The sequence below is a fragment of the Macaca thibetana genome, chromosome 6 (assembly GCF_024542745.1).
Source record: "Macaca thibetana thibetana isolate TM-01 chromosome 6, ASM2454274v1, whole genome shotgun sequence".
Taxonomy (NCBI): Eukaryota; Metazoa; Chordata; class Mammalia; order Primates; family Cercopithecidae; genus Macaca; species Macaca thibetana.
In genome coordinates, this window is record NC_065583.1 from 34,064,719 (window position 1) to 34,556,577 (window position 491,859).

Here is a 491,859-nt window from a genome sequence, read left to right on the forward strand (position 1 = left end):
CTAAGAAGATGATACTGTAAATCACATGCTCCCTGACTTAGTTCTGTTTAGAACGCCAACATCTATAGGGAACATGGGCCAGAGAGCATCTCTGAATCTTTCGTTTCCAAAATACTGGTTTTCAAATGGCTGCTTAAAATTGCCTGCAAATGAATATGCTATATATGATCTGGGCAAAAACACAACAGAATCAATGAGTACATTTCTACCAAGAGTCGGGTTTGCCACAGAGATGTGAATATTAAACTAAACTATTATTTTTTAAAGAATCCTTCTATTCCTAGAGCATTCTGACCTCTTCTTGTTTAGAGTGATAACATTTTTTCCCAGACAGATGACAGCAACAAGATAGCTCTACTTTTTTATATAGAAATAACATTATGTTATTGACAAGGTCATTTTCTACCAGAGACAATTAGAAGACTGGTACTTTTCCTAAGTTGTGTATTACTGAGTCTTGGATTCATCTCTGAGAGCAAATGTATGTTCCTGAAAAACTAATTTTACACCTCATTTACTGTAGATAACAGAACAACCTCAATTTTTCAAATTTTCCAAGTTTTATTTATGGGGCTAGAATTCCCATGCATAGAGAATATGTGTAGGGAGCCAGAAACTCTTTCTATGAAACGCTATACAAATCTTTCCATATGTGGGTTCAGTATCATCCTTCAGTTTTAGCACTGGCATTTGCAAAGCCAGAACAATAACTGAAGAATGTACAATAAAAATTAGAATGCTGGGGTCCCACTTTGTGTTCTTACATTTACTGCTGACCCAGGTATCTTTGGCCCAGTCACTTAACCTCTCTGTGCCTCAGTTTCCTCATCTGCAAAATGGGGTTAAAATGCTTTTTCATAAAGTTTTATTTGCAATTTTAGAACAAGAGGTGCTTAAAGTAGCACAATGTGCTTTGTAATTATTACAAGTGCTGTATTATTTGACTTTCTTGTGTTGTTGACAAAAAGATTCCCTCATGTAATAAAATAGTGCTTCGGTTTGGTTAAATTTAAGCACTATAGCACTGAAGCTTGCTTATCAAGCTACTTGGGACATTATTAGCAATAAAAATTGAGAGATTCAAAACCAGGATCTTTAATAATCTATAGCAAACAGATCATCTCATGCTATTGAACAAGATAGAAGAGTGTGTCATTTATATGATAAGTATCTCCCAGCTCTCTTGATTGCATATGCATGCCATCATACAGAACTCTACTTTTATCACAGGAGAGCCAATCATCAAAGACTTGGAGCAAACTGACAGTATCACATAATTAGCTTGATAATCTTTTATTCTGGAGGAAAGTCAGATGACATGTCCTACTGGGAAGATACAAAACAGACCATCCTACTGGATTCTTTGTTGTTGTTGTTGTTGTTGTTTTGTTTTTTGAGATGGAGTCTTGCTCTGTTGCCCAGGCTGGAGTGCATTGGCACGATCTCGGCTCACTGCAAGCTCCGCCTCCCAGGTTCAAGTATTCTCCTGCCTCAACCTCCCTAGTAGCTGGAATTACAGGTGCACACCACCACGCCTGGCTAATTTTTGTATTTTCAGTAAAGACGGGGTTTCACTATGCTGGTCAGGCTGGTCTCGAACTCCTGACCTCAAGTGATCTGCCTGCCTCAGCCTCCCAAAGTGCTAGGATTACAGATGTGAGCCACCATGCCCGGCCTCCTGCTGGATTCTTTATTCAACTAGGTAGGTTCAAGATTAAATATGAGCCATAGGCTCATTAGGCAAAAAATGTGAAAGAGGATGCCTCTACAATGTTGGTGACCCAACCCTAGCAAACTTGAGTCAGAAAATATGGAAGAGGATAAATTACTCTCACATATCTAAGACTTTTCCATTTTTCTTCATTTTCTGTTCCAGGGCCCATATGAGTAAATCTATATTCCATCTGCTCCAACACACACCTTCCTTCTCTTAATTTTGTTTTCCCACCCACCAAGAAATTTGTAAGTCAAAATTTATTTCCATGAACAAGCTATTTCTAAATGATTGGAAATATTTGCAAATGTGGTATGGTTTATATGCCTAATCGGCTTATCTGCTGTAAATCATATGAGAACAACAGCTAGGATGATTGTCCAAGCAGCTTTAGATGTGTTTAGGGTCACGCAAAAGAAGGTTTGTTTTTTCTTTGCTTAAGATCCAGGAGATTAGCAAATTTCTCTAGACTATAGGCTGAACTGTAAGTTTTACCAAGTCTTGCTCATGAGCCTCAAAATTAATATATCCTTGAATAAGGTCTAAATATTTCAATAGATACATCTCTCTATTATCCATTTTCACAATTATAAAAGCATCAGCAAAATCGTGGATGTATGTTCCAATCACTCATGGGTCCATGGAAATGGACCATGTTTAAATGAATACTTCCCTTGGATAGGATGTTCAGCAATAGCAAAAATAAATAATAATAAATAAAAATAAATAAAGTTATCAATTACAGTGAGATTTCCTGTGGCTCCACTTCTGCATATGTACTACCTAGATGCATTTGGCTAATGAGTTTGCAGCAATCAGAACAGCGTTCTTCAGGGTTCATTAACTTAATTTTTCTTAATAAAATATTCATACCCTGGAAAATAAACATAACTGACTACGAAAGATAATTTGAGATAAACAAAAGCCCCAATTTAAATAGTTATTCAGGATAGAAAAATTTCATGAAAGGGGAAAAACATGGAGAGACTATCTTCAACTATCATACTTAAAAAGCATCTATCACTAAATTGAATGTCAAACTTTTTGTTAATGCCTCCCTACTTTTAGGAAATAGAATTTGCTGAAAAAAAGTGACATCCCTTCTGACTTATGCCATATAAATTAAATTATTGCCAACAGTTAGGTTTTAGGGGTGGAATCTTGCTTTAATTTTTTTTTTTTTTTTTGGCCCACAAATAACTGCTCATAAAGGTCATGTGTGTCTTCCCAAGTCAATAAGGTAGAGCTGATATAGAACGCCTGGGTTATCACTTAGGTAGAGAGGAAACGTGTTCTCCACTAGTAATAGGAGAAATAAAGTTTGCCAAATATTTTTTGCTACAGTATTTTATTTCAACTTTGCTTTAAATTTTAAACAAATCTCTGGCAAACTTGTTCCTTTTTGTCCATTGATTGTCCAATTTTCCTGTAAACCCATTGTGTAATTCTTATGTTTGCTTTAACGTAAAACTATTCACAAGTTCATAGTTTTAAAATTAAGCATGTCTTTTTAACCTGCCTAGGTTTTTGTAGAAACTGTAAAAAGAATATTCATTGGTTTTGTGTTGATGTTTAAATAATTGGATCATCTGTGTTATATTACATCAAGATAGATGGACAGCATAGACATTTTATTTTTAAAATATTTAATTGCATTATTTCAGTCTGTCAAAGGGTGGCACAGAATACACAAACACACACATACACACACACATACACACATACAGCATAGAAATTTGCTCTGTAGTTTGGGAGTTGCATTGCTTGTTGCCTTTTGTGAAATTTTCATAACAGTGTTTTGGTAATTTAATGACAGCTTTTGGCAGTTTAATTCTATCACTTTACTAATTTAGATTTGTCTATTATGTTGAAAAAGTTCAATAGGACTTTTGAATGATAAGTAATCAAAGCAAATCTTAGATGACTGTTTATGTCATAAGTTTATGCTTCCAATATGGACCCAAGCCCCTATTTAAGCAGACTTCTAGATCTTAAGTGAGGAAAGCTGTCATTATGTTCTACTGCCTTGTCATTTCTATATAATGTACTATATTGAGAGTTAATTTCAGGCATATTGGCAAGACGATTCAGACATAATGGAAGGTTGGAGCTAATCCCTGTAAGGCCTCTTTAAGTGCCAAATTCTATGATTCCATTTCAGAATGGGGCAGGGCAGATTCACAATCCTTTGCTGTCTTTAGTTTGGTGGTTTAGTTCTTCCTAAATAAATCTGTTGCTGAGAGTCCAAGTCCAATGTGTAATCAAAATTCCTAAAGATAGCTCCTCAGAAGGCTAAGGTGGGAGGATAGCTTGGGCACAGGAGTTTGATAACAGCCTGGGCAACAACGTAAGACCTCATCTCAAAAAAAAAAAAAAAAAAAAAAGAGCAAGAGGAAGAAAATTACTGAAGATATACTTATAGGGCAATGTAGCAAAAATAGGATTATAATTTGCTATATTCAAACTAATGTGTCAGAGGTACACATGGTTGATTTGGTGAGGGTTCCTGTTTTTGTTTTGGTTTTTTCTGCATTAAGGTCTTTGTACCCCTGCTTATATTTTCATCCTTGTTATATGCAAAGTTCTGTAGGGTGAGAACAGTAAGGTTAAACAACTTTGAGCCCAATTTTGCTTACAATCAAGACCCCATGAACTTACTAAAGAATGGATGATGCAATTTTCCAACCAAAAGCAGATCCCCAGCATCTGTTAGTAGCAACACTTCTATTTGACTGACATCTCACAGACTGTGCCTATACCCCCCATTAACCATAGCAACTTCCCACAATGAGGCAGATCAAAATCCAAACATTTTTATAAATACGTGATGTAAATATACGCACAAATATATTCTGTACATAGTACGATGGTGTGAGCGCTTACTAAACGTGTACTTCTGTTCTAGGATGCAAGACTTCAAGAAAGGTTTTTTCTGCTGCTGCTGCTGCTGCTGCTGGAAACTCATGTTTTTGTTGAGCATTTAGTGTCTGAACTCTTCCCGTCCTTGACTACCTCTTCTCTCCTTTACCCCACCTTCTCTTCACTACTATTGTTTCTGACTGTTGACTGAGGCAGAGACTACTTGGTTTTTCAATTATCCAGGCCCATAAACCAGCAAATAGGTTTTTTTATTTGTTTGTTTAGTTGGTTGATTTTTTTTTTTTTTTTGAAAGAGCAACAGAAAGCTCACCACAATCGACAGTATTAATATTAACCAAAAGTCCTATATCTTTATTGGCTAAAAATTCCATCTCAACAGGGTTCATGCATGTTTTAACCTTCAAGATCCAATACTTTGGGGACTCAAGTATAGAGTTAATGTGTTTGAATACATAATTCCCCAGGTGTTTACTGTGTTAATGTAGCCAAGGGTCCAATTTCACAGAGCTTTCATTCAATCAACTGCCTCAATTGGGGTTCTTTCTGTCCATCTCATTAACATGACTCCATACATCACTTCAGTGCTTGTTTATTAATGAAAGAAAAATTAAAATTGACTGAGTTTCACCAGAATGATCCTCTGAAGTACACCGGATATGTACATGTACTGTATGTATTACCGTAGAGATTGGAATCAACTTATGTATGTAAAGTTTTATGAATGGTTATTTTATAATTTATGTATTTAATATAGGAATCAATGAACTCTGGTGTTTTAGTTTATATAAAAATAAAACAAGCTGCATTTTTTTAAAACTTTATCTTTCATTGTTTATAGCTGTTTGTTTAACTGAACCCTAGTCCACTTTTTTTTTCTGAGACAGCCTTGCTCTGTTGCACAGGCTGGAGTACAGTGCTGCGATCTCGGCTCACTGGCTCACTGCAACCTCCACCTCCCACGTTCAAGCGATTCTTCTGCCTCAGCCTCCCCAGTAGCTGGGACTACAGGCGTGCACCACCACACCCGACTAATTTTTTTGTATTTTTTAGTAGAGATGGGGTTTCGTCATGTTGGTCAGGCTGGTCTCGAATTCCTGGGCTCAAGCAATCCACACTCCTCAGCTTCCCAAAGTGCTGGGGATTACAGGCATGAGCTACCGCGCCTGGCCTCTAATCTACTTTTGAAAAACAGAGTGAGGCAAATCAGGGCTATCAGTGTAATGTAAGGACAGTAAACAGATTTCTTCTCATCTTCCCACTCTGCACTTTTTACTGTATGTGCCATGGGCACTATGATAAGGAAGCCAACGCAGAATTTACACCACTGGGGGAAAAAATATCATCATTAGCATCCCTGTTCTGAACATACTTTGGGAGAGAATCTTGCCTGCTATTTTCCATCCTTATTCTTAATGTTACTTCTCCTACTCTATCCATCTACCTTTTTTTTCTACGTTGTAGACCCACTAGATGTAACAAGTTAACAGGTGTGTGTTACGCAAGCATTGATCATGTGCACATTCCTATGGCCTATGTTCGTGTGGATCTACCCTCAAAGAGCTTACAGTCTCATGTGGGAAACAAACCCTGTATCCATGAATCAAATAAGAAACCAATATGACACAATAGAGGTACAATTTTGTAAGTCACCATGAAGAACTGTGAAAAATAGGCCAGGTGCAGTAGCTAACACCTGTAATCTCAGCACTTTGGGCAGCTAAGGCAGGAGTATCCTTGAGGCCAGGAGTTCAAGATCAGCCTGAGCAACATGACAAGAATCCATTTCTACAAAAATTTTTTACAAAAATTTTTTATATGCCATTACCTGGCATGGTGGCACCTGCTTATAGTCAGAGCTACTGGGAGACTGAGGAAGGAGGATCACTTGAGGCCAAGAGTTTAAGGCTACAGTGATCTCATCACTGCACTTTAGCCTGGAAAAGAGAGCAAGACCCCCAACTCTTCAAACAAAAAAGAAGATAAAGAACTGTCAAAAGTAATATTAAGCAGGATACTGTAGCTAACACTTGTAGTACAGTGCTTTGGAAGGCTGAGGTGGGAGAATCACTTGAGGCCAGGAGTTTGAGACCAGCCTGGGCAACACAGCAAGACCCTCATCTCTACTAAAAAAAATAAAAATTAGCTGGGCATGGTGGTGAGCGTGGATATTCCCAGGTACTTGAGAGGCTCAGGTGGGAGGATCACTTGAACCCAGTAGTGTAAGGTTACAGTGAACTATGATCATGCCACTGCACTCCAGCCTGGGCAACAGAGAAGGCTCTGGCTCAAAGAAACAAAGAAAAATTAGTATATTGGAATGGGCTCAATAAGATCCATGTTAAGAAGGTTTCCTCCTTTAATTGTAACCTCTTCATCTTTGTTAGAAAAAAAAAAAAGTCACTCATCAGTTTGTTACAATGTTCTGTCACTCATTCATAGGAAGCACCTATATGCCAGGAGCTATATCAAATTCTAAACACAGAGAAGAACAAGACATAGGCCCACCTCTCAAGACATTGCAATTTACATTTTTTGATGATGGTTTACAGCAATTGAGTCTCTATGACAAAGGTAATTTACATATCAGCATGCCATAAAATAGGCAGTTATTATGGGATCCTGTATAACTTTATAAAAGAAAAGGTCTATTTTGATTAACTCCAGTTTTAGTATATAATTCAAATGTATTATGTCAGCAACTCAACTGACCTCTTCCAGATCCAGAGAAAATTACCCCAGCGTTTTCTGGAGAAGCTAAAATGGGCGGCGGGCACTTCCTTCCACAGTGCTAGTAAGATGAGGAAACATTTACTAGGCCCACACAAAACCCACAAAAAGGAATTCCTCCCACCAGCTCATGATGTAGCCCTGCTTCTGACCTACAGGTGCAGTCGCAGAAGTGCAGAGATATAGTCAAATTCCTACCTACCCCATGGGTTAAGATTTGTGCCAAATGGCTGATAAAGAATGCTCATTTTATTTAAGCAACTTTGTAGCTACATATGAAATATAAAAGTAAATAGTGAAGCCTTTGTTGCCTCATTGAAAATCCTCTAGAGAAAAAAAAAACTGTTTTTAACCCAAAACATGTTTGTGCATACACGTATTTATAAACATCAAGTAAATTTTTGGTAAAAAAGTTCTGTAACAAATAGTCATTGGTAATTTGTGCCTGTAATTACCATAAAAATATTGAAAAAAAAGGGCTACGACATCTGTGTCATTTATATGAAGCCCGACATGACACATTCTTTTAGAATTTAGAAGAAGAAAAACAAAAACAGTAACAACCACCTCAGGAACCAGATTTTTCTTCCCTTGTAATAAGAGAAAATTTACTGTGTTCCCATTTTGCCCTGACTGCCTACAAATGCAAAAACATATCTATATTTAATCGTGGCATCTAATCAATTTTTCTATTTTCTTTGTTATTTTATTGTTATTTATGTATTTATTTTTTTTGAGATGGAGTTTCGCTCTTGTTGCCCAGGCTGGAGTGCAACGGCACAATCTTGGCTCACCGCAATCTCCACCTCCCAGGTTCAAGTGATTCTCCTGCCTCAGCTCATTTCAGGCATGCGCCACCATGCCTGGCTAATTTTGTATTTTTAGTAGAGATGGGGTTTCTCCATGTTGGTCAGGCTGGTGTCGAACCCCCAACTTCATGTGATCTGCCTACCTCGGCCTCTCAAAGTGCTGGTAGCTGTCGCCCAGGCTGGAGTGCAGTGATGCAATCATAGCTCACTGCAGCCTTGAGCTCCTGGGCTCAAGCAATCCTCCCACCTCAGACTCCTGAAGTGCAAGGATTACAGGTGTAAGCCACTGCACCCAGCCTTTTTTATTTTATCGATCCTATTGTCAATATTTGCCTTTCTTTTGCTTTGATTTTGCCTTTAATTTACATTACCTCAAATATTTTTTGTACAGTCATAAGGTATGAATTCAATATAAAAATGCACATTAAATATTCTTAGAGCCACCACAGAAATGTGTGTAGAAAAAAAATATTCAAAACTTAGACATAAGGCAAATAAGAATTATATGTCTCCATAGTTTCTCTATAGTTTATAATATTCCAATTGGGGAAATACGATGATTCAAGAGAGCTCAGAAGTTTTACAATTCTATAAAGGTAGAGGCTAATTCATAGAAAAAATGGTAAAGTATGATGCATTTTTCAAGTTGACAGAAAAATAAAACCAAGCAAATAAAGATTGAGTTTTTGTCCTATAAGCACATTAACTACTTTTGTTTCTAACACACTGCTTTCCTTTCATTTCAGCAGGTCTTTCCCCATTCTTCCACTCCTTCTCAAACCAGCTCAGTCATTCTACTGGTTCCTTTAATTAACAAGCTATATAACATTTGGATACATGTTTGTTCACGAACGATATTTTTAATAACTTAGTGAGTTATTTTTCAAAATGTATTTTAAGGAATATTGAGATAGAGAAGACTTAGTCCTTGCTCTCAGTGACATTACAGTAAAGTAAGACAGACAACGCTGTAACAATGAAGTAGAACTCAACACAGGATGGTGAAAGCCATAAGGATATCACAAGCTACTAAGTATCCTGAATGAATCTTTCATTTCAGACTGGCACCTTCTGCTACCTTCCCCAATTCACTGAGAGATGTTACATGGAAATATGGTGGATTCATGAACTTAATTCTCATCTCCTTTTTTTCCCTCACCCTCTACAACTATTCCTTCCAAAGTCCTATTGATTTTAATTCTGCAGTCTATCCTCTATTCTTCATCACTTCATCGCAAAACCAGCAAGTTTTTATTTGGGATTTTAGAAGGGTAGGGGGTTTACAAACAGGGAGTGAGTCACAAAGATGACATGTTTCAAAGGGCAATATGATCACGAGGCAAGGCAAAATGAGAATTACTGATGAGGTTCTATGTCCCACTGTGCATGCATTGTCTTGATAAACATCTTAACAGGAAACAGGGTTCAAGAGCAGACAACCGGTCTGACTAGAATTTACCAGTCTGGAATTTACCAATCCTAGTAAGCCTGAGGGCACTGCAGGAGACCAGGGCATATTTCAGTCCTTATCTCAACCTAGTAAGACAGACACTCCCAGAGCGACTGTCTGTAGACCTACCCCCAGGAATGCATTCCTTTCCCAGGGCTATTCCTTGCTGGGAAAAGAATTCAGTGATATTTTTCCTACATGCACATCTGTCTATAGGCTTTCTGCAAGAAGAAAAATATGGCTCTATTCTGCCTGATTCTGCAGGCAGTCAGACCTTATGGTTATCTTTCCTTGTTCCCTGAAAATCACTGTTATTCTGTCCTTTTTCAGGGTGCACTGATTTCATACTGTTCAAACACACATGTTTTACAAACAATTTGTATAGTTAATGCAATCATCACAAGGTCCTGAGGTGGCATACATCCTCAGCTTATGAAGATGATGGGATTAAGAGATTAAAGTAAAGACAGGCATAGGAAATTATAAGAGTATTGACTGGGGAAGTGATAAATGTCCATGAAATCTTCACAATTTATGTTCAGAGATTGCAGTAAAGACAGGTGTAAGAAATTATAAAAGTATTAATTTTGGGAACCAATAAATGTCCATGAAATCTTCACAATTTATGTTCTTCTGCCACGGCTTCAGCCGGTCCCTCCATTCGGGGTCCCTCACTTCCCACAACACACAGGTTACACTGTCCCATCTTCTCCAACACAAACAGACACACACATACACTTAGACCCTTGGCGGGTCAAAAGAGCTGGTATTTATGCAGGCTTTGAGGCAAATTCATGCTGTGGATTTTTTGCTATATGCTGCTGTTTATGTCTAGAAATGTTTTTCCTATTTTTTTATCTAGATAAATCTTTTTTTTTTTTTTTTTTTTTTTTTTTTTTTTGAGATGGAGTCTCATTCTGTCGCCCAGGCCGGAGTACAGTGGCACAATCTCAGCTCACCACAACCTCCACCTCCTGGGTTCAAGTGATTCTCCTGCCTCAGCCTCCTGAGTAGCTGGGATTACAGGCATGTGCCACCACCATGCTTAGCTAATTCTTGTATTTTTAGTAGAGACAGGGGTTTCACCATGTTGGTCAGGCTGGTCTCAAACTCCCGACCTCGTGATCTGCCTTCCTCAGCCTCCCAAAGTGTTAGGATTACAGGCGTGAGCCACCATGCCCAGCTACCTGGTTAAATCTTATTCCTACTTGAAGACTTAGCCATCATCTTCTTTAAGAGCTGGACAGAATATCCTTTGTTTACGCACTCTATGTGTACCTATCAAGCTATTTACCATGTATATTAAAGTTACAGGCCAAGCACAGTGGCTCACACCTGTAATCTCAACACTTTAGGAGGCCGAGACAGGTGGATCACCTGAGTTGGGAGTTCGAGACTGGCCTGACCAACATGGAGAAAACCAATCTCTACCAAAATCACAAAATTAGCCGGGCATGGTGGTGCATGCCTGTAATCCCAGCTACTCGGGAGGCTGAGGCAGGAGAATCGCTTGAACCCGGGAGGCAGAGGTTGCGGTGAGCCGAGATGGTGCCATTGCACTCCAGCCTGGGTAACAAGAGGGAAACTTTGTCTCAAAAGTGAATAAATAAATAAAGTTACTTGTTCTGTCCCTTACCACTTAATGCCCAATGAAACCTAAGTTATTTGAGGGAAGAGATACTCCTTTTTCAGCTTTTCATTCCCAGCACCTAGCACAGGTCCTAGCACCTAGCAATGTCTTGATATATTATTCGAATTCTAGTGTTTACGTATTGAATTGCGGAGGGAGGAATCACCTCTTGTTTGAATACTCAGAGACGGCCCCATGAAAGTGGAAATAGGTTAACTGGGCCATTTTATTGGAAAGTAATTTTGTTGTTACTCTTAGTTTTTTATTTGCTTTGTTATTCTTTCCTTTCTTTCTGCTGTTCCTTTTCTTTTTCTTTCTTTTCTGAATGAGTTTTTTTGATAAGCCATAAGCTCTTCAGAAAACATTTACAAATGGATCACCACATTCCCTGTTCAATTTCATCTTATTTTCCCGGTCAAAGTTCTCTGTTGTTCTGTACTCTACTGTCTGACCACAGGAGGGTAGCATTTTTCCAAAAGTCCAGGGAAAAAAGTGTGAGCTCAAGGAAACTAAAGCTGATTTTATGTGATATTTTGATGCCCCTTAGTTTTGCGTTTCGATTTCCCACATCCATATGAAAGTATAACCTAAACATAAGCATTGCTTGGCCCATTCCTCTGGCGTGAGTGTTCACTATCTCGGGTTTTGTAGCCTCTCCTTATTTCAGGAAGGCTGGATTGCTGTCTTCGCCGCAGGCAGCAAATTCATTTCCAAACACAAAGACCCAGGGAAACTTAGCGACCTCCAAATAGTTTCAGACTTGCTCAGACACCAGACAAAAGAAGTCAAGGCAGTTCATCAGACCCACTCCCTAATTCCCCACCTCTGAAATAAGTTTCCCCCAGAGAACAGACAAGCGAAGGTATGTTATTGTGTCTAGAGTTTTTCCCATTGTGTGGATGACCTTGATTTTTTTTTTAATAATACTGTTAATGTTTTAAATATTTTTGCCAGAACATTTTATGTTTCTTAAAGGGATTTTTAGAGGGAAAAAAAGACAATTTAAAAAAAAGTTACCTCCCAAGAATCCCAAGAATGAAAAAAAGAGCAATAATTTCTTGTTGTTCTTACAAAACATTAGCTAGATAAGCTTTTATTTCATTAGTCTGCCATTCCTAACCATAAATGGCATTTTATAAGTCACTCGGTAATTGACTAAGTATCCCTCCTTCTTAGTGCTGTACCTCTTCAGTTTTTAGGGGCTGCTATGGGAAAGCACCATTCAAAATAAGCCAGGTGCTTTAATTTTATTTTAATTACAAATGGAAATAAAGCAGAGATCCAGTGATGCTGGCTTTTACTCCTTCTGATCTATTTTTCTTTCTACTCTGTTACAAGAGGCAATATGTATATAGGAGACATGCGAACTGGGTCCTAATTCTATCTCTGCCACTAGGTATGTGTCATTGAAGAAGCAACTTGAGCATTTTAAATCTCCCCCCAAATGGGATAATAATACCATTTACCTTGTCAGGCTGTTGAGAAAATTAAATAAAATATGTAACAGGATTCACACAAAAAGTTGCAGTGTGTGCTATATAGTAAAGGCTCAGTAAATCACATTTTTATTAATTACGTTGTTCAGTTCACCTGTTAGTATAAAGGGATAAAGGGCAGAAGGATAATATGAGCGTATAAAGCCTGAAAGAACAAGAGCATGAAAGGATACCTCTTTCCCCAGTCACCCTGCCTTCATCATTCTCCCCTGACTCCTGGTGCTCTCCAAAACAGCTAACAAAACATCTTCACCAAGAGCACTGCGACGTGAAGTAAATAAGCAGTGATTTATTTAAATAACCAAAGGAAAAAGGCTTTCTGTTCAGGATTGGGTTAACAGGTCGTAGAGGAAGAACAAACAAATCTCCGGCAAAAATGCCAAGAACCAGGCACTGCAATAGTTAGCCCTCGCAGTACTCACCGACACCACAGGGGGTCGCTGTAGAAAAACCAGCTGCGGTTTGGGGCGCCTCTCAGACATCACTGACAATTAACTTTTCATTTGATCATCAATTGTTTAATTTTTAATTTTTCTTGTGTGTATATCACAAGAGTCATTTTTTAAGACCTGAAACGGACCTTAAGAATGTTCATTTTTTATTCGTTTTGTGTGTGTGTGTGTGTTTTCCAAATATTTATTGAACAACTACAATGTGGCAGGCATGCCTGAGTATGAATGAGAAAACTGTGTAAGTGGGCCAGGCGCCATGGCTCAGCCTGTAAACCCAGCGCTTTGGGAGGCTGAGGCAGGAGGATCCCTTGAGCTCAGGAGTTCGAGACTAGCCCAGACCAGCCTGGACCAGCCTGGCCAACAAGGCAAAATCCCGTCTCTAGGCATGGTGGCAGGCTCCTATAATCCCAGCTACTCTGGAGGCTGAGGCAGGAAGATTACTTGAGTCCGGGAGAGGGAGGTTGCAGTGAGCTGACATCACACCACTGCACTCCAGCCTGAGCAACAAAACAAAAACAAAAACAAACAAAAAAACGGGTACGGTGGCTCATGCCTGTAATCCCAGCACTTTGGGAGACTGAGGCTGGTGGGTCACCCAAGGTCATGAGTTTGAGACCAGCCTGGCCAATGTCGTAAAACCCTGTCTGTACTAAAAATACAATATAGTACAATATAGTGGTGCAGCCTTATAATCCCAGCTACTCAGGAAGCTGAGGCCAGAGAATTGCTTGAACCCGGGAGGTGGAGGTTGAAGTGAGCCGAGATCGCTCCATTGCACTCCAGCCTGGGTGAAAGAGTGAAAACTCCATCTCAAAAAAAAAGAGAGAGAATACTGTGTAAGTGACTTGCCTGTTGGCGGAGCTACTAAATGATTGAGCCAAGACCTGGATCAGATCATCTGACTTCCAGTTTAGTGAACTTTCCCTAAAAATAGCAATATAATTATTTCATTTAATTAATTTATGTTATACAATCCAGCCGGGCAAGGTAGCTCACACCTGTAATCCCAGCACTTTGGGAGGCCGAGGTGGGCGGATCATTTGAGGTCAGGAGTTCGAGACCAGCCTGGCCAACATGGTGAAACACCTGTCTATACGAAAAATACAAAAATAAACTGGGCATGATGGCGGGCACCTGTAGTCCCAGCTATTTGGGGGACTGAGGCACGAGGATCAGTTGAACCCAGGAGACAGAGGTTACAGTGAGCCAAGATTGCACCACTGCACTTGAGCCTGAGTGACAGAGCGAGACTCAGTCTCAAAAAATAACAATACTAATAATAATTAATGCTTATTATATAATCCTATACAATATAGCTTAATTATCAGTATAACTAACATATAATTCATTATATATTAAATAAATAACAATATAACAATGACTGAGCCCCTACAATGTATAAAATTTTTTTCATGCATTTTAAAATTTGCTATATGGCCTCTAGAGTGGTCTGAAGTTATAGGCTTTAGAATACTATGTTTGAATCCCAGCTCTGTTCCCCATTAGCTATGTGACCTTGATCAACTTAATGAACATCTCTGAGGCTCAATTTTCTCATCCATAAAATAAAAATAATACAATCTGGGCTTATGGTAAGGATTGAATTAAATTAAATTAAAACATTATTTAAAATATACATAAAATGCCTGGTACAGGGTAGAAACCCAATCATTATCATTCATGCTCCTAACAAATTTGCATTTACTAAGGAGGAAAGTAACACATAAAAGTTTAGTAACTTGCCCAGGTTTATTCAGCCAATAAGTGGCCAAGTCAGAATCTGAACTCAGATCTGATTCCACAGCTTATGTTCATTTCATTATTATGTTGCCAGTGTGATTTTGTCTCCAAACATAAATGCCTTTAACATAAATGTCTTTAATAAATGTCTTTAGTATTCCTCCACGCACCTGGAATAGGCTGCACCTGGAACAGGCTACACATGCAAGAGCTAATCTACACATGTCTATTAAATGTTAGCAACACTTTTAGACAAGGGGAGGATAGAGAATAGGAACGTTTTGTATTGTTTTTGTTTTCCTCTTTTTCTGTTACAATTAATGTACTAAGGATTAAGAGGGAACATAGCTCAGTTCCCTCTTTTTCACTGTTTCGTATTTTTCATTAAAGACAAAAGGATATGGCGCTTCACTATGTAGAAGCTTGTGAATCCACGCTGCTATCCGCAAAGAATCCCTGTGGTTTTTTTACTTCCTTTTCAAGTTTAAACCAATGTTCTTTTCCCAGTTCCCATGATCTGCCTCAACAGAAGGGACTCAGTGAGTCGCTGCATTTCTAGAAGGAAAGTGACAGGACCACGAGGAGTGAAGGCCCCTGAGTGTGCATGAGATCAACAGCTGCCTGCTTGGTGGGAACTGAGAGGGCTGAAAGGATTCTCCCCAGTTGCTACTCCCACAAACACACACACATCCTCAGATGTCCTCTTGGAGTTAAATATGTATCTATATTCCAGGAAGTCCCTGGGCAAAATGGAGGTAATTTACCCAGAAGGATCGTATAATAAGATATCAGAATCCATTAACAGAAAACCTTGCCTTTTTATTAAATTATTTAGCTGCTCTATTTGGCAACCCTGAGGGGAAAAAAAGCATCATGTATGATAAGGGAATGTCCTACTAGGAAATTATGTTTTACTGAGAGACCCAGATGAGAGGCACATGGGGAACGGGGATTAACCACAACAACCTGTGAATGTTGTACCAAGCGTGTTGTGTTGGTAAACAGGATCTAGGATGCGAGGGCGGGGACTTGATTTATACTCTACAGATTTCTTCGAGGTAATTATTTCACCATAGCTGATTTCAAACTACCAATGACAAAATTGCTAAATACTTAACAAATGGCCAGCTTAGGCACATCACTACCAATAATTTTGGAAGGATGAGGTTACTTCCGGCCAGTGACAGACAGTGTGGCTTTTCAAAGCTGGTGTGTGTTTATCCCTGTCAAGTTCAATATGCTCCTTACCCAACCCCACCCCTCAAGCAGGGCTACAAAGGAATACGTAGAGTTAAGGTGGAGTAACAGCACAAATGAGTGCATGGAAAAACTGGTGAAATCTGAATACAGGCTGCAGTTTGCACTGTACCAATGGCGGTTTCCAGTTTTGCCATTTTACCCTAGTTGCTTAAGTTGTTACCATAGGGAGACGCTAAGTGAAAGGCACATGGTGCACTATGTGCTAATTTTCCAACTTACTGTAGTTTATCACTATTTTAAAATAAAAAAGCTATATTAAAAAACCCTCAAGCAATATAGGAAAATATATAGATGACAGCAAAGTTTACCCCAAAATCATACCACACAGAAATAATCATGATTATCATCAGGTGGACATCATTCTAGACATCTTTTGGTGTACATATACAGTTAGAAAAGGGAAGAGTTGACACTACTTTTAGAGAAATAGAGTTCCAAAATGGATCCTATTTTTAAGTACATGTAAATAATTTAATTGAACTTGAACTTAACAAAAGAACCTGATATTAAACTGTAAGAATCAGTAAACTTCAAATCACACACACTCACACACACACACATATATTTATACCCATAGAATGGAGTATCAAATTTCTTAGATGATGAGACCAGAGTCTGTGGGACCATTTTTTGGCTCTAAAATTAAGGCCTTTAAAATTATAAGTTGAGTTATTGTATTTCCTGTTCTCAGAGACCATAGCGCTAAGAAAGGAGGCATTGAGAGATTCAGCCCACTAAGGTTTCAGAAAAAAAATGCAAAAACACTGAACATTAACTTCAAAATGCCTTAGAACTTTGATAGACAACTAGGCTTTTTATATTTGACTTCCTGCTCTGTTTCATTAGCTGAAGCTTTTGACCACACTGTCCTCTTTTTATCTATATCTTGAGGCCACCAATATGATGATACAGTGTTAATAGAAAATTAAAATGTTAATTTTGATATTTTGTCATAGGGTTTACTTTGCTAAGTATTTCAGTAATGTGCTAAACCACATTACAGATCTAGCCAGCTTTATAATTTTAAACGTTCAGCACAGTTTTTATGTTCTTTGAGTGTCATAGCAATCTGAACAACAGTCCAGGCTGATATTTTACCCATTTTGGGAGTGGTGAAAGTGAAGCTCACAGAACGTGGGTGGCATGCCTACAGCCATGGGGAGGAAGTGGAAGGGCCATGGGATCTCACAGATTGCTGGATTTTTGGTATTTCTATTATCATATGTTAATAGAAGTCTGACATGGCTTTAGAACCTCCATATGTCAGATGTAATTCAATGCAGTTTGTAACACACTCAGGAAATTAAAGCTTAAAAGGAATTGAAATCTTCCCTACTCCCACGAAAGAAAAATATTTCAAACCTACTAAGAGATTAGTAAGGATTTTTTAAAAATCAGATTAGCAGTTTATTTCATTTCATGCAACAAGAACTAAAGGAATGGACCACACAACATATAATTTTTGGTCCTGGATAGGAAAAATAATAATAGCTAATATTTTTAATATATCATGGCACTATGCCAAGTGATTTATTTTTATTATTTAAAATTCATAATAATCCTTTGAGGTATATATTATGATTATCCTGATTTTTCAAAAGAAGAAACTGAAGATTGAAAAATCAGGTTAGAAGATCTAGAATTTCAGCCTGTGTTTGTCTAATGTGAGGCTATAGTAGACTCTCTGGAGAACAGGGGAAGGCCAAACCAACAAACAAAGCCCAAGAGTAATTAAAAATATAACTGAAAAGAAGGAAAATTAACCTTTAGGATTGTCATATATTCTCTACCTTTTCCTCCTAGTCCCCTTCTCCCCTCCAACTATAAAAGCCAGTGGATTCTATGTATTTCCAAATCCAAAGTTGCTCTCTAAAAAGTGTCTGGATCTCACTTATGGTAAAGAACAAGTAACTCTTCACAGTGTTGAAAGCCATTGCCCCTGGAGCTTTAGATCAAGCTTTAGCTAATCATTTGGAAGGTTCATTTATTCGGTTCTCTGGAATCAGAAATGTGAGATAGGAAAAAGCAACTATAAAAAATATAGCATACAGTCAACTGACTGTTGACAAAAGTGCCACGACAATCAAACGGGGAGAAAAGAGTCTTTTCAACAAATGCTGCTGGGACAACAGATACCTACATATAAAAGAATGAATGTGGACATCTACTTTACATTCTATACAAAAATCAACTCACCATGTATCACAGACCTAAATGTAAAAGTTAAAACTATAAAACTCTTAGAAAGAGGGCCTAAATCTTCATGATTGTGGATAAGGCAACAGTTTCTTACATATGCCACCAAAAGCAAAAGCCACAAAAGAAAAAAATAGATAAACTAGACAGCATTAAAATTAAGATCTTTTGTGCTTCAAAGAACACTACCAAGAAAGTGAAAAGGCGGCCGGGCGCGGTGGCTCAAGCCTGTAATCCCAGCACTTTGGGAGGCCGAGACGGGCGGATCACGAGGTCAGGAGATCGAGACCATCCTGGCTAACACCGTGAAACCCCGTCTCTACTAAAAATACAAAAAACTAGCCGGGCGAGGTGGCAGCGCCTGTAGTCCCAGCTACTCCGGAGGCTGAGGCAGGAGAATGGCGTAAACCCGGGAGGCGAGCTTGCAGTGAGCTGAGATCCGGCCACTGCACTCCAGCCCGGGCTACAGAGCAAGACTCCGTCTCAAAAAAAAAAAAAAAAAAAAAAAAAAAAAAAAAAAAAAAAAAGAAAGTGAAAAGGCAACCCACACATTAGGAGAAAATTTGGAAACCCATATATCTGATAAGAAACGTGTATCTAAAATACATAAAGAACTCTTGGGCCAGGTGTGATGGCTCATGCCTGTAATACCAGCACTTTAGGAGGCCAAGGTGGGAGGAACACGAGGTCAGGAGTTTGAGACCAGCCTGGCCAACGTGGTGAAACTCCCACCTCTACACAAAATACAAAAAAAAAAAAGACTGGGCATGGGTGGCAGGTGCCTGTAATATCAGGTACTGGGGAGGCTAAGGCAGGAGAATCGCTTGAACCTGGGAGGCAGAGCCGGCAGTGAACCAAAGTCACGCCATTGCATTCCAGCCTGGGCAACAAGAGCAAAACTCCATTTCAAACAAAAACAAACAAACAAAACAAAAACAAAAACAAAAAACTATAATTAAGACATCACTACATAAAAAATACTGACAATACCAAATGCTAATGAGGATTTGGAGAAACTGGGTCTTTTATACATTGCTGGTAGCAATGCAAAATGATATGCCTCCTGGAAAACAGTATGATACTCTCTTAGAAGGAAATTTTTATTTATTTATTTTTGAGACATGGTCTGGCCCTGTTGCCCAGGCTGGAGCACAGTGGTGTGCACATAGCTCACTGCAGCCTTGACCTGTGTAGCTCAAGTAATCCTCCCATCGCAGCCTCCTGAGTAGCGGGGACTACTGGTTCCTGCCACCGCACTCAGCTAATGCTTTTTCTTTATTTTTTGTAGAAACGGGGTCTCACTATATTTCCCTGGCTGGTCTTAAACTCCTGGGCTCAAGTGATCCTCCCACCTTGGCCTCCTAAAGTGCTGGGACTACAGGCAGGAACATACCATGCCTGACCAAAAGGAAAGGTTTTATATAAAGGAAATCATGAAATATGTGGTCTTACATTCTTAAAAGAAAATACACTTACCATACAACCAAGCACCCACACTCCTGGGCATTTATCCTAGAGAATAAAAACTTACATCCAAACAAATTTTGTACATAATTGGTCATAAGAGCTTTATTTGTAATTTCCAAAAATGGAAACAACAAAAATGTCTGTTCAAGAGATGAATGCTTAAACTAACTGGTCTGTACCATAGAACATTATTTGGCAATAAAAAACAGTGAACTGGCTGGGCGGTGGCTCATGCCTGTAATCCTAGCACTTTGGGAGGCAAAGGCAGGTGAATCACATGAGGTCAAGAGTTCAAGACCAACCTGGCCAACACGGTGAAACCCTGTTTCTACTAAAAATACAAAAAAAAAAATTAGCCCTGTGTGGTGGTGTGCACCTGTAATCCCGGCTACTTGGGAGGCTGAGGCAGGAGAATCACTTGAACCCAGGAGCTGGAACTTGCAGTGAACCGAGATGGTGCTATTGCACTCCAGCCTGAGCAACAAATATGAAACCCAGTCTCAAAAAACAAACAAAAAACAGTTAACTGCTGATACATACAGCTTGGTTGGATCTCAAAGGCATTACGCTGAGTGAAAAGGTCCAATCTCAAAAAATCACCAGCAGTATGATTTCACTGACAATAACGTTCTCAAAATGACAAAAATTATGGAGATGGGAAACAAATTGGTGGTTGCCAGGGGTTATGGAGACTGGAGGGAAGGGATGAGTGTAACTATAAAGGGTAGTGGGGATATGTATATGTATAGATGAACAAGAACGACAAAAAAATTCACTCACATTAAGCCCATTGCTGCTCAGACTTCTCAGACATAAGCACCCAAGATAAAAACCAAGAGGAATTGTGCCACTGCACTCCAGTCTGGGTGACAGAGCGAGACTCCATCTCAAAACAAACAAACAAACAAACAAACAAAAACAAGAGAAATAAATCATCTTCTGGAGAAGTTGTAATTCCTTAGACATCTTGTCTACATTGAAAATGTATGTAAATAAATGATAAATAAACATGACACACTCTCTAAATTTTGCCAGCTTCTAAATATTCATCATAATGCTGGATTTTAGTCTCTGGAGCTATCTAAATCATGGCTAAGATCCCCCAGTCTGGCAGATAGGCTATGTCATCACTTCATTTCTTTCCACAACCTGAATTGCTTCACATAGAGAAGGTTCTTACACATAGAGAACCCCCTCATCTTTCACTCCACAGGGCAGCTGGTTTCCAGCCATGAAGTAAATGGAAACTTCATGGTTCAGAACATGCCAGCAGCTGCCAGAGGATCCCAATTTTTCAGTTCCTGGACTGTTATGAAGAAGAGTTTTAGGCCAACGTCATCAAAGACCGACTCCACTACTCAACAAGAGCCAGACAGGCAGGGTCAGGGTAGAGGGCTTCCCCTTGAGAGCCAAGCCCAGCTTCTCATTGGTACAACTCATTCGTCGGGGTCTCGGCTGCATGAACCTCATTCTTCACTTGGTCATATCCCTACCCGGCAGGTGTAAAAGTATAAATCTCTATGTACTTGGCAGCCAGACACATGCTAGGACCCTGCATCACTAAGGTTGCCCAGGCCCACCAGGCCAGACGGACTCAATAAGGAAGCCTTTCCCACACTGGAGCCCAGATACCTTCATGCCTCTCATTACAGCCCGTCAAGCCTTCCACCCAACTCTGAACGCTCCTCCTCAACATCCTGCTTTACTTCACATTGTGATTCATTTTCTCCTCTTCTGCAAAGAGTCTCATACAGCCCACAGCACAGTCCAATTACTATCGTTAACATTGTTACTGACAGACACCCTTTCACAAGAAAAAAACTTAGTATGTTTCTGGGACTTTGTATACATTATATAATTGAATCGTGACAACAACCATAAAATTAGGCACAATGATTATCCTGATTTTCCAAACAAACTAAAAACATCAGCAATAATAACTGAGGTCTTTATAGTTCCAAGGTCCCTGTTCTTAACGTTTCCACCATAAGGCTTCCTGGCTCTGCTAAAGGACTTGTATTTCCATAATCAATACTGTGACCTTTGGAAAATGAGACACCTGGATGTGAACCTAGCTAGGTGACTCGCTTGAAAAATGGCACTTGCAAATCAGATCGCCATTCAAGTCTTAGACCCTCGTTTGTGAAAATTAGGGATGAAAATAATGCCTGCTTCGCTAAACTGTTGTGTCAGTTAAATGAGATAATAAAGTATTTAAAGTACTCAGCATGATGCCTAACAAACAATGAACCCCAGTGAATGCCTGTCAAATGAATTAAGAAATGAATCTGTAACAGTTAACATGAATAGGGGAAAGAAGAGACAGAAAATGCCAGTGACTCACAGGAGAGCAGTAGTACTTGGCTTTGTGACGTGGTCAGAGACATCTGGATAAGAAAATTCCGTGGCTGTCTACCGGTTCTACTGGCTGTTGCCATCTGCAGGAGCTCAGTGCTAATGAGGCCCCAGCCAGGCGGTCCTCACCCTTGGGCAATTCACCTTGCTTGGTTCCACAGGCACCAATGGCATTTATAAGGCAGCCATTCAAAAACACTGTTTTTAAGAGGAACTGGCACCAAAAATAGTTACAACTGAAGAGGGCTCTCTATCTTTGTTGCTAGACAAACAATTGCAAACCAACATGCCACTGACATCAAAAGAAGGATAACTTCAAAAAGATAGCAAAATTCACAAGAACACTGACTCACATCTGTGGGGGGCCCGGTATTTCTGTACCATCGGCTCACTGGTTCTGGGACTTTGTGGTTTCACTTACTAGTAAAATAGCGGGAAAAAAATAGGGAAAAAACTCAAAGAGGTATTTATAAAGTACACATTTTTTAACAAAAAGAATAGAAAAAAAATCCACTCCCCTCCCTTTTTTTTTTTTTTTTTTTTTTGAGACAGAGTCTCTCACTGTCACCTGGGCTGGAATGCAGTGGCGCAATCTTGGCTCACTGCAACCTCCACCTCCCAGGTTCAAGCGATTCTCCTACCTCAGCCTCCCAAGTAGCTGGGACTACAAGCGTGCGCCACTCTGCCCAGCTAATTTTTGGATTTTTAGTAGAGACACAGTTTCACCATGTTGGTTGAACAGGATGGTCTCGATCTCTTGACCTCGTGATCCACCCACCTCGGCCTCCAAAAGTGCTGTGATCCATTTTTTTAACTGTGTAAAACTTAACACTCATCACACTGATCTTATTTTTCTTATTTTACTACAGGCTCATAAAAACTTTGTTATGGGCATAGTCCAGTATACAGATACACACACATACACACACACTTACATACACACACACGCACACATATATATATGATAAGTATTGGAGAATGACTTCATTATACTATTTACTTCATAAAAACCCAGAAACAGGGCCAGGCAAGGTGGCTTATGCCTGTTATTCTAGAACTCTGGGAGGCTGAGGTGGGCGGATAACCTGAGGTAAGTAGTTCGAGACCAGCTTGACCAACATGGAGAAACCCTGTCTCTATTAACAATACAAAATTAACCGGGCCTGGTGGCGCATGCCTGCAATCCCAGCTACTCAGGAGGTTGAGGCAGGAGAATTGCTTGAACCTGGGAGGTGGAGGTTGTGGTGAGCTGAGATTGTGCCGTTGCACCCCAGCCTGGGCAACAAGAATGAAACTCCATCTTAAAAAAAAAAAAAAGAAAGAAAAGAAAAAGGAAAAAACAGAAACGGAGATATTATTCTCAGTTTACAGAGACAAATACTAAGGGTAAAGAGATTTTCCAAAGACACAGTGCATTAGACAGAGGGGGTGGGCTCAAGCCAAAAAGTTAGGCATTCGGCAGATCTTATCACACAGTGCCATAAACTATGAGAGATGAGGGAATTCACAGAAGCTTAGGCATACCCAAATTTAGGCAAAATTTACACATATATAGCTGCAAATACATAAAAGAAAATTGGAAATGTTATCGGTTATGTATAGTGTTTTTCCAACCTCCAAAAAACAGACTATTGGCTGGGCGCAGTGGCTCATGCCTGTAATCCCAGCACTTTGGGAGGCCAAGGCAGGTGGATCACCTGAGGTCAGTAGTTTGAGACCAACCTGACCAACATGGTGAAACCCTGTCTGTACTAAAAATACAAAAATCAGCTGGGCATGGTGGTGGGCACCTGTAATGCCAGCTACTCGGGAGGCTGAGGCAGGAGAATTACTTGAACCCAGGAGGCAGAGGTTACAGTGAGCCGAGATCATGCCATTGCATTCCACCCCGGGCAACAAGAGTGAAACTCCGTCTCAGAAAAAAAAAAAAAAAGACAAACACAGACTATATGTATAGATACAGGTAAGGGTAATGTTTTAATCTATATATTGCATATTATGTAGATTCAAATTGAGAGACCACAGCATCACCATTCTCTTTCCCTCTCTTTCTCCCTTCCCTCACATTCTTTTCCAATGTCTATCTCATACACCTCTACCCCCTTGGTCCTACCAATGCTCTGCCTTTCATATACTCTGTGCACTTTGAGAGGAAAGAAAGATGGAACGAAGTTTTTAATAAGTTTTCAGAAGCAAGTTGATAACAAAGGCATCCTGGAAACGCAGCTAATTGAAGGCCAATCAAAACTTTGCTGCAAGTTCCCGATATCATGATAAAGTGCTTCCCCCGAGATAAGTCAACCTTAGTTCTGCCAGATAAAACTACTAAGCTCCTGGTCTACAGTATTACTTCTCTTTAGACTTGCTATTTTAGAACAATGCCTGATGTCACCATAATTGACGCGAAGAACATTCTTTGATGACTAGACACCCAGCATGCAAACACTACTAGAGCTGACAGCAGACAGCTGGGTGAGTCAGCTTAGAGTCAACTCTATCCATGGACTTATGTTCTTCAGGATATTGACATGTGTACCTTTCTGTGCTCCAAACAGCGGCAGCAGCAGAAACAATGACAGGAAATGCATTATGTTCACATTTATTTGATTAACACTGGATTATGTTATTTTCATAGAGGCCTGTTCAGTACCTTTATCCAAATGGTCATTATGAGTCTCCAAATATGCTGAGTCTTTCAAATGTATTTGACCAAAAAAGTCTTTTTACAGGGTTTAGAGAGGCAACTTAAAATAAAAAATTCCTAGACTATTGCCTGTGGATCTCTGTGGTTTGGGAAATTATGTTCAAGCCTCAATATGCTAACCAGGATAGCTTACTTGAGACATTTCAGATTGGCAATTTTATTTATTTATTTATTTATTTTTTTACTAACTTTGTACCCTAAAGTGAAAAAAAGATAAATTGTAGATTTTTTTTTTTTTTAATTCTCCAAAGCCATGACTCCCTGGAGTTGGGTCTAACACATTCTGTCATTTTTCTCCTTTTCAAGACCCAAAGTCACCTCCCTCTATAAATCCACTCTCAACTATAATTATAAAAGTGAAAATTTAATAAAAGTTCTAAAGTGTGCCAATAAGCACAATGCATGCAATCTTTCATTTAATCCACAAGTAAAAGCTATAAAATAACTATGATTATTATCCCCCCTTGCAGATAAAAGATCTAAGTCTTGCTAGATTAAGGTGTTTTTCGAGATCACTCGAATAGTCACTGGAACCGAGGCACACTGTCTGCAGAGCCAGCATCTTTCCACAACTATTCCTTCTCAGCTGTGTATGTCCTAAAGCCTACACAGCTGTGTCTGTCCCTTCTTGATGCTTTATCATACTTGGGCATGTATAAATCCTGCACATCACTCTACTCCTCCTGCCACAGTGCCTTAACACTGTGTTGGGTATTTTATTAGCACTTTTTGATTTGAATAGAGACAAAAAAAAAAAAATACCCAAAAGGATCAAGACATCTCCAGGGGGAAAGGGGGCTGACTGAATGTCCCTTTCCAGACAAAGGCTGTGTCCATCTCTTTCCTTTGTGAGCTGTTCCACACTTGAAGGATCCTCACGAAGCACAAAAGACCTGTGAAAGGGGAAGACTAGTTCAGCTGACTGATAGAAAGCCTTCTCTGTGTCCGGTTCCTCTGACTTGGACCCCACTGAATACCATTTGTTTAAATAATGATCAGAACATAATAGATACGATGAGGTTGCCAAGAGGCTGATCATTCAGCTTCTGCTTGGCTAAGGGGGAAAAAAAAGAAAGAAGAAAAAAACCTGCCCTGATATGGCCATGGCATGGTTCATTGGGCTCACATTTCCCCACTCTGAAGTTTGAACTGAAATCCCAAGATCTATCAATTTTAGAGAACAAAAAAGTTGGCAGACAAACAGAATCTTCCCTTCATCTCCAGTAAATAAATACATTTTGAAAAGCAGGATGGAGAGGACTGCTAACCATGTAGGAGTAATGATCAGAACTGCAGATCTTAGCAACATTCCCATCCTGTTACTCTCCCTAGTTGGGAGTGGGGGTGAGTGATGTATTTTGGAAAGGCACAAGTGTGCAGCAGTAAGGAATGGGACTTCTGCTGTTATTAGATTGAGGTTTGAGGCTTAGCTCTTCTTTGCTCACATTATATGCCCTTGATCAAGTTGTTATTACTTCTCTGAGACTTGTTTTTCTCAGCTGAAAAAGTGAAGAAACTACAGCCCCAAGTTTTATGAAGATTAAATGACTTACTGTGCCTAAGGGCTGTGGAAGTGGAAAAACTTTGTTCATCTTTGGAAGCCAGAATCTTCACTATCAAGCCATGGATGATGCATTACTCTCTTCCCATCTCCGCTTTTACCCAAGAGCCTTAAACTCTCCTTCTCCCTGCTTTAGCCATATGCCACATTAAAAAAAATAAAATTAAATTAAAAAACCAGGAGCATGTATTGCTTAAGATCCAGTATAGTAGTTGCTACTGATCCTGTATCAAACATGACAACTATCCCTGTTGCACGTGGATGCCTGACACTCTAACTTATAGAGGCATAAACATACTTTCCTGGCCTCCAGCAGAAAGAACTTGGCAGAGAAATCTCAGGACTAGGCCAGGCACAGTGGCTCATGCCCGTAATCTCAGCACTTTGGGAGGCCCGAGTGGGAGGATCACTTTAGCCAAGGAGTTTGAGTCCAGGCTGGGCAACAGCGGGAGACCCAATCTCTACAAAAAATAAAATAAAATAAATTAGGCAGACATGAGGACATCCACCTGTGATCCCATCTACTTGGGAGGCTGAGGTGAGAGGATCACTTGAGCCTAGGAGCTTGAGGCTGCAGTGAGCCATGATCATACCATTGCACTTCAGCCTGGGTGACACGGCAAGATCCTGTCTCAAAACAAAAGTAACATCCAGGCACAGTGGCTCACGCCTGTAATCCCAGCAGTTTGGGAAGCCGAGGTGGGCAGATCATTTGAGGTGAGGAGTTCGAGACCAGCCTGACCAACATGGTGAAACCCTGTCTCTACTAAAAATACAAAAAAAAAAAAAAAAATAGCCAGGTATATTGGCACATGCCTGTAATCTCAGCTACTGGGGAGGCTGAAGCAAGAGAATCTCTTGAACCCGGGAGGTGGAGGTTGTAGTGAGCCAAGATTGTGCCACTGCACTCCAGCGTGGGTGACAAAGTGAGACACCATCTTAAAAAATAAAAATAAATAAAGTATACTCAAATTATTCTAAAAAGTATTTGGGTAATCTCATATTAATTTAAATTAACACTAAACCATACGTCTCCAACACACACACACACACACACGCGCGTACACAATTATTACATAAAATCAGGAATCTGAGAAAAAGGTGACTAGATCACAACAAAGGAACCCTCCCTCCTCTCCCGTACTCTATTGCTGTGGGTATGCAGAGAAGGATTTGCTGCCCTTACCCTAACAAGCCGTACACTATTGGAGGCTCCATGGGAATCAACAAGGAAATTGCAACAAAGTGAATTACACACAACTACCAAAAAATACCAGTAAAGGAATACCAGCAAATGCTCATTAAATATCTGGACATGTAAATCTCAGAAATTTTACATTGGCCTGATTTGAGCAATAAAGTAAACTATATTCTTTTTCTTTTTACTTTTTCTTTTCTTCTTCTTCTTCTTTTTTTTTTTTTTTTTTTTTTTTTTGCGTAGTCACAACTCTCTACCCTCAAGCTAAGCCCACCCAGGGTGGTTTTTCAAGAGAACATAATTGGGGAATTTTGGTCTCAGTGTGAGGCCTTCAGAACTTAATCACAGGAGTCCAGAATCAAACAGCCCTTAAAAATCAGTTCTTTCAGTTTTTATACAAAGAACTTCCTGGAACACAGGGAAGCATCATACTGGCTCAACCCAGCATCTACACCCTCTGACAGAACTAGACTAACTATCCTTGCCTCAGGTGGCTCCTCAGGCAGTGGGCGAGTCCTTTCTATCAGTCCTTTCTCTCATGGTTCCCTCTGTTCCTACCTTTGAAAGAGAAATCAAGCTGAGTGATTAAGAGTCTGTCTTTGTGAGAAAAGAAGTTGGGAATTACAAGATGATGTAGCTGGCAACTTCCCTAGCTGAAAAGAGAAACACGCAAGTCTAATTCTTATGCTCTTCTGCATTTGAACCGCAGTTTTTAAAAAAATCAAATAATAATAATAAGTCAGGGAAAAAGCAAAGTCCCACTGGACTCCTGGAAAGGAGCCTTTTTGTTGAGCAGGGAAATGCATATAAAGACATGAATTAGAGGAGCCAAGAACTGAGAAAGGGAAGGAATGTGGAGGGATCCAGAGGGGAATACTGTTATCTAGGAGGGAAAAGAAGTTGAAGCCAGCAAGATGGGGAGGCCATGGAAAGGAGGATTGGGAGAGAGACAGACAGTGTGTGTCTGGCACCTAGACAGCAAAAAAAAAAAAAAATTGAAAAATAACAGAAATAAGAAAAGTAGATTTCTTAAAGTTTAGACATATACTTGAGATGTTCATGTATTTGTAAAAGAAACGAATCAGCCTTCAAGCTGCTGCAGAGCGGACAGAGACAGCTAGGGGATCCTGTCCATTAGGATTATAGTTCTTTTTTTATTTAATGCTTTTTTAAAGGCAAAATAGATCAATTTCCCTGTCTAAATTCAGTACCTTGGATTTCTTTAGCAAATAAGCTATTTAGTGAGCTTTCTTTCCTGTTCTGATGGCAGATTTTATTCTTTTGCTGGAATGACGGGAGAATAGGGGTTATGAGATAGAATTCTTCTTTCCTCAACTAGTTTTTCTCTCATGACTGAATTTCAGTTCAACTATACCTTAATAAACCTATATTTTGAGCTTAGCATTTTCAGAAGTTCATGATTCCTTTTTCTATATATAAGACAACTAAGGTTAAGAGGTTTAGAAACTTACCCCAAGTTCCAAGGCCAAAATGTAAAGACATGTTTTAATTCCTGGATTGGAGTTCTTTCCACCACATCTGTCACATGTGTATTTCTCAAAGTGTGGACCGCAGACCAACAGCATCCACATCCTCAGAGAGCACAGCAGGAATACAGCATCTTAAGTCCTACCCTAGACCTCTTGAATCAGAATCTGCATTTTAAGCAAGCCCCCAGGTAGTTCATAAGCACGTTTTGGTTTGAGAAGCTGGCATTCCACCATACTGCCTTCTCCAGCTAGAGGGCATTCCTCTCTAGCCACAGCTTTACTCTGGCTATGAAATAGCTGAGAGAAGCTCTGTGTGAACTTGGAAAAAATCTATGCCATTAAGACACTACAGAGGATAAAAAGCAAACCAGAGAACAGTGGGTACAGAATAATTCTATTTTAAGATATATATTTTTTGAGACGGGATCTCACTCTGTCGCCCAGGCTAGAGTGCAGTGGCACAATCATGGCTCACTGCAGCCACAACCTCAAAGTCCCAATCAATCCTCCTACCTCAGCCCCCCGGGTAGCTGGGACCACAGATGCGCACCACCACGCCCGGCTAATTTTTGTATTTTTTTAGAGACCAGGTTTTGCCATGTTGCCCCGGTTAATCTCAAACTCCTAGACTCAAGTGATGCACCAGCCTCGGCTTCCCAAATTGTTCCAATAAATTATATATATAAAATAGGTCTATATATCCATGCAGAAAATAAAGACTAGAAAGATTTAGGAGAAAATATTCTCTCTGGTGATGCGATGATAGGCAATCTTGTCTCCTTTTTTTTTTTTTTTTTTTTTGGTTCTAGTTTTCTTTTAGAAACACCTGTTAATTTTGAAAAGTTACATTTTCTACAATAGTCTTTACTAAATCTGGCTTGTGAAGGGGCGAGAAAAGTAGTGCATAAGAAATCTGGGAATTGGCATGAGTGATCCCAATAGAATGCCACTACTGAGATTTTCTTGGATATTAATGGGCACATAGGGCTCACAGTGTTTATCAGCCTCCTGCACCCAATCTACTCACTTCCAGGAAGGGGCTCATTCTTCTGGCCCCCAGGGGGCAGTCCTCCATAAGTTTACAAAAGCCTACTCTTTTCTCCCACAGTGTGAATAATCAGGAGTCATATTGGCCACAACTCAGCTACACCAAGGTCTGAAAGATTCTGGGCACTTTAACAACAACAACAAAATACTATAGACACCAAGAGATAATATTTTATAAACAGAGGCAAAATCCCCAAATAAACAGAAAAGAAACAGAACACAAACCACCCACACTGCTCAGCCATAGCACCAAAAGATTTCTATCTACAAGAACATTCTTGTGTTTGGGGAGGGAGGGCAAAAGTCAGAAGGATACACACAACAAAGACACTAGACAAGGTTCAGATTGCTTAAGAAAAGGTCCGCTTCTATTAATACCTCCTACTACCTGTTAAACCTTGGGCAAGTCACTTAACTGTTCTTCTCCTCTATTTCGTCCGTTGTCAGTTTCTCAATCTGCAGCCTTGAAGATTTTCTGAGTGCTTTAAAAACCGTCAAGTGTGCAAAGGTAAGTTTCCTTGTTGTGCTGGTTGTTCAACATTTTCCCTCTAGATCCCTTCTAAACCCTTCTCTGAGTTAGTCTGTGCCTTGAGATGCTGATGTTTTTGGATTGTGTCATACAGGCTCTCTGTCCCATTGGCATCTGTTGGGAAGTAACAATAAGAGATTAGACAACAGGAGAAGACAGAAGTAGAAACTTCCTTGCCAGATACCTATGTTATATTAAAGAAGCCCCAGGAGCTTAGCACTACCAACTTATTATACAATGCTGACGGCTAAAAGACATTCTTGAGATTTTAGAGGTATTTGTGCTAATTATTAAATATCAGGTTTTCTTATTCACCTTGTTGCCAAATACTGAATAAATCTCAGAATGTTAGAATAGGGTGCAATTTGGGGTATTAGCTTAGTAGTTTCCAAACTATGAGTGACAGTCATCTGGTATCCAAAGAACTGTGGAACAGAACACCAAGTGTGTGTGTGCTTGTCTGTGGCATTGTCTGCAGATGGAATAAATCATGTGTCACATACAGAAACTTCCTGTTATTTTCCAAGGATACGTAAATGGATTTAAGACAAAATGCAAGATCTTATAAAGGCATGACAGAATTCATGGGGGGGGGGGGGTTGTAACTCATTGCATATTTTTTCAATAAGCAGTAATTAAAAGGGCCATTTTTTGACCGGGCACGGTGGCTTACGCCTGTAATCCCAGCACTTTGGGAGGCCGAGGTGGGTGGATCACGAGGTCAGGAGATCGAGACCGTCCTGGCTAACACGGTGAAACCCTGTCTCTACTAAAAATACAAAAAAACCAAAAAAAATTAGCCAGGCATGGTGGTGGGTGCCCGTAATCTCAGCTACTCAGGAGGCTGAGGAAGGAGAATGACGTGAACTTGGGAGGCGGAGCTTGCAGTGAACGGAGATCGAACCACTGCACTCCAGCCTGGGCCACAGCACGAGACTCCGTCTCAAAAAAAAGGCCATTTTTTCAATATAAAATTTTTGGAAACAACTAGGTTCACTTCTAATGAAATTAAACTTTTTATTGTTTTTGTTCATCATTTCAGGTAAATTATTTTCCCTTACTGTGATTCATTCAACAAAAACTAAGTGAGATCCTCATATATGTTTAGCATTGAGCTAAAAACATTTGTATTTCTTCCAAAGTGAAAAAAAATCAACTTATTGACCTTACGTTCTAGTGACAAAGGAGTTCATCAGACAAATTATTACACAAATATTTGCTTAAATTAAATTTGTGACAAATGCTATGAGTCAAAGTTAGAGGCTGAGAATGTAGACATACCAGGGGATATAGCCCATTCTAAAGTGTTAGTGAAATACTCCCTAAGAAAGAGATACAATATTTAAGTTGAGACTTACTAATACCCCTGAAGGAAGCCACTTTGCCATAACTTGCTCTTCACTAAGCCAGTGGACACCACCCAGGACTTCAACAAGTGTGTCCTGCAGCTGGTGTTATGCAAACTGCTCAGAAACTTCCCAACGTCTTGCTCTTGAACTTACCCAAGAAAGAACTCTAAAATGAGCATCTTAAAAATATCAATATATTCCTTTCTTTCTTTCTTTCTTTTCTTTTTTTTTTTTTTTTTTTTTTTTTTTTTTTGAGATAGAGTCTCGCTCTGTTGCCCAGGCTGGAGTGCAGTGGCCGGATCTCAGCTCACTGCAAGCTCCGCCTCCCGGATTTACGCCATTCTCCTGCCTCAGCCTCCCGAGTAGCTGGGACTACAGGCGCCCGCCACTACGCCCGGCTAATTTTTTGTATTTTTTAGTAGAGACAGGGTTTCACCGTGTTAGCCAGGATGGTCTCGATCTCCTGACCTCGTGATCCGCCCGCCTCGGTCTCCCAAAATGCTGGGATTACAGGCGTCAGCCACCGCGCCCGGCCCCTATTCCTTTCAACTCTTGTTAATACTGGGCATTTCGCTTCTTACCATGCATGTATTTTTCAAGATGCTCATCTTAAGGCCCTTCATGGGCTGGGCGTAGTGGCTCACACCTGTAATCCCAGCACTGTGGGAAGCTGAGGTGAGCAGATTACCTGAGGTCAGGAATTTGAGACCAGTCTGACCAACATGGAGAAACTCGTCTCTACTAAAAATACAAAATTAGCCAGGTGTGGTGGCAGGTGCCTGTAATCTCAGCTACTCGGGAGGCTGAAACAGGAGAATCGCTTGAACCTGGGAGGCAGAGATTGCGGTGAGTCGAAATTGTGCCATTGCGCTCCAGCCTGGGCAACAAGAGTGAAACTCCGTCTCAAAAAATAAAACAAACAAACAAACAAATAAAATAAATAAATAAAAGCCCTTCATGCTAGATTGTAACAAAAGATGGTGAAGTAGAAGTTTTATTATGATGAGTAGTATTTTTCCTTACTATTGGAAAATTAATCCAGAGTGGATGAAGTTGAATGTATTTGCTTAGTTTACCTTTAAAAATATTTTGGACTATAGTTGAATAAATTAATTAGTCTTTGCTTCTTAGAATTTTTTCTTCAGATTTTAAGTGTGTGTGTGTATATATATATACACACACATATATAGTGTTGTATACATACAAGTGTATATATGTGTGTGTGTATATATATACACATACATAGTATTGATTCAGAATCCAATTTTAGCATGTGCTGTGGATAAGGTGATTTTATGAGGTCAGATTGGGGGAAGGGAGCTCTTATTCTCTAAAATTATGGTTGTCAAGGCTGCGAAGTTCAATTAAACATACTTGGCAAAATCCTTGAAAACTTCTAATGCTTGGGGAAAAGAAAACTTTGTGCATATCAAATAAAGTAAAGTAAATCAATATCAGCAAGGACCTTGGCAATACCCTAATGAGCCCTAAGGGAATGCAATCATGGAAACAGTAGAGAAGTGGTAAAATAAGACAGCCACTGCAAAATTTCCTGGCAATTGTTGAGAGAGGGCTGTACGTAAAACAAAGGTCACACTGGAAAACTGAGGGTGGGCTGCTTAATTCCTAAAGAGAATGCTTCTCTGCTACCTGCTATGCTGGGAATAATTTTAGAGAGATATTTGGCCTAAGATGTTAAGGACTAATGGTGGTTTAATTCTTTGTTGTTGTTGTTGTTTTCTTTTTGTTTTTTGTTTTGAGATGGAGTGTTGCTCTGTCACCCAGGCTGGAGTGCAGTGGCACAATCTTGGCTCACTACAACCTCTGCCTCCCGGGTTTAAGCAATTCTCCTGCTTCAGCCTCCCGAGTAGCTGGGATTACAGGTGTGCACCGCCACACTTAGCTAATTTTTGTATTATTAGTAGAGATGGGGTTTCACCATGTTGGCCAAGCTGGTCTCAAACTCCTGACCTCAGGTGATCTGCCTACCTCGGCCTCCCAAAGTGTTGGGATTACAGGCGTGAGCCACCGTGCCCGGTGGTTTAATTCTTATTTCATCGTTAACCCCAAAGAGCACACTATTCAGGCTCTGCTATTTCAATATGTCAGTGGCTTTTCTTCTTGTTCCTCAAATCACACCACACCTAATACCATAACAACCTGTCAATCTCCATGCCAGACAGTGAAACCTCAACTTCCTCATTTATAAGATTAGGATAATACTAACTTTCACCAATTGCCAGAGGTTTTAAGTGAGGCAATGCATGTAACAGATTTAACCACAATTACATTTATGTAGCAAAGATTTTTAAATACCAGCCATCATTACTAGCACTCTTTTGTGGTAGTTAGGGAAGGGGTCATTTACTCATCACTATATTCTTAGCACAATTACAGTGTCCAGTGCATAGAAGAGGTTCAAAATTTATGGAAAGAATGAGTAAGAATATTATTAAAAATCGAGGATGCCCAGGGTTTAGAATTCAGAATAATGAAAGATGTCTTTTTGTTTTTCACTCATCACATCAAAAAATCAAGTTAGACTTCACAAGCTTACTCTGACACTGAGAAAAGTGAAAAATTCAATGGTTTTATCCTAAACAACAAGCACAAATAATGTGTTTCCCATTAGGGAGAAAAATACCTTGACCACCAGTTTCCAAACACTGACTTCCTGATAGAAATTAGAAAAATCCAAATCTAAATAAAAATCTGCAGCTTCTCCAAGACCCACGCTCCGGGCCATATCAACTAATATTCCGGGAGGGAGTAGTTTCCGTCCACCAATGGAACTAGCTTCCCTTTGCAAAGCCCCTTTTATAGGCAGAATTCCTTTTCCATTTCCTTGGGGTTTTATTTCACTTTGCGGGCTGTTTGCAATATTCTGTCTTGAGGGAGTAAAAGGGAAAGAGGAGGCATAATGCAGGGTGAGTTCCTCCAAATGTCAGGCTGGGTAGTGCCAGGACAGCTGGGCCTGAAACCCTGTACCTAAGGAGGGGACTGGTGTGGCCGAGAAGAATGTGAGCTCAGCCTCATCTGGTTTCTTTTAATGCTCGAAGCAAAGAGCCTGAGTTATTGCATTCTTTCTCAATGTCTTACATAAAATCAGATTATTAAGTGCAGAGACAGTCGACTGTTCTCTGTCCTCCTGGCTAGCTTTTAGCATCCCCATAGCAACGTCAATAAACAGAGAAATAAATGAACTTCTGAAGAATAAGTCTGTTGGCTTTGCTGTCTAAATTATTCTCACTCTCCCTGCTTAAAGACACACACACACATTGTTATTGTTCTCCTTCCTAAATCTATGTGCTTTTTTAGCCCAGTGATGACAAGTTTGAGCTTTTACATTTAGATTTTGATCCATTTTGAATTTGGTTTCCGTCACCCCTTTGTTTAAAAAAATCTTCAACTACTCACTATCATCTACAGAATTAAGTCTGTTTCCTTTGCACAGTATTCAAAGTTCACTTGATCGTTTTTCTTTTCTTCCTTTGTTTTCTTTTTGAGACAGAGTCTCGCTCTGTCGCCCAGACTGGAGTGCAGTGGCGCAGTCTTGGCTCACTGTACCCTCCGCCTCCTGGGTTCAAACAATTCTCCTGCTTCAACCTCCTGAGCATCTGGGACTGCAGGCACCTGCCACCATGCCCGGCTAACTTTTGTATTTTTAGTGGAGATGAGGTTTTGCCATATTGGCCAGGCTGGTCTTAAACTCCTGACCTCAAGTGATCTGCCTACTTCGGCCTCCCAAAGTGCTGGGATTACAGGCATGAGCCACCATGCCTGGCCTCACTTGATCTCTTTCAAAGCCAGTTGTCCACCATTGTCAATGACACCTTAAGCTTCATTCGAGGGAAAAAAAGCTTAATTTCCTTATAAGACACTTTCTCATCTGACATTAACACCCCTGTCCATGCTCCCAGCTATGATACTAAAAAAGGGTATTAGACCATGCACAGTGGTTCATGCCTGTAATCCCAGCACTTTGGGAGGCCGAGGCAGGTGGACCATTTGAGGTCAGGAGTTTGGGACCATCCTGGCCGACATGGTGAAACCTCGTCTCTACTAAAAATACAAAAATTGGCCGGGTGTGGTGTTGGGCGCCTGTAATCCTAGCTACTCAGGAGGCTGAGGCATGAGAATCGCTTCAGCTCAGGAAACGGAGTTTGCAGTGAGCTGATATTGTGCCACTGCACTCCAGCCTGGGTGACAGAGTGAGACTCTGTCACACACACACAAAAGAGGAAGGAAGGAAGGAAGGAAGGAAGGAAGGAAGGAAGGAAGGAAGGAAGGAAGGAAGGAAGGAAGGAAGGAAGGGAAAGAAAGAAAAAGAAAGAAAGAAAAGAAAGAGAAAGAAAGAAAGAAAGAAAGAAAGAAGAAAGAAAAAGGATGTTAATGTCAGACAAGAAAGAGTCTTATAAGGAAAGCAATAACCTAAGCAAACTTCAAGTCCATCTGCAACATGGAATCCCAATCTGGCTTCTACTGCCGCCAGCCTGGATCAAGCAATCCCCAGGGCCAATCTGGATGATATCTGCAAGAGCCTCCGAACTGGGCTTGGTGCTTACGCTCTTGTCCTGCATGGTCTGTTTTTTGACACAGCAGTCAGAATGATCTTTTAAAAACATAAATCGTATTAGGTCACTCTCCTGTTTAAAACTCTTCAGCGACTTTCCTGGCACATAGATGAATTCCAAAGATCTTCTAATGCCTATTGGGCCCTAAGTGTCCTGGCCTGTGTTCATTTATCTTATCTGATTTTGTATCTCTTCTCTCATCTCTGGCTCTTACTCTCCAGAATCACTGGCCTTATTTCCATTCCTTAAACGTGTACAGCCCTTCCCTGCTTCTGGCCTTTGCATTTTCTCTTATCCTTCCTAGCATAGTTTCCTCTGATTTTATAGGGTTGATACCTTCTCATTGCCATTCAGGCCTCAGCTCAAATGTTTTCTCTAAATGTTTCAGAGAATTTATTGACCCTCCTTCTGTAGTTTCCTTACCCCATCACACCTCGGTATGCTATGAAATTGTTCTATTATGTTTCCTTGTTATCTTGCTTATTTATTTGATAACTTCATTGTCTGAGTGTCTCAATCACAGTATAAGGAGGGAAGTAATCATTTGTGATTGGCTTACCACACAAAGACTTGCTTGGCACACAAAAGGAAATCAATAAAAATATTTTTTGAACGAATCAATAAATAGATCCCATTTTTTAAGACCCAGTTTGTATTTGACCTCTCTGGTGAAGCCTTTGTCGCCCATTACTAGAAAGTGCCCCTCCCATGCATATCTCCTGCACAGGGTTGATCATTTCTTTTAGAGGACTGATGTGCGCAGTTGCCATACCTTCTCTATTAAACTATAGCTTCTTAAGCAATGTCTGATCCATTTTATTACCTACCACCTATATCTTTATATATCAGAGATGCTCAACTAATGAATATCACTGTTTGGCTTCTTACCCGTGCAATAGCTCACATGCACAGGCCTGGCCCTACAGCTGTCCCTCTACTTAATGTTTAAGCAAAGGAAGTTTATTTCTTGGTTACTAATTATAGCATACCTTTTCAGTGGCTCACATCACAGTTCTTGGCCAGCATCTCATGTGTAAGCTATTGAGAACAGTTCTTTGTGAGATGAAGCATTGTTGCCAGGTATATTAGTCTGTTCTTGCATTGCTATAAAGAACTACCTGAGACTGGGTAATTTATGAAGAAAAGAGGTTTAATTGCCTCACGGTTGTGCAGGCTGTACAGCAAGCATGGCTGGGGAGGCCTCAGGAAACTTACAATTATGGTGGTACATGAAGGGGAAGCGGGTTTGTCTTATATGACCAGGCAGGAGGAATAGGGTGAAGGGAGAGGTGCTACACACTTTTAAACAACCAGATCTCATGATAACTCAGTCACTATCTTGAGAACAGCAAGGGGAGATCTGTCCCCATGATCCAATCACCTCCCACCAGGCCCCTCCTCCAATATGGAGGACTGCAATTCGATATGAGATTTGCACAGCGACACAAATTCAAACCATATCAGCAGGGTCTCTAGGTGGGTATAAGAGCCTCTTTGGAGTAAGAGCAGACCACTCCACCACCTACATCCCTCCCGCCACACACACATACCCTTCAGGAGGTGCCAGAGAGCTAACACTCTACAAGGGTAATGGTCAACCAGTGGAGACAGAAACTGGGTGTAAGTGCCTCATTTTTCTGGTCTTTAGCTGGACCAATTTGAGACACACTCTAGAGCGTTTTCAAATATTCTGGTAGAACTAAGCCCCTGTCACCTGTGGCAGTGACCTTCACAGTGGACCTTCCTGAAATTTTATCCTTTTGCATGCTGTTCTCTCTCTCATTCTTTTCTCATCCTATTTTTGAGATCACCTCCCAAATAAACTATCTGTAAATAAGTTGTCTCAGGCTCTGCTTCAGTGGAACTCAAATAAGACATCAAATTTTTCTTTAAGAATATCCTTTGCTTTCAAACAAATAATGTTGGAAAAACTGGATATCCACATTCAAAAGGTTGAAATTGGACCATTACCTTATACCACATACAATAATTAACTCAAAATGGACCACAACCTAAAAGTATGAGCTCAAACTATAAAATTCCTAGAAGAAAACACAAGGGTAAAACTTCATAACATTGGATTTGGCAATGCGTTCCTGGATATGACACCAAAAGCACAGCAACAAAAGGAAAAACAGACAAATTATACTAGTCAAAATATAAAATATCAGGGACCAGGTATGGTGGGTCATACCTGTAATCACAGCACTTTGGGAGGCAGAGGTGGGAGGATCACCTGAGGTCAGGAGTTTCAGACCAGCCTGGCCAACATGGAGAAACCCCATCTTTACTAAAAATACAAAAATTAGCCAGGCATGATGACGTGCACTTGTAATCCCAGCTACTCAGGAGGCTGAGGCAGGAGGATCTCTTGAACCCAGGAGGTGGAGATTGCAGTTAGCCAAGATTGTGCATTTGCACTCCAGCCTGGGTGACAGAGCAGGACACTGTCTCGAAAACAGAAAAATTTATAATGTCAAAGGTTGATATCAAAAGAATAAAAAGGCAACCTGTGCAATGAGAGAAAATATTCAAAAATCATATATTTAATAAGGGATTAACAGTCAGAATATATAGAGAACTCTTACAACTCAACATTAAAAAAAAACAATCAAATTAAAAATGGGCAAAAAACTTGAATGGGCATTTCTCTAAAGATGCTGCAAAAATGGCCAATAAGCAGATGAAAGATTGAAAGATGCAAAATTACTACTCATTAGGGAAATGTGAATCAATACCACAATGTGATATCACTTCACATCCATTAGGATGACTATTAAAAAACAACAACAGAAAATAACAAGTGTCAGCAAGGATGTAGAGAAATTGGAACCATGGAAAATAGTACAATGGGTCCTCAAAATATTAAAGATAGAATTACCATATAGTCCAGCAATTCCACTTCTGGGTATATACTGCAAATAACTGAAAGCAATATTTCAAATAATATTTGTTCATAGCAGCATTATTTTCTTTAGCCAAAAACAAGTGTCTATTGACAGATGAATAGATTTGTAAAATGTGGTATATACATACAATCGAATATTATTCAGCCTTTAAAAGAAAGAAAATTCTGATATATGCTACATGGATGAACCTTAAAAATATTTCGCTAAGGATAATAAGCCAGTCACAAAACGACGAATACTATATGATTTTAGTTACATGAGATATTTGAGTTGTCAAACTCACAGAGACAGAACATTTACAGCAATGTGTATGCAACTATTGACAATGAGGTAGTCAGTTAAAATTAGTTAATGCAGAGACAGAGAGAAGAAAAGGAAAAAAGGAAGGGAAGGGAAAGGAAGGAAAAAGGGAAAGGAAGGGAAGGGAAGGAAAAAAGGAAGGGAAGGGAAGGAATAAAAGAAGGGAAGGGAAGGAAAAAAGGAAGGGAAGGGAAGAAAAGGGAGATGAAGGCAGGTAAAGGGAAGAAAAGGGCCTCAGCTGGGAATGATAACTCACGCCCATAATCCCAGCACTTTGGGAGGCCAAGGCAGGCAGAGCATTTGAGGTCAGGAGTTCCAGACCAGCCTGACCAACATGGCAAAACCCCATCTCTACTAAAAAATACAAAAATTAGCTGGGCACGATGGCACACGCCTGTAATCCCAGCTACTAAGGAAGCTGAGACAGGAGAATCACTTGAACCCAGGAGGCAGAGGTTGCAGTGAGCTGAAATCATGACACTGCATTCCAGCCTGGACAATAGAGCAAGACTCCATCCCAAAAAAACAACAAACGGAAAAAGAACTTCTTTGGCTTCAAATCTGTAGAAACAAAGTAGATTAGTAGCTTCAGTATGCAGGGGCGGAGGAACATAGCAAGTGATTTCTAATGATTATAGTGTTTCTTTGAGGGTAATGAAAACGTTTTGAAATTGATTGTGGTGATGGGGTTCTGGGCATACTGCCACTCAAATATGACACCTTGGCATTTGAGAAACTAGCAGAAGCAGGAAGGTCACTCTCTCACCTTCTCCTGCCCTTCTTCCCTGAAGCAAGTCACAAGACCCTCATTCCAGAGGTGTCCTTTCTATATGTAGAGAAAAGGAACATCCTTATCACAGAAAGACACGAACACAGAAGAATTTGAACAAACTGCCCTGCTAAGTTCCCTCCAGTTTATTACCATTAGATCATACCCTCTTTGTCTAATTATATTTCTCCACTATCAGCAGAACCCACTCCCGATGTTTAATGTGGGTTCTTTTCTATTTCCTAAGTTTCTTGGCTGGGTTGAGAAATAAAGGAAAAGAGCACGAGAGAGAAATTTAAAGCCGGGTGTCCGGGGGAGACATCACATGTGGGCAGGATCCGTGATGTTCCCCGAGCCGAAAAACCAGCAAGTTTTTATTAGCGATTTTCAAAAGGGGAGGGAGTGCACGAATAGGGTGTGGGTCACAGAGATCACATACTTCACAAGGTAATAAAATATCACAAAGCAAATGGAGGCAGGGCGAGATCACAGGACCACCGGATGAGGCGAAATTAAAATTGCTAATGAAGTTTTGGGCATGCATTGTCGTTGATAACATCTTATCAAGAAACTGGGTTTGAGAGCAGACAACCTGTCTGACCACAATTTATTAGATGGGAACTTCCCTCCTCCTAATAAGCCTGGGAGCACTACAGGAGACCGGGGCTTATTTCATCCCTTCGGCTTTGACCATAAAAGACGGCACACCCTTCTAAAGAGGCTGTTTATAGGCCTACCTTCAGGGCGCATTCTCTTTCTCAGGGATGTTCCTTGCTGAGAAAAAGAATTCAGCGATATTTCTCCTATTTGCTTATGAAAGAGGAGAAATATAGCTCTGTTCCGTCCGGCTCACCGGCGGCCAGTTCAAAGTTACCTCTCTTGTTCCCTGAACCTCACTGTTATCCTGTTCTTTTTTTTTTTTGAGACAGAGTCTGGCTTAGTCGCCCAGGCTGGAGTGCAATGGCGCGATCTCGGCTCACTGCAAGCTCCGCCTCCCGGGTTCACGCCATTCTCCTGCCTCAGCCTCCCGAGTAGCTGGGACTACAGGCGCCCGCCGCCTCACCCAGCTAATTTTTTGCATTTTTAGTAGAGACGGGGTTTCCCCGTGTTAGCCAGGATGGTCTCGATCTCCTGACCTCGTGATCCGCCCGCCTCGGCCTCCCAAAGTGCTGGGATTACAGGCGTGAGCCACCGCGCCCAGCCTATCCTGTTCTTTTTTTAAGATGCCCAGATGTCATATTGTTCAAACACACATGCTCTACAAACAATTTGTGCAGTTGACACAATCACAGGGTCCTGAGGTGACATTCATCCTCCTCAGCTTGCAAAGAAGATGCCGGGATTAAGAGATTAAAGTAAAGACAGGCATAGGAAAACACAAGGGTATTGATTGGGGAAGTGATAAGCGTCCATGAAACCTTCACAATTTATGTTCAGAGATTACAGTACAGACAGGTGTAAGAAATTATAAAAGTATTAATTTTGGGAAATAATAAATATCCATGAAATCTTCACAATTTATGTTCTTCTGCCACGGCTTCAGCCAGTCCCTCCGTTTGGGGTCCCTGACTTCCCGCAACACTCCACAACTGTCTACTCTTCATCAAACCTAAGCATAAACATACACATTCCCTTTTTCTTTGGATTATCATTTCCAAAGCTTCTCATATCACATAAAGCTCACATTACATAAATTTGCATGCCTTTTTCTTGTTGATCTGCCTTTTTCTTACAGGTACCTCAGCCATGAACCTAGCAGTGGGTGAGGAAAATTAATTTTTCCTCCTGTACAGTGGTGATGTTGCATTTTTCCTTGCGTGTAATGGTGACGTTGCATAACTCTGAATACACTAAAAACCAATGAATTGTATACTTTAAATGGATGACATATGGTATTTGAATTGTATCTCAAAAAATTGTTATATTAGAAGAAAAAAGGAACCTCCTTTCCTTTGCCTTTTGACAATCCCTCTACTTAGGCATGTAATCAATAATCTTGGCTATCCATAACATTCTTTCTCATTCTGTCCAAAAATTCACATTGCTTTCTTCTTCCCCAACTATCCCCTATCCTATTTCTTTCTCATTCTGCTGTCTTGAAACTAATACAGTATGCATCTATATTTTTTAAAGGCCTAATGACTATCTCTATGAATAAACATATTAGGAAAAAAAATCTCTGCTACTTGAATAAGCAAGGTAATGTGTGAAGTTCAGAAAATCTGGCAGACTAGTAAGGAGGATATATTTAGATAACTGTCACAGCAGACACACCAAATATTGTCCATCGACTCTTCTCTTTAGCTGCCGAGAATAGAAACCATCAGTCACAGGACTATGTTTACTTTCCAGAAAGGAAAAGTGGAGAAAATGGAGCAGTTTTCCAGCAGCCTGAGTCGTTGGACTCAGCCAACTTGATAGCAGTAGTGTTCCAGACTGATTTTGGTGTCCCACAAGATAACATCCTGGGACTCATTGTGAGAGCTCAAGATTAGAAAGGGAAGCCTTAATCTAGCTCTTTTTAACTGTGCAATCCTGGGTGAGTCACATATCATCTCTGACCCTTCAGTTTTTAGGATTGAAATCTAATTCTTCCAAACCCAGTACCTCTTCCAAAATCCTACCCCTACCATAAATACTTTATTTATCTATTTATGTATTTATTTAGAGACAGAGTTTTGTTCCTGTTGCCCAGGCTGGAGTGCAATGGCACCATCTCGGCTCACCGCAACCTCCGCCTCCTGGGTTCAAGCGATTCTCCTGCCTCAGCCTCCTGAGTAGCTGGGATTACAGGCATGTACCACCACACCTGGCTAATTTTGTATTTTTAGTAGAGACGGGGTTTCTACATGTTGGTCAGGCTGGTCTCGACTCCCGACCTCAGGTGATCTGCTCTCCTTGGCCTCCCAAAGTGCTGGGAGTACGGACATGAGCCACCACTCCTGGTCCATAAACACTTATCGTACTAAAAGCTAAGGGACTTGCGTTTGATTATCGTCTCAGTACTTGTCAGCTTAGACAAGTTAGGTAATCTCAGAGACTGTTTCCATACCCTTAAAATGACAACAAATGACCTTGACAAAGACTAGAGTTTGTGGGCTCTTGCTTCATTGCATTTTCTTGAATATTTCAAAAGTTTATAAAATCCTAATAGGATTTTTATTATTCTGTGAGGTAAAGTGAAAAATTTTAAAGAATTCAAATATCTTTTCATAAAAGTTAAGTTAATGGCATGTTCACACAACAGAATCCTAAGAAAAACATTAAAAATAGATTTTTATAATAGATTTAGAATAAAGGCCAGGAAACATTAAATGAGAAGAAAAATCAACTTGCAGAACAGGATTATTAATTAGATCTCATTTAAATTTTTACTAAATAAAAAAAGCATAACTAGTATATGAATATGTGCATGCACGTATGTATATATACAAAGATAAAAGCTTGGTAGGATACAAACTACATTCATATGCCTTGATTGTAAGATAGTGTGTGTTATATGCGTGTGTGTGTGTGTGTGTGTGTATGTGTGTGTGAGGGAGTAAGGAATGAATTAAATTTAACATTAGAATTTATCAATCAGGATATCCCTTTTCCCATTATAGAATGGGCAACTTTGGGCCACACTGCTGTACTAAGTATTTTATATTCAGTAACTCACTTAATCATCCAAATACCTGAAGGGTTATTGCTATTATTATTATTCCCATTTTATGAATAAGAAAAGTGGGGCACAAAGAAGTTAAGTAACTTACTCAGAATCTCATTTTTTTCTTTAACCAATATTTAGCTTCTTAGCTAACTGCCTTTGAAATAAAAAAAAAAATTATCAGCAGAGTAATCTCTAATCCTAACATGATTGTTCTCTCTTCATCACAAAGATACCAGTCATAGATTTCTACATTTTCTATTCAATATGGGGAAATATTTCTCAGATAAAAATGCATATAGGTGAAGGAACACCTGTCCATATTGTATTAATATTCAGCAGTATATTTGTTCTTTCCAACTTGCAGTTCAAACTATCCCTTGTTTTCTCTACCTTTATAAATAGTCAATAAATTGAGTGAGGGGAAAATGTCACTAGCTAAGTGACAAAAACATTTTACTCCTTACTTGCATCTACTTATTGCTCCTTTCTCTAATAACATGAAAAAAGAGTAAATGTCTGTAGATAAATTGTAGCATACTCATAAACTGAGAAACTCAAAGCCTAAAAGTGAAAATGGGAATGAACTGGCTGACAAAATTTTCAACTGCTTGAAGACAGAAAACATAGTTTAACTGGAGCAGAATTTGCCAGTTATCCAGCATGCTCCAAATAAAAATAGTTTTTAAGTACTATAGGAAATTGTCAACTCCATCTCATGAACCTCTCTTTGACACACCCAAGCAGTTTTCTCAGCAAAGAGCATGAAGGTGGGGCTAAGCAACAAAAGAGAAAGAGGGCAGTGGGGGATTAAGCATAACACCCCCAAAACATACATACACACACACACGCAGGCACGTATGCGTGCATGCACTCACACAGCCATGGTGCTTAGTGATTATAGTGATTACTGAAAATAAACAAGGAAGTTCAGATTCTCGTCCAACGTTCCTTTATATCATGACTTCCACCTCTTTGAAATTCCCATTTCTCCCATTAGGTGAAATGGCATCCTTCCTACTTCATCTCTCACAGGACACAATTGCAAAGTATTGATTCTTTGTTGAGTGACTTGAACATGAAGGATTTATAAATAGAAGACATTATTAAGGCAAAATAATACCTTGGGGTCAATGATGCAGTAGGCTGCTTTTTTCTTCTTCCCTTTTTCCTCCTTCTGGTCCATATGAGCCTTCACCCCTTGCTTCTCCTCATCTTCTGGTTTCATTGCATCTGAAACCAGCCAATACCTATTTTATATGCACATTTCCTCTTCTATGATTAAGTGGAGAGTTTACTGATGTATCCAAGTGACAAAAAATACTTTTGTTTCTGTCATTTTGGCCTAAGAGGGGAAGCGAGAGGTGCCCTAATTCACAACAAGAGAGAAGAGAGTTTCATACTGCTCAGGAGCAGAGACAGTGCTCGGCAGATGCATTTCTTCTTCTTCCTGAGCCTACAGTCAGAATATGTTTCTCAGCCCGGCTAGTGCTTAGGTGTCATTAGGTCATAAAAAAATCTCCCAAATGTCATTCTTTATGCTCTTTCTCCTTCCCCTGACTCGATGCTAAAAAGGCACAGCAACCTTAGAAGCCATCTGATGAAGGCAGCAGAGTCATGGAATGGAAGGAACCCAGGCATCTACATCGCCCTGGGAGAAGAATGGCCCATCAATCAAAAACAACTATTATTATTTTATATGGGCAAGAAATAAACTTCTCTTGTATTTGAGCCACTGTGTGTTTTGTAGGGTGTTTGTTACTGTAGCTATTTTCACTGAATTTATACAAGTATTCTTCCACTAGGAAAGACACTAATATGAAGTAGGAAGTAGGTCATGGCTAAGAATTTCATCAGGTTAATACCAGACTATAATGTCAAGACAACACTGTTTTTCATCCATTTTGGTTGAGAAAACAGAAGTGTTAGGAGATAAACTGAATGGCCAAGAAATCAGAACAAAAGAACTAAATCGTTGTGCATTATAAAACAAGAAGAGTGTTTAAAGTTTTCTGGAGTAATTCAAGAGTGTTGAAGAGGTTCTTAAATATACATATTGGGGTTCAGTATATAGACTGGAGATATAAGATAAAAGTACTGGAGATGAAGTGGAAGAAAACAGCAACATGAGAGGCTGTACAGATAAATCATCCAGTGACAAATGTTCAATGGTTGGCTGGCAGTAGAATTTAAAATCATAAAAACATTGTATTAGTTTTCATGTCATTGGCTTTATTATGATATGACATATCTCCCTTCAGTGAATGTGATACATGTTCCTTTCATTGAGATACCCTAAGGAAATCAAGGAAAATATGCTGTGGGCTCATCTGGGTCACACCCAGCCTACAGGAGAAGAATAAAGACAGATAGAAGGATGAGAATAACTGTTAAAAATTTATCAGGAAATGAGGAAGTCAGCAAATGAGGAAGAAATAAATAGAAAAAAATGTAAGCCTATAAGCATCTCTGGAGATCATAGGAGAGTGCTAAATTTTCTACTCCCTGTGGATATGTAGTAAAGTATTCTTATACTCTGGCTCTAAAGTTGGGCTGCCTATTACTTAACCCACATATCACCAGTTACTGTGTGACTTTGGGCAAGTTAATTTATTTCCCTGGGCCTCAGTTCTAGACCCTCTAAAAAGAAGAATACTAGAACCTATCCCCTAGTGATGTTATGAGGAATAAATGATTTAAAAGGTGTTAACAGCAATGGATGGTATCTGGCATACAGTAAGCCTTCAGCAGACTTTTATTGATAATTATCATTATTAATACTATTATATGTGGAATTACATGTATTTGGTTATTAAAAACTCTTTTTTTTTTTTTTTTTTTTTTGAGACGGAGTCTCACTCTGTCACCCAGGCTGGAGTGCAGTAGCCGGATCTCAGCTCAGTGCAAGCTCCGCCTCCCGGGTTTACACCATTCTGCCTCAGACTCCTGAGTAGCTGGGACTACAGGCGCCCGCCACCTTGCCCGGCTAGTTTTTTGTATTTTTTTTTTTTTTTTTTTTTAGTAGAGATGGGGTCTCACCGTGTTCGCCAGGATAGTCTCGATCTCCTGACCTCGTGATCCGCCCGTCTCGGCCTCCCAAAGTGCCGGGATTACAGGCTTGAGCCACCGCGCCAGGCCTAAAAACTCTTTACAAGGATATTTATCACAGCTCTCATCTTAATATCCTCAAGACAGAAACAACCTAAGTATCTATCAAGTGTAGAATGTATAAATAAATTGTGCAATATTTGTACAATAGAACACTACATAGCAAAAAATTATTTTATTATACTATTTATTTATTTACTGAGACAGAGTTATACTCTTGTTGCCCAGGCTGGAGTGCAATGGCACAATCTTGGCTCACTGCAACCTCTACCTCTCCGGTTCAAGTGATTCTTCTGCCTCAGTCTCCCAAGTAGCTGGGACTACAGATGCATGCCACCATGCTTGTCTAATTCTTGTATTTTTAGTAGAAACGAGATTTCTCCATGTTGATCAGGCTGGTCTCAAACTTCTGATCTCAGGTAATCCACCCTCCTCGGCCTCCCAAAGTGCTGGGATTACAAGCATGAGCCACTGTGCCCAGTCAGCAATAATAATTGTCAAATGAGCTCCTGCTATGCATAACATGGGCAAACCTCACAAAAATAATGTTGAGAGAAAGAAGCCAGACATGGAGGACTAACTACTGTATGATTCATTTACATGCAATGAATGTATAGTGTTATAAACATATAGTGTTGAACACTCAATAGTGAGATGCATATACAGTGTTCCACTTCAGGGCCGTAATGACCTTTGACAGGCAGGAGTAGTGATCCAAGCAGGATTTTTGGTAACATTCTTGTTTTTTCCCTGGTAAGTTGTTGCACTGATGTGTTTACTTTGTCATAATTCTGTGAATACAAAACACTTTTGATTTGTGCTCTCATACTTCAGTATGAAGATTTTTTAAAAAGAGGATTTTTGATAAGTTTGGATTTAGAGTAACCTCTACTAGATCCAAAGTAGTCCTTGCTCTTTGCTCCCAGGATCACAAATTTGAAATCTCCATCAGTGGTCAGAGATTAAACTATGGAAGAGACTCTGGCCTTACCACAAAATGACCTAAAAACATAGACATTTCTTGAAACAAGTAAGCAACAAAATCTCATATTACAGCAGGTACCCCACAGGCTAAGCTGAGCTGCTCCCGGGCTTAAAAAAACTAAAAAAGACCTTCCATTTTAACATGCCTATTTGTCTTACCATTTTCATTGCTTTGCACATCAGGAATTTTTAATCTTTTTTTTTTTTTTTAATTAGCTACTTGAGATTCAATGTTGAAATGTATTTGAATAAGATTATTTCAAGAAAATAGTAAGCACCAGGTACAGTGGCTCATGCCTATATCCCAGTACTTTGGGAGGCTGAGGCAGGAGGATCACTTGAGGCTAGGAGTTTAAGACAAGCCTAGGAATATAGTGAGAACCCTGTCTCTATAAAAAATTTAGCTGGGCGTGGTGGCATGCCTGCAATTGAGGTTGAGGTGGGAGGATCTCATGATCTCAGGAGTTTGAAGCTGCAGTGGGTCATGTTCACACCACCGCACTCCAGCCTGAATGAAAGAGCAAGGCCCTGTCTCAAAAAACAAACAAACAAAACAGTAAGCAATGTGTAAGCTTTTATGTAAAAAGGATTCAAGTTTAGTCACCAGTCATTTCTGTATTTGGTGATGCCATTTGCCCTGAAAATATTTATTAGTTTAATAACCAGAACTCACAACAAAAAGACCTCATCTTCATTGCTGCTTACAACTTGTAGTCATATATATATTGTGCATTGGCTCCTTTAATACCCTTCTCACTCATGAGACTTAAGCTTAATTAGGCCAGGGACTACATCTTTTGTTTATTCATTTTCTATACATCCAGCACCCACAAAATGTATGAATAAATAAATCACTAAATATTTCTGTAATTTTCCAATGCTAATATGTTTTCAAATATTTGAAGGAAGGGAGCAGCAACAAATAAAATCTTATGAAGATCCCTGATGCATCAAATATATAAAAATGGAGCTATAGTGCATGATTGTCTTCAGGTATTTCTATGCAATCCTTAGGGTCCTCAGAGTAGAATATGACAGCAATCTGACTACTTATATAAGTAACTATATAGTTCTTTGTATTGTGTAGAACTATTCACATATTCAGCTAGCAGGAAAGTTTCTGGATGTCTCTAGCAGACCTACAAATAAACAACAATAAGGCGAAGTAGAAGCTGTAATGCTGTGAAACCATCAGCAGCAACCTCATTAGTGAACCCAATTCTCATATTTTCTGTCGACTCTCTCTTTACGTCTCTCAGCAATTTGTTCAAAGCTCTGGAGCTGTCAAGTACTATAATAAAAGCAGATCCTATTTACTGAGCATTTACTCTGTGCTTGTGCTGTACTAAGCGCCTTATGTACATTATCTTGTGTAATCCTGCTTATTGCTATTTTGCAGCTGAAATAAATTGAGGCTAAAAGAGATTTAAAAAACTAGACAAAGTTGGCTGGGCACAGTGGTTCACTCCTGTAATCCCAACAGTTTGGGAGGCAGAAGTGGGCAGATCACTTGAGGCCAGGAGTTTGAGACCAGCCAGGTGAAACCCTACCTCTACCAAAAAAGAGAAAAATTAGCCAGGCATGGTACTGCCTGTAGTCCCAGTACCAGGGAGGCAGAGGTGTGGAATCGCTTGAACCTGGGAGGCAGAGGTTGCAGTGAGCCAATATCATGCCACTGTACTCCAGCCTAAGGGACAGACTGAGACCCTATCTCAAAGAAACAAAAATAAAAACCAAACCAAACCAAAACAAAACAAAAAAACACTTGACAAAGTCAAACATTTACTAAATTGGGATTTGAATAAAGATCATCGGTTCACACACTGATTCAACAAATGTATTTGGAGTGCCCTACCTTGTTAGATATATCTCTTGTCTGTACCTAAACAATTCTCCTATCCCACCAATAAATAAGTGATTTGTGTCTACCTAGCGTCTTAGGAAATGAGAAGGCTGGGCTTTATATCCCCATATCATCAGTCATTGGATGTAAGCTACCTTGAGAAGGGTGGGAAACCTTGGATGAGGTGGCCTACATAAGCCGAGGCAGTTCCTGAAAGAGACTGACAGCTGAGGGCCAACTGCCAGCCATACTCCCAGCAACTGAGGCTATATATATATATACACATATATATATATATATTTTTTTTTTTTGAGTCAGGATTTTGCTTTGTCACCCAGGCTGGCATGCAGTGGCAAGGTCATAGCTCACTGCAACCTTGAACTCCTGGGTTCAAGGGAATCCTCCCCCAACAGCTTCCAGAGCTGCTGGGACTACAGACACATGCCATTGCACCCAGCTATTTAAAAACAAAAATTTGTATAGATGGGATCTGGCTTTGTTGTCCAGGCTGGTCTCAAACTCCTTGGCTCAATTGATCTCCTGCTCCAGCTTCCCAAAATGCTGGGATTACAGGCATCTGCCACCATGCCTGATCTGTTCTTCATTTTTAAAGTGGGATCTGATTGATAAATCACAGTGTTTACCACAAACTTCATGACAGATCCCAAGAGAGAACTACTCAACTAAGCCTAGTCAACCCACGGAAATATGAGAAGTAGCAATAAATTGTTATATTTAAGGCTGAGATGGAGGGCAGTGGTACTAAACATCTATCTGTGGATAACCAGAACAGAAGATAGAACAACTGAGCTTTGGGACACCTTGATGTTGACAAGTTAGGGAGAAGAGTAGGAAGCAGTGGGAAGACTGAGAAGGAACAACCAGTAAAGTAGGGGATAAAGAAGTTAGGCCGGGAGTGGTGGCTCATGCCTATAATCCCAGCACTTTGGGAGGCTGAGGCAGGTGGGTTATTTGAGGTTAGGAGTTTGAGACCAGCCTGGCCAACATGGTGAAACCCCATCTCTACTAAAAATACAAAAATTAGCTGGGCAGTAGTGGCGTGTGCCTGTAATCCCAATTACTCGGGAGGCTGAGACAGGAGAATCGCTTGAGCCTGGGAGGCAGAGGTTGTGGTGAACCGAGATCATGCCACTGAACTCCAATCCGGGCAAGAGAGTAAGACCCTGTCTCAAAAAACAAACAAAACAAACAAACAAACAAAAGAAGTTCGATGTGTCAGACTTGGACCTGTCCACCCTCAACCTATTCCTCATCCTTTCCTCACTGTGGTCTGTTCTGCTTTTCCAAGACTCTCTTGTTAGCTGGTTTCCAGCTAGAACTCGTTTACTGAGGGCAGTGACTAGAAATAGGAGAGAAAAAGAAAAGGATAAACCAGGGGCTCTATCTCTCCCTCTCTGGGGTAGTATCTCCAATAGTAGTTGTATCTCTTCCCCGGCTCCATCTTCTGCCAGCCAAACCCTGCATAGTTCCAGCTTCTGATGAGTCACCCCAGCCCATGGACTCTGCTACCAGCTCCTCTCCTCTTTGTTCTCCAGCCTAAGTTGGTATTGTGTTTCTGCTGTTACCAATGTCTGCCTCACTATGTCCCATTTGGCTTTTTAGCTCTTTTGTCGTCTGTGTCCTCAAGACTCTGCATTAAATTCCCCCTGGTCAAATACTAAGAATAGTTTATGGGGTGGTTGTTGTTGTTGTTGTTGTTTTTGAGATGAGCTCTCACTTTGTCACCCAGGCTGGAGTGCAGTGGTGCAATGACATGATCTCAGCTCCCTGCAACCTCTGCCTCCCAGGTTCAAGCGATCCTCATGCCTCAGCCTCCCGAATAGCTAGGACTACAGGTGCCCACCACCATGCCTGGTTAATTTTTGTATTTTTAATAGAGAGAGGGTTTCAACATGTTACCCAGGCTGGTCTGGAAATCCTAGAGAGAGGGTTTCAACATGTTACCCAGGCTGGTGTGGAAATCCTGACCTCAGGTGATTCACCTGCCTCGGCCTCCCAAAGTGCTGGGATTACAGGCATGAGCCACTGTGGGCAGCACCTTCCATTTTCTTGATGAGGTCCCAAAAACCAAGTGAAGGAAATATATCCAAGAAGAACATGTAATTAACTTGGCAAATACTATTAAGAGGTTAAGATGAGAGCTCAGAACTGATTATTGGATTTAACAAAATGGAGGTCATTGATGACATGATTGGAGCAGTTTCAATGGAGTGGTGAGCAAGGGAAGGACAGATTAGATTCATCAGGAATTACCTCTAGAGCTGCTGTAGGGCCGGTTGCCCAAAGGACTGACACAGGGAAAACAGAATGAATGTGGGAAGAATGTGGGAAAATAACAACATCCACTCCCACCAGGAGAGAGGCAGAGACTAGGGTCGCAAGAGGGAATTCAGTTAGGTGGAAAGAGCTGGAGATCAAAGTCAGATCCTTGTAGTGAATAAACTCAAGGACTTAGGTACATGACAGAAACACATGCCAAAGCAGAGAGTTAAACCCATTTCAGAGAAATTCAGAAACTCTGGTTAAAGCACCAGAAAACTGAATGCTTGTAGGGAACAGTGACTTTCTGCTTTCCAAACTTCATTTTGGGCATTGGACAAACCAATTAATAGTGTATTGTGGGCAAGTTTATTGCAAGAAGTCAGTATAAGCCGATAAAATATGTTTACTTGCAATAAACTTTAGAATACAATATTTTTGAGCAGGAATTCCACTTAAGAAAAGCTAATCCAAAGAAAAAATTCTAAAAAGGAAATGTTTGGGCATAAAGATGAATACAGAATTATTATTCATTAGGATAGAGCAGTTGGAAACTCCTTAACTGTTTAGAAATACAGGACCAAATAGATAAAAGAGGAACATCCACTCAAAAGACTATTAGGAAAACCATGAAGAGTTATATTTCTACACACAAATAAAATTCAGACAATTTAATGTTCAGCTTTTGAAATGAAGGATGTAGGCCGGGCATGGTGGCTCATGCATATAATCCCAGCACTTTGTGAGGCCAAGGAGGTTGGATCACTTGAGGTCAGAAGTTGGAGACCAGCCTGGCCAACATGGTGAAACGCCTGTCTCTACTAAAAATACAAAAATTAGTCAGGTGTGGTAGTTCATGCCTGTAATCCCAGCTACTCAGGAGGCTGAGGCAGGAGAATCGCTTGAACTCGGGATGTGAAAGATGCAGTGAGCCAAGATCGTGTCACTGCACTCCAGCCTGGGCAACAGAGTGAGACTCTGTTTCAAAAAAAAATTTTTAATAAAAAATAAATTAAATGAAGTATGCAGTATTGATATGCAGAACATTATTATAAGTAAGTGGAAGTGTGCTAAAATTTAAGTAGTGTAAGAATGGTGAGACCCTGGGTAATTTTTCTACTTTTTTATGTTTTATTCATTGATCACATATAATTTTTTCCTAGTAGAATTAACAAACTCTTGAAAAGGGAAGAAATTTAAGGTGATAAAAGACAGATCATTCCCTATTGCAGAAATTCTTTATTTAAATAACAGGCACCATATAGATGGCTTATTTTACTCTCAGGGCAAACCATGTCCTAGCTAATCAAAGTCTTTATCTGAGTTTTACTTTCTATTGTTGCTTGTAATTAGCAGAGTTTTTATACTTGTGTCAAAGCTGCTACCCTGGTGATCTTTCTTGTTCCATTACTGAAGCTATTAATCCACATCATAACACATGCTTAAACCAACAAAACTGCATGTATTCAGATGTCATAGCTAATTGATACAACTTTACAGGATCCTAATGATATGAACAAAAGCTTTCATTGCATGCAAACAAATTGGAATATCTTCACTGAGACAAGAACAGAAAAAAAAAGTATGCTATATTAAAAATATTTTTAACATAATCCCTTGGATTTAAGGGATAAAAAGTATGGGGAATTGAGTTTGAGGTAGATTTAATGCCTTTCAAACATATTATGATTTCTCAGACCCAGATTTAGGAGAATCTATCCAAATTTCTCCAGCCAGAATCAACATACTTTTCAAACTACTTTGTTGTTTTAAAACCTAAATGGATAGCGTGCTATGCTTTCTTTATATTATTGGAGAATATGTGCTAACAAAAGATAAAGGAGCTCTCAGACATTAAATTAAGCTCAGAAGAATGTCAGTGAAGAACCAGAATCATAATTCCAACAAACCCACAAACAAAGAAATATCTTGGATTTCATTGTAAATGAGGAGAATCTAAGAATTTCTTTTTGCTTCTTTTTAAGGTTAACCAAGAAGCAGCAACAAATATTATCCATTTGGCTTTGATCATAACAACAAAACATTCCAGATATCTTGTGCAGACAAGCAGTAAAGGTCTAAACTTTAGTTCTTCTCGTACTCCTCACATTATTTTAAAAGATAGATAAACAGTAGAGATGTTGTTTTGGTAACGCAAGAGATTTCTAATCAGGTATATAAGTGTTCTCTTCAAAATTTATCATTCTTCCTTCCCCTTGGATCAGGTACTATACTTTTTTCTACTCATACTAGTTCAAATTCCTCTTTGCCCACTCCTAAATTAGTAATGAGTCTAGTATTTTCAAGTCTTAATGGTATGTTGGGTCAAAAACAAGAAACTGTATAAAGCAATGGACTCAGCAAAATTTTAAAAGCATGGACATCAAAGTTCCTAGTTTCAAATCCTGCCTTTCTCGTGTACTAGGTGAGTGACCTTCGGCAAGTTGTTTCACTTCTCTGAGACTCAGTGACTTCACTCATGAAAAAAGGATAGTAATACCTCCCTTTAAAGATTATTGTGTGTCTAAATGAATTAATACACTTGAAGCACTTAGAATGGCACTTGGTATACTGGGTGTATTTAACAAAGTGTTAGCTGTAACTATAATCAGTAACCTTTGTGTCCAGCTCCAGGAAATTCTTTGGAGATGACTATACCCACCCTTCAAGATAAGAGAGTTAATCTTTCTAGCTCACTTAACTGAACATCTGGTCAAGTTTTCATTCTAAACAATATTAGTAGGAATGAGTCAGCCAGAACATGACTAAATAAGGCAAACATTCTGTAATTCTACTGTATTGCAAACCAAAAATGTTCTCCCGCTCTGCTGAGGGCCAGAAGCAAAGTTAAGGTGATGTGGTAATTCATTTTGTTTAACAGACAAGGAGTATTAAAGCTAAATGCATGAACTCCAAATGCAAATATCTGGATGAAATTTTTTTAAGGGCAGAAACTTTTGCCATTCATGTACTTTAGGAATTTATCTGTTAAATTCTAGTTATTTTTTGTGATAACTCCTCTCCCATGGAGAGGAAAGAGGGAGCCAACGTGACTGATCTAGAAATGACGATCTTCACCAAAGTTACACACAGCTCTGTAAAATATAACTCCTTGTCCACAAAACCTTTATGCCTCAAGGATTCTTTTTTGAGACGGAATCTTGCTCTGTTGCCCAGCCTGGAGTGCAGTGGCCCAATCTCGGCTCACTGCAACCTCTGCCTCCCAGGTTCAAGCAATTCTCTGCCTCAGCCTCCCGAGTAGCTGAGATTACAGGCGCCCATCACTGCGCCTGGCTTATTTTTTGGTATTTTTAGTAGAGATGGGGTTTCACCATGTTGGCCAGGCTGGTCTTGAACTCCTGACCTCATGATCCACCCACCTCGGCCTCCCAAAGTGCTGGGATTACAGGCGTGAGCCACCACGCATGACCACCTCAAGGTTTCTTAAAATGGCACAGACCCTTTTGCTACATAAGAATTATAAAGATAAGAAAAGCTTTGAGGTTTTCTATTGTTCAACCACTATATTCAGAGAGGGGATAATTTAAAGAAAAAGAAAACTGACGTATTTAAGGTCATAGAACAAGTTTGAGACAAAACTGGGATCAGAATGGAATCACCTAACTCCTAAGGCAGTGCCTTTCTTAAGATCTTCATTATTCCCCAGACTCTACTGCCTGCAATTACAGAAAATGTCTTGGCACACTGACTTCTGGAGACATATCAGCCTGGATTTCCAAATATAAGTCCATTTGCAAATTGAAAAGTGAAACGAAAGTTTTTTTCCATCTTGGCCATCTGGACACCATATGGAACATATTTGGCACTTTTTAAGATAAAACAAGTTGTGGGTGTGGCCCAAAAAAACCCAGTAATTGATCAAAAATGCATTGTCCCTAGGATGATTTTTAACTGTCTATTGAAGACATAAGATGGGGCAGGTCTTGGGCTAAATTCTTTTTAGGAATTATTTCATTTACTGCTCGCAAGAACTCTATGATGTAGTTAATATTATTACCACTCTTTGACAGATAAAAAAAACTGACGCTTAGAGAAGTTAAATCAATTGTCTAAAGTCACAAAGTATGAAGTGTCAGAGTCTAATTATAAACTCAGGTATTCTTACCCCGAAGCCTGTGGTTAACCTTTATTCTGATTTGGGGCTACTAAGGCCATTGGCAGATTTACAACTGTCTCTCCTTGTTCTGCTTCTTGCTTAAAGTTCACAAACCTGAATGCACTCTAGGTTTGCTGGCTGGATGTTGTTGTTTTTTTTTCCAGTATTCTGTTTATCAACAAACACTTATACAACAGTGGTGCATCAAGCATTGTTCTAACAACATATGTTTATTCCATATATATTTATTTACTCTTTACCACAACCCAATGAAGGAGGTAAAATTAATATCCTCATTTTATAGATAAGCAAACTTAGATATTTGCCCAATGTCACGTAGTTCGTAAATGGCATACTCTACATAAAGGTTGCATTATTTAATGTTATCCTTTTCTTTTTTTCTCCTCCTACTTGTTTTTTAAGCCCTATTTTCAAAAGGAAAATGAAAGGAGAAGTGCTTTAATTACAGGATGATTGGGTAGTCCTGGATTCCTCTCCTCATCACCCTTACCACGGTAACCTTTGGGGCACATCAAGCATCAAAATTAGAAAATTACCACTTTAGCACATGTTTAAATGAATTTTTTCTCAATTATTCCACATAATTGTTGCCTATTCTCAAACCCAAAGGAATTGTATTGCCACAAGCAATAACTTGTAGATGATTATGCAACCATTGAAATAACAATTATAAGGACTATGTAATAGCATGGCAAAGAAGCAGTAATATTAAGGGGGAAAAAGGAACACAAAACTGCATGCATTGTATGATTATACCTGTGTAAAAATCTTTATGCATATACCTCTTGGAGTGGCATTCTTAGAGCAGTGGAGTTATAGGTGATTTTTTCTGTTTTAAAAATTCCACCTGAGGCTGTTCTATCATCTAAATTAAAAGCAACCCCAATAAAATACCAAAACAAGGAAATAGTCTCAAGGAAGTATTCATTCTTTAACCTAAAGGAAAGACTTTTGTTGTAGGTTAACTATGAGGACAGTGATTCTTTATTAGATTATATTTTGGGGGCATCTATCTCATAATGTTCTACCAGCATTTGGTAGATTATTTTAAGGGCATTGTTCTTGAAAATTAGTCAAGAACCTTGTCGAATGAACTACATGCATCCTCTTTAAATATCATTTTGTCATTAAAATAGCTATTTGTGACGGGTTTGTCATGACACAGTGATGTTTATATTACAATGGTGAATTTTTTTAAAAGGTGAAATGTAATGTCGTATACATAGTATAATCACAGCTATATTTATATATTTTTAAAAAGCAATACGTAGGAATAATGTAGAAAAGAAATACACCAAAATATTAAGACTGGTTGTATTGGAAGGTAGTTGGTTGGATAAGCTTTTTCTTTCTTTTTAAAAATATTTTTCAAATGTTTTGAAAAGTAGGAATTATTTTATAATAGAAAGTTATAAGCTTCAACTTTTTTTTTTTTTTTTTTTTTAAGTCAGGAACCTAAAGTAAAAAGCAAGAGAAGGCAGCATTTTATTTGAGGCTTCTGAGGGAAGGAAGTTGTTTAGAGTTCTGTTTCCCATCTCTCTCTCTCCCTGGGAGATGGGAAATGCGATGAAGTGGGAGAAAGATCATCCAGGTTAAATGTAGACCCCAAATTTCCCAAAGCTCCATAGGTAGCTAATGTTTTAGTCTTTGGTGTCTTGGACAAATGCCCAGTTTCAAAAGAGTGTGTACCTTGTAAAATGTTAAGACTATAGCAGGCTCTCTTCTTAAAGAAGCCATTATTTTTGTTTTTAAATATAATTTAACTTTGGAGATGTTACAATTTTTTGAAAAATTGTATATCAGTTGCATTTTCCATTTGAGATGAATCCAACAATTCTATTTAGGAACTCCTTGCACCACCTTAGAAACTCCCAGATCTGGCTGGCTATCAGAACAATCTGAGAAGCTTTTGAAAGTAATAAAATGCTGCCTGGGCTTGCGGGAGATTATGACTTAGTACACAAGGGATGGAAGTCTCCTCTGGTTTGCTTAAGCAAAGATCTGTAACCAGGCCAAAGAAACACCATTTTAGGATGATCAGCCTTTCTGATTTCCCTTGGCCTGTCCTCATGTTAGCACTGAAAGTCCTGCATCCCAGGAAATCCTTCACTTCTGGGCAAACAAGGACAGTTTGTAATCCTAAATCATCTCTAGGTTCCTGACAAGGACATACACTTAAATCACCATTAATCATGGTACAAACACAGAGAAGTAAAAACTGAAAAGAGTAGAGTGAATACAAATCATTTCTTTGTGGAGTATTGAAATCATCAAAATGGTCATATTTTAAAACAGAAAAACCACTTAGATTTTTAATCTTCTAATTTCCTGAATGTTTCTCTTTCCCAACAAGCATTTAACTTAAGAGAATATAATAGGGTTTCTTAGCTGTTATGACTTTATTTCAAAATGCTCTTACGAAAAGGCCAAAAGAATAACAATATTATTCAAAATGTAGGTTCAATTCCCAGCCATCTTGGGTAAACATTGCCTTTATTTTTGTTTCTTTCTTTTTGACTTTCCAATGGTAAGAGAGTAAGCCCAAACATTAATGAGAGGGCTTTCTTTCAAGTTTGGACTAGAATTAGAGCGTTTGGGTCAGTTGCTTCATCTGTTGAAGTTGGAATTGGGTAGGGTATAATTCTCAGATTGTATTACTGTCTTCATCCTGTGTTCAATAGCAATACAGTTGGAGGTATGAAATATGGAACTTTTGAGCATTAACAATGGGATGAAATGGGATGAGTAATATTTGTTATTATTAGAGATTTAGCCTATTATGATGAGCACATATTGAACTGCAAGAAGTTTTATAGCTTTAGACAAATCTCTTTAAATATAGTGATGAATGACTTCTTGCTTTTTCTGCACCAAATCATTTTTTGGAGCAAAAATTGAACGAAAGGTCCTTTTTCAATTCTTGTCCCAAATAAGGCTATACTATTTTCCTAGTGAAAACAAAACTCTGTTGTTTTTACCTTTCTTGACTCTAGGTTAAGGAGAAGAAAATTATATGGAAGTTTACAAAGATATCATTTCATAATAACTCCTTTTGATATTCATCCCCAGTACAGAATCTTGGGTAAAGCTTGCTTATAAAATTTTAATAGTTTTGGTTATGCTTTCAATGTCTGTTTATTTTAACAATAGGCTTCCTGTCTAGGATCAGAGAACAAGTACTCTATTGCTAAATCAACGTGTCATCCTAGCTGGGGCAAAGGAAAATCAAAGGATGGCCACACTTTGGAGGAGCTAAGATGACTCACATGTAGTAGGCTGGCAGTATTGTGTAGTGACTTACACACTGTCTCTGGAGACAAACTGATTGTGTTCAAATCCAGGCTTTATGTTTTACTAGCTCTGCAACCACAAGCAACATTTTTATTTTATTTTATTTTATTTAAGAGATGGGGTCTCACTATATCACCCAGGCTGGCCGTGAACTGGGCTCGAGGCATTCTCCTGCCTAGGCCTCCTGAGTAGCTGAGATGACTAGCATTCACCACTGTGCTCAGCTTAAGACATTTTAAGTTTAAGCTTTAGTTCCCGTCTATAAAATGGAATAATGATACTGACCCCATAGAGCCTTTGTGTGGCTTGAACGAAATAAGCAAAGCACGTAGCATGGTGTGAGCAGTGAGGTACGTGCTTAGTAAGCCCTTGGTATTGATTTAATTCTCTTCTTCATTCTCTGCGCTGCAATCCCAGAGGATTTATTAGTTTTTAGAATGGACCACATGTTTGATTTCAACCTTAGGCCTTCACAGGTGCCATTTGTCTTAAAGAAAGTGCTCCTATAGCCCTTCATCTTACTAAATTCCAGCATCCTTCCAGTCTCTGCTCTTCAGAGAGGTCTTCATTTATCACCTAAACCACAGGCTGATCATAAAGCCTCCCAGAACTTTCCCTTTATTTGTGGGGACTAGCATATAATAGGCATTTAACAAAGGATCATTGTTATTACTAACATTATTATTTTAAAACCTAATGTCATAAATCAAATAAATGAGGAACAGAGAGAGAGCTTTACAAAGTAATGGTGTTTGTAGCCAATGAATTTTGCCACCTCTCACTGCAATTAACCAGGATGTATCATGTAGCATTTGCCAAATTTCAGCAATCATATTAACTTCATGGTTTTTGTCCTATCTACACAATATTCCTACAACTATTTTCCCAGAGTTTTCCTTATATTGGTTCACTTCTTTGTTTAATTTTATTTGAGAAAATGTTAAATCACAACCATTAATGGGAAACCAATCTCTGAGAACCACTGATCTAGTTTTACCCTTTCCTTTTCCAGTTCAGGAAACTAAGGACCACAGAAGAAAAAGAATTGATCCTCAGTTTTATACCAAGTATATATCAATATATCAATAGTGTATCAATGGCAGCGGTTCAGGTTTTTTTTGTTTTTTTGTTTTTTGAAACAGAGTTTTGCCCTTGTTTATTGCCCAGGTTGGAGTGCAGTGACATGATCTGGGCTTACTGCAACCTCTGCCTCCCGGGTTCAAATGATTCTCCTGCCTCAGCCTCCCAAGTAGCTGGGATTACAGACAGACACCACCACGCCAGGCTAATTTTGTATTTTTGGTAGAGATGGGATTTCACCATGTTGGTCAAGCTGGTCTGACCTCAAGTGATCCACCCACCTCGGGCTCCTAAAGTTCTGGGATTACAGGCGTAAGCTACTGTGCCCGGCCTTTTTTTCACTTCTTAGCAGACATTTTTTTTAAGTACTGCACACAGCCTCATGTATGCTTTATTCCAGACAGGGCGTGTTTTAGTTAGGTCAACACATTTAAAAGGGCCTGACAGAATAATTCACTCTTATTTTTGATGACTTGTAATGCTAACTAAGGAACCACGCTGGTGGTAACTGATTCTTTTTTTCTTTTTCTTTTTTTTTTTTTTTTTTCTTTCTGAGATGGAGTTCCAGGATGGAGTGCAGTGGTGTGATCTCGGCTCACTGCAACCTCCACCTCCCGAGTTCAAGTGATTCTCCTGCCTCAGCCTCCTGAGTAGCTGGGATTACATGTGCACTCCACCATGCCCAGCTAATTTTTGTATTTGTAGCCCAGCTAATTTTTGTATTTGTAGTAGAGACGTGGTTTCACCATGTTGGCCAGGCTGGTCTCGAACTCCTGACCTCAGGTGATCCGCCCGCCTCAGCCTCCCAAAGTGCTGGGATTACAGGCATGAGCCACTGCGCCTGGCCAGCTGTTTCTAACAGAAAGTTGATGCCCTAATTTAAAGGAGTAATTAATGTTTCAGAAACCGCAACAAACTAGTGACCTTATTTCTCATCTCTGAAGATCACACCACAGCAGCTTGTACCTACTTTCCCAACAAGTAAAAACAATACATTTAATCAGAACCAAATTTTTCATTCCAATAATTGTCATAATAAAGCTGCTTATTTATGAACAGCTTTACTGAGATTAATTCATACTTCACACAATTAAAGTATACAATTTAATGTTTTTTCATGTACTCGCAGGCTTGCGATGGCTGGTGCAACTATAACAATACAATTTTAAAACAGCTTTGTTTTCCCTAAAAGAAACTGATATCCATTACCAGCCAATCTTCACCTCACCCTCCTTTGTCCCTACTCCTACTTCCTGCAGTGCTGAGCAATCACTAACCTACTTTCTGTCTCTACAGATTTGCCCATCCTGGACATTTCATATAAATAATCAGACAATATGTGGCATTTCGTGTCTGACTTCTTTTATTTAACATAATGTTTTCAAAGTTCCTCAATATGTTGCTCCTTTTTATAGCTGAATTGTTTATCCATTCATTGGTTGGTGGACATTTCAGTTGTGTTTACTTTATAGCTATTATGAATAATGCTACTCTGAACACTTGTGTATAAGATTTTGTGTGAATGTGTGTTTTCACTTCTCCTGGGTATATATGTACATAGGAGTTGAATCGCTGGGTCATATGGGCGGTAATTCTATGTAAAGACTACTATTTTACCTGCTCCAAATCCTTCACTCTCTAGTAACAGTCCTCCCCCATCCCCATTTAGTTGCATAATTTCTCCCTCTTCGGCTAACCTTGTAGAACTATTAATCAACTCATCAGGATCTTCTCTGCCTAGGGGGTGAGCATGTGATCCAAGGCCTCCATCAGATGCACTCTTCCTGGAATTAGAGTCTTTGGAAAAGGGACATCTACACTGAAAGGAGTCAGAGCTCATTCATCCCACCCATTTATTTTCTACTATCTACATACCAGAATGGCACTTACACTTCAACTTTTTCTTTAAGGATTGAGTTAAACGATATCCCTCCAATAAGTTACCTAGTTTTGTTTTTTCCTTAAGTAGGCCAAAGGTAGCTTTGTTGTTTACAACCACTTCTAGTCACATCTTGGACACTTTCACTGAATAAATATAAACACATGCCTATTTATCACTACAGCCTGGCCTTTCTGTTGATGCCATAATTTAATCAGCTCAAATCTTTTTTCCCTAGCCCATGATCCAAGAGAGAAAGGAAAAACAGCCTCCATTATATGCCTTATTCCCCAAAAAGAGAAGCTTCAAACAAATCCCTGAACTTGCCCGGTTTCAAAGACAAAGATGCACACATGCCAGAGCCACCAACAATAGTTCTTTCTTGGCCAAGTTATAATCAGAAGCATTTGCATCAGTATGGTCCCTGCTCTTTCATGTGTATAAAAAGGACGCAGTTAAAACAAATTAAGGGTTTGCTTGTCTTTATGTTGTATTAATCCACAGAAGGGTTCTTCAAGCCCAGAGATTGGGTCTTGAACTCCCTTCTTTCCAACTGTGAAAGACAAAATGCATGGATGATTAAAAAGATGATTTTATTCAGTATATTATAATAAGAAAAATGTTTATTAATGAAGAATATTTCAAAGAAAAGGAAGGGGCCCATGGTGTTACAGAGAAAATTAGACAAGGGAATCATGAGGCTGAGTGGAGCTGGACCTCCACTGATCACAAGTGAAGGATGGTTCTTTGTAGTGAGCACTTTCCTGAAACAGTAAAGCTTGGGAAATTTTGGTGGGGAGGGAAACAGAGGGCCTAGATAAAGCTAGATTTGGTTCCATACTTCATTTCTTTCTTCCTTCCTTCTCTTTTCCATACTTTGTTCATATAGGAAATACATATTCAGTATCTATTTTTATGGGACCAGGGCTCTGGCTTTAAGAGACAAGAAGGTCCTGCTTTTAAAGTCCTTGTCAAAGGAAACAGAAAGTAGTAGGTACCTTGACCTGTGTAGGCTCAGGGAGCACTTGGTTTTGAGGCAGACTCTTCTCTTACTCCCTCATTCTCATCACTCCCATTCTAAAGTTGCCTCCCTTCTCTTAGTCTCTTTATCTTGGATCAAGATGCCCCTCTGTCTTGAAAGCACTTTTACATTTTCCTGCTACCTTCCAAGTCAGCCTAAATGTCATTTCCTCTAAACAGCTTTTCTAGATTTCGAGGGCAGTACACAAGACAGCTTTGGGAGAGTTTTATGGTCTCTGCCAAACCCAATCCCATTCTTTTAAAAAGAGAGTCTACACTCTGTTAATTTTATGTCAAGTGGTGTCTGAAAGCAACTTCAGGATAGCTTTCAGCCCCCTCTTTCAACTCAACTGCCTCTCCTAAATGCCCCTTATACAGAAATTCCAGTAGGTCGCCGGAGCTGAATGAATTGCTCCTTTCTTTATTTTATTCTTAAACATTCCGCCTTATTGAAAGTATTTATATATTTCTGTTCTGGTAGTTTTTAAGATATTTTTTGTTCATGGCTATCTCCCCAAATACCTTTTATACTTAACAGGTATAGAAGTCTTCCTGAGTTTAAGGAGCAAGGGAGAATTACAAGTATTGTAGGGAAAAATTTGCACTTCAGTGAACAACTGTGCATTGTCTATAGCACATCTTTCTCGTGTTCTCCTTTTCCAATTCTATGGTAACTACAATTCTGTAAGCTGTAGAAAAATAATAGCAATGTCAAATAATTCTTGTCTACAGACAGGCAAATTCTATTCAGTAGAGCTTCAAATGATTTCCATCTTTCATTGTGGGAGAGTCCACTTTTGCCTATATTTGCACATTCATTTCAATATTCCTGATCTATAAATGTGTCTGTTTTATGATTTTACTGATCTTAACACATCTCTATTTTTCTCATTACTTTGTTAAATACAATTCTTATGACATATCTTTTTTTTAATCTATGTGAGAATCATGATTTTACCTGTTTTTGAAAATTATATTTTAACAAGGCTGAATTACTTTGAGTTCCTCAGTTCATCAAAGTACACAGAGGAAAATCCCCATAGATATGAGTTCAGGAAGTAGTGTAGTAGTTAAGAATAGAAGTCTGGAGTCAGACACCCAGGTTCAAGATCTAACACTTTTTTCCTCCCTAAGCTCTATGACCTGAAGCATACTATGTATCCCTTTTGTACTGCAGAGGAGATAATGCTACTTATTTTACAGGGATGTTGTAAGGATTACATGAGTACATCAAATTATATGCAACATACAGTTTTACAGCAGACACACCTGACAGCAATAATTTAAGCATACACTGAGAATAACCCTGTGATCTAAGAAGAATGTGCGTTTGAAGTGCTGAGCTAAGGGATCCAGGAGTGACCAACTGGGAGATTCACTGCAAATCTATGAAGGACATCCAAACCCCTGGCCCATATTTTTGGAACGCAGGCCATGGAGAGAAATGGGTCTCCTTGTTTTGGGTTGAATGGTGATTGCTAGGTGGAAGTTGCTGAATGAAAATGCTTTATAAATTGCATCTTTTTTACAAACGGTAGTGGTTTTCCTGTCTGGGTCCTCTGTTCCTGGACCTCCCTGTATGTAAAGTCCTCAATTGATCCTATGTCTTCTTCGCTGGCTCTGGGTTTCTTTGGCCCCTGGGATATGGTGCCATCCCTATTGGAGTCAATAAGGGTCTGGCACAACATTAGTAAGAGCGCAGTAAATATTATCGATGTATATTATTAATCAGTAAGGAGACATGTAAGTAAATTCTGGAACCCATTAAATTCTAGCGGTTAAATACAGCAAAACTTTACGAATCATATGTATCAAATTCATAACCATGGTTTAATTTATAGGAGAAAAGGTTGAGCTGATAAAAAGGAGTAGAATCTAGCTTACTTGAGATATTGTTCTGCAATTTTTGCCCCACTTTGCAAATAAGGCGTTTAAATGTTCACCCTGGGATTTTCAAACCAAGGATCTTAATTGACAGACAAGTCCATCTCGTCTCTTTATCTCATTTTTAGACATAACTCCTCCACTTACACCCCACTGCACTCTCCCAGGATTTCTTACAAATGTCTTCTTTGACACCCAATATAGAGTGGGACTGAGGCACAAATATCAGGGACATTTTTGTCTTGGGAGATCCATTTTCAAGGTATCAATTTGAAATCCTTTCTAGCCAATTCCTGCTAGTGTATTTTCTGAGTCATTTTGGAGTCCTTTGTAACCTCACATTTTACCAGCTATGTGTTTGGCCAGATGATAGTAATTTTCTTTATGGATATCTCTGATTGGTTGTCTGGAAGATAAAGATAAACAAGAGAATAAAGAACCCAGGAAATAGAGGCAGAACAAGGAAGCATCAAATTCACATGGGAAGCTAGAATAGGAGGAACAAGGTTTACCTGCATTCACACTGCTATTTGCGGGTTATGGGCAGTGGAAAGAAGTTATATCTCAGGGAAGCGATCACAGTGCTTGCATTCTTTATTCATAGGGGTGATAGGTTGTTTTGCTCTGTTTCTGTTTTTTGGATTTTTTAGACTGCTTTTGTCTTGTCTAAATCAGAACAAATGAAAAAAGATTTTAATGCATAATTTCACTTTTGAATGATCTCTTTTATCTGCTCATATCCATAGGTAAAAGATGAAAATCATATTTTTTTCACATAGTTTCAATTTTCTTTTTTCTTTTCTTTTCTTTTCTTTTCTTTCTTTTTTTTTTTTTTTTTGAGACATGGTCTTGCTCTGTTGCCTAGGTTGAAGTGCAGTGGCACAAACATGGCTCACTTCAGCCTCAACCTTCCTGGGCTCAAGTGATCCTCCTGCCCCAGCCTCCTGAGTAGGTAGGACTACAGGTGTGTGCCACCACACTCAGCTAATTTAATTTTTTGTATAGACAAGGCCTTGTCCTGTTGCTCAGGCTAATCTCAAACTGTTGGGCTCAATCCTCCCACCTTGGTCTCCTAAAGTGTTGGGATTACAGGCGTCAGCCACTGTGCCAAGCCCTCAATTTTCTTAATTATGACTTCATGAGCCCAGAGAGGTCAAGATAGCTAAATGTTTAAAGTATATATATATACACACACACACACACACACTTTATATATATATATATATTTTATATAAAGTATATATACAGTATATATATAAACTTTATATATATACTTTATATATATATATATTTATCTCTTAATAAGTTCTTCTAGTTACTTTACTTTTGATAACTACATAAAAAGATTTAGGATTATCCCAATTTTAAGACTCACTGTTTTAGAAGATTTAAAAAATGGAATAATTATCTCATCCCTTCCAGTCATTGAGCTATGGAGGCACTTGAATAAAGAACCAATTTTGAGTCATCCTTTGTTCTATCTCTGCTCCAAGGCTAGCACTTGACGTAAGTAAGTACAATTGAGGGAAAGAGAGAGAGGGTGATTCGAAGGAGCTACAGGAGTGTATGATCATTGCAATTTTACAGGACAACAAGAGACCACTTTTCAAAATTCTTGTCTATTCAGTGATGTAAAAAATCAAGATAAATTGGTTCATCTTTCATTTGGAGAAGTAAGCCTCCAAGGTCAACTGGTTAAGTGATGTGAACCAAGTACATTCAAGTGTGAGATAATGTTCTGATTATTAAGAATGTTTGGAGGGATTTGTTCTCTGATGAGGCTAAAAAGTCACCACAGTAAGGCTATCAATGACTCATTATAAAGGTCAGGGGGGAGAAAAACTATTCCCCCCTCCCCCAATATGGCATAAATAGTTGGATTCATTTTCCCTGCTTTTAACCTGTTTCTCAAATGCCCTGAACTGACTAAAGCAAAGGAGAGAAAAAAGATCCATTTATTGTTCAATTCAGTTTCCCAGTTCAGCATATTCATATTGAAAATGTGTTCATATTGAAAATGTTTAACTCATATACATAACAAGCCTTTAAAAGAGAGGTTGCTTTTGACCAAGGAATGTCATATTTGGGAGTCGTTTACCTCTGAAAACCTCAATCAGAACATTTAGAAGCAGCCCCTGGGTTTCAATAGTTGTAAAAAGTTCTAGCGATTCTAACGTGAGAACCATTGGTTAGAGTCAGAAAGATCTGAATTTTTACACCATTTCATGTTCTTAAGAATAATGTGGTTCCTTTGTAATTCACTTCAAACTCGAAGCCTGTTTTCTTGTCTATAAAGTGGAGATATACACCAAATATTATATTAGGCTTTAATAAATATGGAAAAGAAAAAAAAAGGCACAGTCTAAAAATTATATGTTAATCCTTTTCTGTCCTACAACAGACACCCTCCCCCACAAAGAGTTATAAAAGTGACAAATGTCTCATTACCATATTCAAATGTAATGAAGTTAAAATAACGGTTTTTTAGATGATTAATTCTGACCAAGCATCTTTTCCTCTTTGCTGAGTGAATAATAATAATTAATTTACAGTAAGCAGGTGATTCACATTCTACTCACACACAGATTTCCTGGCTAGACCCAATGAGGAGGATCAAGCCATCTTGGCTGGCTGCCTATTCATCCATGGGATTATTCTTCTTTACAAACAGACCCGCCACAGCAAGATGAATTCACATCCAGCTGAGACAATTGTCCTTATCACCATGCGTCTTCTGGGAATGTTCCCCAATCTCCACCACATGTCCTCTATCTACTTTTGTAATCACACGAGCAACCATTTTGCGTGCTTTCTCTGCACTAGCCAATTTGTGCTAATTATTTCACATATATTATTACATTTAACCCTCACAACAGCTCTGCAAATGAGACATTATTATCTTCATTTTACAGATGAGAAAATGAGCTTAGAGAGGTTTTAAAAACTTGCCCATGGGCGCAGAACTAATATTTAACACCTGGATTTGAATCCAAGTCAGTCTGGCTCTTAACCATTACATCAAATTCCTTCTTGACCCACAAGACAAATTAAGTCCCACCCAGATTTTGCTCTTTGTTCTAGATCAAATCAGAGAGCAAATAAAGTATCCTATCTCAGAAAATCTAAATTTCGCACTTGCATTACTAAAATAGCTGACATTTATTGAGGAATTACCAGGCACTGAGTACTTTTATGCCTATTGTTTCCTTTGTGAACCACCTCTTCTAGACTTTTCACATTTTAAAAAAATTTTTAAACTCACACAATATTCTTGCATGTTCAAAATTATGTGTACATACTCACCTACATATATCATGTCTATTCCCTGTACTCTTCACACTCTGCTTCTTCCACTCTGCTCATAGGAAACTATTTGCAATTCTAAGAACTAGTCAAGCTATTTCTTGCCACTGGTGTTCTCTATAGAATCTTGTTTTCTTCTTTTCTGTAGTGTGCACCTTCAATACCACTTTTCTTCTCCCTACTCATTCTTCAGAAGTCACTTTCCCTTATCCTCTAGAGATGGCTTTATGTGTCTTATGTCTGGGCTGACCCTTTTGGTACTGTTTAGCAGGCTCTATTTTCATTTTCATTTCAATTATTTGTTTGTCTCTTCCACGATGTTGAGAGCTCCTACAATGACTGACGCATTAGATGTGCATAACAACATGCCTACATAGGGTGAATCCATATAAAAATCTCTTTTAAAATACTGTACATCTGATTTCTATAATCCTGACTGGACCACCTTGATTACACCTCATGTGAATTCAAACCTCTGAATTGTCAGCTTCCATGAAATGGAACAAAAGTTGTTTGGTACAAGATGGCAAAAACATATAGACTGTTTTACTTAACAAGTAACTTTCTCTTTTCTTTGTCATTTATTAGCCTTTCCTAGGCATTCTCAAACTTTCCCTTTGGACAAAAAAGAAATATTAGCTAAAACATCAGTTTGCTTCAGATTTGGAAACAGGGAGCAACTGGATAAATTAAATTGCTAACCTCAGCCTAGATTGTATGTATGTCCTTTTTTTTTTTTTTTCTTTTTTTGAGCCAGGGTCTCCCTCTCTCTCTGTCACCCAGGCTGGACTACAGTGGCATAATTGCTGCAGCCTCAGCCTCCTGGGCTTAAGCGATCCTCCCACCTCAGCCTCCCGAGTAGCTGGGACTACAGTATTGCACCACCATGACCAGCTAATTTAAATTTTTTTTTTTTTTTTTTGTAGAGATGGGGGTCTAACTATGTTGCGCAGGCTGGAGTATGTCCTTCTAAACACAAGGAACACAGTTTAAACTCTCTGGAATTAACATTGAATTTTAAAGCAAAGTTTTCCAACTTAAAAAACAATAAAACTAAGACAAGATACTATACAATAAGAACTATGTGTAGAATATGTTTCCTCACTGTGAACCTGTAAGTTTTTGCTTCTCAAAGAAGGGTCAAAACACACTCTTCAAGGAAAATTTAAAAATATAAAACCAGTCTGAATATTCTGATGAAATTAAGACAAATCCAAAGTTGTAAGATTTGCAATCAATATGAGGCTATTTACCATTTAAAATAGAGAATTCTGAGTTCTAACGATTTGCTCTTTGAAGAGGGACCCATAATTCCAGACTGCATTCAGGTGTGTGAACTGCTTTCAAAAGGAGCTGAAGGTCATGGTGCTGAAAGAACAGTTCCTTACTGAAGATACTTCACCTACACCAGCACTAGCAGGAAAGCGTGACCTAGGAATCTTCTCTAAGTTAGGAAGCACCAATAACACGTATTGTAAAATGATTTTCAACAGAAAGAGTCTCAAAGTAGAGACACTAGAGAACATTATTTTTCAGTATGTGGTTTCAGAACCACCTGCAGCAGAATCACCTGAAGGATGCAAATTAACATGCAGATTTTTTGAATATGTTAAGGCCTTTGATATCTATTGTCAAACTGCCCTCTAAAAGTGCTGCAGCCATGGCCGGGCGCAGTGGCTCCTGCCTGTAATCTCAGCACTTTGGGAGGCCAAAGCTGGCAGATCACCTGAGGTCAGGAGTTCGAGACCAGCCTGGCCAACATGGTAAAACCCTGTCTCTACTAAAATATACAAAAATCAGCTGGGCATGGTAGCATGCACCTGTAATCTCAGCTACCCAGGAGGCTGAGGCAGGAGAATCGCTGGAACCCGGGAGGCAGAGGCTGCAGTGAGCCGAGATCATGCCACTGCACTTCAGCCTGGGCAACAGAGCAAGATTTCATCTCAAAAAGAAAAAGAAAAAAAAAAAAAAAAAAAAAGGACTGCAGCCATAAACATGCCCAGAGGTGATAGATGTGAGAATCTATTTTACTACACAGACACCAAACTGTATACACTGCAGATCAAGGGTTGGAAAACTTTTGCTGTGCTGGATCAGACAGCAAATATTTTCAGTTTTGTGAACCATATATTCTCTGCTGATATTATTCAACAACTCTGCTGCTGTTGCAGGTTGAAAGCAGCTATGGGCAATACGTAAACAAATAGATATGACTGTGCTCCAATAAAACTGTTGGGACATTGAAATTTGGAAACTTTTGGCCCTTCATTCAGGGTGCCCCACATTCGAGCTCTTATCTAATCTTCCTGGCCCTATCCATTGCTACCCTACAGCTACAGCATTGTGCTCTCCAGCCAAGCAGGCCTGCTCACTGTTCTCCCAGCATTTCCCACTATGCCAGGAATGATGACATCCATCTTCCCCTGTTAAAATCCCACTCATTCTTCATTGCATGTGGTTTGCTTTGATCTGTAGCTCCCTTTTCCTCTTGTGACAACACGTATTACAGTCTGAGCAGCATTGTATTGGAATACTTATCTATTGTGTCGTAGACTTCCACAACACCTTGTATATTCCCTGGCACAAAATAAGTGCTCAATAAATATGTAGCGAATTGACTAAATGGCCTGTTTCCCTTTTGTTATTCTGGCAGGGTCCTCCTCTCTTAGCTGGGAGAGCTTGAACTTGGCTCAGCATTTGGGGAGTGTGAACTTGGCTCGTTAGCATTTACATTATTTTACGACAAAAAAAACACAAATTAGTCAAACACCAAACTACAATATATATTTTTGTAGGCACAATTTTTAGAGCCAAAAAAATTCCTTCTTCACAACGAGTTATTTTGTAGTATATTATTTGAGTGCAAGGTAATATTGAAGTTTTTATAAGAAATAAGTGATTTAACAAGTTAACATTGTACTTTAAGTATTAAAACAATTTCTAGTAACCAACCAACATTAAGAATTACTAAGTAAATTGTTAGATATCACATAGTCAAAGCTGAGTATTTTTTTAAGAGAGGCTGAATAAGGTTAATTCAAAAGTTCTTTACAAGAACACAGTTCTTTACAAGAACAAATTTCTAAGTGGTTCTTGGATTTTATTCAATGTCTTCAAAGGAAAAAAACAAATAAGCAAACTTGATTGCTATATCATCAGGTATACTAAAATTTGGGGAGAGTTTTATTTTTATAGTAGATTTTAGCCAAAAGGGAAAGAAGCAATGGGAAAGTTACATTTTTAATAAAATTAGATCTATTTTCCTCATGGGAAATTTTCATGTATGCTTTTTCCTGAATTAAAGACTTCTCAGAATCCAGATGTAAAAATTACTGGTTGTAAAAATCCAGATGGTGAAATTAATCATCATTATATGATTTATGATTATGTTTCAATTACAGATTATTGAATTTTAATAAGTAATTATAAACTTGCCAGCCAAGGTCAACAATTATATCCCTAACAATGAATAATCCATGTAACAATATTATATTCTTATTTTATTTTGTACAAGGGTAATTGGCAAGGCCTATATCCACCAGACTTACTGCAAGACCATAGATAACTTATAAATCCTATTCCCATCTCTTAAGTCACTCAATTTTTTAGTTTGAGAATTAGTATTTAGTTATAATTTTAAAATAAATTAAAGATAAATTATTATATTAAAGATAAAACACTGCACTAGACAAATATTCCAATATAATATTTGCATAGTATTTAACCCTAGGTTTTCTATTAAAAAGTTCCTAACATATATTCAATACATGTTTGATTTTATGAATTTTAGATTAGTCAGATCTTAAAATGCTCTAGTTACTCCAACAACTGATTAATCAACCTATTGCAAAAGACTGCAATGTATATTTTCACAGGTGTAACATTTATAGCCAAAAATTCCCTTCTGGTATAACTAATCATTTTGTAGTACATTGTTTGAGTCTACGGTCATATTGAATGTTTTTGATAAAAAATAAACACTTCAGCAAGTTAACACTGTACTTTAAATGTTAAATGTTAAAACAATTCCTAGTGGCCAGCCAACATTAAGAATTATTCAATAAATTATTAGACACTGCATAATCAAAGCTGAGTAAATTCTAATATGAGTTCTGCTAAAAAATAATCTTTTAAAAAATACATTTGTATCTTATTTTTAGTATATTTTATGTAAGTTTTATACATGCATTTGGCTACATCTTTTGTCTAAGGGTTTCTTCAGGGGACAAATGTCTAAGAGTTTTACGATTAGAAGAGAAGGTAATCTGATTTGGTTTCCCAAAATACATTTTTAACTTTGGTCACACTTAAGACTGATTAGTAATCATTCCCTACATACTACATAGAGTTCTACCACTGAAAAACAAAAATTCCCGATAACACTAATTCAACATGTGTTTATTGCTTAACTGTTTATTGCTCACAGAAATTGGGGCCAGGTACTGAAGCAAATAAAACAGTATTTATAAAGAACAGTTACAATCTGGCATAAAACATCTCACTTTTTTTTCAGCACCACAGCTTTTTATTTTCATTTTGTTGATAAGGGAAGAGAAATAAAGAGTTTGTGTAGTTCTCCCAAATTAACTCAATTCATGGTGGCCCCAAAATTGTGGTCCAGATTTTCTGACTTCAGATCCCAGGCTTTTCTCATTCATTCCACGTAAATACTGTGCTATCTCTTAATAAGACATGGACAATGGAGCTATACGATTGGACTAATTGTCTGTACATATTTTCTTCATTTTTCCAATATAAATTATTCTAAAAGCTTGGAAACATTGAAGGGATCCTGTTTCCTATCCTTTCATCTTCATTAGGAAAGATCTGGAGGAATAAGGCATTCCAGGGAACTGCCTGGACAGGGAACTATTTATTAACCAAAAAATAAAATCAGACAAAAGCATTGGGTTAAAAAGGCATTATCAATGCACTTACGTTTTCTGAATATATGCATAACCAAAAAATTCTCAATGAAAGAATTATTCACCATGTTTCAATTTTTTCTTCTCGTATCTTTCAGTATTTGTCATTTGTACCCTGGCCTGTTTGTCACTTACATTGGAGCCAGGATGTGCCCTCATCTCTGGAGTCAGCAAGTTTCTGTCTGGAATGAAAGGAGCTTCTTTTTTCAGACTGTCATCTTACTTGACTACCTTTCTTTGTGCATTACTTAGTTTAGTCTCAAGGGAATACTAAAATCAAAGGTACCCTTTTAAATGTTAAGTCTAAGTTTCTTGAGCCACTTAAGCTTCACAGTAACAACAATATTCCCAATAAGAGAAAAATAGTTGATTTTCTAGCCTGTCTCAAACACAGTATTGATTGATTAAGAAGCACAGAGTTTTAGAATTTGGATTGAATTTCTGCCCTGATATGAATTATGATTACTTTTATTTTAGGAGGGGAAAACCTAATGTTATTGTTGTAGCCTCAGCTTTCCAAGAGTGAAGGACTTTTGTACATCATTATTGGCTAAGGGTTATTCTCAAATGCAAATAATTAAACTAAGACAATATTTTATTTGGTAAGAAAACAAGCTTAAAAATCCCAATTAAAGGATCAGTTTCCAATAGAAAGCAAACTTTAGAAGAATATGAATGATTAATATAGGTTAGTGGTTGTTATTCAGAGAGAGCAAGAAAAAGAGAAAAGGAAAGGGATACCAAGGATATCTGAACTCTGTAATATTTTATTAGTTAAAAACGTATGAATAAAATATGATGAAAAGTTGACTAGACTGTGAGTACATGGGCATTTGCTAAATTACTCTCTGCTTTTCTGGACTTTCAAATTTTCATTGAAAAGGAAGGAAGGAAGGGAGGGAGGGAGGAAGGAAGGGAGTGATAAACAAGGAATATGTTATTGTTATTTTTATCTTTGAATAGTAAAAGGTAAGAGAGAATCATTTCATTTTAAATAATCAGGATGAGATTGTTATAAAAATAATGTAAAACCAATAAGAGTATTTTGTAAATGGGCAAAAACATAAAGAGTAACTGGAAAAATAATGGTACATTTAAAAAATCTTGGAAACATTGTGAGCAAGTTTGACTGGCAAAGAGGTGGGGACAAGTCATAGGCTTGGCTTTTTTTTTTTTTTTTTTTTTTCCCCTGTTACATCCTGTAACTCACTTTATCGTCTGGCCCTTACTTAGAGATTTTCATTTAGGAGATTAAATTGCACCTGTGAGCCTGCATCAAGGAAACTAGAGGATTAGAGCATTTGAAATGAATATCTCTGTTATCATATTGGTCAGCAATTACTTTAAAATTTATCTTCTTCCCACTTAGGGCCAAAGAAAATTCTGTTTTTGGAAGTGGCTTTTGAACATTTGAGAATATTAAAATCAAAGAGAGATGCTCAGTGTATGAAATTGGGAAGGAAACCCCAACAACTCCCCACCAGGAAGGTGATTATGTCATGTTCTATTAACTAATCCTTTGGTGGAAAGGATTTACCTCGAGGACATTTGTAAGCCCTCATTTCACCCTCCCACCATAATGATCATTTTCCCACTCAGCTGTCCAACTGCTGAAATACTTTGCATGAGGTGACAATTTGACTTTGATGAGAGGCCTGATTTTATTTAATTTTGTTTTTCACTTTAGATAATATATCTGCCTAATAGAGTAGGGAGATAAAAGCTTGCGTCAATAATTTTCCATTGGCAATTTTCAACATGCTCAGTAAATATATTTCTATCTAAAACAACATTCTGGACACATATTTAAAAATAACATTCTTTATGATTATAAATATAACTCACACTTACTATAAAGATTTTGAAAAATATAGAAATGCCTGAAGGAAGAAACTAAAAGTTACCTGTAATCCTATGAGTTACACACTGCTAATATTTTGATATATATTATTGCAGGTTTTTCCCCTACATGGGTATATTATTATAAAAGCAGATGTTTTTCTGCATGTACAATTAAGATTGTTGAAAATATTTTATAACCTTGTTTTAACATTGTGTATATATTTGAAAACAACTTGTTTTTAGGTTTTAGGTTTGTAACTATTGGCTTAAATGTGGCTTTGTCGGAATTAACACTTCGTTCACCAAATATTGAGCTGAAATTAAACAGTGGCCTGCCCGGAAAATTCATAGGGTATGATGGAGGTATATGGAAAATTTTTATTTTTTATTTGTATGTCATTTTTAACATACATATCCAGCATTATTACAGTATCAACTTGTTCCATAAAATCCTGCAATGTTAAAGTTACAGGACACCATCAAGCTCATTGCAAAGTCTCTGTGATATTCATAATATATCTATACGCCTAGGAAATGAGAGACTAATATTTATTGGGCACCTACTGTGTGTCAGGCAGAATGCTGAACATTTTGCAAATACTGCTTTATTTATATATGATTTATATATGGCATCTCTCTGTGAAAAATTGGATTTCTAACCTCTATGTCCATCAAGATCAGGACAAGATAATGTAGGTTCAAATTCCTGCAACTCAAAGAAAGAAAAGAAGGAGGGTAGGTTTTGATTAGAGTTATTTAAATTAACTGATGAGTCAATATACGTATTATTAATTGTATAACTCCTCTATTTTCTTCTTATTTTGAGAATAGAGGCATAACTTTAGTGAGAACTAAAATTTTATCTTCTGTTTGGTAGACTTTGCCTTATAAGAATGCAATGTGGCTGGGCGCAGTGGCTCATTCCTGTAATCCCAGCACTTTTGGAGGCCGAGCAGGCGGATCACCTGAGGTCAGGAGTTCGAGACCAGTCTGGCTAACATGGCAAAACCCCACCTCTACCAAAAATTAAAAAATTAGCTGGGCATGGTGGTAGGCGCCTATAGGTCCAGCCACTTGGGAGGCTGAGGCAGGAGAATCGCTTGAACTTGGGAGGTGGAGGTTGCAGTGAGCCGAGATCAGACCATTGCACTCTAGCCTGGGTGACAGAGCAAGACTCCGTCTCGGGAAAAAAAAAAAAAAAAATGCAATTTATTTTTGCATAAAATGTATTCTGTGTGCTGCCATATCAGGATTGCTTAGTGCATATCATTGCTTTCTGGGGAGGAGTTTCTGCCTTCTGCTGATCTAGAGGTAATAGAAGATGCCTGTGGAATACATTTTCCTAGAGTTATAATCAGACTATGTGCTCACATCACAAGTCATCTCAATACAAAGTGGCATATGATTTACTTCAGTTACAGGAAATGAAAATTTGATTTGGCGTGTGACAAGTTCAAAGCTCTATTTTCTTGCTCACATTACAGAAATAGTTTGCTGTTTGTACATTGGTTTTGGGTAACCCCTTCCCTGGGTGGTCTGACTTACAGTATCCATAGACATACTGTTGCTCTTATGTTTGTGATTGTCACAAGTAATGTATCCTCTATCTTACTAGAAAGGGACATGACAAAATTGCCATGTGTTCATGGGGCTAATGCTTTTGCTTAGAGTCAAGTGGTCTGATACTGTTTTTATGTGAGTGTTTGCCTTAACCAAAGTTAACTTCTGTCCAAGAACAACTGGGGCACTTAGAGATATTTCATTCCATAACACCTTAATTTTGGCCTTCCCATTTATTATTTCTCTGGATCCTCATGACAGAGCTCTATTATTATTTTTGTTAAGAGCACAGGTTCTGTCTGAACCGGCTAGTGGAAGGTTTGAATTCCAGTTTGAAGTACTAACTGATACTTCAGGGAAAGAACTGACCTTCACGAAGGCTTATTTTCTCCATGGATAAAATGGAAATAATCATCACTTCAGATTTATGGGGTACTTAGGAAGGTTAAGGCAATGTTTATGAAATTCTTAGCACAATGGCTTGCTCAAGGAATGAAGTCCATCATAATCCTCTTCAGTGGGAGGCCAACATGAAGGAGAAAAACACAAGTAGGTTGGGCCAGACATTTGCCTAAAGCCACATAGTTGCAGAACTGGAGTCAGATCAGCCATTCCCATTTTAGTCTTTTTAAAATTTTAATAGGCTGCTGTACTTTCTTAATTAAACACATATGTGTACATGTAACTGTTACTTTTAAATGTGAGATTTTGTCAACAAATGTAATTATCGTGACTATACACTGCATCAGACATAGTGGTGAGGCAATGCAGCTCTAACAATGGGGCTCACGTACAACTACAAAGTTCTGTTTGCATGCCCATGCTCCCACGCAAATATGCACATAAAAGTGTGCGTCTACATGCAGAATGTGCCCTCTCTCAAAGTAAACAGACTCTGCACATATCCTGCTTCAAGTTATGACTCTTTTATAACTTGGACATTTATTCAGAGCCTCTGCTTCCTCATTAGTAGAGAATAGGTAATAGGCCAGGTGCAGTGGCTCACTTCTCTAATCCCAGTACTTTGGGAGGCCAAAGTGGGCAGATGGCTTGAATTCAGGAGTTCAAGACCAGCCTGGGCAACATGGTAAAACTCTGTTTCTGCAAAAAATACAAGTTTAGCTGGCCATGGTGGCACACCTCTGTGGTCTCAGCTACTCAGGAGGCTGAAGTAGGAGGATTGCTTGAGCCCCTGGGGTCAAGGCTGCCCTGGACTGTGATCTGGCTACTGCACTCCCGCCTTTCCCATCTGGGTGAGAGAATGAGATGCTGTCTCAAACAAAAAGAAATGCTAGTACCTGACAGGTAAGGTTATTAAGACTAATTAAGATACTGCCTGGATGTCCTTAGCGCAGAGCCCGAAACTAATAAAACCTGGCTAAGCCTTGACTGTAATTGTTCTGAAGCAGCACTTACAGGAAATTCTGAGTCCATCACCAACCAGCATTTAAGAAGGAGCACCTGCCCAGAGGAAGTCAGCTTAAGAAGTTGTAAATAATTCTGATGGAGCACAGGCAGTTTAGCAAGTGGCTATCTCTTCAATGGGGATAGGGTTTTGTTGTTGTTGTTGTTGTTGCTGTTTTGAGATGGAATTTTGCTCTGTCACCTAGGCTTGAGCACAGTGCCGCAATCTCTGCTCACTGCAACCTCTACCTCCTGGGTTCAAGCAATTCTCCTGCCTCAGTCTCCTCCCAAGTAGGTGGGACTACAGGTGGGTGCCACCACGCCCGGCTATTTTTTACATTTTTAGTAGAGATTGGGTTTCACCATGTTGGCCAGGCTGATCTTGAACTCCTGACCTGAGGTGATCCACCTGTCTCGGCCTCCCAAAGTGTTGGGATTACAAGTGTGAGCCACCGCACCTGCCCAGGGGATAGGTTTAACTTGCGTCAAGATATCTGTCTTTGATCTAAGTTCAGGCCAATTTCCATTCCCCAAATTTTTGTGGCCGTCACAGACCTAAGACTGACATTCCAGTTTCCAGAGCCTTTGTTCTACTCCAAAATCAGAGTTCAGAGGTTCAATTCATCAAATTCTATGCAGATGCCTTCAAAGACTATGCCTATGTGCACAAAGAAGCCTGCCATATGCTTATGAGCATTAAATGCGTTAATATATGTGAAACAATCATAATAATGACTGGCACATAGCAATAAGTCCATAAATGTTCCTTGGTGTTGCTGTTGTTATTGTTATCCTCCATTTATTCAAAAAGAATGTATCAAGTGCCTGTAGATGTTCTGGGCACAAGATATACAAAGGTGAGCTGAACAGACCAGATCTCTGCCTTCATGGAGCTTAGCGTGTGTGTGTCTGTGCTTGGGAGGGGGAGTGTTTGGTTCACAAAATAAACAAAGTTCAGTATGTTGAGCAGAACAGTGAACGACTGTGCTACCTAGATGGGTGGTAAGAGACTACATTCTTGGTGAGGACAGGCCCATCTCCCTTGTTCGACACTGTCGCTCCAGTATCTTGTGAAAGCCATAATGGGTATCTGATTTATGTTGGTTGACTAAATAAACAAATAGGTGACTTTCTGAGAGGGAGCCCAGTTAAATCTGGCACCACAGGTTTTGGGTTTAGGTAGTGTGTGCAGACATGATGTAAGGCATGTAGTTTGTGGATTCTGTTTATGTGGCAAAATCTGCATCAGAGTATACCTGGGTGGATGTGGGGAAGAGAATGAGGTTATGAAAGCATAGACGTACGTAAGTAAAGTCTGCATATATGTGAGGTAACATGAAAAGTGAAGTCTTTGGTTGTGTGATTTTGAAGTAAATCTGGGCTTGGGTGTGAATCTAAGTGTCGGTTCTGCCTGAGGTAAACCTGGACTTGTGTTAGTATGTGAGATTAAAATCTGGGGTTTGTTGTATGAGGGACAGGGCATTAATGAAGAGTGCTTTGCAAGGCAAAATCTAAGAGTGTGAGAGTGTGTGTGTGTGTGTGTGTGTGCGCGCGCGCGATCTGAAATGTAATTGTGTGTGAGGCAAATTAGGGGTGGTAAAAAGCAAATTCTAGAATATTATATAGAAACCAGGAAAGGGCTTACGTGAGTCAAAGGGCTTTTGTGACTCTCAATGAAGTAAGACGACTTCTCTTTCAGTGTGTGTGTGTTGTGTTGTGTGTGTAAGCCAATTCAGGACTTTATGTGAGAGTGTGGGTTTGCAAGGCAGATTCTAGAACTGGGTGTAATTGTGAGGGTCATCCTAAAGATCAGGATGAGGCAAGTCCGGGGTTCTGGGTAGGATTGTGAGTTTGTAGTAAATTTGAGTTTGTATGTGTTATTGTAAATCAGGACTTGGCTTTGAGATGAATCCACCTGGGTCAGCTGGGTTTTTGTGCATGAGGGACGTCAGAAAGCTTTGTATTTGTGAGGCAAACTAGGGAGTTAGTGTGGGTGAAGCAGTCAAGTGCTTGAGTGTGAACATTTCTAAGACGTCTGAATTGCATGAAAGTGTGTGAAGCAAGGCTGTTGCGCGAGCGGGCAGTGTGCGCCTGTGTGTGCGTGTGCGCGCGCGCCAAGTTTGGTTTGTGATTGTGATGGGCACCGACGCTGCGTCAGCCCGGGAGGCCACGTTAGGGTTGGGGGTGCGTGAGGAGGTGCGGCCGGGCGAGAGGTCCAGCGAGCGAGCCAAGCGCGCCGCTACTCCGGGCCCCTGCGCCGCGCGCTAGCTGGCTGTGTGGCTCTCTGGCTCGCTAGGGACAGGCAGGAATCGGAGCAGCACTGCCGCCTCTGGCGCGAAGGCTCAGGCGCCTCCTCCCGCCCCAGTCACTGTGGCTCGGCGCACGCTGCCGGCGGCTGCCCTTTCCGCCTCTGGGGAAGAAAAACCCGCGGGCCGTTTTCGCGCTTGAACCATGGCCTCGGGCCGGAGAGGCTGGGACAGCTCCCATGAAGACGATCTGCCCGTGTACCTGGCCAGGCCGGGCACCACGGACCAGGTCCCGCGGCAGAAATACGGCGGCATGTTCTGCAACGTGGAGGGCGCCTTCGAGAGCAAGACGCTGGATTTCGATGCCCTCAGCGTGGGGCAGCGGGGCGCGAAGACTCCTCGGAGCGGCCAGGGCAGCGACCGAGGCTCAGGGAGCCGGCCCGGGACCGAGGGGGACACCCCGCGCAGGGGCCAAGGCCGGGAAGAGAGCAGGGAGCCCGCGCCCGCGTCCCCCGCGCCCTCCGGGGTGGAGATTCGGAGCGCCACCGGCAAAGAGGTGTTGCAGAACCTCGGCCCCAAGGACAAGGTAAGGGGGCCCCCGTCACTTCCCTGCTTGCCTTCGTTCCTTTCTCCAGCCCTGGCCGCCATGGCCCGGGCACAACTTTCTCCAGCTCACTTTGCACGGGGTTGGGGGACCAGGAGGAGGAAAGGGGCATCCTCCACTGAGCTCTGCGCGACTTCCTAGCCCAGACCCTGGATTCGCGCGTGTCGCCACTTGCAGCATCTTCGTGCAAGCGCGGAAAGAATGCCCAGGTTCCCCTGCCTGGAGCCGCGTCCTTTACCCCTGCCTCCTCGCCGCACTCCTGGGCCATCCGTTCTGGGTGGGTGTGTCAGCCCGGGAAGGCTTAGTGATTTCCAGCTCTTCTCTCTGTATGAGTAGCCAACAGCACAATTGTCTTGCCCCTCTCTGGCCCTAGATTAAATCTCAACCCAGGTCACCAGGGCAGAGGGCAAAGTGATGCTGGGAATATGGGGGTCATCTCCATAGTGCCCGGATGAAAGCACAGGAGGGGCGGTCTCCCCTCTGAGTCTTCAAACATCAGCTGTCCCTGAAACTTTTGGGTGTGGAGCCTCTAGACTAAACACGCGAATCACTCTCTATGCCTCGCTTCTGTCTTAGCACGCATTTCACATCTGTGTTTGTCAAGAGTGTATTTGTGTACACAGCTTGGCACAAGACCGGGTATCAAGGGGTCCAGCTGCCTCTGCAAGAATAGCATTATATTTTAGAAAATAGACGAGAGTATTAAGAGTGCACATTAAACTAGCATGAGATGCAAATTCCCTGCTGCTCTTAAATGTGCCAAAGCCAATTTCTTCTGTATGTGTATTTTTGAGAAACTTATGTCACACTGAACTGACTGAAGGGATGGCATTGAAATCTAGCTTGCCCTGATTTATGTGTCTATTTCATAGAGAATCAGAGATGTAGTTCAGAAATTGCAGGGCCTGGCAGGGCTGGAGCCTTCAGAGTTCAAACTGAAGCTTTCAGCTGGGGAATAATAGTAATCAGATGCCCTCACCCTTGTCTAGGTAATGGCCGCAAAATCCATCCGCATGTAGTATTCTGCACTAATATGGTTAGGAATAATAACCTGAAATGGAAATGTCTGCCTCAGAGCAATTACAGTTAATGCTTATCTAGGTTTTAGTTGTTTTTCCATTAAAATGCAATAAGCTAGTGAAAGAACAGCATCTCTCTCCACTGTTTGATTTTTGAAAGTTTAGACAAACCAACCAACCAGCCTTTAACTACTAAGACCACCAGGGAAAATAAGTGCTGAAGTTAGTGCTGTTCGAGGATACCACTTGGAAAACAATGTCGGTTTCCTCTGGAATCATTCATTTAGTTTGTGATTTTCACATCATCCTTTTAGTGTGTGTTTCCCCTAAGCCTTTGCTTAGGGGAACAACGCTTTAGGGAAAACTGATATTTTGCAAATGTTTTGGTTGGTACCTAAACTGAAGAAGAGCCCTATAGAAAGGTTATTCCTTTCTTCATGTCTGAGTTGATCCGTATTGAAATGTTCCCTTCCTGACTGGAAGGGGCGGGAGTAGTGATGGAAAAGGTCGGTAACAATTGGTGTGAGTCAGTGCTATTCCCTTTGCTGAAACACCCCTGATGTAAGCCAGATAATATGCTGGGTTTGCAAGATTTAAGAATGGTAACTAGAGAAAGGGAAAATATTCCTCCTTTAAACCTAGCAATTCTCCCATTTTCCTCCCTTTTGCAAACCCTATACTTTTGGCTACTAATTGAGAAATAATAATACAACCTAGGCATCGGCAGCATTTCTAGTGCTACATAGTTATTTGTAAGTTTGGGTTTGCCATCTGCTTCATCCAGGCCATGTTATTATCTCTAATTTGGTTGAATCACACTGTTAGAAGAGACCACAGAGGTTATCAAGTTCTGAACTTGTTGTTTATTCCCTTGAGGGTAGAGATTGTGTATTTGAATTTATCTGTGTGGCTACAATGCTTGGCACATTGGAGGTGCTCAATAAATGTTTGATACACTAAACTTCCTTAATTAAACCATCTGTTTTGCCACATAGCTGGCAAAATGATCATCTGGCCTCTGCTTAAATACAACCATTGTCAGGGAGCTCACTACCTCATGAAGCAACTTTTTGGACAACTTCACTTAAAAAAAAATTAAGCCCAAATCTGCCTACCTGTAGTTTCTACAAATTATTCTTAGTTCTGACCTCTGGAAATGTAAAGGTAAATATGTTTCCTTATTCTGAGACATTTTAATGATTTTTAGGTATGTGCACTCTTGTATCTGTCAGAAAAGGCTGGGTGATGCCACAGTAACAACCCCCAACTCTCAGCAGCTTAATAAAAAACATAACAGCATATTTCTTGCTCCTATTTGTCCAGTGTGAGTCAACAGGAAAGCTCCTTTCATTATTGTGCCTAACTTGATGGAGGCTCCATCTCTACATGTCTGTGAATAGTATGTGGCAAATTGTATACACACTTAATTCCTTGCTGAAGTAATGAACATGATGTATGCTCACATTTCATTGGCCCAAAACCATGTCTTATACTCAGCTTGAAAGGAATTGGTGGAATACAATCTTGCCATGATCCTGTAAGACCAGAAAGTTTTGGCAAATAGCTCTAATATCTCTCCCAGATCTGGAGATGAACTAATGGAGTGAAACCTGTCCCATCCTTTACTAGTTATATGACTGTAAGCATGTAACTTAGCCTCTGGGTACTTCAGTTTTCTCCTGTACAAAATAAGGATAATGGTGACTACTTTGCACATAAGTATTCAGTACATATTAGTTATTACTATTACTCTTCAATTTTTACTGCCCGTTACATGTATGAGGGCAATTATCTCCTTCTCCCTAAATTTCTTTCTTACCCTTATTATTCCTAGCTTCTTCAGTTTTCTCTTTTATGAGCATTTTGCCATTCTGATTTCCTTTTCAAGTTATATTATATTACATATTTTGTAAATATTTTTCTCAAAATACAGTGCCCAGAACTGAATACGTTGCTTCAGATGGGATATGGTCATGGCGAAGTGCATTATGCTACTTAATTTTTTGGACTTTTATGGAACATATGCATCTGTGACTTACTATTGTCTCCATGACAAACACCCTGTCATTCAAGCTTTCAGAAACTTTTTTCCATGTAAGCTGCTGTTAGGCCAGGATGTTCCCCTTCTATGCTGGTACAATTTAATTTAAAACAAACCACCCCCCAAAAAAATCTTAACTGTAGAATTTAATTTTTCTTCCTTCTATAATATTTATCACTATCTTAGCTTATTTTTCTATTATATCATAATAATCTTAAACCTTAATTCTATAATACAGCACTTCTACTGCCAGCTTTGTACCATTTGTTGATTTGCCAGTAAGTACCACCTTTTGAACACTTTATGTGTGCCTATCCTAAATAGTGCTCAAAAGGTCGTTTCCTCACACAAAATGATGATACAGATAAGGAAATTGAAACACAGAGACTAATTGTTTAGTCCCAAATCACATAAATAATAAGTGGGGGGAGCCAGAATTCACAATCTGATTTTTCTGATTCCGGAGTCTGTGTATTCACAATCTGATTTTTCTGATTCCGGAGTCTGTGTATTCACAATCTGATTTTTCTGATTCCGGAGTCTGTGTATTCACAATCTGATTTTTCTGATTCCGGAGTCTGTGTATTCACAATCTGATTTTTCTGATTCCGGAGTCTGTGTATTCACAATCTGATTTTTCTGATTCCGGAGTCTGTGTATTCACAATCTGATTTTTCTGATTCCGGAGTCTCTGTATTCACAATCTGATTTTTCTGATTCCGGAGTCTGCGTATTCACAATCTGATTTTTCTGATTCCGGAGTCTGTGTATTCACAATCTGATTTTTCTGATTCCGGAGTCTGTGTTCTTTCCAGGTGGGGAGGCTACTTCTTTATGTTAGTATGACCAGCCTGACCATTGTGTCAGCTCTTGACATGTCAATATTATTCAGAGCAAGGACAGATGTTCCTGCCACACTTCTAGAACCCTTCTTCAATTTTCCCACCAGCCCATTACACAGGATACTTTTTGAGACCAGTGGTTCAACGTTGGAGACCAGTTGCTGCAAAATCCTTATTCTTTCAAGTTGATTGCAGAGCTATCAAAAGATATTTTTAATGTCTTGGTAAAATCAAAATATGCTTTGTATCTAGCATACCTAATTGTTAACTTCTATCTTAATAAAATGAGTTTATTTAACAAATTATAATGAGGTTAAATAACAAAAGTGTTTAGCAGAATAAATATATAAAAATGTAGGCCAGGAGCAGTGGCTCATGCCTGTAATCTCAGCACTTTGAGAAACCGAGATGGGCAGATCAGTTGAGGTCAGGAGTTTGAGACCAGCCTAGCCAACATGGTGAAACCCCCGTCTCTACTAAAAATACAGGAATTAGCTGGGTGTGGTAGTGGGCACCTGTAATCCCAGCTACTCAGGAGGCTGAGGCAGGAGAATCGCTTGAACCAGGAGGCGGAGGTTGCAGTCACCCAACATCATGCGACTGCACTCTAGCCTGGGCGACACAGTGAGAGTCTGTCTCAAAAAAAAAAAAAAAAAGAGAAAAAAGAAAAAAAAAAGTCTCTGAGCGCAAAATTCCAGGTTTGAGATACCATAGATGCTAATATAGTGGTTCTAAACTTATCTATAAACACCTTCTTAAATTGTGTATTTAGAGTTTTCTCATAATAGGCATTTGTGTTACTAAAATCCTCAGCATTCATGTTACTAAAATCCTCTGTGGTTGGCTTACACAACTTTTCATTTATAATTTTTGATACTAAGTGCATAGAAAAGCAATTCTAAGTGAAAAGTATGTATTTTTCATCATTTCTCAAGATGCTTTTCCATGCACACAGAATTTTCCTAGCAGTAAAAAAGTTACTAAGAGGAAGACAATTATGATATGGTCTGCCAAAAGCAAATTATATCATAAGGACTTTGTCATCCAGCAAAAACAGAGTAATGACATTATGATTACAGGGGTTTTTATTGATAACTTTCTATCAGGAGTCTTGGGTCATTTCTAGTTTCCTGCTTCCCATGTGGGCCTCTTTTGTGCAAGATGTTTCCTTCATGAAGTTGGCAGGGGCTCTGGGTGCAGAGGGAACAATCTAGAAACAAATGAGATGTGGCTGTTACCTTTTTACCATTTGTCATTTGTCTTGTTTTTCCTGGGCTAAAAGTTTTCAAAATGACTCAGAGAGATTGATGTTCTCCTCCTTAACCCTGCACAATGGGAGACAACTGGAAATAGAATTCTAGGCTTATATAAAGGCCTTGCTAGCTATCAGAATCCAAACTCTGGCATGTAAATGAATTTTATAAGGCTTCTCTGACAAACGAAAGTTTGTACCAAAGCTAGGAAAAAAGGCCTCCCGCTTACCTGGCCTTCAGACCACACTTGAACGTGGGAGTAGGCTTCCTTCCCCAAACTTGGAAGTGTTTGTGACCTTGCAGAACTTTGGTTTAGTTTGACAGTAGGCATTTGAGGAACATAAAAAAGAATGCCTTCTCAGTAATGCTGCGATTGGCAGAGTTCCCTCAAAGTAATGGTCCCTGGAGACAGGGTTTTGCTGACAGCTCTTGTAAGTAATGTTTAAGACAGCCAGAACACTGTCTCTGATGACTTCCGTCAGTGACTCTTACAGCTGATTCTCCTGGTGATTTATTTCCACTGGGCGTTATCCCGACAAGTAATGTTTCTACGAGACAGGGAGTAAAGCTTACAAGGAAGAGGAAATCTGTCTGAGGAGGATGCAATCTGTGACTGCAAATGGAGGCAGAAGGTTCGTTTAGGTGTGTGAGCACTTTTAAAATTAAGCTTCTAGGAGAATGTAACATTAAAATATGTTTGTGACAAAGAATAATACTGCATTCAAAAAACAGTTCTACTCCATCAAAGAACATATTAGGCAAAAACAAATAAACAGAAAGTCAAAGTGGATAAAGTATTAGCAGTCTCAGTTTCCAGACCTAACCTTTAACCTGCTGTACAACTTGGGCAAGTTACCTCCCTTCCTTTCGAGCTATAGTTTCCTTCTTTCTAAAACAAAGGGGCTAGACCAAATGGTCCCTATAGTAATGGTCTTCTTGTAAACTTTCTTAATTGTGCATCTTTAAACAAAAATTTTTTGAGCGTGCTCCATATTCCTTGTGTGTGTGTGTATATATGTATACACATATGTACATATACATAAATTACATATGGAAATATCACACTAATATCTTTTGACTGGTTGGGCATTGTGGCTCATGCCTGTAATCCCAGCACTTTGGGAGCCAAGGCAGAAGGATTGCTTCAGCCCAGGAGTTTGAGACCAGACTGGGCAACATAGCGACACTCGGTCTCTAAAAATAATTTAAAAATTAACTAGGCATGGTGGTGCATGACTGTGGTCCCAGCTACCCAGGAGGCTGAGGTAAGAGGTTTGCTTGAGCCTGAAAAGTCGAGACTGCAGCCAGCCGTGACTGGAAGAGGTGACAGTGAGACCCTGTCTTTAAAAAGAAAACATCTTATGATCATCATAAAATGTAAATAAAAAATCTAAACTAAAAAAGAAGAGATACAAAAAACCCAAATATAAATTATGGTTGTTTTCCTTTTTCCCAGTGGCTTGTCTTGTCCAACCAATTGGGTGAGTGCTTGGGAGTCTATGATCTCTAGCCTCATAGATAATAGTCAGTGGTTCTAACAACTTAGTCATTAATGAGTCCATTGTCAAGAGTTCTTCAGTGATAGATGCCCTTTTATTGAACAATTTTTGGGAGACAGTTCAAAACTGTTGAAGGCTTGTGATGAGGTTACAGACCAAGTGCTGGTTAGTGCTCAGCATTCTTTACAAATATGCATGTGGAGGTGGACCGATAGCTTGTGGCTAGCAAGGGAGTCCCCATGTCTCCCTTTACCTGCTGATTTTTGTCTTTACTCATCTTTGCAAAAAGCATTATTAAGCTCCAGCTATGTAGGTGCACAATGAAAAATAAATGTTGGAAAAATGAAGATATACCAAAGAGATCAGCAGTAAGAAAACCTAAACATCATTTTCTCATGATCTTCTGGAGAAAACTGCCATTAACCTAGGAGTGTATTTTCTTCCCATCTGTGTGTGTATATGTATATGTGTATGTGTGTGTGTGCGTATCTGTGACATGCATTTTTTTTTTCCAAAAGTGAGGACATGCAGTATTTCTGTGTTTAATTTTTTTTATCATTTAGTATGGTCTGAAGGTTTGTGTACCCCCAAATTCGTAGGTTGAAATCCTAAGCCCCAAGGTGATGATACTGATTTGGTCATGAGCATGGAGCCCTCATGAATGGGGTTGGTGCCCTTATGAAAGTGGCCCTAGAGAGCTGCTTTGCTCCTTGCACCAGGTGAAAGCGGGCCTCCACCAGACACTGAATCTGCCTTATCTTGGGCTTCCCAGTGTCCAGAATTGTAAGAAATACATTTATTATTTATAAGCCACACAGTTTATGGTATTTTGTTATAGCAGCCTGAGCAGACAGATATCACCTTTTTAAAAAAACAAATAAGTTTGAATTTTTAGAGCAGTTTTGGATTCACAGTGAAGTTAAGAGAGTACTTCCCATATACCCCTGTCTCCATAAACACACAAGCTCCTTCACTGGCAACATTCCCCACAGGAGTGGAAGATTTTTACAACTGATGAACCTACATCGACACATCATTGGCCAGATGCGGTGGCTCACGCCTGAATCCCAGCACTTTGGGAAACTAAGGCGGGTAGGTCACCTGAGGCCAGGAGTTCGAGACCAGGCTGTCCAACATGGCAAAACCTCGTCTCTACTAAAAATACAAATATTAGCTAAGTGTGATGGCGGGTTCCTGTAATTCCAGTTACTCAGGAGGTGAGAGAATCGCTTGAACCTGGGAGGCGGAGGTTGCAGTGAGTCCAGATCTCAACACTATACTCTAGCCTGGGCAACAGAGCAAGACTCTGCTGGGGGAAAAAAAAAAAGAGAGAGAGAGAGACATCATTATCACCACAAATCCATAGTTTACATTAGGTGTTGCACATTTTATGGGCTTGGACAAACATACAATGACAGGTATCTACCATTGTAATATCTGATAGGAATTAGTTTTACTGCCCTAAAAATCCTCTGTGCTGTCTGTATTCATCATTCTCTTCTGCCCCTAACTCCTGGCAACCACTGATCTTTTTACTGCTTCCATAGTTTTGTCTTTTCCAGAGTGTCGTATAGTGGGAATCATACAGGTTGGCTTCTTTCCGCTTAGTAATATGCACATACATTTTCCCCACATCCTTACATGGTTTGATAGCTCATTTCTTTTTCTTGCTGAGTATTTGGATGCACAGCAGTTTATTTATTCACTGACCTGCTGAAGGATATCGTGGTTGCTTCCAGGTTTTGTTGGTTATGAATAAAGCTGCTATAAACATTCATGTGCACATACGTTTTGTGTGAACATAAGTCTTCAATTCATTTAGGTAAATACCAAGGAGCACTGTTGTTAGATCACATGGTGAGAGTACATTTAGTTTTCTAAGAAACTATGGAGTTTCACTCTTGTCACCCAGGCTGGAGTGCAGTGGGGCCATCTTGGCTCACTGCAACCTCCGCCTCCTGGGTTCAAGCAATTCTCCTTTCTCAGCCTCCCGAGTAGCTGGGATTACAGGCACCTGCCACCAAGCTCGGCTAATTTTTGTATTTTTACTAGAGATGGGGTTTCACCATGTCGGCCAGGCTGGTCTTGAACTCCTGAGCTCAAGTGATCCACCCGCCTCGACCTCCCATAGTGTTGGGATTACAGGCATGAGCCACTGCACCCGGCCAATTATGTTGTTTAATATCCACGTATTTGGGGATTTTCCAGCATTCTCTCTGTTATTTATTTCTAGTTTAATTCCATTGTGGTCCAAGAGCAGCTTGCATGATTTTATTCTTTTAAATATGTTAAGATGTATTTTATAGCCCGGAATGTCACTTCTCTTGTTGAACAGTTTATCTGTGCCTCGGAAAAATGTGTAATCTACTTTTGTTGGATGAAGTAGTCTATAGATGTCCATTTTATCCACTTGATTGATAGTATTGTTTAGCCCAACTATGTCTTCATTAATCTTATTAATTTTCTGCCTGCTGGATCTGTCCATTTTCCTTCCTTTCTTTTTCCCTCCCTCCCTCCTTTCTTTCTTTCTTTTTCTTTCTTTCTCTCTTTCTCTCCCTCTCTCCCTCTCTCCTTCTCTCTTTCTCTCTCTCTCTCTCTTTCTCTCTGTCTTTCTCTCTTTCTTTCTTTCTCTTTCTTTCTTTCAGCTTGACAGGGTCTTGCTCTGTCACCCAGGCTGGAGTACGGTAGCATGATCATGGCTTGCAGCTGTGACTTCCTAGGCCCAGGTGATCATCCCTCCCAACACAGCCTCCTGAGTAGCTGGGACCACAGGTGTGCACCACCACATCTAGCTAATTTTAAAATTTTTTTGTAGAGATGCTGTCTCCCTATGTTTCCCAGGCTGGTCTCAAACTCTCAAACTCAAGTGATTCTCCTGCCTCCACCTCCCAAATTGCTGGAATTACATACATGAGCCACCATGTCCTGCCCATGATCTGTCCATTTCTGATAGAAAAGCATTCAAGTTTCCAACTATCATAATGGATTCATCTCTTTCCCCTTGAAGTTCTTTTAGGTGTTTGCCTCATGTATTTTGATCCTCTGTTGTTTGACACATACCCTTGAGGGTTTTTATGCCTTCTCAGAGAATTGATTACCCCTTTACCATTATGTAATGTCCCTCTTTATTTCTGATAACTTTGCTTGCTCTGAGGTCTATTCTGGATGAAATTAATACTGTTATTTGCACTTTTTTTTTTTTTTTGAGACGGAGTCTCGCTCTGTCGCCCAGACTGGAGTGCAGTGGCGCGATCTCGGCTCACTGCAAGCTCCGCCTCCCGGGTTCACGCCATTCTCCTGCCTCAGCCTCCGGAGTAGCTGGGACTACAGGCGCCCGCCACCACGCCCGGCTAATTTCTTTTTGTATTTTTAGTAGAGACGGGGTTTCACCGTGTTAGCCAGGATGGTCTCGATCTCCTGACCTGTGATCCGCCCGCCTCGGCCTCCCAAAGTGCTGGGATTACAGGCTTGAGCCACCGCGCCCGGCCTGCACTTTCTTTTGATTAGTATTAGCATGGTATTTCTTTCTCCATCCCTTTTCTTTTAATCTCTCTGTGCCTTTATATTTGAAGTGGGGTTTTTGTAGTTAACATAAAGTTGAGCCTTGTTTCTTGATCCATTCTGACAATCTCTGTCTTTTAACTGGTATATTTGGATCATTGATATGCAAGGTGATTATTGTTATAGATGGATTATATATGGATATCTACCATATTTGTTAATGTATTCTATTTGTTGTCTTTGTTCTTGGTTCCTATTTTTGTCTTCTATAATTTTTTTGTTTTTTGTGGTTTTAACTGAGAATTTTATATGATTCAATTTTCTCTTCTTTCTTAGCATATCAATTATACTTATTTTTTTCAACTTTTTAAATGGTTAACCTACAGCTTGCCACATATATTTACAAATAATCCAAGTCTACTTTCAAATACTGCTGTATTATTTTATGAGTAGTGCAAGTACTTTATAATGATAAAATATTCCTAATTATTTTCTCCCATCTCTTGTATCATCACTTTCTTTTATTTCAACTATACAGAAGCAGATATAGGTACATAAGCATATATAGTAGAATATATTATTGCTATTATTATTTTGAATAAACTGTTATCTGTTAGATACATTAAGAATAGGAAAAACAAAGTTTTTATATTACCTTTACTTATTTATTCTCTGGTGGTCTTCTTTTCTTTATGTAGATTCAAGTTTCTGACCTATATCATTTTCCTTCTCTCTGAAGAACTTCTTTTGATGATTCTTGCAAGGTCACTTTACTGGGAACAAATTCCCTCAATTTCTGTTTGTGTAAGAATGTCTTTATATCTTCTTCACTTTTGAAGGATGATCTCACAAAATTCTAGGTTGATGTTTTTTATTTCTCTCAATATTTAAAATATTTGTATCCACTCTTTTCTGGTTTCTGAGGACAAGTTGGATGAAATTTTCATGTTTGCTTTGCTATAGGGAAGGTATTTCTCCCCTGTGGCTCCTTTTAGATTTTTAAAAAATGTTTGATTTTCTGAAATTTGAGTATATGTCTAGGTGTAAGGTTTTTGTTTTTGTTTGTTTTAACATTTATCTTGCTTGCTATTCTCTGAGTTTCCTGGATCTGTGGTTTAGTGCCTGATGTTAATTTGGGGAAAATTGTTAGTCATTATTGCTTCAAATATTGCTTTTGTTCCTTTCTCTCTGTCTTTTCCTTTTGGTATTTTCATTATTCATTTTACACCTTTGGTAATTGTCCCACAGTTCTTGGATATTCTGTTTTGGTCTTTTTTTAGTCTTTTTTTTCTCCCTGTATTTCAGTTTTGGAAGTTTTTATTGTCATAGCCTCAAACTTGGACATTCTTTTCTCAGCTCTGTCTAATCTACTAAATGAGCCTACCAAAAGCATTCTTCATTAATGTTGCAGTGTTTTTTTTTTTTTTTAATCTCTAGCATTAGAATTTCTGTCTTCTTACCTTATTTATCTGTTCTTCCATGTTGTCTACTTTTTCTACTAAAGCCCTTAGCATCTTAATCATAGTGTATCTAAATGCCTTCTTTTGATCATTCCAACCTTGCTGCCATAGCTGACTCTTGTTTTGATGCTTGTTTTAGTCTCTTTACCCTGGGTTTTCTGCCTTTTAGTATACCCTTCAATTTTTTGTTGAGAGGTGGGTCCATGTACTGAGTAAAAGGAACTCTAGTAAACAGGCCATTAGTAATGTAGTGGCAAGATGTAGGGGAAGAGAAAGGGTTTTACAGTCCTATGATTAGTTCTAAGTTTTTTGGTGTGCCTGTGCCCCTGGACTGTGAACATTTCAAGGGCTTCTCAGTATTGCGCTGGCACCTTATATGAGAAAGGACAGGGGGAGGGTGCTGGAGTTGCATATTTTCCTTCACCTGCTGAAGGCTGAGCTCGCCAGAGTTGGGTATTATTTTGTTCTCCAAGTAGGTTAGGCTCTGACAAAACTCTAGCAGCTTAGGCTCTAATAAAGTAGTTTCTCCGGAGAGCATATCTTGTTCCTATGAACAGCATGCTTTAATGTATTTCAAAGTGGTTCCTCTCTCCTCTCCCTGACAGAAGCAGGAGAGAATTTTTCTCCAGTATTGACTATGAGGTCCTGGCAGAGTTCTTGAAGGTAAAATTCACATGCTTCCGCCACACCGCCCTGCTGCCGCCATGACTGCATCTGAATTTTTTAACTCTCTGAGTTATCCGTATCTAGCATCCAGCAATTAACCAATTGCAGTTCAAGTTTTCCTATCCCAGGCTATTTCCTATGGAAGTTTCTGCTTATGGGTCTCTGTGTAGGTATATGTGATTCTCTGTATCTGTCTGTCTGTCTACCCAGTTTTGGGGGAAATGGTTTGTTCTGTGACCTCACTTCTCTGCCAGGTCTAAGAAGAACTGTTGATTTTTTTGTTTGTTTAGTGTTTTAGTTGTTAGGATGGATGATGACTTCTAAGCTTCTTAACATGCTAAACCTGAAACCTTAAACTACTTCGTAGATTTCAATCATCCTGGCATCTTCACAGAGCATCAGAGATGTTCTAAAGCATAACTAACAATGGCTCTCTGTTACTCTATTTTGATGTGTCATATATTTAATTACAAATTTCCTTTAATAGGACATATATGTTTGTATTTTCAGTTGTGGTTTTATATGTACTTTCTCTTCTTTTGTTGTTATAAGCAAGAAGGTGGTAAACCTTCTTCTAGATAATCTTTGTGCACATTCATTTCATTATCAATGGAAAATTCCTGTAAAAGGCTGCATGTGATCATTTTTGTGCTGCAGGAATACTGAGCATGGGATAGATGCTTTCTACTTGAAACTTTAGGGGCAGGACTCTGGGGTGTGCAAAATCAGGGGAGCCTTTCACGTAAATTCTCTAAGAAAGAGGAGTGCAACCTGGGATGGAGGCAGTTGAGGCATCAGAAGTAACATTACTTGGGCCACATTATTCAGTAGATGAGGTGCAGGGGCCATAAGAGCCATATAAGTGGGATATTGTAAAAGACATGGGAAAAGGAAGAATTTTATTTTACTTTATTTTTTCATATTAGAACATTTTTTATTTTCTTAAATTTTATTTTAAATTCAAGAGGTACATGTGCAGTCCTACTATGTTGTGCAGTGGTATTATGTGTAAAGGTAAGGTTTGCCCATTACCCAAGTAGTGAAAATTGTACCCATCGGTAAAAATTGTACCCATCAGGTATTTTTTTTTTTTTTTTTTTTTTTTGAGACAGCCCCCTGCACTGGCGCGCGATCTCCCTCACTCAACCCTTTCCACTCCAAGTTTGGGAGTCACCTCCAGTGTTTATTATTTAAGAGAAAGAATTTAAATCTTAGTTGAGCCACCGCGCCCGGCCGTGTCTATTATTTAAGAGAAAGAATTTTAAATCTTAGTTGGAGAGAAAAAAAAAAAACATAAAAGGAAAGAACGCTGAATTTGTAAAAGGAGAGCTAACTAACAGGACAGAATTGTTCTATACCTAATAGCTCCCTCAATAATCTCTTGGAATTTTACATTTCCCTGAGTTTGAGGCACAAATGTGAGGTTCAAGGGGTGTGCTCTCATGAAATATTACATTTATGGAGTACTCATTTTTTCGAGAAAATAATGTCTCTTATCCTCATGACAACTCTACAAAATAGGCATTAATATCCACATAATCCAGAAAAGAAACAGAGTCGTGGAAAGATTACTCGGTTTCCTATAATCATACAACTAGAAATGGACAAAGTCAGGATTAAGCCCAAGGACTCTCTGATTGCTTTCCATATGCCACTGTGCTGTTCTCTTCTGGTATGGTGGCAGCTAAGCATCAGTGCTGAATGGGATCCCACACCTAGAGCTGGCTTGGATACTAAGAGGAGTCCAAAATAAAATGTCTAACAGAGGAAATTTCTGAACACTGAGAACATGCGGCTCACAGAATCAAAATAGGAAAGCAGAATCCGGTCAAGTCCAAAAGGTGAGCACAGTAGCTAAAGCAGAAAACATCAGAAGCCAGGAGGCCCTAGAAAGAAACCAGGAGATAGAGCATGGGAAGGAAGAAGTGGAGAGGGACTCTGACAGTTACCATGATGTGCCCCAAGTGCCTAATGATATATTTTTTTCCTTTTTTTCCTTTTCTTTATTTTTTTAGATGAAGTCTCAGTCTTGTTGCCCAGGCTGGAGTACAGTGGTGCGTTCTCAGCTCACTGCAACTTCCGCCTCCTAGGTTCAAGTGATTCTCCTGCCTCAGCCTCCCCAGTAGCTGGGATTACAGGTGCCCACCCCCACGCTTGGCTAATTCTTGTATTTTTAGTAGAGACAGGGTTTTGCCATGTTGGCCAGACTGGTCTCGAACTCCTGACCTCAGGTGATCCACCCACCTTGGCCTTCCAAAGGGGTGGGATTACAGGAATGAGCCACCACTCCTGGCCAATATATTTTTTTCTTTTGAGAAGGGCCTCACTCTGTCACCCAGGCTGGAGTACAGTGGCACAATCATGACTTGCAGTTTCAACTTCCTGGGCTCAAGTGATCCTCTCACTTCCGCCTCCCAAATAACCAGGACCACAGGCACATACCACCATGCAGGCTAATTTTTAAAATTTTTGTAGAGATGGGGTTTCCCTATGTTGCCCAGGCTGGTAATGATAATTTTTAATTGACTGCTGTGGCTTGCTGGTGGGCCAGCCTGATTTTAAGGCACTTGCTAAAATCAGGGTAGATAATATTCAAAGGATGGCGGCGGAGATAGGACTCACATCCAGGTCCACATGACCCTGTAGCCCACTCATTGCTCTTTTAGAGGGTCTCCTTTGAGGGCAGAATTACTTGACAGCAATGCGTGCTGTCAGCATGCTGTGCGAGTTCCTCTTCACTTCTTCCTTCCCTTGATCTACCTCCTGGTTTCTTTCTAGGGCCTCCTAGGTTCTGATCTTTTCTGCTTTAGCTACTGTGTTCACCTTCTGGACTAAAGAGGAAAGATGTAATGCTTATGTTGGGTTTGAAGTGGGCTAGGGAGGGGCCTTTTTCCCTTTGGATAATATTCCCTCATCCTGCCACTTAGACAGAAATAAATAAAACCAATGAAATGGAAAGTTGTATGATAAATGGATATTAAGTGAGAAGGGAAAAAACAGTTAATGAATAATGATTTTTCACAAAATTGATAGGGAGACAAGACTATATCCAGAGACACAATTTTATCCTATATACCACCCAGGGAGTGTCAGGAAGCCAGACCGTCGTAGTGCACTAAGGGAACTTTTTAGTGAGATTCCAGGGTGGGATGTGAGGAGTTCAAAATGGGCATGAGGGATTTGAAATGAAGGCAGTGTATCTGGCAATGCATGTTGTCAGCTAAGAGTTTTCAAATGAAAGATGAGATAGCTCTCAATGATCTGGAATAGGAGTCTGTAAACTTTTTCTGTATAGGACAAGATAGGAAATATTTTAGGTTTGTACACAATAAGGTACCTGTTCAAATTATTCAACTCCGTAGTGTAAAAGCAGCCATAGACAACATGTGAATGAATGGTTGTGGCTGTGTGCCAGTAAAACTTTATTTAAAAACAAACAAACAAAAAACAGGTAATGGGTTGAATTTGACCCATGGACAATAGTTTGTCAACTCCTAGTCTTGAATAAAAGAAAAGTGGCACAGGTGTATGTGTGTTTGTATGTGTGCAAGAGTGAGTAGCAAAGTCATAGCAACTTTTCAATATGAAAAGATTCCAAAATTTGAGGTAAATATGATAACTAAGCAAGACAATCTGAAAGGCTCAGAAACACTTGTTCCCCTTTCAGGATGCCTGAAATTGGAGGAGGAAATTAAAATTAAACACGTATCTGACATTGAAGGGAGAACAATGCAAAATATTTAGAGAAGGCAAATTTATGAAATGGAGGCAAGGCTTGTTAAAAACAAAGACAGGAGAAAGGGGGAGGTTGAAGAGGGTAACCTGGAAATGACAGTGGGAAAGAAACAAATACAGGAAATCCGAGTGATTAGGAAGAAGGAGGTCAAGCTTAAAATAAAGCTTTACTGGAGTGCTAGAAAAAAGGAACGGGGGGCAAGGTAGCAAACAGCCTGAAGCTGCGAAAAGAGAGGTAATGGTGGAAAAGAAGGCCTCTGGGAAGTTAATAGCATGTGGCATTGTTAAGCAAAGAGGGAGAATGCTAAGCTCACTTACCCTTAAAACATGTCAACAGATTCAGTAGAGTTTGGGGGTTGAGATAATGACTAGCCCAATAAAAATGTGATCAAGAATATGCAGTGAAAGGATATAATTGGAAGAATGAATTGATTACCTCTTGGAAGATGTGTGCTCACCATTCAGGAAATCTGACTTAGAGGTCAGTAATTCAGCCAGGGCTAGGTCCACTTGAAGTATTCAGTGAGAGTCAGTGGCTCTCCATTCACTCTTTCACTCGTGTATTCTTTATCCATTTACCATTTACGGACCCAACAGATGTTTACTCAGTGTCCACCATGAGTCTCTTCAGGGTTAATAGCAGTCAGAAATCTATCAGGTACTTGAAGGGATCATGTTGAAGAAGTGATGGCAGCTACAGAAATGAGTGCTCAGAAGGGCACTGGCTGGCCCCTTTCAGGCCAGAGGAGGGAGAAGGCAGGGAATCGATATTCATGAAAAGATTTCTTCATCGCAAGGCATTCATCCAACTAGACTATAGATAGAAACTCTGAGCTAGAAGCAATTTCAAGATTATTTTGTCCTACCCTTTTTACTTTACAAATAGGAAAACTGAGGACTTGAGAGGTGATAAGGATGAAAAATAAAAATTATTGAGCACTTACTATATGCCAGACATTGTTTTTTAAAAATTGTAGTAAAATATTCATAGCATAAACTTACCTTTTTAACCATTTTAAGTACAATTCAGAAGTATAAAGTACCTTTACAATATTTTACTATCATCACAACAATGTAGTTAAAGAACTTTCTCATCACGCTATAACCTCCAACCTTTGGCATTTACTAATCTGCTTTCTCTCTCTATGTGTTTACCTATTCTGGCTATTTTATATAAATGAAATTATAGTATATGTAGCCTTGTGTGTTTGTCTTCTTTCACTTAGCATAGTTTTCAAGGTTCATCCATGTTGTGGCGTGTGTCAGTACTTCTTTCCTTTTTATGGCTGCATAATATTCCATTGTATGTATATATCAGATTGTGTTTATCTTCTCATCAGCTGATAGACCTTGGGTTGTTTCCATTTTTGGTTATTGTGAATAGTGCAGTGCCAGGCACTTTTTAAAGCACTTTACATTAATTAGTTCTGTTCACAAAAATCCTTAGAGGAAGGTACTATAATTACACCATTTTTACAGATGAGAAAGGAAAAATTAGACCTTTTGCCCAAGTTACAGTTAATAGAAGGGGATTGGGGAGGTGGAGCTGAGACTCAAATTTCTTATTTCCCAGATTAGTGTTGTTTCCACCCTACCCTCCTGCTCGGCTCTGTAAGGGCAGGGCCTGCTGCTTACTCCTCACCACAAACACTTGTGCTCAGCATATTTGATGCAAATTAGTTGAATTAAATTTCTCTGATGAATAATACATAGGAAACAAAGGCAGAGACTCGAGATTATTTATAAGAAGTCACTCTATGCGTTTTAATAGTAAAAAATACATAAAATGACTGAAATATTTAGTAATGGAATATTGTAAATAAATAATGTCATATTCATATGATGGAAAGTACTCTAGAACCATTAAAAATGATACTATGGGAGAGTATTGCTGTGAGGAAGTGCTCCTGGTTTATTTAGTCGCTTGGCCCTTTGAAGGAAGGCATGATTAGCTCTTTGGCTTAAAAATCTGAGGTTTGGAGAGATTAAGTAAACTGCATCAACTCAGACAACTCACAAAGCAAGAATTTTGTCTAAATCTCCAAACTTGCTCTCTCAGCCACAATCAAAAAATTAAATGGAAATTTTACAAAATCTTAGCAGTGGTAAGAGGAATAAATAACGTGTGACTTGTGTTTTCTTCTGTTCCTTCAGTTCCATTTTCTATGATGCTGTGGGTTGCTTTTGCAATGAATAAAAGCAGTACAATTTCTCTTACAAAAAAGAGATCCTGCCTAAATCAACCTCAAAACATAGTTGAAAAGAGAGACTAAACCTCTCATGGGCTGTAGGAAAATATACAAATATAAAAAGTATGGCCCACAGCAAAAGTAAGGAACGATGCTGGTGAGAAACTCTAAATGGAGGTGTTTTGTGGTTACTTCTTTACCATCTCAACCTTTAGAAACTATTAATGGATGCTGACCACTCCTTGTCTCTAAATAAGCATTTCTGTTTCTCAATTCCTTGCTGAGTTCTTCTGTTGATGTTAGGGAGCAGTTAACAAACCACACCAAATCATATGCAGTTGTAGCCTGGTCTTGTGTGACATGGTAGAGATTTGAAGCATTTGGTTATCTGAGTTATATGCCTCGATTTTTTAACCCCTATCCAAAATTCTACTTTGCTCTGATGTCTGAATATTACCAGTGAACACTTGCTTAGGGGCTAATTCTCTCTACACTGTATAGCTTGCACAAAGAATTTAAGAAATAACCATTCTTTATATTGCTAATACAAGAACAATATTGGTTTGTTATTGTTTGTTACTGTTGATAGGAAAAACTCCATGAAAACCAGTCATTGTCTCTAAGGACGTAGGTTGTTGATATTTAATTCCAAATTTCCCCTTTCAAATCCTGTCTCCTCATTCAGTTAGCAGTGATGTGGCTCCACAATAGCTGTAATATTGTCATAATTTCCATAGAAACCATCTGTAAAGCTGCAAACACAGGATTACACCCTCCCTGCAGGCTGAGGCAGGAAGGCCAGATGGGCTATGAAGGGGAAAAGCCCTCAGTGAGACATAAATCATTTGGTGAAAGGGAGGAGGATGGGGGAGGAAACCACTTTAGGAGAAAAATTGTGTTTGGTGCAATCATTGCAACAGGATGAAATTCCCAAATGAAGTGGCCAGCAGCACGGGCTCCCTTCCAAGGCCAGTGTCTGGAACTGGTTACTTGCCGGGAACCTGGTGCTAATGAGGCCGGAGACAAAGATTTCTTCCTATGTGGGCTGCTGATTTCACAGTTCATTAGCCACAGACAGACAGACAAAGATCCTGGTCATCTCTTGTGCGTTCAAAGACAGAGATGGAAAGTAACGTGTAATGCTCACTCCTCAGTGCCAGGCTGGACTTTTCACACATGTAGCTCATTGGGCCTTCACGGTATCCCTGGGGGCGAGATATTATCCCCATTTTACAGATGAGATAATTGAGTTATTCTCATTTTACAGATGAGATAACTGAGCTATTCTAACTCCCTCTTGTTCAGATCTCATCTTCATCTTAAGTTTTCTGAGACCTTTCTCCGGGTGAGGTCCACCTATATGCTTCAGAATGCACCTCTATTTAATACTCATTATTCTGTATAATAAATGCTTGTTAACCTCTTTCCCACTCACTTGGGATTCCTTTGAAAGCAATGTCCTTACCGCTAGCACAGGGTTGACTCATAGTAAATGCTCAATACCTATTTTTGAATAAATAAATGAGAAAGTCTGAGTAACTCATTCAAAATCTATCTTTTCCACAGTTGTACAGCTGGGAGTTAGAACAGTGCCTGGCATATATAGAACCTTCATAAACATTGGAATGAAATAGTGAATGATTGGACGTCAATCAGCTGATTACACAGTTTATCAGGAAGTCACAGCAAGCTTTTCTGATTTCAAACACAGTGTTACATTAGCCGGAGTCATTATCATGTCTGGCCAGGCAATTCAAAGCACCTGGCTTCCTATTAGTGTCTTGTTACTGTTTGTTTTTAAAAGTACCTCTTATTATATAACAGCTCTTACTAAAAAGCATTCTCTGAAAGCTCAGGAAGTGAGGGTGAGACTTGGATCTGTTACTTACTATGTAGAGTTGATCAAATCCCTTTACCTTTCGGGGCCTTAATTTCTCCATTGTTGAAATAATTATAGTTGAGTTAAATGTGAGGTTTTCTAGGAGCAACTCCATATGGTTTTGCCTTGTGTCCCCACCCAGATCTCATCTTGAATTGTAATCCCAACGTGTCAAGGGAGAGACCTGGTGAGAGGTGATTGGATCATGGGAGCAGTTTCCCCATGCTGCTCTCACGATAGTGAGTTCTCACGAGATCTGATGGTTTTATAAGAGTTTGACAGTTCCTCCTTCTCACATTCTCTTTTTCTTGCCTCCTTGTGAAGAAGGTAATTGCTTCCTCTTCAACTTCTACCACAATTGTAAGTTTCCTTTGGCTTCCCCAGCCATGCGGAACTGTGAGTCAATTAAGCCTTTTCCTTTATAAATTACCCAGTCTAAGGCAGTATCTTTATAGCAATGTGAAAACAGACTAATGCAACCCCCTTCCTTTAAAAAAAAAATCAGAAGTAATCTTATGCGTAAGCTAAATACAAGTGAAACTGCTTGGATAGAGCCTTTCTCAACCTTCCTTTTATGTGCCCAGCCTCCATCCCTTGGTGGCCTCTGAGGAAGCTCAGTGGGAACAAAGATCTCTGGTGAACACAGTTTGGAAATCATTAGAATAGATCATAAGTAGGGCCATTCTGGCTCTAAAGTTCAAGAGTTCTAGAAATTTTGGCACTGAACTCCACACATTATGTGGCCAATCTGAGCTGATGGTATGTGCCACCTATCCTTACAAATATACATCTAGATGGAGAAGAATGACCACGGGATTTGGTGTCATAATTTATGATTATTGAACACTCAGATCCACCACTTCCCCAAAGGGTATTACCCCTGAGTAAGTCATTTTACTTCCCTGAGCCAATTTCCTCATATCTGTAAATTGTGAAAAGGGTTCTTTCATGATTAGGTTTAATGAGATCCAAACTGATAGCTATTGTTTATCGTGTAGTCCTTGGTAAATTACATTGGGAGAGGCAGTGAACCATGGGTTTTGGGTATCCTTGCATGTTGTTGCTGGTTATAACAAAAATATGAGGCCCTGACTGCTCTTTATCTGGATCATTTCTCATGGTTATGTTTTTAGTGAGCAATCTTGAGTGATGAGGTAATGCTTCCCCTAGACCAAGAGTAGTTTTGCTTCCTCTTACTATAAAAGTGGCAAATTCTCCTACATCAGTATTATTCTCCTGTAACACAACCCACTGTGTGTGCGGGTATCTGGCATCTATGTTGAACCATGTCTTAGTCCATTTTGTGCTGCTATAACAGAATACCTGAGACTGGGTAATTTATAATGAACATAAATTTATTTAGCTCATGGTTCTGGAGCCTGGAATGTCTAAGAGGATGGTGCTGGCATCTAGCAAGGCCCTTTGTGCCGTGTCATACCGTGGCAGAAGGCAGATGAAGGCAGAAGGGCAAGAGAGGCAAAAATGAGCAAGAGTTCAAACTCACAGCCTCAAGCTCTTTTATAATTGCCATTAATCCATGCATAAGGGTGGAGCCCGCATGACCTAAACATCTCCCACGAGGCCCCACCTTCAGGCACTGTTGCATTAGGGATTACGTTTGCAATATATACTTTCTGGTGAACATATTCAAACCACAGCAAGGCTTTCGCATCATCCCTGTGAGACTTGGGAGGTATGGGCAACCAAAGAAAGCCAACATAAAACTCTGGCTAATGCTTTTTCATGAGTAATAAAGTCATTTGTCTCTGACCCAGGAACCTCCTGTCTTCTGCCAGCATCCATGAAATAGTAACAGGCCAATTTGTTAAATTGTAAGTAATATAAAACTTCAGACCCTACATAGTTCTTGATATATTATGTATAATATATTATATTGTAGTGTATTATATCATATGATTTTAAATTATTACAGCAGCTCTATGAAGTAGGTAAATTCTAGTAACCGTATTTCATAGATAACAAAACTTAGTTTCAACAAGGTTCAGTAACTTGTCAACTGTCACACAGCTGTTATGTGGCAGAACTGAGATTAAACCAAGGACTATCTAGTCCCAAAAGTTACACCCTTAACTACATTTCCTCTCTGAATTTTATGAAATAATGAGTATGAAATTTTTTCTAAACTTTAAAGTGTTATATACATATGTTTTATTTTTAATAAAAATATATTTATGGGTGGGCGTGGTGGCTCATACATGTAATTCTAGCACTTTGGGAGGCCAAAGTGGGTGGATCACCTGAGGCCGGGAATTCGAGACCAACCTGACCAACATGGCGAAACCCTGTCTCCACTAAAAATACAAAATGAGCTGGGCATGGTGGCACATGCCTGTAGTCCCAGCTACTCAGGAGGCTGAGGCAGGAGAATCACTTGAACCCGGGAGGCGGAGGTTGCAGTGAACCAAGATTGTGCCATTGCACTCCAGTGTGGCTAACAGGAGAGAGACTCCGTCTCAAAATAATAATAATTATTTATATATATATATGTATATATATTCATGATGTGTGCACTAAGAAATTGGTTCAACAAATGTGTATTGATTGTGGTCCTAGCTCCCCACAGCAGATAAAGCTGCCCATTTAAACTTCTGTGGAAAACTTGGGTTTACTAATGGTTTTGCTGCTTACCAGCTGTGCAACATTGGACAAGATAATTAACATATCCATATCAGTCTAGATTCAGCCACCATAGCAGAGACTCTAGTAGGTGCTTCAGACAGAGGGGATTTAATACAGAGAGTCAATTATACACATGTTGGAAGTTGAAAGAGCAAAAAGAAACATAGAGGTTAATCCAGAGAAAATAACTAGAGGAAGTGGCAACCACCCAAGACTGACTGAACAAGGAGGGGTGGTGCCCTACAGGTTCATTGCCCAGATTTTGGAGAAGGGATCTCTACCTGACTGCTCCTAAGAGGGTGTGGCAAAACTGGGAGTGACAGTGCCAAAAGAAGCTGGACGCTGGAGATGACTGCCACTACCGGAGTGATGCTGGCAGGAACAGGGAAACGGGAAAAAGATTCTGGTTTCCTTTCTTTGGCCTTCTATTCTCTATGTGCTGCCTTCTGTTTGCAGAACTTAATAGGAAGCTAGCTGGTTAAGAATTCTGGGTCATGTAGTTTGCCAAGTATAAAGTGTATATATATAAAGTATAAAGAGTATAAAGTGATGAAGGTTGGGCTTAGAGCTGACAAACAGGAGGCAAATAACAGGAATAATTGCTGTGCCTTAGTCTCATCACTGTACAATGGGGATAATACCTATCTCATTAGATTCTTTTGGAGGATTAAATGAAACACCACTCAGTTGCTTGCTGATTGCAAGTGCCCAATAAATGCAAGCCTTTTTATTATTCTTATTATGCTAAGCCCGATTTCTGTGTAGTCTGCTGCCTGTGCCTGTTTTCCAGTGGGACTTGGGTGTTATGCTTGCTTCAGGGATTATCAGGCCATCTGGGAAGCTGGCCTTACTGAGCCCCATGTGGAGAACAGGCTTCAAGTCTCAGCATTGGCCCTTGTGAGTCAAGATGGGAACTTTCTCCCCAGAGATATTTAATTAGCTGGTTGTCAGAATGGTGTTGATAGATAAAATGCCTGTCTCAGATTGGGTCTGTGGTTGCTCTGATGTGGGATTGTCCGTTTATTTCATTTGTCATCCTGCTTCCTCTTTTTCCCAAAATAAAGCCCCCATTGTGTTTTACCTCCTTTTTAAATTCTCTCTTCAGACAAGATAAAATGTCCTTCACTAAGTTAACAAGATTTGTGCTCCTAAATAGTTGTCCTGTGATCCAGGGATTTATGTTGCAACATCTCTTAGAATATACAGCTAAAGGGGCTGAGACCTGAATTTCAGCAGCATAGCCTGGCAATTAAGGATTTTGATTGTGGTGTAGACACAACCAGGGTTTAAATCCCCACTCAGTGTTTTATTAGCTCTATGACCTAGGGCAAATAACATCTCTGAGCCTCACTTTCCTCATTTCAGTAATTGTATGTATATCATATGTTGGAAAAGTAAGATAATCCCTGTAATACTCTAAATCCAGAATGCTTCACAGTTTGCAAACCCTCAATAAGTAGCAGCTACTATTACTGCCTGTCTACATGTTTTTACCTTTAATGAACTCATGATGTATTCAGAGTAGAATTTATTAATTTATACATTCCACAAAAATATATTGCTCACCTATTAGATGCCAGACACTGTGCAAATACTTGGTGAAGAAAAATGAGCAAAAGGCAAATCTTATCTGGTGGAAATGGAATAAAGTTTTTGTCTTCAGGATGCTGACAGTTTGGGGAGAAACTGTCGCGAGGCTGAACGAGGCCGGCTGCATTCCCTGATACACTTACAGTACAGTGTGATAGGCAGTACAGTAGGGCTCTCAGAGAAACAAAGGGCCCCACGGTCCCAGAGACAGATAGAAAACCAACCCTGAGGGATAAGAAAGGTTCCCTCAATGTACGTTTGAGATAGCCTGGCAAAATATATGTGTATGATATGGTAGTGGAAATGCATGCTGGTGTGTATGGGGGCCAGAGGATTTCCACGCAGAGAATCTATAAAGGAGAAAGCATGGCATGCTCAGGAACCTGAAACACTGTAGACAGTGGCATAAGTTGAGCAAAAGTCAAAGGCAGAGAGGACAGTCAAAGCCAAATTACATGGGGTCATACAGAGTGCATGTAGGGCCACAAATCTTAACAGGCATCTTGGATTCTCTTGGCTGCTTTCTTCTTTCCAAAGATACCATCTTCTTCTTACACCATACTTCTTAGATGTTATGATGTTTGTCTAACCAATAATCAGTTGTCTTCTTTCTTACTAAGGCAACCCTGATTTTTTGTTGACAGAGGCAATGTGCCCAGCTTAAAAAACTACGTGTTGCAGCCTCCCTTACAGATGTAGTTATGCAGAGCTGAATGCAAGTCCTAGCTAATATTAATGTGCATAAGCTGGAGACAGAGTAAAAATTAAAATGTCAGAGTGTGTATTAAGAAGACCTATGAACTCCCTCTAACAGACCAATGAAAACAAGGGGAATGTGTGAAGTTCTGTGAGACTGAGAGATATCTTATGCAATGCAGAACTTAGGATAAATATTTTACTGAAAAACATTTTTATGAGAGCAATAATGAAAAGGAGAGCTCAAAATATGGGATACAAGAGACATGGATTCTGGTCCTGGCTTTAAAAAGTAAAATTGTGATTCTGGACAAGCTTCAAGGAAGGCAATCTTCCTTTTCTCTCTGCTTGCCTTCAACATCTTTTCTTTATCTTCACAGTTTTGCAATTTTACTAAAGATTTAGGTGTTTTTATTTTTCCTTCTCTGCACTCAATGTACTTTCTGAATCTCAGGATTCACATCTTTCAACAATTCCGGAAATATCACAGCCATAAATTATCTCTGTGAGTATTGCCTCTCTTCATTTTCTTTCCTTTCCTGTCTGGAGCTCCTCTTAACTTTTTTGTGGATCATCTTTCTAATGCCCTGGTCTCTTAATGTCTTTGTTGTGCTTTCCACTTCTTTTCATTCAGCCAGGGTTATCTGGTCATAGTTCTATTCCAGCTTACAAATTGTCCCTTTGTATGTAAATACTCTGCTGTTAAACCACTCATTGAATGTTTTATTTCACTGGCTATTTTTTTCTCACTTCCAGACAATGTATTCCCTACCCTGTTTTAAATCTGCATTTTCTGTTTTGATCATGTCTTGTTCTTTTCCTGTGCCTAAATATTACTTGAATTGGGAATTCTGTCATTAAACATACTGATTTTATTTTATCTATGTAATTGTTTTATTTCATGAAGTTTTGAGGGAACTGGGTGTACTTATTGTGTCTTAAATCTTGCTCAGAGTAGATTTTTAAAATGTGTCTTGTAATTTTTAATTGTGAATGCATGTGAGGTGGTGCTTTTTCTGAAAGAATCTAATGAACCTGATTCTAAAGCATCTAACGGGTGTCTCTTTCTAATGCTTTTGTTTTTTGCCAGATACCCCAGTGGTATCCTTGCAATGACCGTCGTTAATGTTAATATTTCACTTTAGGAATGAATTCCTAAAATAAAATAAAATAAATGCCTAAAAGAAAATCCAAAGTTACACGAGGGTCTTCTATTGTTACAAATTCTGAGGAGACTCCTCCCACAATACTCCATCAAGAATGTTGGCCAAGAAAAATAAGCTCCATGTCATCACTCTACATACATGAGAAGATTTCACTAGTTTGCATTTTTCACTGAGAGACCAACATTTTCATGGAAGTCTCTGTCCAAATTCCTCGCCCTTTGATATGGACCAAAGGGGTTCATCTCTTTTCCTCTTTGAAGCATTAAAACTCCAACTCATGTTTACCAAGATGAGTAAATCCCCATAAGAAAGCCAAAGTGTCAGCTCTCTTGCTTATTTTTGTCTTAATTTCCCTTGTTTTTACTCCTGAATATGCATGTGCATATTTTGCATTGGAAGGACTAAATGATCTAATCTACCATATTTCTCTACTCATCATCACGAATATCAGTTATTTTAGAGTCATAAAAATTACCCTCTGATTAGACCCTGGATAACTGAAATTTTATGTTAATTCAAACAAAATTAGTTTATTTCTTCTTTTAACTAGATGATCATGGAACTAATTAGTATTGGCGCTTGATTTTTTGTTTTAAAATTATAAGTTAATTCACATTTTAAAATTTAATTTGGAATTTCATAATTGGGTTTGTGACCATTTGTATCTGTATCAATTCCAGCTCTAGCTCTACCACTTACTTGCTATATGAGTTTGATCAAGTTACATAATTGTTGTGCCTCAGTTTTCTCATTTGTGAAAATGGCCATAATGATAGTATCAACCTCAGCAGGTTATTATGAGAATTAAATATGTTTGTACAAGTAAAATATTTAGAAAACTTCCTGGGCACCTAGCAATTAATAATTTTACTTCCTATCATTATTACTATTGTTACCTGCAGAAACAGAATCATAATAATACATTCATTTTTGAGGATATGTTAATTGATGCTACTTTGTGATCATGCTCTTAATCCAAATAAATTAACTTCAGGTGTTTTTCAGGACAATTGTCCGCTCAAAAACCTTTACAAATATTTTCAAGAGTTTGAGTCATCTTCTTCATTATAACATGTTAAGACAACCCTTTAAATGAGATTACTTCTACAGTTTGTAATTACTTTGATCTTTGCACTTTCCTAGGGCATCTTTTATTTATTCCGTAATTTAGTTTATATTTATACATTAACTTTGAGGCTCTGCTTTCATCTGTTCTTTCAAGGTATTCTTTCTATTCCTTTGAATAATTTTCCATTTTGAGCAATTTGTTTTAGGATTTTAATCTTTGTATCAGATCTTTTGCTATGATGAAGTTGTTTCAATTCTAAGAACCATCTCAAAAACCATATAGATGCCAGCATTCAGTTCTGGGTATATTCTTCAAAACTTGGCTTAGCTCTGCTTTTGAAGTGCTATTATTTTAATGTTTTATTTTGAAATGATTATAGACTCACAAGAAATAACAAAAGTAGTTCAGAGATCCCTTGAACACTTCACTCACCTTTTGCCAATAGTCACATCTCACTTAACAGCAGTACAATATTAAAACCAGGAAACTAACATCTGTACAATACTGTTAGGTAGGTGGCAAGGCCTTATTCAGATATCACCAATTTTTGAAGGATATTTGGGGTGTTTCCAGGTTTTAGCTATTATGAATAGACCTGCTATGAACATTCCCCTAGAGGTTTTTGTGGGAATGTAAGTTTTCATTTCTCTGGAATAAATGCCCAGGAGTGCAACTGGTAGGTTGCATGGTTAGTGCACGTTTAGTCTTTTGGGAAACTGCCAAATTATTTTCTTGAGTGGTTGTACCATGTTTCATTCCAACCAGTAATATGTGAGAAAAGTGCCATTTTTCATACATACCCTCCTTTAAGAAAACCTAATCTATGAAAATCCAGATTTCAAAAAATAAAGGATGCTTTAAGTGATGAAAATGTTCTACACTTAGATTGTGGTGATAGTTACACAGCTTTAAATATACCTAAAAAAATCACTGAATTGGATACTTTAAATTGGTGAATTGTATGGTATTGTTATATCTCAACAAAGGTATTTAAAAAAAGGCTATTATATGAGATGATCTAATTATATTACAAAAAATCTCATTTCTTCACCAAATTTCTAATTTATTAAGGACCTACCATGTGGCAGGCATTATGTACAGTGCTTTATATGCATTACCCTATGTAATCTCCATATAATCATTACCTCCAATTCGTAATAAACACTGTTGTAAAAGAGGATAGTATAGAGTGGCTAACAAGGGTGAAGTTCTGGCACAAGACTGCTTGAGCTCAAATCCTGACCCATTCACTAATTAGCTTGTCATTTAACCATTGTCAACTTTCAAATCCTTTTCTGTAAATGGGAGTGGTAAAAGTACTTCCCTTTGTGAGGAATAAATGAAAAAATGCAGATAAAAGCACTTAGGATGCTGCCTGCATAGTATCATTATCATTATTATTAAATTCATGAAAAGACATTTTCCTGTTAGCAGTTCATAATTGCTTGATAATAGTGTTATGAGAAAGTGAACCGTGTGTATTAATAAAAGATGACAGATTTTGTCATTATGTGTATGGGAGGACAAAGGAAGCAGATGACATTTACTGATCCCCTATGATGCACCAGACACTGTACTTACTAGCCACCATTGTTTACATGAAATCTGAACAACATTGTGTGATGAGAGTATTATTTATCCCCATTTTATAGAAAAGGAAACAAACTTAAAAAGATTAAGACAGTATTTCCATTTCACAAAGCAAGTATTTTATGTAGCCAGGATAGAAAACCAGGTGTTTCTGTGTCCAGAATTCATAATTCTTTTTCACCTATGAAAATAATTGATAAAAATGAGACTTTGCTTCAAACACTGCATTTACATTACAGTATTAAGATACTTGCAGCTTTTCTTTCCTCTTTATTCAGGAACTAAAATTTAGCATTTCTAAGGTTGTCACATTTAAAGTATATTTATTAAAGAAAATTGGAAGTCCATGTAGTAATTCAGAAAGATCCCCAAGTTTAATTCCACCTAAATTTCCAACTGCTTAGAGGTTGAATCACCATTTAACTGCAAAGGGCAAACCCATTGGTGGAAAAGTCCATTGCCAGAAAAGCTCAGCAAGAAGTGAAGAAATCCATTCTAGAGTTTAGAACAAGACAAGGCATCCTGTGCTGAGCTCAATCAGAAACAAAACAAAACAGAACAGAACCCCCAAACGAATTCCAAACTAAGGAGAAGAAAAGAAAATTGTTTGTGATAACATGTCATTCACCATTTCTCAAGTTTATTCACCTGTGGATTAGTCTTTATATTCTTTGTCTTTCTTCTTCAAGCTCCCTTCTCTTTAGAAACTGCTAAGTGTTGTAATGGAAGCAAAGATGGGACTTTAATGTCAGCTTATTGAGAAAACCAACAAAGTTTTTTTCCTTTGTAGTGAGCCTCAAAGATTACGCATCTCATTCTTCAGGTTTATTACTGAGGAACTTGGCTGTAGGTCTCCACTGGAAAGAAACACAAGGATATGGAATTCTGCTTGGAAAACTCAGGTCTTCCTGTTTTCTGGATAAATACAGAGACAGAATCACAATAAGCACTCTCACATTGATATGAAAAAAAAAATCTTTGGATAGAAACCTACTCATTTATTCTCAGGGCTTTAAGTGCCCTGCTTCATGTTTTGGCATGTTGTAACTGACTTTATTTTATTTACTTTATTAAAAGCAAGAGAAACAAAGTCTGGTTCCCATATGACTTAAAAAAGGAAACAAAAGAAAAAGTCTTTGATTGAGTTAGGAGGTTCTCTGAACCATGAAAATGACCTCAATTTTGGCTGAAAAATTCGACAAGAATGAAAAATGGCATGGTACAAGCTCCAGGAAGATGTTGCAGAGATGAGCTTCAGATGCATTTCATTTTGCGTTGTTATTAATGGCTTGGAAAGAGGCCACAAACCTATTATGGTAATTATAGCTGCAGATGAGGGTAAATAGGATGGTGTTATAGACACCAGTAAGCAAGAGACATAGTACAGAGCAACCTAGAGAGATTAGAAATATGGACAGGAAATGAACAAATGAGATCAGCCTGGAAAAGTGAAAACATGCATCTGGAGAAATACATAATTTGAAAAACAGAGAGGTACTTAAAGGCAGGATCATACTTGGAAAGCAGCAATGGTAAACAGGCCTTTGAGTAGGCCTGCATAAATTTGTAACATGATGGAAAAATAATACTCAGACCTGGTGTTCATATAGCCTTTCAAAATGAAGAGAGGTTAAGTGAATTGCTTAGGGTCAAACAATTTGTTAATAAAATAGACATGGCTAAAACTTGGGTGCCTTGACTTTTTATTCTTTTTCTTCTTTCACTATAACACCTCATCATTATGTCTTGGATCTCAGAATAGTAATTATTTCTGGTTCAACATTTAGCCATCTCTTTCTGATGTTATGCACAACTTTATTTCATTTGAGACTGAGCATAGCATTACTGAAACTTTGAACAGGGCATAACCTCTGCCCCAAGCCTATTTTCTAGGATGAAGTGAGGCAGTGTGTAATGGATGGTGGATCTCTGGATTAGAAGTCGGAGCCCTATATTAATAGTATCACTAACTGTGGTGTTGGCCGTGGGCAAGCCATCTCTAGTCTCATGTGCTTCAGCTGTAGGATGGAGGAGGTTGATTGCTATGGTCTCACAGAATTGCTGTCTTTGAAGAGCTAAAAGAAGAATGAAGCTAGTATAAACAGACAACCCGAGACAGAAACCTTGAAGCCTGAGAGGAGTGGGAGAAGAAAGAGAGAGGGAGAGATGTAAACGACTGGACTAAAAACATGTATTGGCATATGGCAGGCAAGCATATTTAGGCTTTTGAGGATAACTTTTGCAAAATTTATCTCAATCTATTCTCTCATGCTCTTGTTATAGAGTTTCTATCCTAAAGTTGACACTGTCAGATGTACGACTTTCTATGTACCCTTATCTGCTTTTGTAAGAACGAATGCACTAGATGTCTTTTTGGATTCTGCCAACATCATAATGGCTCCTTTTTCTCTAAGAAGTGCCTTTATGTCCAAATGGGTGGATACCTTGCACCAGGTTTAGGTTATGTGATTCCTCCATCCCTTCTCCATAAGTGATTAGATTGTAATCACTGACCCAAGCAGAACCAATCGGATTCTTTCCAATCGGAAATTGGGACCAAGAGATATTTATTTTATTCTCTTACTGAGATTAGAATGAAGAAGCATGGAGTGGACAAATGTGGAGAGAAAACTAATGTAAATAGAGGATTAGAGAGAATCACAGGATAGCCTCAGAGAGTCAAAACTATAACTGACATCTTGATTCTAGCCTAGCTGGAGGCTTACATCTGAATCATTGTTCTTTTTTTCTTAATAGTTTTACTGAGATTATTTTTCACTTTTTAATAAGTTGTTTTTACTAATACAGTGGTCAATCTAGATGATATCCTGTTAATATGCCAGTGAGTCTATCCACAACTTTCCTCCACCCCATTAGTACTTTAGGATTCTGCCTTCAACAATGTTTGCATTTGGTTTGAGTTTCTTTATGTATGCGTGTATGCATGCATGCTTGTATGTAGTATATATGTACATTTATATGTATTTATTCAAGGCAGTCGCTCAGCGTGTATCCCATGAGTGTCTTTGTCTATATTCCACGTGTATCCCATAAGTATCTTTGTCTATATTCCAGGCACTATGTTGGGCTCTGGGGGTACAGTGATGAGTAAACAGAGCCCTATCCTCAAGGAGTCCAAAGGAGGCGGTCAGCAAAACAGATCATTATAACATACTTTATAGGTATGTTAAAGGGGCTTTGAGAAGCCCCAGGGGAAACTGCATAGATGTCAGAAAAAGCTTCCTGGAAGAGAAAATGCCTGAGCTGAGTGTTAAAGGATTGTTTGGAGTTTCCCAAGTCAAAAGGATTACAGTCATTTCAGGCAGAGGGTATGATTTGGGCAAGTGCTTGAGGTAGGAAACAGCAGGATGTGAGAAAGGAACGCCTAGTTCCTAGGGTTACTGGAACATAAAATGCAAGTTAGGAGTGAAGAGAGATGAAGCCACAGAGATGAGCAGAGGTCAAGCGTGGAGCGTGTCAAACATCGTATTAAGAATCTTGGGTTTAACCTGAGAGTACTGAGGAATGATTGGACATACACTTACAGGTAAGTGGGAAAGGGACAATTTAAGATGAGACCTGAAAGACAAGGAGATAAACTGGTTGAGGTTGGTCCAGACAGGGAGCAGACAGTGGAAAAGGACCAAGCACTGAGACCCAGGTTTCCAGTGAAGATGACCAGATAAAGGGAAGTGTAACCAGCTGAGCTACAGAGCACTGGAAAAGGTAAAGAGAAGTTTCTGGAATCTATTTTAGACTTTTTTAGTGTTCTAGGTGCCCTAGAAAGTAGATTATAATACCAAGTTAGTATGCAGAAGGCTTATTAGGGAGTGCTCTGGAGGTCAACACCAGGGAAGGGAAGAAGGAAGGAGGTGGAGGCAGAATTGGGTAGAGGGAGAAGTCCGCCTCAATGGACACCTCAGCAGACCCTGAAGGGAGTTGTGAAGAGAGGATGAACCTTCAGTTTGCTCCTGAGTTGGGATAAGAGAGTCAGGCCTTTACAACTCCTCATCGGTATCATTGCATGTGGGTCACCCCTCAAGGCAGTGATGTCTCAGACAAAATAAATGTCTTTAGCTGAAGCAGTGTCCAAAGGTGGCTGACAACTGAGAAACTTCTGCCAGTAGCTCTTGCAGAAGCTGGAGTCATAAGCCCTTTTTTCCTGAAGGATCAAGATGGTGCACCACAGGGGCCACTGTATTGTAACTGACGTGCTTGTGGATCACCTAGGTGGAAACATCCGGTATGCAGTTTGATGTATGATATTGAGTCTAAGAGGAGAGGGCTGGCTAGAGCTAAGGATTGAGAAGCAATATTATACCAGTGAGAATGGGTGACCTCTTTGGGGTCATGCACCCTTTGAGAATCTGAAGAAAACTAGAGATTCTTCTTCCCAGAAAAAGGTGCAAAGAATATATATAGCCATGGAATTTTTGGAGGTTCACCCTTTGGCTCTCTTTTGATTCGCTTCACTCAATACCATTCTGTGCCTTGGGCAACATCATGCAATATTTTAATTAATCTGATTAATTAGTCCAGTTCATTGGACCTTTCCCAGAATATCAGGACCTCTCCAACATTTTACCTCATCTTCATGCTATCTAACTTAACCATATTATCCATATTTTATAGAGGAGAAAAGAGTTCAGAGGAACTTGTGTGGAGCACCACAGCTACTACAGCAGAGATAGAATTTAAACACTGGCTTATGTGACTAGCAGAGTTGGATTCCATTTCTGAGCTCCATGATATATCTTCTCACCTGGGCCCTATCAGGGCAACAAGTGACCTCTTGCCAAGTAGGGAGGAAAGCAAGGGGACCTGAAGAGCAGTCAAGGAGGTGTATTGATACCGCCCTACAGCTGCCATCAGTGGTGCAGAGTATTACTGGAGAAGGAGAAAATTACTGACATCAGGCAAACAGTTCCAGAGCCAGGAACTAGCCAAGGCTACCAATGTGTGGTGTTCGCTTGAGGGTGCCCCAGTGGTCATAAGAATTTTGGCAGAGGAATCTGCCATTCTGTCCCTGTTGGTGGGTGATTGGCTGCCTCGGATATTCTTCTGTTTTACTGGTGTTGCTGTGGAAAATAGTGTACATTGTATTCTCAACTTAATTGGTTAGTTTTTTTCTATTTTACTTGAAAGAAATGTAATATCATTATTGCTGTCCATTGGCTCTTATCATCTTTTTATCCTAGTTAAAGAAAACTCCCTCAACTTGCAAGGTCATAATAAAACAATCATTATTAAGTTAATGAGTCAAATCAACTTTCTATGGCAAACATAGTTTCTACCTTTACAGAGTAGGTTCTTTTACAACAAACTTTCTGATAATCTAATTTCTTGTGATCGTCTTTTATAGTCACAGAAAGTTAAGTGGGGAGACCTTGGACCTATTAAAATAGGCTTTCAATATTACAAGAAGTTGTCTGCAGGTTTTTAGTCAGGGGACATAAAGAGAAGCTTAATTTTGTGGTGACAAAATAAAGAATAACGCTAGATTTAACTTAAATTCTGTAGAAAATGTATAAATGTCCATTGAACTTTCCTCTTTTCTAAACAAAGGCAAATTGCAAATCCAGTGCATTGTAGTTGTGAAATCGTGTGTAATAGTGGTTTCTTAAAGCTAACTCTACAGTGATTTCCAGGACTCCTGCTTGAAAAAAGAAAGTAGTGCCTGCTTTTAACTTTAATTTTAATTAAGGCTGAGTCAAAGATATGTGGGTGTTAAAAATAATTTTCCATAGTGGCATTAGCTTTAAAACCCTCATTACAATAGAGCCGTTGTTCTATTAACTAGCACCTTTTTATGCATTATATACGATCACTGCTATGGTCCAGATGTTGGTGTCGGAAATTTATATGTTGGAACCTAATTTTTTTTGAAACCTAAAATCCAGCATGACATTTTTAAGAGGTGGGCTTTCTGGGAAGTGATCAATAAGGCTCTTCCCTTATGAATGCAATTAGTGCCCTTATCAAAGAAGTTCAAGTGAGCTGCCTTGCCTATTCAGCCAGGTGAGGATCTAGAAGGCACCATCCATGAGGAATAGGCCCCTCACTAGACACGGAATCTGCTGATGCCTTAATCTCAGACCTTTCAGCCTCCCGAACTGTAGGAAATAAATTTCTGTTGTTTACACATTACCCAGTCTAAGGTATTTTGTTATAGCAGCAGGAATGGACTAAGACAATCCCCATGAAGGGTATAAACTAATTAAGTGTCAATAACACAAAATGATTCATCTCTTTTGCTAGCAATACTATGTCTGGAATTGGTGGGTTCTTGGTCTCACTGACTTCAAGAATGAAGCCACAGACCCTCGCAGTGAGTGTTACAGTTCTTAAAGATGGTGTGTCTGGAGTTTGTTCCTTCAGACGTTCAGATGTGTCTGGAACTTCTTCCTTCTGGTAGGTTCGTGGTTTTGCTGTCAGAAGTAAAGCTGCAGACCTTCGCAATGAGTGTGACAGCGCTTAAAGGCAGCGTGGACCCAAAGAGTGAGCAGCAGCAAGATTTACTGTAAAGAGTGAAAGAATAAAGCTTCCACAGTGTGGAAGGCCACTGGAGTGGGTTGCCACTGTTGGCGCAGGCAGCCTGCTTTTATTCCCTTATCTGACCCCACCCACATCCTGCTGATTGGTCCATTTTACAGAGAGTTGATTGCTCTGTTTTACAGAGAGCTGATTGGTCCATTTTGACAGAGTGCTGATTGGTGCGTTTACAATCCTTGAGCTAGACACAGAGTGCTAGACAGAAAAGTTCTCCAAGTCCCCACTAGGTTAGCTAGATACAGAGTTAGCTAGATACAGAGTACCAATCGGTGTATTTACAAACGTTGAGCTAGGCACAGAGTACTGATTGGTGTATTTACAAACCCTGAACTAGACACAGTGCTGATTGGTGTATTTATGATCCTCTAGCTAGACATAAAAGTTCTCCAAGTCCCCATCTGGCTCAGGAGCCCAGCTGGTTTCACCTAGTGGATCCTGCAGTGGGGCTGCAGGCGGAGCTGCCTGCCAGTCCCGATGGGACCAGGCACAACTGAGCAGCGGGCGGTGTCCCTGGTGGAGGCTCAGGCCAGGCAGGAGCCCACCACAGGGGGCGGAGCTCAGACATGGCGGGCTGCAGGTCCCAAGCCCTGACCAGCAGGGAGACAGCTAAGGCCCGTGGAGAATTTGTGCGGCACTGCAGGGCCGGCACTGCTGGGGACCCAGCACAACCTCCTCAGCTGCTGACCCGGGTGCTAAGCCCCTCACTGCTCTGGGCCTGTGGCACCCGCCGGCTGGCCACTCCCAGTGTGGGGCCCGCCGAGCCGTGCCCACACCTGCCAGAACTCACACTGGCCCACGAGCGCCGCATGCAGCCCGGGTTCCCGCCCACGCCTCTCTCTCCACACTTCCCCAAAAGTAGAGGGAGGAGGCTCCGGCCTTAGCCAGCCCAGAGAGGGGCTCCCACGGTGCCGTGGTGGGCTGAAGGGCTCCTCAAGCGCAGCCAGAGTGGACACCGAGGCTGAGGAGGCACTGAGAGTGAGGGCTGCTAGCACATTGTCACCTCTCAATACCCTGGGGATTTTGGAGGTCCGTGTAAATTGTTTGTGGTTACGAGGTACTGAAAACAAGACTTGGTTACTTGTTAAAATATGCATTAATTATGTATACCTTTTTGGAAGGTGTTCTGTACATGTACTCTATTAGTAAGTCCAGTCCAGAACGTCCTTATCTAATTTGGTATATGATTACAGCAGGGAGGCAAGATTAGTATTTGACTAGGGGCCACGTTGGGCAGAGTTCCTTCATTTTCCATCAACTTCCTGCTATAGGGACATCAAAATCTATTCTTTTAATTAGCCTATACTATAATGATATACACCAGCAACTCCTTTTAAATGAATCAACCCATCTTTCTGTTTCACAAGACCTGTTTCCCTTTTTTGTGTCAGCATATCCACTCAGCTATTCTACCAACTACTTTCATAGGTGAGGCAAGTAAGGCTAAGGTTTTTCAGGTTGTTAATTCCAAAGTCAAATAATTTGAAACAAATTTGGAAAATCTAACAGCTTTCTCTATTTCAGTTTTTTGCCTCTTATGTTTATGTCTCCAGTGAAAAATTAGTGCCTGGCCCTTTACCTAAGTACTCTGCTTGAGGCCAGGTGAGCATTTAATATTGGACCCTCTGAGCTCAGAAATCTAGGGTCTCATTTGGGATCAGTGTGTACAGGTGGCCGAGTCAACAAAAAGTACTCATTGGTTGACACTCCAGTTGCTTAGAGGTGCCTGTTTCTCATCCCAGGACTCCTTGGGTAAGTTGCTCAGTGCAATCTGTGTCTAGACCCTCAGGCATATGTCTCTGCCATCCCTGCTTTCCCCCCAAAAACAGGGAGCCAAAACTAATGAGGCCAATGGCCCTGGCGCATTTGCTATAGCTGAGTACAGGAAACAGGAGGGAAAAACACAGACAACACAGCCAAAGTTCCTTCCTGTAGATGGAGGGGAAGCCTGCAAAATACAAAGTGGAATTACAGCCTCACACTTAGGGGTTGGCTTGCTGTTCTGAGCCCCCATCCAGGAGTGAGTTTCACATCCTTCAGGGAGTAAACTGTTGTGCTATTCAGGAAAGGATCTGAACTCAATCACATGTGCTTCCATTCACCCAAGGGTGAAATTGACTGCACTTAGCTGAAGATTCAGCAGCTCCCGCGCATGTTCTCAGACAGGCTTTTAACAGAGAGAGTGCAGGTAGTTCCGGGATTCAGTCTTGTGGTTTAGGGCTCAGTGCAGGTGGAGTGAGGGTGGGCTGGAAAGGAGGTAGTTCCCTGGAAATAACTAACTGCCATCTTAATTCTGAGCAGATATCAAAGACTCCTTCAGAATACAACAACCTTCACATTTGAGATACAGACTCCCTATTCTCCAATTCCTAAATAACTCAACAGTCTCCAAATTTCTGATGTCAGAAATTCAGATTACCATAAACCAGGCAGGGGCATAAATAAATGGCAGCAAACTCCACGTAAAGGAAGAGGAAGCAATAGACATTATGGCTAATTGGAGAATACATATTCTGTCAACAGGCAGCCAATATTTTACTGTAGTTAATGGGCACTGATGTGTGTCTGTGAGCCTAGAATTGCCAGGTCTCTTAATTTTCAAAGAAATATAAATGTGAGTGTGAAATCTATAACATTTAAAACACTGGCTAGATAAAATATGTCTGTCCATGTACATATTTATTTAATATCAGTCTCACTGTTGCTGGCTGAATATCCTGGGAAGCAGGTTCTGAGAAGAGGAATAGGATGAAGGAAGTTTATTTGGGCGTGTTCCTGGATCAACAGTGTAGAAGGGAAGAGAAAAAGAAGGATCAGGGAGAGGGACACGTTAAGCCGTGTTGCGGTCTTAACAAAGGCTTCAGCAGGCATGAAACTGCGATAACCCTTTAGAATTGTTCTCTTTTTTGACTAGGAGGCCAGGCCTCTGTGTGCTCACATTAACCAACTATCGGGTCATATGCCCGGGGTTGGTGGTATACTTTAGATGGGGGCAATTTTCAGAAAAGGCTGACAGCTGAGGGTTGAGAGCACCCGGGGTAATAAATCCCTTAGTCTTAAAGAGGGACCGGGGGCCGCAAGTGGTGGCTCACCCCTGTAATCCCAGCACTTTGCGAGGCCAAGGCGGGTAGATCACCTGAGGTCAGGAGCTTGAGACCATCCTGGCCAACATGGTGAAACCCAGTCTCTACTAAAAATACAAAAATTAGCCAGGCGTGGTGGCAGGCATCTGTATTCCCAGCTACTTGGGAGGCTGAGGCAGGAAAATCGCTTGTAACCAGGAGATGGAGGTTGCAGTGAGCCAAGATTGTGCCATTGCACTCCAGCCTGGGCAACAGTGTGAGGCGCCGTCAAAAAAAAAAAAAAAAAAAAAGAGAGAGGGATCTGGGTAGAACACCAAGTGTCTACTACAGATCACTCTTCACACAACTCAGATTCACTTCCTGATTGTTGTTGTTTTGTTGTTTATTTATTTCTTTTGAGAGACAGGATCTCACTCTCGTGTCCAGGCTGGAGTGCAGTAGTGTGATCACAGCTCACTGCAGCCTTGACCTCCTGGGCTCAAGTAATCCTCCTATTTTAGCCTCCCAAGTAGCTGGAATTACAGGCATGTGCCACCACATTCAGCTAATTTTTAAAACTTTCTGTAGAGAAAGGGTCTTGCTATGTTGGCTAGGCTGGTCCTGAACTCCTAGGCTCAAGCAATTCTCTCCCCTTGCCCTCCCAAAGAGCTAGGATTACAAATATAATCCACCACAGCTGGCCTCAGATTTACTTCTTTGTATAGGTTCAGGGAGCAAAAACTTCTCTTGGGAGGTCTCAGGGCCTCTTTTTCCACAGGTGGTCTTAATTTTCTTTTACTGACCATTCTAGATGCTCCTCACTCTTAGCTAGTACATTCACTGGTCCAGATGGTTTGCCTGGTGTTGGGACATGGAAGGGGCAGAGCCCCTGGTCACCATGCCTTTCTCAGGCTCAAGTACCTTATGGCTGATGTACCTGTCTATACCATTAACAAGCTGGGCAAGGTAGTACCTATAAGAACCCACGTGGCTCACAAAGGTGCTATACATACTCTTCCTTTCTTCTATTTTGTAACAGCAGCCTTACCTTCTCTTGATAATCAGGGTCCTACAAGGATGCTGACTCTCCTTGCTTGTTTACAGACTCTGGGCCCATGAGCCCAAAGTACACAGGTAGCAGCTGCAACTTAGAGTTCAGTAGGATTCTTGCTATGCCCCCTGGTGGAAACATTTCTCCTTTGGTGAAAGGGCACCAAATAACCCAGAACTGCAGAAGTGGAAAGCATATATTTCCCAGTTGGGTCCCTGGGAGTGAAGGTAAAAGGGATCACTCCTGCTTCTTCCCCTTGGTTCTTACATTCATGTATTCTTCCTTTCGTGACACAGCACCATATAAAGGGCATTGATGTAAAATGTCCAGTGCACCCTGGAGGATGGTGCCCTATCCTTGCACAGACTCTTCTCTGAACTGGCACTTCAGTTGTCCCTTCAGTAGGCCATTCCTTCATACTCAGGATGGTAGCTTCTGGTTAAAATGGTATTTGATATAACTGTGGATCCTGTGGTCATGTGGCCTTTCTCGTATCTCATTTGTTATTGAATGGGCCCGTTGGTCTGATGTGATGTTTTGCGGGATCCCATGCCAGTTAATCAGACATTCCTTAAGCCTAAAATAGTGGTGTTGACTGAGGCCCTAGCAGCAGCAAAGGCAAATCCATGCCTAGAATGTGTTCATTTCTGTAAAAATGAATCCCTGTGCCTTTTAGTATGAAAGGGGCCCCATATATTCAACTTGTCTCCAAGGGGCTGCATGTATCTTTACAGGATGGTGCCAGATTAGGAAGTGGGGTTGCCATCTCTTGCTGGCATGACAGACATTTGACAGCACCAGTAGCTGAATCAGCATTGGTTGGTTCCCTGCATTGCCTCTAGCCCTGTCACTGTGCCTACTGTAATCATGTGCCCATTGTGCCACACTGGGGCTGCTGATGGCAGAGGCTGGCCGATGTCAACTAACAGGGTCACTTTATGTACCTCACGATTTAGTGCCTCTTCTGTGATGGATGCCCTCTGAGGGCATTAACAATGCAATACATGTATCTTCACTCTTCATGCCTATTCCCGTAGGTCCACCCATCTGCCTCTACCCACGACCTTCTTTTCCTTGATCTTTTAATCTTTCCCCTTCCAGGCCCCAGTCAATGCTGCCTAGGAGTCTATATATAATCTTAAGCAATATTTTTTTTCTTTTCATATAAAGTAGATGGCTAGGCACACTGTCTGAAGCCATAGGAAAATATCTCCTCATTGTTGTCTTTCGGCACCACTCCTGAATGGGGGCTGTCATGTGGCCATGGTCTATATTCAGCTTGCTGTACTCACCAAGATGGCCTACCTGTAAACCAGGCTCAGATTTTTTTCTCCTCTATCAGCTGATCATAAGGGCCACGGGTGTGTGCTAACAGAAAGGTACTGGAGCAAAAAGTAATGGATGACATGGGAGACTAGACCACCTGCTCAGGTAGCCTACTATGCCCTCAGCATTTCTCATGGCCAATCCTGGACACATCACTTCCATCTGCAATGAATTGCTGCTAGGCCCACCTGCTCTTATAACATGTTGAACCTGACAGAACCTCATGCTGGGTATTTGTGGCTGCATGGTCACTTGACCCTGGTAAAGGCTTCTATCTTTACCAGGGTCCAGAGGACCTATTTTTCAGATAGTGTGTAATTTTTCTGGTTCCAGAGTCCTAGGAGTCTAAATATGATTCTCCTATTGGCACCTCCACATGGCATCTCTTCCCACGAATACCTCCAATACCACAGGAGTCATTGAATCATAGGGCCAAAGTGGTTGGGCTATTTACACTGCAGCCAGATCCGTTACAGAACAATTTCCTACTCCAGGTGCCACTCAAAACTGACAGCCTTCTGTGTATATGGGCTGTAACACATTTTGGAATATGGAATATGTTGTCTCTAAAACCTGAAGAGACCTACTAGGCTTTGTGCTTCCTTCATTGCAGGAGGAGTTCCCTAATGCAATAATTTGTCCTTTACTCTGAAAGAAGTTGTGGCATGCCCAATCTGAGATAGCAGGCCCCTGAATCTTTGTAGATTTATCTTTATCTTCCATTCTCTAGATAGAGTTCATGTGCGTTACCAAAGCCTTCAATGAACTTGTCATTTCTTGCTCATCTAGTGAATTTTCATGATGTTATCAATAAAGTATACTACTGGGATCTTCTTTAAGATGTCCAGACAATCTAGATCTTTCAGATTATATTATGGTGGAGGAAAGGATAATTAACATAGCCTTAAGTCAAGATTGTTCATGTGTACTGCTTTTCTGTTCCAAGTTTGCAATCTGCTTTTGATCTTCTTTTTTGATGAAACAGCACTCATTTGCAATGTCAGTGGTTATGTACAATGTACTTGAAGCCATTTGCTCTAGAAAAATACACCAGCTTAGGTCTAGGCTCTTGATTGAGTCATGCTCTGGTATTTGTCAGGCTTTTGTGGCATCCAGACTAGTGAATTAAATGGTGATATGATGGAGACTAGCAGCCCTGCTTCCTTCGGGTCTTTAACTGTGCTGCTAACCTCTGTCATTCCCTTAGGATAAAACAAAGTTTTTGATTTACTCTCTTATCTTTGGTGGGGTGGGGGTTCAGTTTTGGAGCTTTCTGCTTGGTCTTCCCTACTTGATGGCTCTTACCCCAGAGACTAAGAAACCAAAGTGGAAGTTGTGCTAATATTGTCTATTCCAATTAATCAGTGGTGGTCTGTGAAAATGACCGCTAGGTGGATCAGTGAACCCAAAAGGCCAAACGTAAGCCAAACGTAGACCAAGAGTCCACTCAGTACCTGGCCTTTACATGTCTCTACTCTAACAGAGGAACTATGTTGATACTTCGGCTCTGGGTATCAGTGTCAATTGGGAACCTGTATCTGCCAGTCTCCCTTCCCACTTTACAGCGGCATTAGTAGGTGGCCATAGTGAAGCAGCATCATTATCTGGGGTGATACCTGAGACTCGTTGTCTCACGGCCACGGAAAACTAAGACATGGACACACCAAGAGTAAGGTTGAGAGTGGAAGTTTAACAGGCAAAAGAAAGAGAATAGCTTTCTCTGCTGCAGAGAGAGGGGTCGCAAATGGGTTTTCTGGGTCTATGGTGAAATGAAGGGGTTTTATAGGTGAGCCTGCGGAGGCAGTGTCTGATTTACATAGGGCACAAAAGATTGGTTGGACCAGGTGTTCCATTTGCATAAGGCATGAAAACCTGGTTAGGACTAGGTATGCCATTGCAGAGGGCACGGGAAACTGGCCTCCCCGACCCTAACCATTTTTTATGCGGATGGTTCTCTGCCTTGCTAGCGCCATGTGCTATGTTGCTTATTCCTTTACACATGGTAACAAAAGGGAAAATGGTGCCTCCATGTTGACCATGCCCGGCCCCCAGGTAGCCCTTTTCCATTGGCACAGCTCCCAGCATTCACCCGTGCAAGCTTCCAGGCTGCTTATCTATGTTTGCAACTTGATTTTCCAGACTGCTTTTGGTCGAAAAAAATAATTTCTTGGGCAACTTTTTGTTGGAAGGGAAGCCTTGATGAGGACTCTTTTACTCTACCTGCCTAAGTAATTTCTTTCTTTCTCCTGTATCAATAGGACCTCTTGTAGGAGGACTAGGCATCTAAATTATGATTCTCCTATTGGTACTTGTGTGGGAGTCAAGATTACCTTAAACTTTAGGCATGGCGTTGCAGCCTCCTTCCTGCTGATGAACTGGCTTCTCCTTCAATTAATGGATTGCAAGCCTGAAAACTAGCTCAGATCCAGAATTTGGGCAAGGGATTATTACTTTTTAGTGAAGTGATTCCCCTCAGTCTCCTGATCATTTGTCTTTATTTTGATTACTATCTATATTAGTTTCCTATTTTTGCTGTAACAAATTACCACATACTTAGAGGTTTAGGACAGTACAGAGTTATTTTCTTACTGTTCTGGAAGTCAAAAATTTAAGTTGTGTCTATGGGGCTAAATTCAAAGTGTTAGCAGGGCTGCCTACATTCCTTGGCTCATAACTGCATCTAATACCCTGGGTTGTCTAAACACAGACAGATACTGGTGTCTAGACACAGTGACTCTTGCTTTCTTTAACACAACTCCCTCTCTTTCTGAGTCTCCTGCCTCCCTCCTCCCTTTATCAGGACGCTTGTGATTACACTGGGACTGCCTGGATAATCTAGGATAATCTCCCCATGTCAAGATCTTTAACTTAATCACAAAACCCCTTTGTCATGTAAGGTGACATCTTCATAGTTCTGGGATTAAGACATGGACCTTTTGGGGGAATGGTACACATTAGACTTTCTTCTTTCCCAAACCCATGCACATATATAGCTGAAAAACCTGGGATTCCTTGCTGAAAGGTAATTCACAGCAGCAACTTTGGAGAAAAAACTATTTTCTAAAATTTCTGAAGTTCAGATAAGTTCATCAGACCATAGTATCTCTCCCCATGATGCCTAAGGCAGAGCTGTCAAGATTTTTTTCCCCCCAATATGAATGTAACTTCACTTGTGTGTCTAACATGCAGGGCCAGAGATGAAGATCAGTATACAATAGCTTATCCTTTTCTCGCAACCTCATCTTTTTTGTTTTTTTTTTTTTTGAAACAGAGTCTCACTGTGTCACCCACGATCTCGGCTCACTGCAAGCTCTGCCTCCTGGGTTCATGCCGTTCTCCTGCCTCAGCTTCCCAAGTAGCTGGGACCACAGGTGCCCACCACCATGCCTGGCTAATTTTTTGTGTTTCTAGGAGAGACTGGGTTTCACCGTGTTAGCCAGGATGGTCTTGATCTCCTGACCTTGTGATCCACCTGCCTTGGCCTCCCAACGTCCTGGGATTACAGGCGTGAGCCACCACGCCCGGCCTCTCGCAACCTTGTCTTGTAACTCTAGCCTGTGGCTTTGATATGAGTGGACATCAGAGCTGATGGAGCAGGTCAGAATCCTTTAAACTCAATGACTACTGAAGAAAAGAATGAGAAATTCTATCTAGGGAGACGTAGGATTGCATACCTTTGCTTAAGCTAGTGTAAGCTTGATTTTAGAATCAGCCAATGGGAATACTTTTCTGTGGCTGTAATTTTTTTTTTTTTTTTTGGCTTATGTGTATCCAAGGTTAGTTTGTTTACCAGTTTATTTCTGTATTCAATATGTAGACATCTAATAATAGCAGGTGAATCACCTCTTTGGTTTTCATTCTGTAACACTGGAATTACATGACTGAGATTTCCTTTGTTTAGATTGTAGGTAAAATTAATGGACCCAAATGCTTAACTGGCAGCTCTAAGATTAAATGTTTATTTATGTAATATAAGAATAGCCTATATATTTTACATAGGCTTAGTATATACATTTTCCCCTTCAAAACTCTTCTATATTTATTTTAGAACTTTTTTTTTTTTGAATTTTTCAAATCAGGACCAAGGGGGAAATGTTTTCTCATATTAAGATAGCAACACATAAATGTATTTTTAGAAATTAAAAAATATTTTTAATGGTCAAAACTATGTAAATGTCTAGGTCCTTATTTTAAATGTTTTGGAGATTAAAGGACAGAATATTCTGGACTTTCTCCCCTGCCTGCTCAGTCAATCTCCCCCTTTTCCAATTGATTCTACTCTACTCCAAGCACTGTAAAAGAGCTGGGGGTACAAAGATAAATAAGACATAGTTCCTGGTATAAACAAGTTTAGCTCAAAAAAATATATACATTAAAAATAGTAGTGGGGTAGCTGCCATTTAATTAACTTGACTTACTTTGTGCAAAGAGCTTTATGAGAATAATCTTACTTAGTCTTCAGTGTGTTCACTGTCCTTTATTCCCCTGTACACTATGTTCTCCCTGCTCTCTTAAGCAGCTTAGATCCCTTGCTTCATCCTCAATTCCTTTGAGTTTTTCTCTCCCTTCTTAGCACTCATCTAAAAGAGCCCACATTCAATTCCACACCCTACCTGCTCCTTGCCTGCACATATGCTACTGTAAGTGGCTGGAGGAACATCCACAACCAGGCTTACTGGTCTCTCTTTAAATTTATGGCCACCATTTGAAGGGAATCCTTACAGCTGCTATTACAGGAAAGGGGTCTCAATCCAGACCCTAAGAGGTCTGGAGAGGGTTCTTGGATCTCATACAAGAAGGAATTCAGGGTGAGTCCATAGAGTAATGAAAGCAAATGTATTAAGAAAGCAAAGGAACAAAAGAATGGCTACTCCATAGACAGAGCAGCCCTGAGGGCTGCTGGTTGCCTGTTTCTATGATTCTTTCGTGATGATATGCTAAACAAGGGGTGGATTATTCATGCCTTCCCTTTTTAGACCATATAGGGTAACTTCCAACGTTGCCATGGCATTTGTAAACTGTCATGGTGCTGGTGGGAGTGTAGCAGTGAGGACGACCATAGGTCACTCTCGTCGCCATCTTGGTTTTGGTGGGATTTAGCAAGCATCTTTACTGCAACCTGTTCTGTCAGGAAGGTCTTTATGACCTGTATCTTGTGCCGGCCTTCTGTCTCATCCTGTGACTTAGAATGCCTTAACCATCTGGGAATGCAGCCCAGTAGGTCTCAGGTCTCGGCCTCATTTTACACAGCTCCTTTTCAAGATGGAGTTGCTCTGGTTAACACGCCTCTGACACTGCCAGATAATCATACCATATTTTCCTAGTTCTTTTACTGTCCTGGAAAATGATTTTCATATGAACTCCTCCTCCCTCTCCCAATACCTTCTTTCCTAGATGGTCTTAGCTGATGGCAGAAAAAGTAGATGGAGTCAGAAGACAAATTCCGTGAAGTCCTTCCAGGAAATATACCCAGCTACTGGACTCTGTGAGAAGATATTCTCCTCTTCAGTGACTGTGGAAGAACCAGTCTTGTTTCTAGCTAAGGGCAAGACCTCCACTCAAACAATAAATGTCACCTGAGTTGCCTATTCTAGAATTTTCATAGAGTCATTGACCTACTTCTCTCCTGCCTCATAAAGTTTCCTCTCCTGACTGAATCAGCCTCATTGGCATAAAACTAATCAGTGCCCACGTACCAATTCTACTCTATTGAGCCTTTCTTTGGCCCATATGTTGCCTTGAAATTTTTGGACTGTATCATATTAGCAAAGTGATTCTTCGCCATCTTAATTCATCTGCTCTGAAATCCAGAATCAGGAAACTCTAAAAATGCATAGAGAAGCAAAAATAGACACTGTAAAATCTACATTCTAACTGCATGCCCTTTAGTTCCAGAAAAGTTCTTCTTCACCTATTCAGTCTTTCTCCAGATGCAATTTTTAAAAATTCTTACATTCACTCACCTAATAATTATTGAGGAATTTCTATGGACAGGGCTCTATTTCAGGCACTCAGTGAATAAACAGACACATCCCAATGGCCTCGAATAGCTTACATTCTGGTGATGGGGAGAATACCCAATAATAAAATTAATATGTCGTGGTAAAAAGTATTATGAAGATAAAGCAGGAAAGGGGGCTAGCAAGTGACAGGTGGTGTAATAAGGATATGTGTTATTATATGATAATAAGAATATAAAGTAAACTTCATGATATTTGGGACTTATTATTCACCTCTGTTGCACTAACACCTAGAAAAATAATGGCACATAGTAAGCACAAGATAAGTATTGTGTGAATATTTTGAGAATTAATGAATGAATGAATGAATGACGGTGAAGAAGAGAACCCAGTTAGGAGGTTATAATAATTCAGGTGATAGCTAATGGTGGCTAAACACAGGAAGAAACTTTGCAAATCATAAGAGGAGACCATAGTGTGGATACATTTAAAAGATAGAACCGGCTGGGTGTGGTGGTTCATGCCTGTAATCCCAGCACTTTGGGAGGCTGAGGCTAGCAGATCACCTGAGGTCAGGAGTTCGAGACCAGCATGGCCAACACGGCGAAACCCTTGTCTCTACTAAAAGTAAAAAAATTAGCCGGGCATGGTTGTGGGCACCTGTAATCCCAGCTACTCAGGAGGTTGAGGCAGGAGAATTGCTTGAACCTGGGAGGCAGAGGTTGCAGTGAGCCGAGATCACCCCATTGCACTCCAGCCTGGGCGACAAGAGCGAGACTCTGTCTCAAAAAAAAAAAAAAAAAAAAGTAGAATCAATAGCATTTGCCGAAAGATTTTATATGGAGAGTAGGGGCGTGACTGAAGGAGAGAAATCAAGGATGGTGCCAAACCTTTGGCCTGAGCAACTGGAATGGAGTACGCATTGATTTAGGTGTGGAAATCTGGGGTGTGGCAGGTGTGGTAGCCAAAGTTAAGTTTCTTTGGGACTGTAAATCAAGTCTCTATTTCTATGTCTTCACCTCCCTCTTTCACAGTTTCCTGAGATACCTAAAGCCAAGCACTGCTTTGTATCCAAGGAAAACCATTCAGAGTCATTCTACTGTGGAAAACATCCATACTGGTTCCATTCTTCTCTCTCTTGGCCAGACACAGAGGCATCCTGTGTTGATGGCTGCCTTTCTTATAGCCAAGGAAGGCTTTTTCCTTCAAATTCATCTTAGAGGCTTTATTTTGGTTCAAGAAAGTGAAAGATAATTGAAGGGGATGAAACAAGGAAAATAGTGTTTGTTGTACATTTCTGATGATGGCAACAGCTTGAATCAATTTGCTGTGTTCCTGTGTCTGGCTGGTCACAGCAGTCAGATCCAGAAGAACATACTGCAATTGCCATTCAACATGGCCTCTTGCATGCAAACCTGACCTCAAAAAAACTTAACCAAGTCTTGTTATTTGAAACACACACACACACACACACACACACACGCACACACACACACACACAATCAAGTGATCAAAAATAAGGTATAAATGTAGTTAGTAAAGAGTGTTCTGGATTATAATGATGGTAACAGAGGAGATAACTCAGATGTAAGAAAGGCAAAGAAACTTGTAAAATTTAAAAAAAAGCAGGAGTGGTTTTGTTTGTTTGTTTGTTTGTTTGTTTTAAGGATTGTAAATGTCCCCTACATATTTTTGCTTTTCTTGAGAAAAATGTGCATGATCCTTTCCAGTAAGTTTGGGACAGTAAAATCTATGGGAAAGATGCAGAGAGAGAGCTCTGCTGGTTTCCATAGTATGTAGTTAATTCTCCTTTTACTCTGTTCTAAATATAATCCTGCTCATTTGCATGCCAATCCCCAGAATGCTTTGTAATTTCACAACTCTTGGCTAGTGGTCTCAGCACTTATGCTTTAAGAACAAAACAAAATGTTTAGGGCGTGCCTTTGGCCCAGTCTTTTTTTTTCCCCCTTGTGTTTTGCAAGAGTATAGGGAGGTGTTCTTTGCTTGGCATTCATCCTCCTTTCCAGAGTATCACAGAAATAAAGTGGAGACTGCTGTGGACTTTTCTTGTGAAGACTGCATTCAGTCCAATTAACCATAAATAACCAGGAGCTTGGATTAACTCACTTGAGAGAGAATGTTTAAGGGGGGTTTTGTGTGTCCTTGGATTATGTGACCAGTCTGGTTCGTTTCGGGTTTATGGAAAGCCCAAGCTGGAGTATTCTGTGTCCTCTTTCTGTGGATGCCTTGTGTAGTTTCTTTATTGCAAGCACGCCTTCACTTTAATGACAAGATGTCTAGAATTGTCATCAGTCGGCTGCCTTATGGAAACGTGAATTCAAGATCCTCAACACAGCTTTAGTCATGCTTAGTGACATACAGGATTTCTATTTAATAGGACATTAAGATTGACAATTGGGGAGTGGTGGAAACTTGTCTTAAAAGGGTTTTATAATTTTTTTTTTTTTGCATAGCAAGTCTTGTTTTTGTTCCTTAAATTTTATGTTTGGAATTATTTTTCTTGGAGTTAAGGAGCTCCCTCACCCCCAGCCACCACTCAGACCCCACCCACAGTGGCCTCTCCAAATATGTCTCCCTTTGACCGTTTGATTTTAGCAGGTAGCTAAAGGACAATATATTCCATCGCCGAAGGGCCATGGTTTTGCTTGTAATAACATATAAAAAACCTTAGCTAAAGGACAATATATTCCATCGCCGAAGGGCCATGGTTTTGCTTGTAATAACATATAAAAAACCTTAGCTAAAGGACAACATATTCCATCGCCGAAGGGCCATGGTTTTGCTTGTAACATATAAAAAACCTTCGTCTATCAGCCCTGTCTAAAGTAAACTCTGGATTGTGAGTAGTGCACGTGGTTCATTACTGACGGGGAGCAATAGAGTTCTACTCCAAATCCATGGCTGCACACAAGGAACGTGTCTGGGCTTCTGCCTTCCCACTCCACAGGTGTTTTCTACTTTTTACTCACAGAGCAGCATTCATGTTCTTTCTTTGATTCTGAGACTCAGGCAGTGGAGTTTCTTTAACAAGATGCTACTTGGATATTTTTTAAATATAGGGAATGGTTGAGTCCACTGCTACCGTGCCTCTTGCAGCCTCTGAGAGCGAGTCACGGCTTTCCATTTTCTAATGTGTGTGTGTGTTCCGGGCCTGGGGAACCCAGCAGGCCCGCCAGGTTGCAGAGTCGGACCAGTCCCCGGCGTCTGAAGGGGCTGCGCCGCTGTTTACCACCCGGCGAGCAGCAGAGGCGGCGCCCAGCCCTCCTCTCGAACAAAGGCGCGGTCGCCGCATTCGACCCGCGCGATGGCGGAGGAGAGCGAGTGCCGGGAGGGAAGCCAGGAACTGTCTCCATTCTGAAACCAGGGCAGGGAAGGTGGGAGATCCGACAAGGGGCTGGCTGGGGGCGGCGGTGCCCGGGGCTCGGCTCCGCGGCCGGGAGGGCGTAGCTGATGCTCCCACCCCCGGGCCTCAGCCTCCGCTCCTGAAAAGCCCCTCGCGCCCCCTGGTGGCTGTGGAGCAGCCTGGCTCCGCCGCACTCGCAAATCAGGGGAAAAAAAAAGGAAGAAAAAGAAAAAGTGGGTGAGGCAGATGCAAAGAGGAAAATCAATAGGGATAAGAGAGAAGAGGGAGGAGTCGCAGATCAGCCATTCTTGTCTTACGGGGTCCCAGCTGGCACAGCAAAAAAAAAAAAAAAAAAAAACAAAACCCGGGCGTGAACGCGGGTGGAGGAGGGTGTGCGTGGGGGGGGGGGCGGGGGTGAAAGGGGGACCGGGGAGATTTACTATTGTCTCTGGCAGCCGCCGCGGGAGCCCGGGAGGGGGGCGGAGGCGGGCGGAGGCGGCGGCGCGGCCAGCGCACCATTCACTCCACCTGATCTCGGGGCGCTGTGCGCTGAGGATAGGCGCGGGCGAGCCGGAGCAGAAGGAGGGAGGGAGCCAGCCGCTGCAGCCACTGCCGCCACCATGTCCTACCAAGGCAAGAAGAACATCCCGCGGATCACGGTGAGTCCGGGCGGCCGCCGCTCCCTCCCTCCTCGCTCGCTCCCCTTGCCGGCTGCTCTGCGGGCGGGGTCGGCTCGGATCCCGCCGGCTTCACTGGCCCGGTCCCCGGGGAGGGACGGAGACCCGGGGTCCGGGTGGTGGAGCGCGGCGGTCAGTCCAGCCGGCGCCACACAGACTGAGCGACCCTGGGGTTTGGGGAAAACAAAACAAAGAGGAAACCCAAACAGTGGCGCGGAGAAGTTTGGATTATTTATTCTCCCTTCCCATCGCAGGCAGGAGCGCGGGGCTCGCGGCTCTCCCAGGACCCCTGCTCCGCCTGGGGTGTCGGTTTGTGCCACCCCAGGTTGAGGTGTGCTTTTTGTCTAAGGATCCTTTCGGCCGGACTGGGTTTGGAGAGATGACACCTTTCCCCAGGGGTACTTCGTAGCCCGACCGCGCCCCTCTCCCAGCTCCAGCCCCACGGCTCTGACCCCTGCGCCGCGAGGGTGGCAGGGTGTCTGGACCACCTGTCCTCGCCGTGTCCCCTTCATGCCTGCGTTCACTCCGATTCATATTTCAATGTATCATTTATGGGACTGGACAGCTAACGTGGCTGCAGTGGGAATGATCAACTTTGTGTGTGTGTGTGTGTGTGTGTGTGTGTGTGCGCCTTCGATGCACTTTACATTTTTCATTTCTTTTCTCCCTCACATCAAAGAAAAGGCCGAGTTTTTAGAGCAGATTTTAGTTTGCTGTCGCGGGCGCACGCTGTGTGCATGCAGTGTTCAACCCATTGTGTGCAAGACCGAGACGCCGCGACCGGCGGGTGTCAAATGCGCTAGGGTGCGCCTAGGGCGGGGTGGAGAGGGGACGTGCCATTATCAGGTACAGAAACCGCGTCTTCACCGGCGTCCAGCAAGGCTGGGATTCCGTGGTGATGCGCTGCAACGATGCCCCCAAATAGTAGGCACATATGGCAGGCTGGGATGGGCATTTACAAAAATAGAATAAATAAAAACTAACGTTTTTTAGTTTAGCACAGAGCAGTGCGGTTGTGCTTTGTCTATAGTGAATTAGATGGTGTGTGTGTGTGTGTGTGTGTGTGTGTGTGTGTGTGTGTGTGTGTGTTAGTGGGGGAATGGGTGGCTACTCCATCTTTGCAAGCTGAACAAAGGAAGTGATCAGCTGGCCCCTGGAAGGCTCTGCTGCCGCCCTAGGGCAGAGCTTTACCTGCCACAGTAGTTGATTTGCAGGGTCCGCCAGGTTTTGTTGCGGGCACGAGTCTGTTTGCACTTGTTCCCTTAGGCTTGGAACATCCTGTGCGTTTGCTATTGAGATGCAGAATCTTCCCCTCTGCAGGCAGGAAGAAGCCTCCGTTGCCCCTAGTACATTTTATTGTCAAATCGTTTAATTATTTATTTATTTTTCTGCCTCACCATACCTTTTTCATGCAACTGAACTTCACTTCACACAAATGCACCCCACCCCTACCAGCTTCCCAGCTGGTGTTAGGGAAGAAACACTCCCCAGGGAGAAGAGTTGAGGCCCGCAGGGATCCTTTTGCCTGGTAGAGGCTTTGGGTTTTAACGGATCCTTACCACTACCTGATGGCATTCACTTTCCATTATTGAAGAGATACCATGGATCTTTTACAATGCACAGTATTACCTAGTGCCGACTGTCTTGTCTTTCCAAAGAACTGTGGAAGTTATCATCTAAAAAAAGAAAGAAAGAAAGAAGGAAAGAAAGAAAAAAGACAGAAAGAAAAAACTGATTGGGACAAAAGCTCAATTTTTACTTATTTCCCCAACTCAGGAGATTGAACCACAGCTCTCATGCTGTTCTATGCTGGAGGTATGCCACATGTTTCTGCCACTTGCTTTAACATCCAGTGTATATTTGCTAGTTTTCCTGTTAGGGATGGGCAGAGAACTTTTTTTTTTTTTTTTCCCCTAGACTGCAGTGGTTCTTCTTCTGGACTCAGCCTGTGACATGACATTGAGAGCCACACCCATTCTTCTAGGTATCATTTAAGCCACCTTTAAGGAAAGATAAAGAAATTCAGCCTTGATAACTTGCCTTAGGAGCTCCAGTAAATGTGGTTGCGCCCTAATCCCAGGGTCAGATTTGCAGTGGATTCTCTTTTGTTTCCGTTTGAATGATCATCCCTGGGGTACATCCTTCATTTTCAGTGCGGCTTCCATCCTTTCTCTCTGTGTGTGGGGCGTGGTGCTGCATAGCAGCCTCTGCCTTGAAGCTGGGGCTGTATCTCCAGCAGCTGTAATAGGAGTAGACAGTGGCTGTGAATTTCTTCAAACCAGACTGCCTTGAATTCATTGTTAAAACCAAGGGGATGAAAAGGAAGGGCATGGCAGGAGGCGGATGTTGGTCTTTGGGGATAAGGCATCCATTTGTAAATTTTCTCATGCTTCGTGTTTGCATTTCCGTGAACAAGGACTCTATTTTAGAATAAAATATTTATGTATGTTTGTGTGTCTATAGAAGATTATAGTTGTCTATATACTATGAAGGTTGAGGTACCTTTTCTAGATATAGTTATAAATATAACAATGTAGACATACATATTCATGTGCAGAAAATATGATTAAAGATCTAAGTATAACGTATACTCCCTACCATCAATTCTAGTATATTTGAGAAATGGTAATGTTATGGAGTTTGAATTGAATTTTCTATGTCCTCTCTATTCCTTTCTGTGAAGGCAGCCCCACCCAGTAGCTGAGGTGTCACTGCAATCTGAGGACTGGCGGGGGCAGTCTTTCTTGGCCTGGTACCCTTTGCCTTCCTAGGAACTACTTTCTACCAGTGTTTTGGGTCCAGAATAGGATTGGTTGTTTTTATTTTGTTTTGTTTTCTCCTCCTTCTACCTATTTTTATTGCCTTCCTGAGATTAAGGCATTCTTACTATCCTTGTTTTATTGCTTTCCTGTGGGAGGGCTGGATATGAGGGGGAGATTTCTGTGTCCCTGTTGGAGTTGGCTGGGAGTAGCTACCTTTCTCCCGAGTAGCTCCCGGGACTTCAGATCTTCATTGTCCCTTCTCAGGTCAGCTATGTGGATTATCTGTTCTACCTCAACACAAGCCTTGCTTCTAATGATCAGAGACTGGCAGTTTTGGGGATTCGACAGATCACAGCAAGGGACCTTATATCTTCACTGTCTCGCGATGGACCTGGTATACGGATACATAATGATTAGGCTTGGAACATCCTGTGCATTTGCTATTGAGATGCAGAATCTTCCCCTCTGCAGGCAGGAAGAAGCCTCTGTTGCCTCTAGTACATTTCATTGTCAAATCATTTATTTGACACTTAAATGGATGAATTGATTAAAAATTATTCTAATAATAGCCCACACATGTTGAGTGTTTATTTTGTGTCAGGTATTATGTTTTTTTATGCCTTGCATGCCTTGTTTCGTTGAATCCTGGACTCAATCATTACTGTCTGAGAGGGACTATAGTTACCCCTATTTTATAAGTTAAGCAAAATCTTAGAAAATAAAAAAATAATTTGCTCATGGTCAGAGATTTAGTAAGGGTTAGAGGCCGGACTTAAACCTACACACCCGACTGAAATAAAAATGCATGTCCTTCACCATCACACTCTTCTTGGTGTCTCTGCCTCTGCCTCTACCATCACTGTTACTCAGCATTGGTAGGGCAAATGGTTTCCAGACCATCTCCACTGCTGGGAGGCATATTTTTCTTGTCACTGTCCACAAATCCCATAACACGGTCTTTCTTATCTTTTATATTAAGTACATATAAGAACACATTTTTGAAATAGTAGTCACCATCAATTCTACAGGTAGAAACTTTTGATAAGTTACAGTTATTGTTTTCCTGTGACATACGTTACAACTTGAAGCTGACCACAGGACTGGGCCAGGCCCTAATACTTAGGCACTTAGGTTCCAGTATTTTATATGTATTTTCGTATTAGAACCTCCACAGATAATCATTTCCCAGTTAAGGAAGGAAACTGAAATATGGTTAGGTGAAGTCAGTTATTTAGAGTTGCCTGGTGAGAATATTGGGGCAAAGCTGGCAATCAAACCTAGGCCTTGTCTGGCTTCAAAGCTGAGGCTGCTGTGGTGCAGCAGCTGCCTCCTGGAGGCATGTGCAGCTGAGATGTTGAAAGTTGTGGAAACAGCTCCAGAATTCCCTCTAGGAGACAAATGACAGAGAACTGGTCTTTTGCAACTCTACTTGGATTTCTGTAAACATTGTCTTGCAGATAATGCATTTCTGTTGCATTGAAAGTTTGGTTGTGTGTGTGATATTTGGGAATTGCTGGAAGACAAATCCCCAGTTAGGAATACAACTTGCAAAGTTCAGTCTAAGGTATGTAGTCAGAGCTCTGTGATCTCCCTTGAAAGGGGTAATTGTGAATGTCATAGGTGCCACTGGAATTTATTTTCTTTTTTGGAGAAGTGAAGGGACCTTATGAACTGGAGTAACACCCAGATCTCTGCAGCAGTTAAGCTGGGAGCCTAGAACTAGAGGAAGGGACAAATGCAATCCCACCTTTGGATCTACGCATTCCTCTTGCTTCAATGGTTGTCATTTAAGAATGAGAGGAAAATATTAGGAGATGGAGAACTAGAGTTGAGGAAACCAAAAGAAGAGGAGTCACGGAAAACCAGCTCTCTCCGTGTAAGGCATCTTGAAAGGGAAATTCCAGGGTAAAAGACAGAAGAAAAATAGCGAATGCTTAGGAATGGAAAGCATCTTAGATATCTGATCATGGAAGTCTTAGCCCAGGCCCTGCCTAAAGTGTTCATTTGTTACTTTTTTTTTTTTTTTAAATTTATTTATTATTATTATACTTTAAGTTGTAGGGTACATGTGCATAACGTGCAGGTTTGTTACATATGTATACTTGTGCCATGTTGCTGTGCTGCACCCATCAACTCGTCATTTACATCAGGTATAACTCCCAATGCAATCCCTCCCCCCTACCCCCTCCCCATGATAGGCCCCGGTGTGTGATGTTCCCCTTCCTGAGTCCGAGTGATCTCATTGTTCAGTTCCCACCTATGAGTGAGAACATGCGGTGTTTGGTTTTCTGTTCTTGTGATAGTTTGCTAAGAATGATGGATTCCAGCTGCATCCAAGTCCCTACAAAGGACTCAAACTCATCCTTTTTTATGGCTGCATAGTATTCCATGGTGTATATGTGCCACATTTTCTTAATCCAATCTGTCACTGATGGACATTTGGGTTGATTCCAAGTCTTCGCTATTGTGAATAGTGCTGCAATAAACATACGTGTGCATGTGTCTTTATAGCAGCATAATTTATAATCCTTTGGGTATATACCCAGTAATGGGATGGCTGGGTCATATGGTACATCTAGTTCTAGATCCTTGAGGAATCGCCATACTGTTTTCCATAATGGTTGAACTAGTTTACAATCCCACCAACAGTGTATAAGTGTTCCTATTTCTCCACATCCTCTCCAGCACCTGTTGTTTCCTGACTTTTTAATGATTGCCATTCTAACTGGTGTGAGATGGTATCTCACTGTGGTTTTGATTGAGGAAAACCTAGGTAGTACCATTCAGGACATAGGCATGGGCAAAGATTTCATGTCTAAAACACCAAAAGCAACGGCAGCAAAAGCCAAAATTGACAAAGGGGATCTCATTAAACTAAAGAGCTTCTGCACAGCAAAAGACACTACCATCAGAGTGAACAGGCAACCTACAGAATGGGAGAAAATTTTTGCAATCTACTCATCTGACAAAGGGCTAATATCCAGAACCTACAAAGAACTCAAACAAATTTACAAGAAAAAAACAAACAACCCCATCAAAAAGTGGGCAAAGGATATGAACAGACATTTCTCAAAAGAAGACATTCATACAGCCAACAGACACATGAAAAAATGCTCATCATCACTGGCCATCAGAGAAATGCATTTGTTACTTTAAATTTTGAGCAGGTATGTGCTGATTCTTAGCCAGGTTATTCCTTTTCCTCAAATACTAGGAGAAGGCCTCAGGTATACAAAGAGCCTCGAACATTACTAGCTGTGACCAGGCCAGCTGGGCCCTGGGAGGAATTCTGAAGAAATAGATTTCCTGAGAGAATTCAAGTCTATGTGGCAAGACCCTCAGTTTATAAATAAAAAGCGTTTCTGCTTATTGCACTGAACTACTAAGAGGCTCAAACAGTGGCCATGAAAGTGGTCTGTGAACTCTGGATGTGTTCAAGAGAGCAGACGCTGATTTATATTTATAAAATCTCAACTACTTTGGAATGTGGAAATTAATAAAAGAAGATTTGACAATGGTCTGGTTAGAAAGAGACTACTTAGGAAATGATTTTTTTTAAAATAAGAGTTTTCGAAAACAAAAATAAACAGTGTTATATAAAAACTTTTTTTGTTGTTGTTTAGTTACGTTACAGTGTTCCTAAGAATTTTATGCTTGTCATCTCTGACAGTCCGATACAGGCCATTAGGCTGCCTTTGAACTTTTGATACAGAGACTCTCCCTTACCCTGAATAGAGGGAATTTTCCTAAATTAGTTGAACTCTGTGTCATTTTTTAGTGCTGATCAGCTTCTAGCCTAGAGTGACACAGGTTATGAAGATCCTTTCAGCTGTTTCTTCATAACTCGTGTTTTAGTGGCTTGTCTGCTCTTTTTTCTTCAGTTGGGGGAAAAAAAAAACTAAATTTGAAAAGAACAACAACCAAAAGAAAAAAAAAAACCTTCTGTCCTAATTGGTCCTCTGTTCTTTACCTATTGACGTATTTTATAGGGCCATTTGTTTTTGCTTATTACATTTGAAAAACTGCAAAATGTTTACAATAGTAGGAATGGGTCTCTGGGGTGTAAATGTTTTCATCCTTCGATGAAATCAGTGCATCTAATCAGAACAAGACAGGAGATTTGAATATGTCATTACCTCTTGTGATGGATGGTTTTTTTGTTTGTTTGTTTGTTTGTTGTTTTTTGAGACACAGGTTTGCTCTTGTTGCCCAGGCTAGAGTGCAGTGGCTCGATCTCAGCTCACAGCAACCTCCGCCTCCCAGGTTCAAGCAATTCTCCTGCCTCAGCCTCCTGAGTAGCTGGGATTAGATCACCATGCCTAGCTAATTTTGTATTTTTAGTAGAGATGGGCTTTCTCCATGTTGGTCAGGCTGATCTTGTCTCCATGTTGGTCAGGCTGGTCTCGAACTCCCGACCTCAGGTGATCCACCCTCCTCGGCCTCCCAAAGTGTTGGGATTACAGGCGTGAGCCACCGCGCCCGGCCCGTGATGGATGTTAATCGGAGAGGTGAACTGTTCCCTGGTTTCTCCCTCCTCAAATCAATGCTCAACTTTGCCTTTTCTCCCACTTTCTCTAGGCAAATGAGAAACAAATAAGAAAGACCTTGGAAAACCCAGAGAAATAGACTCCTGTATTTTCAGACTCCTTTTGCTGTGAAGTCCCTCTTTCATCAACATATGCTTATTTCAATATATGAAACACAGGTATCCTCCCACCCCTCAAAAAAGGCCAAAGCTAGTTTGGTGGAATAGAATGAGCCTCTCAACTTGGCCTCTTCTTTTGGTTCCAGTCCCTACATGAAGCCCAGTATAAAAACTACTTTTCTTGAGGAACTTTCTTCTGTTAATTAGATTGTAGGGAACTCAGTGGTAAGAAATATGGGACTAAGCATGGTGGAGTTATTATTGTTAACTGTCTTAGTGAAAGCTACATGGATTATCTCATTTAACTCACGGCAACTCTTATAGCTACAGTTATTAACCATCATTTTGCGTTCTGGAGGGAGGCTCAGAGAAACTAAGTAATTTGGCTAAAGTCACACAGCTGAAAAAGTAAGATCCTGGGATTGATCCCTGCAGAGGTAAATTAGTTTCATAGGCAAGAAAGCAGTAGTTCCATAGGCACAGGTGACTACCTCCTCCCGCCATTATCTCCAGCTGTCCACACCTGTTAGCTCCTAAATGTGGGTCAGTGTTCACAGAGTGGAAGAAGGATTGGAGATGGTCTGGCCAACCCTATCACATCACTATTGGAACAACAAGTGAGTTGTGTGTCCTCTTGACAGTGGTTCATGCGTTGCTTCTGCCAGCTGTCTGAGTGAGCTTCTGGCTTTTGCCCAGGAGCATGTATGAGTACAGGGTGGAAAAGCAGATGCTATTTTTCTGCCTTGCTTCAGAGCAGAGCTGGGTCTAAGGCCCTTTCTCACTCTCTATCCCTGTCTTCTTCCCAGACATAGCCAGGCTGTCTGTTTCCTTTCAGTCACGCGGAGAAACATTTGCAGGACACACCCAGCACTTTAAGCTAGATGGGGAAGCTCCACAGTAGAATGGTCCAGGAACCTATTTGGAACATCTGGAATTCAAGGACAACATTTCTCATGGCCTAATTACTACTTCTTTTCTCTGGAAGTGCTGGACAATGAGATTTTAAGGGTAAAATGAGATTTTATTTTTTAAGAGAAGAGTTCCTTGGACTAGTGGAGCAAAGGAACCCTCTTGTTCTTGGATGCGGAATAAGGAAGCGAACGCTGGAGGGAATATCAGCACACTGTGGTTCAGGCCTGCCTTTGCCTTTAATTTACTTGTCACTTTGGGCAGACCCTTATTATCCTTCTCAGATTCTGTATCAGTAAAATGAGGGCATTGAACCAGATGCTCCTTGAGGTCCCTGCCAGTGCAAATGACCCTGTGAGCCAGCCCTTCCTCACTTTGTTCCAAATTCACAGAGAGGAGTTCTAAGCCCTTCCTGTGAGGGAATATAGAGTAGGGAGAAAGTGGATGAGAGCAGCCATTGTTGGCTGAAACTCAGAGGGACCAGCCAACATCTGTATTGTATATAAGGGGCTTTGGTTGCTTTTTACACTTAAAGTCCCAGCCTTTTTCTCATTCAGGGAGTATACTTAATTAATAGATTTTGTGCAGAGGAGAGATGGACTAATAATGACTGATAGATCTTCTGCCTGGCAGAGCGTTAGTATTAATTCAGATGAGCATTATTAAAGTGGTATCATGATTCATTTGCTGTCACATACAGTCTTTCTTTAGGATAAGGCTACTATTGATAAGGGCATGAAAGCGATAAGTGCCCAAAATCTAGACTGGCCAAACAAACAAGAAAACAAATCGAAAACAACTCGGCGTCTGTATCTGCTCACCAAGCTCTTTTTTCAGCTGCTCTTGCTAATATTTTAAATATGATGACTGCCATCCAATGGAAATAATCTACCCTCAAAGGCCCAATCATGCCATGTACATGCCATGAGGATAGGGATGGTTTTTGTTTTGTTACCACTGAATCTCCAGCACTTAATCTTTGGTTGTCACATATTAGGCCCTCTGCATTTGCTGAATGACTGGGTGTATTTAACACTTATCTGCAGGAATGATTTCAAGAGAGAAGATCACCTGAAAGTATACCAATTTGTTCTTGTACATAATCTTCCGTTTGACAATTTTCTAGAATATTAACTTCTAAATAAGGCCACACTCTAAGGCATAGGATCACTGGGCCAAGAGAAACATGATAGCTCTTTAGCAGAACAAGCAAGTCATTGTAATCCAGGGCCTGACCTGGGCACATGTGCCAGAAAGTCCATCCATCACTTCGACTTCTTTCTTGTCTGGCCTCCAATCCTCTCTTCCAGATTCTGCATCTGGGCTCATTCAGAGCTTGTTTCAGGAGCCTACCTGGATACTTGTTGCCTGCAACAAAGACACCATTTCTCTTACTGCAAATGATTTAAAAGAATTAATACAGACCTTTATGTCCTCTTTCATATAGAGGAAACTGTCACCATGACTCTTCGAACCAGGATACAATATAGATCTTAATTGAGGTCTCTTCGTGCCTTTGCACATAAACTATAAAGTCATTAGAGTTATTAGCAGCAACTAGATAGACCAATCTGCATTTGTAAAGCAAACTTGGTATTTTAGAAGCACTGGTTAAGGAGCAGCTCATAGTTCTTTTTGTTTCCCTGTTAGGGCTGGACATTTACATGGAATGGTTTTGTTTCTGTGTGTTCTTTCAAAAGATTTTTAGTCTCTTACCCCACTGCACCTGTCAGCTTTCTCTGAGCTACGTTTGGAGCTATTCTTATTACTAGTTTTTATTCTAAATGTAATTCTTTAGTTTGAGGGGTAGGGCCAGTTAACACAGATTTTACTAAGCTTATCTCTGGGTACAAATCAGAGAGTTCATGATTTCAATAGGTTTATGTGTAATGGTAATCAATAAAGCCTTTTAAAGGGAGTACAAAATGGGAGAATCAAAGTATATTCATGGAACCAAAAACCTTTGATTAGAAAGTGTTTGAAGAACTCTGTGTTATAAGAGTGTCATATATAATATAATCAGGTATGATAAAAGCATTTTGCTATTTTTTATTGCATAAAAGATATTTATTGACTGTACATTCTGGGAAAAGTTAGTTTAATAATAAGAATAATTCACATTTATTGTACCCTGTGTAAAGTGCTTTTTATTCATCATCTCACTTTATTCTCAAAACAACTTAATTAGGTAGATAGATTTTTAACCAGGTCTTTCTTTCCATTTTATTGATGAGGAAATTTAGAGAGATTAAGTAATTTGCCTAATATCACACAAGGCTTAAATGATGGAACCAAAGTTCAAACTTAAGTTTCTGTGACTTAGAGCCCCCATTCTTAACCCCACAGTATGGTGCTACCTTAAGTTAACCCCACAGTATGGTGCTACCTTAAGTTATCCCTCTCCCACCTCTGGAGTCACAAGACATTGATTCCAACTGGAGTTCACTTACTTCAAGTCCAGGGGTAAGTCCTTCTCTGCGCCTGTTTCCTGTAAGGTATAAGTGATGTAGGTTATGGGGGACATGGAGAACAGTTGGTGCCCCTCCTCTGCAAAGGGGATGGACTCCTTAGCACTGCTTGGCATCAGGAAGCCCTCCAGCCTTCCTGTTAAGAGCAGTTTTGTTTCTGGCAGGTCCAAAGCTACTCCACACTGTTGTACTTACACAAACAACTTGCCAGGGAGATTCCCACCACTTTCAGCATCTTTACATTGAATTAGCGAAACTACCAATTAGGGATTCTTCCTAACGTGAATTTAAATGCCACCTTCTCATTTCATACTCCACACTGCATGCCCCATTCTCTTAAATCTTAGGTAAGATTCTTTTGAGGTTTAACTTACTATGACTCTGTAAAATTCGTACTTTCAGAGTCTCCATGGAGATTACTTTTTTCTTTATCTCTCCTTTAAAAAAACGGTATACATGTGCAGAACATGCAGGTTTGTTACATAGGTATATATGTGCCATGGTGGTTGGCTGCACCTATTGACCCATCCTCTAACTTCCCTCCATCACTCCCCAACCTCCCAACAGGCCCTGGTGTGCGTTGTTCCCCTCTCTGTGTCCATGTGTTCTCAGTGTTCACCTCTCACTTATAAGTGAGAACATGTGATATTTGGTTTTCTGTTGCTGTGTTTGTTTGCTGAGAATGATGCCTTCTAGCTTCATCCATGTCCCTGCAAAGGACATGATCTCATTCCTTTTTATGGCTGCATGGTATTCCATGGTGTATATGTACCACATTTTCTTTATCCAGTCTATCATTGGTGGTCGTTTGGGTTGGTTCTATATCTTTGCTATTGTAAATAGTGCTGCAATAAACATACATGTGCATGTGTCTTTATAGTAGGATGATTTATATTTCTTTGGGTATTTACCCAGTAATGGGATTGTTGGGTCAAGATTTTTTTTTTAAGTCTAATGCCCCATCTTATGGATAATAAAACCAAGACCAAGTGGTACCCACCTAATATGCATTTTTGCTACTATCTGTTTTACTGTGGGGCACAAGGATTTTAAAATTAACTAAGGCTTTTTTTTTTATTACAAAATAAGGATGTTGGTTGTAGAAAAATTTACCAAAAGCACAAACAGTAAGGACAATAAAAATAAGCTACAATGAAATTACTCAGAGAGAACCACTGTAAACTTTCAGTATACCCATCTAGATTTTTTCTTTTGACTATATGTGCCATTTATTAAAATGATTCCACATATTGTTTATGCTGTTTTATGCCTTACTTTTCATTGCACAATATATTACATCTTTCCATGTTTTAAATATCCTTCCATAACTTAATTTTTAATAGCTATATATTATTACATTCCTTGGAAAATCTAGTTAAATGAATCTCATTTTGTTTGCATTGTTTTGATATTTTCCAAGATCTTTGCATTAACAACAAAAATGAAATGACAGATTTATTGTTGGTTGTTTTTTAGTTGAAGCCAAACTAAAAGCTATGCCAGAATGAGAGGTTGAGTAACCTGCCTGAAGTCACTCAGCTCATGAGTATCAGACTACAGATTGAAATCCCAGTGTCTTTACTCTTAGCCTTATATTCTTGTCACCACTCATTCCTTCATTAGTTATGCCATTTTACATGGAAAACTCTACTTTCTCTCATTTCCTCCAGCTCTTGAATGAGCACATTTGTTTTCTCACCATCACCTTTGCCTTCCTCCCTGTCTTGCTGAGGCTGTTGACATTTGTAGAGGTACACTGTGTCTTGGGACCTGAAGCTACACAGCTGGAGAGGAAACATGGCCAGTTCTTCCCCACTCCTTACTGGCTCAACCTATAAGCTTGGAAGCTGGTTTTAATTTTACATTTTCTGTGTGTATGTGTGTTTGTTTTTAAAACTTTTTTCCACTTAATTCTTTCAAGGAGACCTTTATTTGAAATCATGCACTTTTTCCCTCAAAGTGAATTGGTGCCTCAAATCTTGATGAGATTACTTTGTTTGGGGATATTGATAAATTCATAGTGGGGTTCTTGGTTTATCCAATTAAATTGGTTTAAATTATGGCCTTATAGAGAGAAAGGGCCTTCGACAACTTAGAAGGTTTTAAGGCAGTTGAATATAATCTTCTGCTTCTAGGGACTTCATCCTGGGTTTATTCCACCAAGAAGGTATGTTTTGTTTCCTTTTCATTTCACTTACTTCATTGCACGCTCTATCTCAGAACGCTTTTTTGCTATGAGAAATCATGGGAAAAACTTAGCTTTGCTTGGCTAGGGGCAGGAAGAGAAAAGGAACCTGTTATTCCAAGCTCTTCATTTGAATGATTGAGAAAATGTGGATCAAAAAGGGAAAATAGTTTGCCAAGGTCATATAGTAAAATAGGTTTAAAAAATTATGAGGCATAGGACTCATTTTTCCTTGCTCTAGCTTAGTGCTTTTCTCTTAACTTTTGTTGAGGAAGGCAGAGAGTGAGGGGGAGAGTGAATTATGAATTGAAGTCTTAACCCTCAGTACCTTAGAACGTGACTGTATTGGAGGCAGGGTCTTCGGAGAGGTAATTAAGTTAAACGAGGTCATTAGGATGGGCCCTAATCCACTCTGACTGGGGAGTTTTATAAGAAGAACAGATTAGGACACAGACACAGACACACACAGAGGGAAGACTATGTGAGGACACAAGGATTAGAGGAGTTTGATCTGCATACTAAGGAGAGAGGACTCAGAAGAAACCAGGCCTGCTGACACCCTGGTCTCAGACTTCTAGCATTCATAACTTTGGGAAAATAGTTTCTGTTGTTAAAACCCTCAGCCTGTAGTACTTTGTTATGGCAGCCCTAGCAGAGTCATAAAGGGAGAAAGTGAAGAATGAAGAATGAAATTAAAACTTGAGAAATTCTCAGAGAGCAGAAAAGGGAGCCTCAAATAAAATTTATAAGAAATTATGGCAGGCCAGAGCCCATGCTAACTGATTTTCAATCATAATTGTGTATATGGCATTTCATTCAATTATATTACCATGCCCATGTCATAGTTATTATTAACCCACTTTACAAATGAGGAAATTGGAGCTCAGAAAGTTAATTTGTCTCAAGTTCCATCATTATTAACTAACTGGCAGAACTAAGTCCAAATTCACCTTCTTGTCAGCCTTGAAAACCCTCACTTACTGTACTGTTCTATCTCCTGTTAAGAAGGTTAATGTAAGCTGCTTAGGAAACGTTACTTATCAAGTTATTTAATGTTAGGAGAAATAAAAAAAAAAATGTACTCCAAAGTCTGTGACCTGGAATCCACTTAATTGATTAGACAGGAAATATTTGGCCCTTGATTTTAGGATAAAAAGAGAGATTGGGGAATTTAAAAAGATAGTGTAATTAGATTTCAGTACAGTCTTCCCCGTGGCTTACACTTTGACATGTCTAAATGAACAGCTACATATAATGAAGAATTAAAGTTCATAGTGATATGCCGTGGGCCGTGAAGAAATCTGATCCATCAGACAGAATCAACAACTGTCACTATGTTGCATTTGCTAAAGAGGGAAACCAGATCCATAAATCTATAACAGGAGCAGACTTGGAAGCTGTCTATGTTGGAGTTTTACAAAGACATATTTTCAGTGATTAGATAGATAAATAGGCAATCAATCGAAAAAAATAATCAAAATAACCTGAGCTGCTGGTTAACCCAGATGTTATGGTATGGGAACTATGAAGTGCTTTAAATATTGAATGTAGATGGCTCTGTGAAGCTGCCTCCTCCCTGTTTTAAAGTTGTGAAGTCTATCAATCCTGAAATATATAGGTTAAATTTACTTGGATATTTAGAAAGAAGACACAGTCAAGGTAAGAGGTGGACAGGCATTGTTTTCAACAGATGCTGGGATCAAGTCCCAGCTAACTGTATATTAGCTGTGCATATTTGTTGGTTCTACCTGTAGAGTAGAATATTAAGCCAACCACTTCTCACCATTTTTCATCACTGTCATCGCCCTCATTCAAGCCTCTGTCATCTTACTCCAAGAACTCTCAGACTTTTCTCTGTGGTTCCACTTTGCCTACCCCGAAATTCATTCTCTATTCGTGATAACCAGGTGGTCCTTTAAAAAGGTAAATCAAACCAAGTCACTCCCCTGCTCAAATATCTCCCATTACACTTCAACTAAAACCCAGACCATGGCTCTTGAGGTCCCATGTGGGGTGGCAATGCCTACTTCTCTGGTCCCCAGTCCTGCCACTGACTGTCAGTGACTCAGCATCAGCCATCCTCCCATTATGACACATTCATGTCCAGCTCAAAACTTCTGTACTTGCTGGTTTTTTTTTTTTTTTTCCTCCCTGGGACTCAGATTATTCACATCTATTCAGGAGACAGCTCCTTAGACATGCCTTCTTTGAAAATGTAATCAAATATCCCGGACTGTCTTCCCAGCCTCCACCATCCCCTTATCCTTTTTCTAAATTTCACTTATCACTGTTGAAATTATTCTACTTATTTAGTAACTTACTTATTCTTTGCACTTTCAGCCCCTGCAGTGCCTTATTTTATTTTGTTCACTATTGTATCACTAGTACTGTGAACAGGAGGCGTTTACAAATATTAGATGAAGGAATGAATGGATTAATTTAGACAAATGTTTCTCTCCCTGGGTTAAGTGGTTTGGAGAGAACAGGTGTCAAGGAAACAGGGTTATCAAAAGGCTGTTAGTCTATCTGCTCCATGATCCTAGGGACTCTGTGTCATACGCCACTGTATCACCAAAACCTAGCTCAGTCTACCCCTGAATGAATGGAATGATAAATGAAAGGTGAAGACTTGGGGCAACAGGGGAAGAGTGATAACACATAGGTGAAAACTGGCTGCGTCTGAGATGACTGGCAAAGATGATAACTTGTTTGCTATTTTTTGGACAAAATTTAATACATGTTACAACATACATCTTGCTTTGATAGACATAAAACATGTAACTGTATACTTCAGTCTGAAACATTTCTGAGCAGAGACACATCGTAAAAGAGTAGACTATTCCAAAAGAAGATTATTCGCCTGTTGTTAGATTCATAGAATGTTAAAGAGTGATCACTGGGAAGAGAAGTGGGCAACTTTATGCCTTTGCAGGTAAGGGATGAAGTCTTGGAGGTTTTAAGCACAGAGAATGTATTCCCATAATGTTAACATGGTCTTTGCCAATAGTAAGCAGTCTCGAATACATTCCAGGAGGTGCCTATCATGAGTAAAGCCTTAGATCTTTATTGAAGGCGAAGAAACCTTTTGTTCTAGGATTAACTACCCACTCCTCTCTGATTTTTGAGTTCTGATAATTTTTAAGTGGTGTCTCATTTGTATTTAGTTCAAGTGTTTGTTTCATTCAAGGTCTGCCTGACCTCTTGAAGGCCTTGTTCTCAGAGCATCTGCAGTTTTATCTATCAGAACAACTTGAAGAAGTTCAGGGCCAAAGAGTAAAAAATAGCCTCTACTTTAATAACCACCTCTCTATCCAATGAAAGCAGAACTGCGGTGTATAGGTTTTTAGACAGACAGATGGAAGCCTGTAACCAAGAAAATCAGTCATGACCATTGTCTGCTTTGTCAAGAAGGAACCAGAAAAAAAGGGCGAACTCGTCCCTTTCTTTCCTTACCTATATTCTTGTATAGGAAGTGTCTTTGGGTTGTTGTAGACAGGTAGTTAAGATATATGGTATGAATCAAACCAAACTAAAAAGAAATGAAAAGTCAAGTTACTTTTCAGGGATAAAGGAGAGGGGAGGTAGGCACCAGGTGGAAGGCTTTGACCTGAGAAGATTTAGGGAGATTCTAGCTTCTAAAGGAACTCACATTTATTGAGTACCTACTACGCACCAAAATCTGGGCTTAATGCTTACAGCATTCCTTTGAAAAAGATATTATTTTTCTCGTTTTACAGTCAGGACTCCAAAGCCCTTCCCTTTCCCACCATTCCTTCAGGCTAACTGGCACTGATTGATCACTTGGGTTCTTGGGCTGCTTTAACGATGAGGACTCTCTTTGCACTCCTGTGTGACAGACCTAATCTTTGAGGTCTGGACTGCAAGGCAGAGCAAACTGGAAGACATCTGTGGTCTTTGAGACAATTTCTTCCTTCCACACTCTCCACGGGGCCCTTTTCATGGCCGCCTGGTGTGACGAGCACCGCAGCAAAGTGTTCTGTTAGACTTGCCCACCACGGACAGTTTTAGGAAGTTGCATAAGCCAGTGGTTGTGTGCTTATGACCACAATTCCCAAGAAGCTCCCACCAGCTTTAAAAGTACAATGTCAGACTTGAAGAAGAATCCCTGTGGCCTCCACAAATAGATGGGGAGCTGTTGCCTGTCATTTGAAGGTGCTTCTCACACATTCCAAGGCCTGAGCCCACATTCCTCCTCTGGGAATTGCATTTTGGCAGGCTTTCAGATTTAGTGAAAAGGTTTCTTGTTTCTGAGAAGCAATAGGGTGGGAATTCACTGGACGTCTCTGTCATTGTAAAGGCCCTGTCAAAGCCAGCTGTCAGTCAGAAAAGATGAAAGGAGAGAGCTGCTTCTTAAAGAGGGAGCTGGGTACCATTAACAGCACAGCCGCTTGGAAAGGCGAAGGGGATCACAGAACTTTGACCAGAGTCCGTGGCTCCCGACTCCCATTCTAGGGATCTTTCCACCCTTCTTTTCTGCCTTTCAGTTGGCACAGCCGTTTTCAGTGTGGCATTAACTCAAGCCCGTCCACTAACACGTGACCATTCTCTTAAATCCCAGGCCACCATTTCAGTGACCTGCTACATGGCTCTATGGTTGACCAGTACCTCAAAATTATTCTTAGTCTTACACTTCTATTTTGTTAGTCCTTTTTCTGTTTCCTGTGTCTATTAATGGGCCCTCCCTATCCATGCTGCTTTGAAATTCAGTCTGGTTTGGCACGTCTGCATCTGCGTCACTTTCCCTTCCTCTTCAGTTACTTAGTTGATTGACACTTTCTTCTGCAATGTGCCATTGCATTTTCTAATCCATATTCTTCCTGTCACACTGGACCACAGCAAATTACCACATTCTTTTACCTTTTTATAATTTTCTTTATTAAGTTCCTTTTAAAAGTTTCAAAGTACATTACACATACGCAACTAGAGAAATAATGTAAATAAATAGAGGTGAGAGAAGAAAAAGTTTAAAAGGACCCCTACAACCTCTCTCTGCATCCTTTCTTTCTACAATATCCAATGTTAATAATATGATGTGCATCCTTCCAGAACTTTCTTCCAGATCAGCTCACACAAAAATACAATAAACATATTTACATACAGCATTTTTTGTTTGCTTTGACAAGAACTGGATCATATTTTGCATATTGCTCTACAACTTACTTATTTTAGATATTTCTTCAGTTCATGATGTAGATTTAGAGAAGGCCATAATAATCGTAATCCATATTTGTGGTGATATCATAGTTTATTAAATCATATCCCATTGTTGGCTATTCAGGGCCTGGGCTGGGTATTTCCTGCTTGCATCCCCAGATGCCCTCTCCACTTTTGTCTGCCCTGCTCCATACTCCATGTGTGGGGTGCATTAGGTGGTTTCTTTGCCCTTGGGCTTCTGGTTGCCTTTAGCTCTTAGGGCACCAAAAACAGATTAGAGGAAGAGTGAACACTGAAGTCAGGGTATTTTCCCCTGATTCCTTCCTGTCACTAGGTCATTGTGGGGCAGCTGCATGTCTCTGCTGAAGGTTACAGCTCCTGCCAGGCAGCCCCCTCCATACAGCTACAGTCTCCACCTCCAGTAACTACTCCCTCCCCTTTCCCTCTTCTGGCCCTGGAAATGGCTTGCTGCTGCTGGTAGGCCCTGGATGCTGCATATCCATTTATTTGCCCTAAACACTGCCCACACTTTGTTAAGTAATTTCTTTGTTAAAGGCTTCTTAATAACTTCTTAATAATTTTATCTGTTTCCTGCTGGCACCCTGAGAGCTAAAGATCTTTTCTTTTTTTTCCCCCCCGCCACTTGCTGTTTCTAAGTTTTTCCTTCCTTTATCTCCAGCATGGGCCTCTGTCAGCTTGATTTTTTGACCCTAAGATTGACTATTTTACTTATTTTTTTGAAGATCCTTCTAGGGCTCCTACATAGTAAAGGCGAAACTTCCTAGTTGGCAGCCTTTGGCATCCCTTATTCCAGTATGTTAAGCATTGGAGGAAGGAGGGTGCCTAACTTCACAATTTCTTATGGAAATGCATTTCTTGCATCAGTACCATTTGTTCTCCCAGTGATTGTGTGATGTTGGACCATGAGCTAATGTCCGTAAGCTTCCACGTCTTCATCAGTGCAATGGGGATGATAGCCGCATATAATTCATAGCACTCGAAGATTAATTAATTGAACAAGACGTACTTAAAGCTTCTACCTGTTTTCAGCAAATAAGAAGTTTTCAGTAAATAAGAGTTACGGATTATTGTAACACACTGTGATCATAATTGCCATTGGCCATACCCATGTGTACAAATCAGCTATTTACCCTAGATTCACTCAGGCAAGTCCTCTGTGTATCCTTTAATCTCTGCCAGACAAAAGATTTTTCTGCCTGCCTCTCCCCCACCGTCTCTTCCTTCCCTGCACCTTTCTTAATTAATAGACTTTGTGTTTTAGAGAAATTTTAGGTTTACAGAAAAATTGTGTACAAAGTACAAAGAACTTCCATAGACTCTTTCTCACTCCCTCCTCACCCCCAAGCTTCCTCTCTTATTAACACCTTACATTGGTGTGGTATGCTTGTTACAATAGATGAACCAGTATTGATACATTGAAGAAAGTCCAGTTTACATGAGAACTCGCTCATTGTTGAGTAGTTCTATGGGTCTTAACAAATGCAAAATGTCACGTGTCCATCATTACAGTATCATCTAGGACAGTTTCACTGCCCTGAGCCACTTCAGTGCTCCACTTACTCACCAGTTCATCCCTTCCCTATTGCCCTACCCCGCACCCCAACTGGTAACCACTGATCATTTTACTGTCTTTCTATAGTTTTACCCTTTGTCTTTCTAGGTCACATTACTGTTTGCGATCCTGGCTTACTTTTCTTACTGTTTTATCTTTACTTCTCTCTTCACCTTCTCTATTCAACTTCATGGCTAGTAGTTACACAAGCAAATGTTTCAGGAATGAATTATTAAACTCGTTTACCCTTAGAATAAAGACTTAGGTTGAATTTTAGGCACTTCTTCCTGATGGAATAGGCATTTGACTTTTGCACAGGCCCAGGGGCTCATGGGACAAGAGATCCTGTTTGATTGAAGCTGGATGTCACTTCTATAGTCTGCATATATAAGAGAGCTTCCACCCATGGCACATGTATTTAAGGCCTAAAAAGGAACAATGCAAAGCAAAACAAACAAGTAATAAAACACAAAACTATCATATAAATCCAGACCAAAGAGGGGCATGAATTAGCTCTTTAAAGCACTGACTTGGCTTTAATCCATACTGGACTTTATACTCTGGTCCTGAGCAACAGATTTCTCAAGCAGTTTATATAAAATGGTAATAGCTGCCTTATATTTGTACTGCAATTTGAATTTGATTTTAACAGTACATCGATATTGTAGCACAGTAGTAGGAACAGTAGTAATATGTGTAATGCCTACCACTTAGGAGTCTTTTTTTTTTTTTTTTTTTTTTTTTTTTGAGAAGGAGTTTTGCTCTGTCACCAGGCTGGAGTGCAGTGGTGCAATCTCAGCTCACTGCAACCTCTGACTCCCTGGTTCAAGCGATTCTCCTGCCTCAGACTCCTGAGTAGCTGGGATTATAGGGACACCACCACACCCAGTTAATTTTTGTATTTTTAGAGGAGACGGAGTTTCACCATGTTGACCAGGATGCTATCAATCTCCTGACCTCGTGATCTGCCTGCCTCGGCCACCCAAAGTGCTGGGATTACAGGCATGAGTAATCCCAGTGACCTGCGCCCAGCCAGAAGTCTTTTTTGAGTACCTAACCCTGCATCATGTCTTTAACTCTCACAGTAGCCCTGTGAGGTAGGCATTATTATCTATACTTTACAGATATATAAATGGGCCTTTTTAGAAAGATTTACCTTCACTCAGCTGAAGAAGCTGAGGCACAAAGAAGGATCAAGTTAGTTGCCTAAAATCATAGAATAACTTAATGGCAGAGATGCTAATGCAGCCCTGGCTTCTGGACTCCCTCAGTTGCTACCTGCAGTTCTGGGTAGCTTCAAAAACTGCTATTAGTGCTGGTTTTCTTCCCAGGCAGGAACCTTTCTATTTTTTCCAACCAAAAGCCCATTTAAAGATTTGCCACATGTCTTCACTTACCCAGATCTGGTATCTTATTTTCTGATAAGGCGTCTTTTTTCCTACACCTGACCTTACTCCACCCTGCCTCTTTCCCCATCCCCCCAAGCTTTGGACCCAGAGCATGGTACCCAGTAATCTCATCCTTCTGCTGTACTGCCTGATGTGGATGGTCCCCGTCACTCTACTTTGGGTCTTGTTCTTGCTTCTGAGAGGCCCATGTGGACACATGTGGGCCTATACTTCAATAGCAGAGATGGTTCCAGCTGTTTCATGAGATCGTTTTAGGGGGTTCTGGAAGAAGGCATTAAATAACATGGAATCATGTAATGACACATTTTGTCCCCTTTCTAGTTCTTTTTCAAATCTTCTGAGTAGATCAAGGAAAAAGTCTCTGTTTACTACTAGTTTTTTATTAACATCTCCCTGATCAGTGATAATCTTCCTGTTTAACAAAATAACGAGATCATCCTTCAGAACCCTCTCGAAGGCAGCAGAATGTAGACAAAATTTAGTGATGTTTTTATTGTATTCATTCCTAGGTTCACTGTTTATTTTTGGCAAGTAATACTAGCCTAGAATTTATGAGACTAAGATAGTGTTTTCTTTTAAAATACATTTATATAAGGATAATATTAAGCAAATAACAGCACAGTTTATAGGGGGCTGTGTCAGATATCATGCAGGTAGTGCACAGATGACTGAGGTCTGAGCTACACAGACCCAGCTGACCTTTCTCATTGAGAATGGAAATGCTCTAGGGCTCCTCTTGTCCGATGCTGTCCCTCCCCTCCCCATTCTCTTGCTCCTGGCTTGTTATCTATTTATACTTATCTGTGTCTGGAACGCTGTTGAAGATTAAGAGACCATATTATCAGGGGGCTAGGATTAGGGTGCCCCCCACAGTCCATTCCCCCATCTGCTCTGACCCAGGGCAGGCCACATCACTTGTCAGGCCCTTTGATAATGACATCTTTAAAATGGTTAACGTGAAGTTCTGGGGAGGGAAGAATGCGCATAGCTGGCTTTGATTCTCCAGTTCAGACAACAGAGCAGCCACTCTGCCCTGGTTAATGCTGCCCTGGGCTACTGCTGACTTCACATTGCTGTTTTTCCTACCTTGTATCTGTCCCTCTAGGGCTAAACCAAAGAGAATAAAGAAAGTGAAGACAGTGCTTTCCATGTGTTATGTATTCTGCTTAGCGGGTTGCATTTTGAAGGGAGTGCCCCAAGTTGACCTACTGGAAGTACACCTCAGTGGTCACTAAGTACGTTTAGACGCTAAGGAAAAGAAGGAGTGTTTGAGACTCTCATCTGTAGCAGTTCAGAGGTTTGGAATAGCCAGCCCTGGTAAACTATGCCCAGTTTCAATAGACTCAGCCAAGAAACTGCATTGCTCCTCAAGATGTCTATCTTCTCCCAGGCCTTTCTCTTTGTCTCAATGGCATGCTTGTCATCAAGGGTCCTAGAAACACACCCATATACTGGAGGGAGCGTGGGTGGGAGGCAGCTCTAAGACCTTACTGCCCACTCTACAGTCCTGCTGGAAGAGAGTAGATTGTTATCTCCTCACAAGGGCTTATTTCCAGAGGAAAAATGACCTGGAGGGGCCATGGGAACTTGCCCTGTGGGGTTGGGTTTAAAAGGGGAAGTCTTGGCTGACCTTGGCTGCTGGTGGCAGGAGCTGAGAACAGTTGCTGAGGCTTGGCTGGGGACTGGCGTCTCTGGAATTCCCTTTATGGCAAGGTCTGTTATATTTTGATTAACAAAGTGTTAGTTCAGTCCTTCTTGAGTATTTGTGAGAGAGGAGTTTTACAATGGCTGGTTATAATTGTAAGAAATGATGATGATAGCTCACATGTATTGAGCATTTATAGTGTGCCAAGCAGAGTTCAACCCTTTATATATAGTATACTCCATAATCCCTGTCTGCACCCTCAGAAAAAGGTATCATTGTCCCCATTGTTCACTGATGAGGTAACTGAAGCCCACCCAGAGAGGTGAAGTCATTTATCCAAACACGGGCAGTGTTGGTGCTAGAAGTCAAGCTCATGTCTGCATGTCTCACCCAAGGCAACCTATTTAATAGCAGAGCCAGGATAAGAACTCGAGTCTCCTGAGAGCCTATTTAGTACCTTTTCCTAAATATCACCTTAAGTCAACTGGACTATCTTAGAATGTCTGGTTTTTTCTCTCTTCTTGAAGTGATGCTGCTTTGGGGAAGAAAAACAAGATTTCATCCATGCAGTCTATCCGTCCTGATGTTTTCTTAAGAGTGAAAGTGTTTTAGGAAATCAAATCTAATTGCCCAAATGGGAATTTATTTTAAATAACCACCTGCACGTTCATCTGGATTTTAAAAGGATCTTGAATCCACACTGAGAAGGCCAGAGTCTGCATTTTGTTAATGCAGGTAACAAAATATTTGATTTTGGGAGTCTCATTCTTCATTTTAAATCCTCTTTATAGGATTATAGTTTTTACTCTGAGCTGCTGGAATGTCTGCAGAGTGTGGAACAGATGTGTCTTAAGCACTGTTCTCAGGCTGATTTTATTGACTGGGAAGAAGTCCATGGAGGGCTTTGGTTTCTCCAGGAGGCGTGTTCTCATCACCTCAGATAGACCAAGGTGGTAATTTATGTTCTCTAAGTTGAAGACTAGGGCAGGAAAACTAAAATGGAGCCCAACATCTCTAGTAGGCTTTTACCTGAAGATTCTGTCTTTTCATTGCCTATTTTACTTTGCATCTGTCATTCTTAATAACATTCCTTATAGCATTTATTACATCTTCCATTTCTCTCTCCCCACCCTTTCCTCTCTTTCTTCTCTTCTTCCCCCTCCTTTCCTTCCTTTCTTTTTTCTTTTTTCTTTCTCCTTTTTTTTTGTTTGAGACTGACTCTCTGTCACCCAGGCTGGAGTGCAATGGTGTGATCTCGGCTCACTGCAATCTCTGCCTCCCAGGTTCAAGTGATTCTCCTGCCTCAGCCTCCCAAGTAGCTGGGATTACAGATGACTGCCATGATGCTTGGCTAATTTTTTTTTTTTTTTTTTTTTTTTTTTTGCATTTTTAGTAGAGACAGGGTTTCACCATGTTGACCAGGCTGCTCTCGAACTCCTGACCTCAGGTGACCCACCCACCTCAGCCTCCCAAAGTGCTGGGATTACAGGCATGAGCCACCGCACCTGGCCCCCATCCTTTCTTTTTTCTTCCCTCCTTTCCTTCCTCCCTTCCTCCTTACCTTTTTCCCTCCCTCTCTTTTGCTTTCTCTCTCTCTTTTTACTTCCTTTATTCATTTCTTTGTTCCTCTCTCTTTCATTCTTCTTCTCCCACACTCAATTTTTTATGGTTAGTTTTCCTAATCAGTATCATACCCTAGTGAAGGAAAAGATGTTACACTTATATCACACTTTAAAGTCCTGTGCCAAGCTGGATTGCAAAGTAGATCCCTTTGTAAACTACGTTAACACATTCAGGCCATAAGGGGCAGGTGTATTGCACTGATTTTATAAGCAGTGGCTTAAAAGTTACTGGATTCCTAAAGCTACCTGCCTCAGAGAACTGGTCAGCAGTTTGGACACTGGAACAAATTCAGTATCAGAGAAGAGAGCTCTGTCAGAAAGAGCTGCTTGCTATAAGGTTGAAAGACACTTGGTACAGTGGCCTAGGAGAAATCAGTGAAGTGCCAGGAGATGGGAGACATGGATTTACTTCAAATTGGAACTAATCTACTCTGTCACTTGGAGAAGGTCACTCACCTCTCTGTGTATATCTCCCCATTTGGAAAATAAAAATAGTCTGTCACCAGCGTACTTCATAAGACTTAAAAACATTCAAAGTATTATAAATAATATTAATGGAATAAATATATTTATTAGCTTTTTACTTGTGTGCTAGATAATACACACAAACACACACACACACACACACACACACACACACACACAGGCAGCCACCCTGTGAGGCGAGCTAAGTATTATTATCCACTCTGGGCTGATGAAAAAAAACGATGCTCTGAGACGTTAAGTCCCAGCTCAAGATCACACACCTAGTTAAGTGGTCTGATTCTCACAGCAGTGGGAAAACTCAGCTGGACCCAAACTTGCCAGCTGGTGTGCCTGGAACCCCGCTGGGCTGCAAGACAGTGACACACTCAGCTCTTGGTAGCTGTGCAGGGCCTAAGACAGGTCAGTGGCTGGTTGCTTCAGGCTCTGAGTAGGTTCATTTTGGGTTCTGGATACCCTTCAGGTTACCATAGCATGCCCTAGAGATACCATCATTCTCTCTCTCTCTCTCTCTCTCTCTCTCTCTCTCTATATATATATATATATATATATTTACATTAGAAAGATTGCTAACTTGTAGACAAGACCATTTGACCTCCTCAGGCATCAGCTCATGGACGCTTGGCAGTATTGGCTGCCAGGAACAGAAGGTGAAGAGGCCCACTGAGCCATATTCATCACTGAGGGCAACTTTTATTTTATTTTATTTTATTTTATTTTATTTTATTTTATTTTAAGTTCTGGGATACATGTACGAGACGCGCAGGTTTGTTACATAGGTAAACATGTGCCATGGTGGTTTGCTGCATCTGTCCATCCATCACCTAGGTATTAAACCCAGCATGCATTAGCTGTTTATCCTGATGATCTCCCTCCTCCTCGCACCACAACCACCATGACAGGCCCCAGTGTGTGTTGTTTTCCTCCCTGTGTCCATGTGTTCTCATTGTTCAGCTCCCACTTATGAGTGAGAACATGTAGGGTTTGATTTGCTATTCCTGTGTTAGTTTGCCAAGGATTATGGCTTCTAGCTCCATCCATGTCCCTGCAAAGCAGAGAACAACTTTTAATCAGAGATGTTGGGTTTGTTCATCTTGTTGGCTTTTGATCCTAGCATGTGTTAATCTATCAGGCTTATCCATGAATTCATAGACAAACACTTTTTTGTGTCCAGTGAGGTTTGATTTTATGTGACCTGGGGGTGGTCAGTGGTTGTGTCATACCCCACACTCACATTCCCCAGTGCCAAGCCCAAGAATTGCCTTTCAGAATCCTCTTTGTTGATGACTGATTTGCCTAGGCTGCCTTTTGTAGTGGATCCCCCTTCCATGCAAAGAGTTAAAATTGGGGAGGGTAGCAGGGCAAGCTGAGGACCCCTAGAGGAGGCATTTATTTGAGCTCTTTAAGTTCAGATTTTGATATTTTTGCTCCGCATGGTGAAAACAAATAATAATAACATTAATATTTGTAGCCCATGAAGCAAAGTCTTCTTAATCTCTTCTCTGAAACCTACACCAGGCCTATCATTCATCTTTGGGCTCTGTTTAGATTGCTGATTATTGAGCCAGAAAGATTTTATTTAATTACTATTTGAAAAGTTTCCAATGATACCATCTCAATGGTGTTAATTCCACTTGGATCAGTGTTTACTATCCCCCTGATGTACATAGGGCTGGAGATAGCATTTGCTGCTTTGCTGACATTTCATGCTTGTTGAAGGGAGTGATGATCACACCAGTGGCTCAGGGCTGGGAGTCCTTAGGCTGGTCATATTTCATAACTAGTCTCAGTTCAGACAGAAACTGGCCCCTTTCCAAAAACCAGTTTAGTTCAGCTCTTTGCTAGGAAGATAAAGAAAATCAGGAAAGCGTTGAATTATGAGAGGGAGGGTACTCTTACAGTTACCAAGATTGTTATTATTATGAAGTTCCTTTTGAAGATGCTCTGTCACCTTCCTGGACACACATAGAACTGTGGGGTGGGGTTGGGGGTAGGGAGGTGGGCAGTGGTTCCTTGTGCTAGTCTGTGACTTGGTACTGGGCTGGCTGATGGCTGCATAAGGAGCTTATAAAATGCAGATTTGGTGATGTAGAGCACAGCCTGGGAATATGTATTTTTCTAATGTACACACTAGTTTGGAAGCACAGACCTAGGACTGCCTCATGTAATTTTGCAGTACTATTAAGATAGTATATCACGAAGCCATCATTTATTTTCTCAAAATTTAATTTTTGGCCACTTCCCACAATATTCTGACCCAGACGCCTTTCCATCATGTGGATATAATACAACCTCCTGTGTCCCACCCTTCACCTATTCATTCAACCAGTATGGAATAGCTGTCTAGGATGAGCTCCAGGAACTAAGGTAAAATACCAAAAGATACATTGTTCCAGGACTAAAGGAGTCTTTGGTTTAGTCAAGAGATACTTGAATAATAAATAAATCAGCTACAGTAGAACATTGTTATTTTTCCAACTAAACTGCAGTGGGAGCAGGTGAAATTTGCTGGAAGGTCAGGTCACACATCATGGAGGAAAAGCCCTTTGGAGCCTTGACAAAGGAGATGACTGCTAGATGCCAGGTGATTATATGAGAAGGCAGAGAGAACATTTTTGTAAATGCCCAGTGGACAGAGAGCCTGATAATGTGACAAGAACGGCATGTTTTGTCATTTTAAAATACAGGCCATACATAATAGAAATGAGGGTGGATATATTGACAGACCAGATCATGAGGAGCTTGTTTATCATGTGTGGTGGACGTTTGTGTTTGACCTCCTAGGCATGTCTTCCTTGCCACACATGTAGTTTGTTTTGAAACACCTCACTGATCTGTATCTTTAAAAAAATAATTTCCCCTCACAATATGACACGATGAAATTTCTTCTTATGCAATACCTTAGAAGAGCAGGAGAAGCTAAGTGGTAGTTTTCTATATCCCAGATGGGGCCTACCTTCAAATCTCATTTTCTGGCCCTTTCATTTCTGAAGCCAAAAGTCAACCTGGTTTTGGGGCTCCATCCTCCATAAAATTTATATCCTCTTTGAAAGCTGGTGTTCTCAATCAGGGGCTGTAGAATCAGCATCAAGGGAATGATGACCATGGTTGGCCCTGCATATGACATCTCCCTGCCCCTGACCACTTGATCAATGACTCTTAATTCCCATAGTCAAATAGCCATGGAGAACATTTACCCTGAGCAATGCATTCTAAGGCTGACTTCTCAACACAGATCTTCACTCCTCTTACAATCCTGACATATGTCTCAGTGTATTTTCATTCTAACTCACTCTTACCAAACCCAGCATGAATAGCCTGCCTACCTCCCCAATCTGATTTAATGCTACTTTCTTCCTTGAACCCTAAACTCCTCCCACATTGAGCTTTTTCAGGTTTTCAGAGCAACAAAACTTAGTCCTACCTCTGGGCTTGTGCACATGCTATTCCTTCTACCTACAGAAGTTCTTCACCCCCATCCCCATCTACATTGCTCTTCCCTGAAAAGACGTTTTCCAGCCTCTTAAGCCCACTCCCCTTTATTTTGTGACGCTTAATATAATTTTAGATTGCTTGATTTTTTTTTTTGAGTTTATTTCTCTATTACCAGACTTTCCCTTTAAGCTCCATAAAAGCAATGACCTGGGAATGGATGGGTGGATGGATGGATGGATGGATGGATGGATGGATGGAGTTGAAATCTCTTTGTGAAGTTGAATTCTTCACAAAGTCCAGCCTCTCATTCTTTATTCATGCTATAGCTACACTCAGCCAGACTCCTGGGAGTTGTCTTCTCCTCCATGAACCCAACAAAGCTGCATCCATCCCTCATACTCCAGTCTAAGCTCCATTCATTTGATGAAACCTGTGATCTGTCGAGTTGACACTGATTTGTCCCTCTCCTGACTTATATGTAAAGTATATGTTTACTTTGTTAATAACTTGCATTGTTTCCAGTTGGGTGACTCAAATTTCATCTAAGTTAAAATTTTTTTTATTTTTATTATACTTTAAGTTCTAGGGTAAGTTATAATTTTTAAAAAGGCTTTATTTGTCTCATAATTGAAACAATAAAGAAATGCACTCAGAAAATGTGAGAAATATTGAGTATAATGAAGTAAATATAAATCCTGCACAATTTCTCCACTGAGAGTTAAATACTATAGATACTTTGCCTTTTTCCCTTCTAGTGGTTTTCTTATACATTTTGCAATATTGTGTATACTTGTGCATACATTTGTAAGTGTGCTGAATTTTAGACCTAACCATGATCTGAGCATGCCCTCGTGTCATTACAAATACTTTTAAAAGCCTCTTTCCTTGTATGCCTAGCCATATGTTCTATTTTTGAGAATCACCATTGAGTGTCAACAGAGTACCAGAGAGTGCACTAGGCACTGAGGCATAGGTTATCCCACTTTAAATATTTAGTGCCTACTGAATCAGAAAATATAATAATATAAAGAATGTCTCACTTACTTGAGTAGATATGTTTCCAGGTGGCTATAATATTAATAGATTGCAGAAGCAAGAGGTGAAACTCTAGAATAATTTGAGTTAAGGACAACCAAGAAAGACTGGCTCCCCAACAAATACACCTACACTAAATGTTGAGTGCATTGAGCACACATATGTCTTTGGTAAATGTGTTTCTACTAGACATCTAGAACAATGAATTGGGAAAACCTTGGCAGACCACTCTTCTCTGAAATCATACCTGTGATAATGACTCATGTTTTCCTTCTTTTCTAGAGTGACCGTCTCCTTATCAAGGGAGGCAGAATCGTCAACGATGATCAGTCCTTTTATGCTGATATTTACATGGAAGATGGCTTAATAAAGTATGTATATGGAATTCTTCTCTTTATTGTTTTGCACTTCCTCTCTTCATTAATGGCTCATAAAGAAGCTTGGATTACATGAATGTAGTGAAAAAAATCTTAATTTAATCAACAGAATGAAACGATACTGAGGGCAACTTTGTGCAGAAAGTATTGATGTGCATTCTATGGGTCATGGAAAAGTGCAAGATGTGGCCATCATCCTTAAGGATACTGGAAGATGTGCACAAATTACAGCACCCTAAAAATATAAGGCTTTGTGCAATAGGTATCAAACGAGTTGAAGTCAGGATAAGTGATTTAGAAGTACAAAGAAGAATAAATTCATTTAGAAGTAACGCTTTGGGGTAGAGAGAGTATTTAATCTGAACCTTGACATAAGGATAGAACTTAGGTGGGCAGAGCACAGACAGGACATATATTTCATGCAAGATTTGCAAATAAATTCATTAGGCATGTATAATTACATTCCAAAATGTATACTATTGGATGCCTGTAAGTGGCACATAAAACTGTGTAAGTTTTATGTGTAGATTCCCTACATAGTAAACTTTAAAAGAAGATTTGATTTACATAGTGTTTCATCACAGAAAACAAAGTACACTACCCTGCTAAGGTGTTGTATAAGACTGGGTGTATCAAACCCATTCTATTAGTCCCCTATGGTCTCTTTTAGTTTTATTTTTATATGACTTAACTTCATTGACTAGTTAAAGATTTTGGTTATAAGAGATCTCTTGCTTATCTTTGAAAAGTTGGCTTAGATATAGTTTTCTGCAGACAAATGTTTTTTACCAGCCCCAAAGTCTAGGCTAGCTTTCCCTTCTGTGTGCTTTCAAAACAGTTGCGCTCGGCTGGGCATGGCGGCTATCATTAAGTGCCTGTAATCCCAGCACTTTGGGAGGCCGAGGTGTGCAGATCACTTGAGCTCAGGAGTATGAGACCAGCCTGGGCAACATGGTGAACCCCTGTCTCTACTAAAAATACAAAAATTAGCCAGGTATGGTGGTGTATGCCTGCAATGCCAGATACTCAGGAACCTGAGGCAAGAGAATCACTTGAACCCAGGAGGTAGAGGTTGCAGTGAGCCAAGATTGTGCCACTGCACTCCAGCACTCCACCCTGGGTGACAGAGTTAGGCTCTGTCTCAAAAAAAAAAAAAAATAACCAAACAAACAAAACCAGCTTGTGCTTTCATCAGTCATGGCAATTCTGACACTGTTAGTCTCCTTTGAGGGTAAGGAGACTTACTTGCTCTCGTATCTTACTTGCGTATCTTGTTTATTCTATATCCCCAATACTTAACCCAGGACTTAGCACATAAAAATTTGGTAAGAGCTACTTTTTGAGTGTGTAGTATGTGCCAGGCACAATGTTAAACGTTTTGCATGCTTTCTGTCAATCAGCCAGCAGCCCTCCGAAGTAAGTACTATACTATTATTATCCTCTTTCCTGAGATGAGGAGAAAGCAGCACACAGAGAGTAAATAACTTGATAAAGGTCAATGTATTAGTCAAATACATTGAATGAATGAGCGAGTGAATGAATGAATGAATGAATGAACAAATGCAAGAACGAAAAATACTTGTTCATAGTTACTTTGCCAATTTACATTATTACTTTTTCATACTGGAAGTAAGAAAAATGGAAACAATGGGCCACACTTGATTTTATGTTTTTCTATTAACTAAAAAATTATTATGTATAGTTGGCTCTATTCGGAGGTAGCAAGCTCTCTCATTTGGAGAGAATGAGAAAAATTTGTTATCAAATGCTTCCTCATTTCAGAGCTCATCATAGGCAGCACTAATTGTTCACAGAACTTTATTATTATTATTATACTTTAAGTTCTGGGATACATGTGCAGAACGTGCAGGTTTGTTACATAGGTATACATGTGCCATGGCGGTTTGCTGCACCCATCAGCCTGTCATCTACATTAGGTATTTCTCCTAATGCTATCCCTCCCCTTTCCCCCATCCCTGACAGGCCCTGATGTTTGATGTTCTCCTCCCTGTGCCCATATTTTCTCATTGTTCAAGTCCCACTTATAAGTGAGAACACGTGGTGTTTGGTTTCCTGTTCCTGTGTTAGTTTACTAAGAATGATGGTTTCCAGCTGCATCCATGTCCCTGCAAAGGACATGAACTCACTCTTTTTTATGGCTGCGTACTATTTCATGATGTATATGTGCCACGTTTTCTTTATCCAGTCTCTCATCGATGGGCACTTGGGTTGGTTCTAAGTCTTTGCTATTGTGAATAGTGCTGCAATAAACAATACGTGTGCATGTGTCTTCATAGTAGAATGATTTATATTTCTCTGGGTATATACCCAGTAATGGGATTGCTGGGTCAAATGCTATTTCTGGTTCTAGATCCTTGAGGAATTGCCACACTGTCTTCCACAATGGTGGAACTAGTTTACACTCTCAACACTGTAAAAGCGTTCCTATTTCTCCACATCCTCTCCAGCATCTGTTGTTTCCTGACTTCTTAATGATCGCCATTCTAACTGGCGTGAGATGGTATCTCATTGTGGTTTTGATTTGCATTTCTCTAGTGACCAGTGATGATGACTTTTTTTTTCATATGTTTGTTGGCCACATATATGTCTTCTTTTAACAAGACTCTGTTCATATCCTTTGCCCACTTTTTGATGGGGTTGTTTGTTTTTTTCTTGTAAATTTGTTTAAGTTCCTTGTAGATTCTGGATATTACCCCCTTGTCAGGTGGATAGATTGCAAAAATTTTCTCCCATGCCTGTTCACTCTGACGATAGTTTCTTTTGCTGTGCAGAAGCTCTTTAGTTTAATGAGATCCTATTTGTCAATTTTGGCTTTTGTTGCCATTGCTTTTTGTGTTTTAGTCAAGAAGTCTTTGCCCATGCCTATGTCCTGAGTGGTATTGCCTAGGTTTTCTTCTAGGGTTTTTACGGTTTTAGGTCTTACATTTAAGTCTTTAATCCATCTTGAGTTAATTTTATATAAGGTGTAAGGAAGGGGTCCAGTTCCTTTTTTCTGCATATGGCTAGCCAGTTTTCCCAACACCATTTATTAAATAGGAAATCCTTTCCCCATTGCTTATTTTTGTCAGGTTTGTCAAGGATCAAATGGTTTTAGATGTGTGGTGTTATTTCTGTGGCCTCTGTTCTGTTCCATTGGTCTATGTATCTGTTTTGCTACCAGTACTATGCTGTTTTGGTTACTGTAAAATTATAGGTTGAAGTCAGGTAGTATGATGCCTCCAGCTTTGTTCTTTTTCCTTAGGATTGTCTTGGCCATACAAGCTCTTTTTTAGTTCCATATGAAATTTAAAGTAGTTTTTTCTAATTCTGTGAAGAAAATCAATGGTAGCTTGATGGGAATAGCATTGAATTTATAAATTACTTGGGGCAATATGGCCATTTTCACTGTATCGATTCTTCCTATCCGTGAGCATGGAATTTTTTTCCATTTGTTTGTGTCTTCCATTTCCTTGAGTAGTGGATTATAGTTCTCCTTGAAGAGGTTCTTCACATCCCTTGTAAGTTGTATTCCTAGGTATTTTACTCTCTCTGTAGTAATTGTGAATGGGAGTTTGCTCATGATTTCGCTCTCTATTTGTCCGTTACTGGTGTATAGGAATGCTTGTGATTTTTGCACATTGATTTTTATCCTGAGACTTTGCTGAAGTTGCTTATCAGCTTAAGGAGTTTTTGGGCTGAGATGGTGGGGTTTTCTAAATATACAATTATATCATCTGCAAACAGAGACAATTTGACGTCCTCTCTTCCTATTTGAATACCCCTTATTTCTTTCTTCTGTCTGATTTCCCCGGCCAGAACTTCCAATACTATGTTGAATAGGAGTGGTGCTACGGCCATACTACCCTGAATGTGCCTGATCTCATCTGATCTCAGAACTTTTCACAATTGAGCCTTAAATACAGGTTTAGAATCCATCTTCACACAGTGCTTCAGGGATCTACAACCAGGGTTGAAGGTGTAAGACAAATCCTTTTTGCCATCTCTATTAGAAAGACTGAAAGGCCACTTGTCAAGGATGTTGTAGAAGGAATTTAACCATCAGATGCGTGTGTTGGTGGTGGAGAGAAGGTTGAGTTAAATGATCACAATTCAATCCTGAAATTTTGTATGTGTGCAACAACATTCTTAACTCACAGAGCATAAGAACAGAAATGACCTCTTCTAACTATCACATAGTTATTTGTCTGTCTGTGAATACTTGTGGAATATTTGTTATGTGCCAGGCAATTTTTTGAGATATTGAACTCATGCTGTGTCACATGGTGTGGTACTCATTATCAAGGCCCAAATCATCATGCTGTCTTCCCTCTGGGACCTTTTAGTCTTTTAGGGGAACTGAGATATCTGTATATATGCAAAGGACCTAGCATTACCAAGGAGTGGCATATCAAGTATTATATTCATAGAACAGGTGAGATGCAGAGAAGGGAGTGGACTGGTTATTAATTATAATAGTTGACATTTACTGAATTCTTAGGTACTTAACAGTGTTTATGGGCTTAACACATATTCACGTTTAATGTGCAGCACAACCCTATGGAGGAGGCGTCTTTATTACATTTTACAGAGGAAAGAATTGAGGCATGGTAAGGTAATTTGGCCAAGGTTATACAGCTAGTAGCTAGCAGAGCCAGGATTGTGAATCCAGATAGCCCACATCCAGCCTCACTCATTATTAGACTTGGATTTTGCTAGAAACTTGATGAAGGAAGGCAGATGGAAGCTGAGCCTTGAAGGATTAATGCGGCCTTCATTGCTGGAGCAGTGAAGAAGGGGGAAGCCATTTCCATTTCAGGCTTGCTTTTAAACTAGTTGTCAAAATGGATGAAAACACACACACAAACCAGGCAATTCTTCATGCCTTTGGTTCTCAATTTTCCTTAAAGGGGAACCTGTGAAAAAGAAAAATAAGAATGGAATTGGCCAGTATCTGAACTAGAATGGACTAATGATCAGAGGCTGCATTTCACCAGTATATTTTGAATTATGGTGGCTGTGGAATGGCCCAGTGGTGATGTGGTAAAGTTGAACTCTTAGAGATGTCAGGAATACTTTATTTTAGTTGCAGAACTTGGAGTTTGGCAGGCTAGTTGTAGACTTCTCACTGCCCCAAGAGAGTGTCTTTCTTGGCTGCCTGTGGACAAAAGGGGAAAATGTTGATGCCATGAACAGTGAGGTACAGATATCCCAAGGTAGGAGATTTTTCATGGTCATGTAGAGGCTTCTGAATCATAGGTCTCCCTGGTATCCATAGTGGACATGTTTAACCAGCTATTTAAATCGAAGATGTGATACCACATATGAGCCAAGCAATACTGGCTGATCTATGAGCAGCATTGTGTGGGGACTAGTTGTAATTGTCACTTTCCTTGGAGGCTTGCCTTTGAGATATTCATTGGCTTACTTCTGCCTGAGTCTACCCCCTATTCCTCCCTAAGATGCTCTGAAGCTTCCTGGGTGAAGCTGTGTCTAGTGGAGGTTTTCATAATCACTAAGCTCGGCTAAAAGCTTCTACTGGGACACTGACCATGTCACAAAGGCAGCTGGTGCTGGAGGCATCTGCATCTTTGACTTCCTCCTGGTGAATCTGCCATCAGCTGTGATTGGCTGATAAATGATCAGAAAAGGGTAGAATTGGGAGTGAAGACTTAGGTGGGAAATAACCCAGACAGAATCTTTCATTAGGAGCAAAGATGACCCCACTTAAAAGATAGCGGAGATCCCATACCTGTTCTTTAAATGATTCACTGTTATCTTCTTCAGTCTCTTCTAACAGTGCACTATTTTATACTCTTTAGATCCTTCTCCAAATGTTATTTCTCACCTTAACTTGAACAAAATGAAAAGAATAATAAAAATATTTGTATTAAAAATTATTACACACACTATATTCTAGACACTGTCAAACCCCTGGGGTTATAGTACTAAACCAAGACACTTGGTCCCACCGAACAGCATATCAGCTCATTCTGTGACTATAAACATTGTTTTCTGTATATATCTATCTTTGTTTATAGATTGCTAAGCTTGTGAGTCACTTGCAAAGATTAATTTGATAAATACAAGTAACACTGTTTAAAATCCTTATACCATTATATTTGTCTTGGAAATTGCACTTTTAAGTGACCAGGTGTTTGATTGTTTCACCAGACAAATTGGAGACAATCTGATTGTTCCTGGAGGAGTGAAGACCATCGAAGCCAATGGGAAGATGGTGATCCCTGGAGGCATCGATGTCCATACTCACTTCCAGATGCCATATAAAGGAATGACCACAGTAGATGACTTCTTCCAAGGGACAAAGGCAGCCTTAGCAGGTGGCACCACCATGATCAGTAAGTCTTCGTATTTTACACACTCCTGTTTCTCAGAGCTGTGTGTTTAATGAACGTGTTACCTCCAGAACTCTCTTACTATCACTTGTATACTTGCCCCAGTTCAGTTTATAGATGTTCTGCCTGAGAAAAGCAGATTCAGCTGAGGAAATGGGCAGCTCTCTGTAACTACAGAGAGGAGATTCATGAGGCTCTTGGTCATGGCAAGAGCTGCCCTCTTGTCTACCTTAGCAGCGGGTGCTGGCTCCTGCAATGAGGGTAGAATCAGGAAATAGCATCTCCGGGCTAGTAAGAGGTGAAAGTAGACTTAAAAAGTTGTGGATAGAAGATGAAATGTAATTTCAAAACTGCCCACTTGGGTCTGAGAAAGGAGGGCAGAGCAGCATGAATGGAGCTAAGGAGTATCATGGAGAGAGGGATTATGGAGAATTACATTTCTTGGAAATTTTGTGAACTTCAGTGGGTGAAGCTGTGTCTGGTGGAGGTTTTCAAAATCACTGAGCTTGGTTTAAAGCTTCTCTTGGGATGCTGGTCATGTCATAAAAGCAACTGGTGCTGGAGGCATCTGCATCTTTGACTTCCAGTCGCATTTAGTGCTATCTGGTCTGTGCTCTATTTTGACCAATTCATATCTTTAAAATTTGACAAGCTGTGGGAGTGGTTTCTCTTGTTTTTAATTTTTGTTTTGTTTTGTTTTGTTTTTCTATTGCAATTCCAAAAAAAAATCTAGGGAGTTGCATGCCATTGGATTACTGAACCAATAGCATTCCAGGGCAGTCCTTCCTGTCCCAAAGGAATCCTGATGAATTGGGTCCCATCCCAGTGCTGGCCCCAAACTTGGTCAGGCAGAGAGCACTGTTTATTTTAACACCATATACATCCCCTGAGAGTGCAGGACAGCCTGAGCAGTAGAATTATCCACTGTCTTTTACTTCCTTTTGACAGGACAATGAGCAGGGTTCAGCTTTGGCTAGTTGGGTGTGGAAGCCCAGAAAAATTGCACCAAAGCCATAAAAGGTGCAATTCAGGGTTCGGTTCTCCAGCTGAAGGGTGGAAGCCTGCTGACTTCTCAGCAGCTGCCTGCAAACGAAAGCCCTGGGGTTGCCCCAGACATTAGTGATGTAGCTCCATGCATTTGCTTTCCGATAAGTGCACTCAGGCTGCTTTTGATAGAAGACTACGGGAATGAGTGATCTTGGCTTGGCTTTCTGCCATCTGGGCAAGGAGTTGGACCTGTTTGGCATCCTTGAGATTTGTATTATGCTTGGCCATCTGCATTAGGGAAGTCAGATTCCCAGTGATGAGAGTGAACCGCAAAAGCAATTGTGTCCTTCATAAATAAATTAGGAAACCTAGAGATGCAAAAAGAAAATAAACCTCATAATCCCACATCGCTGTTAGAGTTTGGCTGTATATCGTACACATTTTTAAAATCCTTTTTGGCAAAACTAGGATCACAGTATATGTACTATATTTTAACCTTTCATTTTTGCTAAATAATATGTCATGGATATCTTTGCATTCATTTCTATTCTACCCCAACATTTAAAGTGGATTCCTACTCATCCATTTTATAAAGGATTTATGTATTTAACCTAACTTCTCTATTGTTAACAATTTCAATTGTTTCCAATTTTTCACTTAGATAAATAAGTAGTAAACATCCGTGGAACCAAAATTTTGTATACAGCCTCATTTATTTCCCTAGGAATAATTCGTAGGTGTAGGAATAAATATTGGGTTAAGGTTTGAAAAATGTCCAGGTTTTTTATGTATATTTCAAAATTGCTCTGTGGAAAGTTGTCCTTAGCTGTACTTTGTCCTTACTTGTACTTTGCCTCAGCCGTTCAGGGGAATATGAAAGTGTAACTTTTGCCTTTTCTTCATCAACTATAGATGCCATTGTTTAAAAAAAAATGTATCCATGGTTGCAGAGTAGATTTGGGCCTCAAAGAAACCAGATTCTAGACAAGAAGTTTCCATGGAAATAAGATCTGCGGGCCCAGTATCAGGTTTATGTAACTGACACCAGCTTTGTCCTATAGCAGAGAGCCTCAATGTCTTGTGCCCTGACTTAGCTTTAAACCTCGCGTTCGCCCTTGGAAGAGAGTCTGACTTTTTTTCACTAGCAGTGACCCCCCCCACAGTACTAGTAAGAATGACACATAGTAGGCCCTCATTGATGGCTAACATTTATGAAGCACTTACCACGAGCCAGGCGTTAGGTGAAGGACGTTACGTGCATTTTTCCCATTTAATCTTATAAATTCAGAAGAAAGGCACTAGTAACACCCTGTCTCCCACCCCACTTGGCACCAACTGAAAGGAAAGAAAACTGAGGTTTAGGAAAGCTAGTAATTTGTTCCAAATCACATAGCTTTGTGACATTTAAGTGATCAGCATTCTTGAAACTACCAGGGAGCCCCTTCAAAAGTTAATTCCATGCTCAGGAAATAGAGATTCTGCAGTCACAGCTAAGCAAGCAGGAGCAGGCCTGGGCAGAGGGGAGTAAAGGCTGTGTCTCAGAGTGACTCATCTGGGGTCTCTGTCATTCAGTTGACCATGTGGTGCCTGAGCCTGAGTCCAGCCTGACTGAGGCCTATGAGAAATGGAGAGAGTGGGCTGATGGGAAGAGCTGCTGTGACTATGCCCTGCATGTGGACATAACCCACTGGAATGACAGCGTCAAGCAGGAAGTGCAGAACCTCATCAAGGACAAAGGTGAGCCCAAACATGCTGTCCTCCCTCCTCTCTTAGCTTCTTCTTGCCGGTCCTTCCAACACTATCTACTCGCTCAGTCACTGTCTTTTACTTGGAGCCTGGAACCTTGAGCATGAGCACTGGATGTAGGGATAGTGCAATGTTCCAGGCACTTTATTTACTTCTTACAGGATCCCCGTGAGATAGTGATTCTTCTCCCCACTTTGCAGACGGAGAAACTGAGGCTTAGAATAAGCAGCCCAAGATCATAGCATTAGTTAGCAGTAGATGTATTCAAATTCTATGCTCTTCACCTCCATGCAATATTGCCCATTCTGCAGAGGAAGAAACTGAGGTTGGGAGAGGTTAACTGATCTTACATAAGGTTTTATGGCTAGTATGACCTATGAGATTAGGGATTTTTAACCTGTATCATTTTTACTGTAGAGATCAAACCCTTACTATCATATAACAATGGCATCCTTAGAAAAGGCTAAGGCATTTCCAGGAGCAAGGATGTGCTGGTACTCTGGCTGGGAGCTTAGGGTGTGAAAACATGTTCATGCATATGTATATGTGTTTCTGTGTGTGCGCCAGGGTGTGTCCTCTCAGTGAGTACATGATTTAGGTTCTGCTGTCTTCTTAGATTCCTCTATTCTCTGCTTCTTTTTGATCATCAGATATTGCAAACCCCTCCCCGCCACATACAGGCACACATAGGCACCATGTGCTCAGCATTGTAAGGCGGCCTGGGAGTCTTAGAGAAGTGTAAGTAAAGGCCTCTGCTGAACACGCAAGGCAAAAGAAAACAGGCTCATGAAGAACAACAGAATAAATGTCATGGCGTGCAAGAACCGTTACCAAAGGAGTAGTCTAGACACAAATGCTAGGAGTCCAGTGGAAGAGTGCGCCCTGGGATGGCAGGGAAAGGATGACCCATCAGAGGATGATATTCTCTTTCCATCCCCCTCCTTACCCCACAAGCCCTGCAAAATTGTTGGTGACACAGAATGTGAGATTAACTCCTTCTTTCTATATTTGCGTTTACATCGGGCATCTCAACTGGGGTAGAAAATTGAATCACTTTAACACTCACTTCTTTATCAAAGAGCCTGCATCTTCCATGGATAATGTAGAGGCTTTTGGGAAGGGTAGTGTTTGGGAAGACTGCCCTGAGTTGAACCACTCTGAGTAGGGAAGTTCTCAAATTACAACCCACTTTTGGCCCAGAACGTTGTGGGCTGAGAGAGCCCTAATGGTTAGAGACCAAAATTATCCCCCTTTCCTCAAAATGATTCTCAGTTCCCCAGTCCCACCTATTTCTGTAAATCACTGTATTAGTAGTTTATTTGGGGTGAGATCTAAATAGATCTTTACACATAAACCTTACCATTTAATTTTTTTTTTTTTTTTTTTTTTTGAGACGGAGTCTGGCTCTGTCACCCAGGCTGGAGTGCAGTGGCACGATCTCCGCTCACTGCAAGCTCCACCTCCCGGGTTCACGCCATTCTCCTGCCTCAGCCTCCCGAATAGCTGGGACTACAGGCACCTGCCACCGCGCCCGGCTAATTTTTTGTATTTTTAGTAGAGACGGGGCTTCACCATGTTAGCCAGGATGGTCTCGAGCTCTTGACCTTGTGATCCACCTGCCTCGGCCTCCCAAAGTGCTGGGATTACGGGCATGAACCACCACACCCAGCCACAACTTAAGATATTTAAGCACAAGGTAAAACCTGCCCATTAGTTCCCTAAGGGTAGGGTCTGTATCTTAGTTCTCCTTTCTGATCCAACACCCTGCACAGTAAAATGAACTGATCCCAGGAGATCCATTAATTGGAAACCAAATATGTGCCAAGCCTGGTGCTAAGAGCTCTTTATGTATTCTCTCCTTTAATATTCACAACCACTTTATGAAGTAGGGTATTGTTATTTTTCCATTTAACAGGTGAGAAAACCAAGGTCCAGAGAGGTTAAGTATCCCAAGGTCACCGAACTAGTATGTGGTGGATTTCAATGGTGCAGCTCCCAGGGTATGAACACAACTGGTGTGCTAGAGTGATTCTTAATGCCACCTGCTACTGCCTTGAGCAATACCAAAGTTTATTGACCTTCTGGGATAGGGGATGCTGGACAGGGGAGGTTAGAAAGAGGCACAGAAGAAGAGACCATTGTGCTATGACATCTGTTAGGAATTGTTGATTTTATGGGGCAGGGGTGGGCAGGGCAGAATGCTTTTGAAGAATACAAATATCTGCTTTATGTTGGACAGGAGCCCGGGTAATGCAGCTGGGTCTCATGGTCAATGGAAGTGGGAGCAAAGGACGGAGGACAGTCATGATAACGTTGTCTTTCTCTTGTTTTTCCTCTCGTCCCTCTTTTGCAGGGGTTAACTCCTTCATGGTTTATATGGCTTATAAGGATTTGTATCAAGTATCTAACACAGAGGTAACAACCCATTTGCTATGTGGTTTGGGGTATCTGGATGGGTTTCCTATTGTTGCTGATGACCTTGGCCCTTGTAACATGAATCACTGTGGTCACTGTGGGAGACCACTGGGCCAGAATGCTTCTTGAAGCCTTTGCAGTCCACATTACATTTTAAATAAGGTAACGGGCAGGGTTCATGGCAAGACAGACAGGGAGCTAGAGTTTCCACTGGCAGCAGCTTTCTTAAACGGAAGAGGAGGAACATGCCTAAATTTCCATCTACCAAACAAGCTCCAAATCCCTCATAAGCCCAGTGAAAGCGTGAGGCTCTTCACCTGCAGGACCAGGAGGGCTGATTGGAATAATCCTATTGCCTTGCCTCTGACTCTCCCACTAAGAAATTCATGACATGCGTTTGCTTTAGATAGAGGCTAAGTTTTCAGAGGAAATACAAGAAATGAATTCCCATGCCTCCTGCTTAGAGGTGAAGGTATGTCTACCTTCACAGGTTAAGAGATAAGGGTTTCAGTTTTTTGTGTTTGTTTCTGGCCGGGCTGTAGAGGTTTTCTGGAGCATTTGTTGAGAAGAATTCTGAGGCTGTCTCTCAGCTCAGTGGGAAAACAATTCCATTAAAATTGTGTGCTAGAGGCAGAGGAGAGGAGTTGGTAGTACTTTGTTATGTATTTGCTCTACCTGTCTAGGGAACATGGTAGGTTCTTTATATAGTCACAGTTTCCTAGGATTTGTTTGGACTAGCCCTCCTCTTTGGTCATGCCTATATAATCTATATTTCTGCCCTAGTGACTTATTTCCTCTGCTTTATCCCATTTGTTTTAGCGTGGGCTCTGGTAATTGGCCCTTCTGTGGGGTTGCTAAAAGTGCCTGCAAGAGTGACAAAGACTCGTTTCTATTTCAGCTCTATGAGATCTTCACCTGCCTGGGAGAGCTGGGGGCCATTGCTCAAGTTCATGCTGAGAATGGGGATATCATTGCCCAGGTAACACCGTGCAGCTCCCTGGAGCGTGCTTTGGGTCTGCATCCCATTTGTTTCTTCATTTCTTCCGTGCTGCTTCAGCTCTCAATATGTGCACGACACCATCATAAGTACCTTGCTAAAGACAGAACCTGCTCCAAAGTACCTCAGAATCTAGGTGGAGGAAATAAAAGAGAGGGGAATGTAGACAAGTAATGAAACTAGAAGATGCGTTAAAACAGAAAGAGGGCTGGCCATTCTTGGAGAATCAGAAAAGGCATCCTGGAAGAGGAGGAGGATTTCAAATTGGACCATTTAGTGGGAGAGCATTTGCTGATTCTCTTCTGAAAATGTCTCAAAGCTACAAGACATTCTCTGTCATAAAGAAAGACTGTAAGGCAGCATTTCTCAGGAGCCAGAGATTGGATCCAAGTCTGTGGAACTCACAGCCTTAGATAATAGAGAATTTAGGTCTCATGAGGAGCAAATTTAGGTCTCGTGAGGAGCAAACATCTCACTGGATTCCTATAAATCATATTGAGAAACTTGAGGAACGAGTGATGAAAGTGAGGGCCCCAACGCCCAAATTGATCATTTGTAAGGAAGCAGGAAGCAGTTATCTCTCCATCTCCTGGGCTGCTTAATGGAATAGATGGACAGATGTGTCTTAGGAAGGGTTTTGTTTATCTCAGAAAACATCTCAAGATTGGCCTTTGCTAGGAGGAGACAGCCAGAAAAAAAAAAGAGTGAGCTTTCTTCATCCATTTGATAATGTTGGCAACAAGAAACCATTATTCATTCCCTCAAAGAGTATTTCCTGAGCACTTTGGGCCAGGCAGTAGCTATTGACGTGAGCCAAAACAGATGCATTCCGTAGCTCACTAATACTTGGGCTGTGCTTTTATTTTAGAAGTTGTCCAGAACTTGGTAACTGTGGTCGGCAGGGGTGTGGGAACAATGTCTAGGCCTCCCCTCATCTCGGACCATTAGTTTCCTGATAGCAGGTGCCATTTGGTGAGCACTGACTACTGTGTGCCAGGAACTGGTAAATTTTCTGGTATATTCTCATTTGATTTTCTCCCAATCCTTTAAAGATGCTATCTTCCTCCCTGTTTTATACATGAGACCATCCAGGCTCAGAAGGATTAGATCACTGGCCCAAGGATTAGAGCAAATAACTAGGAAAACCAAATCTTTGCCCCTAAGAGGATGTGCCTCAGTGGGTATCTTTACCCAGAGATGGCATATCTGGGATCCCTTGCGTCTCAAGCCCAGCTGCAGGCTTGTGGGGAGGCAGCACCCCAGCCATGCAGGGCTCCATCTGTTGTGATTTCAGACTCTCCATGTTGTCTCGCTGGTGGGGGAGGTGAGGTAAGTGTACAGTTTCCTCTCACTGAGACCAAGGAGGCTAATTAGTCAGGACCCTGATAGCACTTTCGCCCACGTCCACCACACACCCAGAGATAATGAAATCATTTTCTGTAGAGAGTCCAAATGCCTTGGTCCTGTGGGAGGCAACCCAGTGGTATTAGAACTGTACTCCTCCCTTTATCCAAGTCTTCAGAGCAGCAGCCAGAGGTCCCAGCCCTTCTCTCAGCTGCCCTGGAAACCAAACTCTCTGGCACTTAATTCCAGCCCCTGTGGAGGCAGATGGACTTCAACCCAAAGTCTCTGTTGTCAGTTTCTTTCCTCTTGTGAATCCTTAGCATGGAACTTTCTCTAGTTTCCCCTCCCACTACTATTTCCCTACCTTGGGAAGATCCGTCGGGAAAAGAGTAGGAGCATTTTTCCATTTGGATGAGTTTCTTGTGTGTGTTTATTAAATTCAGCTTGAGCTGAAAGATCTTTATCACATTGTTTAAATGAAGGCAGCTGCTATACTCAGAATTTCTTGCTGCACTTATTCAAAAGTGAATATCTGAGAGAGAAATCTTTGCCTTTGGATACAAACAAGGATGATTTTCAAGAATTTCAAGTTGGCAAAACAGTCTGAGAGGACAGCATCTTTAGCCATTCATTTAACAAATATTCGCTGAGCGCCTACTATGCGCCAAGCCTTGGAGAGGGAAGATGAAAAAGACAGGGTTCCTTTCCTTATGGACTAAGCTACAGTTGTGTCGTGACCCAAACTGTGATGTAACTGTAGCTGTGATGAATGCCACAACAAGCTTACTGCTATCCCCATGTAAGGTAGCATCGATGGGGCTTTACTGCCATTCTTAATCTCCCACCTATAGGGACATCATGGCTTCAGAATAGGACTTCCTAGCCTGAACAGTGCATTAGAATCACTAAATTTTTCTAATTCCAGGTATTCGGGAATTAGGAAAAGTCAGTAGCAGAGTTCAGGCAAGTGTATTTTGAAAATAATCCCCTGGTGATTTAAATGTGCTTGGAAGCCGCCACTTGAGCTTAGCTTTGTCCTGTGCATTATCCTGGTGCACTCAAACAAGACAGAAGCATAAATGTCACCTAAGACAGAGATTCTTTAGTTGGAGACCTTAACCCTTGTGTGACTGGAGGCAATTTAGAGTAGAAACTCACTAGACTTTGGAAGAAATTTAATTCAGTTCAAGTTTCAATAAGTGAAAATGGTAAGAATGAAAAGTGGAAGTGCTTTTCTAGAAAAATAAGCCTCTAACCTTTCTTTGTATTCTGTAGAGCTAGAGATAGTGACCATTTCACTTCTCATGGTTGCTTATAGTATGTGCATTTTCCTTTCTACTCCTCTTTTAGAAATTTCTATTACTAAAAACAAAAAACAGAAGGTTCTTTTCCAGGTGGTAAGAATCCTTAACCTTTTTAAATGCCTCATAGTTTCAAAGTGAGACAAGGCTTGTTGCTTTGACCATCTTTCCTATGTGTCTTACACATTACCAGAGTACTCCCAGGTCACTAGGCCAGGCCTGCTGGTGCAGAGGTTCATAGGAACCAGTCTTAATAATTTCAGAGTGAATGCCAGTAACGCTGAAGGAGTGGTGGCTTGGGATTTCTGCCAGTTCCAGTCAGTCCATGCGTGTGTGTGCTCACTGTCCAGCTACCTGCTTCTTCCAGAAAGAGGCTAGAAGTCTGAGGAACGTAGCCATCAGCCACAAGGGACATGCACTTCTTCTGCCATGTCCACAACTTGGTTAAACAGAATTTCACCAAGACACTAACTCAGAAAATGCTGTTTGGAGGCACTATTTTGTTTGGTTAAATTTTGAATCCATTCATTTAAGCCATAGATTTAAAACATCAAAATTCCTGAGTGGTTTATTAAAACATGCATTACTAGGATTCAACCTCACATCTTCTGATGTGGTAGGCTAGGATGAGCGAGAAATCTGCATTTCTACAAAAACAATTCAGGCGATTCTGATGTAAGTGATGAGTGGCTCACACTTTGGGAAACATAGCACTAAACTGTAAGCCCTGTGAGGTCAGGGGCTGCATTGCTTTAATGCAGGTACTTACCCAGAACCTAGCAGGAAGCAGATGCCCAGTACATTTTGTTGAGTGAAATGGTTTAAAGAGCGTGAGTGAATAAACAAATGAGATAAGCAAGTGTAGTTTCAGAGGCAGCTGAGACTGAGAGAGATGAAGAATAAGTGACCTGGTATGATTCTTGATGGGCAGAATAGACAAAAAATAGTCTTAACAGACAACTCTCTTTCAGTAAAAACAAATCACCCTTGAATGTTTTTTTCCTCCTTTTAGTTGAGTCTACCATCTATTGCAACTCCAAATATAGGATTAATACATCTGTTCAACATACACATATTTCTTCTTTAGATCTTTAGATCAGAACATACCAGTGTAATTTTTCCAAATCTCACTTGAGCTTATTGAATAACTATTTCCTTTTTTCATTTCAGGAGCAAACCCGCATGTTGGAAATGGGGATAACTGGCCCAGAAGGCCATGTACTGAGCAGGCCAGAGGAGGTAAGTTACAGGGGATGAAGGTGCACACACAATGCATGAATAAACATTGTTAAAAGGCGATGAGAATCTGAGTACCAGGTTGCAGTATTGGAACATTTCTTCCAAAGACCACTTCTGATTGACCCTAGCTCAAGAGCCCGTGAGAAAATTAGAAAGGAATGTAAGAGACGTGCTTATTTCTGACCCCTAATCTCTCTAAAGATATCACAAGTTGGAGTGTCCTTCAGAGCTATTCAGGAGTGTTAAATTTCTGATCCCTTTCTTAAGGAAATCTCAGTGTGAATCTCATAGACGTTTTCACTTACTCCCTTATTTCATTTTGAGTCCTGCAAAATATTGGCCATATAAATAAGAGGTTGAATGGACTTTTTTATATACATTATACTCATCAATTTGTATAATGTGATGATTATGTCCAGGTATGGAAGTTTCTCATATATAAAATGAATGATTATTTATGTCTGTGCTTAGCAGCCAAATAACAAAACAAAGGTGACTAGAGGCTGGTTCCATGTCTCCGAGATGTCAGCAGCTTCACCTGCTGGCATGGAGCACAGAGCTGGGAATTGGCTGCCCATGTACCTGAAAGCACATTGGCTTTGGAAGGGCAGCCTGGGTCTAGCACCTGGAGCAAAGTCAAGGCCCTCCATATCAGTGAAGCAAATCCTGTTTCTGTTCTGTCATTCCAAACCCTACAACAGGGAGACGAAGGAATCATAACCAGAAATGACTGCATTCCCATATCCCATCTCTTTTAGAGTCTTATTTAAAAGATAAATAGAACACACAGAGACAAAAATGTTTCTATGCTAAGGAGGCAATGAATTTTCACAAACTGGATACACTTGTGTAACTAGCACCCAAAGAAGGAAACAGATTATCAGCACCTCAGAAATTCCTTTGTGTCTAGTGATACTTTTATTGCCATTTAAATAATTTATAATTTTGTTATTAGGGTTCCAGTCACATACAGCATCCCTGAAGTCTGTCTCCTTAATAACACCTGGTGTAGGTCACTTCTATGGAATGCATACATCTAGTATGTGCTGATAGCTTACGTTATCTCAGTTCTCGCTACTGCTGCCCTGTGTGGTTGCCATTGATGCACAAGTAAAGAAGCTGAAGCTCAGAGAGGTTAAGCCCCTGGCTGATCACACTTGAAGGACTGGAAAATGGTTTACTCATCATGAAGAGACCAGAGTGATCAGCATTGTTTCTGAAGCTTTTCTTAAATGCTGGTCACTGTGGAGATGTGCTGGCAAGATGGATTTCCAGCAGCAGCCAGGGGATTTCAGAGCAAAGTCTATTTTTGTTCCTTGGTTTGTTTTTTCAACCTCCCCTTAGCCCTACCACCCCACCCTCCTCCTTATTCCTGTCTCCTTTTTAGTAAAAAAGCCTCTCGGCCGCAAATCTCTACAGCCATGGAAGGCCTTTTGGTGAAGTTGGAGGGTGATGTAACCTTCCAAAGATAGTCATGTTGTCAAAGTGCTGAGAAACCTGTAGTGTTTGGGAGGAATAAGATCAAAGGGACCGGGACAGAGGTCCTGGGGGAGCTGAAGTGGTCAGCATGGGTGTGAAGGGGGAGGAGTGAGCATAGGAGGAGCCAGACCCTCTTCAATTCAAGCACACCCAGACACCATCTCAAGTGATGCTGTTCAGAGAGCTGGGACCTCAGGCACAGAGACAGCTGCTCCAGAATACAAAATTCTGGGTGCTTCAGGAAGGTGTCCACATTTGCCTATGGCCAGGGGCCTGCAAGGTCCCATCCACATGGAATAAAGTGCAGCTTGGGGGAGGCCAGCTCAGCCAGCCAAGTTCTTAGAGTCTGCTGAGCTACACCCACTATGGGCAGTGACTGGTTTGCATTATACAACCATTGGGCATCTGCAAGCTATTTTTGGTATTTTTTTTTTTAAGTTTTGGGCTCCACAGGCTAACCAGAATGTCATATCCATAAAAAAAAGGAACTGTTGCCAATTGAATGGAAAAATGTCAAAGTCTTTGCTGTGTGCTGAATTGGACTAACTCACACCAATTGAGAGCAGACCACTTGAGAGTAACACAGACCCTCAACTGGTTAGAAAATATTATCAATAATAATGTCAGTACCAAACCCTCAAGAGGCACTTACCTTGTTCTCCCATTAGGAATGGGCTAACTGCTTTACAAGGATTAACTCATTTAATTCTCATCACAGCCCAACATGTCAAACCCTATTATCCTCAATTCACAGACAAGGAAACTAAGGCTTTGGGAGGTTGTGTAATGTACCTGAGGTCACCTTGCTTATAAGTGCCAGAACCAGGACTCAGAACCGGGCCATCTGAAAGAGTCTCAGCTCTCAGATCTTGCTTTGTTAATAAAGTATGGGAAAACTTCTTATTTCTTACTTAATAAATGCCACTGGGTTGGTTAGCTTATTTGAAAACATGAATTCTACATTAGGATAAGATGGGAGAGATCAATAATAAAAGAAGTCTTTGTGTTGAGAAACCTGGGAATTATTTTTGTAAGAAATGCCCCTAGAATTAACCCTTTGCTGACCACTTACTGCTGCAGGAAAGGATTTGAGGAGCCAGGATGCCTAACTGTCTTGGCTGTTATTTTAGACATAATGGTTTGCTGTTGTGTCTTCCCAGAGATTCTGTCCTGAGAAGATTGAGGAGCAAAGGCTTTCATTCAGATGTCACCTTTGTGATAACCACAGAGGCTAAGGAAAAAGTACTTACCCTCTGCCGGGCATTGCTCTCAGATGACAATGCTGTGCTATACTGTTTTACTAGTGAGGGACAGAGGCACTGGGAAGCTGAGTAAAGTGACACAGTTAGGAAGTGGTAGATCTGAGATGTGGATATAGGCTCTCTAGTTCCAGATCCTGCCAAAATTATCCATAACCTCTGTGCAGCACTGCATCCTCACAGTTCGTGGAGGTGGGAGCCACCAGTTTGAGAGGTTCCTGTTTCTATTGACTCCTGGAGACTTTTTCTTGCAGCTGGAAGCTGAGGCTGTGTTCCGTGCCATCACCATTGCCAGCCAAACCAATTGCCCTCTCTACGTCACAAAGGTCATGAGCAAGAGTGCAGCTGACCTCATCTCACAAGCCAGGAAAAAAGGTGATTTGTGTTTCCAAGATCTCGGAGCCCCTGATGGCACTGCGTGGTTCCTTCCCTCTCTGGTTGTCCTGTGTAATATAAATGGTGCCTACTTTGCTCATTGCCTTGCTCCCTAGGAAACCCCTCTCCACATCCGGTGTGGATGGGAGGATCCTGGGATTTCTCCCACTTGGCATGTAAGTAAACTGAGGCTCAGGAAGGTTAGGTGAGTTGTCCAAGATGGCACAGCTTGAATCAGTTTTTCTGAGACTTTGTACATCTTCCTTCTCCCCTTGACCTTTGATTTTCAGTTCACCTTGTCTGAGTTTTATAAATGGACATATCAGTCAGGATTAAATTGGGTGCAAAATTCAAAGATCCTGCTCAAACTGGCTTAAACAAGCACAAGTAAATAACCGATTATAGGTGTTTCAGGTATGGCTAGATCGAGGGGCCTCAACAATGGTATTAGGGGTTTGTCACGTGCACTCCTTTCTTGGCTGTCTTTCCTCTGGTTTATGTTCAGTATGAACAGTCACAGAATAGATGCTGAGAGGCACCTGTTGTCCTCAATTTTTGGTGGAGAGCATGATGGGAAAGTAAAATACACCTTTTCTAGCAGGTCAAGCAAAAGTCCCCAGGAGCACTGTGACTGGCCTGGCTTAGGTCATGTGTTCATCCCTGGACCAGTAAACACCCCGGGGATGGTATCTGGCCAGGATTGAGGCCACAGTGCAGATGCAGGTCACACATCCTGAGCCACTGAGACTAGCACAGGTTATTTTAGAGAAGGGGTTGAGTGGATCTCCAAAGCATGTGGGCCATCACAGCCTTCACGACCCTGGCTCTGTCCCTGTTGCCTGTTGACTTCTGCTTCTTTGCTCCACTGGTGTTAACTTGGGATTCCCCTGCTTGTCTTGTGCTTAGCTAAAGTTTTCAGAGCTTTCTTTTCTGTTTCGGTTCTCATCCTCAGTGTCAGACTCGTGGGGTCCGTTGTGAGGCTGAGTAAGTGACGAGTGCAGGTGAGAAGCTTCAGATGTGCAGCTCTGTGTTGCGTTGTGAGAGGATTTACCAGGCCCGGTGATGCGGTTGCTACCACTGCGTGCCAGTGGCCATTCTGGTAGTGGAGAGGCCCAAGATGCGTGATTCATCTACAAAACTGGCCTGTGAAACTCCACGTGTGAGTGACTGTGGTAGCTAAAAATAGTCTCAGCTGCCGCTGATGGCTGAGTGTTCAGCTGCCTGGCCTTCTGGCACAGGGTGACCCTGTTTTTCTTGCGAGAGGGGAGGCTTTCACATTGTCTAGACACCCTTCCTAGTTGACAGATTCTGGGGCACCTCCTTCCTTCCTCTGTTCTCCGTAGGCCTGCTGTTTTCTCCTTAGCTTTTAGAAGTCTCAACTGACATGGCGTGGTTGCTCCACTGGCTATGAGTCACTGAGCGAGAACCAGGAAAGCTGCCCAGTGCTCCTCACTCATTCTTGGAGAAAAGCAAAAAAAGAAAAAGAAGACATGTGTAGGAACTCCCTTCTGCCCTCACCCAGTGCCACACACACACCCCTGCCAACCGTGACCCCCCACCACCCTCATGCCCTCTGCTGAGGCTGCATTCTGACCGGGACCATTCTCCAGGTGACCTGGGGGCCGCTCAGGATAGGGTGTTTTAGTTATATGCTGGTCTCATTTCAAACTTCATGGAGAAAAATCCTAACCCTGAGCCTTTTGGCTCATAATTCTTTGGCGAGCAGAACTAGTACAGCTGTGTCTCCAGGGTGGAATGGGGGTGTTAGTTCAGGGATGAAAAACTGGCTGCTGAGATTGAAGTCAGTAAACATCTCATGGACCATCATTCTCAGGGAAACACTCAAGAGCATTCTGAGGAGGACAAAGTGTAGCAGGGTTTGCGCTTCCCTCCTGAGCAGGATATGGTTGAAGTCTCAGTGTGTTTAGTCATCAATCATCAGGGCTCTTTAACTGTATGGCTGCTCAGAATTAATATTAGAAAGCTACAATTTAATGAGGAACAACTATGTGCCCTGTACTGAGATAAACAGTTTAATTTTTTTTTATTATGTAGAATTCTCAAAGAACTCTGAGAAATAGGCATTTCTCAGAAATGCCCTTTTTCAGATGAAATTGCAGCACAACTTGTCCAGAATCTACCAGATGGGAGAACTGGTATTCAAACTAGTTGTAATTACTGTCTTAGCTTCTTTTACTCTTCCATGCTAAACATAGTCCAGAGGGAGATTTCTTCCACTTTTAAAATTCTGTTTCTTTCAATAGTAGTTGAGTGCTTGCTGTGACTTTCATTTCTTTATATCTTTATGGTCCTGTATCCTTTAGTGTGTAAGTATTTTTGGAGAGCCCTTGAATTCTCATCACATGGATTTTTTTTACTCTTACCCCGAAAAGCAGGGCTGTCCTATGTGAATCATTGCCATCGCTTCCTTCTTTTGCCCATGGCAGACATTACTAATTAATCATGAGTCTTTTCTACTGAGACCAGAAACATTATTAGAATTCTTCCCTTCATGGAATTCTAGGCAACCATTACCAATTGAACAGAGCTGAAACAAGGCGAAACCTATTTGTAATCCTGGCCATAGAGTGCAAACTTATGGAGAATTTCACTGTGGAAGATGGAGGACCAAAGTTAAAGAAGTGCAGGGCTGTATAGGGTAGCTTTGGCCCCAGATTTTGGCATAGAGAAACTTGGTACCAACCACCTAGCTATGAGCTAGCATTTGCTTTCTATATATTTCTATATGTATATATTTTTATATGTTTATTTTAAAGTTTTATATATTTTAAATTTAATTTTTATTTTAAATTTTTATATGTTTATTTTATATATTTCTATATTCTATATTTTCTATGCTTTCTATATTCCTTCTTCTTAAAGAAGCTGAACAGCTTAGATCAGTGTATATTCCAATAGCCTTTATCCCCTCTCCATGGTTTGGGTAGTTAAGCCCCTAATTTTTGAGGCAGAATCCAAGAAGCTAGTCTCATGTTTGATGTGCCCTAGGTTATTGGGTGACTTTTAGCAAGTCATCATGTTAGGAGTAACAAACATGATAAAAAAAAAAATCATGAGAGTCTCTAATCCACAGGAATGGATTTTACTTTATGGAACCAAAGCATATCATTATAATGGGAGGATCTAGCAATTTCCAGTGGTGGGGGCACATTTGGGACTTTGGGCCCCTACTGTGGGAAGGAGTAACAGCTAAAGAAAGCGATATTTACCAAGCATCCTCTAGGTGCCAGATGCTTCACATATGCCTTTCATTTTCACAAGCCTAAGAAGTAGCCATCATCTCGTTTCATCAATTTCAGAATATATCTATTTCAGCCTTGGTATACATGTAACCCATTACTAGAGCAAGAACTGGAGCATTTTAGTGTCTCTGAAATGAGGATGAATCTTAAAATCAATATGTATATTTTATTTTATTTTTCCTCAAATTTTAATTTGCCTCAAAATTTGAGAATTAACACTGCATCTAACAACCAATTGCTTCTTTTAATCTAGGGAATACAAACTTGGTCACATTTAGCAGATGGGAAAGCAGGGGCTTAGAAAAGGTGGGAACATGGACTTGAACCCAGGTCTGTCTGACTGTGAGACACAGTCCTGGGTAGGCTTAGGAGTTAAATTAAATAGGCTGGGCCCAGTGCAGCACATACTTTATGCTAACCCCTTGTCTATTTCCTGTCCCTGCTAGGAAACGTGGTGTTTGGCGAGCCCATCACTGCCAGCCTTGGCATAGATGGAACTCATTACTGGAGCAAGAACTGGGCCAAGGCGGCTGCATTTGTAACATCCCCACCCCTGAGCCCTGACCCAACTACTCCGGACTACATCAACTCCTTGCTGGCCAGGTTGGTGCAGGAATGCCCAGCAGCAGGCGTTTTGTGAAAGCATCTCTTGGGGCCAGCTGGGTTGAGGACTGGAGCAGTCCCATCTATCAACTATACCAGAGTCTGCAGTGTGAACAATGTATTGGGAATTATTTTGCAGTCTTGAGAGTAGAAAAGAGGCTCTTCCCCATCCTATTTTAAACATTAATAGAATCATAATATTAATAATGGTAATAGCAGTTAAAACCTATTGTGTGCCAAGCTCTATGGTAAGACTACACTCAACAGTTTCATTTATTTCTCCTAACAACTTTATGAGTGAGGCACTCTTATCATTTACATATTAAGTAACTTAAGGTCAGAGAAGCTAAATCATTTGCCTAAGTTCAAATAGCTGGTCATGATGACAATCAAAATTATAGGGAGACTCCTTTGTTGCTGCCCTCTGCAGACATGTAGGATCGTGACATTGCTCATTTGAGTCCATTTTATTTTGCTACAAAAGAGATTATCTGACCCCACCCCCTCACTTTCTAGATGGGGTAACTGAGCCCAGGGAGGGGAAGAAACTCATCCAAGCTCGTATTTCTAGTAAGAGGTAGAGGAGAGATTCCAAACCCAAGTAGTCAGATTCCAAACCCAAGTAGTCAGAGTCCAAACCCTCACAGTAGACACAAGATTCTAAGCTCCCAGTGTGTGTGCCTCCAGCCATCTCTCCTGTTCATGTGGAGCTTTTCTCCTTTGCCAGTGGGGATCTGCAACTATCTGGGAGTGCCCACTGCACCTTCAGCACTGCCCAGAAAGCAATTGGAAAGGACAACTTCACAGCCATTCCTGAGGGCACCAATGGTGTGGAGGAGCGGATGTCTGTCATCTGGGACAAGGCTGTGGTAAGGCATGGAGGTCATGGGAGGGTGGCCAGGGCCGAAACATCCATGGGCCAGATCAGAACCTCCTGTCACCAGTTGGGCTGGTTACACTGCAAGTGCAGATGGGATCTCGTACCTGCTGAGATGTCTCTGGAACCATGTGGCTCAGGCATTGTGGAAAATTTCCTTCTAGTATGATGAATCCTAAGGTCTCGCATTGTGAAGGAGGCTTCCTCATCTAGACTGTTAGGACTAGGAACCAGACATGCAACTCCTTCATCTGAGTGAACAATAGCCTGTACTTAAAATAATAGTGAGTTAATTCTTTTTGTTTGGATAGTTTTATGAAAGAACTGGATATAATCCTTTGAAATGATAAGCAATGAGTCTGTGTCTAGACCAAAGTCATCTTGCTTATCAAGATGCCCTGTACTGAGGGCATATGGTCATTCAGGCGATACAAGTGATTATCTCTAAATGTCTTCTGGCAAGTGGCCTGTTTCATTTTCCTTGTTCATATCACAAGGACTGACAAAAGAAAGAACCATTCAAATTAAGACTCTCTTAAAGATTTTAGTAAAATAAATAATTATCTCATTATTAAGTTGATTACTCCTCTATGTTTCATTTTAAAAATCCTAAAAACATTCTTATCAGGGTTATGTATACTAATGCCTCATTAATCTACACAGTGTAATTTCACTGAGTTTTCTTTTTCCTCTTTGCTCCCAGGAAGCTCAAAGCTAGGTTTTAAACTCAATTCTTTCTGTAAAGAGGCTTTTTGGTTTGAAAAGAGGGAAAATATAAATATTGTTGTCTGTTCTCTCACATAGTGTTTCTTTTTTCATATACTGCAGAGCAATACGTATATATTTATCCTGGCACTATTTGGAATAGTTCCAAGATAATGTATATTTTTAAATTACCAACGTGACACATGCTCAGTAAAGAATATTTGTAAATTACAGACAAGCACACACTGGAAAGAAAACAAAAATATCTCGATTCCACAACCCAGAGAACCCATTGTTATCATTTGGGTGAGGTTCTTTCATATTTATTCTATGCACACGACATATACAAACACAAATACATATCTAAAGGATGGGATTATAATCACATTTGTTTTTACTGTGAACCCTCTATAATTATTTTTGAAATTAGAAGAAGTAAATTAGTAAGTAAATGTAAGAACATACAGAGAAACGTGCTTACTTCAGGAGCAGTAACTTCAATCTTTAACCATGTGTTTGACCATTTTGCCTGGGTAGTCATGACAGCCCAACTAATTCGAGCTTGCTGAGTGAGGTTCTGTAGCTCACCACCTTTTCAGGTGGCTCCTCTTTGTATTTCTGTGCCTTTGTTGGTCATCTTTCTCTGAGTTCAGAAGCCCTCAATTGATATGTATGTAGCTATAGCTATAGATATAGAAGTAATTTCTTATATTTCAATAGGCCACAGGGAAAATGGATGAAAACCAGTTCGTGGCTGTGACAAGCACAAACGCTGCCAAGATCTTCAACCTGTATCCCCGCAAGGGAAGAATATCTGTGGGTTCTGACAGCGACCTAGTCATCTGGGATCCAGATGCTGTGAAGATAATCTCTGCCAAGAACCACCAGTCTGTAAGGCTTGCTCTGGTGGGAGTGGAGTAGAATGGAGAATGCGTGCAAAGAACTTGGTCAGGAGAAATGTGTTTATGTGGTGTGCCAGGGTAGTTAGACTAGGACGGGTTGCAATAACAATCCATCCCCTAAATCTCAGTGACTCAAAACCTCAACTGTGTTTCTCCTATGTGGGGAAAAGAGAGATCAGACTGTTACTGTGTCTATATAAAAAGAAGTAGACATAAGAGACTCCATTTTTTTTTTGAACATAAACTCAAGATTTTATTGTCTTCATAATAAAAGATAACACTTAGAACTGGATCACTTGGTCCTTTCTTTTCTTATCTCCTCCCAGTTCAAAATGCTTGCATCTTTTAATAGCCAGCATTCTCTTAGATTTGCAGTTGGGCTCAACGCACTCAAGCCTTAGCACAATCTTCTTTGTAGTTTTAGCCTTTTTCCGGACAATCGGCTTAGTTTGCCCACCATAGCCACTCTGCTTCCTGTCATAACGCCGCTTTCCCTGGGCATACAGAGGATCCTTGCCCTTCTTGTACTGTGTCACTTTGTGGGGTTGGTGCTTGCCACACTTCTTACAGAAAGTCCAACAGGTTTTAGGGACTTTAACCATGCTTGCGAGAGTGATATCGGCACGGGAAGAAAGTGATCCAGTTCTAAGTGTCATCTTTTATTATGAAGACAATAAAGTCTTGAGTTTATGTTCAAAAAAAAAAAAAAAACCAACAACAAAATAGAGTCTCTTATGTCTACTTCTTTCTATATAGACACAGTAGCAGTCTGATCTCTCTTTCTATTCCCCACACTCCTGCTTTCCAAAGCAGGGAGGTCACCAGATGGTCTCTGCCCATCCCAGTCACTCAGGGACAGAGACTGATAGAGGCTCCCTCTCTACATATGTTTTCATGATTGCTGAGACAGGGGAACATGACCTAGTGAATGGTCTACTGGCTCTGAAAGTTTCCCCTAGACGTGGTGTACCTTACTGCCTCTTACATGGCACTGGTCTTAGCCAGTCCTGTGGCCATACCTAACTTCCGCAAGTCAGGACATGCAATGATCCTTTGTGCCTGGAAAGAGAAAGAATGGGAAATAACTGGTAAACAGCACTGATGACTTCCTTATGATGAGTTTCATACGGAGGATGATAATTAAAGTGCGGTATCTAACAGAAACAGGCTCGACACACTTATTAAAAATAGTTAATTTTTTTTAAGCACTTATGTTTCAGGCACTGTGTTTTCAATTCATTGGGTTTCCATACTTGTCTTCTACAGGTAGGGACTATTATTATCCTCCGTTTTATAGATTAAAAATTGGAGGTACAGAAAAATTAAATAATTTGTGCAGCAAGCAAATAGTGAAGGTAGCATTGAAACCCAGACAAGCTGACTCTAAACTGATGTTCTTAATTACCTGGCAATACAGTAATGCGTTTTGCTGGTTGAGTAAATGAAGGAGGTAGGGAGAAATCCCATTTTTGGTGGTAATGGCCTTTGCTTAAATATTGTGTCATCTCATGTTATTTAATTTGGAGCTAGAGGGACCTAAAGGCCACATAGCCTCTCTCCACACCCACTCAGTACAAGACAGTGATGTACAGCATCCTGGATAGTTATCCAGCTTCTCTTTGAACACTACCCATGACAAAAGTTGACTTCCACTTGAGGACCTTAATAAAGATTGGACACTTCTTTTTACTAGGAAGTTTAGTCTTTTCTTAGCAAATCTGTCTCCAGTGCCTTCTACCCACTGGAAGCTTGCAGATGCATGGTGAGCTTTTCCCGGCTTGCCTGGTGAATCAGCAGCAAATGACACTTAAGGTCTTGAGCAGAGAAGGTACGTTCCTCTTTCTCCTCTTTCGACACCCTTACTGTGGCTTTGCTCCTCACCCCTGTCCCTAGGCTGCAGAGTACAACATCTTTGAAGGGATGGAGCTGCGTGGGGCTCCTCTGGTGGTCATCTGCCAGGGCAAGATCATGCTGGAAGATGGCAACCTGCACGTGACCCAGGGGGCAGGCCGCTTCATCCCCTGCAGCCCGTTCTCCGACTATGTCTACAAGCGCATTAAAGCACGGAGGAAGGTAAAAAGCAGGGGAGCTCCAAGGTGGTGCAGGGGCTTTGTGTCCCATTCACACTCAGAGATAGTAACCATGAACACAGGGCACTGTGATCTCTAGACTCTCACAGAGAAATTCAGTGACAGTCTTATCCCCACACAGACTTAATGTACTATTAAAGAGGGTGTTGAAAACTTTTGGCCAAAGCTTTTTTTCCCAAATGACTTTTCCCACATTTTTATAGTACTTTATTAAAAATAATTTAAATTTCAATAATTCAAAATAAGGCTGGCGTATTTTTTTTTAAAAATAAATTACTCTTAAAATCTGAAGGTAAGAACCAAGAATCCACACCCACACATCCCTGTCTCATTCTGTCCAGTGTTGCTCCACAGGGGCAAACACTTATAACATTTTAGTTACTGTATTTTCATTAAAATTTTATTTCTCTGATTTTATATATAAACACATGCAGAGATATATGTGTATATGTATAGGTCTATAGATATATACACATGTGCAAATGTGTGCCTATGTATAAATGGAGGTGCAGAGAAATATATATACACTATATGTATTATATTTATATCTACTTAATATATAAATATAGAATAATATATAAGTAAACATTTGTACAGTTTATATTGTATTGTGTATTGTATTTATTGTAACAATACAATAAATATAAATAAATATAATTAAAAATATAAAAGTGCATATAAATAAATATATTCACATATTTATATTTATTGTATTTATTGTATTGTACTTTTTTATACACACACACATATATATACATATATGTATATGTATATATATGTGTGTGTGTATATATATATGTGTATTAACCCTAGCCTAGGATTGTGGAATTTGAGCTCCACACTCCAGTTTGGACCTAATAGAGAAGAAGGAGACTTCCCCAGTATTGACCCTTTATTTCTATGAGTGTGATTTAGATTCTAAACCAGAGAAGTGTTGATGATGTAGAGTTCTTGGTTTTGGGGAGTACAGATACAGTCATCACATCACCAGAATCATTAGCATCTGCACATTCGATGGGCTTGACTTCTGTGCCAGCACTTGAGTCACTAACAGGGAAGGAGGCTCTGACAGGACTCTTGTGATGATCCATCCTGCATGGTCAGGCTCGTCTGGCAGCGCGTCCTCATTGCCTCCCCTCTGGCCAAAGTTAAGAAATGGGCGGAGGTTGTGTGCCGCTGCCTTGGGTGTTCTTACAGTATTTGTCTAATAGACTGTAAGCCCCTTTGCGGGAGGCACCGTGTTTCCCATGACCAAAGGCCCTAGTGCCTGGCACAAGGCCTAGCAGAGCATGTGCTGGGTGGAAGTTGCTGGCTGGCTCCACAGTCCCAGGGCAAGTTCACAGCCACAGCCAGAGGTCAGTGGGTCAGACCGCAGACACTCACTTCAAGGCCTGCCCACCCTGGTGTGTGCTGAAGAGTGTGAGGGTGGAGCTCCCATGTGATCCATCCGGGCCAGGACCTGTGACCTCATGTCGTGACCTACCCTTCCGATCCCTCTGCTCCAGCTGTACTGCTGTTCTTCTGTTTCATAATCATTCCCACTTCAGCTCTCTGTCCTTGCTCTTCTCTCTGCTGGCTTCACTGTCATCCACACCACTCCCCGTATCCCCCCAGCCTCCTCCCTCGGGCAACCGCAACCCCATAACAAGGTCCTTTGATCCTTCAGATCGAAGCTCATCTATTTAGAAGGGCCTTCACTGACCACCTCCATTGTCACTCTATCATCACATCCTCCTTTATTTATTTTATACTACTTCTCCTTTCCTCAAATTATCTTTATTTTTACTAATTCCTGGCTCCTATTACACACACTGTATTCACCAATTATGCTGCCTAGAACAGGTCCTAAAATGCTGAATGACAGAATGAATGAATGGTGACATGCTGTTCTCTGGCTGCAGATGGCAGACCTGCATGCCGTCCCGAGGGGCATGTACGATGGGCCTGTGTTTGACCTGACCACCACCCCCAAAGGTGGCACCCCCGCAGGCTCTGCTCGGGGCTCTCCTACTCGGCCGAACCCACCTGTGAGGAATCTTCATCAGTCGGGATTTAGCCTGTCCGGTGAGTGGGACAGACTCATCAAAAAATAAAGAGAGCAGGGAAGGGGAAGATCAATGTTCTGAGGCCAGAGGGTGTTCCTGAGAATTCAACTCGAAGGCATTTTCCAGCCCAGTGCTGGTGTCAACTTTAGGGAGAGGGTTACTGGGGCAAGCAGGAAGGTTGCCTGGGTCAACAAGGGGTCCTGGTAAGAAAGTAAGACAAGGCAGTCAGGCTGAAGACCAGGGTTAAGTGGTGACTCATTCTGCCTAGAAATCAGCCCTGGTTGGGGGCAGAGGTGGGGAGCTGATCCCCTCTAAGAATTGATAGTGATTTCTAGCATTAGCCTATGAGTGCTATGCAACATAGTATGTTTTCTTTATTTGTCCAGATTAAAAGATAGCTTAAATTATTTTTATGCTCAAATTGCAGTAGTGTCTTCTAACCTAGGATTTTTATTATGTTCTCCCATTCCTAGTAATTATAATAATGCTAACACTAGCTACCACTGATTGAACATCTACTATGTGTTAGCCATATGATTAGTCTTACAATTCTTTAAGAACTCTCTGATATAATTAGAAAATAATCATTCAGTTGCTCCATAACCAGTAGTCTTAAAATGGAGAAAAATAAATGTAGATTTGCATTCCTGTAATGAATAATTTAAATGTGAAGGAAGTAAGATAACAAGAAAAGAAAGACATTTAAAGGTAAAATCAGCATATGAGGAAAGGGTAAGGAATGAGAGAAGCAGAAACACGGGAGAAAGAGGTAAGGGAGACCTAGTGGAAGAAAGACAAAGGAAAAGAGTTTAAAGTTTGGAGGTAACTTTGCCAGAGGTCACATTCTGCTAGGCATAAGCAATTTTTTTCAAAGTTTTGCCATTTTTTTCTTGTTGTTCTCTGGCTACCGTAATTCTTAAGCTTTTAGAGGCTCCTTTCTGAATAGATCCAATCACACATTGAAATTTCTTTTTTTGCTGTTGTCACGAACACCTGACCATCACCACTTTGCACTGTGAGATCTCGGGCAAGTGACCTAACCTTTCAGAACCTCAGTTATCTCCTCTGTAAAACAGATAAGGGTGCCTCTCTCAAACCATGGTGGTGAGAATTAAAGGAGACAATTGGTTAAACACCTAAAACATTGCCTGCCACAATGAGTGTCATGTCCTTATCATTGTTCTTCTTCCCAGTATTATTATCATGCTCTGGGTCAGATGAAATCTAGGTAAGAACTTGGCTTTTCTTACCAGAGGCTAGTTTCCGGGGCCATAAGAAAAGTCTAAAAGACCTGATAGACTGGAATAGAAGTTTCTTGGGAGGTGAGGCCAGCAAGGCACTTCCTATCTTGCACTCTTAAAATTAACCCAGTTTCTCTCTTGCCCACATCCCCCTACCCCCTACCCCGTTTTTTTCCCCCTTGGAAATTTATTTCCAACTGTAGGCACCCAAGTGGATGAGGGGGTTCGCTCAGCCAGCAAGCGCATCGTGGCGCCCCCAGGTGGCCGTTCTAATATCACTTCTCTGAGTTAAGCAAACCTTCCTCAGAGGGGCAGAAGCAAGAAGAGATTGTTTTGAAGCCAAAATGGTACACCGATGTTTAAGAAGGAAAGCGAATCCAAACGGTTGTGATCTAAAGAATCAATAAGCCTCAAGCCTTATGTTTCTCCAATGTTACGCTCGCTTGCCTAGCTTTACGAATATTGCTTTGTTTTCTGTTTATGCATAGCCTTGATTTGTTTGACTCCCCTCCCCCCATTTACATGCATGCAATCAGACAGGCCACTAAGGTAAAAGAGTCTGCTCTATCATAGTGTTGAGAGCGTGTGTAGTGCTGCATCTTATGACAAGGGGACAGACAAGCTGGGACGTCAGGGAAATGAACAAAAGGGACGCAGATTATTTGGGGTGAGTGGGTGGTGGGAGCCCAGAACAAGGTGGAGGGTGCAGAGGGGCTGGGGTAGGTCATGTAGGAGGGAGGTGGGTGGGTCAGGTGAGCGGAAGGGGTGTTGTATATTGTGTTGATGACGTACGTTATTTCCATGGAAGATAGCCACTGTGGCAGCTGTCACATCCCCACAGCCCCCAGGGTCTGCCGAGAAGGCAGGCAATCTTTGGGTTCTGTTCTTTGTCACGTCCCCTACGAGTAAATTTTGTTTCTTTGAACATTCATTAAAACACCAAAACACAACCATTTCTTCCACCTGCTTGATTGTGCCAGTGTTTGCTCAGGACTCTTTCTCAGTGTTGCTTTCAAAGCCTTCTCTTTCCTGGGTTGGGAAGGCCAGGCAGGGACAGAGCAAACAACACTTCTCTTCCTCTTGCCCTCCCTGCCTCTTTGGTGCTCTTAAAAGCCAGCAGCTGAGAACATAGCACAGGCCCACATGGTGAGTGCGCCCACAGCTTAAAGACGCCTCCTTCTAAACACGGCAAGATCACCTCTCACTCTTCTGTCTTTGCAAACTGAGAAGAGTGGCACTCTTCTGGCATCCCAAGTTAGGATTTTAGCTCAGGTGAGGGAGAATGAAGGGCCTCTCTTACAAGCAGTTTGTGTTTGGTTCTCTTGATCTGAGATCCTGGCACATCCATGATAAATAGAATTTGTTTTGAAGGTTGGTTTTATTAGGTGTTCCCTAGTTTTTACCATCAGGGGTCATGTCAGCTTAAGGGAAGTCAAGCGGGAATTTGGGAAAGCCAAAGTCAGTCTTGAGCAGAGCAAGCACATTTTGTGGCCCTGGTTCCACCTTTCCGTTCCAAACCATCTGTTTCCCCTTCCATTAGCAGCAACTCTGGGGGAACTTTGTGTCTCAGTCCTAGAATCTCCCCCAAGTGAGTGGAAGTGACATGATGCAGCCTTCCCCATGGGGCACCTAAAAGAAATTAGTGTGGGTGCTTGGATCTACCTTGTCTGTCAGAGTTGAATATCTCTTTCCCTATCATGCCGCTTCTGAAAATTCAGTTTTGGAGCAAGTCCTGTGAGCAAGGTAAGAATCTATAGAACCAAGATGCTCATTTTCAGAAGAAATATATTTAACCTAGGATCAGACTTCTATGCTCTGGGGAATCCAGGTGGTCGCACCTGTAACCCTGTGTACTAAGTACTTTGAAGAGAAGAGCAGGCCTCAGACACCTTTTAAGTGCTTAGGAGAGACCATTATCTCTGACTGCAGGTTTGAATAAGTTGAAGACCAGAGAAAAGTACACACTGGGCTACAAAGGAATTTGGAGATAGCCAAGGAACAGGATTTCCCCTAGCAAGCTACCTTCTATTCAAATCATGAAAAAAAGATTATTTCCCCTTAGAATAGGGAGTCTTGCTATTTTAAAGCTCATGTGGTGCTTTTCTTTTAAGGGAGATGTAGTAAAAGGGAAAATGTAGCTCTTAATTTACAATTCAAAGATGTGGGGGTCTCTCAGAGAACTCAGAATAGCAGTTTTATGTGCAGAGAGAGTTTGCCAGGTCTGAAGCATATACCTCATTGACTAGGCTGTACTTTGGGATAGGTTGCAGTACTAGCCACAGCCACCAGATAGAGGAAAAGACACACATAAACTCACTTCTGAGCATTCACTTCTGCACTATCTGCTCTGCTGTTACTCAGCCCCTGAGTCCAACTCATCCCTGCACGACCTCTCTGTGCCATGAAGATAAGTCTTCCATGGCCAAATTGGTCATTCGCACTGCTCTTGGGACTTCCGGAGTGAACCATTCCAGCAGAACCTTTGATTCTGCCCAAGCTTTCCTTGCTGTGGGAACAACCCCCAATGCCCTCGGGAGGAACAACATGAGCTCAGGAAGCCTCTCTTTCTTCTCTTACCATTGCTAACTCTCCAAGCATAGAAATCCCTGGGAATTGCGAGAATAACTCCCACTATTTTAAAATTTATATTCAGATTTGTTTCATTTCATAAGACACATCAAACAGCCCTATAAAAAAGGTTTAGGAAAAGAAAACGATGGTGAGTCCTGGTCCTCTTTGAATTCACTGGCACCTCATGCAAGTGTAGGAAGGCACGCTGGATCTTCTATCCCATTCCCAAGCTGTCCTTTGCCATCTCATTCCTTGGCCTGCCCCCAACCCTGAGGATGCCCCCGCCATCCCCCTAGCCTCCTCATGTTGCCTCTGAACCCAGATGGCAATCCATCCTGGTTCTCTCTGAGGGCCACGGGCTTGGGCAGTGGAGAGGGTGTTTGTGAAATTGTTGAATCAGTTACCTGTTGTAGAGATATTTCTTTTACTTCTAAGTTTTCTAGAAGTGGCAGGATTGTAGTCATCCTGAAAATGGGTTTCCTTCAAAATCCCTCAGCCTTGTTCTTCACAACTATCTGTACTGAGAATGTCATGTTTCCACAAAGGGCTGACACCTGAGCCGTGATTTTCACTCATCCCTGAGAAGCCCTTTCCAGTAGGGTGGGCAATTCCCAACTTCCTTGCCACAAGCTTCCCAGGCTTTCTCCCCTGGAAAACTCCAGCTTGAGTCCCAGATACACTCATGGGCTGCACTGGGCAGCCAGCATTCATTGTAAGTTCCCTCTTTGAAAACTGGTGTGTGGGTGTTCAGTTCTGTGTCTGGTGGGTATGGACAGACAGTAATCTCCCGTGATCTGTGCTAGCTGTGAAGCAGCTCTGGAACGTGAAGAGCTGTTTGGTTTGAACCGTGAACAAAACTGTGTTTTGAGTTTAGCTGAGATTAAAGAAAAAAAATTCATCAAGTGACTGTTAATGTAAACCTGGTTATTAAAATAACTATGAAATTACCAACATTGTTCTCCAGGCTTCTTCTTTGTGTGATGTGCATTTTCACTTATAATATTAAAATTGCACAGTAGAACCGAAAGGGTTAGTAAGAGGGGCAGGCAGATCTGGTGATAACAGAGTTATCTGGAGAAAACTTGGGGGCTTCTATTTTTGAAACTGAGTTGTTAGTTTTGGCCACCCAGCTTGATGGCCATTTTGAAACTTTGGAGAATGAGTTAATTTTTTTTCTGTGGATCATCAAATTAGTATTATACGCCATTTGGGATAAATCTAGCTGAGTCCAGAACAGAGCCCTAAAGCTTTTTGTTTTGGGGTTTTGTTTTCTTGGTCTTTCCCCTAATGCCTTGCTATTTGATTGTTTTGCAAGCATTTTCTGCTTCTTTTTAATAGCCTAGACTTGAAGAAAAACTCAAACTACGCCCAAACCAAAGTATATTTTTTAGCAAACGGATCCCAAGAAGTCAAATCAGTGTACGGAAGCATTATTTACTATATCTACTCTTGGAGCTTTCAGGTGCATATCGGCAACTTGAAGACTCTGAGAAATCCTGTGATAAAGAATCTTTCAAAACTTTGCCCAATTCAGGGTTCTCGAGCTTTTGACTACTGAACCCATACCATCTTCTAGCACCCCACCAAACCTATTTTACTATACCCTTTTGAGGGAAACACTGCTGAATCCAGTTCTAATTTGTTGTGCAGATCATATTTTCATTGCAAAAGTTAAACTAGTTTACTGGGGGGAAATTGGAAAGCGGAATTTTAAAGTCTAGTGCAACTGTAAAGTTCAGTCAGGCAGACTCAAGTGTAGTTGGGTCTAAGTGCTAGACTCTGACATCAGAGCATTGGTTCTTCCCACTTCGGCCCTGTGTGCCTTCAGTAAATGCTTCCTTCTTAGGAAAGCTCTTTTTTCTTTTTTTTTTTTTATTTGAGACAAGTGTCTGTTGCCCAGGCTGGAGTGCTGGAGTGCAGTGGCGCCATCTCAGCTCACTACAACCTCCACTTCCTGGGTTCAAGCGATTCTCCTGCCTCAGCCTAACTGGGACTATAGGCGCGAGCCACCACAACTCGGCTAATTTTTTTTCTTTTCAGTAGAGACAGGGTTTCACCATGTTGGCCAGGCTGGTCTTGACTCCTGACCTCAAGTAATCCACCTGCCTCGGCCTCTGAAAGTGCTGGGATTACAGGCATGAGCCACCACGCCTGACCAGGAAAGCTCTTTAAATGTGGGACAGAGTTGGTTGTCAGCATCTCCAGATTTTCATTTCACCTGCTTAGTAACCTCAAGAGAGGGAGAGAGTCCCTCAGTAGTTCCAGCTAAAAAGACCGATTCAGTCTGGCTTGGGGCATGTCTCACCATTGACCTAGTCACTGTGGCCAGAAGAGCACATGGGACTAATTGGCCATACTGGATAACATAACTAGCCCCTGAGCCACCTGAACCACATGGACTCCCAATAACTCCACAAAGAAAATCAATTTGTGTTAACTGAAGAGGGGTGGATGCAAGGAAGGCAAAAAGAGCCGTGGCCGTGGCACCATTCGCAAGCTTGCAGGGCATGAATGTTTTGCCTGGTGATGTGGAGGTTGGGACAGGTGGGGAGGAGATGGGATACCAGGGGATGACCATTTCTGATTAATTGCTTTTATATATGATGAACCCCTGTTGGTTTGATAGAACAATACCCTTGATACAGGAGCATAGAGTGATTATACCTTTTAACACAGAAGCTCAGAATCCCAATCAAAAACTACTCTAAGTGCATAGAGAATTATTTTACAGTTGAAGTTCAGGTTTTGATGTTTAATAAGCTTTGGTTGATAGCCCCATTTTATGGCTCTAACTCAGGATTGGTGAAGCACTTCTTCCTGCTCATGACCAAGGCAGCAGCTGAGCTCTGTTTAGGATTTGAGTGGGTTTAAAGGCAATAGTCAGCACTTAACAAACTCAGGATGCAGGACTCTGAAAGGCATGAAGTGGTTTTCTTCTTAAATGGTGAAGGATACACATTGACTTTCACATCTCTGCCTTCAGGGTGGAGCTATTCAGTGGCTGAGTCACGGTGACCAGGCGGGGAATGAGAATACTGAGTAGGAGACTAACAAGGGCCCTCTGGTTCCAAACGACTTTCTGGAATCAGCTCTTCTACCACCAACCCATCAACCCATTTTATCTTTGGGATAAAAAGGCCAAAGTAACCTGCGAAAATGAGATCACATGCTTAAGGCTGGTACTCTTCAGAATCTGAGGAGTTCTAGATCCTGCCCTTTGCTCAGATGGCTGCTAGGCACACAGCAGGACAATTAACATGACCTGGACAATAGGGTACTTCGCATGCAGAACTTCGGAGGCCACAAAACTTACAACAGCCTACTATTTCAGGACAAGCCCAGGGAGCCAGCAGCTTGCTGGCTGCCCACCCACAGTGGGTCTGAGAGGTGGTGACAGTTCCCTTTGTTCTCTCCTAAGGCAGAGGTTGCTTTTAGCTGCAAGAGTTCAGAGCTGCCCATTAACTTTCTGTCCCAGGTTATGGACCTTAGAACTTCCGCCTGCTGCTTCGGTATATGGAATGGGGCCCGGATGTTGAGGTGTAGGAAGGTAGAGTGCTAAAGAAAGAGTGCATAGGCTGCCCATGGACTTAGGGGCATAGTGAAAGGCAGAGACTGGAATTCTGGGCTATGTTCCCTGAGATGTGACTACTAGAGAGGTCAGGATTTTTAGTTTTTATACATGTGGGTCAGGTAAGCTATACTGCATTCCATAGTTGCAGAACATCATCTCTGTTACAGAATATTATTCCTGGTAAGGGACATTCCTCACAATAGGAAATAGACATAAGAACGGGTTACTTCGGGCACCCCCAATGCTCTCTCTCGAGAAAACAATTTCACACATACACTCACACAGCTGACAAAGAAGGGTCAGTGGCTCATTGTTTACCGGAGACATTTTAATACACATAGGCACATTTATATTATATATGCTGCAGCTCAACAGAAGCACTTGTTTCCCATTCGAGGGCTGCCAGATCAGCTGCCTGTTCACAACAGTACAGATAAGTGAAGTTAAGAATTTTAATATCAGTGTTTAATATCAGTCAGACACCCTGAATTTGTAATAAACAGGAATCACAGACAGATAGCCGTAAACAGGATTTTGTGTGGACAATACAAGGACAACTGGGTACTGAAACAAGCTTGCAATGCTTTTCGTGCCTTTTCGTTCAGCTTTTGAAGAGCTAAAGCCTCAGCATTACTGCATCAGCCACAAGCAGCAACACTGGTCCCTCCTAGCTACAGTAATACTTTTTCTTCCTACATATTCCTCCATCTAGTCTACAAAAGCTATGATAATAGAACGTCTAGTGGTTTCTGATTAAAACTTTCCTATCAGAAGAAGCCTAGCCACTGATTAATTAGGTTACCGTAATTAATTTAGCAATGCTCTGTGCTGGTTGTTGTTCATTCCTGCCCTAGCAATGACCTCAGGCAAAACCAGTGCCACCATGGCAGTGGGTTAGCCATTAGCAGAGGACTTCCTGGAATTAGGGTTGTGGCATAAGTTGCCGGCTTGACTGCCCTACCCATGTACTAGAGGTCACTGAGGGTGCACTGGAGGTGGGCTCTGTCACAGCTGGGATGCTCCTGGACATCAAAACCTGCTCAGACTTTTCAGATGCTCCATACTGGCAAGGGAAGCTGTTGGGAGAAAAATATTTAAGAGTACCAGGCCAAAGGATTTAATAGTCATCTTGTTTTCCAAAAATCACAGCTCTGAACCTCAGTTGTCACGACTCTGGAAGAGACATATTCCACCTAGTGGGATATTAACGTTTAGCCCAAGTTATAGAATAAAACCAAAGGATCTGATGTCAACAACTAGCAATGACCATAAAGATTTAGACAAAGTTTAAATTTTGGAAAAGGCTTTTGTTCTCATGTGTAAAATGCACAGTGGTAGGAGGTGATTACAATCAGTTGTTCTGCACTGTCAGATACCATGGTTTTGCTTTTCAAATGTGAAATACACTGTGTGTCATTCACCTGGCTAGCACTAGAAATCCATCTTACTCTCTGAGCCTGTGCTCTCTCATCTGTGCATCCATGGCTCCTAAAAGCCCACAGAGGTGCTTCAGTCACAGAAGCAGCTCACTGGAAATAAAACTAGGGATTCAGCCTACAGAGATTGTATTGGGTTCCCATCCCATCATAAATGTATACATGTGAAATGGTACTATGGCTTAACTCTCATCACGGTGGAGATCCTAATGGTTCCACGGCTCTTTGGTAAGTGTAAGTGCAGAAAAATTTCCCAAAGCCTCTTCTTGGGAAGGATGCAAACAAGGTCACAGTGAGAGGAGGAACCTGGTTACTTAGGGAGGTGAGTCCACAGCACATCAAGGCTTGAATCAAAACAAATGAAGGATAAAAGTAAACGTGCAAGTAGTCCCTGACACTCGTGGGGTTACCAGACTGCAGCAGCATCTGGTCACTTTCTTATCCTTGCTCTTTCCAGCACATTCCCCTCTCTGAAATCGAGTCAGGGCAATTGCTTCAAGTTTGTAGTGTTTGGAGAAAAACAGAATAGCATAGACAAATGATGTGGGAACTGTAGGGAAAAGGAATCAAACAACAAAAGAACTGGTTTTTAATTATGTAACAAAAATATGGTTGCTCTTAGAGAAGCACTATTTCACAGCTCTGCACGAAACTCTGGGCCTGTTAGCTCAGTGAGGAGGAAACTGTGAATGCCAAGCTAAAGTTTAGCTCTGGCTTTCTACACATACTTGGTTGCCCCAATGTAACCTCCTTAACGAAAAGCCTTGCATAAAAGGCAGCCATCTCTGTTTCTTCAGTCCATTTCCACTTGCCTGGCTTCCCAAACGGGCATCACTCAGGTCTTCCCAGTTGCCAGCTTACCGCCATCTTGGTGAGACACATGGTCTCCGTAAGTAAGGACAGGTTAGGTACTCTGAGTAGCCAAGAGGTGAAAACAATCCCCCACCGAGCCTGTTCACTTCTTGGCCCTACCCAGAGGCATATGAGTTGCCAAAATAGTTCTTCTGCAAAGATCTGTATATCTGTACGGTGGAGTTACATCATATGCACATCTCACTTAGGTGAATTAAACTTTGTGGCAAATCAATAAATAAAATATAAAGAAAAGGAGTGAGATATTAATGATATTTTAAATAAGTAGGCAATTCTGCCTGCCATTCTTGTAGTAAGCACAAGCGAGAAGGGAGACATGATACTACTGTTGCCTTAGTCTCCATGAACTTGCCTCCCTTGGATGTGTGAGAATTCCAAGAGTAATTCTAAGGCCAGGTGCGGTGGCTCACACCTGTAATCCCAGCAGTTTGGGAGGCCATGGTGGGCGGATCATTTGAGGCCAGGAGTTTGAAACCAACCTGGCTAGCATAGCAAAACCCTGTCTCTACTAAAAATACAAAAAATTAGCTACACATCGTGGCACACACATGCAATCCCAGCTACTCAGGAAGCTGAGACACAAGAATCCCTTGAACCCAGGAGGCAGAGGCTGTAGTGAGCAGAGATCATGCCACCACACTCCAGCCTGGGTGACAGAGCGAGACTCTGCCTGAAAAGAAAAAAAAAAAGAGTAAGTCTAGTCTATAAAGACAAGTGTAATTTGTTCAACATTTTAACTCATCTGGTATTAGCCAAAAGGAGACCAAAAATAAAAATAACTAAATCAAAACAAAACAAAAGCAATGACTTGTTTCATTAGTGAAGGGTGACACTGTATTGGGCTTCACTGAGAAAAGATACTTCCCATATGTTATGGGTAATTTAAGGGGTTTTTCAATGGTAAATTTTACTATCTTCTAAATTCACTTCTAACTTAGACAATAAACCCTGTATAAGATGCAACTTTGCTGAAATGCAAGGTGGACATACTTTCAGTGTGACAACATTGTTTTCTGATCCTCTCCAGATCCAGGTCTCTGCTAATCTTCAGAGGACAATTAACCCTTAAGGAACATGCTTTTTGGAAGGAGAGTGGTGTGCTAATATTTAGCAATTCTCTTGTTAGGAGGGAAAAAACTAGCATTTACCAGTTTCCATGGTGTAAATGCTCCCATTATTACCAATTTCAAGTCACCACCTTCACATTGTTGAAGAGGGAGCTGGGAAGTGGTGTGCACGGCAGGCTCATGCTGGCTGAGATAAGCGGATCTAATGCTGATTCTAGCACATCACTGGAAGGCCCTCATCCATCTCTGTTACTTTTAATCTGATTCCATTCATGCCTTCCTGATAGAATTCCTTATCCTTATCCAAGTAGGCTGGGGATTTCTGACCACTTTATGAAACTTTTGAGGTCTGAAAACTCTCACTGAGTCCTGTGTCTGTCTGTCCATTTGTCACTGTGTAATAAGAAGGAGTGGAAAAATAAATCTATATTCACATATTAATTTTAAAATAAAAATAAAGGCTGTTTAGAATAACAATTACAGCACTAAAAAGGCAGGGTATGGCTCATCTAACATAACCCTCTCATTTTAGATAAAGTAAAGCACAGAAAGTGGCTAAGTGCTAACTTGCTCTAGATCACACAGCTGATTGATGTGAAATGACGTCCCAGGAGCTCAGGCCCAGGAACCTTCACTGTGTCATGCTGCCTTTTTTGAAAGATAATCATTCACATTTTCTAAGTCAGGACGTGTGGAGTGGCAAGAACTACTGTCAGCTTTTCTTGACGTATGTAATTAGAAGTTTCCGGCATGAGATTGTCCCAAGAAGACACGAGGCCTTTACAGGTTGTTATTCTGACCATCCTCATTTTGTGGGTCTTTGGTTTGTTCCAAGGTTAGATTTGGTTGTCTCTTGTTAAAGTCCCTTTTTACTCTTAAAAGAAAAAAAAAAAGATGTTTTATTCTTTGAAAAAGAAAATGAAAGGTTTAAGCTTTTGAAATAACATTAAGCCCCATAATTTATAAATAAGCATGAGCCAAGAAAATCTTTTGAAAGCCTTTGATTTTTAAGTGTTCAAATCCTAATTCCTCATCCCTTCTCATAAACAAAAACTTGATGATAAGTTAATTTATCAATTAAAAAATTTTTAATACCTTACAAAATGGTTTCTACATTTTCTACAATAGATTGCATCATTTTCCCAATTAGAAAATAATTTTTAAAACGTTAAAAATATATTTTCTCTGCAAGTAAAGTCTGGCTGAAACATGCCATCATTTCCGGGGCTGTTGTTCTCCCAGGAGTTACTTACTTTTCTCTGTTGAAAATTATGAACTCCTTCTGGACAGAGTCAAGGTGCTCTTGAAAAAGACATGTCTTCCCCGTGAACGTAGAAAAAAAAGAAAATAGAGGTACAGTTAGCAAACAAATGAGGATCTTCGAGCAGCCAATAACCTGTTGACAGTCTATTCAATGAATAGCCCCAAATTGAGAAGTAAGTAGTATCTTCAAAATGGATGCTATGTGAAGATTCCGGGAAGGTGACAAAACAGGAAGCACCAGGAATCTGTCTCCCCTCCAAGACGGCGATTGCACTGGCAGAATCTATCTAATGTCACTATTTTAGAACTCTGGAGTCTATTGAAAAATTGCAACTTTCAGGGAAGGCTTGGGTGGCAAAGTGCAGTTAATTATGACCAACTTAAGCTCTTAGCACAGCAGCAGCTACCCATCCCTCATCCTCCAGTCCAATGGGAGGGAGCTGAGCACACACATGTTCTGGAGCAGTTTGCACACAGCCTGTGGGAGCCAGGGTGGAAAACAAGAACCATGTTCTCCAAATACTGAGGATCCGTGCTCCAATCACTGCTGCTTCTGATCACAGAGGTGCAAACAAAATGCTTGATGGCCATTGTTGTTGCACCTCCCCCACACTGTTGCAAGCCACTCTCCCTCAGGCTGAAGTGACTTCTGGGAGAATTAAAGGGCCAGCACCTTTTCCTCCCTTCATTTTTCTCCTTTCCTCCTTTTGGGAGCCACGCATGAAAGGCTGGGACATTCAAAAACAACTGCATCTGTAGGGAAAATCAGAAAGTGACTGCACATGCCCAGGGAAAGGTGCAGGCTCAGAAAAGACCTAAGAAGGTCTTACCTTTACACCTCAGCTGATCTTTGGCATGGAGACAGCTTACAACAATAATAAAAAATAAAAATAAAAACAATAACAAAAAACAGCAAACCCTGGGGATAGGGGAAATCTGATTTTCCTAGATGTATCACATTATTAGATTCAAGTGTCCAATACAAAAAATAACAAGCCATGCCAGGAAATAGAGAAGTATGGCTCATTCACAGTAAAAAAATCATAAATCAAAAAAGCTATCCCTTAAAGAGACCTAATAGCAGATCTACTAGATGAAGACTTCAAAATGACTATCTCAAAGATGCTCAAAGAACTAAAGGAAGATATAGAGAAAATCAAGAAAATGATGGGCAAACAAAACTAAAATATTAATAAAAATATAGAAAACCTAAAAAGAAACTAAAAGGAAATTCTTGAGCTGAAAAGTGCAATAACTAAAATTTAAAAATTTGCTATAGGGTTTCAAAGGCAAAATTGAGCAGGCAAACGAAAGAATCAACATCAAACTTGAAGACAGGACAGTGGAAATTACTGGGTCTGAGGAATGGAAAGAAAAAAGATTGAAGAATAACAAACAGAGCCTACAGCAAGCTTGTCCAACCCACAGCCCATGGGCCAAATGTGCCTCAGGATGGCTTTGAAAGTGGCTCAACACAAATTCATAAACTTTCTTAAAACATTATGAGATTTTTTGGGGGGTGATTTTTCTTTAGCTCATCAGCTATCATTAAGTGTTAGTGTATTTTATGTGTGGCCTAAGACAATTCCTCTTCTTCCAATGTGGCCCAGGGAAGCCAAAAGATTGGACATCCCTGGCCTACAGAATGTATGGAACACCATCAAAGCAAACCAGTGTATGTACTGTGGAAGTCCCAGAAGGAGAAGAGAGAGAAAAAGGAAAACAGAATATTTAAAGAAATCATAGCTGAAAGGCATGAGCCCCCAAATCCAAAAAAGTACAGTGCATCCCAAGTAAGACGAATTCAAAAAGACCCATATTGAGACACAATATAATCAAACTTTCCTTTTTTTTTTTTTTTTTTTTTTTTTTTTTTTTTGAGACAGACTTTTGCTCTGTTGCCCAGACTGGAGTGAAGTGGCACAATCTCAGCTCACTGCAACCTCCTCCTCTTGGGTTCAAGAGATTCGCTTGCCTCAGCCGCCCAAGTAGCTGGGATTACAGGTATGCACCATCACACCCAGCTAATTTTTGTGTTTTTAGTATAAACAGGGTTTCATCATGTTGGCCAGGCTGATCTTGAACTCCTGACCTCAAGTGATCTGCCTGCCTCAGCCTTCCAAAGTGCTGGGATTACAGGTGTGAGCCACCATGCCCAGCCAATATAATCAAACTTTCTAAAACCAAAGACAAGGAGAGAATCTTGAAAGCAGCAAGAGAGAAGCAACTTGTCACACACATCATAAGATGATGGGCAGATTTCTCATCAGAAGCTTTGGAGGCCAGAAGGCAGTGGGCTGATATATTCAAAGTGCTAAAAGAAAAAACCTATCAACCAAGGATCCTATATCTGGCAGAACTGTTCTTAAAAAGTGAGAGAGAAACTAAGATGTTTCCAGATAAAAGTGGAGGGAGTTTATTACCACTAGAACTTCCCTGTAAGAAATGCTCAAGGGAGCCCTGCAAGGTGAAATGAAAGGACAAGGGACAGTAACTTGAAACTATACAGAGAAATAAAGCTCTCAGTAAGTCTAAATACATTAGACAATTACAAAAGCCAAGATTATTGTAACGATAGTTTGCAACTTCTTTTTGTTGTCTACATAAGATACTAATACATATTCAAAAAGCAACAATTAATCTAAAAGCTAGTATTATTGTAAATTTGGCTTGGAGGTTCTACCTGGATTTTGTGAATAGCCTAAAAACATCTCTCCATGCTTAATTCTGATAGAATGTTCCACTCAACAATGGTACTGGAGTTGATTAAATATCCTTCTCTTCTAGTCAGCAGAGTCTTCTTTATTGGTGACTTTCTTGCAGACATGCAAAGCATTTGCTTTGACACTGCACAGTCCAGCTTTCAACATCTATTGATGACTTTTTCATCAAAATGAGAAAATTTAGCCTCAAAAAAAGATGATTACCAATCCCAGGACAGAATTAGACCTGGATCAAGTGTTTCAAAAGTCTGCAACAAAATACTTCCAAATTTCTTCTGATGAAAAATATTCTTCTTTAAAAAAAATCAGTCATTTATTTTTTTTTAACCCAGGAATTAGAATATGCTAAGTTCTCCAGTACTGGAGAGTTTTCTTTCATAGTGCTTGTTTAGCTGACAGGAGAGGAAACAATACAAAGCACAGAAGAGGGATGGGGAACTAAACAAAGGAGAAGACACAGCTCTGTTGTATTTCACTCTTATTTGCAAACGGAGGCATTTGTAATCCTGAGGGTTTCCAGAATCAATCACAGGGGACAGACAGCTACAGGATAAACATAATCTGAAAAAAGCTCTTTGGAATGACACTTTTACCCCACGATTTTAGAAAAAATAATTTTTAGCATTAAAAATCAAGGTTATAATCAAGTGAAATGCAAAAATCCACATGGACTTTTTTCCCCCTCTACGATGTAATTATTTTGTTTAAACAAATATATGAAATACACACTTGCAGATGACCTTCTAGTGTGATACTTCAGACCCCATTACCCTTAAAGCGTTCATGTTCAACATGTTCTCTTTCCTCTGCTTTAGGTGGAGAAGTTTAAGAAGTGTAGCCAAATGGATACATCAACAGGAGTAGCCATAAAAAGAATACGAAATGAGGTGGAAGAAAAAATAATGGAGGGACTAATGGGTCATACACGACTCAGAAGAGAAATGTTCACTAAAAATGTTAGAACTCACCTATCAAGGATAAGCTGAGCAAAGAGTGATTAAACTATCATAGCTGGACATGGCATCCAAAATATTGGAAGGGTTAAGAGCAGGTAGAAATCCCAGGAGGAGAACGAGGACTTAGGGAATTTGCCTCAACAGTCAGACAGACTGGGTGGCATGGCAGTCTGTTGATTCTATATTTTAAAGATGTTGAGCAGAGCAAGATAAAGTGGAGAATATTCTGGGGGGAAAAAACAACAAAGGCATCTGACATGAGCATTAAAAGAGCCAAGGAAAAGAAAGGCTAGGAGTCAGGAAGTGCAGTGGAAAGTAAAGCATCACAACAGCTAACATTCTGTGGAGCAGTTTACATGCACTAATTTACTCAGAACGAGCCTATGAAGTTAGTAGACATACCAACTCCATCTATAAATGAGGAAACTGAGACATGGGAAAAATGCAGAACTTTAGTTATGTTCCTCTAGTTTATCACATCCTAGATTCCATAACAGTGCATTTCAACCTTGGCTGCACACATAGAATCACCTGAAGTAATTTTTTAAAATACTGAGACACAGGATATAAAATCAATGTGCAAAGATTGCTAGCATTCTTATACACCAACAACAGGCAAGCAGAGAAACAAATCATGAATGAACTCCCATTCACAATTGCTACAAAAACAGTAAAACACCTAGAAATATAGCTAACAAGGGAAATGAAGGACCTCTTCAAGTAGAACTACAAACCACTGCTCAAGGAAATCAGAGAGGACACAAACAAATGGAAAAACATTCCAGGTTCCCAGATAGAAAGAATCAATATCATGAAAATGGCCATACTGCCCAAAGTAATTTATAGATTCAATGCTATTCCCATTAAATGACCATTGGCATTCTTCAAGAATTAGAAAAAACTATTTTAAAATGTATATGGTACTAAAAAAGAGCCCAAATAGCCAAGACAATCCTAAGCAAAAAAAAAAAAAAAAAAAAAAGAAAGGACTGGAGGCATTACACTACCACACTACCTGACTTCAAACTATACCACAAAGCTACAGTAACCAAAACAGCATGGTACTGGTACAACAACAGACACATAGACCAATGAAACAGAATAGAGAACTCAGAGAGCTCAGAATAGAGAGCTCCTTTTCCAGGCTTATGGCTTGATTGGAATTCCCTTGCCAACACTTGACTCTTTTCTAATGTGGTACCTAAACAGTGATGAATTTGACTCTAGAGTAACAAGGTGACTTTGAGCTACACACAGTGGGGCAGAAATGTGGCTAAGCTATAGCTAACATGATATTGATATGGTGGACATTCTTGTTAGATTTGGCTGAAGGAATGCCTTCAGTGAATGACTATAGATAAGATTAAAGGCACAGAGGATGAGTAATGTCACAAACCTTTTGAACACAGCGTGGATAATTCTTATGATCAGAAAACACCTGCCATTTTATTTCCTCTGAAACATTAAGATCTACCTGTGCCCTAAGAAGTGCCAGTCTTGAAATGCTCTTTTCCTTTCCTGTATGCTCACCTACCTCTGCTCAGTCTAGAGGAACTACATCAAATGTTGCCTCCTCTGGAAAGCCTATCCTAACCCTTCACTCAGGTCCAGTAAGCAATTCTCAGAGCACTTTGTGTATCTAACCATAGCATTAACCACCTACTCAGAAACATTTCCTAACATAGCAGGAACTTTACAGTCATTTGAATAAGTGAATGAAGGAAGGAACAAACATGTTAATAATATAATAAGATAAGATTGACCCTCATGTTTTAAAAGCCTCAAAGTAAAAGAGTGACGATAGAGTGAAGAATTGGAAAAATAGTTCATAATCTTTCTGATTCTTCTTGGAAGAAAGACTATTCTTTGTTTTGAAGCAAAATACCTTTTATTTTTGAACCTGGGGTACAAGATTAGAAGAATCTAAAGAAAAATGCTGATGTAAGCAGTTCCAAGCCCCATCTCTTAACAGAAACATCAAAAAAACAAGCAGATACGGTCAAAACCTACTTTGTCTAAACTCCAGAAAGCAAAGGTTTACTGGAACCAAGTGAACACTAAATTAAGAAAAGAAAAACAACTTAAAAATGCTCCTGGTGTCAAACCTCAGTCAAAACATTAGCTGAGCACAGTTAAAGTCAGAGATTTCAGTGATGACACAACAAGGAAGACAATCTCTACAAACATTGTTTAGAGAAGTTGCTAAAAAATGGATAACAACAGCCTTCAACAATCAAAAAATAGCAAACCATGAAGAAAGGAGGAAGCTGATTTCCAGAGTTACCGCATTACAGTATTTAAATGTCACATTTTCAACAGCAACAGAAAAAAATCACAAGATACACAAAGAAACAGGAAAGTATTGCCATTCAAAGACTTAACATAAGTGGATAGAAATTGTCCTGAGGAAGCCCAAACATTGAGCTTTCTGGAGTGAGATTTTAAAACAATTTTCTTGAATATGCTCAGAGTTAAAGGAAACCATGGAAGGAAACCACAAAATAGGTCTCAAAAACTTTAAAAAGATTGAAATCAATGGAATGAAGGTAGGAATCAATAACAGAAAGAAAACTGGAAAATTCACAAAAATGTGGAAATTAAACAACAAACTCTTAAAAAATGAGTCAGAAAAAGAGATCACATGAGAAATCAGAATATACTTAGAGATTAATTAAAAACAAAACACAACATCCCAAAACTTATGGGATGGGTGAACACAGTGCTCAGAAGGAACTTTATAGCTATAAGTATCAATATTAAAAAAGAAGAAACATCTTAAGTCAAAAGCCTAACTGAACACCGTGTTAGTATGTTAAGGATTTTTGCATCTATATTCATAAGAGATATCAGTTTGTAATTATCATTTTTTGTGATTTCTTTGTCCAGTTTGGTATCAGGGTAATGCTAGCTTCGTAGAATGAGTAAGGGAGAAACTATTTGCAATTCACATATCTGATAAGGGTCCAATATCCAGAATATGTAAAAAACATCCTGTAATTCAACAACAGAAATGACAAGGTACATTTAAGTTATAAAGAACAAGAGGAAGCCAGCTATGTGAAGATGCAAGGGAAGAGCATTCTAGCAACAGGGAAGAGCAAGGGCAAAGGCCCTGAAGAAGAGCAAAAGGGTCAATGCTTGAGAGTGAGACACTTGCAGGGCCTGTGAGGTTGGAGGGTTTTAAGTGAGGGTCAGAGTGGGATAGTACAAGGACATGGCAGGAAAGATGGGCAGATCATGTTGAGCATGGTAGGTATGGTCGAAAGTTATTCCCAAATTGCTCAGTTATTTCTAAAACTTTAAAAACTTGTAATAAAAAGGATCTCTTGGTTTTTATTACATGTTAGCTCTTGTTATCAGAGAGGCCTGTATCCACCTTGAGCCGAGTTCTGCTAGGTCAGGAGAAGGAGCAAGTCTGGAGAAGTGGGTTGGTTATGACATGATCATGAAGAACAGACCATTGGGAAGAAGACAGTTTAGAGACAAGCAACATGCAAGATGGGTTAGCAGCACAGCTAACCATTCCTTGGAGGGTCCTAGAAAACATTTCCTGAAGGGAATCTGATGAGAGGCCAGTTCTGTGATCAAACAGGACCGAGATGTGAACGTTTGATGAATTAATTGTCCATTTAAATATATAGTGGCCCCTGACAACTAGAGAAATTAAGGAGATGGAGGATACTTATTTGTTTGCAGAGCCATCTTTACTACAAGACTACACAATCTTTGAGAAAAGGGACAGCAGCGAGGACAGAAATTATATCTCCATCATTTCTTACTCCAGTGTTTAGCACAGGACCTGGCAGATCATAGGTACTCAATAAAAGCCATCTAAATGAGAGAGGGAGGGATAGATGGAGGAATGGATGAATGGTCATGGGGATAGATAGATGACCTTTAGAGGAAAAGTGAATGTTTATTACTTCATCATCATTGTAATTCATAGAGCCACATGTGAGTATAAAATCCCACTGAGTGTTTGCAAGTCACTGCACTGAAATCTGAGCTCTGACTATGACAGAGAATAATATACTTAGTTACAAAATTAATTTAACTCAACCTGAAATCCAGCAATAGGGCTCCACCATGTTAGAATTCCATTGTTCCTGTGAACAGACACTCTTCTGTGAGGCTTGATATCATAAAATTCTGCTTGTGGCAAAGAACAGACATCATCTCTAGGGTTGGCTGCTCCCAGAAACTCCTCAAAGCAGGAATGAGGTCCAAAACAACCATGTGTGTACTATGAAACCTTCCCCTTTACCATAATTTTATGAATCATCCCCTAACCTAAGCTTGGCGAATGACAGTTCCTCTCCCAGGAAATTTGTCAATTTTGAATTGAGAACTGGAAGAGAGCAATAACTGAATCAAGTTCATGGCAGAGCTCCAGAGGGAAAGCCTACAAGTAAAACATTGCTGCTAGGATCCTCAGAGCAGCTCTGGTCTGCCCTTTTAGAAGCCTGGCTAATCTACTTCTCCTATTTCACTAAGCAGCAAAAGCAGGGTGCTGAAATGATCTTCCGGTAGAAGCTCTCGAAGATATTGCAGCCATCATGGGGAAACTCGTGACCCTGAGTTTGGTGGGGACCTGTTTACCTGAGAAGAATCACATTTCCTCATATCCTTCTCCTTCTTTGCCAGACGCTTTTTTTTCTTGTGAAGAGGTTTGGACTCCAAAATCATTTCCTCGAGTTCAAAGGTAGGATCACAATTCAGCCTGCCTTTCTGCAAGGAAGACAATTGGCTCAATCCTCAGATTACTGTATCATTCTGAAAAACACCCAGACCTAATATGGAAAATAACACTTAGTCTTGACGGAGCAGTCCATGAATAACATGCTGGGATTCCCACTCTACGTTTTACGTTATTTATTGCCAGCATCGTTTTTCATATTCTTCGTTTATTTTTCTAAACTCTCAATTAGCCCTCAGTGAGTAAAAACAAAAGCCAACTTACAATTATTTTTCTAAAGTGGAAGCTTTTGGGTTATGTTCTCCAAAGTGCATTCTAATAATCATGTAGCTCAGAATCACCTAACTTGCTTGCTCAGCTTCCCAGTTCTCCAACCAGACTTCCCAAATCAGGATTTCAGAATGGGAGGTCCAAGAACTTGCACTTTAATAAGCTCCCCAGATGATTCCAATTCACACTAAAGTCAGAGAAGGATAACGTAGAACTTCTTTTGAGCCAGCATTGATGGCTAATTGCAGGGACACACACATAGAAGGAGGGGGAAGCAAGAGTGGGGGGTGCCTAGACCTTCATTGCGTCATGTGTCAATTATGGTACAAGTTGCCCCTGCTGGACCCTGCAAAGTAGAGAGGTAAGAACTCAGACCTACCCTCCTGTTGCTCCATAAGGTACAATTCTACTATACTGCTTTCTCCTTCCTCTCACTTTGCACTTTTTCCTTACCCTCGCATTGGAGCATGCCTCCTGCTGTGTGTACATGAAGGATCACACTCTCACATTCCCACAGCAAATGCCTCACTTGTGTTTAAGAATAATTGTTTTTTTTGAGACAAGGTCTTACTCTGTTACCCAGGCTAGAGTGCAGTGGCATGATCACTGCTCACGCAGCCTCAAACTCCGGGGCTTAAGCGATCTTTCTACCTCAGCCTCCTACTAGGTAGCTGAGACTACACCCAAGTACCACCATGCCTGGTTAATGTTTTTTTTTTCTTTTTTTGTAGAGACACGGTCTTGCCATTTGCCAAAGCTGATCTTGAACCCCAGTCCTCCTTCCTTGGCCTCCTAAAGTGCTGAGATTGCAGGTCTGAGCTGCCATGAGCAGCCAAAACAGAAAACTGAATTGGTTCTACAGGCCCCTTTAGAAGCCTCTTATTCTGCCCAATATACCTACAATTGAACATATAATTTCAGTTCTAGGCAGAGAGAAGGAACTAGAGGCCTCACTTGGGACCTTTGGCCTAAGCTTCTGGACTTTGGCTCTTACCAGCATAATGCAGTAGACCACAGAAGTCCATTGGTTTGGGTATCCATCCAATGGGAATTACGTGTCTTTGGTTATCAGTCCTTACAAATAAAAATCCCTGAGATAGAACAAACAAAGGAGGAAGGGCAAATGGTAAAATAAATTCCTCACCTCACCTCCAACAATTTACAATTCTTTCACTCAGATCTCTAGGGACAAGAACTTCTGCATCTTTAGAATCAAAGAAAACTTTTAAAAAATCAGCAGATTCATGAGAATGACTATTTGGAGAACTAGGACTTCCTTTCAACAAAAACATACCATAAAAAGTGGTTAAAAGCTAGAACTTCAGTGGCAAATATACCTGGCTTAAAATCCCAGCTTGACTCCTTGGTAGCTTTGTGACCTTTGGTGACAAACTTACCCTACGTGTGTCTCAATTCTCTCATCTGTAAAATGGGAATTGGGGCTCTCTTACAACACCGGTGTGATTATCTAATGAGACAATGTGTGAATCTGGCACACAGGGTAATGTGCACTGAATGGGGGTTCTTATGGGTTTGTTAGGATTGACTCACATTAGGAATGAAACCTGGAATGAGCCTCTTCTGAAAAACTGCATCCCAGTTTATATCATTCATGTATGGGAAGTTCTGGACATCAGACAACTGAGAAAATCGTTGGTCTGGATTAAGTTCAAGTAGCTGCCAATAAAATACAAACGTCAAGGCCATAAGAAAGGATAGGAGGACAAAGAAATCATACAAATTCTCTCTAAATGTTTTCAAGTGTAGGACTGAAGGAAAAAAGACAGTGTCCGCCATCCCTAATCCCATAAACAAGGTAGAAAATACACATTATTAGAATGAACAGTATGTAGGATTCTGCAATGTGATGAGTAAAAATGGCTTGTCCTACTAAGTCAAATGTATCTTTGATTCTTGACTCCTCTACTTACTAAGGACAAATTTGTTCTCTAAATCTTAGTTTACCCATGTGTTAAAAAAAAAAGCAAGGGTAATAATCTATTTCATACGATTGCAATCAGGCTTAATGGGAGGCTATTTATACAAAGCGCCTAGTAGAAAACCTATGGTGACAAATGTTGATACATTTTCACAAGTGAAACTCATTTCCTACTAAGAATTTTAGCTGTTTTTTACAACTAATTAAAATACATTTGGGGTGGCATAGCTAAGGTGTAACTAAAGTACCTGTTATAGCTCTAGATGTTACTAACTGAGATAAAAGATTTTTGCCCCCTTAACCATTCCTGAGCCAACATCGCACCAACTGTGTGACTCAAATAGGCAATGTCAGTCCCACTTGCGAATGCCTCTGAAGATGACAACCACGCACCCTCAGGGTGTAATTTGTGGAGTGAAGCAGGGCTGTCTTGGAACTAAGTCGAATTTGCTCATGGAAAATGATCCCCCATTCTATGTCTTTGACATTACTGACGCAATGTCCCTATTCCAAAATAGGGAACTGGACTCCAAAAACAAGAGACACAAATGATGACTCCTTAGCCACTAAAGCTATTTTCCATTACCAGTAACAACTGGTGCAATGTTCTCCAAAAAAAAAAAAAAAAAAAAAAAAAAAGCCAAGCCTATTCTTCAGCTCCTCATTCTTGTTTTGTATCATCACTCAATATACACTGCTGACCTCCTGTTATAACTGTTCTTCATCTGTTTGATGAACATGGGTACCTTGAAATCTGATGAAAGCTGTGGACCTCATTTATTCAAATACTTGTCAAATGTCTCTCCTCAGGCTCTGTGTTAGATGCTGAGAATACCATGGTACACATGTCAGACACGGTCCCTACCCTCATGAAGCTACGAGGAAAATGGTAAGTAACGAAGGATCGCACAAATGCTGGGTATAATTTTAAACTGAAAAATGCTATGAAGGAAAGACAGTGTTACATGAACTTACACCATAAAGGTGATATTTGAGCTAAGAGCTAAAGCTGTGCTTCCCAAACTATGTAGAAGTGTCAGTTATTTTGTTTGTTTTTGTCTTTCAATTTCCAATCCACTGAAATCAGTATGTGGTCTTATTGTGCATTGCCAGTATGCAGCACCCCACATAGACACCTTGTGACTTGAGTTTGACAACCCTCAAACAAGCTTGGACCCTCTTCAATAAGACAAGTCCACTGATCATGTGTTTAGATGCTGCAGCAGTGTCCAATTGTTATAAAAGTTTCTAAATGCTTCTCTCAGGTTCTTTTCTTATAATAGACCTGCAGAAAAAATTCATGGAATAGAACCAGTGAACCATATTGAGTAGTACTGCTCTCAAGGAGGAACTAGAGGAACTAGGATTGGAGGCACTGTTCCAGGAATAGGTACTGGCATGTGCAAAGGTCCTGTGGTGAGACGAAGACTGGTATGTAAAAGTGAAGAAGAGGAAAAGAAAGAAAAGAGGAAGAAAAAGGCCAAAGCGGTTTATATGTAGTCAAAGAGGGGACAAAAGTCCAAAACAAGGCTTGAGAGGTATTTTGTACCATAAAATTATTTTAATCTTTATTCTAAGAACAAGGAAAATATCCTGGACTGTCCTTTAACAGACCGCTATGGGGCTGAGTGGGGAATAGAATGGAGTGGTAAAAGTGTATGGGGGCAAACCCATTATAAAGCTAGACTAATGGCAGTTGGATCAGGGAAATAGTGAGGACAGAGAGAAGTGAAATATTTTAATACTTAAAATATAAAATTTCAGAACCTGGTGATGAATTGAATATGCAGATGACAAATGAGTCCTGGTTTCTGACTGGCATAAGTGGATTTGGATAGAGAAGCCAGTCACTGAGAGAATTTCCTGGGAAGAAATTCAGGAAAGACAAAGATAAAGAAGTCTTTTGAGTTTAAGATGGCTTTGGGACATCCAAGGGGACTCTGAGTTGACTTAATGAAGCCATGTATTTGAAAGCTAATAGGTAGAAAATACACTCTAGAAATGTACATTATCATGACTGTCCCCGATATTGTATACTAACTTCTAAACTTAAACCAGAGGGCCTGCTTCCTTTTGTTACTTCCTTTTGACATGCAGTCTTCCCTCTTACCTTTTTAAGAAGTGACGCCATTTCCTGTGACCAGGCAGAAGGATAAGTTACAACAGTCGTCTCAAACATGCGTACAATTTCCTTGCTGGAAGTACTGGAGCGAATATGATATGGTCTCTTAAGGGAGAAAAGAAGTAAAAGTCTTCATTTGTATAGGGCAAAAGAAAAAAAATTTTTCCAAATGTTTCCAAGCTAAACTTTCAACCAGTAAAATACCTATATCAATTTCTAACCCTGTCCAGGTGACTGTTGTGTTGCCATATGTGTAGGTGGTCCTGTGTTGCCAGACCCCCTACTTTTTCTTAAATAGTTGTTAGAAACTTATGATTGCTTGTAAAATATCATAATTTTTAAAGTTGAACACTCCACTGAGCCAAACAAAACATTCAAGTGGGCTGAATCAGCCTCTGAGATGCTGATTTGAAATTGTTTTATAAGGTAACTTATATAAGTATTAACATGAAATACTGGACAAGTTCTCAATACACGGAAGTCTAAAAAATTATTATGTAAGGGTTGATTGCAAGGAAATTCAGGATTTTACCATACCATCCCTTTCACCGCAACATAATGAGGAAGCTCAGGACAGAAAGCTGCTCAGAAAACATCAACTCCAGTCCCACAAATGCTATGAGTCCCTGGTTCCACAGAGTATGGCATGGTGGAGAATTTTGTGATGAGGCAGAAGCTTTTAAAAAAAAAAAATTTGGCGGGGAAGAACCAGGTTCTTCTATAGTTTGAACTTTGAAGAAAAGTAATTTAAAAAGAAAAGAAATTAACAGAAAACTGTGGGTTAGTTGTAGTTTTCACAGCTTTACACTAGAGGTCAGCCTTTATCTATATTATTTTGTAGGGGACTTGCCAACACTGAAATTTCATGTCTTTTATGTGAACTGTAAGCTACTCAAAACCAGAGGTTATACCATTCTTGTTCATGAGACCACGCATTCAGTAGGTATATAATAAATGTTTATTTAATGAACAAAATTTGCATATTTGATTAACTAGCCACAGCACAGTTAATGTGGAAATACATATTGATCACATGCCTGGCCCTTTTAAGATGTTTAATAAATGACTGTTGACGGATGACCTAAATTGGTGGAAGTGAAAGGGTATAAGTTTTTCCCTGTAGTAAATCAGTGTTAAGAGGTAATATAAAATAATCAAGTGTTTGACGTTAAAAGGATTTGGTGTTAAACCTCTCCACTCAATTTCTGAGCTTGTTACTTCATCTGTAAAATGAACTATCTCATGAGATTCCTGGAAAAATTAAAGGAGATAATATGTGTAAATTTCTCAACAGAGTGAGTGGCTAATAGTATTAGACACAATACAGGAGAGAGATTTTTATCGTTATTGACACAAAGGTTAAAATGGGCATATGTAAATGTGAATGAATAGTGAACAGCAAAATGAGTCCTGAAGAAAAGTGATGGGCAGAAAGGCTTAATTTTACACATGGCAAGTCAATGTGAGCTATTCATGGAACCATGAAGTGCCAGGAGGTGACCCTTGAAAGAGAAATTAATTCAAACTTTTTTTTCTTTTTAAGTAAGGTCTAAAAACAACTGCCATATTCTCCTCCTCAACACTAAATAAAGGACCATAGCTAAATCATATGTCTTAGTAATTATATAGTAGAAATAACTCAGTAACTCAGTATCAATAAAGGAGTGCTAGATGCTTTATCACCATTATCAATGTTTATTGATAATTTAGTAGCCAAAGGGTTAGGTTACTCCATATGATTCAGACTATGTTTATCACTAAGAATCAGATTAGGCTTAGTATACTCAAGTTTCTAGGCTTATATGTGTATGCACATGTGTTTTTCCTTCTTTCTATGTTTCTTCTTGATTTTAATTCATTGCTGCTTCTCAACCCACTGTTGAGAAAATAAAATGATTTTATAAACAAATGAATTAACTGATGAATGCCACAAACAGCTGGTTTAAGCGTGTACGTTTTTCTCTAGTTACTTTACAAGGCCATATGACTGAATTTAATTTTTAAAATCTCCATGACCTGTTGGTTTATTTAAAAATAACCACATTGTCTTTATCTTATTCATTAATTTACGTTTACAGTTCTAAATTTTAAAATTAACTTGAATTAATCAACTACCAGAATTGTACATTTATTTATTTACCAATTATATATTGAATGCCTACCATGTTCCAGCACCTTTCATAGGCATTGAGGGTACAATGAAGAACAAGACACATACGGTTTCTATGTTGGTGGGGCCTAGAGTCTACTTAAGGAAGCATGTAAATTTATTATATAGACTGTATACACACACACACTTAAATAAATGGGATACATGCTACAGAGAAAAATTACAGTATGCAATCACAGTATATATCAAACAAGCCTAAGGCATCTAAACTAACAGTGAGCATACAGAGAACAAACAAAGTGGAAAAGATGAAATGTTATATGGGAACAAATGATGTGTTGTGAATACAGTTGTATTTCAGAATTGCAGCTAAGCATGTACAACGAGTACAAAACTATGTACACACCTATCCTAAATTAATACTTTTGGATACTATGAAAGTATGAAAGATGTGGACCTTTGCCTTTGCAATGGCAATGAGATAGTAGGAAGTCAGAGAGATGACAAAGCAGATTAATAGTTAAGGAACACATTCATTAAGACTGAAACCAAACTCAGAAATGATGAGAATGTTTTCAAGCACATTTTCTCATTAAGACCTATACTTTTCTGTAAATAAAAATTTTGTTTAGCACCCTTCCTCTGTGGTTTAGTTGTATTGATACTTATAATTAAATGTTATTTCCTTTTCTTCAGATAAGCTATATTTTGAAACATAATTGCAGGTAGCCTAGTTGGTGATTTTTTCCTAGAAGGTGTTTAAGTGATTTGTAGTGATTTGTTCCTCCATTCATTCAATAAACATGTATTATATACCTATTAAAAGTTAAATATTGTGACCAGGTGCGGTGGCTCACGCCTGTAATCCCACCACTTCGCAGGGCCAAGGCAGGTGGATTGCTTGAGCCCAGGAGTTCAAGACCAGCCTGGGCAACATGGTGAGACCCCACCTCTACAAAAAATATAAACATTTTCCAGGCATGGTGGCATGTGCCTGTAGTCCCAGCTACTTGGGAGGCTCAGGCGGGAGGGTTGATCGGGTAGAGGAAGGGAAGGTTGGAGTGGGCCGAGATTGCGCCATTGCACTCCAGCCTGGGGGACAGAGCAAGACTCTCTCCCTCTCTCAAAAAAAAAAAAAAAAAAGAAGTTAAATACTGTGAATAATACTAACCTATATAAGATACATACTTTACCTTTAATGAATTAACAACCTAATAATATACAAGAGATAAAAAATAAAAATTGATATACCTGGCCGGGCGCGGTGGCTCAAGCCTGTAATCCCAGCACTTTGGGAGGCCGAGACGGGCTGATCATGAAGTCAGGAGATCGAGACCATCCTGGCTAACATGGTGAAACCCCGTCTCTACTAAAAAGTATAAAAAACTAGCCAGGCGAGGTGGCGGGCGCCTGTAGTCCCAGCTACTCGGGAGGCTGAGGCAGGAGAATGGCGTGAACCTGGGAGGCGGAGCTTGCAGTGAGCTGAGATCCCGCCACTGCACTTCAGCCTGGGCGACAGAGTGAGACTCTGTCTCAAAAAAAAAAAAAAAAAAAAAGAAAAATTGATATACCTATAGATTTAATCCTTAAAAAGAAAATATTTAGGTGTTCTGATCTAGAAAGCTGTACATTTTATCCTATGAAATGAAAAAAAAGCTCAATAAGGTAAAACAATTCTATTTTTGCTAAAACAACAAATCTGTCTATATCTATCTGTCTGAAGATAGAGTATCCCTATGAGAACAGAACAAGTTGGAAGTGAATGCGACAAACTGCTAAGGTGGGGGTTGAAGGTCGAAGGGAGTTTAATTTCTTAATTGGAAATGTTCTTTGTCTTAGAGACTGTAGCTGATTTTCGCTTTCATTTTCGTGGTTTTCTATATTTTCTAATCTTAGATTCTGAAGATTCACAGGATACATAAAGTAAATAAATGTTTGGAAGAGATTCGGATCGCTTTAGCTAGGGAGGTCAGAGGATGTTTCCTTAGAGAAAGTGCTATTTTGTCATAGGTATGAATAGAATTTGAATATGAAGAGATCTAGAAAATCCTCCCCAACACAAACTGGAATAGTTTAACAGTGTGTCCTTTCTTAGAAATGACCAAAATATATTGGCTATAAAGATTTTGAAAAGTCCTGCAATCAAGACATATCCTGTATTAAAACTTCATTTAGTGATTTCTAACCTTAAACAGAGTGATTTCTAAAGAAGACCAAGGTTTGCCTTGGAAACTATCTTTATAAGCAAAGGAACAAGAGGTTAAAAAACCCAAGAGATGCTTTGAGAAGAGGAAGAAGTTCTAAGAGGTCAAAATGAGTTCATGAGGGGTCAGAAATATACAAATGGAAGCAAAATCTGAAATGCTGACCTAATTCCGAAGAATACCCACCTAAGACATCTGAAGTTTGTTGCGAGGAGTGAAGGCTGGGGTGCAGATAAGGCTTGTGAAGGGTGTGTGTACGTGTATGTGTGTGTGTGTGTATAGCACTGGGGAGCAACAGTACTTTCTTTTTCTTAACAGAAAAGGTCATATCTGTGCTTTAGAAAAATGAATTTGTCAATGTTGACATATCAGATCACAGGGAGCTACCATAGAGGTAAAATAATATGGGAAGAAGAGAAACAATTTTCTTAGCAAAATTCTTTCCAGGCAGGCAAGAATACCTCTTTTAGATAGGTGATAGTTAAATACAATTCTAGGCATGTTTGAAGAATGACAGGTAGTTGTTTGTTTCAACTCACTCCTCAGCTTTTGTTTTGCTAGGTGTGTCATAAAAGATGAGGGCAGAGCACAGTTGCTCGGAACCCCAGAAGGAGCTAGCAAGGGGCTAACACAGAAGCACAACCACAGAAGGTGGGTAAATTGGCTGGGGAGAAAAAATTAAGGGTGAAGTGGGAAAGAGCAGATATGTTTCTACTTTTAGGTAAGTGTATGATTCTCTTCTCTGTTTTCCTATAAAATCAAGAGTAGCGTTATCTACTTCTTCACTGGATTTGTTTAGAAACTTGAAAAAGAAGCCCATTAGGAGATAAAAACAGGTAGGATCTGAGGCTTCCTATGTAGGACTTACACATTTGGCTTACAAGGGTGGTCCTTTCACATTAATTTAACTAACTCATCCAAATTTGAATATGCTTAAGAAATAGTGCTACAATGATTCCCTCAGGAAAGGCAGGAGTACGAACAAAGAACTAACGAATGTTTGGGTGTAAAATGGACCCTGTAGAGTGAATGAAACAGATAAAATTGTGAGATCCTCCTCTTTTTTTTGCTTTAGAAACACTCATCTTTGATTTCCTGAGCAAGATAAAGCCATTGGACCATGATGAAATAACCCCAACTTCTAACAACTGTTCTTAATGTGAATAGGTCAGTTACTTGGGAGATGGCATTTTTAATGCAGAAATCATGATGGTGTGTTGTGGAACCAAAGAAGAGGACTATTGACAGCAGCTGAAAGAATGACTCCAAAAAGTTAAGAGAGGAGAGCTGCAGCATCTGGATGATGACTTGAGATACCCAATTCCTTAGTTCTGTGGGATAGACAAGCTCCTAAAGTCAGGTCTTCAACTCTTTGGTGTTAGAGGAATCACTGATTGTATCCATCACTGGGACCTCAGAGTATACAACCTGTTATGGACTGAATGTATCCCCCCAAAATTCCTAAATTGAATCCCTAACCTTCAATATGATAGTATTTGGAGATAAAGCCCTTGGGAGGTAATTGAGGTTAGATTAGGTCATAAGGGTGGAGCCCTTAGGATAGGATTAGTGGCCTTATTATAAAAAGAAGAGAAAGAGATTATCTTTCTCCCTGTCATGTGAGGGCAAGAAAGAAACTGTCTGCAAATCAGGAAGAAAGCCCTCACCAGAACCCAACCATGATGGCACGTTAATCTGACTTCTAGCCTCCATAACTGAGAAAATAAATTTCTGTTGGCTAAGCCACCCATTCTGTGGCGTTTTGTTAAGGCAGATATTGCAGACTAAAATTTTGGTATTGAGAATTGGGGTGCTGCTGGAACAAATGCCTTAAAATGTGGAAGTGACTTTGGAACTAGTTATTGAGCTGGAAGACTTTGGATGTATGCACTAGAAATATGGATATTAAGGGTGATTCTGGTGAGGTCTGACAGAAATGAGGAACATGTTATTGGAAACTGGAGGAAAGGTGATTCTTGTTATAAAGTGGCAAGGAGCTTGTCTGAACTGTGTTCTACTATTTTGCAGAAGGTAGAAATTGTGAGTGATGAAATGAGATATTTAGCTGAGGAAATTCCTTCCTTCCTTCCTTCTTTCTTTCCTTCCTTCCTTCCTTCCTTCCTTCCTTCCTTTCTTTAAGATGGAGTTTCGCTCTCGTTGCCCAGGCTGGAGACAATGGTTGCTCACTGCAACATCTGCCTCCCAGGTTCAAGTGATTCTCCTGCCTCAGCCTCCCAAGCAGCTGGAATTACAGGCATTCACCACCACAGCTAGCTAATCTTGTATTTTTAGTAGAGATAGGGTTTCTCCATGTTGGTCAGGTTGGACTCGAATTCCTGATCTCAGGTGATCCGCCAGCCTCAGCCTTCTAAAATGCTGGGATTACAGGCATGAGCCACTGCACCAGGCCAGCTGAGGAGATTTCTAAGCAAAACTTTGAAGGAGTAACTTGCTTCCTCCTGTCTGCTTATAGTAAAATGTGAAAGGGAATGTTTGAATTGGAGAAAAAATAGTTAAGCAAAAAGCAACCAGAAATTGAAGATTTCTATCCATATTGCAGAAAATGAGCAAGACTGTTCGGAAGAGAACACTAGAGTGTAGCTGAACAACCAGTTGATAGACATAGAGGGCATAGCTCATGAACTTAATTAGTTATCTCAACAGAAGCCAGAAAGAAAGAAGGGATTATACTAGCAGATGCTGCCAGTTTGAATTTAAGGAGATAGACAAGGTGGCACGGAATGAAGAAAGGCTGTCAGACTTCTTGGACTTTACAGGCTGGGACCGTAATGCTATCCAGCTGTGAACACGTGGTATCCTTCAAGTAAAAGGAAGAAGGATCATGAAGGTGATTCAGATATCATCAGGGCTGCCATTCCCATTACACGTCCAGAGTGCACTGGCTTGGGGAGCAGGGTTGCCTCCACCTCAGTTTCAAAGGGCAGGACTACCACCCAACAGAGCTGTGTAGACAGAGCCTTCACAGAGAGCCATGTGGGTAGTGCCTTTGTGTAGAGCCACTTAAGCAAGTCCCCTCTCCCCATCGCCAGCCATGAGAGTGATGCTCCCATGCCCATGTAGATCTAGAGGGCAAACAAACAAACCAAAAAGATTATTCTCAAGTTTTAAGCCATAATAGAATTTTCTTTGATATGTTCTGGACTTGTTTAGGAGCTGATGCCCCTTCCTTCTTTCCCATTTCTCTTTTGAAATGTTGGAATGGGATTGTCTATCCCACAGCTATGGTACCATTGTATTTTGGAAGCACATAACTTGCTTGTTTTTGTTTTTTGTTTTTTTAGTGATGGGGTCTCATCTGTAGCTCAGGCTGTAGTGCAGTGGCAGGATCATGGCTCACTGCAGCCTCTACCTCCTGGGCTCAAGTGATCCTCCCACCTCAACCACCTGAGTAGCTGGGACCACAGGCATGCCCCACCATGCCTGGCTAATTAGAAAAAAAAAGTTTTTTTACACACAAGGTCTCCCATGTTGCCCAGGCTGGATATTATATTCCTTGAGCTCCTAGGCTCAAGGAATCCTCCTGCCTCCTGCCTCTTAAAGTGTTGGGATTACAGGCATGAGCCAGTGCCTCGCCACTTGTCTGCTTTTATCGGTTCACAGCTGAGGAGAAATGTTGCCTTAGGATGAATCATACCTTGAGTCTCACCCCTAGACAATTTCTATGATGTTTAGATGAGATTTTGGACTTTAGACTTTAGAGTTGATATGGGAATAAGTTAAGACTTTTGGGACTGTTGAATGTATGTATTTTGCATATGAGAAGGACATGAATATTGGAGGGGTCAATGGTAGAACATCATGGACTGAATGTTTATGTCCCACTCAAAATTCAGTTGAAGCCTTAACCCTCAATGTGATGGTATTTGGAAACAGAGCCTCTGAGAGGGAATAAGGGTTAGGTTAGTTTATGGGGTAAGTCCCTCATGATGGGATTAGTGGACTTACAAGAAGACAAAGATCTCTCTCTGCCATGTGAGGACACAGAAAAAAGGCTGCTGTCTGCAAGCCAAAAAGAGACTTCACCATAACCCGACCATTCTGGCATCTTAATCTCGTACTTCCAACCTCCATAACCGAGAAAATAAATGTCTGTTATTTAAGCCGTCCTGTCTGTAGTATTTGATTATGGTAAGCAGAGATGACTAAGATATAACCTTAGGAGCGTATTTCCATTATGTAATAGTTTGCACAAATTGTATAAAATATGTTTCAGCATATTTGCTTTCTTTTCATCTCTTTTTTCTAGAAATGAGTTTCTTAGTTTAAGAAATGTTCCTTTAAAAGGAAATGACTCTAATTTGTCACTGAACCCAGAACCCAGGAGCCAAGTGATAGAAATCCAATACGACAGAGCATGAATTGTGTTGTATTAATAATTCACACTAGCCTTGGTGAGGTATGTCTGAATTAGAGTCCTGTACTGTGACTGCAAAATGAACTTTCTTTAAACAAACACAGATATTTACACAAGATATTTAGTGAGGTGTATTGATTTCTCCTCTTTGGGAGTTTATAATATCCATATTATTCCTTTACTTTTAACTGTGTAATTTAATGTTAATTGATTTGGTTGGTCCCATATGCGGGACAAATGAATTAACCTGTGCAGAAATCTCAAGGGGTGTTATCAACATCACATGGCATAGTCGATTTCAGCTTTCAAGTGAACCGATTGGTTCTTAGCAAACAACACATTCTTTCATTCTAAAATAGAACTTGCTGGAAAAATAACCAAAGAGGAAATGCAATACTACAGTACCCGGCCTCTCAGCAGTTCATATGCCGTCACTCCCAGGGACCACCAGTCAACAGCAAAGGAATAGCCTGCTCCTTTTCTGGAGCTGAACATCTCGGGTGCTGAAAAACACGAAAAATTAGACCAGTTTCATTCCCTGAGACGTTAATATTATATTTTCTCAACATGTTCCTCCAAAGGAGAATTACCAGGATAAAAAATATAAACACTTTGATGGATGTTTATCATCCATTGCTAGATTGCTCTCAGCAGGCAAACATTTCTGATTTTCTAATCTCTCTCAGTAGCCTCATTCATCAGCCAACACACACAGGCACGCATAGGCCTTCATGGGTAAACTCTTCTCTTATTTAGATCATGCACCGATTAAAATGTGGGTCCTATTGGGCCTCAAATATGTGGCTTGCCCTGAAATCAAGAAGGCTAAGAAGATGTTATTTGTTTTGATTGGGAAGGTTTGAACTAAAGTATGTAAATTTCTATAACATTTGCAGACAATGCTCAGAATTTGGTAGAGCATACATTGGATAATCTCTCTGTCTCAGAGTCACCTGGAAGCAGCAAGGGAAACACTTGCAGCCATCTATTGGGGATGAGGGAGGGAGAAAAGAGGGAGCGAGCATTCTGGAGCGTGTAAGGTTTTACAATAGCTGTGGGTTCTTTACACTTTGTGACTATAATTCTTTCAATTGATTCCAATGGAAGGCAGAGCTACAGTCAATTTTACCCCCAGAGAGGACCCCCAAGTTATGCATTCTCTAAGCACTTTGACACACCATGAACCTTTTACTTACCCTTCTGAGAATAAACCTAATTCCTGAGGGATGTAATAGGGAGAATGAAGCACAAAGCAAAGGCAGGGAATGCTTCTGCATGCTTACCACTATATTCTTACTGTCTAGTACAGAATCTTGCATTCAGAGTCACTGGAGAGAAATTTGTTGAATGAATGAACAAATCAACTGCTCAAGCAATAGTTGTGATCATTAGCTCTGCAGCTGTGCTGTCTGGGTTCAAATTCTACCTTCACCACTTACTGTGACCTTGAGAAAGTTGGCAGAGTCTGAGAAACAGCAAAATCAGAACAATAAGCCAATCTTCCTCTTTTCTTTCTTTCTTTCTTTTTTTTTTTTTTTTGAGACAGGGTCTCACTCCATTGTCCAGGCTGGATTGCAGTGATACAATCATGGCTCACTGTAGCCTTGACCTCCCAGACTCAAGTGATCCTCCAACCTCAGCCTCTCGAGTAGCTGGGACTACAGGTGGGTACCACCACATCCGGTAAAATTTTTGTGTTTTTTGTAGAGACAGGGTCTTGCCATGTTGCCCAAGCTGGTCTTGAACTCCTGGGCTCAGGTGATCCACCTGCTTTGGCCTCCCAAAGTACTGGGATTACAGGTGTAAGCCACTGCACCCAGCCAATAAGGCAATCTTTATAGAGTTAGAAATTAACAGTGATAATCCATGTCAAAGTCCCAGTATGATGCCTAGCACTTATAAAGTGCTCAGAAACATTGGGTATGCCTCTAGAGAGGCAAACATTCATAATAATTGACCTAGTTGAAAGATACGTACGACTCATCCCAAGCCTCCTGTATAAAGTGCTGGTTCTGGGCAAAGGAAACTGGTATGACATGGGTCCTGCACACACAGGTTTGCCCTACCCAGTGCACTCATGTTCTTTTTAAGTAAAATCCTGTGGATGACATCCAAGTAGAGAGGTAGAGTGTTTACATCCCAATGCCCAAGACTGGCCCTGACTATAAGAGCTTGATGCAGCAGGAATAAGTAGGGCTATTTCCCTAGTGCATTCACCTCTCATGCATCACTGCATCCTTTCTGCAAGTTACAGCTCCCAATGCAATTTGGGAGATAATGGCCCTGACCCCACACTACTCCCACAGATAGGATGGACTATATTTCTGCTTTCTCTTCTCAGTATCTCACAACAAGTCATATCAGATAGTCCCCCAGGTGACGGGTGACAGACACGTCACTTAGAGAAGCTACAAAGAACTTTGAGGGATAATCAGAGCCACTGTGCTAAGAAAATGCCTATAGAATAAACATTACTCTAAAAAGGTATGTATCTGTCATATTGGATTATCCTTGGGGTTTACATGAATATTCTTTTCACTTTCTTTCTTTCCTCCAGCTTTATTTATCCAGTATTCCTTTTTATCCTCTTCTACCTGGTCTATTTTCAGGCATGAAAACATTTTAATACACATTTATTCATTCAGCAAATATTCATGGTATGCAAGGCATTGAAGCATTTTGGTGGAACATTAAGAAGAAACTTTATGACAACATACAAAAACATAACAGGTGAGTAATTCTTTTGAGCCCTCAAATAGCTGAGAAACCAGAGCAGGAAGATATTGAAGGGCTTTCACCAACCCTTCAAGAAGATTTCCTGCACCTAAGAGAGTACTAAGAGAGTTGGAGAAGGCTAGGTGTCCTTCAAAAAAGCCACTGAGTATTTTGTTTGGTATTGTTCCTTAAGTATTTCTATACATATATTCAGAAAAGTAAATAAAACACTGCAGAATTTAACAAAGAGTTATAAGCAAATGTCCATATAGTCATAATACAGATCAAGAAATAGAATCTTGTCCCCATCACTGTGTCCCATTCTGTTTATAAACCTAGAGGTCACTGTGCTAAATTTTATGTTAATAATTTTCTTGTTTTTCTATATAGATCAATCTCTATGTACATATTTTTAGACAATAGTTTAGCTTTGCCTATTTTAAATAGCTCCCAGAAACTGTGGATAAATTGCCTAGCTATCTATTTATTTGTTTCAGTGCTTTATAATAAAGGAAACATCAACAAAACAAAAAAAATCTGTTCCTTGTATTCTATAAAATTCCATTAAATTAAATCCTATTAAATCAAATCGTATTCCTTGTATTCTTTGTTGTCTTACTTTTCTTACTCAATGGTATGTGTATAAGATTTATACAACTTGCTCCATGTAGTTGAGTTTGTTCACTTTTAGTGCTATATGAATATACTGTAATTTACCTATTTATCCCATTGTTGATAGCCATTTGCGTTATTTTCAGTTTGGGACTATTGTGAACAATGCACATTCCTATACATGTAAGACTCCTATAAGTGCATATCTCTTTAGAGTGCATTCCTGGCAGGGGAACTGTTGGTGATAGGAATGTGTATCTTTTCTGTGTACTAGAGAACACCAAACTGTTTACCAAAGTGACGTATAAATTCACACTATGACCAGTATTAGATCAGGGTTCCTTTTGTTGAACATCCTTACCCACACTTGGGAATAACTGACCCTTTATTGCCAATCTGGGGAGTGTGTAATAGTATTTCACTGTGGTTTAAATTGGCATTGTCTTGTTTACTAATAAGCTTGACCACATTTTAATATGTTTATTAGATATTTGGATTTCCATCATTTGGTTTTCAGATTTTTTAAAAACATGGATATTAAATTTTGGTCAGGACATAAAGAAAGGGACCCAACACTAATCTACACATTTAATGGAATTAATTCATGGAACTTTACAAAAATGATCCTAAATTTCATCTACAAGAAAAAAAATTGTGGAAGTAATATATTTGGGAAAGAATGAAGAGAGAGTCCTGCATCCCATGTATTAATCTATAAAGCTACAAGATTTGAAATCTACAGAATATAGATGTTAGTACAAAAATGTATTTAGTTTATGATGAACATATTTCAAATCAGCATGGAAAGGGACTTATTTAATACATAGTCTCAAAACAATTATTTAATAATCATACAAAAATAAAGTCAGATCCTTCCCACATATGTTCAGTCAAAATAATATACAACTGAGTTAACTTAAAAAATGAAAGCATAATCAGAATAAAAATATTAAGAAAACACATCTAAAATCTGGTAAGAAGGCCTTGCTAAGAATAGCATCAAAGTTAGAAAACATAAAGTAAAAAGACAACTGGCTTGATAATATTTTTAGCAAGCTTTTCATGTCAAAAATAGGCCATAAAACAACAAATTAAAAATGAGAAATTCTATTTGTAATGAAATGTACAACAAATATGATACACTAGGATTTCATATTCCAAATACACAAAAGGTAAGAATTATTTACATAATTAATAAGAACTATTGGAATAGGATAAAAGTATTAACACCTTAATAGAAAAGGAGCAAATAATTTGAACAGGCAATTGACAAAAGAAGTCAAAGAAATACTGTGGTGATATTATAATGCATATCATTATTACTTATCTTTTTTGGGACAATTAAAGATATTGATAGTGTAGCACTGATGAGAATGCAGGGAAATGAATATCTTCAGACACTTCCAGAGCAAGTACAAATCGATATGAATTTTCAGAACAGAAATGTATTACCATGTAAAGCCTTTGACCAGAAATTATTTTGCTCTTTTAACTAATCAAATTAGTTAAGAAATAAAAATTGCATATATTGTATACAACACTATGTTTTGAAATAAATACATTGTAGAATGGCTGAATAGAGCTAACTAACATGTGCATTACCTCACATTACACACATTACCATTTTCTGTGGTGAGAACACAACATTTTCTTTGAGTAAACTTCAGTAAGAGAACACATTATCATTTTTGAATGAAAATTTATCACAAAGAAATAACTAAGTTCCAGGACATAATTCTGCTAACAGGATTTTTACTACAAATTTAAATGTACAGGTTGAGTATCCCCTATCTGAAATACTTGGGACTAAATGTGTTCCGCATTTCAATTTATTTTTTCAGATTTTGAAATATTTGCACTATACTAGTTGACCATCCCAAATGCCCAAATCAATCTAAAATACTCCAGTGAGCATTTCCTTTGAGCGTCATGTTGGCGTTCAAAATGTTTTGGATTTCGGAGCATTTTGGATTTGGGATTTTTGGATTTGGGATGCTCTACCTGTATTTCAAAATGAGAAACAACCTAATATTCGACAATAAAAAACTGATTAAGAGAAGTGGGTTTCCATTTTTAACAGAGGCATGTTTATTGACATGAACAAAGGGACAGTATTGCAGCATGTAAAGAGTTAGGGCTCTGGCATCAGAGCCCTGTGACTGTCTCCAGCTTCACATTCAACAAGTTTCTTAACCTTTCAGTCTGCTAATTTCTGAAGTGAGAACAATATATACTATAACAATAGTACTGTATATACAATATACTACAATAATTATATGTTAATATATTATACTGTAACAAAACTGTAACGATAGTACTGGTCCCACAGAATTGTTTTTAGTTTAAATGACATAATGCTTGGAGTTAGAACGGTGCTTAACATTTAGGAAGAGCTCAGCAATGTCAGCCATTCTACCTTCATCATTTGTCACATCATCATCCATGTCTCAGGCACTGCATGCTTCTAGACTTGGGTTTAATTTCATGCTCTGCCAATCACTTGCTGTGTGATTATGATCACATGACTTACTCTCTCTCTCTGGGCCTGATTTTTTTTTAACGTATAAAATCAAAACAATAGTAAAACCTATTTTATGGGGTTGAGAGTTTAATAATAAATGTTAAAAACTTAGCAAAGTGCTTGGAACAATAAATGTTCAATATATGACGCTATCATTATTATTATATTATAAAATGAAGATTTAGGTTACATTTAGCATGATCAAATATTTTAAAAACGTAAACAGTGTGTGTTTGTGCTTAGGAAAAAAGGTCTGGAAATAAACCATAAATATCTATTGGCAAAGGGATTAATTTCCTTTTGCTTACTAGTCCATAGTGAACTTATTTTATATATATATATACACACACACACACATGCACATACATATATATATAATTTGGAGGAGAGTGTTTTAATTGGTTAACTCTAAGTAATCTGGATTATATTCACACAGACAAAGGAGAAGAGAGAAGGAATAATGGAGGGACCAGAGGGAGCATAGAGGTAGAAGACAATAAATTGTAAAAAGCAAAACTTCCTTGCTGGATCGAAGGTGGTGAAGAACTGGCATACTGTCTTATTATTTACAGAGCTATGGAACTGATTTAAAATATGCTCAACATCTTGTGTTAGTAGACGAATATTTCTCCAATCTTCATTCAGTATTTTTGTTAGTTATCTTTCTTTTTAGAATTCTTTTTGTTCTTTCTGGTGAATTGCTACTTAGTATCCTATGGAAGCAATATAAAATGGGTGCTGATAGATTTGGTAGATTCTACCAAATCATTGGGAGCATAATTTTTAAAAAGAGACAGCAGACTTCTACCTACAATACCTCTGCAAAAGACTCCTATTGAAAAGGTGGAGTGTGGCAATCACATAATCATTTTGGAATAAGGCAAGAAACATTTGCAATATGTTAGCCTAACTAAGTTGACTCAGAACCATTTAAAAACCACAGATAAAAATATTTACAAATATATATTTTTATTTCTTGCTAATCTTCCTTTTAAGAAAAAGCTTGATTTCTCAAATCATACAGAGCTTGATTTAAATCTAGACTTTTCAATTATTAACCATGTGATCTTGGCCAGATTATTTAGCTTCTGATTTTTCTCATTATAAAATAGTGATAAGTATAGTCTACCCCATAGGGCTGCTGAGAAAAATAAATGAATAAATGAATGTAAAACATTTAACACCTTGTCTGGTCCGGGGAAAGATTTCAAGAAATATTAGTCATTGTTAATTACAAGGGTAAAAGTGGAAGGTGCATACAATTTTTCCTAAATTCCAATTCCCCAGTTCTATCTTGTGAGAAGACTAGAAATGCCAACTTTGAAAAAATTACATTATACAGATATTATACTCAAAACCACTGGGGAGAGGAAAGAAAGGTGGCCTCCTCGTACTTCTCTCACCATGGAAACGAACCCTGGAAACCCAGATGCACATTTTCTGATTTGGCTCCAAGAAAATAGCCCTTAATATGGAAACCCAGGAAACCTGGAGAATAAACTCATCAGAGCAGCAGGCTTGGATATGCTTTTTTATCATCTGAGTACCATCGGTTTTAGGCAGAAAATAGGCTGAATTATATGTGTCCATTATTTTAGAAGTGACAAAAGAGATTTATTCCCCCCACTGCTAATTGGAAGCCATGAAATTTGCAGTTGTTCAAATATTATAGAAAATAAGGCTCTTTTTTTTTTTTTTTTCTTATAGAAGATTTCTGTTGGAAAGTGAGGTGGCTCTGCATGTAGCGGATCTCTTTTCCTTTCTCTCTCTCTCTCTTTAGTTACATGGGGGAAGAGAACGAAATATTAAAATAAAATGGCATTGCTCTTGTCCTTGATTTCAAGCTGAAATATTTTGCCTTTGAATTACTCTGACCATACAATTCATTCCACCCCTGACATAATCCCACCAGTTGAAACAGCAACATCACCTGCTTTAAGCATCTTAACTAATTAGGGTAAAGCATGAGTAGTTGTTGTTGTTATTGTTGTTTGTTTTTTCTTTTGAGATGGAGTCTCGCTCTGTTGCCAGGCTGCAGTGACTCAATCTCGGCTCACTGCAACCTCCGCCTCCAGGGTTCAAGTGATTCTCCTGCCTCAGCCTCCCGAGTAGCTGTGACTACAGATGCACGCCACCATGCCCAGCTAATTTATGTATTTTTAGTAGAGATGGGGTTTCACCATGTTGGCCAGGATGGTCTCAATCTCTTGACCTCATGATCCGCCCGCGTCGGTCTCCCAAAGTGCTGGGATTACAGGCGTGAGCCACCGTGCCCCGCCAAGCATGAGTAGTTTTTAGTCTATCATCTGACAGCAACTGTGCAGTGTCTAACTCCTTGTTTTTGCTGGATAAGGAGCTCGCCTAATGATAGCTCAGTCTGTTGCCTAGTAAGTTTTAGTCCTATTTGCTTACTACATTTACTTTAGATGCTTTACAATTCAGTTCTGTGAATTTTAAAACTATTCTCATATCTGATTCAAAGCTCCTTCACCCACTCCGCTGGACTGGTTTCAGCCACCCCGGAATGGAGGTGGAGGACTGATCTGGCTCTCACACATGTCCTTCTACCTTTTCCTAGAAAGCACTATTTGTTTTAGGACATGAAAGAAGGGTAGTAGAGGCAGAGGGGTCCTCACACATGTGCTACCCCTGCAGAGTAATCTCCCTTTAGGGGTCTGTGGCAGAAGTTGTGAATCCTAGCTACACAGAGGAATTACACTAAGAGCTTTAAAACACCTTATGCCTAGGCTCCACTCTCAGTAATTCTGATATGTTGAGCTCTACTGGGACTTGTGGTGTTTTCAGGAAGTCACACTGACAGGAGCCTCCCTCCCTTCCAGGCTATACTCCTGGGCATTGGAGGGTCCCATGTGAAGCGGGATCACAGCCTATAGCTAATCCACCTCTCTTCTCCCCAGCACAGTCACATTCACTGCATACCTGTCTCCTGCTGCTATGATCCCCAGAAAGACTAGCCCCCAAACTCATCAACCTTCCATGGCCAACCAGGCTGTGTTAACTCCAGGACCAGTCAGCAAGTCCGGTAACTACACAAATATCTAACCAAGAATGAAATTCCAGGTACCTCTTCTTGCAGTCACTCTAACAATTTACAGATAATTCTTTTGAGATCTGACTCACTTGCCTTAGGAGCAACCACAGGGAGAAGGGAGGGAGAACTCCCTCTTTCTGAATACTGTGTGCCCCTCAAGGGCACTAGCTCTCTCCTTACATTGTTGGGGCTGGACAGGAGGTAAAGCTAGTTCTGCTAAAAACTAGTTCTGGTGTCTATGTAGAGATGGCTGCTCCCAACAGGTGAACTTAGAGTTTGTAGTTGATTTGTTACCACAACTAAACGTGAAACCGACTGACAATTTTGCATCTAACACTATCTTTTTGGTCACCCCTTAGTAAATGCTGAATCGTCAAGGCAAAAACAAGTTCCTCACCTCGCTACACACAAGATACTACAAAGACATTTAAACTTTCTGAGGCAGAATTTCCTCACCTTTATTTATTTTTTTAAATAATTTATTTGTTTTTAGAGACAGAGTCTCACTCTATCACCCAGGCTGGAGTACAGTGGCATGATCATAGCTCACTGCAGCCTTCAACTCCTAGACTCAAGCAATCCTCCTGCCTTGGCTTCTAAAGTTGCTGGGACCACAGATGGATGCCAGCATCCAGCTCCAGAATTTCCTTATCTTTAAAAAGAAGAATTCATGGGATTGTTATGGCACTATGAGTAAATCTAAAATTATAGCTGGGAATGCATTTTGTAAAGTTTATAGCTCTATGCATGTAATGCAGTATTATGTAAATAATGGTTAAAATAATACTTTGCCACTTATTGCCATTCTGCTTATTACTGTTTCCTACTTCTTTGTCTTTGTTTTGTTTTGTTTTGTTTTGTTTTGTTTGAGACAAAGTCTCGCTCTGTCGCCAGGCTGGAGTGCAATGACACAATCTCAGCTCACTGCAACCTCCGCCTCCCAGGTTCAAGCGCTTCTCCTGCCTCAGCCTCCCAAGTAGCTGGGACCATAGGCGTGTGCTACCATGCCCAGCCAATTTTTGTATTTTTAATAGAGACAGGGTTTCACCATGTTGGCCAGGATGGTCTCAATCTCTTGACCTCATGATCCGCTCGCGTCGGTCTCCCAAAGTGCTGGGATTACAGGCGTGAGCCACCGCGCCCGGCCTTGTTTGGTTCTTTTTTTTTTTTTTTTTTTTTTTTAGTAAATCTGCTCCCACTAGAATGTAAGCTCTAGGAGCTGAAGACCTTGTCTGTGTTGCTTTCTACAGGGTCACCAGCATCTGAAACGGTGCTAAGCACACAGAGACAGTTAGGTATTTATAGAATTAGTTAATATTTTTGTTAGGAAGTGGGTACAAATGGTCTTCCTTGACTCATGAAATAAGTTTTCCAAATGTAATCAATGGTCCTTTCCTATCAACATCATCTTGGGTGCTTGCTAGTGGAGAAGACCCATGAAATCAGAAGCTCCACAGGTAAAGTCAGACAGGAACTTATCAGTTCTAGCTGCAAGTCCCAGATGATTCCACCTATAATAGATGGTGTTGCCGGGCGCGGTGGCTCAAGCCTGTAATCCCAGCACTTTGGGAGGCCGACACGGGCGGATCACGAGGTCAGGAGATCGAGACCATCCTGGCTAACATGGTGAAACCCCGTCTCTACTAAAATATACAAAAAACAAGCCGGGCGAGGTGGCGGGCGCCTGTAGTCCCAGCTACTCGGGAGGCTGAGGCAGGAGAATGGCGTGAACCCGGGAGGCGGAGCTTGCAGTGAGCTGAGATCCGGCCACTGCACTCCAGCCTGGGCGGCAGAGCAAGACTCCGTCTCAAAAAAAAAAAAAAAAAAAAAAAATAGATGGTGTTTACAGGAATGAAAAACAAAAGCCACTCATGAAACCCATACCCATGTAAGGCTTGGTGCCAGCCATGGTGGTAATCTGTGTCTCCCTGGGCAGCATCGCAGCAATGTTGAAATCTGTGATGTGCACGTGCCCTGCAGAGAGAGAAGAACCACACAGAAAGTTAAGTTCCATTCAACCCAGTGGCACAACCATGCTTCTAACTGAAAGCACCCAATTAATCTGTTAATTCTTGTAGGCTAGTTGCAGTCCATCTCAAGGCCAATATGGTCTTAAACCAGCAATTCTCCATTTCATGATATGCAATGATTAGTCTCTGTAAGTCTGGAGTGCAGCCTCAGAAAGTTTTACCCTTAGTAGTTAAGAATTTGTGGTTAAGTAATTCTAGTTAGGCATATTTTGTCTGTTGGTGACATTTTAAGTTGGTTTAGCCTATGAATGTTATGAAGGAGACAGCCAAAAGATACTCAAAGTATCACGTTTCCAAACATCTCTTACGGGATTATATTTTTTAAAGAGGCAAACAGGCTGGGCGCGGTGGCTCACCCCTGTTATCCTAGCACTTTGGAAGGCTGAGGCAGGTGGATCACTTGAGGTCAGGAGTTCGAGACCAGCCTGGCCAAAATGGTGAAGCCCCGTCTCTACTAAAAATAAAAAATAAAAAATTAGCCCGGTGTGGTGATGGGTGCCTGTAATCCCAGCTACTTGAGAGGCTGAGGCAGGAGAATCACTTGAACCTGGGAGGCAGAGGTTGCAGTGAGCTGAGATCACACCACTGCACTCCTGCCTGGGTGACAGAATGAGATTCCATCTCAAAAAAAAAAAAAGAAAAAGAAAAGTGAGAGGCATATATTATTACTACAAAAGTGGCATGAGTATGGATACGAATATTTATTCCCTAGCCAAGAAAGCATCCGTTTTCTCCAAGTTTTTCTAAAATATTTTTGTATATATTTTTTGTCTGATAGTTCAGGTTGGCCTCATCAGTCCCCAACAAAATAACTGTTTTCAAGGGATAGTGTGTGTGTGTGGGGGGGGGGCGGGTGGGAGATCAACTTTAGTTTTTTTTTTTTTTTAATTTAATGTAATTTTTGGCTGGGCGCGGTGGCTCACGCCTGTAATCCCAGCACTTTGGGAGGCTGAGGCGGGCGGATCATGAGGTCAGGAGATCGAGACCATCCTGGCTAACACGGTGAAACCCCGTCTCTACTAAAAATACAAAAAATTAGCCGGGCGTGGTGGCAGGTGCCTGTAGTCCCAGCTACTTGGGAGGCTAAGGCAGGAGAATGGCATGAACCCGGGAGGCGGAGCTTGCAGTGAGCCGAGATCGCGCCACTGCACTCCAGCCTGGGCGACAGAGCGAGACTCCGTCTCAAAAAATAAAACAAAATAAAATAAATAAATAAATAAATAAAAATAATTTAATTTACTTTTTTTTTTTTTTTTTTTTTTGAGATGGAGTCTCACTCTGTTGCCAGGCTGGAGTGTCATGGTGTGATCTCGGCTCACTGCAAGCTCCGCCTCCTGGGTTCAAGTGATTCTTCTGCCTCAGCCTCTCGAGTAGCTGGGATTACAGGCGTGCACAACCACGCCCAGCTAATTTTTTTATTTTTAGTGGAGATGGGATTTCACCATGTTGGCCAGGGTGTTCTACGATTTCCTGACCTCGTGATCTGCTTGCCTCGGCCTCCGAAAGTGTTGAGATTACAGGCGTGAGCCGCTGCGCCCGGCCAATGAGTTTCATTTTTAAAGGGATTCTATAAAGAGCACTAGACCGGGAGCCAGGAGGCCTGGGTTCTGCCTTGAACTCTGCCTCTAACACATAGTAGACTTTAAGTCCTTTTCCAAGGTGGATCTAAATTTTCCTTTATATAAAAAAAGAAGTGGTAGACTAAATGATCTCTAGGGTCTCTCTCAGCTTTAACACCCAAAGCAATATAGTGTGGGTCTAATACTTGTATTTGGCAGGGAGCACACTCTCTGAGGTGCTCTGGGGTCCCTGCATTTACAGCTAGAGGGAACAAAAGGGCAGTGCCAAAAACTCAGGCAGACAAGCCTATTATGTTAGCTGTTGGCATGACAGTCATCTGCTTCAGAGAATCTTGAAGTGTTGGCATTTCCATTTCCATGTGTCTGTGGTTTTGATGAGATACAGCTGTAACTGGAGGGCATGTCATCAGATTCTTCCAGGGCCTACAGTCCACACTCCCCATATTAAACTTCATTGTCTGCTCCCTGATAGTATCCAGCCTGCTGCTAAACATAAATCTCACTGCCTTTATCACCAGGATTTTATTTTGTGCAGAAAGTGTTTTGGCTTTGTTTATGTGATGATATTGCAGTAAAGGTAGCACTCATCGAGTTAAAAGGTATTCTTGCTGGAGTGGCACCAATGCCTGATTTCAATAACTTACCCTATCATAGCATAGGTTGTCTCTGTTTTTTCTTTTTCTCTTTCTCCCCATAGGTTCTGCTCATAGTGTTGGACCAGTGAGTCACAAAGCTTAATACAAATCAGGTGAGTCTGGAGACGGTTGTGAAGCACCCATTTCTTGGAATCAGCCTGCTTGACTTCAAGTCTAGGTTCTACCACTAACTAGCTGTGTTACCTTGAAAACGTCACTTATCCTCTCTGTAAAGTTGGAAAGCTAATCATAGTCTTCTCAAGAGGTTATTGGAAATATTAAATGAAATAATGATTACGGGAGACTTAGCACAGCATTTGGCAAGAAGTAAGCGTTTAATTGTTGATATGTGTCATTATCAGAAACGTCAGTGTAATTTTGCAAAATACATGTGCCTGGGCTTTGGTCTCCTGAAACTCCAATTCAGTGGGACTTGTAGGGGATCCAGGTATCTGTAGTAAAAACAACAAATTCCACAGGTGATTCAGATGAGCAGCCAGACATGCAGCTATCTACTTTAGTCTGCACAGATTTTCCAAGCTGACTCAGCTACAAGATTATCTATGCTCATGTAGAAGTGGAAGGTAGAGAAGGTTTTAGAGCCAATTGGTTCCTACAATGTAGTGCCCAGACCAGGAGTATCAGCATCACCTGGGAACTTGTTAGATATGCAAATTCTTACACCCCGCTCCTCCCTGAGCTCTATTATACTAAATCAGAAACTCTGTGGGTTGGGCACCAATGTTTAAATAAGCCCTCCAGGTGATTATGAGACCTAATAAAGTTTGATATTACAGTTTTAAAAGAGGGCCTGGCTTAGCAGAACATCTCAACTCTGGTGAGTACTCATTACACGTCAATTGAAAGAATGTTGAATGTTTTCCTTTTAAGTATTGTTTACACTTACATGATTAATTCAGTTTTCAAAATGTTGTTGCACAAAGTTTATCCTTTAGCCTAGTGAGGTAGGCCCTATTTTATGTATGAGTCATTTATGGCTAAGTTCAAAAAACTCAAAAGTTACAGAGCTGGAGTTTAGACCTAGAATTTTGTCTAGGATCCCTTTGTCAGGCTGTGAATCTACCAAAAACTTTGTGTGCTGTATCACAAGACCAAAGAACTGAAAACCTAAAACAATTTCTGATTGTCTCAGAGTTCTAGTCCACTTCCAGGATGCCTATTTAAGGACAGGGAGAAATTATTTGAGGGTCAGTTTCCACTGGATCTTCTAGCCTGGTGCTCCTCAGCTAAACAATGAAAGCAGAACTTTACAGAATGCTGGTCCTAAGACTCAGTCCCAGGTCCGGCTACAGCCATGCCTCGCTTCTACTTACCGTGGTGACCTATCTGCCAGGTTCCCTTCTGTGTTTTTTGTTTTTGTTTTTGTTTTTGTTTTTGAGACGGAGTCTCGCTGTGTCGCCCAGGCTGGAGTGCAGTGGCCGGATCTCAGCTCACTGCAAGCTGCGCCTCCCGGGTTCACACCATTCTCCCGCCTCAGCCTCCGAGTAGCTGGGACTACAGGCGCCCGCCACCACGCCCGGCTAGTTTTTTTTTTTTTTTTTTTTTTTTTTTGGTATTTTTAGTAGAGACGGGGTTTCACCATGTTAGCCAGGACGGTCTCGATCTCCTGACCTCGTGATCCACCTGCCTCGGCCTCCCAAAGCCTTCTGTGTTTTGAAAATGAAATTTGACTGCTGGATCACAGGAAAGGGTTCACTCTCCTACTGATTGAAGGACACAGGAATTGCCTTGGGAATGAAGGACTCCTCTGGCTTTTTTCATAAGCCCAGGCCTTGGGTGAACCTTAGAGCAGAGTTTCTCAACCTCAGCACCATTGAAATATTGGTGCTGGTAATTTTTTGTAGTGCAAACTGTCCTGTGCTTTGCGGGATGCCTGCTAGCATCCCGGCCTCTACCCACTAGCTGCTGATATCACCTCCCAACCCTGGCTGGAATCCTGATAATCAAAAATGTCTCCAGAAATTACCAAATGTCCCATGCAGGGAGAAGCAGTAGAGCAAAATCATGGCCTGTTGAGAATCACTACCTTAGTGAAAAGTTTTTCAGGTGCAAGCCTCAGAACTTCCTAATTTCCCATCCTAGGGGAGAGTTTCTGCCTTTTCTTTTTGCTTCTATTGCTTGGGACAGGGGATTATATAAAAAAATCTGAATTCATCTTATGATGCCATTGAATCCAGTCATCATTGTTGTCATCATTTACACTCTTACTGCTCCTGTGCAGAGCCTGAGGATCTCTGTCATCAACACAGTACTCTAGGGCACCATAACCACTTGGTTGGCACTGCTCCCAACTTTTAAGTCTCTCCTACTTGCAGGTGTTTAGAATATGTGCCCCACATTTTTCTGAGCTGCTTGCTGAAAATGCATAGCCCTAGGTACTACCTAGGGAGTGATTATCTGGGGATAAATTACTGTATTCTATACTGTATGTTGTTTTAAAAGGAAACTGTCCACTTTATCTTTTGGCACATGTTGAGACTCTGCAATGAAAAGGCTGTTAAGATGGCAGCCTCGGTTTTTTTTTCACCTCCTACACTAAGTTTTTGCCTCTATTCCTTGTAACAGGATGGTATTAAGAAACCTAAGTGACAAATGATGACATAATTGTCATTTTCTCTGACATGTCAAGCATATATTACTGTTCCTCTAATTGTAGCATTTCCTGAATAAGAAAAATACAAGAATTTTAGACACTATGGAATTGATAGAATTGGATGGGGTACTTAAATTGGTAGGAAATGAAAATATACATTAGGATAGTGGGTCGGGATGTGCTCTAAGTTAAAAACATTTTTAAAGGCAAATTCTGATGTACAAGAAATATTTATTCACACAGAGGATTTCTCATTTTACAACTGGCTTCTTTAAATGTCAATCTTTTCAGATGAATATAAAGAATATGAATCAGTAAGAATACAGGTTTCTGCCTGTTACTGAATCGTGTTGCATTAAAATGTAAGCAACATGGTGTGATACACAGCTCACTTGTAGGGATGGGCATAGGAGGCACCAGAGAGACAGGAGGTTACCCTTCACAGTGGCTGAAATTTCCACACAAGAGGCCCATGCTACAGCCCATCAGGGAGGAAATATTGTAAATGGAGATAGAGAAGGCAAATGAAGTTTGAAATATGAGCTCCACATGGAAAGTCACACCAGCAGACACTCTAAAAAGCAGGCATTGATTTGTGGTTCAGCTGATTCTCACAAGATCAGCTGTACATAATGAGCTGGGGGGAGGTGAAAAACAGGAATTTATTCATTGAATAGTGGTTAGTTACATTCCTTGAGTAATGTCTGAGAGTCCTACTTTTTCAGAATCTGAACAAACAGAAAGTAAATAACTCCAGAAAAATTATGATCTCCGGAAAGAGATCCCTAAGACAATGTTTACAAAAGGGCTCTCGGTCTTTTTTGTTTGCTCACTTCTGTACCATTCATACACAATCTTTCCCAAAGCAATTGATTTTCAAATTGAGTTAGGGTAGGAATATAATACAGAAAAGCCTCTTCTTAATTCATGGACCAAATTTTAAAAAACGTTGAGAATGAAAGCAGCCCTTGTAAATAAGACACCAGATAACAGGGGCAGCCTGAGACTCTCTCTCCGGCACACTGGAATGATGGCTTGTATCCTGTAAGCAACAGAGCCCCAGCTCCACAAAGAATAAAATGTCATGACTGCGCCCTTGCCCCCTGCACACATGAAAGACAGCAAATGGACACAGAAAGTGTAGTTACCTGAGGATGAAGGGATAAACAAAATGGTTTAAACACAAGATCTAACAAGTAGACAAGCAGAATATTTGGTATATCACTTCTGAAATCAAAATAATTATCTGGGAAAGACAGCTTTTACAGATTCTATCTGGTAGAGATTTGGTACATATTAGGTATGTATCAGCATAGACAAAGTCACATAAAACAAGATGAAGCATTCCCAGCTTCCTTTCCAAGAAAAGAAAGCCATGACTACCTCATACGAGTTGTACTAATATTTGACTTTTATTGAGTGATTTCTTTGTGACAGTCATCACATCAAGTACTTTACACGTATTAGGTCAGTCTTTACAATGACCCCAAGATGTAAGTGTTCTTTTGATCCCTGAAAAAACTAAGACAAAGTTTAGGCAACTTGTCAAACCTCTAAGGACTAGTCAATGAGTGAGATGGCCGGGTGCGGTGGCTCACATCTGTAATCCCAGCACTTTGGGAGGCTGAGGGGGGCAGATCACGAGGTGAAGAGATCAAGACCATCCTGGCTAACACGGTGAAACCCCGTCTCTAATAAAAATACAATAAATTGGCTGGGTGTGGTGGCGGACACCTGTAGTCCCAGCTACTCGGGAGGCTGAGGCAGGAGAATGGCATCAACCCGGGAGGTGGAGCTTGCAATGAGCACAGATCACACCACTGCTCTCCAGCCTGGGTGACAGAGCGAGCTTCCATCTCAAAAAAAAAAAAAAAAAAAAAAAAGTAGATGAGTGAAGTGTGTTTTGAATGAAGGCAATCTGACTCCAGAATTCACATTCTTAGCCACACTGCTACACAATTAATCTTTCACAAGGGTAGTCTCTAAGGGTGGTTAAACTTGAAGATTAATTGATTTCTTCAGGTTTTTCTTCATCTGCAATGACCAAGTCGCCGAGAAAATGAGGAGGAAGAAGTTGACTGAAGGAGAACAGGATGTCTTAATGATAGAGATAAGATGAAGCCATGGATGAGACCTGGGGTGAAAACACTGTTCTCTGAATGGAGGATAAAGCTTGGAAAGTGTTGGATTGATAGGACCTACATGCCTCCATTCAGGGCCTCTATAATGGCAGAACAGCAGAAATCATGCACAAAGGCACCCAGCTGAGGGAGCAAGTGAGGACTAAATCCTAACTTGGGTTCTCCTTGGTAGGCCATGTGCTGTCAGGAAGCTGTGGCGGGCAGAGGGAGCACTTTTCCCTAAGTTCCACAAAGGTGACCTCTCTAGGCTAGAAAAGAAGCTAGTGGTAATGGTTTTTCTCCCCCCAGCAAGAGACAGAGTCTCTCTGTGCTGCCCAGGCTGGATTCAAACTCCTGGGCTCAAGGGATCCTCCTGCCTCAGCCTCCCAAGTGACTGGTACTACAGGTGCCTGCCACTATACCTAGCTCTGAATAGCTGGTATTTTAAAGAAAGTCACCTTCATGCTAAATCTCACCGTTGCTTACATTTCTGAGAATCAGAGACTCTGTTTTCAAATGTCAGAAGCAGTAAAGGTAAGGGAGAAATAAGGCATTGGAAGAAAGTGGAAAAAATCTTTTTGGACAGTCCATAAATAAGTAATGACACTGAGCTTTGAAATTAGAGGTCATATACCAGTGTTTCTTAGCCCCCTGAGCACAGGTGGAATCAGGCAAATCAGGCTCAAAACTAGGTAAATAAATAATGAGAAATAGATGGTACTTGGAGTTTCAGTTCCACTTGCAAATCCTTTTTGTAAAAATTGAGTAAGGAGCTTTTAAGATTTAGGACTCTCCTCATCTAGCAGCCTTCTAAAGACATAACAAAGAGCTTATTGACACTGTTAACATTTATAACATACAGTCTGTGTGCCCTACAGATCTTCCCTGATGTTCTAATAAATCTAAATATACACAAAAATCAATAGTAGGAAGAAATTATACACATTTAATCACTGCGGGCAAAAGGTTATTCTAGAGGGTATAATCAGTAGTTCTTGAAATTCAGCATTCACTTATCACCATCTTGATTATTGCCATATCCCTATATCACAAATCTGGATAACACATATACTTTTATCGTTTTTATGTTTTTCTTTAACTGGTTTTTCGCAAACTAAAATTTTTAACGAGAAAACTTGCTATCTCTTCTGATATACATTGGTACATATTAGTCATGTGCCGGCATAGACAAAACCATATAAAACAAGATGAAGCAGTTCCAGCTTCCTTTCCAAGGGGAGAAAGCCACGACCACCTCACAAAAATTGTACCAATATTAGACTTTTATTGAGTGATTTCTTCGTGACAGTCACTGCATCAAGTACTTTACATGTATTAGGTCAGTCTTTACAATGACCCTAAGATGTAAGTATTCTTCTGTGATATCAAAGTAAATGTAAAAATCAATTTGCAAATGTAAAACCAATTTGCCTTTTATAAGAAGGAATGCAGAAAAGTAGATGCAGTTGTTCTCACTCATAGGTGGGAACTGAACGATGAGAACACTTGGACACAGGAAGGGGAACATCTTACACCTGGGCCTGTCATGGGGTGGGGGAGCAGAGAGGGATAGCATTAGGAGATATACGTTATGTAAATGATGAGTTAACGGGTGCAGCACACCAACATGGTACATATATACATATGTAACAAACCTGCGTGTTGTGCACATGTACCCTAGAACTTAAAGTATAATAATAATAAAAAAAATAGTGGATGCAATGAGAACAAAATAATGTCATGAATGTCTAGGTAGATGCTATTGCTGGCCAGATGCTCTCAGCTTGAGGCCTTCTGTATCATTATAAAAAAATAGGTGATTGTGTGTTATATTAAGGTCAAAAAACACTAAAAAATTGTGATGGTTTTCTTGAAGAAATATAGTAGTGGGAGAAAATGGAGTAGAATAGGATTTTCTCATTAGGTAAATTCAATGTGATTTAAGGGCGTATTGTTGTACCATAACCTGCCATAAGTAATAAAGTTCCCCCATATTGTCTATGAGGAGTTTGTACATACAGCTCAACTGAATAGAGCAAAATACGTTTTTCATGTGTAATACCCCTCTGCTGGGAATAATCAACTTTTCTACATGCATGTCATGTACTTGATTAGAAAGAAATCACTCACTTACCATGTTCATCAAGTAAAATATTGTCAGGCTTCATATCCCTAGAGGAGTAAAAAGAAAAAAGAAAGTTGCTTATAATAAAACAAACAGAACTAAGGGGTAGGGGCAAGAAAATGCTCAAGAAAGCCAACTAGAGTTGAAACAATGTACTAGCTTCTCAATACTCATCTTCTCATTCAATTCTCACAGTAAATTTATGAAACAGAAAATTCCCAATTTCTAAATCAGAAAACTGAAGCTTAACCCAAGGTCACAGAGCTAGTAAATGGAAGAACTGGGCTCTGAACCAAGGCCTCTCTCATTCAAAAACTCAGACTCTAAACTTCCTATAGCATATTGTATCTAAGCATGTAGATATTGGTCCATTGGATCATATAAAGCATTTACAGTGCCATAAAGTAACATTAGTAGTATTAAGCATCATTTTCTTATGTAACTCTAGAATTACACAGATGATGTGAACTTAAAGACTATAAATGGGAAAAACATGATTGATAATGTAGTTATACAACCACCCCCTGTCTCCCTTTGCCTCCTCACATCCACACCTGCTGTTGCTTTGCCTGAATTAGAGTCCTCTCACTGAGTGCACTCAGACAACACAGCTTCACCCTTAACCTCACAGCTCAGATGCCACTTCCTGCAGGAAGCCTTCCTGATTTTTCAATTCTGGGTCAAATTCCCCCTAACCCCATATATTCTGACCACACGGGATACTTCTTCCACTGTAACATTTATCACACTTTATCACACACTTGGTTCTGTTTATTGATAATGGGACTTGTTACTCATTAATATTTTTAAGTAAAGAGTAAGCTGACAGACTTGGTCTGTCAAAGATTAAGGTGGTATTATTCTAGCAGCATGAAAGCCATTTGACAAGGCTGAAAATGTGTTCCCAAAACCAGCTTCAGAATTTCTTCCCTAATGGATTCTATGAATTTAGGCTGAAGGGCTTTAATGGTACATTAGGGAAAGGCAGTAAAAATCTGAGAGTGGAAAAGTGAGGGCTATTATAAAGTACAATGTGATTCTTTGATTCAGGAGTGCTCCTTACTATAATATTCACCAAGGCTTTGCAAACTCTATCATTCTATCCTCCAAGTATTAACCATCAGACTACTCCCTTCATTGGAAGAAGGTGGGTTTTGTGCTCTCCTATGGATTTTTTTTTTTTACTTTGCTATTTTTTCAGTCATTTTAATATAAAAATTGTGTGTTTAAAGTGGCCAACATGATACTTTGATGTAGCGAATTTCCAGTATATAATACAATGTCACTAACTATAGTTATCTTGCTGTACATCAGTGTGTAAAAGACTGGTCCAAATCTTTTCACTAACTACCCTAGGAATAATAATTAAATAACTATAGGTCTTATAACATCCTAAAAGAAATATTCTGACCAGGCACGGTGGTGTGTACCTATAGTCCCAGCCACTCAGGAGGTGGAGGAGGGAGTATCACCTGAGCCCAGGAGTTTGAGGCGCATTGCACTATGATTGTGCCTTGAATAGACACTGCACTCCAGCCTGGGCAACAAAGCAAAATCCCGACTCAAAAAATTTTTCTAATCTCTGCAAGTTTTCCAAGTGGACCATGATGTCAGGGATGGTTTCTCGATTAATATCATATTCTATCCCAGTGCCTCATGGTCAGTAAATGAAGAACTTAATGACACCCAGAGAAATTCCAGTGCACTCAAGAAGGCTGATCCTAACAGTATATACAGAGCACTGTGGCACACCATCAGATACTCTCTGCAGCATAAAGCTAGAGATAAACCAGGTGTTTGGCTCTTTCCACCTCTTCAGATCTACATCCAGTGAGCATCAGGTACTGTTTGCCAGGTGAGAAAGAGGCCCAGAGGAGCCCTACCAAGGATGGATGAGAGTTGAGTGAGGAAAGATCAGTATAAAATTTCTTGGCCTGAATTTATGAGGACTTACTGGGAGAAATTAATTGCTGTGGATTTGACATTTTATGAGCTTTCTGTTAAATCCCTGAGCACCATTTTTCTTATTTATTGAATCCATACATCATTGTGTTAACTACTTTTCCCAGAAACTACTTTGAAACTTAATAACACGGAGATCAGAGAGGGAACAATTAGTTTAACGTGATACTTCTTAATTAAATCTTGTATTCATTTATTCATCAGATATTTACCTACTTTGGTAAGTCACTGTAGTAAGATACAGAAAACCTAAAGATAAATCAGACATAGTTCCCTTGGGATGGAGAGGATGAGAAAGCTTCATAAAGAACAATGACATAGAATGGGAAAGGGGTATTTTTACTGCAAATTCAGAGAAAGAATATAAGAAAAATTTAAGAAAAATGTATAAGAGAAAGTGGATTTGTAAACATAATTACCTAAGCTTAGATTCTAACTATATAGTTTCTCCAAAACATAACAGGGTAACATCTGATTCACTACAGGGTAAATTGCAGTATGGAAGGTTGTTTATTCATATACCAGGAGTGAGAAAATGAAAAGAAACTTAGTGTGCTCTATTAAAATTCCTACTAGAGCAAGTTGAGATTTTCTAGTTTTAAATTTTAGCACCACTTCTTTACCTTTTCAGTCTTCTCAAGTAAAAATAAATATGAAATAACTTACAATATGTTTCTTTCATTGAAAGTAGTCTATAATATATTTTAACTTAGTAGATATGCTTGATAAGCCTGGATAAGCCTGGATATGCTTCAGAATCAACTGGGGGGATTTGAACAGTGTGGATTCTCTTGTCAGGGGCATTCAGACCAGAGTAACTCCATCTTGAATATGTGAGATAGGAATTTAGTGATTAGCAGGACTGGTTTTGCAAGGTACAGGTCACAAAGACCCTGCTGATAGAAATAAGATGCAGTAAAGAAGCTGGCCAAAACCAAGATGGTGACAAAAGTGATCTCTGGTCATCCTCACTACTCATTATACACTAATTATAATACATGAACATGCTAAAAGACAATCTCACCAGCACCATGACAGTTTACAAATGCCTTAGCAATGTCTGGAGGCTACCTATATGGCCTAAAATGGGTAGGAACCCTCAGTTCTGGGAATTCCCCAAAGTCTTAACTCATTTCAGCATTAACTCAAAAGTCCACAGTAAAATGTCTCATCTAAGACAAGGCAAGTCCCTTCTGCCTATGAGCCTGTAAAATCAAAAACAAGTTAGTTACTTCTTAGATACCATGGGGTTACAGGAATTGGGTAAATACACTCATTCCAAATAAGAGGAATTGGCCAAATCAAAGGGGCTACAGATCTCATGCAAGTCTGAAATCCAGCAAGGCTGTATAATCTTAAGGCTCCAAAATAATCTTGACTCCATGTCTTACATCTAGGTCACACTGATGTAAGATGTGGGCTCCCACAACCTTGGGAAGCTCCACCTCTGTGGCATTCCAGGGTACAGCCCCCTTTCTGGCTGCTTTCACTGGCTGGCACTGGATGTCTACAGTTTTTCCAGGCACATGGTGCAAACTGTTGGTGGATCTACCATTCTGGGGTCTGGAGGATGGTGGTCTTCTTCTCACAGCTCCACTAGGCAGTGTCCCAGTGGGGACTCTGTGTGTGGATTCCCAACCTACATTTCCCTTCCACACTGCCCTAGCAGAGGTTCTCCTTAAGGGCTCTGCCCATGTAGCACACCTCTGCCTGGACATCCAGGCATTTTCATACATCCTCTGAAATCCAGGCAGAGGTTCCTAAACCTCAGTTCTTAACTTCTGTGCATCCACAGGCCCAACACCATGTGTAAGCCACCAAGGCTTGGGGCTTGCACTCTCTGAAGCAATGGTCTGAACTGTATGTTGGCCCCTTTAGAAACAGCTGGGATGCAGGGCAGCAAGTCCTGAGACTACATAAAGTAGCAAGGCCCTGGGCCCAGCCCATGAAACCAGTTTTCCTCCAGGACTCAGGGCTTTGTGATAGGAGGGGCTACCTCTGACATGCCCTGGAGCCATTTTCCCCATTGTTTTGGCAATTAACATTTTGCTCCTCATTACTGATGCAAATTTCTGCAGCCAGTTTGAATTTCTTCTCAGAAAATAGGTTTCTCTTTTCCATCATCAGGCTACAAATTTTCTGAACTTTTATTCTCTGCTTTTCTTTTAAACCTAAGTTCTAATTCCAAACCATATCTTTATGAATGAATAAAACTAAATGCTTTTAAGAGAACCAAGTCACCTCTTGAAAGTTTTGCTGTTTAGAAATTTCTTCCACCAGATACCCTAAATAATCTCTCTCAAGTTCAAAGTTACACAGATCTCTATGTCAGGGAAAAAATGTCACCAGTCTCTTTGCTAAAGCATAGCAAGAATCACTTTTGCTCTAGTTCCCAGTAAGTTCCTCATCTCCACACGAGGCCACCTCAGCCTGGACTTTTTCATTCATATCACTATCAGCATTTTGGTCAAAGCCATTCAACAAGTCTCTATGAAGTTCCACACTTTCCCACATTTTTCTATCTTCTTCTGAGCCCTCCAAACTGTTCCAACCCCTGCCTGTTACCCAGTTCCAAAGTCGCTTCCACATTTTTGGGTATCTTTACAGCAGTGCCCACTCCTCATACCAACTGACTTTATTAGTCTATTCTCACACTGCTACTAAAGACATACTCAAGACTGGGTAATTTATAATGAAAAAGAGGTTTAATGGACTCACAGTTCCACATGACTGGGGAGCCCTCACAATCATGGCAGAAGGTGATGGAGGAGCAAAGGCACCTCTTACGTGGTGACAGGCAAGAGACCTTGTGCAGGGGAATTGCCCTTTATAAAACCATCATATCTCATGACACTCACCCACTATCACAAGAACAGCATTGGAAGAACCCACCCACATTACTCAATTAACTCCCACTGCATTCTTCCTATGACAAATGGAGATGATGGGAGCTACAATTCTACATGAGATTTGGATGGGGACACAGCCAAAACACATCAATATCATAAGCAGATAGCTAATGATGAATTCCGTCTAGTTATTTATCATTCTTGGTGACTTCAGTGTCTACACGAATGCTCCATCCAACACCCTGGCCTCTCAGTTCCTTGACTTGCCTCCAAGAATCTTTTCATCCACCCTACACCAATAGTTTCCTTATTCTCACTTCCTTAATCATTCCCTTGTCATAACTACAGCCTAGCCCCTGACTAGCATTTATCCAATACAATTTCCAAACTGGCATATCTGTCACACTAAGACCACCACTTATTGACCTTGTCACTTTTTCTTTATACATCAAAACTCTCATATCCTCAATTCCTGCCCATAGTTCACTTTTAGCATTCTTTGTAAAAATGCTTCATTCTCTCAACCCCCAGTCCCCACTAGCATGTAAATTCTAAGTGAACTTACATGACTTCTTTTCTGTATTGTTCAATGCAGCAGCTCCTGGACTCATAAAGGTACCCAAGAATAAAGTAGGTGCTCGAGTAACTATTTGTCATAAAAATGAATGAATCCTGGCTCCCTGGTTTCTCAAATTCTTGGAATAGTAAGCCCTGCATGTCTTTTTTCCCCTAAGAAGAGAAGAGAAAACAAAACAAAACACAAAACAACCAATCCCCAACCCCAAAACAACTCAAACAAACCCTGTGTGCCAGATGTACTGTATTTATCATTGGTCAACCAAGAAACTTGACTTTCTAGTAAGTGTATGTGTATGTATTAGAGTAAGAGTAATGAATAAGAAGTGATTTATGCCTGTTATGAGCCTATGATTTCAGAGGGACTATGGAATTTTGGGAGTGATAAAGGGAAATTCTAAGACACACACTTTGGAAATTTTTCATTGCATCTTGGTTTGATAGAACAAAAAGAGCCATGTCCTGCTGAACCAGCTGATTCCGGCTGTGAGAACTATAAATAGCAGAGTGGAAATACAGTGTTCCTTGTGGCAGGATCCAAGAAGGAATTGATATATCTGCTGTTCTCACTTGAATGACTTTATAAGACATTAGTGGAGTTAACAGGCTAATTACATCCCTTCATTGAGTCTCCCCTGGAGTCAAGTTGCTCACCCTGCAATCCTATACCAGATACATGTACATGAAAATAGCAAACAAGGAAATTGGCATATCCAAGCCAAAATCAACTCCTTCAGTGTCCCATGGCCTTCTGATGGTCCATAGTTTGTATTTAATTCTTTGCCACATAACAGTCTCTTAGATTGGGCCATCGCCAAGTTCTGGAGAGGGGAAAAATACTATACATATAATTCTGTAACATATTATTTAGGGTGTCACACATGGGCTATTGGTCTCAAAAAACAGACCTATGTTAAGAGGGAGTGAGGGAAAATTATAAGGAAAAACAGTTTGGAACAGGGGCAGAAGTGAAAAGCTGTCAGGGTTAGACGATTAAAGACTACTAGGTATCATCCTCCTAAGATTGTACCTGACAATCTTTGGTTGTAATCCCAGTCACTCATTATGTAATCTTGGACAAATGATCTAAACTCTTTAGAGCTTAGCATACTAAAGTTTACTGAAGTATAGTGGGCATATATAGTATTCCATGTAAGTATATATACTTACAAATAACCAGAGGTGATAGACAAAATATTTAACAACTAGAACAACACAGTTATCAGTCATCAGAAGGGATGGTGATGGAAGCCCGGGGCAGTGCCCTGAAGGACCTCTCCTGGGCCAGGAGTTAGCACTTTAGTTTCTGGGTCAAGGGAGGGAGCAGGTGGGGAATGAGGGGGAGATTGGAAAAGGGGCTGGAGTAGCAGGAAAGTTCAGGCATGAGCTCTTCATCAGCCCATACACTGAAATACAACTGATATGACCAGACCAGTGTATGTGGATTAAACATGAGCCCTGTATAGGCTATACTGTGTGTAGTGTATGAATGTGTATGTATATATGTGTGTACATATACACTCTTCACATATATATATATGCTTTAGGTTGCATGAGTATATTAGTATAGTACTTAGTGATGTTGGTAATAGTCTCAAACACAAATGATCCTATCCAATCCCAAGGATTTCTAGGTTGATTTGGGAAGCAGTAGATAGTAGAGGTTTAAGAGTATGAATTCTGTAGTCAAATGGCTGAGATTCAAATCTTGACTGTGCAGCTTACTAATGGTCATTTTGGTTGCCTTTCTAATATGCATTCTTCATTCTCTTAATCATTTCAATTTTCAATTGGGTATTTTCACTTCCCTGTAACACACACATTCATGCACACGTGCACACACGTGCATGTGCGTGCGTGCGCATGCCCACACACACACACACTGTATTTTATGTGCTTTGGGAAACCTGCTCCACCCTGATTGTAGGGAAGGATTATGTGAGTCAGGTCTAAGTTAGAGTTATCCCATCCCACAGGCCCTGTTATTGGTTCAGGGATGGGCTGATGACCCAATTTAAGCCACTGAGTATCAGAAAGAGTTACGCTGTGGGCTTCTGAGGAAAAAGCTTCCTTGCTCTCCTGGGGAAAGTTTTGAGAAGGAGTGTGATTCTTTAGATTTAAAGAATTTAGCATGCAGCCCTGGGCAGCAGGCAGCTTTCTTGCAATCACAGGGAGGAAAAAGCTGAGGATGAAGTGACCACATGGAAAGGAGAGAAGAGAATGAAAAAAAACCAGTTAATTGGTGATACTCTTGAGTTGTTCAATCAAGATACCCTCTAAGTCCAGCACACATCTGGGTGTTCTGATTTTATAAGATAATAAATCTCTTTATTGTTTAAACCATTATGAGGTTTTCTGTTGAGAACAAAACCATGTCAGTAATAAAACTTTCTGAAACTCAGCCTTCTGCATCTGTAACTGAGGACAATAATCATATTTACTTTATAGAGTTGTAATGATTTAGTTAAATGGCACATGTAAAACTCGTAGTATAGTATTCCCCCCTTATCTGCAGTTTTGCTTTGTTACCCACAGTCAACTGTGGTCCAAAAACAGGTAAGTATGGTACAATCAGATGCTTTGAGAGAGGGACTGCATTCACACGCTTTTACTCCAGCGTATTGTTATAATCGTTGTATTATTAGTTATTGTTCATCTCTTACTCTATGAATCACATTTTATCACAGGTATGTACAAAAGGGAAAAAACATAGTATATATGGGTTTGGAAATATCTGCAGTTTCAGGCATCCACTGGGGGTCTTGAATGTATCCCTCATGCATCAAGGGGGACTACTGTGTAGTATCTGGCACACAGTAATTGTTCAACTAACTTCCAGAAAACATCGAACGAATACTTAGGAAGTGTCCAGTGTAAGAAGAGCTAGATAGTGAGAAACTGATAAGCTGAGGATGTTAAATGATGAATCAATGTTTTCAATTATTGAACCATTGTGACAGCATCATGATGACAGATTTCATTTATTGCAGTATTTGAGAAACCAAGCTAAGCCCTTTTTATACTTTATTCCACACTATCCTCAAACAACTTTATGAACCACATACAATTATTATCCCTATTTCATAGATGGGACCACAGTGGCACACAAATCTGACGTTACTATTCCACTGTTATTCACTACTATGGAAAAAGTCAAGACTCCATGTTTATCTGATATCAGGGTTAATATTCAAAACACTTAAAAATGGCACAAACACAAATCAGAATGGGACATGGACCAGTAAGAATGGCCGCCGTCCATAAATTACCAGTACAACAGTACTAGTGGGTGGTTACTGAGTGGAAGCTCTGCCTGACTGCACACTTAGTAAAACTCCAACAGGCAGCAACAGAGACATAAGGCTATTTGTGAACCAACAGAAGAACGTTCTAATGATTACGCATGTCTGAAAATGAACTACTTTATGTGGTAGTGACTATCCCGTCCCTGAGGTATGATGATTCCTTGTTAGGGAGACTGCAGAAGAAATTCTGCCTTTAGATGAAGGTAGGGCTTGCCAACCTCCAAATTACTCCTCACTTCTAATTTCCTATGGCTTTGTAATGGCCCATAGTTATTTCACAATTATCTGGAAAATCGCAGTGTGGCTTCCATTTATTAAGCACTCCTGATTTTGCAGGCATTATCACAGGAGCTGCTCATATTTTTCCTGCTTTCTTATATATAATGCTATTATACCTATTTAACAAAATTTAAAGAAATTCAGTTTATTAATTTGCCTAAAGTCATACAGCTCACAAATTGATCCCTGATGTAACTATTCCAAAGCCTCTTAATCTCGCTAACATACCACACTCTGCTTTTTAGTGAGATGATTATTCTTTCTTAATGTTTGCATTATATAAGAATGTATAATGATTTGGGTGATGATGTATCCTGGAGTATGAGAAGGAACAGTAAGTTTTTCCCACAGCTTATTGCAAAGAAGATAACTCAAAGCAAATGGGTATCATAAATTAATATACATGAGTAGCTAGAATGTATTGAATGTTTTTTTGTAAGACTGTATATTCATTAGAATATATCTTCACCACAGCCTGTGAAGTATGTATAGCTATCTTCATTTTACGGATAAAACAAATGAGGTTGAGAGATGCTGAGTGTCTTACCCAAGTTGCCCGTCTTGTAACTGGCAGAGCCACTATGTAACTCAAATGCTGCTGTCCATTGCTGGTGATAAACACTATGCAAATAGCCTCACTGTCAACATGTGAATATTACAGTGGAAAACTGCATAACAAGGTTTGAGCAAATAAAATATCTTCATATTATGTCTTAAAAGGATATAAAACTATATGCATTATATATATATCTGTGCCATTGTACAGATGCTCCCCAACTTACAATGGGTTACGCCCTGATAAACCCATTGTAAGCTGAAAATATTGTAAGTCAAAAATGTGTCTATTTCACCTAACCTACCAAACATCATAGCTCTAAAAGGACTAAAACCATAGTTTTATACGTCAAAGCTCTTTTCAGAGCTCTGTGTCCAACATGCATAATTGATCAATGTTACATGTTAAATAACTAAACCTGAAAGAATAAAGCTTAAGCTTTATATTATAATGTATTCTGGGCAAAGTAAAATTGAACTTGGACCAAATCACAGGTTGCATATTAACGAAACCCTTAACCTTATAGAAATTATTAAAAGCTCTGCCTGTCTAGTTAAATGTTAACCTGTACACAAGCAGTTCTCTTTGCCTTTTCACATGGGTTTTCACAAATGGGTGGCTTTGTGTGAGAAACACAATTGCAAAGCCCTTTTGAAACTGCTTGATGCCTACAACACAAAGAAGGCAGATTCTCCTGTTTTCACAATGTGTAATTCATGCTCATTCATTATTCGGTAGCTCGGGAGCAGGTGCTGAATAGAACACATCAACCTAATACCCTCATTACTGCACTGCCGTTTTGTTTTGAGGCTCAAGTGGCCCTTCTGCTATGAGAGTTAGAAAAAGAGAACATTTGCAAGGGCTTGTGGTCTACTGAAAAGAAGATTTACCAAAACAAAAAGAAAGAGCATTTTCTTAATGCCCACAGATGATAGCCTAAAACCAAAGTCTATTATTCCACTGCAACAAACAGAAACTATTATCAACACACTGAAAGAAAGCCAGCATCAAACAGAACACACACAATGTAAGTAATCACATAATTTTTAGACTTTAAGTTTTCTCATACTGGACATGTAGCTTTGGTAAAATGGAAAAGATTTAACTTTCCTAATAGATATATAAAAGCAAAACAAAACACCTTGAGCAAGAGAAATGGTATAAAAAAGCCACAGATACTGAAAATATCTTCCCAAACCTGAAATACAAAAGTAAGCAAAGATAGTCTCTGGCAACATTAAAATAGGTTACCATATACTAAAGCCATTGGACTTGACTTACTGAATATTCTCTTGGATTACTTTAATTTAACAAACAATACTAACAAGTTTTGCCACTTGGTCTTCTATCCCATAATGTATTGTAAGCAGCATGTTAGGAGTGAGGACAGAAGGTGCTCTGAGTAGCACCTACTAGAGAAGCAAAGATGAAAATATTAGCAGCAAAGAAAACAATAAAAATGTATTTACTACATTCATTTGTTAGAGCTGCTGTCACAAAGTATGACAAACAGTGGCTTGAAGAACACAGAAACTTATTTTCTCACAGTTCTGGAGGTAGAAAGTCCAAAATCAAGATGCCAGCAGGGCCCATGCTTCTTCTGAAACCTCACAAGGAAACTCCTCCGAGGTATCTTGCAGCTTCTATGGGTTTGCTGTCAATCTCTGGCATTCCTTGGCTGATGGACCCATCACATCAATCCCCCATCTTCACCTGTCATCCTCCCTGTGCCTCTCTATATCCACATCATCTTCACTCTATGTACGTTCCTCTGTGTCCAAAGTTCCTCTTTTCATAAGGACACCAGTCATACTGGATTAGGGCCTACACTAGTGGCCTCATTCTAACTTGACTATCTGGGTAAAAACCCTCTTTCCAAAAAAGATCACAGTCTCAGGCACTGGAGGTTAGGAATTCAACAAATCTTTTTGAGGGAGCACAATTTAACATATAGTACCTACCCACTAAAATATGTATCTAAGGTGAAGTTTTTTTGTTTTTTTTTTTTTTTTTTTTTTTTTGAGACGGAGTCTTGCTCTGCCACCCAGGTTGGAGTACAGTGGCCGGATCTCAGCTCACTGCAAGCTCCGCCTCCCAGGTTTATGCCATTCTCCTGCCTCAGTCTCCCGAGTAGCTGGGACTACAGGCGCCCGCCACCTCGCCCGGCTAGTTTTTTGTATTTTTAGTAGAGACGGGGTTTCACCGTGTTAGCCAGGATGGTCTCGATCTCCTGACCTCGTGATCCGCCCGTCTCGGTCTCCCAAAGTGCTGGGATTACAGGCTTGAGCCACCGCGCCCGGCCTAAGGTGAAGTTTTATGCCATTGGGTAAACAGCACTGAACAGCTCATCTGATCTTGAGGATATCTTATTATTATAAGAGTGAAAGTAAGGGCATCTATATTTAGAACAGGGCCTTTGAAGACAGTAATTCTACATTTGAATCTGGTCCCCATATACTGACTGTATATTGGCATGTTGCTTATTCCCCTCACAGCATTGTTGATTATGAAGTTAGGTGGTGTGTGGAACCTGCCAATTAGCACAGTACCCAGTTCTTGGTATAAGCAATGAGTGATAGCTCCTGTTAAGTCATTAAAAAAGTGACATAGGTACTTTGTAGTATAAATTAAATAGTTAAAAAACTCTGATGAGCTGAAAGAAATAAATACTTCCAGGAATTAGAAAAGCATCGCTCCAGATGACTCATTCCCACATGCTTCAGAAACCTGAGGTGTCACTGTGTTGGCGAATTTATTTATTAGGAGCTTACCTGTCACTCAGCGATCATTGACTACAATGACTAGCTGCAGAAAGTTCTTATTTTTTCCTATAAATTATCATCTCAAGAAAATAAAATGTGACTGCTAAGATAGTACAGTGTGTGAGAATGAGACACAAAGGTGACATTCCAGCCCAGATCTCTGCCTGAAATAAACTAAAGACCTCAGTTAAAACAAACATAATTTTGGCCCACAACCGAATTGCAAACAAGACATTGACTGGTAAATGTGCTAATAGCCATTTATCACAAGTCACTATCACAGCCTCTCTAGACAGGTCACTATAGTTGGGCAGCCTTCTGGGAGGGGAACGAGTGTGTGGTAGAGCAGAGGAACAATGAGGAGGTCATACTTGGAAGAGCAGCCTATCAGGGTAGAGAGGAAATCATCCTAGAGTCTTAGATATAAAAGAATCATTTCTGATCACTTGTTGAAACCTCCTCACTTCTTCCTTGACAGAGAAGTTCAGGGCTATATTTAAGGTCATAGAAGAAATTGGTATCGAACTGTGATGCAGTGCAACTTCTTTAGAGGAAATGTGGTGAACAGACTGTACGGTGACCCCAGGATTCCCAGCTTTTGGTGTTCACACCCTTGCATAATTTCCAGCCCCTCAGCATGGGCTGGTTCTATGGTTTGTTTCCACCTGACATTACATGGCAGATGTGATGGTCTCACTTCTGTGACTGAGTTATGTTACGATGTTATACATCATTATTCAAGTATATGTACTCTGTTGTCTTGCTAGCCAACTCACTCTACAGTATTCTTCTCCTTGTTAAATTTGAAGAAAGTAGCCACCACGAGTCCTACAGCCACAAGGAAATACCTTCTGCCAGCATCCTGACTGAGCTTGGAAGTGGATGCTTGCCCAGTTCAGCCTCCAGAAGAGAACCCAGTTCTGGCTGGCACCTTAATGGCAGTTGTGCCGAGAATCCAACTAGACTGTGCCCAGACCCCTAACCCAAAGAAACTGTGAGCTGATAAAGGTATGTTCTTTCTGGTCACTGGGTCTGTGGGAATTGGTTACACAGCATACAAAACTAATCCAGCATAGTGGAAAGGTAGCTCAGAACCCCACAAGCTGTGGATGCACAGAGGAATGTGTGGAATAAATTGAGAACTTGCTGAAGGTGACATCCTCCACAGCAACCTTTACCTTCTGCACTCTCCCAGTGGTTACATGTACATACTGTCCTCATTCATTTGTTCAGTCATTGAATTATCCAGCAAGCACTCTAGTTTAGACCCAGTGCAAGTTGCTGGAGATTAAAACATAAGTGAGGTGTAGTATCCACCCATGAGGGCTTAAGTATAGGAGAGGCTTAAGTATAGGCTTAAGTATAGGTATATATATACCTGAAGTATATATATACCCAATGGCATAAAATAGCTTTTTATATAGAATATCATGGTCCAGAGGCTACAATTAGAGATATAACCATGAGCATTGGGAAGATGCAGCTAAGCATACTCTGTGTGTGTGTGCGGGCGTGTGTGTGTGTGTGCACACACGCACGTGCACATGCATGCAAGCACACATGCATAGCTCGGGATATGCACATAACAGCTTTCATTCTTTATGGCACATGCCACAACATTTGATGTTAATGTTGAAGTGTTTACTTGACTATTTTTCACACTATGATATTAACAACTTCACATGACAGGGGGATTGTCTTGTTCCCCATGGGAGCCTGGCATTCAGAACACTGGCAAATAGGTACTCAAGAAATAATTTTTGAATAAATACTTGGACTAGAAGCATTATTCCTAAGATTTTTTTCTTCACTGTCAAGTTACTGATTTCTAGAAGAATGATAGGAACTTCCCATAAGCAGCTACTCCAGCCCAAGAGGTCATGTGTGAGAAATAATTTCTATCTACATCTTATACAGTCCCTAAAATGAATCTGGAATCAGTTATTGGTTCCAATGAATACAGCAAAGAACGCAAAGGTGATAAATAAAAATACTACCATCCTGTGTTTTTCTAGACAGTCATACATTTTATTTCTCTTCAACATTTCGGTACTCAATAGGAAATGAAATGTTTGCAGCTCTCTCTGTAGTACTGCAATTACTGGCACCAATTGCTCTAATTAGATTTTTATCTCATTCCTATAAAAATTTAGAAAACAGTGAGTTATAACCTCATTATAGTGGGGGGTAATTCCCAGAGGGGAAAACAATCAACCATCCACTCAAATGGCATTTTGACCCAAGATGACTTACTATTTAATTGTCCCATACAATCCATCTCATTACTTTAAATTCATAATTGAGTCTTCTTTAAGATCTGACAAGGGAGTAAACAGAAATTTGTCTTTGGAATATAATATTAAATAATTGCTTTCCACCAGATTGTTCATTGGAGAGGCTGTGGCAATCAACACATAAAATAGTACTAACCCTGTAGAAGAGATTGTAATGAGTTTTGTTTTCCTTATTTTTTAAATACAAGCAAATAATCACTTTGTCCATAATTTAAAGCATTTATTTGCAGATTTCAAGTAAGCAAAAGAGAGTATTATACTTCAAACTGGCCATTCTTTGGAAACTAAAGCTGTACTCACACAAAAAGTTTGACTTCTTGACTAATAAGAAAGTTGTCTAATTGCACAATTTAAACCTAATGGTTATTATGCAACCCTGTGTCTTTAACAACTATAGAAAAGAAAGATTCTGAAATTGAAGAGAACTAGCTGAATATTCTACGTATTTGAGAAACGACCAAAAGTGCAAGTCCATGGATTTTTAAACATCCACAAAATAAAACTCCATTTATGTCTTAATGGGGATGTATGGCAGAAACAGATCTTACAGTTTTTTTTTAAAAACATCACTACACTAGACATTTCTGGCAGAAAAGCTGAAGTGAAAACAGAATTTTACAAAGAAGCCCTTCTATGTTAACTCGGGGAAACAAGTGGAGACTTCCATCCATTGAACTCCTCTTGCTAGGCTAGACTTCCTGTGTGCTTTGGCTGTTAAAAGTCCCCTTTACATCCTCAGAGCTCTCATGAAACTTGTTTTCTTACTCCAAACCACCTTCTCTGAAGTACTTGTCTTTCTCACACAATTTAGCTTCCAGTTTTAGGCTGTTCTCTGTATGAGCTCTCATGAAACTTGTTTTGTGACTCCACACCATCTTCTCTGAAGTACTTGTCTTTCTCACACAATTTAGCTTCCAGTTTTAGGCTGTTCTCTGTCTGTCTGTTCCACATGTGCCACTTCCGTCTGTAGGTGCCTGAGGCAGGTGGCCATGCATACGTGTCCTGTGCTCTCCTCAGAGCTGCAGCCACACTGAACATCTGCAGGCTGGAGAGTGGTGAAGAGCTCTGCATTTCCTAAACATGATGCTTTCCCCACTTACTAGCCATGCAACCACGGGCAAGTAATTTTTCAGAACCAGAGTTTCATTGACGGTGAAATGGGGACAAAGCACCATCAACCTCCTGGAGCTATGGGAAGACTGAAATAACTCATAATAAGTGCTTAGCAGGCAGCCTGGTACCCAGGAAGCCCTAAGCAAACAGCAGCCTACTGCTGCTCCTACTTCCATGTATTGCTGACTGTTTATGGGTAATTTTGAATCTTCTACCATGTCCAAAGGCAAAATGTAGATTTTAATCTAAAAGTAGGAAGTCACGTGTTTTATATCTTCAGTTTTATGCAGATGGCCTCTCCTTGTCCGGGAGATCTACTGTACTTTCACTGATGCTTTTTTTCATTCTCACTTTTAATTTGTAGGAACTCAGCATGTATTTTACAATCTAATCTTTCTAAGTAACTAAAAGGTGTTTTGTTATCTTGAAGTCAAATACAACATGAATCATGCTGATTCTTTTGAAGAAGGAGATTTTAAAAAGAATCACAGTATTCAGAAGCCTACATCTCTTCTGTATTGCTTTTTGCATTCTCTGGCCCAGGAACCCTAGTCTCAGAATGCTAGAATTATTATCATTTAAATGTCTTAGACAAGGGGATCACTGCTTTTTTTTTTACCATGTACATTTTTTAAAAAGCTATTTGACACCATTTCAAATTGATATCTGGTATTCTGAGAGCAGAAAATCCTGGTTAATCAGAACACTGTCAGAATTAAAACATCTATTTGAAGCTGGGCATGGTGGCTCACATCTGTAATCCCAGAGTTTTGGGAGGCTGAGGCGGGAGGATTGCTTGAGCCCAGGAGTTCAAGGCCAGCCTAGGTAATATAGGGAGACCCTTTCTCTACAAAAAATAAAAATAAAAAAACCAAAAAACACTGCCTTGAAAAGCCTTAATGATGTTGACATAGGTCCTGAATTGCCTAGATTATTGATGGCTTTTGACTCTTCCCAGTGCCATTATTAATATTAATAGCATCCCCTTTATCTCTCAGAGTATCTTGGTTTGGATGATAAATTACATGATTAATGTAAAGACCAAGGTACAAGTAGGTCTGAGACCTTTGGATTTAATATCTTATATTTTAATCTTTCCTGTTTGTAAGCCTGAACTTCTGGTCAATCAGTCATTCATGTGGCTCATATTTTTTTTTCACATACTGATTATACAATGAAAAGCAAAACATGCAGAGTTCACAATTTTGTAAAGAAGACAAATGAATTAATTACACACCAAAATGTCACAACTCCTCAGAAGAGGTACAAAAGGGTATGAGAGCCTGTAAAATATAACATCTGGGAGGTGGGGGAAGAGGTGCATAGAGGCTACAGAAATGCACCTGAATAGTTTTTGATGCCAGAAGAATGTCATCTCAACTTAACACTGCACTCAAAATGTCATCCTGTTTGCCTTCCATACATTTACCATGGTGAGGAGACATTTCAGTACAAGAAGGCCCTTCTGAGGACGAGAACTAAGTAATAACTGGGCGTGATTGAAGGGCAAAAATCCAGAAAGTTAATCCTTGGTTTATGATTTAAGTGGCAAAATGATGATGATGATGAGAGAAAAAGAGAGGGAAAGAACAGAAAACCAGTATTTGGTGTTAGTAAGCTCCTTGGGGAAAAATTGTATCAAGATTTTTTGTAGCTTTTCCCTCCTGAATTCCTCTTGGAACACAGTTCTAAACACATGGCGAAAATGCTCAGAGAACTGGTCTTTTGATGACCAAGAACATGAAGCCTAAAGACAGAAGGGACAGAACCCAATTTCAAACAGGAAAAGGAGAGAGAGTGAAAAGGCTCTCAGGCCATGCTGGTTTCTCAAGGTCACTGCCTTCTTTCTGATATCTGTGATGTCACAACCAAGATAGGCTGTGGTTGGCAATTTTTGGGAGAATGAATGAGCATGAAAGTTTTGAGAGGGACTCCATAGACTAACAAGTATGAAGAGTTTCTCCTCAGAAAGAGTTATGAGGGAGCAGTAAACCAGTATAGGAAGATGAGTTCTTGAGAACAGGATTTCTAGTTATTGAAAAAACACCAGGTGTGCAAATTCACTTCTGAGATCCTATGTGATTAACCGGTCTGCTTTCATTTATCTGGTGCCTGAAGAGCACACTTCCAATACAAACAGGCCCTTCCAAAGAAGGAACGTTAAATAAAAACTAAATGTAGAGGGCCAAGGCCGAACAAAATAAAAATAAAAATAAATAAAAGAACTGGCCTGTGGTACCTGCACAGAGAATCTATAAATTCTGATGCTTCATCTTCACCTATAGGCTCTGTACTCATCAAGATAAATTATAGGCTGAGTACAGTGGCTCACTCCTCTAATCCCAGCATTTTGGGAGGCTGAAACAGGAGGACCACTTGAGGTCAAAAGTTGGAGACCAGACTGCACAACATGGTGAAACCTCATCTCTATATATAAAAAAATAGAATATAAATAAAGGTTTAAAAAAATAAATTAGAGGTCAATGGCAACTGATGGTGGTCAAATATTTTATCTAGCCAACATTTTACTAATTGAGACATAATTGTACTTAAAATCTCAGCAAATTCTTCAAGGATTAGAGATGACAGCAGCAGAGTCATATGTACTGATTTTTCATTTAATGATGTATAATCAATGCATATATTTCACATGTGTAAGTAATGTGAATTGGTATCATAGAATTCTGACTTTGAGGTCAGAGAGATCTAGGTTTAAATCCTGGCTACACTATTTGTTAGCTGTTTGTCCTTGGCAAATCTTTGACACAGTTTGTTTATCTGTGTAATGGGAATATTATAATGAAATGTGGAATCTTTGCTGAGTTTTCAGGATTTAATAAACTAACGTACATAAAGTACCTAGGAGTGCCTGGCACATAGTAAGTCATCAACCAGTAAGCAGTAGTTGTTTTAAAGTTGATTAGTAGATGTTTTGATGTTTGATATGCTTACAATTCTTATAAGTAAATCTGGGTGATAATTTAATGTAGACAAGCCATGATTTTTTCATATGTAATTCTAGTCTAATTATATCTGCTCTGATCATTTATCTCAGGTTATTTCAGAGATCAAATTAGATACTATATATAAAATCATCATTAAAACTACAAATTTCTTTACTATAAAGTATTATCCTTTTCTGTCTATTATCTCTATAGTTTTATGGATTCTTATGTTATTTGTATGTCTTTATTTACTACAAATACTCTAAATGCAGAAGACATTGCTATTGCTTTCTCTACCTCCATTTGGAGTACATACATTAGGGATTAATTTAATATAGACTGCAGGACAACGAATATTAGAAAGACTCAAATTTTTTTCCTAAGAAGTTTCTTTCTTTTCATTCTATTTCTTTCCCTACATGTGCAACCTCCATTTAATTATTTATTAAATATTTATTAGGTTTCTATATGCCACCTTTTCTCCTCTTTGTCTAAGCTTAGTTATAAAATAGTACCAAAATTCATTGATTGTGATCTTGCTGTTTACTGTGACCTTGGGCAAATTAAGCTCTAGGTGTTCAGTCTTTTAAAAAATCTACAAAATGAGGACAATCAACCTACCTCAGGGTACTGTTGCAAGAATTAATGAGGATTAAATGTCATGTTCCACAAGAATTTACTGAATTAGCCAGTTGTGGATTCTCTCCTTGCATTACGTTCATGGCGGTCACCTTGGACTTGACTGACCTGTGAATGATGCGCTGGCTCTGCAGGTAGTCCAGGGCCATGACCAGCTCACAAATGAAGAGCTTCACTGTTTCTTCCTTGAAGCGGACGTTCTGCTGCAGGTGATAACGCAGGTCTCCACCCAGCAGGAGGTCCACCACCATGAACATGTCTTCCTCATCTTGGAAGGAATACCTGGAATTGCATTAGCAGAGAAAACTTATCAAATATATTTACACATTAAAGAGTCTCAGAGGCAAATGAGACCCGACAGAACAGAGCAGAGTGTTCCTGAGCTAAGAGCTCAGACTTTGGGAGTAGGTGGTCTATCCCTAGCTCTATCACCTTAGGCTTTTAGTTTCCTCATGTGTCACATGATAATAATAAGCACATTTGATCACCCTGATGAACAAACGGGGTAATTATAATACTTATTGTCATGCTTGACTTATAGTAAGCACTCAATAACTATTTGTTCATATGGTGATAAAACACAGAAAATGAAACGAACCCAAGTTATCCATTTATTGCTAATGGTTGTATCCTAACCGTATATTGCAGAAGGCCCATAAAATATGGGTTATGAGAACTTGAACCATTCTCATGCCCATTTTTCTATACTAACAACATCATTGCCCAGCAACATTATAACAAATCATGTCCCACGTTAATGACAAGGAAAACATATAAGAAGGGCAATGAAGAAGTAAGCATACAGTACAAGGAAGTAATTCACTCTGTCTTTGGGATGGGGAAGTAATGGAAAGCTTCTCAGTAGAGCTAAAACCAGAGCTCAATTTTGAGGAATGATGATCACAGTAATAACTAAAAAATAACGCTAACATCTCCTGATGTTTATACTGAGTGACTTTGTGGGCTCTGACACACTCTGCAAGTGCAACCCCAGTCTTTCCTCATGATGCTGGTCCCACGCTCCCATTCACATGAGGAAATGCACAAAGTTAAACACCTGACAAATGGTAGTGCCAAACGTTCTCCAGGTGCCAAAGTAAAATTTGAAAAATACCAGAGAAAAATAGGATGCATGCAAGCACAGACTTGGGAAAGGACCTAGTGCAAGTGGGGAAAGAAGAATAGCTTGGATTTGCTGGAGTAACAGGTATGAGGGGGAAGCTTGCGTCTGGAGAAGGTGGCAGAGGCCAGATCCCATAACAGAACCCTGTGCATGCATCTGCAGTGACCCCCAGTCACTGAAGTAGGCAGGATCAGACATTGGGGAGTGCAGGGATGAGGAATTAGAAGAGGAAATGAGACACAGAGAGTAGAATTGTCCTCAGCTGTGTAAAGAGGAAATGAGACAGAGTAGAACTGGCCTCTGGTGTGTACAAACAGTAGCTTGTAAAAATGCATTCCTACCTCTGTGATGTATTTTGTTTCCCTCAAAGCACAGCCATGATTTCTAGACACAGTCAAGTTTTCTGTGTGAACACTGCTTTGACACGTTTCTTTAGACATAACGTCACGGAGATCACATTTTAAAGTTTCATTTGAATCAAAGAATTAACTGCCTGCAAGCAGTGCCCAGGGATGCACATTACTTCCTTGTGACAAATTATTTGCTGAGGAAATAGATGTAAAATATCAATGATGGGAGAAATGCACTTAGTACATTTTCTTCTTTATAATTATCATTGTGCTAAAGGAGAAAAGGGATACTTACACCAGATAAAAAGAAATTCAATGAAGCATTAATCTGAGGTGGTAACATTCTAATGAGCATTAATAGCACCTGATAGTTCAATAAATTCTGTTTATCACTGAAGACTGATTTACACAGAATATGTCTTGGAAAAATTAAGCTCTGTCTAACAGAAACTCAAAAAATGCTTTGTAAAAGCCTGAGAAGTGTATGTTTGGTATTGCCTTTTGGGAGATACTATTCTTCATCTCAATGCAATGACTGGCTGGTCATCTCTGCCACTGGTGTATTGGGCACGAGGAAAGTTCCTTGGTTCTAGGCAATGTGGTACATAAGCCTTCCAACTGCAGCAACACACATTATATTCACCGTGTTTTACAGGCCATTCAGTAAACAATATTGAACTGGTGAAACTGTAATCATGGCTGAGACCTGCTGTACCTCAGGCTGTTCTCCGCTAAGGTAATAGAAAGAATGATTGATTGTGGGATGTAAGCAAGGCCTTTTGGGATGAGTGGCAGATGGGATAGGGATAATGAGGTGTATGAGGGTTTGGTACCAAAAGTCAGGAGAAGAGAGTACTAATCATAAACATAATTAGATGCCAGTGCAAACCACCTACTCAGACCTGGTTAGCATACAGAGCAGACGTGATTCACTCCCTGCTGTTGACTACGTTAGGCTGCCAGGTGTAGTTCAGAAACCTGGTAACAGACCAGTGGACTCTTCTCCTACTATTCCATTTAACTCCAAGGGAGCAGAATATATTTCTTAAAATCAGCCTGAATGAATATTTTTACTGGGACTTGGGTTAAGCTGTCTTTATTCATTAAGCTGTTTTTATTCAAAGAACAAAGTGATAAAGGTGCCAGTTGTGGCAAGTTAATAACAGTGTTCAAATGTGCAGGGGATTATCAATCAAAGACAGAAGAGGCCCAGGCAAGAGGCAACATGTTTCCCTTGGCCAGTAGAAATATAAGTTTATTTAATCATAGAGGCACGTTTGGCTCTTAAAAATCATCTTTCTCCTTTGGCACATCAGAGCTAAAACTCTCCATCTCAGATTCTTAATTCTCAGAGGGAGAGAAGATAAATATTTTATTATCCAGAACTATGCCCAGTAAAATATGTGAACATAAAACAATTGGGCAATATCTAGAATATTCAATGTCGTATCATCTGAGTTTTGAAAATGAGTAAGAGCTTCCTTGTACCTCAACCATTCATCACAGCCTCACTATAGCATTTCTACAACTTTCTTTGGTGGGATATCATGGCTTATTTATTTCTTAGTTGACAGCTCCAAAATTAACAAGTCTGGTCCCAGTGCATTTGAAATTCATTGCAAAGTGTGCTCAGTAAGGAAGAAAACTAATAAAAGATCACCACCCTATTCCAACCCTACTCCATTATGCTTGACCCAGACCATTGCAATAGGCTATTCATAGCTCTGTCTGCGTAATCTTGGACCTCTTCAATCCATTCTCTACTTTGCAGTTATATTTTTACAATGTGAGTTTTATCATGTCATCCAGGCTCAAGATAACCTTCACCTCTTTCCATGGTCTACAGAAACCTATGAGGTCTGGCCCTGTTTATTTTTCCAGCTTTATCTTGAAGATCTTTTCCTTCCATTCTCCAACTAGCAATTCAGGCCCCCTTCAGCCTTAGAAACTTGTGATATGGTGTGACCTGTGCCTGCACTCATGATGCTGTCCAGTACCTGGTTATATTCTTTTCACCTTTCAAGTCTCAGCTCAAGTGTCACTTCTCACAGAAACCTTTTCCAACACTCCATATTAAATGTGGTTCCCCTGTTACACGCAATGCCATATGCTTACACAGAATTTATCAAAGTTTGAAAATATTTTCCTGTGTGCTTTTGGATTAACTTCTTTCATTCCCAATATATCTCAGAATGCATGCTTGCTTTTACTCACCATTGGTGCCTCAATACTTGTACACTGCCTGGAATACAGATTGAACAAATAGCAATAGAAAACATAATCAATGAATCAAAAGAGAAAGGAAAAAAGCGAGGTTAAAACACAAGCTTTGGGTGGGCTCTGATGTAAATGCTCTAGATTCTATGTTTAGAAATTAGCATGGTTACCAAATAAGCCAAAAGAGTCACTTAGTTGGGAGTCAAGGTAAATGGTAAAGAAGTAAAAAGAAAAAAGAAAGTCACTCACATGCTTGAAGCTGCCTTACAGGGGCCATCTTGAAATAAATCTGACTCTGAGGGTTGGGAAGAGATCTAAAATATTCTACAATGCAGTGTTTTTCAAATTATGAATCAAATTCCTTGAAGGAGTTGTGAAATCAGTTTGGTTGAATGTGATGAGCATTTTTTAAAAAGAAGTAAAATAGATCGAATAACATAGGATAAATGCTATTAACATAAAGTTAAACATTATGAGATTTTTTATGAATATAATGTATCTCTGTGAGTAGACCTACTGGGTTATGATGAAAAACATTATTTCTTGTTATGGGCTGCAGTCAAAAAAGCTTGAAAACCATGATAGTAGGGGAACCTACTTCCTACTGCGGAACTGTTGCACCAAATCCTCATTCTGATGCTACCCCAGCAAGGGTCCATTCTGAGCAAGGAAAAGCAAGAGAACATTGTCCTAGAACCTAAAATGATAGAACACTTCATTGTGTTTTTCTGACTCTGAACAGGGAGTGCTCACAGCAGGCTTTTCACGGCTTACGCAAAGCATTAGCCCTTGTTAGAAGAGATCCCTCAGGAATAGCAAGGAGGAGGTTAGGGTACACTGTCCTATTCATTAAGTACAAATTTACACTTTAAAACCTTTCTTTAGAGCAATGACCCATCATATTTTTCTTCTTATAGCTCTGGAATAATTTTTCAAGGTGTACCTAGTGTGAAGTTCATTTTTTAACAACGAGTATTATGCACCTAATTCATTCACCGTAACAATACAGCAAACCCACGGTTTCCAAAGGCAGATTTCAACAGTCTATAAAAGCAGTACTCAGTTGTGGCCGGGCGCGGTGGCTCACGCCTGTAATCCCAGTACTTTGGGAGGCCAAGGCGGGCAGATCACGAGGTCAGGAGATCGAGACCATCCTGGCTAACACTGTGAAACCCCATCTCTACTAAAAATACAAAAAATTAGCCAGGGTGGTGGCGGGCGCCTGTAGTCCCAGCTACTAAAGAGGCTGAGGCAGGAGAATCACCCGGGAGGTGGAGTTTGCCGTGAGCCAAGATCGCGCCGTTGCATCCAGCCTGGACGATAGAGCGAGACTCCATCTCAAAAAAGAAAAAAGAAAAAAAATACCCAGTTGTGTTTTTGTTTTTTAACTGAATACCGCAATGTGACAATCTAAGGCCAAAGAAAGGTTAATGGCTTGGATAACACTGGAACCAAGCTGAGACAACACCCTAAATTCTCTCTGTATAAGTTTAGAGGGAGGCAATTTACAACCTAAGCAAGCATGTCATGACTTTTAGTCATTAATGTATCATTATGTGAGCATTTCCACCAAAGCTTGATGAGAGCCACTGTTGGTAAGGACGTGGAGAAATGGGTATCTTGTATACCCTGGATGGTAATTTGGTGAAGCCTCTTTTTGAGGACAATTCAAAAATATCCTTTAAAAAGCACATAGATTTGGCCTGTAATTTTTTTTTTTTTTTTTTTTTTTGAGACAGGGTCTCACTGTGTCATCTCATCCAGGCAGTCATAGCTCACTGTAGCCTTGACATCCCAAGTTCAAATGACCCTCCCACCTCAGCCTCCCGGGTAGCTGGGACTACAGGTACACACTACCATACCAAACTTTTTTTTAATTTTTTTTATAATTTTTATTAGAGGTGAGGGCTCACTATGTTGTCCAGGCTGGTCTCAAACTCCTGGCCTTAAGGAATCCTCCTGCCGTAGCCTCTCAAAGTGCTGAAATTACAGACGTGAGCCACCACACCCTGTGTTGTCCTATAATTTCATTGCAAGGAACTTTATGGATACACTAGAAAAACTGTGCCAAGATGTACATATAAGGATACTCATTATACCATATAAAATTAACATAATTTACATGCCCGTCGTTAAGGGAGCATGTGAATAAATTATAGCAAATTCATGCTATAGATTATACAACATTTTTAAAAAACTGAGACAGATCCATATTCTTTTTTTTTCTTTGCATTTCAATGGCTACAAAAACACAGCTCTATATTCTGATATGGAACTATTTCCAAAATATATTGTAAAGACGAAGGAAAAGAACAATGTTTACAGTATAGTATGCAGTATAGTATATAGCTACTTAGGTACATAAAAAGGATATATTTAAAAAGGATATAAACACACAACCACAAAAGGAATAAAAATGCACATACACTAGTATATGCATAACTTTTTTTGAAAATAAGATAGTTATATAAATGGTGGGATTATAAATCATTTTGGTTTTTATATGTTTATATTTAAAAAGCCAAATAGATGTAAGAAAAATATTTCCTTCTACTCTGATATATCTAATACATATTGCCTTATCAGGAAAGAAACAAACAAAAATGAGTCAGTTATCTAATCTTTATAAATTATCTGGGCTAGTAGTTGTCCTGAGATCCTCAATCTTTTTTATTTTTCCTGACTGTTTTATAAACTTTTCTTTTTAAATAAAGAAATTTTTATCAAATGTTTGCATCCTATAGTTGGATTCAAACAAGGCCCGCCCACTGCCATTGACATATGTGGCAGTCTTTTTTATTCTACAGCTTCCCTGACCAACTGTTCTAGTAATTTCTAGTAATTTTTCGTTGAAAAAAACCCAAATGTGGGCCAGGTGCGGTGGCTCACATCTGTAATCCTAGCACTTTGGGAGGCTGAAGCGGGTGGATCATGAGGTCAGGAGTTCGAGACCAGCCTTACCAGTATGGTGAAACCCCGTCTCTACTAAAAATACAAAAATTAGTGGGGCATGGTGGCACGTGCCTATAATCTCAGCTACTCAGGAGACTGAGGTAGGAGAATCACTTGAACCTGGGAGGCTGAGGTTGCAGTGAGAGATCACACCATTGCAATCTAGCCTGGACTTTGATGATTGCATTCAATGTCATGTCTATCTACACATTCCACAATTCTTTGTAGTTTGTAAAAATTGGTGGTTAGATCTAGAGGCTTGTTCAAGTTTAGGTTAAAAAAAAAATCTATATATTTTTTTTTTGGCAAAACTATTTCACAGATAGTGGTATGCCCTTGATTAGGAGTTATACAATTAATAAGTCTATATTTTGTGTGTAGTGTTATCAGCCGTTAATTATTGTCATCTTGATCCAAAAATTCCTTAGGGGTTGTGATATTTTAATTCTATCATTTCTCCTTAATGTTTTAGCTGGAGTATTTTTATACAGAGAAACTTGCTTTAATCAATTATTTAGTTACTCCGAGGTTCAATTCATATAGGAAAGGTGTGCTTAAGTCTTCCTTCCCCCTCCGCCGCCTCAGAGACAGGGTCTTGCTCTTTAACCCTGGCTGTACCACACTGGTGCCATCATAGTTCACTGCAGCCTCGAACTTCAGGGCTCAGGCAGTCCTCCCGCCTCAGCCTTCGAGTAGCTAGGACTAAAGATGTACACCACAATGCTCAGCTGATATTTTAATTTTTTGTAGAGACGGAGTCTTACTATGTTGCTCAGACTGGTCTTGAACTTGTCTTTCCTTTATTTACCACTTTTCAAAATGATTTGTTTGTTTCCTAGAGTCCTCCAAAAACAATCAATATACTTAAAAATATATTATAATGAACTCCTGGGTTTGATGTCATTATTCCTATTGTTGTTAAAAATATATTATACTTTAAGTACAATTCAGTGGCACTATGTACATTAGAATGTTCTACAACCATCACCACTGTCCATTTTTAGAACATTTTCATCATTGCTAACAGAAACTCTGTACCCATTTAATAATAACTCCCTATTCCGCCTCTCCAACTGCTGGTAACCTCTATTTTATTTTCCGTTTCTATGAATTTGTCTGTTCTAAGCATCTCATCTAAGTGGAATCATAAAATATTGGTCTTTTCATGTCTGGATTATTTCATTTGTTATAAGATTTCAAGGTTCATCCATGTTGTAGTATATATCAGAATTTTACTTCTTTATAAGGCTGAGTAATATTCCACCATAGACATATACTATGTGGTGTTTATCCATTCATCTGTTGATGGACATTCGGGTTATTTCTACCTTTTGACTATTATGAATAATGCTGCCGTGAACACTGGTGTGCAAGTATCTATTTGAGTCCCTGCTTTCAATTATTTTGAGTAAATATTGAGTAATGGAATTGCTGGATCAAATGGAAACTCTATGTTTAACTTTTTGAAGAACTGTCCGACTGTTTTCTTCAGTGGCTGCACCACATTACATTCCCACTATCAGTGTACAAAGGCTCCAATTTCTCTATATCCTCTCCAATACTTGTTATTTCCCATTTTTTAAAGAGTAGTACTGGCCCAGTGTGGTGGCTCACACCTGTACTCACAGCACTTTGTGGGGTCTGAGGCAGAAAGATTGCTTCAATCCAGGAGTTTCAGACCAGCCTGGGGAACATAGTGAGACACTGTCTCTACAAAAAAAAAAAAAAAAATTTTGTCTGGTGCGGTAGCACATGCCTGCAGTCCCAGCTACTCAAGAGGCTAAGGCAGGAGGATCACCTGAGCCCAGGATGTTGAGGCTGCAGTGAGCCATTTTCATGATCACACACCACTGCACTTTAGCCTGGGAGATAGAGCAAGATTCTGTCTCACAAAAAAAAAAAAACAAAAAAAACCAAAAAAAAATAGGTGTGAAATGGCATCTCATTGTGATTTTGATTTGCATTTCTCTAATGTTTTGTAATGCTGAGCATCTTTTCAAGTGCTCACTGACCATTTATTTATCTTTTAATGTAAAACTACTCAGATTCTTTATCCATTTTTAAATTGCATTTTCCCTTTTTATTATTGACTTGGAAGAAATCCTTGTATACTTTTTTTTTTTTTTTTTTTTGATATGGAGTTTCGCTCTTGTTGCCCAAGCTGAAGTGCAATGGCACAATCTCCATGCACTGCAACCTCCACCTCCCAGGTTCCAGTGATTCTCCTGCCTCAGCCTCTCAAGTAGCTGGGGATACAGGCACTTGACACCACACCCAGCTAATTTTTGTATTTTTAGTAGAGACAGGGTTTCACCATATTGATCAGGCTGGTCCTGAGCTCCTGATCTCAGGTTATCCACCCACCTTGGCCTCCCAATTTGCTGGGATTACAGGCATGAGCCACAGTGCCTGGCCCCTTTGTATATTCTAAATGCACATCCTTTAATAGATATATGATTTGTAAATATTTTCTCCCCATTCTCTGGGGTGACTTTTCACTCTTTTGATAGTGACTTTGAAGCATAAAAAGCATAAAAGTTTTAAGTTTTTATTGTGTCCAATTTATCTACTTTTTAAAGTACTTGTTCTTTTGGGGTCATATCTAAGGAACAATTAATGATTACAAGGTCTTGATCATCTACTTCTATATTTTCTTTGAAGAGTTTTATACATTAAGTTCTTATATTTACCTCTATTTTGCATTTTGAGTTAATTTTGTATATGGTGTGAGGTAGGGTTCCAATTTCATTCTTTTACATTTAGATATACAGTTGTCCCAGCACCAGTTGTTGAAAAGACAAATTCTTCCCCCATTGAATTTTCTTGGCACCCTGGTTAAACGTCAATTTACTGGAAATGTGAGACTTTATTTTTAGATGCTCAATTCTGTTCCATGTTTATCCTTATGCCAGGACTACCCTGTTTTGATTATTGTAGCTTTGTAACAACTTTTGAAACTGGGAAGTATGAGCCCTCCAACTTTGCCCTTCTTTTTCAAGATTGTTTTGGCTAGTCTTTGAATTTATTGAATTTTGAGTCCCTTGGACTTCTATACACATTTTAAGATCAACTTGTGAATTTCTGCAAAGAAGCCAGCTGAGATTTTGATGTGGATTGTATAGAATCTATAGATAAATTTGTTATTAGGATATATTAGGAATATATCCTAATAAAAGCCATAGTGCTTTTTTCACTTAACAATATACTCTGCAGAGCAAACCACACTAGGAGATAGAGATATTTCTCACTTCTTTTCTCAGGTGTGCAGTGCTGCAATTTATGTATGTCACATGATTACTCAACCTGTCCCTGCTTAATGAATATTCAGGTTGTTTCCAGATTTTTGGCTAATATAAATAGTGCAACAGTGAAAAACTCTATGCGTATATCTTTGTTTGTTGTTGTTGTTTTGTTTTCTTTTTTAAGACAGAGTCTCTCTGTGTTGCACAGGCTGGAGCGCAGAGGCATGTTCATAGTTCCCTGCAGCCTCCACTTCCAAGGCTCAACCTGTCCTTCCATCTCAGCCTCCCGAGTAGCTGGGACTACAGACACGTACCACCAGGCCTGGCTAATTTTTAAAATTTTTTTGTAGAGACGAGGTCTCACTATGTTGCCCAGGCTGGTCTCAAGCAGCCCTCCCACCTTAGCCTCCCAAAATGTTGTGGTTACAGGTGTGAGCCACCACACATAGCCCAGTAGTAGTACTGGCCCAGTGTGGTTGCCTTCTTATATTCTGGGCAGTCTAACTTCGTTATAGATGTATCGAAGAGGGTTTGCTAAAACAAAGATTTGTCAAAACAAAGGGCAAAGGTATATGTAATTTTTGCTTGATATTGCCAAATTTATCTCCATAGGGTGCATATCATTTTGAATTGCCACCAGCAGTATGTGACAGTGCCTATTTCACCACTTCCTCTCTCTAGAGTATGTTGTCAAATTTTCAGAGGTTTTTAACAGTAGAAAAACTCATCAATAGACCAAGAAGCTTTGGAACTTATAAAATACTTACTTCCTGTCTCACAAGCAGCCTTACAAAGCTTTTCCAAAGAAAAAAAGCACCTTGAATGCCTTCTTTAACACATATATGTGACTGCACCCACTCTTGTGTATTTTCTGTGGTTATCCAGAATAAACAGCCATATATCTAAAATTCATAAACGTGGACAACTTAGAATTTATGTAGATTTTTTGGGCAGTAAACGGAATGATTTTGAGAGAACTACCATATAATTTTTACAATAAGTGTTCAGGCCAGAATCGGTGACTCACACCTGTAATCCTGGCACCTCGGGAGGCAGAGGTGGACGGATCACCTGAGATCAGGAGTTTGAGACAAGCATGGCCAACATGGCAAAATCCCATCTCTACTAAAAATGCAAAAAAATTAGCTGGGCGTGGTGGCAGGCTCCTGTATCCCAGCTACTTGGGAAGCTGAGGCAGGATAATCACCTGAACCTGGGAGGCACAGGTTGCAGTGACCCAAGATTGTGCCACTGCACACCAGCCTGGGCAACAAGAGTGAAACTCCATCTCAAAAGAACAAATAAATAAATGTTCATTAAAACTTCCTTTTTAGCAATAAGAAACTTGTACATAAGTCTCAGAAGACGTAAAGACTCTTGGTCGGAGTTTATCTCCCCTGTAGTTAGTCTTTCCTGGTCTCTCCTTGACAAATGTAAATTAGATGTTACTCCTCTGTGTTTTTCCCCCTGTGACCTTCCATGGCACCCAGGTATTTCTCTATTACAGAATGCTTCAGGCCTAGTGCAGGTGACTCACGCTTGTAATCCCAGTACTCTGGAAGGTAGCACTTTGGAAGGCAGGAGGATCGCTTGAGGCCAGGAGTTCAAGGCCAGCCTGGGCAACATAGTGAGACACAGTCTTAAAAAGATGTGTTTGTTTTTGTTTGTTTTTGTTTTTAAATTAGCCAGTATAGTGGCATGCACCTGTAGTCCCAGCTACTTAGGAGGCTGAGGTGAGAGGATTCCTTGAGCTCAGGAGATCAAGACTGAAGTGAGCTATGATTTTACCACCGCACTCCAGTCTGGGTGACAGAGCAAGACTCTGTCTCTTAAAAATGAAACAAAACACTTCAGAAATCTAGTTGTAGATGGCTGCATAGGATTACATTGTATAATCACCATTAATATTTTCTTTTTGCCTGAATTGCTCACTAATTGAACAAAGAATTTTGTGCCTTGTTGATTTCTATCCATCAGCAACCCCTGCCATATAGCGTGGTGTATAATGAGCACTTGTTCCTCCGATGGTCATTTTCCAAATATTTATTGTATATTCATGTTGTGCAAGGTGCTGAGAATAAAGGAGTAAACAAAGGACGTGGTTTCCTTCTTCCTGAAGCCAATCATCTATAAAAGATAAGCAAATATTTAACAAACAAATATGTAGTTATAAAATATGGCAAGAATTGTGAAAGAAAAGTGAAGGATACTGTGATAGAAACTAACAGAAGGACCCAAGTTTGATTGCAGGGGTCATGAAAACCTCACAGAAAGTAATACTCACATGCGTGTGATTCAAGACATAAACTATAGCCTCAATTAACATAAACAAATATCCACAGTTTGCACAGTAAAAAAGATGGGGGGCAATTTAAAAAAATCATATAACAGGTTGCATGTTAGTTTTTCCTGATTATTATGATGATTTTTCTGAAGCCCTGACCTTTCTCTGGACAGAGTTTTAAATCATATTTCATAATCTGTTGGCTTACGTATACTGGCGCTTGGAGATTTAATTTATGAAGCTTCTCCACGGAGAAATTTTGCTATTATTATTTTCTACAGAATCTCTTGAGATGGCCACCTCAGAGCATCATACAGCCAGGACAGGCAAAGGGGAATAACAACATTTCGCTCTCCATATAAAAGGGCAAGCCAAGACAGCACACTCAGATGATAATGAGGAACAATTAAATCAGACTCTTGCTTACAAAGTTCATCAAGTGTCCAGGAAAGAAAAAATAAATGTTAGAAGTTAATACTTTTTGTGCTCCGTGACAATCATAGACCGATTGCAGAGAAACTAGTCTAAGTTGGAGAGCTTGGGTCCTTGATGGGATTGGAAATGGCCACTTGTGATTCAGCAAGTGGCTGGGCAGGCCTGGCTGGCGTGGGAGAGGTGCCCGGCGTGCTGAGTCATACATTGTGACTGGCCCTTCTCCAGACCAGAGAGACAGGAAGTTCAGCTGGCACAATGTATTGTCCACCCTTCTGCCTCTCCAGACAGAAAGGCAATTTATTTCTTTATTGACCAAGCTACCCACATTCAGAATTGCAGGTCAGAGGGAGATGTACCAGAATTACTACCAAGTGAAGATATTCTTACTCAGCCCTTCGCACCTTCATCCCAGGTTCTCTACTTTTAATGCACCCAATGTTCCTTTACCCGTTTAGTGCTTATAGCCAAACTAGACCAATTGCCTCTTCAGAAATGTTTTGCTTTTCTCCTGTCTCTGCTCTTATCTCAGTGGCTCTACTATTCATCTCTATTTCTGATGTCCAGCAGTAGAAACACTACCAGGAAAGTAGGAATAATATGACATAATGGTTTTTCTTAGACCTGAGAATATTAAAGTATCAGTGGTGATTTTGTTTCACTAAAATATTTTAATTTATCATGTTAAATGGCTCTTTGACATTTTTAAGTTGATTTTGCAGTTGTAGCTAATGTTAAAATGTTTGGTTTTAGATTTGTAAAAGTAATGATACATATATAATAACATTAAAATAAAATACATGTTAACACTGAGGGTCTTAGAGAATTTGGGGGTCAGGAGTTAGAATCCAGCTTTGTCATCACTTTCTGGTTTTGCAGCTATTGAAAGAAATGGAACATGTCATCATCAGCATACTTATTTACAGGAACTAGTATTTGAAGATATATGAAATTATACATGGAGTATATTAGTACAGTACCTCAAAAATAGTAAATTCTTAAAAATATTAGCTGTCTTAAAGAATGGCATTGCATATATACAATTCTTTAAGTTTCCCCAAGAATTTCCTTCTTGAGTTTTCTTTCTAAAACTACACTTTTCAATTCATCCAACTTAGTCACAGTGAGAATATCTCACCCAATTAAACTCCAATCCTGCTTAAATTCAATATGCTTTTAAACAGCAACAAAAATGAACTAGTAATCTATTAAGTGCAATCTAAGGAGAAAAATACAAATCTGCAGGATAGATTCATGTTTAATTATAACTACAAGTCTCAAATGGATACTTAGAAAATCCTATTCTAATTCTCTATTAATTTCACAGATCTTCACAGCATCTCAACATTTCCTGTACTCTGACCACCTTCATTCTCAGTTGATGGCCTCATATACCACAGGGAAAACACAGGCAATGGCATGAGAACTACTTCATCTGCCCTCTGACAAGCCCAGCAGCTCACACACATACAGACTTCCAAACTCTGCTTTCTCTCCTAGTACATGAAATAAGGTTCCCCACTTCCACCTAAGGTCAGCTCACTCACCTGTGTCCTGAGTCACATTCATCTCACCACCTACAGGACCTGACTTGGCAATCATTCCTACTCTTTACTATATTACTAATTTCTTCCTCTCTATTGGCTCATTCTTGTTACAATTCAAACTTGTCTATGCACCTCTTAAAATATATGTAGGAATATATATAAATAGAATACATATTTATAAATAATAAATAACATACATAATAATATATGAATAATAATATAAAATAAATATTTTATTATAGCCAGTAATATACATAAGAGGATAATAGAGCATGACCAACTAGCATTTACTTTTGGAAATCAAGGTTGCTTTAATATTTGCAAATCAACTTACTTCACTCATAGTAGAAATGATCTCAGTAAAACAAAAGTATCTGATAAAATATTATACTCATTCATGTTTTAAAAAAAACTTCTAGTGACTTAGGACAGAAAAGAAACTTTCTTATTGTGATAAAGGATATCTACAAATAGCCTACAGCAAATATTTTATAAAATCTTGATATATTGAAAATCTTCCCTGTGAAGTCGGGAAAAAGAGACAAAGATGTCCATTATCCTACTTTTATTCAACATTGTTCTCAATGCATGTGCAATATGCATGGAAAGAAAAGGTAAGAAGATTGAAAGGGAAGAAATAAACCTGCCACTATTACTACACTACATGAATGTAAATATTGAAAATCCAAGAAAACCTATGGGACAACTAGTATGATTAATAAGAGAATTTAGCCAGGTCACTGAACACAAAGTCAATGCTAATAATCAATTGTATTTTAGTATATAAGCATCAAACTAGCAAGAAATACAATTTTGATAAATAATATCACTTGTAATCTTATCGAATACCTAGTCATCAGTCTAAAGACAAATACGCTTGACCTCTACGCAACAAAACTAAAACCAAAGAGAGAAATTAAGGGATACCTACATAAATAAGGAAATGTATATGCATATATATGTATATGCATGTACACATATATATAAATGTATGAATTGGAAATTTGGTATTTTTTAAAATGTTAATTATCGCTGAATTAATCTATAGACTCCATGTACCAAATATACGTACCAGCAGCTTTAAAATACAAATTGAAAAGCTACTCATGAAATTTATGTGAAATTTTAAAGAGTCAGCTGTAGCCAACATAATCCAAAGATGAATTACTGAAAATTCAGTATAAAACTACAGTAATTAAAACAGAGTGATAAATATGCAAGCGTATACAAATAAATCGATGGAACAGAGTCAAGAAACCCACACATAGATGGTGACTTCATTAATAACAAATGTGGTTCTGTGGTGCAGTAAGGAATGTATAAGCTCATCAACAAATGGTTAAGGGTTAATTACTTATTTATGTGAAGACAAAATAAAACTTGATCCTAGACTGTAGATCTAAATGTTAAAGCTAAAACAGCAAAGCTTCTAGGAAACAGGATAGAATAGCTCCACCTTGGCATAGACAAAGATTTTTTATTTTTTATTTTTTTTAAGACAACGTCTGGATCTGTCGCCCATCCTGGAGTGCGGTGGCGCCATGATCTCTGCACACTGCAACCTCCGCCTCTCGGATTCATGGGATTCTCATGCCTCAGCCTCCCAAGGAGCTGGGATTTACAGGCATGTGCCATTACACCCAGCTAATATTTGTATTTTTAATGGAGACAGTGTTTCACCATGTTGGCCGGGCTTGTCTCAAGCTCCTGGCCTCAAGTGATCTGCCTGCCTCAGCTTCCCACAGTGCTGGGATTACAAGCGTGAGTCACTGTCCCCAGCCAGAAAAAAATTTCTTAAAGAGGACACAGCAATCACTACACATAAAGAAAAAGACTGATAAATTGTACTACATTAAGCCCAAACATTTTTTATTGTTAAAAAAAAAAAACACCGTTACTGCCATGAAACAGAAAGTCAAAGATTGGGCAAATAGTTTATATCCCCCCAAAGAAAGACTTCTTGGTGAAGTTTCACAACTCATTCCATATATATAATAAATTAGATACTAATTTGTATTTCTTTTACTTCTTGTATATTATGTTCCCTGTATTTTTTACCCATAAAAACAAAAGATAGGTTATTCAATGTCTCATTTTGCGTTAGTAACTTTGTTCTATCATCCTCAACATATGATAAGAAACTCCTGATTCACGGTAGAGTTCTACATACATAATATTGAAAATGATTCCACACTTTCTTCTAAAATGTATCAATTACATGTAGGCTGTATGCCTATTGTCAGGCATAGTTATATGTAGTTTTTCTAGACATTTTCCCTACTGATAAATGCATCTTTCTTTTTATTTGTTTTATTTGGTTTCCATGCAGAACAATTCTGTGATTCATCCTTTTCCTTCAAAATGTTTATGTTAAGTCTTTCAAACATCTTAGATAATTCACTACTTCTTTATCTGAGCAGAAGATTTAAAATTTAATATACCTTTATATGTCAGCAAGCAAATGACATTCCAGTGCTAGGAAGCTAACACATGTCAGTGAAGATGTTGATTTTTGAATTATTTAAAATCTGTGTGATATAATACATTTTAAATACATGTTACAAATTATAATAAATATTTACTGTTGCCTACTTGATAGTAACAACATAAATCACAAAGGTTAACACCTTTTTCTCTTTGCCACATATATTCTGAAAATTTCCTTATCCTCCATTTCAGCACCTGGAACAACACCTGAACTTGGTATGTGCTAAATAAACGTTTTTAAAAAAGTTTTATAAAGACTTGCATATAGAATATATAAAGAGCTTTTATGGATCAATAAGAAAAAGAGGCAACCAATAGAAAGGTGGTCAAAAGAGTCAAACAAGCACTTCCCAAAAAAGGGATTCTAAGTGGTCAATGAGCAAAAATATGCCCAAACTCGTAAGTCACTAGAAAAACGCAAATTAAAACCACAAGGAGATACCATTACACATTTGCTGGAACACCCAGAGTTAAATAAACTGATAATATCCAGTGTTGGTGAGGCTTTGGAGCAACTTGACTTTTCACACATTGTGAATGTGAGTATAAACTGGCACAAGCTCTTTGGAAAATTGTTTGCCAGCTAAACCTATGTAAACCCTAGGACCCAGGGATTTAATTCTTAAGTTTATATTCCAAAATACATGTAGAAAAATAAAAATTACACATATTTTGGATCCCTGGGTCCTAGGGTTTACATGTGTACAAAAGTACACATATTTTGGAGTTTGCCAAAAGATACACGTAAGAATGTTAATAGCAGCACTCTGCAAAAGTCTCAAATTGGAAACGATCCAAATGCCTATCAACAGTAAAAAATGCAAATGAACCACAGAGTATTTATACAATGGAATACAATAGAGAAATGGCAACACACCATTGCTGCCTGTCACAACATGAATCTCAAAACTCACTTTGTACCTCTCCTCCTCTACTTGGAAAATAAAATCACTCAGTAAGTGATTTTATTTCTCATTTTCTCATTGAGCCTCTCCCTTTGCTCCCTTTGGTCTTTTGTCCCACCATGTGGAGTTGGCTTTTATTAACATCTTGATCGAGTCAGGAGACAGCCAAGGGTCCCCTGAGAAACCCTGCCTCCAAGTCTAAAACAGCCTGAAGGCTGACAAACCGGACTGCTGGTCCTAGATGAAGCCTGCGCTTTCCCCACTCATTCTCTGTAAATAATGCCCACCCCTGTCCTGAGGGAACGGGGTGGAGCCAGGGGAAGTTCGCGCTGTTTGCAGTGGGAGGAGCCTGGCCTCTTCAGTTTCTGTGTGGTAACCCGGATTCAATCTGTGAGGCAGGAGGTTGCTGGCAAGACTTCCTCTCGCTTTGATGAGAGTTTTTCTTTCTTTTTCCTTTTCGCGCAATAAATTAAATTTTCCTCACCCTTCTACGTGTTGCAAGCCTAATCTTTCCTGGTCGTGTGACAAGAGCCCAATTTTAGCTGAACTAAGGAGAAAGTTCTGCAACAATCTCAATATATTTTTTATTTTTACTTTTAGTTTTTTAGAGGCAGAGTCTTGCTCTGTCACCCAGGCTGGAGTGCAGTGGTATAATCACTTCAAACTCCTGGCCCAAGGGATCCTCCCACCTCAGCCTCCAAAGAAGCTGAGATTACTCAGCTAATTATTTTATTCTTATTTTTTGTAGAGGTGGGTTCTCATTATGTTGCCTAGGTTGGTCTCAAACTCCTGGCCTCAAGTGATCCTCCCGCCTCAGCCTCCCAAAACACTGGGACAAGGTCACAATATTTATCTTCTCAAGTAAGGGGTCTGTTCTTTTTGGCTCCTTCTTCTTGACCTTGCAGCAGCATCCAAAATGGTTTTCCCTCCTTCCTTTCTGAATAACTTTTCTCTCTGGAAGATTCCAGGATGGCAGACTCCCCTGACTTACCCATAGCTTGTTGATTAGCTTCATGACTGTTCTCTTTCTGTCTAGTTTCCTGAATCTTCCTTCTCTACCAGAACTACTAGAGAGAAATGTCTTCAGTCCTCAGACCTTCTGTTCCACCTAATCTCTCTCCCAAGGTGCTCCCTTCAAGTCCCTGGTTTATATGGCGTCTAACAGCCAATGATTCCCATATTTTTGTTTTGTTGGACTTCATACACTCTGAATTTCTCTTTGAACTCCAGATTCATTTACTCCCTATTCAAGAGCTCTATCTGAATTACTAAGGGGCAGTTCAAAATTAACACAGCTGAAAGAGTTTTCTTGATTTTCACAATGAATCTGCTCCTCCCTCTAATCTCCCCATCTAAATGAATGACACGATCATCTAAGTTGCTTAGGCCAACAATCCAGGAGTCATTTATTTTACTCTTGCTTTAAGCCAAGGGGCAGGAATGTTTTCTGAGCAAGGCCAGTTGGATTCTCTCCCAGGACTTTCAATCTTGAGTGGGTGACGCAAGGTTAGAAAATTGGTTGGAGGTGATTCATGTCCGCCCAGACAGCTTAAGAGCCTATTCAATAGTTCCTGCTACCTAGATTTCCAGAATGGCCTTTGTCCCTAATCTTTGTGAAACCTGCTACTTCAGCTGTGCTTCTGAGTCTTTACCCCATATCCTTCCAGTGAGTTTCTTTTTAGCTTAAATTTTCTAATGGCTCCTTGTGTTGTTTTCAATAAAAGATGATGAATGAATATGTGAATATCTGCATTATAAAGACACAGCTTCCTGTTCATTAGTCATCAGCAAACATCTCTAGGTGAAACAGTTACTGCCTATTGGCCACGGAATAACACTTTTCTACTAAGCTCTTCTTCAGGCACTGCCGTCCCTTCTCTACTTTTGCAAGTTCATCAGGGTCATACGCCAAAACAATTTCTTCCTTGAACCCTTTCACAGCACTACAAGGACTCAATAACCTCATGTGGCTGTGAGTTCTTGCAGTATTTATAGTTTCTACCATTTCCTTGATCATTTTGTGGACTTCTTAAACATACTTCATGTATTGTGGTGGATTGTTTGCAAAACTGGCCACAGTGATTTCTCTGCCTGACTTTTTCAATGTTGACTTTGCCATGCCACTCATGAGAAGTGGAGCCTATTTCTCCCCTCCTTGAATCTGAGCCTGACCTTATGATTTACTTGGGCCAATAGGGTAGAAAATGTGACTTCGGCAGAGGCTGAAAAAGTGCTTGCTCATTAAGTTTGTCTCCTGTTGCTGTTAGGAACCCTTCCACTCCCATGTGAAGAAGCCAGGGTTAGTCTCATGGCAGAAGAAAAAGATTAGGCTAGCCTCCACCTTCAAGGTCTAGATGGATAATTTTGAATCACTGACTTATATAACAGCCCAAACTAGAACTGCCTGCCCAATCTACAGAATCATGAGACATCAATACTCGCTGTTTTGAGATAGTAAGTTTTGGGGCAGTTTGTTACATAGCAAAATCTTTCATAATGCATCTAATTCTTAACCTAAAAGCAAGTCTATACAGCACTTGAATATTGGGAAGCATCTTCTTTTTACAGGATTTTACATTATGTGTGTAAATGTGTATGTATGTTTAGGGATGATGCACCTGATAAAATGATCTTTTATATCCTTACTAGCTCTAATTTGTATAGATTCCTCTAAAAATGATGGAATTTGACCTCCATTGCATCTCTGTTGCCATCCCAGAAGACTGAGGTCCAAACAACATGTACTGGGAAGAAATATATACTGAAAACAAACAAAGAATGTTTATGCTTAGGAAATTTAGGAATTCCCCCCACAACAATAAAATATTCTAATAAAACATGTTTAATAATATAAGTATAAAATAAAATAAAATTTCAGGACCTTCTAAATTGATTTTGACAAGGCGGAAGTTAAGCCCTGGATACTGAGTGAGTTGCATGGCGTGTCTGCAATTCTGCATCTTAGATTATAGCTTACCTCTCTTCCTCATTGTTCTTATTCTTTAAACAACTAGGAGAGACCAGACCTCCCCTTTCCAATCACTGATCTTTGTTATAGATTAACTGCCTCCCTATAGTCCTGTACCTAACTCAGACATGATGGTGCCCAAGGCCCCATGACAATTACATCTACAGAGTAGAATGTTTACATATACATTTCTCAAAAGAAAAAGACCACTTTGACTAATCAGATTGTTGTAACTATGCGTTAAACCTTACATAGAAAGATGGTGAAATTCTGTTAAACTTCCCTGAACTTTGTCTATAAATGATCCCCAATGTCTACGCTTCAGAACTCTGATTTCCATTCCTTGAATTCTGTGCTTCCTGGGGGGCCTGTCCTCAAACTTTGTACTCCAATAAACTTGCTTTAAACTAGATTCTGACCCTTTTGATTACTTTAGGTTGACAACGGAAAACAATTACAATAAAATGTTGCTTGAAATATGCAATCTTGTGAATGGTATAGATAGTAAAAAGTCAGGTATGTTGAAAAGCATAGGGAAAAAAATGGGAAGGAATTGCATTAAATACTAATAGTGTTTGTAATAAGCAGAATAAAGGCTCCCCAAAGATGTCCACATTATAATCTCCAGAACCTGCTAATATGTTTTCTTTTGTGGCGAAAGGGACTTTAAGGCCCATCACCAGATAGAGAGGCGATCCTGCATTATCCGGGTAGGCCCAATGTAATCACAAGGGTCCTTAAAAGACGAATAAGGAGAACATGAAGTCAGAGTCAGAGAGAGGTTTGAAAATAGAATGCTGCTGGCTTTGAAGATAAAGGAAGGGGCCACAAGCCAAGAATGCAGGCAGCCTCAAGAAGCTAGAAAAGGTAATGAAACAGATTCTCACCTGGAGTCTCTGGAAGAAACACAGCCCTGGTGACACCTTGATTTTAGCCCAGTGAGACTGATTTTGGACTTTTGACCTCCAGAATTGTAGGATAATAAATCTGTGATGTCTTAAGCCACCAAGTTTGTGGTAATTTGTTACCACATCAATGGAAAACTGATACAGCAGACATTTCTGCATGATTAAACACAGGTTTTTCTTTTTTCATTAGAATTTTGTGTTTCCACATTTTATACAAAATACATAATATTTTATATTCAAAAAATTAGATTTAAATTTATAAAAATTTAGAGTAAAACAAAAGACTTTCTAGTGCTCAGGCTCAAGTTTAGGTGCAGTTGTCAACTCAAGAATCTTTTCTGGCTGTGGGGGAAGCAGGGACATTCTATTTCTAGCAAAGGAAACCAAAAATATTTCACCCCAAATACACTTCTTTGACATATCTGGAGATGGTGCTTCAGAAGAAGTCATACACACAGGAGTAACCCTGAAAAATTACCTTTTATGGAGATGATTTGTATCTACAGGAAAAAAAATTAAAATTAAAAAAAACACAAAAACTACATTAGTGAAATAAACAACCAGGCATTCTCTGAGGACCTCCCCGTGATCAGATCTTCCAACCACAGCCTATCATCTATTCTTTCTGAGAGTTGCTACTTGTGAAATTTCATCTATATAACAAGGACCACCTTTGCCCCATGCCTTTCTTTCTCTCCCTTCACCCATAACCCATTTTGCCAAGCTCTTTCTGTAACCTCAAGATGGCATAAAAGTGTCAACCATCTAACCCTTTCTGTGAATTTCTATATTGCAAAGAAATTTTGTGTGCTTTTTCTCCTATTAATCTGCCTTTTATCAGTTGATTCTCAGGGAACCTTCAGAGGGCGAAGGGGAAATTTTCCCTTGGCCCTTATGCTGGAAGAAGTGTCACTCAGTTGTTTGTTTAAAGTCACCATTTATCAATCACCTACTATGTGAGGTGCTTGAAATACACATTCTTATCACTGTCGTTCAAAGTAGTACTGACATGAGTATTCCTGTTATTCTTAATTACGGGTGAGGAAACCAAGCACAATACCAAACATAACTGGCCAAATTCACTCAGTTACCCAGTGGTGGAACAGAGATTCAAACTTAGATTTGTCTGACCCCAGGACCTGCAAAGAAACTGAAGTGCATATGATTATATGAGGGTATGTTTGTGAGTGTACAAACAAATGACATTGGTATAATGGCAAAAAGGGCAATTAACCAGAAGCCAAAGTCCTTAGCCCTAACACTAACACACATTCATTCACATGCTCATTTAACAGATATTTACGGAGCACTTACTCTGTGCTAGGCACTGTTGTAGAAGATGGGGAATGAGGCAATGATCAAAAACATACAAACATACCTGCCTCGCACAGGTTGTATTTTTCTGGGGTATGAAAGACAATAAACAAAATAAATCCTGTTCCTTACATATTTTTATGGGAGTCTTACAGATGTGTATAGGGATGGTATAGTGTAGGAGGAAGAGCAGAGGCTTTGAAGTCAGGATTCTTGAGTTTGAGTCCTTGCTCTGCTACTTCCTGGCTGTGTGACTCTGAGAAAATATTTTAGCTCCTTTGAGCCTCAGTTTCTTCAGGGATACAATGAGAATAATAATCTCTATCAACCAGGTTGTTATAATGAATAAATGAGATAATATATGTAAACCCCCCCAAAAAAAGAACACTACTAATAGAGAAGTTAGTATTGTTGATGCTGTGGCCCTGAAGGCTACCTTGAGTTCTTATGGTTTATAATCCCATGAAAAAATGCTAGCACTCTGAGTCACATGTGTGGAGGCTGCTTCCAGGCAAGCCACTGAGAAGAGAGAAATAGCTCAGACAAGGCTGAGCTATATGAACTATGCAAAATGTATCAGGCCCAGAGAGACAGGAGGATGGGACTTCAGTCATATCCCCACACTGATGCCTGGGATTTTGTTTCTGACTAGCTGCCTGGTTCATTATCATCATGATCCTGGAATCTGTGATACAAAGAATAGCATGTAGCCTATCAATAGCTTATGCTACTTTCATGTAACTCTTTGGTGAACAACTTAGAAACTGCCTCTTCTTTTTTCCTTAGAAACCCACTTGTCGCTGCTGCTAATTGGAGTATACTCAGGGCAACTGGAAGCGATGATCCTGGGTAACAATTTTCAAGCTTTGAGCCCCAGTAAATGCTATACTTAATCATATTTTCTGAATCTTGTTGCTTCATGTTGACATTTTATCACCCCAGATGGGATCCAAAGTGGAGCTTCAGTGATCCCTCAAGTTCGTGACAATTGGAATCGTGGTACTGTCAGAGGTGTGTGAACCACAACAACTCTATCTTAAATAGAAGCTGGGTAAAATGAGGCTGAACCCTACTGGGCTGCATTTCCAGACGGTTAAGGCATTCTAAGTCACGGGATGAGATAGGAGGTCAGCATAAGATACGGGTCATAAAGACCTTCCTGATAAAATGCCAGCTCGATTCATATTGAATACTTACCATACCTCTTCATGCAAATATTTAGAAAACTGGTAGAGAATAACTCAGAATTATTCCAACTTACAATGGCCAAAAATGTGGTACCTTTTAAAATACCTAAATTAGTTTATTTGCACACACAATTAGAAAAAGCTAGTTTTAGAACCAAACTGAGTGAGAGACTTACTTCTAATAGTACCTACAAGTTTCTAAAAGAAATCCTAAAAGAAAAAATTGCCTCCTTTTCAAGAGGTCAACAAAAGTATATTTGAAACTATTTCTAAATTTAAAAAGATTTTGGAGGTTTTCTCTTTCACCTCTAACTGCTCCATCTCCTTCTACTCCTATGATCTAAACTCATCCCTTTTCTGCTCATTCCCTCAGCTCCCATCCATCTCTTAGGAAGAGAATTTTTAAACAGAGAGAACAAATGGAACAACTACAGAACAAGAATGAAACTACAGAGATTTTAAAAATACAGATCCAACAAACTTTTGTCTACACCAGGTCTAATGAATGACACTGATGATTTCTTGACCCAGTATCAGACAATATCTTTTTTTTTTGAGACAGAGTCTCACTCTGTCACCAGGATGGAGTGCAGTGGTGCGATCTCAACTCACTACAGCCTCCGCCTCCTGGGTTCAAGCGATTCTTCTGCCTGAGCCTCCTGAGTAGCTGAGATTACAGGCATGTGCCACACATTCTGCTACTTTTTTGTACTTTTTAGTAGAGATGGGATTTCACCATGTTGACCAGGCTGGTCTCAAACTCCTGACCTCAAATGATTCACCCACTTTGGCCTCCCAAAGTGTTGGGATTTTAAGCCTGAGTCACCATGCCCGGCCCAGACAATATCCTTCAAATGCCCTGCTGGACTTCACAGTCCCTTGGAGATACAAATCTTATGTTGAAATATTAACATGCAGGAAATTAGCTAAACAGCATTCCAGCTGTGATCAGATCTGAAATGAGTTGAAATCATTTATATGCTCAAACTGCCTGCTTGGATCTCCCGAAGGATTTACAAAAAAAGCACTTCATTCTGTGGTCTAGCAGCTAAGATTCTGCTTTCATGACTGCAACCCAGGTTTGATTCCCAGTCAGGAAAGCACTCCTATTTGTTTAAATTATTTGTATAACTCTTGACCTTCTGAGGTACCCATTTGTTGTTGATCTTTTTCCCTTCCAGAGACAGTTTTTGATTTCCTGTCTCTATCTGTGGGGCATATAGGGCTTTGGGGCCTCCATGAGTAGGTGCTCAACTGAGAAGCTGAGATCCTTGAAAATATGGCTGGACAGAAATACGGGTTGTATTACATTTGCAGCAAGCAAGACATTTGTTTCTTTGAGATGTCTTTGGTTCTGGATCTTGTGAGGACTACTTTGCACCTCTTTGGAAATGCCTAGTTGGTCCTTGGTTTAGACATAACCTTGGTTAAGGTGTATTGGTTTTGCTAAGTCATTGAAAAGGTACCTTTGTTTTAAAAGAAAGAAGTTGAATGAAATATTTATAAAAGATAGACCCTCAGATAAAATAGGCTTGCTTCTTTCCCAGAACTATCCATGCTGAATCCAGGCATAGAGAAGGCTTTCTTTGCCCTGTTCATTAAAGAGCTTCCCAATGATGTCAGTCATCTAACCAAGAAACAAACTAAGTTGAAAAGCCCACCTATTTAACTAAGTTGGTCTGTTTCAGTAGGCAGGCAGACATGGGGAAGGCAGGAGATCACCCCCAACCTCTACCAGGAATGTCAGACAACCATTAGGTGATGGTCAGGTGGTTGTTAAACTGTATCTCTAAAATAATATTTGGTTGCAGCTGGTGCCAGGAAAAGGCAATCTCCCAGTAGACAGAAAAAACCTGAAACTGATGATCAGTAGCTTCCCGATAAGATCTCAGGAGTTGGGCAAGTAGGCTCAAGCAAGCACATTAACAGGCAAAAATGGTAGAGTTTAACTGGTGTATGACCTTCCTCTAGGAACAGTCAACTGGTAAGGGAAAAAAAAAAATGCCTCAAGTAAGCATGCACATAACTTCAGTAAACACACTGCACATGCAGCCTCTCCCAAGCTGGCAGGCTACTGCACATGCGCACAGCCCACCGCAAGGGAAGAATCAGGGGAGAAGCAACAACCTCCCAGAAACCTGCAAACATATAAAACTCCAAGTCAAAGGTCAAACCGTGTGCTTGACTCTCTCAAGCTGCCCGTCTGGTCCTCTTCCAAGTGTACTTTACTTCCTTTAATTCCTGCTCTAAAACTTTTAAAATAAACTTTCACTTTTGCTCTAAAAATTGCCTTTGTCTCTCATTCTGCCTTATGCCCCTCAGTTGAATTTTTTATTCTGAGTAGGCAAGAGTTGAAGTTACTGCAGACAGATACAGATTCTCTGCCTCTAACAGGTCTCCAAAATACACCTTTCTGGCATTTAGCTGGCTGTATTGAAATTTACATTTATAAAGGAAATCTCCATTTGTAAGGGTGTCTGCCTCTGTGCACCTGGAGGAGAGGGAGAGCTGAGTCATGAGAAATTTGACATTGGTTTAAATTTATACAAGTCTTATCCTTATTTAAGGTGCTTTCCTTGGTCATCTTGTCTTAACTGGACCTTTACCTATATGCACCTGCTCCCTTGGTTTGAGCTCAGCTCTGGGTTTTTGAAATGTATTTTTTTTTTTTTACTTTGTTTCATCTAAGAGTCATCCCTTTAGAAGTACAAATTTAAGGTTGCCTAGCTAACAATTGTTTAGGGCTTGACAGTCTAAAGGTGGGAGAGAAACTATTGAAAACTGGCAAATGAAGAAACTTATAAAGCTATAAAATCTGCTTCTGTGTGTCTGCATGTTTATATGTGTCATGTGTATGTAAAATTTACTACAAAAATATATGAAAGAGCTCTAATTAATTGGCCGAAAGAAAAAGGAAACACTTAAATATTTTATCAGAAAAATAGAAAGTAACTCAGATCCCTTTTAGTTCACATAACTTGGGTGAATCTTTGGTAGATAAGACCAGTGAATACTGTTGGTTTAATGAAAGCCGCCGTGCCTTCTGATCAGCAAAATATCTCTGTTTTAACTTTCGGGTTCTTGCTTAGGTGGCAACTGCCTGACATTTGCAGGCTATGAAAATGATTAACAAAGAAATAACTTGATGATGGCTACCTTTGTTTAATGAACTATTCAAGCATAATTGTTAAGAATGAATAAATTAAATTAAATGAATGTAAACGGGTCAGAAGTGTATAAATGAAATTTTCAGTTTCGAGAATCTTTTTCAGTAACTAAATTGTAAAGTCATGTTAAATTAAGTATTAGGTAATCATAAAATGTCTGAGTTATATGGTGTAGAAAAGCTAAATATATTTAGATCTTTTAACAAACAAAATAATTGAGGAAACAACTTTCTAAAAATTATGAAATGGTTTTCATCTACAAATACTGGCATAAAACAGCTCAAAATTACTTACTTCCTCAGAGTTCACTGTAAATTAGCATTACTAAGAGTTAAAATTGTAATTGTCATATGTAATTTAAATGACTAGATATGGCCGGACGTGGTGGCTCACGCCTGTAATCCCAGCACTTTGGGAGGCCGAGGCAGGTGGATCATGTGGTCAGGAGATGGAGACCATCCTGCCTAACATGGTGAAACCCCATCTCTCCTAAAAATACAAAAAAATTAGCCAGGCCTGGTGGCAGGCGCCTGTAGTCCCAGCTACTTGGGAGGCTGAGGCAAGAGAATTGCTTGAACCCAGGAGGTAGAGGTTGCAGTGAGCCAAGATCACGCCATTGCACTCCAGCCTGGGCGACAGAGTAAGACTCCATCTCAAAAAAAAAAAAAGAAAAGAAAAGAAAAGAAAAAAAATGACTAGATGTAAGAGAGACAATTCTATACACAGAGTATATAAAGAAATTAAGATGTGCTTTTGGTAAAGGGAGTTGAAAAGACAGTAATTATTCATTTGCAATAAAGAGAGCATTGTGTGGTCAAAATGATAAGGGAGAAAGGAAAGTAGATTTTGTCCTAAGATAGAATGCCAATCTGAAAAAGAAGAATACCAGCCTGGCCAATATGGTGAAACCCCGTCTGTACTAAAAATACAAAAATTAGCCCAGCATGGCGGCACGTACCTGTAGTCTCAGCTACTTGGGAGGCTGAGGCAGAAGAATTGCTTGAACCCAGGAGGCGGAGGTTGCAGTGAGCCAAGATCATGCCACTATAATCCAGGCTGGGCAGAGAGAGACTCTGTCTCAAAACAAAAGAAGTATAGGACAAAACTGACGGTTTAAGCAAGTTGTAGGTTTATGGAAGATTAATCTTGTGAAAGGAATTTCGTGTGTGATCAAGTTGGCTAAAATTAGAAGAGAATTGTTTATAAGTTTTTCTAAAAAGTGAACATTAATCTCAAAAGGTCACCGATGCAAGGCCAGAGTCTGGGCCCCTCTTTTGGAACCACAGGGTTTTCTCGAAACGTTGATCTTCTCTTTAATAGAAAATTGTAATAGTTTATAAAAGATTTATGAAAATCTTCTGCGGTGAAAGCTCACTGAGATTGTATGGATTTGTTTATAATGTTTAATTAAAATAAACTTTAGTATTGACAACACATATAAAAGTAAAATTTGGTATTCTCCTTTGAACAAGAATTTGATATAGTATTAATAAGAGACAGTAAAAGATTTGTTTGCCTTTTGATTAAACTTCAAAAAGAAAAAAGAAAAACAGGAAAAAAGTAACCTCTCAGGGATATCTAGTCTTGAGAGGCTTTTAAAAGTACAATCTGAGATTCCTTATGAAAAGGAGGGAAGAGTTTGCCTCATGCTGTCCCTATTAGGTCTCTTGATTGGGAACTGAGTCTCCTTTCTACCAAAGAGTAAAAGTTTTTGCTTTTGAAATCTTGGAATTATCGCTTTGGCTAAATAAACGACTATTATTACACAGTGACCTGCAAGAATATTTTGCGTAAGTTTTTAAAATATTTGATATTTGACAAACTTTCCAAAATCATATTTCAAATTAAAATTTAGTCTTTGTTTTCTTTTTTCCTCAAACTAACTTTTCAGATGTGAGGGCCCCTAGAAGTTCCAGAGAGGCAGATCAGGCTTATTTGATATGTTTAAATCATACAGAAAGCATTGTCAAATAAGAAATGATGTTTAACTTTCTTTGAATATATTTGTATAAATGTATTAATATTATTAATATCTGTTCCAAAATTGAATGAGATTCCAAAAGTTCCAATATGTTTTGGTATATATGATCATTAATAATTATGATTGTTATGTCAAGTTGTTGTATGCTGCAGGCATAACCAAATTTCCTTGTCAATTTTGTCTTTAACCAAGGCTGCTTTAAGTCTTTTGTCATCCACAGACAATTATTATTTTACTTAGATTCTTCATAAAAAGTGGTTTATAATAAGCTACAGTTCAAAATTTGCTTATCCTTCAAGGAATTTCATGGAAAGGACTTTGAGAAGTACTTTTGAATACAAGTTTCTGAAGGCTTTGGAAATCATATCATTGGACTATGTAAAAACTTTCAGAATTCTAATAAAAAAGTTTATCAGTTCATGAAGATTGTTAACCCAATATCAAACAGAACAGGGTATATAAAGAAATTAAGATAAAACAGAACCCAATATCAAATGGAACTGAACTGATAGAGAACTAAATTTTTCTTTTTTTTTTTTTTTGAGACGAAGTTTTGCTCCTGTTGCCCAGGCTGGAGTGCAATGATGTGATCTCAGCTCAACGCAACCTCCACCTCCCAGGTTCAAGCAATTCTTCTGCCTCAGCCTCCCAAGTAGCTGAGATTACAGGCATGTGCCACTACGTCCAACTAATTTTGTATTTTTAGTAGAGATGGGGTTTTTTCATGTTGGTCAGGCTGGTCTTGAACTCCTGACCTCAGGTGATCCACCTGCCTTTGCCTCCCAAAATGCTGTGATTATAGGCATGAGCCACTGCACCTGGCCGGAACTGAAGTTTTTTTCATGACTTTTTTTTGTTTGAAACATTGCTGATTCTTTTTGTTTTGTTTTCCAAAGTCAAGAATTTTTTTTGAGCTATTTAGAGCTTACAACAATTAAGTCAAGTATACTTTTATGAGCAAAATTGAAACATCTTATTCTCTACCTGATTCCTCCAGAATTTGGAAACTATTTGTGAATACTCTTTATTTATGGCAATATTGTTATTTGTGTAAGTTCAGTAAGAACCTGTTTTCTTCTGTAACAATACACAGTTGGAGACACTGGTCATTTTACCAAGGCTTTGGGTGAAATGACATACTTTCAGATATGACCAAACTGCTTTGCTGAATTGAAGTTGACTTTATAGAGTCAAATCAAAAGTCCTTTGGGAAAACTGACCTGATACCTTGTCTACATGGTACCCTCACAAGTTTTTTGATCTTGCAGTAAGTAAAGAATGTCACCATTTGACAGGCCCAGAAACCTCAAGATATTTTGGAACCTCAAGAAGAGAGAAATTCACCCAATTTATGTAGAAGCTACAGGCAGTTTGATGGTGAATTACTGGCTTGAATATCTAGTTTAGACAGTCTTTTAGAAGTCTAATCTGAGATTCCTTATGAAAAAGTTCCAGCAAAGCCAACTTAAAAATGCATACATGGCCATTCATTATTTTTGTTGCACTTAATGCAAATAATTAAGTCAAATATAATACTAAAGCTTATTTTGTGAGTATGTTGGTCCTGATAAAATTTATCTTGGGTAGAAATGGTAAACTGAAGACAGAGAAATTATGGTTCAGAAGAAAATTATAGCACACCTGTTTTTAAATTCAGCCCTGAGATTGTTTTTTAGTTTTTATTATTTTCCTACAATTTGATCTAAATCTTGAATTATTTCCTGCTACAACAAGTCTCTAAGAAAGGACTGGATTTTAATTTTCTTCATGTTGTTTTCAGTTGACTTTCCAATGGAATAGATTTTTTTTCATTCAGGCATAGAAATTCTTTTTTAAAATTATAATCCTTATGTGTATTATATTTCTACTATGTATAGCTCACTGTTTTACTTATTCCGAGAAAACTAACTGCATGGTATTCTGAAGACTAGAGATGATTCCATAAGCAACAGTAGCTACATAAATTAGTGACTTGGCTGAGGTCTCATTTGTGGCACCCTGTGATGCCATCCCAATTTCGCTTCTAATGCTGTTAAAATCCCCACTAAGACTCAACTTCTCCCCTTCCCCCAAATGTGGGACAGGACCATCTGGGAATAAGACTTCCTAGCAATGCAGGACTAAGTTCCTGAACATAAAAGGAGCCAAAACTGCTTAAGTTCATCCACAATGCTTTCTTTGCAAAATCTTGATGAAAAGGGGGGAAATGAGAAAACAAAAATAGCTCAGAGCAGTCTGAGCTATATGAGATATGCACAATTTATTAGGTTTAGAGAAACATGAGTATGGGATGTCAGTCGCACCCTCAAACCCACGCTCGAGGACAATATTTTAAAGCCATTTTGTTCCTGACTAGCTGCCGCACCCATTATCTTTGTGTTCCTGTAATTTGTGATACAAAGAATAATGTATAGTCCATCAATAGCTTAGGTTATTTTAATGTAAATTTTTGGTGAACAATTTAGGAACTGCCTCATCTCTTTTTCTTAAAACCCCACTTATAACTGCTGCTAATTGGAGTGTATATTCTGGGCAAAGTGAATCTGTGCTCCCAGGTAGCCATCCTTAAGCTCTGGGCTCCAGCAAACTCGATACTTAATCATATTTTCAGAATCTCATTATTTAAAGTTGATACCATTTATTGGGCTATGTTCAGAATCGGAAAGGACTCTTGTCACACTCTCAGTACAGGTAATCCTTTCCAGTTAAAACAGATGATCTGGTGTCCTAATTTCCTGAAACCACATATGGACCTTTTCTATCCACAGGGACAAGGGACATGAGTAAAGAGATAGAGGCCCTGAGGAGTTGTGTGCAGCTACAGGTTTAATCTCAATTAACAAAAGCCACCTGGGGAACCAACTATGCTGGGAAAGACTGGGGCCTATTTGTTTTCAGGCCGTGGGTTGCCAGGGCTTTGTGAAGAGCCCTCAGAGACAGACTCACAAGAAGATTTTATTTACTTTTCCTGGATGCCAGCCCTGTCTGGCAGCATTCACTTGATAACATGGCCTACATTTGAAGACTGTTTCTGAGTGGAACCAGGTCCCTGGAGGCAAGTCAGGTTGAATTTTATTTCCAAATGTTCTTTCTTCTTTAACATCCCTGCCCCCAGACTACTTAACTTCTTTCTCTGAAACCCCATAACATACATACCCACACACTACACACACAGTTCTTCATACTTACTCTCTTTATATACTTCTCACAGTTTATATATTCATGTGTCATTTGATTAATATCAGGGCTCTGTCTATTTCTGCTCACCAAGATATCCCCATAGCATGGGTTTCTAATACAGTTAAGATTGCCAGATTTAACCAATAAAAGTACAACATGAGTAATTATACTTCAAATTCAGATAAATAATATTTTTAGTAGAAATATATCTCGTGATACTGAGGCCATATACTAAAAATTATTGGTTGTTTATCTGAAATTCAAATATAACAGTATAACAGTGCATCTTGTATTTTACCTGACAATCAAATTATAACTTGTTTTTGATGCTCAGTAAATATATATGTGAATGAAGGAATGATTGCGGCTAACGCATGATCAAAAACAGAAAATCATATGCAGACATTTTACTGGAAAGAATACTCCAACATGTCAGAAGTGATTGTTACAAGGTGATAAGAATTATCAAAGAATTTTCATTTTTCTAGGTAATTTTCTGTTTTTCAAGTTGACTGCAATGAGTGGAAGAGTTTTCAAATATCACATATATATATATACACACACACATATATATGTGATATGTATATACATATATGATTTTGAAAACATATACGTTTGTATATAGGTATAAATGTATACATATATATGCATATATATGCATATACGTATATATGCATATATGTATACATTTATACCTATACACACACACACACAAACTTCTTAACATTAACTCGCTTAAAAAAGGAAGAATTTGTTTTCTCTCAGCCTGAAAAACTAGAATTTTATAACTAAATCTCCAGAAGCTAGGGGCATTTTAGGGTGAATGAGATTATTGAAAGTATTATTGAGAGGCCTACACAGCATATCAGTAAAATAGAGTACACAAAGAAGACAGAAATTTTAAAAGTATTGCTGTTACTTTATAAATAATACAATGCTTCTTAAGCTTTTGATGCTTTCAGGAGGTAAAGATAAATCTAAAAGTTAATCTCAGGACATAAAATCTTGATTAAATTGCACACAATATATTGGTGAGTCTTGACGTTTGTTTAATTTGCAGAATTAGGATAGAAAACAAAACAAAACAAACAACATATGATCTTATAGAGAATGAGTTGAAGATAACCCCCTTGACCCTGCACATACAGCTTTCCATGATGTCCTGGGGCCAAGCACCATTCAGATTTTTTGTTTAGATGTCCACAATGAACCATCAGAGATGGGCAAGTTCAGAATGTCATAACTTCATGAAGTAAGGAAGGAAAAGAACGAATATTTGTAAGACAAAATGTTACTATGTGCTGGGTACTGGCCATAGCACTTTGTTCATTTCATTTATAAATCTAAGGTTACACACAATCAAAGCTATCATATAACCATGTGACTTAGAAATGATGAACTAAATTACTCACTGATATGGTTTGCATCTGTATCCCCACCCAAATCTCATATTGCATTGTAATCCCCAATGCTGGAGGTGGGGCCTGGAGGGAGGTGATTGGATCGTGGGGGTGGATCCTCATGAATGGTTTCACACCATCCTCTTGGTGCTATTCTCATGATAGAGGTCTTAAGAGAGCTGGTCATTTAAGTGTGTAGTAACTCTCTCTTCCTCTCTCTTGCTCCCACCATGTGAGATGCCTTGCTCCCCTTTTTGCCTTCCACAATGATTGGAAGCTTCCTGAGTCCTCCCCAAAGCAGAAGCCACTATGCTTCCTGTACAGCCTATAGAACCATGAACTATGTAAACTTCTTTTCTTTAAAATTACCCAGTCTCAGGTATTTCTTTATAGCAATGTGAGAACTGACTAATACACTCACAATCACACCTTCAGAAGCACTGCAAGATGCTTTATAGCTGTGGAAAGAAACTTACACTGAATATATTGTGCTTACTGAAACGGAAAGCATTTATTAGGAAGAATGATACAGATTTGTGAAGATTTTTATCTCATGGTTTGGAAGACAAAGGGGGTTGCTGTTGTACTTTAAGAGTTCCTCCTCCCAGTTAGTTTCTAGTCTTGAATGTAGTACCAGAATTATTGGGGGGAGGTAAGTCTCTTCTCTCTCTTCTATTGTTGTTAATGATATGCCCAGTGTTCCACTGTGAGGTTCAATGTGAGAAGTGAGACAGAAAGAATAGGTTATATGACATGTTACCACCAGGTCAGTATGCATGGAGAACAGAATGTTGTCTGGAATGACACCAAGTTAGCAAACAGCAAAATCTATCATCTTTGGCCAGCTTAAAGCCTCACAATACCCATTTTCTTAAAAAAAGGAACAGAATGAAATCAACTTTGCCCACACAGTGATGAAAGACAAATATGAGAAAGTAAAATGCTGAGGCCTTATATTGGGTCCCCGGGCTAAAAAAAAAAAAAAAAAAAAAAATTAGTTGGTTAAACTTTTGAAGAAGAAAAATGTGACTTTGAACAAAGGGAGATTGTGAAGTGACCATACCTTGTCATTCTCAGGACGCAGAGAGACGACAAGAAAGGCAATTTGATGATTGCTAAGGGTGGGGAAGAAAGAGCTGCATCCATTTTAGCTTTTTACATGGCAGCATTTTGAATAGGCCACTCTAACATACTGATTACATACACTGAGCTTGAGCTGAAATTAGACTCTACCCTGTCTGAATAGTGCATAAACTGTAATAGACCTATTTCCAAGTCACATAAAACCATCTTCTTTTCAACTGTGGCATAGAGGCTTTGAGCAAATTGTATTTTAAGTGAACTGTAATAATTAAAGATGGATGGAGGCAGGTTTTATGCACTGATTTCTCCAGAAGGATGTCCCTAAACACAGAGTAAAACCTCAATTATTTTTCCATTAGCGTTCTCTGAATAAAGACTGTTTTTTTTCTTTGCTGGTAAGTCAGAACTGCTTGGTATGCATATTTAAATAACAGTCATCCTGAATTAGCTTTAAGAACTACCTCTTAACATAATGGATGCATTAAAATGTAAAATAAAATTAAGGTGACACAAAAAGACCTTGACACACAAGAAAAGAATAGGAGGTAATAGATACTGCAAGCTTCTCCGCCATTTTCTGTGCCTTGGATTAGGGAAATAGCTTTGAGCGCAATCACAGTCACTTAATGTCTAGTCACTGATACAAGTCAGCTTCATCTCTGCCAAAAGTTACTTGTTGACAAAGGAAGAACCTATGCTTGTCTAACTGACAGGTGTATATGTGGCTACCTAAGAAATAACGCTACAAAGCAATCAGTTTTATTGCTAGTTAGTTTAAGGGAGAAAGTGCTTTGTATAAATTCTAAATATCAACCTCAAGTCTGCCAATGAGGCCATGCTTTGTAATGAAAGTTCCTCCTGTGCAGTTTACGGGGGGGGGGGGGGGGGGGGGAAGTATCTAATAACTAATAAGACATCTGAACTCATTCCCAGTCAGCACATTTAATTACAACAATGCTTATATATAAATATATATATATATATATATATATAGACCTCAAGGACAAGGGGAGCTGTGACAACTGAACCAAGAAGTATTTATTAGTGACAATAAAAGAAAAATGTTCTTTCACTATAAAGCCAAAGAAACTAAGGAGAACAAAAGACCCTGAGGAAGATCCTAATGAGAATTTTATGAATGCATGCTTCGAAATCAAGATGCATTTATGTAACAGTAGGGATGAAGATGAAAGTGAGACAGGAATAATAAAGGGTGGTAGCAAGAGAATAGAAAATTCCAGGCAGCAGTTTCACATGACTAGCAAAAGGAAAATGTTGAAATAGCTGTATAAACTAGGGACTGATAAGAACCTGAAAAACCAGGGTGTAGGCCAAGCTGGCTAAGACCAACTAAATCCAATGTCGTACTTGACTATTTTTCTGTAAGTTATTGCGGTAAAGGTGGTTTTGGTTACATGAGTAAGTTCTTTAGTGGTGATTTGTCAGATTTTGTTGCACTCATCATCTGAGCAGTATACACTGCACCATATTTGTAGTCTTTTATCCCTCTACCCCCTGCCCCACTCTTCCCCCTAAATCCCCAAAGTCCATTGTATCATTCTCATTCCTTTGTGTCCTCATAGTTTAGCTCCCACATATCAGTGAGAACATATGATATTTGGTTTTTGCCTTCCTGAATTACTTCACTTAGAATAATAGTCTCCAATCTCATCCAGGTCACTGCAAATGCTGTTAATTCATTCCTTTTTATGGCTGCATAGTATTTCATCATATATACATATACCACAGGTTCTTTATCCACTCGTTGACTGATGGGCATTTGGGTTGCAACTGTGAATTGTGCATGTAAACATGCATGTGCAAGTATCTTTCTTGAATAATGGCTTCTTTTCCTCTGAGTAGATACCCAGTAGTGGGATTGCTGGATCAAATGATAGTTCTACTTTTAGTTCTTTAAGGAATCTCCACACTGTTTTCAACAGTGGCTGTACTAGTTTACATTCCCACCAGCAGTGTAGAAGTGTTCCCTGTTCACTGCTTCCATGCCAACATCTGCTGTTTTTTTATTTTTTTATTATAACCATTCTTACAGGAGTAAGGTGTAATCACATTGTGGTTTTGATTTGCATTTCCCTGATCATTCGTGATGTTGGGCATGTTTTCCTATGTTTGTTGGCCATTTGTATATCTTCTTTTGAGAACTGTCTATTCATGTCCTTAGCCCACTTTTCGATGGGATGATTTGTTTTTTTTCTTACTGATTTACTTGAGTTCATTGTAGATTCTGGATATTAGTCCTTTGTCAGAAGTATAGATGGTGAAGATTTTCTTCTACTCTGTGGGCTGTCTGTTTACTCTGCTGACTTCCTTTTGCCATGCAAAAGCTCTTTAGTTTAATTAGGTCCCAGCAATTTATCTTTGTTTTTATTGCATTTGCTTTGGGGTTCTTAGTCATGAAACCCTTGCTTAAGCCAATGTCTAGAAGGGTTTTTCCAAGTTACCTTCTAGAATTTTTATAGTTTCAGGTCTTAGGTTTAAGTCCTTAATCCATCTTGAGTTGATTTTTATATAAGGTGAGAGATGATGATCCAGTTTCATTCTCCTACTTGTGGCTATTCAATTATCCCAGCACCATTTGTTGAAAAGGGTGTCCTTTTCCTACTTTATGTTTTCATTTGCTTTATCAAAGATCAGTTGGCTATAAGTATTTGGGTTTACTTCTGAGTTCTCTATTCGGTTCCATTGGTCTATGTGCCTATTTTTGTACCAGTACCATGCTGTTTTGGTGACTATGGGCTTATAGTATAGTTTGAAATCAGGTAGTGTGATTCCTCTAGATTTGATCTTTTTGCTTAGTCTCTTTGGCTATGCAGGTTCTTTTTTGGTTCCATATGAATTTTATAATTGTTTTTTCCAATTCTGTGAAGAATGATGGTATTTTGATGGAAATTGCATTGAATTTATAGATTGCTTTTGGCAGTATGATCATTTTCACAATATTGATCTTAATCATCCATGAGCATGGGATGTGTTTCCATGTGTTTGTATCATCTATTATTTCTTTCAGCAGTGTTTTGTAGTTTCCCTCGTAGAGGTCTTTCTACTCCTTGGTTGGGTATATTCCTAAGTGTTTTGTTTTGTTTTGTTTTTGCTATTGTAAAAGTGATTGAGTTCTTGATTTGATTCTCCACTTGGTTGGTGTATAGAAGAGCTACCTATTTGTGTACATTAATCTTGTATCCAGAAACTTTGCTGACTTCTTTTATCAGTTCTAGGAGCTTTCTAGAGGAGTCCTTAGGGTTTTCAAGGTAAACGATCATATCGCCAACAAGCAGTGACAATTTGGCTTCCTCTTTACTGATTTAGATGCCCTTTATTTCTTTCTGTTGTCTGATTGCTCTGGCTAGGACTTCCAGTACTACATTGAAGAGTAGTAGTGAGAGTGGGCATACTTGTCTCATTCCACTTCTCAGAGGGAATGCTTTCAATTTTTCCCCATTCAGTATTATGTTGGCTGTGGGTTTGTCATAGATGGCTTTTATTACATTAAGGCCTATGTCCCTTGTATGTCAATTTTGCTGAAGGTTTTAATCATAAAAGGATGCTGGATTTTCTTGAATGCTTTTTGCTGCATCTATAGAGATGATCATGTGATCATAAAATTCTGTTTATGTGGTATATCACATTTATTGACTTGTGTATGTTAAGCCATTCCTTCATCCCTGGTACAAAACCCACTTGATCATGGTGGATTATCTTTTTTATATGCTGTTGGATTCCGTTAACTAGCATTTTGTTAAGGATTTCAGCATCTATGTTCATCAGGGATATCGGTCTGTAGTTTTCTTTTCAGGTTATGTTCTTTCCTGGTTTTGGTATTAGGGTGATGCTGGCTTCATAGGATGAATTACAGAGGTTTCCTTAGTATCAAAAGAATTGGTACCAATTCTTCTTTGAATGTCTGATAGAATTCTGCTGTGAATCCATCTGGTCCTGGGCATTTTTGCTGGTAATTTTTAAACTACCATTTCAAACTAGCTGCTTGTTACTGATCTGTTCAGGGTATCTAATTCTTCCTGATTTAAGCTAGGAGAGTTGTATTTTTCTAAGAATTTATCCATATCTTCTAGGTTTTCTAGTTTATGTGCATAAAGGTGTTCATAGTAGCCTTGAATGATCTTTTGTATTTCAGTGGTGACAGTTGTAATATCTCCTGTTTCATTTCTTAGTGAGGTTATTTGAATTTTCTCTCTTGTTTTCTTGGTGAATCTTGCCAATGGTCTATCAATTTTATTTATCTTTTTAAAGAACCATCTTTTTGTTTTATTTATCTTTTGTATTTTTTTGTGTGTCAATTTCATTTAGTTCTGCTCTGATCTGGGTTATTTCCTTTCTTCTGCTGGGTTTGGGTTTGGTTTATTCTTGTTTCTTTAGTTCCTTGAGGTGTGACCTTTGAGTGTCAGTTTGTGCTCTTTCAGTCTTTTCAATGTGGGCATTTAGGGCTATAAACTTTGCTCTTAGCACTGCCTTTACTGTATCCCAGAGGTTTTGATAGGTTGTGTCATTATTGTCATTCAGTTCAAAGAATTTTAAAATTTTCATCTTGATTTTGTTTTTGACCCAATGCCATTCAGGAGCAGGTTATTTATTTCCATGTATTCGCATGGTTTTGAAGTTTCCTTTTGGAGTTGATTTCCAGTTTTATTCCATTGTGGTCTGACAGAATGCTTGATATAATTTCAATTTTCTTAAATTTATTGAGGCTCATTTTATGGCCTATCATATGGTCTCTCTTGGAGAAACTTCCATGCTCCGTTGAATAGAATGTGTATTCTGCAGTTGTTGGATGAAATGTTCTGTATATATTTGTTAAGTTCATTTGTTCCAAGGTATAGTTTAAATTCATTGTATCTTTGTTGACTTTCTGTCTTGATGACCTGTCTACTGCTGTCAGTGGATTATTGAAATCCCTTACTATTATTGTGTTGCTATCTATCTTATTTCTTAGGTCTATTAGTAATTGTTTTCTAAATTTGGGAGCTCCAGTGTCAGGTGCTTATATGTTTAGGATTGTGATATTTTCCTGTTGAACAAGGCCTTTTACCACTATATAATGTCCCTCTTTGTCTCTCTTTTAACTGCTGTTGCTTTAAAGTTTGTTTTGTCTGATGTAAGAATAGCTACCCCTCCTCGCTTTTGGCATCCATTTGCATGAAATGCCTTTCCCCACCCCTTTACTTTATGTTTATGTGAGTACGTGCATACTAGGTGAGTCTCCTGCAGCCAGCACATAGTAGGTTGGTGAGTTCTTATCCATTCTGTGATTCTGTATCTTTTAAGTGGAGCATTTAGGCCATTTACATTCAATGTTAGTATTGAAATGTGAGGTACCATTGCATTTATCATGGTCTTTGTTGCCTGTGTACTTTTTAGAGGTGACCACGTGCTAGCAGCCCTCGCTCTCGGCGCCTGCTCGACCTCCGCATCCACTCTGGTGGTGCTTGAGGAGCCCTTCAGTCAGTCACTGCACTGTGGGAGCCCCTCTCTGGGCTGGCCGAGGCCAGAGCTGGCTCCCTCTGCTTGCGGGGAGGTGTGGAGGGAGAGGCGCGGGCAAGAACTGGGGCTGTGCATGGCACTCGTGAGACAGTGTGAGTTCCGGGTGGGCACAGGTTAGTGGGCCCCACACTTGGAGCAGCCGGCTGGCGCTGCCAGCCCCGGGCAGTGAGGGGCTTAGCACCCGGGCCAGCAGCAGTGGAGGGTGTGGCAGGTTTCCCAGGACTGCTGGCCTGCAGGCGCTGCGCTCAAATTCTCATGGGGCCTCAGCCGTCTCCCCACAAGGCAGGGCTCAGGACCTGCAGCCCACCATGCCCAAGCCTCCACCCTGCCATGGGCTCCTGCATGACCTGAGTCTCCCCAACGAGCGCAGCCCTCTGCTACATGGTGCCTGGTCCCATCAACCGCCCAAGGGCTGAGGAGTGCGGGCGCATGGAGCGGGACTGGCAGGCAGCTCCGCCTGTGGCCCTGGTGCGGGATCCACTAGGTGAAGCCAGTTGGGCTCCTGAGTCTAGTGGGGACTTGGAGAACCTTTATGTCTAGCTGGAGGATTGTAAATGCACCAATCAGCACTCTTTGTCTAGTTCAAGGTTTGTAAAAGCACCAGTCAGTACTCTGTATCTAGCTAATCTAGTGGGAATTTGGAGAACTTTTCTGTCTTGCGCTCTGTGTCTAGCTAAAGGATTGTAAATGCACCAATCAGCACCCTGTCAAAACGGACCAATCAGCTCTTTATGAAATGGGCCAATCAGCTCTCTGTAAAATGGACCAATCAGCAGCATGTGGGTGGGATCCGATAAGGGAATAAAAGAAGGCTGCCTGAACCAACAGTGGCAACCTGGTTGGGTCCCCTTCCACACTGTGAAAGCTTTGTTCTTTCACTCTTCACAATCTTGCTGCTGTTCACTCTTTGAGTCTACGCCGCCTTTTTGAGCTGTAACACTCACCGCGAAGGTCTGCAGCTTCACTCCTGAGGCCAGCGAGACCACGAACCCACCTGGAAGAATGAACAACTCCAGACGCGCTGCCTTTAAGAGCTGTAACACTCACTGCGAAGGTCTGCAGCTTCACTCCTGAAGTCAGCGAGACCATTAACCCACCAAAAGGAAGACAGTGTGCCTAAGCAAAGATCTTTTTGCAATGAATTACCCAGATGTTCTTTGTGCTTCTTGTATTCGGATGTCTAGATTTCTAGCAAGGCCGGGGAAGTTTTCCTCAATTATTCCCTCAAATATATCTTCCAAGCTTTTAAAATTCTCTTCTTTCTCAGGGACACCGATTATTCTCAGGTTTGGTCATTTAACATAATCTCAGGCTTCTTGGGGGTTTTGTTTGTATTTTCTTATTCTTTTTTCTTTGTCTTTGTTCGATTGTGTTAATTTGAAGACATTGTTTTCGAGCTCTGAATTTCTTTCTTCTACTTGTCCAATTCTATTGCTGAGACGTTCCAGAGCATTTTGCATTTCTAAAAGTGTGTCTAAAGTTTCCTGAAATTTTTATTGTTTTTTCTTTAAGCTATCTATTTCCTTGAGTATTTCTCCCTTCACGTCTTGTATTTTGGATTCCCTTGCATTGAGCTTTGCCTTTCTCTGGCCCTTCCCTGATTAGTTTAATAACTAACCTCCTGAATTCTTTTTCAGGTAAATCAGGGATTTCTTCTTGGTTTGGATCCATTGCTGGTGAACTAGTGTGATTTTTTTGGGCCATCGAGTGCCTTGTTGTGTCATATTACCAGGGTTGGTTTTCTGGTTCCTTCTCACTTGGGTAGGCTCTTTCAAAGGGAAGGTCTTGTTCAGATTCTTTTGTCCCACGGGGTGTTCCTTTGATATAGTACTCTCCTCCTTTTTCTATGGATATGGTTTCCTGTGAGCTGAACTGCAGTGATCGTTGTCTCTGGTACTGGAAGTTGTGTGCACAGAGTCCTGTGATGTGAACCGTCTGTGAGTCTCTCAGCTGTGGATACCAGTGCCTATTCTGTTGGAGGTGGCAGGGAGTGCAATGGACTCTGTAAGGGTTCTTAGCTTTGGTTAATATTCTATGTTTGTGCTGGTTGTCCTCCTGCCAGGGGGTGGCGCTTTTCCAGAGAGCATCAGCTGTGGTGGTATGGGGAGAAACTGGCAGTGGGCAGGGCCCTAGAACTCCCAAGATATATGCCTTTTGTCTTCTGATACCAGAGTGAGTAGGGAAGGACCATCAGGTGGGGGCAGGGCTAGGTGTCTCTGAACTCAGACTCCCTTGGATGGGCCTTGCTATTGCTGCTGTGGGGGATGGGGCTGGGATTCCCAGGTCACTGGAGTTGTGTGCCTAGGAGGATTATGGCTGTCTCTGCGGATTGTCAGGGCCAGTCTCACTCCCACCGTGTTCCCCCCACCGCCCCTACCCCCCACCCCACCACCACACACACACACAGCTGCCAGGTTGTTTCCAAGCAGAGAAGCAATACCGGCAACCTGCCCCAGGCTACCGACCTCCCAGCTGCAAAAGAAAAGGGCTTGGTTTATCCCCTGCCTGTGGAGTCTGCACACTGGATTTGTGCCCTCCCCGGAGTCCTGGCCAGGCGCTTTCTCACCCTGTTCAAACTGTTACAAAGTTCGCTAGAGATTTGCTTCTCCCTATGGAATTTTATCCCTGTCTCCTCTCCCATTGGATCCCTGTGGTGCCAGGCAGGAACGGCATGCTTGGGGACCCAGCAATCTCCCAGGGCCTTTCTGCGGCTTCCTCTCCTGGTGTATTTCACTAGGCTCTTCAGATTGACTCAGCTCCAGGTAAAGTCAGAAACTTCTCCAGCAAACAGACCTTCAGCTTCTCCAGTGGGGGTGTGTGTTTGGGAAAGGAGGGTCTCCCTTCCCCACTTCCGCAGGTGGGGCACTCACAGTTTTGGGGGAGTCTCCTGGGTCCTGCAGGAGCAGTCTGTTTCCTTCGGAGAGTCTGTGGGTCCTCTCCATCGTGCGGGATTTGACCTAGATTTCGCCTAGAACCTCATCGTACACTCAGTAACATACTAAATCATACGCCCACCAGCACCATGACAGTTCCAGGAACATTCATATTTGGTGTAAAAATAGGTGGCACCACAGTTCCAAGAAATCTCCATCTTTTTTCAGGGATCTTCATGAATGTTTCACCCCTTGGTTAAAGAAACCCATATGGCAGCAGCCTCAAACCCCCTTACATGACACTCACCGGAGTCCACCCACGCTCCCCTCTCTTGAGTGTGTACTTTTCACTTTGCAATAAATCTCTGCACTTTCACTGTTTTCCAACTCATCCTTGAACTCTTTCTTGCAGTTATGTCAAGAGCCTGGATACCAGCCAGGGCTGAGGTCCCAGAGGCATTTGGGGACCTCCCCTAGCACACCAATATCAGGAATGTCTCTATTCAGAGGTCCAGTAAAATTACTCACCACAAATTAACCAGGAAAGGGTGCTCCAGACCCTGCATGATCTGGAGTTCCTTGAAGACATTTCTCACTTCATTGCGCTCCACACACTTTTGTTTATTCATGTACTTCATTGCGTACATCTTCTTGGTATCATTCTTCTGTACAATGCAGACCTAATGGTGGAAACCCGAGTGAGAGAGTGATTAGGGAGATAGTGGATCATGGTGATGAGAGACAGAACAAGACATGTTCTTTGCTGTGGCTTAACATTTGCAAATTACACAATGCTAAAAGTTCCCACTTAGCTCTGATTTTAGATTAAAAATTTCATTTTCTTTTCTATGCACCAGTTCAATTCTTGGATCTCTTTTTTCTCAAACAGTTTTGCCTGGTTTTGCTTTTTGGGTTCTTAAGACAGCATTTTGGTGAAAATAGCTGCCTCCATGTCAGGAATATTCCAATAACAAGTACATCCTTAATCCTGCTTTGAGTGACTGAAATAGACATGACTAAACTGTCAAGCTGAATAATACTGTGCAAAGAATTTCTGTTTACAACCATAGATGATATAACCAAAAAGGACTTTAAGGACTGGAAAAACACTAAATATAATGTCCATGTTTCTGAAATTTCTTTAGAGGTCTATATAATACCTGATAAAGTAAACAGAAAATGATTTTAAAATGCAAGTTTAATATGAAATATTATTCTCTTAAAGTATGTCTCCATTGAGAAACTAGTAATCAGGGTTTGAATACAGAAGTTTCTTGCAAAAAAAATTAGACTGAATATGTATATTTCTTAAGATAAAAACATTATACAAATGAGGAAACAAATAGAAATCAGGTGGCTTCTTTCCCACATGAAAATAATTAACTCTTCCATAAACGAGATAACTATTACTGGGTGTACAGCTGGTAAAATCTGAAAATGATTCTGAAATCTTCATCTCCTTTAGGGTAGAAAGAAAAGTCTTAAAGTTTACTGAGACTAAACAGATTTGAGTTTAATGAGATTATTCTAGAGAACAGTGTATGTTCATTATGTAGCTGCCTGTCATGCACTTTTCTTAAACAGTGGTGATAATTTTATAAAAATCCATTATAAAAACATTTTCACTTAATTATCTTTCCTTGTGGTCCCAGCAACTCAATACTATGAACATTTCTGGACCCTCTGTTCCCTGGGCTACATAACCCTGCTGGTGCTTAATCATTTCAATTTGTTCTCACCTTCCCAAAACTGCCTTTCCCAATGGCTCGCAAAATTTCAAAGTGGTCAAAGTTGACTGTAAAACAACAAAAAAGAAGAATATCATGAGTAATTACCAATTTCTCTTTAGTAGCTAATAAATAACATGATCTCAGGCTACCTTAAAATGCCAATCTAATCAGCCAATAAACATCTATTGAACACTTATTATGTATTAATCATAGTGCTTAGTGCTGGGAATACAATAATAATAGAATAAAAATAGAATCTCTGCCTTTATGGAGTCTGTAGTCAAGTAAGGGCCCTATAAAGACAGAGACTCTTATAGACTAAATAGTCACAAAAATTAATGGGAAATTCAAGCTCCCGCTGCAAGTTAAGAAGAGAGGTCATGGGACTCTAAGAACATATCACAGAGAATTTGACATAGGCAGCAAGGTAAGGAGAAACATCTCTGAGCGCAGAATGACTTCAGAAAGATCTGCTCCCAGGTGCATCATATGTATGACTTTACTGAGGATCAGCACTTTAAAATGTTCTCCTTGCCTCTTTTCTTACTACAACCACTCTTTTGTATCCAAGTAATTTCAATTTTCCCAAGTAGGAAACTATTACACCTCTAAGTGTGTAGCATGAACTAATCTCCAAAGTGCAGACTTGTAACAGATTAGAATGGATATGTGTGCAGAAGTCCACTGAATTTTGCTTTGAAGTAGAGTCGATCCTCCACGTCTGAAATCTTAAAATTTCAGTCCCTAGAAGAAGCAATAGTTGATTAGTTTATAGGTTTTTTGAGTCACTGCTTGTGAAATGTATAATGATGAGAAGAACAAATCATAGATTCTCCTGTGCAGGTGACAATCTTTGGTTTCTTGCCTTGATCACTGAGAAAATGTTTGACTCTGTTTCCTGGTTTGTGAAAAAAGGATTTAGATGAATTTAATTCCAAATAAGGGATTTTAAGAGTTTTTTCAGAAAATATTGTGAAACATTAAATGGTATAATTTGTCTCTTTAAAAGACCTAGTTTGTCTCTATTACCCAGAATAACTAGATAAGCTCCTTCTGAAGGAAAAAGTTTGGCTACAGTGCCTCTCAAAGTCTTTCCAAGATATCTGAGAGTCAAACATTTTAATATGACTTAATCATCACTTCCTCTTCTCAACTCCAAACTCCCTTTCTATCATAAAACCCACTCGATCATGTGAGGCAGCATGTATATTACAAATAATCCCGTACTTGGACTCAAAATAATGAAGAGACCAGAGATAAATGACAGACTCTTCGAGGCTCCATTTTCTCATGAGAAAAAAATTGGACTTACTCTCCTAGATCAAAAGAAGACAACTTGTACTAAGAAAGCACCACTAAACCTGTTTATGTACTTAACATAGTTACTCAAGGGAATGACTTTTCTTCTCAAACGCCTTGAATTCTGAGTTTATTTCATCCACTATAGCATAAGCTCAATGAGGGTGGAGATGATATGTCCTTTTGCTCACCCTGGTTCCCCTGCCACCTCAGAAAATTCTTGGCTTAGGTAGTTGAAGGCATAACTCTTTGCAGTTCTCACATAGCCAGGTCTTAGCAAATAGATCAAACTAAGCTATAAGAATACATAAGAACCCCAAAACAATTAGTTCTTATAAATATGGATAGTGTGAACATTTGGATTCTCTAAAGCAGTGTTTTTGAACTGTGAGTCAAAACCCATTAATGAGTTATGAAATAAATGTAGCAATAATAAGAGGTACTAAAAATTTAATTAAATAGAATAGAAAATACCAGAAATGCCTCAAATGTAGGAAGCATAGTACTGCTTCTGAAACTGTTGCTTCCGTTACATATACTTGGAAGTAGACATATATATACAATCCCAGCTTCATTTATTATGTCATGATATATTTTTTGGCATATGTTTTACCTTGGGTTGTGGTCAGAATAATTTTAAAAACACTTCTGTAGGTTTTCTCTTGAGTTTCATACTGAAATAACCAAAGCAATGATTTTCTTACATCCATTACATGAATCTGAGTTGTATGTTATTTACCACAAGAGTGTTTAAAAAAAGCTGAAGATTTATTTGCAAGTTCAAGATTTTATCTTGAGCAAATCCAATAACTCACAGTGATTTCTCCACTACCAGTCTAGCCTAGAATGCCATGATGACATTTTGAATCTCCAAGATTACAGCAGGTACCTAGAAAGCATGAAGTTCCAGCTTGATATTAATCCATTTCATGAACCACCTTCTTTCATAAACCATTTTAACCTTACTGCAAATGATACAGGATTACGTGTCAGGATCCTGGTAAATTTATACTAGCAAAACTGCTTTGACTAAATGTGACCTCCCAAATGTCACTTCTCAGAAAAGGGACAAGCCTAAAGTCTTAGAGCCATTTATCTCATTTATGCCTTTATCAAAGAAAAACACAGCCTCTAGTCTAGTGCCATACTGTCTAAAGTCACTTCCTTCTATAAAAATACAACCTAATGAGAAAGCCAATGATAGATTAAAAGTGACTATAAGAGCTGGATGCAGTAACTCGCACCTGTAGTCACGGCACTTTGGGAGGCCAAGGCAGGAGCATTGTTTGAGTCCAGGAGTTTGAGACTAGCTTGGGCAACATAGTGAGGTCCTGTCTCTACAAAAAATAAAAAATTTGCTAGGCATGGTGGTGCACATCTGTAGTCCCAGCTACTCAGAAATTGAGGCGGGAGGAACTTGAATCTAAGAGGCTGAGGCTGCAGTTATCTGTGATTGCACCACTGCACACCAGCCTGGGCAACAGAGTGAGATCCTTTCTCAAAAAAAAAAAAAAAAAAAAAAAGTGAATGGAAGAGACTCTCTTATTCAATCCTGACAGTCCCTTCTTAAATGTTCAACAACAGAATCACTAGTTAGCAGGAAGACTAACTTGAAAATGTAACTAAACCTCATAAATTTGGACAAAATCAGAGAGAGAGAGAGAGAGAGAGATGAAGTCAGAATTGTGAATTATTTTGTCAACAGAAATCTAATAGTACTATAAACATATAGGATTTGCCTAAGGGGACTGTGGAATAGTGTACTCACTATGTTCTTAAACCCTTGCTCAATATGAACAGTAAATGCCAAATTGGACTTGCAGTCTGTTTTTGTGTAGTTCTTATGAGCTAAGAATGGTTTTTGAATTTGTATAGGATTACGTTTGAAAACCAGTGGATATGCAATAGAGAATGTATATAAACCCACAATATTTACTACTTGGCTCTTTACAGAAAAGTTTGACGACCACTGAGATTAAGAGCACAGTCCCTGAAGACAGACAACCTGAATTCAAATCTCAGCTCCAACAATAAATAGCCATGTAATCTTTGAAATTTACATCTATGCTTCCTTTTCTGCATCTATAAAATGAGGATGAAAATAATATATACTTCACAAGGTTTATAAGAAGATGAAATGGGTCATGTGCATAGAACATTGCCTGGAACCAACTACTTTTACTAGCAGTGCTATTACTTCTGAAAGAGTATCATAGCTCCCAGCAAACACCACCTTAAGCTGCCATGGTAGCACCTGGGTATTATCAGGCAATATGGAGGTAAATGGAATCAGCATCATTTCAACACATTTGGGGGTTTCGTAGTCTATGGTGTGGTGTCCTTGCAGTGTTTCCTCTAACCTCTAAAGCAAGGTTAACCTTAGTGGTGTTTACTTCTTGGGTCTTGTCCTTGTATCATGTTCCAAAACTTTCATTCTGGTTCATGGAGCTCTGAATGTTAAGAAGACAGAAAGGCTGTCTGGAGACACTGGGTCTTTATGGGGCCTTGAAGGTAGTGGTTTAGTGTGGGCAAAGGCAGAACCTGGTTCTCACTCATTCTGACAGGGCTGGGCTAGGGTATGTGGCCTGCAAGAAAACAGGCAAAGGAGATGTAACTTTTTTTTCTTTTTTATTATACTTTAAGTTCTAGGGTACATGTGCACAACATGCAGGTTTGTTACATATGTATACATGTGCCATGTTGGTGTGCTGCACCCATTAACTCGTCATTTACATTAGGTATATCTCCTAATGCTATCCTTCCCCCCTCCCCCTTCCCCACAACAGGCCCTGGTGTGTGATGTTCCCCTTCCTGTGTCCAAGTGTTCTCACTGTTCAAACTCACCTGTGAGTGAGAACATGCGGTGTTTGGTTTTCTGTTCTTGCGATAGTTTGCTGAGAATGATAGTTTCCAACTGCATCCATGTCCCTACAAAGGACACGAACTCATCCTTTTTTATGGCTGCATAGTATTCCATGATGTATATGTGCCACATTTTCTTAATCCAGTCTGTCACTGATGGACATTTCGGTTCATTCCAAGTCTTTGCTATTGTGAATAGTGCCACAATAAACATATGTGTGCATGTGTCTTTATAGCAGCATGATTTATAATCCTTTGGGTATATACCCAGTAATGGGATGGCTGGGTCAAATGGTATTTCTAGTTCTAGATCCTTGAGGAATCACCACACTGACTTCCACAAAGGTTGATCTAGTTTACAATCCCACCAACAGTGTAAAAGTGTTCCTATTTCTCCATATCCTCTCCAGCACCTGTTGTTTCCTGACTTTTTAATGATTGCCATTCTAACTGGTGTGAGATGGTATCTCATTGTGGTTTTGATTTGCATTTCTCTGATGGCTAGTGATGATGAGCATTTTTTCATGTGTCTGTTGGCTGCATGAATGTCTTCTTTTTAGAAGTGTCTGTTCATATCCTTTGCCCACTTTTTGGTGGAGTTGTTTTTTTCTTGTAAATTTGTTTGAGTTCTTTGTAGGTTCTGGATATTAGCCCTTTGTCAGATGAGTAGATTGCAAAAATGTTCTCCCATTCTGTAGGTTGCCTATTCACTCTGCTGGTAGTTTCTTTTGCTGTGCAGAAGCTCTTTAGTTTAATTAGATCCCATTTGTCAATTTTGGCTTTTGTTGCCATTGCTTTTGGTGTTTTAAACATGAAGTCAAGGAAATGTAACTTTGAGGCCTTCCTTATGTGCCCCAGAGTCCCGCTTTGCACAGGTCTTTTCATCCCAGCCTTCTCAGCCATTGTATCTGTACAGTACCCTAAAGGTTGCCTGGAGGTATATCACGTTAACAGACAAACTTGAATGCACCTTAATGTTGTGATAATTACTTGGAATATTAAAAAACTAAATATCTAAAAGTACTTATGTCAGAGTTTTTCTTTTGGGTGGGTACACGTCCCTTCACTAATCAACCGGGCACAGACATTCTATATGCCTAAGGGATCTGTTTATGAGGGTGGTCAGTACATGTTTCATTTTTGTGTCACTTTCTATCTTCACATCCGTATAGTGTATACAGTTAAAGGTACTCAGGCTCATAGAGGTGAAATAATTTGTTATCGTTATAACTAGTATAGTGACATATTAATGTTGAGGTTAGATTTTAAAAACAAAAAGTAAGGCAAAGCCTTTTTTAGTCAAAACTACACATAAAAATCCTTTAGAAACGTACCTTTTTGAAAACCAAGAAAGTTTTCCAAAAGTCCAACAGACAATTCTATCTCCTTTGTGTGGGTACCCAATAAGGCTCATAAAACCGCATCTAGGAACTATTATTTGGGAAAAAATAGTTTAAACACTAAAATTACACTTTTCTCATTAGCAAGTTTATATTTATTATAGTCACATGGAAAGTTACGACCAATTATGCAGATAACTGGTTGAATGTTTTTGCAAAGCCGTACCCAATATTTGAGTGGAGGAGTGGGTAAAATCAACTCACTTGAGTCTGCCTAGTTGTACTCAGGTAAATTCAATATCTACCTTTCTCATTCCGGACCCAGGCTTTTAACCACTATTTTTATAGCAGTCATTTTAATGTTATTCTTATTGTGTAACATACCTACCCATCCCAAAGGTAGAATCAGAGGAAACAAGATGGGATTTCTTCCTGTCTCCTTTTAGAATTATATGTTGAATCAAGGTTTCCAAGTCTTTCCCTTAGCATAAACCATGCTGATTCTGAAACCCAGTGATGATACTTTTTATTTCCTTTGTTTTATTTCACTTACCATCTTCTCAGTCTCAAGCAATGTTAAAGGAAATAAAAAAGGAAACCCTTTTTAGAGTCTGTTATAACACCCTGATGCTTGGAATTTCAGAGAAGACCCTTGTAGAAGGTAAGGCAGGAAACCCTTTGTTTTTTCTATTTTTGAGGTAAAAATCTTTGTAAAAGATTTTATTTTTTCTAAAAATTGATTTCAGCTTGAGCAAGTACCAAATCATGAACATAAGTGAGTCTACTGAGAACAGCACACCTCGCTGTTTATGTAAATCTTTCTACTGATGAAGAAACAAGGACACCAGCTGTGAACCTTAGACTAGTTACTCAGTCTTTCAAATCGCAATGTCCCTGTCTGTAAAATGGAGCTAATTAAATCTAACTCAGGTGACTTTGAAGATGAGACATTATAAACCAGAAGCAAAATGTCTGGTCCACTGAAAACTAAAAATTACAAATTTTTTTTAAGTACAACAATTATTCAATGAAAACTAAGCTATCTTCCCCTTCCAAGTTTTCAGTTCCAGTTCCATGAAGCAACCATTATTAACAACTCCTTGTGTATCCTTTAAGAGATTCTCTCTGCATATATGTACTCCTTCCTAAAGGCAATAGCAACATACTATCATTCCTATGGGAGCATACATTGTTAAACCCTTTCTATATAACACATTGCCTATGTCCATTCATACCATCACATATAGATCTAATTATTTTTAAGTAGCTAATTTGTATTTTATTGTGTAAATGTACCATCAAATATTTGACTTATTGATGGATTTTGAAAAATGGTTTAATTATCTTCGATTGTTGGGTGTGATGGCTCATGTCTGTAATCTCAGAACTTTGGGAGGCTGAGGCGGGTGGATGACCTGAGGTCAGGAGTTCAAGACCACCCTGTCTAACATGATGAAACCCAGTCTCTACTAAAAATACAAAAATTAGATGGGTGTGGTGGCGTGCGCCTATAATCCCAGCTACTCAGGAGGCTGAGGCAGGAGAATCCCTTGAACCCAGGAGGCAGACATTGCAGTGAGCCGAGATCGTGCCATTGCACTCCACCCTGGGTGACAGAGCAAGACACCATCGAAAAAAAAAAAATTATCTATGATTACCAAAACTACCTTGAGCATTCTTGATGGGCTTCTGTGTCTATGTTTATAAGCAAAGTTGATAAAAGTGGAAATGCTGGGCAAAGAATATGTTAATTTTCTAATTTTATAGACATTATCAACTGACTCCTCAGAGATGTTGCATCAAATCTCCTTGATGTCAAAAACATATAAGAATAACTTTTTGTCCACCACCTTGCCAACACTACTACATTAACTGTCCTTCATCTGACAAGTGAAAAAGATTGAATTATTGATTTACTTTATTTCTTTAATGCTGAGTGAAGCTGCATATATTTATATGTGTATTTTTTCAGCAAACTGCCTTTTTATATGCTTTGCATATCTTTAATGAGTTATTAGATTTTTTGATATGTAAGCACACTTAAAAATGGTGAGTCAATTAACTCTGTTTAACATATCTCAGGAGTATTTTTTCTAGGTTGTCCATTTGGCTTTTGATTTTAAAACCTTTTAAAGCCAGGCTCAGTGGTTCATACCTGTAATTCTAGCACTTTGAGTGGCTGAGGCAGGAGAATCACTTGATCCCAGGAGTACGAGACCAGCCTGAGCAACATAGGGAGACTCCGTTTCAAAAACAAAAAAATTAAACATTAGCCGAGTGTAGTGATGCATGCCTGTGGTCCCAGCTACTTGGGAGGCTGAGATAGGAGGATCACAGGAGCCCTTAAGCCTGGGAAGTCAAGGCTACAGTAAGCTGTGATCATACCACTGCACCCCAGCCTGGGCAACAGAGACCCTGTCTCAAATTTTTTTTCAGTAATGTAGTTTTAAATTTTATGTAGTTAAATGTATTAATCTTTTCTTGTTTGTCTCTCTGGGTTTGTGTTTTTCATAGGCTTTTTTAAACTTCAAGATTGTTAAAATTATGTATTTATATTTAAAACCAATTGCTTTTGACACGCATTTTTGCTGTCATTGCTGCTGCTTTTGTGTTTGAAATCTGTTTCAAGCATACAACCTTAGACTACATTACATAATTGATATTCAATACATAGAATTAAAAGGTTTCCAAATTCCAAAGTTCCCAAAAAGTCATTCTGCTACTACTTAAATGTTAAATCAACTGAGTATCTCCCTGTACGCAGTCATGCCAATGTGATTATTGAGTGTATGCTTTTAAGGTGCTTTGCAAGAATCTCCTCTTACAGTAGGTCCTCCGTATCTTGGTTATGCGGTTATTTGGTAAATATTTCACATATACAACACATTAAATTCCAGTGCACTAAAGAGCCCCAGTTGATAGCAAATTAAGCCAATGCAGTCTGAATAAGTTCAAGATAAGATAAATTCCAAGATAAAACCAAAATAAGATAAATTCCCCAGAGAGGAGGAAAAAAAGTAAGAGTCTTGCATGCCTTTTTTGGCATGTTAATTTGCTATACGAATTTGCTGCTTAAACATGACACTCCTCAGTGCTGTGATTCTCTAAAATCAAAGTCAATTTGACATGGAAACAGTTACAGTTTCGTTGCCCACATGTCTGGCTTCTGCTCTCCAGTCTAGAGAGGATTTCATTTTTCTGTCTCAGTATAGATGAAAGTCCTAGGTGCAGTAGAGGCTTTCCAAGACATTACTCACTGAACTCAGTCTGTGTTCACTGACAACAACACATAATTGCTGACTGCTTACTAAGTAACAGCCATTGTGCTAGGTGCTGGGAGAAAGAAGCCCTAGGTTGCCTGCCTTCAGGGGGCCTACAATCCAGTGGAACAACAGAAAAACTCATAGTAGCTAATATCTAGCATTTATGTAAGGAATACCCATCATTATTCTAAATATGTTATGTATATTATCCTAATTTTGCTCCAATTCTGAAACAGTATTACTTTTATTGCCATGTTTTTAGGTGAACAAACTGCAACCCAGAGAAATTAAGTACCTTTCTCAAGGCCATAAAGTAGATAAGTGGCAGAGTGGTAGAGTCCCACTCAAGTGGACTCCACAGCTGCCCTCCAACACTATTCTTTACTGCATTCTATTAAACGCACATAGTCAATCGTGCACAAGAAAGTAGAATAAGCAGCACAGAGTTGGGTCAAGACCTGACTCACAACAATGTCCATATTTCTGCTTCTCCTCTTCTTATGCAGGGTCTTTCATTTTTCACAGACCCTCTCTCACAACTCAGATCCCATCAACCACTTGTTGTCACTGTATCTGTCACTCATCATCTCTCACATCCCTAGCCAGATGCCTTGGACTAGGATTGGAACCGTGACTTAGGCCATTCCAATAGTTTTTACTCTGGATCTTCTGATCTGGAAATGCATACTCCCCCTCTGTCACAAGCTTCCAGAACATGAGAACAGAACTGGCTGAATGTAGAGAAAAAAGATCAGCATATCCAACAGGATAAAGCTGACATTTGGCATAAAGTAGAATCACAACATAAAAGGCTAATGCTGATGGCATTAATGTGCCTGGCTCTATATCCATATAGATCCTATTTTGATTACTCTGCAGGCATCCCCAATATCCTTCTGATAATTTAATTTTTAACATTTTTTTTTTAGCAAAATAGATTCAAGTTCCGAGTAATATAAGCAGTGCTGCTGTAGGGAGATCTGTAATGGGAGATGTAGCAGGAAAAGAACCTAGTCCAGGGAAATCCAGCAAAGCATCCTAGAGGAGATTATTATAACCTCAGACGAATGTTGCAAGGACTTGATGTTCTATTCTTTCCTACAGATTTTCTTAATTTATCTCTGCATTGGATTATCAGGAAGGTAACTTCTCAGGAAAAGAGATGAAACATAAATAAATAACTGCAATATAAAGTAGTGTATATGTATTGAGAGCCACATAAATGGTCCTGCCGTGATTCTCAAATGTGTCCACCCATCAAAATCACACAAATAAATGTTTTTAAATTCAGATTCATTGGCCTTATCTGAATCAGATTCTCTGGAGGCTGGACCTGGGAATCTATTTTCAAAGATCCCTTGAGGATTTTGTTAAAGCCTGCCTAGAACTAATGTGCAGGTGTTTATAGGAGTTCTAAGGTGGGAGAAATCTCTTTCTACTTTAGAAAATAAAAAAGCTTCAGGGATGGGCAGCATTTTAACTGTGCCTTGCAGAATGGGTTGGAGTTCCAAAGGTAGCCAGGCAGAGGAGGGCAGGGAGGATGCATTTAAAGTGACCCAAATCCTGAGGTGAAGAAGCTCTCAGTAGATAAGTATTTACATAAATGTTGACTCAATCCATTTCTTAGATCTCCCCTCCACCTTGCCTCTATCCTTATGTGTTTGAAGCAATATACTAAGGGTCTGTAAATGATTAATGATAGAACTTCTGCTACCTGCACTGTGCCACATCTTAGGTCAGAGTTAATAATTACTGTCTATTAAGTAGCATATATATGTGTATAGGCACTATCCAAATACCTTAATATACATTATCTTATTTACTTTTTACCAAAACAGCATGAGGTGGTAATATTATTATTGCTACTTTATAGATACGTTACATAAACCCAGAAAAGTTAAATTACCCAGGGTCAGGGTAATCTGACTTTGTGTGGCTCCGAGTTCCATGATTTTAATATTGTGATGAGTCCTAAAAGTTTCTGAATACTTGGTGACTATGAGCATGAAACTCTGGGTTTGGGTGTGTCTGTACTACTTACTGGTTATGAACTTTAATTATTTACCCTCTGTGAGTTTCAATTTCTTCTTTCAATTTTGACCAGATACAATAAACCTTCTAAGGTTATAAGGAGGAGTAGGTAAAATAAGCCATATCAAAGGTGCTTATCAACCATTTTTGGCAGAGAATAGGAACTCAATAATGTATTATTATTACTGCTATTTATGTTATTGCTATTATTACCAGATGAATTGCCTTTGTATCAGCCCAGAATGCAGAATTTTTTTTTTTTGAAATGGAGTTTTGCTCTTGTTGCCCAGACTGGCGTGCAAGAAGAGCATGGCGTGATCTCAGTTCACCACAACCACTGTCTCCCGGGTTCAAGTGATTCTCCTGCCTCAGCCTCCCGAGTAGCTGGGATTACAGGCATGCACCACCATGCCTGGCTAATTTTGTATTTTTAGGAGAGACAGGGTTTCTTCATGTTGGTCAGGCTGGTCTTGAACTCCTGACCTCAGGTGATCTGCCCACCTTGGCCCCCAAAGTTCTGGGATTACAGGTGTGAGCCACCACGCCCAGCCAACGTTGCCTCTCTTGCCGAAATATTAAGCAAAATAATGTTAGGACTTCACACAGGACCAACAGTGCCAAGAATATAGACTCCATGAAGGCAGACACTAGGTGTGTCTTGCTCATCACTATATCCACATCACCTAAAACCATTTTGGACATATCATAGTGGGTGCATAATCAACCTTTTAAATTAAGATACAAAGGAATGATGTATCATCATTGAAGTTCTACAGAAAAAAGATGGCTCTGGAGGAAAATTTTTATGTTTTCCTTTATGTTGATTTCTTAGCACATCATCATTTGTAATATGTGCCTTCTAAGAAAAGTCTCACCAACATGCTATTTTCAAAGGACTTCTTAATGAGCTAGTCAATGAAGTCCTCATTTGAACGTTGTTCTAATATTACAGCTTCAGATTTCTCTGCAGACATTGGATTTACATCTTAAAAGCCTCACGCATTGACTTACTCACTCTTTGAGCTCAAAGCATTAAGAACTGCTCTTGAGATTGTGGACTCCATCTGCTTCACAACCACCAACTCTCCTAAGTGAGGACATGGGTGAAAACTCTGTAGCAACTGAAGGATAATTAATAGTGGGAGTCAGAGGGTATTTGCTTTGTCAGGGCTTCATGATCTTTGAACAGAAGTAAATGTATCTCACTATGGCAACAGAAAGGTGCTGACATTAAATTACAGTCTGCTATATACCTGGTCAGAATAGAGATAGAATCAGTCCCTCTTCTAAGTTCTGCTGGCACTTTACCCATTTTTAAAAAGGAACACTGCATGATTTGCCAAGGAAGGGTGAAAAAGGACAAATTGTGAGCACTGGTTAAAAAGAGAGCTCTTCTGCTGGATTTTACAATTCTCCATGAATGAGATGAATGTTTTGTCTGTCATGCTGCATTCTCAAATACAGTCAGTTACAAAGAAAGGCTCACTTACTCCCCTTTTAAGACAGTCACACCAAGAAAATAAAGAAGCTGAAGTCACTTCCCTAGGAGCCACAGCTTTGCTGGCAAGTCAAACCAACAAACATTCATTGAGTATTTGTGTACCCAGGACTTTCCTAGGCACTGATGGAAAAACATAAGAAGCTTGGGACTCAGTCCCAGGACACTTACCCTCCACAAGCAGAGAAGGAAAACTGAGTGTGACTCATTTAGCAGTCTGACAAAACAAAACCTGAATAATCAAATGTCCTTTGTTTCATTTTTGTTATTTTATTTTAGTTTGTAATAGTCTATGTACCTTTGGAATCCATTCTCTCATCTTTCTGAAATTAGATGAATATGAATAAGTATATAGATAGACAAGTAAACAAATAATGAAACCAATCAAGTGTTACACTTTGTATGATGTACAAAAGAGGCACTATGGACCTTCAGAGATGGGAGAGAATGGTGAGGCATGCCAATTTTGCCTCTCAGATTTTAACAAAGATTGAATGCTTTGATGAAAGATAAAAATGATTCAAATGAGACAGACTTGCAGTGGAATCCTAGCTCTAACACTTATAAGATATTTGAAATTAGGAAATTTATCTGACTTTTCTGAGTTTCAATTTCTTGTTTACAATGAGGTGTGTGTATATATATATATAAAATGCTATCAGGATAAAAAATACAGCAAAGTAGAAAGAAGAAAACCAAAACCATCTAAAGATAACCACGATTCATATTTTGCTCTATTTCAGTCTTTTTAATGTTCTTATTTTTTCAAGTTTTGTATCTACAACTATCTATATCTTTATATCGCTTAAAGAATTAATAGTTCTAAAAGATTTGTTATTTTTAAAAAAGGAGAAAATGGCAGCCCTATGATCTACTTACCCCACTTCTAATCTCTCCCAGCCAAGAAGCAACCACTTTTACCTCTCTTTAGCTATGCATTGTTGGGTGATCTCCACCATGTCCCTAAAGAGTATAATTTTATTGTTCTTTCTTTTTCATTTTAGGCATTAGTTATTGAATATTCAAGTTGGTAGATGAAGATTTAGCTCACATTCTTGCTCTTTTGGTTTTATCCCAACATGCCTCCATCTTTCCAATGCAGTTGTGTCTGGCATAATAATTTTAATTAGATCAATATTCAGTATTTCCATTATTATGAATACATAAATGGTAGGCTTAACTGAGTTGTAGTAAACTATGATTAGTTTTCTTTACTTGCACAATTTTTGGCTTTCCCTGGAATTAGTAATAGTCTTGTTTACACATGTTGACTTTTCTACATCTCCTTCCTAATCCAATTCCAAACTCTTCTCTAGTTATCTAGTTCCCTTTCATCATGCTCAGGTGCATTAGTCACATTTTCATCTTCCTGAAAATGTCTCTCCTCAGACATAATCCAGTCTAGACTGTTTATCTCTATTCCTGCACAGCTGTCTTCCTGGGATTCCCTTCACCATCACCCTGGGGATTTCCTTCATGCCTCTTTAAGGATAGATTCCTGGCTCTTGCATGCAGTGCCCGCTTCTTTCTTGTTTTAGTGAAGCACATTTTACAACAGCTTTGTAAGAAGGATTGCACGGGAGATACATTTTTTTTGAAATAATCATATATCCATGAAAATATTTTTATTGTATTCATACTTGACTAATAGTTTGGTTGACTATTGAATTCTAGGTTGGAAATTGTTTCCTTCAGAATTTGAAGGCATTGTTCTCATTTTCTACCTTTTCACACATTGCTGTTGAGAAGGCTGGAGTTATTTTGATGCCTGATCCTTTGGATGTAACAGTTTTCTTCTCTAGAAACTTCTAGTCTTATATACTTGTGTTGGATGTTTTGAAATTTTATGATTTATTCATTGTGCTGGGCATTTAACAGGCTCATTTAATCTGAAAACTTACGTTCTTCGGTTCTGTACTCTTTTTCTTAAAATATGTAATAATTATTGCCCCCTTCCATTTTCTCTTTCTCTTTTTCTATACCTATTATTTAGAAACTAGTACTCCTCACGTGGCCATTAAATGTTCTTATATTTACCCTTATTTTATATCTTTGTTTGCTCATTATTCTGGAAATTTTCTTTAAATGTATCTTCTAAATCTTCTTCGGATTTTTCCATTCATGCTGTAATTTTTTTCCCAAAGCAAATTTTTGCTCTCTGAAAGCTATTTTCTTGGTATCTATTTTGTTTGTTTGTTTGTTTGTTTTTGTCTGGTTGTCTGTTTTTTGGTTGTCATAGCTTTCTCTTACCTCTCTTATACTTTTTGCTAATGTTTTCCCTGTTCATTTGTTTTAGTCTTTATCAGTCATATTAGAGGGTTTTCCCAAAAGCCTGAGAATCCTTAGTTGTCTGCTCATATATAAGTGTGGAGACCAAACCCCTGTTTGGACATTCTGAGTATGTGGCTCTTGCCAGCAATATGCTTCTATAGTGTTGCTCCTAGCTATGGCCTGGACGTTGAATCAGAAAATCTCTAATGTTGATAACTTTAAATCTTTCTTCTTGGATTGGTCAAAATCTCCAGAAAATATTCTATTGTTCTCTTTACCGGAGGGTGAGTCCCTGGCTGCCAGTATTATCAGAGCCAAGTGGAAAGAGAAGACTGGGTGCCCCAGTATCCAGTATGCATTTATCTACCCGATCCCTCCATTTTCAGCAAGGCATCTTCTGCACTCAACTTCCCCACTAGTAAAACTTCTTCAAAGGATAAACCATAGTATGGAGTGGAGAATTTTTTTTTTCTTTTTCCAAATTGGTAGAAGGGACATGACTAGTTTTTAAATAGATATCCAAACAATCTCACTTATTTTAGCTCTTCCCCTTCACCTCTAGCTCTAGAGGGACATGACAGTGCCAATTCCTGAGTCTTTGGAGGGTTCTATGGTGTGGGTCTGGTTGTTTCTCAGCTTTCCTTTCTGGAAGCTTAGGACTCAGTTATGTTGCTTCTAGTTCTCTGTCTCCTTTCCAGTTTCTGCAATGTTGATGGTGAAGCTCTTCTGCCTGTCTCTTCATCCTTGTGGTTTTAAATCTTAAGACAAATCTCTACCTGTCATATTAGGAAGATCTTCAGAAAGGAATGGACGTAGAAGAATGTGTCCTATTCAGCATCTTTCCCTAGAAGTCATGTTTTTTGTTTGTTTGTTTGTTTTTCTGATCTGTAAAATAGGTATAATGATACCTACCTTACAGGAATGTGGTAGGTATTAAATGAGATAACATATATTAAAAACATATCTAGAGATAGTAGGCACTCAATAAATGGGGGTTATTTTTGTTCTTTGAAGGATGAACTAACTATAGGAGCCAGAGGTGCCCATCCCTTATCATTCACTGGCTTTGTGACCTTTACTAGTGTTTTAAAAAAATCATTTTTAGACATATATTCTCACTCAAATAAGGGGTTCATAATAGTTTTCTTGTTTATATCTCAGGATTATCTTAAGAGTCAAACTAGTAAGAGGATGAGCAAATATGGTGAAGTGAAGCTCACTCTCCTTAAGCTTTGGAGGCAGACAGAAGTGGGGTGAGGATTCCTCTTCCTGGTTGTGTAAACCAGGACAGGTTTTCTCACTTGCTGAGTCTCAATATCTGCTCTTTAATGTGGCTGACCATTTCTTCACCGTTTGTGATGAAAATAAAATGAGATAACCTAAGAAAAGTACCACATTTTGAGACCTACTCTTGTAAAGCATTGGTCACTCTCATTTAACCTCGCAAATGCCTCTCGAGTTTTCTCTCTGATTCAAAGAAGTGGTTTTTAAAAATTGAGGGTCCCCTATAAATGTATCCCAAGACAACTATGAATTGCTGAAGATGAGCACAAGCACATTCTTAAGCCTGGGGGGACAGCATGGACTCCTTTGGGGAATACATGCTTTTTCCAAAGAGAAAAAAGAATTCAAATACACAAAATAAACTTTGTATATAATTTTCAGGGTTCCTCATAAGCCTACTTTTGAATTCCATATTAAGAATTAGATTTATCTTAAATAAAAGATGCTATGCTCTAAACCAAAACCCTAACATAAAACCCTAAGCTAAGCCTCCTTCAGTGTTAGATATCAGTTCTAAATTTCTTTTCGAAGAATTAATATGTCAGTATGTTCAATTCTTTGCCTTCTACTTTTAAACTTAACTTCCTTGTAAAGCAACCTTTTTCAATTACCTACTCCACCCTGACTCATTCTGATCACCTACTCCACCATAAGTCATTCCGCTTACCAGCTACCTGCTCTGCCCTGACTCCCCCCAAACCACTCACCCCCGTCATTCTCTTTAAATTAGCCAATCAGAATTAGTTTAGCCTGTGCGGTCTAACCCTAGCCAATAGGGGAAGACACAGCAGCAGGGGCCACATGCCTCAGATATAAGAATCCCTTCCCCACCCTTGTCCAAGTGTGTGCTCACCATTGTTCCATCTCTAAGGGTGCACTCTTCTATATAGAAGTATCTTGTCTTGCTGAGAATTAAAAAGAAAATTTTATATTCGAGTGCTATTCCTTTTATGGCACTAAAACTTTATATATAACAATTAGGGGCTCTTTTGGGATTACATTCCCCTCCGGGGATGGTCTCTGGTTCTCTCTCCTGAGGAGGTGCACCCAGTTCCCTTGTGGTGGCCTCGGGTGAGAAATCAAGACCCACCCAGTGCGAGGAATAACCCGAGCTCTCAGCAAGGCAGAAAAAAAAGAAACTGGCCAGCAACCTAGCTTAAAGGATCCTCATATACTGCGGCAATGACTCTATGCACAGACCAAGGAAGGAGAAGCCACAGGAGCAAGTAAAGTATTTCCTTGGTGGTCAAGTTCTGGAGGGCTAAATGTGTGTGTGTGCATGGATCACAAACGATCCTGCTTGTGCTGGTGTTTGTGTGGATGGTGAGAAGTCCTACTGCTGGACGGAGTGAGTGGGTCCTCTCTGTGGTTGGTAGCTGCCTCATGTGGCTTAGGGTGTATCCTGCCGTGGGCCCCCCAACACTAAGAGGGGCCTGATTCTGCTTTGGGGGAGCGGCCAGAGAGGACAGCACGAGTGGGAAGTGTGCAAAGGACCTTCAGAGGGGGAAAGGGGGGAAACAGATCAACCTCCCAGGACAAGCAAGGCAAGACATCCCCTGGTTTGAGGGGTTGAGCCTTCCAGAACAGGCAAGACACCCCTTGGTTTGACGGGTTGAGCCTTTCAGGTCAGGCAAGGCGAGACACCCCCTGGTTTGAGGGGTTGAGCCTTCCAGGACAGGCAAGACACCCCTTGGTTTGACGGGTTGAGCCTTTCAGGTCAGGCAAGGCGAGACATCCCTGGTTTGAGGAGTTGAGCCTTCGACTAATTTCAAGGGTTGAACCTCTCACAACCACCCCCACCTTTCTTCTTGAGGGAAGAAAGAGTAGCTCCTCCCCTAGGGAAAGCGGAAGGAGAGGGGAGAACAGCAGCATAAGCAGCTTGCAGAGGCAAGGAAAGACCAGCAGAGAGAGAGAGAGAGAGAGAGAGACAGAGAAAGGAGAGAGAGAGATAGAGAGAGAGAGAGGAGAGACAGACTCACACAGGAGAGAGAGACAGGAGAAAGACAGGGAGAGAGAGAGGAGAGAGGGGACCGAGATATAGAGAGGAGAGACAGGAGAGAGAGACAGCGAGGAGGGAGATAGAGACAGAGGAGAGAGACAGAGAGGGGAGAGAGAGAAAGAGAGAGACAGAGGAGAAAGCCAGGAGAGAGAAACAGGAGAGAGAGAGAGAAACAGGAGAGAGACAGAGAAGAGAGAGAGACAGAGAGGAGAGAGGCAGAGAGAGAAAGGGAGGCAGAGAGAGAGAGGCAGAGCTACAAAGAGGGAGTCAGGAAGAGAGAGACAGAAAGAGAGGGAAAGAGAGAGAAGTAGTAAAGAAAAAACAGTGCACCCTATTCCTTTAAAACCAGGGTAAATTTAAAACCTATAATTGATAATTGAAGGTCTTCTTGGTGACCTTATAACACTCCAATACCACCTTGTTGTAAGTGTAAACAAGGGAATAGCCCGAAAGCACTGAGGCCACTGACCACCAGTAGCCTTCCTATGAACAAACCTTAACCCAGTAACCCGCAGATGGCCCAAATACATTCAATCTGTAGCGGCAACTGCTTTGCTAACAGAAGGAAGTAGAAAAGTAACTTGTAGAGGAAACCTCATTGTCAGCACACCTCACCAGTTCAGAACTATCCTAAGTCCAAAAAAAAAAAAAAAAAAAAAAGTGAAAAGGTAGCTTACTAACTCAAAATTCTTAAAGTATGGGGCTATTCTGTTAGAAAAAGATGATTTAACATTAACCACTGAAAATTCCCTTAACCCAGCAGGTCTCCTAACAGGGGATCTAAATCTTAATTACCATACAAAGGTCCGACCAGACCTAGGAGGAACTCCCTTCAGGACAGGATGATAGATGGTTCCTCCCACGTGATTGAGGGAAAAAGACAATGGTTATTCAGGAATTGATAAGGAAACACTTATAGAAGCAGAGTTAGGAAAACTGCCTAATAATTGGTCTGCTCAAATGTGAGAGCTGTTTGCACTCAGCCAAGCCTTAAAGTACTTATGGAATTAAAAAAAAAATCCATCTATACCAATTCTAAGTTCATTTTGACTAAACAAGGAATTATTAATAGCAAAGAATAATTGAAATCCTAAACTTAGAAGGTTTTCAACAAAAGTAAAGTTTGCTAAAAGTTAACAGTGTAACATGTATTATCCTAACTTCTAATCTTGTGGCCTTAGGCAGTCTAGTCCACAGACATGAAGGAAGTTCTCTTTGGAGAAGAATGGTTATCCAAAAAAAAAAAAAAGAAAAAAAAAAGAATTTATGTAAAAAGAATGTTATACAGTAAATTCTTGTCCTAAAATAAATTAGTTGTTTAAAGAAACGGATGTTTGCAACAAGTCAGAAAGTTGAGGCATGTCGAAGAATTGTCTGTGAAAGTTGTGAAGGAAAAAAAAAATTATAAAAGGGAATTTACGCAAGAAATGTTGCATAATTTAAAAGTAATTAAGCCTCCTGAATGTAAAGCTATTGAAGAAATAGTTTATGTGCAAGGTGTATAGGAAAGTAAAATATACCTTTTGTAAAAGGATTATAAGAAGGCATGAGAATGTGGATTTTTACCTACATTAAAAGGTTAAAAATAAATAAGTATTTTGTTTTAAAAGTTTAAGCAAGTTTTGAAATGTTCATTGTAAAGGAAATTCTGTGTGTAAACATACTGGCTAAAGTTTAAGGGGTATCATCCAGTTTTTCTGTGAACTGGACATTAAAATAAAAGCACAACAGGTTTTTCTTAAAATACTAACCTGCTCTTTATCAAAAATTATAAAAGGTTAAAAAGAGTCTATAAAAACCTTACCTTATGGTCAGACATTAAAAATTGGATAAATATGTCTAGAAGGTTTTATTAAAATTCAGTTTAACATTAATAACATGCTAATATAAAGGTGAAATTTAGCTTATGTGGTATAAAAATCATACAGGAAGCATTGTTAAATATAAAATGGTGTTTGGCCTTCTTTGGTCTAAAAACTAATAAAAATAGGTGCTGAAGGAAATTTCTCAGTAAAAAGGCACCAAGGACTATAAAGTCCAATGCTGATGTCCCCACATTTAAAACAAAAGGTCAATTTCTTAGAAATTATATACTTAGGCCAGGCGCGGTGGCTCAAGCCTGTAATCCCAGCACTTTGGGAGGCCGAGACGGGTGGATCACGAGGCCAGGAGATCGAGACCATCCTGGCTAATGTGGTGAAACCCCGTCTCTACTAAAAAATACAAAAAACTAGCCGGGCAAGGTGGTGGGTGCCTGTAGTCCCAGCTACTCGGGAGGCTGAGGCAGGAGAATGGCGTAAACCCGGGAGGCGGAGCTTGCAGTGAGCTGAGATCCAGCCACTGCACTCCAGCCTGGGCCACAGAGCGAGACTCCGTCTCAAAAAAAAAAAAAAAAAGAAAAGAAATTATATACTTGGTTTATCTTCCACTTTCCTTTGCCTCAAAACTAAAAGTCTTTTAGCACAGGAACCAACCCTAGAATTTCCGGTAAACCAGCACCAGCCTGAGATCACGTTCTCATCAAAGGGTGGAAAGAAGGAAAACTCGAGCCAGCCTGGGAAGGACCCTACCTTGTGCTGCTAACCACCAAGACTGCTGTTCACACAGCAGAAAGGGGATGGACTCATCACACCTGAATCAAGAAAGCGCCGCCCCCTCCAGAGTCGTGGGCCACAGTCCCAGGGGAAAACCCTATTATCTAAGGCTAAGAAAAATTTAACTCCTTTCATCTATTCTATTACTCTGTCTTCTTTACTCTCTCTATTGCTGACCATCTAGTTATTAACATAACCAAGTCAATTTTCCTCAAACTATTGCATTTAATGCTTGCCTTGTTATACCCTGTGGGGACTTGCCAAGTCAAAGACAGCTCTGTACTTCAGAAAAAATTACCTCTGTGCCTCCTGACTCGCCTCAGACTGGGCATTAGTGAATTGGGACCATTTAGTCCAGGGAGATTTCGATAAAGACCCCAGTGTCAACCCAGAGTCTTACCCCCTGCCCCACCCCCGACATAGAGCTTCTATGCAGTAGTTGGTCCAATGTTCTGTGGACCACTAAAGAGCAAGAATGGATTGCCCCAACCAGTTTTTGTAATTTCCTAAAACCATACATTCATTTTACTAAAGAGACAGCCCTCCCCGCAACTGTCAGCTAAACCAGTGTAATTCTATGCAGGTTATTATCTCAAATCCTCAAAATTCTTCCCCTTTTCTAAGCCGGTCCCCTTCTTGAAGCCAGTTTTATGTTATAAGGGCTGAGGTTTCAGGAACAAACCCTATTAGATTATTTAAAATGTGTTTCTTTGATCCCTACCACCTGCACCTTCCTCTAAGCCTTCTTCCAAAACCTCTCACAGGGGAACAATTGCTCCTCCTCCATCTAACAACAAGACCAAGATAGCTTTCATAAAAATTAAAGACTTAAAACAGGCCGGGCTCGGTGGCTCACACCTGTAATCCCAGCACTTTGGGAGGCCGAGGCAGGCGGATCACCTGAAGTTGGGAGTTCGAGACCAGCCTGACCAACATGGAGAAACCACTGTCTCTACTAAAGTTAAAATGGATCAAATATTCCAGATTGTCCCCTTTCCACTAGGGTGGTACCGGGCATGGGCTGCTTGGTAGCTCTTTTCCAGGATTCTACAGCCTGGAGTAATAAGTCATTCCAAGCTCTCTCTCTGCTATATCCCAAAGTCTGGTGCCCTGCAGGTCAGCCCCCAAGGGCCATCCAGCTTCCATCTCCCAACACTAAGTTCACTTCATCTCTCTCACAACAGGGAGGAAACTCAGCGTTCCTTCGAGACCTGAAGGGATGCAGTGAGCTTAAGAATTTTCAAGAGCTTATCAATCAGTCAGCCCTTGTTCATCCCCGAGCAGATGTGTGGTGGTATTGTGGTGGACCTTTACTGGACACTCTGCCAAATAACTGGAGTGGCACTTGTGCTTTTGTCCAATTGGCTATCCCTTTCACCCTGGCATTTCATCAACCAAAGGAAGGAAAAATAAGACATCATAAAGCAAGAGAAGCCCCTTATGGGTCTTTCGACTCTCACGTCTATTTAGACACAATTAGAGTCCCATGGGGAATACCAGATCAATTTAAAGCCCGAAATCAAATAGCTGCAGGGTTTGAGTCAATATTTTGGTGGGTGACAATTAATAAAAATGTAGATTGAATAAACTACATCTACAACCAACAGTAATTTATTAACTACACTAGAGATGCTGTTAAAGGAATAGCTGAACAATTAGGGGCTGCTATCCAGATGGCTTGGGAAAATAAAATAGCCTTAGACATGATATTAGCAGAAAGAGGGGGAGTTTGCATCATAATAAAAATTCATTGTTGCACCTTCATCCCAAACAACACTGCCCCTAATGGAATTATTCGAAAGGCATTGCATGGTCTGAGTGCTGTATCCAATAAGTTAGCCAGCAACTCAGGGGTAAATGACTCCTTTATAAGACAGCTAGAAAAGTAGTTCGGTAAATGAAGAGGAATAATAGCCTCAATTCTTACTTCCCTTGCAGTGGTAATAGGTGTACTTATTCTTGTCAGGTGCTGTGTCATACCGTGCATTCATAAGTAGATGCAGAGGCTCATAAAAATGGCACTTACTGAAACCTCCCTTGACTAACCTCCACCTTCTCCAGAAAAGCTTCTTTTGGAAAATGAAGCAAAACAACTAAGCCATGACATGCTAAAAAAAAGTTTGAAAAGAGCTGTAAGGAGAGTTTGTTAGATAGGGGTTCTAAATTTCTTTTCAAATAATTAATATGTCAGTATGTTCAATTCTTTGCCTTCCACCTTTTTTTTTTGAGGGGGAATCTCGCTCCGTCGCCCAGGCTGGACTGCAATGGCATGATCTCAGCTCACTGCAAGCTCCGTGTCCGGGGTTCACGTTATTGTCCCGCCTCAGCCTCCCAAGTAGCTGGGACTACAGGTGCCCGCCACCACACTCAGCTAATTTTTTTGTATGTTTAGTAGAGACGGGGGTTTCACTGTGTTAGCCAGGATGGTCTGGATCTCCTGACCTCGTGATCTGCCCACCTTGGCCTCCCAAAGTGCCGGGATTACAGGCGTGAGCCACCGCGCCTGGCCTGCCTTCTACTTTTAAACTTCCTCAGTAAAGCAACCTTTTCGATTACCTACTCCACCCTGACTCATTCTGATCACCTGCTCCACTCTAACTCCCCTTACCTGCTACCTGCTTTGCCCCGACTCCGCCAAAGCACTCACCCTGTCATTCTCTTTAAATTAGCCAATCAGAATTAGTTTAGCCTGTGCAGTCTAACCCTAGCCAACAGGTGAACCACACAGCAGCAGGGGCCACGTGCGTCAGGGGTAAGAACCCCTCCCCCTCCCTTGTCCAAGTGTGTGCTCACCATTGTTCCATCTGTAAGGGTGCACCCTTCTATATAGAAATACCTTGCCTTGCTGAGAATTAAAAAGTAAATTTTATATTCGAGTGCTATTCCTTTTGCAGCACTGAAACTGTACATATAACATTCAGAAACCTAATAATAAAGCTCTTTGGAGCCATTAGTATGTGAAGCAAAGTGCTAGCCATTTAACCTGTATTATTTCGTATAATCCTTATTAGCCCCAAAATACAAGTGAAACACTAAGACTTGAAGAGAATATGTACCAGCTCATAGAGCTGCTAAGAGCTGAAGCAACAGTCAAACCAAAGGTGTCTCCCAAAAACATAGGTTTAAGTCCTAACCCCTGGTATGTCAGAATGTGAAATTTATTTGGGAATGGGGTTGTTGCAGATATAACATGTTCAGTTAAGATGGTACAGTATCAAAATGGAGTAGAGTGGGCCCTGAATTCGGTATGACTGGTGTCCTTATAAGAGAAGGAAAATTTGTACACAGACACAGATTTGAGAAAGTGATCAAGCAGGGAAAGAGAGTAGTTTTTAAGATCTATGAAGAGAGGGTTCTAGAATTCCATGGTATCTACTTGTGCCGTGCTTAGCACTTGGAGGAGGGAGACCAAGCAAAAGTATTTCTAGTGTGAATTATTTCTGTCCTTAACTGAATCTGCCAGCCATTGAAATTCTTTGCTATCAGTACATTTTGAATGAAAATAAAATGATATACATTTGTCTTCTGAGCACTCACTCCTCCAGTATGGGTAAGCAAAAGCTCTGCCATGTTCAGTAGTGCTATAGGCCATCAACTAAGGCACAGTCCTGACTCTAATCGTTAGCTGACTCCAGGGATCCTTCCTGAAATTATTCTGAAGGGAGTACAAACATTATTTTTCACCATCATGAAAGGATAAATGCAGGCCGGACGTGGTGGCTCATGCCTGTAATCCTAGCACCTTGAGAAGTTGAGGTGGGTGGATCACTTGAGGTCAGGAGTTCAAGACCAGCCTGGTCAACATGGTGAACCCCCAATCTCTACCAAAAAAATGCAAAAATTAGCCAGGCGTGGTAGTGCGTACCTATAATCCCAGCTACTCAGGAGGCTGAGGTGAGAGAATCACTTGAACCCGGGAGGTGGAGGTTGCGGTGAGCTGAGATCACGCCACTGCACTCCAGCCTAGGTGACAGAGTGAGACCCTATCTCCAAAAAAAAAAGCTAAATGCAGTCCCACATAAATCATAAATGCCTTTAATAGTTAAATGTTAAGAGTTTTGAGCAATTCCACTCCTAAATTCACACCCAAAATATTAAAAGCAGGAACTTAAATTCTTGTACACCAATATTCACAGCAGCAGTATTCACAATAGTCTAAAGGTAGAAACAACTGAAGTGTCCAATAGCAGATACATGGAGAAACAAAAAGTGGTATATGGAATAGGTAAGTAATAAAAGGAAGTTCTGATATATGCTACAACATGAATGAACCTTGAAAATATTATGCTAAGTGAAATACACCAGATAGAATAGGATTCCTCTTACATGAGGTACCTAGAGGAGTCAAATTCGTAGAGACAGAAAGAAGAATAGAGTTATTAGAGGCAGAGGGTAGGGGGAATTGAAGAGATCTTGTTAATAAGTACAGTGTCTCTGTATGGGAAGAAGAAAAAGTTCTAGAGAGGGATGGTGGTGATAGTTGTACAACATTATGAATGTACTTAATGAATTAAACACTTAAAAATAGTTAAAATGGTAAATTTTCTGTTATATATATATATTTCCACAATAAAAAATGAAGAAAAGAAGAGCCAGCGTTGAGTAAATAGTACAGAAACCTCCACAGCAATTCAAGTGACTATATTTGTTTTTTAAATAATATTCATACCAAAAATTAATCCTACCTGAATAAACCAACCAAACTGCTTTAGATGTTATTAATTGTAGAGATGGTTTAAACCCTCCAAAAGAAATACTCATCTCTTCCTTCATGCCACAAATTTTTTTTCAGGATCAAAGGATTATCAAAACTTACAAAATTGCAATCTAAGAGAATTCAACTGTATTTTTACATTTAAGTATGTTTAAAACGGTGTGTATATTTAAGTAAATTATAGTATATTTATGTTTTAGAATTGTACAACTGCTAAATTATTCAACAAAATCAACAAATTTCAAGGAATTGACATAAACTACCTATGGTATGAGTGAAAACGAGGATACAAAAGTATATTGAATATCATCCCAGATACATCAAGTGTCTTTTATACACATACACAGATCAAAAATAGATCATTAATGCATTCACTTAATCAACAAAGTAGGTGCTAAGGATACAAAAGTGAACAAAATAGCAAAAATCCCTGGCCCTCATGGAGTTTACTTTCTACTGAGAGGAAAAACACAATTAACAAATAATTAAGTAAATTTAAACAAGAAATATGGCAAAAAAAAAAAAAAAAAAAAAAAAAAAAAAAAAAAAAAAACCATAGTGGGTAGGAGGGATGAGGGCTACTAGAATGCAGATAGGGGTTGCAAATGAAAACAGTAAAAAATATTAGCAATGGTTATCGCTGGGCTGAGGCATGATGAGTAATTCTTCTAGATTTTTATTTTATGAGTTTTCTACAACTCACATGCATTTCTTCTATAATTGTAAATCTTGCTTTTAACTATGCATTTAAATACGCATTTCCTAAGAATAGCTGCAATGAAGTTCATCTACCTTTATATCAGATACCACCACAAATGTTAATGATAGGATATTTCAGGACTATATGACAGTCTCGATATCATATCAGGACTATATGACAGTCTCGATATCATATCAGGACTACCAGAAAACCCACTGAGGAAAGCAATCAGGCCAATTCTAGTTATTGATTAGGAACATAAGACTTAAACAGAAGATCTTTTTAATACCACAAGCCTTATTTTAGAGCCTTTTCCCTGGTATGTTATACTCTGGACAGAAAATGAAGAAGTTGTCAAAGTGGCAAAAACTTCAATATTTTATAAAAATACATAAAAATTATCCCACAAGGTATCATATTAATTAAGCTGACCTAAAAAAGGTTGAAGAGTGAGCAATGACAATGATGATGACAATGATGATGAAATAAATTGTTTTTGTTTTTGGTGAGATAGAGTCTCACTCTGTTGCCCAGGCTAGTATGCAGTGGTGCAATTACAGCTCACTGTAACCTTTATCTCCTGCCACCATACCCAACTAATTAAAAAAAAATTTTTTTGGTAGAGATGGAGTCTCACCATATTGCCCAGGCTGGTCATGAACTCCTGGGCTCCAGCGATCCACCAGCCTCAGCCTCCCAAAGTGCTGGGATTAAAGGTGTGATCCACTTCACCTGGCTTATAATGGATTGTTAAATACATGGATAAAGGACATTAAAATTGTTGTCCTTAGACTCCAAATGGGTAGAAGAAGCTAAGAAAAGCTCTAGAGTGGTGCTGAACTGGATGATTAACTCCAGGGAAGAAAAGGTGCCCTGGATGGAACCCCTGATACTAAATAATGTGGTCTAAGGCATATGCATGTGAGTTACAGCAGAAGCGAAGATGAACGTCACTGTGAAATGAAATTATTTTTAGCTCTCTGAAAGTAAGATTTAGAGTTAGGCACATAATGGATGTTTGATGTATTCTTGCTGAAGAGCAATTCCCAATGTTTGTTTTTGAAATTTTATATATGCATTCTGGTTGGCCATCCTGGGAAGATAGCTATAACTGAAATAAATGGGATTCATTTTAGATCAAGATTCCAGATCTACCCATATGACTCTCTGACTTAAGGTCAGTGGCTTAATCTTCCTGTGCCTCTGTCCAGTCCTGCTGTGTTTAAATTGTAGACTGATCAAATAATAAAATGCATTATAGTTGTTTGACAGTCTCTGCCAACATTCCCTAACAAGAATGTTACTGGATAGTAAAGTACATTTTCACATCATTTGCTTCCAAATCAAACTCTCTGAGGTACTCAATATCTGGATATGGAGGTAGGGGTTGGTGAGAGCCTAAGAGACAGTCAAAATTTGGAGACAGCAACTGCAGAGCATTAAAACCCAAACGTGATGTCCTTCTGGGTATAAGGCCCTGTGTGTCTAGCCTGGTCCGTACTGATGAAGCCAGTCCTGGTTCCTGGCCACCCAATTTAATAGATGTATATTACATGCTCTAGTACCTCATCTTTAAAAAATCCATTATATTATATTTAGCTGAATTATATTAGGCATCATCTGTTTGTTTATTTCTCTGCTTCCTTTTAGACCAAACTTCTTGAAGCTTGTCTATACTTGCTGTATCTGCATTCTTACCTTCCATCTACTCCTAACTCATTATAGTCTGGCTCAGGCCTCCACACTCCACTAAACTGCTTTTGTGAATACCAACATCCTCCATGTTGCATGCTCCCATAGATTTTTCTCACTTACTTAGTCACACAGGAGCATTCAACATAAGTGAACTACAACAAGAGTAGTGTTGAACTGGATGATCAACTATCTCTTTCCTTCCACTTTCCATAGCTAGATTGCTTTCCTCTTTGTGTTTTCTAAATATTAGGATTCCTCTTCTCCTTTGTCTCCACACTGTCTCTCAGAGCAGGCTTTGCCATCCCCGTAGAATTAATACCCATGTCTTTCTGTCTCCATCCCAGATGTTTCCACTCATTGCTGGATACTCCATTCCAGCTCCTACTTGGTACCATCATTTAGCTGTCCCATAATCACTGTATGCATCCAAAAGTGAACTCTAGACTGCCTGTGAGCAGGTCCCAAACCCCTCCCCTCCACGCGTCTCCATCTTAGTAAAATGTCACAGTCATCCACATAACTACTCAAGCAAAAACCTAGGATTTATCCTTGATTTTGTTCTTTCCATCTCACCCCACATTCAAGCCATCAGTAACACCTAATTATTTTATATGTAAAATAAATGTTGAATAAACTCTCAGCTTTCCATCTGCACTGCCACACTGTGAGTCCGGACACTATCATCTTTCACTGAAATGAAGATGAGGCCACTTTTTTTTCGAGATGGAGTCTTACTCTGTCGCCCAGGTTGGAGTGCAGTAGATCTCGGCTCACTGAATCCTCCACCTCCTGGGTTCAAGGGATTCTCCTACCTCAGCCTTCTGAGTAGCTGGGATTACAGGCGCCCACCACCATGCCAGGCTAATTTTTGTATTTTTAGTAGAGACAAGGCTTCACCATGTTGGCCACGCTGGTCTTGAATTCCTGACCTCAGGCGATCTGCCCACCTCGGCCTCCCAAAGTGCTGGGATTGCAGGCATGAACCACTGCACCCAGCACAGTAGGCCACTTGTGATTTTTTTTCATCCCAGCAACTTAAGTGAGTTCTCTACATAGCACTTATGGAAAATTACAATTACAAATTTGGATTTCACAGATCAGAAAATTCAGTCTCTGCCTCCCGCCCCCCCCCCCAAAAAATAGGGAAGAAAAGGGAAATCAATATCAGGTGACTTTTGTTTTTTATTTGCCAAGTAAAGGCATTGGAAACCATGATGATTATATAATGATAGCTATAACAGCTAAGATTTATTGAGCGATTACTGTGTGCCAGTCAGTAGCTAAGCATTTTACCTGGCAAAGTTTTTTATTCTCACAAAAACTATATGAGACATACTATTATTAGCCCCCTTCTACATATGAGAAAATGGGGGATCAGAGAGGTAAGTCACTTACCTAGGTTCTCACTATGGAAAAAAAATTCTATTTCCACAATCCATAAATACTAAGCACACACACATACAAAAAGCGACATAATCTTAAAATTAAATTTTTAATAGTTTTAATAAGTTTGTGGGATGCTTATTACATTGCCCTAATTTTTCTCTTCCACCATAGACTAAGAAAAGCTTTGTCTTAGTTGCTACTTGTCTACAGAGAGTGACCGGGAAACACTGATTTAATCTGTAGCCCTCTGATGCCATGATATTAGTTAAGGCCGAACATCAGCTCTAGAGCCTATCACTTAGGATCCACTAATAAAAAAAAAAAAAGTCACTTAACCGGCTCACCAGCCCTTCATCATTTCAAATGGTTGGCAGCAAATGGTTGCCACTAACACTTGAAGAGCTTGATGGGGTCCTTTAAGAATATAATTGGAGCTTCTCCAGGGAAGCAGCCTCCAAGGCCAATTGATGGCAGCTGTTTGCACTGTCAGCACTTCCCTTTTATAAAACACGGTGCCCCAGGAAGTAAGGGATGTATCCATTCCTGGTGCCAAACCAAGCAATGGGCAGCAAGAGCTTCTTTTCCTGTTGCTGGACCCCAATTCATGGATTTGCTCAGAAGTCAGAAATACATTGACAATTTCATTCAAACAAATTGCAAAGTAGAACAGTGGGGCAGGATGGGGGATCAGCATCAACTGTTGGATGCTCTTCAATTGAATAAATATCTTTAGTAGGAAGCAAATTCTGCCTAGTCATATTTCAAATGCATTACAGGTTATAACCATGTAATTGAATTTAGGTTGTGTGGCCATTAAATAGTATATCCTACAAAAATAGCGTATTTTGCCCTCAAACACACTAGATTTATTGGCCCAAGTATTTCCACTGGTTCACACAGATCAACTGAATGACAGGGAAGAATGAATTTATTAAGCATCTGCAAAGAACAGATTGTAGTCTCAGTGTAAGGCCAGGGTATTATAAGGGGATATCAGAAATCTCCTAGGGCATATGAAGAAATGTCTGCAAGATGCTTAGAGCAGGAGTCAGCACAATATGGCCCACAGGCCAAATCTAATTCTCTATCTCTTTTTGTATAGCTCATGAACTAAGAATGGTTTTTACACCTTTTTTTTGGTGGGGGGATGGAGTTTTGCTCTTGTTGCCCAGGCTGGAGTGCAAAGGCATGATTTGGGCTCACCGCAACCTCTGCCTCCCAGGTTCAAGTGATTCTCCTGCCTCAGCCTCCCAAGTAGCTGGGATTACAGGCATGTGCCACCAGGCCCAGCTAATTTTGTATTTTTAATACAGACAGGGTTTCTCCATGTTGGTCAGGCTGGTCTCGAGCTCCTGACCTCAGGTGAGCCGCGCACCTTGGCCTCCCAAAGTGCTGGGATTACAGGCATGAGCCACCATGACCGGCCGATTTTTACACTTTTTATTGATTGGAAAAAAATCAAAAGAATAATATTTGATCACATGTGAAAAATATTTTTGAAATTCACATTTTGGTGTCCATAAATAAAGTTTTATTGGAACAAAGCCATATTCGTTTGTTTCTGCATTGTCTAAGGCTGCTTTTATGCTACAATGGCAGAGTTGAGTAGTTGTGACAGAGACTGTATTACTTGGAAAGTGTAAAATATTTAGTATCTGGCCCATCACAGAAAAAGTTGCCAACTCTGCTTTAAGTCATTCTCATAAATAATCAAAGGTATAGGTTACTCAAGTGTAAAACAAGGTTAATCTTACTTATTTTACTATAAATATACCTCCAGAAAGGACAGAAAACATAGTTTAGGAGGAAACAGAAAAGTCTATGCAAGGCTATTGGATTCAAAATCTATAGCCATAAGTTTTCAAGTCCTTTTTGCCAATGTCCTGTTTTAGCAAGAATATTATTCCATGACTGGCTTTTTAATGTCTGTGTTTCCAAATGAAACTTCCATGAATGGTCACATACTAATGCATAGTAGAAATCCCTGTATATTTCATGGGACCTGAGTTAGTGAATTGAGGGCCAACACTGGTCACTCTAGTTGAGTTGACATTTGCAAGGCCATACAGCAGAAGTCAGCTCCCCTGAAGACCTTCCCTCCCATTTTCTTTGAAGACAGTAGGCTTGAAGTGATAACCAAATTGTCTGAACAATGAAACTGGCTTGCAGATTTAATTTTTCAACCTAGGTAGTTGCAAGTTGAAAATTAAAAATGTCTATAGCTTTGGATAGTATAAAAAGTTAGGGTAGCATGAGTGTTACTTAATAATCAGCAACTACTTCACAAGAATTTGTTCAGAAGACCCTCTTTAACTAACGTGTTCTGGAGTTTTAAAAAATAATAAAGAAGCAGTGAATTTTCATCAGATCCAACTTGTGTTTTAACTAGAAACATCCAACATCCCAGAATTAAATGGAGCTATCTTGTGTTTTACTCATTAAACCAAATAGATATAAATTATGCAACATAAAAACTTGTAAGGAAAACTTACAGAGGAGCATAACCACTTTTGATCATGTAATAGGAACATTACATTTTTTCATATAAATCACATTACAAATATTTTACATGTAAAAATTTGTTGCCATTAAACCAGCAGGAAAAATCAATGGAGAGATGTTTCCAACAGAAAGAGTAGATATGATTATAACCTTTCATTTCCCAAACTGAGATCCACAGAATATTATGAGCTATAGACATTAAAATATTTTTCACAAAAATTATTTCATTTTGAAATAAATATTACAAATATCAGAAGACTGAGATTTCAATATTGTAGGTCATTTCAGAGACTTTAATATTCTAACAAACACTGGAAGCTCTAAAGGCAGGATATGACTTTCCTAAATTTGTTTGAGTTGATTCTCCTAAACAAGTATTCATAACTCACTGCTCAGGGAACACTTCAGTTGGAACCACTAGCTCAGTGTTTGTGGTCTGTTTTCTGGCTTTCTAGTTTGTTTCTCCAATCCCTTTGTATGGAGAAATAAAGCCCTTACAAATTAAAACCCTTGCCATAAATTGGACTTGAGGTTATTTATGACAAATGCCTTTACTAAATGTTAGGTTGTCCAAGATGACTTATTTTTTTAAGAAGCCAATTCTTGCTAGAGAAATTTTCCTTTAACTTTTCCAACCATTCTACTGCAAAATAATAAATACAAGATAACATTACTCAAGACTGGTAAGGGAAAGTTGGAAATTCATTTGCCTATTAAAATGAGTACAAATAGGCCATGCAGACATTCAAATAACAAAAGAAATTTTCAATGTCCTTCATAGCTGGAATCAATTTAGTAACCTCCTATTTCTTTTGGATTGCAAATCTGTGGCCAATTTTCTTGGCCCAACATTTTAAAGGATCTCATTGCCTCTGTCACTGAAGATGCTGGAAAACTGGAAACAGCCACATATCCTAGGAGATGAGTGTTGCCAAATAAAAGTAGAACACTGAGCTTTCAGCAAGTCCAAAGAGTAATGCAATAATTGAACTCTCTGCAAACTCAGGGCATTGATGAACTCTTTAGAGCAGCTTTTTAAACTTAAGACCAAATTTTCTTAGCTATAATACTCTAGAAGAAGTTGTCTCTTGATTTAACTAAGCCAACTTTATCAACTTTACATTCTTTGTATAAACTTGGATACATATATTACTCATAATGACTGCAAGATTTTTTTCTTGTTGCCTAGACTCTGAATTGTAAACAAGTCCACTCTCTCCTGTAAAGATTTCTTTTTTCTAAATCAGCCTGAAAACCTTAATAATTGGACTTTTAAAATGTTCATTGTTTAAAATAAAACAAACAAGCAAAACCATACCAACCAACCAAACAAAAAAAACTCTACTGCATTCAGATAGAGAAAATAAAGTAGATTTTTTTAAAAAAGGGTTGTAAGCATTAAAAACAAATATCACTTGCACACCTATTCTTTTATTTCAGAAAACAAAAAATGTTTTTCTGGATCATGAATTATTTCTCAGAATATCCATATAGTAGTTGAGAATGGGGGACAGTTTTCACTGGATCTGTTGATCAAATGGGATTACTTATTAGTCAGTTTGGGACTTAAATCAGACAAAGTAAACTTTAGTTATTTTCATCCCAATTAGTTCTTGATTTTGCCTTAAATAAAAATGCAATAACCTCAGGGGGGATAAAAAAGATATCAGATGAGATTATGTTTTTGTGCAGTCAATAACTTGGCTTCTTTTAAAGTGTTTTTATATAGGTTTTAACAGAATCCATAAAATCTGCCATTCTGTTAATCCAATCAATAGAAACATGAATAGGTCTAATCAACCATGGCATCGACAGAGTTGTATTTAATCAATTTTGTTTCTCTTAGAACTTAAAGTACTTGGAAGAGTTCATACTAGGAAACTCTGATGTTAGTAAATAACACTTAATTAGCATTAATTGGGTAGTTACTTTATATGAAATACCTTGCTTAGTGTTTTATTTGCATTATTTATTAAATCCTCACAAAGACCTAATGAAGTATGCCCAATTATTCCCTGCATTTTACATATAAAGAAACTGAGGCTTACAAAGTTTACATAAGTTTCACAATAGAAGTTCCTGCTCGATTAATTCATTAGTAATTATTTAGGTTTGGAGACTTTTCTTGTGGTATCTCAAGTTTCCTTAGAACACCATATAATTAGTCAAATTGACTCTAGTGTCTGATAATGGCTGACCAGGCTATATCCCCTTTGACTCTTCTCATAGAAACATGTAGATTACTGGCATGTGGCACAGCTGAGATTTGAACCTGTGTATGCCTTTCCAATACTCTAGCCCATCATGCCAGGCTGTGTCCCATTACTAAAACACAGAGCATAATTAGGTAGAAGAGAGAATGATGGTTCCTCAGGCAGTCAAACAAGGAATTATATGATCCAGTGATTCCACTTCTAGGTATATACCCAAAAGAATTGAAAACAGGGACTTGAACAGATATTTGCACACCAATGTTTATAGCAGCCTTATTCACAAAAATCAAAAGGTGAGGACAATCATTGTCAACTGATGAAAAGATAAACAAAATATTGTATATCCATACAATGGAATATGACTCAGACTTAAAAAGAAAGAGAATCTTGACACATGCTACAACATGGATGAACCTTGAAAATATATGCTAAATGAAATAAGCCAGAACCAAAAGAACAAATCTTATATGTTCCATTTATATGAGGTACATAGAGTAGTTAAATTCATAGAAACATAAAGTCAAATGGTTGTTAACAGGGACTGGGGAGGGGATGGAATGTGGTTGTTATTGTTTCAGAGGTACCAAGTTTCAGTTTGAGAAGAGAAATGTTCTGAAGATGGATAGTGGTGATGGTTGCATGATAATGTGAATGTGCTAATGTCATAAACTGTATATTCTAAGATGATTAAATGGTACGTTTTGTTACATGTATTTTACCACAATAATAAAAAAAAGTAATTAGGACTTAGATTTGCCCTAAAACATAAAAGTCAAAACTGCAAAACCAAACAATAGTATAATTTGAGATCTATACAATTATACTATACTCAAATAGTATAATTTGAGATTTATGAAAGATATCTTATATAATCAAATTAGCAAGCCTTTTTCTTTTTTGACGGAGTCTTGCTCTGTCGCCAGGCTGGAGTGCAGTGGCGCAATCTCAGCTCACTGCAAACTCCACCTCCCAGGTTCAAGTGATTCTCCTGCCTCAGCCTCCCGAGTAGCTGGGACTACAGGCGTGCACTGACATGCCCAGCTAATTCTTTTGTATTTTTAGTAGTGACGGGGTTTCACCATGTTGGCCAGGATGGTTTCAATCTCTTGACCTCGTGATCCGCCCACCTTGGCCTCCTGAAGTGCTGGGAATACGGGCGTGAGCAACCGCACCCGGCCTGAAAATGTTCTACGTTGTTTTCACCGAATAAAGATCAACATAAGTAACTAATAAAATGATGTGTTCAAGATAAGATACCAGATGGAACAACATGAAATACAAGTATCAGGATGAATTCTGGCAAGAATAGCTTATCTCAAGGGACATCCAATAACCTCTTATCTTGCTCCTTAATTACCTTCAAAGTGAACAAAAACACTTTTTCCATGAGAGAGAATTCTTGAAATATTACTTGGGAAAATTGGTTAAATTTTCTTCTCATATCTATATATTGGGAATATTAAATAGTTTGAAGAAAATATTAAACACTTTTTAAAAATCACATATTGGGATTCTTTTCAGCAATATTTTTTTTAAATAATTAAGTTGGCTCATTTTAGTGCCCTTCATACTGGCCCAGTTTCATTATATATATAAAAATATGGATATCAAAAATGAGATAGGCATTAACGTTGTTTGGTTCATCGGTGCTTTTTGGTTGTTTTTTCTTGGTCAGGAGCTTCACGACAATCAGATACAATTTTACCTTGTGCTGAATCCAGATTTATGCGAAGAGTCAAATGAACTTTAAGAAATGTACTGAATTTTAAAGAAAAGTAAATTCCCTAGAATGGCATACTTTTTCTCCCAAAATCAATGCTCTTTTAAAGAAATCAGTTAACATGGCAAGAAATGCAGTCTCTTTGGCGAACTCGTGCTCATGAGAGAATGTTAAGATATAGGCAACTATTCAATCCTAATTTTGTCATTATTTGGATTTTGGACTTGTTTTTCCTGTTCTTGAACTATTCTTTTCATGTCATTTCATAGCTGGCTTCTTCTCATCTTTCAGGTTTCAGCCCAAATGTCACCTCTTTAGAAAGACAACCGCAACCACTCTATCTGAAGTGGCCTCCTCACCATCACTGTCACTGTCTGTAAGATCACTAGAAGTCATTTTCTTCATGGCACTTTAACACACTGTGAAGTTATCTGGTTTATGTATTATTTACCTGTTTATTGTCATCTTTTCACCATCTGAACATGGGGTTCACAATGATAGAGCAAGGACCAACTTGTTTCCTCCTGTATTCCTCATGTCTAGAGAGTGACAGGTTTATAGTAGGTGGACTTGCCCTCCTACTTCCTTTGCCTTGCAACTGTCTGTGTAAACAGAGAGCCTAGGACCTCTGGGAAGCACAGACTTGTTGCCATGCTCATATCTTCCCTTTATGGGTGCTGCAGTGGGTTCATCTCATTGGGCTGAGAAGCCAGGCAACAAAAAGGTGGTGACTTAGAGGGTGTTAAGAAAAACCTGTCTGGTCTCCTAACTCTCCTCCAACCGAGTTTTTCTAGAGTCCTTTAAAGTAACTAAAAAGGGATAACTTATTTCCCAGTTGTCACAATTCTTTAGGTATGTAGCTTTCTTGGGCATCCCACAAGAGGAAAGCCTGGCTGAATCAAGGAAGAGTTAGGCATTTCTTTGTTTTCTCATCATAATGCTATCCTAATACCTTCAAATGTAGCCCAGCAAGTTAAAAGCATGCAGCTGGTCTCTCTTTTCCACCCTATTCTCTGACGACCAGACTCATGTACAATATTAGCTCTGAGTCCAGAGGAAGCAGAGGAAACCAACTAAGTGAAAAGCAAGCCTATTTGTCTTTCCATTTTAGAGACAGAAAAATTAAGTAATATCATTAGTCTCTAGATCTTTGCTTTTACTATTTGATAAATTAAAGCAAGGCAACAAAAATGGCCATAAAAAAAAAAGATTTCTTAAGACCCCTTTCCAACTATATAATTTCAAAGTTCCTATGAACTGTTCTGTAGAAATAGTAAGAATGGACCTCCAAACTGAGTGAATAGCTGGAAACAAGGCATCCTGATCAGTCGTATGTTTTGTTTTTAAAAGTATTTCCATCCAATGATTCAGAACTAAGATTGTTTGCCCCAACTACAGCAGATATAGTTGTCCCCAATCATGACAAACTCCTCATTCTCCTTTTCTTTTGTAATAAAACAGAACTCCTTATTTTTAGAAGGTTCATGGCCACCCAAGATAACAAACTAAATTTCCCAGTCTTGCTTGTATCTAGGTAAGTGCAAGTGAACAAAAGTGACAAGTCAGAGCAAATCCTATAAATCGGTGGGCATAACCTCCCCTACTTTCCACCTTTCTCACTGGCTGGAATTTGGTGTGGTTGGTTAGCCACCCTGAGGGGACCACTCTGGAAATGGGAAGAGAGGGAAAAAGGCAAGTAGTTGGCATCAGAGTCCCTAAGCTGCTGGAACCACACATCACCTGGATTACTTATGCCTAGATTGTCTCATGAGAAAGATAAGCATGTCCATTTGGCTTAAGCCGCTGTTGTTTGTAGTTTTCATTTCAGCAATCAAACTTGCATTCTAACCTGATAAACTTCCCTTGATGATTTAGAAGCTTCTTCAGAATTCACAACGTTACCCTAGGATCTCAAAATGATAAACTTCTTGAGTTGGAAGGAACTTATCTCCTCACTTTATTTATAACAAAATTGAACATAGAGTCAGTAAATAAGCTGCTTGGGCCTAACAAGTAACTGGTAGTAGGACCGGTGTCAGATTTCCTGAATTTCAGTCCATTCTTTTCCTCCCTGTTCCAATTGGCAGAGCTCTCTGGGAATTACTCAGAAGGGCTCCCTCTCAGAGGTCTGGACAACTTACTACCTGGGGCTTGGGACATTTTTTCCCCTCAGACAACCTGTAAACAGCTTCCACCTGCATATGCCAACACTGTTCACACTTAACATACAGGGAAGAAGGGGACATGAGGAGGCATTGCTCCGTTCCAGCATGCCTTACTGATGGGAGAATCAGGAGGACTCATGCCTTTACTCTTGTCTTGCTGAGTCTGGCCTGGAAAGTTTCCCTTTTCTCCAATAAAACTGATTCTTTTTTCTGTGATGTAGTATTATGGGATTTGTCTAGTACACAAAAGCTTGGTAGTTGGAAATTCAGAAGGCACAGCTTCGTTCTATAATATTATGAGCACCGGTTATCATTTATGTACATGTTGATAATATATTTTCTATAACAATGAGCAATGGGGGTAACTTCAACTGCCAAGGAATAGCACAGAGGACAAACAAATCATTTAATTATCCACTACATGCCAAACTGCAGCTCATTTTGGAGAAAGGACATTGGTATAGTGGAGATGAGGAAAGCTGCCAAAGGTCCCATGGAAAGTGGAAGGTAAAACCTAGCTATGAGCCTACAAAGTCCTCAGGCTTACTCACGCAGCTTTGCCTTTTTCCTTCAAGGCCCTACAGACAATGCTTATACTTAACTTATGAAACTAGAAGCATATACTTGAATTTTGCAAAATTCTATTTTTTTATATGCCACTATCCCATATTTCTTACCATCTTCATTTTCATCAAACACTGGTGGTTTGCTTGAAGTGTTGGCTCCCATGGTTGAATCTGCCCAGACCTGGATCCTTGAGTTATACTATCCTGGCAGAAACACCCATCTTCACTCAAAACATGTCCTGAAGCCTTAGTTGGATATCTAGGACAGGAAAAGAAATAGTATCCTAATAATATCCTATACTCTAGGCACCCTGAGTATAAGACTGTGGCCGAAACATAAACCTCATCTGTATCACTGTAGTGAAAACTTTTGTGTTTGAAAACCAACCATGATTTCAGAATGAAAACATCAAGCGACAGGAGAACACACTGCATGGCTCATCAACAGCTGACCTAGACTTACAAAATGGGAGGAAAACAACATATTTTTCAAAGTATGTAGAAAGTGTAAAATGAAGTCAGTGATACTTTATTCAACAACTATAAAATAAAAATATTGTTAAGAAAATATGCTGATTTTATACTTTCTTGTTACTGGGTGATCAACAACAAAAACTTTCTTTTTTAGTCATAAAGATGCACTAGCTATCTGTTTCTGCATACCCTGGAGGGTACTACAATGTAAAAGAAGCAAGTTCTGGGTTGGACTTGACCACACCAGCAAATTGCTGAATTTCAATATATTTCTCTTTTTCCTTCTTCTGAACTTAGAGAAGATAATGGTCCTTTCCTCAATGGAGAGTTGAATGTGATAGACATACATTTAACTCATTATATATTAAGTTAAATGTATAATACACACATGTATAACTCTTTGTGTTGTATTTATATATTATTAACTCTTTGTGTTGTATTATATAACTGTTAATATATATCAACATATGTTATGTTTATATATAACATTTATATATATCAACTCTGTGTTGTATTATATAATTCTTAATGTATTGAGTTACATAAATGTGTGATAAGCATACACTTAACTCATTATATATTAAGTTAAATAATACACATATATGTATAACTCTGTTATATCATATGTATGTTATGTTATATCACATTTATATATAACTATGTATTGAGTTACATAAATGTATGATATGCATACATTTGACTCAGTACACAAAACATTTTCATAGCATAAGTGCTCAAAACTGTTAGCCACTCTGAGGCTCAAATTAAATGATATGTGTGAACAAGAAAAAATCCTGAAAAAAATATTTATGGCTTTGCTGCACTTTAAAACATAATGGTAAAGAGAGGCAGCATCCTGTGTTCCTGTCCCAAAACTGGCACTGATAATGCCTTTGGCCCAGTTACCTAACCTCTCACCTCTAGAGTGGGGGAAATAACAGTGTCTACCTCAGGAGTGACAAGCTGGGATCCCTATAGGAGCCAGGCAGATGACGCGAATGAGTGAGCCAGACTGGGCATTTAACATTAGTGCACTGGGTAGACAATGGTGACTTTGGCTCCATCCAAATAAAGTAATTGCACTCAGATCAAATAGATTGTCACCACATGGAAACATAAGCCCAGATCTTCAGATCTGCCCCCAAAATGGGGTAAAGGTCTAGATTTTGTACAAAATAACATTTTAAAATTCTACTCAGATATCTGGCTTAAGGAAATTTCATGCTTGCACAAATATGGTCATGGTTACAGATAATGAGACAATGTATATAAGGTAATTGGCACAATGCCTAGCACATCATATGCAACGAATGAATGCTAGCTGTTGCTATTTCTAAGAGTAGCAGAATTTCCCTATTGCGTATTTTTTAAAATAGCTGATTTCCTCCTGAGCTCTTTACATGTGAAGGGAATATCGATTACAGGCAGAATTGGAGAAAGTGTTAAGGATGAGTTATTGAAAAAGAACTTACGAAACCCCTAAGCAAGTGTAGAAGAAAAGCTCATTTTCCCACTAGGAAAATGTAAGTAAACGCTTCATTTGGAAGGCAGACTCATTAAGGAAATGCTAGTTTTCATACTAAAAGCCAACTGCTGGCAAAATGCCTTATGGACTTTAACAGGAATCATTAAATAGAGAGCAAAGAGAGTCAGCAATTAGGAAGCAATCAATTAAATGGTATGGGAGAGGGAGTGGGTAGGGGCAGGTGGTCACAGGTGGCTGAAGGAAGCTCAGAGGAATTATTGAGACCCAGGAAGATAGAACTCAACCATTTCTCCAGGATAAAAAATCAAAAGGAGTTTAACTCCAGCGGACAAGGGAGTTAAGAAGTAAGTGGGATGCACTTTTTATTGTGAGTGTTTTATTGTGAGTTAGGGAAAAGCAAATGGGGCGGCCTTGTGCTTTATTATTGCATTTATAATCCAAATGAGGGTTAGTGTAAGGACTGAACCACTGATGGCACTAGAAAGAGATGAATGGTCCTAAAGAGAACATTAATTTTAAGGAATTGCAGTTGTTAACTGCAGGCAGAGGCTACATTCTCTTTTGTTTGGTGCTTAAAACCTGAGTACATGTAGTTTTCACACCACACCCCAGTCCTGTCATTCTTACATCTTCACACCTCAGGTTTTTCTCAAGTAGCCCATCATCCTGCAACATAAGATATACCAAGCACTGACCTTGCAAGTTGTCGAATCAGAAAGAGAAAGAGGAAGGAATATTATCGCAATTTTCCATGTTTCAGAATATCATCCTGATGTGCAGACAATTTTGTTCACCACGGTCCCAGTGATTTTTTAGTGGGAAGATAATATGCAAACAGGGAACCATGTTTGCGTGTGTCTGGGGAAGATGGAAGTAGATGGAACTACTGAGTGATCATTTAGTATCTTCTTCATTGCACCTAACATACACAATCCAGTTTAAAATTATTTTTCATTTTCTGTCCCATGTGTATAACCAAATTCGATTTTTTTTTTTTCATATTCAGAAAGAAATCTACCATTCTCTGGCAGGAAAATAGAGACACATACTTTCCACTTTGCTGAAGAGCCCAATAGAGCTATAGGACTCTTTTACCAAACCCCCAGCCCTTCCTGATCTGCTGGCACTAAGTCTGCAGTGTTACCTAAGCATCATTTTGAGATGTGAAGAGGACAGCTACCATCCATGAAAATGAAAATCCAAAGCATATGAAATGTTAAAGGAAGAGAAATTTGTCTTGCAGGAACACAGGGAGTTTTCAGAGTCTACCTCGACCTGGCTGATTTTCAGATTAACTGGGAACTAGTTCCCTAATACCAACCTTTCATCTTTGGCCTGTAATTTGGGGGTTGCCAACAGGTAAACTTCTCTAACCACCAAGCCTCCCTAGATAAGGAGGTGTGGTCTTCTAGGATTGGAAAACAAAGGGGGCGATGCAAGAAAGTTGCAACTTTTGATTGAACATTTTAGATTTCATCGTCACGAATGTGGATAGAAACAACTTATTTGTTTGCATTTGAAAAACAGAACGTCTTAGAGTTTAAGAAATATTTCATACAGGAAAAAAACATGAAAAATGCCCAATAGCACTCAATTAACAATTGTTTATATTTGGTCATCTTTATATAATCATTTTTATTTTTAAAACATTTTAGGGAAATATTATTTCCACTTTAACCCTAAAGTCCAATTGATTTCCCTTTCACACTTTCCAAAGACAGCCACAGTCACGGATACATTTCACAGTCTCCGTTCTACGATTTTACAAACATGGCAAGTGTCTTAAAATAAGTCACCTAAATGGCGCGATAGATTGGATATATTTTGCATCTTGCTGTGTCTATCTACCATCATACTTCTGAAATCTAGGTATAGGCATGCTGATCCCTACAGTTCTGATTTTAGCTTTTTAAGTGCTGCATAGCAGTCCGTTGTGTGAATACACATTACATTTTTTAAGTCCCGGGGGAAAAAGTCCTTGTGGAGATGAAGCCATCGTCAAAGGCAGCTAGGTTTTGCTTGTTTAGATGCTGGAGGACAAGCAGAAACACCTCCACTCACTTGTCTCAACCCAGCAAATATTTATTGAAGTCTGTCTGGCTCTGCACATGAGTCAGTGCCAGGCAGGGGAACCTGGGTGGAGTACAAAATAGCTAGAATTGGTCCCAGCCTGCATTTAGTTTTGTGAGTTACCTTGATCAGCAGCCTTTGTCTTCTCCTTGCACTTCCTAGCTTCCCATCAGTACCCTTAGTTTGTAGGTTTATTGTTATTATTTGTTAAATCTAGACCACCACTCACCTAGTCTCGATTCTTCCTTCATTCCTCGCATGAGGCTCGGAGCGATGCTTTCATCCAGGGAGCAGGGGCTAAGAGAAGAGCTCCAAGAGCAAGGAGCAAGGAAAGGCACCTATCTGCCTGGAAGCGGCGGCGGCTGCGAGCGCCAGCCTGGGCTGGGCTGCGCTAGACTGAGCTGGGCTGGGCTGGGAAGGCACCTGCGGCTGCCAAGGGATCCGAGCGCCGCCCAGCGCGCAGCTACCCCGGAGGGGCGGCTCCTCGGCCAGGGAAGGAGGCGGGATCTGCTTGCCAGCGGGCGTCCCCGCTTAGCGCTCTCTCCAGAAACCGCGGGGCAGTTGCCTGGGTGAGGGCCAGACGCCTGGGGTCCGTTTGTCGCCTGCTGAGACTAGACAAGGACCTCGGGAGGGCGAGGTTGGGGGAGAGGGCTATGGATGGAGATCCCGCCGCGCTTGGGCTGGGTCCGGAGCCGCCAGGACGCACAGCGGGTACTATTACTCCCCATATCACGGAAGCCGCCTCACACCCCTGCGATGTGGATCGTAACAGCCAGCTGGGGAGAAAGGGGTGCTATTACTCCCTATATCGCGGAGGGTGCCTCACTCCCCTGTGATGTGGATCGTAACAGCCAGGGAGGGAGAGGGATGTGCTCTTACTCTCCGTATCGCCGGGGGTGCCTCACTCCCCAGCGAAGTGGATCGTAGTAGTCGGGGAGCGGGGCGCGAGGGAGATGCTATTACTCCCCATATGGCGGGGGGGTGCCTCACACCCCTGCGATGTGGATCCTAATAGCCAGGGAGAGAGAGGGAGGTGCTATTACTCCCCATAGGGCGGGGTGTGCCTCACTGTCTTGCTGTATGTGGATTAATAGCATTGCTCCCCTCTTGGATATTAGAAACAATTTCACAGGGTGTGTGTACACAGCCTGCGATATTGAAACTAACATCATCCTCTCCACCTCCAGATATTAGGAACAATATTACAAAATATTGTACACTCTGCGAGATTTGGAGTCCTATCATGCTGTGTTTCCCTGAATATTCGTAGAAATATCACAGCCTGGGTGTACACCCTATACTATATTGAGAGTAATTTCGTACTCCACCCCTTGGAAATTAGGAGAAATATCACGGAAGGGGTGTAAAGCCACTGCGATATTTGAAGTAATATCATTGCCCTCCCCCACTAGTTATTAGGAACAATATCACAGGAGGGTGTATACCTTCTACGGTATTGGGAGTAATATCATCATCTCTTCCTTTAGATATTAGGAACAATATCAAAGGTGATTGTACACCCCGTGTATTATTGGAAGTAATATCATTCTCTCTTCGTCTAGATTTCAGAATCATATCACAGGTGGGGTGTACCCCCCTTGTTATATTAAAAGTAATGTTATCTTCTTTCAACCTGGATATTAAGAGCAATATGAAATGCGTTCTGTACATCCTTTCAATATTAGTAGTAATACCATCTGTTCCCTTCCTGGATATAAGAAAAAATATGACTGGCCGGGTGTCCACCCCTTGCAATATTGGGAGTAATATCACCTCTCCCCATGTGGTTATCAGGGACAAAATCACAGGGTGGGTGTACAGTTCGCACGTTATTGAGAGTAAAATCATCCACTCACCCCCTGGATATCAGGAACCATATCACAGAAGGAGTGTACACCCCCTGCGATATTGTGAGTAATATCATCCTTTTTTCCCCTGGATATTAGGAGCGAAACCACACTGGGGGATGTACACCCACTGCGATATTGAAAGTAATAGCAGCGTCGTTCCCCCTGGATATTAGGAAGTATATCACAGGTGTGTGTGCACCTTCTGCGATATTGATAGTATTATAAGCCTCTACCACGCTGCCTATTAGGAACCATATACAGCGGTTGGGGGGGCGGTTACAGCCCCTGGATATTGGGCGTAATATTATTATCTTTTCCCTGTACATTAAAAACCATATCAAGGGGTCTATATACCTTCTGCGATATTGGGATCAATGTTGTCCTCTCCCCCACTGAATATCAGAAACAATATTACAAGAGGGTGTACACTTCCTGCGATATGGCCAGAAATATCATCGTCTCCTTCCCTGGATATTAGGAACAATATTACCAGGTGTGTACACCCCTTGCACTATTGGGAGTAGTATTATTCTCTCTTCCCCTTGATATTAGAAATAATATCACAGGCGGAGTGTACACCCCACCCCCTGCGGTATTGAAGGCAATATCATTCTTTTTTAACGTGGATATTAGGAATAAAATCACAGGGGGCATGTACACTTTCTTCGATACTGGGAGTTATATCATCCTCTCAACCCGTAAAGAGTAGGAAAAGCATCAAAGAATGTTTGTACACCACTTGCGATATTGGGAGTAATATCATCCTCCCCTCACCTGGTGTACAAAAAAAATTGTACACCACCTGCCATACTGGGAGTCATACAATGTTCTATCCCCATGGATATTGAGAACAATATCACAGAGGCAGTGTACATCCTCTGTGTTATTGCCAGTAATATCATTCTCACCCCCCTAGATATTAGGAACAATATTACAGGAGGATTATACACCTGCCGCACCAATGGGAGTAATATCATCCTTTCTCTTCTGAATATTAGGAACCATATCTCATGGGGGGTGTACAACTCATTCCATTTTGGGAGTAACATCAATTTCTTCATTGCTGGAAATAAAAAACAATATAACAGTGGTGGTGTACACACGCTGTGGTATGGCCAGTAATAACCTAGACTCTCCCCGGGATATTAGGAACAGTATCAAAAAGGGGTGCATACTCCCAGCGATATTGAGATTAATATCATACTCTTCCCCCCTGGATACTAGGAACAATATCAAAGAAGGGTGTTCACCCCTTGCCATATTGACAGTAATATCCTCTCCCTCCCTGGATATTAAGAGCAATACTAAGAGTTGGTGTACATCCACTGTGATATTGAGAGTCATGTCATCCTCTACCCCCTGGATACTAAAAACATTATCACAGAGGGGGTGCACAACCCCCGCGATATGGTCAGTAATATCATCGTCTCCCCCACTGGATATTAGGAACAATATCACATGGGTGTGTACACCTCCAGCGCTATTGAAAGTAATATCATTCTCTCTTCCCCTGGATATTAGGAATAATATCACAGGTGGGGTGTACAATGCCTGCGATATTGGCAGTAATATCATCCTCTCCCAACCTAGATATTAGCAACAAAATAACAGGGGGTTTTACACCCCCTGCGATATTGGGAGTAATATCATCCTCTCCTCCACTTGATATTAGAAACAATATCCCAGGAAGGGTGTACACCCTCTGAGATATTGAAAGAAATATCATCCTCTCCCCACCTAAATATTAGGAACAATATCACAAGGGGTGTGTACACCCCTTATGATATTGAGGGTAGTATTATCCTCTGTCTCCCTGGATATAAGGAACAATATCAGTGGGGTACTGTACACCCCCTGTGATGGGGGAGTAATATCATTCTACTCCCCATTGGATATTAGGCACAATATCATGGAGAGGTTGTACATCCCTTGCCATATTGTGAATCATATCATTTCTCTTCCCCTGGATATTAGGAACAATATCACAGGAGGTGTGTCCCCTGTGATATTGGAATTAATAGCATCCTCTCCCGCACTGAATATGAAAAACCATATCACAGGGATTTTGACCACCCCTGTGATATGGACAGTAATATCATTGTCTCCCCGCCTAAATATTAAGAACAGTATCACAAGAGGGGTGTACACCCCCTGCAATATTGGGAGTAATTTCATCGTCTGTGCCTTTGGATATTAGGAACCATATCACGGGGGGTGGGGGGCGGTGTACCACCCCCTGCGATATCGGGCATAATGTTATCATCTCTTCCCCTGGATATTAGGAGCAATAACCCGGAGTGAGGAGGGAATACAGCCTCTTCGATATCGGGAGTAATAACATCCTTTCCCTTCCTGGACATTAAGAACAACATCACTGGGTGGGTGTACACCGCCTGCGATATTGGCTGTAATATCATCCTCTCTTCCCTGGAATATTACAAACAATATCACAGGAGGGATGTGCAGCCCCTGCGATGTTGGGAGTAATATCATCCTCTCCTCTTCTCGATACAAGGAGCATATAGCCCAGCGTGGGTGTTCATTCTCTGTGATATTGGGCGTAATATCATCGACTCCCAACGTGGTTATTGGGAATAATGTCGTCACAGGGGAGTGTACACCTTCTTCGATATTGGGAGTAATATCATCCTCTCAACACCTAGATATTAGGAACTATATCACAGAAGGCTGTGCACTTCCTGTGATACCGGGGGTAATATCACCTTCTCCCATCATGGATATTAAGAACAATATTACAAAGGAGGTGTACACCCCCTGCGATATTGACAGTAATATTATGCTCTCCCCTTCAGGATAAGAACAATATCGCAGGAGGTGTATAAAGCCCCTGCGATATTGCCATTAGTATCATCGTCTCCCTCCTGGGATCTAAGAAACAATATCACAAGGGGGTGTATACCCCCTGCAATATTGGGAGTAATATCTTCTTCTCCCCAGCTGGCTATTAGGAACAATGTCACCGAAGGGGTGTACACCCCCTGTTATTTTGGGAGTGATAGCATCCTCTCCATCCCTGGATATTAGGAACAACATCACTAGAGAGTATACACCTCCTGAGATAGAGAGACTAATATCATCCTCTTGCCTTCTGGATATTAGGAACAGGGGTGGTGTAGACCATCTGCGAAATTGGAAGAAATATCATCCTTTCCACCTTTGGATATTAGGAACAATATCACAGCGGAGGGGAGTCCTACGCCCCTTGCGATATTGGGAGTAATATCATCCTCTCACACCCAGGATATTAGAAACAAGATCACAGAAGGGATGTACACCCACTGCGATATTTTGAGTAATGTCATCCTCTAGCCCCTGGCTGTTAGAAATAACATCATACAGGGGTGTATATCTTCTCTGATATTGGGAGTAATATTATTCTCTCCCCCCCGTATATCAGGAAAAATACTATTGATTATTAATATTAATAAATATAATAATGAATAATACTAATCATTGATATTGATAATAATGATGATAAAATATTAATTATTAACCATATGCAATATGATAGTAATATCATTAATAATCAAATAATCATATCTGGAATTACTGTTACTTAGTTAAATCAATCATAAATAATGTTGATAATAAAATGATGATTAATAACTCCGGTTGGGTGCAGTGGCTCACGCCTGTAATCCCAGCACTTTGGGAGGCCAAGGCAGGCAGATCACCAGGTCAGGAGATCGAGACCACGGTGAAACCCCGTCTCTACTAAAATTACAAAAAATTAGCCAGGCGCGGTGGCGGGCGCCTGTAGTCCCAACTACTCGGGAGGCTGAGGGAGGAGAATGGTGTGAACCCAGGAGACGTAGCTTGCAGTGAGCCGAGATCGCGCTACTACTCTCCAGCCTGGGTGACAGAACGAGACTCGTCTCAAAAAAGAAAAAAAAAAAGCTGATTAATAATTAATATTTTGAAACAACATTAATATCAATAGTTATAATCATACGATCAAAATAATTATTGTAATTATATACCAGTAATTGATATTAACATTGATACTTATAGTTAATATTAATGATTGATGATTAATAAATAATAATATTGCACCTAACACGTCAGGGGGTGTACACCTACCTGCGATATTGTTCTTAACATCCAGGGATGGATAGTTTTAATATCTCAGTAGTCGTACACTCACCCTGTGACATTGATCCTAATATCAAGGGGGTAGAGTATGACATGACTCCCAACATAGCTGTGAGTGAACATCTGCCCGGTGATATTGCTCCTAATATTCACGGAAGAAGAGTATGATATGACTCCCAATATCGCAGGGAGTGAACACCTCTTCTGATATTGTTCCTAGTATCCGGAGGGGTAGAGGATAAGAATAATTCCAGTATCATAGGCTGTGTTCACCCACCCTGTGATATTGTTGTTAATATCCTGGCAGGGAGAGGATGACTTTGCTCCCCATATAGCAGGAGGTGTACACCCACCCTGGGATATTGTTCCTAATAGCCATGGAGGGCAGAGGCTGATATTACTCTCAGTATCACAGGAGATATACATCGACCCTGTGATATTGTTCTTAATATTCAAAGGCCCACAGGTTGATATTACTCCCAATATCGCAGAAAGTCTACACCCCCGTGTGATATTGTTCCTGATATCCAGAAGGGGAGAAGACGATATTACTCCCCATATCGAAGGAGGGGTACACCCACTCTGTGATATCTTTCCTAATATGCAGGTGGGGAGAGGATAATATTATTCCCAATATCGCAGAAAGTGTACACTCCCCCGTCCGGGTGACATTGTCCTTAATTTTCCAAAGCGCAGAGGATGATATTACTCCTAATATCGCAGAGAGTGTACACCCCCCAGTAATAATGTTCCCGTGATCCAGGAGGGAAGAGGATGATACTCCTTTCAATATCGCAGAGGTGTACACACCTTCAGGGATGCTCTTCCTAATTTCAACGTGGGAGAGGATGATATTCCTCCCAATATCGCAGGGGTTATAAACACTCCTTTGACATTGTTCCTAATATCCAGGCGGTGGAAAGGATGATATGACTCCCAATATTGCAGAGGGTGTACACCCGCCTTTGATATTCTTCGTAATTTCTAGAGGGGGAGATGATATTCCTCACAATATCGCAAACACGCGGTGTGTCCACCGTGGATCGTAATATCCAGGGCGGGACATGACTGCCCACATCGCGGGGGCTTTCCACCCCGCCTGTCATATTGTTCCTCGTATCCAGGGGTGAGAAGATGGTATTATTACCAATATCGAAGAAGTGTACACGCCCCCTGTGATATTGTTTCTAATATCCACGTTGGGAGAAGATATTACTCTCAATATCACAGGGGTTGCACACCACAGGAGTGATATGATTCCTACTATCCAGAATAAGAGAGAATGATATTACTCCCAATAGAGCAGGGCGTGTACACCCCTCATGTGATATTGTTCTTAAAAGCTAAAGGAAGAGAAGATGATATGATTCTTTATACTGCAGGGGGTGTACACCCACCTGTGATATTGTTCCTAAAATCCAGGCAGGGAGAGGATATTACCTTCCATACAGCAGGAGGAGTACACCCACACTGGGATTTTGTTCCTAATGTCAAGGGAAGGGGGGAGAGCGTAATATTACTCCCAATATCGCAGGAGGTGTACATCTCCCCTGTAATATTGTTCTTACCATTCAAACAAGGAGAGGATCACATTACTCCAGATATCGAAGAAAGTGTAAAACCCCTGTGATATTGTTCCTAATAACCAGAAGTGGAGAAGAGGATATTAATCCACATATCGCAGGAGGTATACACTGACGCTGATATTTTTCCTAATATGCAGGGAGAGAGGATAATAATATGGCCAAGCCCTCAGGGGTTGTACACCCCACATGAGATTGTCTTTAATATTCAAAGGCAGAGGGGATACTATTACCTACCAATTACAGAAAGTGTACACCCCCCAGAGATATTGTTCCCATGATCCAGGAGAGAAGAGGGTAATATTTCTTTAAATAACACAGAAGTGGTACACGCGTCCAAGGATATTTTTTCTAATTTTAACGTGGAAGAGAATGGTATGACACCCAACATCACAGGGAGTATAAACACTTTTGTGATATTGTTTACAATATTCAGAGGGGAAGAGGATGATATTACTCCCAGTACTGCAGAGGGTGTACACAGGTGTGTGAAATAGTTGGTAATTTCCAGAGGGGGAGATGATATTACTCACAACATCGTAAACAGGCTGAGTCCACCGTGGATTGTAATAGCCGGGGGGGGAGAGGAAGGGGTTATTACTCCCCATATGGCGGGGGTGGCTCACCCCCTGTGATGTGGACCCTAATAGCCAGGGGGTAGGGGGGGCTATTACTCCCCGTAAGGCAAGGGGATAGCTCACCCCCTTGCCATGTGGGTCGTAATAGCTAGGGGGGTAGAGGGGGTGCTATAACTCCCCATATCGCCGGGGGTTGCCTCAGCCCCCTGCGATGTGGATCGTAATAGCCAGTGGAGGAGAGGGCGTCCTATTACTCCCCATATCGCAAGGGGGTGCCTCACCCCACTGCATAGTGGATCGTAACAGCCCCGGGCGAGGGTGGTGCTATTACTCCCCATATCGCAGGGGTGTGCCTCACTGACCTGCGATGTGGATCGTAACAGCCAGGGGTGGGAGAGGGGGGTGCTATTATTCCCCATATCGCGGGTGGGGGGGGGGTGCCTCAAACTTCTGCGATGTGGATCCTAATAGCCAGGGGTGGAGAGGGCGGGGCTATTACCCCCCCGTATGTCGGGAGGTGGTTCACCCCCGTGCCATGTGGATCCTAATAGCCAGGCGTGGAGAGGGGGATGCTATTACTCCCTATTACTCAGGAGGGGTGCCTCGCACCCCTGTGATGTGTATCGTAATATCCAGGGGGGAAGTGAGGGTGCTATTACTTTCCACATCGCAGGAGGGTGCCTCCCCAACTCCTGGGCCGGGCTCGGGTTCCCCTGAACAGTCGCGGCCTGCATCGCCATGGTGGTGGACGTGGGGGTGGCGGGTCAGAGCCTGCTGATCTTAGAAGGGGAGAGGCAGGATTGCCATTAAGACTTCCCTTGGGGTTATGACGGGAGACCAAGACAGTGGTGAGAATTTTACAGGATCCCAACAGGAAAGATCCTTAAAGCACTGTGGTCTGGTAGATTTTTTTTTTTTTTTCCGTTTTATTGCAGAGGGAATTGAGGCACAAAGACAGAAAATACTTGCCCAATGTAGCGTAACAGTTAGTGGAGAGAACCTTTGGTAGGCCCATGTCACCTGTCTCCCAGCCCCTAAATTTCCCAGGCACCTTTGTTGCCCTTGCTCTCTGCAGGTGGAAGTGGGATCCGGACGGGGCAGAGATGAAGACCGTAGTGCTGGAAGTTTCTCTGTTCTTGTCCATGGCAGTTCCCCATACAGCTCTTTGTAATAATCAACAGGATTGAAATAATTTATTGTTTCCGTCTCTAATCCAAGAGTCACACACACCTAAGCCTAGGCAGAATGGGCACATAGGTTGCCTATGACATGGTGACGGTGGGTGGGGTCGATGGAGAGTGTGAGTCTCTTCTGGGGGTGAGGTGAAGACAGCTTCTATTCAGCTCCACCATTCCTTGACATGTGGGAATGCCAGCTCAGCATTGCCAAATATTTAGATTTTTCAAGAGAAGCTGGAAACAAGAACTTTTGGAATAAATCTTCTTTATTTTTAAACATGGACAAAATTTTAAAATGTGAAACAAAGGGTCAAACAAAATGGGTCTGTGGCTGACATGTCTATTTCAGATTTCCATTGTTTGATCTATGGAGATATAAATTTCCACAGAGTGAAGGAATCATATTGGTTTTGTTTAACATTTTTGGGACTAGATCCTAGGATAGTGCCTGCTGCACCTGAAATATCTGCTGAACTTGTTGGAGAGCTAGTGGTCATCTTATGGTCAAGAGCCCCATAATGGATTCAATTAAATGAATACTACAAGATAACACGATTGTCACCTAGCCCTTTTCCTCTTCTTTCTCTCGTCCCAGTCACGGGCTACACACTACCCTCGTGCTTTAAAAATTGGAATAATCGTTAACTCTCACTAACTCACTTGTTTACTTTAAATTTGGGGTCTGGATGAAGAGATTGGCCCTAAGCTGCACAATGTGATGGTGGCAGAGCTGGGTAAAAACATACCCCCCGTGGTATTGCCCTACCACCTTCTGTTGTTGCCAAAGCCTTACGAAAAAGCTGAGAGAGGATTAGATACTATGAATGAACATTTGGTGTGCAATTAGGGGCAAGTGGCAAAAGAGGGCTAAACACAACCAGGTTTAGGAAAATAATTGAATTTTTAAGGAATTCATTTTTTGGGAGAGGGTTTTCTTTTTAGGCAAAAATCAGGTACCTGGCAAAAAAAAAAAATACACGCCTTTGTATAAAACTTGGGACTTGAGAAAACATTTTGATTATCTTCATGGCATTGGAGATGCACTACAAATTTGTTGGGTCTGTAGTCTCTTTTCTTCCCCTGGGGAAATAACAGTCAAGGAAATTGAAACTGCAAGAAAGTGATATGAGACTTGAACTGAAGTCTATGGAAAACTCTTTAATTTGGTGTTCTGGTTGGCATGTGGAGGGCTTTGGAGTCAAGCATTCTTTCATCCAAATGCCAGCTCCACCAATAATATATCTGAGACGTTGGACAAGTCACTTAAAGGTCCTAAACCTCAGTTTTCCATTTTCAGTAAAGGAAACAATGGTCATGTCTATCAGCTAGGATTAATCAAGGATTAAATGAGATTATATGTATACATATATTGCACTTAACACAGTGCTAGGCAACAGAGCAAACACTCAGAAACTGACAACTGTTATGGTCATTTTAATAAGCAGGCCACTAGGTTATGCCCAAATACCTCTCATGCCTGTTTTCTATATCTTTCTTCTGTTGGAATAGTCACTTTGGCTTAAAATAAAACTAGTCAGTCATAATGTATTTGTTCATGTAAAGGCATGACATACCACAGGTTCTAAAGAAAAATAGTGATTCTTATTTTGCCTCATATTCATGCTGCCAAATGCAGAACTGTTTGGCAGAGCTGACTGTGTTTTTATCTTTTATTTATTCAGTTGTTCATGCTCTCTCGTTGGTTTTCCCATCTTAAACATAGCTAGCTCTTGAGGAAATGCAGACTGCCACAAGAAGGGTGCTTGGGAGACTAGACTGCATTCTTGCAATAATCTCTGGAGCCCCCCAGTGGAGAGGAGAATGAAGTAAAGACTAAGCCAGTGAGAAAGTCTTGTCCAGATAGATACACAAATTTTTTTACAATTAAAAAAGTAAATAATGACTTACAACACAAATTTGAATGCCATGCAGTTTCAACTATATTATTGGTGGCTTAAAACTGTATGCTGGGTTCCACTGCAATTAGATAGGGCCTGATACTGTCCAGTCCTTGTCACTCTGTCCACCTTTATCTATGATCAGTATTCATCTGTTCTCTCCACTCCAGCCCACCAGCCTTCTGCTCTTTGCAGATCACACTGAGCTTGTCCAGGATGTTTGAGTGGCTCTTACTTACGCACGAACGCAGTTCTGGACTCTTCCTCATTCAGCTGTCTGCTCATATTTCTCCTGCTCAGGAAGACCTCCCCTCAACTCTTCTGATGTTGTTTCCTCACCACTTCCTCCATTCTCCACTGTACACCCTAATTTCTTCCATCATATCACTCATCATGAGCTATCATTATTTTGCTTGTGTAACAATTTTGCTGTGTTTCTCCTCATTGAGTACAGCTGCCATGAGAATAAGAACATCTCTCTTGTCCAGCGTTATATATACAGCACTGAATCCAGTATTTGGCACATTAAATAAATTGCTAACAGAATTACATGTTTATTATTTCCATCATTCTCTTCATTGAGTAGTTTAGGAAGAAAATACAAAGAAGACACCTTATACTGCAAAGCAGTAACCATTCACTGGTGAAGTAAACAGACCATTTACAGAGCTATGTTTAAAGGGAACAAAAAAAAGGTTGGAAACTGTTACTGGACCTGAGGGTTTTGTGGTTTAGATAGAGGCAGAAACTACAGCCTGAGTTTGACTGATGCCTGGCTGGCAGCCCTCACAAAGCACTGACCAGATCGGCTATCTCTGCCTCAAAGAGCCAGAAGCCTCAGTAACATTTGATCTGAGTCTTGAAAGATGAATGGAGTGTCACTAGACAGAGAGGAGGGCATTTTAGTTTTGGAGAATGGAGGCATAAAAAGCATAATATTTGGGGAGAATTATTAGAAGTTTAGTTGGATTGTAGTGTAGGGAGTGTAGTGATGACGGAAAGATGTTGAAAAACCAAGTTTTCTGTGAAAAAGTTTACAGTTCAAATCACAGCAGCAACAGGAAGCCTTTTAGATGTGTTAGCAGGAAAATAGACCTCATTAGAGTTGAGTTTTAGTAAGATTACTCTGCCCTCTTTACATATGACAAAGCCTTATTTTCTGCTGACTGGATATGCAAATTACTGTTACTAAAAAGATGAATTATCATAACAAAAAGATAATTCTCCTTAATTATAATAAAAGAATCAGGTCCTAGCACAATGTCTCATATTTAGGAAGTTATCTGGTAATTGCTGAATCCAACTCAATGTTCAGTTTTACCCGCTTTGTTCACTTCTACAAATACCATCATGTTGAGAGAGTACATGTAATAACCTCCCATAGAATGTTTGTCTTTAGATATTATCTTGACAGAGATCATCCATTTTATTTTCCAATTTCATTGAATGATTGGAATTTACGGTTTCTAAACAGCCTTTACAAATTCTGTAACCTCAAGTTCATTATCTGTTTAATAACCCATTCCCACAGTTTTGATCATTAGTCTACAGTGGGGATGGCACCATGCTTGGAACTGGAGGTACAAAGATAAATAAACCAATCTTTGCTCTTGAGGAGCAAGCATTCTAGTGAGCTCACAGTACACATCATGCTACCTTCCCTACTACTCACCCCTGTGAGTCTGACATGATTTAATTGATAGAGAGGGAAACAACCCTAGGCAGTCATGGGGACATTTTATTTCTAGGGCTGCAAAGAAAAACCAGAGATAGTATTAAAATATTCCCTATTACATGATTATTAGAAAAATATTATTACTTGAGAAAGAGAAGGAAAGTGGATATGAGTTATGGTTTCTAATATGTGTGTGTGTGTACTCATTTATTCAACTGCACTGAGGTGTGAATAATTTAATTGCTCCCCATAAAACTTGCATAGTAGAGCATTGCTGTTGAGCAAAAATAGTGTTAGCATCAAATAGACCCAAGTTTATTTCCTCATTCACCACCTAAAGCTTCATACACTCGTGCAAGTCATTTAGACCCTGAGAGTTTTTGTTTCTTAAACTGCATAATAATATATGGATACTAGTAGAGTACATACTCCTGAAAAGCATTGGGATGATTAAATGAGATAATGCATGAAAGCACGTAGTGTAATGCCTTGAGCAGTGCGGGTACCCAATAAGTTTATTAATGTTATTACCAGATGCCTATCTTTTGTACAAAAAGTGTGGAAGTGTTTATCTCACTGCACCCTCATCAGCACTAACTATTTTGAAAGATCACTGCTGAAAGTCATACCTATGACGTTAAACGATATGGATTCTTATTTTAAGGACATTACCATCAACTAAAAACCTGACAATTTTAATACAGGGTAACAAGGTCATGATAGCAGAAGTGAGGGTGCTGTGTGAGCACATGAATGAAGTAGCCACTCTAGTGTAGAGATGTCAGCAAAGGTGTCACCAAAAAAAGTATTCCAACTTGGTCTTAAAAATAGCGTACAAGTTAGTTGTGCAAAGAGAAGGGGATGAGAGTCTTCCAGCCAGAGGGAACAGCATGAACAAAGCTTGTAGGCAAGAGAAAGTTAGGTATGTTCAAGAAAACCAAGGAGTTTTAGCGTAGACAGGTTATGGAGGAGGCAGGCACCTTATGCACAGAAAACAGCCAGTGCAGTATCCTAGATGTCTCTTTATATAATATGCAGGGGAAACCCATAAATCATGTGCTGCTATCTTCTGTTTTCAGGACAGAAAATAGAAACAAATGCTTTAGGGAAGTTTCCCAAACTTCCAGGTCTGGTTTGCTGCAAAGCCAATATCAGTTAGTTACTATATTATAAGCTTCCACTCTGTATGACATGTGTGTGGTGTGTGCATGTGTATGTGTGTGTGTAATACAATTTTAATCCCTTTTCTATATCATAAATATAATGATTAAAAATAGTCTTAAAAAGATAGCATTTCCATAAAGTTGTTTTAAAACAGGGCATATGAACCTTGTCTATCTTATGTCAGTTATTCAGAGTATTCCACCAAATGTTCTATAAATGACAGCTCAAAATATATAAATGGTTTAATTCTTAAACAAATTCTATATTATAAAGAAAGAAATCAGACACTCAAATCTTGACTTTGTTTTCTACATTTTTAGTTTACCTCATTCTTTTTCTTTTTTACATATAACATAACATTTATTATCTTAACCATTTTTTAGCATACAGTTTGGTGGCACTAGGTACGTTCATATCCTTGTGTTACGACCATGACCATCCATTCACAGAACTCTTCATCTTGCAAAACTGAAACTCTGTACCTACTAAAAGATAATTTTCCATTCCCTCCTCCTTCCAGCCCCTGGAAACCTCTATTTCACTTGCTATCCCTATGAATTTGACTACTCTAGGTACCTCATATAAGTGGAATCATACAGTATTTGTACTTTGTGACTTACTGATTTCATTTATTATAGTGTCTTCACAGTTCACTCATGGTGTTGCATGTGCCGGAATTTCCTTCCTTTTTAAAGACTGAGTACTATTTCATTGCATGTATACATCATATTTTGTTTATTCGTTTATTCATTAATAGACAGTTGGATTACTTCTAACTTTTGGCTATTGAGAAGGATGCTTCTATGAGCATTACATACAAATATCTCTTCAGGTTCCTGCTTTCAGTTTGTTTGGGTATATATACCCAAAGTGGAATTGCTGGATTATATGGTAATTTTATTTTGTTTATTTATCTATTTTTTATTTCCTTTTCTTTCTTTACTTATACTTTAAGTTCTGGGATACATGTGCAGAACGTGTAGTTTTGTTATATAGGTATACACGTGCCATGTTGGTTTGCAGCACCCATCGACCCATCATCTACATTAGGTATTTCTGCTAATGCTGTCCCTCCCCTAGCCCCCCACCCCCTGACAGGTCCCGGTGTGTGATGTTTCCCTCCCTGTGTCCATGTGTTCTCATTGTTCAACTCCCACTTATGAGTGAGAACATGTGGTGTTAGGTTTTCTGTTCCTGAGCTAGTTTGCTGAGAATGATGGTTCCCAGCTTCATCCATGTCCCTGCAAAGGACATGAACTCATTCTTTTTTGTGGCTGCATAGAATTCCATGGTGTATATGTGCCACATTTTCTTTATCCAATCTATCACTGATGGACATTTGGCAGCTTCCAAGTCTTTGCTACCGTGAATAGCACTGCAATAAACATACGTGTACATGTGTCTTTGTAGTAGAATAATTTATCATCCTTTGGGTATATACCCAGTAATGGGATTGCTGGGTCAAATGGTATTTATAGTTCTAGATTATTGGGGAATCACCACACTGTCTTCCACAATGGTTGAACTAATTTACACTCCAACAGTGTAAAGGCATTCCTATTTCTCCACATCCCCTTCAGCATCTGTTGTTTCCTGACTTTTTAATGATCACCATTCTAACTGGCCATAATATGGTATTTCATGGTGGTTTTGATTTGCATTTCTCTAATGACCAGTGATGATGAGCATTTTTTCATATGTTTGTTGGCTGCATAAATGTCTTCTTTTGAGAGGTATTTGTTCATAGTCTTTGCCCACTCTTTGATGAAGTTGTTTGTTTTTTTCTTGTAAATTTGTTTAACTTCTTTGTAGATTCTGGATATTAGTCCTCTGTCAGATGGATGATAGATTGCAGTAGCTTTCTGCCATTCTGTAGGTTGCTTGCTCACTCTAATGATAGTTTCTTTTGCTGAGCAGAAGCGCTTTAGTTTAATAAGATCCCATTTGTCAATTTTGGTTTTTATTGCCATTGCTTTTGGTGTTTTAGTCATGAAGTGTTCGCCCATGCCTATGTCCTGAATGGTATTGCCTAGGTTTTCTTCTAGGGTTTTTATGGTTTTAGGTCTTATGTTTAAGTCTTTAATCCATCTTGCATTAATTTTTGTGTAGGGTGTGAGAAAGGGGTACAGTTTCAGTTTTCTGCATATGGCTAGCCAGTTTTCCCAACAGGATATATTAAATAGGGAATCCTTTCCCCATTTCTTGTTTTTGTCAGGTTTGTCAAAAATCAGATGGTTGTAGATGTGTGGTGTTATTTCTGAGGCCTCTGTTCTGTTCCATTTGTCTATATATCTGTTTTAGTACCGGTACCATGCTGTTTTGGTTACTGTAGCCTTGTAGTATAGTTTGAAGTCAGGTAGCACGATTCCTCCAGCTTTGTTCTTTTTGCTTAGGATTGTCTTGGCTATGTGGGCTCTTTTTTGTTCCATATGAAATTTAAAGTAGTTTTTTCCAATTCTGTGAAGAAAGTCAATGGTAGCTTGATGAGGGTAGCATTGAATCTGTAAATTACTTTGGGGAGTATGGCCATTTTCATGGTACTGATTCTTCCTACCCATGAACATGGAATGTTTTTGCATTTGTTTGTGTCCTCTCTTATTTCCTTGAGCAGTGGTTTGTAGTTCTCCTTGAAGAGGTCCTTCACATCCCTTGTAAGTTGTATTCCTAGGTATTTTAATCTCTTAGTAGCAATTGTGAATGGGAGTTCACTCATTGGCTCTCTGTTTGTCTGTTATTGGTGTATAGGAATGCTTGAGATTTTTGTACATTGATTTTGTATCCTGAGATTTTGCTGAAGTTGCTTATCAGCCAGGAGATTTGGGCTGAAACAATGAAATTTTCTAAATATACAATCATGTCTTCTGCAAACAGAGACAATTCGACTTCTTCTTTTCCTAAATACATTTTATTTCTTTCTGTCGCCTGATTGCCCTGGCCAGAACTTCCAGTACTATGTTGAATAGGAGTGGTGAGAGAGGGCATCCTTGTCTTGTGCCGGTTTTCAAAGGGAATGCTTCCAGTTGCTGCCCATTCAGTATAATATTGGCTGTGGGGTTGTCATAAATAACTCTTATTATTTTGAGATATGTTCCATCGATACCTAGTTTATTGAGAGTTTTAGCAAGAATGGGTGTTGAATTTTGTCAAAGGCCTTTTCTGCATCTGTTGAGATAATCATGTGGTTTTTGTCACTGGTTCTGTTTATGTGATGGATTACATTTATTGATTTGTGTATGTTGAACCAGCCTGGCAGCCCAGGTATGAAGCCAACTTGATTGTGGTGGATAAGCTTTTTTTTTTTTTTAATTGTACTTTAAGTTCTAGGGTACATGTGCACAATGTGCAGGTTTGTTACATACGTATACATGTGCCATATTGATTTGCTGCACACATCACCTCGTCATTTACATTAGGTATTTCTCCTAATGGTATCCTTCCCCCAGCACCCCCACCCCCTGACAGGACCCAGTGTGTGATGTTTCCTGCCCTGTGTCCATGGGTTCTCATTGTTCAATTCCCACCTATAAGTAAGAACATGTGGAGCTTTGTTTTCTGTCCTTGTGATAGTTTGCTGAGAATGATGGTTTCCAGCTTCATCCATGTCCCTGCAAAGGACGTGACCCCATCCTCTTTTATTGCTGCATAGTATTCCATGGTGTATATGTGCCACATTTTCTTAATCCAGTCTATCATTGATGAACATTTGGGTTGGTTCCAAGTATTTGCTATTGTGAATAGGGCCACAAAAAACATACATATGCATGTGTCTTTAGAGTAGCATGACTTATAATCCTTAGGGTATATACCCAGTAATGAGATGACTGGGTTAAATGGTATTTCTAGTTCTAGATCCTCGAGGAATCACCACACTGTCTTCCACAATGGTTGAACTAATTTACACTCCCACCAACAGTGTAAAAGCATTCCTATTTCTCCACATCCTCTCCTGTATCTGTTGTTTCCTGACATTTTAATGATTGCCATCCTAACTGGCATGAGATGGTATCTCATTGTGGTTTTGATTTGCATTTCTCTGATGACCAGGATGATGAGCATTTTTTAATGTATCTGTTGGTTGCATAAATGTCATCTTTTGAGGAGTGCCTGTTCAAATGCTTTGCCCAATTTTTGATGGGATTGTTTGTTTTTTTCTTGTAAATTTGTTTAAGTCCTTTGTAGATTCTGGATATTAGCCCTTTGATAGATGGGTAGATTGCAAAAATTCTCTCCCATTCTGTAGGTTGCCTGTTCACTCTGATGATAGTTTCTTTTGGTGTGCAGAAGCTCTTTAGTTTAATGAGATCCCTTTTCTCAATTTTGGCTTTTGTTGCCATTGCTTTTGGTGTTTTAGTCATGAAGTCTTTGCCCATGCCTATGTCCTGAATGATATTGCTTCGGTATTCTTCTAGGGTTTTATGGTTTTAGGTTACACACTTAAGTCTTTAATCCACCTCAAGTTAATTTTTGTATAAGGTGTAATGAAAGGATCCAGTTTCGGCTTTCTACACGTGCCTAGCTAGTTTTCCCAGCACCATTTATTAAATAGGGAATCCTTTCCCCATTTCTTGTTTTTGTCAGGTTTGTCAAAGAACCGATGGTTGTAGACGTGTGGTGTTATTTCTGAGGCCTCTGTTCGGTTCCATTGGTCTATATATCTGTTTTGGTTATGGTGGATAAGCTTTCTGATGGGCTGCTGGATTCAGTTTGCCAGTATTTTATTGAGGATTTTCGCATTGATGTTCATCAGGGATATTGGCCTGAAATTTTCTTTTATTGTTGTGCCTCTGCCACGTTTCAGTATCAGGATTATGCCAGCCTCATAAAATGAAAAAATTCCCTCTTTTTCTATGGTTTAGAATAGTTTCAGCAGGAATGGTACCAGCTCCTCTTTGTACCTCTGGTAGAATTTGGCTATGAATCTCTCTGGTCCTGGACTTCTTCTGGTTGGTAGGCTATTGATTACTGCCTCAATTTCAGAACTTGTTATTGGTCTATTCAGGGATTTGACTTCTTCCTGGTTTAGACTTGGGAGGGTGTATGTGTCTAGGAATTTATCAATTTCTTCTAGATTTTCTAGTTTATTTGCATAGAGGTGTTTATAGCATTCTCTGATGGTAGTTTGTATTTCTGTGGGATCAGTGGTGATCTCCCCTTTATCATTTTTTATTGTATCTATTTGATTCTTCTCTCTTTTCTTCTTTATTATTCTGGCTAGCGGTCTATCTATTTTGTCAATTTTTTCAAAAAACCAGTCCTGGATTCATTGACTTTTTTGAAGGGCTTTTCATGTCTCTATATCCTTCAGTTCTGCTCTGATCTTAGTTATTTCTTGCCTTCTGCTAGCTTTTGAATTTGTTTGCGCTTGCTTCTCTAGTTCTTTTAATTGTGATGTTAGGGGATCAATTTTAGATCTTTTCTGCTTTCTCTTGTGGGCATTTAGTGCTATAAATTTCCCTCTACACACTGCTTTAAATGTGTCGCAGAGATTCTGGTATGTTGTGTCTTTGTTCTCATTGGTTTCAAAGAACATCTTTATTTCTGCCTTCATTTCGTTATTTACCCAGTAGTCATTCAGGAACAGGTTGTTCAGTTTCCATGTAGTTGTGTGGTTTTGAGTGAGTTTCTTAATCCCAAGTTCTAATTTGATTGCACTGTGGTCTGAGAGACTGTTTGTTATGATTTCTGTTCTTTTGCATTTGCTGAGGAGTGTTTTACTTCCAATTATATGGTCAAGTTTAGAATGAGTACAATGAGGTGCTGAGAAGAATGTATATTCTGTTGATATGGGGTGGAGATTTCCGTAGATGTCTATTAGGTCCGCTTGGTCCAGAGCTGAGTTCGAGTCCTGAGTATCCTTGTTAATTTTCTGTCTCGTTGATCTGTCTAATATTGACAGTGGGGTGTTAAAGTTTCCCACTATTATTGTGTGGGAGTCTAAGTCTCTTTTTAGGTCTCTAAGAACTTGCTTTATGAATCTGGGTGCTCCTGTATTGGGTGCATATACATTTAGGATAGTTAGCTCTTCTTGTTTCATTGATCCCTTTACCATTATGTAATGCCCTTCTTTGTCTCTTTTGATCTTTGTTTGTTTAAACTCTGTTTAATCAGACATTAGGATTGTAATTTCTGCTTTTGTTTTTGCTTTCCAATTGCTGGTAAATATTCCTCCATCCCTTTATTTTGAGCCTATTGTGTCTGCATATGAAATGGGTCTGCTGAATACAGCACACTGATGCATCTTGAGCCTTTATCCAATTTGCTAGTCTGTGTCTTTTAATTGGGGCATTTAGCCCATTTATATTTAAGTTTAATACTTTTAGGTGTGAATTTGATCCTGTCATTATGATGCTAGGTGGTTATTTTGCCTGTTAGTTGATGCAGTTTCTTCATAGTTTCGATGGTCTTTACAATTTGGCATGTTTTTGCAGTGGCTAGTATTGGTTGTTGCTTTCCATGTCTAGTGCTTCCTTCAGGAACTCTTGTAAGACAGGCCTGGTGGTGGCAAAATCTCTTAGCATTTGCTTGTCTATCAAGGATTTTATTTCTTCTTCACTCACAAAGCTTAGTTTGGCTGGATATGAAATTCTGGGTTGAAAATTCTTTTCTTTAAGAATGTTGAATATTGGCCCCGACTCTCTTCTGGCTTACAGGGTTTCTGCAGAGAAATCTGCTGTTAGTCTGATGGGCTTCCCTTTGTGGGTAATCCGGCCTTTTTTTCTGGCTGCCCTTAACATTTTTTCCTTCATTTCAACCTTGGTGAATCCGATGATTATGTATGTTGGGATTGCTCTTCTTGAAGTGTATCTTTGTGGTGTTCTCTGTATTTCCTGAATTTGAATGTTGGCCTGTCTTCCTAGGTTGGGGAAGTTCTCCTGGATATTACCCTGAAGAGTGTTTTCCAACTTGTTTCCATTGTCCCTGTCACTTTCAGTACACCAATCAAATGTAGATTTGGTCTTTTCACATAGTCCCATATTTCTTAGAGGCTTTGTTTGTTCCTTTTTATTATTATTTTTTCTTATCTTGTCTTCTTGGTTTATTTCATTAAGTTGATCTTCTGTCTCTCATATCCTTTCTTCCACTTGATCAATTTTGCTATTGATATTTGTGTATGCTTCACAAAGTTCTCGTGCTGTGTTTTTCAGCTCCATCAGGTCATTTATGTTCTTCTCTAAACTGGTTATCCTAGTTAGCAATTTGTCTAACCTTTTTTCAAGGTTTTTAGCTTCCTTGCATTGGTTTAGAACATGCTTTTTTTTTTTTTTTTTTTTTTTTTTAGCTCAGAAGAGTTTGTTATTACCCACCTTCTGAAGCCTACTTCTGTCAGTTCATCAAACTCACCCTCTGTCCAGTTTTGTTTCCTTGTTGGTGAGGAGTTGTGATCCTTTGGAGAAGAAGAGATGTTCTGGTTTTTGGGATTTTCCGCATTTTTCACTGGCTTCTCCCCATCTTTGTGGATTTATCTACCTTTGGTCTTTGACGTTTGTGACCTTCAGATGGGGTCTCTGAGTGGACATGCTATTCCTGTTTGTTAGTTTTCCTTCTAACAGTCAGGCCCCTCTGCTGCAGGTCTGCTGGAGTTTGCTGGAGGTCCGCTCCAGACCCTCTTTGCCTGCATATCACCAACAGAAGCTGCAGAACAACAAAGACTGCTGCCTGTTCTTCCCTCTGGAAGCTTCATCTCAGAGGGGCACCAGCCAGGCGCCAGCCAGAGCTCTCCTGTATGAGGTGTCTGTCTGCCCCTAGTGGGAGGTGTCTCCCAGTCAGGATACAAGGGGGTCAGGGACCCACTTAAGGAGGCAGTCTGACCCTTAGCAGAGCTCGAAAGCTGTTCTGGGAGGTCTGCTGCTCTCTTCAGAGCTGTCAGGAAGGGATGTTTAAGTCTGCTGAAGCTGCTCCCACAGCTGCCCCTTCCCCCTGGTGCTCTGTCCCAGGGAGATGGGGGTTTTATCTATAAGTCCCTGACTGGGGCTGCTGCCTTTTTTTCAGAGATGCCCTGCCCAGAGAGTAGAAATCTGGCAGTCTGGTCACAGTAGCCTTGCTGAGTTGCGGTGGGCTCCACGCAGTTTGAACTTCTTGGTGGCTTTGTTTACACTGTGAGGGTAAAACCACCTACTCAAGCCTCAGCAAAGGCGGACGCCTCTCCCTCACCAAGCTCCGGTGTCCCAGGTAGATCTCAGACTGCTGCTGTGCTGGCAGCGAGAATTTCAAGCCAGTGGATCTTAGTTTGCTGGGCTCAGTGGGGGTGGGACCCGCCCAGCCAGACCACTTGGCTCCCTGGCTTCAGCCCCCTTTCCAGGGGAGTGAACCGTTCTGTCTCCCTGGCGTTCCAGGCACCAGTGGGGTATGGAAAACAAAAAACAAAAAAAAACTCCTGCAGCTAGTTTGGTGTCTGCCCAAACGGCCACTGAGTTTTGTGCTCGAAACCCAGGGCCCTGGTGGGGTAGGCACTGGAGGGAATTTCCTGGTCTGCAGGTTGCAAAGACCATGAGAAAGGCACAGTATCTGGGCTGGAGTGCACGATTTCTCAGGCTCAGTCCCTTATGACTTCCCTTGGGTAGGGGAGAAAATTCCCTGACCCCTTGTGCTTCCCAGGTGAGATGACGCCTCACCCTGCTTTGGCTTGCCCTCCATGGGCTGCACTCACTGTCCAACCAGTCCCAGTGAGATGAACTGGGTACCTCAGTTGGAAATGCAGCAATCACCCGCCTTCTGCATCCATCTCACTGGGAGCTGCATGCCGGAGCTGTTCCTATTTGGCCATCTTGCCAACAATCCAATTTACCTCATTCTTATGAGAGATCAGATAGTCTTGTGATATAGAAAGCGAAGGGGAAGTGATCTTATTCACCTATAAACAAATTAGTTTGACTGCTTAGGTCTCTGGTTCGCTTCCTAGCACTTCTCTCCCAACACACATGCACACACACACGCCCTACAGAGTCATACCCCAGCATATACATATATATCTATATTGAGACTCAGGAGCATGAAGGGGAATAGGCAGTGAACTTGATATTTACCTAGATAACAAACTAATAAGCACTCAGTCTACCATTTTCACCTTTCTTCTTTTGTCTTTTCCTTTTTTTTGTAATAAGGATGTCTTTGCAATGTGCTGACCTCACGCATGACCCAGAAATTAACAGAATGACAAAGAGTTGTGCTCTGATAATGGAGAATGTATCTGATTACATTACGTTTCTTTTTAAAAATTACCTAGAGACATATTTTAAAATCCATAAATGTATAAATATACATTTTTCAGGTGGAGTGTGAAGATTAAGTTTCTTAAATACCAATATTTTGATGTGTATTATTCTGAAATCTTGTTTCTAAAGTTAGGAAATTCTAGGAATAGTGTTTTTTCCCTTTAAAAATTACCCTGCTTACACACAAACTGTTTCTCAGTCTGGTCTATCCATGCTGTAAGTAGATATTTTCTCCAGAGTTGTGAGTTTTTCTATTTTTGAAGGTCGTTTCATTGAGAAGCTTAGAAAAGGCAAATATGAAACAATCTAGGGTACAAGTAAAACCAGGAAAATATCCATGAAATTAAGGGTAAAATGCTGTACTTTGCTCCACAAATCACATCTCTTTTTGATGCACATCCAAGAAAGAGTGCTGTTAGTCTTCAGAGGCACCTGTACTATTTTAGTTTTCTAAAATTCTGTTGAACTTATCATTTTGTACATTCCTGAGTATGAAAGTGACTTACATTTTTAACAAATGAAAATATTGAACTATAAAAGTGGAATGAAAGAAAGAGAAATTCTGGATTTTGCTCTTTTGGATTCCAAAGCAGGGCTAGGCCAGGCATGGTGGCTCATGCCTATAATCCCAACACTTTGGGAGGCTGAGGCAGGAGGATTACTTGAGCCCAGGAGTTCAAGACCTGGGACAACAGTTTGGACAACATAGGAATAGCCTACCTTTACAAAATAGATAAATAAATTAGCCAGGTGTAGCTGAACATACCTGTACTCCCAGCTACTCAGGAGGCTGAGGTAGGAGGATTACTTGAGTCCAGAAGTTCGAGGGTGCAGTGAGCTTCTATTATACCACTGCACTGCAGCCTGGGTGCTGGATGACAGAGCAAGACCCTGTCAAAAAAAAAAAAAAAAAAAAAAAGGAAGAAAAGAAGAAGAAAAAGAAGAAGAAGAAGAAGAAGAAGAAGAAGAAGAAGAAGAAGAAGAAGAAGAAGAAGAAGAAGAAGAAGAAGAAGAAGAAAGGAAGGAGAAAGAAAAAGAAAGAAAGAAAGAGAAAGAAGGAAGGAAGGAAGGAGGGAAGGAAGGAAAGAAAGAAAAAAGAAAAGAAAGAAAGAAGGAAAGAAAGAAAGAAAGAAAAAAAGAAAGAAAGAAAGAAGAAAGAAAGAAAGAAAGGGAAAGAAAAAAAGAAAGAAAGAGAAAGGCCGAATCTTCTGAATACTGGGTATGTTTACGAAGTATTACTTCACTTCTCAATCTAAATTTTGTTCTGCACACCCTGTTGCTGTATCATTTGAATATGTAATCATTTCAAATATACTTCCTTTTTATTTCAGGATGGCTATCCTTTTGTGAGTGTTCTTAATAGTTAGGCCTCTATAGAAAATGGCTCAAGACGTAGAGAATGGTAGTAAAGATCGAGCATTTTGAAAGGAGCCTTTTAGAAGAACCTAGTGGAGTACCCTGAAGCTGAATTACTAAAGCAATTTGCATGCATTTGTCATAGTCAAAGAGACATCTTTTCAAAAGGGGTCTGTAAATTGTTCAGCTCAGAGTGACACAATTTCAATGACTTATTTTAAGTCCACATGATTTTAATGAAAATCCGAGGAAGGGTCTTATTATGCTAGGTTGTGCCTTCTTGCTGTAAGTAGCAAATAATAATAATGATTATATTAATAATCAGGAGAATAAAGAGCAGAAATAGATGATAACTATCAATAATAATAACAAACATTTATTTCATGTTTTTTATGTGCTAGGCACGGAACTCAACACTTTATGTGCTCCCTGTCATTCGATGCTAACAATACCAATATTCAATGAAAAGTACTGAGGCTTAAAAGTCAGATCACTTGTCCAGAATCACAGGATAGAAGCCCAGGTAATCTGGTATAAGAGCCAGGCTTTTCTTCTACTACAACATTCTTCATCCTGTATGACCTTGGAAATCTGGAATTAGAAGAGTGGAGTTCACGTGTCACCTGAAATGCTCCTTAGGGTTAGCACTGCACCTGTGGGAATGTCATTAGCTCATACCTAGAATCTGACTTTCCATCTGTAAAATAAAGCTAGACTCTGTAGTGTCCCCAGACCCTACTAGTGCTGCTATTCTATGACCATGGAACATATCTTATGACTTATGCTCAAGGTGACTGTCTTGGTTTGCCTAAGATTGAGAGATTGAGAGAGTTATCAAGATGTGCACTTTTCAGTCTAGGAAAACCTGGGTTGCTAGTGACCTATGACAATATCTGATATAGTATCTATATTTTGGACACAACCATTTATTGATTTCTCAGACTTCTTTGGGGTTCTTTTGTTTCTCAAAGTCTTAAAGAACTGGGACACAGAATAGTAAGACTTTATGTTTCTTAGATCAACTGTTGAATACCTGGAACATAGGGGAGATTATTTTGAAGGGATCTGCATTTTCCTACCTGGACATGTTATGCTCAAGTTATCGGGATGGTTTCCCCCTTCCTTTCCTTTTACTTGAAAACAGTTGGCTGGTTTGTTTTGTTAAATTTGCCTTTGCACTGATAGTTGAGGAATGCTTAGTGACAAGAATATAGCATTTGTAATCCATTTGAAACTTTCTCCACTGGTGAAAGGGAATGGTTGTGTAGTAATAATAGCTTCATTTTGGTGAGCACTTACTCTTTAAGAAACACCTTACATGAACTAACTGAATCCCGAAACAGCTGTGATTCCAAGTACCTATTATTGTCCACACTTCAAAGGTAAGAAAACTGAGACTCAGGTAAGTTGTAATTTACTGAAGTTAGCAAATCTAAACTGGCATTTGAAGTGCGGTGCCCCTAAATCAGAGTCCCTGTGTTTCCCATGCAAATGGTGACTTCTGTGGTTCAAACAGCTAACATTTCTAGTTTATTTGAATATGAGTACTGCTTATAGTCCTAAAGATTTCAAGTGAAAATACACTTAGATGTCTGGGTTTTTGCTTTCAATTCCTGACTTTCTTCCCATACAGAATAATTGGATCATTTCTTCAACAGATATGAAACAAGTACTTTACTTACTGCTGTATTTTTCCCCAACTTTAAAAGTTCCTGTTTATTGGGACAATGTTTTATTTCCAGTTCTTGTGAAACAAAGATGCATCTTTATCGCTAAAATAAAAACACAATGACATTTATAAAATTTCCATGGAACTGGATAGTCCAGGCAGCAAGAAAGAACATTTCAATGAAGGCATGGCATTTAACAGAATGTACTCATGAAACTACAATTTTAAATAGTATGAACTACAATATGTGTCTATTTACATCAGTATATAATATTAGAAAATTTATAACTTCTTTTTTTTTTAAATTTATTTATTATTATTATACTTTAAGTTGTAGGGTACATGTGCATAACGTGCAGGTTTGTTACATATGTATACTTGTGCCATGTTGGTGTGCTGCACCCATCAACTCGTCATTTACATCAGGTATAACTCCCAATGCAATCCCTCCCCCCTCCCCCCTCCCCATGATAGGCCACGGTGTGTGATGTTCCCCTTCCTGAGTCCGAGTGATCTCATTGTTCAGTTCCCACCTATGAGTGAGAACATGCGGTGTTTGGTTTTCTGTTCTTGTGATAGTTTGCTAAGAATGATGGTTTCCAGCTGCATCCATGTCCCTACAAAGGACGCAAACTCATCCTTTTTGATGGCTGCATAGTATTCCATGGTGTATATGTGCCACATTTTCTTAATCCAATCTGTCACTGATGGACATTTGGGTTGATTCCAAGTCTTTGCTATTGTGAATAGTGCTGCAATAAACATACGTGTGCATGTGTCTTTATAGCAGCATAATTTATAATCCTTTGGGTATATACCCAGTAATGGGATGGCTGGGTCATATGGTACATCTAGTTCTAGATCCTTGAGGAATCGCCATACTGTTTTCCATAATGGTTGAACTAGTTTACAATCCCACCAACAGTGTAAAAGTGTTCCTATTTCTCCACATCCTCTCCAGCACCTGTTGTTTCCTGACTTTTTAATGATTGCCATTCTAACTGGTGTGAGATGGTATCTCATTGTGGTTTTGATTTGCATTTCTCTGATGGCCAGTGATGATGAGCATTTTTTCATGTGTCTGTTGGCTGTATGAATGTCTTCTTTTGAGAAATGTCTGTTCATATCCTTTGCCCGCTTTTTGATGGGGTTGTTTGTTTTTTTCTTGTAAATTTGTTTGAGTTCTTTGTAGGTTCTGGATATTAGCCCTTTGTCAGATGAGTAGATTGCAAAAATTTTCTCTCATTCTGTAGGTTGCCTGTTCACTCTGATGGTAGTTTCTTTTGCTGTGCAGAAGCTCTTTAGTTTAATGAGATCCCATTTGTCAATTTTGGCTTTTGCTGCTGTTGCTTTCGGTGTTTTAGACATGAAGTCTTTGCCCATGCCTATGTCCTGAATGGTACTACCTAGGTTTTCCTCTAGGATTTTTATGGTATTAGGTCTAACATTTAAGTCTCTAATCCATCTTGAATTAATTTTCGTATAGGGAGTAAGGAAAGGATCCAGTTTCAGCTTTCTACTTATGGCTAGCCAATTTTCCCAGCACCATTTATTAAATAGGGAATCCTTTCCCCATTTCTTGTTTCTCTCAGGTTTGTCAAAGATCAGATGGCTGTAGATGTGTGGTATTATTTCTGAGGACTCTGTTCTGTTCCATTGGTCTATATCTCTGTTTTGGTACCAGTACCATGCTGTTTTGGTTACTGTAGCCTTGTAGTATAGTTTGAAGTCAGGTAGCGTGATGCCTCCAACTTTGTTCTTTTGACTTAGGATTGTCTTGGAGATGCGGGCTCTTTTTTGGTTCCATATGAACTTTAAAGCAGTTTTTTCCAATTCTGTGAAGAAACTCATTGGTAGCTTGATGGGGATGGCATTGAATCTATAAATTACCTTGGGCAGTAGGGCCATTTTCACGATATTGATTCTTCCTATCCATGAGCATGGTATGTTCTTCCATTTGTTTGTGTCCTCTTTTATTTCACTGAGCAGTGGTTTGTAGTTCTCCTTGAAGAGGTCCTTTACATCCCTTGTAAGTTGGATTCCTAGGTATTTTATTCTCTTTGGAGCAATTGTGAATGGAAGTTCATTCCTGATTTGGCTCTCTGTTTGTCTGTTACTGGTGTATAAGAATGCTTGTGATTTTTGCACATTAATTTTGTATCCTGAGACTTTGCTGAAGTTGCTTATCAGCTTAAGGAGATTCTGGGCTGAGACAACGGGGTTTTCTAAATATACAATCATGTCATCTGCAAACAGGGACAGTTTGACTTCTTCTTTTCCTAACTGAATACCCTTGATTTCTTTCTCTTGCCTAATTGCCCTAGCCAGAACTTCCAGCACTATGTTGAATAGGAGTGGTGAGAGAGGGCATCCCTGTCTTGTGCCAGTTTTCAAAGGGAATTTTTCCAGTTTTTGCCCATTCAGTATGATATTGGCTGTGGGTTTGTCATAAATAGCTCTTATTATTTTGAGGTACGTTCCATCAATACCGAATTTATTGAGCGTTTTTAGCATGAAGGGCTGTTGAATTTTGTCAAAAGCCTTTTCTGCATCTATTGAGATAATCATGTGGTTCTTGTCTTTGGTTCTGTTTATATGCTGGATTATGTTTATTGATTTGCGAATGTTGAACCAGACTTGCATCCCAGGGATGAAGCCCACTTGATCATGGTGGATAAGCTTTTTGATGTGTTGCTGAATCCGGTTTGCCAGTATTTTATTGAGGATTTTTGCATCGATGTGCATCAGGGATATTGGTCTAAAATTCTCTTTTTTTGTTGTGTCTCTGCCAGGCTTTGGTATCAGGATGATGTTGGCCTCATAAAATGAGTTAGGGAGGATTCCCTCTTTTTCTATTGATTGGAATAGTTTCAGAAGGAATGGTACCAACTCCTCCTTGTACCTCTGGTAGAATTCAGCTGTGAATCCATCTGGTCCTGGACTTTTTTTGGTTGGTAGGCTATTAATTATTGCCTCAATTTCAGAGCCTACGATTGGTCTATTCAGGGATTCAACTTCTTCCTGGTTTAGTCTTGGAAGAGTGTAAGTGTCCAGGAAATTGTCCATTTCTTCTAGATTTTCCAGTTTATTTGCGTAGAGGTGTTTATAGTATTCTCTGATGGTAGTTTGTATTTCTGTGGGGTCGGTGGTGATATCCCCTTTATCATTTTTAATTGCGTCGATTTGATTCTTCTCTCTTTTCTTCTTTATTAGTCTTGCTAGTGGTCTGTCAATTTTGTTGATCTTTTCAAAAAACCAACTCCTGGATTCATTGATTTTTTGGAGAGTTTTTTGTGTCTCTATCTCCTTCAGTTCTGCTCTGATCTTAGTTATTTCTTGCCTTCTGCTAGCTTTCGAATGTGTTTGCTCTTGCTTCTCTAGTTCTTTTAATTGCAATGTTAGAGTGTCAATTTTAGATCTTTCCTGCTTTCTCTTGTGGGCATTTAGTGCTATAAATTTCCCTCTACACACTGCTTTAAATGTGTCCCAGAGATTCTGGTATGCTGTATCTTTGTTCTCATTGGTTTCAAAGAACATCTTTATTTCTGCCTTCATTTCGTTATGTACCCAGTAGTCATTCAGGAGCAGGTTGTTCAGTTTCCATGTAGTTGAGCGGTTTTGATTGAGTTTCTTAGTCCTGAGTTCTAGTTTGATTGCACTGTGGTCTGAGAGACAGTTTGTTATAATTTCTGTTCTTGTACATTTGCTGAGGAGTGCTTTACTTCCAATTACGTGGTCGATTTTGGAGTAAGTACGATGTGGTGCTGAGAAGAATGTATATTCTGTTGATTTGGGGTGGAGAGTTCTATAGATATCTATTAGGTCTGCTTGCTGCAGAGATGAGTTCAATTCCTGGATATCCTTGTTAACTTTCTGTCTCGTTGATCTGTCTAATGTTGACAGTGGAGTGTTGAAGTCTCCCATTATTATTGTATGGGAGTCTAAGTCTCTTTGTAAGTCTCTAAGGACTTGCTTGATGAATCTGGGTGCTCCTGTATTGGGTGCATATATATTTAGGATAGTTAGCTCTTCCTGTTGAATTGATCCCTTTACCATTATGTAATGGCCTTCTTTGTCTCTTTTGATCTTTGATGGTTTAAAGTCTGTTTTATCAGAGACTAGTATTGCAACCCCCGCTCTTTTTTGTTCTCCATTTGCTTGGTAAATCTTCCTCCATCCCTTTATTTTGAGCCTATGTGTGTCTCTGCGTGTGAGATGGGTCTCCTGAATACAGCAGACTGATGGGTCTTGACTCTTTATCCAGTTTGCCAGTCTGTGTCTTTTAATTGGAGCATTTAGTCCATTTACATTTAAGGTTAAGATTGTTATGTGTGAACTTGATCCTGCCATTATGATATTAACTGATTATTTTGCTCGTTAGTTGATGCAGTTTCTTCCTAGCCTCGATGGTCTTTACATTTTGGCATGTTTTTGCAATGGCTGGTACCGGTTGTTCCTTTCCATGTTTAGTGCTTCCTTCAGGGTCTCTTGTAAGGCAGGCCTAGTGGTGACAAAATCTCTAAGCATTTGCTTATCTGTAAAGGATTTTATTTCTCCTTCACTTATGAAACTTAGTTTGGCTGGATATGAAATTCTGGGTTGAAAATTCTTTTCTTTAAGAATGTTGAATATTGGCCCCCACTCTCTTCTGGCTTGGAGAGTTTCTGCCGAGAGATCTGCTGTTAGTCTGATGGGCTTCCCTTTGTGGGTAACCCGACCTTTCTCTCTGGCTGCCCTTAAGATTTTTTCCTTCATTTCAACTTTGGTGAATCTGGCAATTATGTGTCTTGGAGTTGCTCTTCTCGAGGAGTATCTTTGTGGCATTCTCTGTATTTCCTGGATTTGAATGTTGGCCTGCCCTACTAGGTTGGGGAAGTTCTCCTGGATGATATCCTGAAGAGTGTTTTCCAACTTGGTTCCATTCTCCCCCTCACTTTCAGGCACCCCAATCAGACGTAGATTTGGTCTTTTTACATAATCCCATACTTCTTGCAGGCTTTGTTCATTTCTTTTTCTTCTTTTTTCTTTTGGTTTCTCTTCTCGCTTCATTTCATTCATTTGATCCTCAATCGCAGATACTCTTTCTTCCAGTTGATCGAGTCGGTTACTGAAGCTTGTGCATTTGTCACGTATTTCTCGTGTCATGGTTTTCATCTCTTTCATTTCGTTTATGACCTTCTCTGCATTAATTACTCTAGCCATCAATTCTTCCACTTTTTTTTCAAGATTTTTAGTTTCTTTGCGCTGGGTACGTAATTCCTCCTTTAGCTCTGAGAAATTTGATGGACTGAAGCCTTCTTCTCTCATCTCGTCAAAGTCATTCTCTGTCCAGCTTTGATCCGTTGCTGGCGATGAGCTACGCTCCTTTGCCAGGGGAGATGCGCTCTTATTTTTTGAATTTCCAGCTTTTCTGCCCTGCTTTTTCCCCATCTTTGTGGTTTTATCTGCCTCTGGTCTTGATGATGGTGATGTTCTGATGGGGTTTTGGTCTAGGTGTCCTTCCTGTTTGATAGTTTTCCTTCTAACAGTCAGGACCCTCAGCTGTAGGTCTGTTGGAGATTGCTTGAGGTCCACTCCAGACCCTGTTTGCCTGGGTATCAGCATCAGAGGCTGCAGAAGATAGAATATTTCTGAACAGCGAGTGTACCTGTCTGATTCTTGCTTTGGAAGCTTCCTCTCAGGGGTGTACTCCACCCTGTGAGGTGTGGGGTGTCAGACTGCTCCTAGTGGGGGATATCTCCCAGTTAGGCTACTCAGGGGTCAGGGACCCACTTGAGTAGGGAGTCTGTCCCTTCTCAGATCTCAACCTCCGTGTTGGGAGATCCACTGCTCTCTTCAAAGCTGTCAGACAGAGTCGTTTGCGTCTGCAGAGGTTTCGGCTGTGTTTGTTATTGCCCTGTCCCCAGAGGTGGAGTCTACAGAGACAGGCAGGTTTCCTTGAGCTGCTGTGAGCTCCACCCACTTCGAGCTTCCCAGCAGCTTTGTTTACCTACTTAAGCCTCAGCAATGGCGGGCGCCCCTCCCCCAGCCTCGCTGCTGCCTTGCCGGTAGATCACAGACTGCTGTGCTAGCAATGAGGGAGGCTCTGTGGGTGTGGGACCCTCCCGGCCAGGTGTGGGATATGATCTCCTGGTGTGCCTGTTTGCTTAAAGCGCAGTATTGGGGTGGGAGTTACCCGATTTTCCAGGTGTTGTGTGTCTCAGTTCCCCTAGCTAGGAAAAGGGATTCCCTTCCCCCTTGCGCTTCCCAGGTGAGGCAATGCCTCGCCCTGCTTCAGCTCTCGCTGGTCGGGCTGCAGCAGCTGACCAGCACCGATCGTCCGGCACTCCCCAGTGAGATGAACCCAGTACCTCAGTTGAAAATGCAGAAATCACCGGTCTTCTGTGTCGCTTGCGCTGGGAGTTGGAGACTGGAGCTGTTCCTATTCGGCCATCTTGCTCCGCCCCCTATAACTTCTTTTTAAGTATAAAAAGTATGCAGATCTTATTTTTTCATGATTAATTAGCATTGACACTCTTTTGCAGTCTCTAAACAAAACTACAAAATTATGGGAATATTACAAACATTTATTGCTTGTCTACTATGTGAATTTAATCTGCACGGAAACCTACGAAGTAAATAATTTCTCCCATGTACTAACGCAGAATGTAGAGTTCACTGGGGTTAAATTATACAATTAAGAAATGTAGGAGATGATATTGAGGACCATACTGAAATCCGGGTTAATCTGACACCATTAGGGCATGTTATATTAGAATTATTCCAGAAATTTCTCTATTTTTGAATTGTTTTGGGTGCTATATTGTATATTAGGGTAGATTTAATTAACTCGGGCAAGTTTACCGCTTAGGGCCTTATTTAAATTATGCAACACATTGGTAATCTAGATTCTATAATGGACGTTTTTATGTGACTTTCACCACCCAAGCTACCCATATGCAACTAATTAGGAGTTTGAAAAATGTCTGAATTATTAACTCAATTTTCCTATTGTTATTTGTGTTTTAGGCATTTCGTAAATGTGGTCTATCATTATTGAAAGCCATCTTTCTTCCAACCATAGAAAGTTAGATGAAATTTTCTGCAGAAGACATTGTTTATCTTAATTAATTATGTGATTTTAATATCTCTTCTTTCTAGACACTCAATATGTTTATTCTCCTGCTCAATTGTTGTTTTCTTCTCTCTCAGTTGTTTTTTTCCAGTAACAGGAACTGAAAGTTACCCAAATATTAATGAGAGATAGAGAAATTGCAAATTATGTATCAACTAATGATAACTATGTTTCTTTGTATATATGGAGTATTAACAGCTCCAAAACTTTTTAACACAAGAAAAGATTAGTTTGAAATGGTTTTAGAATGTAAATAGGTTCCAACCTAGTTAAATGTGAACTGATATTGACAGTTGATATTAAATAAGCAATTTTCATTTTGCATACATCAGACTTAATCAGAAGCACAATGATTAAGTTTGCATCATTTATTGAATCAACAGACTTGTAAAAGCATGAGTAAGCATATGATTAAGCAATTTTAAAAAGAATCATTATCCTAATATTAAACATAAATATCAAAAATTATGCTTTGACTTAGAGTATTTTTCTTAAAGATTCTTTCCACCATCCCTGTGAGGGAAGAAGAGACTTATTTCAGCTTATGAAATAGAAGAGTATGGAAGTTATGTCAGTTGCTTTTTGTAAATGTAAAAATATTTTAATCAGTAAACTGAACAATTTGAAAAATAGAACACAATACATCTTTCCCAAGCAGAGTATTTGTTGAATTTACATCTTGACTGGGTTGCAAAATAGTGACAAGTTTCACGTTGAATTTACATTTCACAGTAACCTCTAACATGAAACCTGTAACATTTATGTCAGATTCTCTTTATGGTCCCCCATAAAGGCCTGGTTCCTTATTTTTAATGTTTGGAACTTCTCTCTTATAAAACATTTTATAACAAAATAATAAAAATGTTATAATGAAATTCACATTTTAGAAGTGTGCCATTGGATGACTTTTTGACAAACATTCATGTTATTTCACTTGCTTTTGCCTCATAATCCTTTACACCTCTGTGTTAAACAACATTTCTTTTGACCTGGCATTCAATCCACAATTTTCTCACCATACTCTGGTTTCAACTTTTTCTGTAAAGAATCAATTAGTAACTATTTTAGGTTTCTGGGACATATGGTGTCTGAAACAACTACTTAACTCTGCCGTTATAGTGGGAAAGTAGCCATAGAGAATATGAAAGTAAATGAGCATGACTGTTTTCCAATAAAGTATTATTTATGGACACTCAAATTTTAATTTTATATTTACATGTCATGAAATAGTATGCTTTGGATTTTTCCAATGCTTTAAAAATGTAAAATTCATTTCTAGCTCCAAGGCTGTACAAAAACTGTTGGCAGCATAGATTTGATCAGCGGGCCGTGGTTCGTTGATCTCTGCTATAATCTAAAAGATAATAAAATCACAGAATTTCAGGAAAAGGTCTAGAGAGTATCTCATCTAATGTGTGTTTTTTTTTTAGTCACAAAGGCAACTAAAGCTCAAAAATAAGGGACCTAAGTGGTTTAAAAAATGTCATATGGCATATCAGAGGATCTGTCCTGGTCAACTGGTAGTGGTTGCCTGGAGGATTGTGTTGGGATAGGACTATGAAGTCCAATCTGAGTCTCATGGGAGGAAAGTCATGTTGTGATTGATTGAAGATGTCTGCTTAGTATGCTACAATGGAATCATACCAAGGGAGTATTTAATGTTTGCAAATTCACATTTTTGTGCTCTCCTAAGGAACAGATTGGAGGATAGGAAGGATCAGAGAAACAGAAATCAAGATTGTGTGAATGGCAGCTTGGAAATGAAAAAGAGAACAAATGAATGAGCAATTAAAATATTGCAGACTCTTGCAATTGCCATTTCATGCAATGAATATATGCCTCTAAGTGAGTGTAGGAACCTTGATAGAATTTCCCGTTCTCTCAGTCAGGAACATATCTCGATACAGAGTATGATTCTAGGCTTTAAAGCTACTTTTCTATTCTTTTTTTTTCCCCCCAATGCAACATGTCTCAGATGCAAGCTACCTACAGTAGTTTGCAGTGTTCAATTGCGGTGGGGGAAACACAGTGTGTTTCAATAGGGGAGGCAAATTTGGCAATATTGAATGTTTTGAAACATGTTTATTGGGTTTTCATATGCAGTTTTCCACAAGGCAATTTTGACTTGATACATTGTCATCTATATTGTGTACTTACAAATCACCCCTTGAAAGATGTATCTCTACTGTACATCATAAATGTTATGTCCTCTAACAAGCCCAAGGTAACATCAGGCATTAAAAACTCAATGTTAACTTTAATTAGTACCCTCACCTGCAAGAGTGCAAGTGATTGAAGATTACAGCAAATGCTTATCCCGTTCCTTTAAGTCCCCAGAATGACTCTAGACTCATTCCTTATTCTTCTCAGGCTTTGCTAACTGGAGTACAGGAGCAATCAGCAGGCCCAGAGAGTATGTTTTACCTTTCTGATAACTTTATTGGATGATCAAATCACTGGTTTACCTTGGTCATTTGAATATCTGTACCAAGTGCTCACTCTGCTAGCCACCCTACAGAAAGAAAGCGATCAGGCCAACAGGAGTTCAAACAATGACCTATAACTCTAGCATTAGAAGCTCAGGCCCTAAACTAGGGTCATTCTCAGTCTAGGTCTGGTTGTCAGCTCATAACTGTACTAGTCACAACTTATGCGTTCACGTGTTATACCTGCATGTTTTTGCTTCTATCTTAGGGGATTTTGTTATCAGAGATGGAACATGTACACAGGCAGATAAGAATTCTAAATATAATCCCCTTCTTGCCTTCAGAAATCTCTGTAAAGCCTTTGAAAAATGCAAAAGTGGCTTATTTGAAGTAAAAACTGGAATATTAATCAGGAATTAAAGATACCTGGCTGGTATTTCAGATTCTGCCTTGGATTGCTGGTCATATTCAACATCTTCTTTATCTGTGGCATGAAGAGACTACTGTGTCTGTCTCTTTTGGCACAAAAGCGATGAAGATAAATGATATACTGTGCTTCAGTATAATTCCTTTGTTAATTACAATATTACATAAACATCATGATAATAAACATTTTGCTCTACCATAATTATTATCTATGGTAATAAGATGTGACAGATAAGCTTATTTTCCTCAATTAGTTTTAATTTAACAGCAGACACCCCTTTCTTCTTACAGCCTATAACTATCTGCTAAGTACACCCTTTCAAATTATTGGTTGGGTAAGAAAGAAAATTCAGTGCCCTTCCTGTATATTAACTTGATAATATGGCACAAATAATCTTTGTGTTATAAATAGTTCCCTTTCATACCAGATGCAACTAGAAAGTCAAAGAAATTAATGTTGTAGATGAAGAGAGGCATTATTTCTATTTTCTGGAGTGAGCACAGTGCTGCCAGTGTTCAACATTTTTTTCCCATTTCATGACTTCCACTGACACTGACTCATTGTGCAGCCCTGGTGATTTTCCATAAGAGGCTTGCCAACAATTGAAGGACCATATTTTTTCTGGGAGCAAAGAGAAATGATGGCTCTTTTTTACAACCTGAAAATTCAATAATTTCTAAATTTGTTTTTCAGAAAATTAATGCTATAGACCAAAGTGAATGTCTTTCTAAAATTTTAACTTTGGTTTTTTGGGGGATGGGGGACAAGGGGAAGGAGAGCATTAGGACAAATACCTAATGCATGCGGGGCTTAAAACCTAGATGACAAGTGAATAGGTGCAGCAAACCACCATGGCACGTGTATACCTATGTAACAAACCCACACATTATGCATATGTATCCCAGAACTTAAAGTAAACTATTTTCTATTAAAAAAATAAAATCTTAAGTACTTTTTAAAATTATATTACTATAAGGTAGGATTTGTAAAATAAAGTATTATTGAAATATAATATCCCTGTAAAACCTGCACTTATCATAATTATATAATTATTTGATGTGGTCTTTTATTTTCCATATATATTATGCTATTTTTCTATTTTTTCCAAAAATATATATTTTAACAAAATTGTTTTGTAACTTGACACTGAAAAATTAAATAAAAAACTAACATGTATCTTGAATTTTATTTTTAAATATATGCATTTAATTTGGGAAGACTATATAGCAACATGTTTATAGCAGTAGAAGTCACTGCTGTTTTGTGAGACCAAGGTAATTTGCTTTTTTAAAAAGAAAATCTTTTTTGTAATTTCTAAGTTATCTTCAGCTAATACACATAACTTTTATAATCAAGAGGAAAGCCATAAAAATTACAGAGAATTCCAGTCCCCCAAATTGCAATATTTGTCTCCTTTGGGTACAATTGAATTTTTACAAATCAAATTCATTTCTCTTGGCATATTGAAATTACTTCTCTATGGTTTCATAGTTATTACTACATCCAGCCTAGGTTTTGCTAGAGCCAAATCCAGATTTGGGCACACATGGACATTTATTCATTTGACTTAGTTTTGTAGAAATATCTCTGTTTACAGAGGGATGAACTGGGGCAGTGTTTCCCTGCGTTCTAAAAGTTATTATTCTCTCTCATAGCACAATATTAGTCCATTTCTCCTTCTAAAAAGGCCCCATGACTTATTGGTATGAACCAAATTAATGTGTTTCTGGAAATTAAGTCGTTATTTCCAACTATCTGCTGTGCTCATTAGAGAATCATATGCTAATTCACTGTCAGACATCCTAGTAGTTTTCAAAATGTGAACTTTTTGTTAGCCTCAACAGATTCATTTGTGGACTGGTTAAAATGCAGATACTTAGGTTTCAATCCAGTCTTTTAGTCAGAATGAATGGAAAATGGGTTGTGCTCTTCAAGTGATTGATTCTCATGCATACCTTTCAGTTCAGACAGTCTCAACTTTTCTTTCAAGAGCTGGACCCCATTCTGCAATTAAAAGTTTAGGTAGAATTATAACATATAAAATAACTGAAAAGAAGTCACTCTGGCTTAAGAGAGTTTTAAAAGCTTTACCTATTAACCCTTCTTCCCCTGACCTCTGCTATACAAGGTAATCCCTTGTCTTCATCTGTTGTGTGCTGCTGCAATAGAATACCTGATACTGGGTAATTTGTGAAAGAAAAAGACATTTATTTTCACACAGTTTTGGAGGTTGGAAGTCCAATATCAAGACAGTGGAGGTTGGGGCCCAGTCTCTCTGCTTCCAAGATGACGCCTTGAATAGTGAGTATTCTGGAGGGGAGGGATGCTGTATCCTCACAGGACAGAAGAACAGAGAGGGCAAACCCACTTCTGCAGTTTTTCTTACAAAAAACATTTAACCATTCATGAGGGCAGAGCCTTCATCACCTAAACACATTCCATTAGGCCCCACCTCCTAACATTGTTACATTGGGGATTAAATTTCTAACACTTGAATTTTGGAGGGAACATACTTAAGCCATAGCACCCCTGAAACACCACAGTTTGGGAGCCACTGATAATTCAGCATCTTCAAGAATTCAGAGATCCAGAGTCCCTGACCTAAGCAATGGAGCCCATTAGAGTCTAACCTTCATAATGGCTGGAATTGCTTCTGTTTTGTCATTGACTCCCTCATGCATAGAACAGTGCCAGGCACACAGCAGATTCTCAGTCTCTATTTGGTGAATGAATAGAAGAATACAATATATAGTAATTGAACCCACATTTTTATCATTTTTCTGACCATGATATTTAATTTTTACGTTGCTCATTTGTCAGATGAGGTTTGATTAGATAGTCTCTAATATTCCTTCTTTCTAAACACAGAGCATCATGAAGTTGAAATTCTGTTGTGGTGTCACAAAACCAATGTTGAAATTCAGTGTCTACAACACTTGAGACTTGGCTGTGATCTTCGGTTTTCATCATATAGAAGTTAGTACTTTTGGAGTGCAGATTATGTTCTGTTAAAATATTGGTTTCAATTTTAGTAGCAAAATGATATTCACTTATTATTTTTAAATTTAAACCATAGAGAAAGGTACAGAGAAAAGTAAAATCCTTCCCTTTGAATCCTTCTCTCAGGAAATAGCCTTCTTTACTTATTTGGTTTGTTTCCTTTCTAGCATTTTAGTGTGCACAGAGTGGTTACTCTTAGACATCTATCATATCAGAGATCTTCAGATTAACTGTATCGATAGTCGTTTTGCTGATCCAAAAACATTCTCAGGAAAAAATAAGATAAATCCATTAGTCTAAAGCAATTTCTATCCAAATTAGAGATAATTTGGAAAAAATAAAATAAAATGCCAATGAATCACTCTTTATTCTAAAAGAAAAACATTGCTTTGGCCTTTACTTATAGAAATACACAATAAAAAATGTAAAAGTCACTCAGAATCTCAAATTCTAAATAGACTATATTTTAAATGGTAACTTCCTCTATGTTATGGCTTGAATGTGTCTCCAAAATTTATTGGTGAGAAACTTCACCGCCAAAGCTACAGTGTTGGGAGGTGGGGTCTAATGGGAGATGCTTAGGTCATAAGGGTTCTGCCCTCATAAATAGGCTAATGCCACTGTAAAAAGGACCTGTCATAGTGGGTTCACTCTCTTTTGCCCTTCCTCCCTGCGTCACGTGAGGAACAGCAAGAAGGCCTTCACTAGATGCTAGCACCTTGAAATTAAACTTCCCAGTCTCCAGAACTGTGAAAGAACTCATTCCTCTGCTTTTGAAATTAGTCAGTCTCTGCATAAAACAGACTAACAGAAATTTGTACCAGGAGAGGGGTGTTACTACAACAAATATCTAAAAATGTGGAAGCAACTTTGAAACTGGGTAATGGAGAGAGGCTGGAATAGTTTTGAAGTGAATGCTGAAAAAAGCCTTTATTGCCATGAATGGAGCATTGAGGGTAATTCTGGTGAGGGCTCAGAAGAAAAGAAGAGCTGTAGGGAAAATCTGAATCTTCTTGGATATTATTTAAGAGGTCATGACAAGAAGGCTCATAGAAATATAGACAATAAAGGTCATTCAGATGAGGTCTTAGATGGAATGAGGAATATCTTATTGGAAACTGGAGGAAAGGCCATTCTTGTTACAAAGTGGTGAAGAAATTAGCTAGCCAGTCACAGTGGAGCATACCTGTAGCCCCAGCAATTTGGAAGGCCAAAGTGGATGGATAGCTTGAGGCCAGGAGTTTGAGACCAGCCTGGGCAATGAAGTGAGACCTCATATATACAAAAAATACAAAAATTAACCAGGCATGGTTGTGCACACTTGAAGTTCCAGCTACTTGGAAGGCTGAGGAAGGAGGATCGCTTGAGCCCAGGGGCTGGAGGTTGCAGTGAGCTGAGATTGTGCCACTGCACCCAGCCTGGTCAACAAAGCCAGACCCTGTCTCAAAAAACAAAAAAGAAAAGATTAAAAAAAATAAATTGGCTAAACTATGTTCCTGTTCTAGAACTTTGTGGAAGGCAGAGCTTAACAGCATGAATTAGGATATTTGATAGATGAAATCTCTAAGAAGCAAAGCATTCAGAGTGCTATGTGACTTCTCTTAACTGCTCGTAGTAAAATGTGAAAAGGAAAAATGATTTAAAGATGAATTTATAATCAAAAGGGAAACAAAACATAGAGAGTTGGAAAACTCAATCTGGCCATGTAAAAAATAAAAAATAAAAAATAAATGGGAGAGAAAACCAAGGATGTAGCTAAGCTACCATTTAATGAGAAGAATAGAAGGAAGGTGGGTGCTATTTATAAGACAATGGGAGGATGACCCCAAAAGGCATTTTATAGATCTTGAGGCTGCCCCTCCCATCACAGGCCCACAGTGCCAGAGCCTTGGGGACAGAATGGTTAGGAGGAAGGGACCTAGGGGATACATTGGACCACAAGGCTCACTGCCCAAGGCTGCTCTAAGTCCCTGTTCCCCACATTTCAGCACAATGCTCCTCAGTCACACTAGTTGTGGCTCAGGGTCCAGGTATGGCTTGGGCAGTAAGCCTTGGTAATATCTAACTGGTGCTAATTCTGAAGGCATGCAGAGCACAAGAGCTGGGGAGGCATGACTTTCTCCATCTAGATTTCAAAGGATGCCCAGCTCTCTGATTTATCTATCTCTCTTTCTTATTGCAAAATTGACATTTAAAAATAAAAGCAAAACCAAAATATATGTCACATTTTTTAATCCATTCATCCTGAGATGGACACTTAAGTTGATTTCATATTTTGGCTATCACGAAGAGTGCTGCAATATACACGGGGATGCGGATGTCTCTTCAACATACTGATCTTATTTCCTTTGGTTATATACCCAGTAGTGAAACTGCTAGATCATATGATAGTTCTGTTTTTCATTTTTTGAGGAAACTCCATACTGTTTTCAAGAATGGCTGTACTAATTTATATTTCCCACCAACAGTGTATAATACTTCCCTTTTCTCCACATCCATTTGTTACTTTTTGTCTTATTGATGATAGTCATTCTCACTAGGGTGAGGTGATATCTTACTATGGTTTTCATTTGCATTTCCTTGATGATTACTGATGTTGAGCATTTTTTTTTTTTTTGTATACTTGTTTGTAATTTGTGTGTCTTCTTTTGAGAAATGTTTGCTCAGGTCTTTTGCCCATTTATTAAATTGAATGATGTATTTTGCTGTTGAGTTGTGTTCCTTATAGATTCTGGATATTAACTACTAAGTTCTTGTTAGATGCATAATTTGAAAATATTAATATTTTTCCTACTCTGTAGATTGTCTCTTCACTCTGTTGATTGTTTCCTTTGCTGTACAGCTTTTTAGTTTGATGTAATTCCACTTGTCTATTTTTGCTTTTGCTACCTGTGCTTTTGGGATCTTATCCAAAAAATCCTTGCCCAGACCAAAGACATTTACACAATGGAATACTATTCAGCCAATACAAAGAATGAATTGCTGTCATTTACAACAATACGAATGAAACTAAAGGACATTATGTTAAGTGAAATAAGCCAGAGATAGAAAAAAATATGTCTGATCTCATTCGTATGTGGAATCTAAAGAATCTCCTAGAAGTATAGAGTAGAATATTAGTTATCAGAGGCTGAGAAGGATGAGGGGAGGGATAAGGAGAGACTGGTTAACAGGTACAAAGTTACCTATTGATCAGAGAAATAAGTTCTGGTATTCTATTGCAGGGTCACTATGGTTAACAATATTGTATATTTCAAAATAGCTAGGAGAAAGATTTCAAATTTTTTCACCACAAAAAATGATGACCATATTAGTGATGAATATTCTAAATGCTCTGATTTAATTATTATACAATGCATATATGTATCAAAACATCACACTGTACCCTATAAATATGTATAATTATTATGTGTCAATTAAAAACAAAACAAAAACCAAAATACTTAAAAAACTAAAATCGCCTATAATCATAACATTGAGTATTAGTCACTATCAACATTCTGATACATAGGTACATGTACATGTGTACATGGATATGTTTCTATGTTATATGTATATACATCCTCTATGTAACTGGCATGTAGAACATGTTTTATTTTATCCTTAGGCTATAGCTGACATTTATCATCTCCTCCCTTCACCACCTGTTCTAGATTTCCCTCATTCTCAGTCAGGTGGTTGAGTTACCCAAGCCTTCATAACCAGAGTATCTGAGCACTTGTTGGACTGTGCTTACTGCAGTTTCTCATTTACAATTACCACTGCACCTGCGAGTACCAAGAGATTCCTGAACCAAAGATTATGATTTCGAACTCCCAGCTCCTCAAGGTAATCAGGATCAGTAACTCTCACAAATATAGTAACTTTACTCCTTGCTTGCCCACTGATGTGAGAAGTCCTAAATAACCAGATGGTGGTCATTGTTTAAAGTTCAGAGTAAACTTTACTGAATAGTGTTAAAGTTCCAATAACAGGAACCTGAACTTCTAATCCAAAAATTTCTAAATTCGTAGGGACAGAAAGCAAATTATTCAAGTAGGTCTCTAGCAGTTTTGGTAAGAATAGTTAATCCTATTTTCATCCTTGGTTCTCAACTCATGTATTCTAGTTGCTTGGGGACACAGCAGTGTATGGTGGCCTTTATTCAATGAACATGTGGCGTTTTGTAAGACAGCCATCAAACCATACAGGGTGTCATTCATACATGCTCCTTTGTTGCTCTGCTGCTCTTGTTATTAAATCTCAGGGCTGGTTTTCAGAATAGTTTCCCCATGGCTATAGGAGATTAAGACCATGAAATGGTTCCATGGAGCCGAAATGACTTTCACAGTGCATCTTGAGTTGATAGTTAATTAGTCTGAGACTGTTAAACTTTTTTTCCAAAGCTTCTAAAGCCTTTGGTAAAAAGTAGTTAACTTCACAATTCTTATAACTACCATTGTCCCTGTATCATTTACCTAAGCTACTACCACATGAGCCAATGCTTTGCCTTCCACTTCCATGTTATCCCAGTCCACCATTGCTGAGCATCTTGATGATTGGGAAGCATCCACTATCAGGGATGATCTTCATCCACTGACCACTGGCCAAGGGATCCTGATTGCTGTCTGACCAGTGAGTGATCCAGTTCTAGAATCCCACCCTGAGAATATGATATTTACATCCATTTCTTATACCGGCTGTCTAGGCTGTGTTCCTCTTAAGAACAGAACATAAAACAAGAGCCCTTTTGCAGGGAACCTATTTTGAAAAGTGATCCCAGGGATTAGGAATGGGGAGTGGAAGACTGAGAAGACTGGAACAGGGAAAGGGGGAAAGGTAACAGGAGACTGGATTATTGACCTGGTCACCCAGTGGAGCCCCATTCCTCTGTGGAGCCTGCAGAATAGTCTTCAGTGTGGTCCACCTGAGGACAGACAAGGGGGTCAATTACCACTACATGTTGCTTCAGGCTATTAGAATCCCCAGTAATTTAATTCTCCCTCTAGACCGTTCCTGAACAGCATAGTGTAAATCTTCTATCACCAGTGTCTGGCACAAACCTTTGAACACAGAAGGTACTTAATAATAAATAGTTATTGAAAGAATGAATCCATGAATGTGCTCTGCTCTACAGTTATTCTGGGCAGAGAATGGAGTTACTGAAATGCACAGTGTACTTTGTCTTTCTCTTGGGTAAACTATAAATATTAACTTATGTCTTTTCCCCTTTTAACTAAAAAGTGTCAAATTTATTTTCTACCTCTCGACCACAGCTACACTGATGAAGTGGGCACTTCAGTGTCTTCCGTCCTTATTCTCTCTATGCATTTGGTCAAGTTGTTTAATTTCTCTGTTTCTCTGTTTCAATGCCTATAAAATGCTGATAGTTCTAGCACCTGCCCTGCATGACTAGCATGAGAATGATAAATAACAAGCCACAGAATATACTTTGCAAATAGGTACATGTTCCCAAAATGAGGCACTTTGTTCATAATATATAGTAACAGAAGCACCGTTTGGGCAGGGGAAATACTTGTGAGTATCTCACAGCTCCCACATCATTCTGAGTACATATTATCAGAGGCAATGCTGAAAATATTTAACAAGTCTCTGACCTGGACATTGATTAAACAGAGCAGTCAGTAGTTATTAACCATCATTATAGCCATACTGGTGTGTGCAGGCTGAATATAAGCATGCAACTCCTTCAGAACATTCCCAAAACACAGGATTCCTCTGGTTCCCTCCTAATCCCACTCCCTATCTGCAGGTTTACCACATCATGGGGTGGTTCAGGATCGTACATAACTCTATGAAGGCAGATTCAGATGGAGACAGGCTCCTGAATGGTTGATAACAGAGAAAGGATAGTTGCTTCTGAGCAATAGCATTGATTATGGTCAGGGGAAGCCCACAGAGGCCACTCTTAGGCATTCTCCTTACAATTTCAGGGTATCAGGTGTGCTACTATTGAGAGGACATCAGACCCACCTGGAGTCCACACCTCAGTTCTGCTCCCTCAGCTTTGAGGGACTTCCACCTCCCCTTATATAAAAGCCAAATGTCAGGGCAGCTCTCAGGCTACTGCCATGACAGTCTGACTGCATGGCTATCATCTGAAGAGGAAAAGTTTCTTTTTATTATTAGGTTGGTGCACAAGTAATTGCAGTTTACTTTCAATGGCAAAAACCACAATTACTTTTGCACCAACATAATAACTGTTGTGGACTGAATGTGTGTGTCCCCCACACAAATTCATATGTTGAAATCCTAACCCCTAATATGATGGAATTGGAAGGTGAGGTCTTTGGGAAGTAATTAGGTCATGAGGCTAGAGCCCCTGATGGGCTTAGTGTCCTTATAAGAAGAGGATGCAAGTCAGCATTTCCTCTCAGCTGTCTTTGCACCCTATGAGGATACATCTGGAAGGCAGCTGTCTGCAACCTGAAAGAGAGCCCTACAAGAACCTGACCATGCTGGTACCCAGATCTCAGATTCCTACCCTCCAGAACTGTAAGAAATAAATTTCTGTTGTTTAGAAGCCACTCAGTCTATGGTAATTTGCTATAGAGGTTTGAACCAAGACAGGAGGCACAACAGTGACTACCATAGAAAGCTTACAGACATCTGATTTCAGAATAGGGGCACACTTTTATGCACTGCCTCAGTTGATGAAACCAATAGCTAAACTATAACAAATTCCTACTCCATGATTGCAGGATTAGTGGGTGCATTTGAAAAGGGAATGAGGAAACTCTTTTGCATAATCTTTTTGCCTTTCTAAGTTCTCAATCTTCAAAGCTGAAAGCATGACCTTATAAATTTGAATCCCCAAAGACCATTCAAGATCTGTGCTGCTGGATTTTCTAATTCTCCTCCCGTGAAGCTTATCACATCAAAAAAGATTCTGAGATGTAATGGAAAGAATGTACAATTATAAGAGCTGATTTTATCTCTGGTCTGCTATTTTCCAACTGTGAGAAACTCAGCAAGGCATTCTACAATTCTGAAAGCTTCTACTCTTCTTCTGTACCAAGATCTTCCTTATATACTTTATAGCCTAGTGGTACCAACTGGTGCACCACGGTACTCTTGTACTTAGCATGAAGGGTTTTCCGGTGCATCAAGATGTATTCCCATACCCACGCCCAGTCCTCAAAGCAGCTCAGTTAGCTCTGGCTCTGTGGTATTCATAACTTCAGGATTTAATGCTTCTGTCTGCCCTCTTTAGGAATTATTTGAGGGCATGTTTGGAGAAATGATGTCTAATGTAACATCTCAGAGTACCCCAAGATGAAAAGTAGCGTATGCAGCATTGGCACTCATGGCTTTACTACAGCAAGCTGAGAGTGGCCAAGGAGACCTGCCTTATCAGCCAGCTGCAGAATGTACAGCTTCTCATTGTGGACAAAGAACAAACAGAGCTGCCAGAGGAATCTGTGTTTCAGGTGTCCAAGGAGCATGTCATGATGCTCAAAGTATGGCCAATAGGGATGGAGGACTGGGAAGCTAGATGGGAGTCCTGAGAGATGCAGCTGCAATTGGAGACCCAAATCTCTGTCTTCCCACATGGGGTCTATACCTATCCTTTTGCAGTGGATGGTGCCCCTTTAGCATTATCCAAACTGTCTGCAGAATTTCTTTAACCAAGCACATGTGTACTAGAAGTAGAAATTCCATCACTCCTTAAAAACATTTCACAGGAAGAGCCTGATAAGATTTATGATCTACTTTCATCATCAAAATATTTGTCAACAAGAGAGAGGAGCTTTTTAAAAAATTATACTCTAAGTTCTAAGATACATATGCAGAACATGCAGGTTTGTAACACAGGTATACACATGCCATGGTAGTTTGCTGCACCCATCAACCCATCATCTACATTAAGTATTTCTCCTAATGCTATCCCTCCCCTAGGCCCCCACCCCCTGACAGGCCTCAGTGTGTGATGTTCCCCTCCCTGTGTCCATGTGTTCTCATTGTTCAGCTCCCACTAATGAGTGAGAACATGAGGTGTTTGATTTTCTATTCCTCTGTTAGTTTGCTGAGAATGATGGTTTCTAGCTTCATCCATGTCCCTGCAAAGGACGTGAACTCATCCTTTTTTATGGTTGCATAGCATTCCATAGTGTATATGTGCCACATTTTCTTTAATCAGTCTATCATTGAGGGGCATTTGGGTTGGTTCCAAATCTTTGCCATAGTGAACAGTGCTGCAGAAAACAGATGTGTGTGTGTGTCTTTATAGTAGAATGATTTACAATCCTTTGGGTGTATACCCAGTAATGGGATTGCTGGGTCAAATGGTATTTCTGGTTCTAGATCCTTGAGGAATCGTCATACTGTCTCCCACAATGGTTGAAATAATTTACACTCCCACCATAAATTTTCTCAAGAAAGCCTCAAAACTATGTGTAAAAGAATTCCTATTTCTCCACATCCTCTCCAGCATCTGTTGTTTCCTGACTTTTTAATGATCGCCATCCTAACTGGCATGAGATGGTATCACTTTGTGGTTTTGTTTTGCATTTCTCTACTGACCAGTGATGATGAGCTTTTTTTCATATGTTTGTTGGCTATATAAGTGTCTTCTTTTGAGAAGTGTCTGTTCATATCCTTCGCCCACTTTTTGATGGAGTTGTTGGTTTTTTTCTTGTAAATTTGTTTAAGTTCTTTGTAGATTCTGGATATTAATCCTTTGTTAGATAGATAGATTGCAAAAAATTTCTCCCATTCTGTAGGTTGCCTGTTTACTCCGATGATAGTTTCTTTTGCTGTGCAGAAGTTCTTTAGTTTAATGAGATCCCATTTGTCAATTTTGGCTTTTGTTGCCATTGCTTTTGGTGTTTTAGTCATGAAGTCTTTGCCCATGCCTATGTCCTGAATGGTATTGCCTAGGTTTTCTTCCAGAGTTTTTATGGTTTTAGGTCTCATGTTTAAGTCTTTAATGCACTTGAGTTAATTTTTGTATAAGGTGTAAGGGAAGGGTCCAGTTTCAGTTTTCTGCATATGGCTAGCCAGGTTTCCTGGAACCATTTAATAAATGGTGAGTCCTTTCCCCATTGCTTGTTTTTTTTTCAGGTTTGTCAAAGATCTAGATGTGTGGCATTATTTCTGAGGCCTCTATTCTGTTTCATTGGTCTATAGATCTGTTTTGGTACCAGTATCATGCTGTTTTGGTTACTATAGCCCTTGTAATATAGTTTCAAGTCAGGTAGCATGATGCTTCCAGCTATGTTCTTTTTGCTTAGGATTGTCTTGGCTACATAAGCTCTTTTTTATTTCCATGTGAAATGTAGAGTAGTTTGTTCTAATTCTGTGAAGAAAGTCAGTGATAGTTTCATGGGGATAGCATAGAATCTATAAATTACTTTGGGCAGTATGGCCATTTTCATGATATTCATTCTTCCTATCCATGATCATGGAATGTTTTTTCATTTGTTTGTGTCCTCTCTTATTTCCTTGAGCAGTGGTTTCGTAGTTCTCCTTGAAGAGGTCCTTCACATCCCTTGTAAGTTGGATTCCTAGGTATTTTATCCTCTTTGTAGCAATTGTAAATGGGAGTTCACTCATGATTTGACTCTCTGTGTGTCTATTATTAGTGTATAGGAATGCTTGTGATTTTTGCACATTGTTTTTGTATCCTGAGACTTTGCTGAAGTTGCTTATCAGCTTAAGGAGATTTGGGGCTGAAACAATGGGATTTTCTAAATATACAAGCATTTCATCTGCAAACAGAGACAATTTGACTTCCTGTCTTTCTATTCGAACACGCTTTATTTCTTTCTCTTGCCTGATTGCCCTGGCCAGAACTTCCAATACCATGTTGAATAGGAGTGGTGAGAGAGGGAATCCTTGTTTTGTTCTGATTTTCAGAGGAATGCTTCCAGCTTTAGCCCATTCAGTATGATATTGGTTGTGGGTTTGTCATAAATAGCTCTTATTATTTTTGAGATATGTTCCATCAATACCTAGTTTATTGAGAGTTTTTGGCCTAAAGGGGTGTTGAATTTTACTGAAGGCCTTTTCTGCATCTATTGAGATAATCATGTGGTTTTGTCATTGCTTCTGTTTATGTGATGGATTATATTTTTTGATTTGCGTATGTTGAACCAGCCTTGCATCCCAGGGATGAAGCTAACTTGATCGTAGTGGATATCGTTTTTGATGTGCTGCTGGATTCAGTTTGCCAGTATTTTATTGAGGATTTTCCCATCAATATTCATCAGGAATATTGGCCTGAAATTTTCTTTTTTTTCTTGTGTCTCTGCCAGGTTTCATTAACAGGATGATGCTGGCCTCATAAAATGAGTTAGGGAGGAGTCCGAGAGGAGCTATTAGAGCTTTGCAGATAAGCGATTTTTACAAATATTTGACTGGTAAAAAATTTTTGTTTCAACATTTTTTATCACATACTTGAGCAAACAGGTGTTACAGGGAAGTTGTCTAATCTGATTTGAAGAGCTCTTCAGTAAAAAACTCTTTAATATAAGTTGTGTCAAGTTACTATGTAGAGGTTACACAAATTAAAGATTTAGAGCAATCACTAATACTTTGTATTTTATTCTCCTAATGCTACAATAAAATGTAATAAAATTTTCCCAAGCCCATTTAGATACTCTCAAATCTCTCTCAGTTTACTTAAGTGTTCTGCAGAAATGTTTTGATTTTTATTTATTCCTTAATGGGAAGCAGTGTGGAGGATTGCCTTATAGGATAGTTTTGAGGCTCTACTGAGAAAATTTATAAGAACATTCTATGTAAGTAGCAACTTTTATATAACACTTATTAGCCACCCTCAACACAATTTCTTCCCTCCTCAACAGCCCAGCTGAGGCTCCAAATACTTCATCAATATCTGCCTTGTTCACACACACACACACACACACACACACACACACACACAGTGGCACATAGAAGCAGACAGGGGCATGCACGTTTATTCATAATGTCGTGGAAGCTGGAATCTTTCTGGGTTCAGTAGACAGAAGGCAATTCCTACCAATATGATTGCTCCAAAAGACATGGTCTGAACAATTCCGCAGGCCAAAACCTGGACACATACAACTGCTTCTTTAGTTTATACCTTCCTCTCCCCCTCTTTTTTTTTTCTTCATAGAGAAAACCTTTGAGGTCAATATGTCCATCCAGTTTTATCTTCTTAAGGATGTATTTTGTTTAAGCTTCTACAGATCAGGAGCAAGTTTGAGAACTCTGGGAAAAAGTATTTATCAGTTGGATAACGTAGATTTTATCCTCCTGTCCCAAGAGAATCAAATAATTTACTGCTACTTTTCTGGCTCTCTACAAAGTAGGTGAGGGAAGCAGGGCATTATAATCACAATTTCCATTTAAAACACAGGGACACTAAAGACATTGAAGAGACAGTATAGCATACTGGCTGTGTCCATTCAGTATGTAAAATGTGCACCGAATCCACCTGCTTTTTTAAAATTCCTTTCCTTCTCTCTTCTCTGATGTAACCTCAGTCTAAGCCATCATCATCCGTTACCCGAAGTACAGTTGTCTCCTAACTGATCTCTCTGCTGTGGCTTCCATATTTGTGTCCCTGCCAAAATCCATATTGAAACTTAATTCTCATGGCTGGTGGTGTTCAGAGGTGAGGCTCTTCGGGAGGTGATCAGGCCATGAGAGCTCTACCTTTATGAATAAGATTAATGCTTTTATAAAAGAGGTGCAAGGGAACTATTTGCTCTCTTTTTGCCCTTCTATCCTTTCTGCCATGTGAGGACACAGTGTTCATCTTGTCTGGAGGAAGCAGGGTTCAAGGAACTATCTTGAAAGTAGACACCAGGCCCTTTCCAGACCCCAAACCTGCTGGCACTTTGATCTCGGACTTCCAAACCTGCAGAACTGTGAAAAGTAAACTTCTACTATGTATAAATCACCCAGTCTATGGTCATTTATAGCAGTGGGCATGGACTGAAACACCCTCTCTCGATTGTTTACAATGTATTCCTCACATAATAACCAGATCACTCTTAAAAATATAAACCAGATTATCAGTCCCCTGATTAGAATCCTTCAGTGATTTCCCACCTTGCTTGGAAAGCAATCCAAGGTGTTGACCGTGGTTTACTAGGTTGGATGGGATCTGGCTCAGCGAGGTTGCCCCCCGCCTGCTGCTCTATGCTTAATGTGCTTCAGCCACGCTGAGCTGATTACTGACTCTTGTCTGCCCGGAGCCTTCATACTTCACAGCGTGTGCACTTGCAGTTCCCTCTGCCTAGCATCTCCTTCTGACCCTCACACAGCTTCTTCCTCAGCAGCCAACTCTCCTAGTACAAAGAATTTCCACGGCCATCCTGATTAGAGCAGCCCTCCAGCACAGGCGCCTTTCACTATAAAACTGCTTTATTGCCATCATAGCACCATTTTTAGCACTCAGTCCAAACTATCTTGTTTAACTATTTGTTTCTGAATTTATTGTCTAACTTCTCCAATGAAAGATAAACTCCTCGAGAGCAGGAAACTTGTCCTCCTTTCTCACCACTGAGTCCCCAGCAGCTGCGAAAGTACACGACCAATAGTACTCATGCAATAATTATTTGCTGAATGGAGGAAGGAATGAATGAAGGAAGGGTACAATGCCACGCACTCTGTAATGGTTTTAACAGCTTATTGGGTCAGTTTCCCCTGCTGGAGAGACAGAAAGAAAACAAGTAGAAATTGCTGAAATGCATGCTATTATGAAAGAAAATAGAATTTTTAAAACCCCCAAATCACTATGCCAAAGGGAATGTTAAACTGGCGACTGAGTCACACAACGCTGCCCTTGTTTCTTTCCTTCCCCAAAAGAGAGCTGTAATTTCACAACCGTGTGTCATAACCTCATCCGTAAGCCAGGTTACCACAACTAGGGAAGGCCACATATCTCCCCAGATGGCCTTCCTCACAAATTACTCACAAGGAAATTCCTTATGGTCCCTAAATCTTTCAGGATATATATTCTATCTATAAACTATCCCTAAAACCAAGTTCTGTTGAATCTCACCCTGAAATTGTCCATTACCAGCTTATCTTCACAGGTACAGGACAAGAATGAGAAGAGAAATCATCCTTTTGCCTACCCTGAGACAGACGCATAATTGACTTTTTCCTCTACTCCCCCTTTCACCTGTAAGTGCAGGATTACTGAGGCTAATCAGAGCCTCACAAGAATGTAAGGATTTGCCTCACTGCTTCCCTTCTCTTCCCTCTCTTTTATTCCCTTCTGCTTGCTCTTTCTCCTTTAAATACTGAAGCTCCTGAAACCCTATTCAGACAAGCACAAGTCACAGATGCTCCTGTGGCCTGTGTTTTTCCCTCAAACTTTGATTACGGTAATCTCTATCCATCGAGACATCAGTCTCAGTCACTTCCTGGTTAAGACTGTCAAACGGTGACTCTTCACCAGTGGGAAGTAGAGCCTGTCAAGAGAAAAGGAGGTAAAGAAACTTTTTTAATGTTCACTCTACTAACAGTCAAGCTGGTTTTCAAATCCGAGGCTTTGAAATGCATGGTCTTTTTGTTGTACAGCACTGACTGGAAGCGGCAGGTTTCTTTCACTTAAGGCATTGTCTAATAGCATAGTGATTTATATTATTCCACAATTACGTAAAATGTCATCAACTCTCAATGGATCATTCATGGTGTTTGAGAACCATATTATTTTTGAATAAATATTACACTTTTCTTCCTGTGAAATTATTTCAAGTGATTTGCCAAACCATGGGTCAGTGGTATGCTTATACCCTGATGAAATAAGGCTATATCTGTAGTAAATTTCCCATATTCTGGACCACAAAGACATGTGAGGAGAAGATGGGTACAAAAAAATGCATTTGGTTGGAAATAAGAAACTAATTCTGGGAAACAAATTTAATTGCCTGATTGGAAGCTATCCCAGATTTTTAAAAGTTACTCTTTGAAATAAAAGGATGCTCTAAGAAATTAGACGGCTGCATATAAACCATGGATGATTTCACCTCTCATCTCAGGAAGGACAGCCACTGTTGTGTAAGAGGTAAATACTCTCCCTTTGACTGTTAAGTTCTCAATTCAGAATCGCAGCCAAGCAAGTAGTGTCAAAGTCTACAAACGAATCCAAGTACTCACTGGGCAAGAATTGTCTTTATGTGTCCTATTGTTCGTAGTATCAGCTCTAGTCAGTTCTATTGTGCCAAGTATTTTGCCAAGTGCTTCTGATATTATCTCATTTTGTTCTCATGGCAACCCTATTCTCCTATTTAATCTACTATGAAACTGCATCTCAGAGAAGTGGATTGACTTGCCCAAGGTCACATAGTTAATAAAAATCAAATTTTAGAAACCAAACTTTAAGTGGTTCCATTACACTCCCTACCTTTGAGGACTGTAGTATATAATGCCATGTTCTCACAGTTGAGGAATGTGCTGAATCTTTTAAATGCAAAAAAAAATCTTACAGCTAGTTCATTTTTCTGGCAATGTCGCTTATTATAGGCAAAAACATAAATCTAGTATATGTTTCTTATATTTACAGCTCATATGAACTTGGGGACTGAAGCGGCCATTCAAATATTCAACAAGTGCTGATAGTGTTTTAGGATATTGAAATAAATTTAAATATTTTTTAAATGTTTAGAGAACTTGCAGACCTCAAAAGTATGTCCCTGGACACCTCAAGAACCTGCAGATTCCAATTTGGGTAACATCTTCCACTGATCTGTTTGAACTGAAATGACAACATTACCGATTCATTAACTGTGTAAATTGGGTACCAGTTACTTAATTCTCTGCTTCTCCATCTATAAAATGGGAATAAAAAGAATGCTGCTCTCCTAGAGTTGTAAGGATTGAATGACAATGTATGTAAATTGCTCAACCCATAAGGTAAAGTTTAAGTGAAAAGCTCTATGAATATTTTCTGCATTATTCATATGATTATTAGGTGATTATGGTATGCTAAGTGAGGAAAGCAGAGATGCAGGCAACTAATATTACCCAGGGAAAAGTACTTTGTATCTTTATATACAAAGTACTCTTTGAACATAGACAAGACCTTGATAATAGCAAATTTAAATAGCTGGTACGTGGCAAAGCTGGGATTCAAACCTGGGCAGTCTGGCTCCATATGTTGTGCTTTTGAGTTCTAGAAAGAGATTTAAAAGTTAAGTAGAAGAGAGGAATATCATCAGCAGAGTTGGTCCATCTGACTAAAACCCACACACTTAGGCACTGTGCTGTGTTGTCTCCTCTAGGTAATGCCCCACAAGCCTCAACTGTAAAAGCCCCATTCAGTCTTGGGGCATCTTTTCCTGGCGAGTGCTGCTGTTGCTCTGGGGTTCCTCCCACTTCACACATCACACATTTGCAAAGGAAAATAGTACTCCTGTGTTCATGCTGATGCAAATCACTTCGTCCCAGCATGAGCAAGCAAAAGGATCTAAACTGGTCTTCCTCTGCCACCTCAGAAGAGATGATTAGTTCCAGCACAAAGTTACAAAATGGAATGAGCTGTCAGCATTTAAATATCAGCAGGTTTTATATAATGATCCAGGTTTCACCATCTCCTGAAAAATCAGAGTATCTACTAACCTTGAGCCTCATACCCACACGACAACAACTGAATGGAGCTGAGCAGGAAAATGAGCATGTGAGCTACGTGTTGCCATAGGCTCTTTCTTAAAAATCTCCTCTGGCCTGGTTCACATAGGCATGAAGCATGAGACTCATGGAAAGCACTCCATGGATGTCAGCTGCTATTATTTAGACTTTTGTTGTTGTTGTCTGGCTCATATCCCCCGTGTTTTTTCAGAGCCTGAAACTCAGGAAGTGTGGTAGTTTGTAAAAATAAAAATTGTCACTAATTTCCCCTCTGCTTGCATGCACGTTCCTTTGCAATATGATTTTGCTGCTCCTCCAAACAAGATGGGGGCCCATCTCTCCATCCTGTGAACCTGGGTTTGCCCATGTAACCTACTTTGGCTAATGGGTTATTGGCAAATATGTGGTAAGCAAGTGCTTGGGTGTTGGGGCCTGCTGCCCTGTCTTGCTGGCGGAAACTCTTGGCCACCACATGATAAACCCAAAGTAGTCTATTGGGGGATGAGTGACCATGTGGAGGGAGGGCCCAGCTATGTGAGCATGGCCATCTGAGACCGATGGACCAGAGGAATTAATCAGCCACCCCTGGAATCAGGACAAGTAAGAAGTCATTATTGTTTTAAGCCACTAACTTATGAGTTGGCTTTTACACAATAATAGCTACCTGACATGGAGGCAAAGGCTTATTAATGCCTCTACACATCAGATCCTGCAGCACAAGTGGTGTTTTCTAGACAGTCTTTAAATTAGGCGTTCTCTTCTTACAAATAAGGCCTAAAACAGGTTGACTCTTCTGTTTCAGTTTTTATTCCACTCTTACTGAATGAAAAAAGGACAGAAGTAAAAATCAATAGTAAGAGAATTTTTAAGGTGTTTTTATAGGTGGAGAATGAACATTTAGGTAAATATACAGAAAGCCAAGTTAAATATACAGAAATGGTACACAGCCATGCACTGCATAATGACAGTTCAGTCAATGACAAAAATATATAACCCATATACAAAAGTGTTCCCATAAGATTATAATACTGTATTTTTGCCGCTCCTTTTCTATGTTTAGGTATGTTTAGCCACACAAATCCTTATCATTGCGTTACAGTCGCCCACAGTATTCAATACAGTAACATGCTGTTTAACAAGCTTGTCCAACCCGTGGCCCATGGGCCGCATGCAGCCCAGAACAGTTTTGAATGTGGCCCAACACAAATTCACAAAGTGTCTTAAAACATTATGAGGGTTTTTTTTTTTTTTTTTTTTTTTTTTTTTTTTTTTTTTGCGATTTTTAAAAGCTCTTTGTCTCTTGTTAGTGTATTTTATGTGTGGCCCAAGACAATTCTTCTTTTTCCAGTGCGACCCAGGTAAGTCAAATGGTTGGATACCGCTGCTATAGGTTTGAAGCCCAGGAGCAATAGGCAATATCAGATAGCCTGGATGTGTGGTAAGCTATGCCGTCATCTAGGTTTGTGTAAGCACATTCTAGGATATTCATACAGTGTTGAAATCTCCTTAAGACACATTTCTTAAAACATATCCCTGTTGTTAGGTGACACATGACTGTAAACTTTCTATAAATATGCAGAAAACATTAAGGTAAATATACAGAAACTTCTTACAGAAGTAATAGAATATATGAAAAACGCACATAATCATGTTCCTTGATAATTTTCCCAATTATGAAGACTTCATGTGCATATATTTTTCATGAAGTTATCACGATGGCAATAAATGCAATGATGAGAAGAAGAGTTTCTCTATTGAACTCTTATACACTCAGCACTTTTCTAAGGACTCTTACAGATTTTGTTTCTTTAATCTTCAAAACAACCCTATAAGGAACGTTTTATTATTGTGCCCATTTTACAGAGGGGGAAAATGAGTCTCAGAGAGATGGGGTAACTTCAGAGTTCCAGAGCTGGGACCTAACCTGCAGTTTTGTTAAAAGCCCGTGTTGTTAGCATCTGCATTTTACCATTTCCTTGTGATAGTAGTCATAGGGTCATTGTAATTAAAGGGCTTAAAGCCTCTAAAGGATGACCTGAATTTGAACAGAAGGATTTTCTCATTTCTTTCATCTGTTACGGGCTCCTTTGCAGAGCAGAGACACTTTGATTCATATCCACCAGGGGGCAGTCTAAGTCAGAGTTTGATTCTGAAATCAAGTCTTCTGAGCATTACTTGGCCGCGCCTTCACAGCTTCATTGCTACCGTTATTTTGTTTTATCTCGTTTTTCATTTTTAAATGCCTTGAGATTCCCCAGCCTTTCAGGACACTATTCTTTTTCAATCAGCAACGTGAGCCGTGAAAACATTGCTGGATAAAATGCCAGGATGCTTGCTTACTTTGTGGTCCTGCATTAGTGAATGACTCGTCGACCTTCGGAAATCACTCCGCTTGCGGGATCAGAATGATTTTAACAATGAACTGAAGAGGCTGGGCAACTTTTACGGATTACTTCGACTCTCACATTCGACCACTCCTAGTGTAGAAGGAGGCACGAGTCTTAACACGGTACGAACAAGGCTTGGGTGCAAGAAATGTCACATTTGTTGTTCATAAATCAAACTATTAAGTCCGCATCCTGCCAGATTGATGAGAAGTGTAATCTGTCATTATCGAAGCCCCCCACCCCCAACTTTCCCCACCCCGATTACAAAGGTGCCAAAGAGTCCAGGAGGTGCCTGTTCCGGGAGCCTCTGTCCACACTGGGTACCGAGGGGTGTCCATTGTCCAAGCCTGTCTGCTCTCCTGAGATCAAGCACCTGCTGCTGTTTCTTGCCTGAAGGACCCTTGCCTGTGTTGGGAGTCTAGGCCCCTGTTTCTCCAGGTATGTCGCCGAGTCAGGAAGACTTTGATCAACAGCAGCAAAGACGTGTTAGAGATGAAAGCCTTTCTCTGGCTGTAGTAGCCCCAGCTAGTTGGGAGGTTGAGATGGGAGAATCACTTGAACCAGGAGGCAGAAGTTACCGTGAGCCAAGATCGTGCCACTGCACTCCAGCCTCGGTGACAGAGCAAGACTCTGTCTCAAAAAAATAAAATAAAAATAAAATAAAATAAAATAAAATAATAACCCAGTTTGGGGTTTGTCTTTATTAGCAGCATGAGAACAGACTAATACGGTAAAAGCCCAAATATTCACTCAAAGGAGAAAGAAGGAAGAAAAGAGAATGGAGAGGAAGGGAATAGAGGAGAGCTGTCCTCAGCGACCTCTACTTTACCTTTGCAAAAATTCCTAGGAAAAGGAGATACAAAGGGCCTGGCTATCTTCATGGAAGGGGGAGAGAAACCATGAAACAAAACATATTAATGTTTAAATAAATAGTGCCCGGCCACTTCATAGGTCAAGAGTCTTGAGACTAAAACAGACAGTGTCTTGAACTATATTTAACTTGCACAGTCTTGTAACCAAGATGCCACTCATTGCCTATTGGATGGTGGATTTTCTTTTGCAATCTGAAAGAGAAGACGAATAATGGACAGGATTCGTTTTTGAAACAAAATGACCAGTATTGAAGCTGAAAGTGAAGCCTAGCTGTGAATCCTGGCACCACAGCTTTCTGGCTGTGAGACCGTGGAGGATACTGACTCTTCCTTCTTCAACATGGAGGTATACAAAATCTGGATCTAGTTTAAAGGAATTTGCTGATTGCTTGAAATTGACTCAGTATCCTTATTCCTTCCCACCCGCAGGTGAGGCTGCAGACAGTTTCATGGAGTGCTACAGTCAGGCTAAAAAGAGCCTTGGCAATTCTCTTCTCCTTTGTTGTGATCCTTTCTGCTCTGTCCCTCTGTCCACATATCCAGACCTCCTGACCTATCCTTGGTCCTGGGGGATTGATGCTTTTCTGGCCCTCTGCTTTATCTCTGAGTACATCCATTTGAATCCCATGTGTTACTCACTCTGTAATCTGAGATCTTGCTCAAGATTAAAAAACCATAACCCGCATTCGAAGCCCCAAGGCTCCCAAAATTGTCCATTAAACATAACAAATGTGGGCTGTACCAAGGCAGCTGTACTAACGTACATTCCTATTAGCAGTGCATGGTGGGTACATGAAGGACCTGCTCTTGTCCTTGAAAATATTTGGTACCACAGACTTCTAGTCTTTGACATTCTGCTGCGTTTCAGCATGTGTGTGTTTTATCATTGTGGTAAAAAAAAAAAAAAGGCATTATATGAGATGTGTACCCTTTTAACCCTCTTATGTGCATACTGCATTTTGATCATGTTTTTTAACCTGTGTATCCTGATTGCTAAGAAATTTAGCATTTTTTAAACAAGTTTATCTGGTTTTCTCTTCTGCAGTTGACTTGTTCAAAAACAATTTCCCATGTTTCTGTTGTTTTGGGTTTTTTTTGTTTACTCTTTTTATTTATTTATAAAAATTCCTTACATGTCCTAGATACTAGTCCTTTGTCTAATAAATGAATGACAAATGTATACTTCTAGTCTATAGCTCTTTTCATTTTGCTAATTGAACCTGTTGATGAAGTGTAATGTTCTAATTCTCTCTCTCTCTCTTTTTTTTTTTTGAATTGTGTTCTTTGTATCGTGTTTAGAAAATTTTTTCTGCACTAAAAAACTGGGTGGGATCAAATTTTAAAGAGCTTTGCCTCCACTGAAAAGACATGTCAAAGATGTTTTAGCTAATACTCCAAAAATTGACAATGACCATCTTAAGAATATTTGTTGTGTAAGTGCTAAGTCAACTAGTTATTCACAATAAAGACAATAAAGTTAGATTCCTACTTTGCACTATACTTAAACAATGCCAGGGACTTCAAAGTGCTATATGTGAGGGAAACAAAACTCAGTAAAATATATAGAAGAAAACCTCTCATTTTTCTAAAAGTTTTTCTTTAAACTTAAAAATTAAAAAAAGAAGTTGTTGGCGGAACGGGGTTGTGGTGGCTCACGCCTGTAATCCCAGCACTTTGGGAGGCCAAGGTGGGTGGATCACAAGGTCAAGAGATTGAGACCATCCTGGCCAACATGGTGAAACCCCATCTGTATGAAAAATACAAAAAATTAACTGGGTGTGGTGGCATGTGCCTGTAATCCCAGCTACTCGGGAGGCTGAGGCAGAATAATTAATTGAACCCGGGAGTCAGAGGTTGCAGTGAGCCGAGATCACACCACTGCACTCCAGCCTGGTAACAGAGTGAGACTCCATCAAAAAAACCAAAACATAAAACAAAAAACAATAACAACAAAAAAATTTGTCCCCCTCCTATTAGTCAGAAGGTATGATCCGATATTGTAGCTGCAATGAGTAAGTGTAACAAAGCAGAGATGGTGACAGAAGTGGCCGCACATGTGTCTGTCCACAGGTCAGGGCCAGATCACAAAGGGCTGTGGTGTTGGAATGTTGTCAAGGATAATAGACAGCCAGAGAGACTTTACATAGCAGAGTGATGTGATTATCAGATTCGCTTATAAGACCGCTCCAGCAGCAACAAGGTGCAGACACTGGAGGAGGAGAAACAGGAGTGAAGAACAATGAGGAGAAGGCCATTGTGGTCAGCAAGGTGGAAGCAATGGGGCCTTGAGTCTGGGCAGTGTCTGTTGTGATGGGCAAAAGAAGAGGTGAATCTGAGAACTTTTAAGGATAGACAATGGCTGGGAGCTAGTGAATGTAAATCAGCTTCTTCCTGACCACAAGAAATTGGCCACCAAAAATATAAAATTTGGGGATGGGAGACACAAATGCAGAAACCTGAAGTCCTTATACGAGGTCAGTTCTGGGGTGGAATAAACCATTTCCATTTATCTGTTTCCTATTTCAAAACTCCTCTTTTAAGGAGACATAAGAAACGTCTATTTTTTGAGTATTGGTGTATGATTCTTTGACAGCAGCATTTTAATACTAAAAAGTAAGTTATTTACCTTATTTTGCTAATATTTCTTGCTTTACATGTAAAAAGTAGAGGCTTAAACAGTCAGTGGCACTTCTCAGTGAAGGAAAAGGTGCTTCTGACTTACAGAGTAAGATGAATCCCAGAGAGCACAAGTCCATTTCAAGGAATTACGCTTAACAAACGTTAATTTGTAAAATGCAGTACTAGGAAACGTCTCTCCCCACATGTCCCAAAAGTCAACATAAAGGTGTAGTGCTTTAGGAAATGAGACAACGAGGCGAAGATTAGATTGCCTTTTCATACAAAGTAGTTGGATGCAATAATATTCGTGATTTACGGATGAGACAGAGATTAAATATGCAAGTTTAAATGAGGATGTCCTAAAAATAATCACCTTCAAGAAGGGTGGAGGACCATCAAATTTTGGACAGAAACTGTCAAAAACTTGAGCATAATAATGTAAATAACATTTTTTTTTTTTGAGACGGAGTCTTGCTCTGTTGTCCAGGCTGGAGTGCAATGGCTTGATCTAGGCTCACTGCAACCTCCTCCTCCCGGTTCAAGTGATTCTCCTGGCTCAACCTCCCAAGTAGCTGGGAATATAGGCACACACCACCACGTCTGACTAATTTTTGTAGTGTCTAATTTTATTAGAGATAGGGTTTCAGCATGTTGGTCAGGCTGGTCTTGAACGCCTGACCTCAAGTTATCTGCCTGCCTTAGCCTCCCAAAGTACTGGGATTACAGGTATAAGCCACTGTGCCCAGCCCATTTTTTAAAGTTTTTATTACTTTTGAGGTCATCAGTGTTTTCCTATGACCACCCTCCCTTGCAGTGGACAATGGCTATCATGGTTTCAGGCTTCTCAGCTACATAGCATATCATCAATACACACCTAAGTGGTCCAAATTCAGTGAAATCTCCTAGTTAGGGTAATACATGGGCTGCTTGTCCTAAGTCAAAGTTAACTGAAAGAATCGCTATGTTCAGGGGACTGAAATTACTTTGATTAACTTAGACCTGTCAGTGTCCACCCTTGAACCTGGGGATGAAGGCAGCTTATTCTTGTATTAGTTTTCATGCTGCTAATAAAGACATACCCAAGACTGGGTAATTTATAAAGAAAAAGAGGTTTAATGGACTCACAGTTCCACCTGGCTGGGGAGACCTCATAATCATAGCAGAAGGCAAAGGGGAAGCAAGACCCATCTTACATGGCAGCAGGCAGGAGTGCATGTGTAGGGGAACTTCCCTTTATAAAACCATCAGATCTCATGAGACTTATTCACTATCATGGGAACAGTATGGGAAAACCCACCCCCATGATTCAATTACCTCTCACCGTGTTCCTCCCAGGACACATGGGGACTATGGGAGCTAGAATTCAAGAGGAGATTTGGGTGGGGACACAGCAAAATCATATCAATTTTTGCTTTTTTTTTTTTCCAGACGGAGTTTCGCTCTTGTTCCCCTGACTGGAATTCAGTGATGCAATCTCGGCTCACCACAACCTCCACCTCCTGGGTTCAAGCGATTCTCCTGCCTCAGCCTCCCGAGTAGCTGGGATTACAGGTATGCGACACCACACCCAGTTAATTTTGTATTTTTAGAGGAAATGGGGTTTCTCCATGTTGGTCAGGCTGGTCTCAAACTCCTGACCTCAGGTGATCTGCTCGCCTTGGCCTCCCAAGCTGGTAGGGTTACAGGTGTATCAATCTTAAAGTATAGGGCTGTCTGGGAAAAGGCTGGATACTGGAACAGTGATCTGAGTCCTGCTATGAAGGAAAGTAGGGAATACATTATCAGTCACAGCCTTATCAGCATGAGTGGGAGAGACTTGGCGTTTTCTAATTGTTGATGCCAGGTAAGGAAACTTAGCTGAAATATGGGTGTAAATATGAATCCCTTATGTCTTTATACTTCTCAGAGTTCTTTGACATTGAATCTCATTGGTTCTTCACACAACCTGTTGCAGTTTTCAACACAGAAAATATGATTCTCTCTCTTTTTTTTTTTTTTTGCAGATGGAGAGACAGAGGGAAGAAGAGACTTGGAATCACTCCGTCCTGGCTGTGGGTCTATGAAAGAATGTGGTCTAGTGCTAAATACATTGAGTTTGAAGCTAGATAGCTCTGGTTTTGGGGAGCAAGTTATTTGATATCTCAGAGACTCAGTTACTTCATCAGTAAACAGAGATTAATTACCACATCCACCAGTAATGGCTATGGGAGTAGTAATAGGGATGATATAGGAAAAGCACTGATCACTGAATGATTCCAAAGACAGGTGCAGAGAGGTTCAGGCATCAGACAGGCTACCTGGGTCCAAATCCCAGCCCCGTCATTTACTACTTTCATGGCCTTTACAAACCACTAAACTTCTCTCTGAGCTTCAATTTTCCCATCTGTAACATGGGAACTAATAAAATGAAACCTTCCTAATAAAGTTGCCAGGAGGATTCATTGAGACATTGAATGTAAAGTATTTAACTCAATATAGAGTACGGGTGAGCAGCAAATAAAATTCAGGTGTTACATTTTAAGCACGTGTTCACCAAGGCTCCCAATTCAGGTGGTGAGGATTCTGCAATGATCAATTCCTCCTAAGGTATTTGTAAAATGACCCACCAGATTACGAACTATTCTTATATTTCCAGAACCCTTTGGATCTCTTTTACGTAACCTGGGAGAGCCATTATTTTTTATTTTTGGTAGAAGTGAAATCCTGCAGGAAAACGTGCTCCATTTTGGTTATTTCTGTTCTATCACAAGGTGGGCTGGATAGCAAGTTTTGGAAGCGCTGAACACCCACACAGAGCTGGCTGCTCTCAGGCGAGGAGGCATCTTCACTAAGGAGGTGAGTGAAAAACAAAACCCAACACAAATCATGCTTCAATTTATATCCATTTCCTATAGTTGGGGGAAGGCTGCAGTGCTATCTTTTCCTCATTTGAAAAAGAAAGTAGAACATTTGGTGTGAATAAAGGCTGTGGCAAGAATGACATGTTTGGACAGCTATTTCACACTCTTGTTAAAGGCATTAGCTTTTCTCCAGAATCAAAAGACAGAGTGGAGACCAGCCTTATGTCTAAATGTCAAAGAGCACTGAAATTCAAATACAATTTTTTATGCTCAATTTATAGGCCCATTTCACGTTTTTTGTCTTCTGTTTTTAATTGGTAAGCTCACAAAAGATAGGGATATGTCCTGCTTTAAAATTGTTTTCTCAATTAGGTCAAATGGTATTGTGTACAGAGATGCAGCTCTGAGCATTTTTCTGAGTCTATTTGCTTCTTAAAGACACGTCAGGACAGGTGTACTGATTGTCAGTATTTATTACAACCATGACATTCGAAAATATTTATTCAGATTCATTAAGAGCTAATTATGTTCACTACGGAAAATGGAGCAGAAAACACAAACAAAAAACTAAAAGCAATCATAATTCCAAACCAGCTGCTAACTACCGTAACATTTTCTTGTATATCTTTCCACTCTTTTACTTTGCATGTATGTTTTCATGATCATTGAGTTGTTTTAATGGGTGGTGCGTGGGTGTGTTGGTATATATTTTACATATATAAGTATATAAGTTTATAAGTATACAAGTATGTTTATATTTTAAACATCTTTCAATGATAGTATAAACTTTTTCTCTTTAAAATTTATTATTACAAATACAATTATTCTGGACATATAAAAAGAGGCCGAGAACTCTATAACAAATATGAAGTATCCACCACCATTTAAGAACAAATGTCATGACCAATCCTGTTGAATCTCTTCTCTGACTTGCAAACGTAATTACAGGTCTAATTTTGGCATTAATCATTTTTGTCAGGTGTATATGATTTTACTACAAATTTATGTTAGTTTAAGTATTTTTAGGATTTCCTCACTTGTTTTGAAATTTTATATAAATATTGTCATATAGTAGTTTTCCTGTAACTTGCTTTTTCCCCCCTCAGTGTGATTTTTTCCAGATTCATTTATATTGATCCCTATAGTTTTGGTTATTTTTAATGCAGTAAAACATTCCGTTTTATAAATATTTGTCACAAATTATTTGTCCACCCATCAGAGGATGAACATATGGAAGTAACTCTATATTCCAAGAAATGCAATTGCAGGGTTGTAGGGTATAAATAGCCTCAGCTTCATTAACTTTATATGTTGTCAAGTAGTTCCCCAAAGAACTGTATCAAGTCTTCCCCGAAGAATTGTATCAGTTCATACCATTAACATGTAAAATACCTTATTTCTTCAAATACTAAGTCTTTTAAATATTTCTGCCTATCATACAAGTGTGAAATGTATTTGGTTGCAGTGTTCGTGATCACTTTTATGACTACTGGTGAGATTTAACACATTTCTTTTGTGCTTTATCTGTTTGAGTTTCTTCTATGTGTTCCATATAACAATGTTTCAAATGTATTACTACTTATTTTATTGACATTTAGAAAATATATGTGCATGTAGGATACACACACATGTATATAGGAGAATTAGATCCACGAAGATCAGGTGCTACAAAGAGTTAGGTACCAAATTATAAAGAAAGTAGAGAGGGATTGACCTGATACAATAGACTTGTGGAGAGTCTAATAGACTTGTGACTGGTTGATAAAACCTGGGGAACAGTGATCTAAATAACGGACAAAGAACAAACAACTAGATATCACTCTTATTTAGGCCAGAGGAAGAAAAAAATTCTAAAACTTTTTTTTTTTTTTTTTTTTTTTTTTGAGACGGAGTCTCGCTCTGTCGCCCAGGCTGGAGTGCAGTGGCTGGATCTCAGCTCACTGCAAGCTCGCCTCCCGGGTTCACGCCATTCTCCTGCCTCAGCCTCCCGAGTAGCTGGGACTACAGGCGCCCACCACCTCGCCCGGCTAGTTTTTTGTATTTTTTAGTAGAGACGAGGTTTCACCGTGTTAGCCAGGATGGTCTCGATCTCCTGACCTCGTGATCCGCCCGTCTCGGCCTCCCAAAGTGCTGGGATTACAGGCTTGAGCCTTTAGACCGCGTCTAAAACTTTTTTTTAACAGTTAAATGGAATATCCATTTAGAATTTGTCTGGTGGAAAGCTATCATGAGAAGTTATTACATTTTTTTCAGTAAAAGCCTTACTAATGGATAATGACGATCTTTGTTTGAATAACACCTCAACATTTGGAAAACTCTTGGTATAATCTAATTCTGCCATGAGGCAAACGACACAATCAGCCCTATAAAAGACAGTTAATATGTGAAGTAGGGAGGTAAGTAAGACTTGATTCTTGCCTTCAAGGAGCTCATAGCCTACTGATGGAGACAGAGGCACAGAATTTTATAATTAAAAAGGTACTTTTGGAATGTGGTGTTGCAGAGAAAGTGACCAATGCTACTATATGGTGGGGAAAGGGAAGCTTTGCAGGGTGTGCGTGTCTCATAGGGTGAATAGTGCATGGGAGATAGACAAAGAAGAGAAAAAGGACATTCCAGACGGAGAAGCACATTCCTAAAGGCAAAAAGAAAAAAAAAATGTTGAAGTGATGGGAACGTATTCGAAGAACAACAGAAAATGATTGTGGCTGCAAATTACTTGACATTTCTCTTGTTCAAAAGTGCAGTCTGCATCCCCCTCCTTGACTGTGAGAATCTTTGTGATCAACAGAATGCAGAAAAGTGATACTGCATGGCTTCTGAGGCTAGGTCCAGAAAAGGTGATGCAGCTTCCCACTTTGTGCTGAAATGCAGCGCTTGGACCTCAGAGCTACTGACTAAGAAGTCCATGCACTCTGAGCTTCTCATGCTGGGGAAGCCACGTGCAGGCATTCAGTTCCCAGCCCAGCGGAGCTTCATCCTGGCTGCAACAACAATTGTTCTCATGAGGAAGCCGTCTTGGACATCCAGCTCCATGGAGCCTCCACATGTCGCCAGCCCCATCTGACATCTCACTGCAACCACAGAAGACCCTCCAATCGAGAACTGCACAGCTGAACCCGTTCTAAATTCTTAACCTCCAAAAAGCCATGCACAAAATAAAATGGTTATTTTGAGCCACTAAACTTTGGAGCCTCGAGTAGGGGAGAAGTTCCTTTGGGTAGGTGTCATTTTCCTAGGCTACCATCCATTTTCTCTTATTTTAGTGATAGCAGTCTGATTTGTGTGTGTTGTGTGTGTTTTGTGTGTGTGTGGGTGGGTCGGGGGTAACCCTGTTCTTAAGCCATGTAGTTCAGGTGCCTCCTGGATGTGCCTACGTAACCATCATATCCCCCCTACAGTACAGTGTTTGTAAAGAATTGAGCAAATAATCTAGGACGGACCACTGAGATTCTGCCTTGTGACTTCTGTTAAAATTAGTGAGAAAAAGTCAGTCTCTGGGCAGGCTGGGGTAAAGAGGGATTGCTAAACAGGTGCTAGGTAAGCCTGAAACTGCTGGGGGCCAATTTAGTATGAAGCAGGAAGAACCTAATAAGGAATAAAGTTACTCTGGAGGAAAGCCAAGCAGAGGATGGAGAGACACAGCTTTGTGATGAGGCTGAGCTTTGGACCCAGTTTTGCCTGGAGCTTCAGCAGGCTGTTTTAGTTTCATAAGTTAATACATACTCTTTTTGATTAAGCCTATTTCAGAGGTGTCACTTGCATCTGGAAGATTCCTAATACAGATAGGTAAGATCAGGTCATGGAGGGCTTTGTGCCCTATGATGGTAAAGTTTTACTTTATTCTGTAAAGAATGAGAACTATATTTTAATCAGGAGCAGGATGATGAGACGTACACTTTAGCAAGACACCTGAATGCACTGAGAAGGGATATTTTGGTGTTAGGAAGAGGGAAATGGACTAGGAGTATATAGTGTTAGTTTAGGACATTATGATGCCAACTAATATAGCTTGTGGGATTGGAAATGCGATTTGAGAAATATTTAAGCCATGGAATCAACAGAATTCAGAGACAGGTTGTTTGTTGGGATAAGGAAGAGAAGAAGCAAGGATGACCTTTAGATGGATGGCTTATATACAAGCTGGACTATGTATCACTAACAAGAACATTAAGTCCAGTTTGTGTCTGATGACTCAGAAGTTAAACAACCTGCCCAAGGTTGTGTACCTAGTAAGAACAGAACTGACCAGGTCTTTAGGCTCCAAGACTTTTGTTCTTTGAGTTGTATCAGGCCATTTACTGTGTTCAGGCCACCGTGTGCACTGCACTCCCAAGAAATCAAAGCACATGGGGCTGCCTGCTTTTCAGCACATCATGAGGAAGGCAAAATTATTAACGATTTCTTTTGGTCCCCTTGCTGTGTCTGACTTGCTACCAAACAAAACCTCTGCCGCAGGGCATTTGTACGATTCAGGTTTTCTTGGCTGACTTATCAGCGTTTGTGAAAAGTACAGATGATTCTGTTCCAGCCTTTCTGCATTCTGACTTCAGAAGCTGATTACAGATGCAGACACCTGAAGGGAGGTGAAATCTATTTCCCAAGATGGCCTATTGATTGGTTCTAAAGATCAGAAGGGTGTGGCTTTTCAATACAGACAACGAAGTCTGGGAGTTTTTGCACAGTGGAAGAGAAAGGCAAGTAGTAAGGGTGGTAAAGTGCTCATTAGGAAGAAAAGTTAACCGGAAAACTTGGTTTTAAACCAAGGCAGGTATGAAGAGAAGGTTTTGAACTTTATGAAAAAGAGGACCAGAGAAGGGGAAGTGGCAAGCTGAGTGGTGAATGCTGCTTATTGTATATCCAGTTAAAATTTCTTGATCTCATTCTTCACCATCGTTAAAATACTTTAACGTATTTTATATACAATTAAATATCTGCTCCTCTCTAGTTATGTATTTTAAATCTTTTACCATCTTTGAGCCACAATGATCTCAACTGTGAAATGGGACCAGTAACAGATTGCACCATAAGATTGTTGCATGAAATAATGGCATGAATGTGCTTAGCCTGTTGCTTGTCACGTGGAACCTGCACAGTTAATGCTTGTAGCCCGTAAATCTTCCCATCCTCTTCAGCAAGCTTTTATTTAATGATGCAGTTATGAATGGGAAACTCCTGCAAGAATGATCAGTGTGAGTTGGATAGATGTTAGATAGGACAGCCAGCACTAGGTTCATTTGAAGCAGGAAAAAACCGAGGTTTTCAGAGGTTAAATAGCTTGTGGCAAGGTGCTTAGCTATCAGTGAATAGGAGGTGGTTTTCTCCAGAGGGTCCCAGGTGAGATGCACAGGTGTTACCCAGTGCAGACTTTTGGTCGCCTTCACTTAACATGGTGATTTTTATCAGATGAGAAAGAAGACACCCTGGAATTGAGAAAGTGCCGTACAAGAGGAGGCCATTGCAAGGAGGAAGGAAGAGGCCCTGTGTGAGGCTAGGAAGACAGCACAGCAGTGAGCCCATGGCTTGCCAGGAAAAGATCTGAAATGGGAGGAGTGTTGTAGGCTAGTGGGACGTTCTCAAGCTTCAGATCAGGTGAATCTGTGCTCAAATAATCACTCCTCCATGTATTATCTGTGTGACTTTGAACAAGGTTGTGTAACCTTTCTAAGCCTGTTTCTTCAATCCTTTTTTTTTTTTTTTTTTTTTAGATGAAGTCTGTTGCCCAGGCTAGAGTGCAGTGGTGCAATCTCGGCTCACTGCAACCTCTGCCTCCCAGGTTCAAGCAATTCTCCTGCCTCAGCCTCTAGAATAGCTGGGATTACAGGCGAGCACCAACACGCTCAGCTAACTTTTGTATTTTTAGTAGAGACGGGGTTTCACCATGTTGACCAGGGTGGTCTGGAACTCCTGACCTCGTGATCCACCCACCTCAACCTCCCAAATTGCTGGGATTACAGGCATGAGTGACCGTACCCAGCCTTGTTTCTTCAATTCTAAAATGGATATAATAATGTCTTATTTAATTATCACTGTTAGCGTACATTGACCTATCTTGTAAAGTAACCATCCAGTCCAATTTCTTAGGAAATGCTCAATAAGTAATAATAATTATGAGCCTAATTATTGTTTTTATTTTGGAGCAAGCCTTAGCTAAACATTTTCCCTGTGAAATAAGACTGTTTGAATGGGCATTAACCAATCTGGAGGGATGTATAACATTTCAAAAAGACTTATAAAACGAGGGATAATTTGCCAAAACTGAAAATCAATGCATTCAATGTTCAGCTGTTTTGACTGAGGACGTAGTGCAGGTAACAGACACTTGCAGCCCATCCCCATTCTTGTTTCAGTCCTGAAGCCAGGCGTGGGCTTAATGTGAGAGATAGAAATAGGGCAATCGATGACTGAGCTTCAGAAATGGGGCAGAGCCAGAAATGTCTGTTGTAAATTAATTAATTTTAAAAAGTCAATTAGTGAAGATGTGTTTTTACATTTTGAAGCCACTACTTCCTGACTTGTCTGGCAAGCCTGAGATTAAGAATCACACTTTGGAGGTAAGGGAATACATTAGTCCGTTCTTGCACTGCTGTAAAGAACTACCTGAGACTGGGTGATTTGTAAAGAAAAGAGGTTTAATTGGTTCATGGTTCCACAGGCTGTCTAGGAAGCATGGCTGGGGAGGCTTCAGGAAACTTGCAATCATGCAGGAACACATTACATGGCTGGAATAGGAGGAAGAGAGCGAAGGCGGAGGTGCTACACACTTTTTTTTTTTTTTTTTTTTTTTTTTTTGAGACGGAGTCTCGCTCTGCCGCCCAGGCTGGAGTGCAGTGGCCAGATCTCGGCTCACTGCAAGCTCCACATCCCGGGTTCACGCCATTCTCCTGCCTCAGCCTCCCGAGTATCTGGGACTACAGGCGCCCGCCACCTCGCCCGGCTAGTTTTTTGTATTTTTTAGTAGAGACGGGGTTTCACCGTGTCAGCCAGGATGGTCTCGATCTCCTGACCTCATGATCCGCCCGTCTCGGCCTCCCAAAGTGATGGGATTACAGGCTTGAGCCACCGCGCCCGGCCTGGTGCTACACACTTTTAAGGAACTGGACCTCGTGAGCACTCACTATTATGAGAACAGCAAGGGAGCAATTCACCCCCAAGATCCAATCACCTCCCACCAGGCCCCTCTTCCAACTCTGGGGATTACAATTCGACATGAGATTTGAGTAGGGTCACAAATCCAAACCATATCACGGGACAAGTGATTGAAGACTCATCATTCTGTTCTGAATGAATTTTATGACCAACTTGCTATGTAGAGGGAAACATTTGCCAAATTTCACTCATAATGGGTTCTGCACACAGAACAGCTTGGATTCCGGTTAACCATTATTATTGTACAAGCTTGCATGAGTCACTTAAATAATTTGTGACCCAATGTATTCATCTGTAAAATGGAGATACTAATAGTAACTTGTTTGTAGCCTTTGGTGATGATTAAATAAGATTACTTTGTAAAGTGCTTAGACTGGTGTTTGGCATTGAATATATGCTCAGGAAATATTAGTCACTTTTAAAAGTTACCATCTCGGAAAGAGGACTGAGATTTAGCTTAAGCCTTGTAAAACTCCCTGTTGATAGTTGTGCTCATCTGCTTTCTGCTTCGCTGAAAGATTTTACAACGAAAAGGTGTGAATTGTGAAGACATCTTGTTTTTAAGTCAGCAACGAGTTGGGGGGAAGCTGCTAGTAGCACACGGGCTTTAGAAACTAAGACCTCATAGCATGAGGAGTGGGACGGCAACCACATTGAGAAAATAGACCTAGGCCAAAGAGATGGGCCCGGGGACTCTTGAAAGTGAAAAGTGATTTCATACAAGTTTAGACTTGGATCTCACAGAATGTGTCAAGTTAATATCTTCCCCTTCTAATGTGTGAAGACCACTTGAAACATTCCTGGAAAGTGGGAGTTCAGTCTCTTGTTTATTTAATTAAATTTTTATTTTAGAATAGTGTTCGATTGACAGAAAAGTTGCAAAGATGGTACAGAAATTCCTGTACACCTTGCTCTCAGTTTCCGCTACTATTAACATTTTACTTTTCAGCATGTAGCTCTATCACAACTAATGGACCAATACTGATACATTATCATTAACTAAACTTCATAATTCATTTGGATTTCATTAGTTTATCTTTAATATCCTGTTTCTATTCTGGGATCTCATTCAGGATACTGCATTACACCAAGTCAATACGAGTCCTTACGTTCCTCTGGGCTGTGACTGCTTTTTCAGGCTTTCCTTGTTTTCAGTGACCTTGAAAGTTTTGACAAATACTGGCCAGGTATTTTGTAGAATGTCCTTCTTCCTGGGATTTGCCTGATGCTTTGCTCATAGTTAGATTGGAATTAGGGATTTGGGGGAGGATGACCACTGAGGTCAAGTGCCCTTCGCATCACATCACGGTGAGGGTGTGAACTGTTGGCATGACTCATCCCTGCTGTGGACCTGGATCACCTAGGTGAAGTGATGTTAGGCTTCCTCTTTGTAAAGTTACTCTTTTTTCTGCTTCTCCACACTGTACTCTTTGGAAGGAGTCACTCACTAAGTGTAGCCCATGCTTAAGGGACTGGGTAAATACCTTTTGCTATAGATGGTAAGAAGATCAACAATATTCATGAACACGTATTATAGGCTTATTCTATGTGAAAGTCTACTTGACTCTTCCTATACACTAACTCATTTCTTCCTCAGGGCAGCCCTAAGGAGAAACCCAGGCTCAGAGAAGTGACCTGCTCAATGTTACCCCACTAGTGCCTGTGAGGGCTTAGTTTTAAATGCAGGGCTCTTTGCTTGTATACCTGTCTCCCATCAGTGGGGTTCCTTTTTTTTTAATTATACTTTAAGTTCTAGGGTACATGTGCACAACATGCAGGTTTGTTACATATGTATACATGTTCCATGTTGGTTTGCTGCACCCATTAACTCATCATTTACATTAGGTATTTCTTCTAATGTTATCCCTCCCCTCTCCCCGCACTGCATGACAGGTACTGTGTGTGATATCCCATACCCTGTGTCCAAGTGTTCTCATTGTTCAATTCCCACCCATGAGTGAGAACTTGCAGTGTTTGGTTTTCTGTCCTTGTGATAGTTTTCTCAGAATGATGGTTTCCAGCTTCAACCATGTCCCTACAAAGGACATGAACTCATCCTTTTTTATGGCTGCATAGTATTCCATAGTGTATATGTGCCACATTTTCTTAATCCAGTCTGTCATTTATAGACGTTTGGGTTGGTTCCAAGTCTTTGCTATTGAACAGTGCCGCAATAAACATACGTGTACATGTGTCTTTATAGCAACATGATTTATAATTCTTTGGGTATATACCCAGTAATGGGATGGCTGGGTCAAATGGTATTTCTAGTTCTAGATCCTGGAGGAATCACCACACTGTTTTCCACAGTGGTCGAACTGGTTTACAGTCCCATCAACAGTGTAAAAGTGTTCCTGTGTCTCCACATCCTCTCCAGCCCCTGTCGTTTCCTGACTTTTAATGATCACCATTCTAACTGGTGTGAGATGTATCTCATTGTGGTTTTGATTTGCATTTCTCCATCAGTGGGGTTTCTAAATGCTGTGCTTTGATCTGTACAGTCTGGTGTTTGTTTTCTACTTGATAAATCAGAGTCTCATGTTTTCTCAAAACTGGATATTCTTGCTAGGTTCCTGTGTGAGTTCAATGTGAATGCCATCATCCGCTCCCCTGCCTGGCCTGTGGCACCTGTGATGTGGCCTCTCAGACATGCCAGGTTGAACTTTGCTCCTGCCACGCGCTGGGCTCCTGGATATGTCTCAGAGGTCAGCATGGCCTCGCCTCCAAGCCAGGCTGTTCCTCCCCTAAATACATGATTTGAAACAGTGTCAGCTTTTATCTTTCTTACATCTCTGGTGTTCATTTGCAGTAAGGAATATGTGGCAGCTTTTTTCTTTGTTTCTTCTTTATTTTTTTTAAAAAAAGGCTAGTTGACTTTCATCAAGAATGCTTTATTCTATTTTGTTCTGAAATCCCTTGAGAAAAAAGAAGCTTTCCCTATGAAAATGTTCCCATGAACATTCTTTGGAGACAAATCTTTATATGCTATTAATGACTCTCTGATTATCTTGTGCTTTTCGTGTCTGTTCCCCTGTATTTACATGGGTAACTGAGAATCAGCAGCACCTTCAACAGAGGTAAAGAAAATCTCTCATTGTACAATAATAATTCAGCCTGTGGCAGGTGCCTATGGCAGGTTCGTAATCTTTCCGAGTCTCACATGATACATAAGTTCAAAATTCCTTGGTGTGTTTTTATTACAAAATATGAATTTGTGATGATAATAGAGAACCAGGTACAAAGTAAATAAAGAACATAGCCTGGGCTTGGAACTAGATGCCTATTATCGGTGCAACCCTTGGCTCAGTTTATGACTTTAGTGAAGTCACCTGTCTGTCCCTGCACCCGTCAGGTGTGACACCTTGTCCCTTCCTGAGACAGAGACAACTGCTATGAATGAAACCACATTTCTAAGCCATGATGTGGCCTTTTTGCATATAAACACTACGGACATGGGAATATCAGACTCTGCTGGGCTCCACGCTTTTGATTATAGTGCAACATTATCTTTTATAAAATTGTGATGATAGTACATTACAGAAAGATGAAAAACAAAAAGCACACTCCTGGAGATAATAAGATGCTTTGGTTGAGGTCAAAAGGGTGGGCTCGATCAATAACTATAGCTTCCTCTTGACAATTAGTTTGATTATTACTAGAATTAGGTTTACAGGTCTGACCTGGGTCATTGCATTCGGGCAGAATGTATCTTGTATTTCCCAGAAAAATGACAAGACTTATAAATGAGCAAAGGTCTCTGTACCATAGTTGAGGAAAGGCCACAGAACTCTTAGTCATGCTGGGAAGTCAGAGCTGCCCAGCCAAAACTATCCTTAATTGCTACAGCTACAAGAAGTGAAAGCTCCAGTTTCTAGGGAAATTAATGTTTAATGATAAGCCGAGTACTTGAAAGAGTAGTTAAGGATGGAATAAATACTCCACTGAAGCAAGTTTTTTACTCACTTAGTTTTTGCTTCTATTTCAGAGAGATCCACTGAAGCTAGATGAAATGTGTGTGTGTGTGTGTGTGTGTGTGTGTGTGTGTGTGTGTGTGTGTGTGTGTTTCTCCCTGAGGCTTCTTTCATTTCCCAACTTTGCAATCATTGGTGGAATAGAGAGGATTCTGACTTAGGTATCCTTGGTTGGTTATTCTACTATGATTTCAGTTTGGGCCAGAGTATGTATTTGTGTGTGAATACGCTGTCATTGACTACTCATACTATTATAACAGCTGTGCCAAACACTGGTGGCTTCACACCTGAACAATGCACATGCTTCACATGCCTCAATGTTAACTGCGTCCCAATAGTCTTGAAATAAAATCTACAGAGTGAGGAGCAGAGCTGTGGAGTTAGGAAGAAAAGGAAGAGGAGAAACTGCTTTGCAATACAGGGACTCCATGTTCAATCACATCCCCCTGAGTGCTTTAAATCACATCTTGTAATTTTGTTGTTTTACACAGTCTACTTTTTAACCATGTAGCAATCTCATATGCTTATGCAAAGTCTAATTGTTATAAATGGAAACTTCAGAGAAAAATAACATGTCCAAGGTCTGATAGCGAGTCATCAGATCCTGAAACAGGAAACCATGGTTTCCAGAATGAACAGTGCTGAGTGAGCCACCTCTTCCCTGAAGCTGTATTGCAAGCCTAGTAATGAAACTATGTCCTTGTCCATACTGTGACAGGAATGCCCCTAGAGAAGCATGTCCATTGCAAGGATCACAGGTGTAAGAGTGAAAACAATGGGCATTCAGATCCTAGCTGCGCTACTTCCTAGCAGCAACCCTGACGTGTTGCCTAAGTTCTCAGAACCTTTGGTGGATAATAAGGCCAACCTTGCAGGGACACTGTATGTGGGCCACAATCAATTGTGATTTACAAAGGAAATCACATAGATTAACTATTGGATTTCTGCTTTGGTGAGTGGAGTATGTGATCTGTGGTGGAAGACCTGGATTGCTTGGGCAAGCACAATGGATATTTTAGAGGTTATAGGGAGAACACGAGAGGAGACACCCAGCAACAGGGCAGTCACATAGAGAAAATTTTGAGAGAGGACTGAAATGTTTAATGATGGAATGACTTTAAATTGTGTTGTTTGGAATAGAGCAGCACTCTCTTCTGTTCTTCAGTAAACACCCCCTGAATTACTAATACTCTTGAAATTGTGCATGATGAGTGTAACTGAGTGTAATGAAAGAGAAACAATGATGTTCTGAGACATGACCGGGCTCCAAGCAAGCATGATCGGGAAGAGAGTCAGGACACAATGTCTGTTCACAATGTATGTAATATATGCAAAATCCCTGCATATAGCCAGCATTCAGTAAGTGTTAGCTTATATTACCATTATATTCAAAACCCCTTGAACTTCGTGGTACTACTCAGAAAGAACAATATATGTTCCTGAACTAAGAACTATGCAGTGATAGCAGCCATTTCGTGGTTATCTTTTTAACAGATTTATGCAACAATCAATCAACTATTTACTGAGTTGAGCATGTGCTTGATACTGTGTTAGGTACAATAGTAGAGATAAACATCTACTTCTGCATCTCTATAGCCACATTCTCATACACATATGAGAATTGCCTTGAAGGTACTAATGGCCTAGCTGTAGAGAGACAAACAAAAAAGAGACTGCAATGAGGATCAAAGGAGGAATGTTTAGATCTACGGTGACTCAGAGAGGACTCTATTGGCTGTTATCCTCGGTCACATCAGGTAGTCTTCTGAAGGCTCCCCATCTTGCCCAGTAAAGCCAAAGTTCTTGTGTGGAACACAAAGTCTAAACTACCAGGTCCTTGGTTACCCTTACGACTTTATCTCCCAACCTATCACAAACACCTGTTTGTGTTTTCAGAACAGAAACAGAAATCCAGTTTATCTCAGTTGACTTTTGCCTCAGGACCTTTGCACTTGCTGTTCCTTTGCCTGGAACACATCTTGACAATGCATTCTCTGACTTCTTTGAGGAATCTGCTCAAATGTCATCTTATCCCAGAGTGCTTCCTTGACCACTATCTAAAACAGCAACCCTGACCCCCATCCATCTACACCTTATCCTATAATTCTTCACTATTTGTATCCCTCCCTGATGTATGTGTGTTCGTTTGTTTGATTGGCTGCTGTCTGCCTCCCCCTTCAGGATAAAACCACTGTGGAAAAGGCCATCTTTCATTAGTTCCGAAACCCCAGCTCCTAGGACAGTGCCATTTAAATGTTTGATTACATTCCATAACAATATCTTGAACCTACAATCAAGAATTATATAAAATATTTTAAAGCTTCAGGAAACATACATATTGGGTACAATGTATACTACTTGGGTGACAGGTGCACTAAAATATCAGACTTCATCCCTACACAATTCATCCATGTAACCAAAAACCACTTGTACCCCAAAAGCTATTGAAATAAAGATTTTTTAAGTGCAATGGATTGTAATGTAACAGAATACATTAAGTTTATTGAAATGTTTTAGATTACCCATTAGGATGAACCTTTAAGAAACGTCTTATATCGTTTTGGTGTAGTGTCAAAGAATATCTACAACTCTCTAAAAAGGTTAAGACATTTCTCCCTATTCCAGCTATATGTCTGAATGAAGCTGGGTTTTCTTCATATACTTCGACCAAAACAATAAATTGCAGCAAATGAAATGCAGAAGTTGACATGAGAATCCAGCTGTCTTCTCTTAAGACAGACATTCAAAAGATTCACTAAAATATAAAGCAATAACACTCTTCTCACTTTTTTTTGAAAAGTATAGTTATTTTCATTAAAATGTTATTTATGTTTAAAATGTTTCATGAAATAATACTCTTATTACCTATGATATACTGTGATATTTTCTATTCTGTTTTATTCTATGTCTTTTTAAAAAGTGTTAGCCATGACCCACTAATGGGTTACAAACCGCAGACTTAGAACCATTCCTGGAAGATATTAGGCACTCAATACTAGATGCTGCAGTTCTGTAAAATTGGTTATACACCATGAACTGAGTAAAGAAGCCATACTTCAATGAAAAGAAGTGTGGTTGATGGATGACAAGGTGTGAGGACAGTAGGTACCCCAAATCTCATTGTTGCAGAGGAGTCTTTTAGAGCAGGGGTCCCTAGCCCCCGGACCACAGACTGATGACGGGTCATGGCCTGTTAGGAATCAGGCCGCACAACAGGAGGTAGGTGAGTGAAGTTTCATTTGTATTTACAGCCACTCCCCATTGCTCCCATTATCACCTGAGCTCTACCTCCTGCCAGATCAGCAGCATTAGATTCTCACAGGAGCAGGGACCCTATTGTGAACTGTGCATGTGAGGATCTAGGTTTCGAATGCCTTATAAGAATCTAATGCTTGATGATCTGTCACTGTCTCCCATTACCCCCAGATGGAACTGCCTAGTTGCAGGAAAACAAACTCAGGGCTCCCACTGATTCTGCATTAGAGTGAGTTGAATAATTATTTAATTATATATTACAATGTATTAACAGAAATAAAGTATACGATAAATGTAATACACTTGAATCATCCTGAAGCCACCCCCTCCTAAGTGCATGGAAAAATTGTCTTCCACAAAACCAGTGCCTGTTGCCAAAAGTGTTGGGGACTGCTGTTTTAGAGGAAGCCCCAGATATATTAAAAAAGTAACTTGAAAACAGATTGTTGAATGCCAGATATATTAAGAGTTCTTTTATTAATTGCCAAATTAGCATTAGCTGGTTTCTGCATAAATGACTTAAATTCAAAAATCTTTTGAAGATCTTGCAAAAAAATTTAAGCTCTTTATTTTTTCTTATACCTTTATTACTCGGTCCAAAATAATGGTAGAAATCTTCACAAAATAGCCCTTTACTAAAATAATGCTGTTTTTGTTCCAAATACTGAAAAACCAAAAAAAAAAAAAGAATTTTTTTTTTGAGGAAGACGTTTATTATAAGCTTAGTTTACTAAAGTGATTAATTAATGTGGATTGAGTGCTTGCTAATTCTGTAACTTAATCATGGTACCATATCAAATCAATTTTTAACTATTCTCTATTATAAGAAAAACTAATAACATCCTCAGGAGAAAAAGGAAAGAAACAATAGCACATTAATTATTTACACATAAGATTTATTCAACTTTCAGATATATTTAAGTACCCTAATATGGAGGAAATATGATAATTAACATTTATTGAGCAGGTGCCAGGCAATATGAGAAATGCTTTATATGTATTAATCCCTTTATAATATGAGACAAATAACTGATTAGGAATACTCTAGCTACAAACATTAAGTTTAGCCATATAAAACTACTATTTTTGTAAGTTAAAAATATTAATTATTGACAACTTCATATGGTTCTAACCTAATAAAAGAGCACTTGACCTTAGTATTCTAAATATAGTTAATTTTTCTCACAAAAAGAAATTAAGAGATAAATGGCCATTGATAGTTGTCAATAATTAAGCATTTTTAACTTTACAAAACTGTATGAAGTTGGTTTTATAAGTCAAAATTCTTAATTATTGACAACTTCATATGGTTCCACCTGATAAAAGAACACTTGACTTTGGCATTCTAAATGTAGTTTATTTTTCTCACAAAAAAAGACATTAAGAGAGAAATGGCCACCGATAGTTGGCTATCAAGATTAGCATCTTAGTGAGTATCTTGGTCTCACTCTCATGCTAATTTCCTCATAGTTACAAGATGGTAGCTGTAGCTCCTGGCATCACATCTTCATTTAATTCAAGAAGAAAGAAGGAAGAGGGCAGTCACATATTTTCTTTTTCTTTTTTTTTTGGAAGGGAGAGTTTACCGAGAATCCCCCAACAGATTTCTGCTTTTACCCCACTATCCAGAAATGTAACTTCATTTCCCATGGCTAAACCTAGCTGCAAGAAAAGTTGGGAAAGAAACTATTTAACCTTTTTTTTTTTTTTTCCTTGAGACGGAGTCTCGCTCTGTCCCCCAGGCTGGAGTCTGGTGGTGCAATCTCGGCTCACTGCAAGCTCCGCCTCCCAGGTTCACGCCATTCTCCTGCCTCAGCCTCCCGAGTAGCTGGGACTACAGGCGCCCGCCACCACGCCCGGCTAATTTTTTGTATTTTTAGTAGAGACGGGGTTTCACTGTGTTAGCCAGGATGGTCTTGATCTCCTGACCTCATGATCCGCCCACCTCGGCCTCCCAAAGTGCTGGGATTACTGGTAAATACTATTTTCATAACCTCCATTTTGCAGATGAAGGAAGGGAACCCTTAGAATGTGTTGTCTGCAGTCTGATGTGCAGCAGGGCCAGCATTTGAACCAGGTTCATTTTGCCTCCATAGTCTGAGCTGTCAATTACTGTGTTATACTGGATAATTTTGATCAATTATTACCATTTATATAAAATTTTAAGTCATAAAACCTTAATATAAGTTATGTAGTTATTTCTATCTTAAATGTAGATAGTTAAGGAAAAATTACCTCTTTGCTGATTGAGTTTTCCCCTCTCCTATCATTCATTAGTGAGCTTGAAAGTAGTGACATATTCAAAGGTATATAGAGAAGCCAAACTGTAATCATATTTGGAGGCAGGGAAGAAGAATAGGAAGAAGGAAAAATGAAAAGGAAGGATGAGAAGAAGTGGGAAGGGAAGGCAGGAAGGCAAGTCCTATGGGCACTTACTAGTTGAATGAAATCTCTGCTTGTCCAGGATAACTTGAAAGCAAAAAGTCAAGAACTTTAGGTTCTCCTTTAAAAAAAAAAAAATCAGCCAGTACCATCCCTGCTGCTTCATGGTCTTTTTTTTTTTTTTTTTTTTCTCCCCAGAGACTGCCATGAGGCAGTGGCTAAGCAGGCAGGGCATCTCATCTCACATCTCAGTTACATCTGTGGCTAGAACAGCACAAGTTGCTGAAGTTTGCTGCAAAACTTGAGACTGTTTCAGAGGAACTTTCTCCACTGTGCACAGATTGTCTGAACGGTAGCACCTTAACCAGGGTTAGAAATCATAATGAAGCATGAAAAGAACACTGGTGCAAGATCCAAAACAGCTTCAGTCCCAGCTCTGTCACTGTGACTAAAAACACAACAAAAACCTCTTTTTTCCTCTGGGCCCCAGTTTTCTCCTCCATAAAATAGTGGATTTAGGTGATATTGAAGATGATTTTAGTACTCATATTCTATATCAGCTGGGATTTGTTTTCAGGCAACAGAAATCTCAAAGAATTGAAGAGAAAGCTGAAGAACCAGTCCTTGGAAAGGACAAGAGTCACAGAGCTTTGGGGATCTGGGAGCAGTAATGAATGTCCATTTTGTTCAGCAGGCTTGCTTTCAGGCTGTTGGTCACCATCTAGAAGGGAAGCATCCGATTGACCTTGCCAAGGACTTCAAGCCCTCTCTGCAGGGGAATGACAAAATTCCCCTCCAAAATTGTACAATTGGGAAGGAGTCATTCTCCAAAATAGAACTAGCACATAATTAGCAGCAGAAGAAGGAATAAGTGTCGGGCAGATAAACACAATGGACAATCAGCCATGTGGTCTGAGTCTGGTTCTGGCTGGTCATCTTTGCCTCATTAATAAAAACAAAAACTTTCATTTATTGAGCACCTCCTATATGCCAGAAATGTTGCAGAATACACTAAATCTATTTTTCTTTAATCTTCACAAGTTAGGTGTTTGCCATCTACATTTTTGGAGGCGCTAATGAGGTTGATTTATATGCAGACATCTATGAGGAATCAATCAGCAAGTCATTTATTGGCAGCTCTGAACACTCCACTGCCCCCCATGTCCTCTGTCGTCTTCTAATAAAGCCTTCCCTTTAACTGTGGAAGTGCTTTCCTTTGGTGTTGTACAATTAGAATGTCAAGATGGCATTTCTTGGGAAAACTGATGACATTATTTCCTCAAAGGAATAGAGTCTAATACAAATTCTAATGTCTCTTTGTTCTCCCACCTTTTCCTTAAAAAAAAAAAAAACCCCTCTGTGTCCTTATTTGTACAGACATATTGCCATTCCAATTTCTATACCATGTAATTCAATAAAGGCAACAATCATAGCAGCTCTGTCGGGGGGGAATAACTAGAAATTTTATTATTTTGTCCTGGAGTAAAGATCTCTTAACACTGATATCCAGTCAATTGACATTCAAACGCAATAAGTTAGCACAGCATTTTAATAATTCACACAAAGTCCTTAGGTGCTTTGTCCATGAGAATAATTAACATCCCCTGCATCTGTGCACTTGGCAATCTTCTCCCAAAGCCTTCTGATTTGAATTGTGAAAATACATTTCCACGTGCTCTTTGCCAACACAGGGCTGTAAAATGCATCGGTAGGATTCCAAGCCTTGGGCTAATATTAGCATCAGCCTCTGGATTTTCCTTACGCCTTTCACAGATCACAATGGTAGTGTTCTGAGTTATTTCTATAGGCCTTAGGAAAGAACTCGTTGCTTTATCCCAAGACTGTCCTGTCTCCATTACTTTCCATTTTCCTGTAGAATATTGAGAGACTAAAACAGAATATAATTAAATTTTAAACTCATCAGTGATATGGGCTCAATGATCTGTCCCAGCTAAACAGAAGCTCTTGCCAAACTGAATGTCTTACTATTCCCATGTACCTCTTTCTAGCCTTGGTCTTTGATCAAAATTTTTCTCTGCCTGTCACAAAACATGCCTTCCCCTTTGTTTCTGGAGAGCTGATTAAAACACAGATTCCTGGGCCCCAGCCCAGAATAATTCTGATTCAGTAGGTTCATGGAAGGGCTCAAAAATTTGCATTTCTGATAAGCTGTCAGGTGATGCTAATGCTGCTGGTCCTAGATCATAATTTGAATATGGCTCTTACATATATTATGACAAGAAGAATCGCTAGTAGGAATCAATTCTGGGTTATGGCTTTATGATGAGGGTTTTTAAATGAGATGTAACTATCCTGAAGGTATGAATGAAATGTATGCACACATCCAAATTTGCAATGTATCACTTTATATGCTGGAATAATTTAGATAAACTACAAGTCATATGATAGCAGGAAACTGCAGAGAGGAAAAATGAAGGCAAACAGAAATAATCCCAGCAGGGATCTCCAGAAAAAATGGTGACATTGAGCTTCCATTTTTAAACTTGCACAATGAACAGGTGATAAAGTCTACAACCCTTAAAAGGTTGGGAATCAAATAGGAGATCCCAACTCCAGGGATCCCCAAAGGGCTGTATCTTCAAACTAAGGGGAAATGAGAAATCAACCCAGTGTTCAGATGAAACAGTACTGAATGAAGGGGAAAAATAGAATATATAAACATTTTCTTGAGATTTTCATAACTCCAAGTTAGTCCTTATGTGGGTTTGTGGCCAAATGTATATTGCTTGTAGTGTATAAAACATCTCCAAAGAAAAATTTGATAAAAGAGTTCTTCTAAATCAGTACGATACTATAGTACTATACAGGTAATATACCCAGAGAGGAAATGCAGTTTTTCTCTAAAAGAATGCAACCTCAAGTCAAACCCTCCCCAAATTCCTACAGATAAATTTGCAAGGAACATGAACTCACAAACACATAAATATTCCAATGCACACATACCTCTACATACATGAAATGTACATGGAAATAGGGCAATGTGAAAAACAATAGGCAGCAAAATAATACTTGCAAAACATATGATTTTGGAATTATTAGTAAGGCCAGTAAAAAAAATTTTGTAATGTGTTTAAGGAAAAGGTCATTTAATGAATCATCTTTGTATTTCCCAAATACTTGCATATAATGATTACTCAAGCCATATTAGTTGACCAAATAAAAAGCCAGATAACTGCTTCTTTAATGAAGAGCGTCAAAATAGTTACTTACGTTCTCCCAGCAACAATCAGTTGGCATCAAGGAGCATATTACTCCTGAAAGTTATTAGGCTAGTAATCTTATACCCTCTTCTAGCCTGGTAGAGCAGCTCTTCCCACTAAAAGGATTATTTTTTCACAAAGTTAAATATTGGAAGGAAGTACTGAAGGAGCTGGTTTCTTTGTTAGTCCTGGGCACACATCTATTAATCTGAAAGACTTCCCTTAGAACTTTGACATAAGCTGCTAAGTTACTTGGTAGTGGAGGAGCAAGAATGGATGGCTGCCCAGGCATAAAATAAATCCAAAACTTTGATTGTTAGAAATAATACATATTTTCCCTAAAACTGAATTTAGAAATAGACTAAACTTGGGATTCATAGACATCTAGGGGAACCATTACTGGGCTTCAGGGGCCTGTGTACTTATGAAACATAAAAATTTACACATTTTGGGAGAGAAGACTCTGAATTTTGTTTAGATTTGCAGAGGTTCCTGAGTCCATGATCCCAGAAAATGTTATAGAAAGATTTCTTTCTATATTTTCCCCTTTAATAAACAGGGAAACTGAGGGCCAGAGAGCTAAAAAGATTTGCCCGATATCTCAAGTTCACACATGCATGTCTGTGCTCAGAATGCCAGTCATGCCCCAGGAGAAAAGTTTATCTGTGCAAAAATTTTTTCTTCAGTTAAGGCACCAAAGAGTGGGTTATGAGTATTTCCTGCTATGACAGCTCTGTTGAGAACATCTCTGAAGCTTGCCAACTTCCTCAATAATTTGTCATTTTAAAATGTATTTGTAAAGAACACATTAATTTCCTTATACTTTGCAAGGACGCTAATGTACAAATGCAGGATTTCTCCATTATGCTTGTAGTGTTCTACTTCAGGCATCCAAACCAGCACCTGGGACAGATCCTAAATGTCTATTGCCCAGCAAATACGTACATTTTTGTCAATGCTTGCACAGAAAACCAAAACCAGGGTTTGGCTTTGACAGTTTTTCAGAGTTGATCAGAAATCTCTAAAACTTGTAATGAGCCTGATGAGAATAAAGAGTTGTCTTCCCCAGAAAGATATAATCAAATAGCATTACAGATACCTTACAAACTAAGTTTTCCACAGGTCTATTTGCAAGTGTGGTTTGGTATAAAGACCACAAACTGGGTTTGCCACTTACTAGCAATGGGGCCTGAGAACGTCACTTAAGCTCCCTGAGCCTCAGTTTCTCATTTGTTAAATGAAATTGAATCACATTTAAAGTATATTCGGTATGATTTTATGTAAACCTAAGCATTGGAAAAGGCTGTTATTTCATTGAATATCTGCTGAAAAATTGCTTGGCCAGTAGAGGTCATGCTCTATGAAAAATGCGTGTTTCATGTATGGTTTTCCCACTAAGCACTTAAAATTGAAATTGTAAAAATCAAACAGGCATAATCCACAATGCAAGTAATGGTACTGCTTATCTCACTGGGTTGTTGTGAGGAGTGAATAGGTTACAATGACTGAGCCTTCCCTAAGGTTGGGACTGAGTTCTAGTTATCTTAGATATATAGATATACTGGATATATAGATATCCAGGCTCTACAAATTACCCCTTGTGTGATATTTGCTAATTTATTAAACTTTTCTAGCCGTATCTCTTATGGTATATAAAATAGAAATAGTAATAGTAGTAGTCTTACAGAGTCATGATGATGAAATTATTAAATAGCATATCCTTAGAACACTGGTAACTTTTTAATATTATTTTTGTCATGACCATCATCACTCATGCATAATGCCTATTTTCAGGCTTGGTATTTATAGATGACCAATGCTATTTTAAAATTAATTAATATTGAACAGTCAGATTGGCACATAATAGGTGCTCAGTAAACTCATTTTGAATGAGTGAATGAACTAATTCAGTGTTTGTCACATGGTAGGTGGTTGAAAACCATAGGTGGGTTTTCTAATGGCCCTACCTTCTCCTTGCCGTATCTTTGCTATCTAATCCTCACTCAGAGGAGCCAGTGACAGAAGAGGCTCCTGGAAATCCAAGACCAACTCTTCTCTTGGTTCTGCCTTAATCAGTGAGAAAAGTTTTGGCAAAATGAAAGGATACAGCTGCTGGAAATAGAGGAGGACACGATGCATGACTCCGCAAAGGAAAGGGAATATATCCCCTTGGTGTTGGCAGCCGCAAACCTGAGATGACAGACACTGGCCAATTTCCATCCTCAAGCATAGTCAGACCTCTTTGGACTCCCTAGGCACATTTTGGTGAACTAAAGATGGAGGGGCTCTTCCTAAACCCCAACCTCCCAGACACTCTCTCATGAGTGGGAGAAAGGGACTTAATGATTCCCTGATTACCTACAGCCTCCCTTGGTAGCTGGGTAAATTCTGGCAGGCTGCTTCATTATCTGTGTGCTTCACTCATCTCTGAATTGGGAGTAAACGTAGTGCCTGCCTCATAGCATTGCTGTGATGAAATGTGTTAACACATGTAATGTGCTGAGAATAGTGCCTGAGATACAGTATCTGGTAATGCTAGGAGCAATGAATGCTGGTTATTACGAATTACTGTTCTGCTCAGGACACAGAATCTTTGAGCATAGTGTGGGAACAGATGGGAATCCACAGTTTCTTACTATGGAATGCTGGGACCTTGGAGTTTAAAGTCGCAGGCTCAATTCCTGGCTGTTCTACTTACCAATGAATTAACTTTGATCAAGAGGATACCTTGTCTGAGTTTCAGTTTCATCATCCTACATTGGATAAACCACCCACTTCCCTTCCTCACAAGACTTCTATGAGTACCAAATAAGACAGTGTATGATAAGTTGTTTCTAAGCTGTGAAGGATTTTGCTAACAGTTGGGCCTCCTCCAAGTACTCCGGCCTTCTTGTTCAGTGGAGATGCTCTGATGGTGATGCAGAGAAGGAGGACCTCAAGTGCTCCTCATGACCCTGTGATCCTAAGAAGGATTCATTCAGCTTTGGGCTGGGTATCTTGGCCCTTGTGTAGTCTGCGTGCGGTATTAGCCTGGCTTTGGCAAGGCAGCGCCACTTCTTTTAAAGGGTTACTTGGCTAGTTTTTGACTCCTAGCTTCTTAGATATGCTCATAGAAGGGAGTCTCATTAGCAAAGTGACGGGTCCTCTTAACTTTGCTAGTTTGACAACAATAATATCTGATTTATTCAACACCTGCTGTGTGTCAGGCCCTACTGTAGGTAACAAGGATTCATTAAGCCCTGCCTTCATGGAGCTCAACTCCTTTTTAGAAACTGTTCATCTCAAAGATGAAGAAACTGAGGCCAGGGCTTCACAAAGGGGCTCATGCACATTATGTCTTGATTTTGTAGCTGAGCCGAATCCACAGCCCAGGTTCTCAATAGCAGTCCAGACTAAGCAAATTAATTCTCCCTTTCCTCCCTCTAATGTCACCTGTCAACTTCCAGCCTCAAAAGAATGTGGCATACAATGACTGTAAAGAACCATGAGCCTTTAGAGAATGGAATCATTATTTTACGTCGGACTCACTGCACTCTGCATTCTGCTGACAGCATTATTTTTGCCACACAGCTTTTTAACAAAAGAAAAGATGCTGGGGGCACAGCAGATAAGATTGCTAAAAACTTGCTCAGCATTAGGAGTGACCCCACTGCCTCTTGGGTCTCCACCTTTGCTATTTTCAGCTGTATCCTTTTCTCTGGCTTGTTGCCAAGATTTGGAAAGTTGCTAAACATTCAGGGGCTTTGTGGGTCTGGCTGTGCTGGCTTCCATAGCGAGGGGTGGTTCTGGATATGAACACGCTCCTGCACTAAAGGAAATGAGATTCCCCTATACAAATACCAGTGGCTCCTTACCATCCCTCCTTAGCTTCAGCAAAGAATAGAACTAACAGGAAAACATAAGCTCACATTGAACATTTTACACCTTCAGTTTAAGTACTTAACCTTTAAATGTTCATTTACGCAGCACTTGTTTGTATTTGGATATCTGTGCTGGAACCAGCCCTGTGTGAAAGCCATTTACCACACGACCAGCTACCACCATTGAGTGTTTTCTGCCATCTGGTATGGTGCCCAGTGGTTTACCTGCATTAGCTCACTTAATGCTCACAAACCCCAAAGAGACAGATAAGGGTAATAGATAAAGATAAACATTTTGCAGATAAGGAAATGGAACCCCAGAGAAGTTAAATCCTTGTTCAAGATTGTACATTCAATAAGTGTCCGGCCTGGGACTGGTACTCAACTCTGCCTGACTCCCAAGTCTGAATTCTTTTTTTTTTGAGACGGAGTCTCGCTCTTGTCGCCCAAGCTGGAGTGCAGTGGCACAATCTGGGCTCACTGCAACCTCCGCCTCCAGGGTTCAGGCAATTCTCCTACCTCAGCCTCCTGAGGAGCTGGGATTACAGGCGCCCACCACCACGCCTGGCTAATTTTTTTTTAGTTTTGGTAGAGATGGAGTTTCACCATGTTGACCAGGCTGGTCTAGAACTCCTGACCGCAAGTGATCCGCCCACCTCGGCCTCCCAAAGTGCTGGGATTATGTGCATGAGCCACTGCATCTGGCCCCCAAATCTGAATTCTTAACCGGTTACTGGGGCTGCCACTCCACGGACTTCTCATTGGAGGCATTCAACAAAAGGAAGCAGCATGGCACACTGGTGAAGGCCAGGTCCCTCCCAGTGTCTGTCATTATGCCAGTGCATTCACTGAGTTCCTATTCTGTTCTGTTTCTGGTGTTCAGTTATTTTTAATGGGATGAATATTTACTGCAGGGAAACTTCATTATCTCAAATTATTTTGTGGAAAGCCCAGGCTGTATTAGTGAAATAGAGTCTAAATATAAGACTATTATAAAAAGAATTAAGACAATGTCTCAGACTTCTCCATTCCTTCCAGTTTCCAGAGGGTCACTGCATACATATGTAATTTTCCTATATCCTTCAAAGAACACACAGCTGTTGACAGGGTAGAGCTCCAAGTGACTTCACTCTGAGTCACTGGCTTAGGGATTGAGGACAAGTGTTTTGCAGTCAGATGAAAGTGAATTTGAGCTGCGGCTTGCCCATATCCAAGTGTGAACTACTTAGCTTTTCTAAGCTTCAGATTTCTTCATATATGAAATGTGCATAACGATCCCTTTCAAGGATTATTTGAAGGATCAATAAATAATGTAGTGACATTTTAGAATTCTTAGTATTACACTTGCAAAGAATAAACACTCATTAAGCCTTGGCTGTTGAGCTACTACTCACCCGATACCATCCATATCACATGCCCATGTCAATATTCAATTAATACCAACTACTGAATTCTATAGTGCCGTATGTCATCCCTCATATTTAGTATAATCATATATACTTAATAGTAATTATTTTACAATGTAAATTCACTAAGTCTAGGTTTTAGAATAACGACAATAATAACAGTAATGGGTTATACATTGAACATTTGCTAAGATCCAATACCTGAGCTAAATCTGTAATTTCAGAAGACAAATTGTAGACTCTGAGGTTTAAGATATTATGAATAATCATCATAACAACTAACATTTACTGAGCCTCTGTTTTGTATGAGGCACTTTCTTAGGACTTACAAACATCATAGCTCATCAGTCCTCATGATAAACCTACCAACTAGCCATTATTTTCCCACTGATGAGAAAAAAAACTGAAACTCAAAAGGTCATGTAACTTGCTTAAGGTTGTACAACCAGTGAGTTGCCAAACCAAACCTGTCAGGTGTTAAAGCTGCTGTGCTGCCAATTGCCCTTCTGTGGCTCTTGCAATCTCCTTGGGGGAGTAATTCCTTATTACCAAGGGAGGTGGCCTTAAATACTAAGTTAAAGAAGGGATGAATAAGTTACTAGATAGAATAAGTGGTGTGGTAGTCTCTAAAGGCAAGAAGGAATTTGACTACAGTCTTCTTATTTTTATTTATGTTTGCATATATTTAAGATATACAACATGATGTTTTGGTATATTTATGCATAATAAAATGGTTACTATAGTCAAGTAAATTAACATATTATCTCACATGGTTACCATTTTGGATGTATGGCCAGAGCACCCAAAATCTACTCTGTTAGCAAGAATTCTGAATATAATGCAATATTACTAATAATAGTCCTCATGTTGTACATTAGATCTCTAGACTCATTCAACCTACGTATCTCCAACATTGTATCCTTTGACCTAACTCTTTTCATTTCCTCCCAACCTTCCACCCCTGGTAATCAGTTTTTTATTTTGTTTCTATGCATTTGACATTTTTTTTTTAAGATTTCACATACAATTGAGATCATGCAGTATTTCTCTTTTTGTGTCTGGCTTATGTCGTGTAGCATAATGTCTTCCAGGTTCATCGATGTGTGGCAATGGCAGGATCTCCTTTTTAAGGCTGAATAGTATTCCATTTTATGTATGAACAGATTTCAAAAAGTATATGGAATGGAATTAAAAATAAAAATATATATAAACTTCTCAACATAAGCTACATCAAGTTCAGGACACTTGTAAGCAACGATACCAGTTATTTAGTCCATCCCTAAAGAACTGAGGGTCCTGGGAATTTAATCATGTCAATGCAATCTCTTTTACATGATTAACTGAAGAAAAATGGGTGCCCTCTAAAGATTTTTTAAGATTAGAAAAACAAAAAGAAGTCAGAGGGAAACAAATCAAGAGTGTAAAGAGGATGCCTAATGAATCCCCATCAAAACTCTTGCAAAATTGTGGTTTGATAAGAGGAATGAGCAGGAGCATTGTTGTGGAGAAGGAATCTCTGATGAAGGTTTCCCAGGCATTTCTCTGCTACAGCTTCTGATTTTCTCAAAACACCCTAATAATAAGCAAATGTTATGATTTCTTTGCCATCCAGAAAGTCAACAAGCAAAATGCCTTGAGCATCTCAAAACACTGTGCTATGACCTCTGCTCTTGACCAATCTGCTTTTGCTTTGAGTAGACATTTCTGCTTCCTAGTAGACATTGGTGTGAATTGTGCTTTGTCTTCAGGATCATGCTGACAAAGCCATGTTTCATCTCCTGGTACAGTTATCTGGGGAAATGCTTCAAGATCTTGATCGCACTTGTTTAAAATTTCTATTGAAAACTCTGTTCTTGACTGGGTACAGTGGCTTATGCCTGTAATCCCAGCACTCTGGGAAGCCAAGGTAGGAGGATTGCTTGAGCCCAGGAGTTTGAGCGCAGCCTGGGCATCGTAGTGAGACCCCATCTCAAATAAATAAATACATACATAAATACATAAATAAATAAGCAAGCCAGCCAGTGGACCAGCCGCATGTACTTGTGGTCCAGCTACTTGAGAAGCTGAGGTAGGAGGATCACTTGAGCCTGGGAGGTCAAAGCTGCAGTGAGCTGTGATCACACCACCTTACTTCAGCCTGGGTGACAGAGCAAGACCCTGTCTTGAAAAAAAGAAAGCAAGCAAAATCTGCTTTTTATCTGAAGCTAGACTGGATGCAATCGTTTTGGCACCCATCAAGTGGAAAGTTTGCTCCACTTCAATTGTGTAAGCTGAATCAATTGAGATGTCTCTGGTGTTGGCTGCTATTTCTGCTGTTGTCAGTCCTCTCCAATTAGAATGAACAGAATTATTTTTTGCAAATTGATGTGGACAGTCTGCTGCTGTGGGCTTTGTCTTTAACATCATGTCATCCCTTGTTAAAACTAGTTATCCATTTGTAAACTGCTGATTTCCATGGGGCATTGTCTCCATAAACTTTTCATAAGCCATCAATAATTTCACCATTCTTCCACCCAAGCTTCACCAACAATTTGATGTTTATTCTTGCTTCAACTTTAGCAGAATTCATCTTGTCCTCTAGGGCCTGTTTTCAAACTAATATCTCTATGAGTGCCTCAAACTACATCCTGTTGAAGCATCTTATAACAAGTTAGTATCAGTTAATTTTGGTGCAAAAAAATTTGAAATCCACTCATAGTTTTTTTCCTAGTATGCATTTCCATGAACTTTTTGAAGATGCCATCACACACACACACACACACACTCACACACACACACACACACACACACAAAACATAATTTATTTATCTAATTATCTGTCAATGGATGCTTAGGTTGCTTCCATATCTTGGCTATTGTGAATAATGCTGCCATGAGCATGGGAGTTCACATATCCCTACGAAATATTGATTTCACTTCCTCTTGGTATATACCCAGTAGTGGGAATGCTGGTTCATATGGTAGTTCTATTTTCAATGTTTTAAGGAGATTCCATATTGTTTTTCATAATGGCTACACCAATTTATATTCCCATCAATAGTGTACAAGGGTTCCATTTTCTCCACATCCTTGCCAGCACTTATTATTATCTCTTGTCTTTTTCATAATCACCCTTCATTGTAGTTTTGATTTACATTTCTCTAATAATTAATGATGTTATTAAGCACCTTTTCATATACCCATTGGCTATTTGCATATTTTTTTTTGCAAAAAAAAGTCTATTTAGGTCTTTTGTCCACTTTTAAATCAGTTTATTTGTTTTTTTTCCTATTGTGTTGTGTGAGTTATTCATATATTATGGATTTTGCAAATATTTTCTCCCAATACTCAGGCTGCCTTTTCATTTGATTAATCCTCTCCTTATTTTAAAAAGCATTTTTAGTCTGTTTTTCTATACACAATTCATTTACCTTTCAGTACCGTTCCAATTAATCCCTGTTTTGTAGTAGATTAAGACAATTTTATGATACAGTTTTTCTTTTATCTATTATTAAATAAGCAGATTAAGACAATTTTATGATACAGTTTTTCTTTTATCTATTATTAAATAAGTAATCAATAGTGGAATATTCCTGCCATCTCCAAAGTATCAGAAACATTTTTGCTTGTCTTTAACTGTCTGGAACATTGACAACTGCACCCATTACGCCTTCGTATCTCAATTTTCTCCAAAGGAAGAAACAAACTGTTGGAGGTGGCATTTCAGAGCTAATCTCAGCTCTGATTCTCAGTGTGTGGGTGCTACGCTTGTATTCTTCATAGAAGCAGGGACAGGATTTATAAAGATGGGGAGAAGAACCCACAAACTGCTGAAGTATTAGCAATTGCCATCCAACCCTAAAGCACAGAAAGGCAAAGAAATAGCACTAATGGCTGACTCAGATCCATTTTGCTTATCAAAGAAGACCCAACATATCAACACACAAATCATCTACATAATTAAGAATCTATCAAAACAATTCTGTTTCTAATTTTTCTCTTTTTGATACCCATATAGGTACTTTCTAGAAGCAAAGCAATGCATTCTCTGCAACAGGATAAAATCCTACCATATCTTGCCTCCATCACTTCCTAATCATTCAGTTTTAATAGTTTTAGCCATTAAGGTTGCTGTGGGTATTTAAAAAGAGAATATATAGAAAGTGCTTGAATCTTAGGCATACTCAGTGTTTTAAATGTTATTATCATCATTGCTATTGTTATTAGGATTATAACAAATTATGTGAAGCAGCAGATCAAATTATTGAATTATACATGTCCTCACTTCATTTTTTGTTATAATCTAAGAAAGAAGGAAAATAAAAACCATTAGAACTAGAAAAATGCCATTGTTTGGGTAGCTTTGAACTTCTGAAATATATCATGTTACTACCCCTTTACAGCAGTTAAATTCTTCTTTGCTGAAGCACTTCTGTATTCATGTTTAGGCTCACTCAGACTAAATTTGTTTCCACTGTGAATAGAATAAAAATGACATGTGAAAATTCTCTCATCCCTATTTTTCCTTATTAGTTATATAATGTGACATTTTTAAAGACCTAGGGCTGGGATTTCAAAAAAATTCATTCTGTGAATCTCAAAATTAAGCAGAATGGAAATTTATACCTCAATGATAAAAGCTTAAATTGCCCAGAATATGTAAGAAATATTGGGAGCATGTTATTTGCTCCTCAACAGGATTTTAAGTTTCACAAAGAAAGATGTGAGATGGTCTCTCTTCCTTTTATCAAGAAGCTGTCAGTTTTCTGCTTTCAAAAGAGGCTTGATAATTGTATAAATACAGATTTTTTTTAGCTGAATATGGAATAAATGATCCATTTCAATACTGAATAATGAGATATTAGTGCCTAATAGGTAGAGCTAAAACATTTCCTGCTTACTATGTATGATTCATTGTAAGGGGTAGACAGTATAGGAGCATATTTATTTCTTAAAGTTCTTGTTAGTCACAAACAAAACACAATTGCTACCATATTTGAGACCCTACTGCGTATCAGGTCTTATGGTAGAAGTGTTATATATGTTATTTCATTTAGTCTTCTTCCAGAAGGTGAGATTGTTATTATTGTAGCCATTTTACAGCTTATAAAACTAAGACTGAAAGAGAAGTGGCCTCTGTGATTACTAGCTAGGACATGCTAGGACTGGGATTCTAAACTGAGTTTCCTTGGCTTTGAAATCCACATTCTTTTCAGGAATGCCACAGCTCTTCTGTTTATGCTGGTTGGGTCTATTCTGCACCAGGGTTATATTCAGAACTAAAACATCTCTAGAAATGCACAAAGGCCAAGAAATACCCAACCTTTTCTACTGTTTGACCTGCATGAGGGCTGCCTTCAAGAATCTCTGCTAGCAGTCAGTGCCAGAAAATATCATTAAAACTCCATCAGTCCCCTGGAACAATCAAGTGTGCAGGCATATTTGATTGTTGAACAGATCTGAATGGAAAGGCATTTAATTTGCAAGCCCAGGCCAACTTACAAGAGATGAAAGAAAAAGAGAGTCTGCCGGTGAATTTCAAGATGCATTAAATGTACATGGAGCCAAGTCTACCTCCCTTCCCTCCATTTTGCTTTTTTGGGTCAAAAATCAGTTTTGCACAGACATATTTTGGAAACTCAATTGGAAAGCGTAATTTATAAATAAGTTGTGTGTGTGACCCACAGTGCCTTCTATATTTTAATTTGTAAGTTTAGAGCTTACAACCGTTATTTCTTCTGCTGTGCTCTTCTTGCTTAAAGCTAATCAAGTTTGCTATTCTCCAGATGCTCAGCTCCCAGTGGCCCAAGGCAGGGAAGCTGTCTGTGTATGAAGGTCCCAGAACTGGCAGGAAGAGTCATCAGATTGCCGTCTATCTGCAGGATGCCTGGCCTCCTCAGACTTTGACACTGTCCCCACATCTTGCTGCCAAGGAACCTCTAACTGCTCAGGATACAGAGACAGTAATTCTCTACTCTGGCCTTCTACAGAATTTGACAGAACAATGAATGAGGTGTTCTCTCTACATTTTACCAGGGAGCTATAATAGCTATGGCACAAGTAATAAAGCTAACATGTGCTGAGTGTTTATTCCATGCCAAGCAGAGTTTGATCTGTGAAATGGCTCATAAAATTATCTCATTATATTCTTTCAACACTCTGTTGTCATCCCAATCCCCATTTTATACTTGAGAAAATAAAGCACAGAGAGGTTAGTAGCTTGACCATAGTTACATAGCTAGTAAGATATGTGTCCATTGGCCCAACTAGCTGGCCATCAGCATTCTGAACTACAGTACAAGCACACTAGGTTATCTCCTCTTCCTCCACTAGTGGCCTATCCAAAATTAAGAGAGAAATCCAAAGAAAGCAAACCAAAAAGGATGCTTTTGCAGTATACCTTGAAATCACTTAATTATTAGCAAAGACTTAATGAGCACCTTCTATGTGTCAGAACACTAGAGCATTGCTGTTCAAAAGAAATAAATATGTGTCATTTAATAAATTACATAGTAGCCTCATTAAAAACAAACAGGCCTAATTAGTTTTAATATATTTTATTTAAACCAATAGGTTCAAAATTTTGGTATATATTCAATATGACAAATTATTAATGACATATTTTATATCATTTTGTCATATTGTCTTCAAAATCCAATGTGTATTTTGCAGCACATTTTAATTTTGACTATCCACATTTCAAGTAATCAGTAGACATATGTAGCTGGTAGCTACCATATTAGAAAGCACAGCTCTGGATAGTTTCTGAGAGGTGTAAATAAATGGTGGTTTCCACATCAAGGAACTAACAGTGGAAAAGGCAGACAACACAAGGCAATGATTGCAGAAATGTAAAAAGTGCGATGATAGGGAAGTACATAGAGCATGTTGGGATCACAGAAGAGGGACCTGTAATTCAGCCTATAACAGGGGGGTGGAATTAGAGAAAAAAATAAAAAGGAAGTCTGGTGGTCTGGCCTACCAATGTGTAATAATTAAAAACCAATGTAAGACCCTGTACAACCACTAAAAAGAAAAAAAAAAAAAAAAAAGAAAAGAGCACACATAAACAGTCATTGAAGACCACATTTAGAAGAAGAATTAGCTCAGTAAACAAAATAAAAATTTTTTAATTTTTCTTTTTCAACTTTTAGGTTCTGGAGGTACATGTGCAGGCATTCCCTTGTTACATGGGTAAATTACATGTCACTGTTGTTTACTGTACAGATTACTTTGTCATACAGTTTATACGCATAGTACCCAATAGGTAGTTTTTTGACCCTCACCCTCTACTATCAAGTAGGCCCCAATGTCTATTATTCCCACCGTTGTGTCCTTGAGTACTCAATGTTTAGCTTCCACTTGTAAGTGAAAACATGCCACATTTGGTTTTCTGTTCTTGCATTAATTCACTTAGGATAATGGCCTTCAGCTATATCCATGTTGCTGCAAAAACATGATTTCACTCTTCTTTTTATGGCTGCATGGTGTTCAATGGCATATATGTACCACATTTTCTTTATCCAATCCATCATCTGTGGGTGTCTAGGTTGATTCCATGTCTTTGCTATTGTGAATAGTGCTGCAATTGAACATATTATTTCATGCATCTTTTTGTAGAGTCATCTATAATCCTTTGGTTACATACCAAGTAATGGGATTGCTGGGTTAAATTATAGTTCCGTTTTAATTTCTTTTAGAAATATCCAAACTGCTGTCCACAGTGGCTGAACTAATTTACCTTCCCACTGGGAGTGCATAAGCATTATCTTTTCTCTGCAAACTTGCCAGCATCTGTTTTGTTTTGTTTTGCTTTGTTTTTTGAACTTTTTAATAATAGGCATTCTTACCAATGTGAGATGGCATTTCATTGTGGTTTTGATTTGCATTTCTCTAATGATCAGTGATGCTGAGCATTTTTTTACATGCTGGTTGTCTGTGAGTATATCTTCTTTTTAGAAGTGTCTGTTTATGTCCTTTGCCCAGTTTTCAATGCGGTTGTTTGGTTTTTGCTTGTTGATTTGTTTAAGTTGCTTATAGATTTGTACATTAGACCTTTGTTGGAAACATAGTTTGTGAATATTTTCTCCCATTCTGTAGGTCATTTGTTTAATCCGTTGATGGTTTCTTTTGCTATACAGAAGTTCTTTAGTTTAATTAAGTTCCACTTGTCAATTTTTGTTGTTGTTGTTGTTGCAATTACTTTTGGAGACTTCATTATGAAATCTTCACCAAGGTCTATGTCTAGAATGGTATTGCCTAGGTGTTCTTCTAGGTTTTAAAAAAGTTTTAGATTTCATATTTAAGTCTTCAATCCATTTTGAGTTGATTTTTGTATATGGTAAAAGGAATGGGTCCAGTTTCAATCTTCTGCATATGGCTAGCCAGTTATCCCATCACCCTTTATTGAATAGAAAGTCCTTTACCCATTGCTTGTTTTTGTCGCTTTGTCAAAAATTGGATGGTTGCAGGTGTGCAGCTTTATTTCTTGGTTCTCTAACCTGTTCCATTCATCTATGTGTTTGTTTTTGTACCAGTATCATGCTGTTTTGGCTACTGTAGCCTTGTAGTAAAGTTTGACGTTGGGTAGTGTGATGTTTCCAGCTCTGTTTTTGTTTCGTTTGGCTTAGGATTGCTTTAGCCATTTGGCCTCTAACACAAGAAAGTTTTAGAAATAACCTTCTCTGTGTACTTAAAAATACAAAATTCAAAATAAATAGAGAGAAAAGAGATCTGTAGAAGAGACAAGAGAAAGAGATAAAAGTGAGCTAGCACAGCTGAGAAAAGAAGTTGAAGACAAAATTATTCCAAAATTGAGACCCCTATTGGCAATAGCATGAAATTGTATAGATGCTGCTGAAAAAATAGTCACCTGAAGGACAAGCTATTTAAAACAACCAATAATACAAAGAGTAAAAGGTAAAAATAAAAGTGTGTTGAGAAAAGATGCCATGTTTAGAAAATGAGCAAGGGGAACAAATACATGGTCAGTAGTTACTGCAGAAGTACAGAGTACAACAGGTATTCAAAGGTGTGATGGGAAAGAAAGTAAAATACATTCTCTCTGGAAAAGAGGAAGATATAACTTTGTATATTAAGAAGGTACATCATACTCCTGGAAAAAAAAAATGGATAGAAAATGACTAGTACCTAGGAGATGAACTAGAAAAGAAGCTGAATGTTAAAGAAGGAGTCCTTTGCACGTCTCAAGTCAGTCTTATTCAGAGCAATGATCAGTTCCAGATGACAGTTGAATAATGTGGGCAAAGTCCTGGGAAGAGGAATAGAAAAGAGCTATCCAAGAATTTAAAAGGATCCCAAATTACCACTTATATATTGCCCAACAGGAAAATATTTGTAAACATGCATGGCCATGGGCAATGCAGCTCTGTTATTAGGTGGGTTGTGTCCCCCAACCCCCACCAAATTCATACCTTCAAATCCTAACCCCCATATCCCAGAATGTGACCTTATGGGAAATAGAGCCACTGAAGATACAATTAATTGAGATAATGTTATACTGGAGTAGGGTGAGACCCTAATCCAGTAAGACTGGTGTCTTCATAGCAAGGAAAAATTTGGACATAGAGACAGACATGCATAAAGGAAAGATGATATGAAGAGACCCAAGGAGATGATGGGCATCTACAAGATGAAGAGAGACGCCTGTAGCAGATCATTCCTCCACTTTCCTCCGAAGGAACTGACCCTGCTGGCACCTTGATTTCAGACTTCTAGCCTCAAAAACTGTAAATTTTTGTTCTTTAAGCCACCCAGTTTGTGGTATAGTCATGTATCACTTAATGACAGGAATACATTCTGAGAAATGTGTTCGGTGATTTCATTGTTGTGCAAACGTGAGAGTGTGCTTACACAACCCCGGATAGAACAATCCACTACACACCTAGGCTATATGGTAAAGCCTATTGCTCCTAGGCCACATACCTATGCAGGGCATTACTGTACTGAGTACTATAGACAATAGTAACACAATGGTAAGTATTTGTGCATCTAAACATACCTAAATATAAAAAAGACAGCCAAAATATGGTATAATAGATGAAAAACAGTACACCTGTAGAGGCACTTACCATGAATGGAACTTCAGGGCTAGAAGTCAGTGAGTGAATGTGAAGGCCTGGGACATGACTGTACACTACTGTAGACTTTATAAATACTGTGTACTTAGGCTACACGAAATTTATAAACATATTTTTCTTTAGTAATACATTATTCTTGGCTTAGTTTCACTTTTTATTTTATAAACTTTTGAATTTTTAAAAAACGTTTTGAGTATTTTGTAGTAACACATCTTAGAGCACAAGCTCATTTACAGCTGTACAAAAATCTTTTCTTTATATCCCTATTCTATGAGCTTTTTCCTATTTCTAAAATGTTTTATTCACTATTTTTCACTTTTTAAACTTCTTTGTTAAAAACTAGCATACAAACACCCATTAGTGTAGGCCTACAGAAGATCAGGATTATCAATATCACTTGTCTTCCTCCTCCGCATCTTGTCCCACTAGGAGGTCTTCAGGGCCAGTAGCCATATGGAGCTGTCATCTCCTACAATAACGCTTTCTTCAGGAATACCTCCTGAAGGACCTGCCTAAGGCTGTTTTACAGTTAACTTAAAAAAAAAAATAAGTTCAAGGAGTACACTCTAAAATAATAATAAAAAGAATAGTAGAGTGAATATGTAAACCAGTAACACTTTGTTGGTTGTCATTATCAAGTATTATGTACCGTATACAATTTCCTGTGCTATATTTTTATAGACTGGAAGTGCAGTACGTTTGTTTATACCATCATCACCACAAGCATGTGAGTAATGCATGACATTTGATGGCTATGATGTCACTAGGTGATAGGAATTTTTCAGTTCCATTGTAACCTTATGGGACCACTGTCATAAACGTAGTTCATCGTTGGCCAGAATATCATTATGCAAGTGCATGACTGTTCTTTTTATGGCAGCCTTAGCAAACTAATACAAACTTTCATGAGCCTGTCTTGCAAAAACTTCACTATAGAATCCAGCCAGTAGAGAGATGAATTTAAAATACAGATCTGTAAAGACAGCAAATACTAAATCCTATGGCTAAACAACTGTGAAGGCTAAGGTTTCTATCCTACAGAATAGAAAGCAATCATTTAAAATATCAATAATATAAAATTAATAAGAAAATAAATTGGCATGAAAGAGATAAATGGAAATGCAAATCCATCAGTGTCCTCATCTTTCAAAGTCATGCCTCAGTAGATAAATGTCTAAAGTTAATACAGTGAAGAAAAATTTAAATGGCTAGGCTTAATCATTTTGGATAAAATTAGGAACAAAATAAAAATGCTTACGATAGTGATTATTTAACACCATTCTCAATGTGTTTGTCAGTGCAGTTAGGTATGACACAGAAATTATGGTTATAAATGTTGGAAAAATCTCTTGGCACAGGACAGGATTGTTGTCATAAAATAGTAACTATTCAAATAAATATATAACACCCAAAATGTTTCATGTTAGAAATGAACCAAAAAAATACTTTAAAAATCCCAATTAAAATTGTTAGAGCAACAAAAAATGAGAGATAACTCTAGAAATAGTATAGACTATGTGTGAACAAAGCACTATTACCTGTTTAAAGACATAAAGAATGACTAAGTAGAATAATATACCATGTACTATGGAAGACTGAATCCTGTAATATGTCAGTCAGTCTTTTCAAATAAATGTATATGTTGAATGTGGTTCCAAGTTTAAAAAGCTGGGATTGGGGCCAAGATCGCCAAACAGAAACAACTCTGGTCTGCAGCCCCTAGTGAGACCAATGCAGAAGGTGGGTAATTTCTGTATTTCCAACTGAGGTACCCAGTTCATCTCCCTGGAAATGGTTAGTCAGTGGGTGCAACCCACAGAGAGGAAGCAGAAGCAGGGTGGGGCATCACTTCACCCAGGAAGTTCAAGGAGCTGGAAGGACCTCCCTCCCCCAGCCAAGGGAAACTGTGAGGGACTGTGCTGTCCAGCCTGGATACTACTTTTCCCATGATTTTTGCAATCTGCAGATTAAGAGATTCCCTGATGTGCCTACACCACTAGGGCCCTAGGTTTCAAGCACAAAACTAGGTGGCTGTTTGGGTAGACACTGAGCTAGCTATGGAAGTTTTTTTCATATCCCAGTGGTGCCTGGAACCTCAGCAAGACAGGACTGTTTACTCCCCTGGAAAGGGAGCTGAAGCCAGGGAGCCCAGTGGTCTTGTTCAGTGGGTCCTACTCCTATGGAGCCCAGCAAGCTAAGAACTACTGGCTTGAAATTCTTGCTGCCAGCATAGCAGTCTGAAGTTGACCTGGGACAATTGAGCTTGGTTGGGGGAGGGGCATCTGCCATTACTGAGGCTTTAGTAGGCGGGTTTTCCCCTGGCAGTGTTACGGAGGCTGGGAGGTGTGGACTGGGCAGAATTCACCACAGCACAGCAAAGTGCTTCTCTGGAGAAGCAGACTGCTTTTCTAGATTCCTCCTCAATGGGCAAGGCATCTCTTGAAGGAAAGGTAACAGCCCCAGTCAAGGGCTTACAGATAAACTTGCATCTCCCTGGGACAGAGCACCTGGGGGATGCAGTGACTGTGGGCGGAGCTTCAGCAGATGCAGTCTCTCCTGCCTGCCAGCTCTGAAGAGAGCAGCTGATCCTGACAAGAGGGATTCTCCCAGCACAGCACACCAGCTCTGCTAATGGACAGACTGCCTCGTCAAGTTGGTCGCTCACCCCCGTGCCTCCTAACTGGGAGGGACCTCCCAACAGGGGTCGACAACTCCTACAGGAGAACTCCAGCTGGCATCAGGCTGGTGCTCCTCTGGGACAAAGCTTCCAGTGGAAGGAGCAGGCAGCAAGCTTTGCTGTTCTGCAGCCTCCACTGGTGACACCCAGGTGAACAGGGTCTGGAGTGGACTTCCAGCAAACTGCAGCAGACCTGCAGAAGAGAGGCCTAACTGTTAGAAGGAAAACAAACAAATGGAAAACAACAACATCGACATCAACAAAAAGGACCCTCACACAAAAACCCTATCCAAAGGTCATCAGCCTCAAAGATCAAAGGTAGCTAAATCCACAAAGATGAGGAAAAAACAGTACTAAAATGCTGAAAATTCCAAAAACCAGAGTGCCTCTTCTCCAAATGATCACAACTCTTCTCCAGCAAGGGCACAAAACTGGATGGAGAATGAGATTGATGAATTGACAGAAGTAGGCTTCAGAAGGTGGGTAATAACAAAGTTCTCTAAGATAAAGGAGCGTGTTCTAACCCAATGCAAGGAAGCTAAGAACCTTGACAAAAGGTTACAGGAACTGATAGCTAGAATAATTAGTTTAGAGAGGAACAAAAATGACCTGATGGAGCTGAAAAACATAGCACAAAAACTTTGTGAAACATACACAACAAGTGTCAATAGCCGAATCAATCAAGTGGAAGAAAGGATATCAGAGATTGATGATCAACTTAGTGAAATAAGGCGTGAAGACAAGATTAGAGAAAAAAGAATGAAAAGGAATAAAGAACACCTCCAAGAAATATGGGACGATGTGAAAAGACCAAATCTACAATTGATTGGTGTATCTGAAAGTGACAGGGAGAATGGAAACAAGTTGGAAAACACACTTCAGGATATTATCCAGTAAGGTATTGCTCCTCACAAGAGGACATTAGCTGTGAGGGTCTGCCCGCAGACCCTGATCCAAATGACAGATGAATAAAATGTATACTAACATACAGATATTCCACTTTGCCAGTCCAGCTGAGGGTCAAGGCCACTCAGAGACTCCAAGGGGAGTCCTGTAAAGAATGGCAGCTGCGGCCCTGAGTGGCTCCCACTCCAGGCATTTAGTATACAATTAACAACAGAAGCTTGAGTAAACACATTTGTGGATAATTAACATAGTTAAGAGAATAGTTCTAAGAATGATAACCCCCCCACACACAAACACACACATCCAGAGGGCCATCTGTCTCAAAGGTTAGTTAATGAAGGTAGGGTAAACAGACTTAACTGGGGAAGCCTCTGTTGTTCCTAGCATTTACCCTATAACCTAATGCTCTAAGGTAAGAACCAGCCACCTTCAGCCTGTTCAAATATTACAAGCTATGTAACCTTTAAGCCTTCCAAAAAAGTTTGTGACTATTCCTTATAACTTTCCCTAATATTTCTCTTTAATATTTCTGCCAACATCCTGAGTGAATCCCAACAATCCAGGAGAACTTCCCTAACCTAGCAAGACAGGCTAACATTCAAATTCAGGAAATACAGAGAACACCACAAAGATACTCCTCAAAAAGAGCAACCCCAAGACACATAATCATCAGATTCTCCAAGGTTGAAACCAAGGAAAAAATGTTAAGAGCAGTCAGAGAAAGGTCAGATCACCTACAAAGGGAAGCCCACCAGACTTCTCTGAGAGAAGACTTCTTTCAGAGAGACAGTGGATCTCTCTGCAGAAACCCTACAAGCCAGAAGTGAGTGGGGGCCAATATTCAACATTCTTAAGGAAAATAATTTTCAACCCAGAATTTCATATCCAACTAAACAAAGCTTCATAAGTGAAGGAGAAATAAAATCCTTGACAGATAAGCAAATGTGAGAGATTTTGTCACCACCAGGCCTGCCTTACAAGAGCTCCTGAAGAAAACCACTAAATATGGAAAGGAAAAACTGGTACCAGCCACTGCAAAACACACCAAAATAGAAAGACCAATGACACTATAAAGAAACTGTCATAAAGAAACTGCTTCAACTAATGTGAAAAATAACCAGCTAGCATCAGGATAACAGGATCAAATTTGCACATAACAATATTACATTTAAATGCAACCTGGGCTAAATGCCCCAATTAAAAGACACAGACTGGCAAATCGGATAAAGATTCAAGACCCATGGGTGTACTGTGTTCAGGAGACCCATCTCACGTGCAAAGACACACATAGGCTCAAAAAAAGCAGGGATTGCAATCCTAGTCTCTGATAAAACAGACTTCAAACCAAAAACAAAACAAAACAAAACAAAACAAAACACACAAGGGCATTACATAATGGTAAAGAGATCAATGTAACAAGAAGAGCTAACTATCCTAAATATATATGTACCCAACACAGGGGCACCATGTTTCATAAAATAAGTTCCTAGAGACCTACAAAGAGACTTAGACTGCCACACAATAATGGCAGGAGTCTTCAACACTCCACTGTCAATATTAGACAGATCAACGAGACAGAAAATTAACAAGGATATTCAACTGGAACTCAGCTCTGGACCAAGTGTACCTAATAGACATCTATACAACTCTCTAGCCCAAATCAACAGAATATACATTCTTCTCAGTACCATATAGCACTTATTCTAAAATCAATAGCATAATTGGATGTAAAACACTCTTTAGCAAATGCAAAAGAATGGAAATTATAAAAAGCAGTCTTTCAGACCACAGCACAATCAAATTAGAACTCAGGATTAAGAAACTCACTCAAAACCACACAACTACATGGAAACTGAACAACCTGTTCCTAAATGACTACTGGATAAATAAGGAAATGAAGGCAGAAATAAAGAAGTTCTTTGAAACCAATAAGAACAAAGAGACAATATTACAAGAATCTCTGGGACACAGCTAAAGCAGTGTTAAAAGGGAAATTTATAGCAATAAATTTATAGCAGCTGCTATAAATTATCAGAAAGCGAGAAAGATCTGAAATCAACACCCTAACATCATAACTATAAGAACTACAGAAAATAGTATGGAGGTTTTTCAAGAAACTACAGATGGAATTACCAGTGGAACCAGTCATTCCACTACTGGATATCTACCCAAATTAATGTATCAAAGAGATTTCTGCACTTGCATATTTATTGCAGCACTATTCACAATAGCAAAGATATGGAATCAACCTATTTCCATCAATGAATGAATGGGGGATAAAGAAAACGTGGCATATATACAAAATAGAATACTATTTGGTCTATAACAAAGTTTAAAATCATGTCATTTGCAGTAACTTGTGTTGAACTGGAGGTCATTGTTTTAAGTGAAATAAGCCAGGCCCCAAAAGACAAATATTGCATATTCTCACTTATATGTGGGCCCTAAAAAATTTGAATACGTGGAAGTAGACAGTGGAAAGATTGATAACAGAGACTGCGAATGGTGAGTTGCGGAGAGATGGGAAGATGAAGCTAAGTGGGTTAGAGAGTACAAACATAGAGTTAGGTAGAATGAATAAATTCAATATTTGACAGCAGAGTAGGATAAATATAGTTAACAAAAGTGTATTCAGATGATGGACACTTTTAATACTCTAACTTGATCACAATGCATTATATATACTTGCATTTAATATGTGCCCTATAAATTTGTACAAATAAAAAACAAATTACTGTAGCAGAAAATTAAACTACAGAACACTGCTGAGAGAAATTATTTAAGGCTTAAATATTCATAGATTAGATTTGAAGATTCCATATTGTTAAAATGTTATTTATCTCCAAATTGACCAACAGATAAAATGTAATCCCAGTTATAATCATAGCATATATTTTTTAGAAAATTGGTAAGCTATTCTAAAATATATAGAGAAGCAAAGGACTTAATTCAAATCAATATTGAAAAAGAAGAACAATGTTAGAATACTTGCATTACTGGACTTCATGACTTATATAATAATAGAGACTGTAATATTAATGGAAGAATTGACAAATAGATCAGTAGAACAGAATGCAGGCCCTAGAATGAAATCCTCATGGATGCTTACTTTTTCAAATGTAAACAGTAAAAATAAATAAATAAGTAAAGGAGAAAGAAAAGTCTTTTCACCAACCAAGTAGAAATAACAATATCCATTTTAAAAAATAAAATTCAACTCCTGTATAAACCATATAAAAGTTTAGAGTAAAACATAGCGGTGTATCTTCTTAACTCAGGAGTAGCAAAATACTTCTTGGGAAAACTACAGAAAGGAACAATCATGAAAGAACAAAAAAGATAAATTATAATTCTTCTACATGAAAAACTGCCTATCAAAAGATACCATTTAGGAAATGAATAGAAAAGCCACCAACTAGGATAAAATATTGTCAAAACCTGTATGTGGCAAAAGGCTGATATCTAGGCCCTATTAATACCACCCCCCCCAAAAATTAATTGAAAGATCTGAACACTTGACAAAAATATATTAATGGCCAATAAACACATGGGAAAGTGCTCAGCTTCATTAATCATGAGGGAAATGAGAATTACAACTATAGGAAATGAATATATACCATTTGGAATGGCTAAAATGAAGATGACTGACACTAAATGTTGATGCAGTTGTGGAGGAACTGGACCTGTCATACGTTGCTGCTAGAAATATAAATGATACAATTATTTTGGAAATGTTCACACTACCTCTTATATAACTAAATACATACCCAAAAGAAAGAAAAATAGGAGTTCACAAAAGACACGTACAAGAAGCCTTAGCAACTATATACTTAATAGCCCAAACTGGAAGTAGCTCTGGGGTTAATCAATACAAGAACAAATACACAGACTTTGGTATACTCAAACAATAAAATACTACTCAGCAATTGACAGAAAAATTACTAACATCCACAACAGAATGGATGACTGTCAGAAACATTATGCTGAGTGAAATAAAGCTTGCAGAAAAGAGTACATACTATATGACTACGTTTATATGAAATTCTAGTCCAAGTAATATTACTGTAAGGTGAAAAAACTTGAAGTAGTGGTTGCCTCTGGTAATGGGAAGGTGGAAGAGGCTATTGACTAAGAAGGTGTGTAAAGAAATGTTCTGGGATAAAGGTAATGTTCTGTATCTTGACAGGGGTTTGTATTACACAGGTATTTAGTTTTATCAAAACTTTGTGAATGAATAGTAAGGCCTCACTTAATGTCATCAATTCTTGGAAACTGTGACTTTAAGTGAAACAAGTAACAAAACCAGTTTTTCCCCTCGTCATCGTTATAACAAAACCATGTTGAACAAACCGATGTTATTTGAAGACTTGCTGTATGTTGGTTCACTTAAAGTCAATTTGTAAGAACCTATCAACAACATGAGGTGAGGGCTTACTGTATAGTTTTAGATTTGTGGACTTTATTGTATGTAATTTTAAATAAAAATATTAAGCCGAAGTGCATGATATGCATAGTGAATATTTAGGAAGAAGCGTTCCAATATTTGCAATTCACTTTAAAATGTGTCAGGAAATAAAATGATTTGGTGAATACATAGAGGAATAGATAACTGAATAGATATAAGTTAAAACAAATTTAGCAAAACGCTAATGGTATATGGGTTAGTATGTGGGTATGTGATGGTTAGTTATATTTGTTGACTTAAAAGTACTAAGGAATGCCCAGATAACTGGTAAAACATTTTTTTTCTGGGTATGTCTGTCAGGGTGTTTCCAGAAGAGATTAGTGATACGGTTTGGCTCTCTGTCCCTACCCAAATCTCATGTCAAATTGTAACTCCCATGTGTCAGGGGAGGGGCCTGGTAGGAGATAATTAGATCATGGGGTCAGATTTCCCCTTGCTGTTCTCATCACAGTGAGTGAGTTCTCCTGAGAACGGATGGTTTAAAAGTGTGTGGCACTTCCCCCTTCACTCTCTCTCTCTCTCCTGCTCTGCCATGTAAAGATTGTGCCTGCTTCCCCTTCAACCTCTGACATGATTGTGTTTCCTAAGGCCTCCCCAGCATGTCTCCTATAAAGCCCGTAGAGCTGTGAGTCAATTAAACCTCTTTTCTTCATAAATTACCCAGTTTCAGGTAGTTCTTTATAACAGTGTGAGAAAGAACCAATACAATTAATATTTAAGTTTTTAGACTGAGTAAAGAAGACTGCCCCCATTAATGCAGGTGGGAATCAGGTTGAGGAACTGTACAGAATGAAAAAGCAGAGAAAGGGTGAATTTGCTCTCTGCTTGAGCTGGAACGTTCATCTTCTCCTGCCCTTAGGCATTAGTGGTCCTGATTCTTAGGCCTTCGGGTTTGGTTTGGAACTACATCACCAACTTCCTGGGACTCCATCTTGCAGATGGTAGATCCTGGGACATCTCAGCCTCTATAATCATCTGAGTCGACCCCTCATAATAAATCTGTATGTAGATATCTTTGTATATTCTCTCCTTTTCTGTGTATCTATATATCATACGGATTCTATTTCATTGGAGACCCCTAATACAAGGTGTTTAGTGTAAAATTCTTTCAATTTCGCTGTGTGTGTGAAAATGTTATAATATTAAGAAGCAAAGCTTGAGATTTCTACTAGTAGGTTTAAATATATTAATAGCATTACCTGTCTGTCATTATTGTGTTGTGTGACCTTGAGCAACTCACTATTCTGTGCCTCAGGTTTTGCAATGTGAAATTGAGAAGAGTAAATTGTACCTGAGCAAGGAGTGGAAAGAAGTGACTAAGTGTGACACCCAAGAATCTGCTGTAGACACAATAAATGAGTCCTGTGCTTCACTCCTTAAAGCCATTCAGTAAATTTTCACTTAAATCAGAGAATTATAGGTTGTGGTGAGATAATTACCATAGCTCCTCTAAGACACTTCCCCTCCTTTGATTACTTTTCTCTCAGTCAAAGATAACAACATATATTCTATCTACATTATGGAATTTTTGTAAAAGTCAAATGTGTCTGGGTAAAAAGAAATTGTAAAATACAGCCTGTTATTAGAATCATGTACATTTGGATGAACAAGGATGGGCGAGACCAAGTATGCTTAATTTTCTGTCCCGGAGACTGATGTATATGTGCACAACAAAAGGGCACTACCAGCCAAGCATGATGGCTCACGCCTGTAATCCCAGCACTTTGGGAGGCCGAGGTGGGCAGATCACTTGAGGTCAGGAGTTCAAGACCAGCGTGGCCAACATGAGGAAACCTCATCTCTACTAAAAATACGAAAATTACAAAAATTAGCTGAGTGTGGTGGCACATGCCTGTAATCCCAAATACTCAGGAGGCTGAGGCAGGAGAATTGCTTGAACCGGGAGGCTGTGGTTGTAGTGAGCCAAGATCACACCACTTATTCCAGCCTAGGTGACAGAGTAAAACTCTGTCTCAAAATAAACAAACAAATAAAAGGCACTACTGAGTCTATCCTATGGCTTGCTTCTTCCAGAGGAGAATTAAAGTTTAAATATCTAGAGCCAGAAATTTGCAAAATTATGCTGGTCAAGAAAATCAGTTTCTATACAAATCCTCTTTCCTTTAGGTAGCCAGCCACTCTACTATGTAGAAAGGAGTTAAGAAGGGAATAATGTTTCCCTCCTGCATTTTCAGGGGAGAAATAGTCATTCTGATTAACAACAATCTTTGCCAATCTTTACCTGACTATTTACTCTTTCCACAGTAATATCAGTGCAGCCACAGACAGCCCTGAAAAGGAAGGCTAATGCAACCTCCTTCTTATTTGAAGACATTAAAATCCACACTATTGCCAAAGAAACCATTTGCATTAAAATTAGTGTCCATTCTATTAAGCACATCCATTACTCAACAGTCACACCCATGCAGATTTTTTCATGTAGAAGATCTTTTCTGAAAAACACTTATTTGCAAGTTGTTGATCAGTTCATTACATTGGATATAAAATTTCATGGCAACAGATACTTCAGCCCCGTGGATTTGCCAACAAGTGGAGAATTCCAAAGCTTTCTAAGGCTGTTTTATTCAAGGGAGGCCTATCTGACCAATGAAGAGATGTATCACTGTTCAAAAGGCTAAAAAGTCTGCTCCTCTACATGATATTGTCTTGAAGCATAAAATTGTACTGAGTTAACTTTACAGGTGCTTGTTTAATATATTTCTTTGTTTTAATTTAAGTTTCTCAAAGTAATATTACTTTTGATCATAACACCCAACAGTCATATTTTTTCTGCCATTGCTGTTTCAAGGGCTGAAGATGACAGTCGCACATATGACTTTTGAAAAAATTAGTCATTTTTGGTTTAAAGATGGGGCCAACATCTATGCCCCTATTGCCCCTATTCACTCTCAGAACAAAAGCGGACTGACAGCAAGTTTCAGTGATTCATTTGTTGTGTGAAGCCTTTTCATATGTCAGGGATTCAAAGAAGATGGCACAGGGAAATTACTAGTATAAATGGTGCTGATCCTTTTTCAGATTTTTTTTCCAAAATGTGTTGATTTGCTTCATGATAATAAACCTCATTTTAATTTCTGCTCTTAAGTATTAAGTTTACAAACTCTTTCATTCATCTATCCACTGAACTATTCATTTTGCCAGCATTTAATAAGTGCTGAGTATGCTAATGTACTATATCAAGAAATGGGTATTTAAAAATCCATAAGGTATAACCCCTGTCCCCAAGAAGCTCATATTCTAACTAGGAAGATGACAAATAAATAGTTCATTACATTACAATATGAGATTTATAAATTTCATGTGGCATTTTTTATTTTTTCTAAATGTTATGAGGCAGCTAAGGAAGGAATTATTAGTCTCATTTTATAAATTTATAGCACACTGAGGCCCAGGGGTGTGACTTCCCCAAAGTCACACAGCTAGTTACAAGCCAAAACTGGCAGTAGAACTCGGGTCTTTTCTTTGCTAACCCACGCCTTTTTCTGTCAAAGCCCACTGTCTATATTTAGTGATTATGCCTACTGCTTTAGTTAACTTTGAATATCTACTTTGTGCTTAAAAAAAGAATCCAAATCACTTTTGCTTCAAGAAAAAAGCTGACTTTCGTAATTGCAAGTTTAACCAAGTACTAGAGTATCTATGCCTTGTACATAGATCATTACCAATTAAAGTTTGTAGAAGAAGCTGATGTAGCTAATCTTGTAGAAAGTAATATGGTAAAATTGAAGCTAAGCTGCTCTGGATGCTCATGTACATGCCTAACAAAGTAGCCAGTTTGTCTCGAAGGAGCAGATCCCACAAGGGCATGTAGAGTATTAAATTTTAGACAGAATTTCTCATATTCTCAATAGGCTGAAAACGCTCTTGGTCCAACCTCTAGAACAAAGATTGACAAGCTAAATCCTTCAGTGCAAATTCAGCCTACCTCAACTTTTATAAATAAGGTCTATTTATAGACCATGACCATTCTTTTACAAATTGCCTGTGGCTGCTTTCACACTACAACAACAGAGTTGACTAGTTATAATAGAAACTGGCCTGCAGAACCTAAAATATTTACTGTCTGGTCCATTACAGAAAATCTTTGTCAAGCCTCGTTCTAAAATAAAAACTTTTTCTCAACCTTTCATACTACACAAATGAGTACAAACTGTTGCATACATTTGAGATAGAAAAGTGAACATCTGTATTAAGGAAGTTTAACAAAAATGTGCTCATATTCCTTAATATAGTAATTCCTCTTCTGTACAACATGGTGTTAGTTGACCAGTGATGGAGTGGATTAAATTATTGCTGAGCTCTTACTACATACAAGATGTGGTACTGAACACTTTACAGATGTAATCTCATCATATTATTACAACTCTGTAAAATAAGTATGATTATTATTTCCATATTACCAAAGCAGAAACTCTTTTAAGGAATTTAATTTCCCAAAATCACACCACTAGTAAATTATACACAATTTTGATACCCTGATTGTAAAGCCAAATGATCTGAAACACTGTGTTGTACTGTCCATGACAATAAAGACGAAGTGTAATGGTTATCTGTAGCTGTGTAACAAATAACCCTAAATTTAATGGCTTAAACAATCATTTTATTTTGTTGATGATTTTATAGTTTAGGGATTTGGGCAGAGCATAGTGGAAATGGTTCATCTATGCTCCACAAAGACTCGGGCGTTGTTGAGTTGCCTCAAATAGCTGGAGATGTCTGGAAAAGCTTCATTGACAAAGTATGTCTGGAGTCTTCATTCTGGTTGTTGGCTTGGTTCTTTGGTTTTCATCCATTTGTTCCTGTTGAGGCTAAAGTGTCCAAGATGGCATCATTCACTTGTCTAATACCTGAGCTGTGGTTTCTGGGCCAACTGGTGCTAGCTGAGCATCTTCCTCTTTCCACACAGTCTCTCCACATAGTCATCTTGGGCTAATGTGGCAGTTGCAAGGTATTCAGGTTTCTTACATGGCTTCTGGGTTCCCCCGAAGGGGTGTTTCAAGTGACAGTATATGGAGTCTGCCATGTTTTTAAAGTTTGTGCCCAGAAACTGGTACAGCATTACTTCCCCAGTAGTCTGCTGATCAAAGCAGTCACAGAGCCCACTTAGAATCAGGGAGTATGGGGAGTAGAGTTGAAGAATTAGCAATCATCTTTATTCTGCAATAAGGTTTTCCAGAGCCAGTAGTTTTGGAAACATTGATTAGATTATTGCCGCTAGATGATTCACAATATATACTTGTCTATTAAAGACTAATTCCCGGAATGAACAAAGCTGTTTTCCAAATATATTTAACCATATGATCTGATTTTTGCATTACAACTATTAATGTCTCCCAGCACTGACTTTATGAAATATTTTTCTGAGAAAAATATTTTTTCATTTTCTAAGGAAAAATATTTCCTTAGAAATGAGATACAGTTTTATGCACAGAGGTCTTTGCACTGATATTTGTGATATGGTAATGTAGCACACATCTCAATGTTGAATATCCAATATTAGGGAAATTATTAGGTAAATAATGTTTCAATAATAGGATATTATATAGGCATTAAAATTATGTTTACTGAGAATGTTCCCAGCTAAAATTGTATTTATATGGTAAAATGCTTATGCTGTATTTTGATTTCATTTTGATTTGTCTTAACTTTTTATTTTGAAATAGATGTAGGTTCACATGCAGTTGTAAGAAATACTACAAAGAGTTTCTATACATGCTTTGCCCAGTTCCCTCCACGGCAACAACCTGTAGAACTGTACTGTAATCTTATAACCAAGAAATTGACATTGATGCAATCCACTGACATTCAGGTTTTCCCAGTTTTACATGTACTTACTGTGTGTGTGTGTGTGTGCTTATTTCCGTGTAATTTTATAACATGTATCTATATTCATGTAAAGACCAACACAGTCAAGGTACAGAACAGTTCCATCAAAAGTATCCCTCCTGCTACCCTTTTATAGAAACAGCACCTCCTTGTCCCACTTCTGCTGGAAGCCAGTGATGTACTTTACATTTCTGTAATTTATTTCATGAATCTTATATAAAAACATTCAGTAGCTAATCTTTTAAGATTGGCTTTTTTGACTCAGCATAACACTCCAGATTAATCCAAGTTTTTGCATGTATAATACTTCTTCCTTTTTATTGTTGAATGGTGTTCTATGGCATGGATATACCACAGTTTGACCTTTCAGAATTGAAAGACATTAGGATTGTTTAAACCTTTGGGCTACTACAAATAAAGCTGCTATGAACATTCATGTAAAGGCTTTTATTTAAATACAAGTTTTCATTTCTCTGAGATAAATACCCATAACTGGAATTGCTGGTTTGCATGGCTGCAATTTTAAGGGAAACAAAATGACAGAAATTTATATGAAAGCTATGCAAAAATACATAATAAAATACTAGAAGCAAATATATTCTGAATATTAGCAGTGGTTACTGCTTGCTGATAGAATTATGAATGATTTTTGAATCTCTTTATATTCCCTTGAATTTCCAAATTTTTCCTAAAGGCTTAATAAGAGTTTTCAAAAAAGAAATAAATGCATGTAAGAATGAAAGAAAAAAATACTGAAATAAAGTGACTATTTCTTTTTTTTGAGACTGTCACTCTGTCACCCAGGCTGGAGCGCCATGCTACGATGTCGGCTCACTGCAACCTCCACCTCCGGGGTTCAAGCAATTCTCCTGCATCAGCCTTCTGAGTAGCTTGGATTACAGGTGCCTGCCACCATGCATGGCTAATATTTGTATTTTTAGTAGAGATGGGGTTTCCCCATGTTAGCTAGGCTGGTCTTGAACTCCTGACCTCAGATGATCCTCCCTCTTCAGCCTCCCAAAGTGCTGGGATTATAAGCATAAGCCACCACGCCCGGCCTTAATCTTTTTGAAATGTTTAAGAATTTTCCATAATGTATTTGATGAAAATTTATTATTCTGAAAATTAGGAAAATCTGTTATCTGTTTTAAATGTTGAAATTGTTCTTGTATAACATATTTATTTTAGTCTTCATTTTTTCTATATCATTTCTGTTTGCAGCAAGTTTCAGAATCTCATACACTGACAAATGCTTATTTTATTTCCTATTGTATCCTGAAGCCCATTTCTGTACAAAATCTACTACCATATATTTCTGTTTCAGTAGACATCTAGTGGCATCCATTATTCTTTTCCTAAATTCTCTACATCAAACCAGAAGTAGTCTTTGGAGCCCTTGAAAATTAATTAAAGTTGTTTGGTCGAAGCATTCACACTTAACATTGATTAACAATTTTGAATCTTTCCGAAAACGACAGTGGCAAACAATAATTCAGCAGAGTGATGTCCTGTGTCTAGTGGAGTATATTAAGCTAAAAAATAAATTAGCAGCCAGTAACATCATTTCGAGCCTTTTTCAGTGTAATTCCCACTTCTCATCTGTTTCTTTTTGTTACTATATAAATGGGTCAGCCACCTCACTCAGTAGCCTATCACCAAACCATCTAGCAACTAATACTGATGTTATAGTTACCTTAAAAATAAAAATTTATAGAGTTTTGATGTTTCCCTAGCTAAGTTTCTATAGGTGAGAATTTGTTTGGTTTGTTTTTTGAGAAGGAGTCTCGCTCTGTTGCCCAGGCTAGAAAGCAATGGCACGATCTCTGCTCACTGCAAACTCTGCCTCCCAGGTTAAAGCGATTCTCCTGCCTCAGCCTCCTGAGTAGCTGGGACTACAGGCACCCACCGACATACCTGGCTAATTTTTGTATTTTTAGTAGAGACGGGGTTTCACCATGTTGGCCAGGCGGGTCTCGAACTCCTGACTTCAGGTGATCCACCTGCCTCGGCCTCCCAAAATGCTGGGATTACAGGCAGGAGCCACTGCTACCAGCCCAAAATTCAGTTTTTATCATACAAATAGGATATTACCTACCAGTGATGTTAAATTCTAAAACACATCTTTGCTGACTCTTCAACAGTGTGGCTTTTCTTAGCTTCCAACTTCATGAGTAGACAGAATTAATTCAAGTTAATTTTGAATAAAAAGTATATTGAACGTGGGCAATTTTCCTTCTAGAAGAAAAAAAGTTGAACTTATAAGAATTCAGTCTTGGAAGGAATTTACTGGTATTGATTCATTAATCCTTGTCAGAGGGACCTAAGTTCACCTCTGGTTCGTAGCTAATGGAAGAGATGAGCAGTACAGTGAAGGGCCAAGGAGAGTTAAGTGGCTTTGACAGGGCATAAGAAAATCAATGGTTCTGAATTTATAATATCTAATTCCCATGTTGTCTTATTCCATTTTGTGCTATTACTATAACAGAACACCACTGGGAAATTTATAAAGAACAGCGGTTTATTTGGTTCACAGTTCTGAAGTCCAAGATCAAGGGGCTCCGTCTGGTGAGGGCCTTCTTGCTGCATCCTCCCATGGCAGAAAGCAGAAGGGTAAGAAAGTATGTATGAGAGAGAGGGGAAGGTGGCCAAACTCATCCTTTTATCAGGAACCCACACCCACAGTAACCCACTCCCCTCAATAATGGCATTAATCTATTCATGAGGGCCCTCATGACTTAATCACCTCTGAAAATTCCCATATCTTGATGCTGTCAAAATGGCAATTAAATTTCAACAGGAGTTTTGGAGGGGGCATTCAAACCATAGCACATGTTCATGTTCAGATAAAAGTGAGACAAGAATGAACCTCATATCATATTTATGGCACCTTATTAGAAGAAACAACACTGGAGTGGGGTTAGTTTCTATTTTTACTCTGTCATTAACCCCCTATGCAAAGAGACCATTATTACCATTAAAAACCCATTGGGCCAAAAGTGTAGTAGAGCTGAAAATGGAAGGTAAATTACCTCGACAGGGCCCTGCTAAATCAGTTCTCCAGCGGATTCTGTAAGGGGCAATTTAAAATTCTTTAAAAAATGGGGCCGGGTGCTGTGGCTCATGCCTGTAATCCCAGCACTTGGGGAGGCCGAGGTGAGCAGATCACGAGGTCAGGAGTTTGAGACCAGCCTGGCCAACATAGTGGAACCCCGTCTCTACTAAAAATACAAAAAAAATTAGCTGGGCGTGGTGGCAGGCACCTGTAATCCCAGCTACTTGGGAGGCTGAAGCAGGAGAATCACTTGAAGCTGGGAGGTGGAGGTTGCAGTGAGCTGAGATTGCGCCACTGCACTCCAGCCTGGAGGACAGTGCGATACTCCATCTCAAGGAAAAAAAAAAAAAAAAAAAAAGAAGAAGAAGAAAAGAAAGGCTGTATTTCTTCCATCGTATGGCTCCAGGGCTCAATGTATAATTCCAGGAGCCAAGAGCTAAGAATTTTTGCCATATTCAGACATGAATTATTTCTTTCCTGGTGTTTTTACCAAGAAACCTTTCAAGTAAGAAAGCAAAGAGCTAATGCTTATGGAAAACTTCTAGTTGGCACAGGCTGAAGCTAATCACACTAATGAGTAACTTTATATTCTGAAATTCCAAATCCCGTTTCAAATATGTATTAGATGGGGTTGACTTATGCATGCAAAACTGTTACAAGTTTCAAATCAATGGTTCATCTAGCATAGTGAATACTTTTCTTCCTCCCTCCCTCCCTCTAGCAAACATTTATTAAGCATCTTGTCAGCATATGTGATGCACTATACTAGGCATTGTGGCCAAGATGATAGGTAAACACATTATCTAAAGGGAGAGGCATGTTTCACATTTGCTGCTTCCATGAACCCAGTATATAGTTCCCTTCCTGACTCCAGATCGGATATTCCTCTGGGAATGACCCCTTCTCTATTTTTGGACCTGTGCTTTGTTTTACTCCATATCCACCCTGGGATGGAGCATGTGCCCGAGACCTAAACCAATCAGTGTATGCCATTACTTTGGGCAGTGATTGATTCAGTAATAGATACAAACCTCAATTTGAGCCCATGAGAAGTCAGGAAATTCTCATGGGATCTTGAGAAAGATATTTTTCTCTTTGCATTAGAAGTGAACATGAGACAGGCCAGGTGCGGTGGCTCACGCCTGTAATCCTAGCACTTTGAGAGGCTGAGGCAGGTGGATCACAAGGTCAGGAGATCGAGACCATCCTGGCTAACACGGTGAAACCCTGTCTCTACTAAAAATACAAAAAATTGGCCAGGCGTGGTGGCAAGCGCCTGTAGTCCCAGCTACTCAGGAGGCTGAGGCAGGTGAATGGCATGAACCCGGGGGGCAGAGCAGCTAGGGAAAGTGTATTTTCTACTGCGTTTGTTGCTGTGAGAATATGAGCACAGCCCTCTAACACAAGGTATGAGCATACCTGGAAATAGCAGAGGGAAGTAGATCTGAGAGAGGGAAGCAGATCTGAGAGAGGGAGACTGAACCCTGATGGCAACTTGTGAGCCCCCAGACCTTGCTGTCCCTGACCTATCCCTGGACTTTAGGTTACATGAGCAAATAAATATCTTTATAGGGCTCAGAGTCTTGACTTATTCAATACCATCTTCACATATCAATATTTGTGGAACGCCTATTATGTTTATGGTATTAAAGTCTGCCTACAGGTGGCTTATTGATCGGGGAAATAAGTTTCACAAACATGGAAGAATTAGAGAATATAATGATTGCTGTTTCAGAGAAGGCAGACATCAATGTGGGCCAAAGGCTTTTGAAAGGAAGTGGGACTTGAGCTGAAAATATGAATTTATGTACAACCCACACTTCATTTTTTTCATGAAATATGTCAGCAGAGCATATTGGAGCCTTTTATTCACAGCAACACTGACACACACCTGCTCAAATAAATTGATGTTCCAGTCTCAAGTGACTCCTTTGAAAGGAAAAACAATTTCATTTCTTGTTATAAATAGAAGGAGTAAAAGAACACATAAGAAAATGAGGATGTAGAAAAGACATTTTAAAAGTGTATTAAGGTGAATAGTAATAGTGTAGTTGTAGTTGCCATGGGGGTAGTGGTGGTAGTTGGAAGAGGAGGAGGAGGAGGAGTAATGGTAATAGGATGATGGTATAGTAACAATAGTGGCAGTAAAATGGTGGTATTGATAGTGGTTACAGTAGTAATAAAAACATGGTTCTTACTATTTAGTTCTCACTATCTGGTGGCTTTGCTAAGAGATATATAGGCATTTTCTTATATAACCCTCACAACAGCCCTAGGAAGTGAATATCACTAATATCCTCACTCTAGATACAAGGCCCAAGACTGAGATGATGGGGTCAAATCTCAAAACTTGTGTATTTCACCACTATGCTATTCTGTTCCATTTCTACCTCTAAAAAGTTACCATTCAGTGTATGTATAGATATCTATAAAGGTACAAGAATATTTCAGACTTCAACTTGGATATGGCTTCTAAAGGCTGCATCAGAGGCAACACTGGACCAGCTATCATTTAGGGCCCTACAGTCACTGCGAGTGTCCCTGTAGCGGGGAGGCTATCATGCCAGTGAGAAATGGGTCAGTCTCCTCTGGAGAATGGGTTTTCAATAATACTCCATAAGAATTGTTTCTGCAAAAGAATTTTGGGTAACAAATGCTGGAGAAATGATGCATTAGTGTCTTTAAATTTGAATGCTTTCTGGAGTGCAGTTTATGTGTTTTACTTGGTAAATACACATTGGATAGGACAATGATGTTTTGAAAACACCTCTTACCAAACCATGTTTATCATATATAATCAAATTGAGTCTATTTGACTTTGTTTTGGACCTTCTGCTTTTTCAGATTCTTCAGTTTAACAGTGATTTTTAGATTCTGAATCCAATTCTAATATGTGACAAATAAAATTAGAGAGCATTTATTAAACTGTATTTGTAATTTTTCAACTATCCCAGTGGTTGTCTCCTGAAATCAGTTTTAATATTAAATGTAGTAATGAGACTTGGGTCTAGGAATCTGTTTTACTCTATTGTCTCCCTAGACTGGTGATGGTTGAATTTTTCATGTTGACTGACATTCCCTATCAGCCCCCCTGTATATTGACATCACCTCCATGATGTAGAAAACCTGGCCAATGAGACACCCTATTTCTAAGCCAATATATCAGAGAAATACAATAGGAGAGAACATTGAAGGGATGAAAACAATCTGATCAGAGGCAGAAACAAGAAAGTGCCTGTCTCCATGGTTCCCTGATTTATTCACTGTGTATGACTTTGAGTAACATACCTAGCCTCTCTAAGCCTCAGCTTTCACTTCTGCAGGATGAGAAGTGGAGCTCTTAGGGTTGCTGTGAGGATTAAATAAAATTGTACTTGGCACACCTTAAGTGACTAGTGAAGGCTACTTGCTATCATCATCATCATCATCATCATCATTTTAATTTCAGGAACGTAGAGATGGGAATTATTCAGATCACCAGCTAAGACAAAGATGCTGCCCTTTGCGTCTGCTGAGGCACATGAAGACCAGAGCCAGCTGATGACTCAGTCACTGTGCCCTGCAACAAAAGCCTGAGCAAGCAGAGAAGAGAGGGTGACTGGAGAAATGAAGAGTATTAGCTATAGGGGCAGATGTCCACATTTCTGTGAATAACAATAGCAACAGGGCAATGAAAACAATAGACAGGAAAATGACCCTGCTTTTCTGTAGGGTGCGATCTCAGGAGTTCTTGTTCAGTGTTTCCTGGGAGGATTTTAAATTCCCAGAAGACATCCTATATACTTTTTTGAAGGCAGACCAAGGGTAAGTAGTGAATAAATAAATAAATAGTCTTTTGGGTACAGTGCCCAGCAAACAAGTGCTATGCCAATATCTTTTAATTTTTTTAAAGACTATTGCTGCTGAAGTAGAATGGAAAAGGAGAACATCTTAAATTAATTAGGAAGATGCTTTTGACTGAATGGTTTTCCTCCAAAAATGATGTTTAGCAGTATGACTTTTGGGAGATAATTGGTTCATGAAGATAGGACCTTCGAGATGGAATTAATGCCCTTATAAAAAGAGAGAGCAGAGAGCTGGCTTCCCCACCCCTGACCTGTCAAGTGAGCATAGAGCAAGAAGGTGACCTCACCAGAAACTGACCATTCTGGCACCTTGAACCTGGACTCCAGCTAGCTTCTAGAACTGTGATAAAATACATTTCTGTTGTTTCAGCCACCCAGTCTATGATATTTTGTAATGGCAGCCCAGGCTAAGTCAGAGGGTTCTCTGCAGTCACTGATAATAGACACACTCCCTTAGGTGGAACAGGGCAGATGGGACCCTGAGACCAAGGTGGTGGCCAGAGCCGGAGCAGTGGACCCCAATTGGGCCCTGCAACAGCGCAGCTGAAAAGTCCACTCCCGCTGCATCAGAATCACCTGGGATGGGAGCAAATACTCTAGATTTTAAACATGTCTTCCAGTTGTTTCTGACAGGTGGCCTTGTGTGAGAGCCATGGGTCAAGTGGAAAGAGTCATTCAGCTTTGGATTGAAACTGACCCAGATTTTACAAACAGACGTTGTTAGGCATGAAGGCTCAGTTCATCCACTTTCTCCAAGAGACTGTATTTCTTCATATTGTAGAAAAGAGATAGTAAGAGTGATGCTAACATTTATTGAGGCCTGGCATCTTCTAGGCACCATGTGTCTATCACACATTATCTCATTTAATTCTCACACCAAATTTTGTTTTTTTGAAAATGAGGAAAACGAGAGAGAGAGAATCTAAATGCTTACTGAAAGTTCCACAGCTGCTAAATGGCAGAGTTAGATGCAAATGCAGGCTTATTAGTCGCCAGAGCGGCAGTTTCTGTGAGGGTTACTTGTGTGAATTTTCAAGTGCTGAGTATGGTAGCTGGTGTGCGGAACTTGTTCACTAAATTGTCGTAGTTGTTACCTCTGTTAAATATCAATCATCTTCCTCATTGTTATTTAGGACAGACCTGGGGTTAGTCTGGATTTCATTGCAGGCTCTCGTGGATTGGTTGTGTGGCCCTACACCACGGCAAAGGGCTTTCCAGAAAAACAGGTGTTTCAACTTGTCCCCAGATGGAAACTAGATCTCATAAAAGATAACAGAGTGGTTAATTAAGCCTTCTGATTTTGGAATCCAAAGGCCTGCATTCAAATCCAGACTACCAGCCACTAGCTATGTGATCTGGTCAAATTGCTTAACTCCTCTGTGCCTGTTTTTTCTTCTGAAAAGTAGACTTAATAAGAATTCGTCCCTCAGAAAGTGGTTTTAGGAATTAAGTAATTCTGGTAAAACATCTAGATGGGTGCCTGATAAATACTCAATATGTGGTAGTTACTATTAATATTTTTTATTATCTTTCAGGAAAAGTCTTTGACCTCTGTTACACAGTGGCTGACCCTGTTGCATGGGCGAGAACAATTTAGGCTATAAGCCATCAAAGTCTGCCTTTGATTTCTATTCCAGAATGGAAGAAAGTCTGAAACACAATTCACATGACCTTAAGTTATGCAGCATAGCCTCCTAAACTCAGGCAGGACGGCACCAAGGGAAGGCCAAAGCATGTGCCCTTTACCCAGCTCCCCTACCCAGATAGCTGTTTCAGCATTGAAGATCCAATTAGGGCCTGTCATTGCCACAGCAAATCTACACTCATTGTTCAGCTGGCGTTGAATCAGATTCTCGCCATATTTGTGAAAAATGAACAAATTTCAACTACTACGTGATGGTCTCCTATACATAGGCACCTCTCACTGAACAGAAATGTGCTCCAGAGAATTTGAAGCTGCAGCAGTCTGTGAATTGAACCAGAAAAATAAGAGCTGAAACCCCACAAAGACCCTGAGCTGCCATTCATCTGGGGTTCCAGGTTTTTCCATCTTTAACTTTTATAGCCTGAAACATAAGGCTATTGATAAATAACTTATTAATAACTGCCACCATTTACTGGGAATTTACTATGTAGCAGGCAGTTACACAGCTATTTCATTTAATCATTACTCTATGAGTAAGTACTGCTATTATCTCTACTGAAGGGACCAGGAAACAAACTCAGAGGCTAAATAATTTATATTAATACTAGTTTGCACAGAAAAAAATGTGATGGAGCCAGAAATGGAATCAGTCAGCTTGATTCCAGAACTATGAAACATTAATTATAGTTTTCTCAGAAATTTTTCAAGTACTTGATTTTGTAAGTATGCTTTCTTCTAAAGTTTGATTTCTTGTCATTTTCAGAGATCCATTTATTCCCATTAATATAACATCTTTTGTGTTTATCATGAAAGCCAATGAATTGATCAGAGTCACTTTAAAATTTTGCTTTTAGACAAGCTTTGCCCAAACACATCCATTCCTACAAGAAAGGGCTACCTGGAGTGCCGATATCTAAGAAAAGATCATTTCTCTACAGAGACAGACGAATGGGGAGAGCTGACCAATTACCTGGAAAATATAATCGATGCCAGCAGGCAATAAGAATAATTTAAACCAATAAACTCTTTCCTCTCAACTGCAGAGTTGGGTGTAGGGTTTTCTTTTTCTGTCTTTTTGTTTTGCTTTCCATTGGTTGGGCTTTCCAAATAATTGTTCCATCTGTCCACTTCAGTTTGCCTGAGTAATCACAGCCAGAGGGCACTTAGAAGTCAAACGTCAGACATGCAGGGAAAACTAACGTGTGGGAGGCTGTGGGAAGAGAAATCATTGTCTGTTCTTTTTCTCTGCAGCTGGGCCAGGGATCTGGAAGTAAATTATAAGCACCAGTTGCCCCAGGGAGGAAGCTACTGTTTGGGAATGGAAATGGAAGAGGGATTTGTTGGACTCCACTGTCAGGAATGTTAGCTCCCAGGATCAAATGTGCTTAGCAATGGGGGGGGGGGGGGGGGGGGGGGGGGGGGGGGGGGGGGGGGGGGGGGGGGGGGGGGGGGGGGGGGGGGGGGGGGGGGGGGGGGGGGGGGGGGGGGGGGGGGGGGGGGGGGGGGGGGGGGGGGGGGGGGGGGGGGGGGGGGGGGGGGGGGGGGGGGGGGGGGGGGGGGGGGGGGGGGGGGGGGGGGGGGGGGGGGGGGGGGGGGGGGGGGGGGGGGGGGGGGGGGGGGGGGGGGGGGGGGGGGGGGGGGGGGGGGGGGGGGGGGGGGGGGGGGGGGGGGGGGGGGGGGGGGGGGGGGGGGGGGGGGGGGGGGGGGGGGGGGGGGGGGGGGGGGGGGGGGGGGGGGGGGGGGGGGGGGGGGGGGGGGGGGGGGGGGGGGGGGGGGGGGGGGGGGGGGGGGGGGGGGGGGGGGGGGGGGGGGGGGGGGGGGGGGGGGGGGGGGGGGGGGGGGGGGGGGGGGGGGGGGGGGGGGGGGGGGGGGGGGGGGGGGGGGGGGGGGGGGGGGGGGGGGGGGGGGGGGGGGGGGGGGGGGGGGGGGGGGGGGGGGGGGGGGGGGGGGGGGGGGGGGAGGGGCTGCTGGTGAAAGGGACACATCATATGTATGTGCTTTTTTCTCTTTAAAAAAAAATGCAAACTCCTGACAAGTAAATGGGGACCTGGAGAAATAAATATCTAAAAAAAGATCAGGTTTCTCTACTAGGGGACAAGGGGTTGAAGCTTCTGACCATTACTGTTTTGGGGGAATGGGGAAATCGGTGAAAGAACCCCCAAACGTGGGGACGCACAAAAAAAACAAAAAAAAAACTGTCAGGGAAAATGTTTAACAACCAATATACTCAGGGATCAACCTGTGCAACAACTGCAAGTTGGGGGATATGTCTAAGGTCACTTTTGTTTAGGATCAAGTGATTCCAAGCCAAGCCAAAAAAAAGTTGAAAAAAACATGGAGACAGGAAAACAAAAAAAAAAACCTGGGGGGACACTTCAATTACTCTGAAAGGGCCCCCTGTGGTCATGTATGTGCTTTATCTATTTGAACTCCAAACAGTTCTGTTTCACAGATAACAAAAACTAAGGCCCCCAGCAAGGCTATGGGAAAGAAATGCATTGTCAAAAGACTTTTTCTCTGCAGCTGGGGGCAGGGATCTGGACGTTAAGACCAGTGGCCCCAGGGAGGAAGCTACTGTTTGGGAATGGAAATCGGAAGAGGGGATTTGTTGGGAACCCTCAATGTCAAGGAAGAGACAACAAATTGGGGTTCTTAAAGTTGCAAGGCTGAAGTCAAGAGATCACAGCCAAGCCAGAGATTAAAAGTGTGGAGACAGGAAATGAAAACCAGAATCCTGGGACAGCTTTTTTCTGTGCCATTTACTCTGAAGTAGGCCCCCTGCTGGTCACTGTATGTGCTTTAACTATTTTGATCCTCCCTGCAGTTCTGTTTCACAGATAAAGAAACTAAGGCCCATAGAGTTCAAGTAACTTGCCCAGGACCACACAGCTAGTAAATGGCAGAACGAAAAACTGAATTCAAGTGTATCTTAATCCAATGCTCCTGCTCTTATCTACTACATCTGTCTACTCTAAACCAGGGATGATGATCAAGGGAGAAACAGAGTCCTAGAAAGGACAAAGATGCAAAGGTGAGCCCAGATTATAAAAACATGGATAATATGTAATACATATAAAAATATTTTACATGCATTAGAGGTAAAATGCTTAGATTTAAAAACCAATATAGAATTTCAATTTATAGATGCACAGAAAGGTTTAGTAACTCACCTGAGGCCACAAAGCCAGTAAGTAGGTTAGTGTTGAATTGAACCCATGTCTTTGAACCTGGTCAAAGACTACACTCTTCGGTATATGAGGCAGCTTCCTTCCTTTCATACTATTAACTTCCAAGAAGAGCGAGTTAGTTCTGCCTCTTATAAATTATCTTCTACAGAATGCCATGTTTCTAAAGACATTTAGTGACAAAGATAGATTTGTCAAAATGTTACATTAAACAAGGTTAAGCAGAGTTCTAAAATCTAAGACATCTCCCTGCGTCTAAGTTGCTAATGTCCATTGTAAATATCCAAGAGAAAGATAAGCAGAATGTTCCCAACTTAGTTGACCATGTAACCCTTTTCATTCTTTAGATAAAGGCTGGCCAGTGTGTCAACCATGGATGATGACTTGACTCCCATGTCTTTGCCTCTAAATAGCAAGATGGAGGGTATTTTAAAAACACCAGGAATCACACTGTTTATTGCCTAATACCTATATCTTATGTAGGCTGGGCTACCAACTGGGGAAATGATGAGGTCTACCTTATTGCTCTCAAACTGCCCCTTCAGGACTCCACTCCTGACTTTTATTCTAAATGCCTTTATGTGAACCATCCTTCCCAGGTGCACCTAGTCACATAGAGATCATTCTGTTTTGAATAAATATTAATTGAAAGTAATGGCTCCGTTTGTTAAACCATTTTATTGAAGAGCTCATGAAAAGGGAAAGTCAATGCAGAGAAATGCGTCTTTGTGCTGGACTCTTAAGCATAAGATCAACTTGTGCCTTGGGAAATGGATAGTAGCATTTTCCTTGCGCTAAAGTATAGACCACAAACTACTCTGACTACAAATAAAGCTGGCACAAGGGTGAGAGATTTTCAGAGTATGATGCTGGGGGTGCACATTGTAGAGCTGGGATGGTCTGGCAGGTTGAATGAGTTCACAAAGGAACCCTAGAGTAAATTTTCAAGTAGACCTGTATGGAAAATTTAAGATTAGGCAGCCATAGTGGCATAACATTGAGGAAATTAATCTATAATATTATGAAGAAAGTGTATTTTTTTCATATTCTACTAAACTTTGTAACAATAAAATCATATCAGCATTTAGGAACCTTGAATTGAAGGTCTGACCTGGACCAAAGGGAAAGAGGAGGCATTGATGCCAGGGGCATCTCCGTCGGTCATGCCACCAATGGGAATCAGACTTGACCAAGATGAATGTGAAAGCAGTTGGTCCAGTTCTGTATGGAGTTGGAAGGCTCACTTCTTCACTCATTCACTCATTCGGGAAGGCTCACTTCTTCACTCATTCATTCGGTCATCCATTTGCTAGTCACTGAGTGTCTACTTCATCAGGCACTGTGCTTGGTGCCAGGAATACACAGAGAGAAATCGAAACAGCCACTGCTCTCATGAAACTGCACTCCGGTATGGAAGATAAATGTTAATCAAATTCAGACATCCTATTAAGTCAGAAAGCTTTTGCATAGAAACCTTACACAGAGTAAGGGGTCACAGCGTGTCAGGGTGATGCTATGTAACGCCTAGTTCATATCCAGCGGACACCTAAAACGTAACACAAATGAAATATCTTCTAACCTGCCTGTCCTCACCTCAGTAAATAACTCCATTCTTGCAGTCATATAAGCTGACACATCTTGGCATCATTCTTCACTACTGCCTTTGTTGTGTACCCAATGTCCAACACTCCTCACCATCTCCACTGCTACCATTGTGGTCCATTTCTCACTTGAATTATTGCACTAGCCTCCTAGTGACCTTTTTTCCCCCCTATTTTCACTCTTGTTTCTTTTCTGCACAGAAGCCAGAGTGATTTCTTTTCTTAAAAGTCCCCAATGGCTTCTCATCTTATTCAGAGAATAAGGTAGAAATTCTTATAATGATAATGTCCTGAGTGTTTAAGCCCTATCTGACATGCTTTGCTTGCCACCGTAGCCTCTCTGTCTTTGTCTCCTACTGCTGCCCTCCTGCCTCTTTGCAGCCACTCCAGCCTCCTTATTGTTCCTGGGACACAAGCACATACCAGCCTTAGGGATTTCACACTGATGGTTCCTTCTCTCTGGGATGTCTTCTCCTAGCTGTCTGGCTCACTTACTCCCTTCTTTTAGGCCTCTATCCAAATGTTGCTTGTTCAGAGGGGACTTACCTGACTTTCTTTTGAAAACTTGTATCCCTGTAGCACTTTATTCCTCTCAACTAGTTTCTTTTGTCTTCATAGGTCTTACCACTACTTAACAACTCATACATATGTTTATCTCGTCATTGTCTATCTGCCATTGTCTATCTCATCACTGTCTATCTGTCTATCCTAGAATGTAAGTTTCATAAAAACAACATCCTTGTTTGTCATATCCCCGCAGCCTTGAACATAGTTGGCCCTCAATAAATATTTGAACGATGTATTAGACAAATAAATGATGCATTAAGAAACAGTACCACATTCGCCCGAAAGCTTGGAGAAACGGGCACAATTCCGATGACGTTCAGCCACTTCATCTCTCATGCTGTTTTCATTGTCCTTCCTACTGTCTGTTATTCGCGCATTTTCCTTTGCACAAAACTGTAGGAGACAGAAAGCAGCTCATGTCCTGCATATTGGGATTTCCCCCAGAAGCCCCTCTCCCTGCTGATTCTCCTGAATCTGGTTCACTGGGGCGTGTTCAACAGGTGAGCCAGGTGTCTAGTCACGTTGACACTTTCCCCACACCTGGTCGTTTCAGAAGACACTCTTTCCAGTAACCAGGGCTTCAGCCAGAAAAGAGGTTTACCTCTATCTGGGAACTGTGTGGCCTGAAAGAACGAACATGTGAGGGGAGAAATTCAGGTCATTGAAAAATGGGCTACGAGCATTTTCTCCATAATGCCCCTCTCGACTGCCACCTCTTGTACTTGGCCTATATTTAGAGTTCAGAAAAATCTGAATTTACTTATTTACCATTATTAATGAATGCTTCATTTGCTAAAGGATCCCTGAGATTTCTTTTAACCAGCAACTTTCTGTTGTACCTGTAGGACAGAATTGGGGTCACAGATGTTCCGCCTGCTGTTTGGCCGCAGAGGCACCTGATGAAGATGTCATGAGGAATAAGGGCTGGCTTTAGGATCGCTACACCTGATTTTTTTTTTTTCTTTCTTGGGTTCTTTATTTTTTTTTTTTTAACTTTTATTTTAGGTTCAGGAGTATATGTGCAGGCTTGTTATGTAAGTAGACTCATGTTATGGGGGTTTGTTGTACAGATTATTTCATCACCCAGGTACTAAGCCTAGTACCCAATACTTATTTTTTCTGCTCCTCTCCCTTTTCCCATCCTCCACCCTCAAGTAGGCCTCAGTCAGATCTGATTTCTGATTCCAGTTTGGCCACACTTAGCCACAGGCAAGCCCCTGAACCTCTCTGTGCTTTAGTTTCTTTGCTTATAAACACCTAAGCCGTGGGGCTGTTGTGAGGACTATTTGAGTTGTGCTTATCTCAGTGCCCAGCACAGAGCGTGTCCTCAACAGATAGTAGCTGCAGGGTTGGGAAACGTGTCTGTCGTGTAAAGGCAATTCAGCAGTCTTGTTCATGCATTTTTGTATGCAAGTTTCCAATCTGTGTTACCTCTGTGGGCATATATATCATGGGGATTTGTAGCTTTATTTTATAAGAAGCTAATATTGATCATGCTTACCTATTATTCTTGGGTGCCTGCCAGAGGCTGCTTTGAAGTATATTTGAAATGGCCATCTCTTGCAGTATTTTCCATGCCTACAGATTCTGAGTTTTCACCTTGCACTTCCGTTTGCTGTCAGAGCATTATTTTAGCTTCTAACTTTGCAGTTTCTAATCATATCTACATTTTTCCACCACGAGGAAAGAGAATGAGAGTGAAGGACAGAGATAACACGTAAGGCTATACCTGCTTAGCTGCTGGATTTCCTTCCCTCTTATTTTGATGTGGCACTGTTTGATTTCCCTGTTTGCAAATTGCTTCTTGCTTCCCATCTTGCCAAATTTTTTATCATTTTCTTCTTTCAGAAAGGAAAAGAAACACAAACAACCAAATTTTATTTTCCATATAGTTTAATTGAATTGATGGCTGCTGTCACAAAATAAAATAAAAACCTCACAAATAAGAAGGCTGCAAATCCTAGGATTAGGCTACTTCTGAAGTTTTAAAAATTCTTCAAGGCACTTATTTGCAAATTCTACCCATTTGCATATTTTATAAGCATAATACAAAAATGTATTATTTATCAGGTGGTCTAGGCATGCTTGTGGAAAATGAATGGTTGCAAATTCAACCTTCATTTTAAAATCCTCATTGTAAATCCATCCCTCTAACTTGCAGGAAAACTGGGTTTTTCAACCCTAGTGTTTTCCCATTTACTTAAAATACTCTAGACTGCACACTGTGAGCAACTTTTCTTAAGAGTATGTGTCTGTAATTTGAAGAGAATGGCTGCCAATATACAAAATCACAAAACACAAAATAATTTACAATGTCAAAATCTCCTGATCTCATTGACCCCATTTTATCTGATCATCTCACTGACACCCATGCCAAAGATATTCTTGCAAGTTTTCAGGCAGAAGTATGATCTCACACTTAGACCATTTCAGTTGTCAATGGCGCAGTACTTGGGAGTTTCATGCCTCAATAACTTGTCTAACCTTTATGTACAGGCAAAAGAAGAAATCTGATTTGAGCTGTTGCTGGTTCCTGTTGAGTTTTGACTCCATGGGCCAGAAAATACCATATCCCCAGATCTGAGGCAATTGATGAGTGAATCATCATTACAGTAGAAAACAAAATTAAATGGGCATGCCATTGTTTGGCTTGTATTTTATGATTCAGTATCCATTTTAAGTATTCATTTTTAAGTATCCATTTTAAGTGAGACATTTTTAAGTGAAACATTTTAAAGTATCCATATTAAGTATGATAACTATATTTTCACATGATTGCTGTCTTTGGTGAAATGTAGCTAAGAGGCAGAAAATGCTGTAAGTGGAGGAGCATTTGCTAAAGCATCTATCAAGGCTTCCTTTTGTAAGGTAGTTTTCTTCAGGCACCCAGAAGACACACTTTTGTCCCTGTAGAGCCACATGATGTTTTCTGGACTATAGGGAGCAAGACACTGGTACGATGACAAAGTGCTGGTCCTCTCTTCTGGTTCCCTTCTGCTTGCCTGTCATATCACATATGTGACCACTGGTTTTGTATCCTGTGGACACAGCCTGTACTACGGGTTTGGAGAGCTGCTTCTCTTCCTATTGTAATTCAAATAATAACTTCCTGATCTAATAGATGCCAGGATATATTTTCAGTTCTAAAGGCATGAAGATAAATAAAACACAGATCTTGCCCTCAAGGATTTCAGAGTCCATAAACAGAGATGTAACTATATTGTACATAAATTCTAGCATAGTGCTATTTGTGTTTTGATACTTGAAATTTTGGTTGAAGGTTGAAAGTGGTGAGACAGAGGATGAGGAAAATGGATTGTACTGAACTGATTTACCTTTTCAAAACCTAAAAATGACTGTTTGGTTTATATTGTGAAAGAAATAAAAATGATGTTTAATTATACACAGATAATATCCCCTTTCTCCATTTGCATATGGGGTATTGGATTCAGCTGTAGCTGACTAAGCAGTGGCTTCAACAAATGAAGTGTTGTTGTTGTTGTTGTTTCTTCTTCACATGAAAAGCTAGAGGGAGGCAATTGCCATATTTGCTCCGAGGCTTAAAGACACCAGGGCTGAGGTCTCTGTAATCCTTTCTCTTTGGATTGCCAGAAGACTGCACAGCATCACAAAGATGGGAAGGGGAAAAAATAAATATACTATTGTAAAGTTTTTGTACTATATATGAAGTAATATAAAATCACTACAAAACAGACTGGTAATTTAAAGATAAATACTATAAAACCTATAGCAACCATTAAAACAATAACACTAAGAATTGTAGCTCAATACTGAGAAAAGTGGGTAAAATGAAGTCAAAAAAAAACCTAATATACCAGAAGAATTCAGTAAAAGGGAACAATAAAAGGTGCCACAGTAAAAAACAATAAGATGAATTTAAATCTAACTATATCAATAAGCACAATAAATGTGAATAGTATAAACTCTTCAATTAAAAGGCAAAGATATTTACTGGGTTTTGTTTTTTTTTTTTTTTTTTTAAATTCAACTCTATGCTACCTACAGGAAACAAACTTCAAAAGGTACAAATAGGTTAAAAGCTAAAGATTGGGAAAAGGTACACCATGCTAATGCTAATCAAAACAGAATTGCAATGGCTATATTAATATAAAAGTGAATTTCAAAGCAAAGAATATTATCAAGGATAAAGAAAGTCATTTCATAATGATAAAGGGAGCAGGTTATCAGGAGAAAATAACAATGCTAAATATGTTAATACATATAACAACAGAACTTCAAAAATATAAAGAAAAAACTAACTGAAGTGAAAAGAAAAAATAAAACCAAATTATATAAGACTTCAATATTCCTCTTGCAACAATTGATGGAACAGAAAACCAGTGAGGATACAGAAGACTTAAGCAAACAATTAGCTGACTTGACCTAATTGGCCTTTACAGAACATTCAACAACAGCAGAATATACATTCTTTTTGGACGCATCCAGAGTATTTACCAAGATAAGCCATATTTCGGGCCATAAAATGTCTCAGTAAAATTTTTAAAAAGTAAATCAAATCATGTTCTCTGACAATATTGGAATTAAATTAGAAATTAAAATGAGAAAGATGTCTGGAGAGTCTCCCAAAGATTTCAAAAGTAAATAACATATTTCTAAATAAATCAAGGGTCAAAGAAAAATTCAAAAGGAAAATTAGAAATTATTTTGAATAAATAAAAATAAAAACCCAGTATATCCAAATTTATGGCATGCCACTACTTTACAAGAAATGTATAGCACTAAATGCCTACATTAGGAAAGAAGTGTCTCAAATCAATGACTTCAGTTTTTACTTTAAGAAACCAAATGAAAACAAAATGAAACCCAAAGTAAGCAGAAGAAATGAAATAATAATGATCTGAGAGAAAATCAGTGAGATAGAAAATAGAAAAACAATAGAGAATATCGATAAAACTAAAGTCTTGTTTTTTGGGAAGATGTAGCCAGATTGATCAGGAAGAAAAGATAAAAGACACAAAATACCAATGTTGGGAATGAAAGAGGTACATCTTTATAGATTCTTCAGATACTAAAAGCATAATAATAAAATATTATGAACAACATTATAACAGTAAATTAGAAAACTTAGATGAAATGCAGAAGTTCCTTGAAAAGACACAAATTACCAAAGCCACTCAAGAAAAAATAGATAACCTGAAAATATTATGTCTATTAAGAAAATTGAATTTATAATTAAAAACCACATGCAAAGAAACATCAAGCCTAGATGACTCACTGGTGAATTCTCTCATATATTTAAGAAAGAAAGAGCACCAATTATATACCAACTTCACAGAACATTGAAGAGGGGCAAATAATTCCCAGTTTATTCTATGGGGTAAGCATTCCTTGATACCTATTACTTTATAGGTATCATAAATATACATATATATTTATTTATAAATGTAACAATTCTATATAAAATTTTAACAAATAGAATCCAACAATATAGAAAATGATAATACACCATAGCCCAATGCAAGATTGCTCTAACATTCAAAGTTCAATTCATGTAATTCACTACATAAACACATTTTTAAAGGAAAAAATATGAGCACCTTACTAGATGCAGGAAAAAGATTTGACAAAATCAAACAAGTATTCCTGAGAAAAACTCTTAATAGATTAGAAATAGAATGGGACTTCTTAAGTAGGTAAACAGATAAACCCATATGTGAAGAATCTACAATTAACATCACACTGAATGTTAAAAAAACTGAATGCTTTTACCCTCAAATCAGGAACAAATTAAGGATGCCTAACTGCACTGCTTCTATTAAAATTTTTACAAGAGGTTTTAGACAATAAAACAAGGCAAGAAGGAGAAGAAATATAGATGGCAAATAAGTACAAAAATGATAGTTAGGGGAATGAATATTGAAAACACAGTAGCAAACCACGCATTTCTAGTAGAGTGGCTAATCTTAAAAATTTTGACCATACAGTATTAGTGAGGATGTTGAGAAACTAGAACTCTCATACATACTAGTGACACAATCACTTTGAAAAAAGTTTTATTTCAGTAAAGTTTTGGGATACAAAATCAGTGTACAAAAATTGGTCGCATTTCTATAGACCAATAACATTCAAGCTGAGAAGCAAATAATGAACACATTTCCATTTACAATAGCCACAAAAAGAAAAAAATAGCTAGGAATACAGCTAACCAGGCTGGTGAAAGAGCTCTACAATGAGAATTACAAGATACTGCTGAAAGAAGTCAGAGACAATACACACAGATGAAAAACATTCCATGCTCATGGATAGGAAGTCTCAGTATTGTTAAAATGGTCATTCTACCCAAAGCAATTTACAGATTCAGTGCTATTCCCATCAAACTGCCAACAACATTTTTTCACAAAATTAGAAAAAAAAATTATAAAATTCATATGGAACAACAACAACAAAAAGCCCAAATAGCCAAAGCAATCCTAAGCAAAAAGAACAAACCTGGAGGCATCACACTACTCAACTTCAAACTGTAACTACAAGGATATAGTAACCAAAATAGCACGCTGCTAGTATAAAAACAGACATGTAGAACAATGGAACAGATTAGAGAACTCAAATAAAGCTGCACACCTACAACCATCTGATCTTTGACAAAGTCAATAAAAACAAGCAGTGGGGAAAGGATTCTCTATTTAATAAATGGTTGCGGGATAGCTGGCTAGCTGTATGCAGAAGAATGAAACTAGACCCCTTCTTTTTCACATATACAAAAATCAACTCAAAATGGGTTGAAGATTAAAATATAAAACCTAAAACTATAAAAACACTAGAAGAAAACCTAGGAAATACCATTTGTACATAAGCCTTGGTAAAGATTTCATGGTGAAGTCACCAAAAGCAATTGCAACAAAAACAAAAATAGACTAAGTGGAACCTAATTAAAGAGCTTCTGCACAGCAAAAGACACCATTGAGTAAACAGACAATCTACAGAAAGGGAGTAAATATGCAAAAACTATGCATCCAACAAAGGTCTAATATCCAGAATCTATAAAGAACTTAAATTAACAAGCAAAAAACAACCCCATTAAAAAATGGTCAAAGTACGTGAACAGACACTTCTCAAAAGAAGACATACATGTGGCCAAAAAGCATATGAAAAAACGCTCAACATCACTAATCATTAGAGAATGCAAATCAAAACCACAATGAGATATCATCTCACACCAGTTAGAATAGCTATTATTAAAAAGTCAAAAATAACAGATGCTGCCAAGGTTGCAGAGAAAAAGGAATGCTTATAAGCCGCTGGTGGGAATGTCAATTACTTCAGCCACTGTGGAAAGAAAGCAGTTTGGAGATGTCTCAAAGAACTTAAAACAAAATTACTATTTGACCTAGAAATCCCATTACTGGGTAAATACCCAAAGGAATATAAATTGTTCTACCAAAAAGACACGTGCACCTGTTCATTGTAGCACTATTCACAATAGCAAAGACATGTAATCAACCAAGACGTCAATCAACAGTGGACTGAATAAAGAAAATATGGTATATATATGCTATGGAATACTATGCAGCCATAAAAAATTAGGTCCTTTGCAGCAACATGGAGCTAGAGACCATTATCCTATGTGAATTAACACAGGAAGAAAAAACCAAATACCACATATTCTCACAAGTGAGAGCTAAACACTGAGTACACATGGACACAATGGTGGGCACAGAAGACACTGGGGTCTACTTGGAGGTAGAGGCTGGGAGAAACGTGAAGTTTCAAAAACTACCTACTGGATACTATGCTCACTACGTGGGTAATGACATCATTTGTACACCAAACCCCAGTGATACGCAATTTACCCATGTAACAAACCTACACATATACCCCATGAACCTAAAATAAGTTGGAAAAAACAAAGCACTTTGGCATTTCTTAAAATTGTTAAATATATGCTTATCATATGACCTGGCTATCCTACTATTAGGTATTTTCCCAAGAAAAGTAAAAGCATACACAAATGTTTCTAGTAGTTTTGTTTGTAATAGCCAAAAATTGAAAACAACCTAAATTAAGGTAAATGAATAAACAAACTATAATATATCCATATAATGGAATGCAAATCGGGCCTGGTGTGGTGGCTCATGCCTATAATCCCAGCACTTTGGGAGGCCAAGGCGGGCAGATCATGAGGTCAGGAGTTCGAAATCAGCCTGAACAACATGGTGAAACCCCATCCCTACTAAAAATACAAAAATTAGCCAGGCGTAGTGGCATACACCTTTTATCCCAGCTACTCAGGAGGCTGAGGCAGGAGAATCACTTGAACCTGGGAGGTGGAGGTTGCAGTGAGCCGAGATAACGCCACTGCACTCCAGCCTGGGCAACAGAACAAGACTCTGTCTCAAAAAAAAAAAAAAAAAAAAAAGAAAAAAAAGAAAAAAAAAGGAATGCAAATCAACAATAAGAAGAAATGAACAATTGATAATTGATACATGCAAAAACAGGAAATGATCTCAATGCTCATCAAAGGAAGCAAAAAAAAAAAAAAAAAAAAAGAGTACATACCATAGGATTGCATTTGTATAAAATTACAAAAAATACAAACTAATATATAGATACAGAGCAAATCAGAGGTGCCTGAGATTAGGAGGAAGGAGAAGTATAGGCAAAACAAAGGGCTAAAAAAGATTATGAAAAGGGCTTGGCGTGGTGGCTCATGCCTGTAATCCCAGCAGTTTGGGAGGCCAAGATGGGTGGATCACTTAAAGTCAGGAGTTTGAAAGCACTCTAGCCAACATGGTGAAACCTCGTCTCTCCTAAAAATGCAAAAATTAACCGGATGTGGTGGCGTGTGGCTATAATCCTCGCTACTCATAGGGCTGAGGCCCCTTCGCTTGAACCCAGAAGGCAGATATGGCAGTGACCCAAGATCAAGCCACTGCACTCTGCCTGGGTGACAGAGTAAGGCTCCGTCTCAAAAAACAAAAAAAGGCATGAGGAATCTTTTGGTAGTTGATTATGTTTATTATATTGATTGCAATGATGGTTTCAAGGTGACAGTATACATGTCATAACTTGTCAAATTACACACCTTAAGTATCTCCCATTTATTAAATGTCAATTATACCTTCGAAAGCTTTTTAAAAAGAGAGGGTGGAAAGGACCGTATTAACTATTTATTAAAACCTTACTAGAAATAGTAGAACACTATCACAAAATAATTATTGTATATATGGAGAAGAGTAAAATGCAATCTTTCAATCTTGGATACTTTTGAATTACACTCCAGAATGGTGTGCTAGGATGCATTAGGCAAGAAATAATGTGTCTTCTCATTTTCTCTGTATTTACGATACAGATATTTACACGGATCTATTTGAGGATATTAGGCACCTTCATTTCCTTTGATTGGTAAAATAGGGTGAGATTTCTAATGAGAAACTTTGCAGCATCATTATTTTTTTGAGAGTATAAAAACTTTCCTTTATTCAGTAAATTATTAGGATATAGGATCAAGAGCTCAATAGAGTAGCTCCACTGTTTCACCAATAGTCCAAGATTCCTTCACCTTTTCTTTCCTTCCTCATTCCTATTGCAAATCACCACAAATCCCTAATACTACCCTCTTAATAATCTGCCAAATGTAGCCACTTCCTTCCACCTCCCTTCTCTTTCTTCCAATAAATGAACTGTCGTGATGGTCAGTTTAGCCAATTAACAATTTTTCTGATTGCCAATTGAAATCCGCCAGTGAACTACACCCAGCAAAATGATCCAGTGATGGTTTTTGCATAATGTTTCTAATGGTGGATCCTGTGCAAAGGAAATGTTTGACTTTAAAACCTGATGTGCTTACTATCTCTGCTTGTTTCTGTTCTATATGAGCTCTCTGGCAAATTGGGGACACACAAGTGGCCTGTCTTTACTAAACACAGTGGCAATTGTCAAATATCAACCAATATACAGGGTATAGAGGTGGAAAGTGAAAACTAAAAGCCTCTCTTTCTCACTGAAGTCTGAAGTCCTTATTTTTAACTGTCTCTGGAGTACCTACGTCTCTCCTTTTAGAAATTCGGCTTCCTAGATAGAAAAATTTCTACACCAAATTGGGACTGATGTGTCAGCAAGACATTCATTCATATTTCACACTAAGTGCCTGCCGTAAGTTATTGTGGTATCCTCGTAACAACAGAGAGGATTGCACCATTAAGGCTCTTTCTATGTAGTGAATATACATTTATAGCCAATAACATAATCAATTTCAAATTAGACTTCTCTCAGAGAAAATTTTTCTGGGCAAGGATCTCTCTCTCTCTCTCTCTCTCTCTCTCTCTCTCTCTCTCATTCTCCCTCTCCCTCTCTCTGCGGAGAGAAGCACACTGCTAGCACAAAGCCCCTGAAAATAACTCTTTACAGTCACCTCCCAATCAATAAGGAGCTTTATTTGCTGCATGTCACACTCTCTGTTCATTGTATTCACAAAGCTGAGTTGGCACAAAAGAGGCAGGACAAAGGCTGCCTCAATTCTGAAGGGCTCTGTGCAGGACATCAGAGCCCTGGGCTGGCTCCAACTCTGCTGTTAACTCACTGTGTGGCCATGCTCCTTTTGGGCTTCTGTGTCCTCTGCTTTTAAATGAAGCAGTTGGACCAAGTGATCTCCAAGGGGTGACCAGATTCAGAAATTGTCTATTCCATGATCCTAGACATGAGATAGGTACATGCTATCTGTGGGCTGTGCTTCCAACGATTCAGTAGGTGAGACTCGGCCCCCTTTTGAGCTGTGGAGAAGGAGAAAAGCATGAGCACCTTCCAGGATGTTTAGCCACTGGATCTGCATCAGCCTCCTGGTAGGGAATGTTGCTTGTGGACACCATTGCCATAGCCACTGATGTGTCATTTAACACTGGGGTTTAGGGAAGCTGTCAAGGTCTGCCATTTAAGAGAAACAAGTTTTCCTCTCTATGTTAGTGTAATTCTCCCAATCATCCGACTTTAGCAATGAAATACACTTCCCCAAAGAGAATTCATTAAATATAGATAGATATCTTGCCAAAACATCACCATGACAGGTAGCCTGGTGGTAAAAGAGAATCTGATATAAGAATGGGATTTGACCCCTTGGTGTCCTAGGTCTGCAACTGAAGTAATTATGGTGTTGTGAGTTCTTTTCCTTCCTAGGGTCCCACTTCCTAATCTGTGAAATGGTAAGCATGAGCTAGGTATTAAAGTGTCTTTCAGCACAAATATTCTAACCAGAGATTTACAAATTGGTGGCACCAAGACAACATTCAGCCCGCAGATATGATGTTTGCCCTAGGCTGTGTGAGCTGTGCTGTGTGAGTGTTCTAATTTGAACTTATTGACAACATTTAAAAATGTGGAGTTATTTGAACATTTGGATTATTCTCATAATAATCCAGATTTCTGGCTTCTTCTGAAAAACATTAGCCAATCTGGTCACACTGGGCTGAAAATTTTCATGGCAACTTTTAGCTGGAGTTGAATAGCTGCTGACCTTCAGGCAAAGCCTGAATCCTCCAGTTCCTTCATTCCTACCGCTTTTGAGATGATCACAGACTAAGATCAAGTGTCAAATCACTGAATATCTGACACCTGGACAGCTTGTCTCATTTACATCCTAATCCATCCAGGCATTTGTGTTTTCAGCTGCTGCTTAGCACTTTTAGGAAAGAAATGGCATGTTCCAAACTTTCTTTGCATCACTAATTCCCTCATTTGGCAATAATATTGGTGGGAGACAGAAATTGGGTCCAATGGAAGCCTGCCTTGGACAAAACCACTGACGATATCTTGGCTGCCTGGAACCCTCACAGTAATCAACCAACTCTCATCAACCAAGCTTATGCCTCTGGGCAACCCTGTCTAGGAGTAAACATCAGGAACTGGCATTGGTATGTAAATTGGTCACATTATTCCTTGTGAATTCACCAAGTCAGTAACTTCCATGATTTGGGTTTTTCAGATGTGAAATAAATTAATTTCACATATAAGCAAGGTTCCTCCTAGAGCTAAAATTCTCTAAAGTAGTACAAATATCTAGACATAGGCTCATATTTAAATATGCCTAGGTTTGTATGTATGCATGTGTGTGTTTCAGAGTTTCTTGCTTTAAAGTACATGTTTTGTGAAAATAGAAACAGCATCTACATCCAGAATCATTAACTAGTGATACAGGAACTGTGCCAGGACAAAAATCAGCAGGAAATCTCATCTATAGCTAATGTTCCCTAAGACAGATGTGGTCTCAGATCTCAACAGCAGAATTGACTCAGTGTAGAGAGGGTCACTGACAACTCACAAGGAAGGGTAAGAACCTGTCAAAGAATATCTGATGCTGGAATCCAAGGCCAGAGCAGAAAGTACAAGCAAGGATCAGCACTGTGGCTGTGTCTGTCTATACACTAAAAAATGCTGCCAAAGGTCTTCCTTCTCCCCTTCTAGGTGCTAATATTATTAGGAAGTTTTAGCCCTGTGTCATCTTAAAGAAGACATTGATACTTTACTACTTGATATCAGAAACTGTATTCCAGCTCAGCCTTCCAAATGAGATTCTTGCTGTGAAGCCTCTCTGGGCTAAAGGGCCCAAACTGTCAAATGGGTATCCAACCTCTACACACTGGGAATACTGCAACTCAGACAGGCTTGATTGAAATTCCAACTCTGCCATGCACTAGGTGTGACCTTGAGGGAGTTACCAAAACTTCCTGAGCCTCAGTTTCCTCCCCTGTAAAATGGGGATGATAATAATGCCCTCCCCATGATTTATGTAAGAATAAAGCTGCTCTAAGTCAGGTGCTTAGCACAGTGTCTGAAATTTTCTCAGCCAATATTCTTCGTCTTTTTTTTTTTTTTTTTTTTTTTACTATGAAACCCTTTCGAATCAATCTTTACTACTAATAATAATATCCATTTTTAAGTTTCTTGACTGTGCTAATCACATTCAATATCCACAACTCTGAGAGATGGGTACTATTTTTATTGCCATTTAAGATGAGGAAACTGTCTCATTATGCTTAGAAACTTATCCCAAGTCAGAGCCCAATTAGAAACCCTGCCTAAGTGCAAAGTCTCTACTTTTAATGATGACTCTATAATACTTCCATCAAATAACCTGTCAACAACACTGAGAAGAGCATATGAGAGGCAATTCTCCTCTCATGTGGCTGAGCGAATGAAGGTTTCCATCTAGGAATTCAATACAAATCTGTGGCTGACAATGAAAATGACTACTCAGTTCCCTGTGCATTTTAAAGGTCAATTCGTTTTTGAAATTTTGTGAGTTTTTTCCCACTGGATTTAATCATTCTTAAATTCATACCATCTTCCAAAATTTGATTCTACAATATTCTCTTGAATTTTAAAACCCAG

The 491,859-nt window shown here is 39.7% G+C and overlaps 3 protein-coding genes across 5 annotated transcripts; 1 reads left to right on the forward strand and 2 right to left on the reverse strand.

Moving 5' to 3' along the window:
• The first annotated feature begins 80,848 nt into the window (after positions 1-80,848).
• On the forward strand, positions 80,849-196,933 carry DPYSL3 (dihydropyrimidinase like 3). Of its 2 annotated transcripts, none has more exons than XM_050794004.1 (14): positions 80,849-81,628; positions 162,099-162,187; positions 168,365-168,549; positions 171,106-171,270; positions 173,633-173,694; positions 174,593-174,673; positions 178,507-178,575; positions 181,568-181,688; positions 185,398-185,554; positions 186,282-186,423; positions 187,857-188,027; positions 189,932-190,111; positions 192,030-192,192; positions 193,618-196,933. In XM_050794004.1, the coding sequence occupies exons 1-14, from the start codon at positions 81,248-81,250 to the stop codon at positions 193,704-193,706; spliced, it is 2,055 nt and encodes a 684-aa protein (XP_050649961.1). In that variant the 5' UTR covers positions 80,849-81,247; the 3' UTR covers positions 193,707-196,933. The 2 variants fall into 2 exon arrangements, with proteins under 2 accessions (XP_050649961.1, XP_050649962.1); XM_050794005.1 differs by lacking the exon at positions 80,849-81,628 and adding an exon at positions 131,194-132,452.
• LOC126956802 (60S ribosomal protein L36a-like) lies at positions 188,273-188,677 on the reverse strand. Its single transcript, XM_050794046.1, has one exon. The coding sequence runs from the start codon at positions 188,638-188,640 to the stop codon at positions 188,320-188,322; it is 321 nt and encodes a 106-aa protein (XP_050650003.1). The 5' UTR covers positions 188,641-188,677; the 3' UTR covers positions 188,273-188,319.
• A 2,930-nt stretch (positions 196,934-199,863) lies between the features above and the next one.
• Positions 199,864-352,312, reverse strand: STK32A (serine/threonine kinase 32A). Of its 2 annotated transcripts, XM_050794028.1 has the most exons (14): positions 352,083-352,312; positions 347,935-348,082; positions 309,731-309,786; positions 308,520-308,671; positions 264,983-265,156; positions 245,604-245,641; positions 236,375-236,464; positions 225,996-226,093; positions 216,890-217,006; positions 214,392-214,517; positions 212,474-212,602; positions 204,186-204,250; positions 203,733-203,806; positions 203,177-203,325 (listed from the first exon to the last, which is right to left on the reverse strand). In XM_050794028.1, exons 2-14 carry the CDS (start codon positions 347,984-347,986, stop codon positions 203,264-203,266), a joined length of 1,233 nt encoding a protein of 410 aa, XP_050649985.1. In that variant the 5' UTR covers positions 347,987-348,082; positions 352,083-352,312; the 3' UTR covers positions 203,177-203,263. The 2 variants fall into 2 exon arrangements, with proteins under 2 accessions (XP_050649984.1, XP_050649985.1); XM_050794027.1 differs by having other exon boundaries at positions 199,864-203,806.
• Positions 352,313-491,859: the final 139,547 nt, after the last annotated feature.

Coding starts and splice junctions, on each gene's coding strand:
- DPYSL3 (XM_050794004.1), top strand. CDS start 81,248: ATGGCCTCGGGCCGGAGAGGCTGGGACAGCTCCCATGAAGACGATCTG. Junction 168,550..171,105: donor AGGTGGCACCACCATGATCA/GTAAGTCTTCGT, acceptor TCTGTCATTCAG/TTGACCATGTGGTGCCTGAG. Junction 178,576..181,567: donor TACTGAGCAGGCCAGAGGAG/GTAAGTTACAGG, acceptor TTTTTCTTGCAG/CTGGAAGCTGAGGCTGTGTT.
- LOC126956802 (XM_050794046.1), bottom strand. CDS start 188,640: ATGGTTAAAGTCCCTAAAACCTGTTGGACTTTCTGTAAGAAGTGTGGC.
- STK32A (XM_050794028.1), bottom strand. CDS start 347,986: ATGGGAGCCAACACTTCAAGCAAACCACCAGTGTTTGATGAAAATGAA. Junction 245,642..264,982: donor AGCCAGCGCATCATTCACAG/GTCAGTCAAGTC, acceptor TTACTCCTCTAG/GGATATGAAGCCTGACAATA. Junction 212,603..214,391: donor TTCCAGGTTTCATTCCTAAT/GTGAGTCAATCC, acceptor TCTTCCTTGCAG/AAAGGCAGGCTGAATTGTGA.